Raw genomic sequence first — 576,716 nt, 5'->3', positions numbered from 1 at the left:
AGGTTTCACCCTGTATTTATTTGCTGTGGCTCAGTTTGAGGTAAAAGGTACAACTCAGCTGCCACAGCTGGACTTTTTTTCTGGTCCACATTTCTTTCTGGAGGCTGCTTTAATTTGTTTGTTGAGCAGATCATCTGAAATCAGATTGGCTGGAGCTGGAATCGCTCTGCTCGGCTCCCTTAGCAAATACACAAGGTCTGAGAGGTGTCTGGCTGCATGTAATGAAATGAGCTGACTGGCAGTTTAGCATTCCCCTGTGTAGGAGCATCTTAGGAGTAAGACACTTAATTATTATTAACATTCTAATTGGCTTGTGCGAGTGCGGATGTGTGTGCGAGGCTGCGCCGCCTGGCTCGTCGTTGGTAGAGAAGCCACATCACATACTTTCCAAACTGGCTCCCTCTGGATCAAGCAAAGCCTGTATCTTTTAAAATTCATATCTCGACCTTCAGCTGTTTCTAGTAGCAAAACCCGAAACAGACTAAATGTGAGGGGGGGAGGACAAAAAAGTAACTATGTTAAGGAAACATTAACAGGAAAAAGAACATCTTGGTAAGGTCTGCAGATAAGAACGGTAAGAATTGTTCTCTGCAGGCGATGCCTGCAGTACAACTTGTCCTGTATGTTTTAGCCACTGCTCTATGCCGGCATATAGGGAGGACATTAGCTCTTAATGGGAAACATTAGGTGTTTAAATCAAGAACATTTTTCCACAACGTGAAATTCTGTCAGGTGACTGCTGAAAGCTTCGGTTTCTGCTTCTGGTTCCCGAAGTTACTTCTTGTTAGAGGCTTGCCACCTAGTGCTGGCATTCGGTACCGCTCCGCTGTCTTCTGCCCTGACTTGGTGCTGGAAAAGCCCATTTGAAAAAGAAAAATGTTTATGTAACATAAGCAGCAGCTTCTACATGCATTGACTGTTTGGCTCTTAGCTTTTGCAAAGGACATTATTTGCTCTGAGACAGCAGCAATACTTGTTGTTCCGGTGAAACACGCTGCTTACACTGACAAACTAAATCAGAACGGAGGGTTTATTGTAATAATATCCTTTCACCCTGCTTTGGTGGAGTGAGGCAGCCTAAAAATGAATGACTATAGTTTATAGCAGGGTGCTTGCCTTAGTGTGTAACTGCAAATGACAATCAGTTCTGCAGGGTACAAAGATTTTTTTTGATGCATCCATGATTGTCTGGCAGAGAACAAACACTATTCTTATAAACTCACACTTTGGAAAAACATAAAAAAACCTGGCAATTTAAAATAGCTTTCTTTGTGTTGAGACCATCTCTCTGAAAGACATAATCTGACCATTCAACTGTATTTACAGCTCTCTCCTTCTACTGAGTTATAATAAAAACAGAAGCAAGATCTTTAGCTTCCTGTATCTGCACTTAATTTAGCACTAGCACTGAAATCATCTTACCCTTTCATACTAGAGGAGTGATTTCTACTACCTTTACCCTTGTTAAGAACAGCATCTCACACTGAATTGTTTTTACAGAAATCTGTGAGACTTAACTACATTTATAATCAAGTTTAGGATGCCAGAGTCTGGCCTAAGGTTATCTTGCTTATGGAATTATCTCTGCTTTGGCAGCACCAGTTTTCTCCTTACATATTGCAAAAACCCACTTGAACTCAGACTGTGGAAGGTGCTGAGCAGCTGCAGTTGCCACCAAAGCCAGTGACTGTTGAATATACTCCACATCAGTCCAGGCTCTGCTCATCACGTTTATTTGACAGGCAATAACCTTTTTATTGAACCCAGCACATTACACTGATGATCCACCCTTCAGCAAATATGATTGTAATAATCACTTGGTATTTATTTAACAGCCAATTGCTGTCTTTTGGGAAAGAGTCTATTTACATAGTTCCAAATTAAGATTAATATATTTTGCAATGGTTATTTAATAAAGGCCAATGTAGGGGAGTTGCTTACTGGTGAGAGGTGAGGATGGCAGACCAGGCATCTGTGTAATGCTTGCTTCTGCCACCGACTTGCTTGATGACCTTGGGCAAATCTCTTAGCCGCTACATCCTTGTATTTATTCCCTTGTAAAACTGGTATAATAGTACCCTGGTGCCATGAAGCTTAATTACTGTTTGTAAAGGATTTTGACCTCTCCAGCAAGGAACTGCATGAATTATACTATAGCTAGCCTGTTGACCCTGAATGAAGGAAATGTTTGCAGCTGTTTGTCTAGAGGAATGTCTAGTTAGAAATACATTTTAGGCCAGTGAAGTATCTTTCATTTAAGATAAAAGAACACCTTCTTCCTCCTACGCTCTCCACCAAATGTCAGAACTTCCTATTGCTCTTAAGTGTAAAGTCTAATTTTCTCTGAATATATGTATTCAGGAGCCTGGCCAATTCCCCTTGATATTGATTTAATTGACGAATTGATGAGGCATGTAGGATTTTTTTCTAGTGCCTAGCTTGGGCTTTCCTCATGTTATAGTATCCGACTCTGACTCCTTGTCCTGTTTCTTTCCTCTCCCTCTCCCACTCCTCCTTAGGAATATAAAGCACTTCAGAAATCGGTCTAGGTTTGTAATAAGTTACTTTAATTGGAAATTTTTTTTATTGGTATGCACAGGTTATCTTTAAATTATTTACTGATGTACTGCCAAGCACTGCTCATTTAACCTCCTTCCTGCTCTCTTTGTATATGGATTCTTCTAACGATACTGGCAAACAACCTTTTAGAGAGCATGCAACGTATTTCTGCAATGAAAATCCCAAATGGAAAGCTAGAAGACACTGCCATTTCAGATATGTCATGTCCCAGTCTCGTAGGTTTTGGCACTCAGTCTCCAACGGTCTTCATGGGCATCCAGCACCTTGCAGGGTGGGGTGCTTACCCACCCCCAAGCCCAGGCAAGTAAAGGAGAGAGGGAAGCCTTTTTTTTCCCTGCTTCTTTTTCTTTCTTTCTCTCTTTTCTTCCCCCCCCCCCCCCCCCCCCCCCCCCCCCCCCCGTGATCGTTGAGCCACTCCGACGTGAATTTATGTGTGTAATCATCTGTGTTGTAATTGGCAGCCTGGCATATGAGTCACTAACCAAATTAACTGAAGTTTCCTTTGGGGAAAAATGTAATCAGTTACTACACTCAGATACATTGCAACAAATTAACTCTTACTGTTTGTATGGGTTTAGACTTAGCTGGCTGATGGTTTCCTTCCCCAAACCAAATGGGAGAGGGAGCCAGTAACAGAGAGGGTTAAAAGCCCTAGGGATGGAGGTATCCTGAAGTGTCTTTCTCAATGGCTCCTGGAAAGTAATCTGCAATATTCTGTACCCTAAGTGTTAAAAAATCATAAATAATACCCATCTTGTATTAGGAGATTGACTTCAAAAACAGTAGGATGGAAAATTACATGTTTTGCTTGTTGGGACATTTAAAATTTTAGTGCTCCATCATGCCAGATTTTGTTTGCAGCCCAGATTATCAGACCTCCACTTTCTGTGGGAAAGAAAGGTGAAATTTTCATATAATCCCATGATTCAGGAAGCTGGGACTTTAAGAAAAAAATCCAGTGTTGCAGAACTAAGAATTAATTGGTCAGTTAGCAACACAGCACTTGATTGTTTTTCTTCTGTAGTGAAATCTGTTCAGAGCCCAAATCTAAGCAGCACTGTGGAAATAAATGATAATATTTTTTTTAGTTTGCTGGCTGAATCAAAAAACTAGTAAAAACTTTGTTTTAAGTCAAATGAAATATCTTTGAGCTGAAATGAAACATTTATTTTCAAGATTTTTTCACTTTAAAAAAAATATTCAGGTGCTTTATTTTAAAATGTTTTCATCTCCATAAGTGTTTCTTCCCCAAGTCTGGTAGATAGTTCCAGTTGAGCTTGATCTGCAATTGTCAGGAAATAAAATATTCTACTAAACAGGTCACAATGGCTGATCTGAGAGGGCCTAGTCTAGTGGGTGACTGCAACATTGGAGGACTCAAGGCTTTTAAGTGGTAATTGCTGCTTAATAGTCTCAGGGGGCAGATATAAAAAGATGTAGGTGTCAGTCTCTTTAATCTCTGAGGTTTTGGTATCTGATGTTTTTTACCTTTTTACTGCCTGAGGAGCATAGGACTCCTTGCTGAAATGTTGGTAGGAGGTAGATAGGTTAACCAGTATGAAGTGATATGCAGTAATGCAACAAGAAAGGAGATAAATGGTGTCTGAGGGACCAAGACAGCTTTCAGGAGGACCTTGCAGCCTGTGTCCTGGGAAGTCTAAGTGGAGCCTCCTGGACAATTAAGATTTTGTAGTGTCTCTGTGTAGAACTGTACTCTATTAGTTAGGGAAAAATGACGTATGGTACCTAGTAGAAGAGAGAAGAGGAAGGCTGTTTGAAGATAACCATGGTGGACAAATTCTGCAGTTGAGGCATAAACCCCATGATACTGATCAGAGAATGCCCTGCAATTGCTGGACGTATAACCAGAACATAATTTTGGCCCATTCTTGTTCCCACTGAAGTCGGTCAGCTGGTGCAGTGCAGGTTAAGTTATGACATCTGTTTTAGTTTTAACCTCAAACTGCCTTTAAAAAGACTCACTCGGAAAAGGTGTGAGGTATTTTCTTTTTATATATATATATATTTATTTATTTCTTGGTGTCCTTGCAAAAACACAGCACAAGTGTCTTAAAACCACTGTGATTCTTTGGCATGACTCTGACTTCTAACTATGCTAGTTTGCTTTCTCTTTTATCTTTTCAATTCTTTTCTTCATATATTTATTTTAATAACTAGAACAATCTATTTTTGCAGTTGGAAGAATGCAAAATTCAATTTATCTCACAGAACACCTAAAATTAATTCACGCAGAAAAGGGGTGGTAGAAGATTTAGGTCCTGACTGTAAGCTTTTGACTGGAGCCATTTGTCATTTTGCTCCATGGATTGGAGCAATGAAGGTTTTATAGTGTGAGTTCTTAGAGTGTCAGAGCTGTGTGTGATCTCACACTGCTGTGTCAGGGTTTCCTTTCCCATGCCTTCCTAAGTGGCCTATACAAATCTTATCTGCTTGAGACTGGTGTAGAGTGGAGCTGGACTGGACATGGTCCTACTGTCTTCTTTTATACTCAACGTGAAATTAGTTCTGTGCTGAGGATATGGCACAAGGCATCTGGATCACTTGTGGTCTGCTGGTGGTTTGTATGTGGGTACAGGCATTGTATACACAGGATGTTCATCTGAACTTCCCAGTGGTCTAACTGTTCTGTAAGACGAGCACTGAAAGAGTGGGGCTGCAGAAATCGGAGATAGCAACCTGGAGGTGTGTTTGATGCTGGATTTTGATGAAGCCAAACTGGGGATACATTCTGGTCTTTGAAGATACTATCTGGGATCACATGGCTGAATAACCCTTTGAAGGAATTAGGTTGCTCACTACCTCCTGCTGATCAGTTCCATTTTCAAGTGGTAGGATCACTTTGCTGTGGCAGAGTGGTACTAGGGCAAAGAAACAAGTGTAATGGAGTCTCTGGAGTCTGGCTTTAGTGATAATGTGGAAACACAGGGCTGGGCATATCTTCATGGTAGGTGCTACCAGAAATCCTCTTTGGCCTAAGCCTTGGAAGGAGCACGTATCAAGGGCTTGTAGTCTGTTTCAGCCAAAGCAGAGCTTCCCTGAAATGCCTTTTTGATGGAAAATGAAATGCAGAGAGCAGTGGAGGTTCTGATGGTGGGGATGCTTTGTGGCTGCTGAAGGGGTGGGGGGAGCTGAGTGTGCAGGTTCCTGCTCCTTTCAGTCAGTTTCTACAAGTCCATGCTTGTCAGCACCCCCTTTCCCAAGGCTGTTTATCTTCCTGTCTGTTGCTGAGAGCTCTTGGATCCAAACGAACTGAATTAGTTCACACCTGCCATATAAACCAGCAATACTGTAATAAGTGAGTGGGCTTCACTGCTGAGAGCTGTGTGTTTTAGGTGCACTGTGAATCTATGCTCTTCTCTGTCAGCGAAGGAGAAGGCAGGGTAGCAGGGCTGGGTCAGGCCCACCACCTGCCATGCTTTGCAGAGTCACTGGGAGCTCCAGGGTGCCTTCAGAGACAAGAGACCTTCTTCCTTTGCCTGTCACAAAACGAGCAGTGATGGCAGGGGAGGCAGAACAGCAGTCAGATTTCCCACTAATGCATGTCCTTCCTCTAACAGAGGCTCTTGGCCAGGCCCCCATCACATTGCTGAAAAACTGAGTAACACCCAAACCCTCTCACTTCGAATCAATGGGAAGGGAATGGAGGAAGCAACAAGGAGATGCTTGGGAAATGCTCCCTTACTGACACGGCCTCTGTCACGTTGCAGCGTTCAGCCTGCTCTGGGTTTTTGCTTGTCAGGATGTGTGATGCCCTGGAGTGTTGAGGGGAGAGGAATACGCCATTTGATCTTGCCCAAAGTGGCTGCAGTAGCCCTGATTCCTCAGCTTTCATTGTTGCGACATTATTAGTGTTATGCCAGAGCTGCAGAAAGATCTTTGAAATGTGTGTTATAATCGATGAAAGGCAAAATTTGCACTTGGGAGTGGTATAAATAGTGCATAAATATCCTTCTTGCTGTCTGCACTGAGGTGAGTCTTGTCTCCAGAGCTTCCACTGGTTTTATTGCTTATCCCTACCCCCTCACCTCCACCTCCCTTCACAATACTTAATTGACTGACTTCATCTTGGCACTTTCTGTGTCTTGCCAAAAGAACAAACTCAAAATAGCTTTCTGGGGTGCATTTTGGATGTTTGTTTTTTTTTGTGCCACTGAAAGAAGAGATGGTTCTTTTAAAGAATGCAATTTATTTTACCCACTTTCATCCTGAGTTTGTACATGGGCCATTAGCTGCCAGCTGAGTGGTAAACACATAAATGGTGGTGGTACTGCCTACATCTCAGATCCACTTTCTCCCCTCCAAAAGCTTTTCCCTTCTCCCTAGCTGTGGTTATGAGCTAGCAAAACTCACTTAACTCTTTTTCACCAGCAGAATTAACTTCCATTAATGTTATGAGTGCTTGAGGCAAAAGAGCATTAGTCTGTTACACCTCCTCTGAGATGCCTCCTCTATGGTGTTGAACAGGTTGAATGACAAAGCAGTCATTTAAAAACCTGTTTGAAGCTCATTTACCAAGAAAGGGAAGTTTTGTAGCTAAGTTGTTTGGGAAGTAGAAAGTCTCAGTTCAGTTCCCAAAAGACTTTAGAATCTTTTGTCATGAACCTGGAATATGCAATCTCTGGGTTTCCTGACCTTAATCTTTCTTGTAGCAACTTTCTTCTCTAGAAAAGGCTATCGGTGACCTATGCTGGGGGCATGGCGGTGGCAAATGTAGTCCTTTATCTCCCTTGGTGTATTAAATGGGAGATAAGACTACTTCCTTGTATATTTTCTGTCCTTTGTTTAGAGTGGGAGACCTCAGCTCAAATGGGAGCATAAAATACAAATATAAAATGTAAACGAATGTCAGTGTCTTATAATCTGTTGTTCAAGTTAACTAGTATTGGTGAAGTGACTACAATCTCGTACTCCACCTCCATAGGTCATGTTTATATGCAGGTCTCATTGAATTTCTGCGTAGTTATGAGATCTTGAGGAATAGCCGGAGCCCATTTTACTTAGTAATGGAGTAGGTTGTGAATAGGTCTGTTGTTGAAGCATTTATTGTTTTTCAACTTAAGTTATGGTTTTATATAAATAATATATGTAGCTAGTCAATGCTTGGGAAATGCATTCTTTTCCTTGTGAAATATTTATGGACGTCAGTACCTACTAAGTACCCAGTAAATGTTGGGAATACAGCTCTATAGTAAGAAGGCTTCGTTGTCTTTAAAGGCTTTGTCAGAAATTGGCAGGGTAGGAGAGACCTGTTAGCTGAAAGATGCTGGAAATCTTCCCCCATCCACCCTGCCCCCATCTGTGTGGGGTCCATCCACCCCCCCAGTATTTTGAAAATGGATTTTATGTTGGTGAAAGTTTCTGTACTGACAGGAAAGACAATGGAATCCTCTACATCAGTAGGGGACAGTTTTGTTATGAACTGGTAAAAAAGATAATTCATACTGCAATTGAAATCTGTTGGGATTTTCTGTTGTCAATCAAATAATTAAAATTATCTGAATATTTGCTACAATAAATCATAACCTCCAAAATACTAGCACTATTCAGTTGTGGCACAATGTTGACAATGTAGAACTCTCAGTTTCTCAAGTCTTTAGGGTAGAAATGAGAATTAATCCAGATATGGGTTTACTGGTAGGATACTCCTATGTGACATGCATACTGGAGTCATCTGAGACTCCCCTTGACTTTTCTAGCCTGGAAAGAGATGCTTCTGTGTAAGAACTGTTGTGATTTAAGACAAAGAAATTCTAGGCTCAGGCTTTACCTCAGATAATATTGCAGTCTTGAGATTCACTGTTGGAAATCGTATCCTTTTTGTCACAGGGCTGTCCTGCTCTTTGACTGGATGACAAGACTTTGTAATGAATGAGACTTCAAAGAAGTGGACACCAGATATTTTTTTTCCTCCCCCAAGAAATCAGCATGCCAGTTCCTGAGCTTGAAACAGGCACTTGGGGGTGAACACTTTGAAGTGTAAAGGTTTTACATAGGCAACTAGACAGGAGCAGAGATGGCTGAAGATCTTCCATGATGAAGTTTAGTCCTGAAAAACCCACCCTGAATTCAAGAATTTGTCAATCTGTTTGAACTGATTCAAGTCATCTTAATAATTTAAATAGTAATTATTTATTTTTTTTGTCCAGTTTTGACTCCTACAGGCTGCAAAGAGACAGCACCTGCATAGACCCATGAAAAGCTGCCTTTGTAATGCTTTCTGCAGTTTCCTGCTCTGGTGGCCCGTGAATGGATGAATTTCTTTTTTTGCTTAATAAACAGCCCCATGTATCTGTCTGGAACTCACACCATTAAAGCCTTAACTCAGGAATTTAAAATGATGTATTCTTTTTCCCTTACCTACATGTTAAATCATAAACAAGCTTTAGTAATAAATATTTCTATTTTATATGTATATTTTTATGCCTTTATCCCAGTTGTCTTTTCAAGGCTAAGGGCTTCAGTGTTAGATTCTTGCTGCATGTTTAACAAACAAATAGTGAAAAATAAAATATGCTGATGTGGAGATTATTATACATAAATCATTGAAAAATGCTCTTTTTTAGAGAAGGAAATCACAAAAGGAGTCATTGACCTGAATAAAAGAAGCTCAGCTGTACTCCAGAGAATTTGCCATTTTCGATACATGTTAGTGCTTGCTAACAATTGTAATTTATTAATCCTGTTCTGTCTTCCTTTTCTCTCTACTTGCATGTTTGCTTTTTATTGTAAGCAAGAATTGCATTTATTTTCCAAGAGTGTAAATTGATCTTTTGGTCACTGATAACCACTAAAAGCTACTTGATAGTCAAAACAATCTCCCAAAAGACCCATAACCAAAGTAGGTAAAAAAGGCCTCCTCGGTAGATCATTCAATTTTAATATTTCTAAGAGAAAAAGCAGTATTTGCATCCTGAAACAGAGCCAAGGATATTCTGGCCTGATTTGCAGGTCATAACTCTCCTCATGGTCTGTTTGGAAACAGAAGCTCCCTGCCTACTGCAAATTGATGTAGCTCTGCTGCTCCAAATGAAATACAGTTAGCTATGCTGATAGACTCAAGGATATAGAGTGGTGATAGGATTTTTCATAATCTCTGGAAAATCAGGATGTCTGTTTTGCTATTTAAGTGGGACCTGAACTCCTGGAAATTGTGCTTCTCATGTAAAGAAACTAGAAACAGTTTAGAGAGCATAGGTACATTACTATATGCTCTCTTATTTTTATTTGCATCTTGAGTGTATCTGTTGTATAGAGGCTTTACTTGTTAAAGAGCTGTCAGGCCCCTGCTTCCACCCTTGGCATCCCGAAGCTTCCATCTACATCCAGTGTTTGCCAAACACATATTCATATCCATGTAGAGATGTATGTACATGCCCACCTGAACTAATAGATGTGATTGTCTTTTTCCTCATGTCTCTGTTTTCCAAATGAAGATGCAATACTTCAGTATTTTATATTTCCAGCAATCAGAACTAAATTCTGCAAAGGAGGAGGCAAGAAATTAAACATCGTTCAGGATCAGGTAATCTTACCTCAGTAAATATCCAGTTCTAATTTGTAAGCACCAGGTATCTGTCTCAAGCATGAATTTTCTCTCTCCCAATACTTCTTCCAGTTGACTGTAAAATTGCCTAGTTTCACTTTGAATTGAGCTGTAGTCTCAGCACCATGTCTTTTTTTATTTAACAAATGTTGACTTTTTTTTTTATAGGATCTCTTTTCTTCCTTTGTCAATGCACTCAGAATTTGTCCAAGGAGGTTTTTTTTCGTGCGTCTTCCCTGTGGTACGTTGTAAACTTACTGACAGAAGCAATTGAGTACTTAACCAATCATTAGTGCTTGAGTTTCCCCTTCAGCTGCAGCCATGCTATTTCTGAAGGTAGACTGTGATGTGCCTGCTGTCTGTATTCAAGTTTTAAATCTTACTCAGATTCAGTAGGTGCTGTGCATAGCTTAGCTCTTGTCAAATCTGGAAATTTTTTTTTTCTGTTATGTTGGTAAGATGAGGTGCTTGCTGGCTAGAACACTTGTTTTCCTCCCCCTCCTTTCAGTGTCTTTAAAAAAATATTATTGAGGGAAAAAACCCATATGAAATAAACCAGCATGCAAAGAGAAATAACCAAGAAATATGTGGTATATTTGTGCCATACATTTTAGTAAATTCTTAATGTGGACACAAGAGTGTCTGACTTTGTAGATAAATTTCTGTATTCTTCGCATTTATTGAATCAGCAGTGTACCCATCCATTATGTAATACTAGCAGCTGGTCAGCCTTTCATGTGATGTACAGTTTCCTTTTCTTCTTGTAGTAATGAAAGAATAATAGTATTATTCTTCAGCACCTTTCAGCTAATGTTTTAGATTATCATCCAGCTACCAGTTACTTATATGTAGATGCAGATCCTAATTTGCAAGAAGAATTAGCTTTGACTAAAGTGTTTGTTTATACTGATAGGGTTGGAAAAGAGCTTCTTTACAAATGGAAACTGTTGGACAGGTTAAAGAAACAATTGTCAGTATCATTGCTTCTATGCGCCTGAGCCATTTTGGAAAGAGGATTCTAATTATTGGCCTCAGCCAAAGAGAGGGATATAAAAGTCTGTATTTCACAATCCTTCCCTACATCATAGGTGTCTCTCGGGCCCTCTGAGAAAACCTGTCCCTGCCTCCCTCAATACTAGGAGGTCACAGTATTCTTTACCACGTGTGCACATTCCTCCTTTTTCTCCCTTCTTTCACTTCTTCCTGAATTTATTTACTATCTGTGTTGGGGAGCATTTGACATTGTCAGAAACTGGGTGTTGGTGATTTGAAACCTTTTTTTATGACACCTCACTCATTTTCACTCACCTGATACATCCCACATTATTTTGCAGTAATTAAGACCATAGTGAGGAACAGTGAGTAGCTGAAAGGAGTGAAAACCAGTTCTCCAGTAGCTACAGAGCTGTAGCAAAAAGATCATCTGATTCTAGCTGTGCAAGGATCTTGCACAACTCCTGCCAGTTTCTCTCTGAGACCAAGAACAGAAAAATAAGATGTTAAGAAACAGTAATGTACGGAAGGCAAAACAGCAGACCACTGACCTTTCCTGTGCGGTCTCCTGCCGTGCTTCTCTAAATGATGTTTTATCCTAAAGAACATATCTTTTTATTTTCTCTTAAACAAACAAACAAACCCAACAGCACACTTTGGGGAACTGTCAAAGAATTTGGGGTCTGATTCACAGCCTATTGAGGTAATAGAAAATGCTTCTCATTATGTGTATATCGGTTGCTTTTTTAGAAATGGTTGCAATGGAAGACATTAAGTTGGGCAAATGTTAAATGTCTGGTATCAGACGAAGGGCTCCCTTCTACAAAATGCTGAGTAAAGCTGGCTACAAAGCAAAATATCTGTTTCAGAAAAAATGTGGATATTTTAGAACTTTTATCTCATCAAAATAAAAATAAAAGCACTTGTTAAAGACAGAGCAAGTGAGCAGAATTTTGAGGGTATTCCTTTAAGATGTAGGAGACCGGGGTTCATGTTTATGGTCTACAATACCTTCTTAACTAAGATCAATGTGTTAAGCACAATTGCTTCTGTTGGATTGGTTCTGACCCGTTCCCTTGGGCGGAGGAGAGACAATGACCCAGAGTTGGGGCATTTGCAATGACTGTAGGAATACTATGTCAAATCCTTCCTCTGCTTTATTTGGAGCCAATTCCATCTTTCCTTTATCACATGGTATAAATCCACTTCACCAGGGAGTGTGCTAACCACTGGACTGCTGGTTATGCTGGGATCCTTTCCCAGTCAGGTTTTGTTCATCAAGATGGGCTGGAAGATTCTTCCCAGCAAGTGTTTTGTTGAAACTGATGTGTTTCCCACAAAAAGTTTCAGTTCTGAGAGATCAGCATTTTCTGCGCCCCCTTCAAAAGAACAAAACAAAACAGAACAAAATAAAAAAAGGTCTTGTTGGAAAATTTCTGACTAGCATGAGCACTGATGAGGTCAATTGACCGCTTGCATCCTCCCAACATTTATGTCTTTTTATTTCAAAACAGCTAGACAGCAGCTTTTCTGGGCAGGAAATTGCAAAAAGCTAAGACTGCATTTAAATAGTGCATTCAACTGCAGCTTGCACCAAGTGCAATTTTGAAATAATCTTTATATAGAAGATGTTGTCTCAACTACCTATTGAACACATTGAATCTCCCACGTGCCTAATCTTCCTGCTCTGCACAAAACATAAAATTTGTCTCTTAAATATCAGAGCCAATATCGTAAGAAAGAAGCCTAGAAAAAGAAACTTTAGTAATATAACCCTTAAGTCCCTCCCAAAAGAGACTTTCACTGTCGGATGAAAACTAGCTGGGAATGTGTATGTTGAGAAGGGAGAGAAAGAAGAGATAAGGGGGTCAGAGAGGTCTAAACAGCTCTTGCATGGGTTTATCCCTAGCAGGAAGACAAAGAATGCTAAACAAAGATTTTATTTGCATGAGAAATGTGACTATTATATGCAGCGGGTGTGGGGCAGCTTTCCTAGTTAGCAGATTACTGTTTGTATTCCTACCTCTGCTGTAGGTCTATCCAAGGGTTCTTAGACAAATAACTTTCCCCTTTGTGCTCCTGTTTCCCTAGCTGTAAAGTGGTGTCAATGACATTTGTGGCCTTTGTAAAAGCACTTTGAGATCTGTGGGCAAAAGGGTTGCATTAGGGTTGTTACTAGTTCAGAAAGAGAAAAAGCTGTAAAACGGAAGTTTGAAGTCATCCTTATCTTCCTATGTCTCTTTCCCTTTAGGGCTTTTTTTTTTTTTTTTCTGTTGGGAAGAAACTAGTGAACTTAGAAGTGGCCAACAGTCTTGACCTCTGAGCCAAGAATCAAACCTTCCTGTAGCTTAGTTGTAGGATGCAGATCATGTGCACCAAAGGCGTATGCAGGTATTTGGAAAGTAATATACAGGTGACAGGTGGGGACAATTCTCTGGGTGTCCCATTGCAAAATGCATTTTGCTAAATGGAAAGCTGGGTCAGAGGCAAGCCAGTCACGCTGACCTCAGAGTAAACATCTTTTCCCAGCTGGAATTCAGATGGGTCAGCAGCCCTGCACCAGAATTGTTCTATTGCTCGTCACACAACGTATCCTGGCTTGAGGGCTGTCCTGAGCTACATCTCAGCTCCCTGTGCTTCAAAGCCCCAGGTAGGCACATACTCACACTACACCCTCCTTCAGGTTATTATTGCTCGTGCTTGTTTACATGATCATAACACTTAACTATCCTAGTATGCAGTGACTGTCCCCAGAAGCTTCTAGTATGCATAGATGGGGCAGGCACAAACAACTCATGTGTTTTGCTCATGAGTAAAACAAGACTGAAGCAAAGATAGTATGCATTAAATAGGAATCATATAATAGTTTTAAAAAAAACATTGCAATGTTGACATTTTCTATACATGAATTGTCTGCATTTAGGTCACAATAAAAAAAAATGTTTTAATGCCTTTGAGCCTGGATCACCTATTCCCAAGGGCCTCACAAGCAATCAATAATACAGCAAAGCAGCTGTATTTAGAGACTTTGTTCTGCCATTTGATTCCTGAACAGATTTTTCATGACCAAGACAGACAATGAAACAAATAACTATTCAAGAAAGCTCATTATAGACTGAGATCCCATACTCCAGTCCCACAGCTTATTGTCCACACGGAAACACAGCTGAGAAATCCAGCATTGCTTTATCAGCAAAGTTACAAATATTTACTAAGGAACAGAAGTCAAATAGGAAGGACTGTCTAATCCAAGCTATGCATGCTTAGAACTGCCCTAAGCATGAAAACAACTGTTTTTTCTCAAATTTTCTTGCTGTATGGGTGGTCTCTTGTATTATCCATAAATTTATTTTTTTTTTTACTTTGTGCAGGATAAAGAGGATAATAACCATACCAGCTTCACCAGCCCATGGAGAGAACAGCTGAAGAGAGCATGTGAAATTGCTATGATGAATAGCAGAAGAGGGGAAAGCTTCTTGCAGTGAGGGAGATCTAAGCAGCACTTCAGGCCAGGAGGCATACTGAGAAAAAAATATTTTGGATGTAACCAGGTAGGTTGCTAGTATTGTATTAAGAGTGGTGTATGGTATTGTAGAACAGAAAGCCAACTGGTTCTCCATGCAAAAGAAAAACAAAAGAAAATGAATGCAATAAAATATGCGGTTCAAGCCTTATTTAAATAAAGGAGGGAAACAAGGGCTATTCCAAAGAAAGAGTTCAACTCAATCAAAGAAGAGATTCTAAAAAAAGTAATCTGTAGCTTAACATGGGCAATAAGAAGTTTACCTTGAAAAATCAATTGCAGTTGCTGGAATAGTTTCTCTCTTGGTATATCATAGTATCTAAGATTCCAACCAGTATTACAGTCTGGTATGCTAGGCACTGTCCAGTATGCCAGCACTGCTTGCTGTCACCATTTCCAGATTCAGTCTACTCAAAGACTAATGAAAAAACCAGCTCAAAAGAGGTCAGTCTTCTGACCGTCACACAGCAGAGATCTACGGTGCTGCAGATCTGATGCACGGCCATCTGTGCTAAGTTCCTAGTGGCTCTGAATCACCTTTTCTTCTGGAGACAGTATGAGGATAGCTTCATTAAGGTCACAGGAGCTAGGCTGTTGTGAAACTGTCTGAAGAGAGAAGAAAGCCTTCTTCCTAACTAGAGACATCGAAAGAGAAAATGGTGTGTACTTTTCTCTTAAAAATGTGTCTTGCCAAGGAGGAGCGAGGCTTGAAACCAGCGTTTCAAAGGTACTAGCCCCACTGTGCTCATAGTTAACTGTTCCAGCTTAGTGTGCAGTGATGGGCAGCGACGGTGGTGGTGGAATACCTCTTGGGAGCTTGAAAAGCCGTGACCTAGAAGACTCTATGCCACAGGCAAGATCAAGCTGTTTTGTCAAAGACACTGACCAAATTCATAATGTATATGTATGCTGTATGGAAACCACATCTATAGTGTCCCAGCCTCCCCACTGCCTTCAGTAGCTGCTAAAGAATCCAGATAGCTCAAACCAAAGAGGTGTAAGTTGATTGACCCCTTTAGCTCCAGATGCCTTTGAACTATCGGTAGGAGGGCTTGCTAAGCTTTAATCTTACTCGAGCTAGTCAACACACTTACTTTGTAAAGGCCTCAGGCCGGTTTGACTATTTGCTACCAGCAGCAATCCAAATGTTAAAGATCAGCACATTCGATAAATATTAACAGAATTCCAGGCCAACAGTTCAGCAGTAAAATGCTGCCATGTGTTAGATTTTTTTTCCTGATCTATAGCTGTTGCTGGTGTGAGTTGATGTTAGTGGCCCTCTTCTTCATTTCACTAATGACAGCTGTAAGCCTCCTATATCAACAAGCTGGCTTAAGCTATGACATGATTAGCTCTGCCTGTTTCTCTGTATACTTAGCAATCTCTTCCTTCTTCATAAAGTGTTCTAGAAGCTCATATACATCATGGTGAGACACTGAATCTATTGTTGGCTTAGTGATGAACAGATGTCAGGAAAAAAACGGTAACAGGAGAAGGTCTGAAAAAAGTATTCTTCCACAAGGGCCTTCCACATAGCAGAGGCATTAGTAAAATGCAGGAGAGTCTTTCTTCAGGTTGTTCAGTGGCAATCAGTCTGAAGGTTTTTAGGTCATTCTTGAACTGAGTTTTCCTCAGGCAATAAATGTGGGAAGTTAATATTCCACTGGAGTGTTGGTGGAGCTTGTTTAAATGAGAGTGTGGACCAGTCTTGGGCTAGCGTTTAGGTACATTGAAGGCACAATGTTGTAAACCTCTGGGTAAGTATATGTTACCAGAAGAGGTATGTGTATACCATTCACAAATACAATCATGCATTTCAGAAGACACTTGATTTTTTTAAAAAGTAGTTCTTGAATTCCCAAGTGCCTAAATCACTTCTGAAAGTAAAATACTCTTTAATCAAAACCTTTTGAAAGTATTATCCTCTCATTCCTCTTTAAGCACTTCAGTGATTTTTAAAGGCACTGATCACCTATTGATTGCTTTGAAGTTACTGACAATTCTGATTAGTCAGTACCTCTGGAGAAGTTTGGTGTCTCAGTTCATTTGCCTGTGTTTTAAAACTGTGGCCTCTGCTTTTAATTGACTTTTAAGACAGGTGAAGTTGATAAAGTGAACGAGTACAAAAAACTTAAGTGCAGCAGAGGATTACAAAGTGGGGAAGATGATGAGAAGAGAGATTGTGGCTGGGATTAAAAGGCAGGATTTCATTGGGATGTTTTTCTTATGTCAAGACCTCCTTTTTATTGCCTTTTTTTTTCTTTATATGGAGTTGCACTGGAAAAGCTGCATCCTGACTCTCCCACATCCCTGTATTTTATCATAGTCAATGGTACACATCCTTGTAAAAGCAGGTTAAATATTTTTGTGGTTAAATGTCACCTGGCTTGGTGGAAGGAGAAGCCTCACATACAGGGCTGGTAGGAATGAGTCATTTCATAAGTTACAGTCTCTGCTGCTCCCCCTCGTCTGGACCTGTTCTCATCCTACATCTAGCAAGGTCCTGCCACTGAAATCACTTAAAACCTGGACTGGAGAATTCATGCTACAGCATACTGTACTTGTACCTTGCAAGCAGCACTTCTGAGCTAGGACTGTGTTCCCTGGCTGCAGTTCCCTGTTCTTGGACTCCTCTGAGTCTTTGTGGTACGTTTCATATTTAATTTTGGAGGTCTGGGCCATTCTGCTGCTTGGGTCTCCTAAGTTAAACAGGGTCAGACCTAGTTAGTTCTTGGATGGGGTAACCTCCAAGGAAAACACAGGTGTTAGCCTGTAGGAAGTGTGATGGTGATTCAGTAGGTGGCTCAGTTCCCTTAGAGTCAGGATTGAATTGGTAAGTCTCTCCAGGGCCAGAGAGTGCAGTACTGGCAGAGATGACATCTTCCAAAGGTCAGGGCAGGATGGAAAACTGATGTCTGTTTGTTTTGTTTGCAAGGGCATGAGGAAAAGTTCCTGCCCTAGTAATAAGACACCTCTGATGTGATTGAAGAAGTCAACAAAGCTCTGCTTCTTTAAAATTGGGAAACGACCCTTTGAAAAGATCACACCTGTGGTATTCTAGGAGGCCACAAAACACCATTCCCTAGTCTAAAAAAGCCCAATTAATTCTTTTCTAGACTTGCTGCTAGTGGAGAGCCAGCTCTGCTGTCTATGTGAAGAATGTCCTCCTTTGCAGGCCAAAGACACCAGCCTGATTACCATGATGGGTCAGTATAGGTTATGCACAGGGTAGGTTTACAGGTGAAATACATCCGGTTAAAGTGTGCTAGCTGCTAACAGCACCTCCAGTTGTGCTCCTTTCTCCTTCAATAACAGCATGAGCTAAACCAGTCTTCATAATATTATGGCTCATAGTTAGCCCAAGACTTCCATGAATGGGCCTGTGGTTTCTGTTGGCACAGTGTGAAAGCCTCTTCAGGGCAGAGCAAAGAAACGCCGTTTCTCTGGAGAAAACTTGCATCAGGTCTCCTAATTTCTCTCCTTCACTATGGCCATGTTGTATCCCCTGCCCACAGGATCAGGCTGTACAGTGCTAAAACAGAAAATAGGAGATGCTTCAAAATGGGTGGGACAGCTGCTGCCTACTTTCCTCACTCTCCCTATCTAGATACTGTTCTCTGCAAGGACAACAACTACTGAAAGGTTTTTCATCCCAACCAGGATTAAAGCAATTACTACATGTGTGTGGACAATTGTGTCCAATTGACTCTTAAAGATGTCAATTAAATAGGAAAGTCCTTTGTAGACCTGATACAGTCTGTGGCTTGTCTCAGATGTTCACATAGGAGGTTAGCTTAGAATGAAGTTCTCATTCATGCTTTATTAAGATCAGTTTGTACTTTAATAATTTTGCATCAAACTTCCTTTTTGCTTAGCACTTTTCCTGAGTTCCTGGGTAGTAGTGAATGAGAATTCTTCCTGTAACACAAATCATTCTACCACTTTGGACACAGTCATGTGTATTACACCTGGCTCAAAACTTCAACTCTCTATAATGAGAAATGATGCTATGGTTCATCCCAGCAAAACTGGACAATGATCTTACCAACATCAAATTCACTCATGTGAAATACCTTTCTCAAATTACTGTGAATGAACTTGTTGCAGTACAGTGCCTTAAGACGAAATCTTAGAATTTTGCCTCATGAAGAGAGAACTTTTTCAGACAATTATTGTTATTCCTTGCTTGTATTGTTAGTCTACTGAATTTATTGCATCTTTATTTGGGACAGTGCTGAATGCATTCTTAGTTATCAAGTATTGACTCACTATTCATTCCTGATTTATTGAAGCCTGTAGTGGGAACAGAAGGAACACTGCTAAGCATTTTTGAAAGTAAAGTCAAGTGAATATAAAGCATATGCTTAATGTTAAATGTCTGCTTAAATGCTGTCCCAAAAGAAAGATGGATTTCTGATCCTTAAGCATTTTGCATTAAATCACAGGGGTCGAAATTCAGGATTTGTTTCACTGAATCAGTCAACTCAGTATAAATGAGCTATTTTCTGAGTAACAACTGATGGTGCTTTCTGTGCAGACCATGCTTTTGGATGCTCTGCCTCATCTGCTGCTTGTTTTGGTTAGTCCTGGAGTCCTTTACATACAATTTCGCTAATTGCAGCTGGACTTGCCACTTAGTATTTGAGAGAAAAAGGCAGAGAAAGTACAATTTCTAGATTTTTGTGGGTTTAGGCATCTTCATGACAGGTTTACTGAGCTTGCTCATATTATGCTCTTCTTGGCATTTCCTCCTTTTGAAGTCATTAGAAGCAATTTCATATTTATAAATAAAATGTCCTAATGCATCTAATATTTGATGAGGTCTGGCTGCTGCCTGCTTTTCTTTTTAATGTTTACACCAGGTGCCTCTTGCTATCAAGGAACCAAGCAATGAATAAATTTAACAGATATTTCTCTTAATTAGTCCCCGAAGAGCTGGCAATGAAAAACACTATCAGAAACATTTTACTGCTTTAGAAAATATAAGACTTCTTCACAAAGCCACTACACAGAATTACAGAACAGCAATAAAATCATCACTTGCATGCAGAAATAGGTTGTTTACACAGGGATCTTGTATGAGCTGTGCATTTATTAGTATTAACTTCTAATCATGCAAACACTTCCACACATGCATCTGAGTAGAGCCACTGAAGGCAGTGGGACAACCATGCTGCCTAACATTAGGTAAAGGCATTAGAGTTTGTAGGATTAGATCTCCATTTGTGTATATCCCTAAAAGCTTTACCTTCTCTCAGAAGGGGCAAGGAAAATTTATATTCCAGATTGGTGTAATTACTGTAGCACATACAATATTGGCAAACTAGATTCTCTGAATGTCTGCAATGTTTCAAAGCAGTTTAAGATACAGGCTAAAGGCTGACAGTTTCTTATTCTGACTTATATTCTGCCCCCTCTGCTTTTGATTCTGCATTCAGAGCTGCCACGAGGATGTCAGTACTGCAATAAATATGCATTTATGTAGCACCTTTTTTTGAAGTTTTCTAAACATTTTACAGACAGTCCTTTATATTCACAGAACTCAAAGTATTTTAGAAATCTCTGTTAGTATTGTTATCCCCCTTTTATTGAGGGAGAAATGGGTATGTTTCAATGGAAGTGACTGATCCGGGAACCATTGCTTTCAAATCAGATAAATCAGAATTCTCCTATGAAAATTTTCTCCGAAAGTTCTCAAGTGGCTCTGGGGGAAAACATAAAGTTTTTATTTCTGTGTTGCAGTTAGCTGATATAGGCAGGATTACACAAGGCTAATAAACCTCATGTGTGATGATAGTCAGCCTAGAAAACTCCTATCAACCAAGACACACAGTAATTATCTCTACTCCATGGCTGGCATATTGTAAAGAAAATCCAAGAATCCTGACTCCAGAGTTGTTTGTTGTAGGTAGATCATGGGGGTGTGGTAATTCTGCACTGAGTCTCTCCGAAATGTCAGTTTTACATGGGGCTTCAAGGGAGACTGAAATTACATCCTGGAGTCTGTTTTTCGTGTATGGTTTATCTGGCTTGCATTTGAATTGTCCCCTAGATGTACAGATAATATAGCTGTGTCCATGCAGCCCTGCACTTGAAATATACCCAAAACCTGGAGCAATGGGCAGCGGAGAGCAAACACATCCACGCAGATCTGCAGAAACCAGCCTAACCTGATGCAGCCAGAGTTAGCATATCCTTTTGGTAGCTGATGCATGGCTATCGGGCGTGTCTGTGCCACTGTCTCTGGCACATCCCATAGGATCCATAATGTTTCATTGAGGAGTCACAATCCCTGGGTAATGGAGTGTACAGGGTCATTCCATTGTATTGATCCAATCCCTGAAATAGCTAGTTGACGGGAAAAAAAATACACTCTTCTCACCCCCAGCTATATAGAAGTTTCTTAATTAGAGAGCACTATAGAGCTACAGGAACATTCTCTGCCAGCAAAATATTTCCCATAATGTTGTTATGGGAAATGTCTTAAAAGTGGCAATCAATTCTTCTTTGAAGTCATTAACAACCAAAATGAATGCAGGAATTGGTGTGAGAGGGCTGGAAATGTAAGATTTAAAGTGTATCTGTTACATGTGCTCCAGCAGAGAAAAGCTCCTACTTTTTTACCCTTGGAATTTCTGTTGGTTTTAATAGCGTGATGCCCTAATGACAAACACCACACAGACTCTGGGGTATGTTCTCAACTTAATCCATGGGGATACAAATCTGTAATACTCATTAATGCCAAGGAGCGTTAGGACAAACATAAATCTTTGCTCACTAAGATGTGAATCTAGACTGATGTACACCATGCAACATCAGCTGCTGACTGAAGAAAAAGAGCAATTCCAGCACCTAGAAAGTCTACTTGAGTGCTCCTAGACTAAACAATCAATCCAGCCAAAAAAATCAGGGATGAAATTTCTACTCCACACTTTGGTTCAAAAACACCAGCTGTGATAGAGAAAGATGCATACCCAATGGGCAGTCTCTGTATCTCACAGGAAGTCCATAAAATCCCTGTGAATCCCCAGTCGGCTAGACAAACTCTAGTTCCACCAGAAACCTTGAAAAATAGATAAGCAATGCATTTCTTGAGTAAATCTTCAGTGCCATACAGCTAGGGAAAACATCACACTATGCATATACATAAAGAGAAATTTTGATGCCAAGAAATTGGAACTACTTTATAACAGACTTCTGATTTGTGATTTCTTTGGCACTGAGCCTAACAAAAAATCACTGTGATTTCCAACTACAAATATTTTTGGAACCACCAGACTTGCTCCCATGTGTATGTTAAATGAAATGAATGTTCAAAACCCATAATAAAACTCCAGAGGGAAGACTATTAGTCAGAATATTAACATTAATCTTAGGAAGTCACTAGGAACCATTCAAGCTATAATAATAAATTGCAATAAAGAAGGAATATAAGGGCTTTTTTTCTGTCTGTCCAGTAAGCAGGTGTTACTGTGAACACTGTAATCTGCACAGCACAGAAGTGAAGCGGTTGCCCTTAAATTTTCCAGTTGCGTAAAATAAATAAATGACACTACCATAATACGTATAACAATCCCTCTTACACTGGCTTAAGTGTAGTTTAGGGAATAGTGCAGATACTGAGATAACGTAATGCAGCTATCCAAGACAAGGCTGGAAAGTTTTCAAAAGCGATCCTTCTATCAACAGCTTCAGAGTCAAAAGCAGGAGTCTGAGTTCACTCCAGACTCATGGTAAGAGCTGTTGCCAGGCCACTTGCTTGTGAACTGGGTCCCTGGTCATTCAGCCTGGGAAGCCAAAGATGTCAGGACACGATGCTCTTGTGTCATTCCTGTACTAGAGCAAGTGGCTGAGCTGCACTGTTCTGACCTCCACCTCCACTGAACTTTGCTTTTTATTTGATTTGGATGCAGACTTAGGTATCTAAAATGGTAGCAATCAACACCATCAACAGTGGCGTGATTTTCAAAACTAATGATCATTTCCAAAAGCAACTTCCTTTGACTATCAGCAGTGACTCAGGACTGCTCAGCACCATCATCTAGACAATGTGGGTATATTCAGTCTTAAATTACTGAGTTAAATGCCTTGACCACAGTCTCTAACACTGAAATAAAACTGCATACAATATTTGCTTGTAAATTTTACTAAGAGGCATGATCAGGAGGTGAATCAAATCAAACCAAACTTGCCCTTTTATCTTGATTGGATTTTTTGGAAATCTGGTGTTCTGAAGTTTAAGTGGTACAGAAAAAGTTTCTCATCATTAGAAAGATAGGCTGGACCACAACTATCACACAATTCTGCTGGCGATGTCATAGTGTTTTCACAAATAGGTGGGAAATAAGGTGTACAGGAATTTCTTAATTGAGCAAAAGGTCACTTTCCAGTTCAAGCACTGACTCCCAATGGTGAATATATTTCTGTTGACATGGAGAAGTAATTTTTCACACCTGGCTGTTTTGTGGTGTTCACTGTATTTTTGATACAACTCAGATTCCAGGAAGTCTGGGAACTCACACAGCAAAGCCTGTTCTGCAGAGATCTGTAGCTCAGTGGCAACAATAAGGAGTTGGAAGCTAATCCATGTTGAACAGTATCATTGAATCTTTTGGGATTCACTCAGAGCTTGTTAGGAAACAGAGAGGTTATAGCTCAGATCCTGAAATGCAAAGCATCAAGACACCTCAAGGAAATTTTTTGATCACATGTACAACGCAATTCACAAAGAACTTCCTAAACATGGAGTGGCTTTAGTGTGTTTAGTGCGTCCCTATGATGAATTTTCTGTGCGCAGCCTCACAGAATAGCAGAACTGTCCTTCCAGGTATGAAGAGTGTTCTATTAATAGTCTATTAAGTACTAGGAGCAAATGAAAAACACTTCAGATGACTCTTGAAAAATGAATCAGTATCTGCTCTGAAATTGGACCCCAAGTATGGAAACATAAAATGAGATGTGTCTGTGAGAGATTATTTTGGGGCCATATGGTTTCTTACTCTGCTCCACCCTCCTTTTCAGGAAACTAACATGTCCCAGCACCGTCTATTCATTATTCATTTGAGATTAATATGGACATGTTTTGTAAGAACACTTTGTTGGGCTACTAGGAATTTTGTTCTCACATAACAGACCACTGCTCCGGTCATGTCTCCGGACCTATCTTTGTGGAAAACACTTATGCAGGGAGAAGCTCTTATGCACCAATTCTTGTCTTCATCCTGCAAATAAGTTGCTGGTTTTTCTCTTCACCACTCTGCTGTTATCTCTCATCTATCCCAGTTGACACATGTCTCCTGCTGACTTCTGGTGGGGTGAGCCTGTGATTTGTTCCCAGCAAACACATGTGCACAGTTTCCACCACTGTGTGGTCTCACGTTATGAACTTACCTGTGGGTGTTTACTTTGGTGGCATGACTTGGTATTTTCTAGCACTGTATCTTTTTTCTCCTTCCTTGGTATTTTTTTTCCCCTCAGCCACGATAACTCTTCATCAGAAACTGCTGCATTTGTGCTTTGATCATATAGAACGTACCGTATAGCCTCGGGTAACACAGTGCTGCTTAATACAGATGAAATAGCTACAAACCCTCTTAGAAGTAGGGTTTAAAAAGGGATACCAGTGAAATCAGATCCCTCTAGCTGGACAGCAGTCTGATAGGAGAACCGGGGCTGTTGTGGTATTTGGCAGCCAGACAGTCTTTATTGTTATTAGATGAAACAAAGCCTGTGATCTTTAGTCCTTGACCTTAACTGCAGCAGCACACTTTTAATCAGACCTTAATTTAACACCTAACATGGTCACAGAAAGGATCAGACATGGGCTGCTGATTTAATTACATATAGCTGATATCATCCAAACCAATTTAACCTCATTGCTGTGTGTTGGGCACTGGATGGGAATCGCCCTTTAGACACAGAGCAAAACAACTTCCAACAGAAAAAAACAGCAACATACCAGGCAAAGTTTTGTGCATTCATTTTTAAAAAAGAAGTAACTACTCTTTTGGATACTTTGCAGATGATGTTACAACATTTTCAGGAAGTACTGGAATCAGCATGGTTTCTCAGTCTGTTTGCCCTTTACGCTTTCATTCTGACATTTTAAAGTATTTCTAATTTTTAGAGATTAAGCATCTTGCTGGTGGGATTCTCCCATCCACATTCATTGAATTTGTTGCTGTGTTGTGGCATCTGATGACTGAACTGTGTAACTGGGTAAAAAGTAATATTTATGTGTTTCATGATAAGATTTTCACATTTTGCTGCTGTTTACTTTGTGCGCAGTTCCTCACAAACTGACACAATATTTATTTTTGACATTTAAATACGAACAGTCATATTTTTACATGTTTTGACACAAAATTTGCTCTCTTTCTGAATTAGTCTGGAAATCTGAAAACATTCAAAGTCTTCCTTCAGAAACAGGATTGTTTTGATTAATCACATTTCACTCTTTTTTTTTTTTCACCAAAACCACCATCCGCAACCCAAATCCCCAACAAGCATTGTAAATATTCTGCATTTTTTTAGTGAAATCACAACTTTTCCATGAAATCCCAGTTAAATGCAAAGGGATTGTTGTGAACATCATAGGTTTACTTGAAAGAGATTGCCTTGAGTTTGCTAGAGGTAGATGTCTCTAGCAGAGCACTTAAGCAAAAATACTAATGAATAAAAGTAACATAAAATATTAACAAGCAGCAAGAGCTTGGTCTCTGGGACTTAGAAGACAGATTCTACTGTCAGTGTTTGTCACTGGCTCGCTGAGAACTTGGGCAGGTCACGTTGCCTCTGCAGATGAACTCTGATTGCTCTAACTAAAGTGGTTTGAGACATTAATATTCTGCATTGTCTGCCCTACCTGTCTGCAAGAGGTTATGTGCCTCGCGGCAGGGATGGCAGAACAGGACACGTGCCAGCACATTAGCCAGTCATGTTCACAGTATGGCATGCTAGCCCGCATTACCGATCAAGGTGGATTTGCACTGAGACACCGGGCAGTAACATGCAGGCACTGGGATATAAGCTTTGTATAACCATTGTGCACCTGTAAAGGTGAATACGGATTACCTACCACTCTCAGTAGGAAGCTTCTTCCACTCTGCACAGACGTAAATGACTTTACAAGCTGTAAGAATCAAGCCTGAAGGTTTTAGGTTGAAACAAATTTTAAAGCAAAATGAATCCAAAACCTCCATGTGAAGTTCTGAATAAAATCTGTATTTTCTTCTGTTGCAGACAAAAGACAGACCTTGCCCATGTAAATGCTTTTGCAGTTTAAAGGCCAGATGACTGAAAATCTCTGTTGCTTTCAGTGCAGAGGCTGTTCAATGTGAATTGAAACCGGACTGGCTAGTATGCATGGTTTCCCAAAGTGCAAACTTTGGAAGTGGAGTAGGCTGTTGTATGTTTAGTTCTCATTTTGAGTTTCTACATGATGACTGCTGTGTATTTACATTCTGGCTTACTTTGCACAGACTTTCTGTTGTAGACTTCTTACACTGACTGAGATTTGACTGAGACAAAAGAAAGGCTTGCAGTGTTACAACTATGGTGGTACAAGGTTTAATCTCTAGCTGACACTATTTATACAAAATCAATACAAACAGCTTGCCACTGGAACTGGAAAGAGAATTTCCATGATGGGCTCATGCTTTTTTTTTAGTATTTCAGTTTATCTTGTGCCATTCTTTTGTATAGGTAATTCTTTCTGTTAGAGGGTCTGCTGAAATTTTCCCAGGCCTGGCTGGAGGATTGGTATTGCTTTAAAACCTGAATAAACAGTTACACGCCTTGGTAGCTTCAGACCCAGTAGCCAGAACAAATGACATTTTGCATTAATGTTTCCAAATGAATGGCTCTGTAACCACTGTAGAATCACGATAGTAGAATACTGTTAAGGCTTTTCTTGAAGAACTCTGAAATGCCCTTCTTTCACTACCCCTGATTTTTTCTAAGTTAATGCAGTTAGCTCAAAGCCCAGTATGATTTCACATACCCCTGTGAGTTATGTTTTGACTTGGGGTTTGGACTTTTTTGTGATTGAATGTTTTTACACAGCTCTTTCTGACCTCATGCTAGGGCAATCACTCTGTTGATTTGAAGGAATGTAGATGGGTCTGCAAAAATGTCAGGGTCTCCCATTAAGATGTTTCTTTCACCTCAGCAGGAGTACTCAGCATTACTGTGATGTTGTTACTGAGATGCCCTGTAGTAAGTAATACAGCACTAGAGCACAATTGCTCTGATGTATTCCAGCAACATGGTGTTAATGTGCCATTGCTTCTCTGTATTTCAGCACCAAGGCATCACTTCTTTGGATTACAATAACACAGGCAAGTGGACTTCTGTTTTAAGAAAACAGGGTAAATCAGTCTATGCTGTGGTGTTCTGCACTAGGACAGTGGGATACAGTCAGCACTTTTCACATTGTGCCTGAATGCAAGACATGCTCTCAAAAGGCTTCCGAGTCTTGCAAAGCCTTCTTCATATGCTTACCTTCACTCAATCCAAGGTTCAGTGGAAGTCAGTGGCACACTGTTTTGTTGCTTCTGGGTAGATTTGGATCAAGCTGGGTTGGTACTCTGTTTGAAAGGGGCCCCTCTTTCACCATGTCTAAATGTGTTTACAGTACCAGAGTACAGTGTACATGGTAACTCATATAATATGTTTTGACTAAATTTTTCTCTTTGTTATGCTGGTATTTGTCTGTACCATCTAATGAGTATTTGCTCTACAAAGGCATTCAGCACCTGAAAGCGCAATTATAGTTTTGAGAAAGCTCTTGTCTTAAGAGATTCTCTTTATGAGTAGGTATTTGTTATGCTGAGGATTGAACTCTTGCAAAGAAAGCAGAGTTTGAGCTTTCTTGATAAAGGAAGACAACACACCTTATTCATAGTTCTCCTGATTCTTTTGTGATTCTTATCATGCTTGGTGTTCTTCCTAAGCCTAGAGTCCCTGAAGCTAGATGATTAGAGAATCTTAGTTTGTGTGAAAATCAAAATAGGAATTTTTGAGCTTTCATTATTGTAGAGAAAAGCTTGGAAATAAATTCATATGGAAAGCAAATACCAGAACGCTAAAAACAGAAACCCAAAGTCATAAGCTAAATTGATGCAATATTGTGGCATAGGGAATAATTTAGTCCCATGTTCTCACTGGGAATTGCTGATTATTAAGCAAAATAAAAATAATTTTCATTTTATTGCCTTAAGGATACTTAATTGAAGATCAAAAGTTTTTGTTTATAAGATTCATTTCGATGTCACAAATATCACATTCTATATGAAAACAGAGTAAGTTTACCTCAGGAGTGAATTTGATACAAAATTAAACATTAGCCTTATTCAGAGGTACCTGTATATCCATGTGGGTGTATGAGTGTGAGTTTGTGTCTGTGTCTTCTTATTTTAGGTCAATATTGGTATTTTCACACCTGATTCATGATTTTTGAATGCCTGAGCTTGGCAGCACTGAACATCTGCCCTGGTTGTGGGTACTAATGTTCTTTGAAATTCTAACTTAAATTTAAAATTTCTGCCATTAAAACAAGAATAATCCTAGACCAGACAAGCCACTTGCCAAATGCTGGGCTATAAATTACAGCCATTTCTTTTTATTACACTGTTATACACTAAAAAAATAAACCCCAAACACTTAAACCCACAAATCTAATTACACCAAATGTGCTCTTCATCCAAAGCCGAGCTGCTGAGCTTAGCCTCAGCTCCAAGTAGACTGCATGGTTTAGCTGCAAACTAAACTTCTGGAAAAACAGAAGCTGAAATAGTAACACAACAGTAAGTCTGTATTAGCCCTTTAGGGAAACATCTAAATAAGCAATAAAATTAATGAAATACTATTTATAGACACTGTGTCATAAATGTATTATGTATAAATAAAAGCAAAGCAGGTTAGCCATGGTAAACTGACACAGCTCTACTCAAAGCTCTGCAAGGTCCTGCACCTGGCTTGGGACAACCCCCGGTATCAATGCGGGGTGGGTATGAAGGGATTGAGAGCAGCCCCGTGGAGAAGAACCTGTGGGTACCAGTGGATGAAAAGCTGGCCGTGAGCTGGCAATGTGCGCTCACAGCCCAACAAGCCAGCCGTGCCCTGGGCTGCATCACCAGCAGCGTGGCCAGCAGGGCAAGGGAGGGGACTGTGCCCCTCTGCTCCGCTCCGGTGAGACCCCACCTGTAGAACTGCGTCCAGCTCTGGGGTCCTCAGCACAGAAGGGACATGGACCTGTCGGAGTGGCTCCAGAGGAGGCCACAAAAATGATCAGAGGCTGGAACACCTCTCCTGTGAGGAAAGGCTGAGAGTTGGGGTTGTTCTGCCTGGAGAAGAGAAGGCTCCGGGGAGACCTTATGGTGGCCTGTCAGTACTGAAAGGGGGCTTATGAGAAAGATGGGGACAATTTTTTAGCAGGGTCTGTTGTGATAGTGCAAGGGGCAATGGTTTTGAACTAAAAGAGGGTAGATTTAGACTAGATATAAGGAATACATTTTTTACAATGAGGGTGCTGTAACACTGGCACAGGTTGCCCAGAGAGGTGGGAGATGCCCCATCCCTGGAAACATTCAAGGTTAGGTTGGACAGGGCTCTGAGCAGCCTGACCTGCTGGAGATGTCCCTGCTCATTGCAGGCGGGTTGGACTGGATGGCCTGTAAAGATCTCTTCCAACGCCAACCATTCTTTGATTCTCTGATTCTACTAATTGCAAAGGTGATTTTCACTAACAATGGATCTGGCCCAGCCTTTTCCAGTATTGCTGTCACTGCTGTGTAGGAAGGAACATGAGGAAAGACATGCCTGCGAAGTATTGCAGGGGTTCTCTCACCTTCAGACATCTGGAACATCCTGTCACCTCTGAGGCCTCAGGTTTTGTGTTGTGGTTTAACCCTGGCCAGCGCTTGCTCACACCCCCCACAGTGGGATGGGGGAGAAGATCAGAAGAGTAGAAGTGAGAAAACTCATGGATTGATTTAAATACAGTTTAATGGGTAAAGCAAAAGCATGCATGCAAGCAAAACAAACCAAGGAATTCATTCACCACCTCCCATCAGCAGGCAGGGGTTCAGCCATCCCCAGGAAAGCCGGGCTCCATCACATGTAACACTGACTTGGGAAGACAAATGCCATAATGCCAAAAGTCCCCCACCTCATTTTTCTTCCCCCAGCTTATATATGCACATCACGACATCATATGGTATGGAATATCCCCCTTGACTAGTTTGGGTCGGCTGTCCTGGCTGTGTCCCTGCCCTATTTCTTGTGCCCCTCCAGCCTTGTCACTGGCAGGGCCTGAGAAGCTGAGAAGTCCTTGGCTTAGTACAAACATTACCTAGCAACAACTGAAAACATCAGTGTGTTATCAACATTGTTCTCACACCAAATCTAAAACACAGCACTGCACCAGCTACTATGAACAAAACTAACTCTGTCCCAGGTGAAACCAGGACACTTGGTCAGCAATACCTGGGTGTGAGCATCATTACACCAAAGCAGAATCAGACTAGCTAATGTTTAGCAAACCCCTTCAAATTCCATATCTTCTCTGGACAACCTTCTGCTTGTTTATCTTTCCAGACAGAAATTCTTCCTAGTCCATAATTTACAATCTCCCATGTTGCAATTTGAGCCTATTACTTCTTATCTGTCATCAATAATCCCTATGGAATGAGAGATAACCATCTGTTCTGTACGTCAGAGCATTGTTGCAGAGTTTTCTCCCAATTTCTTTTGATTTTTTCTTGCTAGTTATGTTTCTAGACTAGCTCCCTTCAGGGACCTCACCCATTCCCAGTAGAACTGCAGATTGACTTCATAGCTAATAAAGACACTCTTCCCATTTATACCTTCTGAAATAGTCTTACACTGCTTGGGTATCATTGGTGCAAATAAGTGACATTGGCCAGGACCAGTGACTTGGATGTACATTTATGAACACAGAAAGGAAACGTCCCTATTCACACCAAGAGCTCCCACAAACCTCAGAGTAGGGTTGTTCTATCAGATCCGTGTCAGATTTTGAATAAAGCTGAACAGGGTTATTTCTACAGAACATTTCCTGATATCAAAACAACTTTTGACATTGTTGCTAATAGAGGCTTCTGAGAAGGCAGCTCATGATGTCAGCTGGTAGGTGGTCTCAGGGATCTTTACAGGTGATCTCCTGTATATGCTTAGCCTGGTTAAAGAGAAAAAACATTGTCAGAGCAGTGATCTGGAGCAGGTTTTCTAAAATGTTGAGTAGTTAGTCTGTGTAAATATTTGATGCCTTCTAAGCAATGTCGACCATTTCTGTTCAGAACCGCACCTGAAAACATGCTTTCACCAGAACACACACATGGGCCCTGCAAAAGCCACGGATCAGCCACAAGACTTATACCTCATGTAAGACAATGAGTTCTTTGCCTTTATCACTGCTTGAAGACAGAGAGAAGAGAATTTCACTTTTGTAGCACAGGAGGGTGAAGCTGTGCATATTCGCATGCATTTTTGCATTTTCCTGTTGTGTCCCTACATTTTGAAAAGCTTAGCCCAGGACGTTACCTAAGAAAATCAATTGCTATTGAATTTGTACTTAACGTGTGAATCCTATTACAGGAGGCTTTTTAGAGATGGTCATTTCAATGCATTTCCTTGTTTTGGTTCATGGCATTAGGCAGAAGTTGTGCCTTGTCTACTGACTATTGACCTGGTGTAGCCACAGGGTTAGTTTGCAAGACAAAAAAAAAGGTGGAGGCATTAATTGTTCATTACAAAGGGCAAAAAATTGTAACTGATTACAGCACAGTGCTGCTGCTAATGCATTTGAAACCTCCCTCTACCTCACCAAACCATATGGGGGTTTAAAATGTAAATACAATTTGTAATTGAGAGCAGCATTTTATTACTTGCTTTTAAGAGGCACAGGACGCCTGTAACCCTCAATATGAAATTTCCGTTGGCTAGAAATAAATTCAGCTCCATGTTTTGTTTTTATTCCCGCTGCGACACCCGCACAAGAAAGGTAATGGCTAGTCTGCAAGCTTTCACTCTCTCACTCAACACTGAGGGGAGAAGTGGCTGGGAGCTGTGGTTTTCAGTCACACTACTGGCTTCCTCACATTGCACACTGGAGGCAAAAGCAAACATGCTGTAGAATAAATCCTCAGAGATGCTGCGAGCTGCTGAGCTACCACAGCCTGGGCAGGAGTCAATGAGAACTGCAGGCTCTCAGCCCTTTCCTGAATTTTGCTCTCATTTTCAGTAGTATGCTGCCTAAAAGCAGCTTTTACTGTTGATTGTAGTTATTTATTTATCAGCCTTGCAATAGCACTTGGAAGGTGTGGTTGTGGGCTCAGATTCTGTTCTATTAGGTGCTGTACAACTACAGAAAAAGTAGCAGTTGCTGCCACAGCAAGCTGCAAATGTATGTGTAGGACAAGTGACAAGAAAAATATCCAGAAAAAGGAGTGTGGGACATTTTTGCTGCTTCTGTGATAAGGGAGATGTAGCAAGGATATATGATTTATAGTTTGATCCTTTAGGGAACCAAATACTCGGGCTGTATTTGACTTAAAGAGTAACTCCTGAATGTAACCGTAACAGGGTTCCACTTAAAACTTTCAAGATTCTAGCTGGTATGGGAATGCAAAGTTCCTATATGGAAATGGAGGCCTTAAGAGTGCCACCACCAAAGAAGTGACTCATGGGTACCTCTGTCAGCATGAAAATAATAACCCCACCCTTCCTGTCTTCTTTCTCTTCCTTTTCTGTCAGCTCTTGACGTGGGAAGCAGCGTTAGAGGAGATCCTCATAAACAGCACAATAATCCTGCCTTGCAGTCCTTGCAGGACATCAGTAGGGAAAGAAGGAAGTAACTCACATTTTGGCTGGAAGGACTAGTGATCTCCACCTGTGCCGAATAGAAAATGACAGAGAAAGACCTCCAGATTTTAAGGTAAACCACTACACCAACTCACTTGCTGGTCACTCACCAGCAAAACGGGACAGTTCAGGTCAAAGTGGACAGCTCCAGGAGAACTGTAGGGGAAGGGTTACAAAACTGTCCAACCATGGGTGTTCCTGGGCTGAACCTCTGCTAGAATTATCAGAGCTTATTTTTCAAGAAGATAAATCCTGTCCCACAATTCTAGTAAAAATAGAGAAATAATAAAAATAAAACTGAAAGTGAAATAAGTGCTCCTTTGAATGGACTAGACTGGGATATTTGCCTTCAGTGCAAGTTTGGAGACATTGTTAGGTGCCCAGCGCCTCACAGGTTTTAGCTTATCGTATACTTCTTCACTGAGGAATCAATAAAGTATTAACTGAAGACTTGAAATAAAGGCAACCATGCCAGTGCCTGCCACTTTAGTGAACAGAAACTCATTCTGCTACTTCAAGACTTCTCGGCTGAATTAACGTGTAGGACATAATAATAGCCATGCTGAGAAGTGAAATATTCCCTCTCTCATTAGAAACCACTTCTGTTCTTGTTGAGCTGTATCCTCCTACCTTCATCTGCTCTGGGTTCTATCCAACATTATTTACAATAATTGTATCCACCTTCGCTGTTGGATTTCTCAAAGAAATTGTGGCTAAGAGGGATGAAAGACGTCTACACACTCAGTGGCTTTTTCGACAAACAAATCAGGAAGTCAAGCATGGTTTACAATGAGAAAGAGCTACTTGAAGAGCTCTAGGGTGGGGTTTTTTGCCTCTTAACATTGCAGGACACCTAGGCGTCCTATCTTACACATAAGAAGCTTAAAATTGTACATTCTGTCAAGTAGATAGGTGAGTTGATTTAAAAACCCCCTGAATATCCAAGAGGTCCTACTGAAATCTGAGGATACATAACATGCTTCTTGACCTAAAGGCTGGAATAGGGTCAGGAGTAATCTACCCATAATTTGTCTTCAGGCAGTCCTTATCTTCCAAGGTCTGGCAGCTTACTGGTAAGAAGCAGGCAAACTGTCCAGGACAAAGCTGCAAGTGTGGAGTGATGACTGGATTTGTAAAGTTACTTCTCTCTGCACCTCTATTAGCCTTGAATTTTTGTGTTTCCTTATACAAAATAATTATAAATACTAAAAGTGAAATACAGAACGATGTGCAGCTGATGCCTCCTTGCACATTAACTGTTTTCATGTCGCACTGACAAATACCAAAATGCAAATGACCTTTCTTCACTAACTCACATTTATCTACATAAATTTCTGCACAGTGCACAACTACAATGGCTAAATGAGTGAAGAGGACTGGTCACATATAAACACATTAAACAACAGATGAAAATAGGGTCTAAACAGACTGTACATTTACCTGCCTCACTGAAGTATGCACTCAGTAGGCAGAAGAGTGATTTAATGAGCTTGATGAAAATTGGATTTTCTTCTGCCTGGTGTCTGTAAGAAAAAACTTAGGCTAGGAGTTCACAGCAGAATCTTTCCTGAGAGACTGTTTTCTTCTGTGCTTTCTATGACTGATACATACATGTGATCTCTGAACTCTGAATGGCATCCTCAGGTCTGAAAGTGAACACTGAGAATTTCCTGGGTTATTATGCATTTTCCCTTCTAATACAGCAGGAGTTCAATGTCTGCCAGTGGTGAGGGAGCATTACTCACTCCCTATAAAGCAATTAAAAATACAAAAGAGTGGCTATTCCTTAATTCCATCTTCTAAGGAGCTTTCTCAGTTTTTGGCTTGCTGTAGAAAGCCATGGTAGCCCTACCTCTGCAATCACTACTATTACCTATATGCCATTTTTTTGCCGAAGTTAGGCTGATGGTTGACTGGGAGCCACAGTGATTAATGATAAGCATCTTCCAGTTTATATTCCCAATACTTTTCCTTTCCCAATGGACTTTTTCCTCCCTGTATTGCTCTGTACTTTTTCAATGAGGTGGTACATGATGTCCACCCATAATTACGCTGGGCAGTGTCACAGAAGTGCCTGACCCAAGTTCATTTTGAGGATAGATTGTATGCTTAGTTTCACCCCTTTGTGGGAAGCTGGCTTGAGTGCACACTACAGCTGCCTGAGTTTCAGTGGAAAAGATGAGCCAAGAGCAGTTCTCTCCTGTGTTTGTTTTCTTCAACAGGGAGCAGCTTTCATGCTTGCAGAGGGTACAACCCCCAGCCTGTAGAGCAGTATCACCACATACACACTATGACCTGCAACTAACTAGCAAAGGAGGTACCATGAGCAGTTCGCTGGTTTTCCTTTCAGGAGAGATTTTGGCTTTTAGAAGCCTTTGTCTTGACTTCTGATTGAAAGGTGCAATGTAGGTCAAATTTGTTTCTTACACAAGTTCAACTCTCTGTGCATCCAGAGTGTTTCAGTTTTGTTTGTAGTCATGGTTTGATATCTGACTTTGTGCTTTAGGGAGTCTCTCTGTGTGGCCAGGATGTTGGGTTCATAGCCCAGTTCTCTTTCATATCTTTTTAAACCAAAAAGCTCAGGTTAAAGATATTTCCTTCACAGACAAGGGAGGAAGACTAGTATCTCACAGAGTGATTCAGCCCACCTGAGATGCAATTCTTACAATTTATTATTATTTTTCAAACCTTGTGTCCTCTAAGATGTTACTTTTAGGGTGCTGACTCATGATTTTGGGGTACTTGTATGGAGTATATTGGAATATGACAATATCTCTGAACGTGGCATTTGCATTTCCTGCTGTTTGAGTGACTGTACTGTCTGTTTTCAAACTACCATGGGATTTTGTGTTGCATTTCTGAGTACACTGAGGTTGGCTTGCATGCATACATAACTAATGTCTGTGTTTTGAAGTGCCAGTAATGTAAAATGGGTTAGCTAGCTAACTGTGTCGAACAGCAGGTCGAGACATGTCACAACAGCATAATTCATCCAACAGAATGAGGATAGCTTTGGGGGGTCCTAAATTAAAAGAACTTGGATTAATCTCAGCTGAAAGTAAAGATTACCACAGATGGCAACAACAGGAGCAAAGATATTCAGACATAGCTTAGGGTCCTGTAAGGTTCTATCCACAATCACCAAAATATTTAGGAACCAAGTCGCAAGTGCGGCGGTCTGAGGATTCAGTTTGCTTAATCATCCTTGTGAATGTGTCTGCTTGCTTTCAAAAGATTGATACGTGAGGTGCTCAGCTTGTCCCACAGATGCTCACTGTCTGGCCAGCCTGGGTCCCACCCTGACTCGCTGTGCTGGCAGGGTGCTCTGTCACCCACTGTCATACTGAGCCTCCCCTGTCAGTCCAGCCCACACTCCTGCACATTCCACGTACAGCTCCTGGACTTGCAGCATTATGGACTAAATGGTCTTCAAAGGTGCCTTCCAAGCCAAACCATTTTATGATTCTATGAATCTACAAAGTAAAATTATATTGGGCCAGATCCTGTCCTCAGCTACATGGTGGTCAATCCCAGATAATCCCACTCATTCTAAGAGGTGACAATGGATTTATGATATTGTTTGTGAGGACAGAATATGGCACCTTTCTTAGGTGCTGTGCTCCTTTTCATACTTTTAAGCCAAGTTTATGAATATGGGTTGTTTCTTCGGTACAAACAAGAGGGTTTGTTACTATGCCATGTGATGATTCTCTCATAATGATTTTTTAGGAAAGTGCCAAAGGATTTAATTAGGAACTTGTGACATTTACAAATTGTTGCTAAATGCCTTTGTGGTTCCCAGCTTTTACAGCTACTGTGCTGGTGGAATATGGCCCTATTACCATGTCCTACATTCAACATCTGCAAAGCAATGCCAAGCTACTATACTCATAATTTTCACAGTGACTATTTCAGCTGGTCTTTTCACTGCACTTAAATTCTGGAATTATCCCTCATTTAGCAGTCGTTTTGCTAGTGCTGTTATGAACAGTATAGCCTAAAATCTGTGCTGTACTCTGAAGTAGTATTCCTGCCTATCTTCTCTTGTGTGCATTGTAACCTGCAATGGAACTTTAGTGCCTCCAAACCTCAGTATGATGTGTTCCAACATACTCTGGGATTCATCTGCAATTAAACCACAAATACGTGGCATGAATTTAGCCACTGGGTCAATATTCAGATATTCTTTTCTGTAAAAAAATTGACTTCTTTCTATGCTGGGTTCTTGACAGAGGAGACAGAACCTTATATTTATCACATCCTGGTATAGCTAGATTTTAGGTGAAGAATTCCAGTTGTTTATCCTGAAATTTTAGGAGGCTCCATGCCATACATATTCCTAACATTTTCAGAAACTGTGCATGTATGTGTGTACAGACAGACATTAGAAATGCATCAGATTAATTTAGAACAGTAGATTTTATCCTAACAGAAAAAGGCATAAATAGGCCTCATCAAAAGCTAAATGAAAGACAGAAACATTCAGACAAAATTTCTGACAGTGAGAACCATTTCTCAAGTGGTGAGCTTGTCCCTCCATTCTTCAAAAGTTTTAAGTGAATATAGCCTGTCTTTCTGTGAAGATACTTGGCCAAAATGTTAGCAAATGTCTAAACCTCACCTGCTTTCCTAGAGCTCTCCAGCTTTGCTCTGGCCTCTCTCAGTTCCTGACTTCGGCTTTGTTAAACCCTAACTTCTCCGCAGGGTATCTTGCTGCCAGAAAAAACAGGCATTGTAGGTAGAAACTAATTACTTTCTCATCAAATCCTATCTTGCAGCAAAAAGCTTGTGGTCTGTCCCACTGCTTCCAGTGCCTTCAAATCATTCAAGGACAGATGACACCTCTTGTGCGTCCTGCAGTCCAAGGTGGCTGTGGAGGATATGCTAAACTGCAGATGTGACAAAGTGTGGAACAAGGGGAACAAGTCTATGAACCAGCCTGGCTCAAAGTCAATGGGGGCTGAATTTTGTCGCTGAGCTTGAATTGTCTTGGCCAGCAACTAGCAGCGTAAGATAACAACAACAATAAAAACATGTTCTAGCTCAGCCAGAAGACATGGGCTTGATACAGCAACTGATGTGTAAAATGCTATGGGCCTGTGTTAGACAGAAGTGACTAGAGATTTTTTTGTTTCATCGGTAAAACCAGTGGAAATTGCAGTAGTTTCATTGTAGTCCATCAGCTCAATTATTTTGGTTACTGTTGGGTCTTCTGTATTGGTTCTGCTGGATGGAGAGCAAGGCAGAGCTGTTGCATAGGGATTCATAACATCACCGGAACATTCCATCTTCATTTATTATTATTGTTTGAGGTGTTCACAAATAAGGCTCATGTCTACTTTTTCCACTGGGGAGCTGGGCAGTATAAAGTAGCCAGAGAAGAAAAAATAGAAGAATTAATGCAAAAGGCTGGGGTTTTGCTGCCTTGCATTCTAGTCCTGCCTATGATGGACTTCCCATTGGGTCTATAGTAAGATCCAGTTTTGTGCTTCTGCTCTCTGTCTATGGAACAAGGAAGGAATAACAGTGTGTTTCAACCTTGTGGGTATGCTGGGAAGACAGATTCAGCCTTGGTTTTGAAATACACATATACTGTGGTAATTAGAACAATACAAAAGCAAATCAAAACAGGAAGAAGAAAAGTACCTAACCCACAGAAGGATTTGGTTGATGTGCAGCAAATGAGATATGGGACCACAGACTACGTGATGAAGTTAAGAGAAATACTGAACAGCTGCTTTGCTACACAATTCTACAAAATGAAATGACATCCTGCAGGAAAAATAGTACAGGCTCATTTACTACCCAAGAGGGCAGAGCTAAGGTTACAGGGACTATAACAGTGTTGTTATTTCCTTACTCCCAGGAGCTGCATTTTCCAACTTGATGGCTTTCCTAACGTAATTGCATTTTATGTGATGATTTTTCAGAGCCTGATCCTTGCTAGAGTAAATCAGGAGGAACCCTGGCAAAGCCAATGAAGTGATCTCAGTGCAAAATGGTGGGAGCCACTGCAGAATCTGGCATGCTCAGTCCGTAACCTTCTTCAAATTCTGCGACAAATGCCCCATGCTGGAATAGTAAGTAGGTATCAGATGAAAACAGAAAACAATGACAACAGTGCATTTTTTAGTAGCCACATCATATTATGTCATTGATGTCAGGTTGAGTTATATTAGTCTGCTTTTCATTATGTTGTGTTATGCATTTCGACATTATGCAACACACTGTAAGTAACATAAAGTGACCTCCAAGTATAAAAGAGAGCAGAGTTTTTGTCAGATTAGATAGTGAATGTGAATTCTCAGGGAGGGAGGGGTAAGTCAGAGAAGGAGAGAAGGAGGTTTGGATTCGGTGTCCTGAACAACAAATGCACAGAACTTAATTAACAGTTACAGCAGCGCTGGCTGTTTCCAAGTAGGTGTATCTGTCTGTGCTCAGCAGAAAGAGAAGATTCTCAGTGGCATTTGCACTGTTTAATTTATTTAGAATTCTGCAGAGGTATCTGTAATAGGTCTTTCTTTTCTATACCTGAACTGTAGGAGCTCCATATACAGTGAATATATTTGGGAGACTTGCCTTGTTGCCAGGCTCCAAAATACGGTAGTCACCAAGCTTAGCGAATGGACTTTCTGAGCAGCACTGTGTAACCTGTCCTCTGTGTAAAGAATTCAACCAGCTGCTAAGAAAACTACTGTAGGGAGAAAGGAAAAGGGAATCATCATGGCTCTGGAGAGAAGGGGAGCTCCTAATCAATTTAAGGTCATTAAGGAAAAGTGGGTGGTTCAAGGGAAGTTGCTGATTTCTCTGTAGGACTTGAAATCCACCTCAGCGTGGTAGTTCTTGCTAGTGGCTTTGCTGGAATAAGCTGCTGTTCTCACTTTAGTGCCTACTTGAGAGGCGCTTGGTCTCTGCTCCTGATCCATGGTTTGCACACCTGCCAGGACCTGCAAGACAATTCCTCAGTCTGCTGCTTTGCTTTTAATTTCTATTTATATTTGGATAAATTACTGAGTATATCTGTTCCCCACCTGTAGAATAAACGAACATCTGTGACTTAGAGGGTGTTAGGAGCACATAGCAATGAAAGAACAGATGACATGGCCAGAGAACAGTAGTAGTTGTCAATTCCACAAGGTACATTTTACCAGAGTGGAGAGCGCCAGGATGGGGCTCATATGAATCCTATTTTTAGATAAGGACTGGCCTTGTCTTTACCCTCAGCACCAAATTAGATATCAGACAGAGAGATCAAGCCTGGTCAGTACATAGAAAGTGGAGTCCTTTGGTATGAAGGCTGGGATACATCTCTTCTAAAGGTTTGGGGATTGTCCCTAACTATTGGCAGGATATCGAAGGTTTCATTTCCCAAATATGATTCATTGTCACGTGGCTTCTTTGGAAGGCATGCCACTGAAAGACGTGAAGGAAAACTATCTGTGTGCAGAAGTATAATGTTGTGGTATGAAGTTGGTCTCAAAATTCAGTCTGCAATAGCTGGAATACTTACAGAGGTACTTATTATATATTTCCTATGTAACATATTCAGCATTAGTGGCTTTCTTTGTCCCCGCTGAACTAGGAGAGGAGGCCACATTCCACTTGGCATCCCATCTCACTATAAGAATTGTCACTGAGTCCATCACTTTTTAGGTAGTGAATGCTGTATGGGTCAAACATTTTCATGATCAGGAAGCTGCAAAGCCATCTGAATACATTTGATGTGGTCTTCCTGAGTAATAATAGATGTGGAATCTCACTTTAAAAGGTGTTTTAAGATTAAAATTTAATATTGCTAACAGGAATAGAGCGTAGCATTTTGTGTGAAAAAGGCACACAGGTGAGCAGTTAGAACAACGCCTGATACCAGAATCTAAGTGTATCACATACACTTCCTTTATAATTTCTCCATCTATAAATGTAGTATAAGTTAATAACTACTTAAATTCCAGGCATGCAGCATTCCTTTAAGATGTGTATGGGATGCTGTCCTTGTTAGTCAGGCTATTAAATATTAGAGAATTAGCAGTAACTACTTCTGAAGAGTGTGCAATAAACCAGCTCTGCTCTCTATCCTGCAAAGAGATCTGTGCAATCAGACCCCTGTGACACTGGTATCCACAGTGCCCTGCATGACTGCAGAGATCTACCTTTAAGTATCATTTTTTAGCAGCAGACAGGCCAGAATTAAGCATGAAACATTCTGGTAAGAATTGTTAAGTTCGTAAACAACATAAACATTGATAAGCTCGTAAAGAAAGCTGTTACCCTTGGTAGGATATCAAACCTTGCTTATGGCCAGACAGACACAGAGACTCAACACTGGAAAACCTCACTGAGATTTGCAGCCAGTCTGGATCTCAGGAGACTTCCTATTATTATTTTCTTTGCTAATAAATCATTATGTTGTCTCCTTCACAGCACAGAGTTCAAATAAACCTGTCCCTGTGACAATCTGATTCTCTGAAGGAGTGTCCTGTTCTGTTGAGTCATGTGAGAGGAAAACACAAAGGAGTAGAAAGACAGATCAAAAAGGGGTAGCAGAAAGGGCCCTAGAGGCAGACTTAAGTTTGGTATTTAATATTTCAGGTAAAATATTCACTTAGCATCAATTATCTTGTTGGGTTCTTTTTTTTTTTTTTTTTTTTTTTCCTCCAAATGAAATTGCTTTCTGAATCAGCCAGCTCTCTAATTACCAGATTGAATGATTGAAATTTTTAGGGCAATTAAATTCAAGCCTTTCTTTTTCAGTCCTTACGTTATTCCCCCCTTCTCTCCCTCCCCTCTCCAGTCTGGAGCCTTTCTATAATTTGGAGGCAGTTGCAGAAGCAAGCAGACCTTTAAAGCCAAGATGTATGTCTCCCTTAATTCCTCTGTGGATTTGTTTTATAGACTAAGCAGAGAGGGTTCTGGTCTCTCAGGACATGTGCATTGCAAACACACAGTATTGTGTGGGTTTTATCCTAACATGTCATGTCATTTAAAAAGAGCTTGGAAGAATTCATTTAATACAGCAATTGTGTGAAAAGACAAAGATCAATGTAGAAAATACATGCACTATTGGAAAATGCCTTCAGATCAAGCTAGAAAACTAAGGAGTAAATTGATGATAATAATGATGATTGATGACATACTAGATAAGAAAAAACAAAACTCCCAAAGAAACAGTACAAAGCAACTGTTAACACTGCTGTAAGGACAAACTCATGAAATGGCTGGATGAAAAGATAAGTATCCTTCCAAAAAAGGACACAAAATTCACAGCATGGAATCCTGGGCCCAGTGAATTCAGTGACAAATCTGCTGCTCATTTGACTGTCTTCTCAGGAGTAGAGCACTGATCCTGCAAAACGAGTAAGCACATTCTTAAATGTATGTTTGTGAGCTATTATGTTGATTTCAGTGGGACTATTCCTTCCCTAAAGTTAGCTTTGCTGAATCAGGATCTAACCCAGTGAACACGGTAAGTCTTTATCGCAATGAGCCTTTGAAATTCTGTAAAATTTTCCTAAAAAAGTTTGAGTTTTTCAGATTACAAACTCAATCCAGTGTACAGCCCTGGGTCTGCTATCCAGCAGGCGGTGGCAGGCAAATGGAGCGAGGGATTTATTTTTATGCTGCGTTACACTAGGTATTGGTATAATGTCACTGAAGTCAGAATGATGAACACTAGGCTAACTTCCAACTTGTATCCACGACAATTTTGCTAAAGCCAGATGAATTGTATTACGCTTATTTATTACTTAATTATCCCTGTAGGTGTTCGAGGTACTTCACAACAGCTAAAACAGTCCTTGCCCTGAAGAGCATGCAGTCAAATCTAAGATTAGAGATGACAGCACTGCAGAGGGCAGGACCTGGAGAAGGAGCAAGGTCCTTGTTCAGCTAGGTACTCAAATATATGTCTGTCTCAAAGTTCAGTTGATTCGTTGAGCACTTTCGTGACTCAGGGTTCGTGTGACTGATGTAGGCAAGTATTTCAGACGCTAGCGTATGTTCCTGAAAAACCTGTTGTTGCTGCTGTTTTTAATGTACTGGTGTTCCTGTATAGATGCTTTCACAGACATAGATTAGACCCTTGGGAAATATGATTTCATGTCCGTGGAGTTATGCCATTTTGTTCTGGTTAATATTTTGGCCCGTTGTGATAATGCCAAACATGATTTATGAATCGAATGGAATGTGTATGCATTAATGTCCATGAGCATTCCCTGGGAGACACAGCCCTCATGGTTCCTATGCTGCCTTCTGTTCCCTCCTGCTCTCAGCACCATATTCATTACTACACATCTCTTTTTTTCCTACACATCTCTTTTTTTTTCCTATTTTCTCAAGCAGTAGCTTGAGATCTGGCCCCTGGACTTCAGGCATGTGTGATAGATTCAGGGAAAACAGACCTGGTCGCAGTCATTTGCCACCTGCAGAGCAGCGCTTTTCCAGCATACCTCCCAGTTACAGATGCACCTGTGCAGAACCTCAGTCATTTTTCTGGAGCTCTGAATGCATGCACCAGACTCTAGAGCTACTAGGCATCTCAGTGGTGCAGATTTATTGCTGGTTTCCTCTGTATTTTCTCAAGGATTGTGTTTCTCTTTCTGCTTTTTCAGGATGCCATGTCCACTTAAAATCTTTTCAGTGCGTGCCCTGTATTCATTATTTAGAAGCGCATGGGAAAGCCCCTTCAGCTCTACCTTATTGTGAGCGCTGTACAATTGTGTCCCAACTGCCTACTCTACTTATCTACTGCATTATTTCTGTGAAAGCAAAAGCCGTGCATGGAACAGATGCTTGGAATGGTATTGGGATCCAATTACTGCACTTTTCCAACCTTACATCTATTGTCTAAACTTGGAGCAGGCATATTTTTATTCCTTGGTGACACTATATAAAGAGACAGTTGGCATTGTGTTTGCTGGCTGACTGGTTGGCAGAGAAGGGGTTGAAGGAGCAGCAGTATGGTAGGTTTTATTCTTTCCCGTGTCTGTCTGTTTATCTCTGTATTTCTTCCTAACTATAACAATTCAAACAGAGCAGTAATGATTACACTGGACCCCATGAAATCTCATACTTAGTATCACATCCAGAACGAAGATATATCCCATAGAGTGAGCTGTGAACTTCCAAGGACTTTTCTGCATGTGTTTAACAAATGAATAAAGCAGGGAACATAGATGCAGTTGCTGAAGGGAAGAGCTCGTGAATCTTCTTCCAAGACCAATACACTAGGGCAGCAATGACTGGCACGGCTGGTGTTAATTAGTGCTAAGGTCTGCTATGGTGTGATGGGGAGTGAGGGAAAGGGGTATCTGTATAATTGTAACTGTATTGCTCTTGAGACTGCCGGGAGAAGTAGGAAGTACTGCAGAAATTTCTGTATCTTGTGTTTGCCCTGCTCACCGTTAGCTTTTAGCTCTGGGACTCCAGCAGCCACCTCTGCACCAAAGGTGCACTTGATGTGATTCCATGGAGCACAGAAGAACTCCTGCCTAAGAAGCAGTGGGCAAATTAGGCTCTATCTTTGTCTTCTGCAAATTCAGAGGAATGACTACAACAATAATAATAATAAAAAAATCTGGTGATTTTCTCTTTCCTTATTTTTCTCCTTTTTGTAGGTCCTTTTCAGGCTGCCCAATGGCTCCCTGGGGCTACAGAATATTTGATTCTGGAGAACACCAGAGAGGCACTTGTATATGAAAAGCTTTCTCAAAGCTTAGTTCAAACCTGATCCCATTTAAGCACGTGATGAATATGATCCAAGTGCTGTTCTGAGCAGGATAAAACCACATTCAAAGTAATTTCTAAAATTCATGCACAAAACTAGGTTCCAGTTTCAGTCAGTGCAAGGCCAGTGTCAGTGGTTTCACACTGAGCACGCAAGCCACTAATCGTGTTCTTCACCACTGTTTTAGAAGTGAGCAGTGCCTTGTGCTGCTTCTGCCTCTTCAATTGTGGACTTAGAGGTTTCCCTTTAATCTTTGCTAAAGTCTAAGCCAGCCCTTTTGTGGGATGGGGGATGAGTGCTGGGTCTTCGGTTCTCTTTTTCCCCTCTTAAAAAATTTCATTTACCAGTTTTCTTCCCTCCTATTTAGTTCAATGACACACCACACTGCTTGATGTTTGAAGATATTTCAGGACATTCTGTGATGAAATTGCTTAAGTTAAGAGACATGAAAATAGAGTGACAGACTAGTCTGTCTCCTCACTCCCAGTTCAACTGATGATTGTCTGTGGTGGTTCTTTTCGTTGTGCCTTTTGTTTTAGGAAAATAGCTTCTGAGATACCTTACTATACAGGGACACATGAAACAGATTTAAAATGGAAAGAAAAAAATAGCCTTAATGAAAGAAAGCTGAAGAATATCTTTACATAAGGAAGTGATCATTTTTTATTAATCAGAGGGAAATGTATATGTAATTATGCTAGATGAACTCTGTAGGGAGGTTTTTTTCTCTCTTTATGATGTCTTAAGGGATTTATAAATATTACAGAGGTTTTATAGCATCATAATATTTCAGATGTGCAGTAAAGCTACTTTCAAAGGATTAGTGCAGACAAAGCAGCATAGTAAAAAATAATTACAAGTCAGCCAGTGCTACTAGGCTCTGACATACAGGGCTGATGAGAGTGAGAGAGGCAGGGTTCAGGGAGATAATTTTTCTAACAAGAGCAGACCACACAAGTGCTGTGGAATGGAGTTCTGAGAGCTGTCTACGGCTCTCCGTTAATTCCAGGGAATTTCAGTGAAGTTGGGTCTGTGATGTGTCCCCGCATGCTCTGTGCTGATGGAGAGAAGGAAGGGAAGAGAGGCGGAAGGAAGGAGGGAGAAGCCTTTTTCTCACTCCCAAAACATTCCTGTTTATTCAGTTTGAGTGACACCTTGTAGCAAATGCTGTATGCTGAAGGGAACTGCGTACCCCAAAATAGATTGCATTCTGATCGACTGTGTTTTGCAGCCTGCTTAACTTTCTGGAATGTACCACCTGTACTGAAACAAGTACTGACCACGGTGGAGCAATGCCGATTTCACTAGCTGACAATGCAGCCAGTTGTTTAACTGTTGAAATGTGTGTGTGTGCATCTGCACATGCGTGTGTGCATGCATATGTGTCTGTCTGTAAGCCTGGAGGACTGCGTGTGTACAGAGGGACTGTTCATTTGTTTATGTGAGGGAGGAGGACATGTATGTATATGCCAGAGAAGAAAATTTGCTGGGTGGGGAAAGCAGCTGGCGGATTTGGGGTTGTAGAGAGAGGCTGAGCAGTCTGCGGTTGGAGAGGTTATCTGCTGTTCCCAGATAAGTTTGGGGAGATAATGCATTCTCTCTGTGTATCTGTGAGAGAGAAAAAAAGACGACTGTGATTGGGAAGGGATTTTATGTGGGGCAAAGGAGAATGCTTCAGTGTACAGGAGTGTGAAGCAGGGAGGATGCAGTCCAACAGATACTTGTACCTAGCAGGGATCAAAGGGGGGTGTGTGTCTGTGCAGGTGTGTGGGAGGCTGGGGCTCCGTATAAAATGGAGCGAGGATGAGAAGGGAGGGATCTGTTTGTGAGTGCAGAGTAGGTAATAAAAAGATCTTCTGTTTCTCAGTTCTGATAACATGGGTTTTTATTTGAATGATCTGAGGCTGTTGCCTGTTTGAAATGCAAATTGTGCCCTTAGAGCAGTTTATGTTGCTTACTCCTCTAGACTTCCCTCAAAGGCATGCACTTGGGTTGGCCTTATGCAGCTCACCTGCCATGAAAAGGACCTAAACCACACTAAAAAAAGGGTGGCTTGAGCATCGCTGAGCTCTTTGGTGCAGATGCAGCATAAATTATCTCAGCAGAGCAAACTTGTGAGACAATCATCAAAAAAAATCCTGTCCAGTGTGGCAAGAATCCCTTGGATGGGACTCAGATGTAACTTTTGATTCAGAAGCTGGATTCAATGATAACAAAAATTCAAAAGACGGGAAATGTCAGCACTGAGATCCCAGAGTGGATGAAAAACAAGGAGAGAGTGTGATGGATGAAAAAGTAATAGTAACTCAGAGTTAACATCGTACTGTGGATCACAGTAGGGGACAGAATTTGAGTGAGATGATGGATGATTCTGTCTTTTCTGTAGTCATGGACGTAGTTGCAGAGGAAGGAAGTATAAAATGTGAAATGGTGCAATTTAAAGCTGGTAGTATCTTATGTCTAGTTTGCCCTGGGCTGAATGAACACATAAGGGTACAAGACAACAGAATCAGGCTCTTAATAATGTACGGTGCTGTTTATCTCCGAAGGACTCGCTCCCAGGAGACCTGCTTATCCATTGGTGTCTTCTCCGGTGAAAAAATTAAAAGAAGACACAACAAAATGCTGACTGGGGAAGTGTTCCTGCTTGTGTTTTAACTTTGGCTGTCAGGAATATCAAACTGTGTCATCTTTAGTTATTTAGAGTGTTTTCTGAGTGTTTTAGGGCATGGTGGATCGAACAGGGAACTGACCTCTGCAAACCAAAATTGTGGCTTCTGGCAGAGTGCTGCCCATTTTACCTGACAGCCAGTGGAGATGTTCAGGCTCTGCAGAAAATGCGAAGTAGGGGTTGGTTACTTCGTACTTACTGAAGGGTAGAAGTGTGCACCTGAGAGTCAGTGCAGAGTAGCGCCAGTTGTGGAGCTGTACCTTTGTTTATCTGGCAGCAATTTGTCTGTTTTACCATACTTTTCGGGGTTGTCTGCCAAATTCATTGAGGGGCCGAGATGATAAAGTTCTGCAATAATCCAGTGTCACTCCTTTGTATCTTTGGTGTTATGAACCTGCTCTAGCACCAGCCTTTTATGAGTTTATCAAGGTAAACAATGCCTCATGTTCTGAAGTAAGAACCAAGTGTTTTCAGCTCCTTCCTCCTTTGCATATAGAGATATAAACTGATTCCCTGCCCTCTTTTCCTTTAGGTCACCCTGAAATCAGACATTTCTTCAGTCCGATTCACTTGACATATAAGCAACATATAAGGAATCCCTATTCTTTCATCCAGAGAGGCAAAGGCAGTGCACACTCATTGTTTCTGCCAGTCTGTGTCACTGCACCGTCCTTTTTCTCTCCGGCCCCCTGACACTGCCAGGCAGAAATATAAAGACCCTCAGTGAGGGAAGCTCAGCTCAAAGCAAATGCCTGGTTCAGCACAGTTTTCTTGGGACCAGATTTTGGTATGGCTCCATTTTTTTCATTTAAAGGTTCTAAAGCAAACCGATCCCAAACCAACCAAACAGAAAAACAAAAACAAAAATAAAAACAAAAACAAAAAAAGACCCTTTAAAATCCAGACTAATTGAGAGAGTGCTAAGACTAGTAACACAAATGAGTGATATGCAACAAGCCTGTGGTTTCTTTTCTAAAGTGAAGTGTTGTTTTCTTCACAATGGGATGATTAATACACTCAGGCAGGAATATTAATAGGCTTTTTCAGTTGTTGCAACATTCTTCCCACTGCTGTGCTATTGAGGCCTCGGAATCCCAGCCCAGGGGACCCTCAGCTCTTCAGTTTCTCATCTGGCACGTTTTGTATGTCAGTCTCAAAGCACATGTTGCAAAGATAGAGCAGCTATCTTTGCAAAGTGCAGCTCGGCACACTTTACATTTTACAAATGGGGAAATCAAGGCAGACAGAAGTGGTGTGTCAGTCACCCACTGTAGGTCACCTACTAAATCCTTGACAGTTTAGAAACCACACGTTTTTTGAATGTATTGCTCTTTTTACTGTGCCGTTTTTTCCAGAGAGATACTCCAGAGTCAGAATCCTGATTCTATTAATTACAAAATTCTTGAGCATTTGGAGTTGTCAGACAGCAGCACAGACCTATTTCTACTGTAGAGCTGCCATTTCATTTGAATGACCCACCAGGAGCTCAGTGACGATGGTTCCTGCTCCATCTACTTATCTCTCAGCCTCCCCCTTCACAGCACCTGCCTACCCACCAGACATGCAAAATCAAGGTGCAGTTTCTTTCTGTGATTATTAATTTCCTAGCCTTTCAGAGCAGAAAAATTATGTTTCAAATACAGTATATACAAAACCCCAAGATACTCTCTAAGTTTGATACCAAAAGACTTGGCTTGAAACTGGCGATGGAAAGCCATTCCTATCCAACAGCTGTTCATTGGCCCCTGTGAAATGTATTGGTGGTCTTAGCCTCATTCCACAAGTGAGCAGATCATAAATAGGATCCACACCCAGAGCTTCAGCAGAAAAACTAAAGATAGATTGAGCGGCACGGGCACTGATCTCCTTTATCATCCCTGGGGATGACTAACCAGAGAGTAACATTGAATAAATACCATGCTATGATGAATTTCTCCTAGTACAGTGATTGTTCTCTGGATAACTAGTCTTCAGTCTTTTTTGCCTTGAATAGGACTTCACTGATGTAAAGAAACTTTTGGGGTTTTTTTGTGTTGCTGGTCTGTTTCTAATAGATAACCGAGCCACAGCTTTTGGGTTTATCTCATTCTTTCTTATAGCCACAATCCTTGCTTAAAGCCCAGTAAATTGAGGAATAATGAAGGTATTGCCAGTGTTTGACATTTAAAGTTAAGAAAACCTGGAGCTGGACCCCACTGCCCTTCATGTGGTGCTAGCTTAGAAAGCTGCAGATTGTTTGCTAGCATGGGGAATGTTTATCGTGTTGAATATGGATGCTGTATTTGATCACAGCAGAGCAGAGCATGAGAACGGTAAAAGCACTTTTTGTCTTCATAAAGACCAGCTACACAAGCACGGGAGAACCAATTCTACTACCTCATCCAAAAATGCTGAGGCCAACCTTGTGTCCTGTGGTCGGTTCCCCCAGCCAGCCTGCAACACATTCGGCTGGGTAACATCTGCTTTCTTTTTACCTCAGGGAACAAATACATGTAAATACGTAGGATTGTTCTTAATATTTCCATTCGATCTGGAAGTGTTGAAAGCCTCCACCAAGCACCTCACGTTACATGGAAGATTGCCCATTACTGCTCAAAATAACACTTATTTCATGTGTAGGAGGAGGAGGGAATCTTTTTATTCCAAAATCAATATTTCTACATTCATTAAATATTCCACTTATTCACTTCTCTGCCCCTCCCCCCCCCCCCAGCCCCATGCTTGTGGTGGCATTCTATCCTTATTTTTATCCTCGCTACAAATGCATTTTTCTTTCAATTTCCATTCCTATTTCCAGATTTTAGTGCTTTGTGGCAGCTGATTGGAGTTTGACAGGTCTGGAGTGTGGGTATGTGGGTGAGCATCTACCATAGCCCTAATTTTCGACCTGGGATCTAAACCAGGGTGGCTGAGTGCAGAAATCTGCCTGGCAAATTAAACTGATCACAGACAATGTATACTTCAAACAGAGTCAAGTGGGAATATTTCCTTGAGCTACTCTGCTCCTCAGGATATTTGAAATCAGTATTGAATTTGAACTTTCACAGGCTTTTTTCTTTTGATGAAAGGAGGCAGTAGAAGTTGCCTTCTGTTTCACGCAGAATAACCCAAACTAAGTAAGACTAATTTTCCATGACATGAAAACCAGGTGGGACTATGATGATGAAGTTTAAAAGTAAAAATGATAAAGAAAAAATAAAAGAAGAAAAATAAGCTGTCTGGAAGGGAACTCAGAAGGTGTTGTATCTCATTATCCTGCCCCAAGTCAGGATAATGCTGTGGTTAAAACATTTCTGTAATACTTAGGAATCACAGATTTTATTCTTTACTGCAGAACAAGGACTGTATTGTCTTAGGCAAGCTGGCTGGGCCCTTATTCAAGGATATTTAGTGAAGTCTAGTTCTGACTGATTGTTAGTGGGCATTAGATTCTTAAATATCATTGTAACTCTTGCCTCAATCTTTGTCTCAGTCTTTGAACTACAGAACAGTGATAAAAGCAGGCCCATTCTTTTAGTTAAGGTGGTTGTCTTGAATATTAAAATTATACGAGCTACTAAGGCAATGTAGTGCAGTGTCAGAGGTTGGTGCAAGAATATAGACTGCCCTGCAAACGTGGAAGGTATTCATACATAGGAAGAATCTATTCAGTCGGTGCTGGTCCAGACAGAGTAGACTTGAAGCGATAGAATTTCCCTTTCTGGTTCCTGAGCTGAGTCTTCGTGCAGGGCCTCATTCTGCAGCTGGCTGTGTCCCTGCGTGGGAGCTGGGAAGAAGGAGTACCTGTAGCCACTTACCTGAAGTGCTTGTATTTCCTGAGAACAGCAGGTTGGGAGTTGTAATTCCATCTGTGAGTAAGACTGTGATGTGATGAGCTTACAACACTCATCCTGCAGTACAGGGCTCTGAAAAGCCACTGCAGAAGGGGGGATATTGTCCTGTGTCAAAGGGTCTGGCATAGGTGACTCTACCCAAGGAATATGCAGGTCCTTGAGGAAACAAGCAGCAGACCAGCTGATACTCGGTGTCACTCTTCAGGTCCCTCACCTTTTTTAAGGCTGCACAGTGACAAGCTGTCCTTGTTCATCTGAGCTGTCAGGTTCTAGGCTGGAGCAAGGGAAAGGCAAAACCCCTCAGCGAGAGATTCATCTGTTACTAAAGAAGCATTTTTAAATCCCATTTTTATATATATATAATACATCTATTATAGTGGATTATTATATATATTATATAGAATTATGTATATTATAAATGTTTTAGATATTTATACAGTTGATTGAACTAAAAGCCTTGTCATAACAAAACACAATCCTCTTGTATTATTTGGCTGTATATGTTTTACCTTCTGTTAAAGATGGAATTTATTTTCATGGGTGCCTAACAGACAAAGTAATTTATATTTGATCTTCTTATTTGTCTTACAGGCTCCAAAAAAGGCCAAGAAGAAGATAGAAGGTGGTTCCAATGTATTCTCTATGTTTGAACAAACCCAGATCCAGGAGTTCAAAGAGGTTGGTCACTGTTCTGCTCTTCTCTATAGTCTCCTGTTATTGCTAATGGGTAACATAGGGGTTGGTTGGTTGTTTTTTTTCCTTACTCAATCCTCCATCTGCTTTAGTAGAACACACAGTTGTTTTCTGAATCATTTCTGTGGTTTTGGCTGGTATATCATTTTCCTTGTGTGTTTGTTTGTTCTTTCTTTCTTTCTTTCTTTCTTTCATTCTTTCTTTCATTCTTTTCTCCCTCTCGCACTGTCCTGTTTCAAGCTCTAGACTTTTTTGAAAAGCCCACAAGCCCACGCCCCAACAGAAAGGAAAATTATTATCTCATCCTTTTTAGCCCTGGTTCAGGAAAATGATTCAGCACATGTTTAAAGTTAAGTTTAAGTGGTATTTTAAATAAGAATTGTCTGTTATGCTCAAGTATTATCCTGAATAGAGATGCCTTAGTGAACCAGGGCTTTAATTAGTGGACTGTTCCACAATAGCAATAGTAAATATTCTTCTGTGTCCTTCTAATACTGCCCACAAACTAGAAAAGAAAATACCAAGAAGCTGTCAGCTGACTTGCTCAAAAAAATGCTGATAAAGCAAAACAACACGTTGAAATCAGCTATGTAAGCATCTTTTAGCTCCCAAAGAATTTGGTATTACCATGCATTGTAGATTCTTTGACCAATTACCTGTGAGGAAATAAATCTAATGGGATGACAGATAATCTGTTTGATGAGTTTATGATCTTTTGCTGAGCAGACATTCTAGAATGTGTGTGAGGCCATCACCCATTTTTTGCTAACTCACATCTCCAAAGACATTTCCAATGTGATATATAGCTAGTTTCATTCGGTGCCTGTGGCTTTCAACTTTACTTTTCATGAGGATTCCCACCAGTAAAGCTCAGTGGTGAACGAGACTAAAAACCCATGCAAAGGTTTATGAGTATGGCCCAGGCAAATGAATTGAAACTAGTAACCATTTCCCTACTGTTAAGGGGAACATGTTTAATGAACACCCTTCTCCCACTTCTCCGTATCCTAAGAACCTCCAGTATTATTTTCTCCAAAAACCACTGTTTGAAGATGTACCAACAAAATGAAGGACTAGTCAGAATGCTGTATTTGATGTATTCTAAGTAATATAGTACTAGGAGCATTTCTGGGAGGATGGTGGCAGAATAATGGCAAAAGCATGAGGCAGTGGAGTGGTCCAGTGAAAGCCAAGACCGTGTTGTGTCTGAAAATGGCATACATAGGACAAGTATTTCTGAAAAGTTTCAATCACAACATTTTTGTTTAGAGATTTCAACCAGCTCATCAGAAAATATTTCAACATTGCTGTTATTAGGTTATTTTAAGTTCATCTTTTACAATACATACCTAATGCTTTTCCTGTCTTCTGTGAGCTTGCTGGACTCTGCTTTGCTCTTCATATTTTCTTCTGGTTTGCTTCCAAATTGTAGGGATCACTATTTAAAGCAAGACCCCCAGAAGGAGGGAAAGCAATTCTAAAGAGTTGGGCTTAGTTTTCTATATGGTGATGGTTTGGCAGGTAAATGAAGGGTTATGATCATGCATGCTGCAAGTAATCACATGGGCAAACTGGAATGTGAGTAGTGGGGATTTGTAAGAAACTGGAGGTAAAACTACATGAAGAAGTGTTGATATAATATGATCATGGAAAGACGTGCTCCCTGTAGAGCAGTAGACTTTAAAACCCTGCAAGTTACTGTAGCTGCAATGGACTAGCTGTATTCTCAAGAGAACATTGTCTTTCATTATAATACTGAAGTAGGAATAATTTCTGGTCATTGTAAAGATAGACTCTCATATTGATGTGCATGTCAGACAGATAACCAGCTTCAGAGACATCCCTGGTTCTACTAATATTCCCCATAGTATGACCAAGGGAATTTCAGGTCATTAAAATCTTTCAAAATCAATAAAACATTAAAAGTGTGATGGCAGTGAATAGACAGACATGCAAATAGGTAAACAGATAGATAGGCAGTTAGCTGGCTTGGTAAATAATGGTTAGAGTACATAAATTCTGTGTTGGCTGAAAATAGAAAAATAAGTGGGTTTCTTCTATCAAAAGTTAAATTTTGCCTGACAAGAAGTATTTAAGGTCAACACATCAAGGTCACTTAGAGCACAGAACACAGTCTGAAGGATACAATTTATTTGAAAGGGAAACAAACTTTGAATAAATAATACAATGAAACCTACACTTCTCTGTACTTCTGAAAAGTCAGCTGTGATGGATCATTTTTTAAGACACAGCAGAAACTGACTTTAGCTTGATAACAGAGAGATATCTAGAGTAATTAAATGTTTTACAGAATATGATTGCTGCACAAAGGAACAAGGTACAGGAAAGGTACAAACCACACAGAGTAACCACTGACTAAATCCTCCCTAACTAAAGCCTCCCTAATTCAAACTTTTATGGGTTAAGGCCTGAACGGCTGGAGCTGCCAGCACTGGCTTCAGCCCAGCTACATGCTGCACTGAGCATTAATTTAGTAAAAGGAAGTTTGGGTGGGTTTAATTAAGCCCCTTGCCAAGATACAGTAATGTGTTGAAAGTGAGGAAAGTGCAATGATGTGGCATGATGTGGGTGAATCAAAGGAAGTTAAATATTCTTTTTTACAGTATGAATATAATACCCCCCTGAACTGGAATGTGAGATTGTAGCACTGTCCAGTGCAACAGGGCAATGGCAGTAAACTTTCCTTTTTCTTCCAACAGGCTTTTACCATCATGGATCAGAACAGGGATGGCTTTATTGACAAAGCAGACTTGAGAGACACATTTGCTGCACTAGGTAAACTGGTAGCAATAATTAAATACTTAAAAGAAATGCAGTTTAAATTTCAAGCACATAAAAGAAGTTTGTATTAGAATTACAGGGGGGGAAGTAATGAGATACACAGGAGGCAAAAGGAAACCTGTTTGGTTTGATCTTCCTCCTTTACGGTAGTTGCTGTCTTACTATATAGCTACAGCTGGAAAGTTTCCTGAGCAGCCTCTTTCAGAAGCAAAGTGAAGGTCTCTCTGGGACTCGCTGGCGGGTGCAACAGAGCTGTGCGGCTGGCAACTCTCCAAAGGCACTGATCCCTCCCCTGCAACTATTTCATAAAAAGCCCACCCAAGCAGGGGTCCATGCCAGGCATTTCTGATTTGCCTCTGAATCCAGGCTTCACAGGCTGCACCTTTTTCATCTAGGATCCATGCAATATCTACCAATTAACGTTGTTGTCATGGTCTAGCTGCCCCTCCACCCACATAAAAGTAGGAGGGCTTCATGTGAGGTTCTGTGCTGTTGTGCCCTTATGTGGGGTGGAATGTGCATGTCATGAGATTAGGTATTGTCCATTCCATGCACATCACAATCCTGATAATATCAAGCAGATTAAAGTAAATCTTCCCAAGGAAAGGAAAAATCAAGATGCTCATGATCCTAGACCTGGAGTTGTATCCTTGTTGCAACATTTGAGGCTTGAACAGTGATGTAGGCATTTGGGCTTTTGCCATCTGGATCTTGTTAAAAAGAGTTTGATAGGAATCTTTAGTGCTCCCTGGGGTGGAATCAGATGCCAGCAGAGTCAGTGCAAAGAGCAGAAGCTCCTGAACTCTTTATTGTGACAACGAGGTTTGCAAACTTTGGCCTGTAGCTACTGTTACCCTGGAATATTTATTTCTTAAGGCCAAGTTCTGGTATCTTTCCTGTTCAGTGAAGCCCCTCAATGCCTATGAAGCACAGTCACAAGAAATTACCATTCAGTCTGAGCGGGGTTGCCAGGGTCTTAATTCTCATCAATAGGATTGCGCAAGGATGGGGAAGGGATAGGACTGCACAAGGATGGGGGAGGGATAAGACTACTCAACTCATCCATCTGCCCTCTACTCAGAAAGGCATCTCAATATAAAGGAGGGCAAAGACTGAGACCTTGGATTCACTTCAGTCACTTTGAGCTCTGCTATATTAATATCAGTGGGGCCCGTATTTCACCTGAGGTAAAAAAAAACAAAAACCAAAACAGTTTATTTTGAAGTGCCCCTTCTTTCGTCCACTGCTGGCCACATCCGTGTTATTTATCCTTCTTACTCCTTCAGTCACCCTTTGATCTTAGAGCCAGCTCTGCCAATTTGTTTTACACTGGGGTATTCTGGAGTTGTGTTCTACCATGTTATTAGCAAAGTTGCACAGAGCCCTGAGCTCCCCAGTGGGAGGAGATGAATGGGAATAGTTTTTTGAAACACAATTTGTGATTTATTATGAAAAATGATCTCTGCTGCAGGTCGTCTGAATGTCAAGAATGAAGAGCTTGAAGACATGGTGAAGGAGGCGCCAGGTCCTATTAACTTCACTGTCTTCCTTACTATGTTTGGGGAAAAGCTGAAAGGTAAGTACCTTTGGGGGGTTGGAGAGGTATCTGTCAAAGATCCTCAGCACTGAAATATCTCAGCACCTTGCAAATTATAATAATGTATACACAGAACAATGCTTAAAGGCAAGGAGTGATCTCCATTTTTGCAGACAGAGCTGAAGTATGAAAAGGCTAAGGGACCGTCCAGAGGACAATTCAAAGGTGTGATTTCAGCTTACATAAGCGAACATAAAAGTGGTAAGTTGAGGTCCAGAAAGTAATGAAATCACAGCAGCCTGGAGCACAGTGCAGATGAGTTATTCACTGTCAGTAGGTTCCTAGGCGGAAAACTGTTGCTCATGCTGTAGTGGTATCACTCCCAGTGTTACCTGGTTTAAAGGTATTTTCAGTATTTCTACAAAAAATCTTTCTGCACTCCTTTGGCTCATTATGCAGACATGACCTCTGCATCATCCGTGCAGTTACAGGGCCTGAAGGAGCAACGTGGTCATCCCTCATTTGCTGTAGTAGTTGTAACGCGGTGGCCCAGCCTTGGTTTCACTTGAGGTCAATAGTGATTTTGCCACTGGATGAAGGTTTCACTGAATAACTCTTAACGGAATGGATAAATTGAAATAATTTAATCTCGGTAGCTTCACAATGATGAGGGAGAGGGATTTTGTCCATTGCCACAGAATACATAGGGATCACTGTAGATTTCAGAAAATGTGGGTACTATATTTGTTGTGGGGGCTAGTAATCTAGTTGTATCTCCTATACTGTCAATGCCTAGAAACTGTAAGAGAGGGAGTGTGAGGCCAGTAGAAACCTCTAGTCATCTTCCTATACACATTAAAAATAGGTGAAAGCCTTGGCCTTCAAAGCAAGGTTGCTCTTAGCCAAGCACATTCCAGAAGTTTGTTAAAGTAACTAATGAACAGGAAAATGGAAAAAGCTGATCCCATGTTCTTAAAAACATTTGTTGTACTGCTGCTGGACTCTGGCTTTATATAGCTGAGCACAATTTCAGTGAAGTGCTTTCTAGGGTTGGAATAGAAAACAGAAAGGTCTGAAAGAAAGAATTAATGTAGCTGGTCCTCAAAGAAATACACTATTGCTAAGGAGCACAGCATGTCTGGGAAACGTAAGAGCTGATGGAGAAGGCTGTAGACTAACACTGAGGAGGGGATTTTATTACCCAGACATCAATCTGTCTCGGTCACAGTGGTATCTGCACCTTTACATTCCAGATACTATCTTGCAGAGTAGGTAGTGCCCTCCTCCATCATCTTCCTTCTGGGAGATGTGACTATTTCCAGTGGGGTGCCCTGCTACCCATTCCTGTCTATTTGTGATGCTTATGATCACACAGAGCGTGGAAATGAGCTCTTCTCCCTTTCCCCTCTTCCTTCTTGTTTCTTACGATTGCTGAAGCTGGCAAAGAATCCGTGGCCCTGCCAATTGTGTGGCCTAAACCCAGAGCCAGCACAGGAAGGTGAATGGTAAAGCATAACCCTCTTGTCTGCAGGTTTCCTGTTGGCTACTAGCAGAGGAGGAGGTGGGTTTTTTTTTAATTTCCATTTGGTGAAGGGAAAATCACAGCTGTGCTTGTCATGCCCTTCTGGTTGGGTTTGTCATGCAAAGGAAGCAGAGCCAAAAGACTGCACATTCCCAATCAAAACTAATTGGGATGAAGAGCCTTTGTAGTGCAATTAGAAAGGGAGAAAGGGCTAGAGGAAGTGGATATGGCAATTTTGCAACACTCTTTATTAGCTAAGTACCACTCAGAGAATTTGGTGAAAGGTGCTTTCTAAGTAAAATTTGTTGTGCTATAATTGATTTCTGTCATAAAGGGGAAGCAGGGATTTTCAGGATGAGCTTTAGCTTTGTATATTGAGATTATGATGCCAGATGAACAGCTAACAAAACTCAGTTTATGTTAATGCCAACCACATGGAGCTGTTTCTACAGGGAGTCAGAATAATACAATTTGTACAGAAAACAGAGATGCCGCACATCAAAGAAACCACTTTATTTACCAGCTAATCAATAAAGAATGCCTGCTGCATTGCTTTTCTTCAAAGCCAAAGTCCAAGGATATGACAGAGTAGAAAATGTAAAACACAGTAAGGGAAAAAAAAAAATCCCCCACACAGTGGTGACTACTTAAAATGCAGTCCTTTCCTCAGAGCTGGAAGACATTTCTCTTCATGGGACAATCAAAACACTCATTAAATACCAATGCTTTTTGTATTGATCATATATTCATTGCAGTTCAAATATAGCGCCTACAGCTTGGCAAAATTATGTGGCCAGTGTGTGACAAGGAGGAGGCCATATTATAGCCTTAGGTTTATTCACTGTTATATCCACTAAGATCTTACTAATAATCCTTGTGAAACCTTTTAAAAAAAGAAAACTAAGAAGGTATCAGGAGTGTACATAGTCATTAGAGCAGGGAACCTTGACTGGGTTCTATTCTGGTTCTCTCTCTGCCAAACTTTGAAACTGCGGTTCTTTGTGTAACTACCTTTTTTGATGATGCTTTCAACATTTCAGCATCCTAAGTAGCTTAATTTTTCCATGGGTCAGTCTATCTGCTTGTAAATTTGGTTTCCTACAGTTATGAATAATGATTTATATTATATATACTACTGTAATATTTTGAAAAACTGGTGAATAGTCAGAAACACAGTATTTAGAGTATCCTTTGGTGTGGGTTAAAACTGACCATGAGTATACTCAGAATCTGCAGTATTAGAGAATACTCAGAAACCCCAGCCAAGTTTAAGGCACTGTGAAAGTTAGTCCTTGACCCAAATATTTTTTTTCTGTCTAAATAGATGGAACAGATAAAGGGTGGAAAAAGAGGAAGACTATTCCTATCATTTTACTGCTGGGAACAGAGGAGCAGGGAAATTAGAGTCATACCAAAAGTTTGTGGCCCAGCTAGGAGCAGAAGCAAAATGCTGGAGCCATAGTCTAGTGCTCTAAACCACCCTGTTTCTGTAGGTAACACCTAATGAGGAGGTACTTTAGTGGAAGTGCCCTACAGAATGTAAGTGCAGATCACCATTTAACCATTGATCATCCTGTTTCCACTGCGTTGACATTCTGATTTTATGATGAGCTCCATTTCCTTTGGTGAGGGAAATAACCTCTTTTCTATACAGTGACGAACGAGTAACATCAAAAAGTGTTTTTACAAGGAACGTACAGAACAAGATTAAAGGAAGCCAGTGAGGGAAACAGTTTGTTATATTTTCATTTCTGAAAGCCACTAATCCTCTGGGTACTGATATTGGAGACCAGTTCCTGGAAGTTTTCTCTCCTGCAGACATAGAATAGATATGAGTTATTATTTTTAAGCTTCTGAGCATTGAACTATTCACCTCTATTGTTTATCTGACATGACAAATGCTGCCGACTTAAGGAACCTTTGTCATCAGACCTACAACTGCAGAATTCTCCATTTTGCACTGTTTTCAAGTGAATGCAATTATTTAGCAAGTATTCGACTGCTATAGAAATACATCCAGGCTTCTAAATTATATTTCATTAATTTTAGGCACAGACCCAGAAGAAACCATTCTGAATGCTTTTAAGATTTTTGACCCAGAAGGAAAAGGCCACATAAAGGCAGACTAGTAAGTTTATTTCAAATCCTTTTAAAATAATAATAATAATAATAATAATAATAATAATAATAATTGCACACGTTTAAAGAACTGCTTAAAAGCTGTATTTTTCATGGTGTTTTAAGAGACAGAGGAACTATCAGGCGGAAAAACATTTAGCTTTGTAAGCCAGAGTTAAAAGACTGTACTATTGTATGAATGTGCTTATATACCAAAAGGAGATGTTATTGTCTTCAGACATTGCAAGAGGCAACGGAAATATAATCACATGTAGGCCATTAGATAGCCTTTTTTGAAGGTCTGGATATAAATCAACACATGACTCTTTGTAGATTAACTCCATATGTAAATTAAAATGAACGTCTGGTGCCTAATTCTCAGAGTGCTTGACTAAAATGGGAAATCTAGTCTCCTTTTTAAAAAAGTGATCAATTTAATTAACTCTGGGACATGGTTTTAGTGAAGGTATTTTCCTTGTTATGTGTTTACCATTTGAGCCTTCTGCTTCGAGACAATCATTTGCTGTAAAATTCCACTAGATATGGTGGGAGCCAAACCAAATAATACTGCTAATAATATGGCAATTATTGTCGGTATGGCTATTTTTTAAAGAAGGAGGCAAGTCCTAATTTGTATTCATAACCTGTAACATCAACAAAGCAAGGTAAAAGGACTTTAAGTGCTAATTGCACAAATTTAAACTCTCATTGCACTGCCAAAATGGTGCAAGAAGGGCATCAGTTAAATGAGATAAATGATATCAAATCAGGGCAGTGGATAAGGAGGTCTGACCTATGGCTCCAGTGGAATGCTACATGTGCCTAGGTTTATGCATATGCTTATATTCCTTGGTGAATTTGGGGGTCTATAATTTTACTGCAGCAGCTATTTCAGGTGGATTTTACAAAGCATAGTACGTATAGTAAATTTATTAAGGAACCATGAGTTACAAAATAGTATTTGCATCAATTAATTCTGCTAATGTTGTGATAAAGTAAATGAAAACTAAACATCTTACCAGAACCTCTGAGGTGGAGTTTTCTATGTTATTATCTTAAATTACCAATGAAAGTTAGTTGAAAATACAGAATTTGTACAAAAAAGTACAGTATTTCTTACCATTACCAGTATGCTTTTTTGCTGACAGTACCCCAGTGGGTATGGGAGTCATATTATGGTATGCAATAAGCAAAATAAAAGCAAAGAGACAGTCTTTTCACTAAAGAACTTCTGAACTAATTAAAACACAACAAGTGGATGTAGCAAACAATCCAAAGAAACAGAGGGTTAATAATCATCCTGATTGGTTTGGGGTTAGCATTATCCAAGCAGCTTGGGAAGAACAGTCTGAGAAACACATCAGAAGTGACTCAAACCATCAGAATAAAATGTAGCCTGTTGCCAAATAGGCCAGATCACATGGTAGTGAAATCACAACCATGAAAATACAACCTTCTGATAATACAAACCCCATGAAATGTTATATTTCCTACCACTCTCTGTAACAATATATTGCATACAAAATCTGCAGCTTGCCACCCTGTGCCCAGTTCTACAATCCTTGAGTGCTGGAAGACAATTGGAGTTTGGGGCAAATTAGGAATGCAGTATCACACTCCAAAATGAAGATGAGAGAGAAATACTTTTATTTTTCCTTGATGGAAAAGGTCAACTTTGTCCCCACCCCCACTGCACTGCTAACATTAGACAATTGTTTTAGTTCGTCACCACAACAGAGCATAATGTTTACTTATTAGACCCGAGGGTATTGTTGATCATTACAGAACAAACCATTAAATCAATTCCGTGAATGTCTTTGAGGTTTAACTTCTATTCATATGCTTCCAAAATTTAGACATTTGAAGGTTTTGAAATAATTTTTATGTTGGCTTATACAGCCATTTCAATATGACAGTTAATGTTAATAAATAATATTTCTCCATATTAAAAAATCCTGGAATGTTTCTTTCCAAAACGAGCCATGTTGACCTTTTAATCAGAACTTCTTTTTATGTTCATGGAGTTAACATCCTTCTGGGGATTTTTACGTTTCTTCCCTCTGCGTGTTTTCACCTCTAGTCTGGAAATGACTCACTTAGTCCATCTGATGGTAGCTGGGACGGAGTCTTCTAACCTTTCCAGAAGCTCCAGGAGTTTATAACTTACTTCCAACTTCAATGACAAACTTTGTTTGTCTGCATCATTATACCACACATAAAATCCTTCCTATAGCATGATGTCAAAAAGAGAAAATGCTTTAGGTCACATTCTCAGCTGGTGTAAACTGGCATAGTGTTTGGAAAGGTTAGATGATTCAGTCCTAAATGCCATTCATTGGACAAAGTGAGTCAGGCCAACAGCAACTGTGCCTCATGCTGATGCCAACAAAACTTTGCAGATTTGTACCAGATGAAAATGGACCCAGGGAGTTTACGTGCGCGCCGGACCTTCGGAGATTAGTTTGGCTGAGCCAGTGATGTTTCTAATCACATTTGTAGAGCGCTGCTTGTTTTGACTCACCTGTTTTTTTCCAAGACAGCACTGTAGAAAGGGCAAACCCTGTGGAAAACCAAAATGTCCCAGAGATTTCACAGATAATTTTAAAACAGCTTTTGAAATATAAGAATGCAATGGAGTATTTGTAACTGTAGAAGGAATTGATGTCATCTAGGACAAGAGATAAGTTAGACTCCCATGTCAAGGCAAACAGATACCTTTTTTTGCCCAAGACTTTGATTATTTTTTTTTGAGTAGCAAATAGTCTTTAAAAAAGAAATCAAGATGCACAAAGAAAAGAGTGCATAATATCTAGCTTTGGAAATTGTGAGTGTTTATTTCCCTATAAAATAAATAATGGAAAACGTGCATAGATGCTTAACTCAGTCTTTCTTCCTTATGAGTGTGCCAGAGCCTACTGGGCTGTGCATCAGAAGATTATAATTAGATATTTGATCTTTTCTTTTCCCCTAAATACTTTAAGCATGTGAGTGGAAGACACAGAGTGCCCGGATCTCTTTTTAATTCAGGCCTGTTTGTGATGAAGTTTATTTGTGACTTCTGACAAAATTGCTCTAAGTGCTTCCTTCTATTCACCAGGCTCCTTCCTGTATCACACTTCCTATTTACATTTGCTAATGCTGTTTGCCCCAGTGCACATATATCCAATAATCCATTTATGCTCATGAGAATGATCTCTCTACTTTTGCACCCACTCATCATTTGAGAATTCCACTTCAAAAAATGCAATCACATAACAAAAGGCCAGGATAACAAAACAGAAACAACAATATGAGAGAAAAAGCTGAAGAAAGACTTTGCTGAGTAAAGGGAATGGTAAAGTAATGCAAGAAAGATATGTACAATAGCTTAAGCTCTGTCTGTGACTTCAGAGTATTTCCTGAACTTGCATGGATATTTTCACCCTTGTTCTTGTGGGCAAGATCCTTAATCATTATCCAGAAACTTCTTTTTTCACTTTCCCTTTCTGTCCTTCCAAATGAGCACTTAACATCAACAAGAAAGAGATTCAGAAGTGTATATGCCTCTTACGCAAATTGGGATGTCTTTGTTGTAGCCTTTTCCTGGAAAAAAAATATGTGGGTAAGAGATATGAGGAAGTACAGTTGTAGCTTTGCCATCAAAACTACACTTTTATTTGCGTGACTTTTTTCACTTGAGATGCATAGTGCATGGGAACAGAAAGAGAAGCTTCACTATTTTGCCCAAACATCTGCATCCACAGCGGCTGAATTTTGCTCTCACATGGAAGTGTTGCTGTGCAGGCATAATTTCTGTTGTAAATAGTTAGTTTTAAATATTCACTTTAAAAAGCAGAAAGGGCTGCTTCCAGAAAAGCTATTGCTCTCACACACTGCCCCCCACCCCCCCGCCAATTCTTCCAAAAAAGCAGCCTTTTTTCAAACCTACAACCTAAACCCAGATTTCTATGCTTGTTTCAGCTTTTGTTTTTGTACAACAGGCTGCTAACCTGTTATCACAGGTTTATAGTCTGCTTTACCAATCTAGAAAAAATCTTGATAATGTATAAATACCTTTGGCAGTAGCAACAGGAGACAACTCTACCTCTTCAGCGTGAATGCAAGCTCTTTGAGATTAATATAGGCATACTCCTACAGGAAGGGGAAATTATTAACATAAGTGAAAGGGATGTTTATGTGATATAACTGACTTCATACTGGTGGATGTTCTAGCACATTGCGCATATACTGCCCTCAGTACATGAGTAACTGGGTGAAATAGAAAGAACTAAAAGAGGTTAGACTAGAAGCAGTAATCATTTTTCCTAGCTTTTCTATTCACCTATAAACTTAGGTAAAAAAATTACATGCCTGACTGACTTCCCACAATGGGTTTGAAAATAGAGAATAAATCAGCTGAGAGTCTGTCCCAAAAAATATTCTCTTTGATGTGGTTGCATAGGATGCAGATTGTGTGTGGGATAAGCTCCGTGTTACAGTGCTGTAACTCCAGATCAAGACATTGTACCGTGAAATACAACAGGTCTCATGCAGTTTCACAGTCTCCTCTGGGAATGACTGCATGCAAATAAAGGGATTCTCAGATGATGATTCGGAATAGCTGTTGGAGTTCTCTTTCAAGTCCTCTTTCTCATTTCATGCTCCGTTCCTTTCATCCTCAGATTTTACAGAAAATATTCTTTCTTTTGGTTTTGTTAAGTGATCCAAACTTTAAACAGCAAGTAAGAAAACCTACCATTTTAGGTTAAGATAAGCATACAAAATTGCTGTATTTCAATTAGAGTAATAACCTTAAACAATTTTAAACCTCTATAAAATGTGACAAAAGCAAAATAAGTTGGCAGAGCGAGGCATTGACACTGATGGCTGCCCACAGAAAATCTCTTACAATATCATGTAAGGATTAACAGCTCTAATTTATGCGGTCACACAGATTTTCTTTCATGCAACTTCAGGACGGATCTTGCCATCTGAATTGTCATGTGCCATTATCACCCTTTAATCAGGCTATTTCATTTTATTTGAACAGCATCAAAGAAATGCTTATGACACAGGCAGACCGGTTCAGTCAAGAAGAGGTAAGGACCACCTTCTTTATTCAAAATAGGAATCTATCTCCAGCTACTATTCAACCATAAGTATTTGCCCCTCTTTAAATGCATGAATTCAGCTGAAATCCAGACTGAAAGAAGGTCGATGCCAGTTCTAGCAATTAGGAACAATTCAAAGCATCTCTTCTGAATAGCTCCATGGCTAAATCAAAGTCAAACAGATTCTTTGGACTGCCATCCAAGTGTAAGCGTGGCCTATCTCTTGCTGTTCTTTCCTATGGCAAGCTGGGCAATGAATTTACTATAGTCCAAGTGGGTTTGGGTGGGGACTGTGATCTGGTTTCCATTTCTGTGAGAGTTATTTTGCTTGAAATCTGAAATGAGGTACTGACTTTGTGGTTTGTGTGAGACTGAGCATGGATTCTGCCGGCTGGGAGGAATTTAGTGAGACTTTATTTTCAGAGGAGGAGTTTGAGTGAAGTTGGTTTGTGGCAAGAACAGATTGGAGGGCAGACTATAGTACGATATTTGGCCAGGGTTTACCTGGATTTCAGGGAGAGCTCTTTGCAACAGGGAACCTCTTGGGATTCTGGCAGGACTGTATTAACTAGTTGTGTCCTAATCCCTATTGCAATTTTACTGAAGCTAAGGAAGAAGTTTCCACAGTGGTTAACAGATCAAGACAGAAGGGAGCTGAACTGGGTTGAAAATGAAAAGCAGTATATGTCGCTGTCCCACGGTCCTACGTTTGTAACACTTGTCTCCTCTTTGCTTGGCAGATCAAGCAGATGTTTGCTGCTTTCCCTCCAGATGTCTCTGGTAATCTTGACTATAAGAACCTCTGTTACGTTATCACCCATGGTGAGGAAAAAGACTAAAGAGGAAAGAGATGAGCTCCTCCTGTGATGGTGCACCAAGTTACTTCATAATGCTTTTGTGTGCAAGACGAAGGGCTAAACATTCAGTATGTGAAGCCATGTGGTCATCAGAAGAGAACCAATAAAACAATTGAAATTAGATTAAAGTTGTTTAATGCTCCTGTTTTTATAAAAGATGAAAATACCATTTTTTTCTGTCAGTGGTTTGAAATGGAATTTTCTTGATGAACTGGTGCTTTCATGATTTATTGACAATCCTAATGTTCACCAGATGGTCCACTGCGCACTGCAGTGTTGCTTAACCTCTTTATACATAAGCTCCGTGTATTAATTGAGAAATCCTCTAACTTATTGCACCAGGAAGAGTATTTGGTAAATAGAATTCTGTTCCGTTTGACAGCCCCTAGCAATGAAAGTGTAAATAAAACAGTCTTAAGCTCTTGTGAATATGCAATATGCCCTTTCTGTCTCAGTGGTGTGGCCAGTATCATAAGCCACTTGACTCATTTGCTTTGGTGCAAAAGAACAGAAATAGTGGAACAGTGGCTATTTTCCTCATAGTAAAATTCACCTAGGTGCACTTAGACCCCAGTAATAACGACTTTCCCCCTTCAAGGGTACCATTATTATGTGTAGGAAGTTGTCCATGAAATAACAATAACACCTAGTCTTTCGCCTGTTGATAATTAGCATTGTTTTACAGGTGAGGTGCACACTGGAAGGATGTTTGTCAAAAATCATCAAAGGTCTAGGGACAAAGACAAGAAAAAAACTCAGGATTGCACACGGGGTAACCAGGGTTACACATAAAAACAGGCTGCCTCTCACTTTTATAGTCCAAGATCAGCCTGGTTTCTAAAACAGGCTACAGTTTCTTGTATTTGGACTTCTAGGAACTGGACTTATTCTGCCTATGTGGAATATGGCATGAATACCTCCTGCGTGGGAGTCAGAAGGATCTTGCAGCCAAAGTAAAACAAGTTTCTGCTGTTTTAACAACTAATGAAAATGGTTTCCTTTTGCATCAGTGTTGTTGGCACTGAGAGGAAGTGACAAGTCGCTTATTTTCTGTTTCCATCTTGGTCTTTGTAGAAAGAGAACTTGAGGGCAAGGTGTCAAATTCTGCCCTCGTCAGGAGGGGCAGGAATCACATGAAAAAGCTTTAGCATCTGCATGACCTGGGGACATGACATTCATCCCCACCTGCATTTTTTGTTGTTCCAGCAAAACCCTGCACTGGGGGCACTTCAGTAATGTAGCACAATTGAAATGAGAAGGCTTTTAGCAGACACAAAATTGATATAATAAATCTCACCTCTTGTCCACATAGGTGGAACCACCTATGTCCAGAAACATTGTGCATATTCCTGTATCAGCAATGCTTTTTCTAGTGTAAGTAGGTGATTCCCAATTGTATCTACCCATAATTATCTCACTTAAAAATATTAGTGGACACAGCTAGAAGCAAAATTCAGCCCTTTCCTGCACAAATCTTGCTAAAGATACAGAAAGGCTTTAGCACTTCTTGCCATATGTTCCTGTAACGTTTGAAAAAATGGTATTGTCACCTCCACCCTCCCTCCCTACAAGGTATGCAGCTTGACTGGGCTTTGGGGACTAGTCATACTTCATGCAACGCAACAGTCTACATGACTCTTTTTTCCCACCTCATGGCTTTTTCACCAGAGGCTGAGCTTTCCCATTCAAGCACAGTTCTTACCTCTATTTCACACGATAGCTCTTTTCTCCCCAGAATGTTGTCATCTTCATAGGTGTATGACCACTGCTTATGGGATGGAGTTGTAGATAGGCAATGGGAGGTCACAGAGGCAGAGGATTTTTGGTGGCACAGTGGAAAAGATGATTTATGAACTTCTGCTTTAGGCTCTTATGCAGACCCAAACAAGCAACAGCACTTCCCAGCAAAGGAAGGAGCTGCTTATGGGAGCAGGCTGCAAAATGGATGTTTCTTTACAGATTTCATTTTGAATTGCTCAAGTGGTGGGTCCAGAAAATGATCTTGTATGATGGCAAACACACATGCAAAGTCTAACACTACCTTGTATGAACTCCACAAAAGCACATACCCAACCAAACGAGTACTGACTCTTCCACTAGCATGAGATGAAGTCATTCACGCATCAGATGTTGTTTACAGCTTTTGCACCATTTAAAGATTTCAGAATGAGACTGAAGACTACATAAAATGACATACATGCTTACTTTTGGCCTTCAGTCTAGAGAAGTTTATTTTTCCTCATGCAAGCTAGTAAGCAAAAACTTTGAGGATAATGCTTTTGAAAGATGAGGTCACATTTTTCCATCAAAGCTTGCACACTTTCTGGTGGGGCCTTTTTCAACAGTTACTGCCTGGTCACAATTGCAGCTCTATGGCATCTTATGCTGATGAAGGCCTGGTCTGAGCCATTCCACATTCTCCTTTCACCTGGCTCCCTAAATTTCCTTGTCTGTCTGCAGCTGCTAGGGCCCTGAGTGTACTAATAAGCCTTAATGATGTTGACAAGCATCACCTGGAAACTCCACTCACACCTGCTCTCTGTGGGTCCAAGGGCCCCATTCAAGCTCAGCCCATGGCCTTCAAATGTTTCTTGAGCTACACTCTTGGACCTGCGCTACTTCTTGGGTCTTCCATATCACTGAGAACCTGCCTAGCGATCACTGACAGTGTACGGCTCCAGTAACTGTCCTTGGCTGTAACCCTGACCTGCAGCTTGATTTTTCAGCTTGATCTTGAACCTGCCTCATCATTATAGACTTGCCTGGTGATCTGGACTCTTGAACCTGACTACCATCTTTGTGCTTTCCTTGTTGGGACATTGGTGAGGCTGTTTTCCTGCTGGACATGTTACCACACACTGCTGCAGGCTCCCTGTTCTTTAGGGAGCAGCTGCTCCCTAGCAGCTGCAGATGGGGTAGAAGCATGGAGCTGTGGGGAGGATGGAAAACAGGATCACTTTGGTGCAGTCTAGGTTGAGCTAAGTTTTGTCTAGATGAGCAATTTGTTTTGGAGCAGTGCAGTTTTGAAGCAAATCACTTGATTGCCCCTACTTACCTTGAGCAACCGAGGTAGGTTTTCTTGGAGGAAGCTGAACCAGAGGCTCTGCTTGAAATTCAGCCGAAATTCCCACCAGATCCTGATGGGAACCAAACGGGCGCAGGCTGTGAGGTCCTCCCGTAGCTACAAAACATTTGTGCACTACTAGAGTGCTCTCAACCACCCAGAGCTCTCATGACACTCTGAAATGGCTCATGGGCTACATAAGGCCCCAGTTCCTATGTGCCCCTACCTACTGCTTTTCAGGTTTTTTGCAGTTCTGCTGCACTTTCCTCATTGGTCAAAATAAATTTCTCCCTTTTTTCCCTGTCTGTTTCCCCAGAATTACTGCATTTCAAGGGTAGCACAGCAGGTGTACCTGTTACGGACTACTTGAAGAGATCTTCCGGTTGGGCTGCGCTACCAAGCTTGTTGCTCATTTGGACCTCCGCACCTTGGGTTCTTGGACCATCAAGCAAGAGAATTTGGAGCTGTAATCCTCCCCTTCTAAAAGGAGAAAGGATAGATGTTCAGATAAATATAATGAAAATATTAAAGATTCTTAGAATGAGCCTGTATCAATCCCAATTTTGCGTCAATCTCCATTTTCACTTGTGGATGTAGGGCTGTTCTTGCAGGTTTTGGATGCATATTCAAATAACTAAAGGGGACAAAGAGCTGAGATTAATTCCACAAAAAGAGATTCTTACCAAGCATCATTAAAATGATCAGATGGGAACTGAACTTGCATGAACCCTGGCAGTTGCTCTTTAGCATCAGCCCTTTCACAAACAATTACTATTTGGATGGGAAAAAACAAAGAAACAGTGTAGAATTGATAATGTCTTTTATTAACTCTTAAACATTTAATCCTGTAAACCTTTCTGAAACCTTGTGAATGGGTAGAGCAGCTTTTGAAATATACTGTTATAAAAGTCAGAGAAAGGTTCTTATGAGTTTTCCCTGGCTTGTTGTTCTGCTTGGAGGCAGGATTGTTGTTAGAAATGTTTGTCTGACCTGCCTAAACTTTCTAGGTAGCCTCAAGTCCAAAGCTAGCCTTATATTTATGCATTTTTTCTTTTCTCTACCATCTAAGCTAAATCTTTCTGTCTGCAGATTAAGCCAATTTCATCCCTTGCATCCTCTTTGTAATGAACATTAGCACACTGGAAGACTGTTTAGTTTTCTTTTTTTCCAACATTCTTTTGCCAACTTTTTCTCTCAGTGATCTTTTCTACGCTTCTAATTCTTCTTGCTCTCTTTAGGATTACCTTAAATTTGTGCGTATTTTTCTTAAAAAATGGTATGCCAGCTTGGACACAAAATTCTAGCACCAGCCAGAATGGAATAATTATTTCAGGGGTTGGTTGTCTGTAAAAAACCAAATAACCTCCCCCCTCCTCAGCCCCCAGCCCCACCTTCCCTGTGATTCAGCAGCAGGCAAGTTTATGTATGTTTCTAGGCAATGTGGGTAAAAGTTTATTCCAGAACTCTCTTTATTAGTAAGTGCTTGCTTCTGATCCCCCTGTAGCCTGTTCTATCCCAGAAAGTTTCTTAGATCTGATTCCCCTCTGCCTCTGTTACATTGGTAACGTGCCAGCATGGGTTAGCTGAGGACATACCTTGTATTTTTACTAATGTTAAAATGCTGTAGATTATCTGAAAATACAATGTCAGTACTGTTTAACATTTTCATTGATGACCTGGATGATGGGTCTGAGTACAACAAATCCATAATCTTCCTTGTGGTGTCCATTGACAGGATGAGAGGCAATGGGCACAAATTGAAATGAAGGAAATTCCGTTTAAACTTTTTCATTGTGATGGTGGTCAAATATTGGAACAGGTTGCCCAGACAGGTTGTGGAGTCTCTATCACTGCAGATATCCCAAACCCAACTGGATACGGTCCTGGAAAATTTGCTTTAGCTACTGCTGCTGTGAGCAGGAGGTTCGGTCTAGACTATCTCCAGAGGTTCCTTCCAACTTCAATAAATCTGTGACTCTGTGATGTTACATATGTCAGCCTTGTTAAAACAGCTCCAATGATACTTGCCTTTTACTGGGTTGGCATATGATCAATCTGTGCTGCACTCTGAACCTCAGATCCTTTCCTGAGCAGCCTAACCAGTTATTCTCCAAATTTTACTGGTGCCGTTGTTCTAACATGTAATGGTCTGTACTGATCTTTAATTCCTTCTTGTTGATTTTCTACCTTAAATTTAAGGCTGTTCTGAATTCTATCCCTGTCCTCCAAACTCCACATAATTTGCCTTAGCTTACTGTCCATCATCCACAAGTTCTGTATAAGTGTTCTCTGTTTTGCCCTCCAAATAGTCAATATTGAACAATATCTGACCCTAGGACAGTCTCCTCCTCTTCCTCCTCCCTTGTCATCCTTGAAATGCCTTCTGATTTTAGCAGTGGTAAGTTATGTTGGACATGTTTTTTAACTGTACGCTAGGTCACTGGTCTTTAACCTGCCTGTAGGCAACAATACAGCAAATATTGGGGCCTTGCCCCATCAGTCTGTTTACATTCCTGTGGTTATCAGCAAGCTGTTATCTATGAACCACAGCCAGCCATATCTCTTTAAGTCATCCTATGGTAATGCTTATATCCAATGAGAATGGACTTCCCACTGTGAACAGGGGAAAACCAACTTCAACAAAGCTGGTTTATATGCAAGAACAAATCCACTTGGATTCCTGAAGGTGAGCCCATGGTTTGTACCAAAAAAAGACTCCAACTCCCACAGTTCTGATTATATGGCTGGGGTTCACAGCTTGCAGAGGAACACTTCTGGGCATGTCGATGCTGTCCGTACAGCTGCACTATCCAAGGTCACTTGTCTTTCAATGGGTTGTTATGCCCTTTTCCAGATTTGAGACTTCAAAAGGCCTAAGAAGGGTTTCACGTTGAAGTAGCCAGACTTTGGATCCTTGAAGCACATGTGGGCACAGTATTTGAAATATTAGTTTTCTAACATGCAAACCTGGAACCTTTTGTTAGAGTTAGATAACTTGGGGGATTCTTGTGTATTGACTTAACTTTGGCCACTTAAATCTAGTGTATATTCAAGGAGGCTTATCTCTGCAGGACTCCTCTTCAGTGATTGAAGGGAGAGAGGTCTTTGAATAGGCATTTCAGGGCACTTAAGTTCATTTCTCCTCTGATTCAGCCTCTGCAAACATCTGTCTGACTCTGCTTAATTTTAAAGCAGGGGCCTAGGAATGTTAGCTCAGGTATTTAAGGTCAAGCGTGGCAATACCTCCTTGAGTCCTTATCTGGGGAAATGTTGCCATTTGTTACTGTCCCTTTCAGTTTAAATGGTTGTTTAATGTGCCTTTTGACCTGAGGAAGGTAATTTTTTTGAATTTTTTTTTTTTTTTCAAAATATACTAGCAAGCTTGGTGTTTGGTCAGCTGCTTCAGCAGGAATACAGAGCTCAGATGCTAGGCCAGGCAGGAATTTTTTGTTACAACGATTACAGCAGCTGCCCTTTCATGGGTTAAGAGATCTTATGTATGCAAATAAAGGGAGATCCAAACACCTACAAGACTGGTGGAAAAAAGTAAGGTATGAACCATCTTGGCTGAGGTCACATAGCAAGTGGGTAGTCACGATCAGCCGTGTCTTTGCTGACCAGTATCCACAAGCTACGTTGCATTTCCAGATGCTGATCCTGCAAAACTGTATGTGCAAGCTTACTCCCAACAAATCTCCTGATGGGGTTGGTCAGGTATTTGCTGCAGGTGTTACAGATTTTCTCTTTTTCATTACCAGAGAGCAGCACAAAAAGCTGTCCCTGGAGAAGAAATGTGGTTATTTGGATAGCAGTGAGTGCTACTCAGCAAGCTCAAGCAGCTGGTTTGTACGTACCTGTACAGCACAGATAAACCGCGTCCCGCTGCTCGCTCGGGAAGGGGGGAAGCTGGTTCTCCTTCAGCTGGCTTGCACAGTGCTGCTGAAACCCTTTTGGTCGCTGCTTTGCATGGCTTGTGCCCTCCTGCATGAACTGCACTGCACTGAACACTGGTGTTGCTCATGTCACGGGCTGGCAGGGCTCCAAAAGGAGCTGCTTTAAAGAAAATGGAAGAGGACGGCAGGTAACTTCACTTATCCTACCTCATCCCTCCAAGTTTTGCAAGCAGCAAGGACCCCCACAGTGGTGGTGAGTAGAAAGTTAATTACCAGAGAGAGCGGGGCCGGGGCGGGGGGCTTCCTCTAACAGGCCAGAAAGATAAATCTCCACAAGTTACTAGTAAGCTAGTGCCTTTAAGCTATCGCATGTAAAAAGGATGCAGTTTAAATAGCAGCCAGAAAGTTATTTGTAGAACAGGAATTAGCTGGTTCCAGTAAGGATCTCTGCCCTCCCAACCTGGGCCAGGAGTATAAAGGCCGTGACAGAATTTAATGCTTGGAAAAATAATACTGGTGTGAATCAAGTGCTGAAGCAGTACAAGTATCCATATTTTGTCTGGAATTGTGAAATTCCTTTAGGAAATATTGGTGATTTCTTTTTAAATTGCTGTTACAGTTCACCCAAGTTTGTACAAACAGCAGCACACAGGTAACACTGAAATACTGTGCTCTGCCCTGTTTCTCCTGGAAAAGATAGAAAAGTTTAGGTTTTTGCTGGGTTAAACGCAGATGGGCAAGCGAGCCAGCTGGAGTGGAGCAAACCCCCAGGCACCGGGAGCCAAGCTGTCCCCCGGCCATGGCCCTGCCATCCCACATCAGGCCGAGCTTGGCCCTTCCCCAAGATGGCGGCACCTGGGCCCTTCCCACACCTGTGTGGGGCCGGCAGGGCAGCCGGGTGCTCCAGCCACACAGGTGTGGGCAGTAACACTAACGGGTTCCCCCTGCCCCCCCAGGAACCACAGATGAAGGACGTGAGGGGAGGCTGTTGGGCTCAGTCACTGAGGCTGCTCCATGTCCACAGGCAGCCCTCGTTCTCCTGCCCAGCCAACATGGAGGCAAGGCCTTGCTGTGCCAAGGTAAGCGCGTGGTTTTTTCCAAGCGGTGTGTTAATTAGGGTGTTTGGGGCCTCGGATCAGCCCCAGGTCTGTCCTTGGGGAGCTGGTTCTGTGGGAGAGGTGGGTTGGGAAGGTTGTGGGGGTTTTGTTGTTGTGTCTTACCTTGGCTGTGACTGACTTTTCAGTGCCCTGTTTAGTCAGCTGTGTCTGATTATATAAAGTAACCCCCTGGCTTTTCATATAACATATAAAGCTTATCACCTTTTTCCAGCCACTACAACGCAGTGTGCTCATTAAAGCACCCCTCAGTCACTGGAAAAACAACTGCCTGCTTTTAGTATTAAAGATCTCCTGTGTTTTGTGCCTGTGTGTGTCAGGCTGGTGTCGGTTAAGCCCTGGGGACTGAGGTGCTGGGCAGCATTCTGTCCGGGTCTGGCTGATGGAGCAAAAAAATTCCTTTTTTTTCTTACCTCCCTCACCCCCTGATGGCTTTCTCTTTTAAAAGTTGTGTTTTAATGGCAAGGTAAACATAGCGGAGAAAAACGGAGCAGAGTGCCTTGAAGCCCCTCTATCATTGTTTCTCTGTGTTAGAACTGGGAGAAAAATAAGAGGCCTTGGCCAGTTTAACTGCTGTGGGTATCGGTGGAGTCTTGTTGAAGTGCTGAAGTGAGGAACAAGGGGGTTGGTGCTTTCTTGAGGGTCAGTCTGGTGAGGGATGGCCCAGAGGACACTTCAGGCCTGTGAAGTGAGGGACTGGGTCTGAACTGGCTCCTGAAGAAGGCAACCCTCCCCTCGTGAGTGTTGTGTTAGTTGGTGGCTAGATTCACCAGCAGATGTGGGTAACTTGAATGCATACACTCATTCAAAACTCTTCTGATCTACCTCATTGCTCTTTGCAATTGCTGAGGTGTGTTTCTTTTGCTTTGGATTAAAAAAAAAAAACAACTCCGGTGCTGTGGGGCAGCATGGGGCTCTCTGTGAGTGAGTGCCAGTCGGTCCCCCATCCCCCTGCCTATCCCCCCCCAGTGTTGGGTGGCCCCTTGACCGCCCTGGTGGGCTCCTCTTGGGCCGGAGAGGTGCACATAGGGGTTTGAGAACAGCTAATGGAGAAGCGGTTGAGGCTGAAGCAGAGCCTCAGCTGCGTCTTGCAAAGACAAGAGCAGATGTTCCCAGTAAAACTTTGACTCCTTAGATGTGGGTGCTTGGCTGATAAGAAACAGCATGAGTGGGCCCTGTGCTATTAAATGAGTAATGAAGACTGGTGTGGATTCTCTTATGTCTAATAAGCACTTCAGTGGGGCTCTTAAGTGCATCTTCATCCTCTACCCAGCTGCCTATACTGTGAAACCCACAGGAACTTCGTATCTTTGAAACCTCTCCCACTGTCAGGCTTGGCTGAAGTTTGCATGTGGTTATTAGAGCAGAGGACAGGCAAGCGCATGTTTTATTATTCTGTATCCCCCCCAGTGTGCTTTTTAATGTGTGTGCATATATACTGCCACTCCTGAATCAATTTCATGTTGAATCCTCAGTTTAGTTTAATTTAACTGGCAGAGCTGGGAACTTGGGAGGCTTTCTTTTCTCTTTCTTCTGAGTTGTTTCTGTCTACTGTTTTATGAATATTCCATTGCTCAATAACGGGAGGTGGAAAATGAAATCCCAAGATCATCTTTTAAAGGATGTTAATGACCATGAATGTAACCAATATAGTTAGTAACAGTCCAGGCAGAGATGGAAGACCGTTCTCTTCTTTTGAATAAAGGCCAACATAGCTTTCTGATTATCCCTTCTAGAGAGGGATCTGGATATTAAGGGGTAAGTCATGCTAAGTATTTCCTTCTTAGACTCCTTATTAATTTATGCCTACTGTTTTTTGTCATCTTTAAAGGTGTTGTTTAGCCTGGTTTGAATTACTTTAAAACAAATGAGTCTTTTAAAAAACAGCTCTTGAAGCCATGGAGATGTTTACTAAATCCTTTTGATTAAAGGGATGAGGTTTTTCTTCTTTAAGAAACATTCAGTAACAAAAGTAAGAATTATTCTTAATTTGAAGTGTGAAAGGGAGGAATGAATACTCCAGACTTCAGAAGGCTCCACTTGGTGGAAGGAGTCGCGTGTATTCAGCTGTACTTTTCTGAGTTAAACTTGGAAATTTGGAGGCTCAACAATGAAGTACTATGTCACAGATCCCAGCATGGAATTCCTAGGGGGGGGAAAAAAAGTATTGTTTCCTTTCCATAAACCAAAAAGCATTTTTTTTTTTAAAAAAAAAAAGCATTTTAAGCCTGCAGCAATGAGAAGATAAGGAAGTATTAGGCAGAGAGAGAAACAAAGCCCTTCAGGGTAATCAGCCTGTTGCCTCTAGGTTTATCTCAGCTCCACCTCTCTCCTTTGCAACTGTATTCTTCAGTCTCCTCCTCCAGTCTAGCTGCCTCTTAACCTCATTAATACTTTGCTTTGATGGTCTTAAATTCTTGACAATTTATTCCAGATGTTTGCTACTTTGAGTGAAATAGATTTCCCGAATTTCCTGTTTACTCTTAATGTCTTTTGTCTTTTTCTTCTTCTTTGAAAGTGTGACAATTTTTTTAACCTCTTCCCAGTCCAAACATGTTAGTTCACTGTTCCACCCGCTCTTTCTGCTAGCATCTCCTAAAGTTTGGGGTGTTTTTGTTAGAATGGATGCTCCTTTTTGTTGTCCTCTTGTGAGGCAATCTTGACCTCTTTCAGCTTCCTTAATCTGCAAATGTGAAATTCTAAGCTCCAAAATTTTTTTAGGTACATGGTGGTATCATGTTTTTTGGGTTAGTTTGGGGTTTTTTTTTTCCTCCTGTGGGATAGGAAGAAAATTATTGGGAGGGGAGGAAAAATCCTGCTTTTTGATTGAACTCCAGACCAAATGTTTTTCAGCTTGGGTTTACCCATGTTGCTTGTTCCATCAGGTGTTTTCTGTGGATGAGTTACCTGGAGAGCTTTGAGTAGACATGGTGGGCTGGCATCTCCTTGTTGAGCTGCTCAAAGTTCAAAACTTGGGGCTGCTCTTAACAGCATGGATGCAACTCCCTACAAAGTGAGTACAGTTGGAGCAGGGTAACTGACCTGGGAATGGCTGTGCTGTTGGAAGTTCCCGTTATAGTAATAAAAATGCGTCCATTCTAAAGTGGTTGTATGGCTTTAATTATTCTGTTGTTTTCTTTAAAAATAAAACCAAAAACAAAACAAACAAAGTGAACCAGTTTTTCAAGTACAAAAGCTGTGCCTAGACCAGGCCTTAGGCCTCAGTCTTGCAAACACTTTCACAGGTGCTTAACTTTACCACTATGAGTAATCCTATTGATTTTAAACAGCACTACTCAGGCAATAAAGAGTGGATTTGTATGATCTGGGGCTTACCGCGAGGTATATCAGAAGTCACTCTTCTGAAATTAATGATTATATGGGTGTAAGAGGAGTGTCCAGCCCAGGATTTAGCTAAAATTAATAGTACTTTTGCTTGTAGGCTTCCTTTGAAGTATTTGGCTGTCTTGTCAGCTCTTGAGTGCTGTATCTTGAAGGCCATTAATTTTTTGACTGGTGAATTTTGTTACAATGTCCTTCTAAATATTCAGGTAATACTTGGCATACTGCTGCTTTCTATCTCTTTGGCCAGTTGTAACCTTCCATTGAGGCTATTCCACACGTCAGTGCCTTGACAATGTCATTTTCTGGTGCCTGACACTTAAGTGAACTCATGCTACAGCTTTCCAGCCTCTGGATCTCTCTTTTCTATGCAGTTGCCTGTTTTCATGAAACTTGTAGCAACGTGACAGCTCTGAAACTCCTGTGTCTCTATCAAATTGAGCTGAAAGCAACCAACTCATTCAAAACATATTAGAGATGCATGCTCATGCACACCATGATCATATATGCATTATTTTTGAGGGAAGTCAGGCAGAAAAAATAAAAAGTGATTTGATTAGAGATAGATGCATTTTAATGCTTCATGAGCTTGAAAAAATGACTTTGCTGTATGGCTGGTCTTACAAATATGCTTTTCCCCAACTTATCTCCCCTCCCTTGAAAAAAACGGGCATAGGGCTGCTATTTGTGCAAAATATAGATGGACAAACCTTTTTGGAAGTCACAGAAGGAAAATTCCCCTCTCAGTATTTAAACAATATAAGTAGGCTTGGCACTACGGCTGAGAGATCTGTGCCAGTTGCCGACACAGTGGGTGAGTCATTTCTGCTCAGGTGTTTGCTGGAGAAGGAAATCTTTGAGTTCTGCTTAGTTAGAGAAATAGTTAGGGAAAACGGCCCTGTTGTGTTAAAGCACCAGGAATCTGACATCATAGCCAACTTTGTCCCAGCCGGCTGTGCAGCAGATCATTAAAGGGAACGGGTATTTTGCTCATTCCAGCCTGTATTCCCTTTTAAAAGGGCAAACACTTGCATTTTAATTCCAAGAATTTCAGAATAGAAAAAGAAAAAGGAAAAAAACCCAAACCAAACCCTGGTCCTGAGATCAAGAAGAGAACATCCAACTTCAGCTAAAGCATGTAGAGAAGGTCTGTTCAATGTGAACGGGTTTATTCCAGGCGGCTGGAGTACCTGTGTGTTGCACAGCGTTATGTGTTACAACTCCAACTCTCAGACTGAGTGCTATTGATGCAGCAGTTGTGCTATGACACTTGTGTAGGAAATGTGACGGCTTTGGCTGGCAAGAACCTAAATTGGAAGTTTGGCAGAAACTGTGACGGAATTTCCATCGAGCTTTGCAGGAGCTGGTCAGTACTGACTCTCAGCTGAATCGTGCTGTCTGGCATTGTGCCACAGGACGCACTGAGGAATCAAATGTGGGGAGGCAGGACACCCAGTGAAGATTAAGAAAGCCAAATTTGGTCACTGGCTTAAAGAATTCTTGAACAAGTTGCTTTGCACTTGCCCATCTCCATTTGCTTTGGATTAGTCCTGGCACTTTGTTAGGATGCTTGGCACTGTATGGGTGGGTACTTTGCAGAAGGAGTCTTCAAGACCCACAGGAATTACAAGGTAGATGATGATAACTTGAGTATCCATTATTGTTTCTTGGGCTGTGTGCAGTCATCTCCTTCAAACCCAGTTGGCATAAGTTTACAAGACAAATATCAAAAATCCAAGCTTTGGGAATGAGTGTAGGAAAGCAGCATTTACATTGATGCTTGTTTCCTGCTGTTAAATGGCATGTACTGCCAGTCTCATTTTCCTGCCTCTGTTTTCAGGACATTTGTGATGCTTTGGAAGGGGATCAAGGTTATGGCTGGTTTTCTTCCCCGCTTCACTTTGTAAGGCCAGATTTCTGCGTCCACCCAGAAATCCAAAAAAACATTTTTTGGATCACAGTCTTAGATTAGGACTGAGTTGTGTGTCCACACGAAGCCAAACCAATGAATTTTGGTTTGAAAGCACCAACATCCTATGAAGAGAGCTAGTGAAACTGGAGCGCAGGATAGAGAAAAGAAACAACTTTGTCAGGTTGTCGGAGCTATGCAGCTGTTCTAGATTTTTGCTGTTAGCCTGCAAATAGTCCATCCCTTTTCCATCTCCAGGATGCCCCTCAGGTTCTGCCTGCAAGGAATAGCATTAGCCAAAATCTTCCATGCAGGACTCTATTCTTTGTCGTCTGGCAAAACAACACAGTAGAATCTTTAATGAAGAAATGCTGGTTACAAAATACCCATAATGGGCATTTAAACACATTGAATGTGCTAATATTTTTCTTTATAACTCTTGTGTCTAGAAGCCCCAGCTGTGATCAGGGCCTTGTTGTACGAGATGTTATGCAAATGCATATTTTGTGCAAACAGGATGATGCAATCACTTTGAAAACTTTATAATCAAAGCAGAAAAAGGGCAAGAGGGGAAAGAAAAACACATGGAGTGGCTTCTTCAGTGTCATGTGGTAGGTCACTGGCAAAGGCAGGAGTAGCAGTGGGTCTTCTGGTCCTTACCTGCCATGGAATCCTGTCTCTTCTAGAACACCCATGTGCTTTCCCAGTGCTCCCTAGCCTCTCTTAAACTCTGTTGCAGAGCTGGAGGACTGAGTGGGTTTGAACTTTTGTTTGTCAAGCTGATTTCATATCCAGAGCTGGGAACCGAGCTGGATTTGTTTAGTTTCCGGAGACTAAATGGAGCACAGCAGAACTACCCTTAGAGCAGAGCTGGGGTGCTGTGCTGAACCATGATGATATGCCATCCCAAGAACAACTTGTGGTTACAAACCAGGCTACCCAGTTTTAAATAGTGTCCAACTTTGAGTCAGGCAACTAAATATTTCTGAAGCTTATTAAGTTAACCAGTTAGAACAAGGCAATATACAAGGTATAGAGGCCAAAGAAAGCATTATGGGTGTAACTTTCTGAAAGAGAATTATAGTTGCTGCTGATCATGCTGTTATAGTAAATGTGTCAGTGTTTCCATCATATTGGTCTCTCCTCCCCCTGCCCCCCCACCAGTGAGTTTGTGAAAAGGTTTGTACCTCATGGGGAGGTTTTCATGTGCTGAGAAATGTAACATGAAATCACTGAATCTGTTGCCCAAAGAAGGAGCAACCTTCAAAATTTGGATCTGAACCTGATGCTGAACGCCCAAAATTTTGTGGGAATTCAGCTCACACTCGAGTCTCCGTATTGTGAAAACTATTCACTTTGGTTCTTCTTTATAGCACTGAATAGTTGACAAATCTTCAAGTCAGGTATGCTTCTGTGATTCAACTCTGTCGATACAAACAGCTTTGCTGTATTTGTGATTTGTCTTGGTTTACAATTTGTGTTATGTTGCAGTGTAGGGCCGCTGTGATTGAGGGTAAGATGCTACACAAGGTGCCAGCCTTGCTGCAAAGACCTTCTGTTACTGAGTAAGCTCTGTGTTTCAGCCCATGCAAACATGCTGTACTTGATTAATCATGTTCATTATGGTCATATTTTCAAGCAACCAAACCCAGGGCTCCCATGTGCTGGGCACTGTGCAGCTCCAGCGACCCAGCCTTGCCTTGTTTCCTGTTTAATGTGCCAACCTGTTTCTCCAGGCCAAACCTGCTTTCTAATTCAAGTGACAAAATTAGTGAAAAACTGGTTTGTGCCTTGCTCTTCCATCTGCCTGGACATGTTTGGGAATCCCTTAGAATGACTGAAATCAGTGGTTTAAGCTTTTTTTTTTATTATTGCACACCTCCTACGATAACTGAAGTAACTTCATAATGGAAATGCTGACACAACACTATTGTCTCAGCCCCAGGAGTGCGTTCCACCTTCAATTGTTTACCTTGGCCTCTGTATGTTGTATACTGCCTCAGTTTAATTGGTTAATTTAATAAACTTCTGAAGTGCTGTATCAGTTGCCTAGCTTAGCTTTTATCCACTAGTCTGATGAAGAAAGTATAAGTTTCAAAAGCTTTCCTGTATGAAGTTAATCAAATAAGAGGTATCTCCTACTGTACTTTGCATGTATGTCTTGGAAAGGCTGCTTGAACTGACACATTTTTACAATTAAAGCATTTAAAAAAAGACCCTCTAAAAATCTTTGCGTAGCTAATGTTCCAGGCCTGACCTGCCTAACTTCAGTTTTTTTTTTTTTTTAAAAAAAGGAAATTTTAAACTTTTTAAACTTAAGTTGTGCAGTGTTTCAGTAGCCACATCTGAATTGTGTGTTAGGCCAAACTGTACTTTAGATGGACTCATGGGGTTGGAGAGGGGGAGGAGAAAAGTGGGGAGAACGTAACAGGAATGATTTGAAGGTATTATGGAAGGGAAGTCTTGCAATTCAGCCATGTGTGAGACTTGGGTGATCTCCACGAAATTTCTGGTTCTCGCTGAAGCCCCACATGACCGTGAGCATATCCTTTAATGTGCCTCTGTTCCATTCCCCATTTGGAGGTCTTTTTCACATTTGGTGTGTCTCATTAATTCCAATTTTGGGAGTTGGGGATTGTATGCTACAATGGGGCTTTTTATTGCGTGAGCTGTAATAATGACGAGTTGGAAAGATCTGTAGATCTGGCAGTGCGCTTTCACTGCGGGTACAGTAAAGCCTCTTTCAGGCCAGCGCAGAGAGCATTTGAGAGGCCCCATGTGCCACACGTTGAGGGAGCGCTTATCTGCATTCAGCAGAGCCAAGGAGTGCAACGCACATGTAATATGAGTCCATCTTTATCTATTTTAATCCTCAGCTTGAGCATCCCAAGATTTAGGGGTATTCATCTATCAAGAGTGATTTAGATATACTTGATCATGCCTCAGGGCAGGGGAACAGCCCAGGTTACTTCTTGATATCCCTTCCAGCCCTGTTTTTTTATGACTCTATTAGATCTGACAACAACAGAATCATATACTTTGTTCCAAAGGATTCGTCCATTAATTAGTACTTTGTGGTGCATCGCTCCTCTTCCCTTGAGGAGCTCTAAGAGGTTGACAAGTGCTAATTAAGTCCTACAAGAACTGGTGTGTTGGGTAATTATTATTTTACAGGTAGAGAAACTGAGGTGCAAACGTAACCCACAGGAAGTTTTGGGACAGAATCTCACTTCAGTGTTTAGCATTTCAGCTACTTAAAATTCTCACCGAGCTGTGCCTCTGGGCTGTTGTTGCCAATGGAGAATAATGCTGGTGTTTCCCTCCTCCTGCCCACATCTGAGCTAGTCAAGGCTCTAACAGGCTCATCAGCTGCATTTGGGCTGCATCAGCATCAGAGGGGGACTGCTAGCAAAATGAATCTGGCCTGTGTGCCAAAAATAAGTTTATTTTTTCTCTATTACCATGCTTCCTGGACTTGCAAAATTATATTGACTTTAAAGGGGAGCTGCCCCAGAGTCCTGAATCAGGCTTTTTGTATTGGGAGGAAGGTAACCTCTTGCAGTCTCCGTTGTTTGAGTGTAATTTTCAACCAAACATTTGCCAGTGTAAGTAGTCTGCTTCAGAGTTCTCTGGGGTGGAGTGACATGGCCAAGTGGCATTTGAGAACACTTTAAAAGGAAATGGGCTAATTAGTTTAGCTCTGGGTCAACAGTACATCAGGAGCCATTGAGCCAGACTGGCCCCTGTCTGGATCGAAGGTGTTTAAACTTCTCTGTTTAGTTAGCAATACCTCGCTGGAGGAGGCTTGGTGTAGTGTAAATGATGACGTATGGCCGGAATAGTTTCTTTTGCCCTGTAGTAGGGTTATTATCCACCTGTCTATGTCTGGGCATGGTGTTGTATCTCTATGAGGAGATCACATGCTAGTTTTTCCATGCTGCTTTTCCAGTGTCTTCTGTGTCCCGCAACACCCGTTTGCAAGGTCAGACCTTGTGTAGAATTCCAGGAAAACTGCTGCTTCCAGAAGTAATAATATTTATCATCCTCAATCAAATTCTGTCCCAAATACTCAGCGATTCCACTGGCTGACTTGGGCCCATGCAGCCTGTGCGCAGGGATCTGAATTTGATCAGCTGTGGATGCCGATAGAGTGAATATCGTTCCACCATGCCAGTCCTCAAACCTCCCATTTGCAAATTACCCAGGTGAATTACCACCTTAGGTATATGCCTGCAAGCCAAGATCAATAATATGAGAGCTTTTCCCGGCTCCACCAGAGACACACATTAAATGCTGGCAACCCAGGAACGCAGGCCTGAGAGCACAAATTCTAGGGTGGGAGCAGATTTGTCCTTGATGTGATGTAGAGGGGCTGGTTAGACAAGTTAAGCTCTGATTTGCAGCTTTCGTGCAATGGAAATTGTAGCCTTGTTGCCGCTCTGGCTCTGTCACGCTGCTGCACATCAAATCCCTTCACTCCTCCAGGGTGTGGTCTCGATTAATGTTTGCTCACTGTAATTTGCGATGTCGCTCAGTTTAACAGGACAAAATTTGCCAGTCCAAACCATGTCTTGGTGAGAGGGTGAGGTGCTTATTAAGATTGGGAGGGTGTTTTTTTTCATGTTCACATGTGATCTCTGGTAATCCCACAAGCCAGGGTGTAATGCAGCTTTGTGTGGCAGCAGTGCCTGTGAGATAATGGGTTGGTTATAAGGAGGGCTGGAGGAAGTGGTAAAAATAAGCCCCAGAGATACTTCTTGTATAAGAATTTCTCTCTGTCTTTTTTTTTTTTTTTTCTCCCTGGTGAAGAGGCTTTCTTGAGCAGGGCTACACAGGTGAGATTTGCAAGTAATCTTGTCCCAAACTCTGCTGGATATAAGAGCATTCCTCTGTGCTCTGTTATGCTCCTGCCAGGGTGATCACCCCATGGCTGGTCTGATCGTAAGTGCTGTGCTGCAAGGTGTCCGTCGGTGGTGTCTGTTTCTGGGGGGGAAATACTCCCACAGGGTTGCAAACCTTAAAGAAACCATTCTTCTAGTTCTGGAGATCTTTACATCTGTCCCTGTATTTAATGTTTCAGAAATGGGGCTTGTTTTCTTTCAAATGTGGTCACTGTAGTATTGCAGGAAGGGGACATGCATCTTCCAGGTCTTTCCAAGAAAGCAATCCCAACCTGTTCTGCTGGAGAGGCAGTAGCCGGGTGGAGAGGTGTGGAGAAGCATTGGAAGCGAATAACGTTCTGTGTTTTTCTCATGGGTTACAAGCTGAAGAGGCTCGTGAATGGACATTAGCAGTCTGTCCTCCCCCCCTCGGCTCACTGTGGGCCAGACCTCCTCAAACACACATCCTGCTCTGCTGTGTGTCCAAGTCTGGAGTCTGTGCCAACTAGGAAAGGCTGTGCAGGAGAAATGGGGCTGCTAAGGGAAGGTGCAGTACCCAAGGGCTGCAGTTGAGAGAGGGCCCCGATTAAGCCAGAAAGCCCAGCTGAGCGGGCTGGCCTGTCCCTTGCTGCTAAGAGAGCAAATCACTGAGCAGAAATGCCCCCAAGCTTTGCTGAAATGGCCAATGGATCCATATCACATCTTAGCTGAGAGCTGGGCATCTTCAGCCTGAGCATTCATGTGAAATCAAAGGTGAAGTACTGGCAGGGGACAGCAACTACTTGGTGCAGGGTACCTGGGGAGGGTGTGTTAAACACCCCCTCTCAAGACAAGAAGTCCCTCTGAACATGTTAGCATCCATCTGGCAGGTAATGAGCTAGACCTCTAGTTGAAGAATGGGTGAAGGGATCCCTCTGCCCACATCTTGTGAAGTGCCTACTCTTAATTTTTGTGACTTCCAGCTGGAGGGTTGCTCTATCTGTCATTACAGACCATTAAACTCCTTCAGATCCATCGATGTATTTTAAGTAGTTTCTGATCCTTGGGTGAGAGTGGCTGAGGGGGATCTGATGTTATTTTTTTTAAGTTAAGGATCATTTATTTGCTTGGGTGGAATGAGTCAAAAAGTTCTTGGCTAAGGAGGGTGCGTGTTCACAGGCTCCTGTCCTGGCAGGCTGGACATGGGCAAACCCCACCTTCCACAGCAGTGTTGTATTATCCAGATTTATAACCTGTTGGATTGTCCCTGAACTTACCAGAAAATGAGAGTTTTCTTTCCAGCAAGAATCCTTCTGGTTTTTAAATAACAGTAGTCTTGATATCGGTAGGCACAAATTGTCCTGGAAGAGGCAGGAAAGAGTTGAAATGCTGCAGGGAACAAACCAAGCTGAAGTCTGCTTCAAAAAGCTGCAAGGAAAATGTTTCTTAAAAAACAAAAAGCCCCCTAGGTTCAGGAGAGGATGGTGGTATTAGCAAAAGGACCAAATGAGAGAATTGGTTCAGGTTGAATAAAATATGTTGTTTGATTCAATGCATAATGCCTCCTTTCATTAAAGTGCCTGAAATCTTTTCTTGTTAATTGAAACTAATTTTATAATTTCAGTTTGAAAATGTGTAAGCACTTTCAGGCTGATGACTCTTATTTTTTCAGCTGAAGTGACAAATCCAACATAAATTTGCAATGTTTTTGTTGACCCAAATATGCCTGTTGTCTTTGGGCAGGGATAAAAGTTTCAGCTGAGAAACTGTGCCTGCTTCGAACAGGACACCACCTTCTGCCTAAGGATACTTTCATTCATAAATAAAAAGACAAATAACTGGATAGAAACAAACCCCAGGAAGTCAGTAGGTGCGCTGTAAGGGTTGAGGATTTCACACAAACCAACAAAAAGTGAAACTGAAAGAAACTGGGCAGTATGGTGTTGCTTAAAACCCTTTGGCGAGCCAAATGTAGGGGTTATTTTCATAGAAAGCGTTAGTGATTGCCTGTGTTGAATGATGTTAGCTGTTTTTGTAGCCCGTCGCTATGTAAGGTGTTATCATGACTTCTGTGTTGGTAGTGCATCTCTGAAGTGTCCATAAGAGTGGTGAACTTCTCATAAGTTACCTGAACCAGAGATTTGCATAAATCATGCCTATTTAGAAATGCACTCAGAAGTAGTAGGAGACCTGACATCTCAGAGCCACCATTTCCAGGCTGTCTTCGTCCTTCATCTTCTGAGCAGCGGTGGGAATGATGTCTCAGTTGCCCTGTAACCAGTCTTCAAACTCAAAAAAGGAGCGTTTTGAGCCTACTTTTTTTATTTTTCCTGAAATAAAGGGTCCTTTGAATAACCAGGGATGAAAAGGTGGGTTTTTTTCTTTAGTTGTCAATAACAACAATACCTTGTTCTTGCAGAAGGACAATAGGAAAAGTTTAAAACACTGTCAGTAGAGGCAATTTTCTAAAACCAGGACCTGGTCTCAGCTGTTTAAATGTTGACTTGCTGGTGCTTGATTAATAGCTAATTAGAGAAATATGATTTTACGTAGTATCTATATCTGTGAAATCTCATTCAAGGATTGAGCCTGTGATTATTTACTGTCTTGGGAAAAGTCCTATTGACAGTCCCCAGCGATGTCCAAAGAAATAGCTGGCATGAGTGTAAACACGGGACTCCTTGGAAAGGGATAACTTACTGGGAGACTATAGATTTTTTTTTTTCTCTACTATACTAATTTTATAAATTTTAAGATATTAATATACAATATTTGAATGTAACTATAAATAATATATATTGGTTTCATTTCATAAAGGAAACCAATGAACTAAATCTTGTGTTTCTGTTTCTTGAACTACTTTTTCTTAGAAAGCTGGAGGGTTGGGGTCTCTTCTGAGAGGGGTAGCGTTTTTTTTTTTTTTTTTGGAAGGTGTTCAGAACTCAATTTAGATGGCTAAACAAAAGCGGGATTATCAAAAGCGTGCATCATGCTCAGCAGCATTTAATGATGTTGAGACTTTTTTTGAAAGCTGCAGTAGGGAGGTATCTGACTGCAAACTAAACTCCTGAGCCATCAGCTCTGGTGCCATCATGAGTATGTGAAGGGCGGCGGCTCTCCCAAGGGCTCTTGGTGGAAGCCATATTTTTGAGCTTCTCTCCGATGGATCAAATAAAGCTTTGGTAATGAGTAATTGTGCGTTTCTGTTACCCTTTAAGACACTTTCTCATGTTTGGAAATCTTCCATTAAGCCTCTTAAGGCACAGAATAAAAAAAGGTAAAAATCAGTTTACACGGGAGGCAAAGGGAAGGGCTGAGGAAGTATTCTGTAGGGAATCAAAGTACACCACCTTCTACAAATTCAGAGCAGGTAAACTGTTTACCAGTGACTACCTAGTTTAGGAGAGTGATGGTATTATCACTGAAAACATTTTGAAATACATTTCTAAATAAAAAAGCATTTTGTGCAGTTGCAGTAATTAATGGTTGCTCTCTTGCAATAGCCTGCAGAAAACTAACTCATGCGTTTGACAGCGAACATGAATATGCTTGTAAAACTGAAGGGAATCGTTAGGCTTGTGTGAGCTTGATCACTTAAAAACAAACCAAGAAGCTGAAAGTGGAAGCATGTTACGACTTAGGGGCTTGATTGAAGACAAGGGGAGTATGTCAGTATTAAATCCTATGGCAAGCAGGAAGGCCCAGCTCATTTGCAACTGCACCAGCTGTCGCGTGGGGGTTACGTAGACGTTAAAGCGGTACACCTGAGGCTTCATACTGCCCAAGCAACATAGAATGGTTTGGGTTGGAGGGGTCATATAGTTTGAACCCCTCTGCCGTAGGCTGGCACGCATTCCCCTAGAGCAGGTTGCTCAAATATGGATGTTTTGAAAGAGGGCAATCGTAACACCATTATGCATGTGGTTGCTTTGGAAAACAGGACCTCGCTGTAGGCAGATGGGAGAAGACAGTGCTGTTCTGAGATTGTTGTGCGTGCTTCTGTTTCCTATTTGCCTCTGACTTGCAGGAGGGCAACTTCTGTCACATCCATGGAGTTCCTGTAGGAGGAAACATGATTTATTTATGAGGGTAAAGAACGGGAGGATTGTGACAAATTGTGCAAATACTAAACATTTTTTAAAAAGCAAACAATTTTTTTTTTTTTTTTTGGAGTTTGCTCCTCAGTTTGCATCTGCTTACCCTGATTATTCCATCCAGTGAATTTGCAGGCATGAATTTTCAGGCGCATTCACTGGAAAAGCTTAAAAGAAAACATGGTGAAGCTTGCAAGGAGGGTGAATTTCAAAAATCCGTGCTGTGTTGCTGCACTGGTTTGATGGTATACGTCTGAGCAAGGGACAGAGGCACCTCGCGAGACCACTCAAAGTTTCTTCTTAGGCCACTTGAATACTTTAGATTTGGTGTGTATGTTTGGAAGTTACAAATGGCAAGCATCAGTTTACAAATCATTCTGAACTGAAAAAAATCATGAAATGAAAAATGAGGGAAAAGCCCTACTTATTTGCTGTAAGTCCATTCACCCAAGCGTAAGATGATGTAGCGACTTGTTGAAGATGAGTTGCGTAAAGTCTACTGAAAATTATAATTCATACTATAGAAATGAAATGTCTAATCTCTATCTGTTCCTTGGTTGTGTCATGGAGTGCAAAATGTGGGAATCTTTACAGCTCAGATACGTCCAAGTATCCAAACCTTAGTAATTACCAGTAAGTATCAAATTTTCTGTTCAAAGGGATGAGTGTTTCACCCCAGTTCTGAAGGATCAAGCAAGTTTTGCTCTTTTGCTTACAGAGAGGTTAATCAGGAAGACCTCTGCTGTCTGTCAGATCTGCCCATTTGGATAGAGAAGAGACCGCATAAGCTGTAAATGAATGCCTTTCTCCATAGGGCTTAACAAAAGCCGTTTGGAAGAGGAGTCATCTTCATTGTCTTTATGCTCTCTAACGTTATTTTGAGTTGCCTCTTGGATCGTGTAGGATTGCTTAGTCCCTGGCATTACCTCAGTTATGAATTTGACAGTTTCCTGATAGTTTATCAAAGAAAATATATGTCAATAATGTCTAAAAGCTGTAGCAATACTGCTCCCAGCCCAGAGATGTAAATACTGTGTTATCTCATGGCACAGCCTTAAATGACGCCACACATCTTGAAATAACATGTCCAAATGTGTCAGAGGAAGAGATTGTTAAAGCGTTTGCCTTACATTACCTGCCTGCTAGCAAATGGGTGGTGAGAGACCTAGAGTTTAATTTTTTTTTCTTTTTTTCTTTTTCTTTTTTTTTTTTTTTGATGTCTATTAGGCAGATCATGCAACTATCTAAACACAGTTCTGGAAAACCTGTTTGCTAGCTTACTCACAGCTCCAAATGGCTCTGAGTTGCAATAGTGTGGTGCCTAACCCTTCAGGGGGAAAAGAAAAACATAGCAAACCCAACCCATTGCACCTTCTAGAACAACATCTTCCGAATTTGTGAAGATGGGGGGAGGAGGGGAAAAAAGGCCTGTGTGTGAAACCACGAATTATATTATGTCTGCCAAACTCCTTTGAGAATTGGACCAACTGTCGGTTCAAATGATTTGTGCTTATCCAAACTTTACTCATCAAAGGTTTTTATGAGTTCACTTTGGCAATAGCTGTGTTTTTCCATGTGGTGAAATCATACACCTGGAAAACATGCAGCCAAAATGGTGTGGAGCTTGAATAACTCTCCTTGTTCTCCAAATGCTCTTGAGTTTTTTAAGCATCATGGTAGTTAAAGTGTTTGTGGTGCTATAAAATTTGTACAACTTTACTGTAAACCTGACTCTTGCATAACCCTCTTGGCCAGATGATTGGCAGCTTGGTTGTGATCTTGTAACACAAAAAGGTACAAATATTGGCCTTAAGTTTTTACTGTACAGAGGGAAGAAAGCTGAAAATCTTTACCTTTGCAAAAGCTGTGCATGGTGGTATGGAAAACATCCTGCAAAGCAGCAGCCTATGAATAATCCTTTTTTTATGGTTTGCCTCACAAACAGTGTACAGAGCCCTGTCCCAAATGAGCCAGTTCTGGGATGGACAACAACAATCAAGATGACTGTACTCCACAGAAGTGATGGGGAGAGGCTGACAGAAGATACTGGCAGAAAACTCAGGAGAAAAGGGTATGTCCACAGCAGTACTTGATGTTGACCTTGAAGTTACCTTAACCAGTCAGTGTTGTTTCTGGCAGCCTGCAGCAAAGCCAGTTATATTGCCCTCCTAATTTGCAAGTTGGGCCCTCCTAGGACTTGTTTTGAGGCCAGCTTGCTTTTCCCTGTGGGCAGCAGAGAGAAGCAGAACTGGGGAGGAGTGGTGAGAAGTGGGAATGGTGGGATTGTTGTGGGTTGGCTTCTGTGCCCTGAGCCTGTGCTGGCTCCAGACATGGTTCAGAGAACACAGGGTTGGAGAACTGGCAGTAGTGGGAAGATCTCTGATCTCTAATTGAGCAAAGGTCCCAGGATAGTGGTGGGACCACTGGTAAACTGTGGCTTTGGCAACCGCAAGGTTAATTCCATTGGTATTCTGGGTATTGGGTGGATATTTGAGCGTGGCTGAAGAAGTGCAGCTTTAACTGCAGAGTGTCTTTCCCCTGCATGGTGTATTGTTTTATTTTCCAACTGCAATTAAAGTGGAGTTGCCTAGAAAAAAGGGCACAGCATAATTCTCAAAATGGCATCATGAAAGGAAAGATGCATAAAACTAGTGTAACAAAACTGGTGAAATTATAAAGAGTTTAGGCCATGTGAACATCAATTTCTTGCCTGCAGTGCCTAGTCACTTGTCTTTCTGTTTACACAACAAAATAGCCTGAAGAGAGTTAATATATTTAGAAAACGGCAGTTGCATGTATTTCTACTGGGAGAGGAAACTCAACAAATTGATGTGACTCAACAAATTGAGTATACAGAGCAGATCACGGCTCTGATTAGGCCATTTGCAGATGGGTTTGAAGAGCACTGGCCTCTGGCCAGTGAGCTACTTCTTACTTGCAAGGAACACAGACAAACAACGAGGACACTGAGCTAATGCCACACTGTGCTTTGTCTGAAGCGATGATGATCTTGTACTTGGAGCAATGCGCTCATGGCTGGCTGCTTAACATAATGGAGCAGTCCTGCACCACACGTCTGTGGCCATGCTACAGAGGCTTCACCACAACATAACTGCAGACCTCTTCCACTGAAGCCTCATAAATGGCATGGATTAAAAATAATATAGTTAATATAAAATGGAATTTAAAAGAATATGGATGGCTTATTGTGAAAGTCATGAATAATGCTGCATAAAATGCCCAAGCTATTAGTTCGCTTATAATCAGTGTACCTGTGCGCAGATCTGTGTGCTGGTTTTGTGTACTGTAATATAAATGGTCTTTGGTTTTGCCTTTATGTAATAATACCCCACCTGATATCTAGACACCCTTGTGTATATTTTACACATACATCTAATTTAGTTGTTAAATATTACTCCAAAACCCACATGTACACCAAAGAACCATATATTGTCAAACTGGTTTGAAATCTATAAAGACTCAGTGCTTGAGAAGGGAAGGGTTGAAAGCTAAAGAATTAAAGAACATTCCTTTTAATTTGGTGGCCTTGTAATATGCTACTGAGTAGGAGGAGAAAAGAATGAGTCTGGTGGCTGAACTGGGTCTGCTTTTCCTGTGTTGACATGGGATGGGTGGAGCAGGATGGTAATGGTGTCCCTAGCCCTGGAAGGATGAACCAGCTGTTTTTTCTTGATGTGGAGTGACTCTTGGGGTTTAATGCTGGGGCAAAGTTGTTAGGTTTGCTACCCAGGCTGGTTTTCTCCCTTTCAAATAAATGTTAGTGCTCCTTCCCTTCAAGTTTTAATCTCTTATTTCTGAGGAAACTACTTGGAGAGCCTGGCTGCTGTGAGGCACGGGACTTCTCCTGGGTCTGTTATGTCCTGAAGCTGTGGTGAGGCTGCAAATTCCTGGGATCCTGGGGGCAACCCACGGAGAGGGTAGAAGCATCTGTGACTTACCGAGGAACCTCAGCAAAGCCAAAACACTTGAGTAGTTAGAAACCCAAGCGATGTTGGTGAATTTCAGTGTTGGACTGTTTTATTTTTTATCGTTGTTATTCTTTTTTTCTCTGGGTCTGCTATTGTACGAGGGCAAGAATCTGCAAAAAACCAAAGGCCCAACCCCAAGGAGCCTGTAAACAAAGCTAAACAGTTAACACATGAGCCTGCCCCGAATGAGAAGGGAAGGAGAAGATGTTTTTCATTTTGTGATGAGTTGCTAACTGGGAGTCAGTTTGCCATCTGCTTGTGGGAAAGCCCTAGGAGGAGGCTTGGACGTACGGCCCATGGAGTTCCCCACGGCTCCCCCTCCAAACCATTCTTCAGCATGGAAAGCTGATCCTGCTGTGAAAGTACTACATGCTGGAAGTCTGCCACGCTCCTACTGGAGGAGTCTGAGGCAAGATCCTTAGTCTGTGCACCCTACGGCCCTCTGCGCAGTCTGGATGGATGGCGCTTCCCCACTGCGCAGGCGTTTCGCAGGGGCAATACTCTCTATTATTTCCTAGGTGTTTGGGATGCTGGAGGGGTGGAAGACCATGACCAAATCTTGAATGATGGGTAAAGAACGTATAGGGGAGTTCTTCCCCGGCAGGAAGAGGTTTTTCCTGCATGCTGTGGGGATGTTCAAAATGATAAACTCAGTGGTTGTGTGTGGTTGTGACTACTCATAGGCAGGTTTCTCTACCAGCTGCAGTTGTGCTCTGTTCCTCTCCTCTGCACCCCCCTCTCTGTCCAGCCAATTCCCCAAAGAGGTTTTCCCAGAGGCTGCAGAAAAGTTACTCTGCAGCTTCAGTTCTCAGGTGCCCATTACAGATATGTTAAATACATAAATTAAAAACATCCTACTTGTTTCTGTCCTCCCCCACGCTGTCTGGAGCACCTATCACATGACCCTCTGCTTGGTAGAGCTGATGATGCAAGGATAGAGATTACTTCTGTTTGCAAGAATTGCATGGCAGTTCCAGCCACGCATTATAATTTTGTGCTGGTTGGCGCCAACTAAGTCATCTCTGTGATAGCCTTAGGAGCAGCTTTGCCCTGAGATCTTAGAAATGATATGGGAAAGTGCTGAATTAAACAAGTATCTGCAAATTTTCATGACCGTGAAATTCCATTCCCTGAACAAAATTGGGGAATTTTCTTGAATCTGTGGAAATTACAGATCTAGGGGAATTCTGTATTTAAACACTGACTCTGTCTTTTTAAAATACCCCGCCCTCCATTACTCTTCTGTCTTTGGGCGTAGGAATTGTTCTAAAAATTCCAGCGTTATGGTTCAATATGTTCTGTATCACAGAGGGGAAAGAATCTGTAAATCTCTCATTATCAACCCAGGATTTACTCTGTAGCTTTCCAAGGGTGAGCACCTGCCCCTTGTTTTATTGAGTGAAGCAGGTGAAGTTTATTAAGCCTGTCTTGTTCTTGACTTCATCACTTTGTCCTCCAGATTATCAAATTCTCTTTGTATTAACATATGATAATCTTTGCCTTTATTGATAGACAATTATATATGCAACTGCGCTATATCACATGATACTAAGTGATTCATCCTTTGTTCCTTGCCTTCCCATACTGTCTCTAATTTAGAGAATACAAGCTTAGGGCATCAAAATCTGCTCTGCTGTATCTATGGTATGTTACAAGGAAAATGATTCTTCACTCAGTTACGCCAGTGAGGGGGAGAGAGCCTTTCTCTAAACCTGTAGGTACACTGGGGAGGAGCAGAGGCTGAGTCCTCCTGTACCTTTGGCTCTTCTGAGGCTAAGTGGGTATGTTCTCCCATTTAATGTATATTTAGAGCAGTGCTGCTTTAAGATCAAAAGAATTACTCTGGATTTATACCAGGGTAGCTAAACATGGAATCATACATAATTCCCAAGCACATTTGTCTTGCAAGAACCACACCTGATCTGCCTCCCAGCTCTTATTTACATAAGACATCCTCACTGCGTTGAGAACATCTGGGGTGGGGTTGCTTGCTGCCAGGGTGGGCAGCCGTCATTGCTGCGCAAGCCTGAGTCCTACCTGCTCTGTAACTGTAGATCCTGACCGCTTGCAACCCTTCCTCAGACAGCAGGAACATCTCTCTCTGCTGGGTTTGTGCATTTCTGTGGTCTTAACACTAACCTATTTTATCCCTGAACACAATGGGATGAAATCCTGCAGAAGAAAGACATATCTTAAATGTTTCCAGGATGCGTACATCAGTGATGCATGTGTAGTTTCTAGGATAGAGAGGATTAGAATAAATGCATTCTTTGTAGATGCTGTTTTAATCTTTCAAGCTAAACTTAGATCTCGGACACCTGTCTCTGCAGCAGTCTGTCTCTTGAGCTCATGAATTTTGTGCACAGCTGTCAGTGCTGTATGTGGGGTTCTCTCTTTTCAGCTGGCTCTATTCCCAGTTGGCTGAAAAGTAGGAGCCTGTCTTAGAAAGAGAATTTCCACTCCTGCACACTTTGATGGAAACAAGAAGATATAAAACGAGATTTAATGACCCAGGTTTTTTTGAACCATTTATTAGCTGTTCTGTACATACTCAGTCTCTGGGGAACTAAGTTACATATTACGAGAAGTATAGAGTGCCTGTTCCCCATGGACCTTGTTTCATGATTTACGTGGATAAAATAAAGCATATAAACTAAATAAATTACCTTGGGTAGCTTACTTTGATATAGGACTCTGGGAAGAGCCACGAGGTGGCCAGCTGAAATGCTGACCTGAATTGGTGGTGCTAAAATGAATACACCATCTCCTGCCCCTGCCAAGCCCTTCCTTTAACTCTGAGATTGAAGATTACAAAAGGAGGAAAAGGGTTGTTAGGAAAAGCATCCACCTATATCATCTTCATTCCTGTGGGACTGATTAGATGGGGGGATATGTCACAAACTGAATGGCTTCACAGTGAGCTTATTGACAAGTGGTGTCTGCAGAGGTTTGCGGTGTGGTTGACTGCCCCCCGTTTTTCTCTGAGAAATGGCCAATTTGGACCCCACCATGCTCTACTTGCCCTCTTCCAGTGGGAGCAGAAGCATAGCTGCTCAAAAGGAAGGGTCACCTTCTGGGATCTGCAGTCCGTGGGGGGGCCTTGCTGTCGTCTAACTTGGGTATCTTCAGTCTCCTAGTCTTGATCAGTTTAGCTGCAGTTGTTCAGCTCCAGACAAAGGTCCAGTTCAGCCTCCTCCAAAAATGGTAGCAATTGGGTGTTCCTGCTTGGAGGGAAACTTGTTCCCAGATTGTCTGCGAAGAGTTTAATGCTGTATGAGGGAAGTGTGAATGTGAGGTGGTGTCCTTTGTGAGCAGCAACAGGGATGTATTTCCAGGGAAAGGCATGTCCTTCTGCCTAGGTTGGGGCAGAGGGTGCATGTGGAGATCAGTTTTGTGGAGGTGCAATAACTGAGATTTTTACCGACATGTCACCCCATGAGTAGTAGCAAGGAGGTGGAAAGGGAGCCCCACAGTTCCAGCGCCACTTTCTGTACAACGTGACTTCAGCTCAGAGGATGTGGCAAAACCGGGAGGGTCAGCAGTTTTAGCAGTGCCTGTCTGTCTCTGGAAATGTGGATTGCTGTGTCACTGAAGAGCTTAACTGCTTTTCTTCCTTGTTTTTGCAAGTTTTCTATGATGATGCTATGGGCAAAGTAACTTCTATGTTCAGGAAGCAAAAAGCACAGCCTCCCTTGGGTGAACGTGAGCCACTCTGCATTTTGTAAAAGATACTGCTGAAGCCATCAGTCCTGTACCACAGGGGAAGGAGCCTGCTGGAGCCTTGTATCCTCTCTAGAAAAGAGAAGCAGCAACTGAAGGAATTTGGCTCGTGTTAGACGATACACCTACACTACCAGATAATGATTTGATCAATCGGCAAGCTTGTCAGATCAGACCCCAGATAGGATGGCGGCTTGCCAGGTGCTGGATCAGAGAGACTTTGTTTGATGTTATCGGAGTACAATTAGGTTACATGCATTGCTCCACGGCGGAGGCCAAGCGCGGGTGACCGGGAGGTGCATTTGCCTGCCGTGGGCAGCCCTGGGCACGCCTAGCACCTCTGGTCACCCACTGCGGCAGCTGGCGGGGAGTGGGAGAGCACCTCGCTCTCTCTGCCCGGGTTCTGGTTCCCCTCAAACTCCTGTCAGCCAATGGATGAGAGAACAAGTAGATTCAGTTTCAGGAGACCTCGGGGCTTAGTAAAAAAGAAAGCTCAAAGGAATTACTCTGTAGAAGAGTAAAATACCAGGTGTAACATGCAGCTAATTATGCCACTGGTTTACAGGAGGGATTTTAAATGTTTCTTTCTGAAAAGCCTGAAAGGAAAAAAAAATCAAAGGGGAAAGATTGAAAAACAAGTATGAGAAGATATAAAACAAGATTTATATCTAAATAATTTCCTCTAATTGCTGTTAGAAGACATTAATTTTCCTTTTGATGCTCCACTTTACCTTAGGCTTTGCTGTACCTGCCAGGATGGCAGGGAGTCAAAGAGGATTAGCTCAGCAGCTCTCTGCCTTAGTAGCCTCTGTAAAAGATTTAGCAATGGGAAGAATATACAGGTTTTAAAAAAAATAATCCTAATTTAAACAGGCCAACTTCAACCTTCGTTTATCCTGTGCAATCATGATGACTTCACCAGCATCCCATGGGTACAAATGAGGTAGAATGCGGGTTTAGAGTGCCAGGTGTGTGTGTGTTGCTTTTTAAAGATACAGAAGTACTTGATGGATCTGTGGCTGTATAGGTGTCGGTGGTGGTTTCAAAACCATTTCAAGTGGAAAACATTTTGTCCACACAGCCAGCCAGCCTAAAGCCCATGCACCAGTTAAGGTTTTCCTAAATCTTGGTCTGGAAAGGACTTAAATAATGCTCAGGGGTGAGCTTTCCCTTTGCCAAGGGAGGACTTTGCCTGGGGAGGATCTAGACAGAAGCAATATGATATTTTTTTTTTTATTATTTGCCTGGACTTCTATAAGCTTCCATTATGGCTTGCACATATGTGGGACACCTCTCTGTCTGTGATGGCATTTGGGTTGTGATTCTACTGTTGTCCATTTTTCTGTCTCCTCCACCTGAAGATTTTTCTGGACTGAGATTGGGAGCACAAAGATTGCAACTCACCCGAGAGCCTGCTTCCTGAAACCAAGTTTGGTTAGCGACGCTAGCTGGATCGGTCAAATGCTTTTCATTTCACCTTTTTTCTTTGTCAGAATTTTTCAGTTTAAGGGTGGTACTTGATCTCTGATTGCACCTGAAATGCAGAATTGCTTTTGGTGGTTGTGGCAGCCACTTCCCAGCTTTACTCAGAGGTACAGATAACCCATTCAGTTCGACAGGAGTGGGAAAGTCCACATTCCTCAGGCTGCGCTGAATATCTCAGCCTGGAAGTGTTGTTTATCAAAACTTCTCTTAGATGAACCTTGCGGTAATTCTCCATTAGTTTATTTCCTCCAGTTATTACAATGAGTTCTGCTCAGGGGTATCCTAGAAAACCACTTGGAAGCATCAGTGGAGAAAAATGAAGTGCGGTTGGCTGGAAGGAGCACCCTATGCCACATCACAAGACTTGATCTCTTATTTTCCCACTGCTTTAATCTATTCTGTTCTCTGTGTAGGGCTTAAACAAAAGTAACCTAAGAAGATCCTGTCTCTTTGTTTTTGTCCTGCATATCATTTTTTACTAGGCAGTGATTCTTAAACACAGCTCATAGCTCAACAGTCATGTAGACAGGCCTTTTGGGTGAACAATAAAACTGATGCAGAAATAATAAGAATCAAAAGTTGCTTTTAAATTGCAGGTTGAACTTAGGAATAAATTCCCTCCCTCAGATGGAAATATAGGAATGTATTATGTGTCTTAACTGTCCAGCTCACTAAGGTCATGGTTTTCATGAGAGTCGTTCTCATTTAAGCACCGTAATAAATACCCAGGCTGTCCAAAGAAGTTAGTGTGTCAAAGACGTACACTGGTTGCTGAGCTCTTCTAAAAATCTGGTCCCACTAAATCAAGAGCAGACAGTCTCTCTTATTCATCTCCTTGTCTGGTGGTGGTTAAACAAATGCTTTTGAGTCTGAGGAACATTAAAATTCTGCAGCTTCCATAAATGACTTTGATTTCAAGATGAACGACGAGATGTTACAATCAAAACCAAAACCGCTGCAGAATGTAGCATTGAAGGAAGCTGTGCTAATTTCTTCAGAAACAAATGTAGAAGTTAGTAACATGAAACAGCTGACCACCAGCCAGATGCTTCAAAGCGATAACAAGTAGTTCAGGAAGCCCCCAATAGCTTTGGCTTTCCAGAGAACTTTAAGATCCATATGTATACCTTTAGGGGTAAAACTACTTTGTTAAATGCGGTAGTGCTCCAGCTACAAAAATATGAATAGGCAATGCTTGCAAATACCTCTTCAATGGGGTGAGACTAGTAGATTTGTCTTTTTGAATGTCAAGTTAGGAATTATTTTGCACAAGAAGCAGCTACATAGTAGAACTGATAATAACCAGGCTTTAATCTGCTTTTGTTTGGTGAAGTTCCGTTGCCATCATGTTTAAAAGAAGCTTGCAAACCCATACCAGCTTCAGTAGATTACAAAGTAACTAGCCAAGAAAACATGCCTTGTTTTTGATTCTTCGCCCCTGCTCGAGAAAATGATTCAGTGCCCCAAGTGTGAGGGTGCCCTCTATTAAATCCCTTGCATCTTACCTGTATTCTGACCTGTTACACCCTCTGTAGTTACTATTTGACCAACTTCAGCAGTTACTTTGTTCTGTACGACATACTGAGGAATGGTGCAGACTCTGAACTAAATCACGGTGGTCTGAATCTTAAGCAATAGCAGAGTTCCTGTGACTTTCTAGTATCAGACACGTTCTTAAAAGGACGTCCTGTTCTGCTGTCAGGCTTTTCATTTTCAAAACAATAGATGAGTGTTTGTGAGTTGAGGGAAAGAAAACTAGTCTCCTACAGGAGATAAGATCTGATACAGAGGCCTCAGAAAGAAAAAAAAATTCTTTCTGGCTAAATTTATAGTTGCTGGAGAGACTGCTTCGTATCTTATTTATCATTTTTTTACGTTCATCTGAATGTATATTTATTGCTTCTCAAACAATTTGGTGTCACTAAAAAGTTCTTCCCAGTGGATTCAAGGAATAATTTAGAGTATAAGAAATGGACAACATCTCATAGAGCCTCCTACCTGAAGTTTTCTCTGTTGGGGGCAAATTTTTTTTAAGGACAGCCAAATAAGTTAGTGATCTGTCATATTGAGTCTTCTTTGTACTGAAAGGAACAAATCCTTCCCAAGTGACCTTGTTCAGGACCAGAGCCTCATGGTGCTGGTTGCTCTACAAAACAAAGAAAATCATACCTACGTACCCTTCAGCACTTGTTTCTGTGGTACGGTCACGCGTTGTGATCACATGCAGAGTCCTTGGGAGGGAAAATACACCATTTTCTAGTGCTGCTTCCGTGTTCTATCCAGCGGGATGATGCATGAACAATGTCGAAGGGGCCCCCAGTCGTTGCCTTTACTGATATTGTGTGTGTGATCCCTTATCTGAGGGAGGGGGGTGTGCTGCACTGGGAGCACTGGGAGGAAGACCTCACATTCTGGCAGAAAGGATTTTGCTAATACAATCTGTTCCTATTTATCCTTTTTTTTTTTATTTTGAGGGGTGGGGGTGGGTGGGCAGGGAGTACCAGTCTTTCTGAAAGCACAATTCTGTGTAGCTGTCAGTCAGGGGACTGCAGGGCTTGGTCCCGCTTTCCAGTTTAGAGCATTATCGTTCTGATTTACACTTGTAAAATAATGCTAAGGCTGAAATTCCCAATCTCTGTTTCAGGATGCGGTGCTTTTCACTCTTAATTCATCCTGCAGTATGGGCCTTGTTTTATGTTTTCAAGCCACACAAAGTGCTGCAGTATCTAAATGCCTTTGAGTCCTTTTTGTTGATAAATTTACCCCATCTCCCCTCAGCTAGTGACTTTGACCAGCACCATGAACACTCATGACCTCTGAAAGTCAGTCCCAGGCTCTCTGAGTGACAAAAACAAATTAGGGAGTTATTTTACTTTATTTTTAAGTGAGGGGTTTATTTACTTGCCTGGGAGCCTAGGGCATAGCCAAAGAGAGACCTGAAGGTGTTCACAGCCCCAGCTCATGCCAGCTGTGCTAGACAGCGCTGCTGCCTTATATTAGAAAAACCTGATGATTAAAAAGAAACAGCTAGATATATCTAATTTAATAAGATACAGCCCATGTGGATCATAAAAGGGAGATCATAGCTGATTAAAACTGCATGAATTGTTTTAAGTGCATTCCTCAATTTTTAGACTAGAACAAAGGAGATGACCTGATTTATCCTGGAATATGGAGATAGATAAGAGCAACTACCTCGACTAGACTTTTCCTCTGCCAACTTAGGATTGTATATTTAAAAACTAGTCTGGACAAACACTAGCTGTGTGCCAAGCAGCAATGTTTCCATCACTTCCCTTGGAAGATTATTCCATACACTAATAGATCTTGTTGTCAGGAGGCTTTTTCTTACAGCCTAAATCATTCACTTCAAAACATTAAGGAACTGAGGCAAGAGTCTAATGGGCTGGGTTTTATCCCTTGTGCCATGCTCCTCTCCAGTGTCTCTAGGCTGTAGCTACGGTACATGGGGCTGCTGCTGAGACAGATTCTCAGGCGTTTGGGAAGACTTTTTATGAAACAGACTGCTCTGAAAAGCCAGGGTAGAGACTGGTTAAAAATTGGCTTTTGGACAGGAAATAGAGGATGTCACAGCCAGGAAACAGTTCAGGATGGGGAGGTGTGGCAAGTGTCAATTTTAGCTACGCTTTTTTTCCCCTTATACGTAAAAATGGTCCTCACCCATTCTGGGCTTTAAACAAACTGCTTTTCAGGCAAAAGGAGACCAGAGAGAGAAGGATTTCTTTTTTTCCACTAATAGCAGAGTAGTGTCGGACTGTGGTGGTGTGATGGTGAATTGAGCCGACCTGTCTGTGTGCCTGTCCCTGTCGGTCTGTCAGCCCATACTTTGTGGTGTAGGACCATCATCCTTACGTGCTGTGGGTTATCTGTAAATAAATAAAAACAAAGCAGAAGTGGTTTAAATAAGCTGCCTTAATATATTGGTCTGATAACTGATTTATGAGACGCTTTCTGCTCACGTGAATTGGCACAGCTCCACTGACCGAATTAGGGCTGGGCAGATTTACACCAGCTGAGGATGTGGCTCATTGCGTTTAATATACCAGGAACTCTCAGGCCAAAAATAGCCATAGATACCTTGAAAGGAAATGCCATGTGAAATGCTGACTGGGAACAAGACTGTTGGGAGGAGGAGGAGGAGGAGGGGAGCGTGAGTGGTGACTAATACACTACAGCCATCTGCACAAATTGGCAGCTGTAAAGTAAAAGCAACGAGGTTATTGCACTACATATATATATATTGAAGCATTAAGTGTAAAGCGTGTGGATATACTGTATGGAAGCATTCAGCATTAATCAGTGGGGAACGTGAAATAAAACACGTAGGCTATTGTGTGCCGTTTTAGTTACCTTATTATGGGAAGTATGTCGCACGTTTGAGAATGCAGAAGGGGCAGTGTAGGGCAACCAAAGTTATTCAGGGATTTGGGGAATGGATTATAAAGAAAGATTAGCTAGGCTTGGCCTCTATAACTTTGAAACAAGAATTGTTGAGCTGAGCAGCTTGCTTAGGCATGGTGATACTGAATGGAAGCTCAGGGAAATAATACCTTAGCTGAGCTCTTTGACAGACTTGCTGGAAAAAGCACCATGAAAGATTTGGAGGCTGAAGCTCCATCTCAGTGTGCTGAGGCTGACCCTGAATCCACATGTGAGTGCAGGGATACATGAGAGCATGGGGAGTTTAGACGCCTGGATTTCATCTACTTTTAAAGTTGGAGGATACTCTTGTGGTGAGGGAGCAGAGAGAAGGTGAGACCATGGTCCTGCTGAAGCATCAGTGGTGCTGGTTCTCACCAAGGCTTTCCACGTTTCTCTTTTGTGCGCTGAAGTCTGTCATTGACTTCTCAGGTTTTAAAAAGGATGACCTGCAAACCTGGTCTCAGGTGTGGTTTTCTTTTCAGCATGTTTTAGCTTTCATTGTGCTATCTCTAGCTAGGGTTTTCTTGAAATCTTTTTGGAGAACCCATCCTATTTTAGCCTTCCTGTATTGAGAACCTATTTCCAACCCCCCTTAGTATCACTGGGAATTAGACCAGGATACTTAATCCAGTCTGTGACCACCCATCTATACAACAAGAGCATAGATGAGTTTGCAATACCATGGTGATCTGGGTATTTGTGGCCATCTCCGTGCATGTGGAATTTGTGGCTTAATGAACGTCTGAAAAGGGATTTGAGGTCCTTGGGTTAAAGGCCCATATCCTGTAAAACACCACATTATGATTATTATATTCCTCCTCATTGATCAGCTGTCAGGGAGACAGACTCCAGTGTCACTTTGCTGATGAAATGGCAGCAATACAAATACCAGCGCCGCTCCGTAGAGCAGCTTGCAGTAATGCTGCCGAGTGCAGCTCCAGTAATTGCCTGGCAGCGATACAGGCGGTAGTGCTGGTCCATTGATCAGCCCCTCATCACCGAGGCTCCAGCTCAGCACCGCTGTCGGCTCCAAAGCTGTGCCGAAGACCCCAGGAGATCCTCATCTACCTGGTGGAAGTCCTGTCCCGAGAGCCCCATTCAGGCTGCGCTAACAGGGGCCTTGATGATTTATTTGGTTTCCCAACTGATTTTCTTCTCAGTCATGATGGAAAATGCTGCGCTAATGCAAAGTTGTTCCACTTGAAAGCCCAAGGCTCACAGACTGTTATTCTGAGTAATTGCCACAGTCCCCAGCCCTCTGCTCTCCCATCCAGTCCATGTGCCTCCTAGTAAAGGCGTCTATTGCAGAAGAGTGTGGGTGACTTCGGGGGGTGTGTGTGTGTGCGCGCGCGTACGTGCAGTAATTCCCAAACCACTCCACGGACAGAGAGGAGTAAGTGTTTACTAACAATGGGAATACAACAGAATCTGCAAATGAATCATTCCGTAGTGTTTCAAAGGGGTGAGAGGTGAAAGGAAGTTGATCTGAAATGCAGCCAGCAGATGCTGTTAGTATTTTAGCAGGGGACTCCCTAAAAAATGTGTTCCTTTCACTTGACTGATCACCCCCAAGGAGCAGGAAACATGCTGCCGAGAGAGGCAAGCAGGCAAAAGAACTGAGCACGTGAGATGGGTTGGCACAAGCTGGTTTTCACAGTGTGTCACTGGAAAAGAATAGATGAAGGTGTTGCTTTGTCATATCCCACGGTGGCGGGTCCTGCCCATCCCAGCTGGCCCTCTCGGGGTGTGCATCTCCTGCTGCTTTGTACATGGTGCTGCCCCCTCCAAGGTTCTTTTATTCCTTTTTTTCTTCTCTTTACTCAGGCATGACTATTTTCGAGTTCAGCAAAACTTTATACATTAGTAAAAGGAAGCCCAGGCTTTTACTGTGAAGGGACATCCACCAAAACCGGCCCTTTACCTTCTCCTGGGGCTAACACTGATGAACTTCACAGTTAACTTCAGGTGTCTGGTCTTTACTGGGATTGAGGGTTTTTTCTGTTTTGTTTTGGTTTTATGCTCTTTTTTTTTGTTTGTTTTTCTTTAACCCCGGGACAGTTCAAATGTGTTAATTACTCTGAGGTAAAGCAGACAACTTTTAATGTGAAGGCTACCCCTGCATATGTGAAATATTTAACACTTGGTATGCTGAGACTTGCTCTTCAAAGTATTTTTGTTAGCTTCAGGGGTAAATACTGTTTGGCAAGGATGATTTAGCAGGCACCAGAGAGAGGGTGCCTTCACACAAGGAAATCACCCAAACACCCCTTCAGTTTGCAAACTAATTTCAACATACCCTGTGCATCTTGTTCTACTGCACTGCTGAAGCCCAGAAAGTGCAAAGTGGGGGCAGACGCTGTGCTCCATAGGAAGAATTGTCTTTTAGCTTGTAAATTTTATTAGTATCCTGTAAAATGTAGCACATATTCTACGGGCATTTACAGAAAGAAAACCAGTTGATTAGATTGTAGAGACATGATTTGGGATGTGCCTATGGTTAATTCCCTGATGTTTTCTTTACAAATGAATTCCTGGCCAATTTGGCTATGTGAGGCGAAGCCCTAGATGATGGTTTCTCAGCATTGAAGCTTTGTGGAAAATTTTAGTCTACTTGATGAAAGGCTGTATCCACAACACATAGGTCTTCTGATTCTCGCTGTAACTGCAATGCTGAATAGTTTGTTTCTTTAAAAAAAAGAAAAAAGCTAGAATTAGTGCCATAATAAAGCAGACATTTAAATTGAGAACTAAAAGGAAATTCATTTCGGGGGATTTTTTTGATCTATGGCTCCCAAGAAAAGTTCTTTTTTTACGGTTCAGAAATTCAAATACTGAAAAACTCAGGGGTTTGGCCAAAATATTTTGGTTTTAGGCATTTAGTTTTTCAGGAAAAATAGGGCAAAAAATTTTCCACACAAACCATCGCTTTTCACAGCCTCTCATGTTTCCTTGGAAATTTTCCTTCTAATTTGTTTCTGTTGGAGAACTTGGGCTCCACCCCCCCTCCAGGGGAAGGATCCACAGCCTACCTGACTCAAGTCCTCAAAAGCAGGCTAACACAAAGTTACTGGGCTTACCCGTGGTTCTGTGGGCAGGGAAGGCTTATGGTTAGTACAAGCAAGTCACGGATATTCCTGTGTGCCCTTAACCCTTCCTTTCCTAAGCCTTTACTTTATTTTAGCACGCTCCTTGTGACCACTCCACAGCTACCAAATGGTGGTGACTGCGGACATGTGGTGAGCGCCGTGTGTGGCTTGCTTGGCATCAAACCATGCGTGGAAATATGTTAGGGCTTCCACTAGAAAGCTCACTCTTCTTGCAGGTGCACCTCCGGGGTGCCCAGTGAGCCACCAAAAAGGGTGCTTCTCAGTCGTGTGCCTCAAGGCACAGCTAGCTCAGCCCGTGAGGAGTGATAGAGGATTCGTGTTCTCAAAATGGTAGCTTTGCATTTCTGGAAGCTGGAGGGTAAAGGAGGAGCCAGGAAGAAGTGTAGAGAGGATTGCTTTTCTGCTGGGGAAAGATATTTTGCAGGCAAAACTGGCGACAGTCCCCAAAGCTTTAAATCTGTGGTTTTCCTATAGGAGTTCAGGCTCCAGGGGGTTTCTGCTCTTAGTTGCAAGGCAAAGAAAGTATTATGTATGGAGATTTGCAGAAGACATACTGTCCCGGGCTGATTTCAATTACTGAAGCAGGGCTGCAGGGCTGCCCTGGTGTGGATTTGCCTGGCAGGTGGGGAGCAGGAGGGGCAGTGTGCCTCTCTTGTCCTCCGCTGATGCAGAAGTGGCCATGTGCTTGCAAGTGCCCCTCTCTCCCTGCCGCTGTCCTTGTTACTGCTACACCTGGCCCCAAAAGCTGAGCTTTCGGTGGCTGGATTCCCTCTGTGCTCCCTTGGCTTTATCTTGTTAGGCTCCGATGTCCGAAGGGTATTCGGATGTTTGTCAAAAGCACCAAGATGCCCTATTTTTACAGCATACAAATGCAGTTTATCTACAAAGTGTTTTCATCTGAGTCTTTTGAAAATGTCCCCCATAAATAGCAAAACCTGTGTTTTGTGAGCCAAGGGTGTGCAAACTGGCTTCATCCATAGGACTAGCACCAAGTCATCAGAAGGTGCCTAAGGACACATCTCACAGCAACGAGCTGCATTAACGGGTGTAAGGGATTATCTCTGAGCTGTAATTTCCACAGAGAAAAGTTCACACTGGTCTTCAAACGTTTATTCTCACAAAGTGAGTGTGCTGCAGAAGCAAAACACTCAGCCTTTTAATGTCTTGTATAATTAAGGACCACTTTATTTTCTCGTTTTATTAATGACTTACCTTTAATGTTAGCCCAATGACACAGTTGTGTAATTTAATGTGAAATGTATTATTCAGCTAGCTGCCGCCTTACAGAAAGGTTTTGACAGGCTGTAATGGTTTTGGTTTCAGGACAATAAACCAACGTTTTTATAAATGCTGGGAAGAAACATGAAGGAAGTGAGGTGGCTCTTTTAGTAGTTTGATGGGATTAATTTTTTTAAAAAGAAAATGTAACATGAATGAAAAATTACAGTAAAGGACCTATCATAGCAAATGCAAATTAGTTGTTCAGTCTGTAATTCGAAAGAAGCATTTAGGCATATGCTTAAGTCTCACTGGGGACTTGCCTCAATGGAGCTTATGCTCTCTTGACTGAAAACTGAGTTTAAGCAATTATTTACCCTTTAGATAGTGAAATTTGTAGAAAGAGATATAGCATCTTTTATTAAACCAGCATTTTGTAAGGCACAGCAGCATGTCCTTTGTCTTGCAAAATGCCAGTTGAAATCACTTGAAAATTAACAGTTGCTTTAAATTACACAAAATTAGGAGTGTTCCCATAATTTTGTTGAACTGGGGGGCAGAAATATTAATAATTAAATGGGCTACATGAAGAAGTTTCCTGTGGGAGCAAATGATTTGATTCAGTGACCCAGTCCTAAATTCCGTTTACTGAAGCAAAAACTTCATATAGGGAAAAAATGAGAGAAAGTTTGTTGCAATCCTGTGCTTTATACTTTCTTCCAACTGAGTGAAAACGTGGAAGAATCTTTTTTCAGTGCCATTTTCTTGGGAAACAGAGCCAGTACAGTCAGTCTGTGGTGTTCAGTGACTTTGGATCTGTCGGCTGATTTCTTTCAAACTGGCTGGAGGTTTCGGAAAGAAGGTAGTGCCTGCAGGTGCTGGAAGATGAGGTGCCTGGGCAAAGGCAACTGCCCAGGCCCAGGTCAAGGTCTCCGAAGGGAACCTCAGCACTGAGGCACCAGAGCATCCACACGGGCACAGACCAGAGGGCTATGAGCCATGGTGAAACCTGATGGGAACTAGCATTCAGGCCAATACCTGCACCCAGGGGCGCTACTATACACCACCCCAGCCACTGGCATTGCTCTCTGATTTTTGCAGAGACAAGAGACTTATCTGTACCTGTGCAAAATCGGGTTATTATATCTATTCCCACCTGCTCAACAGGGACAAATTCCTTAGAGAGTCCTTAGAAGCAACACTTGCCATCAAGCAGTTTGAGTGCACAGATTGCTCTTTCAAAATCCAGGTCTTTGGCACTACATGTCACTCCCCCCTGGCACCCTAGCCCTGATGAAGGAAATTTGTTTTCCCTGTAAACCTGGTCCTGGAGTATCCAGCCATCCCGGGAGTACCGCTTCCCTGCGTTCCAGCAGCCGTACCTGAGGGGAGGGATGCATTACTGGGTTATGGTCAGACAAAAGGAGCGAACAAAGGTGCACAGAGATATCAACTGAGCACAAACATCCCTAGCAGAAGGCTAATGCTTCAACCAGGAGAGCTTTTCTCCCCTTCCTCCCTGCAAAAAGCAAATCATTTGGAGCAGGCAGGTAAAGGAGGGGAAGGGAGGTCTGCACTGAACACAGTGATGTTTGCTCTCTGCCCTGCCAGTGATAGCAGCCTTGCCACGCTGGGCACTAGGTGTGGGGGGAAGCTGTGGAGAGGAGTTTGTCTCAAGTCCTGTCTACATCAGGTAGCGCTGATATGCTCTAAATTATGATCTTGCAATTAAAAAGTGTATTAAAATTTTCTGCTGGTTCTGGAGTGGGAAGCTGTAGTAAATCAGATAGCTACATGGAGACTCTTAGACAAGTTACAAATTATTCATAACCAATTATGTAAATTCCTCTGGAGCTGTAATAGTAAAAAACATCCCAGAGCCCTGTACAAAAAGTGGGTTGGTTTGGTTACCCCCAGAGAAGGAGAAGCGCTATTATTGTTTAAGTCTAGTCTGTAAATGTGTTAATGGATCCACTCTGAAGTATCTGAGGGGAGAAGGAACAGGTGCAACCTATTAACTGCCCATGTCCTAGTAATCATTGAATAAATTGACTTTTATTGTATCCAAAAGTAAGAAATCTTCTGGGATAAAGAACCTTTTGCTACTTGGCTGCTGATAATTGGAATCAACAACTCAAGGAATTAAGGAGGCTAGATCAGCTACATGCTTTTAAAATGATTTGTAGCTGACGTATTGCCAGTTATGCACTCTATGGGCTAATCTTTAATTGTATTTTCGTGTATGGTTCTGGACTGAGTGGGTGATTTATTTGACACATGGTTTGATCTACTCATCTCCAGCCCTTAATATACAGGATTTGCCATTCCAGATCTTTGTCCTACAAGTCGAATCTTTTCTGCCTTTGGTAGTGGCTAAACCCAGGCTTTCAGGGAAGCACCCTTTGCTGAGGGGGAGGGATGGGCAGAAGGGTCACTTGCTGCTGAAAATGGTGGTTGCAGGCATGGCTGCCAGTGGCAGCGTGGCTGTTCTCACTGCCAAGCTTCAGACACCCCTGCCTGGGGCCTGACCTCTCGATGTAAGAGACCGGAGGTGCTTTCCAAGGCTGCTTCAGAGCCATGGAGCTGTTGTCTTTGTCAACTGCTTGGGAGCCTCAAGGCAGAAGCCGACAGACAGGACGAAGACCCTCCTGTTTTAAGGGAATCTCCATGGTTTAGGCACCAGTTCAGAGGCCAGGGAACAGTTAGCTAGGTCTGCTTTGGGAGGTATTGAATCAGTTTCTCTCTCTCTCTGAACTTGTTTCCACCCACTCCTCCTGCATAATTAGACTGTAAGCTCTTCAGGGCAGGGACCATCTTTTTATAGTCTGTTTTGTGTAACACCTAGCACAATGGGGTGCCAGTCTCACCTGAGGCCTGCAGGCACTGTTCTGTTATAGATAATTAGTATTTTTTTAGGCACCACTGTAGTACAAATAACCAGTGTTGTTGTTGTTGTTGTTTATTCTCGGCCAAATCCTGCTTGCAAGCTGAAGGCACGCAGCAAGTAAAGGTGGAGCAGATGCACAGCGGACTTGGTGGCACAGGCAGCAGTGGAGTAGGCTGAGTTTAGAGAAGAGCAAATATTCAGGTGAGCTGGTGGTGGAGATGGAAGGACTCTGCAGACCTTTGCTTTACTCCTAGCTCAGCCGCTGGTTCCCAAGTTGCTTTTAGTTAGCCACTTCATTACTTTTCACCTTAGTGTCCTTTCTGTGAAAAGTGTAATTAACCACTAGCTCCTATATAAAATGTCTTTGAGAGGTTTGGCTAGAGACAACGAGTTTCAGCAGAAATAGTAAGAAATTAGATATGGCAAATTCTGTTTAATTCCTCCTTACACCTGCATAGATGAAAGGATGTTCTTACAGCACTTCTGTAACACGCTATATGCTGGCCATAGGCAAAAGCAGGGAGAAATGACAGAAATTTAAGTGCCAAAGTGTGTGTGTTCACCTGACCAGCTGTGTGTGCATATGCTCACGTGCGTGAGAAATGCCTTTTTTGTTGTTGTTTTTTTTAAATTCACAGAACTGTTCTTTGTTTCCGTAGATGGTTTCCTCTTTGCATGCCCATTCTATAATTCCCCCAGTAGACATCTGTCAGGAATACAGAAAAACTAGCACAGCTTTGATGCAACAACAGAATCCTGGAAACTAATCAAGAAAAAAAAAAATTGCCCTTGTAAAACTGGGTCTGTAATTATTATGGGAGCCAAGATATCAAGATAATAAGGAGACAGCCCTAAATAACTTGGGGGAATTACAGAAGGTAATAATGTACTGCACCACTGCCAGACGTAGTTAGACAGACAGAGTGGCTATGGGTTTTGGCCTGGGTTCTGCATTGTGTTAGGGCTGCTCCGTTGCTGCCAGGCCGAGGAAGGAGCGTGAGGAGAGGGGCCATGCAGCCCCCCTGCCTTGGGCTGCACCTTCCTGGGCACCACTGCGGGACCTGCAGTTCCTCGCTCCCCTCGCCCTGCAGCCCACCTCTCACCTGAGGGCTAAACGGGGCTGTCACAGAGTGGCCTGGAACCTGTTGTGATTTCAGGGATCAGCTTTTCCTTCCTGTGTCTGCTTGGCTGTGACAACTCATGCCCACGAGATGATCCACTTGGTGCCAGCAAACCTGCCTCGCATGCAGAAATCTCAGCAGCAGTTGCCCCCTGCAATGTGATACCCGCGTGGTACCCAGCGATGCAAAATAGGCAAAGGGTTACCAAAAAGAAAAAAGAAAAAAAAAAAAAAAAGAAAAGCAAAACTGTTGCTGTCTGTGAGGGAGGGAGTGTCAGCTCGGCTTTGCTGGTTATGGTAAACTGTTGTACACAAGCTCATATCCTCAAACAGGATTCTCTGTGCCAGAAAGTCCATGTAGCCTTGGAAAACAGATGGTGTGGGAGCGAGCTAATCAGGAGTGGTTGCCTCGTTGCATTTGTGTGTTGCCAGAAGAGTCAAGCCAAGATCACGTTGTGTTCTTTCACAGCCACCTTCAGCGGGGCAGGAGAAGCTGGGTAAATTAGCCTGCAGAGGAAATGTGCTGGGTGCTGCTGCAGCTAGCCTGTTTCCAGTACCAGAGCAAGCTTGTTGAAAGCTGGCATGGGCACCTCAATGCTGCGGTGTAGACATATCCTTTGGGTGTAATAACAATAGAAAGATGAGATATGTAGTTTTCAGAGGTTTTGGAGCAATAGGGTGTTAAGATAATGCAGGCAATCAAGCTCAAAATATATCTGGTGGTGGTTTCTAACCCTACTGGTATTTCTCCTCGGGGTTCAGTGTGTTAGAAGAGACCAAGGGCATGTTTTAAAGTATGCAGAACCCACAACCAGGAGTAAAGATTTCCAAGGATCTTAGCACTCTTAGACAAACAAAAATCAGTCTGTGGTACAACGCTGCCCTGTGAACTGGGGGCTGAACTTGTTTGGACATTCAGCTTTTACGTGCCATAGATTTACTATTTAGCAAGACAAGATCTTTGCATCCTTTTCAGCAAAGCAAATGCTATTTAAAGGCACTTATAAAACTTAATGTTTCTTTTTTGCAAGGGTGTTCTAACTCCAGGATGGGGATGTAGAGCCGTTACCCCTACAGGTTGACTTCAGTCCTCAAAACTGAATCTTAAACAGCAACCTCTTTGCTCTTCCACTTCATCTTGAAGATGCACTAAAATTCTCTGTGCCTGCCTTAAATAGAAGAAAAAACATAAGTTTCAGATGTGTGAGCACTGGAAACCCCAGTAAAGCTGAAGAGTCCCCCTGTATAGCAGCACTTTCCAGGGACACTTACTACCTCTCCTCTAATGTCCTAGTACTTAGTAATTGTAGAAGCATAGCATGCTACTGTTAAGTGTTTTTAAATTAGGATTTTAAAACTTCTCCTGTGGCTACCACTGTTGATTACGAATCTTTTTTTTTTTTTCCCCCCCCTTACCAAGACCCAGAGTTTTGGCTCCAACACCCTCATCAGTTGTAATTACTGTGCCCTTTTACATGGAAAATGTGATCAACTTCAGCTTGTCTGAGCTGCTTCATCCATCTGCACCTGTGGCTATGGAGGGAACGGCTCATGCTGGAAATTCTGACTCTGTCAGAATGGCAATTATTAATCCTAGGAACTGCATTAAAAAATACTTCCCTTTTTATTAGTACCATTAAAAGAAGTCTTGTTCTTGATGATCTGCTAATAGCTTGTCATGTTAATTCCAATGTAAAGTATAAATACCTTTCTTCAGTTTGAACCAAAATCATGTGTTTTTAAAGACATAGGAATATAGTTGACAAACGAATGTGGTTGACTGAGGGCAAATGCGGCCAGGGTAAGTCCTTTCACTCCCTGCTCTCTTTGAATCCTGTTTAAAGCACACAGAAAAATGGCAATACAATATCCTTATGCATTTTTGGATTTCACTGGGCCTTCTGATTGTGCTAAGGACAAATGGCCTTTGCAAGTCAAGAGGTCAAGGTGAGCTTGATGTGACACACAGCTCTTAGGAACACCAGCTAACCCTGCTGGTGCTAAGTCCTGCATCTTGCTGCGGTTCACACCAGGGTTTGGAATCTTGCATGGCATTGATTTCAACAAAAATTTCTGTTGATCAGGCCAGTAGGAACAACTCTGAAGGTTTGCTCTTTTAAATAACTGTTTTGGCTGCTGCTTTTGGTACTTCAGATAAATTGAGGGTAAAAAGATGAAAGTTCACGATCTCTATGCACAAGCACAGGGAGAGAGAGGACAGGAACCAGTTCTCAAGTCCTGCAGCCCCCCTGGAAGGCACTGTATGTCTCCTCCTCTGCAGCACGTGTTCCCCTGGCCTAAGACCCATGCTCAGATTAAACCTGGCCGAGAAGCGAAGACGTCCACGTGCAGGGGTCAGATCAAGCACCGACTTGCATTGCTGGACCTTGTTTCAGTTCCCACTGCTCTGCCTGCATCTGTGCAGCTGTCCCAAAGCCCTGCAAACATCTCATGTCTGTAAGCCTCAGAAATCCGCTTGCACAGAGGCGAGGTGGGGCACAAATGCTCCTTTTGCAATAACAAGCTTGTCTTTCCACCGATTCTGCCTGGGTGGCACGGTAACCACAGGCTCTCATCATTAGCAACAATTGGCGGGCCCCAGATTTAGCTCTGTCACCACAAACCCTGTCTTTTGCTCGAGCGGTCTCCAGCTTTAGCAAGTGGCAACTCCCTTAATTACACATTTTTATCTCCTCCACCCCAGCTACTGCACTCAGGGCTGGGGGGAGGGAGGAAAGAGCAAAAAGAAGGAATCAAAGGGGGAAAGTTAATTTGAGTACATGGGCACAGGGAGCACTGCAGTCCATCTTAGTGGCTGTAGCGTAACTTTTCTCTGCAGCATGGTTTTAGCAGGAGCCCTGGCCAGATGGTATTTCCTTGCTATTGGGGCTGCAGCTTAGGGCTGTATTTTGGGGCTTCCACCCACCTGCACCCTTTTCTTCCTGCTCAGGAAGGCTTATTGTCTGACTCCCCTTCTCTGGCCTGGTTCGGGGTGAACTCAGCTTTGCCCTAAGCCCACCACCTCCTTGGACATCCTCCTGCCCCAGCCAGGGGCTTCCCAGATCCCTTGTTCTTCCCTGCTCCTCTTTCTTTTTCCTTTGCTGCCCTCTATCCCCCAGGCTTGCTCTGCTGCCTAGCATATAAACCCGTAATTTGCTGCATAGGCATAAAATACTGTGAACTGCTGCACCTTTTGCACATGGATAGGTCAAAAAGAAGTGTAGTAATTTGCTTGAACATGTGCACGGGCAGTATTAATGCAGATCAGTTGCAAGAAATAACGTAATACAGATTTGCCAACGTATGTATTGCATAAATGCTGACAGGTGCTGACAGAAGTGTGTGCGTAAACATTTAATAGCACTGTTAATTCATAGCACAACAGTTGCTGTTGGCATGGTTTGGAATTTATTATATTTTGCTATTTATTCCTAGTCAGCTTGTTGTCCATCATCCTCCCAGATGGCATGTCTACCGCGATTCTTTCCTCCTAAAATTTGCATGATGCTTTTCCTGGGAGCAAAGCAGAGTGGCTGATAGCTCAAGTTGTGCATGCAGACTCCAAAGCCTCCTTTCTTGTTCAATATAAGCCCACTTTGTGTGTCTGTAGAATTCCCCTAATCTCTTTATATCTTAATTGCTTTCCATGAATAGGGGGAAATAAATATTTCATTCCCTTATAGATGTGTTTGTTTCCCTTTTCTGTTGTTTTTTGGTGTTTTTTTTCTAATCTACTCAGATCGCCGTGGTGAAAATCTGGCTCCACTGAAGGCAAAGACGAAACCACAACTGATTTCAGTTCTACAAAGAATCACCTTAACTGACTCTGCCTGAAAGTTAGGTGTCTAGTCCAAGATAAGCATCTAGGCTCCATTTATAGTCCCTGTCGAAAGGTACTGGCACCTCCAGCATCAGTTCACCCTACCCATCTCAGATAGCTATCTTGGGATGGGATGAATAGCCCTCCACAGGTGCCAGTTTCTCTCTATTGACTACAGTAGAGGCTGAAAGTTTGAACTTTAAGTTTTAGGTGGCTATTTTTCAGTTGTGAGTGACAGGAATGACTTCTCCCAATGTGGTGGCCCTCCCTTTCTCCCTGCCAGAGATGGGGGCTCCAGTGGGATGCCGACCCGCTGCAGTATTGCAAATATTTATAGCTGGATCAAAACTTGTGTGCGATTTCTGCCATGGCCTCAGGTATTCCCCTGTGAACGACACTCAGGTGGCCTTGGATTGTGCCTTGCTCTGGCTGCCTGCTGGCATCGCTGTGTTTATCCATGACACATTTCAGAAGCAGCAGCAAGAGGTATATATATATGCTGAGCAGTGTTTTGCTGGGTTTTGCCAAGGGAAAAACTGAACCATCGTGTAGGTTTCAGGTTTTGCTTTTCTCAGTGGAAAAACTGGACACTATCAAATGACATGAACAGCTTTCCAAAAACATTTTCTTTCCAGCAGTGAGTGAGAGAGGAGCGTTTTCACTATTAGTCTCTAAAGGTACACAGTGATCAGTCATGTTTCGGGTATGAGGGACAGTAAATGTCTGCTTGGGGGTCTCAGTGCATGTCTGTTCATGGTGGTCATCAGAAGCATGGGAGTTCTGAATGAACGAACATGTGTGGCAGCCTCTAGGACACATTCCTGATTGTTTTTCCCCAAATTTGAGGATGCTGGTTGGGAGGTGCCACTAACAAGGACAGTCTCTGAGGCGGCGATTGCCTGATGGGATTAATTCCTTTAATTTTACTGGGACCCCTACAGGAATTGCAGTGTGGCCTCTTGCTTGGGGCGAGGGGGTGTTGCTGCCAGGCTGGGGTGGCTATAGGTGCTAAATTACAGCCCTAAAATCTGCTGGGATGTCCTACTGACAAATGGGATGGAGGGAAGTTTTTCGGCTTTAACAGAGTCACCATATAGGAAAAATCAACATGGAGAAGAAAATCAAACCTTTCTTCCTCTGAATTGTGAAAATTATTTCCTCTGTGGGTGTAAATTGATGGGGGATATTCTGATTTATCAGGTAAGGATCTGGTCTCACGTGCAGTAAAAGCTTCAAGTTTTGGCCGTAACTCAGCGGTTAGTCCTTTAGGTAGTCACATAGAAGGTTTTGCAAGGGGATCAGAAGGTAGGACTCTTGGGAACCCCAGGAAAAATAAACATAACCCAAAAAGCTGTGAGAGATTGTGTGACAGCCTCTGGTGAATGAAAAGTGACTGAACACCAGGTTTTTCTCTTTCACAGCCATAAAAACCAGGCTAAGGAGGCTGTCCATTACATCTCTTCTATGGTATCACTCTCCGTGTTTGACAGAGTTCACATGATCTACGAACTGGGGCCTGGTTTTGATTTAGCACTGTTTATTAACCTAACGGTGCTGACATATTTTAGTGCAACATATAAAATCTAAAGCTTTTTCTTAAGCTGAGGAAATGAGGTTATGTGACATTGATCCAAAATGGAGGGGAGTATTTTAGGTTTCACTTTAACAGACAAGGGAACTGAGACAAGGGAAATGCAGTCTTTCTCCTGTCCTCCCTGCCAAGTCCTCTGCAAATGGGGCAGAAACACCAGGTTTCAGTAAAGTCTAGTGCACATTTAAAAGCAGCTGTAAATGGCTTTTGATCATTTTGTCATGTGTGTGAAAGATTGTAAGAATTGGTTTAAATTTTAATTGAGACTGTAGGAAAATCCAAATAACAGGTCTGCTTGAGTTACTGTCCAGGTCTTGAAAACAGTTGGACACCAATGTCCTGTGGCTCCAGCAAAGGTGCAAGACCTTGTCCCCGTTATATGGAAAAGGAAATCAAGGCCAGAGGGTGGGGGAATGGTGATTCAGTGGGTAGAAAAGAGATTGGTCCTCCTGATTTTAGGACTCCCACCTTTATGGAATCCCACCAGTGCTAGAAATGTCAGTTAAGGATAACTGGTTAAGGAAATCTAGAGCTTACTGGCACAAAATAGTCATCTGCAGACAGGCAATGACAGGCCATTAATAGACCTAGTAATATGGATTTGCATTAACTGTTTGGAGGTATTTTGTAAGCCCCTTGGCCGCATGTCAAATCACTAAGCTGGTACATTGTTCCAGCATTGGAGTTACTGTTGTTGGTGTGAATCCAGAGTTGTTCTGGTTGTGCAATGCTACCAAGTCCTTCCTTTTTCTCCTGGTTACCTTTTGAATGGAGGTCCTTTCCTTGATTTTGATAACAGCTATTAAATTTGGCAGCACCCACTCAATATTGCTGTGCTTCTCGGAAATAGGGCAGAGGTTGTGTAACTTCCATTCATCCGTCCATACAGAGCAGTTAATTTCCATTATTGAGGTTTCCCAACATCACAACAGAGTTGCATTAATGTGGCTTATCTGTGATAACCAGTGCAAACTAGTGCAGGAAAATGCACGAACAGAGCCAGTCCTATTTAATTCAGTCTGATGAGTGAACATGATGTCACTCTACTCCTCCAGCTGCACCGTCTCAGCTCCCTGCTCCTCCCCACACCGTTCCTCTCCTGACCAGTGCTGCAGCGCTCACTCTCTGCTTAGATGCCCACTGGCTGCATTTTGACCCCCACATCCACTGGAGTTGCCTGTAACAATCGGTTACTCTGTGCAGCAAGCTGGGTTGTAGTTTCACCAAATTCCCTCTATTCCCACCATGACTGTGCGGATGCTCGTTTTTCTCCTGCAGCCGGCCCAAGAAGCTTGCTGATCCATCTTTTCTTTCCCATCATTCCACTCACCCCATGAAGAAGGGCTGAAGGAGCTCACACGTTGCCCCATGTAATCTTGCGGCTAGCTGACATTTCTCCTCCTCCTCCTCTCATTTATCCCAAATCCCTTCCTTTTCAGATCCCTTCATTTCCTCATGCACTTGGATTTTAAGCCTTCTCTTATGTGACTTACTGTCTAGAACAGCTTTCCTCTGTACTTCTCTCCCCTTTCAAATCCTTCCTTAAACCACAGCCACTTCAGCAAGTCCTCCTTTTCAGAGGCAGTAATCCCCATTTATGCCGTAGCCCACAAACATTATCTGGTGTCATGTCAAGCATGTGTACAGCCTCTAAGGTAGTCTGGTGAGGTTTCTGAGAGAGAGCAGAGCTTCTAAATTCCTTTGAAATGCAATAGAAATCAGGCACCTAATTCTCTTTGGTTTAAAACCCCTAGTTGTTCTCCTGGGGCAAGGCATGCGTATTGATCTAGGTGATGCGCTACAGTACCACTGTACAATGCTATGTAAGTTTTATATTGAACCATTAATCATTTGAATGCACAGCAACGTGCGAGTTAAGAGCATGTGCCCAATATTAAGATGGGCTGATTTAGATGTCTCGTGGGGCTGGTTCTTGCTCAATTGCTCATTTCCAGATGTGAATTTTGAGAAAGGAAAGCTTGCAAGTGCCGTGTCTGTCTTCTGTTAAGGATCCCCCATAGTCAGTACCTATCTGTGTGTAAGTGGGATTACTCCCAGCGGTATCAGCAGCAGCAGGACTGTAGATGTTTTGCTTCTCAGTTACTTGCTGTGAAACAGGTTTGCTATCAGCCGTATCTGCCAAGCAGGTGAATTCCCTCCGTTCCCACCAAGGCTGTTGCTGTGAGAGCCCTGCACAAAAGGTGGCATTGGGCACAGTGGAAATGTCAGGAATATTTAGCCTGCTGAGTTTCTTACAGGAAAGGAGACTGGAGCTGGGATGTAAGAGGAGGGTGGTAGGGTCAAAAAGGCATTTAGGACTAAGACTAGTCATGTGTGCATGTGTATATATATATGACTATAGCATAGTTATGTGGATATATAGCATAGTCTAGTGGGCAGAGTAGAAAGAAGCAACTCAGACGATGACGGGTCTGCTCGTACATCCCCAAGAGACAGGCTGTTCACACGGGTCCCCCCAGCAGTCCTACGTCCGGCTCACTTCTGCTCTTATTAAACTCAGTGGTAGAATTTCTGTGGGGAACCTGTCAGGTCCTAAGGCCTAAGCACTTCTGACAGCTTGCGGCCCCCCAGTTTTTGATCCATTACATTTGTTCCTTGTGTTCTGGTTTAATTCATAGGAGCATCATTAGGAGTAGTCTGTGGGTAGGTGGGACTTGTGTTTCTTTCTGATGCAGCTTCCAGGTGACTTTGCCTGATAAAAAGTGCTACCCAAGGAAATGTGAACTGCCAGTCATGTCAGTCCTTAGTGAGAGCTGTGCTAGGGTCAGCTCCATTAGAAATCCACTTTGGGGGGGAAAGCAAGCTCCTACCACGTCCGTGTTTACCGAGGAGAGTAAAATACAACGGTCCTGGGAAGGAGCTGTCGTCTGCAGGCTCACGCTGGGCTCAGCTCCCCCCAGGCAACAGCTGACGGCAGCTCACACGCAGCACGTTTGCAGGATGCGTTCCCTCCATTAGAAAGATGAAAGGTAAGAGAAGGAGAGGAGGCTAATTCTGATCAATTGCCAAAAATCATAAAACATGGAGGCAGGGGGGGCGAGAGAGAGAGAGGGAAAAACCTGCTGTAAATTACCCAGTGAGTCTGTGCTGGAGCTGGGGATTAAACCCAGGTCTGCAAAATTCCAGTCAATTACTGTGAGCATGAGGCCACTTGCATCTGCTGACTCCCTGCTCCAGGTACTCGTCTTCTAAAGCAGCGAAGTTGCTTGCAAAGTGTGAGAGTGGCAAAATTTGGGCTAGTCAGCAATGCTTTTCTAAGCAATGCAATTCACGCGAGCCCTTGAGTAACTATGGGATGGCAGGATCACGTACCCTCCTGCTACGTGGCATGCTGGAGCTGTTTTAAGGAATCCCTCAGCCTTGTGAGCTCCTGGGCAGAGCTGCTGCGCTCGGTTAGGCGGAGTGGGGTTCGCTGGCTGTAGTTTATGCAAGCGGGGTGGTGATTGAGGGACTGGAGAGGGTGAACAGCGAGGGAGGATGAGCTTTCCATTACAGAAGATCTGGATTTATTTCTGTTCATTCATTGCAAGTCAGAATCCATTCTCTTCATTTTTATTCTCCCATGCTGTGACACCTTTAAAATCCATGGTACATTTAACTTTTGATTTTCATTTAATACCCTTTAAAGTGATCTAATGCAGACAGATTACAGATAGTAAGGGTTACTGTCCTTTGGTGGAAATACCCTATTTAATAAAATATTGTAAGACAGATTGGCCGCTCCATGCATTAAAAAAAGAAAGTTTTACTAAGTTGAGATGCTATGGCAGTAAAACTTTATAGGCTTATCAATTTCAGACAGTCATACTCACCTGAAGTTTTCAAATCACTTTGCAAAGGTAGCTAGCTATCCTCGTTTTGAAATCAGGAATAGTTGTTGTTGCAGTTTGCAGTATTTAATGTAGATCTATGTAAATTGCTAGGGGAGGGGGAGGAGAACAGTTTGATCTTAAAATATAATTTGGACTGTTCTCATCTTTTCTCGTAAAGGCTGTTTTGATCATTTGTTGCCACCTCCCGGTTTTCAAACATCTCAAGTCTCTCAAAAAGTTCTGATACTTTGAAAGATAAAGATCAAATTTTATGTATTTTCGTCTCTTAGTTCTCATGCCTTTGACATTCAAGTTTGCAAACTTCCTCCCCTATCAAAGGGCTTTAACATCTTCCCTTTTTTTATTTTTAAATGAAAATTGACATTCTCATTTGGTAATGTGACTCTAGGAGCCAAGACTTTAAGAAAAATGCCAAATACCACAATACCTATGGGAATTTGCAACCTTATTATTAATAATGGGCGCCTCTCACTTCTCTTCGAGCTTCCTGAGATTTTGATGTTTCATCTAAATCCACCCAGATTCTTGTGATCTTTAAAGGTGGGGAGACAGTGGAAAAGTACTTCCTTGGGAGAAGACCTGATTACAAAGCATGGATCCAGTTTCCAATTTGAACCTCTTTAAACATCAAACATTTTCAGGTCTAAGGTTTGGTTGCCTGCAATCTTGTTTTTTTCCCCGCTCCTTTTTGCTTTGCTGGTAGAATGAAGAATTTGATTTAAGGTTATATGCCTGCAAAAATAAAGCATTTAATTTACATTTTACAAGGCAGTTATTGCAGGTTAATTAAATATCAATTGAGTGTTATAGGCCATATTAAGATTTATTAATAACCCAGCAGATAAATCTCCCTGGAATTCAATTAAAGGAAAATCACATAAAAATATATGTGCAATTTTATTCATATAATACATAAAACTTGTGAATTATAGTGCAGCATTGTACAGTAAGTTGATTAATGGGAATTAATTGCTGAAATAGAGAAAAATCAATTTAAACTTCCTGTAGCAGATATGAGAAGAAGTATACTTCTCCCACAGCCTTGGAAAGCTGAATTTCTGTCTGCACTTACACCGTCTCACTCCATACCGTAAGATGCATCTTGGACATAAATGTGCTTCCTCTCCTTTCACCTGCTTTAGTTCAGCACTTAAGGCTTAGGGAGAGGAACGACTCTGTTGCCAGAATGCCCAGTTGTGTTAATTTAGATTTTAAAGATGAAAGAAGCAGCAGGCTGATGGGCTGGTGGGCATCCCCGGCACTGAGCACACGTGGCTTCGCGTCTGGTGTCTGTAAGGGAAAGGCTCACGTGTGTATGGAGAGGTTTGGGACTGTTTGTACCAACGGGTGTCAGAGACTTTTGCCCTTGATGCTTTTTCCAGTCTCTCTTTAACCATTTGTAAGATAGCTAGCAATAAAGCGCTGCTAGCCAGGTTGCCTGCACACTCAGGAGCACATGGGTGCATTGAGCTTTAACCAGGATTAGAGAGCGGGTCCGGGCCCGTGTGGGGGAGCAAAGCTTCCGACCTTGGAGGTGAGGTTCAGGAGCTGGACTTGGAAAATGTCTTTCCAATATTTGCAGAACGATTGAGGCCTGGCGTGCTGCCATCTGTTCCCTGTGCATCCTGTGTTAAATACTGTCAATATGAGATTATGTTCCAATTACAGTACCAGACTGACTGGTTTAACTCCTACCATGAATCTATTTTCCTTTATTACTATGTACTAACTATGTGACTGATGTACCAGACACCAAAAGAGATGGTCTCTGCCCAGAGGGCTTTGTCTAAAAGAAACTTGCTGGGAGAAGACAGAACGCAACAGAAAATGCAGATGAATGAGTAACTCGGTTGAGATTTTCTTTTTAATTTGGGGATTCTTTGCTTGCTTGTGTGTTTGGCTTGAGTTTTAATATTACTAAACTCGCTTCCTTCAGACGTTGCACAAGAACAGAGACTTCCATAGAAACTCAAACAGGGTTAGGCATGTGGCTCTTTGAAGTATGTGTGTTGGGGGAGTGGATGCGCACAGGGGAGCATGGGAGGATGGAAAGCAAAGGGAGAAGCACGTTCCAGCTCAGACGACAGCTCTAGCAGATGCCATGACTCGTGCCGGGGAAGTTTAACCGTGTTTAAAATACAGCAGGTTTCTTTCTGTCAATGCACTCCTTGCTCATCCTCCCTGCTCCTCCAGTAGAGAATGTGTGCATCTGTCTCCTCTGTGCTTCATCTCTGCTTCTCCCTGCAATAGTTGTCAGGGATATTAGCATTAAATACTTACTGCCTGGCTTAACTAAGGGGTAAGATAGGATTTAATTTGTATGGCTGAAATCCAATTATATAATGGAGCCCCTGGGGGAAGCAGTTATACCTGCTGAATCTCTTGGATGAGTAATTGTGCACAAAGGCTCCTCTCCAGAAGTAGAAACAGATCTGAAACATTTGTCTTTTCTGGTTTTTTTGTTGGGTTTTTTTTTTCTGCTGCTGTTACATAATAGGGCTAAGACCCTGCAAAGAAAAGCCAATGACGACCCAGCGCAGTAGAAAGAATTAAAGCATTGCCAGGAGAAAACAAGTTATAATCTGATAACATCAAGGATCTAACAGGAAGTCTGCAGCATCATTAGCTTGGAGGAGCCAAAACGCAGGGCAGCCAAAGGAAGCTTACTCATCTTTTTGGAAAACAGCACAGAGGCTTTGCTGTCTAACTTTCCCCCCCACTTTTACCAAGAGCAGGGAAAGGGAATCCTTTACTTGCTGTTGTCAAAGCTTGGGAGGTGGGTAGGTATAAAAAAAGAGCTAAGCAGCCAACTAATTCAGATACTTTTTGAAAAATCCTGTGCTTAACCACCTTTAAAAATTCGTGCTCCTTATCCTGCATGTCATCTGCATCCTGATAAGCATCATAGTCATAGGTGGTGATGAGCAGGACAGGAACAAAAGCATGATGAGGTTCCCAGCAAGGTTTCTGAAAGCAGGCAGGCTTGTAAGGCATTGATCTCCGGGATAGTGTTGGGGCTTGACAACTCTCCCATCTTGATATCTTCAGCAGCTCCAAATCCCACAAAGGAGTATACCAAGGGCTCCGAGTGGGACTGAAAGCATCAGCTTGCTATACTTCAGCAATTTTTCTCAAAGGTCAGAGTGCCATATTTAATTCTGTTTTTAAAAATAGAAAGCAAACTTTTACTCTTTTCTAATGAGTTCTGAGTGGAAAAATAATTTCTGCAGAGTCTTTGATTATATGAGCGATGACTGCATCCAGCCAGCTGAGGGAAGTCCAGAACTCCAAACGCCACAGACTGAGGACAAACCTGGATGGGTCAGGTACTCCCACCCCATCCATCAGCCTCGCTGTCTGGGCAGATCTTTCCATTCTTTTAAAAAACAGCTAAAGCAAAAGCGGCTGCAACATTTGAACTCATGAGTTGAGGGTACCTGTCTCACAGACTTGCAGCTCCACCCAGTGGCTCTTTTTTGGCAAGATAAACCCCAGGTTTCAGAAACATTAAAACCTGTTGAGGTCAACGTGGTTATACTGTGGCGATGCTCTGGCAACGTGCATGAGAAATTGGGCGTAGATTCCTCTGTTAAATTCTTAGCAAGCTGTCGCCTGCCGTTTGAAGAATGGCAAAAAACTGCAATGGGGATTTTTAGTGAAACAGAAAACCCAGCAATCTTATTACCCCTTTCTTAAAAACCTCCCAGCACAAATGGTAGGACAAGAAATAGATGGGGACTGATAACTTGCACACTTCACCTTCCCAAATTCTCTATGAGCAGATTGCAATAGTTTCCCCCAAATTTATTTTTTATATGAAATTAATAATGAATTACCACAGGAAAGGATTTTTTATTTGTAAGTTCATTTTGCAAAGAATTCTCTAGTGAGTGTGAATTTTGGTGGTTAACTTGGCAACTCACACCGTATTGCTTCGCTTTACTTCCTGGGTAACTACTGTGACTAACAAGAAGCGAATTTTGATCAGTTGCATCAAGGATACCATGCTGAAACTTGCTTTTTCCAGGAGCATCAGGGCACTTGTAATTAAAATAAGCTTTTATTTGTGCATGTGCAGAGTTCTACTGCAGGAAAACTGGAGAGATGGGTATGCACAGAACACAAAAGTGTGATACCAACAGAATTAATTCTAGATTTAAACCAGTATTGTAAAGGCATCTCATTCCTTCAAGATCAAGTGAAAACTGAAATCTCTTGTTGTGCTTAATGTAGGTTTACCAGTCTCCCTGTATGTCTTACGAAACAGAGAAGCTTGATAAACTGCTACAAACTGCAGGTTGTGTTGTGAGTCTTCTGGAAGTGCCTGCCCCATCTGTGTCATCTGTGAAATACTGGTCCCAGGTGGATGGTGTAGCTCCAGTGCCGTGGAATGCGTTGAAATGACCTCTTCCTCCTGAAGTTCAGGTGTTATTTAGCATAAAAGCAGCCCCTAAGGCCTTCACTTGAAGTTGCTGTCTGCCAGCACAGCAGCTGAATGTGGGCTTTAATCTGTTTTGCTTTGCTGTTAGAATGCTGTGAGGTAAGAGATTTTGAGTTACGAACGATATGAATCCCACCTCTAAGCTTGTAGACATCAGTTATCCATCCAGCCTATACAGTAAATCAGCCTATACATTATTAGCACAAGAGATTGGAAGTTTCTTTCATAGGGATAATAATTCAAAACAGACAGAATATTCCACACCTTAAGAACCTCTCTCTTGTTCCCACGAGTGATCCCACACCTTAAGAATAACAGGAAGCATCTTGAAAAAGGTAGCTCTGGAAAAGGGATTTTTATTATTATTATTAAACCCTAAAACAGAGTAAGAACTTGCTGTTCCTTGTCTTTCCCAAAATTATCACTGAAGACCCCCTGAGTGTATGAGCCAGGTACAACCATGGCAAGGCAGAGGTCCATTTGCTGAGTGTGGAAAAAGATGGAGGCTCATCAGGCTGTGGAACAAAACCGGTTAAACAATTAAATCAGAAAGGTGTTTGCTGTGCACCATCTCTTGTCTGAACCTCTCTCTTGTTCCCACAAGTGATCCCTGTGCAGTGGTGGCACCATGGGAATGAGCGAGGCCAGCAAGCCCTGCATCTGCGTGCCCGTAGCTGCCAGAGGATGCTTTCAAATGCACCCTGATGTTTCATATGACACCTAAAACAGCTGAGTTGTTGGCATGACGAGGGTATATACGTGCTTGCAGTCCAAGAGTTTTGCTCCTTCTCTGTCTCAGTACCAGTACTTCACAGTGATTGCAAAATTCCTGCCAAAGATGTGTGCGTGTTGTGAAGTTTGGATGAAACTTGCTGGGGTGATAAGCTCTCTCCTTACCCCAAACATTCTGCTTAGTTCTTTTTGTGAAGCTGGGGGGGTTCCAGATTCCCTACAGCTGCTTTCAACCACGGTGCAGTTCTGTGCTTGCTCCTTCCAGGTGAAGAGCGGTTTGCACCCAAAATGCCTGAAGGCTTTGTCTGTCTTGTAGGAGGTGGCAGGGACTATCATGTTCAGTAAAGGCAGGTTTGGGAAAGGCTGTGGCTTCCAGAAAAGTTACAAGATAATCTTGATTATCCTGTGCAGTTATATCATTAACTACATACTCCAGTAAGAGATATGTGAGCCTGGTCTTACTGAGGGGTCCATAGAGGACACGGCTGGTGCCTGATCAGAAACCCTGTGTTTGTTAGAGTGTCATCACAGGAATACTACACTTGTCCTGCGAGTAAGTCTGGTTTCAGCTGGAAGGTCCTTGCTGCAACAACACGTATCCATGCAGTGTTCCCTGGAGAAACAAGAGGGAGGGAGAAACAGTTATTCAGAAGGAGCTAAATTTTCCTGTTTGCCATAGATTGGGTACATTGGATCCACCGGCTTCAGTGCTGTGAAGCAGGGGAAGCACTCATCGTGTTACTCAGCTGTACTGTAGAGAAACGGAGTAGTTACTCCAGACCTCCAAGATCCTTTAAACCTTTGGTCTCCCCTTTGAGCTGGACAATTAATGTGCCTTGTGATACTGGTTCACGTGAAGCAAAAGGGCAATGTTTTGTAGCGAGAGCAGGATGAATGGGAGGCAGCGCACAAGTGTTTTATTCCTGGCTCTGCTGTGAGCCTTTGAAGAAGTCACTTGATTTATCTAGGCCTGATTCTTCTCTAACAGCATTTTCAAACTACTGTTATCTGCACTTTTGGAAAAAGACATGTAGGTGTGCCGCACAGAAATAACTAAACCCCTGCATGATTTAATGGTGAGTTATATACCCCTGAAATGCATTTGACACCACAACAAGCTCTTTCTATACATTTTGTGAGTAGCTTGTTGTGCTTGCTAAAATCGGTTATCTGGTACAGCCATTTTTGGCAAGGAATTTTACAAGTAGTGTTAGTTTAATTTCTTCTAATGAGGAAGAAATTGTCTTTTCAAAACAAAAATGTTTGAAAAATACTGCCTGAATGTCTCTCTCTCTCCACTAATATGTCCCTTGAAACTGTTACCTAGAGAAAGACGGATGAGATTGCGATCCTTTTTTCCACTGACTCTTTTTTTCAGTTTTCTAAACATTTTCCCTACATTGAGGGGAGGAAAAAGAAGAAAACCCATCCCAAGAAAAACAGTAGAATGTAAACAACTGTTCTAAAAATTCTTTTAGCCAGTCGAAGGTTTGTGGTTATAAAAATATTTGTGCTCATTCACCACGCTCACCCCTCTGTCTTGGAAGATTATGGTTAAGCTGACATGTAAAATCCCCTGTGACTAAACCAGCCTGGTAGCACCACGTGCAAAGAGATCAATCGTTTGCTCACCCATGTATGTGTACTTACACACTGTGTTTTCAGGCTCCAGGTAGTTCAAGGCACCAGTCTTGGCTTTGGCAAGCAAATACAACGCTTGAAGAAACGTTGCTTTCTCCCCATACACCGTGTTTGCACGGATGATGCAGGTTGTGAGTTTATCACCGTTGCTTAGCTGTAAAATCAGGGAGGGATGTTAGTGACTGATGGATTCAGAGATGAAATCTTCCACAGTAATAAAACCTGGGAATATTGGTCTAGAGGAGTCAACATTTGCAGAGGTGCTCTGGACATTTAGGGCTGATTTGGGTCTTTCTAACCACCTCTCTCCTTCCACCCATCCTGTGCTGTAATACCAGGGGTGCTACCATGGACTTTTTTAGCTTTTTTTCCATTGGCTTGCAGTACACGTTTTTTTGCCACAGGCTTTGTCTTCCCATAAGGCAGCTCCACTGCCCCATTGTATTTGGTATCCTCAGCTCCTCTGAAACAGATTGTGAGAGACAGTGAGTGACCGTGGAGTAGAGCACGGGGCTTGGAGACATTTGTCACAGTGTGATTTACGCTGCAGTCCCTGCTCTCCAGGGACTTACCACTGGCTGTGAGTTACAGGAGATCCTTGCTGCAGGATTTGGGAAAAATAAGGCCTCAGTAAATACCAGGTGGTTCTGGCTGTTCATAAGCTGGTTTGCATGAGCATGGTGGTTTGATTTCTGACAGCTTGATTTGTTTTTGTTTACGAGTGTGATTGAAGCAAATAACCCTCTGGCAGGCCGAATGGAAAGCAGTGGAGTTACCTTTTTAAGTAACTCACAAGTGGCTGAACAAGTTGGAAAGAGCAGAGGAAGATGGAGGGCAGGAAAATGACAGCAGTCCTACTTCATTTTTTCATTAGAGGTAGAGGAAAGCCTCTCACGGGCCATGAACTAAAAGGAGAAGTTGCTGCTTAATTTTCTCACAGAGTTGATTAGAGTTGGGAGACATTTGCCAGTGATGTGCTATAGATGCAAGTGATCTCCTGGAAAACATGCAATCAGCAGGTTTGCGCTGGGATTATTCCTTCCTCTCCCCTAGCAAATTACACTCAAGGGGGAGAACAAAGCAGCAGCCCATAATTAAGGGCAAGCAGGGCTTGCAGCCGTGCTGGGGACACTTGGTTGCCATTATGGAAGGCAACCAGCTCACTAGCCTCCTAACACAGAGCTGCAAGGAGGAAAGCCCATGGGATCTAGCATGTAACTGGCCTGACAGGCCCTGAAATAATTCCAAGGAGATCCAAGAAAGTAGCTCTGTTCCCCACCAGGGTGCTGGCATTTTGTCCCAGTGGTTCTAGATAAATGTTCGTCCGTGACAGAATTTGGTGAAGCAGTTCCAGTGGGCTCTGGAGGGGCTGGGGACTGAAGAAACCTGGCTTGAAGCATCGGGAAGGACCATCCACTAGTACTGTGTGGCCACTTGCTCCCCTGCCGCATGGATAGGCTCCCTCTGCATGCTGCAGGAGACTTTCTTCACAGTTTAAAATTAATTTCCTCTATACCTTGCTCTCCTAGAGAAATTCACCCTAGATGAACACCAGGCGCTGCCAGGTATGGGGTACCCCCCACGGGGCGATGAAGAATTACCGTGCTTCTTTTGCAGATGGGGCTGGGACGCACCTTTTGGAAGGGTTAAGTGGCCCGTGAGGAGTCTTTTTGTCAAACGCTGGGTCTCAGGAGGACGAGCTCTGACTCAGGCTCCCTGTTCGACCTTGGGCAACTTGCTTACTCTTTTCTGTGCTCAGATCTTCCTGTGTAAAATGTGGATAATGCTGTTGCCTTTCTCTTGCCTGTTTGGCAGTCAAGTATCTTGTGTGTTCAGATATCCCAGCTGAGATCAGGGCTGCCTTGTGCTACAGCAACAGAAATAAATTAGGAGCATCAGGAATACAGCCTCCTCGCACACCCTGGGCTTTTATCACAAAACCCTCCTCCCCTTCTCTGTGTTTGTGGGTGATGAGCAAGAGACAAACCAGAAAACAAGCAAGACAAAAGATTGATTGTGCGTGGTTTGTTGCAAGCCTGGGAGAGGCCCAAGACAATTAGGGGGGTATCTAGAAGTTCTAGTTTTAATTGCTTTCTTTTTTTAATCCAAATTTTTTTTTTTTTTTTTTTTTCCTAGCAGAGCTTTTGAAAAAGCAGCAGCTTCACAAAGGGGCAAACCTGCCTGCAGTTCCTGGGCTGCAGTGCTCTGCTCCTGTTTGCCTTCCCCCACCCCTTCTGAAGCTTGGTAGTAACAAAGAGCTCAGCATAATGCTCTTGCTTTTCAAAACGATCACAGATAACTGAACGCTAATAAGACTGGAGCAGTATTGTCAGAAGGTATCTCAGTGGTGGCTGTCTCAGAGGGATTGAGACTGACAGAGGCATTTTCTATTATTGTCGGATGCTGAGGTGTGAGCATTATCCCTGCACCCATCACCCTGTCCAGAGACTAATCATGCTTCGTCTGTGTCAATTCCCAAGCACGTAAAAGTGAGTTAAATAAAATTATACGAGGAATGATGGAGAAGGGGGATGGAGAAAAAGGCAGGCAGGCAGGGTCATGGATTGTGAGGGAGAAGAGAGGAGCACAACAGATGGGGTGTGGACAGGGGAGATGAAGAGGAGGAAGGGGAAAGCCGTGTCACCTGTGCTTTCAGTCTGGAAAAGAGGCATATTACATTGTCTTCCAGTCGTTACTGGGCTCCCTGTTGAGACAGATGATGTCATTTTTGACTGGGGGGCTGTCCCTTCTCTCGTTTTGTGTTATGCAATTCCCTTAGTTTAAAATCAGAATCACTGGAGAATGAAGACCACGCTCTCGGGCGTTCTCGCCGCATCACGGGAGAACCTAAGTGTGTTCTGCAAAATTAGTTGAAGGCTCTGAGGGTCGGTTTGTTTGCATTTGTGGGGGGGGAAGGATTGGGAGCTGGTGGGCAGAGCGTGTTCCTGCGTAGCTCTGTGAGCGTCAGCCTGGATGGGTTTTTGCTTGCACCCGTTGGTACCATCATTGCCAGCCAAAGGACTGTCCTTGCCGGCAGGATTTGGGGTAGATTTTTCAAGATGTCTATTCACATCTATCTTTTCAGGACTAAAATACTAAGGATATGCCTGTATCTACCCTCATTTTTAGAAATTATTTAGATATGCTAATGACAAAATCCCATAGCTTTTCAGTGACACAGAGCTTCTAGTGATCATGGACACAGCTGGATTGAGGTTTGTTGCTCTCATGGATTTTTTTCATAAACCAGACATTTATTTTACAGATTTTGGTGCTTGAGCACTTTTCAAAACAACCAGGTTATGCCTTAGTTTTACTTGTAAGTATGAAAGTTAGGCTTGTAGGCCATTTCAAGTTATGTCTTAAGCAGCTTTTTCTATATGGGCTCACATTTCTAGAGCCAAAGGACTGAAGCCAGCTGTGACTGGACTGGCTGCCTATAGAGACAGAACTTGACTTTGAGCCAGTCCCCCATGCACACAAGTTTCCATGGTTTGAGAGGTCTGTATAGCTACCACCATGCTTGAAATTAGCGGGAAACTTTATAACGGCGTGTATCAGATTGCAGCTATCTCTACTTGACTTCAAATTTGACCTAAAACTTCAGCTCCTGGTCTTCAGAAATATCAGCCCTGCTCTCAAGGTGCAGGTCCTGTTGCCCCATGAGTACCTAAGGTATCCTGATGCTGCGTCCTGAGTGGGAATGTCAACTGATTGTGAAAATCAGTTCTGGATATCAAAGATCTCTAAGCAGAAACCCCTTTCAAATCATAATTTTGACCACTTGTCTTTGTATTGCTCCAAATCCCACCTTTGCCACAGGAGGTTTTCTAAAGCTCTGCTGCTTCTTCTGGGTCTGTGAGTCGGTCTTATAAGATCCATATAGAGAAGGGAGGTGCTGAGCATAATGCCCAGCAGTCTAAGGTCCAGGAGTTAGCCCTTGTAAGTATATTGCCAGGAAAAAGGATTGTGGGGGATAGAAAGGTACAATTTACAGGCCAGCTCCAGGTCACAGAGGAGTGTAACTACACATGAATACTGCAGGGTGATGTCACACCGAATGCAATCTGTCCCCTAAGACTATGTGGCCAACTAACTTTCTTCTGAGACAGTGCTAAACCAGTTTGTGCGCATGTGACTGCGTTTGATAATAGGAGCTGGGTACAAGCTTGGTAGCGATTCACTGTGGAGCTGCAAGGAGTGGGGAGAGGGGGCTGGTGACAGCAGAGCATCACCTGCCCTTTGGATTGCCTTAGTATGAGGGGAGAGCAAAAGCTCTGACCAGGATATGACTGGACCGTTTCACAAAACGGTCATAAGCATCTGAGACCTTGTCTGAAACTGATTTTGGGGCTTAGAGGAGCGGGGCTGTACGTATGGCGAGAGCCTCGGGGTGCAGCGGGTCATACACCTCTCAAGCAGCTCTTTCAGTCGGTGATATCTGCTGCTGGTCGAGTATGGGCTGGGAAGAGGTACGGTTCCTGGAAGCGAAGAGCAGCAAAGCAGGATTTTCAAGCAAGAGAAGAGGCATCAATGGAAAGGGGAACGCGTATCTTCTCCTTTGTAGCCACAGCAAAAGTCTCCCTCTGGCTGCGGTTTCGTTGCTGTTTAACCCGCAATCAGGAACGATGGAGATTATTTGCTTAGCCTTACCTGAGCACGGGCTCATGTGAGATGTTGGGTCCCACCGCAGCAGTGGAGCTTGTGTAGGCAATATATGGGATGTTCAGCGCACAGCAGGCCCTTAACACGTGGCCAGTACCTGTGGGGCAGGTTGGTGAGGACAAACTGGAACCACCTTGCCTTGATTCCTGTTGTGCAAATCGAAAGAGTTTTCCAGCCTTGAGATTCTGACTTGGAACAGATCCACCTTTTTTACGGCTGAAAAGATGGAAAGCCACAGGCGAAGGCTGCGGTTCCTCAGGTACGTTTGCACGGGAATGGATGGGTTATAACATGAGAGTAGCAGTTACATCTATAGCTATCCTGTGGCTTAATCTCCGTGGCTATTGACAACTGACTTAACTTGGACTTAATGGTTACTTAATAGGTGCTAACAGGGAGGAGGTTGACAGCCCAGCAGAGCAAAACTCCATGTTTGCCATCTTTATTGATTCACGGACAGGCTGTCAAATGGTGAATTGCAGCCTCCTGGCAAAAGCGTTTGTGTTTTAGTTGCATATATTCCTCTGTAGAAGTTCTGCAGGAGGACCATAGGGTGACTATAGGGTGAAAATCATTGCAACAGACTCTGGAGAGCTGCAGAATCTTTAATAAAGGAGCGGGCACAGCTTACAAGTCCACATGACATCCAAATGAGTCTGAAGCACGGTTTGGTTTAAGAAAGGTTGCTCTGGCGGAACTTGTGGGTCAGTGTGTGTGGGTTTTGGTTGGTTGGCTTTTGGGGAAGAAGGTGGGTTTAAATGACTTATGACTCTTTCAAGTTGATTCTGTGAGAACCTCAGTGACAACAGCATAACCATGGTTGCTTACTCTGGGGGCCTTCAAATCTGATAAGGCAGATCTTAAAGGAAGCTGCTCGTAGGGTTGGCTTCTGGAAATCTCCGCTCTATTTATACCTGGCTAATCAGGGTCTGCCCTTGAGCCTTGCTGCAGGTCTTGCATGAGAGGGCTTCTGATTTCTCTGTTCTCTTTGTTGTTAAGGGCATAGTCTGAAATTCTCAAGGAAATACTGAATTTAGGATAGTTTCAGAGGGCATAAAGCAATATGAAGACCTGGTGAAAAAGAATCAATTTACTTCTCCATGAGCCTATCACAATATGTAAAGTTAACTGAGAACCCCTGTTGAGAAACATCACTGGAAACAGCCGAGTTAAAATCCATTCAGCTTAACAAAAAGAAGATTAAGAAGTCTTTAAGTGACTAGATGGAAAAAATAATTATTGTAGAAGAGGACGCCTCAATCTAGGCAAAAAGACTATAAAAGGATTTGGCAACCAGTGCTTGAATCAGAGGAGAGAATTAAAGCAAAAGAAGTACATTTTTGCCAGAAATGTTAATTAACCATAGCCACACTAATACTCTTCAGTATTGTTATGGGTTGCTGAAAGCCATGATAGATCGCCCATTAACTTGTAGTCCTTAATTCTAGGCAGCAAGTCTTTTGAAAAGGCATAGACCAATTCGGCCACAAATTGTTGTGCTTAAGGCAGTAATTGGATGAATTTCTGTGGCCTGAGCTACACAGAGGAGCCAGCTAGAGGATTATAGAGCTGACCTGTCCTGACCCTATTTTTTTCCATTAAGTCTACAGCAGATATCAAATACAGGTAATTTTAAATTTTTTAGCTGCTATGATTTTAATAGAAAACTATGACTGATCTCTCAGTTCAAGACTTCAAGAAGTCCTAGTGGGAGCAGCAGCCCCATTTTAGGGAGGTCTACGTGAACCACCAAAGGGGAGGCAGAAATGCAGAACAGCAGAGCAGTTTGCCTGAAAATAAAGCTCCTCTTAAGACATCTCGGACTGTGCTCCTCAGAGAGACGCTCGGTCACATTGGAAAAACCTCTGTGGGTACGATTTCCTGGGAACGCCACAAGCATCTGCAAGAGGTTTGGTTTGCAGAATAGGGGAGTTGCCCAGTGTTCACCGCTATCTGTGAAATCCTCCCTACGCTAAAGCACCTTGCTCGTAGCAAGCAGACGATGAAGGGGAAGATTTCACAAAGCCATTAAAAGGCAGAGGGAACCCTCAGGCTCTGAATATTCTCAGTGCACAGGCTCTTAAAAGCATCTGGTTTTGAAAACAACTACAGCAATGAAAAGAAGGATGGAATTTAAATGTTGCCCTCAAATGTATCAGCAAATAGTAGAAGCCCTAAGCAGTAATTGAGTTTGAGATATGTATATATATAAAAATATATAAAATTCCTTCCTTGTGGTTAACAACTATTTTAGTAGCTAACAGCCCGAGGTGCCATTGGAATTGCTGGTGTAATAGGGATTTCATTATTTTTATAGCCTGTGCTTATTTCTTAGATTTATGAACAAATTTTCTTTAAGCAGATCTTGAACCTAACATGAAATCAGCTCTTGGTGATAGGAAGAAAGTGTTGTGGAGCTCTCAGTTATGCATGGCTTGTAGGTACATAATGGTTGTGAACTCTGACTATAATTAAAATATCATCACACCCTTATAGTGCGGATGCAGTTCAGCTGGTATAGGCTTGTGCTGGTTTATGTTGCAGGTTTTTTTCCCTGGAGATCCCTGGGAAAGCTGCAAGCTATCTAGAACAGGGGTTAACAATTGTTGTCCTCGTCACATGCTAAACGGTTTCTTACTGCTACAGGCATGTTCGGAATCACCTCAGTACCCTTGACCACCTAGTGAATGTTACCTTGACTTGTAACTGGGTCTAGATGTGACTTTCTGAGATGAAGCTTTAGCAGTGGAGAGGAGCAGCATGGCCTGCCCTGAGCAGGGACAGAGGGGCAGAGGCAGAAGCATCCCTGCTGGAAAGGAAAGGTCCCGGGCACCTTTCTCATCTCGTAGCAGAGCGGTGTGCGTGAAATTCAGGGGACAAGGGAGCACTAGATCAGAGAGGGTATGTTTTTTGTAGCCTCTTGAATGACTACAGCAAGGTGTGTGAATGTAAGCCTGTATTTAATTGCTTATTTTAAAGAGCTTACCCCCAACATTGACAGCTCTCATTTCCCAAAAGGGCACAGTGTTCCTGTAGTCCACAATAGCAGCTGTGTGAACAACCACGTGAACTCCCTGCATGGCAGCAAGGAGCAGATTGTAGTCTCGAATGTCTCCTTTCATCACTATCACATGAGTGGTAGCTGGAGAAAAATAATATAATCATAGATGCAGGGGAAAAAGAAAAGTACAAATCAGCATCCTCACCTTCTTGCAGAATGATGATCCTGCTTGGAAAGCTTTCTTCTCTGCAGGGCAAGCTGAAGCACACTCTAATTAACAACTAAGCCATTTGAATATATCACACCAGCGGAAAATACATCCCTACTTTTGAACCCCAAGAAGCCAGATCTGCATCTGGTTTAACTCAGCTTAGCACTTTGCCAGTTTGCATCGACTGTGGGTCAGAATAGCTGTGGCTGTCGGTGCAGATCTCTAGCACGCGTCTGAGGACAGTGCCAAGCCAGAGCAGGAGGCTGCTGGCCCAGAGCTGCAGCTGGCCACAGGACTTGCTCCCAGATGTGTGCGTGAGTGATGCTGTGCCGGACAATTTCCTTCAGATCGAAGAGCTTTAGAGCTTGCTGGGAATAACACCGGGCGAGTTCAAGGGATGTTGCACAGAGCTTTATTTAAATTGCAAATACTATGGAGGGGAAGGGAAATGAATGTAACAAGTTGAAAAATTTCATAGCTAATTCCTCCCTTTGAGCCATTTAGAAGGGCTTTTTTTCCCCTCCATTCCCCCCACCCCCCAATACCTGTTCCACACATGGCTACTGTTGGCATCTGCTACTATTTTTCTTGCTTTGAGACAGTATTGTAACATTGAAGTAGGATTTTTCTCTTTTTCTGTAGTTGGGAATAGGCCAAGAAGAAGCTGGGGTCAGGAAGCTGTACTCCTTAGGGGTTTCGTAATAATCCAGACAGCAGCAGCAGTCACAGGATTGCTTTGGGAGGGGGATGTCTCCTCTGCCCTGGGCTGGTGGCTTCCTGGGGAGCCCCGTGCAGCCAGGGATCGGAGTAGCAACTTCTGAAGGATCATACAAGCGAGCAGCTCAGGGAAGGGTCTGTGACACCAGCCGTGGAAGTGTTATGACACGGAAGCCCTCAGTGAACAACTCCCAGGACAAAGTGGTAATAGAACAGGGTTATTCCTCAGGAACTCCACGGAGGGACAAACCTCCAGGCAGTAGGTTAGCCAGGTGAGCCTTTGCTAAGAAGCACGAGAGGTAGGAAGATGCAGAAGTTTTACAGAAGGGTCAAGCCGGTTTCTTAATTAGCATAACCAAGATTTGGTGGACTAGCTCATAGGAGTTTTAATATTAAGTTAGTTTAATATTAAAGCACAGACTGAGACTAGGGTAGGAAAAGGCAGGCAGGCGTTGTCCATGCAGCAGAGGTAATACACTTGCCTGGGGGACCCGAGCACAGAGGATGCTCTTGCTGAAAGGCAGAGCAGGACCTCCATAGCCTTGTGCTGGGAGGATTTTGCTGCTACTTCATGGTGAGGGAAAGCCCGTAACCAGTCAGGTTGAAGTGTTCAATAGTCTCTTTCTCATCACCTGTCTTAAGGCAGCTGGTGCAGTTAAGACCAGGAAGAGAATGATGAGAGCTCAGCCGAAATCGGGGAGGATACAATGCTACCGCAAGAAATTTTCCAATTGATGAGGCCTGATGAGCTTTATTCAGGGCTGCTAAAGAGGTGGTGGATGTAACTGCAGCTTTATTGTGTTATCAGCTACTTTGGAGAAATTTTGGCAGCACTGGAAGACTGCAGTACAGCAAATAACACACTGGTGCTTAGAGAGGAGGTAAAGAAGAGCCAGGAAATTACAGAACAGCTTGATTTCAACCCCAGGAAATTCAGGAACACATTTAAGCAACATGTGTGTGAGCACCTGTGGGATAAAAAGGGGAACAGAAGCAGCTGACATGGATTTGTCAAGAACAAATCAAGTCAGAGAAACCTCCTTTGTTCTTATGACAGGTTAACAGGCTGTACAGATATTGTGGAACAGGTCGATGTCATCTATCTTGATTTTAGGAGGGCTTTGGAAAGCGTGTCATTCTCGTAAGCAAGAGAGATGGTCTAAGGAAGGCACACGAGGGTGAGCACAGAGCTGGCTGAATTACAGTTCCCAGGGAACTGCCGGCTGTGGTAGGTGGCTGCTCTGGGGTTCTCCAGGGTTTATTGCTGTATTTGAGTGGGTTTTATTGTTTTCACCAAAATCTGGCAGATTTGTTCGTTAGCTCAGCAGATAACATCAGACTGGGAGGGACTCAGGGTACGCTGGAGGATTTAGAGTACGAGCTGAGTGTAACTAAGGTAGTCCGAAAAACCTCCACAAGGTGACATCTGATAGGGGCAAGGAGAAGTTGTTGGGCTCAGGAGGGAAGAGGCAGCAGGTCTTCGTGAAAGAACGACGCCGGGCCAGGGCAGCTCAGGAGCTATCGCCTGTCAGTGGGGTCTTGCCACTGTGAAAAAGGCATGACCGTACTGACGGGTACGAACAGGAGAGCAGTTTGCAGGATGGAGGAAATAAACCCATTGGTGTTGCTCAGCAGTGGGAAGGCCACAGCCAGCTTCTCCATCCCAGGCTCAGTGCCCCTCTTCCAGAAGAGGAACGCCAGTGCCCACAGACAGCACGTGTGAGCTGTGGGGGAGGGAGGAGACGTGAGAGCTGCTTTAGCTTAAAGGAGAGAGTAGTACGGGGTGGCAGGAGGTGGCTTTCCGATCATGAAGGTTGTTGTAAAGAATGACAGTGTTTCACCTATTCTACCTTTAAGGCTGGATGAGAAATCAAGGACCTAAACTGCAGATCAGACCGTACCAGCAGTGAGATAGAAAAACATCTGTCGGGAGGGGAGGTGGTGGCACAGCTGGTTCTGCCTTGGGGCAGAGGGACAGGGGCTGGGATGGCCCCGCGGCGCTTCTGCCTCATTTTTCTGCGATTTGCTGCGCCAATCACAGACCTCTCCTGGAGCACAGATTATGGCACCTCCCTAAGGTTTAAACAGTTTTGTCTTCAACTATGGGTGCTTTTAGGGCAGCTGGCTACCTGAAGCCTGGGGAAACCAGTCTGGTGAGTTCAGCTGCCAAGGGAGGGTTTCTGACACGGGTATTTCCCTGGGAGTCTTTTAACTGGCTTTCCGTGTCTCTCCTTTCTATTGATCTCTCCTAACAGGTAGGATCTCCCTTACGTTTTTTTCCTCTCTCGCTCAAAGCAAGGTGAAGGTTTGGGCCATCAGAGAGGGGGACCCAGCTCGCCATTAGCCCCGCGGGGCCACCATGAGCTGCATCATCGGCTTGTTTTGTGAGGGTATTCTCGAACCCAGTAAAACAGGTTGGTTTTCCCCCAACGTACCTCAGTGTAATCAACCATGGTGAAAAAATCAGAAGGCAGCTCTCTGAATATGATCAAATAGATTAGTATCTTTGTGTTTGCTGAGACCCACCTCTTCCTTTTTTATGTGCAGCACAGTAAGGCTACTACAGGTTTCTCTCTGTTATTTCGGTAATTTGTTTTACATCCCTGCTGCAGATGCTGATCTTGATTCTGTTATTGTCAGGGGTTTGGGGTTATTTTTCTCAGAATTGGTAACTGGTTGGAGCGGTTCAGGAACATGATTTTTTTGTTCCCTTTGCTGTTAGACTGGTTGAGCAGGGACAAAGCGGGTAGCCAACTGCGCATGTCGGGTACTCGGTGTGCACGTTGCTCCTTACAACTGATCTTTGAGTGGGGACTTAGATCCTCCTTGTGATATATCTCTTGGGGTTACACACTATGGATCTGTTTGCTTTGATTTACCTCCTCTGCTGAAAAACCTCTCTGTGCTGGAAATTATTCTTCATCCAGTCTGTTTAATCCAGGCTCCTACCCCCCGTGCCTGTAACTGTGGCATCTCCAACATAATACCAGCTGTCTTGAGAAGGGGTGTTATGGCTGCTGAATGAAGCTGATGCACTTTTCTTACCTGTGGTGAATTTTTCCGCTTCTCCTCTTGCTACTGAATCAAAGACTCTGACTTCTTTGATGTAGTCTTGTTGAGACGGGAGCTCTACGATTTTCTCCCCAGTAAAACCACATCCTCCTGTCACCAGGTAGATGACCCCCATGCTCTCTACCCGTTTCTGAAGATGTTTTTGTGGTTGAGGAGTAGAGGCAAGGTTGCTGCCAAGATCCCATCATGCACTGTTAATCTCTCAGCCAATATGTTTTCTGAACTAAGTCTAAAGTTTAACCATCATATAATGTTACTGGCTGAGTGTTAGCTCCATCCAGTTATATATAAATCAGGTTTCCATTGGCACAGTCACACGGGTGCTGCCGCAGACACACCAGTGCTGCGTACAGGCCAGTTCTGGGCTCTCTGCCTCAGCCTTTCCCTGCGACCATGGTAGCCCGTGATCAGCAGGGCACCTCCAGCTTGCCCTGGTACATGTCTCAAGTCAGTCGAAAATTTTGACGCCAGAAATTTTCCATCCTGGAGAGCCCTGTCCCACGGGTTGGGCTGTCAGTCATCGTAGCCTGGGTCTCTCTGGGTGCTGCACAGAGCTGGTGTGCACAGCACTGGTCGTCTGCAACTTTGTGATCGCTGATTCTACCAGTTTGGTTATCTAGTATGGCTCTCCTGAACAAATTCTTCTTTGAGTGGGAATATATGTATGTACGTACACTCTCTCATATAGGGGAGGAGAAAGCCATTTCAATTTGAAAAATGTCTTGGAGTAAAAGCTCTACCACATCCTTTGGCAAATTGTTACAATGGTTAATTATCATCAGCATTAAAAGAGTGCATTGTTGTGTTCAGTGCCAGACTGGCTGAAATACCTTTTTCTTGCTAGGCTGTAAAGAATGTGTGCTATTCAGTTTGTCACTTGGATAAAAAAAAAAAAAAAGGGATCGGCTTTGTTTAAGGGTGCTTGATCCTGTCCTAGGACTGGGGTGTGGGGAGGGAAGACCTGCCCTCCTGCACAGCCTCTGCCTCGCTCATAAAGAGTCTCAGAGATAACGAAGTCAGGCCGACCAGCCACCCGTCTCTCTTCGATGCCAAGCAGTTTCCTTAAGCCTGGAGTAGTCCAGTGTTTTCCAGTCCATCTTTGAACCAACTTGTCACCATTTTTGGTGAGCTGTAGACACACTGTCCTAACAGAGGTAGCAGTGATGCATAGGGTAATGTAATCTCCCTGCTTACATTTTCTTTACAGTACGTAGAGTGTAGTAGTTGCCTTTATGGACACAGTATTGCTTGGGAAGTTTAGGATTGGTTTGTTCCCGTATCAGGATCACTGCTTTCCCCATCCCATTCCCCAGCCTGTGAGCAGGGGTTACCGATGCTGACTCAGGCTGCACTGGGGTGGGGGTACTCCTGGCAGCCCTCCCCCGGCCACATACAACAGGCTGAACCCTGGAGAGCCTTTCCAGCTGCTTGAATGAAGAAAATATTGTTGGAGCCATTCTTATTGTAGTGGTAATGCTTGTCTGTCTGTATCAAGTTGTACAGCAACTTGCTGCCGAGCATGTGGTTAATGAAGAGTTAAGGCAGTGCATTCAAAGTGTGTTTCATTTTTGAATATATAATTTTCTTTTCATCGACTCCTGCTGGAAGTTCAATCGGTTCAACTCTGCCATTGATTCTTCTTGGGCTGTGTTCAGCGTTAGGAAAAGTCCTTTCCCCTTGCTGCGATTACAAGCAGCGGCCACAGTGGTCCAGAGACCAACATGGGCCTGATGCTAATTTGGTGCCTGGCAGACCAGCACAGCCACAAACGTCCCAAGAAATTAATTTAGCCTTTTATCCGGCAACCCCAATCTGTACAGCAGTGATTAACAGAACTGCCTTCCCTCAGAGGACTTTTTGCAAGGATAAATATATCAGAGTTGGAGGTGTTAGACGCAAAAACCAAGATAAATACACCCTGAGAGACCCAGAGAAGTGCTGCATGGGAATGTTTGGCACCAAGTAACCTTGGGATGTCCTCCTCAGCGATGCAAAAAGCTGTATGAAGTAGGGGCCTTGACGCTGTGGACGCTTCTTAGCGTTTACAAGATTTAGCCTTTGCTATAATACTGCTGTCTGCATATCTGCAGTGTAATCTGATCGGTAGGGGAAAGGAACTGGCTGCAATTTACATATCTCTTGGTTTTGTTAGGATATAAAAAACAAGTTCAGAAACCAGAACTGTCACATCTGTGACGGAGACAGCCCAGGTCCTCTCCTGCAGCCAAGGCTCTCGCAGCGTAAAGCCTCCCTTTGCGCACCGATGGGCAGCTGCATCTAAATGGGTAGCTGTCCCCATTGTAGGAAGGTTAAAAAAAAAGAAAAAAAAAAAAAGGTCCCTAACCACACCTTCTTCTAACAGTTTGAATTGTCACAAGAGGTGACAGCTCTGGAGGGTCTCCATAAGCCCAGAGGAAAATTCAGAGAACCTGCAAGTGGGCAAACACAGCTGCTTCTGGATCAGGCACCGGGGGATCGCAGGGAGGGGGCCCGGGCAGCCCTTGCTGTCCCAGATGAGCCAGCTCAGCTTCCTTGAGCTGCAAGGAAACAGGAGGAAGGGAGGCAAGTTGCAAGTAACAACAGATCTTAATTTACGCTCTTAAGCACTGCGGAGTTCTCTCTCTGGCTGCTTCTCCTGCTGCAGCCAACCCGTCCCCAGGGTGCCCCAGCTCAGCGGAGGGGCAGCGGTGAACCCCGGATCCGTCCTGATGTAAAACTCCCGCAGGACCAGGGGGGCTGTTCCTGTAGGAAGACTTGGCCGTACCCAGGCAGCGCATCGCTCTGCAGAGCAAGGCACGGCGCTGCGAGGCGGCCCTGCAGGCTCACCCAGCCCGCTGCAGGAGGTCGCTGCCTCGCCACGAAGGCGCAATATGCCCCTGCACTTGGCTGGTGCGGCCAGGGGTGCAGAGCAGTGACTGGGTACGGCCTGGAGACAGAGCTCGCACCTCTGAGGCAGCAGTCGGGCTTGCTGACGCCTTGCTGCTACCTGCAGAGGAGTCAGTCCCACCGCGGGCAGCGAAACTGTCAGGTTTGGCTTTTAGTGAACAACAACGGCCCTTTGTGCCCCCCTGCCCCACAGATGACCAGCGCCATCAGGGCGTTTGGGAACAATCTTGGTTTTGGAGAGACATGCAAACATACATGCAGTCGGAGAAAGCTGAGATGGCAGGAAAGGAAAACAGGTGCCCTAATTTCAGGATACGGTTAGCTTGAACTTGCTTTGAACTTTGTAAATACAGGACACCTGACATCATATTCATTTACAGTATGTTTATTTCTCAGTGCATTACATGAAAGGTCTTTGGTATTTGTGGGTTCTTGAATACTGTTCCCACTCTGCTCTGTAAGAAAATGCTGAATACAAAACATTCCATATACAGTAACAAAACCCATAGCAAATAAAGAGAAATAGATATTTTGAACAATAACATAGCAATATGAAAACAGGTAAGTAACCATGCAAGAGGTGGAACAAACAGGTTGTGTTTACCACAAACATTAGAGCCTGCCATAAATGAGTTCATCATGTCAGATGAGATTTATTCTTGCTCTAAATTAAGAAATTACAGGATTGCAAGATACTGCGTATGGCTGCCCTATAAAAGACCAAATGGTTGTAAAGCTTATTACAGTGAGAGAAGCTGGGACCATTTGCACACATACGAAACACACTGATATAAATAAAAAAATACTGCGTAAAATAACTAGTGAAAACGTTAACATTTCCTTCCATGGATGGGAATGTGCTTTGTGAACAATTATAGCACCTTTGAATTGCTTGATTTCACTGCAATCACAGAAACTGCGAGTAGTTTAACCCCCTATATCACCGAACACCGGAATGGAATGTAATCTCGATTAAGACAGAAGCTGTAAACGTGGAGGAGAATGGCTTTCCAATAAATTGTATCGAGAAGTAATTCCAGAAGCTGATTGTCTTTTAGAAGCCTTTGTCACAGTGGTCAGGTTCCTACGTTAAAATAGTTCATTGCAGGGACTGGGAGCGAACCCCAGTCCCAGAGCCAAACTCCCAGAAAGCCGCTTGTGAGCCAGATGCTCTGCCCCACTGACAGCAGCCCCAGTCCGGGCTAGCTGAGAGCTGGAGCTCATCTTTATGGCCTGTTCCTTTGAGAGTTGATGGCAAAATTGCTGTGGAGTTTGGTGGGAGCAGGTGAGGGCTCTTCTCTCTGGTTCATTCATGTTTTCCCTGGGTTGCTATCAATTCTTTACAGTAAGTGCAAATAAGGTACTCGGGAGAGAAGCATTCTCTGCCTCCCGAAAGTACCAGATTGCTGGTGAGCACGAGGGTGCACAAATTGCAAAGACTTTTAGTTGTGCAATGCGCTGCTTCTGGTTAGCTCCAGGTGAGGAAAATGCGTTACTACCACCAGAACTGATCCAAGTCAAAAACACACTGGAGCTCAAAGAAACATTAAGAATTTCAAAAAAGTCTTAGGAAAAAAAAAAAAAGGAAAAGAACACACTATGGTATTGCACAGTATGCATGTAAGATAAAGCACTAAACATTTCAATTAAAATATATTTCTAAATGAGCACGCATTCAAAATAAATCCACTCTCTAAGTTACCTAGACACGGCAAGATGCATTATATGCCCTGGCTAAAATGAACCTTAGTATCCTGCCTAAGATGGAAAATGTGGTTGGAGTGGTTTTCTTAGTCATGAGTATCATTAATGTCAGCGTGTGAGGCTGTGTTCACCTTTTAAAACACAATGAAACTGGGACTGCACAGCAGTGTGGTCCAACCCTTGTGTAAGTCGAGAGGAATGAAACCCCAGCTGAGAGAAAGTCCATTTGGTATGATCCCGCTGTCACCCAAATTAAAGATACAGTACCGCATAAGAGAGAGATGTAGCTAAATAAAGCAAGAAGTGTGGGGAGAAAAAAATTACATAGCTCACAGAAATCTGGAAAAGCCAATAATTAAGATGGTTGCAACCCAAATCTAACCAGTCTTTTGACAACTGACTTGGCAGGATTCGTTGCAAACAACTCCCATTAAATTTCCTTTCATCTTGCCAGTAATTTGATTTAAATAATTTCAAATCCAAAATGCTAGTCAATGGGAATGACTTGAAGAAAGTACTCATCAAGCTAATGCAATAGCTTTGAATTCAGGAAGGCAAACTTGGAGGAAGAAAAATTTATCTTTCAGTGTGAGGGCTCCAAAACGTCAGGGAAGTGAAAATGGCCTCGTCGTGCTCCCTCTTCCCCAGATTCAGCCGGTAGCTACAGGACCAGTGAAACTGAATTTTGCCGTTTCCCTTTTTAACGACTGCTTTGGTTTAGTTTAGTCCCCGAAGCTGCCATGAGGACACTTTCTTCATGTGGCAAGCGACTATAGCTAGCACCAGCCTGCCCAGCGTACGCGGTTACACCAAACTGGGATTTCTCCTCACGCCAGGACCTGAGTTTCCCGCTGGTAGCGCGAGGGGATATCTCCAGGAAGGTACCAGCCGTGTAATGGCCATGTGATCAAGACCAAGATGGTCCCAATTCATCAAAGAGGTAATCAAGTACCTTCTCAATTCCTACATGGTAATCAGCCTGTAAATGGGGAAACATCTTTTTTGTTCTTTGCACTTTTAGTTCTTAAATGGAAAGATTGTTCCAAGGCTGCACCATGCTTAGCTGTCCACCAACAGAGCTGTGGCCCTCGCAGCAAACAGAGGGGCACGGGCTGCTCTACAGCGCTGCAGTCACACGCCGTATGTTGGAAAATTGAGCTGTTTGTGTCTGTGACCAGTTTTAGGCTGAGCGCTGGCTGCCAGCCTTCGTTAAGACCCTGATTTAATTCGGCATCATTTATATATATATACTGTCATTAGAGTTAGCACTGGATTTAGAGTTAGTGTTGGGTTTGAAACTGAGATGCATTCAAGGAGACTCTTTCATTCTCCCGAAAGGATTATGAATACAGGATGACTACTTGAGGCCAGTAACCTGCTTGACTTCAGCAGTCCTGCTTGGTTTTTTGTTTTCTGACTATATCACACTCCAGCTGTAATTCAGGGTACAGGCAGGCAAAAGGAATGCTGGAGCCTGGAGCATCAGCTCTCGGCAAAACTGCAGTCTTGGGGAAAGACAGCACCTGATTATACCTTGCCTTCAACTCCCCACACTTTCGTAATGCTTTGGGCTTGCTTCTTTGAACTGTCCAAAGGAAAACTTGAGTGTACAGAAGCACAACCTGACCTACGTGGGCTGACTGCTGAATGAGCTCCACCGCTGGCATCAGCCAATCACGCCGGGATTCAAAAGCAGGGCAATTAATTCATTTACTGCAGCCTTCAAGCCAGCTTAAACTGAGGCTGTTTATTATTTAGCTGTACAGCAGTAAAGAGCTTCTGTACGAGGACAAGTTTCTGGTGCTGGCTTGGCCTCAGCTCACCCATTTCACTGTTTTGGGAGGGACGGTTGGATTTCTGAAGGACAGGGCCAAATGAAGACACAGAGTGAATCCAGTCATCCCGAAGTAGCCTGTAACCTGTTCATTTCTGAAAATACAGTGCTCTTCAGGGGAAAGATTTGGATGTTCTGATGTCTCTGTAGATCTACCATGTTCACGATGTATATGGAAAGGTAATCTGATGTGTAGCTAATGTTGGGCTGGCAGAGCTCCTTCATTTTAAGCCCCATTTCCCAGTGTATACATGCTTCTTGTTTTGCCTTGGGAAGATCACGTTGGGTGACAAACATAGCTAAAAACATGGACCATACAGTTGCTGGTCTTTGCAACAGCTTCTGACAGAACGATTGTAGCAGTACAGTCTACCTTTTTCAAATAGCTGTATCTTGCACCAGGAACCAGACAGAATGTGACCAATATACCTGACTTACGCCATAAAATGACCAACACAAACTCAATTTGCTTACTTTCATCCTGGTCTGAATTTGAAAACTGTCAAAACAGGAGGCGGGGTTAAAAAAAATATTTAAAAATAGTACCGTTGGTTCAGTTGATTAGTCTCACCCTTTCTAAGAAAAATCACTGTCTACATGAATGATAGCAACCTGTCCGATTTGGTTTGCACAGCAGGTGTAGCAACTCATTTGCCACTGAAGGGCAGGTTCAGCTTCCTCAGCCTGGAAGCTGGGACCTTCCCCAAAATAACAAGTTATTGCAAAAAGTAAAATGACTTTTTATTTCACTCCCAGTGCAAGATAAGCTCTTGACAAGACTCTTAATTCCTTAGGCTGTGCTTTGCTACTACACTGGCTCCAGATTCAAATGGCAAGGATTTACTCACAAGATAAAAATGAAACAGTGTGAAAACATTTTCCTTATTGATGTAGGATTAAGAAACTATTGCAAACTATCCTTTTCTGTGAATACTTAGCTATTGCTTAAATTATCTCTGGATGCGTGCACAAGCTGAACACAATATGGGAAAATTCTTGCACAATTCCATCATATCTTATACAAACTGCTCTGTATTTTCACAGAAAGAGTCTAATCTCGCTGAAGATAGAAAGTCAGTGTTGCCACAAACATTTGGATCAGAAATCCTTGCTTCGCCAACCACAAATAGAAATAGTGCCACTCACACGCATTTAGCAACATGAAAAGCCAAGATTTTGATGCTAAAGGACAAAGAGTAACCTGGATTTTCAGAGTAACAGTCTAAAATGTTCTTTGAATTTTCCAATTTGTTCTTTGCTTCAAAGAAATCCTTGCAGGTCATGCTTTAATGGCCTAGGGAAGTGGTATCTTCACCTGGAAGTCAGCATGACACACCCCATGAAATAAAAGCAGATGCCACCAGCTTTGGCAATGGATGAGGCTAAGGCTCGGCTTTGGGTCTAGATGGGATTGATTGTCTTGGCCAATTAAGCAGTGCTTTAACTGAGTAACTTTCAGGGGCAGTGACGAAATAAGGGGAGGATTAAACTCTTGAGACACAGTCAGGAGGCGTCATTTCTGTAGACAGCTTCTGAGGATACCCTCCATCTGGGATTCCAAAGGCAAAACAACAAAATTAAGAAAAAGGTTCTGAAGGCCCTCTCTGAGCTATGGGTAAGACATTCCCTGCAATAAGGGCTTAGGATTGGCCAGGTGAGGAAACCCCGTGGCCAACACTGCAGCCTCCTACCCACTTCATTTGCACTCTGCAATTAAGCACTGGGATACTGTATCTTTAACTGGTGAACAGGCACAGAAAACACAGAGATGCTCCTACTTCATCCGGTTGCTTCTCCTTTTGGCTTCACTGTCATCCAGCAGTGAAGAGAGGATCTGGTAGGCCTGCGGCTGCGGGGGTCCTCCTCGTTTGATCTTGATGCTGCTTCGCAGAGGGGAGCCCGGGATCACGTCTTGTCCAGAGCCTGGCTCAATGGAAGACAAAGAGTCTGTAAGGAGAGAAAGTCACGGGAGAGCGCTATTTAAAAGAGGAGGCTAAGGAAAAAAATCAATGGGCCCTTCTGAATGCTACCTCTTCTGGAAGATGCGTCGTCCCTCCTGTTGTCTTTGCATCCGGCAAGCAATTGCGGAGCTACATGTGTGCTGCCATCACACTGCTCCTATTCTAGGCCTTTTCCCTCTGCTCTGTCTAAGCTCTTTGGGGTGTAAGTACTCTTACCGCATGTGACCCAGCAGGTCCTGTTCTCATTTGTAATTCCATTTATAAAGCACTGTTCTTCTACGGATTATAATTTTGGTTGGGCTACAGCTGCTACTCATCATCGCCCACAGACTCCTGTTATTGAAGGACGGGGCCAGGCGGTCGCTGGGAAGTGATGCTCCTGGGGGTTTAAGCACCATTTCACCCCTTGTGAAGAAGGACATTTTGAGGCTCTGAAAAGATTGAACAAAAGGATTGATCCACCCTAGGCTACAGCCAAATCAGCGATAAAGCTGGGAATAAATATTAGCTGCCCGTTCTCCCAGCTTGCCTCACGGTGACAGGCGCCTCCTGCCCTCCGAAGCTAAACACACGTCTGACTGCAGCCACTCTGTCTTCCCGGCAGTCAGCAACAGATGCAGATAACTCAGTGCTGCCTCATCATTTCGAATGGCCCAGTTTCTTCTTCCTTCTGCCTTCAGAGATGGACATCTGCTTGTTTCCCTGCCAAGAGCCCAACCTCACAAGCCTTGGTTTGATCCCACAAGGCAGCAGTTCTGTTTCAAGTGAGCGTTTGGCTGCTGGAGGATTTGGGCCGTGTTTGCTGGAAGTAAACACTGCCAAACAATTTGGGCTTTCGTGTGTCCTGCTGGGCTGCGCTCTGCAGCTTGCTCGGCCAGATAATCTCAAAGTGGCCTCCCACTGCAGAGAAGAGATTTGTTTGCTGGTGTGTTTTGCCTTGTTGCTTGGGTGGCTGTGGTTTTGGAAACCATGCTGGTTGTGGAGTTTCTTGGGAAAATGAGAGCATGCGATTGGCATTTCTGCGTGGGTCTTTAAAGCTGGGCTGAGCTGGGCTGCCCAGGAACCTGTGGTCAAATCCTTTACACCTACGGCGGGAACAGGACCAGAGAGTTGGGGATGGCTGATCTAAACCTGTGTGGTGCCTTTCCGTGCAGGGAGGTCTGCGCTCAAGGAAGTTCTGTTTGGTTATTTTATGTCTTTTTCTGTTTGTTGTTGGTTTTTTTGTTGTTTTTTTTTTAACCATATACACATACAGGGATGAACATAATTGCACAAGGAAAAAATGCCTTACTTTCCAAGTTCTAAACAGTATTTTGTAGGGCCTAAAATATGTCTTAAGTTACAGAATGGAACTATCTCAAAAACGGGCAGTAAAAATATAATTATCTATAGTTATTGGGTAAAAAGGAACTATTTAAAGAAGTCATGCAATATAGGTGTTTAAATATGGCCTTAACGATACAACTAAAAATCATCCATTTTTGCTGATGCAGTTACACTGGTGTAGAAGTATATGTGGGTATAAATAAATCGTTTCCATCCCAAGCAATAACAGAGAATACATTTATGTCAGTAAAAATGGTTTGCTGAAACGACTGTTTCAAATTAACAGCAGCGCATGCCTTGTTGCCGCCGTATTGCCAAACAGACAATATAAAAAATAGGTAAAATAGACAGTTCTGCAGGGGCAAAGTTGCGTGGATCCCCCAGTCCAAGCTTCCTGATGAGCTTTTTGCTTTATAGCAGTCTAAATGAAGGTACAAAGTAAAAGATAATGGAGGGCCAGGCGCTGGGTCCTGTAAATACACTGCACTGTGCTTACGGGCTGGGTTCCCCTTCCCCTCTTATGCACGGATTGCTGCCTAGGTGACGTAGTGGGCAGCTTGCTGGTACCTCCACCATCTCAAAGCAAAGCAGCAGAATAACATCTTTTCCTGCCCTTGGTGTATAAAATCCAATGAAAATATGAAGCAAGCTAGGATTAATGTAGAGGTAAGGTCAGGGTGACTGTGGTTAAATCATGGGTTTGTGATTCATGATTTCCCGAACAGCTTAAGCCGTTGTTGCCTCTTGCTTTTGGAAATAAATAGTGCTTTGGGCCCCTAAAGGACAGATGGTCATTGAACAGTGAAGAGCAGTGCAGACACCTAAGCCAGCCCAGCCATACGACACAGCACCACGCACTGACGCTGTTCCGGCTTCGAAGTGCCCAACAACGTTTTCATTTTAGCCCTGGGCTGGCTCCAGGAGGGACTGTGCGTTCCCGAAGCGTGCTGCCTTACTGCAACTGACTTAAAGCGACTCGCTTAGGACCTGCTGGACATTTTAGCTATTTAGCATTTTCAGAGGCTAAATCAATATCCAAAGGCTACTCCACGATACAAGTGGGTATCAATCTGAAGGAAGGTGTGAGCAGCGTCCTTTCTAAGCAAGGCCAGCAATGAGGTTCCACGTGTCCAGGAGAGTACAGGGAAGAGGCGCCACGGGCCTGGGTCAGTGCCAAGGAGCAGGCTCGTTTCTCGCAGGTGGGGATAGTAAAGCCAAACTACCTTTTGCCTCTACTGTGTTTCTGAAAGGGGAGAAATTAGCCCAGCAATTTTTGGCAGCTATGCGAGAATTGATCCTCAGGTACCCCGAAGGGAGAAGCCTGACCTGCGACAGCTGCACAAACTCACACCCTGGGCAAGGGAGGAAAACTCTCGTCAGGGGTGATGCCACACACTGTACCAGTGATGGGAGAGCAAATAGCCTCGACAGAAAACAAAATCTGCCTGAACGAAGAACCTGTGAGACTGAGACCGTCTTTAAATCTGAGGGTGAAAATAGGTTTTATGTAAGTTATAACCATGAGAGGTTCAGTGATCGCTGATTTTCAGGATAACGTGGTAGCACTGTTTGGCCTTTCTCTGTAAAACACAGCGCTACACAAGGCAAGGGCCTCAGTGGTGTTAAAATCACTTGGGAGACATTATTAACAGGATTAAATGATCTGGCCTAAAGACTTGAACAAGCAGCTCCCTGGGAAGCTGGTAGATGATCTGTGCCACATGGCTTGAGCTGCTGCTCGTGACTTGGCTCTCTTAATTGTAATAAAAATTACTGTGGGGGTCATTTCACCTGCTATTGTAAAGTCAGAGTAACTTGTACGTGGTAGAAGCGCTAGGTCCTCAGCAGTTCTAAGCATACTTAAGTCACGTTGGGTACCTAGTTTTGAAACCCAGCTTAAACAGTACTAGACAGAGAGCTGAGGAGACTGGGAGGATGTTTAACCATCAAGCAGCTGCCTGAATGGAGCCCGCAGTTGTCTAGAAAAGAAAACCTTAGCAACGCTTACCATGAATTCCTATCATGTGCTCAAGAATTAATACCCTCTCGGCTAAAATCTTCAGAGCTTCTCGAAGCTGTTGAACACCTTCCCCCTGCAAGAAGGAAAAGAAAACTAACATTGGAATGTGTTGCAGGATAGCCTTCTCGTTCATAGCGTTGCCTCCGTAACACCAAACTATGCAACGTGGACACTTAAATACGATGTAAAAAAGGAGACAACCTGCCCCGTGTCAGCCGAGCCTCTGATGCAAACACGTGCCTTTCGGTTTGGTTCCTACTTCTGCAGTGGGCCAAACCCAGGGTGCATATTCCTGCCAAACCTTCCTACGGTGCAACTTATGTTAACATATGCTGAACTACCTGGAAAACAGGTTTTGCTCTTGTCTGACATTTACTTTGAACACCGGTGAGTTACCTGGGCATTCTCTTCGCTGTTACACCGGGGAACGGGGACAGGTGGCTAGCACCATCTTCTTGCTGCCTCATAAACTGGAACTGTGGTGTGCAAGCCCATCCCGATGGACTTCACAGTGCCTCTCCAAGAGCTCCCAGCTGGGCCACATGCTGCCTGAAGCCTGTCCACATACCTTCATGTACACTCAGGCTGTAGTTTCTTCCCCCCAATGCCTTCGAGATGGGCTTGGAGGGACAGGTAGATGTTGTGAAGGATTTTGGGGCAGGAGAGCAGAGGCTGAGAATGCCAACCCTGCACAGGCCATTTGATCTCTCCTGGGGGTCTGTCCCTGAGCCTGTGGGAGGGACAGGGGGGGAGTAGTTCCCGACCTTGTGGCAGCTCTGTGTAGCAGAACAACCACAGGGGACCTAGGAGGTGTTCAGAGCATGGTGAGAAGGGCAGCTGACAACGTGGCCAAGGAAACCTTAAAGACCAGCAGTTCTAGCATGTATCAAGTTCAAACCCAAGGTTCACATCATCGCTTGCTCTGCACTTTCAGCTGTGGACACGACCCTTGCCCCCCCAACCCGGCCTGCCAAAGGGAATATGGTTGAAGGACAGTAAAAAGGCAGAGCAAACCCCCAGTAGAAATACAAGCTTACATCAGCGCCTTTGTCACCTTCCTCACCCTTCTTGCCTGGTTCACCCTAAAACAAACAAGAAACAGAAATTTGTTTTTATGTGACTGAGGACACTGGCCAGGATCACCGGCATCCCTTCCCTCCAAAGGATCAACTTAAAGGCAGAAGTGTTTCACCAGCAGAAACCAGACTGACTCTGGCACACCACGCCAAGGGCCAGAGCGCTCTGTCCTACCTCCTGTCAGCTTCCCAGGAGGGCACCACCATTGCTGACACGTTTCTGACCAGCTGTGGCCAAGCTGCAGGAGGGGCTGGCTGCCATGGCCTGGGCCCACAGCAGGACTTCTCATGAAGCTCTTGGTGAGCAACGCTTCAGGCTAAAACACCGAGACAAAACTACTGCTCCCCTCCACCAAACACGCATGTGTTCATCTTCAGTTTAGAACATAAAATCCTGCATTCTGCTTTCATTAATTTGTCACATCACTTTCTGCCTCTGAAGGTGCTCATTAAGCTTTTCTTGAACAAAGATCCCTATGTGCTGTGAATACTGGTCTGATGTCCCCCCCCTAACCGAGAAGCTCATGCATTTCCCAAAGAACAGATGACATGGAAAGATTAAACTACAAGTTAAACGTAAACCAAGGCTAACAAACCGATGATTAAACAGAGTGGAAATGCCTGGGCTCCACAAACTTGTTGGACATCCCTGAGATACTTGTAAAGCGGGGGTGGGCATGGGAGGAAGGAGTGAAGAAAAGGTTGTGCGAATTGTACAAAATGAAGAGGTGGAATTAAGGAAGAGAGAAGAGAAACATCCTAGAGGACCTGGGACCTCTCTGGATGTTGCCAGCCAAAAACCCAGAGCTTGCTCCACTAGCTGACTTTCAGCCAACCCTCATCTCCACCGGTTTGTGTGCACCCTAGCCACGTGTGCCATCTCCTGTGTGCATTTGTTCAGGTATTGCCAGGAAATCACTTGGAGACATCTCTTAATCTCCTTAGAGGGTTTCCAGCTCAGCTTGACAGAGCGAGGTGCAGGAGGGAGCTGAGGGCAGCTGATGTACTTGGAATTGTTTCACAGTGCCCACCTTTGGGCTCCGGCAGTGCCAGAAACTCGCGGGGCCCAGAGGGGGCTTCTGCCTGCCAAGGTTTGGCTAGAGGGGATCTGCCAGGTGGTATTTATGGTGCCAGACCAGCACCAAATCCATCTAAGTCTTGCACACACCCGCAAGTACATCACTTACAGGAAATCCCTTAATGCCCCTCTCTCCAGTCAGACCTGCTTGCCCCTGTTGGAAATAAAGTAAGTGTCATTAGGAGATATTTTTCCATTTGACAAGAACATAGTGTAATTTTTACTAGTGGAATTAAGATGGCTTAATGAAAAACCTTACACTTGGAATAATATGAAAAAAATTCCTCTCCCTTGACATTATCACTTAGAGACAGCAAAAGGGGGTCACGGTTTTCTGTCAAGTATCAGCTCCAAATCCCATCACACTTTGGAGAAGTTTGGTTTGATACAGAGCTGCTCAGCTCAGTACCCACTCAGTAAGACGATTAACAATTTTTTGAACTTTACAGCAGTCAGTTACATTATACCAGGAAGGAATTTGGCTGGAGATTTCCTTCTTGCAAAGATACTGCATTCTTCTCTCTAGTAAAACTGATGGGCTGATGCTGCCCCAGACAGCAAGCAGAGCCCAGGACTCCCACAGAGCAGTGATTTAATCTGTCTCCTGCTCCACACACACATCCCTGCATCAACCCCAACAGCTACTGATCAAAACACATGTACAATATTTTGGTTGGTTTGTTTCTTTTTCCTGCTGTGTTAATTTTCACATTGTTCTCAGTGGGGGGGCTTTTTTGTTCTTTTTTTTTTTTTTTTAACTTCTCATTTTTAAACAGAAACATTTTGAAATGGTACATGTTGGTTTGGGGCAGAATGAAATGGCATTGAACTTATCATCTTTTTTCCCTCTTTTCCTCTGCAGCATTGGTTTCCCACCCTGCAGCAGGGCAGAATCCCTGACCAGGAGAACAGCTGTAGATCATTTAATGAGAAAGCAGAAGCTTGGGAAGAGAAGGCAAAATTTAAAAGCATCTTTAGAAATCCATTGATGAAACAGCTACATACTTATCCTGGCTCTTCTCCCCTGGACCTACACAGAAACAAACCCATCCTTTTTTTCCCCCCAAAAAAAACCCACCTAGCTGGTGGCAGCTTTTTGTAGTATTTGCCAGAAAGGGAGAGCTGCTTTGTTTGTGTGTCCATCAAATTGCTGCTGTGTATAAAAGCAATGGCCCTTGGCAACTACAAAACATGAGCACAGGGTGCTCCATGTGCAGCCAGCCAGCACCAGACAAAGGCCCGTGCCGACACGAAGAGCGCTGGGAGGAAGGCCCAGTTTGGTGGGTGCTCCAAGCATCTTCAAAGGGATGAACTTGGATTCTGCACTGGAGGGAATAAGGGCTGTGAAAGCCCAGGCAAGAGGCAAACCACAGAAAGGAGACATAACAACGCACTCAAAATACATAAACAGACTGTTCTCTGTGTCCAGGAGAAACAGAAAGGATGTTATCAGCTTAAAGGGGATCAAAGGATATTTAGGCTGGATGTTAGAAATATCTCTTGTACCTCTGAAGACTGCCTGGAGATGATGTGCTGTATCCCTCACTGGCACGGTTTAAGAATAATACAAAAAGAGGCCGATGGTGAGCAGCACACATATAGACGTGCCATCCAGGGGATGCGCTCAGACTGCTTCAGGTCTCTTCTACATGTGTTCTCTCCAAGATTAAGCAGGAAGAATGTGTAACAACAGTTTCACAAATCTCAATAGAGACTGTAAACCCTCCTCTGCTTTTCTTTGCAGCTGCACAGCTCCTCCACTCTGTGCAAAGCTAGCCCTGATTTGTATCCACCAAACCCAAAACTGCAGCATGTAGTTGTCAAAACCAGCATTCCAATCCACACTTAGAAAAGACAAAAAGCACACAGACATCCTACAGAAATTCTGCCAGAAAAAGCTATTTGCTTCGCTTCCTACACTAACAGAGAAAGGACAAGAAATAATACAATTTATCTTTTCTATTTAGCAAGACATTTTTATATTTGAAAATCTCATTTGGCCCAAACCTAGGAGAGTTGCAATTCTGAATATCTAACAAGGAGGGAACAAAATCAAAGTCTAAAGGGTTTGTCGGTACTGAACGGACACAGCGCAACAAAGCTTTTGTTCCAAAGTAAGTGTAGTCTCAGCAATATGGTCAATCCCAAGCTAAAGCAAAATGTTAAATGAATCACTGAGAAAGATCTCTTATCAGGTTCCTGGATGGAAACCTGACACTTTGCATGTGCCATGCCTTTTTTTTTTTTTTTTTTTTTTTTTTTAATTAAACTGAAACCTATAATTTAATGGCAATGAGCTTTAGTCAGTAACCTGTGCTGAAATCTCATCAGTTAAGGTTTTGCTCTCTATCAGAATGTTAAATTCTAGTTCCAGAAATACATCAGTCTGTAACCTATTATTGAAGCCGATACCTGCCCAAAGTGGCTGATCTGCACAAGGAAACCATTACTAAAAAAATCACTGACAGTCTCTGAAAATGATCTCTGTCTTTCAGGGAGCTGCAAGTGACTTCTTATGTAAGAACAGGCACCAAGCCCCCAAAATAACATGCAAAGATACTAAAATATAACAGAGCTGTTTAAAAGCATACATGCTCCATCCTCAGATAGCCACTGCTCCTTGGGGTGACGTGCCTCAGCAGGGAATGACACGAGCCACTGGGACCTGCTCTCCTTGCACACAGTCTGGACAGAGGAACATAGTTGTTGTTGGTAATTCTCATGAATTTGGGAAGTCATCAAATTGGGGTTAATCAATTTGCACTTGTCTTTCTCAGCTCTTTCAGACATTCCTCTGTCTTTTGGACTGGGAGTGTGAGCAGAAATGAAGAAGACGAGATGCTGCCATAGGGTAGCAGCACATCATCTACAGGCACCCATTTACAGCTGGAGACCTCCACGTTCACCTCCATCTATGTGATGGTAAAAGTGGCACTTGGAAGAAAAGGGAACTTGTTCTCTACAGCTGTAGCACAAGGTGGTGTCAATGCAGCCACCGCTGCAGCTACCCATCATTTTAGAGGTACGAACCAATATTTTTCTCCTGATCTTCTTCCTTTCTTAGACTCTGCTTCACAGCAGGGTCTTAGTGATTGTCCATCTGTGCTCACTTCTACATTTTGCAGATCTACTTGCTGTATGATCCTCCACCACGTACTACATTCTCCAATGATTTTGCACTCCTACTGTCTCTCAGAGATTTCACGGACCATGACCTTTTGGAGAGTAAGCTGAACAGAAGCAGCTGAAGGTGCAAATGCCACTTTGAAACCCTTCCTTGTGCTTGAATGTTGCCTGGGAATCTGACACATTTATATCCTTGTTGGGCTTTTCTCTGGCATTTCGTAAACTTCACCAGTTTGGCCATAACATTCGCACAGCCCTTTTTTCTATGCTTAGTTATTAGCACTTGACAACCCATCTAGGACTGAGGTGTAGCACATGAACATAGTAAAAACATAATTTCAATACTCCAAATATATTAAGGACATAGTTTGACCTGGGGAGTGGCTTTGGCTCAGGAAAAGTCTGATGAGCTTTCACCGCCTTATGGCCACAGAAGGAAGAGTTGTTAGACCACTCAAAATACTCCACACTGAAGAGCTTTGGCTGGTGGAAGAAAGTCAGTCTCCACAAGCCTTTACATACCAAGCATTTGCTACCTCAGTCTCTTTAGGGAACACCAGACTCTGCAAGAAATTCAACCCATGATCTGTACAGTAAACCCCCCATCTTGGTCCGTGTAGAAGATCTAGAAACTCTACAGTTAAAATTGCTCGTGGCTGCAGTCCCACAGAACTGGAAAGACCTATGCTGTATATAATTTCTGAGGCATCACCCCAGATGCTGCTGGGAATCTCTCGGTGTATGTAAAACCTTACTCTCTCTCCTCGGTCTCCTTTGGAGCCTTTTGGCCCAGGTTGTCCTGGAGAGCCTGGTAAGCCCTAGAAAAGATGCAGAACAAGAAAAAATTAATTTCTACTGTGCCTCCTTTGTGTAGGTGTCATGAATACATTTCCCAGTGATCCTCAGCTCCTGAAAACCTCATACACCCATTAAGCAATTGGGCTGGATTCTTTTTTACCCTCACACAAAAACAATGGAAGCTCTGTTCGCAGATATCCTGAGCCCTATCGTTTCTGCAAATCCATCTATTTGGGTCTTTTAAGGCACTGCAGGGTACTGGTGTAACGTTTTTACAGGTTCAGTGTGACAGGATAGTTCTTGTTCTCAGTTACCAAGAAGAAATTAATACACAGGTAGTATGGTTAGCTTAAAAATCCCCATTACTTTCCCCCTCTTCATAATTGCCTCAGTGGGTGGCATGAGTAAGCATACATACCTGAAAATTAATTGGATTGTGCAGTGGAAATTATTTTGAAGCTATTCACTCACCCTAATAAACAATTTTCAAATTAAGCCCAATCTCTACTAATAATTTTGCTCCCTGGGTTGAATAAATCTATAAAACAGTCACCAATGGATAAGAAGGGCATAGTCTCCAGATTTCTACTAATTGAACGGCTCTGCAGAAATCGATCCAAATTCTTAACTTATCCACCCAGCAAAGCCGCAGCTATAAAGCAGACAGGGAGAGAACAATATTGTTTGTTTATATTCAGCATGTCAGCTCCCCACCGCCACATGCAAGATGCTTTTTTCCACCTCAAGTGACCTGCACATCGCCTTGGAAACTGCAGAAACGAGAGCATTGCTCCGCTCTGGAGCGCTGGTGATTTAAGCCAACCTGCTCCACAACAGCCCTCGGGAACCTCTGCCTCGCAGCATCCAGAGAAACAAAACGGGCTTTCTAGGCAGAGCTGCGAGGGGCCTCAACACCTGGTTCAGTGGCCCAGCAAGACTGGACGTCAGCGTTTTGAGGGTCTGCAGGAGGAGCACTCGCCCAGTTGGAGCTGGGAGGCAGCAGCGCTCACCGTTAGCGTGTTGCTCCTGGCCTGCAGTCAGCCCCAGCAGCTCACCCCAAGCCGCACACTGGGCTGGCCTCCTGTAGCCTCTGGGCTCTCAGAAGGCTCAGGACCTCAGGCCTCGGGCAGGAGGTTACCCTGGGCTGCCCAGGTCGGGCACACACTGGGTTTGGCCCCGTGACAAACGTGCAGTGTGAACAAAGCTGGAGTGTCCCCAAGCATCCTTTGCTCTTGACAGCTCTCAGCAGTGACTTTCAGTGTGTGATTACACAGGGATGCTCAACACTGAAATCCACAAATCTGTTGCAAAAAATAAAAGATTTATAACGTGTGCTGCATGTCAAAAAGCCAGACTCTACTACGGAACCTATTTATAAATTGTGAATTACCTTATATTTAATCACGTTAAACTGCATCTGTCATTTTGCTGCCAAATTTCCCACTGTGTTCATATCTGTCTGGAGTTTCTCAGCATTCTCCAGAGCATTCACTAATTGAAATGATTCTGCTACCCTGGCAAACTTTCACTAACCTGTTGTCTGTTGCTTCTTCAAAGTGATTAATAAATACACAGTGTAAGTCTCCTTTCTCTATTTCTAGCAATTCCAAACCTCCTCTTATCAGGATCTAGGTTACATCCCTCTGCTTAGTTACTTAGTTTTTCTCTCTGTCTGTGCTCTTCAGTCACTCCTATCTCTTTAGTCATGTTAGATTCCTTTAAAATACTTGATGTTACTGGTTTACCTCCACATTAAGTAATACTCTTCCCAAAACTGGAGTCCCTTTGTATCAGCCAACCACAATTTTGAGTAGCTTGGCAGTTCACTACTCATCATGACTTCACTTCTTTCCATTTAACCAGCTTTTTCCATCCATGTGAGCACTTTGTCCTTCTTCTACCATAAATTCTTTTGCGTGAGTTTATCACACTCCATTATTACCTCCCCTCTCCACAATTTTTGTATCAATAAATAATCAAACTGATGCGAATTTGTGATATTTTTCTTGAATAGCAAGAGCTATTTCTGAAAAAGTAGGCTTAACAAATGCACTTTGGTGAATTGGTGAATTGCCATTGATGCATTTTTGTTCTCTTTACGTGACATAAAACACAGTATTTTTCCATCACTGGGTTAGTAAAGCCCATGTTAGATTCTTTGCATCAACTCAGGCCACAGTGAAATGTTCTGACACAGCAACGGCAAGATGTGCTGTTATGATTAATGGAAAATCCGGGAAGTGCAACCATTTCAACCTCTCAACATAATTCAGAATGAAAACAAAAGCTATTAAAATCACGGAATTTCATGGGGAACAAAACATCAGGTCTAAGACTTATAAACGACTCTTTCTCTTTGTGCAATGAGAAGATATTTTACACCTAACCCCGGACTCTGCCCCTCAGCCCCAAAGCACCTTACCTGTGACCCAGGGACTCCAATAGGTCCTGGTGGTCCTTTGGGTCCTGATGCACCTGGTGGCCCTGGTGGGAATCATCATTTGAGACAATTTAAAGGAGACTTAGAAGGAAGAACCCTGAATTCCAAATGCATGCACTTCCTTTCATTGTTCTGCATAGGCTCTCAACGGGTAAGAGCCATTCCTGGATTGCAGGACTGCAGCAGAAGTGCTTCATCACACACTGGATCACTGGATACCCACATCCTGATATAATATATCCCTATGCCCTAGGGAAGGTGTTAGGGGTCTGGGAGGAAAAAAAGGTGAAAATAGGCAGGAGGGATGTCAGTTACATGCTGCCCTTCCATTGTTTAAAATTACAACTTCTGAGAAAACTTAAACTAGATCCATGGAACAGCTACAGCTGCAGTTTCTGAAATGGAGTCCGGTCTTGTAGGTGGCAAGGGAAGCCCACACGCCTGCTACGGTCTGTCCCTGTAGTGTTTTAAAAAAGTTGATGATGAATAAGAAGGAGAGAGGGTTTGGAGCCAGCCAGCATGAGAGGCTGACTGTGGCAAGGCAAAGCAAAGCTCTCTTGTTCTTTACTCACTCCAGTGGCAATAGGTTCTTTTAAAGTCTCTACCACAGAAGGGCCGGCTTCCAGGCCCAGTTAAACGCTGCCTAAACAGGTCAACTTGCTTTACACAGTCGCTTAACAGATTCATTCCTTTTGGAAAAATAATTGTATCTCAACAGTAGCTGTTAAATTATACCTGCAAATGGGAGACAGGATATTTGCTTAGTCTGAACTTAGCAACACTCCTCTCTGCTTTAGTTTTATGACAACCCTTGAGATGAAACAATGTGGACATAATACACAAAGTACAGCTGAATCAGCCTCAATCATTAATGCACCATACAAATGCCTAAGTCAAAGAATCAAGGAGTTGAAGGATAAATGAAAGGAAAAGCCTTTTCTGCAACTAATGGGAGTTTTGCAACTGCAAACTAATGGTTGCAGGAATACTATCTTTTAAGCCACCCATCAGCACAGAGAAAAAGAACTGACACTGAATTTTCATCCCAGATTCTGATTTCAGTTATAGTGCTGAAAATCTGGAATAGCTCAAACCATCTCCAGAGTCTGCATACACATCACAGAGCAGCTGGCCAGATCCTGCTCGGTGGAGCTTAACAGCGACAGGACAGGATTGCAGCAACGGTGAGAACAACTCTGCTCTCATAAAGGAACTCACTGGACAACCCACCCTTAAAGACAGTCTTTAATCTTTTACATCTCAAGGTGTGCCCTGCCAAAGGTAAAACAATCTGCCACTATCAATAAATAAGAAACCTGTTTACATCTTGCCACCCTTGCCACTCCTGGACTCACTGCTCTGCTGCCCTTCCAGTGAGGACCACTCGCTTTCCCCGCAGGCATCTCAGACCACTCCAGTCTCCATCAGAAATTTTGTTTGCTCATCCTCCCCATCATTACAGCTTTGCAGCTCAACCGAGTTTATTACCTGGTGGCCCAACAGGGCCTGGGGCTCCCCGTGGTCCTGGCAGGCCAGCCATGATGGTGTCTATGACGGTGGAGGCCAGCTGGGGTTCTCCATCTGTGTTGAGGAGCACAGCAGTTAGTGTCAAGCTGCCCAGTCCCAGCAGGCAGCACTTCTCTCCAAAAGCCTTTGGTGCCTGTTGGTGGCCAAGGGCAGACGGTGCTTCAGGACACGTCATTTGGGCTCTTGGAGCAATTGCCCTTCCATCTGTGTCCCCTACATCTGCAGAGCTGCTCATGTCACCTCTGATAACCCCAGTGAAGTTGTCCTTTCTCAAAAACCTGGTGTTCCTGCACACCTGTATAACCCACCTCTGAATGCCACAGCAGGTTAAGAGTAGCTCTGCCTATCTTCAAGACACATCTGGCTACCTGGGAAGTCCAACATGGATCTGGAGCTCCCTCTTGCCTGGCACCAGTGAACCGCTGAGCACAGCCCAGCACACACACACACACCCCCGCAGCCCAGCAAGCTCGCCCTGGGTGAGGTGGTGGTGGGAGACACCCTGAGGGTCTGAGGATGCAGGAAAGCCCGGGGAGAGGGTGTGCTCTGCCCCCTCCACGTACTCGGGAAACTCTCTTGCTGTTTAGGATTATTTTAGGTGTTCAACTGGATGGTTTGGGCAGGTCCGCTGAGTTCTGGGAAACAGATGGAAATGGGAGTGGAGCAGGGAAGGGAAAGCCATCAGCAGGACTGGGAGGAACATTATACTTTAGCACATCTTTCTCAGTCCTCTCCTGTTATGAATAAATACCAGCAGCCTGTAGCTGTCCCCATCTTCCCTCATCCTTGAACCAACAGGCTTACCACTTCAGCTGGTAACTGAATAGAAAAACCACAACTATATATAAAAAAGCAACTTATTATTCATTGCAATTCCAAAACTATACCCAACAACCCTCTTCCCTGTGGACCTGTACTGTAGCATTCTAGTAAACTGTGTGGGTACCTGTATGGTAGCATCTTTCATCTGAGCACCCCACAACACTATTCGACAGTTGTGGAAACCTTGGGGCAAAAATTCCCTGATCAACCAAGACAGCAAGATCACAAAGCAAGGAGGGGAACCCCCATGTCCTGGTGCTACCAAGACTTGCAATCCACTGTCCTGACCAGTGCTGTATGACTAAAAACATATTTCCTGTTGCATGTAACCTGGAAGAAGATGTTGGCTCCTGGTCACTGGGATGGTAAATCCTCTGCAAGGTCCACATTTTCCATAGCTGGAGGCCACCATGCAGGAATAATGTCCCTCTCCTCCTGCCCATGACCTCAAACTTCCTCGTGCTGCCTTTCACCCATCCCTTTAACCCACCACAGTAAAATTCAGGAGAACCCTGTGCAGTAAAGGACTGCAAATGTCTCACTGCTGTATTGATGCAAATATCAAGAGACACCAGGAAGATCAGAAGGGTGTTTGCTTACCCTGCAGAGTCCAGCCCAAAGGACATAAAGTGAAATCTCCAGAAATGTTAGCAGACACATTATGAAGCCTTTTCAACTTCTGGAGTGTTGGCAATGACAGAGAGGACTTTCAAGCTAGTTGTTTGAAAGCAGTTCCTAGGGAAAACTGTGAAATCTCTTTAACTTCCAAGGATGACAGTTATCTCTGCAATGCCTGGCAGCAGAACAGCACAGGACCTAACCCAGATCCCTCCAAGAACCAAATTCCGTGCCTAAAGCCTGAATGCAAACAGTTATTTATTTGACTATTGTTTCCAGCCCCATCCATCTTCCCTTCTTCACAGCCCTGAAACAAAACAACTGAGACTGTTTTCATGTTCAGAAGGAAAGGTACCCAAGTGAAGTGTGTAATCCAATTAATTTGAGTTTTATTTGACCATGTCAAAATCCATCACAGCTTGGGAGTAAGATGAAATTGGGAAATGAGCATTGAACAGCAGTGAAGGCATTAACAATTGCAGAGCCCTTTGTTTTTAAAGAACGAGTGGTCGCCAAAATCAAATGCACATCCACTGAGAGGGGGAGAGGATGGGCTGCAAACAACCAGGATTTAATTACTGCTGGAGGTAAGCCAGGGATAAAGATTTGGGTTACAAAACATTCCAGCTAAATGGTACATTATTGCAACGACAGAGTTGCTCCCCCAAATTCACCCATCTGGACATTTGACCCAAAGTAATTTATAAAAAGCGATTCCATAATTATGACACAGAAGAGAGCTCTGCTCAACAGCCCTTGAGATCAGTAGCTCCTGATTTGGCCTCTGCAGCACAGGAATGCGGACACCCGGGAAATGTAGCGTGGCTCCTTCCCCAGCTGCCTGGCCTGGCAAAACTCACTCAGATCAAGGTTTCCTTCCAGGGTGAGCTCTGAATGGAACATAGTGTGAACGAAATGGGATTGAAGTGTGTAAAACACAACCCTCACATTTATTACGGGACTCTCCATATTCTTGTAAAGCAGCAGGAAGAATTCATATCTCCTTATAAACTCCCTTCTCCTTATAAACGGGGACATTCTAGGGCTCTCTGCAGCTAAAGGCTGTTACAGCAGCCACAAAATAGCTCCAGCAACAAACGGCAGCAGGAATCTTCCCATCTCAGCCACCTCCTCTAGTGACCCAGGCTCTGCTGGGCTCAAGGGCTGGATTTTGTTTCGGTGCTTCTGGATATACCGTAGCAGAAGGCAGACAAGTGTCTGCCTCATTTCAGAAGACCTTGATACACAGTTTGCTCCAGGAGCTTTCCAGCTCCTAGCCAAGGCAAGAGGAAGAGTGCAACCAGTCTGACCTGGTACGATACAAGCACCTACGTTCTCCGGAGCAGGGCACAAATATCCTGCAAAAGGGAAACCTGGAACAGCACAGAAATGCACTGAACGATGCGGTGGGACTTGCACAGCCAGAGGGGCAAGGCAGCTCAGAGGTTCAACAGCTTTGGAAACAATCGGAACGGTTTTCTGTATCAAATGCCGTTCGCTTCCTCCTCTCCTTCCTCTGCTCTGTTCTCCCGTGCTCAGGAAGGGCCAGGCATGGCAGCAGGCACCGGGATGTCACTTCACAGATCTGTTCTATGCTCTTTTTCACCAGGGACACGCTGGGCACACAGGTGAGCCCGCTGCGCCTCGGCTCCCCTGCTCTCCCTGCAAAATAGGTTAATGGTATCTCACGCGTCCTTTGCAAACTGAAATCTTTGAGATGTAAGAAGACACAACCCTCGAGAGAGTGAAAGCCACATTCTTTTCTCTTACTTTTCCCTAAAAACTGCCTTAGCTTTAGCACAAGAAAGAGGACTGAGCTGACTCTAGACCACATACCTGATCCGCTCATTTTTAAGCGGCGGAGAAAGCACGCAAGCCTCACAGCAGTGGGGTACGGCAGTGTAGCTTCTGGCCTGCATCTAACGTTTCTAAGGGATAAATTCCCCCATTATAGGCTTGATTTGTTGAGACAGGATGGAAATGAAGTAATCCTGTCTTAATTTCTTTCTGCTACCTGATCTGGAAGGAGACGACTGGGACCAATTTCTTTACCACAGCACAGTGAAACTGTGAGAAAATATTTGACTCCCCAGTTTTGGCTTCTGCCTGCTGATAAACACTGCCAACAGGAACTTGTTGTGATTAATAAAGGCACACGCATTCACCACGTTCAGGCAGAACCAGACCCTGTACTACTAATAATAATCTGATACAGCTTTCTCACATCTCGGTGGGTGCACATGCCCATTACCAGGAATATGCTTCCCTCTGCTGTCAGCAGCTGGAATCTTGTGTTTATAGTTTTCAGATGTGCTCCATTCAAAATCAAAAAAATAAATGTTTAAAAAATTCTACCCAGAATTTACAAGACTAAGTTTTACTGGTTGTAGAGGAACAGCTTTCTGCCAACCTGTGGTAGGAAAAAATCAGCCAACACATAAGCAAAATGTTTTGTAAGAAAATGGTCCTGATATTGCCACAACTTTATCATGACCACATAGAAAACTTATACTTGCAGCAAGACTTGTATTAAGAAAATTTTTTAAAAACTTGACATGTCATAAACTTTTGGGCTACTCCTGCAAACCAAGAAGTATGCCACAGGTATGGAGAAGTACAGGGCTGCTCTAGGGATGCAACAGTCACCACTTATGGTCCTCAGGTCCATGTGGGAGCCTGTTGCTGCCTGATGTTGGCAGACTTCGTACAGATATTTGTCCTCTTCCCATTCTGGGATAACACAGAGCTCACCCTTCTCACACAGCAGCTGGGAAGGCCACGTAATCAATGCCTTTATACACTTAACCACTACTTTGCAAGAAACAGTTGAATTTAAAGGGTGGTTGGAGGGAGGGTGCAGCAGCAGTACCCAAACCATCTTTAAGGATCCTTTGGAATAAAAGGCTGAATACGGAATGGCACCATTCGGTGTGATCCTGCAAGGTAGTGAGGTGATTTAATGCCAAACTTTCTTGTTGCAAGGCTCACGAATGTAGCATATCAATATACATTTTGTGAAAATCTTAGTCTCGAACCACAATTAATCTCATACTGACCATACACCCTAAGTAACTGAATTGGAAACTGAGCTGTTAAAATTCTTCCCAGATTAAACATACACCTGTTCACTTTCAGGAAAAGGAGTCTGGTGAGCAGAGTGGGTGGAAGGGAAAGGAGAGCTCTAGAAAACTGTCAGACACACGGAGACTTACTAATGCTTGGCTGTAACTAATACAACTGAGCTTGCGAGCTGGACATCAGCAGAAACGCTGGGCAAGAGGCACAGCTGAAGTCTGGGGGAGCGGAGATGGGAGACCTGACAGAGCGGGGGCCCCAGGAGTTTACAAGCCAAGTGGAGATACAGGTGAGCTCTGCTTTATCATCATTAGTTGCCAGCTAAACAAGAATGGACTGGAAGAATCAAGCCCAAATTTGAAAGCACTCACATAGAAGTGCATGACGTGCCTTTCCTGGAAAGCTTTCTTGCTGTGCATAGCACAAATCAAATAAATGTATTTTTAAATCACCATAGGCTCAAAGAAACCCCGACCCTCTGGTTACAGGGAAGGGATAAATCACAGTTTTGGTCTGGGCTTTCAAGTCCATAATTCCATGTTTTGTGTGGATGTGGGATAATGTTGATGCACCAGAAACGCAGGTGTAAGATGCATCTGTGGGGGCCGTAACAGAGATGCATTTAACAGATGTCCTTGTTACGTTATATAATTTCAGAGTTGCAAACCCTTGGTACTTACTCATTTCTGAGCAACCCTGAGCACTATAACTCTGCAACAGCGGCACCGGGAGGTCTCTCAACAGCACAGTTGTGTTGCACCAGCACCTGTTTCTCCACCCACTGATCTCTCATGTGGTGCTACCTGAGCCCTGTATTTCACTAAAGACCCCCTTCACAGCAGGTACTCATGATGGAATCTTAAAGTACACCAGTATAGCCTCCTCAAAGCTATGATGAACCCCGAAAACCAGACACAGGGAACAACCATAAATCCCCCAAACCCTGTTCTCACTGATGGTTTTAGAAAAGCAGTGGCTTAGTTCCTCCTTTTGGAGAGGTGAACCCCTCTTGCTTCTAAGTCTTATGTGTTTCATCTTGAACAGGAACTTCTAAGAGACCCAGACGATGGAGGCAGATTGCCCAGCTGCTCCCAGGGCAGGCAGGGCCCCGGCAGAGCCTAGCAGGGCAGTGGGAGGAATAGCTGAGCTGCTCTATGCCTGCCCACTCTGCTTCTGCACAGGGAACTGAGAAGGACACCTACTTTCTTTTTCAGCTGTGGGCTGGAGTGAGTAGAGAACCCCTTGTTGGAAGGTAAGAGGGAGGCTTGGGGTGGCTGGTGGCCCTGGAGGACCTGGGGGACCTGGCATCCCGGTTTCTCCTGGAAGTCCTCTCGGTCCTTGAGGTCCCAACAGTCCTGTGCAGAGGCAGGAAAGGACATGTTAGTGCATTTGAAGATGTGCTAATGATGCTACTATGTAAAAAGGCAGTAAGAGGACAAAGGATTTATGTCCTGAACTGTAATTGTGGGAATTAAAGGCGTGGGGGGAAATAGGAACAGCTTCCTCATTTTCCATTATTTGCCTTCAGCATCTTCCTCTGCAAAACAGACAGCCTTACTTGGCTCAAAGGTGCTGAGAAGCTTAATTCCTGAAATAATAAAATCTACCCCCTCCCTGACACCCAGCAAAAAACCAAAGGCCACAAGGCATGAAATCACACGCTGCTCATTCTCTTCCCCTCCACATACACCTGTATGTCACCTTACCACCAGGAAAGCACAGCAAGGACAACGGCAACCCAGCCAGTCCGCCAGCAGGCTGGTTCCACTTCCTGGGGGGCTGGGAGGGCTCTTGTTACAAACTGAGAAACCAAAAGGCAGACACATCCTTGGCCAGACTTTAGTCATTGACAGGTTGCCAGAAAATGCCAAAAAGCATTCAGGGCTGCTCTCACATTTAAGGCACGCTCCAAGTTCCAAATCTTTCCTGAGCTCAGACTGACAAGGCACAGCCTTTTAGACACATAGAAAGGACAGAGCCTGAGATCTGGCACCTACTGTGTAGTATCACCTTCATTTAGGAACATTTTGGGGATGAATAAATTCTCCTAGCTCAGGAATGGAGCGTACTCTGAAAGTATGGCTTCATAACCTTTTCCCTTAGCGTACAAAAGCATCATGAGTTTGACATCCTGGCATCTGACACAAATGGTGGAGAAAAAAGGCACACAGTGAGAGGGCTAGAGCAGGGAATGCTCTTCTCCAAAGGCTGACAGATCAGAGACTTTTTTTTACAGCTCCTGGGCAGGATGGGGAAACACAATCCTGCTTTGCAGCTTTCTGGGACAAGCTCTCCAGCTCCATGGGAAATCCCAGGGACTGTCATTGCTCGTGCGGGGGGTTGCCTGCTCTAAGAGCCGCTGGTTGATTTCAGTACCCAGGGCACTCGCTGGAATGGATTCAATACCAACTGAAGATGCTCAACATCTTGTGTCCACAGACAATTTGTAAAAAGTGAAGTACCTCCTACCATGGTAGCACTGCCCGCCTCCAGGACTTACCTGGTGGCCCTGCCGGGCCCCTCTCACCGGGTTGTCCCTTCTCTCCTTTTGGGCCAGGTGGTCCTGGAAGACCAGTTGGTCCAACCGGGCCTGGAGGACCAACCTGTCCAGGCAGCCCTGAAAACATTCAGAAAGGAAATTAGTTGGAAGTTTAGGCCACTGCTGAGATCAGAAGGTCTTTAGCAACCTAGGTACCAGGGACTCAAAGATGCTTTGAGGGATGCAAAGATGCAAAAAGGGTCTCAAGGGGGAGAAAAGCAGCTTTGCAAGGACAACACAGACAGGGTGGTACTGGTGGCCAGAGCTGGCTGGTAGGTAGGGCAGAAAAGCCAGACTGGACCTTGCTTCTCCTCTTCTGCCTCCGATCTTTAGAGAAACAAGCATCTTCCCACACACAAGGCCCACCGAAGAGCCAGCAGGACATGTACTCCCACTGGGACCTGCCGGCAAACTGAGCCCACACTGTCCCCTTCCTTCCCACGGGCTGCCTGACTCTGTGGCCCCTCCAGCGCTCCCCTGCTACCTTCGGCCAGCTGGGCCTGGCAGCTCCCTGGCAGCCCCAGTGTATCAGAATACACAAAATGTACTTGCACAAGCAAATCAAACCCACTTGCTCTGGCGGCTCTATCCATACCACCTGAGATTCTGCATCAAAGATGTTTCCCTGTTTTCTCCTGTTTTCCTTCACCTAACAAGCATACCATGCTGGGCACGAACATTTGTCGTCCCAAACTGAAATCTGTGCACCCACAGTTGCGATGCAACTAATTTATAACTATGAATAGGGTGCTGAGCAAACCCATCTGGAAATACCAGTAACACAATAATTACAGCCCAGCAGGATGCTTCTTGGCAAGTCCACTCAGACCCACAGTAAGCCTACGAAAGGTGCAGGCAGCATTTGTAAAAAAGTGCTTATTTCTGATGACACTGAATAAAATCTTAATTTTGTTTTCTTTATCAAAATAATAACGACACTTGGCAATTTTTTAGTGTTTTTCAGAAAAACACTGCGTGTCTTTGGCTGATAAAAAGTAGTAGCTGCTTTGGAAAGATACACTTAAATGCTGTGCGAACATCAGTGAAGCCTTTAATACCTTGGAGAGATGGGTGAGTTAGTCTGTCTCTCAGATTAAGTGGTTAATGGTTACAATAAACGCATTAACTGTCAGAGCCAAGAGAGTCAGACGTTCCTGGTTTATGGGCTACCAAAGGGCTTTGAGCATTTGAAAACAGTGGCAGATGCAAGCTACAAATCCACAGGAAGATCTGTCTGAGTACAAAGTTCAGCGCGCTCAGATTTCAAGTTTTACTCTGTATAGTACGTACAACCATAACCCAACCGAGTGTCAGTTAAGTTCTGATAAACTCTTCAGCAGTGTCCTTCCCCTTGCCTGGCACCAGAAGAGGTACCAGACCCTCCAAGGGCAGCGCCAGGAGAACCCGCTGCATGTAGGGGGTGGAGGAGACTGGATGGGACTAGAGGGAGAGAAGGAAAAAAGGAAACAAGCCGGCCAGCTGACACCTTCACAGCGGGTGCCGAAGGGAACAGAGCTACAGAACAAAAGCCAAGGCTCACAGAATTTGCAGCTCTGATTTTGAATCCAGTTCCTACCCTACGCGTGGGACAGCCCACCTGGGGCACAAAACCTTGTCCCCCCAGACATTCATCCCAACTCTCTGCATTTCTCAGAATGCAGCACTGATCCCCCAGTATTAGACCCCCTTGAAAGATTCCCCTTCCTCTCCTTTTTTTTTGCCATTCTAGAGACAAGTCCAATTTTTTTTTTCTTAAAAAATGTAATCTATCCAATGAAAAACTGGGCAGACTGAAAAAATGAGATTTTTAAAGGCTGTGTGTGGGAGTGTATGTCTATAGTTTTGATTTATTCAGTCAGCAATAAACACCTGATTTAATTTGAGTATTGAACAAGGAATTAAGGTGTTAATTTGGATGAATTTGCTTATCCACAGGACACAAACTGCAGACTGGACTTTTCTGTGAACAGAGGATCTCCTTTAATGGATCTCACCTGACAGTGGATGTGGTACTTGGCAAGCCCAGGCAGGTGATCAGGAGCCCATTCAAGAGAGCAAGAGAATTTGGCCCCAGCATTGCAAACGGCCTTGCCCCACTACTGAAATCCTCAATGCACCTGGAACTTCATTGCAGCACACTGCAGCAGAAACACTGTTTTGAAAGCACAACACCCTGTGCTGCTGAGTGTGGGTCAAAACATTTCCTTGCTTGTATAAATCAGCCTCAGTCCTTCAGCTGAACCTTTATAACTCAATCCTGTGAACTTCTGCAGACCAAGAGCAATCATTTCCTGCTAGCATCCTCAATCACGCTGCTGCAGCGGAGCTTTAAAGAAACTGGCACTTACTCCCCTGAAGGTGGAAAGTGCTGAAGGAAAGACTGGGACAAACAGCACTGAGTAATGTGACAGGCAAATGCTCATACTGGTGACAAATGGTGTTACCAGCATAAAAGAGACAAGTGCAAAAGGGAGAAGAAAGAGGGGAGGACTCAGGGAAAAGGGGGGAGGGAAATGAATAGGCCAAATCTTCTCTGGCATAAATCAGCTCTGCTGCAGTGGCGTTGCCTTCAGAGAGCTGAAGCCCATGGCGAGTGTTTATCCTCCAAAACCATGGAACAAAAGGCCACTGGAAAAATACGGAGGGTGAGGGAAAGGTACAGGGTGAGTATTCTACTGCTGGAGACCAAATCAGACATGCGGAGACCTGGATTTTCTTCCTGGCCTTGTCATTACCTGCAACACACCATCTGTTCCCTCTGCTTCCCCAAGGTTTTCTCTGTACAGGAGCAGGGAGTTCTCTGTTTACACAGAGCTTAGCAAAATGAAGCGTGACCATCCCCAGCAGCTCTCGGTGCCCTGGCAGGCAATACCAGCGAGATAACGGTGTTTTCTCCCATCACTCAGCACATGCCCTGCTTGCTCTAGCCATGTGTCCTCCAGTGAACTGCCTCTCCACTGGGCAACGCTTTCCATCCTCCGTGTGCTGGGGGAACTGAATGGCTTGATGACGACAGAGCTGGCATTCCGCCTCTCGAACCAGAGCAGCCCACAATCAGATAAAACCCAAAGAAGAAACCCAGCTTCTCTGCAGCCGTGAGGCCTCAAATCCCTGAGGACTCCTGGCCGCAGGACCCTTCTGCTTTTTGGGACATATCATGTCCCAACCATCACAACATTCTGTGCTTTGGAAGAGGAAATAGCAGAAACCATCAACTTACCCTGTGGTATTAGCTGCTCCTCTGCACCTCTGTGTCCTTTAGGCTCTAGTTAAGAAGGTCCGGGTAAAAAAAAACACACCAAAAAACACAAAAACACAGATATGAAAAATTAGGTTTCTTGCTGCCAACTGGCTCAGCCACACTATATATATTTTCTTAATAGTCAGTAAAATGTATCCTGTTGATTAACAAGCTGATCAGAAAGGCCAGTGGTGCAGCTGTCTCAACAGCTCTGATTGCTTTTAAATGATTGTCTATTCACAGTCCTGTCACTCACAGAAGAAATAACTACCCTAGTAAACAGTAGCAAGTTTTCCTGGACCTCAGCCTGGAGAGGCATCAGCCAGCCCAGAGCTGTAGGGTCACCCAGAAACAGTCCTACCATTCAAAGCACCTAGTCTGTATCAACCATTGCTGCGTTGGGCACCAACCTTCTGCCCTTAGTCCATCCAGCTGAGAAACTCGGTGGCATGCAAGCTAGGATTTGGATTTGCTTTGGCTGAAAAACTAGAAACAGGGCAAAGTAGGCAATAATTCACAAAAAAATCTGGAGAAGGGGATGGGAGGGGTAGAGGCTTAGCTTTTCATAACCCCAAATCACACACGACAGTCGGGTTTGACTTCTACCAACTCTAATATCACACTTACCGAAAGATCTCCCGAGGTGTGCAATCTCTGTAAGTGAACCTGGGGTGGGCTCTGAGCAAAAGTCACAGTACAGTGTCAAAATCCCGCAAAACAGGCAGTCCCCCACCATCCTAAACCATCTGTGTGAAATACCCTACATTCCACCAAAACCGGCAGCGCTGCTTTTTGGCTAGCTTTGAATTGTAGGTACAAACTGGTGTGGGGAGGGAAGGGAGCCAAATGTGAACCCAGATCCATGAAACATCCCCACAGTGTGTGGGGATGCTTAGCAAGGGAGCAAGCAAGCTAAGCAACGCTTAGCAAAGCGAGCACGACAGAGCTCGGGTAGGGGCTTCAGCAGGGAATTGCATGTCAATAAGCAACTCAACTGATCGCTTCTAATTGCCAAAAGACACTGTCCTGACTCGAAATGGTCCACTGCATTCCTGATACCCAGATGTTATGCTAGAGTTGTTATTTTGCACTAGGTTAAATAAATCAAGGCTAGAAAAAGAAGAGGTAACAGTGAGCAAGGACTGCCCCCGGTAGCACACACATCAGCCGGCTGTGTGCAGAGCCTGGAAGGCTGGCTGACAGGACAGAGTCGCGTACGGCTTGGGCATCACCACCTGCTTTTTGGAGATGACCACTAGCTACCTCCTGGATTTACTGCAGGGGTGGAGGGTGCTGATGCTGGACCATGGAGTCAGCCTGATGCAAGCGCTACGGGGGTTCTGTTCAGTTGGGCAGCACTGCCAAAAGCCTGGGCGAGCAGCATTCGCTGCTCCTTGCTGAGCAAGAGGATATAATCGCATGCACACAGCCTCTGAGAGCAGAGAACTTTGAGTGGAAGGGACAGAGTTTTCAGTACTTTTGCTCCATTGACTTTAGTACAATGAAGTGCAGGTGCAGAGATACTGCGACAGCAAAAATAAATGACATGGGGAAGGCAGAATGAGCATATAATGGACACCAGGGGAAACTGCTTTAATTCAATTCCTGGCAGCCATCACCGTGGTTCTGAAAATACTTTGCAGAACATATTGTTAGTGAACCTCCCTCCGTGTTGTGGCATCCTGTCAAATTATAAACATGGACGACATCTGGTCTATGTTGGTTGCTCCAAGTCTGCTGCAGCCATGAAGGGCTGCCATAATAAACTGCTCGGACCAAAAAAAATAAAAAAAATAAAAAAAAGAAGAAAAAAGCAAAGTAGGCCCTATAGAGGATAAAGAACTAAGAACTGCTTTGGGAGCAAGCAAAGCAACTGACAGCAAGGTTTGGAAAGACAGGGTTTTGGAAGCAGAGAGCAGGGATCTTGAAATGAGAATGCCAAGGTCAAGGAAATTCAATGCGTGGGGATCTGTCTAGCCAAGTGGGCTCAGAGGGAGATTTTCTTAAAAGTGTATTTTTTTTTCATGCCACAAGAGGGATCATAAAACAGCCCATTGTGTTTATGGCAAATTTAAAAAAATATCATGCAGACTACAACTGATGTTGCTATTCATGGGAAAGTTTTTGTCCTAATAAAACCAAGAATTACCCCTACACCCCAGGCCGTTACCTCCCCGCACCGCTCCCAGATGGGGAGACGCTGCCTTCGACGTTCAGTAGGTGGGTATGAATTGTCGCCCTGTGATCCCAATACCTCCCCGAAGTTTCCTCAGGAATGCTTCCATCTATCCAGGCCTCAAAACCCCACAGTCTTTGGACTTAAACCACGTACACTGAAACACACGGGCAGGCACAGTGGCCCTGCTGAGGTTAACAGAAACCTGACTTGCCAGAGACCAGAATCAGCTCTCAGTAGAGGCTTGTGCCAACAGAAATTGGGGCTAGGACAGGCCACTAAGGCTGACAAAATGGAGCTGAATATGTTTCTGGGCTCAGCTGCTTTCCTCCAGGAGCATGCTTGCTCGGCACTGGCTTAACTTAAGGAGGGGCAAAGACACAGGGAGAAAAAGAAAAGCCGCAAGTGCCGCTCCCTGTGAAGGGGTGATCCTCCCTGCTGCACGGGCCGTGGCGAGGGACCCTGACGAAAGCACGTCCCACTTGCTGCAGCTAAAAGGATGCTACAAGGTGGGATCAGGGAGGACTGAATCCTTCCTTGCCTGTGAGTCCACATGGGTGCTGGCGTGCAACCACCTCTGTGCTGACAGCTCAGCAGAAAGGGAGAGACGTGAGGTGACATTAAACCATGAAAGACTGAACAGCCGCTGGTTTAGAGCCATCCTGGCTCAAAAGCTAAATAACACTGCCTCTAACCCTAAGAGGGGCTGAAAGCTCTCGAAACCTCTCTCCACAGGGCAGTTTTCCTGTTTGCAAATGCCTGCAGCAAGCGTTTGCAAAGACCAAAGCTGTGGTGTCCCTGCTGAGGGTGCAAGGCGCAGCCACAGAGGCACTCACACCCCAGGCTGCCCGCCCTGCGCCCATCACGCAGCACCACCCCAGTGCGGCCGCTCCGTCAGCAGCTCCTTGCTGCAGCAAACACGGCAGCAAACATGCCCACAGAGAGAGGAGTTGCCCATCTGAAAATCTTAACCCTCTTCTCCTTTACAGAGCAGAGGGAAGGAGCTGCCAGTGTTTTCCTCCAGCCTCTCCCCTGCAGCTCCCAGTACTACAGCAGACTGACACAGCTCCCTTTTTTTACCTACCCTGTGTGAATCCTCTGTGTAGGGTGTGTGAGTTGGTGAAGAGAAGGTTAGGCTTACCAACAGATCCCACTGTTTTTCTTAAGACAGTCCCAGGATTCAGCAGGGGAAACGCATCTGGTAGCAAATCGTCGTACCACGTGGCCGTTGTCCCAGTGATCGGCAGGTTGTTTTCCAGTGCTGGGCTTCGCTCCGCAGCCTCGAGCAGAAGGATCTAGACAGGGGAAGGCAAACGAGATCAGCAGGACTGTTTCATACATGGTCATACATAATCCTGAAGAGGTCCTGAAACTCCTCTCCTTGACAGCAGGAGCTGTGAATAACTGCATCACAGATCGCAGGGCTTTGGTATTAGAGCTCTATCAGTTTTCTGGAAAGCAGCGCTAATTACTGTAGGAAGGTGCCGTGTCCTGCACAAGACCTCCTTGGAGAGGCTTCACTGCTTCCAGAGAGGCTCAGCCTCACACAGGCTTGTCTCCCTGGTGGAAAACATCAAACCAGGGACCGGAGCTGGTGTTAGGAGACAGCATTTTACTGCCATGTTACGTGTCAAACCCAGAGTTGTAAGGTCAGAAGTTACTGAGAGCTGGTACGTGGTGAAGGCCTGTACCCTGGATGCCCACGGTAGTAAACTGAGGTGCCCCAGGACAAGTAATGGTTTTAAGTCAAAGCACAAATGCTGACCAAATTACAGATGATGAAGAATATGAAGCTTTTAAAGAGCTGAGGTGCTTTAATTTTTGAGCAAATAAAAAAAGGCAGGCAATTTCCTCAGAGCTCTACTTAGAAGTAATAGGAGATATATATATATATTAAAACTCGCAACTGTTTCTATACCTTGTAAACACACTACCTGCAAATAAATCCACATCCCAATGTGCGTCCCTGAGCTATTGGGCCATTTACAACCTAAGCTCCTGGGCAAAGTGACCCCGTTTCCCCTGTATGATTTTTAAACCGCTATTGATCATGCTGTGCTCCCACGGCCACTGGTGGCCCACAGGGAAGTGGAACTTGGTCTTTAACGTGGCTGAAACAAACCTAAACTCCCACAAGAAGTAGAGGGATGGAGGACCCAGGTGGACTCTGCCCACTGACAAACTCCAGTAAAGCAAAGCCCAGGAGAACATTCATTGTGCTTCAGAATCAACATTTTAAATCCCATTTTTCACAAAACTAGGATTTTTTTTTTAAATAAATTGTCTATTTTAATCTAAATGCTTCATACCCCTGCCTTCCCAGCCACTATGCAAGGATGACACAGCAAGTAGTCTACAGATTTCTTTTGAAAAAGCCCAACCCATCAGCAGCACTGACCTGGGGTGCCAAGCCCACATACCCTGCTGCAGATGGATTTTACCCCAGGGGCTCGACAGTAGCGAGGGAGGCCAAGGGCAGCGCCCACCCCGCTGGTGGGGCAGCCCCTGCTTTAGCCCTGCCTGGGATGCAGCTGCAGCCCTGCCGACCCACCTGGCAGATGGATTGGCCCCTGGCACAGCTGCCTGCTCAGGATAGACACGGGCTGCCCATCAGGTAGGAGCAGGGCTGAGGTTTCCAGAACAAGAGTTTTGATCCAAGCATCCGGCATCTCCAGCAAAGTCTGCTTTCTAGAGCACAATGCTACATGGAAAAATCGAGGAGCGCAACGCCGTGGTTTGTTATGGCACCATCTCTTCCTGTTTGGAAACCACCTAAGCAAATACTGATTTTGGGATAAGGGAAATAAAAGAGAGCATGGCTCAAACTTTCCACTAAATCCCTAGAAGTTTCAGCTTTTACATGCTGTGTTGTCTGTACATAATGAAGTCACATTGCAATTATAAATGAGAGTGACTTGGCTCCGCTTGTTTGTTTTTAACTTGCAATTATTACAAGGTTTATCACTTATTTATTACAAGGCATGGCGAGAGCCAGTATTGCAGCAGCGCCAGAAATGATGAACTTCCTGCAGAATGTACTGGCCTGACAGGGGTGAATCAGAAACTAATTAAACTGGGAGCTAGGTTAAGTGCAAGGGAACTGAACCTCAGCTGTTGCAAACAAGCAAGACTCATCCTTTACTGCAATGATCTTTATTCACGGAGCCAGAGTCTTGCTTTCTCAGTAATAAGCAAGCAACAAGGAATCGGGTCACAATGCTTTTGTTCAGCTGGCTTCTCTAATGCCAGGCAAGAAATCGCTTCAGTCTGTCCTTGCACTTCCGTGCTTCTACCCCGTGATTTATTTGTCAGACTTTCAAGGCAACATGCTATCAGTTCAATAAACACTGAAGCATGTGCCTTACCATAATCACGCTTAATTCCCATTGACGTGGGACTCAAGTGTGCGTTGAATAACTTTCCTGAATCCCTTTATGCTATTATATTACCCTCTTACTTCCCCAGCAAAACACCTGAATGTTGCCAAAGCGTCCTCAGCAACAGGGGCGAAACCCCCTGGAGGTGGCAAATTAAAGGGGCTCCAGCCAGGGCAGCGTCAGGATGCTCCTGCTGTGAGAAAGGACCGACAAGGGCTGTCTTGGACAGCATTTTGCCACAGCTCAGCAGTGCTGGGGGAAGAGATTATATTAATTCAATAGCAGCAATGGTCAGAGACCAGCAAACTGCAGGGGTCCGTGGCCCTCCCGGGTGGTGCGAGCGGCACTAGCACAGCTCTGCTGAAGGTTGCATCTGGAGTGGAACAGCTCCAAATCATTTTTATGGGTGATAATAAAAACGTGTTACCACATAATCAACACAAAACAGTGGCAACGGTATCCTTTTCATTAAAACAACATGTTTTAAATGAGCGCTCTGCTGATAAACGTTGTAAAATATTTAAAGGCATGCACAGAATAATCCAGTGTGCTCTTTTATAAATTGACTATATATACTTAGCAGTCGTTAAGGCTCAAACCATAGTTACAAGTTTATTTTCTCTGGGCACAAAATGATAGAGGTCAGGAAGTCTCCAGGCTTGAAATTGCTGAGAAATTCTAGTTTTTATGATTAGGACTGAAGAGGTGCCCAAAAGAAATAAAGCAGAAAGAAGCTCTCACATCCGTGAGATCCACAGAGCCAAACTAAAGAAGGAAAAGCACGAGGGATTTAGTCACATTCAAAATCTCAAGCTCTACACAGTTCTTTCAACAAGGAGCGTCCTCTCACAAGCTAGCACAGCACACAGCACTAATGGGGGTCCTTACACATTATTGAAATAGCGCTGGAGCCACTCATCTATTTTCTGTCACGTTCTGTTTTTCTTAAGGCTGCCATCGCTGTAGTCAAGGGACTTGAGGAGAATTCCCACTTTCATTAAACAAAAAAAGAAATTTTCTAGCCCTCTGAGTAAACTGCTGGAAAATGATACCACAGAGGCTCACAGCCAGAAAGCAAATTAGCAAAATGTGCAATGTATTAAAGTCTCGGTATTAAGCTCTTGGTATTTTTTAGTCAATAAGGTTGAGGTAGAGAGAGGGATAACACCAAGTGAAGAAGAACGTGTGGTTTTCATTGGAAAGACTCATTGGAAGCAGTGCCCACCTCTGCTGCCGTTACCACTTCCAATGAGGAAGTTATGGCTCCGTGAAGAATGGAGGCAGGAAACACCCTGATCCCATCATATAAAGGAAATAAGTCTTGATGCCATGGGTCACGTTAGTCAGCCAACCAAGCAGAGCAGGTACAGAGAACCAGCTGAAGGGCTGTGCTTGTGGTTGCTGCCTGCGGTGCAGGGAGGGCAGATCCCCACAGAAGACACGAAGGCTTTTCCTCCCTGGTTGCACTGCATTAAGGATGGCCTCGACTCAGCAAAACACTCGGGCTTTTGTCTTTTTGCACGGATGGAAGCAAAAAGTCAAATCTGAGCCTAAACGGACAGGCTGAGCTGGAGCCTCTGGCAGCAGAGGTCCCAGCGGCATGAGGGCTGCTCTCTGGTTTCCAGACCCCACCTCTCAGATGCAGCTGAACTGGGTCAGAAAGCTGGAAAGAACTGAAATGGGGCCACGTCTCCTGCCAACACTGCAGCGGGAGCCGGGCCCGAGGTAGGAGATGGCGTGTGAAGGCGAAGGGAACGCAGGAGCGATGATGCACTGCACTGGCCCAGGAGCTCGCAGGCCAGCGCCAGCGGCAGAGGTTATTGCCTGCAAAACTCACCCCCGGGCCCTCCGAGTCCCGCAGAGCCGCCGGGCTCACCTCTGTACAGCATCTGGCGCTCGCTCTTCTCCCATGGCTCAAAGCCTGGCTCTTCGCTGCGGGGCCCGCTCACGTGCAGGGCCCTCAGCAGGGACATTAGTGTTATGTGCCTGAAGCTCAGTCCCAGCTTACTCAACCCACCTCCCCCTTTCCTATTTGCCAGCATAAACTTTCTAAACTTCAGACACATACCACATTTCTTGCGTCAGATCAAAACCTCAGGCCAGGGACAATGGAAATGGGAGGAAGGTTTTCATCTTCTTGAGATGTTCAGTGTCAAAGGACTTTTTTTGGCTTGTAGTGGCTTTCAAGAACCCTATTTTGGTTGTTCCCACACATCAAAAGAAGATTTCACAAACACGGCCTCCGCCCATCATCCGTCCTCCACTCGCATTCCTGATGTCCCGTAACTAGTAGGTGCTAGAAACAAGGAAAGAACAGCTGGGCTTCCAAAGATTTCAAAATTGATACAACAGGGCTCAGAATGCTTTTTCTTTGGATAAAAATCCATGGAAATGCAGGGGGAATCATCTGACATAATCCAGATGGATATTATTAATTAATAAACAGGATATTTGGTCTCTTGAAGCACTGGCGGAATCAACTCCCCTCCATCCCTCTCTAAAGAGGAGGGAAAGAAACTGCATGAATCCAGCTCATAAGCTAAAAATTCCAGTGTAAAATAAGATTCCCTTGATCTTGTGAAGACACAAGCTGATTAATAATGGTAATTGCATAACTTGTTGGACATATCTTCCTTTATAACAAATTATTTGGCAAAATGCAAGAGTTTTTTAATCATTCATCAAGACAGAGCTAAACAGGGAGTTTTACAAAATCTGATGGAGAATGGTATCTCTCTTGTAGCAATATGAAACCTGTGAACGCAAGACTCCAACACAGATGCAATTGCTTGGTTTCAAAAGCCAAAAGACATTCAATAAGTGTCCACTAAAATCTGATGAACTGGGTACCCAGAGAGAACCTAGGTGACTTCATCCTTATTACATGTTAGAGGCTTTGGCCAAAGAGGACAAGCTAATTAGTACATGGAGGAGTTTTCTTTATATTGATAAATTATGGGGGAAGCAATAGCTGATGTCATGGTAGTGACGCAATGTAAACCAAAAGGTAAGGTTTATGTCACCAGCTATTGCACGGAAGACAGAAATGTGGACCAAAGGCTTCAACCAACCCACAGGTAGCACAGTTCACGCTCCTTCTGCGGATGTATTTGGCTTTTTGTACAGTTTTACAGGGCTTCCAAAAAAGAGCATGCAAAAAGTGACTGTTCCATCAGCAGGTATCTTCTGGAGGGGAATCAGAGCAGAGAAGACACAAAAGCAGAGGCTAGCCTACCCGTGTAGATGAAATGCAGGCAGTGTTCGGCAGATCATCAGACCATCGAGGCTTTGCTTGAGAGCAGCAGCGAGGGAAGGCTGGCAGCGGTCCTGCTGGGTCACTGCGCTCTGAGGCACCCTGGGGAGCTTCTCGGATATTGCTGCACACTGGACATTTCCCTCTGCTGCTGTGAGCCCATGCAGCTGCCATCACTGGCACCCCAAAGTGTCTGTTAGAGCCAGGGGAAGAAGCTAGATGTGGAAAGGATCCAGCAATCCTTCAATGCTGTGCTAAGAGCCTGTTGCAGAGTGAAGTACACGAAGGAACTGGGAGTGAAATCAGATTCCCCATCATTACTTTAAAACGCCTGATAAAAAAGCATCAGAGCTATAACCTTCCACTCTCAAAATTACATCACTCTGCCCGATTTATTGCTTGTCACCTGCTGGGGATGTAGCAGTCCTATGGACGTGGAGCCAGGCCAGCCTGAGCTGAACTGCGTCGACGAAGTAACATCTGTTCTCAGCTCTCTGCTTCTCACCTGGTGAGGAGCCCTCAGCTCTGGCTGAGTCACAGCAGCTAGCTCACACAGGCTGAGGTGCCCTGTGTGCTCTCCTCCTCCGCTGGGCTCTAAAGGAAAAGCTGCAAGAAGAGAGCAGCACAACCAAAAAAAGATAAGGGGCTCCTTCTTTTCCTGGCTTGCCTTGGCGCGACCTGAAGAAAAGGACCCAAAGTCATTTTTCTTTTATGATCGCACTTGCCTTACAAAGCTTCGCTAGAATTTCTGATGGAGAAGCAAGGGGAAGCTTGCATGTTTGGTGCAGGATTATTACCAAAGGATCTGAGCCCTTACAACCCTTAGGCTACTCACACACACCCTTGGCTGAAACCCACATTTTATCCACAACAGTACTTCTCTTAAAAAAACAAAGCCTGTAAACACTATTCCCAGGTATCAAACACACCAAAAGCATTTCCGAATGTGGACATAGGATTTTCTTGGCAAATTCAGTTGTGTGTCATAGGAAAAGAGATTTTTTTCAAAGTTATTTTATGAAAATATTAAATCTATTTGACTAAAAATGCAAAACTTGTAACTAAAAGACTTTGCGGGAGGGGAAGGCGGAGGAGGAGGTCTTTGAAGCCTTTTTGTGGTTCTGGCAAACGATTTACAGCATTGGCCAAACACATGGAACAGTCTCAGGGGACAAATTGCTCCTTCAGTCCAACAAGTGATAAGAAATAAGATCCAGCAATTACTAGACTTGAGAACCAAAGGATTGTAAGTGTCATTCTGAAATACAGAAGCATGCCCAAACGAGAGAAAGGCCAGTACCCAAACTGCCTCAAGTATCATAATCATGATTATTGCTGATTAGAAAAAGGCCAGTGAGATAGATGCAAAGTTCAGATATGAACACTGACACAAAATTCAGTTTGCCCACCTAGTTCTGCTTCATGGCTCTTCCTTGTAAAAATCAGTTAGGAAGCTGCATTTTATTCTTAGGGGCATATGTTGCATTAACTTACATACAGAAACCCAGCATTAAATTAAAAATTTTACAGGGATTGACTTAAGTTTGTTATTGCTACTGGAAACCAGCCGGTTGTTACACAGTTCCCTGTGAAATAGCCCAAATACTCCTTAAATTCAATGCGCTACTGGAGCTGGAGGTGCAGGTTCTGTGCAGGGTCATTAGAAAACCCTAGCGATTAGGTAAGCCACCTTCCTGCTCGGGACAGAAAAAAAATAAATAACTGCTAGTGGCAGTCACATCCCCAACATGGAAAATCCATGAAAGCCCTTGAAATACCAAGCAACCACTAATGTCCACTCTACAGGACCACCAGCAGCCTCACAGGACGAGCAGCTGGGGTTTCCCTCCTAATCTCTCAGCCGTGTCACTGTACCTTGAAACATTTACTGTTTTCCAAATATTCCTCCACTAAGGTAGGAAATGTCTTTTCTTTCTCTGATAGACAATAAAACAAAACCCCATAAAACATCCCAGACAGCTGCCAGTATTTCATGTAGCTGCTGGGAAGAAGGGGGAGATAGAGAAATATTTCATACAATGATTACATTAAAACTCCAAGTAATGGCGCTTCATAATCAAAAGACAAAGGGCAGTGAAGGTGCTGTGGGGTAATCTGTTCTAAATAAACGAGGTGATTTCATATAAATAGCAATGTATCGATCGAACTCTGTGCACAGTACAAAGGTTTTCTTGAAAAACTTTCAGAATCTTCCGCGTGGGGAATCACATTACAAGGACTGTTCTCATGCAAAAAATATGCATGCCATTTATCAATCACGCAACGTATCAATCAGACACTAGATACGCGTAACATTATCTCCCTGCATTAATGCTGGAAGTGAAATGCCACAAACTTCTCAAAAGCTGCGTCAGGAGATAAGACTGGGTTATATCAACTCAGATCAAATGCTGCACTCCAGCTCCCACCAAAAGCTGGGATTAGCGGCACCCTGCCTGTAGCTCTGTGGTGGGGTTTATTGAAAGAAACCGGCTGAACAAAACGAGCAGAAATTTGTATGCAGCTGCCTACTTCTGTGCTAGCGCTGCCGGCCGTGGGCACGGTGCTGCTCTCTCCGGAGCTTCGGTGGAGTTTGTCTGGGCTTAGCACCGTGACACAGGAGGGCAGCATCAGGCTCAGGAAATCCAGCAAGGAAAGGCTGTGCAGGCTTCCCACCAAGCAGCTGTGCTGGCCAAGGAGAAACCTCTCCTATGAAATAAAAGCGGGGTTCATTCTGCGCTCCCACCAGCGAGGCTCCCTGCAGGGTCAGGAGGTGCTGTAGTGATGTCAAGTAAGGTGTCATGGGTGAGAGGTAAGGTTTGGCATGTTGGGGCTTGGGGGTGTAGGGGGGCGGCGGTAGTTTTCTTCTGGCCTGCACACTTCTGTGTCCCTGACCCCAGGGTCAACACCATCCTCCCTGATGTAGATTCTCACAGCCTGTAGATTTCAAACTCAACACCAACCCAGCTGTCAAATCTCTGACGTCCAAATGGGTTTGGTACCAAGCAAATGGAACAGGCCAACTCTGTCCTGGGAGATGACAAGGTAACTCGAAACAGGGGAGGTGAGGATGGAACCTAGTTCCACCTCCTTCCACCTACCGTGACATCTCCTACAGCCACAAGGACAACCCAGAGCAGCACCAAGGAAAGCCTAAGGCACATGAAGAGTTTGTTCTGCTGCACCGTTCAGCCATGTCTCGGGGTCTCTCTCCTCCCCAAAGGATATATGAGCACTGGTCCCTCATGAATCATTTTTCACTCCATTTGCTCTGTGTTTACTCTTGCTTCTTGCTTTCTGATCCAGCTCTCACATTACAAAAAATCAGAGGGCTACTTTCATTATCTCATTTGGATGTCGATCTTACAAGCTAGATGAACCAACTCATCGTTGTAATCAAAAAGATGACACCATTTCTGGTTATATCCCCATTTTTTGAGGGAAATAACTATAAAAGCCTGTAGAAGAGGACTGCAGAAAGAAGAAACCACAGGTTCGTAAGCCTCTTCCTCCAGAACCGAGTTTTAAGTTTCTTTAACTTGCCCTTCACAGCCCCTGGACAACAAACCTGCATTTTACATTTCCTCACACCTCACCGAGAAAGGCTCTTGGCTCCTCGTCCCCATTGCAGTGATGTGAGGAAGAGATTGTTTTTCACTCATCCCTAACCTACTCTATTAAAACAAAACTTCTCACCCAGCACCAATCTGCCCAGGTCCACAGCACCTTCAGAGGTAGCTTTCCATACGTTTGCTCTCACCCTTGGGCCTTGCAGTATTTACAATAAGTCTACACAGGCTTCCCGAGCCCCAAAGCCCCGACAGCAGGTGCCACTGCCCTTCCCTGTTAGCAGCTGACTGGCTACAGAGGCGGCTGATCTCACCCACTGCCATTCCCTGAGCTCACCAGGGTCATGCTGGGCTGAAATCCAAAAGAGCAAAAGCAGCAAAACTCCTCCACTTCAGCTGTCTCCAGAAGGAGAAGGACCGTGGCAGAAAATCCATCTTTGCTGATAGGAAGGATGAACGTCCACATCTGCCCTTGCAGAACGAGACAGCAAAAACCAGCAGGGGATCAGTCTCCCACACCAGCGAGGGATGTGTGTGCCCATCCCATCACTCCTGTCTTCCTCTGAACAGCTTCGGGCTGTTGCAGTGAAATGAGACATTACAAGAAAACAGTTTGGAGTGCTGAGAGACAACTCTGCATCCAGATCAACCAGCAGATCAGGAATCTTTCTCCAAAATCCAGAGCAGGAATGTGAACAATACTGAACAAATGCAAGCACCTTTATAATGGTGCTAGCTATTACTGAATAACAATGACTGAGGTCATGACGTTGCTACATAGATCAAACTGAACTTAAATTAACCTTGAAAAAAGGGTGAATCAGCATATTTCTCTTGCGTACAGTACCAGCATTAGTGTAACGTTGCTTCACTCTCCACTTAATTGCTACAGTCAATTTTTGCACAGCACCCACAGCTTTTCAAACAAAGCGGAAGCCAAAAGATTGATAATGATCTTGCTGGGCTGTGCTGCAGAAGGCACCCTTGTAGAGACACGGTCTTTAGTACTTCACAATAGAAAGAAATAATTAGTTTCATTCTGTAAAAGCAAACCCTTCGATGAGCTTTGCTCCCAACTTGGGTCTCTGTGGGAGCATAGGAAGGTCAGAAACCCACCACAGCCACAAAACAAATTGCCTCCCTGCACTAAACCAGAGCCACAATGCACGACAAGATCATGAGCCAGCGAGAATCAAGCTACCCTGAGTGCCAATCAAGCCAGCACAGAGAAGGTGGCTGGTCTTGGTTGTGGCTGGGACCAAGGCAGTACCAAGATCCTTCACTGGTCATCTCCAGGGTCTGGCTGGCTACAGCTTGGCACAGAACTTAGCAGGCATCTGCCTCACTGTCCTCATGTCAGCGAAGTCTTCAGCCATCAGCATGACGTTTGTTTGTTGATGATGCCCCAGTGCTCCCTCCTGGACACAGACCAAGTTGCAGCCAGACAGCTACCAACACAGGAAGCATTTCCTATGGCCCGCACATCGGGTTTGCCAGTCAGGAGACAAATGCCAGCTGCTGCACAAGTGTCCTAGGTTAGAGCAGGAGACAACGTGCTTCTGCCTTCGCTAGCGCTCCTGCGAAGGAGGCAAGCAGGCAGCGCTTCCCAAACACTGCGGGCAGCCGGTGCCAACGCCAGAAAGCAGGTTGCTTTCAGGTGATGGGAATGTCACCCAATTTAGACCAGCTTCATATCTGTAAGCCAACCCCCCTGGCCTGGGTGCAGTTTCACTCTTGGGCTAAGACTCTGGGCATGCAGGACCTCCTTCCTCCTCCACGAAGCCCTGCCAGAGCCCCGGCTGAGGTTGCCATTAGCCTCTTACGCTTCGTTCCCCAACAAGCGTGGAGCAGCACAGGGCAGCAGTGTGGGTGCTCTGGTGTCAGGACATCTTTGGTTTTCCAGGGAGCCAGATATAGAAAATCCTGGGAAGTGAAACAAGGTATAGCTGGCTACAGGCTGAGCACAGAAGAGCTGATTTACATCTCTTGGAGGCTGGTCCCATGTCTTATTTGGATTTGGGACTGCAAACCCAGAGGTCAGTCACCAGCCCTGCTCTCCTCTCCAAACGCCTACAGCTTCTCGCTGCCAAAGAACACCCACCTGCCAGGTCCTGTGCTCGGAAAAACGATCCCGCTCATCTTTGTCCTTTGCACTACAACAGTTGTTTCCACTTGAACAATTCTGCTCCCCAGAATTTCATCCCTACCCCCCACCCCTTCCTGTAGTGAAATAGAACTGCAAAGGCTTTGAGGAAGTTCCAGACAACATTGCTCACTCCATTTCAGCACAGACAATTCCCAAATTACCACAGTATCATGCACTGGCTTCAAAACCACCACACATCGACCACCCCCTTCCACAAAGGTTTCTCCCCAAATTCTTTTATGGCATTGATAACCATCAGTTAATGAATAATAACAGCAACACATGCCTTAAAGAGACCAAAGCACTGTATCTAACAGCCAGGAGTGGGCTGTCACAGGAGGGACCACAGATCAAAGGGGAAGGACTGACTCAGCTGCTTTGTTGCTAGACTGGAACAATTTATCTGAATCCCAGTAAGTAGAAACTAAAACAATTTGCAGAACTCACACGCACACACAACGTGAAGGTCTGTCCTTAACATTTGTCTCCACTAAACTGTGCATGAAAGCTGCCCATCTTTCCAAAAGGGGATAAAAAAGTAGGACTGGATAGCACTTGAAAAGCAGGTTAATGAACAGCTGTTTTTAGAACAATCTATGTAATTACTCCTCTGTTTTGCCCTCTGTGTTGGTAAGGTTTCTACAAGGCATTTTTAGCAAGAGAGACCAGAATCAGTCTGTTTCTTTTGTGAGCCAGGGGAATCACTGCTTTACACCCCCACATCCCCAGCCAGCTGAAGGTAAGAGATTTCTCATAGAGCTCTGCCTGCCCTCTGTTTGTGAAGCAAAACCTAAGCCAACGTGCTCCAGCTGACAGCAACGAGTGATTTCTTGTTCATTAACAGCTACACACTTGTGACAGTGGCAAGTGTGGCCCGAACGCACCAGCACGGTGGCCAGCGAGCCCACCACGAGATCCGGCCAGCCGGTGACAAGGCAGCCGTGGCATGAGGGCAGGCTCCTAACAAGCGAACACAGTGACGAGCACGATGGTAACACACAGCATGTTATTTCTCAGGTCTGAGTGCCCTTTAGGAGGAGCTGAGCTGAGCAGCAGAGAGCAGAAGGGAGGCAGTGATGCAGCTGCAAGCGAGGCTAGGCGCGAGCAATGCCTGCATGCACAGCAGCACTGCCCTCATTTCCTGGGGCAGAGCCACTGCCACAGCGTGCTCCTTGCTGCGGTTGGAAGGACAGGCACCTGATCGCCCCAGGGCTGCCAACCCAGTATCTTTTCCACTGTCAATTCTTGGAAATTTTGGCCAAATGGCAGAATAAAGGCAGGTCCTTACCTTGGCCTCCAGCGTGTTTAGCCTCTCGGTCATATCTGCTAGTCTCGTGCAGTTCATGCATTCTAGAAAGAACAAAACAAAATGATGTAAAATTTCTACATACTTTGCATTTTCATCCAGACCCTGATCCATTTTTGATCCAAGGTACACAGAAAACTGATTTGAGATCAGTTATGGAGGGGATATAAGTATTCAAACCCGTTGCACAGGTGAACAGCCACAGCCACACTACTTGAACCTTGTTTGGGGATGTTTAATAGCGCAGAGCGTGAAACCAAGCTCCCAATAGGTAGAAGGCAGATAAAGAAAAAACTAGTTTTAAGACTTTTCATGGTGCCAAGCAGCATGACCTGTTGTCACCAGCAGAGACACTTGTTCTGCCACTGGTGCAAAATGGTGTGGCACACGCTCCCACCTCACAGGACATCAGGCTGCACAGCCACTGCCCCATTTAGCTCTGTGCCGTACCCTCTCCTACACTGTGTCCTGGTCAAATACTGAGGAAAGCAATGAATATACAGAATGCCCATCTCTGTGGAGTCCTGCTCCATCCCTGGGCTCCCAGGCCCTGTTATCACTCCTACAACAAATCATTTGTCTCAGCGACAGCAAGAAAATCCAAGACAGAGCCCAGGGATGATGCAGACTGGAGCCACAGCACGAAGTGGTTTCCATCTCACTTTGCTGCACAGAAGCAACAGATCAGCAGCAACCACCAAAGGGGTCTTGACAGGATGCCTTAGCAGGAACAAACGTTAACATAATGGGCTCTGAGTGCAGCTTAAAGTGATTGCTTGATACAAAGTACATCACTTACTTAAACAGAAGGCTTGCTGCTTTGCCTCTGTTTTTTTAGAGTGAAGGAGAACAAAGCCCTGAGCAGAGGTTTAATCAACAAGACGCTTCCCCAGCACCTTGCAGCAGCACTGACCTGCGCCTTCCCAGCTCTCAGAGAAGCTTTCCAGGCTGCACCTCTCACCTATCGTGACTTCAGTTGCAACTGTGTTAAAAAGGGAAAATGACTTGCAGCATGGAACATTTCAGAGTATAAACCATCCATATTCAGGTGATGAATCACTGCTATCTCATGTCCCACAGAGGAGAAATCTCTATACACGTTTCTGGGCTCCTCAAGAGCTACAGCCAGTTTTCACTGGCCATGTAAAAAGTATTTGATCTTGGTATTTCCACAGGGCTGGGGAGGTTGACCTGCAATTCTTGAGCCCCTTAACAGACCACTAGAGGTGCAGCTCAGGCTGAGGTTGCACTGAGGCAGGGGATGTTGAGTAAACCCAGTGCCTATCTATGGCAAGGAATGGGTGAACGTGGCTTTTGGCCTGACTGAACACCACCCCAGCGCCCAGGACTCAGTTGTCTCCCCTAACAAGCTTTGTCCCCTTCTGCACAAGGAGCCCCAAGGAATCTCTCCAATCTTCACCCACAAACACTTTGCAGTTTTACGAGGCACATGGTATGTACTCATGGCTCCCAGCCACGCAGAGATTTTAGCGCATGGCTCGGGAGGCCAGGGAGCTTGGCTGTTCCACGTTAGTGATTTACGGTCTAAGAAGATTGCTTGAGCGCTAATGGCAACCAATCACCCACTGCATAACCCTTCCACAGAAATCCTCTCACTGGCCCTCCGTGAGGAACCACATAGCTTCCCAAAGGCGCTAGACATAGAGCTTCCACCTCCTGCTACCCAACGTTTTGCAGACAAAGCACCTGGTGGTTCAGGAACACTTAGATTGAGGGATTCTCTTACAGGTTAACACTGACATGTACATTCCTTTACCCAACAGGAAATAACATTTGTTTATTTTTATTCTCTGCAATAGATCTTGGAAAATATTTTTTTGGCTTGAATTGGCCGATGAGTGCGCAAGTGCCATAAGTGCATTGTCCCACAGGGAAGGAAATGGGTGAGGCTTGTTTGGTCTGGATCTGCTTGCGGCGTGTAAAACAGGGAATTACATTCTGCGTGTAACCGGCTTCATGCTTTTGATCTTGCTCATCCTCAGAGCAAGATAAGGCTGAATAAATCCAGTGCTCCCAAGAGCCAAAAGGCGTACCAGATGTGTTACAGAGCAAATAAAATATGGAGTCCTATTCTCCCTTCTGCTGGCTTGCACATATTAATAACTCCCATAGGTTTAGAGAGACTGACTTGAACTGTCTGAAAACCATCTCTGCATAACTTGAGATAGATTGATCATTTAAGCCCTCTTTGGAGAGCTCAGCTCATAAAAAAGGGCTTGTACTACCCCTCTGCACAAGGGTGAATCAACCAGCTCCCGGGGGGTGGATAACTCTGACTGTCTCTGCCAGAGAGAGTGTAGGAACAGCACTGACCCAGCAGCCTCCCTACTCTTGAAGATTGTCTCAAAGAGCCCTTTTGGGTGTGTTTGCAGCACCAAAGGTTACGTTTACATGAACAAAATGACGGGAGGGGGGAAGCAGCAGTGCCACTGCATGGTGAGACGTGTACTAATATCGTTTTCATGCCAGTGATGCCTTTTGAAACATATGAAAACACAACCCAGGTCAGAAAGAGAACTACTTAAGCTCAAGTTGGATCTGAACTCTGATCCTTTCCTTCATGAAATGCCTGGAAATTCAAATCCACACCCAAGGTACTTAGCCTGGACCCAAAAGACATTTAATTTATCCCAAAAGTGGACATCCTTATGCAAGAGATCTTCTTACTAAGGCGAGCTGTCCTGCCAGCACATCCTGGTGACATTTATTTAGCTAACCAACAGATGGACAATCTTTCAGACACAGAGATAAATGCTCAGTAAATGCAGTTACAGAAACTACCTTCAAAGGTCGCTCACAACACACCGGGAACCAGGCTGCTTCAGGTTCTAGGGTTGTTATCTGTCCTTGCAGAAAGCCTGAGAGCGGTGGTGACACATCAAGCCAATAAATATCTTGCTTGACTACTATGCATTGAAGTATTTAGTGTCTAATCCTGACGGCTGGTGGTTCCAAGGCCTGGGACTGTGAAGTTGAATTTTCTGATCGGGGGAAAGCAGTCTGCTTTACTAAAACGAGCTTGAGAATCTCACTTCATTATTTCACATGCAACAAATATAACACTGGGGCAAATACACATACTCTCTGACCTGGAACTCCAGAGCAGACGCTTTCCATATCTGCAGAAATCCATCACTTGTTGCTACACAGAACCACAGTTTATTTCCCTCATATTTCTAGTTGGCAGATTTGTATTTTTCCAGCTAAACTCCGAGAAAGGAGTTGTGATTTCACTCTATGAAGTCCAACCTCAAAACACATGGTAGGATTTGTTTTAGAAATATTCCAGCAGGGAGGATAAATAATTGAGATAATGAACACGAGACTCTACCAGCATATCACGTGGCACCCAGTCTGTCTCCACGATGTCTCGCTGTTACTGTCCTAGCACACCTCTCCCTTCCCACATGGTTAAAGCAATGCAACTGGAGGGAAAGAAAAGTCTAACATATCAAAGATGTGGTAGACTCCACATGTTGGCACAGAAGAAGTCACGTAGCCTGTGCCAGCAGTGACCCACTTAACACTGACCCAAAGGTGGCTCCATCTGACCCATCTTTGACCAAAGGCTGAGCCAGCGCTGCAGTTTTGCAAACAGGCATCAGGCTCCAAGCCTGTGGCTTCCACTCTGGATACGCTCCTACAACAAGCAACTTACAGCAGTGAACGGCTGACTTCAGGTGCCTTGTGAACTTGGCACTCCTGCTTTGCTGGCCTCAAGCAGTGTTCGCATAATTTCATGATTAAATATTTGCACATTTCAGCTGCTCAAGGCTGAAAGCCCCACAAGTCTTCAAACTCTTCATTCCAATCGAGATAACAAGAAAGGCATGATAATGTCTTTATACCAATGGGGCTCTAATGATTTCAGCATAGTGGCACTGAGGGGAGGGAAAAATAATAAACAGGTCAACTTTCACCACAGGGCCACAGGTCAGAGTTTTGTGCAAAATGGCATAGAAACCTCTTGGCATCTCTGCCCCATTTCTCAGCTCCGACAGCCCACGCTCATTTGTATACCCAGAGTCTCTGCAGAATATTAAAAGGGCTTTTGGTTTCCCTACAGCCAGATGCTCAGTAGATATAAATTGCACAGCTCAACTGAAGTCAAGGGATCAAGGCTCTGTCTCTCTTTTTCTTGATGGATTACTCCAAAATTCATATTTCAGAGGGGAGGTGGAGGAGGTGGTTTATAGCATATGAAAGGGGAGAGAATTCTGGAATCACAAAGCCTTTGTTTAAACAAATAAAATCTTTGCAGCCAGGTTTTTCAAGACCATATTTTGCCATTACAAGAAACTTCAACCTTGCAATGCAATGGGGCGTAGCACAGAGTCAGGCTTGGGGACATAAGAATCGCATTTTCAGCTCATGCTTCAGCCTGCTTGGGACTCTAAACAACGCACTTTCCTCCTCTGAGTCTCACTTGCCTTTCATCCATTGTTAGCATAATGTTTCATCTGTAAAGGACCCAAGGTCAGGGGATGAAAAAGGACCAAGTGTTACATGTACACAGCACAGTAAATTAGTATATTTGATTTCTGTGACACAGCCTGCCTGGCAGCTCTTCTCTCTCCATCTAATAAAGGCCACAACTCTCACTGCGCTTTTCGGAAACGGACAAGCACAAAGAGGACAAACTGTTATCCCCAGGGTAAGGGGAGCAATACCAGAGCTGCCCCAAGGTCGTGCCATCAGCCCAGGTTTAGAGCACTGGGAACGCAGCAGCAGCTCCACGGAACACAATGCAACAGCTTTAATCCTGCACCAGCAACTGCACCGTCAGGACTGCTCACAGCGGGTCTCAGGCACCACACCATCACGGTTTGGGGTGCGCTGTCTTACAAACTGAGAACACACAACTTGAGTCGGTCCAGTTTGAAAAATAATTTGTCTTTCAAAGGAAGCAGGAGACCAGCACTTCTCAGTCTGCAGACACCTTTCTCCAGGACAAGTGCAGAGTAGTCTCTGAATAACTCTGGAAGGGCATGGGTGAAGTCAGCTAAATTAGTCCAGGCAACCATGTTTCTTTGCAAGGAGAAAAGGATGAAGCTCAAAACTCCCAAGGGAAGTAGGAAGCACAGCTAACTTCGGTCAACTTCATGAGCACCTGAGATGTTAAGCACCAGAGATGGCATATTTGGACACATTCAAGATAAACCACCAGCCCCCCGACACCTCCATCCGCTTGTTGCCACACACATACACGCAGTTCAGCCAGAAGGAAAAAAAAAACACAAAACCAGTAACACTTCCAGACTCTGGCACAGAAGAGATGTCAAGTCAAATTCCACCGCAGAAATATGAACACAGATCTCCTGTGCCTACCTAGGTGGCCCTCAGTAGGGGACAGCCAGCTCAGGCTTGCAACTCCACCCCTCTTTAATTTGTCTGATTTGACCCTTCCAGCCTTTTTACATGGATAGTGAGTTTCCCTAAGTAGTTTATGTTCTGGCCCTTTGCAAAAGCTTTCGCCAGTGCTTGTGAAGAATAGCAGGCCCAAGCCATAAATCACAGCCAACCTGGGATCTGTTTTTTCAACACATTTCCTCTAACGAGAGTCAGATGTTGGCTAGATAGACTTTATTAATTGTACTTGTTTAGAATCAGTCATGTCTGTAGCTCTGTAACGGGGTTTGAGCATGTGAAAGGCAAAGGGCTGACAGCAACTGTGGAGAGGAGGAACACTTGTGTCACCGGTAGCCTCTGGTCTGAAGAGCAAACAGGAATCAATGGTCTGGAGAGCCACAGGAGTGAAGGGCTCCTACCGGTATGTCGGGCGTCCTGGCCACAGCTCTGGTCCCAGTGAGCTGGAGCAAGAACTGTTTCTCTGTAAGGGGAAGCTCCCGGAGTGGTGTTTAATGTAGGATCATTAAGACTCAGCTGCAAGAGCCCCCCTGTTTACTGCTGTTCTATCTACTTGTTGTGTGCATTGCAAATTTTCACCTTTCGGCAATGACAGTGGCCAGGGAAGGGCCCCAGACTGGGCCAGGGTCTCTCAGAGCCAAATTGCTGGGATAGACAGTCTGAGGCACCCAACCAAAAAACCAAGAGCTCATCGGCTCCCTCCTCTCCCCAGCATCTCAGCAGGTTCAGCTGCAGGGGGAATTTGTACACTTGCTAAATCACAAACACCACATGCCCTGACCCAAGCGCGCATAGGCTGGGCACACACAGGACACCACCACACCTCACAGGCTTGTACCTGCACTGCACGCTCCCTTCTGCTGCCACCACACAGGGACCACTGAGCGAGGCTGTGTCTCAACCGTGGGGAAACGTGGAAGGAAGGAGGGAGAGAGAGCATCTTCCTTTTTGCCCCCTTTCTGGGTCAAACAGCTCCAGAAAACTGCAGGCTACTGGCTTTCAACATATGGTTCCTCGAACCCCAAGTTCAAAACCAGCACCGACAGAGCCCCGTGACCTTTCTGCTCAGCATGACTGATAATTAAATCAGCATAATTAAAGTATCTCACAGCTAAGGGAACTGGAGGCTCAGAGAAATTTAAAGACTGTCTCACGGACCAAAAAGGGTTTGTTCTCTCCCACAGTTTTCACATCAGGATTTTGCAGGATGGCAAGCCTTATTTTCACCTGTAAATTGTGAGTCCTCAGGCTGCCTGTCAAGATGAAACAGAATACCTATAGAATATTTTTTGCCTTTTTACCATCGTTACAGATAATTCACTACCTCTGCTAGGAGACCCCAGTCACTGCCAAAATTTCTCCATTTGTAACCTCTCCATCTTATATCTCTATTATAATAACCCTTACCCTTAATTTTACTGGCTATCTTTAAAAAGCAGCTCAAATTTCCTTTCTTATGAGAACTGCCATCTGATCTTTTTCTGCTTGTAAAATATTCATACTTCATTTTCATGTCTATCTTCTTCTACTTTCTTAAACAGGAAAAGGCTTTTTACCCCCTGCATAAGCAACAAATATTTTTCATTAACATGATAATCTCTGATTTTGAAGTGTTTGTAAAAAAATCCTGAGCAAAACTGTGAAAAGAAAGTTTACCAAAAAATGTACTTTTGGAGTAACAACTACTATTTGAGAACCCACATAAATTTGGTACATAGTGTCAAGTTAAAATAAAATATGGGTGCATTCTTAAAATTTTTGCAATATTTGCTCTAGATGTTTTTTGTTAAACCATTTTCATAGTTTCTTAATGACATGTTTCAGTGTTAAGTTTTGAAATAGCATTTATTTCAAAACTGAAATGAACTAATTAAATAGTCTTAAGTGAAACTAAATGGTTCACTTTGGGTCAAATGAAATAATTTGGGTTGACCCAAAACCATATTTTAGTTATTACGTTGTGTCAAAACCTTAAAAATTTCCATTTCAGTTTCTCCCAAATCATTTTTCTTTCCAATTTTTTGGTTTGGCAAATGAACCCAAAAAATCCTCCATTATTCACTCAGGTCTATTCTTAAACAGCTCACATCACTCACATTGTTTTATTTAAAATTTCACACATGCACACTCCCACACCACTAACTAATTTTATACATAATTGCTCTCAGCCTGGGGATTTGTGCTCTTTCACAGTGCCAAAGATCTATTTTTCTGCTTAGGCCCATGCTCTGTTAGCACATGGAATTAGATCATGATCATTTATCTGCAGGCAACCATGAGCTGCAAGATCCCTGTTCAATCCATCTTTATTTGTCAGAGTAAGGTTTAGCAGGGAATGGCTGGATTTTGATGCGACACGTTTTGTTAGAAATGTATTATCTATTATTTTTAGAAACACCAAGGACATTTTACTAACGCAGTCCAGCATAGCTGCCTGAAGACTGAAATGACCCCGGTAATAAAGACTTTACTGATCCAGCACAAGTTTGAGAGAGCTGTGGCGCTGCTGAACTCAGTGCTCTGAAGCGACGCTGGTGGTAGCGTGGTGCTCTGTACTTTTGATATTGCACAAAATTTTAATATTGAGGGGGGGGAAAAAAGCCTCCCATGGGCCCTTTACTCCCCTGCTTCACCACTATAACACTGCATGGCGGTAAAGCATGCGGTGCAAATAAAGACACATAGGTAGCATGCGCAATATGTACATACAAACCTCTCACAGCAAGACAGGGCTATGTGCGAGCTAGATTAAGAGTCCCCAGACTAAAAGGAGGCAGCCCCCATGCCTTCCTGCCAAGGAAGTGGAGGGCACAGAGCCCACAGGGGCTGAGCTCCTTCCCAGGGGAAAACACTCCTCCTACAGCTGGTCCAGTCCTTGCTGTGCCAAAATCCAGCATTTGTCACTCACCATCATTGAACCAGACTCTCCATTGCTCCCTGATCTATGACGCAGAGTGATACTTCACAGGACCTGACCCCAGTCCAAGCATGCATGGGAACCCCACTATGCTTGAAAGTTCATCTCGAATTGAGACAGTCTCACATCCCTCACAGAAAAGGCTTTTTTTCCCTGCTGGGAGAAGCAATCAAGGGGAAAATGCAGTCAAAATATGGAGTAATGTAACACGAAATAAGGAAGCAGACAGGACAAAAGGAAACATTCGAATCAAGGCTCACCGTCAAGTCTGGAGGGACACTTACAATATTGGTTCTGCACCTGCATATTACAGGTCAGAGAATCTCTCACAGTCTCGAGCCAAACAACGTGTGCTTAACTGGAGTATGTCTTTCAGAAAGACACTCTAGAGCCAGACAACCCAGGTTTCTTTAGTGAACTGCATCCAAAGTTAACCATTGTATAAAAAAAATATGCATCTTGTTTCCAGTTTGGATTTCAGACATTAAATTCTACCCCTGCTTTAAAGTTTTATTACACTTCAGCCTGCAAGACACCTCCAGGGTTAGATGTCTCCTCTCTGCACAAAGTCCCTGCAACCCATAAATGTGTTACATTTAGGATGCTCAGTCAAGCACTAGTGGTTCCTCATCCAGAACATTTAGCCCTGTCTTCCTTTCGCCAAGACAAAAAATTAGCTGAAAGACCCATAAGGAAAATAATTGCTTAAGCAACTGAAAAGGATGGTCTGAATTCAGAAGAATTTGGCTCCCCAAACATCAAAATACTATGTTTGCCCATGCTTCCTACACCACCTATGCTTTCTACAGCAAATGCACTGATTATGATTTTTAGTGGTATTACTACTGCTATTGCCAGGGGCAGTTTTGCAAAGCTTTGATTTCCCATGTCAGCATTTCAGGCTCAGGTTCAACCCACTATGGTTTGTTCTCCCCAGCTTCACTCCTCCGCAGGGCGCTCCACAGCCCCTGCTCAACACCTGTGGCTCTGCACAGGTTAATGACTGTCACTCAGCAGTGGGACCTGCAGTGAAACAGTTCAAGGCTACAAGATGGTCGGCATCTCAAGGACCATTTCTGCCCCTAATTCTGCTCATTACACTTTGCTGCCTTTAACAAAATCTCCCTGAGCTCTGCAGTGGTCCTTATTGATCTGAGCAGCAGAAAGAGGAGTCCCTTCCACATTTTGCAGCTGCGATTTTGTTCTCAGAAACATCCAGGGGATGCCGGGGAGTCGGGAAACCCATCAAATCGCTCACATCATCTGGTCCCCATAATGTGACGAACAAGGTAACACTTGCATCAGATTAGTGGCTAGCACACAGCCATGCAAAGGACTTTTGGGTTTGTTTTGCTTTTGTTGTTTCCTTGTTAACTTCTGGGTAAAGAAAAATTAGCAAAGGATATATCCACTTAGGGTCAGCCAGGCACATTTAATTTTCAGTTTCAGATTTTTAACTCTTCATAATAGCTACACCAGCATTTTAGAATAGCTACAGCATTTTAGAATGAAAAAATCAGAAAAATCAAAATGTTTTCCAGAATTCCAACATCCTGTTATTTTAACCCAAAACTCACCAAATGCTTCCCAAACCTGAGGAGCCACTTACTTTCTGATGGGACTGAGCCCTTATTCACCATCTGCCTATTTGTGCTTTCTCTGGTTTACGTAGGGAGCACCGTAGTGTAAGTGTCCCCTAAGAGACATCACGCTGGCAGTACTTTGAGGAGCTTCATTTTGATGTTCTAGCAGCCTCCACCTTGAAACTGTCCTTAAAAAAACACCTTAAATGGCAAGTTTAGACCCATGAATGAGGGCCCAGCATCCGGGGAGATTTCTCCTGGATCATGGCAAGCATTGGGTAAGGCTGGGTGTCAGCCAATCTTCTCTCCCACGCCTGTCACCCCACGCACTCAGCCTCAATATTATGTTACTCTTACAGCTGTGGAGGATTTGACAATGAATTCTGACCCTCCCTCTGAGCACTGATGAGGAATGGGGAGAACAGCCCGCGAGTCCAAAATGGACAAATGCAGAATGGTGCAATTTGTCTGCAATACACCAAGAAGGAACTGGATATCTCCAGAGACACCTTCATCCCCTCCCCCCCACCAACCCCGCACCTTCTTCTCACAACAGCTCAGCCCAAACCATCACAGCCCACAAATCCTTTAAACTTTGAGCACTGACTTAACACTGAACAGCTGCCAGGCACTCATTCGCTTGCAGCCACGAGAACAGCTTTCTTATCAATAAATGGGGATTCCTGTGTATGCAACACCCAGTAATGGCAATGAAAATGACTCAAATGCCTTTGCTTTGAGATTAGGATATGCCCAAAAGGTTGCAGGCAGCAAAAAAAAGTGCTAAGTGCAGCTACAGGCCAAGCAAGATGCACATTGAAAATAAACAATGGAACAGTCCCCTTCGAGAAGTGTGAGGACAGCCAACGTGGGGGATGCTATAAAAACATCGACATTTGCTATAAATTGTTGTGCTTCGAAACCCAAGACGCTACAGTTTTCCTCAATAGGAAATAACTGCGCTATCTCCAAAAACTGTTGGTAAATGAGGACTTCAATGGCGACAATTGCATCAGTACAAAAGCAATCTCCTATTTTAGCCCAATTAGTGCTGTGCTAAATCATCAGCCCGGGCCTTGCCTTTTGCAGTTGAAAGAGGCACATCTGTGAGGCTCTTCTGTTGCATGTGTTTTATATTATACTCTAGCACAATATGCACAAACTAATGCTATTCTACACTTACACAGCACCTCATCTGGAAATCTGAAAGCGATTTATGAATGGTGGGCATCTGTGACATTTTACAGATGGAAATTGAGGCACAGAGGGATTCAGTAATTAGCCCCAGACTTGCACAATGAGTCAGCTGCAGAGCAGAGCCCATTATTTGTTGTGTAGTAACATCTAGTGTCCAAACACACATGGAGACAAGTCTTTCCCCCAAAACAACTGTACAAGCATACCCTAAAATGCCACCCATGTCTGCGTTCAGACCAAGACTGCTGAGGAACAGTCAGTGTAAACGCATACCCTAAAGCACCGTCCCCCATGGCAGACAGGTCCCTCCATTCTTGTAATCCAAACGCCGGCCAGAAGAAGGGTTAATATGCTTGAAAGTTTGTCTGCTTTTTCCACATCAGTTGATCTAATAAAAAAGATTGATTCTCCCCACAAATCTGGCCTCACTTTAACAAATCATTTGATTTGACACAAAGGACTATATTCAGATACTTTAAATTCCACTTTAGTCCCTGAAACAAAGGTTTTTGATGGGCTGAGTACTTAGAAACAGCCAATAGGAAACACCAGGCAGAGACACCCACCTTGGGTAGGGTTGGAAGTGCCTGAGCGCGGCCAGAAGCATCTGCAGATCTCTCTGTGCTGTAGTGCTTATGAGCCTATGAGGAACGTCACAGTGTTACAGAAAACAGACAGCCTTTGCTATACTTTCTAGAAATACAGAAGCGACTCACGCTTCTGAAGCGCTTCCAATACATAAGCCTAACGCCGTACTACCTTCCCACCTTGCCCAAGACTGTGGGCCAGATGCCTGGAGTGACATTCCCAAGATGCTGGGATGCAGATCACCAAGGGGTAGAAAAAGCCCATGACAAAATACAATCAATCCAGGCACTTGCATTAGAAAATTTTCAGTTTCTTTACCCTGAAAAGACAGAAAAGCATTTGCAGTCAGATCTCTCCTGCAACTTAAAACAGACCTAATTTTTAGTTCTCCATTATGCCCTCTTGGTCCTGCCTATATCAGAGTTACTGAACATTGCAGCTGGAAGGAGCTGATCTTACAGTGCTCCTGCCTTCAGGTCTACCTGTTCTTTATTATCTGGCATGTTTACTTCCAAAAGAGAGAAGAGCAAATCCTCATGCCATGTGGTGCCACATACACCCTACGCTGCACAATTTTTTTCTATCTAGTCTCCAAGGAAGTTGTGGAATCCCTACTACGTGTTTCATTGTTCTTTTCAGAACAGTCTTCTCCCCCTCCCCAGACCTCAGACAGCAAGTCCCAGCCACACCAGGAGCAAAACATCTTTGCCTTGCTTCTTCCAAAGCGTTTATCCTACCTCCTAAAAATCAGTGTATTGTTTGGAAGCTAAATGACTAAGAGCAAATCATACAAGGAAACATCTTCAAGCACAGGACAACTAGAGGAATCCTAGCCCAAATTGCTGACAAGGAGGATCCCTTGCACAGTGAAAAAAAATCCCTACAAAACCCCTGCCAATATCCTCTAATGCCCATTCTCAGGTTAGCAGAACAACGGCATTAGTTAAGATTTTGCCTGGATAAAACCTTAAAGGTGCACAGAAGCGCGCAACGGAGTATGCCACATTTTAAAATAATTCAGTATCTTGTCTCCTCAGAGGGCCATGATGTACAGGGGGCAGGACTAATCCTGCCCTCTGTGGACACTGAACGGGGCATATGTTGAAAAGGGCATGGCCACCAAGGGAGAAACTGAAGCACAAAGCGGGGAGGGACCAAGTAAACAAATCACCACTTATAAAAGACAAACCAGAAACGAGAGTGGCCTGTGTTGGGACCAATAACAAGGATTGCAGAAGATTTAGATGTAATTCCTGCTGACACAACACTTTCCCACGTGTCCTTGAACATGTCATTTAGTTCCTCTGCATGGCAACTCCAATATGAGGGTCAATACTAGGGCATGCCCAAGTAATGGAGACGAGTAAGCAACAGCATCCCCAACTATGGAAGAGAATATGAAAGAGAATGAGGATAGAAACCAGAACTGAAGGATCCTTCTCTCCCACAAGGACTGGGACTGATTTCTCTGTTCACACATTGATTTTTTTTCCCCCTGTTACAGTAAGAACTAAGAATTTCAAGGAAGGACCTGAAGTCATCATGCATTCCCAGTGCTCTCTGGTCTCCACAGCGAGTGCTGGGAATAGGTGTTGGGCATCTTCAGGTGCAGGGTCCCACCCAAGGGATGCAGTGCTGCAGATCTGAGGCAGGTCCTTCCGAGGCTGCTGTCTCTGCCCTGCCCCACTACTGCCCACTCCAGCTGTGCCTGGGATGAACGACTAATGCTATGCTGAACGACTGCGGTTAATGAGGAATCAGAAGCACATCCATAACATCCATGGGCAGAGCGCACAAAGAGAGATGAACTACAGCTAGAGCGTGAAGCACGTCTCCGATAGAGGGTGGGGCAGAAAGACAGATGCTTATCCTAATTTAAGGCTTCATAGGAGCTTTTGGGCTAAGGGATGCTCATTTTTCTGCTGAGTGTGTGCTCAGCAAGGAGAGTAGAGAGGCAGATCAGCATGAGCTCTTCATGCCCTCGCATACCGCTGCTTTCACAGAACCTGCCCTTTGGAGTAACTCGTCTGCTCAGCATATGTGCTTCTTCAAAGGTCCCACGATTTTCATCTTCCATAAAACCTGCACATGGCCATCAGGTACAAAGACTCCCATGTAAATTCCTGCTTCTTATTGATTAACCATCATTGGAGATATATGGTTGAGTTTAAAACCTTTTAAGTTGGGCTTTTGCACTGGCACCAGAGCACTTCCAAGCCATTTTACCATCAGTTTGGAGACATACAGTTCACGCACCAGCAAGCAACAAATAAGCTCTCATTTACTTTCAATCTTTAAAACCATTTCAGTTCTCAGGGGAGGCTGTTCAGAGACACCAGCACAAGTGTCACAGAAACACTTGGACATGAGATACCAGGCAGCGGCTGGCAAACCCCTCTCTTCACAGCAGAGCCTGCAATTGCAAACAAGGTCACAGCCACCTTCCCCCTGAGCGCTCAGCAGCACTCACCTCAACAAGCTGACCCCCTTTCTGGCTCTCCGCAACATACCACCCCCCAAGACTGATGAGGAGCACGAGCAGGTCAGGGAAAACAGGGGAGTGAGTTTTAATTGCGAGGAGGAGAGCATGACAGGCACCCTGGGACAGACCCAAGGTCTGCGGAGCCTGGTGTCCCCTCTCAGACACCGACACCAGGCAAAAGCGAGGAAAGCGCAAGCAGGGTGGCCCTCCCAGGTGCTCCTCGGGTGCTGACTGGGCAATTCCCTGAACTTGAGAGGAGCAGGGCATTTCCAGCTCCCCTCTTCCTTGCCCTCTAGATACTTGAGGGAAACTGAGGCAAAGAGCAGGCAGAGACTCACAGACAAGCCCCCCTCCCCTACGCTTCCCCCCACAAGCAAAGGGCATCCCTGCTTGCCACGGCCCCCCACCCAGGAGTGCACCCCATTTTGCTCTTAGGCTCTGCTTTTCCGTGATGTTCGTGTTGCCCACTTACGGTCCCGGTTGGAAAAGTAACCGTGCTGGCGGCCAGATGAACCTGCGGGGGGGAGACAAGGCAATTATCACTGGGAATGTGTCAAACCCTCACCCTGCACAGCATTGGTTCAGCAGAGAAAAAGTTTACTCAGCTTGTGGAGCAAAACTTGGTAAGGAATGAAAGCGCCTTCGCTCTCCCCACTCAGCTCGTTTGCACTCTTGCCAGCACTTCCCCCCTTCCCACCCACAGCAAGACATGCATGCACAGACGGACACACTCGTGCTCTCAAAGTGCTGAAATAAGCCTGTAAAAGAGCCCCGTGCCTCTAGTGGAGATGATGCTTCCAAGAAATACAACCACAGAAAAACCTACTGAATGAAACAGGCTGAAGCAATCCATTCTGGTTGAATGTAAAAAGGGGCTTGGGGTCAGGTTTGGGGTTTTTTTTGGATAACGGCAGGCATTGCCTCAACTGCACGCTATGGGGAAAAAATGGTCCCAGGTTCAAGAAGGGAGAGCAGCTGCTGTCACTTTGGCTGAGCCGTGGGAAGAAGAACCCGGCACCTTCCCAGAGGCTGGTACCTATGCTGAAAGGCAAGTTTGTGACAATAAGAAGAGAAAGAATCAAGGTGAGAGGGGGGGAGGCCTTTAACAGTACAGGCACAGCAGCATCTCCTAATGTTTAGAAAACCAGAGTACACCTCAGAGGGGGTGTCTGCCCCCAGCAATGCCAGGGCCAGCTTGTGAGCTGAGCCGGTTACCTTGTCTCTAGAGATTTTTCTATCTCCATGTGCAAAACCAGAGACAACTACTCCAACTGCCTTGGTAAACCACTCTGAGGTCTGCGAAGACCTAATTATTTAAGTCTGTGAACCACAAAGCACTTTCAGCTGGAAAGCACAATATATGAGCAAATCAGTATCTGTGTTTTCTTGCACAGAAGGGTAAAAAAAGGAAAAATGTTAAACAAACTGAAGAAATAATTGTTTTTGTACCAAAAAAATCCCACAGCACTGGAGGATAACGGTCATACTGCAGTGATGTGCATTAGTCATGATCAGCACACATAAAGTCATCTTGAAGATACTAACTACAAACAACTGTTACAAGATTTTACAAGAGCGTGTTTGTTGTACCAGTGTCTCGAAACATCACATTAAAAACAAACAAACAAGATCAGATAATTGCTTTGAATGTGGTTTTTGTTAAGTTTGGGGTCCTAGATGGCTTTGTGCGTATGCCTAGAAAGCTGAACCACAGGCTTGCTTGTTGTCCTCCTACTCATCTTCGCTGGGAGGAACAGGAGATGTTGGTGCAATCACACCAGTGCAAATCTGGACAAGGCCTGCCTGGAGTCCCTTAAGACCCTCAAACACTCACTAAAACCTACACAGATTTCTTTGGAGGACTGATGCTTTAATATTCCTCCAGCTCTTCTGTGTCACCTCAAGGTTTAAAGCACACAAGCAGTGGTAGCGGGCCAAGTCCGGTCCCACGGTCACAGCATTACGTTCCTTCTAGACCTGTCCATTGAGGGAAGTAAATAGAGACTTGGCTGCTGGTGTGACTCCCAGCAGCTGCTTCCATAACGCTGGGCAAGCATGGGATGTGTGGACGAACAGAAAACTGCCCTGGATGAACACCAACCCTATCTTACTCCATTTTTCTTAAAGAAATTCTGTCCCAGAGGGACCTGCCCCCACACCCCTCACAGGATTGCCCATGTGAAGAATCTTTTCAGCTGGTTTAATCCAAAATTTGAAGTTCAAATGATGCTCATTCGGCACGGATGGGATAAATCAGGTCAGGGACCCAAGGACACGTTCCCATAAACTCCCACCATGGCTTTGCTCAAATGAGCAACCACATCACGTGCTACACCACTTGCAGTGCTTCTAGTCCTACCAACTCGAAGTAGAGGGAGCTGGACGACACTGCTTGCTGCTAGAAAACGCCATATGGAGAAGGTGATGGCCATGCCACAGCCTCTCCTGCCAGTGTTACCAGCGCCAGCAGGCTCCAAGCTACGTCAGCATGTACTGCAACCTCACCCCTGGCTGCACAGGAGAGAGCACGCAAGTGGGGACCTGGGACACATCCTAAGCCAGGGCAGCAGCCTGGCTGGATCAAAGCATTACTATAAGCACAAAGATAGAAAATACAGTACTTATTGAAACTTTCCTGTTGCATGGCCAGGACCAGTTTTGCTCCTATGTGAGCAGCAGCTGCAACCTCCAAACAAAGTCAGCAGGACCCACACAGGGGAGTCTTGGCCTCCCACCGACACCTCTCTCCAGATAGTCCCGCTCCTGATCCTTTCAAATGTGATGGGTCTCTAACTCTTTTACTTCTTATTATACATCTGTCTTAAGCCATAGTAGTGCCCTGCTTCACAGAAGACAAGTCAAAACCACTCCACTCCCTGCCTCTGCTACAGCAGACACACGATGGCAAGTGAGGATTGGGATGCAGCTCTAGTACCTTCCCCACCTGCCCAGGACAGCCAGCTAGGGGAGCTCCTATCCTTCACCTTCTGAGATGAGGCAGAGCAAAGCTCAATTATCCAGGTCAGCTGCTAAAGAAAGCATCACAAGCAGGTCTCAAAGAGCCTAGAAATTAAGTTGTCTCGGACTGCAGCAGCTGCCCTCCATGTCAGGGAAGGGCACATCAAATGCAAGAGGAGCGCAGAGGAGCAAGGGCTGAGCTACACTTTTTAAAACCCTAAGGCCAAGTCTGGCCAACCTGAGGTCCCAAAGCAATATGTGACAGAAAATTAAAGCCAAGTCAAGCCCCCAGACAAGATGCTGGAGGGCTACAAGGCCACACAGCACGTGTCTTGTACACTCACAGCTGAAGCACTTACGTGGGGAGTTCTCCTGAAACATCCTCTTTTAACTGAGATTGTCACTGCAGCCAGAACCCCAAAGAGCTGCGTCGATGCAGCACGCCGTTCTGTCACTGAACTCTATGCAAGAGGAGGACTGATGTGGAACAAAATTAATCTAATCTTTCAGTGCCTTACCAGGTCTGAGGACTTAACAGAAGAGCAACCAAGTGCATCCTGCGAGAGATTTCTGGGAATGAGTGGTCACAGAAAATGGGTATGAGATATAAGTCACAGACAGTGCAACAAGCCACTCTGGTGCCAAAAGCCTTCCATCACTACAGAGCATTCAAGCTAACTGCAAGCCATAACAAAATTCTCAGAACCACTTAGTTTTGCACTATTAACTAAACAATATAATAACCACTATGCAATAAATTTTCTTTCATTATTCCACCATTAACAGCAACTACAAAGCACCAAGTTCTGCTTCTACTTTGAGGAGCAGATAAAGATTCCAGTTTAGTCCTTTCCAGTTAAAATGAGATAAATGTTTTATGCCTTCTGCAAGAACTGCAGAGTCAACAGAAATACCAAGGGCCAAACCCAGAGGGATCCCGTTACTAACTCAAGCTCCATCTAGAGTTAAACAGCATCCACACTGTGGCATAGGAAGCTTCTCCCTTTGCACAACAGTGCCAGGTCAAGATCAATGACATCAAAAAAATGTTTACAAGCTTTTTTCTGTAACAGCAACAAGAAAGAAAAAACTAAATCACAAGAATTGCAAAAGAAAGGCCAGTCAAAGGTAGAAATTTATTCCACAGCCCTGCGCAGGGAATCCACTTCTGGACAGCTGCCTAAAACTCAGCATCCGCCTTCTGCTGGCTCAACCCCCACTGCTCTTGGCAGGTGAGATAGAAAATTGGTTATAAAATGAGCCCTATATTTTATAAGTTTCATAAACATTTTTTTTTATAAAAAAAATCTAGAATATGAGGTATTCTCAGAGATCCTGTGCCAGAGAGTAATGTGGTCTAACTTGGAAACAGAGTTACCACCTGTTCATGGCACTACTCTTTTAATCTTCATTTCTGTTTTATGAGCTGACCAACACTATTTTATTAGCTGACAATTAGTTTAGGTTGATTTAATTAAACAAAATTGATTACACTCCCTCTTTCTTCCAGGGAAAACTTTCTGCAGGACTAGAGGTTTGAACAAGTCAGAGCCTGTATCAATACACCTATATTCCAGATCTTTTTGTCAAAAACGTTAACACGACAATTCAGGTGTGCAAGTGGACACAGAGATGTTCTAGGTACGTGTTAAAAACAAAAGGCAGGCTCTGGCTTTCTGTAGAAGCAGAGGTGGCGGTTTGATATCAGGTAGCACTACTACTTAAGCTTAACTGGTTTAGGAAGTCGCCACCGTTGTTTTTAGAATGAGCATGTCTGGACCTCACAGACGGACAGTATACCAGATCGGAGAGAGGTGGAAAACAACCTAATCTGAAAAAACTAACTTCTTATTTCTCAGGGAGATCAATTCCTTAAACCATGTGGCTGCAGAAATGCTTGAGTCAGTGGAACAGAAAGGGCAGTGCAGGGTGGGATGAGCAGCAGGCATGGCAAAGGGGTAAATTTTAACGGCCACTGGAACATGGCTCATTTAGCTCAATGTAAAGGCAAACACATGGACGTTTTCTGCACAGCACTCTTAAGAGTTAGCACTTGATCTAGAGCTTGAAGTTGATGAAAAAATCTGTTGACATCAGCAGGCCCACAGGTGGTCATCTGCATCTTGAACAGATGCCTCTAAAATAGCTGTTGCACACCAGGTTTCCTGCAGGTGTTTGCTCTCCTGCGAGCACATACACTCCTGCATCAGCGTTCAGCTTAAAGTACCATGTGTCTGCAAAATCCTGGTCTACAGTGAAGACGACAGCATAGGGTAGATATCTTAGCTGTAACACATCTTTGGATTTGTCTTTGCTGTTGCAGCTGTTTTATTCTTCTCCCCCTCCCCCCCCCCCCAATTTTATTTTATTTTATTTTTACTTTTGTAGAGCTATATCAAAAAGTCCTGATAGGGCAAACATCTCAAGTTCAGCACACGTTATGTGTTACATACACAGGTAAGTGCTTTAACTGTTAAAGCATTAGTCAGACTGAGAAAAGATAGCATTCATCCAGACTGGTTGTCTAGATATTTGTGTTTGGCTCATTTTAAAGATTCAAAGCAATAACTGACCAAGATCAGCAGCATGAATAGCCTTTTGAGCACCAGCCCCTACTAGGCTAAGCTTCATCACATTCAAGGATGAACTTTCTCCTGTCACAATTTTACGAGTCCCGTTTTGCAACAAGACAGAACCCAGCAGTTAACTGTATCTGCAGAGCCTGCAGCAGAGGTTGTGACAACAACTCAGCCCTGGAGGCTGAATAAAAATGGCTGTAACAGTAGTAGACATTTGGGTGCAATTAAGTATAGACAAGGCTGTAGTCAAATGGCTATTCTATAAGATATATGTTGCCTTTGACACTTAGAGAGCCTTGAAAAGTGAACCACCACCATTAGTTATAACTCCCTGGCAGCAAAAGCTCTAATAATTCTGACTAATTGTCATGGAAAGTTACCCTGATTGCAAATTTGATAGTTGTAAAAATCCAATTTTGGAATTCCAAACAGGCCAGGAACATAATTAGGATCTACATTTTAACACCCTCTTGATCAATGGTGGGGTAAGGGAGACCCTTCCAAGAGCTTTGTTTTGAAATGAATGGCGCCATATTGATGAAACAACTTGGACACAAACCAGAAATTAAATTGAAAGTTTAAACAATGCAGCTGTATTTTATCATCCTGTATTGTCAAGCTTTAACGAAAATAGCTCCTAAACAGAGCCACATGTTATGCCTGTTGCCCAAAAACTGAAGGTGAATTTTAAAACCCTTTCCTAAACTGCAGGATGCCAAGATTTTTCAGCTAGAAGTTATTATTAGGACACAACAGTATTTCATATAAGTCTTGACAACGGGTTTGTATGGTTTCTGTAAAAGCAACTTCATTTTTTAAATCAGAGATGGCTTAGATGAGTGACGCTTCAAAAAAAAAAATAGAACCTCTGTTGTGTATTTCTTCTTGTTCCATATACATATGGTACCAGCAAAAATAAAATCTCATTATAATCAGTGGAACAATCAATACAGGGAGTATAAGCAGGATTCCTCCCTCATCCTATGTATCATTAATGAACATTGTTGGCTGCCTTCTAATCTCAGGACCTGGAGACAGATCTAATAGGGGTATATCGTGTGTTTCAGTGTCACTGAGAAAACTGTAGTCAACTCTTACTTTGAGAATTATCTCTTACCTTTGAGGATTAAAATATGATGAAAAAAACTCTTGCTAGTTGCAGTACTCTGAGAACCAGATCTTTGATAATTCTAGCAAATTGGTCAAGATACAGGAGACAGGAAATGTATAACAAGACTTAGTATTTTTAATATCCAAGGATGGATTTGCACAGCTGGAAAATTAGGGAAAAAAAAGCTCTGGTTTTTGGCTTGTAAGCTGTTCAAATAGCCTAGAGGATTTTAGGGGGTGCAACTCATACAAATTAAATGGGATTCTACCACATTTATTTACTGGAGCACAGTATTTAAGATTGCAAGATTCAATTCCATGTTGAGTAAAAATTTGCTGAAAACTGAATAGCATTTTAAGTTCTACCAGCCTTCCCCATAAAAGTTTGTGTTCAGTCTCAGTTTTGAATACCCGCAATCCCAGAAACAAGACAGAAAAAAGCTCCAGGATCATAACCCTCCAGCTGAATAGGTTCAATGGCTCAACCCGCACATATGCTGGAAGAATGAGGTATTTTAATTGGATCTATCAGGAAGCTTGCAGAGGGATGCATGCAACTTTCATCTTAGTCCACCGGATGAAGGAAGGGAGATGAGATATAAAGAGATAAAAAAGCTGAGCATAAAGAGGTCCACGCGATGCCTCCCAGCCTCCTTCGCACGTCTGTCAGATCCTGAGGTCAGGCTAAAACCGCCAACAACGGTGGTCTGTAAGTCTGAGTATCTTTTATGCTCCTGTGCAACACGGGTTTTCCGACAGCAGAAGAAACAACTTCATTGGATAGCTTCCATGGAGTGTCACCCATCACCCATTTCACTCGCATGCTCCCACACACAAGCCGCTCTTGCTAGGAGCTGGACACCGTATGCCTAGCAGTACGACAGCACGGAAAATACAGGCTGATAGGAAGGGCTATGAGCAGGCTGTTACCCTGAGATTACAAGCAGGTGACCCCACCAGCAGCTCGTTGCGCTCACATTGGCAGACTAGGCTACGCGCAGTGCTGTGCTGGCAGGCACAACACTGGTACCCGGACTTAAGGCAGTTTCTTTATGCGGGATGGTGCTAACACACAGAGATAGCAATCACCCCAAGGTCACTCAGCATCACCAACACAGCGCTGTATCATGTGGAAATACACCGTAGTCCAAGCCAGGCATGCGAATCAGGCAGGGATGCTCAACCCTCTAAAGATACCTCCATTTCTCCTTCCTACTCCACTGCCCCCTCCTCCTTGGGGCAGCCTAGACAACTTGGTGTAAATGAGTGCTAGATGCCCAGGTAGGCAGGCAGGCAGATGAACTACCTTTCTTCATGTATTAGCTCACTGCCTACTAAACGCGGATGTGGTACATGCTTTCCTCCCATATATTAGGTATATTAGAGTGCATTATGGAGGCTGACAGACTCACTATAGTAATAGAGGTCACATATGCTCCTTGGGTGGACCATGAGAAAAGCTATTTTTACCCAGCTTTTTACCCAATGTATTACTGCATTGCAAATTTTTGTGTCACTAAATGCTACCTAAATGTCAGGATGAGGAGGTGGTTTTTAATGAGGTTGCTAATCCCATTCATCTGCCACTGTTCAATACCTCATGATCATTTTTTCTCTCTTAGCAGACTAACAAGACTGTAAAAGAAGCAAGATAAACACCAGCTAAATAACTTAGATGTTAAAGGGTAGTATGTGAATATGGACTTCAAAAGGGCACCACGCTTTGCAGCCTAGGGCTCTGCTCAAGTGGCTAAAAGAGCACTTTGAAGAGGAAGCATCACCTGTACTGGTCTGTGCTGTGGCACGTTTTCCCTACAACCCTTTCATGGCTAATGAACAGCCAACAATGCTTGATAAAAACAGTGTCTGCTACTGATCAAGTACTGGTTGCTTTGTATCACACTTGAATCTAACAGGAAGAAATGTCCAAGAAGATGTATTGTCTAAGTTCAATGTTTTATCAAAACCAGATGAGCACACATAGCCCGAGGTCCTGGTCAAAAGCCAAAACACACAAGCAGGAAACTGCAAGCGGGTAAAATGTGACACTTGGAATAAAAAAATGGGTAGTTACCTTTGTGCCAAAAAACAAAGGCATTTTTACCATGATGGTACAGTGTATCTGGAACACCTCTGCCTCCTGAAACAGAGCACTGTGGTTGCTACAAAGCCTTTTCATGTCAGGCTCTGCTGACTGGAAATCCTAGCTGAGACCACCTCTGGATGATGTACTCCAGTGCCTTTGCTTTTACACATTCATTTACACAGATGCGTAAACATGTGCATATACCCTTGTGTCTGTGCCGAGAGGAAAACCGCTTCCATCACAGCTATTTTTACTCTCTTTGGACTATTTGAACCATTTCCTTCAGGCTATGGCCTTGGGCTTCAGTGGAGAACCTTGTCCAGTGTTCTCCTCAAAGACACGCCCTTACGGGGGAGAATAAGGAAGACAGAACTGCCAGTGGTTTAGCCCTGACTTTTCCATGACAACCCATTTCCCCCCCTCCCATCCCTTGCCCTACTGTTTCAGCTGCCCCGTTTCAGTCTAAGTCTCTTTGGTTTTCACCGAAGCCAACTCTGGAGACGTGGAGAGATGGAGCTGTGTTTAAGCCAGAATGGACATGTCTTTTCTGATGCGAAGCCCTAGCTTCTTCTACAGTTTCATTAGCTCCCAGCTGCTAAGGAAACAAGGGCTCAGCGGTGCTTACTGAACCCACGTTAATCCCAGGACAGCCAACTCAAAGTACCAGTTGGCTTGTGGACTTCATACACCTGCCACGCGTACTTAAGCAAACAGAGTCTAAACCATCTGTGACAAGAACGTGAAGGGAATAGAAGGCACTAAACCATCGTCAAGCTCTGCTAGCACATTTTTTATGTGCTAAATCGTTGTGTTCAATTAAATTCTAGCAAGAAAACTTATATTGAGTGAGTCTGTCACATTCCTGGTAAGGCACAATTCACCGCTGCCCATCGAAAAAAAAGCTGAGGGTAGCAGGAAATGTCTCAAACACCCACAGATTCCTCACCCCTCAACCCCAACACCATCCCAGTAGTATCTGCCTAGCCCCATAAATCCCACCTACATTTTGCATCATGAAAATTAGTAGCAGAAGAGGCACGCTAGCTCCCAGTCATTTTAAGTTGTCTACCCAGTCAAAGTTAAAAATCTCTCGGAAAATGCACTGCCCCATCTACTGCCATATAGGCAACACCACAGCTCCCTTGATAACACACACACACACACTCCCCGTTGCTGAAAAGTAATATAGCTGCGTATAGCTGTTGGAAAGAACTGGAAAAAGAGTTTTTAAGGTTCATTAAAATATTTCAAAAAGTCACTTTGATTTAAAAACCCACCTTAATAAAGCCATATTTATAGTTTCTTTCCACAGTCTTCATCCATTTATACAGCTGCAGTTCCTCTAAAAGACAGTTCAAAGAAATGCAGCTCCAGGCACCCAGTCAGAGCCTAAAAATCCACTGCTGAGTTGCCCAAGATTTTACTAATAAAATTTGTCTTCAGCGATATAAATTGAAAGTCAAAACAGAAACCTGCTCGCAATCTACTGCAGTGGGTTTTTCAATCTGCGGCTCAAGTGCATGAAAAAGGGTGTTCCACACGACCTCCGACTGCTGGAGGGAGATAAGGAAAGAAACACGGTAAGTAGGTGTTGAAACTTCTTAGAAATCTGACCGTACCCTGGGGTATTTTCATCTGCTCAGAGAAACAGGCACTCCAGTTCTGATTTGGAGATCAGAGTAGCCACTTGATGAATTCTAGAAGAATGGGTCAACTAGCAGCCATTTCCTTTCATGGCCTCTTACAAAAGGCCATTCTCCCAGCTAAAGCTTTCACACAAGCCATTTTACCAACAAAAAGAGACTTCACTTCCCCCTCCCTCAGGTACAAGACACCCCAAGGAGAGGCAGCGAGCTGCAAGAGCACAACACACCAGGAGCCACTCTCAAGATGCCGCTCCCGAGAGTGGCAATGAGATTCAAGATAGCTGCACATGTAAAAAGCACCAAAAAAATCCCTACTAGTGCTTGGGTTACAGCCTTCCTGCTCACTCAGTAAGCTACAGGTCAGAATTCAAGACTAGAAATAGCGGATAAAGTTGGAATTGCTGAACTCATCTAATAACAACAACAAAGTTTTATACTCTGCAACTGTATTATGCAACATTAAAATTAGGATAGCATCAAAAGGTGCACAGAAAACTGAAGAAGATACTTGTTTTCCAACATTGGTCCCCTTCAGCTACAGCAGACTCAAAGCCTTTACAAGCTGTTCTCAGCATGAAAAAGAAATCTATTGCGCAGAACCTGGGGAAGCAATCAGGCAGCGTACAACCTTCTGTTAAGCTCTCCAAAACCCAGCCCTGTGCTCAAACAAGCAAGCAAGTCCCGCCCCCCCCCCCCCCCAGTCCCAACCAGAGCAGGGCAATCAAAGTCTGGAACAGCAACACCAGCTCCTAATCACGTCCCAGACCCCTTGTTCCACCTTGCAGCCCACTCATCCAGTCTGTCAGGACAGCAGCTCCCGCACCACCAGCAAAGGTGGCACACAGCACCAGGGGCAAGCACGTTCGGCAGAAGCTTTGCTCAGGGAAGCACAGTAAAAACAAGCAGAGCTCGAGGCAGATACTCAGCTGGTACCAGAAAACACCAGTTGGGTAGCCCTGCGATGGAGAGCAGAAATAAGGCTGGGAAAGAAGAGGTTTCAACTGTTAGTAACTGTTCCTTACACAAGATACCTTTCGCCAAATCTATCAGAGCAGCACTTCTTCAGGGTCTCCTTTATTCCCACGCAAGAAAGGGAATGCTGACAGCTGCACAAGCTGCCATCTGGCAGGCCCTGCCGTATCTGCGAGTTTGCTCAGCGCTTACACAGGGCCCTGGTCTGAGTGGTCTCTCGGTGCTACTGAAACATTGCTGTTAAATAACAGAACACTATTTAACTGGCAAAGTCAATTAGTACACAAGCAAAGCTGAAAGTTGCTTTTTTTATTGTTTTAAATGTAAAACCACAAAAGTGTATGTTGAAGGGCCAACAGATGACAAACAGGACAAGAGTCAAGCGTGTTATCAGTGGATGGGGACAACCGAATCATTTTGAGCTTGCAATGTAACACGTAGACCGAGAAATGCTGTAACTGGACTGAGCAGCAAATGCCTGTTAAGAGTAGCAAGGCTAATGAGAACAGCAGGACAGGGGATATCTTCAACGGCCAGACTCCACATACTAAAATTCTTTAATTTCAATTACTATGAAATTCCAGCCCTTCTCTGATAACATCTAGAAGGCAAACGTTACCACAGCACAATCTCCAAGGAAGCAAATTTCAAAATTGAAATGACCTTTGAAATATTTGCCTACATCACTTTTGCCAAGAAACTTGGGGCAGTTTCATCTTTCACCATCTCTGATTCTCAACTTTTGGCAAATAGCACACATGTTAGGTTGTTATTATTAGTAGCAGTATTTTAAATAGTGCCCTAGAATCCATTTGCCCTTTGGTATTGAAGGAAATCAAAAGGAAAAAGAAAATTAAAAAAAAAAAAATACCCCCCACTCAGAAATAAGACTTAGCTAGCTAGCGTGCCTGGATTCAATCTATAGCTCCTCAGAAATCACAGGCCAGTGGAAGATTAACTCAAAATCATGGGATGGGAATGCATATGGAATTCTCATTCCGCTTACAGGAGGGTAAATTACATTTTTTTAATCTCTGAAGCTCGGTTGATGTTTCAGTTAGGCAGCGGCTGAAATATCTGCCCAGCCACCTCCTGTTTATATTGGGGTGGGACAAATTGCTCCATTTCCATCAGCCTTAGCACCAGACAATGTGTTCTCAACACTTGCTCACACAGCACAGGTAGGAGAATCCTCAACCTCAACACTAACACTGCCCATGCTTTTCAAAACTGAAGGCACCCTTCCCTGCCACATTCCCTGAACAAAAACAAAATATTACTGACAGGGTTACAGTGCCCTGGGGACACAGACAATTGCTTTCTTATTTCACACCCCTTGGATACATGCATCTAACACCAGATGTCCGTGGAATATTTCATTCTATAGAGGGCTACCAATTTCCCTCATCATTTTTCAATTAACAAGCGATTATGTTTAGCATTGGCAAGGACATGGGGTGTTCTGAGCACACTGTGAACAATTTCAGAAGGAAAGTTTTGCCACAAAGTCACGCGTCATACAAGAACACTGACATGAACTTTAAAAACAATCATTATTCAAAACATTTTTTGTGACAACCTTCCCCCACATAAACCAAGATGACCTCAATTTCAGACAAACCACAAAATGCTGCCCAAGCTAGGGCCACTTTGCTAGCAAATTATAATGTACCCCTCCCCCAGATAACTTGGCCTTGCCTAAATTAGTCCAGCTGTTTTATTTTGTGAATTGGAGTCTAAATGCATAGGCAGAAGAACCACATGATTTTAGGTTCACCGATGCACAAGGGGATTTTCTCTAATAATCCCATTCATCATTACAGAAGCTAGATGTGTGAACGATGATCCCCTAATATCCTCCAGGGAGAGCTAAGAGTCTCAAATTCAACAGGCCATTCAGGGGGTTGCATCTGTGGCTCAGAGAAATATGATTAAGTGCCTTAACTAGAGGAAACTGCTTTTTCTTTCTTCCCTTTTAATGAACAGCTCAGAGTTCAGAACACAGGAAAGAGACAAAGCGCCTGAAAGCAGTCACCAGTGCATCAAAAGGATCTGGAAATTTCATTTTGAGTTTCTTCAAGCTACTTGCAACCTATACGGCTAGCAACAAATTTTACATCCTCTGTTGTATCTTCACCTGAAAGGCTAAGAGGAAAAGGTCATGCTTGCCCCCAGGACTGAGGATCTCCTGGCCTGGACAAAACCACACAAAAGGCCAGTGAATATTTTGACACGTTCAAGATGGAAACATGCCAATTTACACCAAGGCCGGATCCACCCCCTTTTACCATCAGCTCAACAGACAAGTCTCCCATTGTGAGCATATGAATATAAAGTTTTATATTAACTGAGTTAATGATGTCATGGCTAGTAACTCTTCCCTCCTGACTTTCAGTGATTTCCCCACATTTTTCACAGGACATAAATTGCAAGTTCTGCTAACCACGCAGTGGTAACTGTATGGTTTTTTCCCCTTTGCTTTCTCCTTCTCACTTTATTCCCTTCCCATAAAGAGTTTTAGTTATATGAAAAAATTATATTGGTTGTGACTATAGGCAAAATGTCCATCAATCAAATCCCTACAAAGTTTAAAAATCATAAGTAGCCTACAGCACTCTTCACCTTGGGACAGTCCTGCATTTTGCAGTTTCTGTATCACAGCTTTGCCCACAGCCTTTTGAGACACTCAAGACTAGCAAATTACAGTGCAAAGTTCATAGCAAGCAGCACTCTGACGAGGATTCTAATAAAAAGAATGTAAAAGATCAAGCAGAGAACCTGCTTTCAAATTTTGTTAGCTGGCGTTGAAGGATAAATCTCAGTAAGCACCATCGAGTTGAGAAGAGAGGCAACCAACAGCTCAACTTCTCAAAAAAGTCACCAGTTATGCCACTCCGACCCACTAGTCCTCAGTAAAACATTCAGATCAAAGGAGCAAGTTGCTTTAATTTCTCTCTCTCATGGCTTACATTAACTACTAGCTAATGCAATATGTTTTCACTGTTGTATTCTATAGAAAGTCAAGCAACACTGAAACACTGTTCTCATGGCAGTTACTTGGAAGTTACTTGGCTATATTACATCTCCTACATACGTCATCATACAGATTTAACATATGGGTCAATATAAGTGCGTAAATTGGGACTAACTTCATTGAAGCCAGCAGAATTATGCTGCTATATAGTCAGTGTTAGATGAGAAATGGGGCTGTCGCCTTCATAGCTCAGCTATCTGACTGGAACATTGGACTATGTAATGGAGGAGGCTCTTTTTTAAGAGGGGAAGAAGTGAGAAAGAAAAGCAATGTAATAGCACGCAGAAGAGTTTGCACTTTTTGAGTTTGAACTCATTGCCTACTTGCTTGAGCCACAGAAGTTACTTCAGAAACATTGTGACATGCCGGAGCTGGAGAGTGTTTTGCTCTTACACTTCATCCTTACGAAGGTGAAAAGGAGTCAGCGCAATGGTGTGGCCTCTGCCAGCCCCACCAGAAACTGTTATTGATGCCATATTCCCTTCCTATGCGTTACTCCCTTTGCTAGCTAAAGAGTCTACAGCATGTAGTATAATTCCTGTTACAGGAAGGAGAAGTTAATGCTGAATCTGGAGAAGCCAGGGAAGTATCAAGAGATTTCCAACAGCTGACGGCTGCTCTGGAGGAAAATCCAGCTGCTCCTTTCCAAGCAGTGACCTGTTAAAGTTGGAACAGCAAATTTCCAAACCAGTCCGTAGCCATGCCTGGAACAATGAAGCGTAAATAAATTAAATTCTTATCTCGGAAAAGCTTATGAGTGTCTCGCTCTGTATGCAAGCTTTTCAGGAAATGGGAGAGGGGAAAAAAACCTTCCAAAAATTCTGCACTAAAATAATTTATACTTTTAGCAGTCAGAGGAAGAGAAAGGGAAAAAATGAATAAGAGAATAGCAACCTTTGATCGGACAGAACAAGCAATGCTGTCTGTTAAAGGTCTTTTCCAACCTAAATGATTCTATGATTCTGTGGGGGAGCAGGAAAAGCTCTTTAGGTTCTGGCACTCACCCTTCATCAAAGGTAGCAGGAGTTCAACCCCATACATGTGCAGGTACGAGTGGCACAGCCTTTCTGTTTGAGCGCAACCAGCGATTCCCTACACAGAAATCCACTGAAGAGTAACTTGTTCTGCTGCTCACAGCGCATAGCCTGCTTATATGGTCTCAAAACAATACAGGCACAAAGTAATGCCAGTTCCTTATGTTCCCACCAGCCAAGGGAACAGGCAGGCAAGGAGACAAGCAGGACAGGGAGGTGACCAGCAGTGCACTTGCTCCGTAGCAGAGCTGGACTTGCTTAAAACACAGTCATTTGCCCTGTCCTTTGAAAGGGTGTAATTTTCAAACAAGTTTCAACACCTGGAACATCTTTCAAATGCTTTCACATTTTATGTGGACACTGACCGGTAGCAGTGGCTCCAACACTTGCTACAAGGGTTACAGAAAGGGAATGTTAAAGAAGACTTGCAGCAATATTAGGCAACTACACTCGTTAGGCAAAGATCTCAAAGCAACAAACACCTGAGCAAAAACTTTAAGAGCTACCAAAAATTGCTTATGACCATCGGAAAGCTATCTTCTTGCAGACCAGAGCAAAACCAAAGTTAAGCCAGCTGCTTTTACCTGGGGATAAACCATACCACATGAAAATGCTGTGCAGGATGTATAGACAAAGAGCAGTTACGACATGAAACAAATGTCTCCTGAATTCAGTCATTTCCCACAGGGAGTAAAAGTTAATCACATAACCTAAAGACCAGGCAACTGAACTGCATTTAAAAGTAATGATGCAAACCATTCTTGAAAAATAAAAACTAGATCTTTGCCTGTACTTAGATTTTGACATTAAGACCATTATTTCAGTTTGACCTCTGTGTCACCTAAGATAGAAAAAAAATCATCCTCACTATCATAAAACAATACCACTACAGACACTTGCATTGCATTTATCTTACAGTTTTATGAAAACATTTCTCCCAAGAACTCTGTTAAACATCTAGTGCTTTCTTAACTAACCAGAGGTTCTTAACGAAAAGAAAGACCAAAAAAACTGCAATCAAAAATTCTTAATTCCAGACTGTCTTCAGATGAAAAGTACTAAGTCTGTAGTCAGGACAGGGTGGGGGGTGGGGAGCAATTCAGTAACTTTGATTTAGACTAAATGTCAGCTCTCCCTTAAAAACGTCAAAGGCAAATGTTCAAACATCCTCCCTAATGCTAATTTTATTAATACTGTCAGCAATTCTCAGTATCTCAATCTAAGACAGTGAGTCAGGCAGCAAATCAATCCAATTGCCGAATCTCCACGGGGACAGAAACAACAGAGGAAGCAGGCCAAAGAGATTGCTGATAATGGATATTTAGTCTTTGTGTGGGACAAATACTTTGCTACTTCCTCACACTCCTTTTGCTGCGTTACACTGGGGCGCTCAGTTAGTTGTGGTTTAAATGCCTAATATAGCCACGTAGATTCCGATGCCTAGAATTTTTATATGGGAAGAATTCCTGCCTTCCGATCCCCACGTGGATTTGCAGCTGACTCACAGGATGTGCCCCCAAGTTTGGGGGCTGTGACTTTCCTGGGTGGAACGAGGGACACTGTTTGGTGGGTAATCCTGAGAACTAGGGTAAGTAACGCTGTGCTTTGGAGCTTTTTGTCTCCTGCAGCCCATGGAACACAAGCGCACCACTACGACCACACCTGCAGGTCCCCATTATAGCAAAAAGCCACCCCCACACACATCAAAACTTAACAATTTCTTGACAGTGACACCGAGGAAGATCACAGCTAAGACCACAGGAATCACTTGTTAAACAAGCTACTGAATTAATCTGGCCATGAAAACTGGGTTTACCCCCTTTGCTCTCCTTGGTAGAAAAGAAAGCAGGCATTGGGGGTTTATGCCCTGGACAAAGAACATGCCCAGCACCTCGGGGTGTTTAGAGCTGTTCCTGACAGATTTAACAGGACACAATGGCATATACCGAGGTTCTGTCCCCCCAGACACCCCTCCTCTGAGGCACAGCTATCTGCAAGACATCAGTCCCTGCCTACATGGCACACGTAGGATTCACCTGCCCCAATTTAGGCACCTGAAAGTTAGATGTTGAAGTCCAAGCTAGCCACCCTGGCCTCTCTTCATGCTCCAAGGCAAAGAGCGGGTGACACGTCACTCTGTGACAGACCTCCGAGCTAGTTCATCCCGCTGGAGGACTCTGTTATTCTGTACTGACTGTGTGGGGAGCGTAGCATAACTCCAGCTTTCAGATTTCCACCCACGGAGCTCACAGCCATACAGGATATACGTTAACCTTTGCTTTTTATGTTCTTTGCTACCAACTTTTTATTCATGCCTCCAGCACATAAAAGATTTTCAGCTCTTAAAACGAACAGGCAGCTAGGGTTTCCAGTGCATTAATGAAAAATGCAATGCGGAAGAGTTTGAGACCTGCTGGGCACCGAATGGCTAATAAACATAGCTGCATTTTCTTGCCAGCATTATTTTTCCTGCTTGGTTATGTTTAGTTTAAGGGACTAACGAGAAGCTTCTCCACATGCCTGCACGTGGAGGTTTTATTTCCTTTTCATGTGGGAATGGGGCTCGTGTTTGATTTGCACTGACCCTTCTTCCCACACAATGCCAGATCCCTATCGCCTTGGCCGCAGGCCACACGTTGCCGTTTGAAATGTGGTCCCTCAGGTAATTATCTGAGGAACATTTACATGGAAATCGATGGTACAAACTCACAGCTGTCAGCCTGGGCTCTGAGCTTGGCTGAGCCAAAAAGGGATTCAAAGAGAAAAGTCAGCTTCTAAATATAAATTAAGGGTTGGGATTTTTTTCTTCTTCCTTACAGATTTTTAAGAGGCAGAAGTGAAAGGTGAAAAGTGGTTCTTCTTGATGGGACAAACATTAGATCCCTCAAGACATCTGAAAATTTTGATCAAATTACTTTGTGCCTTCAGCTGTTATCATGCAGGACTGGGCACTCTTTCAAAGGGAAATTGCACAGAGACTAAAGCATACGCTCATTGGCACGAAAGATCAAGTCATCTGTTAAAAGTATTTGGACTTCTTTGAGAAAGTTAAAACGTTTTACACCAGTCATTGTGTTAAAGCGCTACAGTAAAAAGAATCCAGTAAACCCAAACACAAAGAGCAAAACTAATAGGTAGGATATCCGCTGATTCACTCGCTATGTTATTTCTTAGCTGGGCCTCCAGTACATATAACCCCTAGGGCTTCTCTTGCCATACCTGGGTTGACTTCAATCAGTGTCCTTAAGATCCTTTTTCCAGTTTCCCAGGTTCTTAATACTTTCTTCTGGGGGCAGGGGTGGGGGGTGGGATCCACATTGCTGCAGTCTCCCCCATAGTTTCTGGGGATGATCAAGGTAGCGCACGAAGTTAAAAAATGAAAAAGTTTCCCCATTTCAGAGAGATTTTATGATGTGTCACTCAGAAACACATCATCCAAAGGACAAAATCTTCTTAGTTATTCACTTGTCAAGGTGATTTCTAGGTTTCTGATTACCTGAGCCACAGTATCTAGAGAACACTTAGAGAGTCTTCTGGCGAGCCACTGATGAACATGTTCAAGAATTTTTAGAGGACAACATGAGCCCAGGAGTCTGGGCAGAGGAGAAGTATGAAGCTTACCTTTAAAAAAGGAAAAGAGAAGCCAACCATTTTTATATCAATACCCAGAAAAATGCAGCAGTAAATAATCAGACTATTTATAAGCACCTGGCAGATAACAATCAAATCACTTAACAGCCAAAATACATCTGTTGAGAACAAATCATGTCAAACTAATCTAATTTCCTTCTATGATGAAATACCAGGCCCCTTGAGGACAGAGTCAAAATAGTAGTTTGCACATATCTTGATCTTAGTATGGCTTTACTCCTAGCTTTTTGTTACGTTATTGTAAGGCAACTAAGGATGCAGAGTCTGCACGCGTCTGCTACAGGGGACACTGGCAAACTGATCACAGAATCATGGAGCAGCTCCCAAAGTTTCCTTGCCAAAGTGAAAGGATGTTCTGAATGAGACTCCGTAGGACTCCACCTCAGCTCAGGTTCTGCTGTGTTTTAAGAACAGTGAAAATAAAGAACAAAGTCTAATACAGAATGGAAAAAAGCTGTATGAATAGAATAATAACATGGTAATGAGCAAACAGTAATGTTTGTATTGAACAAAAGAATACAGTAAAAAAGAATCCTTAGCATAATCTGGGGCAAAAAAGCAGATTTTTGAAATCTGAGAACTTGCCTAAATAAAAAGAATGACTTTCAAAATTAGGAAGAATCGCAAGTTAGACCAATTGTACCTTCACAGGATGAAGAATGCCTGGATAAGCACTGGTTCTGAAGAAAAGTCCTCACATTACAGAGGATGACAAATTAAACTTTAGACACCTCCACCACGCTACTGTGACCAGAGTGAGCACTGTGCAGGGCTGGATGATGGGCACACAGACAACAGAAATAAGGGCTCTGCTGCCCTCAGCACAGATAAAACCGCAGCTATACACAGCTTCAGATATGTCACTCCATGTGAAATTGATCCGCTTTAGTTTTGCTTGAACCAGAAAATAATTCAATTTAGCATCTGTCTAAAGAGATATCACTGCAGCAACAGCAAGCATGGTAAAGGTAAGTTGTCTGATTACAGCCCCGGCACCACGGCAGTATTGTGTGGCTTACTCTGAAGCCTACTGCTATGTGTCCCTTAGATCTCCAGCAATCCCATTCTTGACTGTCATCTACATGGACCCTCAACTACTTACTGCTAGCAAACTGGGAACGCAAAAGTGGTTCTGCAGCAGAATGGGGAGTGCTGATGTCTCCCCTTACTCACTGCTCCAGGCTGGAGAAGCATGGACAGGCATCTCATCAGCCTGCACATCCCCAAGGAAGCCCCATCAATGCAGAGCTTCCTGACAGCTCCTGGCCTCTCTCTGGAATGTGTTTAATTTAAAAGAGAAAAAGAGGGAAAGAGGTGGGAGCAGGGGGAGAAGAAAGGAAGAAAGATTCCAGGCCTGAGATTTATGGAGAGTCAGGTCAGTGGGAAGAGGGAATTAATTATGGGGTTTTGTGTGCACGCATGATGATAACTGGGCTTCACTTGAAAATTCACAAGATATAACTGGTAACCGGGGTTGAACACAAAGCAACCAAACTTGTCTGTGTGGCTGGATCCAAAACTGATGTTTGCTGGTACACCAGTGCATATGTATGCCTTTTCCCTGTTTCTTTTTCCAGAAAAAGATGAGTTTGAGGTTGTTTGGGGGCTAGGGGTGTAATTTGCTTCTTCCAATAGTTTTCAACAGCGGATCTGGGAAGAAGCAAAGACCACCCCTAATTCCAAATTAATTGTTAGTTGTTCAAGTGATAAAAACTGAAGCAATAACAGGAGTTTCAAATCACATAATTATATGCACTAATAGCAGCAAACAAACAATTCACATCACCTTGATATCCACATTCCCAAATCTCTAACTCAAAACAGGAACAACCAGGATGAAACCTCCACCTCCTGTTATTGCAGTATATCGGGCTAAATGCACGCCGAACTAAAATGAAGCATCGTTATCTACCACTTGTAGACTGATGCCTCCCATCGCTGCAGCCCTGCCCAGAACTGGTCCATCACCTGCAATATCAGAGCCCTCCATTTCAGATTTCACAGTCTGCAGGTATTCACTGCTGTTTGGAAACTGCTCTCACCAGCCACCTATTTTTCCACTAAAGAGCTAACACCTTCCTGCAATCTGAAACATGAGAGGAGAGCAAGTCCTGTGGTTTTAACCAATTTTAATCCCACATTGTGGCCACTGAGTCTCTGAGCCAGGCTGAAGCTTAGACTGCAGGTGAATTCTCAGATCTCCACGAATTGCTCATGAGGAATGCACGGGATTTTACAGTCACTGATTGACTATAAATCAATTAGATGATCTAATTTCTGCCAGAAACACAGAGTGCCATAAAGGTACAAATGAAAAGGTGCAGGAATGCCTTCTCATTTTTAGAGAACGGAAGGCATGGATAAATCAGCCCTTTCGAGTTTCTGCTCTGCATGAACCAAGCAGACAGGGCAACAGCTTCACATGTCATAGCATGAATACTTGCAGGTTTTGGGGTCTTTTTTGGAACTAATTAAAAACCCCACTGAAATACAGGAACACAGTCAAGCATTTTGAAACCATTTCACTGAGTGTCACCCACCCTGAAGAACGTTCTGTCTACCAAGACAGACCCAACACCAAGAAGACATTTATTTCTCTCCACCTCTTTCTTTTCTTCTTTCTGGAGATAAGCGTTACAGCCTGAGCCGGCCACGGGAAGGTCAGACATTCAGACTCTTTAATCAGTGAAACGTCAGACACTTTTGGTTTGGTTTTTGGGGTTTTTTTTGGTTGGTTGGTTGTTTTTTTTTATAAACTCTGCTATGGAAGAGTCTTGTGTTTGAATGTGGTGAGGACTGTGTATTCTTGCTGAACCCACAAACTCACAGGTGGCCTACGCCTTTTGTTAGGGTCTCAGTGTTCTCTGAGCTAAAAGCTCACATTACTTGAAGATGACCTCAACGGAAGTATCATCTGCTGGGTTAGCAGCCGTCAGGCACAAATCTGACATTTAGTATTCCACTGCAGTTTTCATTACTGATATCCCATGAAAGGCGCAATAGCATCTTGTATCTCAAACAGTGGAAAGCCCACATAAAGAGACAGTCCAGCACAAGTATTAGGTATAATAAAGACAACAGAGATCTGCTTATACTTTTTTCTTTTCATTATGATAAAGAGAAACTCAACTACAAAGAATTAAAAGCAAAGTAGTGTGGTTTTATGGCTTGGTCTATTGGAAGCCAGAAAAGAATCAGATTAAGAACAAATCACTTGATTTATTATGTATGTTTCTATGAATCTCACAGTCCTAGTATCTGAATGACCTATAAATATCCTTGCAATTCCTTGTGAAACAGGAACACGTAATCCCCATTTTAGATACAGGGGAACAACACACCTTGACCAAGATCAGAGCCCATGGCAGAAAAGCTATTTCATACAGCATGTAGTTAAGCTGTGTAACAGCTTGCCACGGATGATGCACTGTAACACCACGCCAGGGATGTTACACTTGACCACATTTTTCACAAATTCAAAGAGGTTTGGACCAAGTCATAGAGAAATCCATCGAGGGCTACAAAACGGAAAGAAATCAGCTCACAGCTAAGGACTTGCCTGAGACACAGCTTGCTGGATGCAGGCTGGCAGAGTAGTCAGAAGTATTATTACTACACACTTGCCTTTTACTCACACTTTTCCATAGGCATCAGCTCCCGGCCACTGTCAGAGACAAGAACCAGGGCTAGACGGGTATTTCATCTGATCCAATGTGACCAATGCAACCCACATGTCTTCATTCTCCATCTGCTATCCTTAGCTTCCAAGATAATGATACTTGATAAGGAATTTCTGTTCTTTATCACAAACTTATATGCTTGACATGGCTCTTGTTTAACCCACCTGGGACTCTCTTATGGAAACGAGAGCATGGAAGTTGCCAGCATAAAGGAGAGAGGGATCCGATGAGTCCTTACCTCACCAAAAAGCAACAGTTGCACTTCACCACTGACCTCTTGGACCCTCATAGGAGGGTTGCTAAAGCATGCAGCTTTTGAGGAGACAGCTGCCAAGGATTTTGCAGCAAGCAAATCCCATTTTAATTCTATCATGATTTTCCTGCTCTTTGGGATAAAGAAGACAGACAGAGGGATCAAGGAAAGTGTACCTGGAAAGTGTCTGCTCTAGCAGGAGTAAGCCTCTGCTGCTTTCTCTAGCCCATAATGCCGGGGGCTGTGTGCCAAGTGGCATCGTGTCAAATCCTCGTTGTAGGCACCTGGTGGAAGCTCCACAAGCAGCTGCTCCAGGAGAATGGGCTTGAAGACCATAAGGGATTGGGACTGCAGCCAAGTCTTAACACTGCAATGCTTCCTTTGATCTGCTGAGACAGTGCTTTCAAGACAGCAGATGATGCCTGGAACAGACTTCTCTTTGCCTATGAGCAAAGTGACCAAATCGCAAAATTTATACACAGTGATTCAGACTGAGGAGGAGACGTCCAGGATTTAGCATCCAGCAAAAAAACTTGCTGTAAGGCTGAGGGACGAACCTGCTCAGGAAAGAAATGTGAAAACACCGCAGACACAAGTTACTGGAGGAAGAACAGTGCTTTGAGAGGCAGAGGCTGCACTTGGTGAATAAAGACAGTACCTCCTGAGCTAAGGGAGAGCAACTGCGGAGAGAAGGGTCAGAGAACACCTCTCTGATCAGTATAGGCAAGACACAGCTGGTTGAAACCTTCTGGCTGCTGCAGGAAATCAGCCTGAGGCTCAGTAACTCTGAAGAGTGCCGAGGGTAAGAAAAATGCAATTCAGCTGAATAAAACAGGGTTTGTGGATGGCCTAGCTCACACACGCTTGCTGCAACAACTCCTAACACAGCGGGGATACATCACCAACTGCAGAATCAGGATGGATGAACACACATAGGTTCACCTAATAGATAAATATACTTTTTAACACACCGGTGGCATTTAAACGAAGACGCCACTAACAAACCTCCAATTCTAGTTTCTGGGCTGCAATACAGTGCTATTGGGGAACCTTGCTGCTTCTCAGGTCATCTCAGAAATGGAAACTGAGGCAGCAATGGTGGTATTGCAGCATTCCCAGTGAGAGACAGCCAAGGACTTTGCTGGCTGAAGTTGCAGTCACAATTGTTTTGGATACTGGTGGCAACCTCCACCTAAAACCTGCCATGTTGGGAAGGGGAGCAGAAGGATACAAAGCAGATTGCTCACTGCCCCATACCAGGAGCCGTGCAGGGTTAGAACACCCGGTGCTTCTACCTCCCGTGCCTGTTTTCCCTGCTAGACCTCCCGTCTCACCAGGCAGTAGGAGCATTCGGTTCAGCTCAGTTTTAGTCATTAGTGACATGCTGATTTATGAGCATCACTGCACAGTATCTCAGGAGCCACTGCAGACTGTAGCGGTGAATCCTCTGTACGCTGGATCCCAGCCAATGCTGGAAATAAATGTTCAGCTCTTCCCCTGCCATTACTACAACTATACATGTGCCACAGCAGCACCACTTCCCATACCAGGTGCACAGAGGCTGGCAAGCATACATATATGACCCGGCTAAACAGAATCTCTACAAATTTAAAATTATCTGGGCAAGTGCGGGTGAAGGTCACTACAGCAAGACTCCTTGTACAATTGCTAAAATTACTGGTAGTAACAGCGTAGTCAGCTACCAGCCAAGCTGCGCACAAACCGTGGCTGCTTCAGACAAGGCTTTCAAAGACATCAGTAACTTAACTTCTGGATAACCCCATGAGTTACTAGGCTAATCCATACCCTTTCCTAAACTGGCAAGAAAAAGAAATGCAGCCCAACAAGGAAGGCTCGAAAGTTTATTCAAGGGAAAACACATTACAGCTTGCCGCAGGTAAGGGATTATCAGTCTTTCAGGGAGGCTCTGTGAGATTTCCAGGAAATTTTACCGTAGCAGCAAGAAACAATCCAGTTTCAGTAGGAAAGGCTACAGCAACAGGGGAGACTAAACACACGCAGGATCAGTCTTCAAAGGTTCAGTAATTTCAGCCACTTGGCTAGACTTTCCTGCTCATGTTGTTTATCTTAAGTGATTGTTTGGAGATGCATCCAAAACAAGGGGCAGGGGGGGAAATCAGAAACAGAGAGCATGCAGGTCCAACATAGGCAGTCACAGAAAGGCTTCTTGTTCTCCCCTGAGCAAGCTGTAAATTTACTCCTCCTGCAGTAATTTGTTAGGAAAGCGCTCTTTTTTGACAGGACTCTGGGTTAGGAGTTGGCTTCTGGGGACTGAAGCACATTAGCCAGAGACTCCTTGCCTCCAAGAAGAAACACCGATTTTCTTTCTTTCATTCGTTTTTTTGTTTTGTTTCTTTATGCTCTCTTACCCCTGGTTAGTGGTTTCCAAAGAAGCAGCAATCAAAACAAGGATAGCATGTAGCACCCTTGATAAATGACAGTGCTGGCGAGCAGCTTCGACAGACAGGGCTTGGAAGATGAAATTTAATCCAACACTGTCTCAAATTATTGAAAAAACGAGGCAGCCTGGGAAAAAAGCACTGTGGATGGGTTTAGGGTCATAAAGCACAGTTTTTTCTTTAATGCCCAGGAGTCAAAACTCTTAGGGCTGTTTTGAAAATCCTAGCTGGGCTCTGAACTGTCCCTGTGCTCACCCGAAGTATATGGCAGGGATCAGTTACTGCCAGCTCCCCAAAGTGGTTGCTAACATACATACAATATTTGTTATATGTATATATATATATACACACACACATATAACACATAAAATTAAAGATATGAACTGTGTACCCAGCAACATTGAATGGTCATTAGTTAGACATCTCACTACTTTCACTGAGTTATTAATAATTGTTGGGGGGGGGTGGGTTTGAAAGGACCAGATTCAGAAATTTGTACAGATAACACCTTTTCAGGAAAATGAGCACAAAAATTTAACCTGCTTTTTAATTAGCATTTGCTAAACAGCCTAATTTGGAGTTTGGGGTTTCCTAATATGATGATTAAATAAAGGAACACAGGTTCCCACGCCACGTTCACTGTTATGATCCATTTGACAGAAACACTCAAATATTAGTATTTAAGTCATACAAGAGATCTCAGGTTCACCGATTACACAAAACAGCTAGTGGTCATTTATTTTAAATGGAACATTAAAACCACAACATATTCAAGCATTTATTTTTACTTTTTCCAAACGTGGGCCTTGAGAGAAAAGGAAAACCCGTTTAAAGGGGCCGTTCTCTAAAGGCAGCCCTCTGGGAGGAACCCCTTGCCTGATCACAGGTGAAGGACTTTGAACCCTGACACACAGGCTCTTTCATCACCGCAGATACCGGAGCGGACCAGGACCCTTTTTACAGGGTTTTCTACCAGACCTGGAGCTCATGACCATCACAGGAGGCCTCTCTCTGCAGAAGGAACCGTCCCCATCCCTGTACCTATAGCCCCCTCGTGATCCTGGTTTGAGAGCTGGGCTGTGGAGCTGGGCACCCACTTCCCACACCCGCAAACTCATGCCAAAAAGCAAAAGCTTTTCATCAAGCCTCCCATCATGACGTTGTCCATGCCTGAAGCTGAACGCTTCATTACTCCTCTCATCATAAGTGGCTGTTCCCTGGGTTTAGAGGGAATTTTTCTGCATCCTAGAGCACAGTAAGACATAAAGATGAAGGAAAAGAACTGTCCCAAGCTTTTGTCTTCTCCCACTGCCTTCTACGCCAAGGTAAGCTTTGCAGCAGGCTAGGGCTGTAACAGAGTGAGGACACGTATAAAAAACCCCAACCCAATAGAAATAAGGAAAAAACCCACTGAAAATGATGTACAAAGAAAATTACAAAAAGCATCTTGCATTTGTTGATCTTTCCTAAGGTTCACTGACTTCAGAGTTTCCTGTATGTAGGCTAAGAAATAACATAGCTTTCGTAATTTATCTTAGTCATTCAGCATAGGCCTCTGTTCTCAGCTTGTACTTCAAATCTGTTCTGCACTATATACCACATGAGTCAACTGTGTGTGAGTAGCAGGCATTTCCCAGGAGAGCATGTGTGTGTTTTGGGCTAAGAGTCACCAGAATATTTAAATAACTTGGTAAGTATGCACAAACATCAGTAATTCTAGCGTGGCCATAAAAATTACATAGTATGGAAATACGCTGAAAATGAAAATTGGTACCTCAGACAGCCATAAAACTTTAAACTAGCCATGAGTTTGACTTTAGGAGACCAAAGATATCTTTTAAAAAAACCCATTAGCTTGTTGGAATAAACTTCACTACTAACCACAGGGGAATATTACAACTCAGAACTTACCCCATGATTTTTATTTTAATGCCGAGTTAGAACAGGTATAACCTTCCCTAAATTATTGAAGACCTGCTCACAAGTGCTACTATACCAGTTTCCTATCATTTCTTTTTTTCCTCCTTTTTTTTGCCCCTCCCATACAGTATTTCTTATCTGTGCAATCTCTACTGCCTATACGTCAAATTCCTTTTGTTCAGACCATTTCTTGCTATTGAGACTTAAAAATAATACATTTCAGAAAAGCATCAAAGCTATTACCCTAAATCTTCAGAGCTGCAACTCTAAATTTCATATGCTTCTATATTTAGCCCCAGCTGCTGGAGCACAGCCCTTTTTTCACAAGCCAAATTAAAACCCCAGCAAGAGCAATTTACTGCTGGTCAGATGGATTGGAAAAATTGCGAAAAGACCTGCTTCTTGCTGTGTTGCCCCGATGCCTTTGAAAACAAGACTCTGGAAGGAATGCAGCTTTGCAGGCTTTAGTCTCGAAGCAGCATCTTTTAGTAAAGTCTAATCCAAACGTCTCCCTCTGCAGCTGCGACTCTCACCCCAAAGCTAAGTTGGAGATAGCCATGGCTCATTCATAGATTTCTAAGTCTGGCTCCATTCTTCCCCGTTTTGTTCCTCCAGCCTGGGAAAAGGCAGTCACGTACTGAAAGAACGTGTGACTGATGGCGACTTCGAGGCTTTACAAATTCAGGGTTACACTCACCACTTGAAAGTGGCAACTCCAAGACCCTACTCAGAAATTCCTTTGCTAAATGGAACTGCCGGTGGAGTTTGGGATGGGCAGCATTTCATCTCATGAGAACGTCTGGCTAAGACCAACATCAAAGCTAACCATTTTGCCAAAAGCACTGGGAAGACTAAGTCACTGCAAAAATAAAGATTAAATCTCAGATTTAATCTTGAGGTGAGAAATGAAACCTCAGCACGGCACAAGTCAGTGATCCAGACTTACACCAAACAGTTGTCTCCACCCCAGCCCATTCCTGGTGCGGCTGACAGGAACATGACCCTGTCGGAAGGCTGGGAATGCTGCTTTTGCCAGGCAGAGGCCCAGGCACTGCCGTGCCTTTAGACCCCCAGCCTTCAGCTTGCAGACCCATAACTTGGTGAACCCAGTAATGGCCAACGCAGAGCATGAAGCAGAGCTCCAGGTAGTCTCCAAGGCTGCAGGAATGCCAGAGAGAGCTTCCACACCCGACTACAGAGCAGAAGGCAGCAGGGAAGGACTCTGCACCAATTTCCAAGAGAAGATCTCACTGTCTCAGTCTGAAGGTTTACTTGCTACTACTGGCTGCTGTCGACAGAACCGCATAAGGAAAGCTCCATGCCACGATGCTCCTTGGGAAACCGAGCACCCTCATCCTTGCCCAGGCATGGGAACAGAGCTGCCTCAAATGCAAGTGTTCCCCCTTGTACCTGCTTTACGACTGGTGCTTTCTGTGCCACAGTTTTTCCAGATATAAGGCAGAAGTAACAATGCCATCCTTTGCAGTAAAGCACTTCAGTGATTCATGCAAAGTATTATGTATGAATTAGGTATTTTTATTATAATTCAGACCTGCTGACAAACAATGAAGTTTTACCATGATAGATGCATGATTGGGTGTATGGCGTAGACATTCTTAAGCAAACCGCTTGCTTGCAAAGTCCACAAACCCATCTGCATTCAATTTGATGCTTACACTTATCCAAGGCTATTTATACATCATGGCATTCTTAACCTCAGTGGCTTTGCATCTCCCCACATCTTTCAATCATGTAATTGAGATGATGAAATGGTCCCTGGTGTACTTATTTCATGATACTATTATCAAGACTATACAACGCAGATACCCGGTGCTGGTAAAGCTTTGAAAAGAGAACTGTAAGCACCAGGCAACAGCAACGTTCCAACCAAAATCGTCTTTTGTTGCCATTTACACAGTGAATGACAAATGTACAGAACGATGAATTAGGTGCACTGCACACTCAAATCAATTAACCAGGCAAAGAGCTTTGCAATAGCTTTTCAGTGCTGACAGCATGGTGATAATGAAGCTTAGTTATTCATTGCACTGTAAAACCCAAAGCAGAACATCCAACCTGGAGGAGGGAAAGAATAATGTTTGTCTAATTTATCATGTTTCCAACTGACAAATAACTTAGGCTCATAAAAATAAAAAGGAAGTGAAGCTTTAATCCTCTCTCCTTTCCTACTCAGTGGAACATTTTTAAAGCATATATTCGCATTCTAGACCACGGATCCCTGATCCTCCTAAATGCTGCTGCATGTCAGTGGTTTCACACACCGCCGCAGTTCTAGTCCAACATATTCAAACCATAAGGCAAGAAGAAATGGGGCATTTGGGAGGGAGATGCAGGAAATACCCTTGAAAGCAAGGGAGACAGATTTTTATCCCACTTCATAATGCAGCAGAGAAAGGAATCAAACACACTGACCACATAATCAAGAGGAGTTTTAACAAAAAAAAAAAAAACCAACCAAAAAAACCCAAAACACCACCTCCTTCTAAGCAAGAGTATTTGTATCACATAACCTTGGGACACAGCCTACAAGTCTATCACAGCCTACAAGTCTATGTTTGGTCTGGTCGCCCTAGGTTGCCTGTGATCAATGAACAGACGAGTGAAATCACCTTCTGGATCTTTATCAGCTCCTGTTCTGAACCGACCCTTGGGGAAACCTTTCCTCCTGCTCTGATTAGAAAGGGAGACTTTCTAGACAAGTCTGGGCTCTCACAAATCCTGCTGACGCTCCTGAAGAGAGGGGCCGCCAGTCCCTCCTGCACAGAGGCTGAGCAGCTGGGGCAGCCAGCCCGCATGCTTCCACAAGGTCAGTGTTTGTCCACAAGCGTTGCAGTTGCTGGTGTTTCTGTTCAGTCTTCAATCTGAGGACCGCAGAGAGAGAGCGTCAGATGTGAGCACAAAGCTGGCAATTGCTGCCATCGGCGTGCACAATGTTAGTGCTCATTCAGAACAAATGTCTGTACTTTCTGGGGTTCAGCACACTTTGAGATTGCCCGGAGTTTTGAGCTCCTTGATCTTTTCATAAGGGCAACACTCCCCTGAAAACAAGGATCCCCGCTGTGAACCAGCAGACAAGGATCCTTCCTAGATCTCGGCTCCTACAATGTCCTGTGCACTTCACATAGGGAACTCAAAGCACTTTTTTGGTTGTTTGTAGTACATTTTTAGGATTTGAATTCCTGTAAGCTAAACCCACTGTTACTCTCATTTTATCAGCTACACTACAAGGAAGGGGAAGAACCTAAGACTATGTGTATGCATTGAGACTGCTCCCAAACACACACACATTGGGGCCAAAGGACTAAACGCCTTAAACTTCTCTTTTGAAAGTTTGCAGGTAGCCTACCATGATCTAGGTCGTATCTTGAGGATAACTGAATTACAGCATCTTCAAACTACTGCAGAGCAGCTGCACTCCCATTCATCAAGTGTATTTTGTTACTTATGTAATTTTCTGTTAATTTATAGTGTCTGCCACTCACTGAACAGCTGGCTCTAACCTTGCCATGTGCAATTAAATGAAGTCAGACACAAAACCAGGAACTGCATGTCTAAACAGAGCAGAGAAATTTCACAACCACACGAGATAGGGCATCTCTCCCATCCTCATCGTCACAGACCAGAGAATGTCACAGAGGGTCATTTAGGAAGCACGCAGCAAAGCCTGAGGACTAAGCACCAGCTCTTCTGAGTCACCATCTAGCAGCTCGACCAAAAAGGTTAAGCTTTACAGTGGATTCGTTCAAACAACCTCCACAGAGAGTCAAAAGTGATCCACCCATAAACAAACAATACAAGTACATAGGCATAAAGTAGCTTAAAATCTCATGCAACCTCCAGCAATACTAGACTCTCCTGGCTGACCTATACAGTGGCCTCACCTAGGAGAAAAAACATGCTGACAAATTATATGGAAAAGGGGCCACAGCCTCCTGCTGCAGCTTTTTACTCTGCCAGACAGTGGTCAGAGGAAATTACAACAGCTTAAATGAGTTACTAACACCCAAGTTGCTAACGCCACTGCGGTCAGAATGGAAATTTTCACTAGCCTGCAGAGGGTGGGGAATGAGGATTCGCAATGAACTGGAATAAAACAGGAGGAAAGAGATGAAATTCAAGCCTGATCTCAATCTATGTACGTATAGTCCAGAAAATGCCACTAGGACTTTCTCCAGAAATGAACAGCAATGAGGAAGAACTGCTAGGAGTGGAACATTATTAAATCATTTCTGGCAGCATTTTGGAAAGACTTACTTGAATGTTGGCACTTTTATACCGCTGCTCACGATTCTGGTAGGGGTTTTTGGAGCCCATAGGCTCTATCTGGAACTTATTGCTTATATGGTCTTTGATGTTTCCTCAAACAGCAAGCCAGCTGGAAGGTGGGAACACATGCCCACATTCTTAATCTGAAGTGACTGTACCTTACTGTTGAATTATTTGCCTAAGCAAGTCTTGTTATAGGGATCTGTATAGATTCTGCTGCAGACAAAGCACTTACAGTGAGCGCTAGTAGCTGAACTAAGATCTAATTGACATCCCTCCTGTGTTAAGTCCATCTGACTTCTGAACTCCTCAAGAATCTTTAACTACAAAAAAATCCCACAAAACAGGAAACACATCCCCCTACAAAAAACCCAAACCTCAAACTCCATATCTGAGAAGCCACATGTAGCTTTACTTCTGCAGTGTGACAATGATACAGTCCATCAGTAACCAGAGCTATAAATCAAAATGGACTGGAAATACCTGCCATAAAGCCTTGCTGCAGAGAAAGCACTCCTGACCCCCCCAGGCATCAGCCTGGGTGTGCTGCTTATCCTGCCTCCAGTGCAGGTGCCACCAGACACATACAAACAAGCTGTCAATATTGAGACAAATGTGTTGGAGAAAAGAGGATTGTCTAGACAACAAAATACTAAGGAAAAACAGCAACAGGACTGGGACTGCTGTACCAGAAGACACTGACCTTCCTGAACCTCCAAGCCTCACCCCAAACCTTTCCTATGGTTGAAAGCAGCAAGTCACCAGCCACAATACCTCTGGGAGCAGAAGGGAGGAGGTGCTCCAGGAGAGGTGCACAAGTGGGAGATGACAGTCATCTCCCACATGTCCATGATGGGGCTGGGCATGTGCGTGGGTGGGTCTCAGGTCAACCCAATGACATCAACTTCTTCCCCAGCCCCTGCTGGCTCCATTCCCCGCAGCTGGGAGCTTGGGCTCGCCAGCAGCTCCCTCCCCGGCACACCCTGCTACCAGTCCCCCGGCTCGACCAGCCACTTCCACAGCGTTTGTGCCATGTGCAGCTCAGATGCCATGAGTGGGCTGCACCTTGGCACCTGGCACAGTCCTTCTGGGGCAAGTCCTCAAAGCAAGTTCTCCATTTCCAACATGCAATGAGGCAACTCCAAAATGCAACTGTAAGCAAGGCTGGGAATGAGACAGAGAACTAAAGAGAAAGAAACCACACATACCTATCACCTATTTAGCAACTGCTGAATAAGCCTTTTTGTACACATTGCCCAACAGAGAGGAATAGAGGTTCTTCTGAGTGTAACTCAATAAATTTGAGGGAGGGAATGCCAACACACACTTCCAACTCCAACCGCTAAATAAGGAAACATACGTGGAAATTACAGATGAACAAATTCTAAACAGACCTAGGGGAGTTTTCTCCTTTTCATCCAAAAAGCAATAAATGTCACAGAACTGAGCAGCAAATCATTCAAAACAATGTAGCTTACCAAGCACACTGTCAAAGCAAAAATTTGAGTCACTTAAACAACTGGATGCTATTTCAGGACTTTTTGGGTTTTTTTTAAGGCTCACCAAGTGCAAGTGGCTCAAATTCTTCTTTTGTACTTGCTAATAATGGGCGTGTTTCTTGGCCAGAGCTGATCTGCAGAGGTCTGATTTTTGGTTTTTTTGTTTCATTCTGAAATGCTTCCCTGACCTCCAGCTGTGGGGCCAGGACCTCAGGAGGCTATCTGCCCAGCCTCCCATCCCAAAGCAGGATCAGCTCTGCTCTTATCATTCCTGACATGTTTGCCTAAGTGGTTCTTAAAGATTTCCAACACTGGAGGCTCCACAATCACTTCAGGCAGTCTGTGTGTTTTATATAAATCAGCGGCTCATCTCAAATTGAATGCTACATTTAATTTTGCTCACTTACGTCCAAAAAAAATGTTTAAAGCACACATACTAATGTTGAAAGATTGGAGAGCACATGTACGTAAGTGCCTGCCGCCTACGCTGCGGCGCTCCTAGCAGCGGTTCTCAGCATGCCCCAGGAACGCACACGCGTTGGCACCCACTGCTGCAAACCAACGACCCGAGCCCAGGGACCCTGAGAAGTTTGCAGACCAGGCAGATACACCAGTTGATTGAAAGCACATTTAGGTTAACGATTACAAACCATTCAGAGGTTTAATCACCCAAAGCTACAATTATACGGCAATTTCCCCTCAGCTGAGGAGCTTACTCCACACTCCGGTGTGGACCACAAGATTTTGGGGGATCCCAACTTTTCCCTACGGTTTTAGCTCGTTCCACATAAATGCTCACATTTTTACCACACTGGGAATATAAACTGCACTCTGCCATTTGAGCCGGGATCTTGCAACGTTCTCATCTGCTCACTTCAAGCTGGGATTCATACATCTGTTTAACCAGTTCCTTAAAAATGTGCAATTACTTTATCTGCACGGTTCATCAGTTAGTTTTCCACTATTTCCAGTTATCAAACAACCGAATCAGGTCACTGACAAGGCAACGACTTCCTTCACTTCTTACAGTTCCTTCTTACAGTTCATTCTTTTGTTGGTTTAGTCCGTGTGGCTCAGCCCATCTCTGCCAGCTCGCCCAGCAGCAACACTGGTGCAGTTGCATCGCTCCCACCTCCAGCGAGCCTTGGCGAGGGTTCCCTGGACTCTGAGCCCTTTCACCTCAGGTTTGAGCTGCTATAATCTATCATTTTTTTTTTAGAGAGGGTTATGCTAGTATCTGGTTTTGACCATTTTTCTGCAATTTTTTTATTAGCTACTGTTTCTATCAAGCTCAAACTCTTTCTGTCAAGCTCTTTAATTAAATTTAATTTATTTCCTTTCAAGTATATCATTTTCTTTGTTTCATGTATTTGGTCAAAACACAAAGATCACTTAATTATAACAAACACAAACCCCTGAAATTATGGGAAGCGCTGCCAGACTCACCATGTCAGAAGTTGTAAGCACCCCTTAGAAAGTGCTTTTCATCAGCTGGGGGTTTTTTTCCAAAATTCTCAGTATATTTGGCAATTTACTTTAATATTATCCCTTACCAGCTTGATTATGGTTTTGTTTTGCTTTTATTTGGTTTACATTGTATTTGGCTTATATTCACTTGCACATGCGGTATATTTTAGGTAACTCTTTCATTGAATTGATTTACACAGAAAAATCCTTTTTTAGTTTCTCCTTCATTGGTTTATTTAGCTACTTCCATTATAACCCCAGGTTGAGTTCCAATCTGACAGCATATTTTTTCTATTTAACATAACACACTGTTTGGAGTAAGCATTTCTTTCTAATTGTAAAAACACATTCACATGGTAGAGTAACAGTTGTGACAAACTAGAACCTCTTGGCTGACAAATTAATTCTGTAGGTTTCTGTTTACATCCTTTCATAGAGATTTCTGATTTACAACTTCCAGCCAGGAATGAAATGGGCTTGTTACTAAAGGTGTTGATTAAATCATTGGCTGATTTTAATCAAAAGAAAATGCAGTACTAGGTGCACGTCACTTCAAGGATGACATAGATATGCCACTTATCAAAGTTTAGTTCCTCCAGTGATTCAGTAAGATGAGCTTAAGTTAGACAAGGAAGATGCGATTTTCAAGAGTCCTCAGTTTCTATGTATCCCAGTGAATTTGGTAAGAGCTGCACACGCTCAGCAATCTCTGAGAAGTTAGGCAACAAACCAGAAACAACAAAATCTACTGGTTTTCATGCCAAAGGGGGACTCATCCTTTCCTGGAAAGTTTTGCTGCTCTCAATTGAGAACCAAATTATGGATTGCAAATGACTTGTCCTCCAAACCCCCTTAAGAAAAAGAAAAAAAAAGTAGTCGTCTTTGTCTCTATCTCTGAAAAAGAGCTAAACTAACCAGGAAACCACAGACTGCCAAGTCTCAGATGAAAGAGGTATTGCACATCAAACAGTGACCCAAGCAGACTATACAAAAGGGAATAAGCAATGGCTGTTCTTCCGTGCAATATAGCTACATGGTATATTGCACTTACAGCTGCTTCCAGCATCTGTGATGGCATGCAACAGGCTGTCACTTACTTACTCACTTCCTATTCATCTGCACAGGAATCAAGGGCAGCCGGCAGGGGAGCTGGCACAGCAGCAGGATGTATCCTGTTCTTCTGTGGACATTATACACAGCTGTGATGGTAATTTAGATCCTTTCTACAAAGGACTGTGATAGGAAGGTAACTGTTTTTCCTCCCATGCCAGATGAAAATCTAGGCTTCCTCTGAAACCTGCTGAGTCAATGTGGAATACGAGAAAGGAGCGATATACTGTCCAGACTTGCACAAGGGATTTCCTTGTCCTTGGGCAAGCCGAAGGGGGAACTGGCAGAACGCAGTCCTCCTGCCCAGTTTGCACAAACTGTATTTGTTTCAGACATCTGGATTGTGGGATGTACATTTGGATACAGGTCAAGGACAGTTTGGAAAGAAAGGTGCTCCAAAAAAAAAAAAAAAAGACCACAGATCCAATCCAAAACTGCAATAGGGAAAATTTATTGCACGGAAAAAAATTCCACCACACTGTATATCTGGTGCACAAGATACATTTTGAGACAGACCTGAACTACATCTTCTGGATTAAGCTTTGAATATCCTCATAATTCAAGGTACTTGAGTTGGCTTGGTAAACTTGATCTGGATCTACCTCAAATCACAATCAGGACACTCAGGAATCATAACATTTTTTTCAGGCAGCTGCCACTCAGAGTGGCTCCTCCAACACACAACTTCTGTCTTTCATCATACAAGACCTAAGCCAAAACTATTTTGAACAGAAGTGTATATGAGCAACACAGGTAAGGCTCAAAATTTAGGGCCTCAGGTTACCTAAGGTTATGCAAATTATCCTTTTGCATAAGAATATGACAATCTTGTTATAATGGTTAAAGTTGAAACATGGAAAAGGAGGTAATCATTGTCAAAGGATCACAAAGAAGTCCTGCAGTCCTGCCTGAAAAGTTGTTAAAATAAGGTATTCCAAAAGGGATAGCTGAGTGTCAGCAGCCCCTTAGTCTGGTTTGGTTTACCTCATGAAGAAAGGTGGTGTTCAAATAAACCCCAGGAACTGCGCTCAGGCTGCTCAGATGGCCTGTGAGTGGACTGGAGGGAAGAAGCCACAGCCGAGATGGCCACCTACTGAGCAGGATGCCAGTCACAGCAAACAACATAATGTACAAACAAAAAGGAACTTAACACACAAAATACCACTGTAAGAATCTGGTCAGCCCCATGTTGCAGCTTGCCTAGAATCCCAGTTTCAATAGCAGCCAACAGCCGCTGCCTGGGGAAGTAAGAGGACAAGCCCATAACAATACCTGCACTGGAAACACTCCGAGTCTCCAGGGGTTTGTGGTTCAGCAACTTCCCCAGACTCTGCTCAGTGACACATTTCAGCCCGTCCTCCCACCCAAGCACCTGCACACGGTTCCCTGAAGAGGCAAGTAGATTCTCTTCCACTGGTTACACTCCGTTCATTCACTCACAGTATTTTCAAGCAAAGCAACTAAACATCTTCTGGAATTCGTAACGAAAAATGATCCCTTGCAGCGTGAGATAGCAGATGAGAAGCACCAGTATGCCAGGTGCCCGGCTGCATCCTCTAAAAAGGTGGCAACAACTCACCAGCCCCTCCTCAGTCCCACCTTACCACTGCAGAGATCCCTGAAGGAGGGAGAGCAAATGACGATTGCTGCAGAGACAGATGGGAGGACAGAAATCAGAGAGGACAGAAATGGCTTAAAGACTTTTCATCTGACAATTTTTTCGGCAGAGATTCAGGATACTAAATTTGGGCTATGGATTAGGGCTGTTGCTACACATAAAAAAAAAAAAAAAAAAAAAGGCAGAAGTCAGGAGTCTGATTGCTCCAAAATGCCAATGACTCAAACGCTGGTTGAGATGACACTAATGGCACAGCAAAGCAGGGGTGAACATGTGTCAGGAGAAGAGGAACTCCCTAGTGTGAACTTGCTGAGAAGCCAACATTAGCAAATACTATGGCATTCCTAATCTTCAAAATCACGCCAGGCAAAAATTACATACATGAGATGTTTAGAAGCATTCCAGTCTTATCACTAGACCTGAGGAGCTCTTGGGGGGACAGCACGCACTTGAGAAAGGAGCGTACAGGTGGGGGCTTGTTCCCTTTAGAGCAGCTAGATTCAAAGTGCCCTGGAGAGTATCAATGAGGACTCCATACTACGGCTTGGAAAATAACCACAGAAAAAAATAGGAAATACTAAAGGAACAACTAGAATTACTAAAACCTGAAACCCAGGCAGGTTTAAGGGTCAAAATAGGAAGGCAGAACTCGACCAGACTGATGTGGCTACAGAGGAATAGTATGTGTTTATAAAGACTATACATACCTTACTAATCTACCTTCAGGTTCGTCATAGGAGCAAATGGGATTCTGGAGGAGTGCAATACCCAAGGACAGAAGATATAGCCCTGAACATGGAACAGCTTGTACTTCAGGTGCTGCTGCAGCAGGCCCTGTGGAGGAAAGCCAGCCAACAAAAGGGGCAGAAGGCAGCTGCAGAGCAAGACAGAATCCTGATGCCCAGGAAATAAAGCCAAAGAAACAGAAGAATCTATGGTTTGGTTAGGAACGCACACAAAAAAGAATATTGACCAGGAGAAGAACCACCAAGTAGTTAAGAACATACGTGAAATGCACTCAGTGCTGGCAAATACGTTACCAGCCTTGGTAAATTCACATGAAGAGCCCAGTCCCACAGGGTGAGAATGGCTCAGTTTCTGCTGACATCTACTGACTGCTTGGTTCAGGATTCTCTCGGTCTCTGGATCTCACCCTACATGAAGCAAGTGACTTGACACCTTCAAGGAAGAATCCTTTATACAGAAATCCAGTGGTGCAGCTAGTATCAGATGCTGGCCCCCATGAAAACTCTTAACACAAGAAGCTGAAGAGCTAAACCAGCCCCTACACTCCCAACTGCACACAGCCCATGGGATCAGAGCACCCTTCAGTAGCGCCTTCAGTGGCATGAGTCTTCCCAACTTGCTTTTGTTTTTTTATTCCATTCCCAGGCAAGAAGCAAGTGGCTTCTTGATCAGTGGCTGTGTACAACACTATGAAACCTCACTTCATATTCTCACATTTCTGGCTATCCAGGTGATTCTTCATCAGGCACTGGGAAAGGCCACTGGTTTGTTCCAATATGGCATTGTTGGTATCCTTGGCTGCCCAGTTAATGCCACACAACTCACCGGTGGCCTTTCCTAGTCCCTTGTGCACTCAAGGGAGTTCTCCCCATTGCAGATAATCCCATCAGCAAAGAGAGACCAGTGCATAGCACATGTGATCAGCATTGCACCTTGGCCTCTTGGAGTTTTATAAACCTTCAAAAGGTTTTATAAACACTAAAATCAGAGATGATCACATGGACAAAGGAGATCATATAATTGAATTTGAGACCAACAGGCATGCTTCTGAATAATCAGAGGATGTAATGTGAAAGCAGTCAGAAGAATCTTAGATAAAATTACTATGTATGGAGCTTACTGAGCCAAGTACCTTTTTACTAATAATTTTCCCCTATCCTAATTCAGGCTGATAATTTGCAATTACAATTGTAGAGGGCTCCAAGTGAAAAGCCCTTTTATCAGATGTTTCTGTTGTTAGTCGACTTTCCAAGAGGGAATCAGATCCAGATGAAGGCAAAGAAAAGTCCAAATCAATCAGCCTTTGACAAGAATTGTAGCCCTCCAGCAAATCCAAATAAAGCATCTTGATTTAGGAAGACATGAATGCAATTAACTGAGGAATCCACATTCATTTATTTCCCTTTGTAAATATTGTTTATTTCCTTAACAGGTTACAAAAATGGTGACACACTGAAAACTCAACAACCCTAATCACTGGGCTAACAAGATCTAAGTGATTCCAGGTCCCCCAAAGGGAAGTCATCTACTCTCAGATACCCGTGTACTGATTGTTCCCGTCAGAGAAGTATTGGCTAACATTTGTTAACCCTTCAAAACCACTGTCTGAAAAGGGCACTGAAAGTAAAAACCTTGGCCCTCCGAAGTTTACATTTTTCCTATGTGAAGCATGCTGGCTCTTTGATTAGCAGCCAAGAAAATGGACTCAACTCCATTCCAAGTCTTAAAAAATTGTATGAAACAAAACATTAGCAAAGTGATTTTTCCTTGTTTTAATGCAGTTTTCAACATTAGGTTTATTGTTTTGTGGTTTTCTGCATGGAGAGCATATGCGTGCAATATGTTTATAATATTCTGGGGTTTTAAAGCTATAGCATAGTCATTTCAAAAAAAAAGAGAAAACCCTGCAAATTGAGGAATACTCTAATTAAACAACAGCTGAGGTTTTCACCCTCCTAAGCCCCTTTGCAAAAGGTGCACTAAAGGTAAAACAGATCCACTGTTTCTGGCTGGTGAATCAATTTCTCAGAAACTATTTGTGACACCATATTGTAGAAGTGTTCTGGCTGTCTTACAAGTCAGCAATGCTCACTGGCCCACCTGCTAGATGGTAGAAGGTCCTATCCTTTTAGGTCTCAGTTTATTCAATTAAATATCCAATTCATTAGCTCTTTCAAAACAAGGACAGTAGACGTACTCTTTAGGGTTGAGATGATCCCATGTGTTTGTCCATCAATAGTTGGTGATACTCTGCACATCACCTAACTCAGCCCCAAAACACCATCCCAAAATTTCAGTGTGGTAACAAAGGAAAAAAATATCAACTGCCTGAAACACTTTGGGGCACAGACAGAATCAGCCACTGGACCACAAAAGGAGGCAGGATGGAGGGGGAGGAAGGAAGAATGAAAACCAACAGCTCCTGAGATACTGGCTCCAGAGGTGAAAGAAGGAGGACAGCTCACGGAGCAGCAGTTACCTGATCTTAACACAACAGTGTGATGGCAATCAACGGAGTTTTGAAGACAGACACACATGAGGAACAGATAACACTCATCTGTCCATAGGCTGAGTGGCTTGGGCAGGCTGAGGTGCCCACAGTCGGTTTTCACTGTCCGCAAAAAGAGGTGGCTGTGCTTAGGGTTACCTGCTAAAGCCTAACACCCAAACCCAACAGTACAAAGCTGGTGCTCCTTTGGGAAATTTGGCTGCAAGCTGTCTTCAGTTTGACAAGAGGGCACCGTAAGCCAACAAGTAGCAACAGATCACAAACACAAAACAGACGGCTACCGAAAATGGGGCACTGTATCCACTACCACCGACGCAAAGCTGGGGAGTGAGAGTCAACCCTCTCTGTAACCAGAGTGCGTGAGTGTACTAAGCAGAGCAAGCGGGTTTCCTTGACATTCTAATGTCCCCCAAGCTCTGGTGTCTGAAATCAGCGGAGGAGAAAATGCTGACATGACTCTGTGCAGTCACACACCCTTCCCTCACACCTCCCCCAGATAGCCTGGCTCCAAGGGCTAGCGTCAGAAGAGGAAAGAAGCATTTAATTTTATAATTCCTGCTTAAATGATTCACGAGGTGCTTTTACAAATTGCAAGAGAACACCCTATGAATCAGTCAGTGACAAAAATAAATTACATTAATCCATAGTAGTAATATGCTGAGAGTGCTAGAGTTTCAGTAGAAATGAGCTCATTTGTTAAGCTCCCCGCTCCGAGCATACAGGATGGCTTTGTGCCGTAACATTGTCCCATAAGACAAAGGCCCACTTTCCTATTGGAAAAGACCACTGCTTGCACGCCAGATCTCTGTCTTCCAGTTTAGACATTGCAGAGTGGCATCCTATCATTCAGCTGCCTTCTCATCTCCTTCGTGCCAACACCGATCTCTCATCTACTAATTGTGGCCTCCTCACATCACAAACACTGAATTAGTCAGCGAGAAATGGGCCAAGATCCAAACTCCATATCCAAAAGCAGTGGTCATGCCTACACGGGTAATTCAGGCACTTCAAGATAAAGAGAGTCAAGCCACTGCCTCTAAAGGTGAAGGTGAACTCTTCTAATTGCAAGGCAAAATTCAAGAGTAAGACAATCTTCACAGCTGGCTTTGCAAAAGCCAGCAGCAGCCCTAGCCAGGATAACACATGGATATCAGAGGAACTTAAGAGTCTGGGGCTCTTCCTGCGTGCAGGGATCTAGAGCAGAGTAGTGAAATGATTCTGGGGCAGCATCGCTTTGCTTCGTTCCTCTTGTCCCAACAGCTGACCCAAAAAACACTAAAAGGTAAGAACTGCAAACACAGCCATGCCCACGGACATCAGGGAGGCGAGTCCCCCATCTTTGTTTCAAACACCTCCCATTAATTCCAAGTGATTTAAAAAACAGTGTATCCAATCCATCAGAAAACTTGAAGTTAGAAAGAAAAACAAACAAAACCAAAAACCACAAAGACTTTGACATTGTTAAAGAAGTTGCAAAAGATCCTGACACGGAGTTCAGTGCCTTCATCCTTCCCATCCCATTTCCATTTAAATAAGATTTTTTGTGGAGCGACTGGTACCTGTAAGAAGTAACACTGACAACCTGAATACAAGTGCTGCTTCCAAATCTTCAGAAGCACAACTTGACATTGAACTTGCACACACCTTTAATCCCAACAGCAGCTTCATTTTCAAGAACTGCTGGAAAATTCATGATCAGGTCTATGAAAAATTACAATAACTACTATGAACACATTCCCAAATGAAACTATGATCTCGGGCCAACTTCACAGTCCTCTCCTTTGCCATGACTGCACATCAGGAATGGTGCAGCCAATGTGTGTTTCTGCTACATTTTCTCTATCTGCTGTCTCTGCTGCAGCTGGGTAAGCACAGGATGACCCAAATTTTACCCCTTCTAGTTTGTTGTGGTGATTGTCACAGCCTAATCACATACTTTAAAAAGTAATAAAAAAATATTATATATATGTGTGTGTGTATATATATATATATATATATAATCATCCTTTCAGATATCTAATTTCTGATGCTCTGGGTATTTTTAGTTCCTGCTGCAATAACATTTGGTTTTAGAAAAACAGACAATTGGATGCAGGAAAGAACACATACAACTAAGTGGTCATATAATGCTCTTTTGTGAAGACTAACTTGCAATTTAAAAAAAATAATGCAGTTTTACGAACTGCTTGTGACAGCATACCATAAACTAGGATTGGCTCCCCTTTTCCCTAGGGTCTTCATAGCATCATGTCTGTATTAAAGCAGAAAATCGGAGGCCAGGTGCAATCTGCATGGCACACAGCCTCCACACCCCTTCCCCATCCTGCACACAACCCGGCTGAACTCACAAACTGACTCCTAACAGACAAAAAATTATTTTGACAACAAAAATTAACGCTTGAAGCAATAATTTAGATCCACTCGTGTTATTAAAATGGAGAATTTGAGAAAGCATTCATTCCTCTTTCCACCTTTTTGGTTTTTTTTGTTTGGGTTTTTTATGGTTTTTGTTTGGTTTTGTTTTTGGGTTGGGGTTTTTTTTTTGTTTTGGTTTGGTTTTTTTAACACTGTTTTCAGGTTTTGCTTCCCTCTAAAAGGTGGCATGTTCTAATTGACAGCTCCCAGTCTGTTTCGCTGAACTGGTTCTTAATGTACTAGCAAAACATGGGAGCGCTTGGGATGTAAAGGATTCCATGTTCTGTATTACACACTCACGTCTTGGTTGAGGAAAAACATTTCTCTTGGTAGAACATTTTTCAGAGAGAAAAAATGTTCTATGAAATCCAAGTCTGAGAGAAATGTTGCGTGATGTTTTTTTGAGAACACAGGCCCTAAATTTGGGGTGAAATCTGACCTTAGATTGTTCCTTTACGTCTGCATTTTATTTTAACTGGGAGGCCTATTTTTCCCGTTTTACTGGGTAGCACTTTTTTAGTTGGCTTTTCAAATGGTGCTCAGCTTTTGACATTTAAATGCCAAAGCAGAATTCAGCAATTCTTCAGTAAAGCAGTTCTACATAGTGACCAGGTTTACAAATTTATAACAACTTCCGAAATTTGCTAAGGTTACATACTACATAAAAGCAGTAGTTATAATTCTGATCCTTAGACCACTAGAGGTCCACAGAGCTATTTCTGCTAAAGCAGTGAAGAATGCAATTTAAACAATAGTTTTTATTCCTCTGACCTTGAAAGTTTTGAGTGTCTCATTTTAAGGGTTGAATTTCTCCCCACACATCTGGTTAGTTCAATTATTGCGCACCAAGTTTTAAAAAGCCTCTTCCTTTTTTGGGTGTATCACTGGTATAAACTCAACCATGAACAAGTTTGCAGATGACACCTAGGGCAATAAAAACTGAGAAAGACAAAGCAAACTGCAAAGTAACCTGCAGATATTATAAAAGGCAACTGAGCCAGATTTCCTTGGTCATTAGCTGAGCAAAATTTCTTTTGATGTTAATGGAAGTTTAGCGCTATTTGGTACTAAAATATCCAAGTCTCTAAAATGAAAACTGATGATAATATCCATAAAGCATCTAACCCAAGAAAGGAAAAATAAACAGAGCAAAGACAAAATAGAGTGGAAGTAATCAAGGAGCCACAGTCACTTCACTAAAGAGAGCTTCTTTGTTCAGGCTTCTTCATTATCTCCACTGCTACATTAATGTAACCAAGCCTTAGGTTTTGCATGGAAGGGATAAGGAGCTAAACAGATGGAGAGGGGGAGAAGAGCTGTTCCCAAAAAGATAATTCAAGGTAAAGCCCTGCTGCAAAGTAGAAATTCCACACAACACTAGGCACTTAAAGGTTGTCAAATGATTCCTCAAAACACATCCTTTACCATTACTATAGGTACTGCTGATAAAAATCTTAGGAGCCAAACCCACAGGGCTGATGCCATGGAGCCACCCTCACATTTCTCTGTTTTGCTGGGTATTTACAGGAAAGAATTCTCCAGTTTTCAAAGATCCTCCCTGGTCTGTGTCCTTCCCACCTGGAGCTCCACCACACTGTTCAAGTTGTCCCAGCGGGTTGCTGTGAACAGGATTATACAATGCCACAAATCACATCTCTTGACTCCCAGGTGCAGAGCAAACAGCAGGAGCAGATAAACTCCGATGAAACAAAGAGTTTGATGTCAAACAGCCTGCCTCTTCCTTAGCAATGGAAAAAGCAGAAAGAGAAATGAGAACTAACCTGCAGGCAGACAGTTCCCATGCTCTGCTAAAATGAATGAAGGCATGCATGGCGGTAACGCTACTATGCCAAAGACAAACTAGAGGTAATACATGAACCCACACACAACTTGTAAAATGGTGAAAGGAAGATTTAGTTTGACTGGTATTGGGCAAAAGCGAAGGAAGGCGCACACAGGTCTCCTCGTACTCTACCCCCCCTGGTGCCCTTCTGTCATAAAATAGACACTTCAGAGTCCAATTCCTTTTTTCTTACTGAAACCTTATCATCTACTTCTATCCTGCCTACATAATCATATCTGCATTTAGAGTCAAAACCACTCAGAAAATCTCTATGAGCAAGGGCTCTGTCTTTTGCATTCACAAAACATCTCTCATGTATCAGAGTTCTCTCCCCCTTCACCATCAGTAAGAAACCAAGTTATTTTCTACAGCTGCTTTGGTTATACAGCAACTACAGGCAATGCATTAGTCTTTCATGTCTCCAGCAGCTCTTCAGTCACCATTATAATTAGAGGGAAAACAGGACAGTTTATCTTCAAATGTAAATTTTCCACAGGTAAGCTTTTATTGGTGTTCTGAAGTTCAGAAGCTGTAACTCCTAGTGAAATGTTCTGTCGAGTTTTACAAAATCAGCAATATTTGCTTGCCAATGCAAAGATCATAGGACTGTCCTGGAGCACAAGAACTGAAAAGGAAACAATGTAAATAAAGAAAGTACCCGAATCCTTGCAGCCTTCCCACACATAACATGTCTTGATAGAAATGAAAAGCAGTGCTTGCTAAAATAGGAATATTTTTCATTGTCCACTGAGAAACTCAAGTGGCAGCAAACAAAATTGATAGTGAAAATGCAACTGTGAAAAAAGAGGTCTCCTCCCTATGTTACAAAATAATCCTGAAATAATAAAAGCAAATTTAAATTTATTTTTTTAAAAAAATACACAGCTTTGACACCATTCCTTTAAAAAAAGGCAAAAAAATTATCATCTGCTACCTACATGCAAAAATGTACAGCTTCAATAATGTCTGCTTGATAAAGCTGCTCTTTCCAAGGCAGAGGTTAATGACAACGTCTGAAATGTGGTAATCGGACAATCTAAAATTTTGGCTTAGTACGTGAAGGATAAACGGCAGGAAACTGGAGGAAGAACAGTTTTAGCCAAAACTGGATGACTGAAGACCAAAAATACTACCGTAAATAATTCACAGAGGAACACAGCCAGGGTATAACTATGTAAAAGCTTAGATCTTTTGCAGGATAATAAATTAAATGGAGATGTCTCTGATAGCATGAACAGCACAGCACAGATCACTAATTGCACGTGTTTGCAAAGAGGCTGAATGCTGAAACATAAGCATATAGTTGGAAGGGTGGTCTTATGACTACAGCAAAGGTCTCAGTTTCTATTCCCAACTCTGTGACCAATATCTTTGGCAGACCATAAAAAAAGTCACTTAATTTATCTGTCTTGCTCATTGAAAAGATAGACAGATTGAAACTCATGTTCTTCACTTAGCTGTCTGGGATGTTAGCAGGCTTAGTATTTGGAGAAGCTTTGAGAGCGATAAAATACCAGAAATTTTCAATAGAATTTAACGTGATTTATTCAAAATTAAAAAGAAAGAAAGCAAGCATGCTGATTCAAGGATCTAGGCCTCCTGACAAACCTCAAAACACAAATCATGCAATAAAACTGAGCCGCTCAGGCAGCTGAACTCCCAGCAATTAAATCAACTAGCCAGACAACAGAAAAACACCCCTGCTCTCCCCAGACGCTCTCACTCCTCCCGCCCCAAGCCTGAAATGCTGCATCTATCTCGGACCCTGCCAAGAACAATTCAGATCCTGCTACTCCGTATCAAGGTATAGGATAAAACCTAATGTTGAGGGCCTGAACTGAAAGCACTACGCCAGCAAAACATTTTAAAAACGAGATGGCCTTCAGTATAGCTATAACTAGTTCACCTGGAAAGCACATACTGCGTTAACAGCAATACACCCGTGCAGAGCTTTCCCTTCGCGGTGCTGCCACAGCACAACACTCATCTTTTTTCAAGATGTCACTGATAAATCCCATGGGCACAATCCTGCCTTTCCAGTAGGAGAGCAGCCAGCTATGTCAGTGTTGGTATTCTCTAAAAAAGCTAGTGCTCACCAAATCAAAAGCAGGTATACAGACTGCGGTGGGTGCTCCCACTGCAACTTTGGCCAGTAATTCACTGGGGCTCTGGATGGGAAAGGGCAAAAAGATTAACTCACTACAATTTAATAAAATGCCTGCTCAGCACCCGAAGTTAGGTTAACCATTCATTAGCATTCTCTTGGGTTTGTTTTATCCAATGGATTGTACTTTGTGTTTGCAACAAGCAGAGAGAGTACAAAACGCCAACGAGCCTGCTGAAATGAGCTGCAGCGAGAACAGATATCCAGTCATACTCTTCATGTAATCCTGAACAAGCATGGGATCTACAGTACTTAATGAAGAGACTGCCAAAGCCATTTCAAGTTAAAAATTTCTGCATGTGGCTAATATCTAAATCTGGGAGGGGACAAGCTCCTTCCTCCTGCTGGAACGATGCTTTTCATCACAATAAGCTGAACTGCTCAAGCAGCAAAACTGGCAAAGCTACCTGTACCCATCATTAGATTTCTACGAGTATTTCCTCTAGAATCTCTGTAAGTGGCATTAACAGCCACATCTCTCAAAACAGTGCGAGCAAGGGAAGAATTGTTGCCTTTGATCAACACATAAGAGAAAAATGAGGTCTGCTAACTCTTCCAGTGATCTTAAACTGGGTTAGGTAGACTGGCACACACCTGGATGCAACCATCCTTCTGGTGCACTAAAAGTCACACGTTTTCTCAAGTTAGAGGCAAGAGGATCTAACCCAAATTTCTACTGTTTTAAGATTTCACTTTCTTGACCCCCCGCTAGTTTTAACAGCCACCTTGCATCCTCTCCTGCAGCTCTGCTGTAAACAGGGAGGTGGATGGGGACATGGCGTAGACAGACAGGCTGGTCCACCGAAACGCCACCGCCATCACTAAAAGCAACCTATCTCATCATGTCATAAGGGATAAAAGGGAAAAACATCAATTCACAGCTCAGAGTAAATAATCCAACTAAGAAAACTAAGTACAAGACAGAAATGCAGTCCAGAAGTGTGAAATCAAAGATTTTGGTTTTTTTTTAAATTACAGCAATTAAAACTACAAGGCAGGGCATTGACATTACTCAGGGATTAATGAGCTATGTGCCATACAAAGGCACAGATTAGGCAGAAGGGTATAACAGAGCTACACAGAGAAAGGCCTTGATCTCAGTTTATTGGGGTTGCAAAGGACAGAACAAATTTGATTTTAAATTGTTTTACATACAAGGATCATTTCAGAAGGAGAAGTCATCAAAGAAAGCTTAAAGGATTCTTCCCCCTGCTTCTTTCTTCCTTTTTTTGCCTCTGTTATACTGTATTGGGACTTTCCAGTATAAAATCTATGGCAGATCCAGTTCTGAGGGGGTTTTTTGAAGGGAGTTTTGGGGTGAGCGGGAAAAAAATAATAAAAAGATAGAAGAGAGTTACATCTGATCACCCAGCCTGGAAATTATTGTGTCTGCACAGCCTTTTTTCAAACCTAATTATTATAAAAGCTTTGGGGAACAATATTTTCAAAATGAAGTCTTCTCTGTCAAAACTTTCATTAATAAGTTATATTTCTTAGTGGGGTATCATTTTACATAGAGTGCCCAGAGATCTTGCAATGTGGAATAGATTCTTTCTAGATGAAGTACAATATATTGTTTTAGGATCATGGTAACTCAACATTTTACTTGTGTTTTTGAACCAGAAATGTTCTCAAACATTACACATACATATCTGAGAAATGCACTCCTCTTAGGGAAGCTTACTAGGTGCTGTGAACTCAGAAGAGGAGACCATGGAAACAGAATTTCACAGAATAACTAGAGGAGAAAAGAAAAGCAGAAAAGGGAAGGAAAAGACAAGTATTCACCACACAGAAGATTACAACGTCTCTACCCAGAAACTTTTATGGCAACACACTTCCGTGAGAGCATTAACAAATCCCAAAACATCTCCCTTTTTCCTGCCCACAAACCATGCTGTAACCCATAAAAGGATTCAGGCACCCAACCAGAGCACGAGAACAGCCCCACGCAGTAAATAGCGATCAGTGGCAGTAATTAGCTCATTTGTCTTACTCAGACCTCACTTGCTAAACAAGACCAGAAGAAGATTTGGGCTTCAAAGACATTTCCAAATTGCCAATATTTGGATGGTTGTGCCACAGGAGAAAAGAAAACACCAGTCACCAATATTGCAGAGTTTCCAGTGACACGGATGCATCCAGAGGGATGCCCTCCAGCCTGCCTGGCCATGCCTGCCCCGCAGCTCTGCAGGCAGCTGATCAACCAGGCATTCAGCTGACTGGTGCCTTTCTGGCCACCCAGTTCACCGCTGGTTTGATCACTTACTACCCGTTAGCCAGGCCACCACAGAGCCTACCAAAAGATCAGGCGGCCAGGAGGCGGGTCACCAACATCACTCTTGCCTGTCTGGTTCCTGTCAACAGTTTTGACAGGTCTCCCACAATAACAATAAAAATGAAATCCCATACGGAGTCAGCATTTTCTTACACAGAATGCTCCCATTTGGAAAATCCTGACCAGTTTGAGACGCAAGACAAGTTACGGAAGGCTCAGAAGTATTTCTAGCCTAAGGAAAAATCCATACTCTCCTGAAAAAAGGTCAGAGACTATCCACCACAAGAGCCATAGATCCAGGGCATGCTCATCAGGTGGCACAAACATAACTGATTGAAACACAGCCAAAATTCAGTTGCATTTTTGAGCTGTGCTGTGGTTCACGATAGTTTCCACTGCGTGCTGCGGATCTGACAGCATCAGAGGAAAGTGTATGAAAGGCTGGAGCAGAAAACTCTCAGTTACAGAGGTCAAGACATGAAATAAACATCCAGAAGATCAGAGGGGAATCAGGAGCATTGGTGTTTAGACCCAGGACAAAGTCTTTTTCAACAAGAGAATATTTTTGCGGAGTTTCTTAAAGCTTTTCAGCCATAACGAGACTAGGAATGATATTTTAACACCTTAAATATGGAATCAATATCTGAGCATTCCTCAAACTCAATACAAACAGGTTTCACTCACAAATAATAAAGCGATTTCTATCTATAAGACACCTGCATCCAGGAAAGAGACTAGAACCCTTCAAGTCCTTGAAGCCTTGCAGAAAGCCTATTTATCCCTAAGCAAGAAGCCTATTTACACATACATTGACCAGTGAATGAAACATCCATATCAAAAAAAGTCCATTTTTGCCTGTATTTGGAAAGCCTTCCTTGTGATTCCACAAGGTTGCCTTAAAGTATATCTTAAAATACAGAGTAGGCAGGTTTGCTTTGGATCAAGAAGCAATCTCTGTCCCAAGGGCACCAAACTGTGCAGTAGTTGCTATGGTACTGCAAGTATTTTTGTTTGTTAAACAGTAGATTAAATAGTCACATAAAACGATTAGACTGCATGTTGGATCATTCCCTGGGAAGGTTTATGTTACAAACTGGCTTTCTGGGGAAATTATTTAAGGTTTGCACAAAAAACTTAAAAGTTTTTTGAATCTTAGGGTGGTGCATTTGAGAGACTCTGCTCCTCACTTTGATTTAAACTTATTTGTGCAGGCAGGTAATATAACAGGGCACTTTTTACACCTATTAAAAATGTTGTTACAACTGTTGGCTTCATGTAGGAAGCTCTTCAATAGCTCCGGTATTATCATCACTATCATGAATGGTCAGGGCTTGGATTACAATTCTTTTGCAAGAGGGGTGGATGTCTTCTTGCCTTGGGTCATAACAGTGCTGCAGTGGAAATTAAAGATGAAGTGTTAGTATGCATTACCAGACAGAACAACAGATTCCCTTAAAAGGCTAAGTGCACATACATCGTTATACGCTTGTTTGATTACAGAGGTTACTGGGGGGATATAAAAACTTTTACTTTATCTCATTTACCTGCCTAGGCATTTATATTGCACTCCCTTCATTAGGTCCAGGCACTGTTATGAAAGAGACTGAAAAACAAGCATAAATATTCAATGGTTGATGCATGAGCCTTGCACTAATTGCTCAGACAACTTAACAGTCTCAGCAGCAGATGGTCACCTAGCCTAAATCAGCACAAACGTCATGAAAGGTGTGACAACTACACAAATGGAGAATCTGTCCCTCCGGCTCATACTATCCAGGAATTGCTACTTTTTCAAAAGCCTGCCTAAGCTGCCAGTCTAGATGGCAGAGCAGTGTGAGATTAAAAATAAGGTGGTTTATCTTACAAAGCTGACCAGTGAAGAGCATCCAATTAACTTCTGAAACCATAACAGCTCCTTTCCATCTGATGGTTTTCACCAGAAGGTGCCTTTGCAAAACACAGGCAATGAATATTAAAGACCCAATCCTCATGCAATAAAAATGAATCATGCATACAGATATCAGCTCAGATAATTCTAGTTGCTGAACAACGATGCCTGATTTCAGAAGGCTCCACTTTTTTTACAAATTTTCTCTAAAGAAAGGTCAAGCTAAGCAAAATAATATTAACATTAAGCAAGTACAGCTGTAGATATCAGATAAGAGCAGTTTTGAGGATAATATTTGGCATATATTACACTGCTTCATCTGTTTTTCCTGTACCCCCATAAATGATGACAGAACTCCTCTCTGCAAGAGTTCCCACAACCAAAGGCATTGATCACTGGAGCTTCCAAAAGAAAGGCAAGAGGAGCCAATACTGGCTCCAAAGAAAACAAAATGTGTACCAAACTTACAAGAAAGAAGTCGTAAACTTCCCATCAAAAATGCCAGTAGGACTGAAGCAGATCAACTGCAGACAGACCTGGAAAGTTTACTGCTGAGTTCCCTTCTCAAGCACGGGCGTAACAAACCAGACGCCGAACAGCTAAAGTTACAGAACCAAATACTCTGTCCTCTAGGCAGGAGGAGACAAGAACAGCCCGCGCATTTATCATGGCAGCAAATGCAAATAAAAATGCCCATTCAACATAAGCTAAAGCTTTCTGCCTTGCTTCAGAGCCTTGGGGTCCACAGCTGCCATTCAAACCCACAGTCCCTGCCGCAGCTTTGCCAGTGTCCTCCTGGGGTTGCTGCTTTGGAGTAACCTCAAATTACCATTTCCTTGGGATGAACACCATACCGCTCAAATTCAATACTCCCTATACAGCCTCCCTCTGGGAACAGGGCTGTTCCAGATGACTGCACGGATGTGAAAAAACAAACTGGATAATGGGAACACCCATGTTCAGAGAGGACAAGACTGGCAGGCGCCTAAAAGAAACACTCTACATAAGCTCAACAGACAGTTAGATGGCATCTTTGCCTTCCATAGAGAAAGGGCGACCATGACAGTCCTGGTGCTTATAAAGTTTGCTTTGCAACTAAGTTTCCTGGGAGAAAACTAACTTTTTTTTGTTTTTATCCTTACAGCAACTACCAGGGATAAGCAATCAGCTGTAACATTGCTATTTTACAGATGAAGAAGCAGACATAGAAAGATGAAAGTCAACGTTTTCTAGAGTGGGAATCAAACTAGGGAACTGTAGATTTGGGGCATCTTCACTTGGCATGTCTGAGCAGCAGCAGCAGTGGGGGAGGGGGTGTGTGTGTGTGTGTGCGTTGTTGTTTAAAGGCTCTCCCTATGCCGAACCACCAACAGAAGCCAGTGGAAGCCACTTGGATTTGGCAACTCCCAAATCAGGCATCCCAAAAATTGACTGCTTTTGAAGAGCTGGCCCAAGTAGTTTGGTCCACGTCGCATGCAGGAGTTGGTTGCAGAACCACAAAACAAAACTCAGGGGCCTCTGTTTCATAGCTCACTAGCAGTGCTGGGCCACGGTATACTCAAAAATATATAAGCTAGCTCTCTGGATGTCTTCTGAGGAAGTCTGAGAACAGGCAGAAACTTTAAGCTTGATTTCAAGTTTTAATGCCTGGCTGGACCCTTTCCCTCTTCTCCTATTTTTCTTTTTGAAAAGATGAATTCCTCTACTTATTTTTAATCCTATTTCTCTCTCAGAGCTGCCAAAATATCAAACCCGGTTCACATCAGACAGCAGTTTATTTTCTTGGGGTGAACCAGCAACCCAACTGAAACACTTACTACCCTCTGCCTATTCCTGCCTCTCAAAGCCACACAGGCCACCGCTGGGCGAGAGCTGGATGTCTCCCTTCCACTGACCGATGGAGCTGGAGGTGCAATCGGGCATCCTCATTATCCATCAGACCTGTACACTCGCTTGGAGGCAGCCGCAGTCCCAGAGCCAGAGGAAAGAGCAGCACAGCAGCTATTTTATTTACAACCTGCTGACAACAGAGTGGAAATTGATAGAAGCTGCAGGCAGCAAGTGACTCCCTGTCTGTCAGCACGAAATGGCAGCTCCTGCGCTTACTCCACTGGACAGGAGCTCTTTAACTCCTTCTGTCTCAGCCCAGGATTCACAGGGGCGAGACAGGTCTTCACCACATTTCTATTCATGCCAGCTTTACACTGATTCTCTCCCACTGCTTTCAGCCGGGTTGCTTCTGATCCAGAGCAGTGGGAATGCACCAGGACCTCCCACATTTATATATTTACTGTACATGTGTGTTTGTTGGACAGATACTGTACCTTCATATGTTATGCAGTGCCAGGTGTCCATACAGGGCATGTTTGAACAACTTTATCCTACTTAGAAGAAATAAATGAATGCTATATTTAAAAGAAAAGGGATCATCTGAGAGAAACTCAGAAAAGCTGTGTTATCTATCAAGTCTGACCTTAAAGGGCAAATTTCATAAACCACACTGAACCCTATGTAGACTTTTTTTTTCATTGTATGTGGCCTTCATTCAATTTTAGCTATTTCCAAATAACATCCAATTAAGGCCAATTCAGTTCTGAACAAGAGTGTTTATATGATGATTAATGCAGTTTAATTAATTCTCTTCAAATCAGTATCTTTACAGGTTACCCAGACAAGGTTTGATACAAGATTCAACAGTTAGAATTTCAAATACATCAATATTGTTGGTTTTAGTCCTGGGGGGCAGGGTGTGTAATCATATGAACTCTAACGATTTCAGGCTAAAGAAAAAGACTATCAGTGGCCCAAAGATGTGTAAAAATCTTCAGCTCTCGTACCTGCATGAAGGGATTAAACATTAATTGTTCAGTCTGGAGAAGAGGACACTTGAGAGGGACATTATTGCTCTCTACAGCTACCTGAAAGGTGGTTGTACGCAGTTGAGGTCGGTCTCTTCTCCCAGATAAAGTGACAGGACAAGAGGAAATGGCCTCAAGTTGCATCAGGGGAGGTTTTGACTGGATATTAGGAAAAAATTCTTGACTGAAAAGTGGTCAAGCATTAGAACAGGCTGCCCAACGAGGTGGTAGAGTTGCCATCCTTGGAGGTGTTTAAAAAAAACCAACACGCAGATGGCTGTGCTTAGAGACATGGTTTAGCATTGGACTTGGCAGTGCTGGGGTAATGGTTGGACTTGATGATCTCAAAGATCTTTTCCAACCTAAATGATTCTATGGAATCTGAATTAAAATTAAGAACTCTCTATATTGAGATTTTTAAATCAAATAGTACTTTTTTTTGGTGAAAACAGTTTAAAACAAAAGAAATGAGCTCTCTTCCCCACCCCAAAAGTAGCTAACATAGTTTGAAATCTCCTTTCAGTCCTCTCCCTGTCCTACTCCCAAAATAGTGCTGCTAAATCACTCTCGTTTGTGCTTCTGTCCATCAGCAGGCATTTCTAGAGGGTTAGCAGGGGTGCCCTGGCAGCTTCATCACACCTCTCATCCTCACCATTTGGTATCACAACATGACCTCCAGCTCACTGCTGGCCCTCACTGATTTGCAGCCCTGTGCCCTCACCATACTAACCTCAGTGCATCTGAGACATGGAGCAGAGGGAAGACACAGTCCTGGAGGTCACAGTCCCCAAAAGAAACCCTTGTCCTACACCACTAGATGTAGTACATGAGGTCTGCTGAGTCAGGAATGAGATATATGCAAGTTATCACCCTCCACCAAGCCAACTCAGCTTAGATTACCTATACTGTTCACAAATTCACTTTCAGTTCAGTTTTCACATCCAGCCACAAAATGCACACCCAAGGGTGTCAACACAGGCAGTTCAAGCCACTTTTTTTATACCATTGAGCACCCTACCTAGCCTCTACCTGCTCCAGAAAGACATGAGGCCCTGGATTATATCAACCAGCTGTGAGATCATATCCATCAGCCCCTAACAGCTGTCTCAGATACACCAGGGCATCTAAAACTGGCTCTGCTTATCTACGCTAGGGAAAACAAATTGCTTGCTAACTTATCCTTCTGCAAGATCTATATAAGGCTTCACTTCAGCTCTTGGACACATACCTAAAAAGAAAAAGAAAAATTATCAGTGCTTGGAAAGGTGCTTTTCTTTGCGCAACCACAGTCAGGCCCTGACTCTGATCTTTTTCATTCAGACCAAGCTCTAAATCTCTCTGAGGCTGAATTCAGAGTAAGTAACCAAGTTCTCAGCAAGGTCATTAAGATTTGCAGGAAGCTCAGACCCTTTCAGAACCTGTTTCCACAAGGGCCCTTTGTAAGTGAGCCCCAATTCACCCGTGAGATGCACTGTTTTGGAGCCAGCATAACTTCTCTGAAATCAAGTCACGTATGTATAGCCTCCCAAGACACAAAGTAGCTTTAAATACAACGTATGACCCTACACATGTTAAACTGGAGTAATTCTAAAGAAAATGGTTTTCTGTAATCCTTTGCTTTCCATCAATTACCTCCTGTGAGACAAGGAGGTACAGCCAGAATGTCATTGTCATCTCAGTGAGGAGATAGATGATGATAAAAAGGAAATCAGATGAACTCAATTCCTCAGCTGGTGTCCACCTCTGTTTGCTGTAAGGGCAAACACTGAAGGGTGGCACAAGTGCCTTAAACCTTTCTATGGAAGGGATCTGTGGCAATTTCGGTCTCAAAACAAACCAAATCAAACAACTTCGGTCCAGTTCACTCAGACTTCTATTGGCATAAGCAAAATCACGTGGCCCCTAATAAAATGACCAAAATGGCTCTATGATTACAGTGGCTCCAACGCAATGTGAGAAATGCAAAAAGCCCCCTGTAAAAAGAGCTCCTCCCGTGTCATCAGACTTTTTGAAATTACAGATTAGTTGGTCAAGTTTGAGCTATTAGCAAAGACAGGAGAAGCCTTTTTTAAGTCTGATTTGATAATTCTCAAGATGCTAACCGGAGCAAAAAGACAAACTTGTACTTAGATCTTGTGTTAAATCTGTTGCAGCTGATGACATGCTCACACTGAAAAGATGAGCTATGCTGCAAGGGAGATGCAATCCCAAACTGAAAGCAACATACCAAATCAGCTGAACCGAGAGAGATTAAAGCTCTGTGCACCATTGGAAAAAGAACCCAAAACAACCAGTTAAAAACATTTATGAAGCAAACACAAACTTTCCATTAGGCAGCTGGTTCTTTGCTAGGGGAAAAATATATATGTTACTAATAGGAATTATATCCTGTTTCCTTTCTACTGCTTAAAACATACAAACAAATTATATTTCAGCCTAAAGTCATATTATTCATGGATCTTTTACTTCATTGGAATTTACAGTTCACTTCCAAACCTGTAATTTTAAATGTTGGCTGTTTTTCTAAGTAATTCACCAGAAGGGGGTCCCAAGTTCCCTTGCTTCTCCTGCTAGTAAGGAAAAAAAATTCCCTGCCAACTTCTACATAAATTGGTGTGTATCACAAGGCACATCACTCAAATGCCCAGACGCAACTTTTCTTTTCACATCAGAGCCAAAGTGAAAAAAAAATAAAAATACACGTATTACATACTGCCTTTCTTCTTTGAGGGTCACACAGCTGGTATTAAACTGGTGGTAGCAGAGCACTAAGGCCAAGAGAACTAAATGCAGCATCCAGCAACTAGGTAAAATACCTACTAAAATATTGTGTTCAAAGAGAAGGAAATCTGCTACTACGCTACTACAGCACAAGCCCACTGCTGAGCAGGGCACGGGCTGAAGGAATATCTCCCAGGGCAGTCGGGGGAGATCTTGAGAAAGGCTCTGCCAGCACTCACCTGTGCCCTGCCTGCCAGCTCCCCCCAGCCACATGCCGTGTGACAGGGAGGTTTTGGGGCACAGCAAGGATGAAGCAGAGCATGGATGCATGTAACTGAGGGCTCCCTGCCAACTCGCAGTGGTTTTGGCTGAGAAAACTGCAGGCTGGCTCCTTCTAGCCATGCAAGAGGATCTAGAGAAGCAGGTTGGTGTCTCATTTTTGGAACACGTGTTCTAGTCACCTGTAGGTCACAGACCAGAAGGCTAAATGTTCAACCTTGGCTGGGTAAATCCACCACATCACACGTCACTCTGGAGAAGACACATACCCAAAGCACAAGGATTAGCACATCCCCACAGGGAAGGCAAATGGAGTTTTGCCCAATACCGAGCAGGGAACTTTTCTCTTTTGGGGTTAGAGGAGAGGTGCCAGTCAGACAGCTGTCCTCTTCGCAAAAAGGCACAGAGCAAGTCACAAACCATGTCAGCTACAGGTATAAAGACCCTCCTGTTGAAATAAGTGCTACTGAAGAGGAGAGCACCCTTCTGGAAGCCCAACAGCTCCTGCAGAGTGATGCAGGACACTGGTACCATGCACCCCTAAGCATGATCCCTGCAGAGCTTGCAGTGCCGTATGCCACCTCCTGACCCTCTGGGCTGTTTCACAGACCAGTTTCTCTCTCTTGGCAGGTCACAGGAGTGGACACATGAAGATGGGACACATGATGATTTAAGAGGTTTCACTGTCAGAAGCTACATTAAAGTCCAGGGGAGTATTTTGCTCTCACCCTCCTGAGATCACAAGGGCTGCTTTCTTGCTCTGCATTATGTCAGTTTATTTTATAGCAAGAAAGAGTGGGAATAAATACCATCAAACTAGCCCTGCCTTTCCTCCCCCATGTTCCACACAAGAAAATCCCTCAATCCCTACAAAACAAGCTGAAGCTTACGCCAAACCTAACAGAGCTCATACAGACGTTGTTATCTTTCGAAATGACACCTTCAATTTAATTATCTCAGAGATTAAATCATCTCCAAACTATTAAGCAAAATAACTCAGTGGTGCCAAAACACTGCATCACACCATGACTTCTCCTTTTTTTCTAACCCCCCTTTAAACCTCCTCTCTGACTAGATACAGAAAACAGCAGAAGCACACAGCTCAGCAACTGCGCCTGGCCTCTGCAAAGCCAATCCTGCTGCACAGCTCGCCAAGTTTCATATCTACTTTAAGCCTGACCTAAGCTCCACTGGTGTAAACTCAGAGCAGTTCCAGGGGCGTCAGGGGTAGGAAGGAACCAAATTTAACATGCTAGATTCAGGGGGTTTGCAAGTAGAAGAGCACCTGAAAGCGCACCAGCTTCATATGAGAAAGTACGAGGGGAAAATGGACTTTCAAGATATTTTAAGAGTCTCCAGTCTTGACTGCTTTGCCTGCAGTTCTCCTCAGACACATCCTGCTCCCTTGTATGCTGCATTTGCCTATACAACACCATACCCCCTGGTGCTTGCTACATTTAATTATACACACTCTTCTTAACCCATCCCCCCAGTCCTACAGTGGTCTTGGAAGTCACGTCACCAGCCACATCGGCACTGATCAGCCCAGAGATCATCACTGAAATAGCACATTCCTAGTGCCTGCTGAACTGGGGACACTGGCTATATAACCAAAATAAAAGTATTTCCCTCCCTTCCCTTTTCTTCACACGTGCATGGATACCTGCTTCAGCAGTGACAGAGCTGAGTGACCAGCACCTAGGACTGCCACCCCACAGCAAAAGACAAAGATGACTCCTTGGTCTCACTGCACAGTTTCAAGTCAGGGGAAGTATTTGCCAAGAAGGAATGATTATTCCAGCCAAGCATGTTAGAACTACAGTATCCTTTACCATATGAAGGCATGTGGAGCAACATAACAAACTCTCTGAAAGAGCAAGGAAATAATTGCAACCTTCTGGCTGCAGGGACCAGACAGGAGCACACACAGCCTAGGAAGTGGCTCACTCGGCCATCATAAGCCAGTGAAATGGAGTGTGCTTCTCTAAAGATAATTTCTGAGCAAGGACAGCCAACTGATGGACCAAGGACTAGATGCAAACCATAAGCCAGTTTTACCTGGACCCCAGGAAAGCCAATTAGCTCAGAGGCCAAGTGTTTGGGGCAACACATGCCCCAACACACAGTGCTGAGGGGCCCACAAGTCCAGCCCAGGTATATTTCACTAGACTATCAGCAGTAGTATACAAAATTAGCTTGGTCTAGAGAAAAAGGACAGGGCTAATTTTATGTAAACAAAGCAGCTTCCATCGCTCTGACACTTGCCATTTCTGTTTCAGGCAAAGAAAACACAAAACTGGATTGAGGCACAGAGCTAAGAAACACCAGTATCTTCTGCAGTCCACCTGTTTGTTAACCACAGCTAAGTCACTTGAGGCATGGTATCCCTCAGCATCCCTGCCTGTATGGCATGCTTGTCCCACCTCCTCTGCGTACAGGCACATACCATTCCTGCTAAAGTCCTCTTATTAATTTTACAGTAGAAGGAGAAAGTGTGGCAATCTAGGCCCTCAACAGCAACTATCTGCCTCAGGTACCAGCCAACAAGACAATTGCCAGTAGGAAGCACCAGGAAGAACAAGTTTTTGAAAAGGGCTGGGATCGGATGCATCAAAAGGAGAATGGAAACCTCTATACATCACTCAGTTAACAGAAAAACAACTTCTTAGGTAAGGTTGTTCTTAAGCATTGCAATCTACCTGCCAGGCTGAGGTTTGCTAGGTTTATCTGCTCTGATGCAACCAGAGTTGGTCTCAATAGTGGCAAAAAATTCTGAACATCTTTTGAACCACACAGAAATTTTGGCTGTGTTCTTGTCCCTGTGACACTGAGATCCCAAGACTATTCATATGCAAACACACAATTTCACAGCTGCCTTAATTTTGTGATCTTTTAATTAAAGCAGACAGTAAGGCCTTTGGGTTGGGGACTCCGTTCTGTGTTTATAGCACAATGCAATACAGAACCAAGGCTGTTATTCACAAACAACTGTATTCTGCCCTCCTTCCTATCCTCCAGTATTCCTGTGCCTGGACAAGAAAATTAATTGCTTGACTGGCGTCTGTACTGTTTGCTATTTCATATTTTGTCGTATCTCCTCTTACAGAAGAGTGGTGCTGAGCTGTTTAGAGAGGGATAAGAGCTTGTCATTTCTACAACAGTTTGCCTTTTAAAAAGTTTTAACATTCAGTTCTCCGGAGACCTGGAAACAAGAGATCCTGGCACAAGAGACTTGTGTGCTAATGGCATGACACTGTATTGGATTTAACTAAACTATGGCCATCTGAATGAGAGTGCCTGCAAGCAAGAGGCAGCTGATACAGGACAGAAAGGGAGTAAAGGAGAAAAACACATCAAGCCTAAGAACTCACCCATCTGAGTTATCAGGCTGCTGCAAGTCAGCAATTTATTTTATTAACATTATTCCCTCCGGTCTTACATCTCTGTTACCGCTAGCAACCCATTCCCAAACTCCCTGTACTATTCATGTGCTTAAAACCAGCACATACTAAAGAAAGAGTTCTGATAAAGCAAGAACTCAGGGCTACAGCTAACACTGTCATTATTCCCCTACAGTCCTCAAGCCTCAAGACTGATGCATCAGAAGCCAGACACATACCAGACAGAATGGGGTACAAAGCAGGGAAGCTGGGACAGTGCAAGGTAAATCGTCTCCTGTGAGATCCTGTGATGAGAAAGAGAAAAGAACAACAACAAAGAAAAGAAAGAGGAAAATATTTTATTTTGCCAAAATATTTTCTCTTCGAAACCTTTCTGTGTGTTTAGAACAACTGTTGGTCTAACCTAAGTCTCAAAGATCCTGCTCATGGTGTTCCTTCCTCCTTGCGGAAGCTAATTTGAAATCCTATGCTGTCCCCCTGGACCACTCTATTGCTCCAGTGTCCTGCTCCACTGCACAGTGAACATCTGGCACAGGCCGAAGCTGACACTTGGATAATGCAGTGGTGAGGGTATGTAGGCTTCCATCATTATGGGTGGGATTTTAATTCATGACTAAGACAAAATAAAACAAGAGGAACAGACTCCTGCGGAAGCTATCAGGCAAGTGGCCACTGTCAATTCCTCCCCAGATGATCATACCAAGCAGATTACCGCCAACCTCCCTGACTTTCAGCAGGCCTGGTGTCCCTGCTTCCCTCATCGCCTGTGAATGTCATCCACTTCTCAAAATCCATTAAAATCACTAAACAGGGAAAGAGCCAGAGAGGGGTTTTTTATTCTTTCACCTAGGGCTGGCACAGAGGTTTGATACAATCAGATAAACAGACTAGCCACAGCCCTCAATTTCCACAAAAAAGGAGATACTTATCTATCACAGCCATTCCTCAACTGGTTCCTTTTCAAAGTGGATTTCCTCTGAGGCTATCAGGGTCTCCTTACACAAGCAGTCAAGGATAGGCTCTTAAGGTGGACTACCACTACCCTGCCTGACTTTCTAAACAAACCAAGCGTGTAAGAGTTACAGCCTGCCATACCAGCATCCAGAGTTACTGATGATCCTTGAGCTCACCTTAGACAAAGAACAAATTGCTTCTCTTCCTACTAATTATCCTGCTCTTTCTACCCATCAATTCTGCTAAGACTAACCTGTAAGCAGAGCACAACACTGAAGATCTTCAGAAAAGTTCAGGATACATTACCTGGTGTCCAGTTCCAAAATGGCATAAATTACATCCTGGAACACATTATGTCCTGCTATGTTAGACAAGAGGAAATGTGGTATACAATGAAATAAAAGACATCCTGGAACCTATTACATACTCAAAAGACAAAAGAAAGGACATTATAGGATCGATGTGGCTAATAAATGATGTGTTGGCATCTCATTTCTACCAAGATGTGGATTAACAACAGATGTATTACACTAATGTCTATTTGTACACTAATCTAAAACAACTGCATTGCTGTTGCAGACAGGAATTTGATAAATGCAGCCCCCATTCCAGCTCCATGAGTGCTGCTGAGCTTTAGGAAAGGTGGGGAGGTGGGTGAGCTGCTCCCAGAGTTTCTCTTTTCAGAGCTTGGGCACTTGCTCTCACCTCCTTTTCTTGCTGGGTTGTTCCCTGCTGATTTCTCATCTGCACAGCTGGGATCCCAAGGATCCAGGGAAGGAAGGGGGCTGCCTTGCACTAACCCAGAAGTCTGCAGCTCAGTTACGGGACACTTGGGAAGTAAGGGCTACTCAGCATGTTGAAACAATAAGTGCTTTTGAACACCAGAAGCTGAAGGGTTAAATCCTGGAGCCTAGCAATTTCAAAGTATCACTTTCCTTCTCACAAGCCAACAGCCCTCCTGCATTTACATAAAGCCCTCCAGGGAAGGCAGCTGCAGAAAGCATGCACAGAAGATGCCTTCCTTGGGTGGCTGAGGAATAGGAGAGAAGATACTGCTGGATTTGCCCTCTAGTTCCTTTCCACAAGGAGCAGCTGGAGAAGAGTTAGAGGCAGAGCTTCCACACCACTGTGCAGTCTCAGTTTGATAGACATGACAGTTCTCTAACCTTTCCCCAACCTGAAGAAGCAAGCGAAGGAGAGCTGCCTTCACAATTCAGGAAACCTGGAGGAAGGTGGCAGACAAGATGGAGACAATCCTTTGCCAAGCATCTAACTAAATTCCATTTAGTACCAGCTGCAGAGAGCCTTCTCCAGGTATTGCTGCTCTCCTAGAGCATGTACAGAACAAAAGTCTGGCCACAACATCTGAGGGTTTTGGTGCCATATGCCAGGGAGTTGAGAGGAAACAATTACCTCCCCTTCCTTCTCCCACATCCTAGGCTGCCCTAGGAACTGACGTGATTATTCCCTATTACCAATACAGAAGAAGGGGTCAAACTGGTGTAGAGTACAAGCAGAGAAGCTTGGAATACCTGACCTTGTGGACATCTTACAGGCACCCAGAAGCAGCTGTGGATGATGGCACTGGTGGGAGCTGCTGTGAGCCACCAAAGACTGGGCATAGAACAGCAGTCGAGGCTGGGAATCAAGAGTCCACAGCAGCTTGCCACCCCAGAACTACAGGCTTTGCCTGGTCCTGACCCAGGCTGCGCCTTAACCACTGTAAAAGACCAGAAACAATGGACTGGGGCAGGGACAGGGGGAGAAACAGAAAAGAAACAGAAGCATAAAAGAGAGGGAGGGAAAGGAATGTGAAGCTGGCTAGATGAGAAAACCTAGGTGAATCTATCTGATCCTTCCTCCCCAGCCAGCAGAGGCTTGCTCTGTGAAAAAGATTTTCTCTGAAATAATTTGCATTTGCTTCCAAACTTAGCACAGATTGGTCACCAGTCACTCAAAGCTCCACTTCAGGAACTAGCAGAGATTATAAGAAAATGTGATAGGGTCTGTCTTCACAATGTTCCTAGCCTGGTTTATTGGCATGGCTGAGAGCACTACTTGAGAAACACAGTAGGACAGTCCCATAGAGTCATCCAATTACGTGACACAGGATGACAAAGCAGGTTGTCAGCCATCACACAAACATGGACCATGAAAATCTGTGAGCAAAGATACAACGAAAAGTGTATCCACAGATGCCAAATACATTCTTCTATGTATATTTACAACCTTGTACCAAAGGAAATTGTTATTCTGTGTCAGACAACACAAGCATCTATTCAAGATCAGCATCACGGCAGGTTTTACACTACACTCCATCTGCTGCTTCACTTCCACCACACATATTTAGTTCACAACCAAGCATCAGCCCAACTATAATGTACAACAGAGGCAGCTAGTCCCACAGCTACACAGACATGTTGGGTTGTGGGTTTTTTAAGCTTTCTAGAGAGACTATTTCTATTAAAATGAAATAAAACCCTCCCTGCACAACGCCTAGTGATGATGCTTAAAGAGATGTAGTTAAGAACGCAGCGTGAAGCAGAACTTTTTAGTTTAAGAGATTACCTATATACACACACTTGCTAAAGGCCATCTCCGAGTAGAAAGCTCCAGAATAGGCGTGTGCTTCCCAGAGATCATAACCCTTCCCTGTCCCATAAAAATCCTGTAAAACCTGAAGCAAAAGGGAATCTCATATACAGGCCATGGTCTCTGCCTAAGCAGCTCTGGTTCCTATTTTCATTTCTTGCATTTCTCCTGCTTTCCCTTTCCTGGATGTATGTCAATGCCCTTAAGGTGCTGAAAAAGCTAAGTTACTCCACATGGAGTAAAGTGGGAAAATTCTCCAACTTCCACACAGTTCAATATTCCAAAAGAGTCTGAAGTTTTGCTTCCTGCACCACTTCAGCACTTTGGAGCAAGTTAATTTTCCCTGGGACAATGGGATCTGCAAACGTCCATATGACCCTTGTTTGAAGGAGGCTCACACCAGCCCTGACAAAGTTCTATGATGATAATTCTACATGAGAAACACACATGGTGGTCTCATTGGAGAATCCTCCTTGTTGGCACACAGCAAGGATGAGGGCAAGCCTCTGCTGGCAGCCTTAGTCCCAAGGCAATAGATTGACCCATGGGCTCAAAACTGGCCCCACTAGCCAGGATTGTCACTAATGGGCTGGGTCCTACGCTAATTAGGGCTCAGAAAGATTTGGTTTTGGCCTGTGGGCATTTGAAGTAGAGACCCCAGGAACAACAGAAGATGGTTTTTACAACACACGCTCAGCAGCAGAGCCAGAATCCATTATCCAAAGAAACTGCTTCTCCACTACAGAGCGTTTCCTAAAAACCATAAAAAACAGAACAGGGTGCCAAGACAACTCTTGCCTGAAGCACCAACTGTTTCTCCATAACTCTCTTCCAGTTCCCATGCACCACCAGCCTCCACTCCCTGTCCCCATCAGCCCAGGGAGGGAACAAGTGCCAGCTGAGTTTGTAGCTGCCTGCCTGCCAGCCCAGGAGAGGAACATCTCCATATTCCAGGAAAGCAATCAAGCTCCACCTGGGCAAACAAGAACATGAAACTAGGCTGCAGACTTGTAAAGATGGGACGAAAGGGGAGATGGGGCGAGAAGAAAAGATGTAGGGGATAGCAAGGAACAACACATGGAGGAATCGACAGCATCCTGCCCCAGGCTACAAAATTCCTGGCTGTAGCCCATCCCTGAGCACTAAACACTTCAGATGAGTTAAGGCCCTGGCCTGGGTGCTGCTATGGAGTTGGATTTCTGCTGCTTTCCATCTGTTTGTACTTGAACTGGTCAAGAGTCTCACAAAAGAAAAAGTACCTCTAAAAAGCCATGAACAGGGGAAATCTGGGACACTGCAAGTGGATATCCTAGAAGCAGAAGTGACGACAAACTTTGGCTGACAGCATTTAGAGCTGTAATAACACTCTCCTCCTACATTTAATAGCCATTAAGAAAAAGAAAGATGTCTATGTACAAAACCAATCACTCAATGAAAAGCTGAAAAAGGGCCCCAAAGCCACCTCAGCCTATGCTGTGGATTGGGAGGGCACAGTGGAAGTTTTAATTGCTTGAGTACTCTTTATACAATGAAATATTCCCGTGGAAGCCTCTGCTTCATGGCCTTGCTGCAGACAATTTTGTTTATTCATCTCTGATTATAACAATTTGTGGTGCATTTTGTTCATAAGTATCACAAGGCTTGTCACCTAACCACACTCTGTACAGTGCATTAACCACTCTAAGGACACTGGGTGCCTTGCAAGTTGCACACAACATTCACCTTCCATACAACACTTTGCAAACAGCAGCGTAGCAGCATGCAAATGCAGAGAAACAATGCAGAAAAAAGGTAATTCCCTACTGGTTAAGGACAGAGACCAGGAGAAACAACTGATACAAACATATTCCAATGAAAACAAGTCTTGCTATGATCCTGGAAAGTGGGACAGCAAAAAAGGGCCTCGGCAAACTGGGACTTTCTGATCACAAACATCAGGTCAGGACAGCAAAGCTGTAGTTCCAGCACGTCTATATGGCACACCAGAAAGTTAACTACTGTATTATAAAAAGGCCAGGAAATGGGAGTGAATCAAGGGTTAGGGTTTGTCCACCGAAGTTTGTGGATACCAAAGAGAAGTCTTCCCAGCACACCAACTGCCAGAGTGGACACAAAGTTAATGAGACTGCAGGTACATGTGCACTTTTGGAAACAAGAGGATTGCCATATGCACTGAAAACAGAGTGAAACAGTTTTTCGGTGCATCTCAAAACTGTCCCTATGGCTTTTGCCAACAGAACGACTACTATACCATTGATTGCGATCTCTGCTTGCCAAGCATTAAAAATTGTCTCCAGAGACCTGCAGTGTAGACAGCTTTCAGGAAACAAACTAATGTGATTATGGGTTACAACAGATCGTGAGAGCCCAGGTATAGTACGAGTTAGATCCAGACACAGTTATCAGCCTGAAGCAGAAGCCTTGTCCTTAAGGAGGCACATAGGCGGCAGAGCTGGTACTTGAGGAGACCAAGGTGCTCCTCATGTGAGGAGAGGCATCATATCCAGACCTGGAAGCAAAATCCACAACAGGCATGTACACAGAGAAAAGAAATTCTAGATGGCAGCGAGCTATAATGGAGATGACTGAAAAAAGCTTACTAAGAGAACCTGAAATCAAATACCAGTTAAAACGGAAGAATTTTCTTGCCAAATTCCTTCACTCGAGGACTGTGTAATTAGGCCAGGAAAAGCACAACAGAATATGCTATAGAGAATAGTCCTGCACCAGCTTGTTAACCCAGCAGGCCCCTTCCACCTCCAAAGTCTGCATTTCATAGCAGGTACCTAAAGGGTATAGATTACACCAGGTGGTAAGCCAACAATTCCGATCTCATCACGGAATTAAGCCCAGGCCAAGTGCAGGGACCTGTATTTCAGTACACATCAACAGGCTCCCAAGGCTTTTGTTAGCAAGGAAGCACTCCCTTGAAGCAGTGGAGTCATGCCCAAATAACCGACATAAGCTGTTCCGTGCAGTATGTGCCATTGCCATCCTCCGAGCTTACAAGGGTTTAGTCCCCAGCTACCAGATTGCCCACAACATCTTATCTACACTCCACCATTCCCATGGAGAGCTGCAGCAGGGACTCTGGACAGAAATTCAACCAGCATAACCAAACAGAGTCCAACTTACCCTTAAACATAAGGCCCACACAACGCCACTAGAGGCTACAGGGATGTTGCCGAGACTGTATATAGTGAATACTTCTGAAAATCAAGCATCTGGGTACCACAGTGGAGTTCTCTTTCCCCTACCACCCCATAAAACAAAGCTACCCCAAACAGCAAGCCAGTTTTTTAAAAGGTTGCCGTATATCACCCCTTGTGTGACCTTGCCTGAGTCATGACTGGACCCAGGAGTCTTCCTCTCTCGTTCTGGACTCTAAGTAGATGGCTACACTGCTTCCCTTGAGACCCAGCAAGGCAGAAATAGGAAATGAAATGGAGAACAGGGAGGAAATTCCATCTCCCAACACAAAAAAATTAAGAGGCAGTCACAGAATTCTCCTGGTAAGAGGTAAAGAAATACGTATGCAAGAGTGAAAGCTAGAGACACAGAAATATCTTGTTAAATTTTTACAGTTTAACCACTGAACAAGCTACTTTCTCTCCATAATTTATACCTGAATTGTGTGTCTAGACATGACATCATTTTAAGGTATGCCTTGTGTTCTGTGGTAAGTTTACAATAACCAGAACTTATAATTGCTGTGGTTCAGGTCAGCAAAAGCGGAAAAAATACCCAAAGCCCCTTCTAAGCAGCTGTTCTTGGTAATCGTTTTAGTCTGTTGTTTTCTGTCAAGGAGACAAGGCCTAGCAAATGCTAAAAGCCAACACTGAACCAACTCCCCTTCCTAAAAGTGACGAATACCACAGATAATCTTCATTTCTCAGGCAGCTTTATTTGGTATGGTTCAAATTAAAATAGTGAAGGACAGCCAGATAAGCAAGGGCAATAAAAGCATCTACTGTATGCCTATGGAGACCGACGGCCTACAGACACACTGGACCCTGCCGCACATGTCCATACCATAAACCAGTTATCCAAATCCAGTAAAGTAAGCCTCTGGGTCGCAGGCAGGATAACAACAAATACCAGCATATTCTCACTATTGAGACATAAATCCTGAGGATACGAAAGCTGGAACCACAGTGTAGTTAACATGCACCAGTCACTCTTACTAGAGGAATGAACCCTGTGGTGATAAGGGCTGCTGGCCAAATGACTTTAATCACATGAGGTGTTGCAATCACTGTCCTGGAGAGCGTGGCCTGAAGCACCCTATCACATCAATGAAGTGGAATTTAGACATTGGAATGACAGGAAAAACCCTGCAACCTGAACACTAAATGATGTTTTGGGGTTTAATGGGTTTTTTGGTTGGGTTGGTTTTTTGGTTGTTGTTTGTTGGTTTTTTGTTTGTTTGTTTGTTTTTTAACTAGCATCATAAGCCAGAGACAGCCAAGAAGGAGCAGGAGCTAGGATCAGAGCACACAGGAGGATGCTTCAGTGCATATAAAAACTGTCTTAATGCAGCAAGCACAGACAAACTCCTGTGCTGTCCCATCAAAGGCAACCCAAAGTTCCTAGACAGAAACCTGGATCTACAGGTGCATTGTGTGGAACTCAGTCCATAACATGCATCTCAAAAGGTGCAAATATGTCACACACAGGGAAATAATTAATATTTTTTTCCCCCACAATAGAACAGTTCCAGTTAGAAGGGACTTATGATCATCTAGTCCAACTATCAACTGTTTTTTTGACAGAAACACTAACACTGGTAGGAATGAAATACACATGAAGGTTACACCACAGCACACACCATGCCTCTTCCTGTTACTCAATGGGAAAACAAACTATAGCCACGAAGATACTCAAGATAAGATCAAAGACAATGGGCATCAGCCCCGGATACAAGTTATCGAGGATGAAGCAAGCAAACCTTTTAAGTCAAAAGGATATGTCATAACTATTTGCTGACATCTAAAAGCCATAAAAGACTGTCCAAAATCCAGCTTTTATCACCAGTAAGGAAAGACCCAAAAGACCGAGGACTTGATGACCACTGTCAGTTTTTCTCCATGTCACACAAGTGTTCACAGTTACAAGAATGGGAGTGGATAGAATCAACATGTTGTTGTGTCTGAAAATAAAATCACCTTCCTTTTCTACACAAGTCCTACAGAGTTTTGTTATATTACTTTTCCTACTTGCATAAGCATCAGTGGTCCAACTCTCCTCCGTATTAGTCAGAAAAACAACTTGACAATTACTTCTTAGCTCTTCCAACACCCACTCAGAAACAGGGAACCACTTCAGCTAATAGCAAACAGGAGAGAGCCCATGCTACTGCACTAATAGGGCTAGAAAAGAGGCTGATTATTGCATGCAAACTGAAGCTAGTTTCTATTCAGCTGATTAATGCAGATGCAGATCTATTGCATCCCTGCCTGGATCAATCCACACTGACGTGACATCAATTCACACAGGGATCTGTGCCAGAACAAGGGATTTAACATACTTTCCAAATCACATGCACACCAGGGTCTCAAACCTGGACCAGCAAACCCAGCACACCATTGTAATGATTATTCACAGGGAACAGCCCAAAGTATCACACCATTCAGTGCCACGGTGAGAGCTGGAGAGCAAAGGAAAACCATGACAGATGCTGGCAAAACTGCCCCGAGATAGCTGATGCTCAAGAGTGGTGGTGAAAAGGAGAAAGCAGCCACTGCTTTTCAGTGCCAGGTAAGTAAAGAGCAGCAGTGAGAACACCATTGCTCACTGGATACCAAGGGAGCAAGCACATTCCTGCCCAAATGGTGCAGCTGACCCATTATATTCTCTGTCCCAACCTGAGTGTACATTAGGGTCTACAGCTGGCTTATAATGAAAATCTGAAGTCATCAAGGCTGTTCTGGCTTCAGTTCTTGTTAAAGATGTTGAACATCAGCCCAGGTTTGGTCAAAAGGTTACACAGGTTTTCAAATCATTCCAGCTTGCAGTGACCAAAGGTTGATTTAGGGTTTGCTGTCAGAGCATATTCTCATTTACAGTCCTACAAGCTGCCATAAAAAGCCAGGTGAAGATCAGAGTTTCTGCCGATCTGAGATATAAACAAGGTACAACACCATGTGGATAGGAAAAAGGATACTCACTCGCTCTGGGATCATCACGACTCCAAGGACAAAGGACAGATAAATAATCAGCTTTTTATATACTTCAGGAATATGTTCCTCTCTTTCTCCTGTTTTTAATGCTTTTAATGACTTTCAAGAGAGAAACTTACTTTTACCCTGTCTCTAGTGCTTAAACCAACAAAGACCAAAGCTTAACAGCTGAACTTGCAGCAAAAAAAACCAGATTGCAGGGTGAAATTTTACATCCCAGAGTTTATAGTATTCACATTTGTCCAGGTCTAGGAGTGCAGAGTGTCAAAGGACACTCACTCTAGGGGAAAAAAAAAAAAAAGTCTCCACTAGACAGAGACATCTAAATGCTCATTCACATCCCCCATTAAGTGTATGAAGAATCTTGTTACTTACTGTTCTGTGAAGAGCTTCCAGTTCTTTGGTTAGCAGCCTAGCTACCACTGCTAGTAGTCATTCTGCTTCCCTAAGACAAGTGCAGGGCAAGACTGATACCTTTGTACAGACACATCATACTGTAAATTAATTTGAACTACTCACATAGCAAGGAGGATGGTTTATCTTCCTGTGTAGCTAATAAAAAGCTGCTGTCTCGCTGCGAGTGCTAATATTAAGACAAAAGCAAGAATCTTCAAGTTTATGTTATGTTAAACATAAACCACTACAAAGCCTCTGCATCCCACCCAGACAGACTAGATGCAAGAGAAATAACTGCTTATTTATGTTTCCACAAGGACTAGCAAGTACATCACAGCAGGACAGTGTTCAAGGCAACTTTGGCAGATCACACTGGGAGATGTGTTCAGCAGATAACACAACTGGAGAATGCTTGAAAAGCCACTGTTTGCTTAATCACTTGAGGGTAAGTTTGAAAAGATCAAATAAGCCAAGTTTAGGAGTAGCTTGTTCCCCTTATTTAATGGCCTATAATATTTTACAGTGCAAAGCCCTGCAGCAATACAGCTAGCTGCGGCCTTTGGAGCCATCACTACACAAGTACTATGAGCCATATGGATTTAACAACTCTCAGCACCAGTAAAAAGAAAACCAGAACCTTTGTTACTTAAGCACAGGCCTCTACCATTGAAGCTAAAAAACACTGGCTGACAACAGCAATAGGTTTGTCTCTATTGCCCAAATTGGCCACTGGAGAAGAACTAATTAACCAAGATACTTCACAATTTCTGCCAGTGTCTCAATGGTACCACAGCAGTTTCTACAGCAGAAAACACTCCTCCCATGAGAACAAGACCTGACACCTTCAACAGAAACCTCTAGCACTTGATCTGGGGAGCCACATTTGACATGGTCACTGGCAGCGGGAAGTAGTCTAAATAAAGCCCATCTGCCATGAATGTTCTTCAAGGTTTTTAAAATGAAGGACCACCTACCAATCAACATGGGCACCTGCACTGTCCACAGTGGATATACACCAAAGACTTCTTCAGCATTACTGCTACAAAAGTCATCGTTTACAAACAAATTAAACATCAAATTATGAATCCTGCCTGGGTCTGTTTTCTTCTTTTATGCTTGTGTAACAAGGAGCATATTTCATGTAGAGGAAAAAAACCCCAAAATATTGTAGCATTTTCTTCCACCATCTCCTAGTGTCTCCACAATCAGGTAAGGACTATGACATCTCCTCATCATGTATTTCTACAATCCTTCTGACTTCGTTAGAACTGTTGCTCAAACTAATTTAGGCCATTGCCTTGGGCAATCTTGCACCCCACTCTTAATTACTGCAATGTGCTTCTATTAGATCTGCCTGCGGTAGAGGCATCAGCCATCCATGGCATTGCAAGACTTAATGAACAGCAAATAAGTCACAAGCATTATTAGTTTTTGCGTTACTCATTTGATGGCATTAGCAACCAGAAAACCGCAAATGTTACAAGAATTTTCCTGTCAAGAAAGAACACATGTAAGATGTGGTTGCATCTGTAGTATGACCCTGATGTTGCCTTTCTTATATGCTGCACCCATTGCTACGCATCTCGAAACATCTGTGCCTTTCCAGTGACTGATTATCCAGAGACACGCAACAGTGCTCTGTATCTATAAGAGGCCGGGGACTGAACCCTGAGTTTATTACAGAAAAGAGCTGGAGTAAGCTGCTTGCCAGAAATCCAAACTCTAGCCAATAAGTCCCTCCAGGCTCACTTGGAAAGGTCTTGTAACCTCATTGCCGTATGCCTGCTGGGCTCAAAATGAAATGCAAACTTGCATGTTACTTGTGGATTTGGACACACTATCCAAGGAGGAGACAAATCAGGAGCCTGAGCAAGAAGCATATGTTATGAGCCTAGAATAAAATTTATCAGTCTTCAATGAACTTCATGACAGGGGATTTTCACAGAGCCATTCCTTAACGTCTTTCCTGCTTTGGTGGTTGAGGGACCTAGTACAACCTGTTTAAATCATGATGTTTCACTCTCTTACACATTTTGATAAATATTTTATTAAAATGTTGTTCAAAATCTAGCTCATGGTGCACAGAATCATAGCTGATTTCCTCAGAAAGTTCACCAGCAAGTTTTTCCCAGCCTTCATTTATTTAGGAACTGTAAAGTTGCTGAAGACCCATTCAACAAGTGTTCTTTACACTGCAGTGACAATCAGGATATCTTGCAGTGCTACCCTTGTTTAGGAACTGATTAAATGTTTCCTACTTCTTGTAATCACAAGCGTGTAGTCATTAAAATGAGTCTGTACCAACTTCTCGTCCAGTTTTTGAAAAACATATTAGCCCTTAATGACTATGTTATTTTTAGAAAAGCTCATTTTTGCTGATGCCATTTTCAGTTGCATATGTAGCATGCACCTAATAACTACTCTAGCTAGTAATCAAAGTTAACCAATATAATTATTTAACAGTACAACATATTCAAGTCCCATCAACTACAAAAGGCATATTCCTTTCCCAGCCAAATACTTTCCTTCAGATACAGATGCAACACACCCCTTATGGTGTTTAAGATCACAGGGCTCAGATGTGCAGCACCAATTCGGAATAGCTTTCACGTGAATTAAGCAGGAACAAGGCTGAAGTCCCCGTAGATGCTGAAACCTGACCTCTCCGAGAAACACTGACACACACACATGCAGGCACCCCTCCCCATAAGCATTTTAAGTGCTGTGTGTCAGGCAGTCTCATGGATCCATCAGTAGTAAACGTTACACCTGGTCAGAGCGTTTGTAGCACCAGACTCCAGCACGGCATTTCTTCTCCCGAGTTTAGGGCACAGCTTCACTCTACTACCTTCCACAGACTCCATTCCCTCCCCCAGGACCCCACCACCTTCAGAATCTTGTTCCATTTAAAGGTTCGTGCACTTGATTACTCCTGCCTTTCTGACTGTCCTTAACAAAACCTCACTTTATATTTCTGCCCATCTCTACAATTTAGTCAAGATTTGACTGCATTTTAATCCTAGTCTACCACGTACTCCCAGTACTGCTCAGCCTCCAACACACTGAGATCTCATCAGAGCACGCTCTCCGTTCCTGAACTTTAAAATGAAACAGTGAGCCATACTGGACTGAGAACAGTCCCCGGTACAACTTCGTTTGATACACCCACCTGCACTCACACAGTCTGAACCCTTACTAATTACAGCACAGGGGTTCATTGAGTGAACTGTGTATTTTGAAGTTGCTCCACCTAACGTACGTTCCTGTAGCTTCCCAAATGGAGCTGTACTAACTTTGCTGCCTTTATCCTGCTAACTAGCTCACGGAGAGAAGACATGATGTTGGAATGGCACGCACTGAACATGGCTTTGCCTAGCACTTTGCCACGTTAAACTGAAATTTAGCTCCAGTAGAAATTATCATTTGGGAGAACACTTTTGCTTCCCCTTTTAATAACCAGGAACTGAATAAGAATAGAATCTAGGATTCATTAACATGGGAATTTGACACCTACCTCTTGCTTTCACCTTGAAGCTTTCTACAAAACATGAAACCAGTCTCACACTTCTCCATCAAATCCACTTCTGCTCTTACTCCTGGATTGCAATCCCAGTTCCACCTGCAATCCAGTTCCTTGCAATCCCATTTCCACCTGGCAAGGCATCCCAGAATAGTCGTAACAGCTGTACTGGGGATTTAGTTCCCCAATAAATCTCTTCTGCCTGAAGAAAGCTTTTGTGTGGATGAGGCTCACCCTGCTTAGGTACTGCACTTGCATAAACTCTTTATTAAGTCAGTATTTTCAAGTAGCCCACAACTGGAATTAGTTATCATAGAAGACAACTGTTATTGTACCAATTGCGTTAACTCATTTAAGAAAAAGCCTACATTAAAAAAAAATAAAAAGGCAGGGGGGGAGGTCCCTAAGGAGGATCTCCATCTGCCTCACCCCTAAAGCTTGACTCGGGTTCAGCTTGCTACCAACTGCACTGCTCCCTGTAAACTCTACGTCCTTCTTTCCCCTTCGTCTTGCAACACCTTATACCCTTCTTACCACTTACACATGCAAACAGTTTGCACTGTCAACAGCTTTGTTTAACATTATTAGAAAACTCTTTGCAAAAAGAGTACTTTAGCCTGTCCATCTGCTGTCTGTGGAAAGCTCGCAGTGAAGTCTCCCATCTTCAGGAATTTCCTTCACTCTCATGTCTTTAAACCTCAGCACTATGAGATATTCCTCCATCACATACGAAGTGACAACTCATTATTAGAACAGCCCTGCACAGGAATCTTTGAACTCATGTGGTGCAAAGTTCTCATCTCTCCTCCAGTATGTGAAAAGACAGAAATAAGAGACAACAGCAGGACTCTGAACTCAGAGTCAACACGTAGAGGTGAAGGTTATATCTAGGGATGAAAACCAGGAATATTCCCCTCATCCCTCCCTTATCCTCATCAACATTAACATCTACATAAGTCTCCACTGCTTCTAGGGCCAGACATCCAGGATAATTAAAAGTAAATAAATTACTGCGCTCAAAAGATATGCATATCAGGCATTACTGGGCCACTCAAGTATTCTCCTGGAAGAAATGTAACAAGTTCTTCCTCAAGGAACCACCCCATTCAATGTTGCTGTCAAACGTGTTAAGTCCACACATTTCATAATGAAACCCTTGAAAAGCGATGGGGAGGGAGCTGTGATTTCATAAGTGTTATGCTCAAAAATTAAGCACAAAGCAGCTTGTTAAATGGGCAACTGCCTTGCAAATCCAGTGAAAGAAAGATACTCCTCTTCACTGCCACCCCTTCCAACTGTAGGCATTCCATGTTAAAGGCCTAAGCCTCACTCTCTAGTCCTGATCAAAAAACCAAATAAGTTATTGCAGCAGCCAGGAAGCTCAAAACCAGCTTCAGTGGGTGGTTTTAATTCTTCTGCCACTGTTATCTGTAATTCACTTGAAAGGCATTAAAACAAACAGTGAACACCAGTTAGGAACTATTCATCTCATTTAGCTCTTTCACATGCAACTAGTAGTGTGGTGTGCACTCCAAAAATTGCTAACTTGTAATAAACACAACCCCTCCCTTCCTCCACCACCTCTAACAGGAATTTGTCTAGAAAAAAAGAAAAAGGGTGGAGTTTTTCAGGAGAATGTTTTTCATTATTTTGGTACTAACTACATTTGCAGGACTGACATCATAAAGTGTCACATCCTCCTTTTTCCAGAGGAGGCCACCACAGCTGCTGCATGAACTTTCCAGCATGCTCTGCATCAGTCCGAAGTCCTTAACCTGGTCAGAAGTGATGGCTTAGTTAAGTTCTCCAACCTTTGAGCTATTTTCATGTGACTCTTAATAACAGCAACCGTCTACACAAAATTGCTTCCTCCAGGTCATCCCTCCTTTATCCTTAATGGTCCAGCAACATCAACTCATCCCACAAAGGTTAGGAAGGCAGGCAGCAAAACTAGTAGCCGTCACAAGATATCTCCAGATTTGGATACTGGAAATCAAAGGATCCAGCCCTCACACATCCCAACCATCTGTGAAAGCAGCAAATACGTCACATGGGCTAACTCCCCAAGTTATGAACACTCAGCCTCAGCTCTCATCATTATACACTTCTCTGACTCCTCCAAAAGGGCAAGAGTACATCTTGTGTAACTCATGTTCAGACAGGTTTTCAGCGAGATCATTCCGCTAGCTGTGGCTTACCAAAATAAATATTTAAAAGGAAACAAAAAAAGTGTCCTGTCCATCTTGTCCATTCACTTCTCTTCGAGCTGATGACTGTCCTCAGGATTAGAGTTTAGCATGAGCTGGTGATAATTATTCTAGAATAATACACTAGTGGTAATTACTCTTACTCTCCCTGCAGCAAAAGCAGAATTGCTTCTATGTCAGAAGCATTTCTAAACCTAATGAAATCAAAGCCATCTCTGTTTTTGTTAGGCCATCCTTCTTTTGCAAGATTTCACCACAGTTTGTGAAGTCTGATAAGACCAAATACTTAAAAAACCCAACTAACCAACCCCTCCCCAAACCAAACGTGAACTGCAAACCCATTGAAGGATACAGCCCTCATGGATTTGAAAAAAAAAAAAAAATTACAAAAAAAGGGGGAGGGTGGGCAGGGAGAATAAAGAAGTCAGCTGTGTTTTGAAATCCCCTCCAATTCCTAGGCAGATTTAGAAGTTCACAAAATAGATTTATTATCCCAGGGGCTGTAATAAGGTGAGTCTTACATATGGGAAAAAGCCACTCCCTTCCAATAGCCTCAAGAAAATAAAAGGTCCATCATAATGAGGATGAGTGGGAAATAAGTGATAATTCTGGGGGAAGACAGCTCTGAAGAGAACATCTACATGAGAAAGTAGTGAGTTAAAAGCACAGGCCTGAAGAAGGCAGTAAGGATTATGAAAGTAAGATGAACACTGTCAAGAGGTTGTCGTATGGGCTTTTCATACCTCTCACCCACACCTCTCAAATTCTAGAGGTCACCCAGGCGCACAAGTTTCAATATCTAACTAATCAACCACCCAAGAGGTGCCTAAGAGTGCTTAAAGAAATCTAATAGAAAATACTTAAAGGCTTTCAGGTCCACCACCCTCAAATCTTTGTTTGAGTCAAGAGAAAGAGATATGCAGTGCCCAACATTTCCACTCTTCCATTCTCCCGGCTAATCAAACTGATCCCATCAGAAAGTCCTAACCTGCTAAAACACACATTAGTGCCAGAGGCGAGTAAGAATTGGCATTGTTTGCCATTCAGTAACTAGCTACTGAAGTCAAAGGTCTACTTTTTCCACCCCCCTGCCTCGAGCTCTCCTTACAGGCTCACAGCAGAGTTCCGAGAGCACTGTGTCCCCTCAGCTGACCTTACAAGCAACAACCTGAAAATGTCACTCACCTACCCCTGTGACCAGCACATTAACTCCTCAATGAAAGCATTTTCTTTCTGTGGACCTTTTCCTAGTTGTTTATCTGCTTTGTAGAGTGTAGAACCCTTTATGTTCTTTACAGGATCGTAAGCAATTAAAGCAGGATGCATTGAAACCAGCATTGCCTACATCAGCTTCAGTCACCAATTGAAAATATTTTTGACAACATTTTTGACAACAATTGCCTCTAATATAGCCCAGCTCATCAGCACTTCCCTGCTTTGTCACCGAAGCAGATAAAAAGACCTCAAGAGCCTCCCAGCCTCAAGGCAGAACCAACCCAACCCATCTCTAATGGGCAGAAATTAAGACCCTACTCAATTCTGTAGACCATCTATTCTAATAATTCACCATTTTTGGTCTTTCCAGCAATTCTAGGATCACAATTGCTACTGTACTGTTTTTATACACTAAAGACTGTTGCACAGAAGATGAAACTTCTTTAGGAAGCAGCAACAGTGGCAGAGACATGAAAGAGCGGTCCCTCGCTACTGGCATCTGTTCTGTATAATGGCAGAACCTGCTTTACTATAGTAGTAGGAGCTCAGAAGCTCAAGTCAACTACCCAGGATGTCCTCCTCAGCTCTTTCTCCTGCTGCATCCCACCACCTCCCAGAAAACACGCCCATCTTATAGTTCTATCAGGACCTATGGACAGGCAGAAGTTGTTAAAGCAGCCCCACATGCATGTCTATTTTGACAACAGTTGGCAGAACCCTGCCAGCATGGTGAGAATGACCCCAGCAGACCAGATACACAGAGTCTTGCAGCCTGATCCCGTGTTAGCCCTGCCCAAGTTAAGGTTATGTCCACTGCTATTAGAAATAAGGCAAATTAATAGGAAAGACATTAACTATAAATAGGTGGGTCTGTCACTTGTGAATTAAGAATTACAAAGCTAAGACAAACAGTAGCATCCAATATATTTGGGAAAGCAAACAAATACCTTCTCAAAATACAAAAGATTCTTTACATACCACAGTAATTTGATGGGAGCTAAAACAATTGGAAGAATGTAACAGTACAGCATACAGCTTTTCTAATTATGTTAAGATAACATCTGCAGATATTTAGCACTCCAAATATTTTGACGTTAGGTGCTGAATAAAATTCTCCCTGTTCAGATTAAAAATGTCCAAAAAAAATGAAACCACTCAGATGCTGGAATGCAGTGTCAGAATCTTTGGAAATCCGACAGGGATTTTTTTTTTTTTTTTTTTTGACTGTGTATCAAGAGAAGATGAACATTTAGAAATTGTTCGAGTAGTCACACAGCACTGATGCCAGAAAGCGCTCTCAGCAGGCTGTGTATTCTTCCAACAGTGACCACACACTCCAGGAACTCCTCAGAAAATTTGATCAAGGGTGACACATGTTATGCCTGAAGCCAAAGGTTGCTGCATGGTCAGCATGCTGATGGGAGTGGATAGGAATTGGGTGACACATTGTAGAGTAGTTTAATACAGGACAGAAGGTCCACCTGAAGTTTCCCAAAGAGGCCATCAGAAACACAAGCAGGAGGAGGTATAACATATGGAGGAGCAGGAGGTGTATGATACAGAAGAAAACATAAGGGAAGCTACTATCCAACACTTGTGTACACAAACATCATTACTCAGAAAGCTGCTGTCATACATCAGCAATTCCATCAAAGGTGATCAACTTGTTTTAATGTTTTTTTATGAAATATTTTCGAAGGTAGGTTTGCAGAGTTAGTTAGTACATTTTACTACATACTTACTAATTGCTTTACTAACTAGACAATTATTACAAAACTCAGGTTGCACTTAGTCTATAACATGTATTCACATACTTCACTTATTGTATTTAAGCAACATTAAATTTTGGAATGAGAAGATATTTTTAGAAGCAAATTTGCTGTGTGGAACCAAATGTTGGACTTTAAAACAAAGATCTCAAAATTTAAAAGCAAAGTCATATTTCACTAAAGGAATTCTTGAGCCAGAGTCTAGTACAGAACTACACAGGTGCAAGGATCTGTGCTAGATCCAGACTTGAAAGGAAGGTGCCTCAGCCTGCCAGACATTTGCAGCATGGAACTGCCCTGCTATCCAGGAGCACCAAGACAGCTTTCCCTGGGAGCATTTCACTGTTGGGACAGAAGCTTTTGTTTTGGTTATGGCAGGAGTTGGACTCTGCTGGAGTGGGAAAACATCACTGTCCTAGGATTTAGCAGCAGTAGGAACAGACTGCAATGCCCCGACTCCCACTGTCTTCTCTTATATTTTCTCAGTTTCTAAGGGTATGATGAGGGATGCTCAGTAGCAGTGAAAAGCTACTGTGATATTATGGGAAACAGTACTCCATAACCTTCATGCTGTATTTTCACATAGATTGACAGTTCTATGTTTAACAGTTCACAGGGGAGCAAACCAAGACCTGGAGAAGTAAGGTCCCATTAACACCAGTTTGAATACCCTTCTTTTTAGAGCACTTTAATGGGCTTTCAAACTTTCAGGTCTCTAGTTTTGATGTTCATTCTCATGGCCTCATCAAATTTTCTATCCTAATTGCATTTGCTAGTTTAACATTTTCCTGGCAGTGTTGTTCTGCATCTCTCCTCCAGAGACCAAGAAACTGTGAACCAGCAGTAAAAAAGGAGAGGGTTTTTACACTCTACCATACAGAGACAAAAGTCCTAATTTTCTTATGCTGCTTTCAAAATTGTAAACACATGGGAATCTAAGAGGTTTGAAAAATAGCAGGATGACAAGATGCAAACAATAGTTATTAAAAGTAGATAAAAATATTCCAAGAACTGAAATGGGGGGGTGGGGGTGTTGAGAAAAAAAAAAAAAAGGAAGTTCTCAAACCATTACTTTAACAAGGCTACTCAAATTTCCTACACTACTTGCATTCTTACAGAAAGAAAAAAACCCAAACAGTAAGCTTGGAATCCCAATGGCATCACTTTAGAGGTGCCAGGGTTACCCTTAGAGCTGCTTCTTGCCCAAACAGCTAAGCTGTCTACCATCAATCTGCTTCTGGGATAAACAGGACACTGGCTACCGTCCCAAATTCAAGCAACATAAATAAGAAAGAAATCTATTTTAGATTTGTAAAGTGAAATAAGACCATGCCTAACTGGAGAGCTCCAGGGCAGTGCTGAGTGCCTGAGCTTGCTAGGGACAGTTTTCTTCTCCCGAGAGATAGCACTTGCCTTTGAACTTTCAGCCATATAGAAAAAAAGGCTGAGTTGAAATGTCAGCATCATCTTGGATTCAAATCAATCAGCTTGATGCATGATTGCAATAGCTAAACCACTTCACCTCTGCACTGCCCTCACCCATATGTTCTTTATATCAGCAGTAAGCAGACTGGGTGGCTCAGTGGATTAATTTCCTGTCCTAGGCTTGGGCTCCACTTTAAACAAAACAAAAAACCCTGAAACTGGAAAATAAAAATTAGCATCTACTGACAGCTAAATTCACCAGACTTGTTTGCATCAAGTCTCTTTCTCCATCCGAGAAAGTTGCAAGAAACCCTCTAGGAAGCCCTGATACAACTGGTGATTTTTAACTATCCACTCAACTAGCTGGTCACAGTTCTACTAAAACAATAAAGGAATTAGAGACCTTTCAAATGCTGACATACCTTTGGGTGAGGGCAAAGCAACAAAGGCAAGGGGGATGAGCCCCAAGCAGTGTTCACTTAAAAAAAGGAAACAATTGGAATCAGCCATCCCCGCCTTAGTAAATTAATACCCCACTGAGCAGCAAAATCTCCACCCATTTCTAGAGCTGGGCTTCCTCCAGACCGTGCTGCTCTTTATCAGCTACAAGGCAAGAGTTAAATTCCCACGATAATTTAAATCTAAACAATGTGCAGCCTTCAGCATTAATGTAGGTGCCTGCCAGCTGGTGACAGTTAAGTGGTTACTTACTCCAGCTAAACTTATTAGCTAAGGGTCAAGACACTCTGTAATAATCAAATTGCATTTAACAGCTTGCTTTATCAGTGTGGTATGTTACTGTGGATGAGTAACTGAAGGTGTGTTACAGCAAGCCATTCTCATCATAAGACTGTCATACTTCGGGGCTAGACACCCACACTGGGCTGTTTCCTTTGTAAAAGAGAAGCTGACCTGTCATTTGGGAGATAACAAGCAAGTATGCATGTCGGAAACAGCTGCACTGCAGCCTTTGACTGATTTCAAGTTCTTTGACTTGGTTTCCTTGGTTCACCCTCCCACCATCCTATCTTCCCTCATAAAATGCTAAAAGAAATAAATTTTAAAAGGGCAAGGAAAGCCTTCCATAAGGACAACTTGTAAAAACAATCCATCCTTCAGATAGGTTACAGTGGCTCCCCAAAGACACTGTTCCAGAACAGCACAAAAAAATGAGCAAGTATCAACCTTGCTCAACAGGGATAAAGAAGGAATCAATAAATAGGATCTCTCAAGCCTCAAGACGCTAAAAACGCTATCAAGACTGAAGAAGGGACCCCACAGCCATACCCATGTACACACAACTCCCAAAACTGCTCTGTGTGCTTCATCAATCCATTATCTCCTGGCTTAGTCTGTCCTACTCATGAAAATGCAATCTTACTATTCCAGGGCCCATTGGGAAAGAAAACTTTTTACTTCAGCCTCTGGAAACAGGAGACATCTTGAAGTGGAAGCTCAAAGCCCTTGTAATTGCCATTCTGCTGACACATGGAGAACAATAGTGACTGTCAATGAATTAGAACACCTGCAACACAGCGAGAAGGAAAGTTAAAAACAGTGCAGGTCTAGTCTGCCTTCAGTCATACCTGCCTCGCATCAGCTTCAAAAGCACCAGCTACACATACAAGTGAAATGAAATATTGAGGAGAAATCTAACTAACACCAAAAAAAAGAAAGCATTTTGAGATTCTACCCTGCTAATTTGCTGTGGCTTCATAACTGCACTGGTTTTGTTTTGTTTCAGTTTAGTTTTCTGTTTTCTTTTGTCTGCTGTTTCCAGGAAGGACCCACACAGATGTAAGCATCTTACCCTCTCAGTGGAATCAGAGTTGTAGCAGGAGAGAGTGCAGAAAGGGAAGAGTACAAAAAGTTTTCTACCAGGTTGCCAAAGAGCCCTAAAAACTCTTCTCGGCCTCTTTTACTTGCAATACCATGCAACACTAACATTAAGAATTAACATAAGGAGCAAATAAATGCTTCAGTTTTAAAATTGATACATCTGGACAGCTTGAGCAGCTATGCACACTAGTTAGCAGTGTCAATATTGCTAGAGATTAGAGTGACACAACCCTGCTGTACTAGGAAGGGGAGGCGGGGGGTTATATATTTTTTTTCCTTTCAAGAATACGGAACTGTTGGTAGCACCAGGTGTTCTAAGGAGGGGGGGGGTGGGGGGAAGGTAAAAAGAATCTCACACATGAAAGTGAGAGCTTGCTACTGGCTTTCTGCTCACACTCTGCAGACTGTATCCAAGCCCAAAAGAACAGTTCCACCTTGAAAACTGACTGCATAAAATTGTCACCTCATTCTACAGACCTGCTCCTGTGAGATCGCTGCTGACTTTCTCAAACAAGCTTATGTTGGCTTTTTATTTCCACTGAACTCTGCTGAGACAGATCTGGCACTGCGGGAGGGAGCTGGATTCTCTCCTTTACACCAGCAGCACCACTAAGCTGTAATTACTCACACCTGTCCAAACCTAGAGGCACGAATGAGCTGCGCACACAGGCTTCTCGGGTCCCTGGTCAGATCCTCAGCCAGCCTGAGCTGCAGCTAATTTGGAAATAACTTCTGCCACAATCCTCAGCATCCCTCTTCCCTGCAGCAACAGGTAAAAACCCAAGCTGCACACAGCAGCTTCTCTTCCCAAGGCTCACTTCTTTTAGCAGCATGCTAAAATGCAAAGTTCTCTTCTGCAGACTGCAATTTAGGGTAGCTTTGCCACTTTTTAAGACTTTTCTTGAACTTCTGGGAAGCTATTGTTTCCTCAGCAGCCTGAAGCTGCTGTTTGCAACCATCATTCTTTGTAACTAGGAAGTTGTTTTGTTAGTCAAGAGGTTCACCTGCGTTATGCAATGAGCACCAAGACACCACAGCACAAATTAAGCAAGGTGCAGCTACAAAACAGGAGTTTGAGACGTTGGACACCCCCAATGACCAGCCAGCAGCATTGACCAGATGCGAATGAACAGAAAACTCAAGTCTTAGTTTCTCTCCCATTCATAATAAGCCATGAACACTCATGATGCAGATTCAACAGATGCCTCAGTGCCTAAACTTGAAATGCAATGGAGAAGCAGGACTTGTTTCAAAGCCCCAGAAGCAACAGTTAAAGCAGAAAATATTAGGAAGGAAAGTGCAAAACCTGCCTTTTTGTCCATCGTTATAAGAAAGGGAAACTACTTTCTTTTCTTCCAGCTCTGGAAAGAGCCCTGTTTTCCTCTGTGTGAAAGCCCAGATACCAAACCCAGAACTGTGTTTCCACGTGCACTGTGGAACTTTACTATTGCACCGGGGGACAGGTAGGAAGGGGAACCAAAGATCCCCGATTTAATTCAAGGGTCTCTGGGAACACTTATTATTTGTGTCCAGACCTTACAGGCAGAGCTCCTAGAAGCAGCCATCCAGGGACCAGCTTTCATCATCAGCTACAGCAATCAATGGTGATGACAGTGGAAGGTTGAGAAGATAACACACTGACGTGGAGAAAGCACATTTTCTGAAGGACTGTGCAATTGGGACGCCAAGCATGAGCATATCTATGAACAGGTCATCCCCGAGTACCTATTTCTCACTTTCTTTCCCCCTCCCTGCAATCTTTGCAAGCATTCAGTATGGTTTATTTTCCAAAACCACCTTTCAGAGCGTGTGTGTGAGCATTCAGATAATAAAATGGGGAGTGAAGAGAATTGGTGATTTGCTCCTGTATTTGAGAGCAAATTAAGGAAAAAAATGCAGCTCAACCCAGCCAGTCCATCTGCACATCCCTTTGCTGCTCTGGAAGGACAGATTGGTTGCTGGATAACTTACCCTCTTCACAGTTGCTCCCCGTGAAGCCAGGACAGCACCTCCACTCCAGCGTGGTCACAGTTCGGTAGGACATTTTGTACGTGGGCCTGATGAGAGTCCTGTAACTAACACAAATAAGAAGTCAGCAGAACACACTTAACTACTCAGGGGTGGTGTGTTAACTAATTCAGAGTACATCTTTCTGCCCAGATGTATTCCCAGAGCACCCAGCCACAGAAAAAGGAGACACGCAAAATAAAAGCAAGGGTTTACACCACAGTGTGGATCTGATTCAACAAGCCTTATTTTTCTCCTTAAACCTTCATACTCTTCTGGCTCTTCTCCACATCTCTCCCACAAGTAACACCAGCATGCTTTGTGGAGGTCGCATAACTACAAAGTCACTGCAAGTAGCAGGGATGATGACTCGTTTCCCTCACTCTACCTCCATGTGGATTTCTCTGACATTGAACAAAGGCTGGCATTAACCTTTCCTCACTCCATACTAACAGTGCTTCCAAAACACTGCACTCTCAAAAATTGCATAAATCTCTGGTGTCTTTCCTTCTTCCACCCTCACGACTCAGATCTGGGGTATATAAGCACATCATCGTGACAAAGATTATCATGACACAAGACTACATCAGTGATCTGCAAGAAGCCTGTTTTCCAGCTTGCTGACCTGTGCCTCAGTTTTCCCTACGTGAAACAGGGTTACATTCTTCCTCATCACAGCCAAGGCTCGGTGCAAGACACATTCGTTAACTCTGTGTACAGCACACAGCACTCCCAGGGTCCCAATTAAAGCACAAGTACTGCTATGCCCCGCTGGAAACTAGAGATCCACCTGCAGACACAAGCAGACCTATGCAAGGCAACAGTGACTCTGAAGTCAACACAAAATGGACAGTTGCATCAATGCTTTTCTTTTAAAACAGCAGCCCTTCAAAGCTGGCAAACCAGAGTTTTCTCAGTATACAGCCAGACAAGTCTCTGCTGCTATTCGCGAAGCTAAAAGCAAACACAGAAGTCATACTCTACAAGCTCCCCTCAAAATTCCTACCCTTATTTGACAGCCAAAGGAATTTGGCAAGCACAGGGAGAGGCTGAAGCTTTGGGATTACAGTGTTGCAGGCTACAGCTCGAAGCTTCTCTCTCAAGGCTCGGCAAACACTGGCCCCGAGCACCCGGGTCTCCTGGGGGAAGAGTCTCCTGCCGCAGTGCTGGGAGCTGCCAGGAGACGGAGCGCTGCCCCAGCCTCAGCTGGGCACAGGGCCAACATGGAGCTACAAACTGCATGAATCTCACCCAAACCTCTGCCAAGGGGTAGCCGGCACAGGTGTACATCCAGGATGGCACTGCGGTGACACTGGTGCAGTTACTCTGAAGAGCAGTGACAACGGCTTGCCAGGACACTCTGCCCGTGTATGCCTTGGAAAGAAGGCAGCAGCTTGGTCATGGTTAACAGAGTCTTGGGGAAACTAATTTCTCAGCAAGCTGTTGCTGATTATTTATGCCAGCTGCCAAACACAGAAACCAACTTCTATAGCCACCAGACAGGAGGACCGCACAAGCTCAAGCTTCGCCTTGAGCACGGGGCTGCCTCCACTTGGAACAGCAAAGCCCAGCGATGGGAGAGCAATGCTGTCTCCCGAGAACATTACGTCCTCACCCTCCAAGTTGCCAAAAAGCACGCCAGTTACCGCTAATACCGACAACTGTGATCCAGGCACTTGTCTAATACAGGCTGGAGAGAGCCAGCTTGTCCCACCTAGTTCTTTGCACTTCTGCATCCAATGGTATTCAGGAGTCTGCAGTCATGAGTGAGTTTGAGGACTTGGCACCACATCGATGTAGGTAGACCTTCATCAGTGCTTTTTCACAGAGACCCCCAAGGCATGAAGACTTTTAAGTGTATTGCTGAGGGTCTCTCAGAAGAGCTCTGGCAAAGCTCAGGAACTGAACCCAAGCCTCCTGACTCCCAGTCCTGGCGCTGGACTCTAGACATCTTTCCACATGTAAGCCTCGAACCATCAGTCAGAAGTTCATGACTTTGTCGCTAACACCACAGCTGGATTTGACCTTGAGATGAAAGTCTCCAGCCCTGTTACCAGTGTCCGGAGCCAGCTAGTCTCCAACCACACGGTGATTTTAAAACTATGTTTCTGCCAACACCAAGATGTTAAAGCTCTTTCAAACTTCATTATGAAGTGTGGAGAGTGGCTTGAGCCAGACTGGAATCTTGGCAGCAGTTCTGTGTCGGGGAAGTAGCTATAGTTTAATCCTCAAACGAGCAAGGACTTCTCGGGGCATGACAAACGTGGAGCTCAGCTGTCACAGCCTACCACCCACCCTGAATTTCCTGGAAGAGTCCTGACATTCACAGCTCTGTTCAGCATCGTGCAGTCAGGCATGCAAAGTGGTCCCAGCTTGCTAGCTCCAGCTTGCTCTAAAGTTGGTCTGTTCTTCTAGCATCATTTTTCCTTAGTCATGTAACACAGCACCAAGGTCTGTTGTTACATGTATCATCACATCACATCCTGCAGACTTCTGACTGCTAGCCCAGAAGGCGAGCAAAGACAACTCCTTTAGAAAAGCATCACCACCCTCTGATACTTGAAGCGTTGCAAGTGAGGGAAAGGAAAAAACATGGGGAAAAGGAGATAAAGAGAAGATACCTGCTAAAGATCAGAAGCCGTGGAATGAAACTATGTGGAAAACACAACAGGTAGAAAAAAGGATTGGTAGTAGTCTAGGGAAGCCTTTCCCTTGGATGTCACCCAAGCCACAAAGACTGGCATTAAAACCTGCAAAATCACAGTAAGAGGTTAGGGTGAGCCACCGCCTGCACCTCTTCACTTCCCAGGCAGCCAAAGGATGTGCTCAGCATACACAGTCCCCTTCAGCAAAAGGCTTCCAAGCACTACCAGACCTGCCACTCTACTGCAAGAGATGGGCATCATGCTTGCTGAAGCTCACAGCAAGATCCCAGGGAGTGAGGCAATGCTGAGGGAAGAACCCAGAAAACTCAGCTAGCAGCCACTGCTGTTACTAGATCAGATCAAACACCCAGCTGCCCTTGGAGACTGCCTGAACAGTGTCAGCCAAGCTGATCCGCATGCAATCACCATTTGGGAAAAGGAGAGTCTCTTGCTCGTGTCTAAGTGGCTGCCCAGGAAGTGGGGAGGGAGCACGAGGTGACTGATTAACTGATTTAGGGGTATGAAGCTGGAAATGCTGGAGAGGTCAGGACACACTGAGCAGATGGCAGCCACCGAGTCTCACGCCTCAGCACACAAGGATGTATTCTCCTCGCTCCCAAGGAAGTGTCACTGAACACAAAAGCCAGTCATGACACAAGAAAGGGAAAGAGTGTCACATTCTTGGATCACAGCCTCAAAAATCAGGTCAAAGAGAAAGGCGTGATCTCTGCCATGACCCAAGCAAGACAGCCTGTCACACACAGGAAGTACCTTCCCCCTTCATGGCCCTGCCCTTTGACACTTAGAAACAAAGCTATTTGTACACGAAGCCCACATTGAGAGGGAAGGCGTGAAATTCATTTCCACATCACAAGAGACTGTTTTGTTAGTGTGATTCACTCGGCCGTTGCAGTTTGTGCCCGAGGAGACCTCAGTGACCTTTGGAGGCTTCTGTTCATTTTTATTCAAGTTCCAGATTGAAAGTTTCAACATCACTTACTGCTGGGTTTCAGGATAAGAAGAGGAATGAAACTGTATTTTTGACTGGCACAGAATCCAGAAACCAAGGAATCCAAGCTTTCTTTTACCTACTGCTCTCATGGCAATGAAGCCATCTGTCAACCAGTGAGTCCAGCCCTGTACATATAAGCAGCGTATTGTCTTTTCAACAGGGATAATCCATTTTTGTTATAACAAGTGCTACCATTGCATTAAAATAATACCAAAAAGTTTATGGTAGTTCCTCTAACTTTTGGTACCCATGCTCTGATTTACAGACATTCTAAGCTTCCCCATAGAAGCTTAGAATGTTCTGAAAACAGATTCCTAATACATCAGGTTAAGCAACCTAATCTTGAAGCACTTGGTTGCCTTGGAAAGAAAGGAGGTTGGAAAGAGCTGGACAAGTATTAAGATAGAAAAGAATATCCTATGGCTGTACCCAGAGAGTCTGTTTCTCAGAAAAGCTATCAAGAACATACTTGGTTCCCAACAGCCAGCATCCCCACTCCAGACAGACCATTGTAACTATCCTCTCAAAGCTTACCAGGCACTGGTTATACCAGGTACCTTATCTTGTCAGTATTCCACAGAGAACTTCACCTCAAACCAGTGCAACAGCTGATGTGGGGACAAGGCATAGCTTTACCATCATGTTTATACTCGCAAGCCTGGCTGAGAGCATCACTCTGAATCAAACCTATGGTCTTCCCCCCCCTCCCCCCTTTTTTTTTTCCCCCTGCAGCCTCACCTCCTCCAACTTCCCTAGCACAAAAGCAGTAGTTCCCCAGGGAAGAATGTAGCCAGAGGAGTTTCAAATATGCTCCTGCAGACAATGGACAAAAACACAAAACCTGCAGCTGCAGGAGTGTTGGAGGCCACTGTATGTATCTCCTGCCTTTGCCAAAGGGGAGGAAGAGGACTCCCAACTCTGAGCATGTCTGCTTTGCACAACTTACCAAAAGTCTAAAACCCAGAAAACAGAAACTTGGACACCTCCCACCCCAAGTTGTACAGAGCAATGCACTAGGCTCTCAGTCCCAAAGACAGACAAAGGACACAGACACATGTTTCTATGCCACCAGAGTGATCATCAGCTCCTGTCTTTGTAACAGTTAGATCTCAGTGCTATTGCAGGAGCAGCACTGCGCTTCCCTACCAGCAAGGAGGCAGAGCGGCCAGACAGCATGTCTGGACAAGATCAAAAAGCCTTCAATTAGCAGCCTGAGGACACATGAGCCTGTGCACACTCTAAAAAGCAGATGGCCCTCCACCTGTGCCCAGCTAGCAGCACACAGCCATCTACACCTGTTCTCAAACCTCAGAACACACTTCTGTGCTACAGCTCGAATCTCTTATACACCCGGAGCCTCTATCTATCCTGTTCGCAGGAGCACTCTTCATCCTCTATTTATACTCTGTGTGTGTATGGGAGAGCAGGCATCTTTTTGCAAGCACATGACTGTGTATCTTGGAGAGAAATAAGGGAGTTAAGCACATAAGAGAGTTTGCGTGTAACTGGACTTCAAATAGCAATCCTAATGCACTGGAATAAGCTCTGGGATTTATTATTCAATTGACTGGAAAGAAAGAGAGAGAGAAGGATTTCCCTGTGGTGTTACTACTTCTGAAACTGAGGAGTAAAATCAGCTACAGGCCAACCTCTTGGGTGACAGATCCCAAACTTCTCCTACTGACCCTGTAGCAATAGCCTTCAAAAGCAGAGAAGACCAAAATGGATGAGCCTGCAAAATTCCTTCTTTGTTACTCTGCAAACTAGCTTGTAAAATCCCTCCGGGAGAAGAAATGTGTTCAGTTTAAATGAAAACAATAAAAAAGAAAACCCAACATTCAAAATCACCAAATGGCAAAAATGATCCATGCAAGATGTGTAGTCTGCTTACATTAAAAATGTCATCGAAAGCACACAGTATTTGTGATAAGCCAAACCAGCCGGAATGCTGAAAGGAAAACAAACCCCATGCAATGACTTGCAGTTGGAAGGGGCACGACAGCCCAGATTCGCTGTGTCGCAAAAATGCTCTCCCCTTCCATCTCTCCCACCTTTGAATAATGTTTGAAGCTGACAGATTAGTAACTTCAAGTTTGGGGTTTCAATAGCTCTTGCTGAAGTACAGAGCCCAGGTAAGCCCAGACCTGCACAAACCAGCTATGGGTTTCCAGGGGAATCTTCAGATTCTCTGAAGCCAGGAAGTGCAGCAGAGGCAGGATGCTCAAATGCTAGGGTGGTCACAGAGCTGTTTCACTAAGTACAGCAAAAATTCACAGGATAAAAAAAACCCTCACACATCCTTGCTGGGAACATTAACTTTTCTAGGATGAAACAAGTAGAAGAGAAATCAGAATATCCTGCCACAATCTGAACCAGCATGCTTCCAGAGATGACAGGGATTTTCATAGCAACAGAAGTCTGAAACAGAAAATGTTTGTTTTCTGAAGGCTGTAACATTCATTTACGTCCTGAAATACTGTTTTACTGAGCACTACAGTCATACACAACTACTCTAATCAAAATAAGGCTGATTTTGGCCAGTGAGGGGATAACAAGTAGTCCTAGTCTCAGAGTCCTAAAACACAGTAAGACAAAAGAAGTACTGTTCTCATCTTACAGGTGAGGTGGCATCACTTGACCAAAGGCACAGGAAGTCACAAAGCTCCAGCAACTGAATGCAGGTCTCAAATCCTTGCCTGGCCTAGGAGATCACCCTTCTCGGTGAGCCTCAAGAAGCATAGTGCCCCAAGCACGACAGGACTGTGCATTAGCCTGCAGCTGCTGCAGCAAAACGATTGCCCAGGAGAAGGGTTCCTATTCAGATGCCTGGGTTTACTGGCAGCTGGGTGCAACCATGCAGGCAGCAGAGACCCTGAGATGAGGTTGCCATTGAAACACCAAGCCAGAGACTTTATCCCTTCCTTCAGACAGATAAATGGCATGCGATTTTTATATGTACACTAGGAGCTTCAGCCAGACCGCTGGAAAGTTGCCCGTTCACTTCGTAGCGTGACAAAGCAAAGGCATATCCTATGGTGCGCAGAAGCTGAAGCCTTCACTACACAAATGGAGAGAGTTCAAGAATAGATCTGCTGAGGGAAAGCCTCTAGCCAAGACTGCTCCAAAGCAACTCGGCACCCAAGCTAAATAAAGTCTGGGGTGGAGGGCAAGAACTGAGCAGTGCATCCCATCCCAGCCAAGATGACGACACTCCTGCAAAAGAAGTACAGCTGCCAGCTTTGCAAGAGCAAGTGAACAGACAGCAAGGACATCACACAACTGAAGCTGCTAGTCTGGGGATCTCACAGATACTCCTCTGTCAAAGGCTTGACCCTGAGCTGCAGTTTGTGCAATAAGGGAAAGAAAAATAACATGAATGAATGGGAGACAGGAAATGGATTAAACCCTTGTCTGGCCACACTGATGTCTGCTTACAAGCAGAGTCTCTCTAACAGAGAGCCCCTCTCAGCTGTCACCACGAGGTTGAGAGATGCCTTTTTTTTGGCTGGCGTCCCTTTTGCTAGTGAGCAGCCCGATAACGGGTGCTGGCAGAACAAAAGCTCTCCCAGATATGGTTGACTCCCTGTAAACAAGGACAGGAAAACAGTTTGTTTCAAGTTGCAGCTGGGAAAAATAGTATAAAGTCAAAATAATGCCAATGGCTTACTGACATTTTGCATTACTTACAGTCAAGCACAACAACATACAAATCTGGCTGTGTCCCCTCTTCAAACTCGGGCACCAGAAATCTCACTAGAGAAGAACAGGAGAAAGCCAGAAGTTTGTCTTTTTTGCAAAAAGAAAGCAGATATATTTACATCACCTGAACAACCACAGGGATACAGAGAGCATAGCCACTACCAGACCTGGAATAAACCTGACATCACCAGAAGCTAGACTTCCAGAAAACCCAAAAAGACAGATATGCTGGTACAGAGAAGGTAAGGAGGAAAAAGAAACAACATTCTTTGATGGGAATGAAGCATTGGCCCTGGGAAGCTTTCTTGCTGGACTTGTCCTGTGGAGCAGATACAGTCAAGCAGACAATCATTTAGGACCACAGACAAAATAGAGAAGCTCCTTTGTATTACAGGACCACACTTAACGACTGGTGACCTAGAGAAGGCATTTAGTGACACAAGGGATTCTTTGCTTCCCCTTCCATGAAGCTAGCGCAAGTCCTCTCCTGTGTTTTGTGAAGTGTCACAACAGGACACTATCAGACTTGATACTACTCACACTTGCTTTTCCCTGTCAAAGGTATCTACTGAAGACATCCTTATTTAGGATATCCCTGAGGGGTGAATCCCTTGACCTTGCAAGGTATCAGGGCCTGCAGCATTTCTGGACTTTAATTCTGCCATAACAGGATTAGACAAAACATGGGTAGAAGTGTCTTTTACTGTTAATGAGAGCCATTGCAGGAAAGCGGCAATCCCATGGGCTCACATTCCGCCATGCCACATCCATGATTCTTTCTTCGAGAAATATTAGTTTGAAACACAAGAGGTAACATTTACCCTAACCACAGAGCAGCTGCCTTCATCTGGCACCACAGACTCGTGTTCATCACAAGAAGACAGAGAGTCCTGAGAAAAACCAGGACAGCTTCCCAAGCAAATAGCAGTGCCATCCAAAGCTTTCAAACATGCTAAGCCAGCTGTCAGGGTTTGGGTCGAGTTTTTTCAGTTTTGTCTTGAAAAAGTAGGTACAGATTCACTCTCAAACCACTACATTGGGGAAGGCGAGGTGGCACAGAGAAAAAAAAGTATTGCACCTGAGTTGAGTTTCCTGCTCTGTTCATCTTCTGTAGGAATTTTCAGAGACCTGTAGAAGGAAGTTGTGCAACATGGTAGTTGGTATAAGCTTACAAGCTCCTTCAAAGCCAATTTGTTAGCAGAAACATAAGGAAAGCAAGTATAACTCGCAAAGAACTGCGCTAGTGAAAGAAGTGCTGAATAGAAGAGGGACTCAACTTCCCCGTGACTTTAGGGACTGTCTTTCTCATTGCTATCCTTGGGAGTTTTCATCTGAAAATGGGAGATGGGATTCACCTGAATTAGGAGACAGAGTGACATTTCCTAAAAAGAAAATAATCATTTTGGTGAAAGAGGGGGCAAAAATGTCATTTTACAAAGTAGTAAATTTTAAAAACTCAGCTTGACTCTGAGACAAGAGATAGTCAGTTACTCGCACATCCCTAGATGCTGGCAATATAACATTGATAGGCTGGCCACGTGGACCCAGGAAATAAGATCTCAACCATGCAACATGACTCAGGGTTACCAAAGGTTGCTCACCGTAGTTACATGTCACAAGATCCATAATTTTCAATGGCTGTTTTTCATTCTGTTGTTAGAATTCAGATGCAGTGCGAAAACCAAGCAACCACTTGTAAAAGATGTCTCGGATGGGGATAACTTATTGAGCGACCCACTCAGCTCTCAGGACCTCAGTGGCTTCAACTTCATTGCTACTTGTTCTTGGGGCTCTCCCTTTTGTACAGTGGCAGTACAGGAAATTATCACAAACCAGCATGTGCCACTCCTGCTTTACCTTTGTTGATAACTGGGTGGGCTCCTGCGTTTGTCAGCAGCTTTCTGCAGGTCCTTGGGAAAAAGAGGTCCTTGGTCTTTCTCTACTTCATGCAAGAATGTCACACAACACAGGATCTGAGGACAGACGGTATAGTCATTTCCTTGGAAGGGTGCCATTTGCTTTGCTTGCATTTCATCCCAGTTGCAGAGGGAGCAGAGCATTAGTGTCCTCCTGTCTCTTCTGGTAGGTTTCTTCATGGTGATAGCCTTCCAGAAACACAGCTTCCATCAGCTGAGCTTTCACCAGCCGAGATCTTAAATATTAATAACCCCAGCTTCTTTCCATGATACTTTCACATATAAAGAAAAATTGAGAAGTGTGCTGCCATTCTGCATTGTCTCCAAACAATTGGACTCATCAGGCAAATGAGCCAAACTACATTTGAAACTGAAAACGTTCCATGAATAACAATGTCACAACAGCACACATTACTGCTAAAGCCTCTAGGTTAACAATGTAAGAATCAATGTGTATGAGTAACTGCAGGAGCCCACAAAAAGGATTTTTACTAGTAACATGATCAATTGTTTAGTACTTATGAAACTATGGCTACATTAACAAGGAAAAATAAGCAAGATTCTTGGCAAGTTTAGGAGACAAGGTGAAAGCTTGCAAGTTTCTAATGACAATTATATGCATAAAAAGTCTGGGAAATTAAAAAGCTTCAACAGAAGTTTGGCCATGACAGTGTAAAATATTAAGTGTTTCAACCACAACCTTGCATAAAACAAGACCAAAGAGACACCAAAGCAGATATATTACAAGTGAAAAAACTTGAAATGACCACTGGCCAAGTAGAAACTGGAGAACCAACTGTGGTAACCGCCACATGGAAAAATGCAAATTCCAGATGAAGAGTTACAAGAAGAGATTGGGAAGGTGGATCTCTGGGTATTCAAGTGGGTAGTTCAATGACATTCTGGCTAGGTTATGAACTATGAAAGGACCCTGCAGCTAGTGCCCTGTGGATGAACTGGTAACAATACCAAAAAAATGACTAAGCCTTATGAGCCAAATTATGGGCTTGTCTACATGGGAAATTGTTATAGAAGCTAGGTGTAAATTTAGAGCACAATGGGTATTTTGCACTAACTCCCAGATGGGTGGGTAACACTATTCCGCTCCGAGAATGTCTTTCAGAGAAGGCAAAGCTCAACAATACAAAGACACTTTGCATACTGAAAGGTGGCCGCTGGGGATAGCTATTTCACAAGGTTTGGGTTTTTTCCTCAAATGTAGGTGGGTCCCAAGACTGTAAATGATTGAAAGGCAAAGCAGGCTCAGGGCAAGTTTTTGACAAGCCGCTGTCTCTAAGCTTTGTTTCTCATCTAGGGAGAGGGGAATGGTACTTTCTTGCATGTCTCTAAAGGATACTGAGGTGCAGGAGTAAGAGGTGCTGTAAGGAAATTCCACTCTGAAAGGTACAGGGTACATTACCTTTGTCCACCACCAGCTGCAAGGAATTTGACCAAAGTTTTCAGTGTATGTGATCAACATTACCCTCAAAGACCAAGTATGAGGACTCAATACCAACAAGCCACACAGTGCTTGCATATGTCCAGCACATAGGTCCAGCATCCTGCTAACCCTGCTCAGTCACACTGCACTCCACATTGGACTTCACATTTAATTAGCTTCATGCCCGACTGGCAGCAGCCTCCTGTGTGGAGAGGTACTAACTGGTATTACAATCTAAGCTAAACTATTTCACTGTTCCGGCTTGTCCCTAATACTACACCTACCTTCACATGCAATTACTCTGCAGCTAACAACAGTGGCATTCTTTAGCTACACTGCTGTGAAAGCAGGGTATCACACCTGACGTATCGATCTCAACCCTCTACGCAGTACTTAAAAGCTAACCAATTTAATGAGAAGTGCAGGAATATTTGGGCAACATAAGACAGGAAGATTTTTACCTCACTAAGTTGGCACAAGGTCCTGGCCACCGGCAGCTCTGATAAACTCGCTGGATCACCGTTTCTGACCCATTCTGCACTTGGCAGGAGACTGTCCGTGTAACCGTATAGTGACACCAATGCCTGCGGAGAGAAAGGACACTGTTAGCCCCAGTAAGACGACAGCAAGCTGAACCAACGTACATCAGACTGCAGTAAAAACAGACTAAGTATCTGGGGGTGGGGTTGTTTCTTCTGCCAGCCATAGCTAGCCTAACTTGCAGTCTTAATTTCTTACCCTATCCTCTCCTCCCAATAGCTGCAGAAAGATTCCCAGCTTCTGCCAACCTGAACCACAAGAGATCCAGTAACGCCTCCTGCTTAGTCCTCAGAGGCTAGAGTTTTATAGTACATAATTCAGTTCTGTTATCATAAACAATAGGACTTCAGGGAAAAAAAAAAAAAAGAGAGAGAGAGAGAAAAAAAAAAAAAAAAAGTGTTCCAAATCTCCTGATAGTCAGTTCCCATTGTACTGGTCTTAATTTCATCCTGCTCATTATGGTATCATTCCCCAACCTCCTACTATTCTGAACAACATCTGAGTTGGAAAATTCTGCTTTTTGGTGTGGTGGAGCACATTGTCAGCAGGGCTTAAACAAGCTAGGTGCCAAACAAGCCATACTGCTGTCCTGGTAAGATTATGGTCTAAAAATGGGCAAGAAAAAATGCAGGGGAAGGGGAGGCTAGTGTCTTATGCTGTCTCACAAGAAAACAAAAGAGACACCTTCTCACCATAAGGTGTATGAGAAGGCAGGACAGTGTCAGTCCTGGGAATAGGGACCCATAGACCCTCTTCCACCTTCTCTGAAAAACATTGTTAGGTTCCTGTGTCATGCTAGGGGGGAATACTCCCCCCCCCCCCCCCCCCCTTGCAAGCATCGTTAATATTTGCCGAATACAGGTTTACATTTTTGCTTTTACATCCCAATGTAAAAAAGTTTAAGAGCCACTTTCTGACTGACTGGGGATCAGAACGGAGGTCATTAATGGGAAGTAAAGACACCAGCTTGTGCTTCAAAACACACAAGGTGCTTGTGTAAGCATTCCCTGCACGCGCAGAAGAGTCCTGGCTCCTCATGCATCTTAAAGCAAAAGCCCTCAGTACAGTTGATCTGTTTTTCTCCAAGTGTCACAGCAGCTTCCCAGCCTTGCATACCAAAAAATCAAACTGTTTGCACCATAGAAACAAGCACCTGCACATCCCCTCCTCCTTCTCTAACCCACCTTCCCCACGGCAGGTTAGTTTTCCAGAATTTGCCACTTACAGCATTTATTGAGTTTTGTTTTCTTTTTGGATTCCCCTCCTATCTCCACAGAAGGCTCCCTGCCCTCTGGATAACTCTCATTGCCACGAATAGAGGTATGCATGCAGGCAGCTGAACTGAGCGCTGCAGACCACAACGGGCAAGCCGGGGCCAGCAGGCTGCTTGCTGAACCTACAGCTACAGCAGCTGGGTGAACTGGGGCACCCAGAGAGAAGGTGGCTTTCTGCTCAGCACCATCAGGCCCGTCAGCAGCACCAAGGCAAGAGCCACGCAGCTTTCCCCACAGACACGGCTCCTGCTCACTGTAAAGCCACTTGCAATTCCTCATGAGGAAGCGTGGAGTACAGTCACATCTCGGGTGACCCCATGCTGACAGGCAGGTCTTAGAGAACCACTTCTAAGATTTATTGAAGTTCTGTGGTATGTATCTATAGGGATGAGACAGCCTAGCACCCAATGTCTGTACTAACATCTACGTCATAAAATCAAAGGGCACCAAAAAAAAGTGTGTGTATGTGGGGGGAGATTAAACTCCAGACTACCTGATGACAGCAGATCCTTTAGTAGGCTCAACAACTTCTGCACAAAGTTTAGGGAGCAAACCCAGAACAAAGACAGAAGCTAAAGACTGGTAGCGTGATAATTCAGAGTAAACGTCTCTCTTCCATTTCACATGTACACATGGTGCAATTGGCTCTTTCATCTCACCGAGCTTTAGCATGGTGTTTGTTCAGATGGGTACGGCTGGTTAAGATATCCTCGTGCCATGGGAACAGCCAGTTAAGCATGGAAGGAAAAGCAGCCAGAAGAAAGGGTGAGTACAAGAGGGCTTGGGGAAACCACAGCTCTGCATGATTTACCTTGAGCACGTTTTTTAGCACAGTGCTTACAGCCATCAGAAGGACAGCGCTTCTGCACAAGCCTCAGGGCAAAAGCATTTCATGTCAGGCAAAACAAACTGCACGCAGACAGAACCTGACAGGGTAACGGCAGAAGCACATGTCCTACAATTATGAAAACCAAAACTGTTCATTAACATACAAGGAGAAAGGAATTGGTCCCACCACAAGAGAAGAACAAAACAGTAATATGCACACTAGCAACATGTAACAGAGCACCAAAGGACATGAATACTGACAAATTCAGAATAAAGTTACTGAACATTTTAAAACAGAGCATAATTATCAAGGACTTGAGTGCCTCCCCTCACATTAAGACCATTTTTCTGGCCTGTCAATGAAATCCAAATAAATCAAATATTTTTTATGCCTGAACTGTTACGTAGCTTGTATGTGTGTCCCTCTGGCCCTCTCCCATCACAGAATCATCTGGGAAGGAGTAGTACTGTTTCCATGGTGCAGAGCTGGATTATCCTACGCCAATTATTTTGCTCAAATACTGGGGCTTCTGAGACAACCTGTCTGACCTTCTTGGGTACACCCAAAGCACTTCTGTGTCAAATTAAGAAAAAAGAAAATAAGATCAACTGCACTCTAACCAGAACCCTCCATATCTGATGCTGAAACTAGAAAGCTTCATATTCCTGAAGGCAAAAGATGTGGGAATGTGAACAAAGCTGAAACACCACTGCACACCCCAGCACAATGCAGAAGTGAAAGGCAGGCATTGCAGGCAGACCCTGGCAGCCTAACTGCTCTGGTTAATATATAATGGCAGCTCCAAATTGCAACTCCTAAGGAGAAATTGGAAACTAACTGTTACTCTCTTTAGCTTTCCCTTGCATAGACCCAGATTTAATGTCATCCTGCTCCTTCAAGGCTTATTTCCAAGCAGCTTGGCTGTCTAGCACTACATTTGTGGACCTGGAGCTAAACAGGTGGCACTATGCAGGCTGCCTATGTCAAAAATTGCAAGAAAAGTTGATTATTTTAAGCTGCCTCCAAAAGCTGGCAGGCCTTTCATTCAGTGGGTGCTGCTGGCATGCACACAGATTTTCTTACCAACGAATCCAAAACTGCTGTTGTCTGAGTAGGTCTCTCAGACGTTTATGCTACGTGGTCCTTGGAATGAACTGTTCGGGTATGCATATCCCCTTGCAAGTCAAAGGAATTCGGCAGTCAAGTTATCATTTCTGCCTTCGAAAAGCCCTTCACAGAACTGAGACGTGCTGGACAGACCTCCTTACAATCTAGTGACAGCGCCTCAGGCAGCTGTCAGACATAAAAACTGCTCCCACACGACAGTGCACAGGACAGAAACCCAACACTTTCCCAGGTTCATTTCTTCAGATGACCTGCTCAGGGACCTGTTAAAAAAGGAGGCAATCATTACAGGAATTAAGGAGCTTCCTCGAGGCTCTCCATTCATTACTTTCCTTGCCTAAATTCAATGCCTGAGTTTGCCAGCCTGAACAGGACCGATAGGCCATGGCAAAATAACAGATCCTTTGCTCAAATCTAGGGACAACCTTCCACTTCCCTCAACAGGCGCACTGAGAGTGCAGTAACCGTACACAGATTTCTCTAACTTCTCTCCTTACTGATCAGAAGGAAGAGTTTGGTTACAAAGGTACCCACCCAGGAGCAAAAGGTACATACCCATTTGCAAAACATCCCACTTTTGGCTTCCCATAAATAACATAACTTTCAGTTGTTTTGGGTTTTTTTACTGTGGCATAGAAGCAGGTGAGACAAAGACAGGAACACAGCCGATCATAAGATGCATTAGGATATATAGCTTGGAACTCACTGTAGATATAACAGCACAGCGACTATGAAAGAAAGCAGACAGAACAGCCCTGTGATTTCTCTTTGCAAGCCAAAAGTCAGCAAGAACAGTCTCCAGAACGCAAGCAGGCTTCAGACAACGTGACGAAAGGTCCCATCATGGCTTACAGAGATTATAAATGACCCTTTATATTATATACAGATGCTAGCAAGAAAGGTTTAGGACTTTTGCTGGCATGCATCCAGGATGGCAGAAAAAGTATTGATGCTTATTTGAAAAGAACATTCCGACCAAACAAAATGATCCGAATAGCAGCTCCTTTAGGACTAGGTCTGTTGGATATCATGATCATGCATGCTCATCACCAGCATATTTAGCATGAAGCCTCACAGCATCTCATGGAATTGGTCTTCCACTGCTTTGCTTAGAGAGGGAAGCCTCACTTGGTCCATTTTCCCCAGCTGTTCCCAAAGAGACACCCTACTCTCACACCGTATTTAATTCTTGGAAGACTTTCATGGACAATTGAGGATCTGCAGAACATGGCCTGCAAGTTAGAGATTTAGACAGTTTCAGGCCAGGGCTACACACCAAGATCTCTCATCTTGATCACAGCTGACAACATGCTGTTCCAGAGGGAGTATGAGTGTTGATACCAGCAGATATCCAACCATACTTACTGTGTAGGTTAGGGATGTTACTGTGGACCTTTCAGGCTAAGTAGAACAACAAATTCAATAGTTTTCTTTCATCTGGAGATAATCTGAAAACTACTATTCTGAGTTTAAATGGACCCCCTCCCTCAGCAGATGCTGGGAGGGAGTTGTCTGCTCACTGCTGACTCAGCAAGAGCAGTGATACATGGTTTCAGGCACCCAGACACGAAAGGAGATAAGAAAACCTAACTTCCCAGGGCATGCACAGAGTGGTCTGAGAGGACCCAAAAGGTAGCTGGACTTACTACAGATGGAGCCTGAGCTGCATTTTGCTTCTGTAGGCAAACGCCAAGGAGGAAGCCACATTCTGCACCCCACCAGCTTTCTGAACTTGCTGTGCCCCTCATCAGAAACCTTATCTGGATGCACAGTTTATGATGTCTGTATAGCCTGCAATCCTTAATCCTACAAGTGCAAGGGAAAAGGAACTGCAGAGGGTGGAGAGGTGTAAGGAAACAAATACTTAAGCAAAAATACTCTAGGTTGCAGAATAGCCATATATTCACATATCAAAGCTTAATTCCAGGCTAGTATGACTGAATTAGCTCAGAGCAGTCATTTCACAGATGTGAAGACACTGACAGACAGCAAGCTGCTTATTCCCTCCTTCACACCATTTGGATTTGCACAGTACTGTTTCCCAAGCCCATCAATCACTCAAGGGGTAGTAAGGGATCCCTCCACCGTTCTAACGGTGAACACTTAGAAAGATTTCCATCACAAGAAACTTACAGAGCCATCCCCAAAAGCAATGTTTGCTTCTTTCCTAGTCCAAACTGCTGGCTTTTATCCAAGCTTTTCAGACTCCTGGGGGTCCCCATAGGACCTTCTAGGTGATTTGCAAGAGAAAAGCTAACTGGTTGTTAGTAGGTTTCATTTCACTAGAAAAGCGATCACAAACTGAACGCTGTCAGAAACCACTGGGCTGAACTGATCAGGACACAGCAAGTAGTCTGTTTAATCAGGAGCGTGCAACTTGAAAATGAAAGCAGCTACATTCTTGCTTAATCACTTCTTTCAGTGGGATGACAGTTCAGCTCCACACACAAAACTGACTTGCCGCCATGCCCTGTTAAGGACAGACCTACAGCAGGCAACACCTACCACAGGCGAGACCTTTTGGCTGATGTGTTCACTGGAGTGAAGGACACGGCTACAGCTCTTGATATATCTGTGGCCTTATCGCACACCATGCTCCTACCAGCATGAAATGCTGCACTTTCAGCGGAAACACTCCTACAAGTCGGACTCTGAACAAAGTCATTTATGCTGTTGTAGAGCTAAGGAAATAATGGAGATTTAGTGAGGTTTTAGTACTTCCAACGAAAGCATATGCCACACAATACAACACAAAAGCTCAAATCATCAACGACTATGCTGGCCAAGACAGAAGCAAACTCCTTTGGGGGGCAGCAGAAAGAGGACTTTATATGCAGGACTGTTTCATCAGCACCTGTTGCATGTGGTTGGGCATGAATTGACCCTCCCCACTCCCGATAAATATTACAGAAGTCTCTCAATAAGGCTGGCATTTCTGATGCTTGTGATTTGCCCTAAAGCTTTCTCCTGTGTAAACAACTGCACTGAATTATCTTTTTGTTTCCATAAGGATAACACACTGTGTGTTATACTTAGCAGAGATCAACATTTTAGGCACAGAAAACAGTAGGAGTGTTTTGATAGCTAGATAGATTTCCCCAAGTTTCCTCATAACATTTTTCACTGGAGCTATCAATTTCCCTGCAATCCTAGAGAGGAATTTCAATAAAATCAGAAGGTCACTGACTTTCACTGGGAAAAAGTTGCCATTCTGATGTAACAAAGCGAACTGTGCCCTTTTCTCTGTGTAAATAGCACAGCATCCCACTTGCTTTGCTAGAGCAGCAGTCCATACATTGTGTGCTGGAGCCCATCATTAGGAGGGGTTAGTTATTTATATGTTCCACTGAGGCCAGGAGCAGAAGTTGCCCTCTACATGCCAAGAAATCCAGATTCAAAAGCTGCCAGGCTCTTTGGTGTACTCTTCCTGAACCATCCAGTTCTACATACCTGTATTATTCCCTTCCTATTCACAAATACACACCTCCTTGAACGTGGTTTGACCCTCAACAGGATCAAGTTTACCAGATAATTCAGTTGGCTGTGACCAGATTACTCTTTATTGCTGTGACCTGGCTAAGATGGAAACAAACCCATCAGATGTTACTGGAAAGCTGAGATAAAAACCAAGCTGGGCTTAAGTTTCTCGTGTTCACACTCGCCCAAGGTAACTAGGTTTTAGGATCCAAGGATGTCATTCAGCTCATTGTCCAGCAAAGAACCAGCTACAAAATTCAATTTTGAGCACCAGTCTCCACAATATCAACGTTCAGAGTTGCTGGATTGATTCTGGTCTGTAGATTGATGGACCACTGCTAAGGAATCCATGAAAGATGACCTGGCAGTGGCCAGGGGCTGGCTGTACACAAGTTTATGATGGCAAGATTCAGTTCAAAGCAGTCTGCCCTTCCACTACAAAGTTTTAAGAGGTCTGGAAGTCAGAAGACATGACAAGCCACAGTAATCGTGTTGTCAATATTGACATTTTATGCATGCCTTACTCCCACTGAGTACTTCATAGTCACTAACAGAGGTTACCCTGACTCCTGTAAAAAGGGGATAAAAGTCTTTGTAACAGCCCATTCATTTTGGGAAACAAATAAAACTGGAAGACTGCTGGTGTTTCTGAAGCCAGACAGCAGCAGCCATTTGAAGCAGCAGAGAGCCAGAGGCATGAACAGGAGTAAGACAAGTTCCAGGTCTCCCACTCCACTATGTTGGTCAGACAAAGACTGGAAGGAACTCCAGCCTTTCTACACACACACACACACCACCCCAATACAAGTTTGAAAAAAGTGGCCATAAAAATAAGTTCTGGCTAGCAAAGTAAGATGGGACAATTTATCTAGGTACCTCCCAACAGCATAACCCTTCCTGAGGGGGCAATATGTTCTGTGCTTAGTGCAATTCAAATACTCAGTTGCCAGTAACAGTCTTAGGTTTTCCCACGCAAAGTGGATTATCGGAGACCACCGGAGGGATTTTAGTCCTAGAGCAACCTTTACCTCAGGAGGAAAATGCAGTTCAGTCGGCACAACAGCTCTAATCTTCAGCAAGTTCTGCAGCCAAGCACATTTAATTTTGCTTTCCTTGCCTTGTTGTGTGCACGGTTGACCTTCCAAACAACATTACTCGCAAGGGCTGAACTTGCTTCAGTTCATAATAAACTGCGCAAAATTTTGTCTTATGTTTCTGCAGCCATTGAAGTTACAGGGGTTAAAGGAAAAAACTCTCCCTACTTAAATTATTGAAAGCCTCAAGCAGAACAGCCAAGTAGTGTGAAGCCACGGATGCAACACTTTTTCAGAGACAAAGAGGGAATCCAGCTCCCCAGAGCAACATTCAGCTTCTTCAGCCATGAGACCATTCTACTTGCCTTCCAACGCCCCGTCACATTTGCAAGGCACCTTCCAGCTGCTGTAACTAATGAAGGAGGGGCTCTGAAGACGATAGCACTGCTCTGTCACACACACTTGATTCATTTGTACAGTAGATCCACCCAGTGCATCAGCACCAATATAAATGTAGAATATAACAAAGGCAGATGAAGACTTAAAAAAGGTTGAACAGGCAGGTAGTATCAGAAATACGTGAGCTATGATCCATACATATACCTCTGTGCATACATATCTGTTTATGCATGCATAAGGGTAAAGATGCAAGAAGGCACAAGGACTCTAGCATAAAGTCCCTCTGATTTATACCCACTAACCAGCAACTCTCAGTTTGCTTGTGGCATGTTCCAACTGAATCAAACAATAAATATGGTTGACCTGAACCATAATTACATTCATCATGAAAATGAAAGAAGTTAGTCCATGACTGAGTGCTCAGAAATAAAAGGGAGGTTTACTCCTTTGAAGTGCTTTGCTTTTACAGGCATTCTTCTAGGCACTGAACTCTTTTGCTCCTCCCTCCCCCGAGCTTATTGCAATCAATGAGAATACAGTAGTTTCCAGTGTTCACAGAACGAGGAAAAAGGAAACGTACAAAAATATCCATGGAATCTCTCCTTGTTAAATTAGACTGACTTGATGGAATTTGGCATTCGATAGCCATGCAGCATGGAAATCATGCACAATTACAACCAAGTATGTCATTTTTGCTACATAAAAGCTACTTGAATTGGAGCCTTACAAAAGAAGCTGAGTCTAAACATTTTTGCACAGCTAGATAACCTGGTCATAGATAGCTCTCCTACCTTTATATTGCAAATACATCCCTAGTACTGGTTTGTTCATTCCTAGAAAGCCTGACCTTGAAGGGAGGGGTGGGGTCAGAGGAAAAAACATCCTTAAGACCTTGATTTAAAGTATAGAGCTCAGATTTGGAACACCAACTTTGTCTGCAACATACCCCTGTGATCAAAGAAGACATTTGGCACTCGTTTACGTGTCCTCTAAAGTTCTGATTTAGAACAGTTCTAAGTTGAGGACAGTGGTCCTGTTCTTCATTTAAGTACAAGATTAACTTTGATAAAAGTCAGTACCTCTAAATTTACACCAACATAAATTCATTCAGAAGTAAATTAACTTTGAATTAGCAGGAGGTGGAGAGGGAATTGTTAAGTGGAAAAAGAAGACACTGACACACACCTGCTTGTCCTTAAAAACTTTGCACAGAGAAAAACATTAAGAAAACTAGCATAAGGAGTCAGCAATCCTGTAACAGAATCATATGCTTTACTAACCGCTCCTGTTGTGGCTGCAGAGTCTCCTCCACCATCCCTAAAGTCAGTACCCATAACTGTCTCTAATTCCCCTTGCTGCGTTACGTCACAGCGAAACAACACTTTGCACAATTTGAGTCCTACAAAACAGAAAATCAGGCTTCTGCTGGTTTTCAGCATCTCCTTCAAATCACTGGCCCTGTAGGACTAAGCACATATCTGCACGCATCAACAGCTAGCCCACAAGGATTGAACAGGGTCTGCTCCTGAATTTATTTTTTTGCTTGCTGAGCTCTGTACAGACAACAGTGCATCTTTGTGCCTCACATTCAGCCCTCTGTTGCCAAATTCGCAGCGCTTACCAGCAGCAATGAAAGCCACATGCATGACAGGAACTCAGGAACTTTGCCTAAATGAAGCAGTGTTTCTCATTAGCATTATACTGGCACCAAAACCCACAAATTACAACAAGAACAAAAGGCAATGTCAAAAAGAGAGCACTGAGCGTATCAAAGAAAAAGAATTAGGAGGGCATGATCAAGTCATTGCTTCCTGTTAATTGCACGATGTTAATCTGCCCATGTAAACATGCACCTTTCAGGTTTTTCCTGGAGCTGCACAGTAGAGATTACTGTCATTGGAGACAGGTACACCTTTTTGATAGTTAACATAAAAAAAAAAAGTATATATTGAAAGAGATCCCACAGACAAAACATTGCTTTTTCTCTTTAAGGGAATACAGATTTGTTTTCCTGAGCTATTTAACACTCAGAGCAGTGTCATATGGGATCCAAAAGGCATTGAAAAGCAAATCAGAGCATTAGTTTCAGATTCACAAGTGTTAGGATACAACTGGAGATACCTGTACTGATAGCTGTGTTAGGTAAATAGGACCCAGAACTCCTCTAGACACACTTCTTCCACCTGCCCTCCTTCCTCCTCTTTTCCTGTGGCCCATTATAATCAATTCATTCAGTCTAGATCTTCAGTTTGTGCAGCAACTTGTAAAGGAGTTTGTGAACTCTAGCATACAAGGGATTATGCAGCAGATCTTTCTAGAGTAGTTAACTACCATGTGGTTGCCCATGATTGTTGCGAACTAGATTTCATAAGCCAGAGGGACCTCTTACTAGAGTGAAGTTGCAATAAGTGTGCAGGTTCAGCTGTATTCCACATCACTTCTGTTTCAGGTGACTGTCATGCAAAGACCCAGACATGACAACATCCTTATTGAAACTGCTAAATAAACCAGCATTTCCTCAAATGCAAGAAACCCCTACAGCTTTCTAATGTTTGCAGTGCTGGAAGAGGTGATTAGAATAAGCCAGTCTAGACAAATCCATCTACTTGTACTCCTTTGAGATAAACAATTCCTCCTTTCCCTTTTTGATTTGTCAGTTTAGCTACTTGCATTCAGTGAGGCAACTAAAGGTCAGGTCCCATCAGGCAGCACTTGCATTAGGCCTGAGACAAGACTACTGTGGGTGCTCCAGGAAGATTTTCTGGGGAAAGCTGTACCCTACCGACATGCCTATACTCCAAAAGCAAAGTACTTTTCTCCAGTAACTGCTCTACTGATATGACAGGTCATTCAGAATACCAGGCTGTGTTGCATGGAGTAGATAAAGCAGGCTGTCTTTCACTTGCCCAGTTGAGAGATCCCCAAGATGAGCCACATGAGGCCCCAGTTCAATGAAAACAAAGACTGGCAGAACCTCCCTGCCTCAGTATTCAAAGCGTTAATCAGTCTGAAAAACAAAACCCAAAGCCTGTGTGTTAATTTGCTATTTAAATTGAAAACTTTTTATTCCATGTCTGCCATGTCTGGCACAAGGCTGTCCTGGGCGTTACTAACAATAAAAAATAATTTGGAAAATAATCCTATTGTTCCAGTCACACCCATGGGAGTTTCATGTGTAGGGAAGTAGGAACATGAAAACTGAGATCTGTTGTGTGATCGGAGAGCTGAGTTTGCCCTTTACAACATTCAGTTTTGATTCAAGTGCATGTTGGGAGAGAGATCAGAGACAGCAAGCTAAGGCGGGAGGATGTCTCAATAGCTTTAAGGTTAATAAATTCTTATTTGCACAGCTTCAAATTCTCAAAAATCATCTTTAGTGTAGTAAACTAGCAGTACCCTTTACAAATGCACATCCACACCCATGGGTGATTAGGTGTTCACATATTTCCTTTCCTTGCCTCCCTCTCCAGTCAGCCATTCCCAGTGCCTATCTAAAGGCAGCAATAAATTGCCCTAAAATGCTTCCCCAGTTGCAGGTCATAAGCCCTTTCAAAACGCTTCATCTGCGCAAAGCGGAAGCCTTGTTCAAAACTCCATGCGAATGTAACACAGCTTGGATACGGTAGTTACAGGCGCACAATGTTCTGCTATACCAGCAACCTCCTCTTCACCTTTTCCAGACTCCCACTCTTACACTCTGCCGGCTTCATCTGTCCAATGCCATAAAAAGTAACTACATAGCATTTGCTGTAGATCAGCTCTTTTGCACACAGTAGTCCCAAACCCCTGCTAGTGAATACGCTGTATTGCCTCATCAAGTTTTAAATTAACTTTTAGGCAAATGGTATACATCTCAATCACACAGAACCCACTGCACTTTGCAAAGACATCTAGAGATGAAGTGCTGTAACTACTTATTTTTAATTTTAAAGGTTCTTCTGCTTTTAACATATCTTTTTAAGCTTTCACTGGTTTTGGAAGCAGTCTCCATACCTCATTTCTAGCCAAAAGCAATTATTTGTATTCTTTTAAACTTTGCTGCAATCCAGTTTGTTCATTAGAAAAAAAAAATCTTAACAAAATAAAGTCTCTTGTGAACAGAAACACTAACACCTTTTTCTATTATTAAAAAATTCTTGAGCAATCTAAGAAACCGCTTTAGTGCCTCGGTGCTTTGGAAGCCTCTATTTGGAAGGAAGATGGTCTTGAGGGAGGAGATCTACATTTCGGTATCCAGGTGGAAAATAGGTTTGATTTGGCCAAGTAATAACAGCCCAAAAAAACCCCTCCATAGCCTGTGCACGCACAGTAGATTCCTTAGGAATGATAACACTGCCTTGAAACATTCCCGACTACACACATGGGAAACCCGATGGGGAGAAAGAAGCACTAAGCAAGAGAGAGGGGACAGCAGGAGGTCCAAAGGAGAGATACAGACATCTGGCCAGAAAAAAATCCTGTCCTGGTCTGTGGGGAATTATAAGTATGGCAAACCCCATTAGATGGGGGGTTGTAGAGGTATTCTGGTCATTGCTTAAGTTTAAAATTACCTGCCAATATAAAAGAGCAGGGCAACCTAGCTGTCTCCACCAAGGCAAAGTGGGAAACTCCACAACAGCATTCTAACCACAAATTTGGTAAGGGTGCAAACTGATGCACACAGATGATCCAACCTCCTAAAGCAAAGGCTCTACAGGCATCCCTCACCGCTCTGCTGGGAAGGGAATATATAGAGTTATCAGTGAGAAATCTCAGTCTACGCGTGCAAAGAAGCAGCAACTGACCCTAGACTGACATTTTGGGCACACACTACCTGCAAAAGCTTGCAGCAAATTCAAGGCAAAGCCATTAAAGATAGATAAGCTTCTTTCCTCCTCTCCCATTCACTCAGATTTCTTAAAAAACAGAATATTCAGAGAATGAAGAGTGATACAAAGAAGAGCGTGGAAGATAAGTTTGATTAAAACAAGCAGTTATTACCCAAATTTTATTGCTGAGTGATAATTATTCTGTATTTCTACTACCTTTTTGTAGTTTGGGAAGAACAGCATACTGCTGCTTTACTTACTGCAGGAAAACCAAGAATGACACACAGCTGCTCAGCAACAGTCTATGGTTTATTATTATGCTAAGTAAATGTGCAAACAGGCTTTACACACCACAGTTAAAGCTTGCTTGTGCTTTTTCTCCCTTATACACAACTACATGAGGGTTTTCCTTTGCACCTTTCAGCGCAGCTTGGAGAAACTTTTACATGCAGGGTCTCAGCAAAGGCTGAAGCCAAATACAGCCACCCTGCAAGCAAAGACAGCAGCCACCATCACAACAGCGCTCACTTGACCCATTTATCAGAAAGCATACAGGGATGCCATACACCAGCCAAGTCACTCAACAAAATCAGTGTTGAATGGCAAATTAAATAGCTGTGACAGACTCACATCACATACTTCCCTGAGCAGAAAAAAACTGGTACGAGTTTCAGATGAAACTACTCTCACATACACAAATCAAAAAGGTTGGCTGAACCTGAGAGCATGGCACAGGGAGGGATGGAACTGTTGAACTGTTTCTCCTTGCTGTCGGTATGTCCATGGGAACAGCCTATTCACTTATTCAATTATTAATGGCAATATCTGAGCCACAAGCCACAGGGGAAGTGTGTAATTCCAGCCAAATGCTTGTGTGGGATTTGGTGGTATTTTTTGTGGGGGTTTCTTTGGCTGGTTGATCTTTTGGTGTTTGGATTTTTTAAAAAGAAAAAAAAAAACAACCACACAAAAAACCCCACAACTACACACATCCGAGCTCACGGAGGTGCCCTACAAAGTGTCTTGCCTCCACAGGCCACAGCGATGCTCAGATACAAGTCAAAAACCCAGATATGGGTAGCACAAGGCAACTCCCAAGCTCAACCAGGACACTAGCTGAAGTGTTGTGATGATTCCTATCATTTCCACATTCCCACTTCTTCCCTCTCTTCCCACTCAGTGCAGACAGATACAGCTTCACCCTTACCCTCCCAAAGGTCACACAGCAACTCCTCCAAATGGTACCTGGGAGCTGCAAGTTTACTTTCAGCAAAATTCTATAGTCATTTGTAGAAACTGCTTTGAAAACCTTCCAGTTCAGATGCCAATAACCACTTGGCAGGGCCTGACAAACATAATTAGAGAGCTTGATTGTTTCAAAGGATATTACCCAAGAAAATTAATATGTTGCTGCAGTCTTTGCAATAAATTTCCAATGGGTTTGGTTGCAGAGGTCTTGAAAGGGTTTTAGCAGACTTTTAATTACACTATCAGGACTCAAGTATTTTTCTGGTGCTTGGCAAAATGGGATCCTATTATTTCTACTTGCAACACATACTCATTCAAAGCTTATCCACAGGCCTACAGCCTAAGAATTCCTACAACACTGTAATCCAAAAATTTTGTATCATTTGTGATATACATTAGTGACTTCCAGTAACAGTGGCCCAAGAGACAGCATTTTACTGTGCGATAGTTTAAACCATTTGGCTCAGTGCTGTATCCTGAAATACACTGCAGGGAGACTATATATTTTGCTGCAGGTTATGCTGATTTACAGCAGCATTAAGCCAAGTGCTGTAACATCCTACAGAGCCAATTTGCCTTTTTGCTCTCTGCTATACTTCAGAGGCTGCATGGAACAGAGAAGGTTTGCAGCATCGCAGCCCAGACCTGCCTTTGCTCAAAGGCTGGTACTGTGTGTAGTGCTCGTTGTTGCAGGCATTTCTGCACTGACCCTGTTGGTCAGTGCTGCTTCTATAGTTATGTTACACATTCAGCCTCCCACATACTTTTCCTTGCAGTTAGGGAAAGGAAAGCACCACAGCCTGTGCCATCACCCAGACCTCTGCTGCTGTTCAACCTGGCCTGCCCTGCTCAGCACCTCCCTCTCCCATCTCTCAGCTTGCCCTCCAGATGAAATCCTTCCCTGCAAGGATCAAGCAAAGACTAACTCTCAAAGACTAATTTCAGTCATCCAGGCCCAGAGAGGTGCAGTAAACAGGGAGCACGATGACCTCTATTCTGTAAAACTGGAAGTTTATACATATGCCAAGTATTATCATTCATAGATTTATTATAAACTTCTGCATATATTCATATACAATACTTTGGATTTTGCAGCTTCCCCTCTAAGATCTAACCACACCCTCAAGAAATACTCCCCAGAGCCTTCCCTTACATGAAGGGAAGTATTACTACTCCCATTTCATTTAGGGGAAAGAAAAGAAAGAGGGAGAAAACTTGCAAGTCTTAGTTCCCAGACTCTGCACTGCTCTATAGAACATATACTGGTCATTTAAGGGAATGGTCTTTTTCTTGGGAAAGAGGGTAGAAAACAAAGCCTTATGAATCAGCCTGTTGATAATTAAAAGCAACTAAATCCAGATCGCTTTAAGCTGCACATGAGAATCTGAGCTCTTCAGATACTAAATTCCTCTGCCGACCAGAAAAGCCAGGGTCACTTGCCCAGCTGGTCACTATTGTTCTGTCCAATAAAGTTCTGGCAGGAATGCATGTTTAACAAAATACAGAGATTAGGCATAGCAAAGAATGCAGCTCCCCCCTCAGTGTTTAGGTTAGTGGGGTTTGCCATGTTGAAATACTGAAGCTTAAGCATATCAGATTTTCTCTGTCCTGTACTGCTAGTACCAATGACAGACACAAGCTGACAGCTCAGTTCTCAAGATTGTTGCCATTTTAGCTTTAAGTTCATTAAAAGCAGCACAAAAAGTTCACCTCAAAGCTGCAATGACCACTAATTAAATCAGTGTTTTCTTGGGGATGTAGTGTACCAAGTAAGAAAAAGCTCTCTGTAACTCCAATGCACCAGAAACTCTTGAAGGGCAATTTAAAACAAGCCAGAGACTCAAGGGACCAGATTTTAAGACCCTTGCAACAGGATAGCTCATGTTCAAATGTCTTAGGATAGCCTAGATCTCCAAAAGGAAACCTAGCATCCAGTCACTAAATACAGCATCAAAATGGCTATGATCGTCCTAACATCTGACTTGACTCCTGACAGTTCAGAACCAGGATCTTTAGCTCAGTTTACAAGAAGGCACGCAAGTCTAGAGTCAGATGCAAAAGTGTCACGAGAACAAGTCATACAGATGATCTTTTAGAGGTCTTACAGGAACACAGCTTTTACCAAGTCAAATGCCATCCACAAAGCAGCTCTGATACCTCACTGGGCCAAGAATTTCTCAGCTTAAAAAAAAGAGTGATATTAAACAGACTCCTAAGTAGTATATTTGCAAAGGATATAGTCCTTTGAGAACTCTGTGTAAGAAGGTTATAAATAGCCTGTTTACAGCTCTAAATTAATGGTTTACGTTTAGAGATACCAAGGATTCATAAATTCCCCTGCAGGGGGTATGGTAGCTCGCACTGTGTGAAGTGTGCTTTATATGTAGGAAGCATCTAAGATCCTGTTACCATGGCAGTCTCTCCTCTCTCCCTTCACAAAAAGCTGCAAAATGACTTTCTGTCAGAGCACACAGTAAATGTGGAACAAGAACAGCTGAGATACAGAGCTGCTGACAGCCAGATCCTAGGTGTTTTCTTCTAGGAAGAACTTTTTTAGTCATTCTGGCACAGCAACAGAAACCTTATTTTAGCTGGTATCACTTTCACTGCCACCTGAAAATGCAAACAGCTCAAAGTTTGCACAAGATACAGTGATGGAGACAAGCAACCAGACAGCCCGCATTGAGCAGGGTGGCAGAAACCAGACTGGTTTTGAGGAAGCAGAAGACTGAATTGGGCAAGAAGAAAGCCAGGAAGCCAAGCAACCTGTCAGGAGGAAAAATAGTGGCATCAGATGGGGAGAGGGATAAAAAAAAAAAAAGAAAAAAAAAAGGGGGGGTTTCTTTAGGGAAAACAAGCAGAATCTCCCTTGGGTTGGAGCGTTAAATTCACGTCAACCCCCCTTTGCACACAGGCACACTGGAGAGCTGTTGGTAGAGCTGTCACCCATTGCTGCCTCAAACGAGGATTTGAAAAAGCTCCCTGTGCTTTGCTGTGTTTACAGCAATAATGAGAGCCTGGAGGAAGGGGTTAGAAACATCTGAGTTTAATAAGGGCTAAGCAGCACAGAGCAAAAAAGAAATGTCTGCCCTTCCGTTCAGGGCTACCACACCCCACCAAGCACCGCAGCACCAGGCTCGGCACAGAGACGTTATGTCATCCCAACAGCCGCAGTGGCCCATCTGCCCCAAGCCTTTTCATGATGAGAAGAAACATTTCAAACCAAGCTGAGAGCTCCCAGCACCACACTTTTGAACGGCTAAATAAGCAAAGTCCTGTGGGGAAAAAGCAGATGTCGATTGACCCCAGGCACAAAAGCTAAGGACAGAAGGGGAGGTTTTGTGCGTGCCTTAATTGAGCAACTCCATCTCACAAGGTCATCACAACAGGGCAAAAGGAGTATTTAGCTCATTTAGCACCTATGCTGCTGCCTTTTCTTAGTCCTCAACAGCTCTAACATCCAACATACACAGGGTAAGGAGCATCCTATTCCAGTTTCTCACACAGAACAAAAGACCAGTAACCTTAGTACTCAGGTCCTGCAATCACATTTGCTGCATCCTCTTCCTCACTTCTGCAGGGTCTACTCCCAAAACTGTCCTTACACGAAGCAGGTACCTTTCATAAAATGCCTTTGCCTACACTGCCTTTATGAGGGACTCTTCCCACCACATCTACTTGGTCATTTTATTCCATTGAGAAACGCAAAGCAGGAATAAAGAGTCTTGTTCATCTGCAAAGTCAAAACCTCCCCTCTAGAGTGCACATACACAATAAAAAAGGGGATGGGAGGATGACACCCAGAAGAAAAAGGACCGGATCTGTTCTTAATTCTACAGACTCAGTACAACTTGGTTACGTGACCATGTCCAGGGGGACATTCCCCTGCCTCACGATTTCATGGCACCGGCATTTCTAAGATGCTCTGAGCAAACGCATACCTATACCTAGTGCAAATACTGCAAAGAATATCACTTTCACCCAGTTCCTAGAAGCAGAAAAAGTTGGAACTGATTACATTTCTATGTAGTGGTACCTCGTATTAGCCTTAAAGTTTTGACAGATGGTTTGTTTACTCAGCACAAAGGAAGGTGGCTGGAAAATGACAGCATTACTCAGCTCTCAGAGGACAGGCAGGAGACACACAGCGGACCACAGAGAAGTAGAGGGAAGAGTCCTACGAAACAGAAGCTCGCAGATACCTTCTCTTCTCAGCTTCAAAGAGGTTTCACAATCAACTACTATGATTTTAAGTGGCAGATTCTTTTTTCCAGATAAACCACATAGATATGGAAGAGGAGACTGATCTGTCCCAAGCATAAAATGAAGCTGCCCTCAGCTTTTGTCTCAGTAGCATCCATTCTGTGGGCCTCCAGGTGAAAGCCATTTCTAAACAGATAGGAGAGGTTTTTTTCTCTGCCAGAGCTATGATTTCCCTGCTTTGGAAGCTGAAAAGGAGCCTCAAACCTGAAATTGCTTCCTATGTGTTGGCCCCCTCAAAAAGATTCAACCATTTTCAAACAGCCAGGCCTAAACATTACAGGCAACACTTCCACCCAAGCACACTCTACTGGCACATCAGTTTGTTTCCAAGAAGAGAAAAACATTAACTTGTAAAACACAGCCAAAACATCGAAACCATACTATTCCATGCAATGAATTAAAAGTCAACATATAATTGTTTCTTCCTAAAAAGGAGATAAGGAACAAAACCAACAAGGAACAACATCACAGTTCCCAAACTCAGTATCTTTCTGTAGTAGTATTAGGGATTCCAATTCAGATCAGTGCCACATTGTGCATAAATACACTATATAAAAAGTTGAAAAAATGCAGGGCAGTAACCCAATTAGTAGCATTATGCTCTTTAACTTTTGCAGCTATGATCCTTAGTAGAGTTTTTCTGATACCTAAGTTGGCACAGGCTAGCTTTATGCTCAAAGCCTCAAAACAAACATTATGCCTCAGTGAAAGTAAATTTAAGTACCATCTACATTTCTAACTAAAAAAAAAAAAGTTGAGAGCTTTGAGCATATTGCAGAAATGAGGTTGGATGAATTTTAGTATCACCCTACAGGTAGTCTATGCTTTACAAAACAATGTTTCCAGACATGCTGAAGGTCTAATGCAGGAAAGGGCGTTAAGTAGCTGGTCCATTATTCCAATCCGGCAGACCTAAAGCACTCTTTTCAGTCTTTCATTGCTACCTTAAAGTATTAAATTCTTCATTTTCCCCCATTTATCAAGAAACAGCCCAATAAAACAAAGATTAAGTGAATATGCTATGATCCAAGTGTCACAGAACTGCTCCCCCCAAGCAACGCTCTGAAGTTTCTAACTTGATGTAAAATTCTACTTTCAACTAGGATTTTAGTGCACTAACAGGCTCAGCTTTGAGAAAATGAATAAATAAAGGTTATTGAAAGAGACACATTTGTTAATTTATACAAGGGGAGCAGAAGTTCACTGCCACCCATTGCTTTGCTTCTCTGCTCCCTTTTGCTTCCTAGAACTGGTAAATGAAACCTACACGAGAGGAAATGATTCACACAAGCAGCTGGAAAGGCAAGACCATAGGAGATTTCCTAAACGAATACAATTTACTGCAGTAACTACAGTCACGTCTGGTATTTCAAAGCCATTCCAGTGTTGCTAGATCCTTACACTACCATTGGCTTCACTGTTAATTGCATTGTGAAGTTACTGCACTGAACCTTACAAGTCAGATGAAGATCATATGGCCACAGAGTCAAGGAAACAAACATCAGATAGTTCAAGGGTTTGGTGAAGAGCTTAAGACCTTCTGACCTCTTGGTTACCTGGGTAGGGCACTTCAAAGGGGAATTAGCGCAGAGGACTCAGTGTGACATAAATCCCAGTCTGTTTGCTTGACATTCTCACACAGTCCATAGCAAATCATAGAAAACCAGAGACCTTAGGCAATGAGCAGACTATTAGGCGATGGAGGGAATGACTCAGAAAGCAAGACCCTGTCAGTAAAAGGAAAGAGAACCACATTTCTCCAATACATACAGTTTTATATTCCACACCCACTTAAGAGCCACAGGAGGTTCGGTACTTGGGGCTGAAATCAGGTTCAAATCATCTTTCTCTGGTAAAGAGAGAATTAACAGACAACAGTCAGGAAAACTCCAGGTATGTGTTCTGAAAGCACTCTGACAGACTGCATAAATCAGAATACTGATTTATAGATCACCTTTTAATATTAAGAACAGGCTTCTACCACACAAAGGGACCCACATTTACTTAAAAGTACTAAAACCTCACCTAAGAGGCTTGAGGTTGTTACATTACAGTGCAGTAGTGAACCATGCTTCAAATGCGGCTGGGGAGGGGCACTCCCATCCTAGCAAACGTGTAGCTGTAGGACCAGGCACAATGCAGGCAGCTGTTTTGAAAAGAACAGATCTATCTATAGCAGGTCCACCCAGACATCTTGGTTTTGAAACACAGCCATCCAAGTGACCTATTAGGAGGCTGCAAGGTTCAAGGAGTAACTGACAATGTATTTCAGGCATCACCTAAACATCTGAAAGCATCAACACTTCAACTTTTTCAGGGGGGAGAAGAAAGACAAGCTATAGTACGGGAAAGCTGATGTCAGTTTAAATATCTTGCCCATGTCAAAGCAGCACACACAGCATGTTTAATTGTTCCACTGAATCCATGGCAAAGTGATTTGCCCTCTGACACAGAGTAAACCATTGGTAGAGGCACAATTGGAACACAGGTCTTGCTCTCAGACATATGTGGCAACAAGAAATGGATGAAGCCACCTGGTCTTCCATGTCAAAACCTCTGCCTCTAACAATCAGGAGGTGCACTTACAGATTTCAATTGACCAATATTGCTTTCCTCTCCATATCCATCTTCAAGAAACATCACTGCTGTAGCAATCACTCAGAATTACTATGTAACCAAGATAAGTACTGATTTGTAATTACCAGTATAGTCTAGATAAGAATGTCTACTTGGACAGTCCAGCTACTTATAACATTGTGGTTCTAATGTTCATTCACAGGAAGAAATGTTTAGGCTGAGGTCTAAGTATTATGAAGGTTTATCTATCACACTTGGATTTTGTATCCACCCCAGCTGACTTTTGCAATGGTACTGGAAGCGTAGAATCAAAAAAAAGTTATCCTACACTCTTCCTGGTTCATGTTTGGGGGTTTCCTTTCAGTCAGCTCCACCTCACATCCAACAAGGTTTCCAGTCTAAACACTGCATCTAGTCTCAGAAGTTTCTAACTCCCACACTTGAGTTCACAAGGACTTGATGCCTGACTAATTTGAAACTACAGGAAAATAGGATGAGAAGTTAAGCTGGGAGAACACTAGTTCCAAAGACAACTAACACAGATGCAGGCTATCTTTGAGAACCAAGCTACTTCCAGCATGGGAATAAGCTCGCCTTAACTTGGTTAGCAAAGCTTCTTGTGTCCAGGTCCGGAGGACAACAGTTTCTGCTTGGCAGACAGCCCCTCCACTCTTACGCTTTGGGTAAGACCTACTTCCCATTCTCATTAACTTGCTACTGTGTTAAGGCAGAAATGCATGCACTGAATGTGAATTTCAAAGAAAATAGTGCACCTGCTACCATCTATACAACGTCAACAAACACTGCTGCTTGCACATCCCCTATAGAAGTTCAAAGCAATTCAAGCACATGCAAACATAGACTGAAAGTGTCTTTGGTCTGATAACCAAGGTCTGTCAACTGAACAAAACAAAACAAAACAAAAAAAAAAGAAACAAAGGAAGCAACATTCCACCAGAACAAGTATTCCACAATGGCATTTTGAAAGATGTGAATATTTTTTTTCCTCCAAATTTCCCTATGCCACCCCCACCCTCCCAACTTCCCCCCCACACACTCCACAGGGCCTTAGTTTTCCATCAGAAAGTGTTCAGCAGTCCTCAGAGCCTCAGAAGTCTATCTCTGAGACAGCCTGCAACCTAGATACCAAGGACTATATAAGCTATTGAGTTTTGAATGGTTTTCAGGGTGGAAGACAAAAGATTCCAGCAACTATTTTTCTCCCCTTAGAGAAATACAACTGTTACAGCAAGTTAATTTTAAGAAAAGTTGATAGATTCCCAAACAGCTCAATCATGTCTTCACTTGCTAATCAAGGACAGAAAAAGACAGCTGCAGGAACACGCTATGTCCTATAACACAGAAACATGTCAGCTACACACAGTATAGAGTGCATAAGTATGTGGTGCAATGTACCAAAGCCTGGAGCTGCAGCAGTAACTCTCAAGGCTCTGGCCTTCCTGTACTTGGCTGATGGTACCCAGGAAAAGTGCCAGAAGTCACTGAACAAAGCACTCACTGGGAAGGTTGCAGAAGAGAAAGTGAGAATGGCCATGTAGCATCATTAATGGTAATCACCTACCCACCATCTTGTGTCCTCTGCAGCCTCTTTGGGAAAGAGGTCAGCAAGCTCTGCTGTGATGGAGCTGCTATTGCTTCATGTAATTCAGGTGCTGCTAAGATCCCCTGTTTAGATGGCAAAAGGGACACTGAACAACGTAAACAACTTTTATACCAGTCTGATTCAGTCCCCTGAAAAAAAAAGGCTTTGCACCCACATGGATCAATGTCAGACTTCAGAGCAAAAGCCTCATTCTTATCCAGCACCATATTAAATCCAGAAAAGCACAGCTATCCTAACCTGAAACTGCACCCTGCAGGAGGCTCCCCCCAAAGGTCCAACATTGTGGCTGGGTAAAGTTTTCCCACACAGATTTTCCCATCAGAAAGTGAAGCTGTTAAGACATTTGCCAACACCACAACTCCACCACTCAAGGGGAAATTTAAACATACAAAGATTGCTCCAACGTGTGATATTTGACTAAGCACTTGAATTTTTATTTCTAAATGTCTACCAGTGATTTTTCCTTCCCTTCAATTTTTTATTTCCCCCTCTGCTTTAGGGTAGAATGGGAGATTCTCACATGGCAAAGTTCCATTGGACAAAAAAAAAAAAATCTACCAGCTTTCCCAACATCATTGTTCAAATCAGCTTTAGATGGTTTTATACAACACTTTATAGACTTGGAGAGGGACACGTTCCCCTGACAAAGGGTCAGCTATCCAAACAACTGAGGCATGGGAAAATTGTGCAAGAGTGTGAATTGGGGAAGGTCTTTGGTGCGCAGAGATACAGTCTACACTCATGTAAGCGTGGTAGCTCTGAACAAAGATCTGCAGGCTAATAGATATGTAAGACAAATGACATGTGGTTCTCATTGCAGCTCATGCTTTGGGAAGGGGGTACATTGGAACAGATCCAGCTGGGATAGGTTTATCCCATTACTCTCCTATAATTTTCTGCTGTTTCAAACCCTTTGACATTTACTGTAGTTTAACATCACACCCCCTACAGACTGAGGCCTGTTTGACAGGCCAGCAAACAAAACCACCCCCACTTGGAGATGAAATATTCACCATATGCAAGAACTGTGCAAGGCACAAGGCTAGCACCCACTCTTGCACTTCTGTGACACGTCAGTGTAAATCTTCTGCGTAGATGCTTTATCCCAATTCGTAGCCCAAATAAGCGGGGCTAACGTAAGCCCTCCTCCACAGCAGCATAACTCATACATACTAGGTATTAGCAAGGGAAGGAGGAAAAGAGGTAGAGACAGGATGGACGAGCCCTGAATATTAAATTCCCAAGTCCCCATTTAAGGGAATCACGGGGGGGGGGGGGGGGGGGGGGGGGGGGGCGCGGGGGGGAGAAGTGAAATTCAAGAACAACTAGAATCAGGTTAAGCCACTCTCTCACTTTATACAGTGCAGCTCATTCATCTGAACAGCTGTTTCACCTCTAGAGAAATACCCAGAGAAAACAGAGGGGAGGGGGAGAAGCCTAAATTGTTTGCTCTACTGAAGCAGCAAGATACATAAATCAAAACTGATTTACATTAAGTTTTAAGAAATTGGTTTGGGGTGGAGGGGAGAGGAGAAGAGTGGGAGGTTTGGTTTTAAACAGCTATTTGAAAGCTGCAGCTCTTGACTAGAGATCTGTAATTAAGGTCTTTCCTTTGTTGAGCTGAACTAGTTTTTCCTCACAGCCGAGGGCTATAACAGTTCCCTCTGCCGGCATCACCAGTGTCCCGGTTCGGGAGGTTTTACGGCTCTGGCTGCGCACTGCGCCGGGACACGCTGCCCCGCGGACCCGGCAGAGCCACCTTCCCCTCCCCGACGAGCCGGGGGGGGGGCAAGAAGTGGGGAGCCTGCGGGTTTCCGTTGCCAAAGCTTAGCTCCTCGATTCCCCAGAGAGTGACACTGCTGCAGGCAGGTAGGGCGCCTCCCCCACCCCACTTAGGATGAGGGCAGCCCAGTCCGGAAAGCCCCTCGCACCCTCCACGAGGATGGCTGCCCGCGGCTGTGCCGTGCCCGTCGCTCCCCACGGGACCACCGGCGGGACCCAGCCTCCTCGCCGAGGAGGCGGACCCGGTCTTACTCACCGGCGACTGGCGAAGCCGCTGCCCGGCGAGCCCGAGCTCTGCTCGGGGTAGTTGTGCTGCAGGGTTGATGCTGGGAACTGATAGAGGAAGCCCGTCCCTAGCGCGCATCCATGCAGGCAGCAGCACCAGGACAAGAACAGAGCGAACTGCATTTTTGCAAGACCGGGGCTTTCCTCCCGCCCCCCTTTTCCTCTCACACGGCACGGCAGGCGCGGGGCTCCACCGTGCCTCCCCGGGCCGGGGTCACGGCGGGATCCCACGGCGCAGTGGTGCCCCCGGGAGCGGGGCCCGCGGGGTAGGGGTGCGCGGGACACAGGGACCGCCGCTCCGGCTCCCAAAGGGAAACCCCGTCCCTCGGCAAGCCCAGCCCGGGCGGCGGCTGCTGACCGCGCAGGGGGTCCGGGGCCAGCGCGACTCTTTGCGCCCAGGGCGCACACTCAGCCCCGGATGCCTTTTCAAATTTGGCGAGGTTGGTCCGACTCCGTCAAAGGGGGCGTGGGGTTTCGGCGTTAACCCTTGCCAGGCCTCGCAGCAGACCCTGCAGCGAAGGGGCTCCCCGTCAGGGAGGGCGGCCAGGCGCCCCGGGGCCGGCGAGGCACGGTCCCGCACCGGTACGGCACAGGCCGGGAATGCGCGCTCCCACCTGGGCAGGGCGGGCAGCACCCCCGCGGGAAGGCCCGGGGCAGCTCCGAGCCCCAGACATCACCCACACCGGCCACAAGGCCCTGTGCCCCCCCAGCTAACCCTAACCGGGAACTAGTTCGAGGGGAACGCGCTGCACTTCAGGGCAGCCCAAACATCCAAAAGCTGGTGCCTGCTGCCGCATTTGCACTGCAAAAGTTACACAGATAAAGTAGGAAACAAATAATTTTTTAGATGCTTCATTCATAAGGTAACCGGTAAAACAATCTCTGCTTCAGTATGTGCATGTTGCTCGTTTTGGCACCCTGCATAAGCACTCCCTTACCACCACCTCGCATAGATGCCCTCTGCCTAGCACCCAGGATGGCCCCAGGCTTAGAGTACTGCACAGTCAGCCCCAAGCAGGAGGAACATTTTTGCAGTCATGGAAGGATGTGGATATTTTGCAAAGCCGGTACCCTAAGAAAGAAGCCAGCAGCAAGGCTCCCTCTCTGTGCAGCAGCTAAGTTTATGTTTAAAACCCTTGTACATCCCCCATTTGGTGACAGTGTCACAGACCCCATTTGCTGGCCTTTCCCTGTCCCCTTCCCAGCTCCAGAGGAACCTGGGCTGTTGCAGCTCGCTAGCTGGGCAAGCAACTCCTCTGAACCAAACACCACAAGGAGGGATTTAATTCCTAAGATGACACAACGGTCTTCCAAGGTTTCTTTTTACCCTCAGATTTTGCAAGCTCACAGTACCCTCTCTGCACGTTTGCTGTTTGTGTGGCCAGCCAACGAGAGCTCTGATTTACCATGGAAAGCAAGTCTCTTCCTGGAGTACCCTAGGGGCCTAGGCTTCCCTGGGGGGCTCTGCAAAGGCAGAGACCTCTTTCCCTCAGAAGCAACGCAATCCCTGCAAGGTGCCGCAGCTGGGAAACAACTGTAAGATACTGAGAAAATGGCTAGGTTTATCCCCCACCCGTGGGTAAGCACCTTCCCCCATGGTGCCCATCTCCAGAGCCTGCACACAGAGATAAATAGCCCCTGGCTGGAGCCTGTAACCAGACAAGTTTAGACTGCAAATGAGGCACCAGGTTTTTAAACAGCCACCGTTATTAATCACTAGAGCAAATCACACAAGGAAGCAGAGGTGCAGTCTGCACTGCAGCCTCCCTGGGGTTGCCCCACAGCCACCCCCAGCACATCCCAGAGCTGCAGCATGCAATGGATCAGCACTCTGGGCTCAAAGGGAGCTCAGAAGGTCTGGGCCAGCAGCACTGGACCACCAAACCTGCTTAGAAACAGTCACTGTTTATTTACAAAAAGCCCTCCGTGCCTAGAGCTAGGACATAACAGGGCACTCTGTCCACAGCCCTGGCTCAGCTCAGCCTGAGCACCCTTCCTTTCAGTCTTCCTTCACCCACACCAAGGGGAACATCTGGTTTTCCCTTCCCTCTTCCACCCCCAAGAAAACACATAACTCACAGCAACTCACCCTAAGATGTTCAGACATACCGCCATTTTGCTCAGAGTCAGTCCTCAGAAAACCCTCTGCTCGACCTACTCTCTGGCCTCCCCTCTCAGTATGGCTACAAACTGCCTCAAATTGAACCTTCTCCTGAGAAACCAGCCAGAAGCTACAAAACACACAAAACTCTAGACTTCTCTAAGGCTCCCCTGCCCTTTACTCTGGGTGATCATCCTCACCTGTGTGTGTAAAGCCAAGCTGGGTGCAGCTGGACCCCCACACCTGGCAGTTTCTTACAGCTTCAGACTGTGTGCTGCGGGCCTGGTTCAGCCTTTTGTCCCAAACACACTAAGTTCCTTCTCCTGACAGGCTGGGATAGATCATTTACCAGTGTTTAACAGCACTGAAGGGCACCAGTGGCTTTCTGACTCATTCTCCTGGCTTGGGTTAGCCCCTTCAGAAGCTCTTCATAGTCTTCAAGTCTTAACTGTCCAAGAGCACTTCATTTTCGGTTGCATGCAAAATTTGCTGCTTCAGTCTTCACTGACTTTGCAAGACCCTAAGAGATATTAAACACAGGTGATTAGACAAGACATGATTCTGGCAAATTATTAGAGACATCTGTAGGAAGCTAATGTTCTTCCTATTTCACGAACTGAGACTGGAGACCAGAGGTCAAATGACTTTGCTCAAGACTGCAAAGAGCTAAAGGCAGAGCCAGAAATAGAGCTCGGAACTCCAGCTCCCATTACTTCTGCCCTGTCCCTAATGCACACTTGCTTCTACTCTGTATGGCTGATTTAAAATGAAAATGAAGAATTAACTTCCAAGCTGTTTTTGGAAAGAGGGAAGAAAGGGTGATATTGTCTACTGTAAGGGGAGAATTAAAGATGACATTTCATTTTAGTCCTTGGGATATGCATAATATAATCAAACACAATAGCAGTAATAAATGAATATTTTTTCTCCCCACGGTGCTTACGAGTGCAACATACTCTAACAATTTCTCAAAACTATGTTGATAAATTGGAAACACAGTGATGGAGGTAACAAAGAGAGCCAACAAAAACATAATCCATTCAATTTATCAGAGGGACTAGCTTTGAGAAGAGAACCCTTGAAATCTGAACAGTCCTATTCTTATAAACCAGACGTAATATATTTCAAAATATAAAGCTACGCTTTTTATGCCTGTGCATAAGCTTGTTCATTAAAGATTTGCCCAGGCAATCACCACTAAATAAATTATTTGGATGTATTTCACCAATTCAGTTCAAGATGGAAGAGGTAGGCTGCATACTGGAAAGCCACAACACATGGAAGCATGTGGGGAAATAGTAAAGAGGCAAGGGCCAGGTTTTAAATTTACCAGCCCTACTGACTTTGCTATCATGAAAAAGCAGTCCTTGGAGGGCCTTCCTCCCAACCACTGCTCACCTTCCATGCAAGTGACAGCCTTACACTGTCATGTCAGAAGACTAATCCACTGGACATGTGTGGGCCCATGGGGTTTCACATGGTCTGGAGTAGTTTTCAGCTTCCTCGTCCATTGGGCATACCTGAGACATAAGGTACCAGAAACTGTTCTGTGAAAATATCTGTAATTTCTTTAAACATATACACTGCCTGCAAGCCAGCCAATAAATGAAGTGGGGGGAAACACAGACAGTAAAAGGAACATTCAAAGTTTAGTCTGATTTTTGTACAGTTGCAAAGGAAAAAAACCTGGAATGATACAGCAGAAAAGGGATTTGTTTTCTACAAGGTTTTCAGTTTGAAAGGTGGCTTGAAAAGGTAGAAAAGCACTGTTATACCTGTAAGAAGAGTCCAGCTCCAGAACTGCAATGCCATCGCAACTGTTCAGCACCACTTACGGTATTACAAAAGTCAGTAGTTAGCTGAAAAAGAAGAGTCACAATTTTAAAATCATGGCAAACAAATTTTGGAACACCCATCCCTTGGATTTTGTGAGTACACTTTTCATAAGAAGAGACCAAAGGAAAAGCAGCTTTGTTCTAGTTGATAAAACCTTGTGGAGCTTTAGAATTATGAAGTATCCTTTTGAAGTTAGAATAAAGTCATTGATAAGACCATCTAAACCCAAAAATAATTTGGATAAACCCTTTCTAGCTTCCTAAAATGCCTAGATTATTTCATTGTGATATAACAAAGCCGTCAAATAACCTTGGAAAATTATAAGAGACGGATAAGAGGTTAGTAACAGTAAGAGATCAAGACCTCTATTATAAATTAAATTATAAGACTACCAAGGTTATTGTACACATCTATTACTGGGGAATCAAACCAAACCTGAGCCAAACTGAAAATTTTAGGGGATTGTGGTGGTTTTTCTTTTAAGCTAGGAGACAGCTAGTGCGTGAACATGTCTTGAATTTGACCTGGAATAAATCAATCACAGCTGAACTCAAAATGGAATAGAACTGAAAAAATGTCACACTGACACCAGCAGTTTCACATACAGTAAACATGATAGACAGTGATATTCTATGAAGCACAAAAAATGATCCAGAAGTCATGACTCTGGCAAAATTCGTTGACCTTAGATGAGAACTTTGCCTGAGATAAGCACTTCTGTGGGTATTATAAAGTAATATACTGGATAAAATAACTTAGATTGAAACATAATTCAGCAGATAGAAAATGTGATGACTCAACAGATTAACAAGACAATGACTATGTTTGGTGGAATTACACATAATCTCAGCATTTTTGTGTCCTGGGAAAAACAGTTTATGTCACCTTTGATGTCAGGCAAAAATTCTCCTAATTGGACATGCACTGACACACTGATCTGCACAAGCACAAGGAGTTTGTGGACATAGCCTTGATCCATCAGACTCACCAAGAACGCAATAAAGCAGGGATTCACACAGGTGTGCTAAAGCCAAGGCACATATATCACCAGGTCTATTGCATTCAAACCTGCCAGAGTACAAGCACATTCAGAAGTAGCCAGGAAGGACTGCAAGGGTTATCTAATCCTAATCCCTCTCCCTTCTCCCTGGTAGAAGGCAGGATCTATCATACAGAGATTGTTGTTGGCACAAACTTTTCTGCCTTGTTCTGGAAGATCTCAAGACAGAAACTCCCTGTGCTCATCTGAAAACACGTTCCAATGCTTTGCATCCTGTGCTGGTAGTTTTTCTTAACATCCAACCTCAGTCTGTTTCATTGCAATTTAAGCTCTTAATGTCTTACTTTCTCCATTATGGATGTAGAAAATATTCCTCCTGTCTTTAAACAAAATTTTATTTCCTCAAAGTTTTTTTAAAAATGTTTTAACACCTTCCCTTGCCTTCTAGAAGAAAAACAATGACAACTTCTTCAGACTTTCCCTGTAGGTCACATGTTACATAGTTCTGATCTTTTTTGGTATTCTCCTCTAGACTTTCTGCCTGCTCTACTTTTATCTCATAATGTGTGGTACCCATAACCTATACGTCTGTGCAATACCTCTGCCCTGCTAGGATATGCCTTTTTGACATCTGTACATCCATGTTTAGTTTGGGATGCTCTACCTTTTCTGCAGAACTGCTAGCCTGACTTTTCCCCATCCTGTATTTGCTAGTTAAAATGATTCCTGCCAAAGCATAGTGCCCTGCAGTTGTCCTTAATGAGTTTCATCTTATTTTATTCAGATCATATCACCAATTTGTCAAGATCACTTGACATTTTAATCCTGCCTTCCAGTGTTCTTGCAATCATTTCCAGCTTTGCCTCATCTACAGATTTAATAAGCATGCTCCCTCTCCCATCACTGAGGTCACTAAAGAAAACATTGGGAAGTATGTCTCCATGTCTGTATCCTCAAACTATGTTCCTGTTCATTAACTGTTCATTAAACATTATTCAGTCACTGAGGGCTGCCTCCTTGCTTGATGCTGTACAGGACATAAACACTGAACTTATAAATTCTCCAGACCACAGACAGTCTTGAACTACAACAAAACAAAGTACTTTATTACATGCAGTGGAAGGAGCTACCGGATATCAGGCTGCAGTTTTTCAGTGGAGTCACCAACTACAGGATATCCAGATTCAGTGGTATCCAAACGAAAATCCATCCTGAGTCACAGATTCTTTCTGGATCTCAGAGAAGCAAAGACTTTCATGACCAAAGAATGTCTCAGTTTTGAACTCTGGCCCTGAAACCCTCCTTCTTCCCTCAATCTCCCCATGGATCCGAGTTGCCTGACTTGAGCAGGCCAATGTGAATGAGAGTCTGAGTTCCCTTTTGGTATCACGCAAGTCACATAAAAGGGAGCGGGCTCACCCTCTTCCTGACAAAATACACAAGTAAAGGCACACAAAACAGATAAGGAAGGATTTATGGAAACAAACACCCTCTCGCCGGCTCCTGCCCACACCAGAGGCTGTGCCACCCACCCTGTGGAGTCAAAGAACAGAAGAACTGGGGGGTACAAGTGGGGAGACTGGAGTCCTCTTTCTTCCACACAGGAAATCTGTATATTCTATCCATATTTTTCCAGCTTTTATAGATTTTTTTCAAATCTCCTAGGAACCTTCCCTGTGGGCCATGACAATGAGGCCTAACCACAACAGTCTGCTTTTCTTAGCTGGCTTTCACAGGCCCCCTAGAAGTTGGCTATGGTCCTTCAAAAGTTTGTGGGCTGCAAGCTGAAAATCACTGCACTGTAGCCATTGTACAGGGACCACTACCTCCACGGCATGATTCTGCCCAGCTAAGATCTTGCCTCCAGTATTTTCACCTTAGGTGTCTGCAGTTAAGTTTGAGTAATAGCAGCCATACACGTTCTCCTTCTTCTCTCCTCTACCTTGTACCACAGACTCTTTACCTGCCAGCCACCTGTTTTTCCACTGCAAACTTCTTGCCACTCAGTGCCTTCCTGCACCATCTTTGCCTGTGCTGGCTCTTACCAGACAGGCTGCAGGACCTTCTGTTTCCTCCTTGCTGCAGGTGTTTCCCAGAGCCTGCTCTGACATGGGTTTCACCATCTGTTACCAGTAAACAGTCCGCCACAATCCAACTTCCATCCCTGTATTTTCCTCACAGTTCTATCTTTACCTTATTCTGCTCTAAAGCACTGTGCATCTAGATTCATGGGACCCCACTGATAACTGACATTACATATTTCTTGAAGCATTCACATGAGCCTCTCCCTTCTCTGTCTTCATTATTTTCCCAAGATTCTATTTTTCAAATTAAGCCTCCTTGTTTTCATAGACTTCTTCTGTTTCAATGTGATTAATCCCCTTCATTATTTTAAAATCATTTAAAATCATAGCAAGATCTCTTTTTAAACAAGACAATACCAAAGCTCCTCAGTCTTGCTTTATAACTTAGAGCTGAAAGGCACAGTATTCTCATTTTCCCTGCCTTATCCCCTTAATGATATCCTTCTTAGGCAGAGTGAGCAGTACTGAAAAGAGCACTCTGAACAAGAACTCACCAGTGTTTTATGTAATAACAATAACACCTTTTTGATATATACTCTGTTCTTAATGTAATGCAACCCAACATCCTATTCAGTTGTTGGGGTCTTTTTTCTACATCTGTGTGTTAGGCTGAGAGCTCTGGGGATTATTTAAAGAGAATATTCTCCAGATTTATCAATTTACATTTATGAACATTTTGCTCTATTCATTCTAAAGGGAGCAATCATGTACGTAAACTCCAACACCATTCAATGGCACTGTTTTACTCTTTAGCTGACTCTCTACCTGATCTCCTCTCCTGAATCTCAGATTCCTCCATGAAAGCAATAAAAAGGCAGCTAAGGTGCTAAATATGAAAGAATCATTGTAGGCATTAAAGGCTAAAGTCACTGCAAGGCAATTGGATCCAAGTATTTCTTGGCTATGCACATGTACACTAATGCTAGCTTAGGTGTTCACAGTATACTCAATTGTCACCAACGGATACACCTAGTGGGCTTGGTATCCAAAATCTATCCCTCTCCCAGGATCTCTGGGAGGTTTTGCCAAACAAGCTTAGTCTGAGCACTTTCTTGAACTGGTTGTATGCAAATTTCCTCCCACCCCTCCCCCGCTCCTTGCTTCCATTTCTAAATGTCTACTAAATTATACTTTGCAGATATCCAGCTCCTCACATAGAACACCAATCTCTCTTTCACCACAAGAAATGCTCTTCATCTCTCTCTGTTTTCTGTTCTGCCTAAGGGAGATCAATCTCTCTACAGATTCAAAACCTGTCCCCAAATAATCCTCTGGGATTACACTGGCTCACAACCTCTCATGCCACTGGGTCTCAGGCAGGAAGGATACATGGGCTGTCAGTCTGCACCCAGAAAGAATCTGGTTGAACTCTCTGACCTACCACAGCCATCAGGCAATCTCTCAGGGCCTCTCTTTATAACACAGGGTTTAGTGCTTTGTTCTGTATCATGGTTATTGTAAGGATAATAGACATGGAATAAAAATGATATGGTATAAATGCTAAAATAATGAAAAAAGAGAAGAAAAAAAAATAAAAGAAGATGAGACATAACCTAAAGAGAGAGAGAAATTGTTCTTTTTTTGGCAGAGAGGAAATTACAAAGTTTGCAAGATACTAGGAAATGTTTAAACTGATTGTTGCCCAAAAAAAGAAATAAAAGCTTTTGACCAGACTATGGAGATTTTTGGTATGTGATGGAATGGTAGGACAAGACTACCAGCCTCACTGTGTGCCTGGAAAGAACTGGCTAACAGCAAAACATGTTTTGGCTCAATTCACATCTTGAGTATTTAATTCTAAGATTGTTGTGAAAAACCCAGTGCAGTGCCCCAACTGTAGGGTGATGCACTATTTTGCATTGAAAACAGGTGTTCAGCTGGCTGGCTTTCCAGCAGAGCACAGTAGATTTGTCCCAGATTTTCTGTACATTATCTCTAGGTAATACTTGTCCTTTTTTAGATGTTTCAAGAAAATTAGATAATTATTTTCTATGTTCTGAGCCTTCCCTGAACTGACTGACAATAGATTTACAGAGCTGAGCTGTAGGCTGGGCAAAGAGGGAGTCTGGCCAGCTACAGAGGAGGTAAGTGGACTTTGGAAAAAGCAGTGCTGTGATTCTGGAGCATCTCTGAGAACAACCACAGCTTGTAACATATGCCCTGGCACACTGCAGTTAAGGCTAGTGACCCACCGAGGTGCAGTGTCTGCCTGGGGAAGAGGAGAGCGAACAGTCTTGATAACCCAATCATTCATTTCCTTCGTTTTGAAGATGTGTTAGTTAAAGAACTACATTAACTGAAACTCTCCACTGTGTTTATTCATTTTAAACAGCTTTGAGATACAGTTTCTTCGAAAGATCCTGTGTAATCAATCTCCATTGTTCTGTATATATTTGCAGAAGATAACAGCCTCATTAAAATATGGTGTGCTATTAACAACATTAAATATATAGCCTTGAACCTTGAAATGTAATGCAATTAAATAAGAAATATGAACCTAAGGAGGTTAAGTGCAATCAATCACTGACATTTACATTTGATTTGAATTAAAAAACACACACAGAGGGAAATAAAGGGCCTCCGTACATACTTGGATAACAGGAAATCCCCTGGATGTAGAAATAGTGAATTTAAGAATGGAGAATATAAAGGTCTAGTTCAAATTAAAGATTTTATGACTGAGGACTCCATTAAATCTTTGAACACTTACAGTAAAGAGTCTGGAATGCTTCCAGTCCAATTCTTTATGTTCTCACAAGTGACAGATTATACTTCTGAACTTCTACAGCAAAAGAAAGAAAGAGTGATTGTATTAATTCATCTAAATCTGGAGATTGCTAATTAACATGAAAACTACAACAACCTGTGCTTAGGTGAAGCATAGTATTTTTATAACCCAGATCAAGACAACATCACTAGCCAAGCCAAAAGTAGAAGATTTAAATTCTCAAATTATTGAAGAACAATAAAATAACAAACCACTTAATACCACATGACCAACTATCTATACTAAATATGAACTCTTTTACAGTACTCAGCCTACTTTGCTTTTTATATTTCCAAGACATTCCTCATGGTGTTTAAAATCCACAGTACAACACGCTGCTTCTAACTCTACCCCCACCTGCAGAAATGCAAGGACCTTCAATTGCAGCACGTCCGCAGTGGCAGGCCACATTCAGTCCAAGTGCCAGTCTCACATATATGTGCATTTGTAGCCATAAGATACTAAGGAGGACCTTTCAAACGAGGACTCACTTTCAAGTGAGTCAACCATTGGAAACGAAGGTACTACTTTTCCCAGGCTTCAAAGGGAATTGAGGCAAAATTATCAAGGCTGTAGATTTTTAAGCTGAGGCCACAGAGTTAAGCATTCATCACTGTAATCAGGTACCTATGCAAAGGAGAAAGGATTTGAGATCTTGTCCCAGACTCCTCAAAACATACTAATTACTAGTATAAATCTGTTGTCTATAATGGCATACTGCCAAGAGGTAATAAAGCCTTAAATGAAAATGAATGTGAGACATGTGAAAAGACAGCTGATTTGGCCCAGGATGTTAGCTGAAACATAATCCCTGGAAGGACCACAGGGTTAAAGAACTCCTGTGTTTGGCCATAAACTCTAAAGGAACACATAAGTCAAATCAGAGGATGAAAATGAGAGAAAACAAAATCCTCCTGTCAGTAGGATCTCCTCTCCTATAGGACCACATGGCAGTCCCTCTAAAGACAGTCCACACTTTTTTGCTTGCTTTCTATTTAGTCATTGAGGGTCTGGCCTCGAGTGTATAAATAGATCAGAGGATGTTAATAAATGCAGGCTCTTTCCAGACCAACAGGGGCGCAGACACCACAGCTGTCAGTAAGAAACAAAACTTACTTTGAAATTTTATATTCAAAACAAAAAGCATACGGGTCTAATAGAAAAGGTTCTGTGAGCCCTTGTGAATCACCAATAACAATTATCCTTTGATTGTCTTGTTTCAGTACCTTCTGGTCTACCACCTATGAAATCATTTTTACAAACATTAAAAAAGGTTCTTTGCACAGCCCAGCAAGGCTGCCATGCTCTTTTCTAACTGTAAAGGGTGCCAAACACATTCCAGCACAACAGTTCTAATTTCTCACCATCAGGCTGCATTTCTCTCTGACTGCTCTTACAAACAGGTATTGAGAACACCAAATCTAAGAGGTCTGACTAGTGGCAGGACTATATGCACACTTCAATTCAGTGTACATCTGCACAGTAGCCGAAAGAAATGGTCCCATCCTTGTCCCACTTGGCCATGTCCCCACTGGTCCTCATTACCTTTTTCCTGTTAGCACCAGGTTTTTGTGCAGTGAACAGGTTCAGGGAGACTTTTTTTTACCCCCAGAGGCATCAAATTAGTTTTCAATTGAATCAGTTCCATCTAAACAGGTAGTTGGAAGGAAGCTAGGCAGATAGCTGGGGATGTGAATGGCGGCAATACTACTTCTTTGAGTGGATGCTGATACCAGTTTATGTCCTATGTAAAACAGCACGCATCCACAGCCTACATTAAGAGTCCAGGCTCTGTCAACAGGCAATGAAGACTCTCCCAAATAGATGCTTCCAGCAGGTAATTCGGAATACCTAAACCAAAAGCCTAAAATTAGACAGCATGAATATGACGAGACCATAATGTCTCAGTACTGTAATTCCCCCAGAGAGACGAGGTTCTATTTACAAATGTAAATGATCTGGGCTTTAGCAGAAATACTTTTGCTTAATGTTTTTTTCCTTGGAAAAATTGAAACTTTCCCCTGTGAGGTGGAGAGAAGACCCTCTGAAGGGCTCTCCTGCTAACACAGTAAACATCTGTGGGTTCTTCCTCCCAAATGCTATTTTTCTAGGGGGTCCCTCTCTGATGAATTAGTAGTCCCAGTAGATCATGGCAAACAATCCTGCATACCACATCTTAAGAAATGGTACTTCTTGGAACAGATTGGTTTGGTCTGCCTTAACGCAGGCAAGTTAACACTACATTATCAAATGCACTGAGGTCGCCAACCTCCATCAGATGATCTGCTTGATCCTTTTCAGACAAAAAAAAGAAAAAGAAAAAAGCTTGGATTCCTTACAGAAATCTGAGTGCTCCAAGCTGGAAGCAGTAGGCTCGGCCACTCACAGCCCACCCACCTACAGATCAAGATGGACTGGAACAACCTCCTGCATGAGCCAGAAAAGTGAAGGGGGTTGGGAGGTGGGAGGAAGAGTTTCATATTTCATCTACCACTTTTAATAGAAAACAGAATGTGGTGGGGGTTTGAAAGGAAAATGGCAAATCCCTGGAGATCCTAAGTGTTGGCTTTGCAAGTCAAAACTGTCAATCACACCATGTCCCCTCCAAGTCCTATTTCTTGAAGGGAAGGAGGGGATGGACTGGCGCATTTAGCCACTAGGTGTTACTGTTGCTCCACAGAACAGGATCAGAGCAACCACTTTAGAATAAGCGAAACATCAATCATAGACACCATCTGCAGCTGTACCTTAAGATTTAAACCGTAGTAAGTAATGTTACTTCAGGATTCATGTATTGTAACCCCAAAATCAGAGCACTTTGGTGTGTTTCCTTGGGGGGGGTGGTGTGTGGGGGGTGTGTGTGTCATGGAGGCAGACTGCTGCTCCTTGTGTTTTGTTTATACATCACTGCATAAATGGAGCAACTCAAATTCATCCCTTGGGAACTTCCACTGACTTCGATGAAGGTACATAGGGAGTATCAGGTCGCTTAAGGTGTCACTGAGATCATGTCCACTGGTCAGGAAAATACATGGGCTGTTGAGTTGTCTGCCTCCCTGCGTCCTCTGTGACTGGCCACAGCCTGCACCGAAACTTTAAGAGGCATTTTAATTAATCTTAGATCTGCTGTCAGCCAGGTGGGTTCCTCAGGCAAAGTCATTTAACCTTTCTCTGCTTTTGTTTCTCCATCTATAAAATGGAAATAAAGATCCTTGTCTCCTCTGGGAAGGCTTTTTTGAGACCACAGATAAATCAGAGCTGTAGTCCTTGACAATCTGGTGGCATGAACCAAGCAACAGGTTTTGCATGAGCTTTTACTGTTGTTTCCAGAATAGGTTTTCTGAGAAAGAATGGACTGAGTGCTTACCCCTCCTTAGTAGCCACTTTTAAGTGAAACAGACTCATGATAAAGAGCAGCACTCCACCGCACCCCTGTCAAATGCACCTTAATGTCCTCTTTCTGTTTGGTCCTTTTTCATAGCTCTACCAAAACTTAATCCAGAGGACAGCCACGCTGCATCCACAGCTTCATCATTTACTTAATCAGCTGGGCTTTGAACCTCAGAGACATATCCCTTCTCTGACCCTCTTAAGCAACAAACTTCAAGTTCACAACAATATTGGTTTTTTTTCTCTTAATTCTTAATAGCAGGCTTCGGTGCACAAAAGCAGGTGTTTCTTCCTTTCAATTCTTGTATTCTATGCCTTGCCCCCAAATGAACCAGCATAAGCAGAGGATGTAATGCAAGTCTCTGCCTGCACCCACTAGAAAGCTGTTTCCGCACACACACGATAAATATCATCCAACACACAACAAACAGGCAGAGCACTCATTCTCATGGTAAGTCTTGCCATGTGGTTGTATTTCTAACCAAGGCATTATTTTCAGACACAACTTGATTTGAGTGCTCTAGGGTATGAGTTCCAAAGTTGGAAACAGTGTTACAGTACATTAAGCAAAGTACTAGTACTGAGCCACAAAATCTTATGAAAGATTTTTTGAGTTGTTTTCATTGGAAATTTTTTATATGCCACATTAAATGAAATATAATGCAAACTTAGAATACTGTTTTCCAAAAGACTGAATGATTTGCAAGTGCTAAAAGGTTATCTGAAAGGTGACTGGCACTACATTTTATTGCTGCTTCCAGTACAACTTGTGGGCCTCTAACTAGGAGGCAAAGTCCTCTTATCTGCAATTCAGGCAACAAGCATCACGTCTTGATACAGCAATCATTGTGTCTCATAGCCTGAGTTCTCACAGACATTTCTAGAGTGAAGAATAGTTTTACTGAAATATTATTGATAGCCTGCAGTTTCTTTTGGCTTTTGAAGGAAAAAGGAGGATACATCCATAAAGAATCATCTGGAGATGATAATTTTTGCTTGCTACCAAAACATTATGGTGGAAAACTACCCATTTAATAAATGCAAGACGTACAGACCATTACCATTATTGTCTGGAAGTAGTTCACTCACTGCTGAAGTTTCCTCTCTGCTGCAGTCTAACAAAGAGTTTTAACTAAGTGAAACAAAATGGCCTTGCTGATTTGTACACGCGTACTCTCAGCAAATACATCAGTAACTAATGTAACTTTACCCATATGCCTAAGGCAGATGCTGATAACATCAAATGTACTTCACTTAGATGCCTTTGAAAATATCACCCTAAGTGGCTTGGAAGCTTAATTCCCACTTTCTAAAGTGACTTCAAACCCTAAATCACATGGATAAATCCAAAAATTGCAGCCTTAGTCAGCAGTGCCCTCCTTATTCTTCAGTGGCTAATATAAACACACACAGACTCTATCTGACACTTCATCTAAAAATTAATCCTAATTGCTTTCTGGGCAGCTGCAAAAACAGCCAGTTTTACCCAGTTTCAGTTACCTCTTACCCTACACCCCCACCCCCTTCTGTGCTGCTGTCCACAATAGGACCCTTTATAACACATTTTTCTTCATGTGCTAGTGGCAGCTAATAACATGTGCCAGCTAATAAGAGAGGTTGTCCTAATTTCTTCTCTCTGGGTCACCCTTTCTGTCTTTTCTGAAGTCTGAAGTCTGAAATGAGAAAAACAACATAGCTGCAGAAAGAATTAACTATGAGTTGTCCCAGTTCATTGTTGAACTTGGTCCTGAATCATACGTGGATCTTCACAAACAAAAAATACACATCCAGTCTGATACAGCAGATTCAAATTTGGGGCTAGGTGCAACTATTGCTTTTTCATTGTTTTTGTCCCACCAACTTGAAAACAAAAGGTTTTCTTAAGTTTAAAATACTGTGTGAATGATGAGATGCCACTGCCACACTGAACCATCCTGAACTCTCCCTATATAAGGATTGAAACAGCAAGGAAATCTACAGTGTGATAGAGGAGACTCTACCCCCTCAGTGAGAGCAGAGCAATTCTGGTTCACGTTTATTAGTAGTACTAGTAATAAACATTTACATTATGGTAGCGCCTAGAGGCCCTATTTGAAAGCTCATCTAAAACTGCTGTTGTACCTGGGCACTAAACAGCTCTGAAGTTGCACATCTGTCTGCCAGATGGTTTGGTTTTTTTTTTCCTTAGAAGCTGCAACTTAAAAAAGCCTCTTGCTTCTACTAACAAGCCTTCATAAGAAACTTCCAAGAGCTTGCTTCATCGTCCGTGCGGGAGCATCTGCAGCTAAAACCGCAGTGAAACTTCAGGCAAGGACAGACTGCTGGGGCTGGCGAGGGACACCAGAGCAGTGTGTGAGCATGGCTGGTGAGGGTGTCTGGTACTGTTAGCCTGACTCTTGCTTTCCGTTAGCCTGACTTGCTTTCCGGAGGACAGAAAGGCCAAGGCGGGGGGAACACCTCCCCTCCAAAGCCGTGCAGGCAGGGGGGTCCGCCGCCAGCCCCGCCCGATGGACACAAAGGCAAGGGGTCCCCTCAGGGCACATTGCCTAGGGCTGAAGGCCGTACAGGCGCCGCAAACCCCTCTGCGGGCAGCGTGCCGGAGCCCTGGGTGCGCACAGGGCCCGAGCCCGCCGCCGCCACAGCACCAGCTCCTTCAGGCGGGGCCCGGGGCGAACCCAACCCCCAGGATACCTGAGAGGCCGCTTCCACCTCCCGCGCCACGGGCCCCGTGTGTGTGAGGAGGAGAGTCCGGACAGCCGCGGCGGGGGGCCCAGCCGTACGTGGCGGCGGCGGACGCGGGCCACGGCGCCGGCGGCCCCCCCCGGCCCCACGGGGCTGCTGGCGGGACGCCACCTCACGGCGGCCGAAGGACGCCCAGCCCGCGCGCGCCCCGCCCCACGGCACGTGACGGTGGCAGCGCCAATCGCAGCGCGCCTTCCCCTCTTGCCCTGCCGCCTCCTCTCCCCGCGCGGGCAGCGCGGGCGCGTTGCTGGGCCACGGGCGGGCGGGCGGAGCCGCCCGCCTTCCCGCCATGCTGAAGGCCAAGGTGCTGCTGGTGGGGCCCCGTGAGGTGAGCGGCGACCCGGGCCCGCGGCAGCCGCCCCCGCCGCCGAGGCCGTGCTTGCATCCGCGCCGGCCCCTTGACCGCCCTCCCCGAGGCCCGCGCCGGCCCCCGGAGGGCTGCGGGCCCTGCGGCTGCCTTCGGCAGGGCCTGCAGTGCGGAGGGTGCGCTGCGGCGGCTGGGGGGGCCGGCGGCGGGAGGGAGGAGGGGGCAGGCCTCATGCGCAGGGGCCTTAGCTGGAGGGAGAGCAGGGTGCTGGGGTAAACGCCGAGCTCTTGTCTTCCTTGTGGCTTTGGCACCTTAAATTCCTGCATGTGTCACTCACTCCTGCTTTCTGCCAGTCTGGAAAATCGGTCTTGGCGAACTTTGTTTCGGAAAGCATTGAAGGGATTGGCAGCTACAGCCCGACGCAAGGTGTGAGGTGAGCGAAACCTCGTGGCGCGCTGACAACCGCCAGCCCCTCAGAAAGTCCCGCTGTGTGGTTTTGGTGGTGCGGGAATGGCATCACGTTGTCCATCCGCTCCTTTTCACAGGATCCTGGAATATGAGAAGCCAAACTTGAACAGTAACAGCAAGGGAGTGGGGTGTCGGTTTGAGTTGTGGGATTGCAGTGGTGATCAAAAGTAAGCCAGCATCGTTGTTACCTAACTCATAATAGTTCTGTTTACACAAAATACTTAAGGCCTAAAACGAATGATCTTTCTGAGATGAGGAATATTCCCGACTCTTTACAGCATTACATTTTTTAATAGCTTTCTACTATGAAGCATCTGATACAAGATGCTGTCTGCCATGATCCCAGCTGACACAGCCTTGTTTTGGATAAGGACTCCATATAACAGTAAAGTCCGTAGCTCCCAGAATGAAGTTACAGGTACAGAAGACAGAGGCCCACTTTGTAATTGCCTTCATGTCCTTGAAGTTATGTGAGTGGATTTCAAACCATGTATGTATATGATTGCAGCCTTAAATTCCAAAAGATACAATTGAGAACTGGACAGGTCTGTTTTTAGGGAAAAAGTTTAAATAAGCATTTGACCAAATACTACATTGTCAGCAAATCATGGCAGCAACTAACATAATAGCTTAAGTCAAAATATTTGGAATATGATAGATCACTGGCAAGATTACTAATGTTACAAAGAAAAAGTACTGAACTGTTTTCTTGAGGAGGGAAGAAAAAAACTTGGGTGCATGTTTCTGTTTTCCAGTGATCAATCTTACCATTTCCCATGCACCTGTTTTTCAAGGTTTGAAACATGCTGGCCAGCTCTGATGAAGGACTCTCATGGTGTAATAATAATCTTCAATCCTGAGCTGCCCAGTCACCTGAAAGAAATTGAAATGTGGTACTCTTGTTTTGTGCAGCAGCAGCCATTGCTTGATAGTCAGTGTCTCCTAGTTGCACATCACAAGCCAGGCAGTGCGGGGGACACAGAAGATCTGCCTTTGGGTAAGAAGATGGAAAACTCTATCTGTAACTCACCTTTTTGTTGATCTATGTGTCTTTAAAATTGTTTACACTTTATGGCTTGCATTTTTCATTTAAATCTGCCAATCAAAGAATACTGGAGTGCTTTGCAAAACCAGAAATAATGAGTTGCAAAGGTCATCTAGAAGGTGAGCAATATTCCTATTTCTCAAAAAGGAAAGTAAAAGACAGAAAAGTTTGAGTGACTTCTCTAAGGTCACACAGTGAGTATGCCCACTGAGCCAGGAATTAGAACTCCTGCCATATTTCATCATCCATCACTATTAGTTTGTTTCTTATGTTGAATTTTATCTCTTGTTAGCTGATACTTTTGAGGCCATTTAAGCCTAAAATCTATCAATCAAAAGAATAGAAGCCCTTTGAAATAAAAGGCTAATGATCTTCCTCTTAAAATAAGTCATGGGTACCTTATATACTGCAAAATTATTTGTTGCTGTTTATACAAATGGGAACACGCACTCCCTCTAGGCAACCTGTTCTAGTGTTCAAATAAATACATAATTATTCTAAGTATTAATATGTTGATACATATTAATGTAACAATAACATTCCATTATTTTGAAGAAATAAAAGAATGTTAGTTAGATAACTTCAATAGTAAAATTCAATTCAGTGCTGAATTGTTGATTCTGCCTAACTGAATGCCAGAGCAAACCCAGTACTTTATCATTTAATAATAATGTTTGAAGAATTTAATCTAGCAATAAGTTGTACTTGTTTGTAATGCTAACAAGCTATGATGCATTTCTTCTTCATATGTTACATGTTATCTGGGGTGTCATACTGTTGGATACTACCGAATTCCAACTGACTTCAGCATGAGCTGTCCCATGACCTTGATTGTGACTATTTCTTTTATAGAAGGAATATACCTAATAATTTTTCATTTACCTTCAAAGCTTACCCGCTGAACAAGCTAAAACTAATACATTCCAACTTAGAAGAAGATCCTGAAGATGTTCGGATGGAATTTATGAAATACTTCAGAAGCATTATCACCTTACTAAATGAGAGCAGAGAGAGGGAAGAAATGTCAATTATTTCATAACATTAAAAGATATACTGAACAGGGAAGAAAAAGGATTATTTTTCCCTTTGTAAGCTGTGCTAGCCTGTGAACAGGTCCTCACAACAAGAATTTGCCAGCCTATAAACACTTCTGCCTATAAGCAAGTGCTGACTGACATCAGATAAACTGTGGTGCCAAAGAGATGGCTGCACATCCAGGAATTTGGGTAACTTTAGCTGCACTTTGGTTTCATTTAGCGTCAGAGGTACAGGAAGGTATTGTTTAATGTGTTATTGTAGACCAAAAGATAAAAGTATGGGTCGTTTCTTCACTTCAGAATCCCTTTTTGCAGAGGTTCTAAGAGAAGGCGGCCTGACAGAACATAAGATTTGTGGAGTTCTGTTGAAGCATCTGAGTAAAGTGCTCATGTTAGCTGTATTCCTGGAGAAGTTATGCTTTTGGAAGTCAGTACAAACTGATTGGAATAGAGATCTGAAAAGTAGTCGTGGTGTGGGATCCAGAGTTTTATGTTCCAAGTTCTTCTTGTCATTCTGTCCAGCATCTGAAGAGCACATTGCATAGCTATTGCCTTGGCAAGACAGAGTCTTTCTCAGGACTAGGTTTGTCCTTCTATTCCAACAAAACAAATGTGTTGTTTGGGACAATGTTTAGGTCACTCTGGGAGGAAAAAACCTGAAATCTTAGTGTAGTGGAGTACTTTGACCTGTGTTGGGAGTTCCAACAAAGAAAAAAAATAAGCTCTGCATTGTCCAGAGGAAGAAAAGCTGTTTTGAAACTTCTATTGCTGTTCCCTGTTGCATTGCAGTAGTGGTTTCATAGATAATTTACTTTCTGATTTGGTTTGTAGTCATCCCTGTCCTTGGTGTGCTTTGCTGTGGAAGACATTTTTTTGTAACATGCAGTAGTAAGGCAATAAAAACATTTTAAATGCATCCTTTTTGTTCTCAAAAGGAATGTTAATTATGGTTTTGTGGAACAGTACATTTCACCTTAATAGCTCTAACAAGAGATGTTTACAAGAACTTGTCACTGACCCAAATAGCCAAAAAAATGATAAATGAAAAGCAGAAGCATGTATCCATACTACACACGCTTATTTTTATTGCATAAGATAATTTAAAGGAGAGAGGACTGGGAGCAGGAGCTGCAGAAATCCTTGAGAAGCATCCCATTTCACCTTGAACTGCAGCTCACGTTGTGAAGTGTGAGACCAGTGGCTTGTCACAACTATGTCTGACCCACAGCACTGGATTTTACAGATTGTGTTTCACTGCATATTTGTGCCATACAGCTATATTTGAGCTGCAGCTGTTTTACAAGTATATTTTGTTAAAATAGCCTTGTCCTCACACCAATATTATCTTTTAGTAAACATCTTTTACAGAAAGTATGTTATAAAACAGGAAGTAGGAGTGAGAGAGCTTCTTGGGTTTTTCAGTGATGAGGTTAATTAGTCTACTATTTTTCCTATTTTCATAGTTTGTTTTTTTTCCAAATAATGCTTAGCCTGTCCTTGTGCAAATATTCTGTTTTCCAAGATGACAAGAAGAGATGCCTCAAAAATCCACTCAGTTGTTTGCACGTCTTTCTACTGGCCTCCAAGCAGCGTGAGTTGGGGGTTTCTCCAGAGTTTTGTCTGGGAAGCTTCAGCGAGGCAGAGAGCAGTCAGGGTGTGCTGTGCTGCTGTGGGCTGGCGTTAGCAGTAGCTCAGGTCCTGGCCTGGTCAAAATGCCCCCAGGTCTCAAGGCAAAAAATTGGCACACGCTTTCTTTTGTCAGACCCCTTCAATGGGATTCATTGTAGTGGTGTAACAATGATTGACTGTAGCAGCTCAAAATAAGTTACTTTTATTGTTGCTTTCAAGTCACAGAGAACATTTTCCAGTTATTTTCATATACTGTTTGAAGCACTTCTGCACCGTCATGTTCAAAATCAACAAACACACTGCTAGAGTTTAAAAGCCTCTTCATCCCAGTTGTGTTGTACTTCCCTGTTTTTTTTTCTCTTGGATCATTAATCTCTGTTTATTTGAAACAAAGGTACGCGAGGTGAAAGATTAAAAGAAGATCTTCAACAGTTCCAAGTTGTAAAATGAATGGCTACACAAACAGAACGTACTGAGCTAGACTTGTACTTCACACAACTACTATTTGAATGATACACTGGTTTGCTCAGGTTGGTACCAGGTACGTGGCACATGAAGTTGTGTGTGCACACAAACAGCCTGCACTGTTCTGTTCTGGGGTCACAGCATTTGCTGCCCCAGCTTCTTTTCGTGTCTGCTGGCTCCTATTCTGCCGTTAAAACTAAAGCTCCACTCAGTTCTGAGAGGAAAAGAGGGGGTGGTACTGAAAGAAAACAGTGAGAGGAAGGACACCAAGAAAGAAAAAAGCAAAATAAGCAGTAAGAGATGAAAAGAAAAGGTTGGAGGCAAATAGTGGGAGGTTGGCATTTCAACATCTACATTTTATTTATATGACTTTTGAAACAATCAGGCTTTATATGTTTGCAATCAGTGTCATAGGGTGGTCTATTGGAGGCAGTTATTGGAAAATTCACAGTCTAACTAGAGAACAAGTTTTTTACATGCTGCCTTAGATTATTTTTTCCTTGTTGCCAGCTGTGCAGTTGCTGGAGCCAATTTTTAAAATATACTGCCTTAATAAATTCAGTTTTTCCCAACAGCAACATTGTGATACGCGCTGGTAAAGACTGGTGTGAAACCCACCAAATATTTTATTTGGAATGTAAACCGGTGTTTGGGTGATTCCAGGGTTGAAAAGTCAATGAACTCTCCTATTCACCATCTTGCTTCATATAAAACATTAATCATGATCTTTAAACTCAAAAAAAAGGATGTGAATTAGTGGCATCTATACACCACAACTCATTATTCATTAGAGAAGAAAAACACACAAAACCAAAGACAGATCCCTAGACTTGACTTTATATCATCCAGAAAGGTCATAATATGTAATAAATGTGGAACATCATTCCTACAGTCTGGCCAAGAGATTAATTTCTGTTGCTGCTGCAGAACAGAGTAAATGCATAGACCCATGTAAAATTAATCCTTAGTACTGGAGAAGATACAGAGAAAGTATTTATTCAGAAGTATCATTTACTAATGATTTGTGAAAGAGGTCAACAGAGGCACCCACTCAGAAGAGGGGTACAAGAATGCCAGCTGCAGATGAATGTATGTTACACCTCTGCCCTTCAGAGCCTGCCTTGCCTGTGCGATCAGTAAGCCTGCAGAGCTTCAAACAATGCCACATCACAGTTTTACTCAGATTGGGGGTGCACAGTCCCATCTGTTTGCTTACAGCGATGTGGTTAGCAAGTGACTGTGCTACGGCTCTGACCATACTTCTGCTTGTGAGAGCAAAGAACTGCCTGGAGCGGTGTAAAGGAAACTGGGCACGTGAGCTAATTGGCCACAAGTCACAGGGAAGTCGGTCAGCAAGCCGCAGGCTTAACGAGGAGTAGAAACAATTTAGGAGCAGACGATAACAGAAAATTCGCAGCACAAATACTCTATTTTACTCTTCTGCACTGAGGACCTTACCGCCATGCTTGGAACTGTAAGATGGCTTTTTGGATGACCTTTTCAAGAAGTGAAAGGGAAGGCAGAGAACAAGTGAAGTCTCTCAGTTCCTCCAAACAAACGTGGCCTTCTCCAGGAGTCCTCAGTCCCTTAGAACGAACAGTTCACGCCCCCTTCTCATTCTGTCAGCACCCATGTAGCCCAAACCCCCACTCTGTACAAACTGCACACAAATTGGAAGTCTCCGAGTTTCCTGTCCCTTTCTGTTGTTCCTTGTCCCTACTGGAATTCAGTGGCTATTTGTTGCAGTGTTTTTTCTGTGATCACCTGCATTTTCAGGGTTTGGGGAACTGAGGCAGGAATCAGGGGCATAGAACACTTTAAATATTAATCAATTCAAATATATTCAGCCTCCACAGTGCAGAATATGAAGACTCCAGGATATGCCAACTGTGCAGTGAAAAAATAATCCGTTATTTAAATAGAAGTTATTCAGGTGCAATGTATTTTTTCACTTGGCATTGAGTACTGATAATCTTGACAGCTTACATCACATTTGCAATATGCAGAAATTATTTTCAAAGTTTTATTGCTGTATAGCTACAAAAAGGTTTATAGCTGTAGGTGAGCCCTACTGAAGGCCACATTCACTTCCCATGAAAGTAGTTGGTACATTATTGCTTTGAACAGTTGACCTGTCTGGACAAAGAGTCAGCATGGAAATTTGATAGGGAGCAGCCAGAATCAGAAGAATTCTGCAAAGCTAGGAATGCAGAATTTTAAGACTTTAGGGTCATATGTAGAAAGTTAATGGCTGCAGGTACCTTGCAGACTGGTGATTTAAGACATTTAAACTCTTCAATTATAAAATAGAGTTTGCTTGGGTTACCTCTTACAAGCTGTTTTCTGCACATGCAGAACATTATGAAACCAATAACTACTTGTGATGATGAAAACAGTTACAGGCACTGCAATCCAGATGCATGGCTTCCAGGGTAAAAAATCATACTTGTTTACAACCAAACTTTGGGAGTAGGAGCAAAACTGAATGAAATACATTTGGACCTTACCAAAAAAATGCAACTTTCCTTTCAAGTCATATATTTTGAAGGCCAGGCCTTTGCTCTCAGTTGCTCTCAGCAGTATTGTTCCAATGGACACAATAGACATAAGAAATCCTATGTTCCTATTTCTATTATTGCACTGCCAAGTGACTACAAGGAAGTCACGTAGACCGCCACATTTAAGAGTACCCATCCATGCTGTGTTTTTGCATGCTCGGTTTAAAATATGTAGGGTGCTGACATGGAGACACTTTATGAAGCAACTTCTAGAAGGCATCCAGGACCTTTTAAAATCTGATATTAAATGACTCAACTTTTCAACAGGAGTACCTTGCTCTGGAGGTCACTTGTGAGTACTTCCTCTTACCACTTCTCCAGAAGTCTTCACTGTGGTACAGCGAAGATTCCCCAAGAGATCAATTTGCCTTGTTAAGAAGTTGCCTCTCCCAAGATGCTAGAAAGCCTCTAACAGTAACTCACATAGCTTTACTCAGCGCTCTTCATGCACACGCAGACACTACTGCACTTGTGAATACAAGATACCATATGCTGCTACTCCAAAGCAGTTCAAGGGGTTAATTCCCATGTACGCAGCAGGCCCGTTGACAGCTCAGTTGTATATTTTTGCATTGATCCATCTTATGTTGTTTACCTGGGACAAGATTCCCCCTTGAGTGACTGAGGTTTACATAACTAGATACCTCGTAAAGGCACCTGCTTAGAATTTGCTGAGAATTCATCCTCAGAAAATCCGTCCTCTTCACAAACAATAGTATCCGGAAACCTCTTGCCTCTTGTTGTAATCACCAATCTGATGGAACTGGCTTTGTGCAAATGGTGTACAGGTTTGGCCACCCATGCTCAGAAAGTTACACTGAATCAGGAAAAGACCACCTGAATGGCTGAAGAAGAAAGAAACAATTGTATGAGAAGTGCTGGTTTTTTCACTTTAGCAACACAAGGAGAGAGGGCACTCGATGCTTGATTTCTGCAAATATACCACAAAGAAAGAAAAGTGACTGTGTTTACTTGGACATAAGATAATCAAGGCAATCATCAGAGCAGGGATGCTGGTGCTAAAAGGCTGGACCATTGTGACCAAGTTACACAAACCTAAATGTAAAGCATTCTTATCTGCTCCTTTTGCTCATTCTCCCCTCCCCAGCCCATGAACTCCAGAAGGAAATAATTTGACCTTGAATACAAGGTGACCTTTTTTTTTCACCTTAAAGAGAAAAAAAGCAGGAGAAACCTAATATTCCTGCTCATATTCTATTTCTGTATAATCTAACCTAAAAGACAGCTTTAGCATAACAATATATGTGAACAAACTAGTCATTAGTAACTCTAGTCTGGGAACTGAGGAAGGTTTCTAACAGAGTGGGACAAACCTACCTTGTTTCAGAATGGTGCTTAATTAATAGTTTGTGATAGAGTGTCACTGGTTTGTGATGAACACAACTGTGTGCAACCTGCTCTAGGTGAACCTGCTTTATCAGGGGGCTGGATTAGCTGATCTCCAAAAGTCCCTTCCAACCCTGACCATTTTGTGATTCCGTGACCTGATCCTTCCAGTCCCTTTCTTATGAAAACAAGAGGCTTACTTCTATTTTATTCATGGAGGTATTTTTTTATTTAGGTATTTTCTACAGAGGTGACAGTGAACCAGAACACCAATTTTAAAAACTTGGATTCTGACTCACACTCTCCAGCTGGAGATCAGTTAAAGACATAGGTTGTATTTATACAGATGCAAAGGAAGTAAAGCAATTTTGTCATCTGCTAATAGAAGAAAGGTAGCACAAATTTTCTCACATGAGTCTCACTTTAGAGAGTACTGTCTGAGGACTGGCACTGGGTTTTGCTTGCATAACTCTCAGACAGGAATTAAAAATGCCCTATGTTTTGCTGAGTTCCATTGTCTCTTCCTCCCTTTGTAAGGAAATGAAAGTCTGTTTCTCCACTAGTTCCATGAAATCTATCTGAATCCTGGTAACATGTCCCTGAGAATTTGCTCAGAGGGAGTAATAGACAAGGGTACACCCTCCATTGCTATGTTATTGTTCCATGAGCTCCAGACAAAAGCATTTATTGTGGTTTGGCAGCAACCATCTGTTCCTAAAACCCTGGGACTGCATTGTTCTTTACTTGTCAAAAGTTGATTTAGTACCTACAGGCACAGACTGCAGGGTTCATCTTGTTAGGAAGGATCTTCGAGCTTTCTAGACTGCTGGGGTCACCTCTCTCAGCCACTTAAGACCACCTGGAGGAGTCACACCAATGCTGACTCTGAAGACCAGGCCCTCAAAGAAGCAAAAGGTCTGCCCTGCAGTGAATATTCCAGGATTTTCATTCTGACCTAGGTTAAATGGTAATACTCCAGAAACTGAGCAACCAACTGCCAGGCCCACAATAATAACTCTGAATCATTAAATAAAGATACTTCTAAGGGGAAAATATTGTTAAGGCCCCAAAATTGTTTTGCTGTGTTTGGAATTCTAATAACGGTAGACAAGTTTGACTGGAACTCCTAATGATACAAAGATCTTGCAATCTTGCTTATCTATAGCTAAGATAATGTGCCTGAGACCTAAACAAAGTGGTTAGGAGGCCCTTCTTCTGCTTGGAGTGGTGTATCTTTACTTTTAAAGCAGATGATTAAAAGTAATATCTAATGAAAACTCCATCTGTTTTCCATTGAGCATAAACTTGGCTTTTCTTCCCCCCGAAGGTTGCATGAAGCTTTGCAGCACACAGTGCTGACACCTTCACAACGTAACAGGACAAGCCAACCCTTGATGCAGTTCCTTTGTCCAGGGAAGTTAAACATTGCATATATCTCAATATATTAACATAAAGCTGAACTTTTGGACCTTTAATTTCTTTCATATCCAGGAACTGGAGATAGATGTACAAATATGGTAGTGGTATAATAAATCTTAGGTCTCACAGACCTGCACAGGTCTGAGTCTGTGGACTGTAAAGGTTATTTTACAAAGCACTGGCAATAAAAGCTAAAATTTGCCACTCTGTGCTCTCTTCTCTACTTGGAAAAATGGGAATTTTTGTGTCCTGTTAAGACACAAGGTCTATGACACGAAGTTGGGCAGCTGTGATCCCTACAGACACTGCTACAGTTTTCTATAACTCAAACCACAGAAGCCAAACAGATACACGTGCAGTTTCCATTACTAAATCATTCATTTGCCAGTCCCAGAAAAACCTAGTAGTATTAGATACACAAATACTTTATGCTAACTGCTGCTGAAGCCCCATGTCTTCAGCCTTGTGTCTTAAGCATTTACCCAAGTCTAGATTTTCTATCCTCATAAAAGTGTCCTCCTCCCTTGCTCTCTGTACAGACATGGCTACCTACAATAATGGATTTTTTAGGAATTTTGTAACTTTGAGACTTCTCTCATTCTATCCGATGTGGCTGAAAATGGTCAATGGCTTAAGAAGGGACAGGTAAGATAAACAAGCTGACACAAACAGGTATACAATATATTCTTATAGCCAGGCTAACAAAGTTAAGTATGTAGGTGGAATAACGTGGCAAAAGGATCACTAACAGCACTTGTGTAGTGAGCAGGAATGTGTGTGTGCTTCTGTTTTGGTGATATGAACATATGCTATGTGGCTGTGGATTGCTTTTTGTTACATCGTTTGTTAAAGTTTAATATTAGAAAAAAAAAAAAAGTCAGGACATTCATCCCCAGCCATCTGCAGTTCCTGTTAGACTCTTGAGACTCCATCTGATTTCCTTTCTCTTTTACACCCAGGCACCACTGGCCAATATCCATCATCCTGCCAGTTAACAAAGACTTGGAAGCCTTTGGCATAAGTTCCAGCCTGTGTCTGGCTTCTTTTTGTCAGTCCTGGAAGGGGCCAGAAAACAGGAAAGATCCCTCCCGATGTCAATCTGCCAGGCACAGGGCAGATTCCTGGATGATGGCTGTCTGCCACACACCCCCTTGCAGACCCCTGGGACAGGGTGAGGCTCAGAGGAGGAAGGGGACTGATGTGGAAGGCGATGAATCTAGCTAGACTCCACTCCAGTTACCTTTGGCTGACAATATGTTTTCCTGGGGACCAGGATGAGCATTGTTCAGAAATCACTCACTTCTAAAGAATCTGAAGGCCTCTGCACCAGCGTCCAAGCATGGCTGCTGAGCACCAACCTGTGGGTCACCTCGTAAACTGGGTCCAGCTGACAAGGTCTCCTAAAGGAAAAGCTCCATGGCAAGAACAACCACAGCCCCAAAATTTGGGTTTAAAATTTCCATTGCCATCTTTCTTGGGACCTTTCAGAGATTCCAGCTCAGATTCAAGGGCTTAATCTGCCATTATCAAATATAATGAAGAAATCTGGCATTCTTTGCAACAGAAGGTGAGTGAGCCCTGATCTCTCCAGCTCTTGTTCTGTTCCCACAGGATAGCTTCTCTTTAACCATAAACAGATGCCACCTTTGACATTGGCACAAGTGAAGCTGAACATGTCAAATTTTGTCTGGTCTACTTACCTTCTTGCCTCATCTACTACTTTTACCTCTTGAATTACTGCTCCCCCCTCTTAATGCTTTTCATTTTTAAATTAATTGTTCATTTACATTAAGCAAACTAAACTAATCTTGCAGAAGATTAAAAAGACAGTGAAAGAGCCTTCCAGAACTGTCTTTCTTACAGGACTGTTCTCAAGATGTAAGCAGAAAATTGGATAAGTATCATTTTTCTCTACTCTTTCTAACTTAAAATCAAGGGGGTTTGAAAGAAGTAACCAATTTTTTTAAAGCTTTTTTCTTAAATCCTGCTGACATTTTGTAATAGTCATATAACCATTTCTTAACCTAGAGGAAGCAAAAGTTACATTTCCAATGTAATAAAATAAGCAGAGAGTTTGAACAGCTAGTAGGGTTATTAATCAGAGAGATGATGTTAGACAAGTTACACAAGTAAAATGAATAAAATCAAGATGAACTTTTTTTTGTCATTGAGAAGGATGTGAAAGAAAAGGTAGTTTTGCTGAAGGTGCAGAACCCTGACCCTTCACATGCAACTTTGAAGAAGCTTACAGCTTCCCAGGTCAAGCCTCAAACCCCCATCAAACCACATGAAGCCTTGACTGGATGTTATGAACATTTGAAAGATCAACATAGAAGAAACAGGGAAAGACTTCAGGCCTCTTACTTAGCACAAACAAGCTAAAAAGGTATGAATTCCTTGCTTTTTTCGTGGTATCCTTAATTTTCATATGACCCCCTTAGGCTGTGCAACAGATCATCCTCCTGCAGTCAGTGAACTGAGCCTGCTGCCAGCCTTCCTACCACGCTCCTCACTTGACCAGTTCCTCAAATTATCTGTGATTCACAGAAACTTTCTCTTTACTTAATGTGACATAACATGAAAAATGCATGAAGAATTTGCTCTAAACAGTTTAAGTATGAAAGGAATAAGTGAAGGGCTGGCTATGAAGACTAACTCCCGCCTCCTTTACTGGACTTGGCACAGCAGAGCCACGGGCTCAGTCTCAGTTTACTTAGATGGTGCAGAAAAGAACTGAGAAACCTAAGGGACATTTCTGGAACAAGAACAAACATGCATAAAATGACTGTGGAAATTAGAAGGTTTCTTCCTACCAAAAGAAGGAAAGTCTGGAGCAAATGCCCAGATAAAGTAGGAAACTGTGAGGATAGGAGAGGTGACAAGGAGGAAAGAGCATATTTTTGAATAGCACAATCCATTTATGAAAAAGGTTGGGAACTTGGCTCACTGCAGAAACAGAAGACTGGACTCTGCCACCCAAAAGCTCATTTTCAATTCTAGGTTTCCTTTCTTCCTTTCCAAACCAGAACGGGTGAGGTCTAATTCTAAAGGAAAAACAATCTGTTCTTTCTCTGCACTTGCCTGTGCAGACCTGTAAGTTAAAATGCATGTCACCTCCTTCCCATGCTCCAGCAAGGACAATAAAAAAAGAATGTAATCTCTTGTGTGGCCCATTACAAGTATATATTAATGATGTTTTAATTTGCATTCAACGTGGCAAAAAAAATCCTGTATTTCATACACCTTTACAAATAAAGCATATCTGACATGACTGATCACTAATAAAACAGAATAGAATCAAGCAGGTAATATACAAGGGTAAAATATTACAAGGTTGTTTCTTACCTTTTGCTTTTATAAGAAAATGAGATTCATGTTCATGTTTGTTTACATGAGTTGGCCGCAACTAACTCTGGAACTGATTCATAATTCCTACTCAAATTTTACATACTTGAGATATTTAAATCCTGCAAGTTTTGTGAAAGTGGATGGCCAAGTAGACAGATTATTCATCTGTCATTAAAGAAACAGGCTAAAATGAACTCAATGCCTAATAAACATCAGAGAATCCATGCTGAAACACAATCCGAGATATAAATCCACAGGAAAAAAGATTTTGCTGTTTGCAGAACTACTTGTATTGAATGATATCACAGAGAGATAACATCAGTATGACAGAATCTAATCACCACTCAACAAACATTTTGGAAACAAGTCAGAAACCACATCTGCTTCAACAGAACCAGAGCCTCATGTGACAGGAAGCTTATTAGAGACCCTGTCTCTCATTATTTTGTTTTTGCTTATAACTTCCCAGCATGAATATTCAATATTGCAAAATAAAGCAGTTTCCTTCACATACTGTCCGGAATGGAGAAAGAAATTGGGCCAGACATTCCAGATCCTGAAGAAATTGGTGCCTGTGGAGCTATGGATTTCTACCAGCAAAACATCTGGCAGAAAATAACATTAAACATGAATAACTTGCTTCTCTTTCCTCTCACCATTGGTGTCGGGCAAGAATGACTCCACTGAAGCTTGCTTGATGTATTAAGCCTGAAAACAAGACAAAAGAAAATCAGTCTTTTAAACATAGCAAGACATCTTAAAGCAGTGTAACTCAAAATGTCTTATTTCCTCAACAGCATAGAAAGTTACATTGTGAGACGTTTTTCTTGGTTACTGCACATAAAACAGTTGCTTCACAATATTCTGAATGCAACTTAGGAAAATTCCCATTTGATGCTCTTTCATGGCTTTGGTCATAGCTCCAGGAGTCAGAACCTCTGGCACAGGTAAATTTTGGTGCTTTGCAATACCACTCATCTGAAAATCTGCCCAGGAGTGGGGCCAAGTGTCCTAAGCCAGAGGGGTCATGGAAGCTCTGTGTGCTCAGTCCTTTTAGCTGAAACACTTCCTAAAGTGAAAAGAGTTGAACACCTCTAAATTAGGTGGTCCCTGTGCATCAGCCCTTGATTCACCTCTGCTGCCTCAGTTATTGAAGTGAAAGTCAGCCTGCCCTTCCTCACTGTGCCCAGCAGTGGTGTGTGTTTTGGAAGACTGGGGCTGTGGATCTCCTAAGTGTGGGCACTTCCATCTGTTGTATGGCATCATGACAACAGCTCCCATTGCCCCTTCTCACTCCTCAAATCTGCTGGAGTTTTTCTTGCACAGAAAGCAGGACTAGCAGTGGGATCGGGCAGTGCTGAGCAGTGGGGTACCATTCACTTCCCCTGGCAGGTGGGTCTTGCATGGATGTATCCACACAAGGTCCCTGTGGAGGGCAGAGACCTTTTATACAGGCAAAAGCTCTTCAACAGGGCTACACTCTGCAGACACATCAGGCAGTACCTTCCCTACGTCTCTGGATGACCACTCTTTCTTCTTTCTCCATCACCTCAAGGACAGATAAAAAGCCTTTCAGGGAGTGTCAGTATTGCCATTTCAACCCCATAGATGCCAAAGTGATTTTTATACTCTTTCTGCTCAACTAATTGCCAAGACCCAACAAAGGGACTTTAATGGGCTGCACCAGGCAATAAACCATCATCTATTGGCTCTAGAAACAAGGAAGGAAAAGAGGGAATGTAAAGCTGGAACAAAGCACAGACCCAGAGCAGGTCCAAATACTTGCAGAAACTGATTTATCCAAAGATTTGATACCAGATGTTTGATTCAGACAGCTTTAACAGAGCTCCATAGAACGTTAAATGCTTTTCATGTTTTCAGAATTCAAACCACTCCATCTGGGCACTTCTGCCACAGGGCACAAACAAAACACTGCTTAATATTAATCAAAGAAGTGAGTTCTGCTCTGCAAGTTCAATATAAAAAGAGTAAGAGCAAACATATGCTAAGTTGTTTCTGGGAACGATGAACACAACATAGGAGCTGTCTTGCATTACCGCATTTCTAAATTATGCCAGCCCAAAGTCTGATTTTAGGGAGGATACACTAGTGATATGTTACTACAAACATTGTGCTAAACTGGAGCACTCTGCATCTCTGATTATATATATATACATATACACACACACACACTGTTCATAATATACCAAACATTCCTGTTTCTTTGTTTACCTACAGTTTCCATAGACTGTTGCACAACTACTAGTCCATGGAAAAGTTGCATGCTTTTTCTTGGACATCTATTTGGGTATTGCTTCTTTGCAAATAATATTAATTTTTGCCTGCGCCCATCTTTAGCTTCATGGACTCCTTGCTCTCCTATTAATTCCTTCTCTCTAGCCAACCAAAAGCCTGTAGCCATATATAATAAGAATGACTATTTATTGCATGCTTACAGTGCAAAATTTTTTTCCAAATCATTTTCCTTCTTGAAAGCCAGGACTACCTACATTTGTCAAGCAATACAAAGCTGTTGGCTCTGGGCAGCGGCAACTCAAGTCACTTCTTCCTTATTTTCTTGGTCACCAGTGCAACTTCCTAGCCTCTTTTTGCTGATTCCATTCTGCAAAGGAAGGATTACAGGATAAGGATCTGGCCCCATTTTCTCTCCCTGCCATAGCTCCTTCCCTTTTTCTTGACCAGCCCCATATATTGCCACTTCCATTTCTTCCTGCTTGTGCCTTCTGCTCTCTCAGTCATCAATAACTCCAACTCAGAACAGTTCTTCTTTGAAAGAGGTGATCCTCCAGATTGTCTCATGTCTTCCTGAAAGCTCGACAACTTTGCCTTAGAATTCCTTCTATAATTGACTGTAGCCTTTTTATTTAGATCACCATGCACCCCACCAGGCGTAGCTTGACTATGAGATGTGCAGAGACGCCTCTGTGTCAGCGCCATGGAGTTTTCGTGTATTTGCTCTGATTAGACACTGGATGGTGCTCTTTGCACTGTCATGCCAGCAAAACTACCTCCACAGCAATCCTTCTCATGAGAATTGCAAAAATTCCCCAGGGTCAGCTACACTTACATGTTTTAAGTCTCTTAAGTCCTGTGGGAAGCATGTTTTGACTACACAGAATGTAGCTGAAGCTGCAGTGGAAGAAGCTCAGCTAGGTAAGGACAAATGCCAAATAAAATGTCACTGCCTGTTACATGCAAATCCACCGAGTAGTAGCTTTCACATTCCTCCTCAAATATTTTATTTGCTAATTGGTTCCTTATCAAAGTTCCCCATAGCAACAAGGGAGATGTAAGTGGCATAAAGTGGGCTGAATGACATTATGTCTGCATGTAAATGTAACTCGGATTGTGCACCGAGGAGATGATCTGAAGGAGGTTAACATCCTAATGTGAAACCTCCTGTGGTCTCAGAGGAGAAGGGAGCTTCTTAATGCTGCATGAATAGTTAAAGAGTAAGGCAGGAAAGCACACGTCACCAGCAAACATTTTTAAGAGAATCATGCTCAGGTTCTCTAGAAAATGAGTTCGTTTGATCTTTTTACCTGCTAAGAAATTCTCATTTTACAACAGATGTTTGTCTTCAGCTATTTTTCAAAGAAGGTCAGAAACTTTTTGATATTTTTAAAGGTGTGATGAATAAACAAAGGAATGTACTTTATGGCAAAAAAAAGCTGTAGGGAGGTAAAAGATAAACATTCATATTTTACCCCTTCTGTTGCTGACTTCTGTGCATTGCCAGGCAAGCCAGGCTATCTCTCTGGGTCTTCCCAGCTGTAAATCTGTGATAATTTCTTCTCTTCTGGTTCTACTAAAAGGCTCTTTCTCCAGTCAAGGTGCTATTAGAAGTACAAAATATTTTGTGTGTCGGCATGTAAGAGCTATCACTGGAAAAGGCACTCTAGTAAAATAAAGAGGAAAATAGAGAGACCACTGTAACACCTAAGAGAAATCAGGGAAAACAGGGTTTAAAAGGATTCATAAGGATGAGATGGTGTTGATGAGAAACAGCTGGACTAGCTGGGTGTACTCACTGACCTAAGATGTGAGATTTAAACTGGTATTAACAACTATTTGGGTTGGTCCACCTCTTGACATACAGGCATAAGCAGAGCCTCAGAAAAGGCTCAGGAATCACTGAAGAGTCCCACCTGGTGGAAGGCCTCGAGCTATGCTTTTGGTGCTTCCAGCAGGGTTAATCTGTTCAGAAGGGCAAGCTTGTTCAGCTGGAGGATTCCCAAGGATCTGGTGATCCACTGAAATCCTTATGGCATCTTCTTCAGCTGCCTTGTCCATCGTTTACACAAAGACGGCTCAGTCTTCTTGGGTATCATGTTCTTCTAAATATCTCCAAAGACAGTTCTAAAAGAGACATACTGAGAGTTCACAGTGGTTGGATTAATAAAACACTCCACAATGAGCACTGCTGTTGAAGTCTTAACATGGAAATCTTTTGGCTACACCATTTAATACGACACACATGGGACAACTGAATTTTATGGTACTTGCAAAACTCCCTCCTTCTCTTGGCAAGTGGGCATTGCAACCATTAGAATTTATGGGATATCTGATCTGCTTGTGCCTCAGGGGAAGAAAATGGGATTAATGGCCCAATCCTGCAGATCTGACATGACTCATCTTATCGTTAATGAACTGGCCTTCTCAAGATTAGCAAACTGAATGCATGAGATGCTCCTGCTAACATACTCTTTCGTTTTGAAAATTACTACATGTAATATTACATGCAAAATAGCCTCAGAAAGCAGAATCCCCTGTTGTCCTTTCAGGCTTTATAAAGAAACATACAATCTCACGAACAGCGCAAAAACCGAGTGAGTTCTCTCTGGGGTCCCACTACCCTTGTCCCTGCTGCTGGATCATATCGGGCTTTGCTGGGTGAGGTCTGATGAATATGTGGTGACTGACATGGGCCTTGCTGGTGCCTCCTCTCTTCTATTATAAAATCCTGCTACAATAACAGAGCTGGCAGGAGGGACTGTGCATGTCCACACTTCAACTACTGCAATACGAAGTACAGCATCTCTACTTAAATCAGTGGTGAAGGCAGATTTGGACTAAGGCTAAACACTGCATGGCTAAGCACAATCCTGCACTCCACTCTGCACTTCCCTGCAACAGTTATCTCTAACACAAAGGCAGAGCAGGCTATAGGGTGCTAGCAGTTTAAACCACTGTGGGAAGTTTTGCCAGTATATTTGCTGAATCCCTTTGCATCCTGCTCTGTGTGTCTGTAGACAGGTGCAGATAATTTCATTAATACAGGTATAGTGAACCTGAATGGATTATGGCATATTTTTAGATCTTCCAGTGAAGGAGTGTGTTAAGTACAAAGCAGTGTTGGTTTTGTGCTGCCCTGCAATGACAATTCTAATGAACTATTGCTGAGCAAGGTTACCCAAAGACTATGCTCTTAATGTGTCCTTTGTTACGCAGACAGAACGAGTTTCTGATTTCTTGGTTATTTTGCAGTAAGAAAAATTGTTTAGGTTCATGGTACATCACAACATTCAGTGAGCTTGCCCCTTGGGAACTCAGAGAGCTTTCAAACCTTAATATAGACATCTTTCAAATGGATCATTAATGTGCATATATCTAGATTTAAGGCCAATGCAAGCACTTCAGGTTTTGCCTGCCAGATTTTAATTTTTGGCTTCATTTGCTTCCCATATATTCAAAGAACTGTACCACATGGAAACCTTTAAACAATAGATGGGATAACATAATTTTTCAATTGCTCTTGAAAAGGTTTTTAACCACATAAACTATTCCAGGGTTCGCTAAGAAGTTACCATTGCAAATAATGTAATTGTTCCAGACCAAATTCCTTGCATTCCAGAATAACTTTTGAAGCAAAGAGCATGACTGGTTTGGGATTTTTAACCAACCTCTTTATGGTAATACTTAGACCAATGTAAATTTTCTCCAAAAGCTTTGCATTAAAAAGAAAGGACCAAAGCCTACAAACACTCATATCTGCAGAACCTAATGCTAACAATGCATCAATCTCAACAAAAGGAAAATAAACATTCAAACATTAGGAAACTCTGAACACTTTTTTTTATTTTAAACAAGTAAAAAAGTGAGAAAAACAGTAGACAAACTCTGGCTAACCTAGAAACATATAAAGTGCAAGCAATAAATTCTTTCCTCCTCTTTTGCTGGAAGGACAAGACCTTAACTTGCCTTTTGAATGAACCCAAGGCTTGTTGTCATGAGCAGCTGAGTCCCTCCTTAAAGATGCGTGCAACTTCTGTTTCCCTGGGCTTCACCTGGAGTTAAGAACACACAATTTTTTCTGGTCATATGTTTACTCTCCACATTCAAACAATTCTTGCTGCATTCATGTAAAGACAATGTCATTTTGTGGTTTGTCCAATGAAGGAGACTGTTACCAGAATCTTCACTGCATAACACCTACAGGTAGAGTCATCTGGGATAGATGAGCTGTTGCTCTTGAAACTAGTTCTCCTACCTGCTCAGGCAGAGGGTCCTCAATGCTGCAGTTTTCTTCCCCTACGAGCGCAGCGGAATCTAGTCTTAGCAACCCACAAAGCCACTTCCCAAATCTACCTTGTTACTCAGCTTTCCTGGATGAATTGAATTAAACAGTGGGTGGTTTATGAGATGAACTACACCGGGGAGCAGTGCCTGTAATTCACTGCATACTCTTACCATACAGGGCACAATGGAATCAAACTTCTCTGCGGCCAGTAGGCCAGTAAAGCAGCATAAATGGGAAACAGCACACTTCAGAGGGTCTTTTTGATCTTCATTTTGATTCTGTGCTACAGGCCAGCTTATTTCCCACACAACAGCCTGCTTCCACTGAATTCACACCAGATGTAGGCCTTGCGAGTCCAGAACTTTAGTTTATCTTTCTAAAACCTGTTTTTTCTTAGAATCGGCTTAGCTGTCATATAAAACAATAGTGTCTTGTACCATTCAAAACTAAAGGAATTAGCTCTGTATTTTATCAGCCTCACTCCCTATGAATACAAAGCTTTTGTGATCATACTCTTCATTGGGCTGATCCCAGCCCTGGCCCCCTGATCCCTCACAGCAGAGGACTGGCTGGAGTGTGCAGTGCCATTCCCCAAAGCCGTGTACTTTGTGGCAAGTGGTAGTACAATGTATGTAACTGGGTCTTGTCTTGCTGTGGAGTTGGAATGCAGCCAGGGTAACTCAACCAGACCTAGGATCTGGGACTAGTGTCACAGACAAAGGCAGTGATCATCACATTCTTCAAAGCCTAATAGATGCTTCAGTTGAGGTTAAAGTGCCCCAATTAAATAAAAAAAAAAAAAAAAAGGCAAAGCCACACAAAGAGAAAAATCTTTCTACATATTAAAAAAAAAAGTAGGAAAAGTTTCATTTGGGACTTGAGCATTCATAAGCACTGAAGTCAATCAACCACAGGCCAGATCTATTAGGAAAACAAATGTAATTAGCTCTTTTGCTACTTGTTTGTTTTCCTCAGGCAAAAAGAAAAGACTTCTCTCCTAGATGTGTTATGTAAATTACTTAACTATGCTCTTTGCAACCAACCAGCCACAGTCCCCCTCAGTTTACTTCTGGTCTCCAGACAGCCACCGAGTGTACACACTCACCGCTTGTCACCGGATGTTACTGTTTAAACAAAAGCTGCGAACTTACCTTTTTCAGGCAGAGTGCAAAGTGACAGCTAGTCCTGCAGCTTGTACTAACACCGCTCACGCTCTCAAGGAAGATGCATTTTCCATTAACTTGTCTCTGCTGCTTGTGGTACTAATGCTGAAAACACCCATGTTAGATGTTTAGGCCAAATAAATTTGATAAAAATTCATGGGATTCTAGGAGCGTTATTATTTCTGCAGAAGCTTGTTCCAGAAATAGTCTCTGCCCACCTGCAGCTCTCTAGATCTGATCTATGCCTCACTGATTCATTAATACTGCACTTGTCTAACATTTACAGCATGGGGACTGAAATTCAGGACTTTTAGTCTCTGCTGGTTCTGCTACTCCAATAGATCTGTTACCATGCCTGCAAACCGCTGTTAAAACCTTGCTTACCTCTTTTCAGGTTTAGCTGAATCATGTTGGAAAATCCTTTGAGATCAAGGCTATAAGAACTACAAGTGATTAGAATTAAAAGGGACATTTTGGGAGGCACAGAGGAAGCTACCCAATCGTTCCAAGTTACAAGACATTGCGACTAGATACTATATAAACTGTTGCCTCTGTCAAGTCCAATTTCCGTCCAGAAAAAGAAGGAAAGATTAAGTAAGAGCCATACATATAAAGCTAGTACAGTTTTGGATTGGAGAAGAAGAAAAAAAAAAAAGTACAAGCCCCTTTAGAGTTTTTCTATTCTTCAAACTACTGTATAAACCCCATCTAATATGTAAGCTCAGGAGTTCTAAGAAAGATTTTGAAATGTTGCAATTCCAATAGTCAATATTTTCTCTATGGAAGGGATATGATATTCATGTCTTAATAAGCGCTTGTAGGTATGACAAGGTATCAGGCTTGCTGTTTGCAGGAACGACGCGTAAGAGTTTGATCCCAGACCAACCAAAACGTGTGGGAGTTTTGCCTTGACACGAACAAGATGAAAGCGGCTGCTAATAGGGGTGGTGTGGGGCATCCATGTGAACACGCACAAGGACAGTTTCACGAGCTCATTTTCCAGTTAGGGCTAGATTTCCAAAAGGATTTATGTGTTGAATGCTTGTACTATGCAGCTACTTCTAAAAGAGCCTGAGCAGGAGCTAAGAAAATTATAAATGTACTGCAAGTGATGGATGCTAAGCCCTTTGATCACTTTGTCACTAAGGCAGCAGTTCTGTGAGCTATTGGCAGTTCTGGGTGCTCCAAATACCCGTGAAAAGTCAGTCCTACATGTCTCAAATCGGGAGCACCGAGAAGTTAAGTTTAAGCCTGTTTTTTACAACAGCAAAGACTGAGAAGATCTACCTGAACTAATCAAAATGGGCAAAACATAAAGGCATAATTTTCCAAGACTCCCTATTTTGAGTCTGTATTTGGTTTAACTGAGCCAAAAATCTAACATGAAATGCAGAACCCCATACCTTCCCACATTGTGTATTTTGATAGCGAGGCCTGAACTGTGGCAACAAGTGAGATTTAGTGTAAAACTGACTGATTTTTAGGGTACACAAGACGTAAGAAAGGCTAGCCGTAACAGATCCTGCCCGACGGGGCTGGGTACCTTCCTCTCCACTCCAACTCTGCTTTCTGTGGTTTTACAGGTGCTCGAAGGCTGTAAATCGACATTTTATTGGTAAAAACCTGAAGTTTAGACACTGTCTCCCGGTTAGGCAGAAGGATCAATACTGTCCTCCATGACCTGGCAGCAGCGCCCCATGGGTGGCGGGGTCAGGCCCCACAGGTGGCTGGGTCCCCACAGGGGGCTGGGGTCCCACGGGTGGTGGTGGCAGGGAGCCCCACGGGTGGCGGGGATGGGGTCCCACGGGTGGCAGGGATGGGGTCCCACGGGTGGCAGGGATGGGTCCCCACGGGTGGCAGGGATGGGTCCCCACGGGTGGCAGGCTCTGGCCCCACGGGTGCCGGGGCTCCTTCTGCCACCCCCCCCGGGCACACCCGCGCCCCTCCCGCATCACCAGGGGACAGCCTTGGTGCCGCTTGTGCCCACGCCCTGGATAATAAACACTAACCACACTTCCAGGCTCCCCTGACCAGCAACGCCAGGGACGCCTCCCGGGCGCGGGGAAGGGCCTTGCTGCGGCCCGGGAGGCCGAGGCCCTGGGCACAAGCCGGGCGGGGAGGGCCGGCCCCCACGACCGGGCCCTGGGGCGGGCTGGGGCCGGCGGGACCCCGGTCGGGCGCCTTCAGCCCCCGCCAGCCCGCCCCGGCCCTGCCCTCCACGGGCGGAGGCTCCGGCCCCGCTCCCGCCGGGACGGGCTCTGCCTCCCCGCTCGGCCGCTGCGTGACAAAGCGCCTCAGCGCGGAGGCGGCCGGCCCGGGAGCAGCCACCCTGCCCCTTCCCCCGCCGCCCCGGCCCTCCCAGCCCCGGTGGCGGCAGCCGGTCCCGTGGTCTCACCGTGGGCGCCTGCGCGACGCTCCTCCTCCTCCTCCTCCTCCCGCCGGCGGCGGCCGCTGTCAGGATGAGGCGGAGGAGGCGGAGGTCCGGGCCGCCAGCTCCCGTCTCTCGCCGGGGCCCCCTGGCGTAGCGGTTCCCGCTCCGACGCCGCGGCTGGAGGCGGAGGAGGCCGCGGCGGCACCGCCCGCCCGCCGGAGCCATGGCCCAGCCCGGCCCGAGTCCTCCGACGGACGGTAAAGGGGGAGGCGGCCTCGCTCCGCCGAGCCGGCTGGCCGCGGCCTGCCCAGCCCTTGGCTCGCCTGTGGAGCCGCGCCGGCCGGGGGGGCAGCGGCCTGGGCGAGGCGGCCTTGCCGGGCCGCGGCGATGGGTGGTGACGGCGACGGGGGGGTGGTATCGGCGGGACGGGGTGCGCGGGGCGGCAGGGGGGACACCCGCGGGTTGGCGGCCTGCGGGGCCAGGGGGGCGGCGCGGCCGGGGGGGCGGCCGCCGTGTGAGGGAAGGGAGGGCGGGGAAGGGCCCGGCGGGGCGAAGGGGGCCGCAGGTGCGGTTCGCCCGTAGATGCGCTCGGTGTGGAGCAAGGGCGGCTCCCCAGCGTGCCCAGCGGGGAGGATGGTGCTTCGGAGCCGGGAAGGGGCTCCGGGGCAGGGGAGGCCTCCCCGCCCGGGGCAGGGGGCCGGGGGCCGGGCGGGGCTGGCCGTGCCCGCGGAGGCGCTGATGGCCCGGGTGGGACTTGGTCACCGCCGCGGCAGGTGGCGTCGGGCTGGAGCGGTGGGAGGGCGCCTCGGCAGGCCGGGGCCGGGAGCCGGGGCCTGGCAGCGGCTCCTGTGCTGGGGAGGACAAAGGAGGCGACAGCTCTGCTCTCACGATGGCACTTACCCCTGCGGCAGGCAGCGGGGCTCGCCCTGAAGCGTTTTGCAAAGGTCACTTGTTTCTGCTTTGGGAGGAATTACAGACAAGGAATTACGATTTATTTGTCACCCCCACCCCCCCTTGGAATAGCTTACAGGCCTGTGTGCGTCAGGAGAGCTGTAGGTAACAGTAGCTTGGGCGATGGGGGGGAAGGGGGGAAAGAGCAAGAAATGGAAGCTGAGCCTGGTCATAACGTAGAAATCGGAGGACTAGAGAGATGTGCACAGCCTCGAAGGGTAGGTGCTTACCCAGCCATGGGGCTATGCCAGAGCGCTCTTTTTTTAGAGAGCAGATGAGTTTCCCTGGGAAAACGCTCTGTTAGAAAAGGGCAATGATATATTCTTAATTATGCGTATCTAGGGAATTGTGTAGGCTTTTTTTTTTTTGTGGAGTTCTGTGAGAAAGCGCTTATCCTGAGGGATTTCAGTATTTCAGTCTACCTTTTAAAAGTTTTAATGATGAAGGTGTTTAGATTGTGGAGGTTTTTTCCTACATTAAGGTCAATGATTGCATGCTCGTTCTTCTAGAGCACTAAGGAGAAGGTGAATTTCCTTGCTGTCCTGCTTGTAAGGTCAGTGTTGGTATGGGTTGCTTTTGTGTACTTTCTGGTGAATAACCATTGTTTATTGTTCTTTAGCTTGTTCTTCTGAGAGCTACAGAACAACTTCCAACAAATTTTCTTCCTGGCTCTTGCAGACTGGCTGACTGCAGGTGTGCACTGGAACTGTGCGTTGTGCAAATGTTTGCTGCCTCTTGACCAGGAAAGGTAGTTCTTTATTAGTAGTATATTAGAAGTTACAAGTCAGGTAGATATTATTTTTTTTTGGTGGTTGTTGTTTGAAAAGAAGGCAAAAAGGTGCAAGGAAAATTTAGTAATTTGATAGGTTGATGAAGTCTTTCTTGTAGGAGGTACAGATTGCTGTCTTTCTCATGCTTTCTAGCTGTGGGAAGATGAGGATGCTGTAAAGAAGGCACATGGTGGGGGGAAACTGGCTGTAAGTTGCATGGATTCTGAAAGTAGTAGCTGTGTTCTTACACTAAAGAATTAGAGCTCCTAAAATGGCTCCTCTCCCCCATCCTCCTTTGGCAGTCACAGGAGCGGTTTGGGTTTTTTTTATCCGCTTTGGTTACTATACTGTTGTCCTTGTATGTGTTGGTTTTATTTTTAAGTAACTTGGCAAAAGTATGCCTTGAAACTTCTCTGTTCTATTTTAATGTGGAGAAAATATTGAAGAAAGGAATTATTTAGTATTTTTAGCTGTTTGCACAGAATTTATTGCTTGAAGGAGTAGTATAACCTCTGATTTAAGATTGTGTGACAAAATAGAACTGGATTAGTATGTTCCCCTAAGGAAAAACAGTGGCTTTTTATGATTACTTATATTGATTATAAATACCATATGCATTCTTTATTTGTGCAAGACACATCAACTATGATTCTTTTGTTGAAAGCAAGTATAAAAGAAATACTGTTTCTACTGCAGTAGAAAAAACATAAATAGAACAACACAAGAGGAATAGCATATAGAATGTATATTCTATTGTGATGCCCATACTGAAATGAAAATGGGCCCAAGAAGAGGGAAGGGAATAGCACAAAGAAATAGGAAAAGAATGGACATCAGGTCCTACCCTGTTTTTGTACTTTGGCTTAGTATAGATGTTAATAACCCTCTAATTCTTTTGTGTAGGGTAATAGAGTTTCCATATGATAACAATCGCAGAAAGGGTAAGTGCAGAGTCCTTTGGCTGCTGGTGTGCACTGTGCTGTGAACTGTTAGCTAATGATGTCAACCTGTGTTGCAAGTAGGTGTGTGCTTCTTATTGATTGTGGTCAGGGTGCTTTTCTGTGAGATTTTAATTGATGTGCGTTGTCTAGATTACATGACTGGAACAGTAATGCCATATTTTTCAAAATATTTTTATTTTTTAAGGTGGTATGCTCTCAGCCTCCCTGGGTATAATTTGGATCTGGATGCTTACCATCTCTGAAAATAAGGTTACCAAACAAAATATTATGGCATAGTTTTTCCCTATCAAAATGCTCAGGCTTTAGTATTATTCCCCTTCTGATGTCTGGAAAATGCTACAATGAAGACACTGCAGTTACATAAAACACTAATTCTTCAAGACTAAAATTAATTACAATGATATGCAAATTATTAAACTCTTCTTACTGCACTAGTAAACCTAAGCCATTAGTACAGACTGATAATTAGCACATCCGCTGATATTGTTCTGTGATAAAAGAAGCTGTTAATGGCACAGGCCATCAAATATTTTAATAAGAATTTGCCAGCAGAAAGAATTTGTACAGTATTGGAGTAACTTGTTCTTAACCCCTCTGCTTAGGCTGGTGAAAATGGTGTGTTTCTTGTGGTTGGAGATTACGCCAGCTCTCAGTGGAGAGAACTGCTCAGCTGTACAGAGGAGATTGGAGGATGTTGCCATATTGATTTTAGTACCACTGGCAGTGCCACAAGCTGCATTGTTTTCCTGTGGCAGTAATCTGGGATCCTGACAAGAGATGAGACTTGCTGTCGCTGTACTTCTCACATAGCCCAGAGGCTGAGCATGGCTAGTGGAGGGATTTGGGATGTCACGTAGAAAATGAAGTAACAAAACTTTAGCCTTGGGCAATTTCACATGTCTAGTTGTTTTCCTTATAAGTATCACTTTTAAATGAAATTGAAGTATCTAAAACACAATTACTCATCTCAAAAGCTAGGTGTGGTTGGTAGGGGACTGGTTTTGCGGGCTGATGTGCAACGCTGTGTTGTTGATGTAACTGTCAAATGTTAAACTCTTTTTCTCTTGGGGAGTAACTTCAAAATTGTTGGTACTTTCCCAGAGTCAAAAAATTTCTTCCCTCACTTTCATTTTGCTTGGTCCTCGGTTTGTTATTATTGAAAAGTTACTAATATTATTAAATAAATATATTTTTAATTAAACCCCACAAACTTTGAAACTTTTTTTTTAAGCTGTGTGTTTTTCTGTACCAGTTCAGTGGAAAAATCTGGGATTTGGCTTCAAGAGTGAAACAGACAGCTTGAACGTACATGTTTCCACCTTTTAGAATTTCTGAAGAAGTTTTGATCTGCACAGCAGGTCAGTTTGCTCTGGTGTGGAAATACGCATGTTCAGGGTGTCTGTTTTCATGTTGAAGCCAAGTCCCAAATCTCTCTCTCAATTTTGAAAAATACTATGACCCTGTTCTTTATAATTAGCTGTTGACTCGCCTGAAGGCACAATGAATATACTTTTAACATGTGGACTGACTCTCTCTTGCATTTTGAACACTGGAAAATACAAGTTCTCTGCCCGTTTGTATTACTTCTTGGTCACTTCACCATTGTCACAGAGAAGATGGCCTTAGTACTGTTTTCGTCGCTTTCTGGCCTGATGCCTCAAGATGCTTAGTTGCTTTCCCATAGCCCTTTGTGGGTGGAGCAGAATCCCACTGTGGAAGTAGTTTCTGTGTGCTCCCTTGAAAGTGATTGAACAAGGAATTTTGTTTTAAAACTTTTAAGAAGCTCAAACAAACAATGTCTCAGCATGGGAGTGGACCAAATCCCATAGACTTCATAATGTATGATAGCTGAACGGCAGACTTCCTGGGTTTTCACTCCAGTCACTTTATTAAAAAATACTTCCCAGATGTGAGGTTTTCTATATTACATGTAGGTATTTTATTATATTTGGCATTTTTTAAAAAAGAAAAATATCTAGGTTAAAAAAAAAACCAAACAAACAGAAGGCATGAGGTTATGGCTTTACTCTGAAGTCTTCCAAGACAAGAACTGGTAACACTGATGAGCAGCACTTACTAAGCAGACTTCTAAGCAGTCTCTGACAGCAAGGATGGGGGGTGGGCAGGGTGAAGACAACTAGCTATGAATGCCGTTGTGTGTGTATTTAAGAGCAACATTTTTCACTCCAAAGGCCTAGTTCTTTGAGTGGTTCATAGTCTTGCAGAATTGTTTCTAGTGTCTGATTTAGTGGTGTCTGAGTTAATGGTACTAGCCTCTGCAAGTTATTCTATAAATAGTGTAAGCATTGTGTAATTTTAGTCATGGTATAGTCAGTTCAGCATGATGATGAATTATCTCTGGAAAAATTTAAATCAGTGGGTATCTTTGTATAAATTGACATAGGAGGCACAAGTGAGCAGCGTACCCTTAATATTTCTGTGTCTTTCAGAAAGAAGAGCTTTCCTCTTTAGCTTTTCACTGAAATATACCTGGTGTTTGAGAAAACTTGTGGGTTGTCCTGTTGCTTTATTAGCAGTGCCTAGAGTACCTTAAGCATGCAAAACTGCAGCATGACTGCTAATATGAGGTATTGGTACGTTGTGTTTTGCTTGGTTTTTTTTTTTCCCATTCATGCCTGCTTCTGTGAGCCATGACTCCTGTTGGCATTCAGCTAACTTGTGGTGGTGCTTCTCTCCTCCCTGTCCCTATCCTGTGCTTGTCTTCCCTGGCTTGATGCCTCCAAATACAATGAAGAGGAAAAAATAAGAGCTTTTGAATCACCCTTCACATCTGTTTCCGCCTCCCCTGGCAATTTCTGCTTCCACATAGTTAAGTGGCAGAAATGTGGCCTTACTTGACCTTTGGTCACAGATTTTTCCTCTCTGGTCAACATGACAGCCAGTCATTTGACCTTGTCTTAAGCAACTACTGCTCTTCAGCTAATCCTCCAGTTTCCTCAGCCTTCCTTCCCAGCCATCACCTCATCTTTAAATATTGCTCTCTCAGGCCTTATGCAACCTCCAGTCTGTGGCTGTCCTGTGTACCTTGCCCTTGTTTTGGCAGCTCCAGTCTTTGCTCTGCCCTGCAGTTAGCACACCCTCAGTCCCAGTTTCCTCCGTGCCTCCCTTCTTCTTCTTCTAGAGACAATCCCATGACTGTACAAACTTCCTCTGAATAGCATCTTTTCTTTGCCAAACGTCATTGCTCCCTAGCTATGTTGGATCTTAGCTTGTTTGCTCTCTTTTGAAGCATCTGTTTCTTTAAACAAAGATCTCTCCATTTTTGTTTACTGAGAAGGGAAGATCTTCTCGTGCTTTACTCTTGGTGTGGAGCAAGTCCTCCTCTGCTTTTCAACCCTGTCTTAATGCATGTTCAGGTTCTGAGTCTTTTCTCAGTACAGCTTATAGTGTTTTGCAGGCAGTGAACTTCATTTACCTATTTATTGTGAGGTTGGCTAACCAAAGGAGAGAAGTGCCTCACAGATTGCAAAAATTAATTGGTGGAAGTTCACTTAGGCCTCTTGGAAAGGTAGAAAAATGTAAGAGTTCCACCTCTTAGCTATCAGAGCCATTCTGCAAGTTGGTATCAGTAGAGAGCAGGGCAGGACACTGACACTGCTGCGATTTGCTCGGTTTGTTCTGTGTGTCGTTGAGCCCTGTCTTGTCTCTTGTGTCTGCCAGTGTTAAGAACTGAAAAATAACGAAGATTTAAAAAACCTAACAACAACAAAAAAATCAAACAAAAAAATGGTGAGTCACACTGAGAGAAGAAATTTAAATTCAGGAGGGATTTTTTTTATTAATATTTATCTTCTTGTTATATTCTGTGGTTTCTGAAAATGTTTTTTAGTAAAACTATGGAGCAAAAATGCAGTAACGGAAGTTATACATGGCAGAGTGGATCAGATCAGAAGACAACAGGAGCATTAACTGTGTGGTGCTCCAGAGGGAATAGCTTGTAGGTGAGAGGAAAGACTGAGGATCAAACCAAACCGGCTTTGTTATTATAGTGGTGTTGCCCATGCCTTTCATAAAGTGACCTGAGTAGACTGTAAGGGTTTTATTGCATCTCTTTTCAATATGTGTTTTTAACATACAGGTAATTGCAACAAGATTTGAAATGCTATTTAAATGGCAACAAAAGCGAGAACTATTCAAAACGGAAGAAGAAAGAGTGTTCTCTCGCTGGTTTTGTCTGAGTGTTTCCATTTATAACTGTTTATCCACCACACCCATGCCTTGGTAGGGTAACTTTTTGTATTTGCATGGGTGATCACACTTAAAATACTTACCAACAGAAGTGATTTGTGTGTTACATTTAATCTATTCTACAGCAGTGCTATGCAAAACGATTAGAACAGCGCCATGGTTAGTTGCTTAAAAGAAGAAAAGATGCATTAACTTGCAAACAGTAACTTGGATACAACCACGGAGTATAAAACTATCCATACATATGTCTTTTCAGTGTCATTGGCTTTAATCTACATAGGAAGAAACACAGATGAGTGTTAGAAGTTATTGCTCAAGCGGTAATTATGTTAACAATCTACTATAAATTTTCATGTCTGGTACCCTTTGAGAAAATGTCTTTTCTAAAGCCTGCTGAGGTTTGTATTAGACTCCCATTGACTTCATACACAGGAATTGGAACATTCATCTCACATTAACAGTACTCTGTGCCAAAATCACTGTGAGATAATTTAGCTGTGGTGTTACTTGGTTTATTTTGGTGAAATATGAAGCATAAATTTGGCTCTGTTCGTTCAAATCATCTGATGAGCTGGCATCTTTGTCATGTGCTACATCTTTTAGGTTTCCTTTTAAAGATTGGTTTCAAGGAAGATTTTCTTAATTGTCAGCTCTCATTGTTTATATCTTCTTCCTTGCACACATCCCTAGCTACAGCCCTAAATTAACGGGAAAGCAATTAGACAAACTGTATTCTGTGCTTGACTGCTGCTTCTGGCTGTGAGCATATTATAGCTGTCTGTCTGGCCTTCACAGCTTCTGTTTGAGTTTTAGGTGGAACTGGAGATAAAGATGCTAAATCTCTAAATGGTGTAGAAGCTCCTGATGTTACAAAGGTTGCATTCATTTGAGGCACTGAGGCTTACATTTAGTTGATGATACATCAGGAAGGGTTGTAACGGCATGTTATTGGGTCTAATCTAACTGTGGTTTTGTACTAGCGTATTTACCTTCAAGTAGAAGTAAATGTGAGCCTAACCTTATTCTGGAATACAAATGTTTTCTGATATATTTTTATCTCCAGCTCTAGGTTTTGTACCAGTCTAAATACATCTATACTGGAGACACCCTTTCAGTTGCATTTTTTCAAAACTGATGTGTATACAAACACTGATGGGAAATCTGAGCTTTGGAATTTGCTTTCTGATACAGATTAAGTCTGTAAGCTTCCCCTGGAGAGCTGGAATGGAAATCAGAATTTGAGGAAGGTCATTTATCACTTGCAAATGACAGTCTTAAAAAGTATGTTCTGCTGCACAACTACACCGATCTCGGTTGCCACAAGGAAGAGTGCAGGACAGAGGGAAGGCCAGGCTATCTCTTTTGGCCAGCAGTGTGCACTTAGGCTTAAACTGTTTATCAAACTATACCCATAGGCTGGCATTTCACATTTCAGCTAAGCCAGTCTAGAAGGTTGCTTCTGCTGAAAGGATTGACCCTGCTCTCTTCTTCCTGCGCCCATAGTCGTGTTCCCGTCATTTCCTTTGTGTCATTGGACCCATCACTGAGCCAGTTCAGCGCAGTCACCCAGTTGAGAACTTCTTGCTGCTGCATTCACGGGTCTGAGTGATTTAGTGAAGGACCGGATGAGTGTTAGAGCTGGACCACACAGTAGCAATATGAGTGTCCAAGGGTATCGTTCAGACTTTTTTTTTTTTTTTTTTTTTTTTTTTTTTCCCAGTTTGAACCAGTCTGTGTCTTTGCTGTCATGTTTGTGCCAGTTCTGGTATATGCCCAGCCAAGTGATAAGCGTGATCCGGGACCTAGTTTGGCTGAAAATTGGTTTGACTCACCCCCCTCCTACCCCTCAACTTTTTTGCTGTATCACTTCTCTGATTCTGTCACTGCACAGCCTCAAAGGCTCTTGTAGCTGGGTGGGTAGGGATAAAAGCATGTGTGTCGGGGTGAGGTGGGAGCGCTGAGTTACCCTTTCAGATGACCACTGGTACTTAAGTTGATTTAAAATGATTATAACTGCTGGCTTTGTAAAGTCTTCATGTTCTATATTGCTTGTACACCGTGTGTATTTAATTTTTTTAAAAAAAAATCATGCTGGAGGAGTTTTATTCATTTCTAAATGTTTAGGAACTCATTTGGTTGACAAGTGGTAGCAAAAAATATGAATATTTAGAACGATGGCTGTGTTTTCTGTCAAGAAATAGATTATACAGGCTTGGGGGAGTAGTAGTCTGTTGTTCTCAGGGAAACTATTAAATTGCTGTAGAAACCTTACTCCAAATGATAGGAACTGTATTACTGTTCCTTATCAAATAAAGATGTTAATAATTTATTATTTGTCATACTGTATTTATGACCACAGTGTCTCCATAATTACTTCTGGCATCAATATTTCCCAGGCCATTTATTAAGATTTATATCCTTTAAGTGATGACTCTAAGGTACCATATTTTTATGCTTGCAACCTGCTTCTCTGACAGCTAATACTTTTAAATTACTATTCCTTGAAAGTCAGTCTTCACCTGTTCCCGTTCTCTGTTTATTCTCTCTTTACCAATTTGGGTGGCCAAATTATGTAAGAAGGGATAGGGAACCACAGAGGGTAAGACATCTGGTATTAAATCCCTTTTGTGGTGCTTGTTCACATTCATAACTCTTGGGATGTGTGTGAATTGCTGCTGTTTCTGAAGCTTTACTCATACCTGTAAAAGTGCACTAATGCTGTCTGGTAGCTGCACATGTGGAATTGAGTTTGCACGCTATTACTGATTATGTCAGCTTTTGAAAATGTCCACAAACATGCTGATATGCTTTAAACGGCAGTCTCATACCTGTAGCAATGGTAAGCTAGAGAAGCCATTGCCTACATAAATTTCTCTTTGGTTTACATACAGTGACTTCTCTTTGGTTTACCCTGCATAGTTTTCTTGATCTAGCTATGTACTCGTCTCTCCAATTAAATATTTCACTTTTTTTACCTTCCTTTGAATTGTAAGGTGTGTTAAATCATCACTAATTTGTTCTTTCTTTCTGCTCAGAAATTGGGAAGCAGAGTATTTGGAATGGTCTGTAGCCTGAATGCTCTCAAAGCTACACCAGAATTGTTGTCCCTGTGGCAAACAGCAAGACAGCATGAGATCTAGGGTACCTAGGGGAAATTTTGAATTAATGGAATGGTTTTGTTTTAATGATAATGAAATTATTTATTTAATAATTATATAATAATTATTAAATTATTTTATCAAAGAGAACAATGCAGTAGGGTTGTTCTGTTTTGTTTTGCTTTTTCCCTGTCAGCTGAGTCATACTTTATTCACTTTTTTTTCCCCAAAAGAGGATAGCCTTTAATAAATCTGTAGGCGAAGTGATAAACATTTATAAGGAGTCAAAGGAATTTTTATTTTCCCTCCCACTGAAAATGAGTCAGCAATTAAATTATCTTGAAAGAAAATTCTGTACCGAGTTTCTCATCTGGGTCTAGCAAATGTTTACGTTTTAAGAAAACATTTATACTAGTGGTGTTGAGAGTGAGAAATTGTGTATATGGTCTCCTGTATAGTGAAGTGCGTGTCAGAATCTTTCCCTAAATATCTGTCAATCTGAAATATTCTTATTTGATTGGAACAGCAGGTTTCTGATGGTTCACTAAAACAGACAATATCTTTAACTGAAATTTTGTTTTTCTTGCAAGGCAAGATAGACTGAAAACCTCACCGTCAAGTGTAATTGCCACGTGAAGTAGTTTAATCTGTTCTGGATTTTGTGGTTATAGCATGCAAATGATGAGATGTGGTAGTGTGGAAAAGCCTGGCAGAAGCATTCCTGCGTGAATACGAAGACTCATTCATATTTTTGATGTTTTGGTCAGGAGGAGTTACGTACCTTGCCTTTTTGGGGGTCTTGCTTTAAAATACTGCGGAGGGGAGATCAGTGGCTTTGCTGGAGCCCTTCGTACAGGCTGAAGGAGCCTCCTCTGCACTCCTGCTTGAAACACCTTATGTTGACTATTTAGCTTACCAGTTAACAAGGTAGAAAAGACTGATGAACTAAAAGGAGTGGTGAAAGCGTGCATGAATGCTGCCATGTTTGCCAATGCATTGTTGAAGCTTAGATGTATTAAAGGCTCGAAAAGCTTTGCCAAAGGGATCAAGTCAGGCTGTGACTGCGGGGTACAGTCTAGGTAGATCTACCTAGGCTAGATTTGAGCTGATAATGGTGTAATTGTAGCAGCAATGACACTCAGCACAAGCTGTGAGCCCTTTTAGAGAAATCTGGCCAGTACTTGGATACTTAACCTTCCCTGAGTTTTGTGCTGTCATCACTGTGCTCTTGTTTGCTCAAGCAGTGACTAGTTTGAGTAAATGTACACAGCCTGTAGGGTAAATATACCCTGCATAAAGCCAAGAAATCATTGAGCTTTTTTCCTGCAGTGTTTTTTTTTTTTTTTTTTTAAATTGATCCTCTTGTAAAGAGCGGTTATAAAAATGAAAAATTGAAAATGAAAAATGAAAAGAGCTCCAAGCACTGAGCGGGCAGGGGAAATGCTGATGATTGTGATGAGAATGATAACTCAGTTTTCTCCATTTTGTGTTGCTGTAGATGAATTCAAAGTTCACTGAACGGTAGCTTGCTGTTGACTTTGGAAATACTGTGATGTGCATTCAAGCTTACCAACACTGCTTTTCTGGGAAGATTCACTGATGGTAGCAGCAGGATGCAGCCAAAATGCTTTCTATAGGATACGATCTGTTGTGATGTCCGGTTGACTTTTCCAAACCTGTGATTCACTGCTGCCCTATTAAAGTTATCACTGAATTGATGAGGCATAAAGCATGGTTGATTCTCTTGAAAAAATGCTAACAAATAGTGTTTTCCTGAGGGGTTGTTCTCCCCAGCTGTCAAAACATCACTGGCAGAAAAGAAATGGGGTAAAAACTAATGATGGCAAAACCCCTCATGCATAAAGTGGAGAAAAGTGTGTGCACGAAACTGAGAGGTCTGATGGCTATTCTAGTGAAATGGTGAAGGAAAGAACCAATTGCTATGATAAGGGATGGAGGAAAAGCCAGACTGTAATGATGGAGGTAGGGACTGTCCTTGGGAAGAAACAATGCTTTTAGCAAATGAAAGAGAGATTGCTGGAAAAAAAAATTACTGTCAACGTGGACATAAGTGATTAACTGCGTTCCTGTGATACTTGATGTGGGCAAACACTGTTCCATTGCAATCTAATATAAATAATGTTTAACTAAGCATACATTTAAAACTAGACTTAAGTTACCTGGGGCCAGAATGACTACGTGTAGAGGAGGTAAGGAGCATTACTCGTCACAAGAAGTGGGCTTACCAAAACTGGGAGGAAGTCTGGTGTGATTCCTATCAGGAATGTCAGGGGATGGAGATTTGGACCCCAGAATCGTGACTGCCTGGTTTTGTGTCCAAGAAAGAAGGCGAAGGAGGCAATAACAAAGCAACAAAGCTGTTAGTATGTTGTGAGTGCTGTGAAAAGGGAGAAAAAGTGGGAAGTGGAATTAAATGGGGAAGGAGAAACAGTACTTTTTGCTGTATAAACGTATTTTGGGTAAGATTTCAGTAAAAATGATTGCACATTGCAGATGCAGGACAGTACGTTGTTTTACTAATGAGTACTGAGTTACTTTTGGTAACTGGTGTTTGGCCTCATCTTGGAGATGCTGTCATGTTCATTTGCCTGCTCTACACTTCTGCATCAATTTAAACCAGCAGCACCAGCTGCAGCTTTGGTGCTGAGCAATGCTTCATGGTGAATAGCAGCTACCTCAGCTGGTGGAAGCAGGAACATGATCTTTGAGATGACGTACCTGTGAAATGCCGGCAACTCATGCAAAATGCCCTGAAGATGGGCATAGAAACAATTATGCAAGTTTTTACAATATCATGCCAAACATTACTTAGTTGTTATTGCTTGTGGCTGTTCAACTGTGCAGGATTAAGCCATTTAAAGAACCCTTGTTTTCTCTTCCCTTTGTTTTTGTTCTCTTCTTGATAGTATTATAAAGAGAATCCTCCCATTTATTCAATGCACCTCCATTTCTTTAGATTTTAATAATTTTAATTTGGTGATGGCTTTTTTTTTTCTGATGTCCTTAATGTAGCATGTCATACAGTGTTTAACATAAAAAAAAAAAAAAAAGGAAAATAGAGAAGGAATAGGCAAAACTAAGACCATAAGTTATAGTGGCAAGGTATGCTTCAGTCATTCAGCTTCGATGAAAAAATAGTATTACTTTCAAACTTTAATAGTATATTGCAAATTTCCACTTGATGTTAGTATAATATTTACAGTGTGGTTAGATGTTTCTAACATGCAGTGCTCAGTTGAATATTTTTGATCTTGCAATTATCGATTTACTGCAATAAATAAAAAGCTACTTGTAACAGATCCGATGCAGCAAGGCTCAATTCTGCATTGTAAGCGATAGCTGCATTTGTCAGCAACACAAGTTTTGATGTACGTAGCATTAAATTTGTACTGGATTGTTTGCTGATGAATGTTTAGTCAATAGTGAACACATTGTGGATGTCGAATAACCTTCAACTGTGCAATAAACTAGAAATTGTTGGATGAATGCAACAATGTCTCTGAAAGCCACCACTCTGCCCAAAATGGGGAACTGCTGGAGAGTAACTTCTGCAGAGCTGCTTACTGGTGGTGATACTGGCAAGCCACGGCATGTCTCACATTGCACAGCTGTAGGTTAGAATCTTTTCCCTTTTTTTTTTCTTTTTTTTTTTTCTTCTTTTCCCTTTCTGTAGCTTAGTTATCATCATTGCATGTAGTGCAGTATGCTCTAAAGGAGAGGTGTGATAATCCAGGCAGATTTGTTGCCACTCTGAAAAGGAAGGTGGCGAGTGAGAAGTCTGGTGTCGTTCTCTGTCCTCAAATAAAACTAGGCAAGAGTGTGCTCACCAGCAAGCTTCAGCCATTTGTCCAGGTAAATAAAATGCTTGATGCTTCCAAATGCTAGTTTGGGAAAAGCAAATAATTCTTTTCTTCCCTTTTTTTCCTTCAGTTTGGTCTGCTGCTGCTTAATATCTGTATGTAAAGGCAAAATTTTTTTTCTATGAAAATAAAGCAACCATCATTTGGTAAGTCAGGAATTCAGTTCAACGTGCTTATTAAAAGAACCATAATCTATTCCTTTTACTTCTGGGTGCCTCTTACAGGACAACTGTATTGGGGTATATTTTAAAGAATGTGGTGTTTTGAGGATTAATTTGGGGTTTTGAGGGGATATTTTTTGTGTTTGGTTTTTTTCAAAAACAAATCCTGTTTGAAGAAAATTAAGTAAATCTGTTTGCAGTCTAAATACATGTCCTGGTAGCAGACTCTTGGATTAAAAATCTATATAGTAACATAACTGTGGTTCCAATGTGATGTCATGATAGATGGAAATTAGTACTCTTAGGAAATGAGCATAAAGAAAAATGAGCAGCCATATATTTTTATTTTTTCATACTTCTGTCTCGGGCAATCATGGCAGGAAAAGAAAAGTGGAAAATGACGTAAGTATGGCAGAAGTGATTATTTTTAATTTTTTTTTTTCCTTCCGATAAGTTTATAGTGTGTATCACTTCTGATTATTTTTTAGATTTCGGCTATGTAGGACTGAACTCTTGATGTCACGTTTGACACTTTAAATATCAAGTAGAAAGCTTTGTGGCATTAATTTTATAAATAGACCCAGTACTCAAAAATAGTCTTATTGATAATCGGCTTTGTCTGTCTTAGTTCTGGAATGGTCACTACGTGTTTGTGTAACTGGAAACTTTGTCAAACACAAAATTTAATCCTTCTGGGAGCTGATCTGTGGAACAGCGCTTAAGTAACTAGTCAGGAAGAAATGTGTGTGTGTGTTCCTGTCTTTTCCTTGAACTGAAATTTTGCCGTGTAGTGGGTTAAGAGAAAGTTTTTATCTTTTTCACAAGAGTTTCACTTTGTGTACTGCAAGTCGTCGTAGTTCTCCTGTAAGCTGATGACTCTGAAATGAATTTTGCTGCCTTTCTTTTGAGTTCTTCTACCTGGTTAAGCCACATAATAGCATATGCTGTACTTCGCTGCAGTGTTGGTGTTAAACAGGGAGATTGGTGATCCCTGCTTCTGACCTGAAAGGTCTCTGCAAAATCTGTGTCGTCTGTTAGAAACAAAGCTAATAATTTGATTGACATGTCTGAAACAAAGCTAATAATTTGATTGGCATGTCTGTCATCGGTAGCCTATTTGCCCTAATACTCTGGAATAAAAAGTGCTATTTACAGCTAATAAACTGTTGGCCCAAAGGACTACTTGTTTGCTTGTTTGTTTTTCAGTTTGGGATATCAATTTTAATTTAAATTTTTTTCAGTGCTATTTCAGGAGTTAAGAAATCAGGTCTTTAGCGTTTTGGTTTGTTTCTTGATGAGTTAGGGGCCTAATTAAGGAATTAGGTCTTCCACACTACTGCTCTTGTGAAATACAGCATGTTCTGTACCTGTTTTGATCTCGTATGTAACACAAGATCCTGTTTCAGTTGCTCCACCAGAACTGACCATCTATCAGGCCGTGTTTACTATATACTTCGTTGGTGGTGTTAAACATTGATAGCTGCATTTCTGTGCATGGAAATAGGAGCATAGAGACGGCGACTCCAGCAAGCTAATTAATACTGTCACTGCAAAATGTGGTTTGGTTTGGAGATTTGGTTTTGTTTTTTTTTTAAAAAAAAAGTTGATAGCCTGATGGCGAATAAAAAGTTTTCTTTTTCAGCTCCATTACTGACCTAGGGTGACTTGGACCTAAATTCAGAGCAAGAAGCAAGCTATAAATGCCAAAGACCTAATTGAAAAATCTATGAATGAGCTTATTTCCTGCCATTGACATCAATGTGTTTCCAGGCAGGCTTCAGTCTGTGGTGTAGCCTGCCGTTACCTGCAGCTGGCAGCTTGGGTTCATGCTTTCATTTTGGGAAGTGGAGTATCTGTATGGCCATAGTACAAACCGTACCCCCGGAGAAGAAGAAAATTTTTTTGTAAGCTTAATCATTTATACTTGGGAGAAAGGCGGTAGCTGTCATGCTGTCTTAGGAAAGAAATCTTTTGCTTTTTACACACGTGCATTTTAAGAGGTTGATGTATGGCATAGCTTATTGTCCTTAAGTTTCTGTGCCATGTCTCACTGTGTGGATATGCCAAGGCTTGTCCTGAGCCCTGTATGTAGCACAGGTAGTAAAACCACTTTAAACTTAGTAGCAGAAGAGAAAGAATCATGTTAATACACAGTTGCAGTGATGCATGACCTGCAGTTGAGACCTTAAACTGTTCGTTTTTTGAATGGGTACAGCTGGTGCTGACACCTGCCAGAGCTGTTGTGGTGGGGGTTGGTTATTTATTTATTTATCTCTTACTTTTTTACACATAACTGCTAGGCTGCAGAGGGGTAATACTGTAAAATGGTAAATATTTAAATTGCATTTCCTGCTTGGTGACCACCATTCCTCTTTTGTTTGGGTGGGAGGGTTTAAAAAGCATGAGCCTGTTGTTCCCCCAACTTGAAGCGCTTGAAGTTTCTGCTCTTGTGGTGTCCTCTCATCCTTCCATCCTCAGCAGAAGCAACTCTCTCCTTTTGGAAGAAACGCACCTTAGTCGCTTTGTACAACAGCTTTCTGATGGGAGCAGTAGCACAGCTGCTGCCGCCTCTCCACCAAAGAAAGATGGGAAGGGAAACAAGTGACAAGGAGTGCTTGAGCCTTCGCTGGGGCTGGGGGGGGGGGGCGGGGAGTTGGCTGGTGGCGGCAGTTGATTTGTTAACTTTCAGAATTTGTAATTGCGGAATTGAACAATTTTGTGTCTGAATCTTCCAAACGGTGTTTGTAGGGGGAGCAGTGTCCTCACTCCTTGCTGTGTTCTGGACCCCAGCGTGTGGTGCCAGGCCTGCTGGCACGGAGCTGCCGGTGGCTTTAGCGACCTGCCCCTGAGCGCGGCAGGCAGCTGGCGTAGGCTTGGGCGCCTCTGATGGTTGCCTCTTGAGAGCTGAAAGGGTGAGATCAAAACCAGCTCCTGCGCGGCAGGCATGGCGCCTCACAGCTCGGAGGTGCAAAGCAGGTGCTGGCGCCGCTGGCAGCATCACCCTCCCTCGGAAATATAGTCAAGCACTTGGAAGATTTCCCTTTGGAAGACTTCAGCAAGAGATCAAAGGCAACTCTTTAGCCTTGGGAAGTGGTTTTGCTAGCAGAGCCTGGCTCCATGTGTGCTGTTTCTTTCTTTGCTCTCGGTGTGTCATCTTTGCTACAGGTTCCTTGCATTTTCTGGAGAATACTGTGCAGTTGGCTTTGCACTATCCAGGTAGGGGTTGCTGGCCAGAAAAACTGATGTGTTGATGTTAAGGTTATAGAAAAACAAAATGAGGATTTCAGTTAAAAAGCAATGTTAAAGTTTCTCTAGTCCTGTATCTAGAGATAATCTGTTCAACTCTATCAGATAAAAGGTGTAAGTGCTGTACTTTGTAACACCATAACCCCTCATAACCAGCAATTGGTAAAACACACCTGTGCTTTTAAAAGATCCTTTTGTTTGTGTCTGCTCTTACTCTAAGTCATCTGGTGCTAAAAATAAATATAACTCACCCAGTCTCAGAGGCATTGACCATCCAGTGTTTTACCACTGTAAGCTCTAGATCCAGTTCTGGCTGTTTGTAAGTCTAAATGTTTGATACTGACATCTTGTAGCCTTTGTACTATGTTTTTGCTACTTATTTTTGGTGGGAAGCCTGTTGGGCGTGATATGTAGATGCTCCTGATGGATCAAGATTTTATGTATCTAGTCTGTGCTGTGTAGAGGCTATAACCGAAGTGATTCAGCTTTGCACAATGGAGTTGGAATGTGTCCATAAAATGCTTTTGCAGAACAGATAGAGAATTGTGGTGAGGAACATTATTTGTTCAGTGCATCGCAGCATGGAGATGGGTTTTGTTCTAGCTCCTCTGTCTTCTGTTTCTGTTTTGTATTTGAATTAAGAGGTGCGCAACATAAAACTGTCTGGCACCTAAAACAGGCCTATACTTCTTGAGGTGCAAAGAAGTTAGTTGCACAGGAAGATCGATATTACAAGGTCGGTGATTGTGTGGGATCTTTATAGCATCATACAATGGCATTGTATTTTTTTTTTCAACACAACTGCATCATAGCAGTCTTTAGGTGCCTTGTGGACTTCCTACTGTTCCTCCTTTTGTTGTACCACCAGATCAACTGCTAACGTGGTAAATACTGGAAAATAGTGTGATGTATGTGCGCCCTTGAGGATTTCTGCCTGCTGGAAATGAGGAGAGTTTAATCTTACGATCAGTTATTTCTTCATAGATTGTCATAATCTTTTGGTAGACCTCACTGGGTATAGTCTGGTTCATCTTCTTGGTGATTGTGCAGAACTGATGAGAGGAAAGATAATGGCACCTAATTTTTAGCTTACGGGTTTTTCTGTGCTTTGTTCTTCTATAGCTGTTAGCTGTGCAGCTGTCACTTTGTTTTCTTTGACCTCAGCCTTTGAGAACTTGGTGCTTTGTTGCTCAGCCTTTACACACTGTTCCTCTGCCTTGCGACTAAATTCCCAGTGTTTTGGAAAGAAGCACCAATAGAAATAATTCTGGCACTGGTGGGTTTTTCCCCCCCATTTCTTCCTTCATTGTATATAGAAAATTGTGGTGTTCTTTGGGAGATTTATTGTTTTCTACAGAATTCCCTCCTACATGCACCTCTAGTGCTGCAAAGATACCCAGTTATAATTGGTGCTACAGTCTAAGAAAACTTATCTTCCTTAGTTGCTTGAAGGACTCCTACTAGTTGTCCTGATGTATCGTGGGGCAACAGCGGAGCTAATGCGTAAAGATATTTTGAAAAGACTAAGCCTCAAACTTGCAGAATGAAACGCCTTAACTGTTATCGACATACTTTATCTTCTGTTTTATTTTTAGTTGCTCTTCTACAACGGGTAGCAGAATTGGAAAAGGTCAATGCAGAATTTCTGCGCACAAAACAGCAACTTGAGCAAGAATTTAATCAAAAGAGAGCAAAATTTAAGGAGTTATACTTGGCAAAGGAAGGTAAGTTCTCCATTCTCTGGATTATTCTAAAGTTTATTAAATATCATCTTCAAATAATCCCTGTATGAAGAATAACCTTTGTAATGCAAACTGCAATTCCCCATTTGCCCATGCACGCTGCTCTGCTTTTTTTTTTTTTCTTTCCCCTGGTTAAGGGTAATTAGGATTTAAGGGGGGTTTCTGCTGGGATAGTTGACTGCATATCCAGCGTGGTTAGTAGGATAAGGTATTGTATTTAATTTGCCAAAAATGGAAAAGTAACAGTAGCCTTTTAAGTAGATATAGTAAGAACCTAAGAGACAAGCAGAGAGTAAAATTCAGTAGGTGGCTATTTAGCTTCCTAGAATGAACTTTCAGAATTAAATTTAAAGATTTGCCTGCGTGGATCGGAGTCAGCAGAGCAATTTGATGTACGTGCAGAAGCAGCACCACTGAATTTCAGTACTAACTTTCTGAAGTCATGGTATGCTCATTATCTCTGAACAGCAGCTGATCTGGTAAATAGAAAGGCTTAGTCTAGATGGTGTGCTGTTTGTGGCTGGCTTTTCTATTTAGAATTAATTTGTCTTGAATTTCCATCTGAGGTAGAATGTAAGCAGCAAACATTATAAAAGTTTCAATACCAGCCAAGGGCATCTGTTTCAATAACACTCTTTAGAGGAAAATTTGAAACATATGAGCTCAAATATCTGATGAAGAATTGGACAGTAGAGAGATAGCTGTTGTTCTGAGAGCCAAATTGATTTATTTCTAATCCTGATGATTTTCCTGTCTTTAACATATGAAAGCAGAGCCAGAAAATAATGCATTAAGACTGCAGCTGCTTGTATAAGCTTATAAGAGCAGAAATACAACAGGCATAATGAAGATCAGATCACACAGAAGGCCTATTTCTTTGTGTCTCTAGCAGCTGGATGAAAGGAAATTTAAGATACGAGACACAACTGGTGAGATCAGCAATAATTCTCTCTTTTTCAGAACAGTCAAAAAATAGAAAATAAAAATAAATTGTGATGAGGGGAAAAAAATATCCAACTTTCACATGTACTGAATCAAAAGGATACCAGGGAGGATATACAAGCAATTACTTTCCACCACCCTCATCCCCCAAGATTTTTTTTTTTCCCCTTCCTTTACTCCAAGACCCTTTCCTAAATGTATGTTGGGATTGTTGCAACCCATCCTTAATACTGTTGTTTGAGAACTAAGTAATATAAATGCTACAGGATCTTGTAGGGTTTTTTTGGTTGGGTGTGGGTTTTTTTGTTTTTTGTGTTTTTTACACACAAGGTTTAATGCCCTTTAGCGTACCTATTTGCCTCTGAATTCCATGTTCTCTGTCAAGAGGGAAGGTGTTGGGCACCAGGTTTGATTAAGTTTTTGGGTCTGAGGGAGATACATGGAAATAGCTTGGTGTTTGTTGTACAGTGGCCAGATGTTTCTGCTAAAAGCAATTGCCACTGGAATAGTCTTATGTGGGCATAAAACTATTTTGTGGTAGTGCTTTTGGAGGTAATAGTATAATACATACCCTCCAGAGCTTTTTGCTTCAGATTAACTGAAAACTCAGGAGGATGATGTGAAATTCCTGTTCATAGTTGCAACAATTAAAGAAGTAGTGGATGCTCCATTGAATGTAACCCTTTTTTCAGTAGAACCTCAGTTTTATCAGAGCCATGGTAAAAAGCAAATTAGGCTGCATAGTTTTCTTGTGTGGGCTCAATGTAGTGGTCACAGTGTTTCTGTTCAAGAAGTATGAGGTTCTATCCAAATTCAGGACCAAGTTGGTGCCAAAAATGGGGGAAGAACTGTCTTCCTGTCTGTTGTTATCTTTTTCAGACTCATTATCAGAATGAGTTACATAATGATGAACTCATTAAAAGCACAGTTCGCTTCAATCAGGTATATTGTTTCATAGGTTATACCTACAGTGTCTGCTTTGTGGCTGTGCCCATGAGAAGGTACTTTGTTATTAAAAGGCAAGGGCAGGCAAGCAAATTCAAGAAATAATGTTCCTTTAAAAGATACCTGCTAACATTTGTTCAGTTTTTATGGGTAGATGCTTTAACACCAGTGCTTCCTTCACTCCTTCATTAGAGTGCTTCTCTTTGCCATAGCAACTATGGATACTCTTCAGATTGAATTTATTAATCAAGCTAAATGTAAATAATAACTACTTTTCAGAGGACCTGAAAAGACAAAATGCAGTGCTGCAAGCAGCCCAGGATGACCTGGGACAATTGCGGACCCAGCTGATGGAGGCTCATGCTGAAATGGAGAACATCAAAGCTATAGCTACAGTATCTGAGAATACAAAGCAGGAAGCTATTGATGAGGTGAAGAGACAGTGGCAAGAAGAAGTAGCTTCGCTACAAGCTATTATGAAAGGTAACAAGCAGGCAAGCCGCTGCGGCTAAGCTCAGACACCTCTTTAGTATGCATTTAGTGATCCGTGCCTGCTCTTGCACTGAGTATGGGTAGCTGCTTTTCAAGCCTTGGCAAAACTGGGCCACAGAAATGGTGGATGAAGCGTAGTTCCCCAGTGTGTGTGGAAAGGAACTTGGTGGTTCTTCTCTGTAAATATGAGATTAGATTTTAGAAGGAGTCATGGCAATGGGAACTCCCACATATATGCAAAGCATTTTTTGAGGGACTATGAATGTGGTACTTTATGCTTCCATGAAGATAAGTATGATGCATGTAATTTGACAAGCCTGAAAACAGCTTTAGGCTGACAGCATGATTCTCTTCTTTCCTTCTGTGTAAACATAGTTCTGCTGTCAGACAGTTGTGTCCCTCCAGTACTGTCACATGGACTTTTCCCCAGGCTAGTAACTGAACTTGCTGCTCTGTGTCAGTCGTGGGTGTCTTTTTTTTTTTTTTTTTTTTTTCCTTGATAGTTCTGAGCTATTCTTTGTTATGTTTGCATGTTGCCCAGCTGTTGACATTTCTCAGACAAACAATGTGCAAGGAACCAAATGCAGGATGTAAACTGGGGACAGGCTGTTGCCATAACAGGCTGTTTTCTTAAATGTTCACAAACAGGATCACAATTTCTTGACCCTACGACCTGTTGGCAGTTTTTCCATCACCTGATTATGCTTTTCCCCCAGAGAAGACAAATCTTCATGTATATTGAGTACACAAATTGCTGTTTATTTATGATCTACATAGTGCATGAACCTAGATTAAGGCTCACTTGTGCCAGCTGCTGTCCCTATGTAAACAAAGACAGCTCCTTACCTGAAGGGGTAATAATAATAACAGAGCAATGAAAGCTGTGTGAGAAGTTCTAGCTTCTTTGAATTATGGAGTAAGTAAGTAGGGTTTTGGTAGTTTGTTTGGATGATGTGCTTGGAGGTACAAAATGGGCTGCTAAATAGGATTTTAGACATGTATGTTATTTTTAAATTAGGAGTTACACAATTTGGGGGGGTTATTTGTGTTTTAATGATGGTACAAATTAGGATGCAGTTCCTTTGGAGCTTTTACTTAGGTGGTTGGGTTTTGAGGCAAGAATCAAAGGGAAGAAAGAGAAAGGGAGAGTTTGCTGTTGTCCTAGTTTTGATCAGTTATGATAAATCATTGACTAGTTGGAAATGGCAGTTCCTAAAGCTCTGTTTTTTATCTTACATTGAAAATAAGTTTTGAAAATGCTGTTTTATAGAGACTGTTCGTGACTATGAGCTCCAGTATCATCACAGGTTGGAGCAAGAGCGAGCTCAGTGGAATCAATATCGAGAAAATGTAGAACGGGAAATAGCAGAGTTAAGAAGGCGACTGTCTGAAGGTCAAGAGGAAGAAAACCTAGAAAATGAAATGAAAAAGGTACATTGAGATCTAGTTTTTCAGATTCTGTTTCAAGATGCACTTATGTTGTTATGTGTGAGTTCCTTTCTATGGCCTGCTGTAGTTCCTCAGAAATACACACAGCCTCGTTCTGCCAACTTTCAACTCTTTTGTTCATGGAAGTCATTGTGACCTAGTCCTGCATTTGAATCTGCAGAGGTATTGTACCTGATTACATGGATTCGGTACGAGGATTGCACCTGAGAAGATGGTAAGGTTTGGCCTTCAGCTTGTAGAAGCAGGAGACCTTGTAAAGTCTCTTGATGTAACGTCAAATGAAGTCGAAGCCCACTTCAGATTTTTCTGGACTGACTGCAGACTTACAAAATTTCCTTTACACTTGTGCACTTTTGTTCCCTTTCTCAGATCCTATAAACTTCTTTTGAGGTGTTTAATGTGCACTATATCTAAAGTGTCTTTCGTCTTTCTTTAAGGTAAGCCGTGTTTGTGCAACACAGTATTACTGGCTTCCTAGGAAATACAAAACCTTGCTGTCACAAAACAACAGGCTCTAGATGAAAGATAATTGCCCTGGAGTTTGGAAATACTTTGCTGCTGTTGTTGTTCCAAGTTCTTTGACTTAAAAAGAGTTCATAGAAGTAGATTGAGGTGCCTTGTGTTGAGTTGGGATTATTTTTTGTTCTTGTGGTTGAAGATTTGGTGTATTTCTCTTTCAGTCAGGGGGGAAATTGAATCTGTCATAATAGATCAATATATTGGAAACTTTGATTATTATAAAATCTTGCATTTAAGTGAATTTGTCTTCTCAGCAGGCTTACAGTAGTCTTCAAGTATTTGAAGACAATTTTAATGTAATAAATGATCCTATATTCAGTAAAGGAGTAGATTAATGTCTGATAATCCACCACATAACTACATTTCCTTGTTTCTGCTTGCTGTCAGCAGAAATGCAGTATTGAATATCCCAAACATTCCACATAATACCTATTTTACCTGTTTTTACTATGTTGTAACAAGCAATCAGCATTAGGTTGCAAAGTGGAATTATTTTTCTGAGACTTGCAATGAGATTCTTGAATGTTGCTAGTTGTGGTTGCATAATTGCCGTGTGCTGTTTGCTGTTCATGTAGTCTGGATTGATAAAGGTAGAAGTGAGAGTAAAGCCTGTTTGCCAACGTGCTGACTACAGAATTACTGCCACTGGAATTTTAAGGCATAATTTAAGAGAAAAAAGACTTTGGTTGAAGCTGGAAGGTTCAAAATTGGATCAGCGTGGTGAGTCTTCTAGAAACAACCCAAAAGATGCAGAGTTCGTAGTGTGAAAGTCCTGGCAAGGCATTACCAACAAATTGCCGTAAGAATTTTCAGAAAACAATCTCTCTCGACCGAGAGAGTCTTTCCAATAACTAAAATCTCAGCATTCTTTTTTTTTTTTTTAAATCTGAACGTACTGATCATGTAACAGTTGGAGCTACAAGTTGCTCAGATGACAGCGCACCTCACCTAAACTTAGTGCCTTTGCTATGTGCCAGTTAGCATTTAGAAGTTTAATATATCAGAGAAATAACACTTTCAACTATACCCCTTTAAAAGGGAAATAATTCCCTTGTGATCCTGAAGGAACAGGTGATCAGTTTATTAATCACTTCATTAATAGGAGCTTGGGAGGCTTTTAGGCCTTTATTAGCTTCCTTTATAAAGCAGAGGAACATGTACGTTATGTAATAGGAGGGGGAGGGGGAAATCTGATCTTTGGAGTGCAGCTTGAAATAATTGCTTAAACTGCTTTGCATGATTTTTTTAATCTTCTTTGTCATTAAACCTGTGAGTTTTTTCCTCAGAGAGACTAAGAATTAGATCAAAATTAGGAAAAGGACATTCAGTTTTAACTAAAAACAAACACAAGCAGATCCCAAGCCCATAAAAAGTTGTGTTTGCCTAGCAAAATATTGAATATTCATGCCTCAGCAGTCAGTGAGAAAGGAGGAATTTTCTTGGGATGTGCTGTTTGAAGATTTGTGATCAATTCCTCATACAAAATGGCTTTTCCAGCCAATAATGTTGTATTTATGCTCCATTGTAAGGATGGATTTATTTTATTTTAAGGCATAAACTTGGAAAGAGTTTTTTAAAAATACCTGCATCTTCTAGCCAGTTGTAGGGAATCTCCAAGCATCTCAAAGGAGTAAAAAAGTACTTTGCTTTCTGGGTTGTAAGTAGATGCTGTACCAGCATATAATATGTCACAGTTCTTAAAACTAGCAGAAAACCATACCATTGTCTAGCCTTCTCATTGAGAGGTGAGAATGCACAGAGCAGAGACAAGACTGCAAGCCATACATTTCAGTCCAGGGCGCCAATCTTCTTGGCTGTCTTGACTGGATCATCTCTCAGTTCAGTTGTGTTCAATATGCCTGTAAAACCTATTTTAAACTACAAAGAAAAACCTGTTAAAATTAATACTGAATCCACGTAATCACTAACGATTATTCTTGTTTGGATACTTATTCCCCTGAAAGAGATGAATGGTAGATAACAAATGTTGCTCCAAATTCTGTAAACCTCTCTTTGAATTCAAAGTTTATTTATTTGGTTGAGTGTATGGTTTTGGTATGTATGCTGTCAGGCTTCCACTGTGTATGTTATTTATCCTTGTTTGGGAGCACTTAGAGCGGGTGGATAATGTTTTGATAAGCGTACTATTTTGAGCTGTATTTGCTAGATTGTGACTACTTTGCCAGAGGTATCCAAACCTAGCTGCAAACCTGGTGTTTGGTGTTCTTGAGCATCTTCTCGTCAGAAAGAGCATGACTGGTGGAACACGTGCACCTGTCTGGAAGCACCTATTTTGCTTTTCTATGTAAATATATTTCAGGTCGGAAATTGTCAAGTCTCTGTAGAAAACTTGTGTGTTCTGTTACTTTTATCATAAAGCAATGATTTCTAAAAAATCTGTGCTGAAAATTCTATAGATCTCCCTGACTCAAAAGGGCAGTTCTGATGATAAGCATGCTTACCTAGTGATTCATCTTTGAGTATACGTATTGGTGATTTATAAAAATCTCTCTGTCTTCCTGCTGCGCTGTAATACCAGCTAGGTTTTGGAGTTTTGTTATCTCAGATGCTAAAAGCAGTCTAGCCATAGCAGCGTGTACTTCCATGCAAGCTCTCTGCTAAATAGTGGCTGGGCTCCTTCTGGATGATGACTTGGTGGGGATGAGCCTTGCCACTGGCAAAATGTGGCTAGTCCTTTTTTATTCAGACCTCATTTTCCATTCAGGAAAGGATCTGGCTTGCTGTTGGATGAACATGGAGACTCTTCTTAGCACAGTTGTGTCAGACTGATTAGCAGAAGCCTACAGAGCAGGTGTTTTGCATGTAGAGAGGGCAAGGACAACCCTCCTGTTATGAAGTATATGTGTTAGTCAGAAGTGGGGAAACTGGAAAGGGAGAGTAATCTCTTTTCTGTGAGAGTTAGCCATAAAAGCTGATATACAGTCAGCTGCATTAGTTGGTGGTGATAGAGCAGTGGGATAGATTTGAAGGAACTCCAAATGATTTACTCCTGCTTTCAAGAGAGATTCTCAAATTGTGTCTGTGTGTTTCTGTCTCATGTTTAAGGAACAAATCCAGGTACAGTATTACCTGAGATTTCTTCAGCCAGGTATTTTGTTCTTCTGAAAGTGCTGGCTGGAGTAACAGCAAAGGATGTTCAGGATTGCTGTAGCTAGCCATCAGGCTAACGATGCAATGGTTTGCGTGGTGACTGGGATTTGTTTGAGCATGTCCACTCTGTGGAGTCATCTTCACACTGTGGTCTGTAGGTCCCTTGCAGCATGTTCTTCAGCCGTTGTGCTGGGGAAGCAGGTTTTGCTGGGGCAGAAGCAGTTTTTGATTAGGTGATGAGTAGATACAAGCTGATAATGTGTAAAACCTTGCTCTTTGACAGTGAAGTTAGTCTGGCAAAAAGAAGGAAATAAACGTTTTAAGGATCACACCTCTGGAAGAGTCTGAATAACGCATTTAATACAGGAAATGTGATGCTGTGGCACCCCTTGCCATGTGTGACAGTATCTTTATGTAGCATTTTTTGACAGGATAGATAATATTTTATTAAAAGACTGAGTGGGAGCTTTAACCTCAGTTTGGGAGTCTCAATAATTATACTTTACCTTCAAAAGCAGACCCAGTGACCAGCACTCATTTTGTTAGCAGATAAAGGCTATTCTAAGTGCTTTGTTCAATATCACGCTGACCATTAATGTGGATCCTTGCCCCCCAACCTCCCCCCATCCTTTTTAAAAAAAAAAAAAAATAAGAAAGGATTGCAGTATGTTGCAACCATAGTATCAATCTTCAGCTCTGTTTACCAAGCAGTACAAGCTAGAGTAATTTTTCTGCCAGGTGGAATTTGATACAGTTTTGTCTTTCCAATTGGTTGCTGTTCCACATTCTTGAGTTTGCTTTCCGAGAACTTTGTTTCTCTGAACTAGTTGGTTCCAACGTGGATGCATTTGTTGCTCTATATTCAGTGTTGAACTGTGTGAAATCAGACTGGTGATGAAATATTCCTGCAGTTATGATAAATAATTAGGAAAAAGCTTATTCGACAGTCCTAAAACTGTTCGACTGTCTTTAGTCTGTGTGAGTGAGCTATAGGTAGCATTAAATGAATAGAACCAGTACAATACATGAGATATAAAGCAATCTTTGAACTGCTCCCATCTGTTTGAAAAGTGTGATTGATGAGTTGCTGGCTGCAGGTGACAGGGTATGCATGTATGTGTGACATGTCACATGTCCCTCATATTGAATTCACTGTGTCATGTGATGTCCCTCTCTTTCCTCATGAATTTTATTTGTACTCTTCGGACAAGCAAACTAGCAGTGACTATATATATATATATATATATATAAAATATCAGAAGTGAATGAAGCATGAAGAAATTTAAATTTGTTGTTGTTTATAGAGTTTTCTTCAAAGCTTTTTAGAGCCCAAGGGCCTGGTAGCATTTGTATACTTGACAAGTATAGCAATATTATTTTGTTTTATCTATTAATTTTAAGTTTAGAAAACTTCAGTGGTTAAAAATATTGTCTGTTTTTCTTGCTGAAAGTCTTGCTCGGAATACCATTGTCAATAAGCTTACCAGAAACTGAAAATCCAATGTGTAGCTTCTAAGACCCGCCTTTTAGCCTTGATTTAAAACAAGACGTGAATGTTGTCTTTGGTGGCTGTCTTTGCTGATCAGGGTTGAAAAGTGTCATCGTTTGAAACTTCAGCTTTTGGGACACAGCTTTTCCTTCCCTGCCGAGATCCTCCAGTAGAAGGTAGAGAACAACTGAGTATTCTGAGCCTTCGTACATAAACCCCACCTGAATTAGGTTGCCTAAATTCTTTGTGGCTTGAAGAATTTCGCTGCTGTGGATGTTTGAGTGTTCTGCTTGCTGTTGTGGAATCTATGGGAGTGGTTACTCTCACTTGGAATGTTTTTAGTGCATCCCTTAAGGAAAGCCAGAGCATTTAAGAAATGGGGACGTCAAGGCAACCCTTTGACATGCGCAGTTCTGAATTTCAACACTGAATGCTATTCTTATTTTAATATTTGCTATTTTTACCTGGTTCTTTCTCGGCTCAACGGCCCCTGGCGCCCATCAGTCTTATTGTTCTGTTGTCCTGTTTTGAACTTTTCAGGAGTACTTTTTGAAAAAAAATAATGGATTTTTTTGATAAATTGTCTGTATATAATTTTGAAATACTTAGCACTGGGTTTTGGTGTTACTGTACTACATCAGTAGTAATTGAAAGCTAAAAAATGGTCTTCTAAAACAGGGCAAGGCTACGCTATGCATTACTGCACAGATCCTTTTTCTCTTAATCTCATGAGTAAATGAATGGCCAATAACTGACCATGCAGTTCTTGTGTTACACTTTTTTTATATGTGCTATGTGGCAACAAGTTGCAGGACAGTTAGGCTTTTAATAACAGAAAAATGTATATATTTTAAAACGCTTGACCTGTTAATTTTCTAGTTCAGTGATAGATATACTAAAATTCTTTTTAAAAGCAGATATTCATGGCCTAATCCATACATGGATTTAAAATCTGGCTGCCTTCTGCGAATGGAGTAACATCAGCCAGTTGTTGCAGAGATGGCTGCTGAACTAAATAAATAGCAGTAAGACGAGTATTGAAAGCAGAAGTTTAGTCAGCTATTTTTGTTGGTACAGATATTTTCTCCAAATGTCTCTGATAATGGAAACTGTTGCGGTGAAAACTATGGTAATGTGTTATTCATAATTTATTGTGTTAACTTCAGGCCCAGGAAGATGCGGAGAAGCTGCGTTCAGTTGTGATGCCTATGGAGAAAGAGATTGCAGCGCTAAAGGAGAAATTGACAGGAGCTGAAGAAAAAATAAAAGAATTAGAAGCATCAAAGGTGAGGTGAAGTTGTAACTGTATCCTAATTTATATCTTGCATGATGCTAGTTTGATGCAGATAAGTCAAGTAAAATTTTGTAAGAGAGAAGAAGGTATCTTGCGAAACTTCATGCATCTTTTCTTCTGTAACCCAAATAGCATACTTGGTCTATATATGTTTTGCCATCTCTTAGTTTTGAGGGTTACATTACGTGGTGTGTGTGTGATCTGTGCTTAGCTTAAATTGCGTGGCTTCAGGTCTACTAGTAATAAAAAAGATCTAGAAAAATAACTGCTTTGCACCTTTCCAACAGCCTGGTCTTTAGATTATTGTCATGCTTGCAGTCACAGGAAGATTTACATTTGGCAGAATCCCTTTAATCTACTTCCATCCAGCATCTGCTATGTTTCATCTTCTAATCCTGGGCATAATACTGAGGCAGTATGGCCTGAATTTGTGTCCTAAAATTAAGTAAACCTTGGATTCATAGAAAGGGATACATTGGTCATAGCTGCCCAGAAATCAATGTAAGTGTTTATTTAGCATTTCTGTATTCTTCAGAAATGCCAGAACCTGTATGGAACTTTCTCAGCAGCTGTGAAGGGTAAATAATATCTACATCACTGTAAGATAGTTGCATTTAATGTACTGTTTTATACAGAAATGAAGAGGTATTTTGTAACAAATATTGTATCTTGAAAGTCACATAGGCTGAAATTGCAAAGTAACTTGCCACGTGGATGTTTTTAAGACATACAAATAAATACCTTCCTTGTCTTCTGGATCAGTTGTATTCTCATTTAAATAGATGCTCGTGGCTTTCTGGAATTATTTCTCCCCCTCCCTTTTTATTCCAACTTGGAGGTCTGTCTGGGATTTGGAAGAACAATGTCATTCATTGAACAGTCTAAAAAATTTTACTAGATTTACAGTCCAAGCTTGAGTGTTTTTCTTCATAGATTCTTTGTGCTTTATAGGTCAAATTTTTGAGATTGAAATGTTCCTAGAAATAATAGTTCTGCTTTTTCTCTTGACGCAAATAATACTTCCTTTTCATTGCCAGGATGAACGGGGGAAGATGAGGAAATGTGAACCTTCTCTTCTTGCTTGCTCTCAAAATGCTTTTCCCCCTCCCCCGCCTTTTTAATCTTTTTTTTCCTTTTCTTAAGAGTAGTCTAGAACTCCCCTTAGAACTTTTCTGCTTAATTTGGTTATAAAAATGATAGGTCATTCTTGTCACCCTCTTTTCTTGGAGGCAGGGCCTGAATAAAATTGATGATCCTTCAGGAATTGCATTGGGGTCTCTGTCGGTCTCCTAAAATCTGAGCACAGCATACTCTGGAATGAGTAGAACACAAGCACACATCTCTTGGAAAAAAAGAGAATAATCACTTTATCCATGCTTCTAGTTTATCAAGGGGTTGTTTTTAAAGAAATCTTAACTGTATATGGTGATTCTTAGCAAAGAAAATAACTTGGGCCGTTAATTCTTACCTATGGTCAATTCCACTTCATTATTCCTTCTGTCTGAAGTCGCTGGTAGTCCTATTTGAAGTCACCTTTTTCAGTTAATGGGAGAGAATTGCTATTTTATATCTAGTAAGGAGCTGGTTAAGCATGAATTTAGGAAGTTGTTGAAGTACTTCAATGTACAGTGCTGTAGAAGTGCAAGGTATTATTGACGCATTTTATATTAGATGGATATGAGGGCTGACGTGCAGAATGAGTAGTATGTTTGGCTTTGGTCATGATGAAACCCAGCAGATCTGCTTGAGTCATGCCATTTTGGTTTTCAGTGTCAAGTATTTAGCTGGATTAGGGAAACAATGCTGTCTTTTCTCTCTCTTTCTCCCCGCCCCCCTCCCTGTTCCATCCTTCCCGAGGGCTGTTCTCTGGGAGTCAGATACCTCCGCTTCCAAGGCTAAAAGGCCAGTAGGTACAAGACTTGGTACCTTAGGGCAGGAGAAGTTCGCCTCACCATCAATGGCAAGTTAAAGCCAAAGGGCTATCTTGAACTCGTGAGTTGGTGTCTGTGGCGCCTGTACTGTGTTGAGGAAGACAAACACCAGCTCTGTGGAGCCAGTTAGGGATTGCCTGAAGGCTTTTTTTTTTTTTTATTCAAAATAGAAAAACCCTTGTGATTCCTGACTCAGCAAACCTTAAAACTGAATAGTGCCATAAAGAAATCTTTCAACCTGTTCCTTGCTCCAGGATGGGATCCGTTTTATGAGCACCACGTTTGACAGATGTTTGTGTAACCCTAGCTTAAAAGGTTCTCACTGGAGATTCTGCAATCTCCGCAGGACATTCATTCCAGTTCTTTGTTAGCCTTGCTATTTAAAAAACAAGAAATAAAAAAAAAAAAGCTCCTAGTATATTTCTTCAGTCTTTTCTTGATGTAATAGCTTTTCATTGACAGATTTTCCTTTTTCTTTGCAGCCGTCTTTCATGAGTTTGAATGTTTTGGATTTTTTTTTCTTGTCTGTCCCGTTTTCTCTCTTCTTAGACATACCATCCCTGGTTTAGGTCAGGTGTGCCTCGCAGTCGTGTTTTCTGACTACCTTTGTGCCTCTATTTTGAACATTCTCCACGTCCTACTTAGTTGTTGGCTTATCAAAGCTTATTAAAGGATTGCTTCATTGTCCGCTCTTCTTAGATATTTACCTCTTTCCCATCTCTGTGCCACTGCTGTTATGATCCAATTGCTATGATTGTGATATACTGATATGTTTGATTTAGCAGAATTTTAATGAGTAACTTACAAATAAATACAAGTGCTACTTGCACACTGGTAGTTGAATATTTGTGGTTTCTAGAAATAAACGTGTCCTTCAGCACCTGTACATTACCCAAACAGGCGATGCTGTAACTTCTAACAAAAGGGAAATGCCTGAGAGTGTTCCCCCATTGAGATGATAGATTTCCCTCTTTTTATTCAGGTTAAAGAACTGAACCATTATTTGGAAGCCGAGAAGTCATGTAGGACAGATCTAGAAATGTATGTGGCTGTTCTCAACACGCAAAAATCAGTCCTGCAAGAAGATGCAGAGAAGTTGCGGAAAGAACTGCATGAAGGTATATCTAATAATAATCCTTTTGACTCTTCTATATTAAGGATGAAAAAACCAAGATAGGTGTTAATTCTTTTCTGATTTCTTATTTGAATTGGCCTTAAAGAAATTGTGGGGGGAGAAAGTAATATTTTAAATGTGAAAGCCCTTAAATGCTTACAGAAGAGTTGTGTGGAGTTCTTTTACGACAGAGAAAAACAACAGAACCATTCATTCTCTCAAGGGATGCTATTGAATTTCTGCTAAGTTCTTACAATATGGCAAGCTTCATTCTTATTAAAGTACTGGTGTCTTTTATTTGTGTGTGATTCTGAGCATTATTTCCACAATGTATTGATATGTCACCCTGAGGTATGTCAATTCTGAATACCTGGTGGTGGGATGGATGTGTAAATGTACGTGCATGCCAGTACAGTGCAGAATTGCTGCAGAGGAACGAAAACCGGAACCTTCTATTGAAATAAATAGGGAGGTAGACGACAGCACTAAAAAAAACCAAACAATTAGAATTCATGCATGAAGTTAAGGCATTAGTTATCTAACTGGGAAATCTTTAACTGTCAGTAATACATCCCTAATCACAAGCCAAGTTTGGGAATTAAGAAAATGTCTTATTTAATCCTAAATAGTTGTTGAACAAAGCTTCACTGTTCTTGCTTAGAATGATAATTACTTTTCTTCATGACAATGCTTCTCTTTGGAAAAGAGGTTAAAAATTCTGGTTCAGAATGACTCTCTATTTTTGAATAGTGTGCCATCTCTTAGAGCAAGAGCGACAACAGCACAACCAGTTGAAACACACATGGCAAAAAGCCAATGACCAGTTCTTGGAGTCTCAGCGTTTACTGATGAGGGACATGCAGCGTATGGAAATTGTTCTGACCTCTGAGCAGCTCCGACAGGTTGAAGAACTAAAAAAAAAGGATCAGGTTACTTGCTGCTTTCCTTTTTTTTTTTTTTTTTTAAATACTGTAGATGTAATGTGGTATAACAGTATGGAAATCACATGTTGGAGACAAGTTATTTAAGTGTGTTAATATTTCAAAAAATGATAGCTGACAGTTTCAATAGAAATTCTTTATTTGAATGACAGCCAAAAGTTATAAAAGAAACTCTCTATTTGTGCAATATTTTATTATTAACATATATCATAACCTTAACAGTGAAGTTGCCAATATTGTTAAATGAAAAGGTAATAATATCCAGAAGTTATATCTTGGAGGAAGAAACAGTCATCTGTGATGCAAAACATCTGGGTTAAGGATATTAGGATAGCACATTTCACTTATTTCTAGGTTTTTCCAATACAGTACCTAGCTCAGGCATAAATTAAGAGCTTAATGTTAAATTATCTTATGCAAGTGATTGTATACATGCTTTATGACTTAATGTTCTATGATGTCTTTCTTTGGATTCTTTTTCCATATGTTATATCCCATTGATTAGAGCGATCAAGGCACTTCTTGTTTTCACATTTTGTTCTAATGTTCATGCTTGTATAATGGCTGTTAATGGGGCCATTAGTGATGCAAATATATTATCACATTCTATATAATAGCCAGCATAAGAGCTATTTTTGTTACTTATTTGGTAATCCCTGTAGTAGTGATTTTGGTCTAGATGATAGTTCTTAGAATAAAATTATTCCGGAACATAAAATGGCCGCTGAACTTGAAAATTAAGCTCTCATTTAAGTCAGTTTGGGTGCTTTGTGAAATGAACACCAGATTTTCAACCAAAAGAATCCTTGTGTGATAAATACTGGTGTTTTAACCGAAATGTTTTTGAGTGCCGCCTTTGTAGCTTAGTTTATCATGAAAGCTAATGTCATGACTACTCTGGCAAAATCAGATCTCTCTTATATGTGTTCTCTATCACACACTGATTTCTAGGAAGAAGATGACCAACAAAGGCTTAGCAAGAGAAAGGAGCAGAAGCAAAAAGATTCAGATGATGAAACGAAAGCTTCATGTTCTCTAGCCCCTGAGGAAACCCTTACCCAGCTCTCTAATGAAGAGGTAAAATGATTGGGTAGCTCAAGCTGACTTTGAGGACTCATGCATTCCTCGGGGTGTTGATTCCAAATACAAATGCAGATTTGGTGCCATTTACTCCGTGTAGCTTGTAATTCTTACTAAGCAATGAAAAGTCTTTGGAGTTGCACTTGAATATGTAAGTTATAATAAAGAGTGGAAGACAATACTTCCCAATCCTGCGAGGTGCTATTAAAATCTGTAATTCGCTTTCTGCATTCTGGTTGCTAACTGCCGTTAAATTCTCTTGGGATTTATAACCCACATTCTAACGCACCTAAACGTTCAGAATTAAACCAATTATATCTGAACATTCAGCAAGTATATTGTAGCTGCTTTACTAACCTGCTTGTTGAATTCTGTACTAAACTTACACTGGTTAGGCAAGTCTGAGGTCACTGTGAAGTTAGGCTGTTGCTCACCATGTGCAAAATAGTGTCATGTATGTGTCTGTATGTATTAAGCTACATCCAGCTGTGCGAGTGGAGGTTTTTGGCCACACGTGTTTAGCAACCATAAATCAGCTTTTTTTAGCAAAACCCGTAGCTGGAGCTCAGCACCAAGTTTTGCAGAAGCTGCTTGAAGTTACTCTAAGTAAACGCATTGTAACAGCCAGAAAAAAGCAGTGCTGGTGGATGCCATTTGGGTGTTGTAGGTAGTCATACCCTGGGACAAGCTGAATTTTTATTTGCAGTTTGCCTAAGCTTTTCACTTGTGAGGAAACAAGTCCAGTGAGCACACAGGTTGGAACTTGGAAACAGCATCAAAATGGGCGGTTACTTCTCCTTTTTGACTACATTTCACTTGTTTATCTGATCATCTGACAGGTTCTATTTTGGTTTTGTAAGTCAAAATAGGGACAAATTAATAAAAACAAACTGAGTTTTGTGCTATAGAACCTTATGTAAGCTTCAAGAGATTGGAGGATTTGCAGTGAGCCAGTATTTTGCATGTTTTGCTTATCCTTTTTGAAGGGATATACTTCTAGAGTCTGTCCTTTATTCTTATGAATTATTTATAACACTTCAAAATGCAGAAAGAGGTTCAAAATCATAACATCTAAATGCAGCTGAGATGTAGCTCTACCCTTTATCTCACAGAAAGGACAGTAATGATACAACTTCCTATTCCAAATTCTGCGTATGCTAACACTTCTGTATCCAGATATGCAAATGAGACATACTGATGGTGAACAAAAATTTTATCTTCTGATGTTTTCTTTAATCTCGGTTTCTAGGATACTCTTTAGTCCCTCAATCACAACATTTATTTAATTCTAGGAATTATACATAATGGAAAACTTTACATGTTGAGAAAGGGCATAATTTCCAGAGTGGTTTTGGTTTTGTTTATGGATTTGGTTTTGTTGCTATTTATGACCTCCTTTTAACTGTATAGAATGTATTTTACGAGTTGTGTTATCGGTTATGTCTTGCAACTTGTCATAATTTGACTTCTGAACTCTTCTCTTACTGACCGGTTTGCAATAAAAACAAGTGATTTGTTAACTATTGCCAAACAGTTGTCTGAAGATGCAGTTTTATATGTCTCTTTTCTCTTGACTTTTTGTTACAAACTTGTATATATACATGTAAATAGAAATAATACACCTAAGAATTATTAAAACAAGGCATTTACAACAGTCATAAAAACAGTAGTACATAAGATATAGTTATAAACACCTATATGGAAGTACCAGCTGCCTGCTGGTCTCTGCTGGACCTATTTCAGAAATGATTGTTTTTCTCAAGAGACCTGTTTTCAGTGTTGTTTTCTTTACATGTTTAATGGCAAAGCAGAAGTACATAATACATCGGAAAGTATTTTGAAAGCAGTCATAATTTTTAAATCAAGCATTACTGCTCTCTTTTCAGTGCTACACATAAATAAAAATAGATCGGTAGACTTAATGTGCCTTATATACATCACAGGACAGTTAGTGTGGCTTTTGGTATTGGCATTCCCCAGGATACCTTTCTGTTTAAGCCCAACCTTTTCCCTTTATTTGTTGTCTTTAAAAGATAATCTTTTAAAGAAAAACTTTCTTTCTCTTACAATATTTTTCTTCTGCTTTGAGTGTCTGACAAGAAACTGAAGAATATTCACTTGTCAGTATAGAGTAGATTTTAAGTATATATTTGCCATTTATTTTTATGCTAATGTAATTTTTTTGCTGAATTTACTTGTGGAATGGTGTATTTTTCTTCTGTTGTGTAGATTATAGTTTTAGAAGTGATATTGCATGTATACCTTTGTGGAAGAAGAAAGACCTTGTTTCCAATATTGGAAGATGTAAGGTGACTGTCCTTGCTTGTCTGGCAGGAGGACAGATTCTTACAGAAGCACTCTGTTAACATAAGACTTTTCTTTTTTTTTCTTTCCCCCCCTTGTTTGTTTTGGGTTTTAATTCTACATTTCAGTTCTTTCTCCTTTTCTCTGCTATCTTAAGCTTACTGATTGTATGCTGTTGCCAAAGCCAATTGAAATTTGCTTCAGCCATGTCTGGCAACTAGTGTCCAGCATTCTTCTTGTACCATGCTTCTAAAATGAAGTATATAATTTTTTTCTTCCTTGTTTGTTCAATTCCAGGTGCAGGTAAATAGCACCCATGGCTCAGTCCACTCATTGGATGCAGACTTGCTTCTTTCTTCTGGCGAATCTTTCAATAAATCAGATAATGATATGTTTAAAGATGGACTACGGAGAGCACAGTCAACAGACAGTCTAGGGACTTCTGGATCTTTACAGTCCAAAGCTTTAGGATACAACAACAAAGCAAAATCTGCTGGGAACCTGGATGAGTCAGATTTTGGACCACTTGTTGGAGCAGATTCAGTGTCTGAGAACTTTGATACGGCTTCCCTTGGGTCTCTGCAAATGCCAAGTGGGTTCATGTTAACCAAAGATCAGGAAAAAGCAATCAAAGCAATGACACCAGAGCAAGAAGAGACTGCCTCACTTCTCTCCAGCGTTACACAAGGGGTGGAAAGTGCTTACGTATCTCCTAGCGGTTACCGCTTGGTTAGCGAGACGGAGTGGAACCTGCTGCAGAAGGAGGTGGGTACCCACAGCACAGGCAGCCTGCGTGTTGGGGGCTGCCCGCTGGGTGAAAGCTCTTCCTCCTTTGCTTTACACAGGCAGGTGTGGAAGGAAATGGGCATCATCATATCTAGCGTGTTCACTTTCCTCTCTTGGAATACTTCTGTAGGTAAAGCACATCGGATGAAAACCACGTTGGCTGACCCTGCTCCAGGGAAAGTCAGCTTTACAGGATATTTTTGCAGTTAAGGGAGAGTCTGGCAGAGGTGCTGTTGGTGTTGCACCGATGTGAGAGGGTGAAAAAAGATGGGAGAACTCAAAGAAAAGGAGAAAACAGGAAGCTAAGGAAAGGCTGTTTTAGTGGCGCTGATGGTAACCAAAAAAGTGTGCAGATTAATGGAAGGAGCAGAGCCAACCTGGTTTGTACAACCAGAGTGTACAACCCAGGGTTTTACTGAGGATTGTGCATGGAGGGCAATTTAGAAATGAGCAGCCAAGATATGCGTAACAGACAAAGCTACCACAAAGGAAGCTTCAGAAAATTGTTGGGGACTTGCTTCATCAGAAACCAATTTCTCAGAGGGACAAGCAGCAGATTAGACTTAACACTGTGCCAGTTCCAGTGTGGGTCACCAAGAATTGTTGCTTCTGGGTGTTCTGCCTGTCAGTTTTTCAGCAGCTTTACATGATGCCAGTTAAAAGCTTGCATTTGGTTTGTTGTTGAAAAGAGGAGTATTGTGGGGCTGCTGTGGTTACTCTTTCAGAAGAAGAGAGGCCCAGGAGCAACACTTTAGGGGGAAGAAAAGACAGGGGAGGAGATAGCAATCCAGAATGGGTGAAAAGGAAGAAAAGGTGGGAGGAAAGGGCACGAAAGGAGTGTAAAAATGCAGCGAAAGAGAAGAGGCCAAGCAAAGGAGAGATGAAATTCAGAACTAGCAATATTTTATATCTTCAGCTTGTTGGAATTCAACTGAATCTGCAAATCATTACTTAAGATGTCTTTCCAAACTATTGTAAAGTTGCTTTATTTTTTGTTGTGTTGCTACTAATTTGTAGTATCTGGAGAAATTATGGTGTAGTAATCTCAAGGCTGAGTTAAATCCTCTCCTCTTGAGTATTTCCTTGCCCTGTTGACATTTCACTGACACTTTACTCAGACCCTTTCGCAGAATTCCGAACAGAAACGCCCTGCTTCCCCCATGCTTCTGGAGGTAGGGTATGTGAGTGGCACTCTGTGGGTGGGACATGGGGCAACAAATACAGCTCAAACCTGACTTGCAGCTGGAGCTTTGGTAAAATCTCCGTTTGTCCCCTTGGCCAAAACCATGACAATTTCAAAGTGGCAGCTGGTTTAGTCTTTGTATCCCTGCTGTACACCCCAACACTTACTTTTTTTTTAAACTCTCCTATTTATATATTATTATTTTTTTTTTAGATCTGCCTGTCTTCTACTTTATTCTTTCCCAATTGTTCTTCTAGCTGATTATTCAGTCTACTGAGCCGTACTGGAGGAGGATATTAAAAAGTGAATAAAGCTTGATGACTGTTACAGAACAAAACCAGTATGTGCCATTGAAAAATATTCAGAGTTCAGTTGCAGGACAAAGAAGATTTAAGAAAGTCTTGACCTGATGAACTGACTTGCTTTTTAATTGCTTTGTGTTAATTTAAAAAAAAATACACACACACTCCCCCAGAAGAAACCCAAAACCCAAACCACACACACACAAAAGACCCAAAAGCAAAACAAAAAACCTCCCCCCAACACATACACAAAACCCTTACAACCAAACACCATAGTATTGTGTTTGTAGTTTGATTGTAATACAAAATAATTCCATGAAAACCCGCTACAGCCTGTTGAAGGCTTTTCTCAGAGATGTCTGTTTCTGTACGGGTAATTAAGTAATATATTTCAAAAGGACACACTGAGGGACTTGAACTCTTGCATGTCATGGCTTATTGCTTTTGTGCTAATAGTGGGACTCATGCCAGGAGAAGCTGATATCCTGCAGCTGATTTTACGTTATCCTTTACTTCTAGAGCAACTTAATCTTGCCATTACCTGATTCTGCCACTGCCTTTTATCTGTAACATTTTGTGATCATACAACACACCTGAGAGTATGTAGCACTCCTGCATTCCTTGAAGAATTTTATGGCCTTTCTGGCAGGTGATAACTCTGTGTTCTGCAGGTGCAGAATGCAGGGAACAAGCTGGGTAGACGCTGTGATATGTGCTCGAATTATGAGAAGCAGTTGCAAGGTATCCAGATTCAGGAGGCTGAAACGAGAGACCAGGTGGGATTTCTCTTCTAGCTTTAGCAAGATTTTTGTGGCTATTTGAACTACTAAGGATGCAACAATGCTGTTTTATTCATTGGCTTTAATTGAACAATGTCAACATGCTTTAAAATCTGAATAACTTCTGACATTTTATCGATATAACCTGATTTGGTTTTGGTGTGTGGTCATGAGCACGACATGTATGTATTTCTTAAGGATTCACCTTAGAGTCACTTTATCCAGTGCTATAAGATCAAGCAGTAAAGGCACTCTTCTATAAAAAGCATTGTGCTCATGCTGAAGTCAGTATCTTTCATAATTTATATTCTAAAATGCTTGTCATGCATTAAATTCTATTATCTTTGATACTGCAAGAATTGTTAACAGCAAAGGAAAACTAGAGGACCTCATCCTCGCAGCGTAAAATGACTGTAAAGTAGTGGAGGATGTATTTTTCCTGCCATATACTGAAGAACAATTTTCAGATGGGTACAGAGGGCATGAGTCACATTCTGCTTTGAAAGAAGTGATTGAAGTTGTTACATGGTGATGGTCCAGTGCGGTTTGATGTCCCGTGTTTCTGTATAGGTGTAATCTGTGATGCAGGGTGTTTCAGAAGAACAACGAAGGAGCTTCTGGGGGTTGCGTAGGGTTTTTGAGGGATTTTTTTTTGTGGTTTGGGGGTGCGATGGGGTAGGTTATGTTTATGATCAGGAAATAAATGCTCCTCAAAAGAATGGAAAATTTATTTTGTTATAACGACACAGGTGAAAAAGCTGCAGGTGATGCTGAGGCAGGCTAATGATCAGCTGGAAAAGACAATGAAAGATAAACAGGAATTGGAAGATTACATGAAACAAAGTGCTGAAGACTCTTCTAATCAGGTACAAGCATTTTGAAATCAAGATGGTAGGAATTATGAATGTTATTCAAAGATATGTAACTAGATCTTGTCTTCTGTTAGATGTGGATGGGACTACCTGCTCCAGAGGCAACAAAAATGAGAATTTCTAGTTAGTTATGCTCTGCCTGAGTCTGCCGCAGTTTCCTGATAAGTCTGACATGTCTCTAATATCATCTGATCCAATTTTGACCCTAAAGTTTCACCTCTAATTTTGAAATCCGTTACAGAGGTGATAATTGGAACTTGAGTAGTGTTGGAGTTTTGAGGTGACCTGTGTATAAAATCACCCGAACATGCAAAAGTAGTCCTGTGTCCTTGCCGGTAGAAGAGTGGTAGTACTCATACCACTTGCTCTCATCCACACTTGACAGCCAATTAATGGACCTGTGGTGGAGACATACAGTTAACGAGTAGCTGAGCAGGCGGTAACAGTAGCTGGTCCAAAATATGCGGTAGACTTCTTTTCAGCAGGCTGTTATTTTATAGATTTCTCAGACTGAGGGCTGCATAACTCTCCTGGAACAACAGAGCCAAACAAGATGTGTAGTAGTCATAGCTTTAAAATAAAATAAAATAAAATTGATCATCTTTGGCCCATCAAAGATTACAGTATTAGGTAAATGCTGTGTACAAGGCTTTGAACTTCCAGCTCAAGCGAAGTAAAATTTTCTGTCTCCCATCCCACCCAGTATTTTCTTCTTACTAAGGAAACAGTAGTTATTAGGTAAAGTCTGTCTTAACAGGAATATGTTTATACATTTGTTCTTTTGGCTGTACTGGGGTGCTCTTAATGAAGTAACGCTTCTTCTTACTGTCAAGCATGTGTTGTAGAACAACTTAACTGTCAAGTTTTTGAAGATCTGTGCGTTCAGAGTATGATACAAAAAATTACCTTATAGCAAATGCTGAAAACTTAGGTAGTAGCTTTTCAGTTTCCCTTCAGTGTCTTTGAACTGGCTTACATTTAAGTTTGATTAGAATTAACTGTTTCTTTGTTGTTTAGAGTTTGGTAAATAGAATATATTATTGGCATACAAGCACAGCATCTCTTCTTACTGACTTGAGCTGCACAAACGCTTTACTGAGCGAGGAATTAACTAAACTTCAGTGGATTAGCTTGACATTTCAAAGCGTATTTTAGTATTGATAAGAGGCAAGAGAACTTCAGTAGTTATTTCTTCTTCCAACTCTGTTTCATGCTTTATATCTTTGTCTGTGTGGCTTCTCTTTTTTTTTTTTTTTTTTTTTTTTTTTTTCCAGATCTCTTTGCTTATGGCTAAATGTCAAAAGTCGGAGAACTTCCTTGGCGAACTGCAGCAGGCGTTTTTGCAAGCAAAGAGAAGTGTCCAGGAGCAAATGGTAAGACAGCTTAAGCCCAGAGATCACTCGAACAGCACTATTTGTCTGACCTTTGGGGCGCAGTGTGTTTGTCAAAGGCTTTGTCTTGCCACCCAGCCGACAACTGTGCGTGTTGACACGTAAAGACGGTGATTGAATGAGCCCTGATAGCAAGTGCTGTTTGTGGCATTGGTCTGTCATACTTTCTGTGTATATGCATGCTGATGAGCATGGAGATGACTCGTCAGCTTCCTTTCCCCCTTACTCATTATGTACATGCCATGCCCATTTAGTATCTTATTTCACCTCAGATCTGGAGATAGATTAGATTTTCTCTAGACAGTTTTTTAGGATTCATTGAAAGTACCATCCCTAGTAATTATTTTCTGGAGTTTTAGAGATGAATGCTCAACATTTTTACAGGTCAGACTTAAATTATCAGCCCTAACACCCAGGAAGAGAGATGTATGGGAACTTACTTTTTTTTTTTTTAAAAAAAAAAACTATTATGAGCATCTTGCAGGAATTAAGCCAGAAAATAGGAACAGGAGCTCTTTTTCTAGGGTAAAGCAAAATCGAACTTCCTTAGAGCTGTTCATTCCCTTCTATATTAGAATTATGTTTCTTCTCTCGCACAGCATTGCGGGGACTAAGAGCGTTCATTCTCGGGAAGCCCAGTATTGCATTCCTGGGGCCTGGGATTGTCTGTAGGACATCAGGGCACCGCTTGCAGAAATTTTTTTTTGTTCTGCATGAGAGTGTGCCTAATGGAGATGCAGGAGATTCAGAAAAAATATTGATCTGAATATGCCCTTCGCCTATAATACAAAGGGCAGCTTCTGTCAGAGTTCAAGTCCCTGTTTCCCCACTCCAAAGCAATTGTTCCTCTCAGAAAATTTGACTGGATTTTTTTCTTTTGTAATGCAAGCAAAACTATGTTTTCTTAATCCTTTTTCTTTACAAGAGGTCAGCTGGTTTTGATCTTTTCCTCAAAGAGACAGTGGGAGGCAGACACCTACCATAGAAAGTTTCAGAATGAATGTTGAAGGTTTTTGAATAATCTGATATTGCAGCTGAGTTGTTAGGAGGTGGTTTTAATAAACATCATTGCCAGTTCCCAAAACATGTGATTTCCCTGCCCCCCCACCTCCCCTGCATGAGTACAGCTAGCTAATGGATAAATATGGAAGAAAACTGGGAGACTTAAACGGTGGTGTATTTATCACTTGCTTCCTCCTAGCTGCCTGTGCAGTTACCACGATCTTGCCTTTATTTCTGGTGCATAGGCCAGGCAAGAGGGCTCATGTTGATCCACACAATCACTTTGTTTCCCTTCCTTACTAAGAATATCAATTTGAATGATAGTAATGGTACTAGTAATGATAGAACCGGGGCATGAAGAGGTTCAAGTATGACCCTAAATGTGAATTTATGCTTTTCTTTGCACTGGAGGCTGTCCTGACGCAGTCAAGGGAGCAGGTTTCAGAAGAGTTGGTGAGACTGCAAAAAGATAACGAAAGTCTTCAAGGAAAACATAGCTTGCATGTGTCTTTACAGCAAGCCGAAGATTTCATTCTACCAGAAGCAGCAGAGGTAAAATGTTTTTAAACCATTAACACAAACAATGCGTGTGACTAGATCACACTGGAAGAACCTCCTTTATCAGAAAGCTGGCTCAAATAGCACAGCGAACAATAATCTCTGGATTTTGAGTCTGTGAGTCTGTGATGTACAAAATCAGCGGTCTGATCTCACTGTGCCTTGAGCATGCTTCAAGGCGTGGAAGGACAATAACAAAATGAGTTAACTATGGCCTGACAGCTGCTCTGTTGTCAGTAGCGTGTGAATTTATCCCAGTTCAGCCAGCTTAAGCTGTATTTTGCAACTGGGCACACAAGTGTTCAGTCACCATGGCTCTGATATAGATATTGATTCAATAAATCAAGCTAAGTCAGTCACTTGAGTTTCTGTCCAGGTGTTAAGACCAGTAATAAGCCTGAGCCTAGAATAATGATAAGCCTTGTCATCCTTTTCACGGCCGCTCGCTTACACTCGAGCACATCAAGATTAAAAGATTGTGGGGGGTGGTGTCATAGGCCTGTGGAGACATGAATCTTGACACATTCTTCATGTACTTTGGCCAAGCAAACTGCAGTTTTGTTTTGATATTTTGCTGGATGCAGGATCTGGTAGGGTGGGACAGACCTCTGGTAGCATAACTTTGTCTTTGGCTTGTATGCTGATAAATAGAGCACTGTGTGTATCTGGAGATCATAATACAAATCTTTGCTAATCATTGATTCAGGAGCTCCGTGAGCTGATTTTAAAATATCGTGAAGACATCATTAGTGTGCGGACAGCAGCAGATCACCTTGAAGAGAAGCTTAAGGCAGAGATTTTATTCTTAAAAGAGCAGATTCAAGCTGAGCAATATTTGAAAGAAAATATAGAAGAAACTCTACAGCTGGAAATAGAGAATTGCAAAGAGGAAATAGGTGAGCAAGGGTAAACCAGTCTCAAAATAGGAATATTAGGAATTAGTAAGGTAAGTGAAGACTTGATTTCATCATAAGTAGACTTACCTGAATTTTAAATACTGTCTGGTTTTGATAGCAGATACACCAAAGCTGTGCAGCTGAAAACAAAAGCAGAATTACTTGTTTACCTTTGAGGTACCTTTGATGTAGCGTGTGCTTAATTCTGCTTTAAATATTAACAGAGGTAAACAGGGTATGTCCAGTTCCCTGTGTTTTTCTTGCATTTAAGCTTTATTATTCTTGTTTTTCAGCTTCCATTTCCAGTTTAAAAGCTGAACTGGAAAGAATAAAAGTGGAAAAAGAACAGGTAAGGAGCCCTTTCACTGTGGGATTTTGGGGTTTGTGGTTTTGTTTTGTTTTGCAGGTTTTTTAAACAATCCTATTAGGATTCTTTTTTTCTGCTGGTTCTGTCAGCGACACTGTGTTGCTGTCTTTGACATCAACCTCTTGCTATCAGAGAAAATGAACTTTTTTTTTTTTCCCCATCTGCCTTTGAAGTTTCAGTAACACTTTAGATATATTTTTGTACAGTGTTTACTGTGCCCAGTATTGGGAGGGAAAGAGCTGAACTAAGGAGAGAATTGTGAAACACATAACATTGTTGTTCCTTCATCTCAGTGTGCTTCTGGGGTGCTGGAGGGCTGGCTTGTTGGTGTGGAGAACCTTTCCTTAAGAAGGAACACTAGTCTGTGCGTTTGCACAGATTTTCTTGCTGAAGGCTCTGGCACTGCGCTGGACACTCTCAGACTGTTGCAACTCTTGGTATCACTAAGAGTGTAGGTGCGCCTGTGTTGTAGTGGCACCTGTGTAGTTTCTGTGACCGTTTCAAAGGAAGCACACGTAAGGTCATGCCTGGAGCTCCAAGGCACAGAATTGATGCCACTGTAGGACTGGGACACGTCCCTAGTTCTTTTCTTTAAAAGGTGTTTTGTCTGTTTGTTAATATGTAACCTAAATACTGGGTTAAGTAATTTCTAACTAATATTAGGCTACCTAATGATAACAATGTAAATGTCAGGTTTGGCCATTTCTCTCCAGCTCTAAAAAGAAATAAATGCAGAGGAGATGTTATTTAGGTGTTTTCTGTGTCCCTCGGAGAGGTTGTTTAGGTGTATTTCTGAGTCCCAGGAAAGACAGGTAGGCTATATTTCCTGTATGGAGGAACTGTGAGAAATTGAAACATTTAGGAGATTTAGTTAATACTTCTTTTATTATTTTAATATAGTTGGAAAGTTCTTCGCAGGAAAACCTGCAGCAGCTGGAGACTCTGCAGGAAGCAAAAAACGCTCTAGAAGAACAGCTGAAGAAGGAGACTGCAGCAAAGGTAGCTGTGATGTCTGGGTATGATGTATATACGCATCTTCTATGATGGGATCAGAGAATGTGTTGCTACATTAGAGTGAAAAAGGAAGCTTTTGAATTTGGTAAGATTCTGGCAGTGAAATATGCATTTTATTGGATGCAATTTTAAATCCTCATGCCAATCACTTTGCACTTGCATTTGTAAAGCAGTGGATCTGAATTGCTGCTAATTGAGTATCTCTGTTGGATTGCCCTCTGAAGTTAGGCTTGAGGAACGTTTCTGCTTATAGAAATCTTTCTTCCTGGTTAACCAAACCTTGGATTTGAATGCTTTGATACGTTTGAATAACTGCCACTTTGCTGTTGCTGTAGGAAGGAGCCCTGCTTTGGCAGTCAGAGGAATGAATTGTGATCTCTCTCTCTCATACTGTGTCCCACCCCCCGGACTTCTTTGACTAAAACTCAAGACAGCAAGATAGTTGTATTTCTGCCAGCAGATTACTGCCTTTCAGCTACGGTCGTGTTTCATTAAAACTCTGAAATCTGCTTTTTTTGGTTTGAGATCCTTGAATCTAGTGCTGGTAAAAGACTTCTTCATGCTTTAAACAATCTAATGAGGATGTGTCTGATGGGTAGTAGCCCCTGATTCTGCAGTTAGGAAAATTAAGGGGTAGGAAGAGCGATTGGTTTAATTTCTTGCCAGGACTCTGAGAATAGCCATGCTTATTTTTTCTAGTATCATGCTATAATCAATTTATACAAGTTTCTCCTTTTTTATTCAGTTTAAGCATAGCATAAAAAATCTTTTTCTCTTCAGGCAAACCTTGAACAGATGGTATTTGAAGAGAAGAATAAAGCTCAGCGGTTGCAGACTGAATTAGATGTCAGCGAGCAAGTGCAGAGAGATTTTGTAAAGCTTTCTCAGACACTTCAGGTAAGAGAAGTACAATCCATTTGTAAGGTGCAACTTTTGTTTCTTTACTTCTCCAGAGCTATGTAAAGTTGTAAATTTTCTTAAGTTGGTGTTTATGAACTGGTTTTAGTTATTAGTATAATAAAATGGTCAAGTATTCCTAGTATAATACCAGTATTAAAACCTATTGAGGATTTTATTCTGATTGTTTGATTCCAACCAATTCTCAGCAGCAAAAATACACAATTATTGGACTAGAAGGAACCACAGAGAGCCGTAACTAACGGTACCTTTAGACCATAGTATTTCAGCGTCCATCTCCTGATGTTTTCCACTATGTTACTTTTCATAGCAAATCATTACGGTGCAAATATCTTGAGGATGAAGTAAGGAACTTGTACTGTTTAATGAGAATATATGAAATGGTTCTCTGTGTTATATTTACTGCTTTCTGTTTATGCTATCTAAGTCTTATACTTGCTGTTGTTACTGTTGCGAGACTTGTATTTTCTCCAAAAAGTGAAACTTGTGGTTGACGTTGAGATACCAAAAGGTGGCTGGAGGAAGGAGTTTTGGTAGGGCCGTTCACCAAGGCCAGTTCCAGTTTGTCAGGCGGATCTCTCTTTCTGTTAACTGCAGAGAGCACGAAGGGACCTGCAGGTTTTGTGTTTGCGGGGTGACTAACGTGTCTGCTCAGGAAGCCAGACTGGGCTGGTCTCCCCTTGAGTGCGTGCTGTTTAGAATTTGCACCTCCCCTCACGCTCCAGCGTACTAGAAATCGTGCTCAGAGAGGAGGTGCTGAATTTTCAGCACTTTGACTTCTTGGCCAGTCTGGTCAGTGAAATTCAGCAGAATGAAAAATACAGTTTTTTGGAGTCAAGTGTGCAGGTTTATTTGGAAAACTAAAAGAGGAGTATAGGAGATAGTTTACTAGACAGAGTTTAGCTGGATAGACCATAGGGAGCTGTTGTCCGTTGTTCTGGCTCTTTCTGGAGGAGCAGGTAGGACAAAGGACACTATTGAATCGTCCTGGCTAGTGAAGTTGCCTGTTTTTTTTTTTTTTTTTTTTTTTTTCCCCCCCCCATCACCCTTTCACATGCCCTGATTTATGCAGTTCTTAGAGCAAAACCACACACGCCACTCTGAAGATGTGTGGTGCACTCTCCCAAAACGTGCAGGTAGTTTAGCAGGCCTTCAGTAACGAGCTCAGCAGGCGTGTGGTAGCTCTGCATTTTGTGCGTTCTTTCTGCCCCCAAGCAGCTATTACACAGAAGTTCCTCAGCAGTTAGTGCTTTCAGTTTAAACAATGGTTTATGTTGTCTTCGTGTACAAGATCTGCTGTGTCACATGAGAGTTTACCGTTGAATGAGGGGTTTGCTTTCTTGATAGCCAGGCAGGGTTGTTTCCTTCCCTGACCTTATCGGTGAGAGCTTGGGTGAGTATCACCCGTGTGGGGTGTCCACTGGTCAAACTAGGTATCAGCAGTGGAGGGGAAGGGCTAAAAATCAAATTAACAACTAGTTGGGAATTTACAGCTGAAAACCTGGTTCCTAATACAAAGAATGTGAAAGTTGGAATGTTTAAAACAAATAATTTTTTTAAAAAAATGGTGATCTCTTTGCATCCATTTCAGCACAGTTCTGCTGGGCGCTTTTTCAGCCCACAAGAAGAAATAGCTTGATAGATTATCAGAAAAGCAAGTGAGCTTGAAAATGGGACGTTTCCTCAAAGAGCGCTTTAGCTTTGATCTTGAGAGGCTTGAAGGTGTACGTTAGGCAGATCTGTACTTCCTTTACATTTTTTTTTGTGAACGTTTTCATTGCTTTGCACATCTCCAGTCTGCCTGGCCAGTGTGGTGTCAGTGCCCGGTTATTAGGCAGAACGTGGAGTGATGATGAAGGCTTGCTTGAGCCCCCCAGAAAGTGGCTTTTTATTGTAAAAACACACCTGCCTTACGTCTTCCTTCCTCCCATTCTTGATTCTGAGTTTTCCAGCTGATAATTGGGTTTCTCCTCTGCTTGCACAGGTCCTAGGCGTTGCTAACGTGGCCTTTGGCTCAGTTCTGGTTACAGGTCTGAGGTCTCGCACCAGCACGTTTTGCTCAATGGCATCTGTTGGTTTTCTGCAGGTGCAGCTGGAGCGGATCCGGCAGGCAGATTCCCTGGAGAGAATCCGTGCAATCCTGAATGACACAAAACTGACGGACATTAATCAGCTTCCTGAAACATGACACCCTGATGAGCGGGCTCCAAGGCTGCATTTGGGGTTTTTAACTCATCTTTATAGCAACATTAATTATTATTTAACTCTAACCGAAAGAGCAGAAGACAACAGAGGGGAGCAATGACTAAGTTTTATTTCTAGAGGGAAAAAGGTTTCGTACTGGGCAGGAAGAGAGCACAAGGGTGACTTGCAGTGTAGGAAGGAGAACTTTCTAATGGAAACACTAATGAGTGCAGTGTTTCGTGTTCCACTGAGTGGGATCAGTCCTTACATTCTGAAAAACTTCCCCTCTTTCAGCCGACTTCGTAACCTAATATAGAGTTTTGGAACATTTACCCCCTGTCTCTCCCTCTTTCCTTTCCCCCCACTACTGTGATCAAAGTAGCTGCTGGAAACTGTATCGTCCCTCCAAAACATTGAAGAGCAAAGTGGTTGAAGTTTTTCTGTTTGAATAGTCAGTAACAGTATTCAGCTAGCAGAGAGAATGAGGTGTAGAGTATGCTGTATGAATATTTTATATTAAAATATGACTTTATTAGCAGGACACTGGATATTGACCTTATTTCATAACTCAGTGCTTTTTTTTTTTTTTTTTTTTTTTAAAACCATTGACTTTGTGTTGAAGAATCTGAACGCTGCTGAAATGTGGTGGACATGAGTGAGCCGTATGTCTCCTGATCATGTAAATGCTAATCCAAAAAAATGAAAAATGTACTGAGAATTTAGCTCCTTGAAATTTTTCTGTTGGATTCTGATACTTCAAGAAAAGCACAAGAAATGCACTGTTTTGTATAATCTCTTTTCGGAAATGTAATTTAGAATATGGAACTACAATTGGTTCTTTCTCATCTCTAAAGCTGAGCAGTACCTGTAATCCCATCTCTATGTAAAAAAAAAAAACACAAACCCCCCCCCCCAAAAAACCCAAACCAACCACAAAAAAACCCAAAAAAAACCCAACCAAAACTAAAGCAAACAAAAAACTCAAACTAGTAGAAATCCTGTGCGTGGAGTTTATGCAGGTCTGCTTTGCTGTGGTGGATGACACCAGGTGTAAAGTTTCTAGTTTTCACTGGGAAGTATCTGAGTGAGATGCTGAGTGAAGCGCTGAGCTGGACCCACCTCTCTGGGGCAGCTTAATAATATGCAAAATGGTGATCGCGCTCTCGATCGCAGAGCACAAATGCAAAGGAGCTGCGTTATTCTGCTGGCTCAAGTTTGAAAGGTACAGTGCATCTCTTACTTTAAAGTTTGGTATCATGGTATTGCTCAGAGTCAACTCCTACGCTGTCCCATATTTCTGTAACCGTACGTTTAAATTACACTATATATCATGACAGCAGAGGCAGGAAATTCTTGTGATCAGTCAGCTGCTGGGTTTGGGTTTCTGGTTCTATAAATGTATGGTGGTAACATGACTGTTCCTCCTCCTTTTTCTCCTTTCATTGGAGTTCTGTGTGCACGGTTGGGTAGCAGCGGTTCCGTGTACGGTTGCAAGGTGTTGATAGTACTGGTGCTGCAAACTGAGTTCTTGATCTGGCCCCTGCTTACAACTCAATTAAAAGAAGGGAGGCTGAGGGGCAGATGACTGTCCAAAATTTATAGTTCAGACTTTCCTCCATTGCTGATCGTTTTTTCTTTACGTACTTGGTTATAGATCTGAAGGTGATAAAGAAAACCAGAAGTGGCAGAAAGTGCCCCAAACTGTAATGCACGTGACTGTATTTTAAGTGCTTAAATCTTTTTAGCAGTGTATATCCTGCTACTAACATAAAGTCAGAACGGTGGTTTTGAAGAGGAATGCCTTAAAAACAGCCAAAAAGAAGCATCCAAGTTCAATCCCTTGTCACTCATTGCAATAATTAAAGCATTTAATTCAGCCTAGTAATTAATACTTTTCATAATCTTGACACCCAAAAGCCATTTTTCCTCCCTTAGTAATGACTAGACTAATAGGTGGCAGAGTTGTATCTTCTTGAGATGACACTTAATTTCACTTAGAAGTGAAATTGCAATGTGGGTTCGGTTCTTTATTAATTGGTTGTTGCCAGATTTTGGGGGTCTTAACCTTTCTTACTATTTGCTGAACGGTGAGGTGACAGCAGCTGCGTCCTGATGCATAAATCCAACAGCAGATGTTCTGCATTCAGTTTCCCAATGGTCAGGGTCGTGTTCTGTTGAGTAAATTTGGAGAAAAAAAAAAATGTAGGTCTTTATTAGGAGCTGCAGAGCAAAAAGCTTTTTCCTGCGTTCCCTTCCTTCCCGAAAACTAATTTGTAACTGTTTGCCGAGACTCAGCCTGCGCGGCAGTGGTTAAGGAAGGTGACTGTTGTATGGCAAAACCGTGACAAATCCTGTACGTCTCTTCAGCAAGCTGAATCCTTGAGGAACTGCACCTGAAGACTTAGGCAGAGAAGAAATTTTTGGTTGAGTTTCTGGACTGTCCTAGTGCAAGAGAGCGAGGAACGCGGCTGTTAGTGGCCTTGCAGCATCCCTGGCTGCTCTGTGTCTTGGTGCCCCTTCACAGCAGCCCTGGCTCCCCGTCTGCTGGGAACGGCCGCGGCCGGGGCTGACCACCGCGGTGGTTTCAAGCAGTACAGGGCTGGGGGGCTTTTCCCCAGTGGCATTTTTAACAGATTGTTGCCGCAGCTTTCTGTAGGCACAGCGGTGGCAGGTGAGGGCTGCAGGGGGGCTCTCTGCACACCAGAGGGAAGAGAGGCGAGCGGGTGAACCGTTTGTGATCCCTCACAGACACAGTAATGGAACAGCTGCCGAGTGGAGTCCTGCATGTGTGTGTGCGTGTCTGTGTGCATGCTCGTGTATTTTTCTCCGTGGACAGCGATGGCACGTTGGGCCAGTTGGCAGGAGGCTGGAGGTGGACGCAGTTCAGCAGGGAAGGACCGTGTGCTCTGGAGAGGAAGGGGGTGCCGTTACTGCGCGGCTGGCTGCCTTTTCACCACCTTACTCCACCAGGCCCCCGAGCACCTTTACTGCTGTTCATGTACTAATGGCAGACCGTTACCTTTTTAAATACTGTCTTATTTTTAAATTGGAAACCTGACAGTCTGCGATGGGCTCCCTGCAGGCAGCCGTCGTGGTGGGGCCGTCCCTCCCTGGGAAGGAAAGCGCAGCTTCAGCAGCAGTAACACAAGCTTCTGCTGAATTCAACTTCAGACACTTCAAGGAGCCTTTTGAAACAAACCAAACCAGAAGGGGGTGAGAGCAGAGCAAACAGAACAAGGCTGTTAATTGAAGTGTGGTAAAAGCTCTTGGCTGTATGTACAGGATGGGTTATGGTGTTACCACTTGTAAAATGTCAGAACAAACGCACTTCCCTCCAGTCACTGGTGTCCTGGAGCTTGACTGGAGCCGGGTGGGAGGTTCCCCTGGCTTAGCAAGGGATTGGGAACAGGCACAGATCCAGCCCGGCAGGTCGGCTGTGGCGCAGGGTGAGTGGGTCAGAAACCCAGATTCTGCTCGCGTAGCCGTGAAGGGTCAGTTCTGTGTGCGTTCCTCTGCCTGTGTAGTCTTAATCTGTACAAACCCAAGTGTTCGTGCAGCATGTCCGGTAACCTCGTTACCCAGCGGGTACTACCAGCCCTCCTTCCCTTCCAGCTTCCCGTTGGCACTGCGCACCGTGCCCCCTTCCCTAGCAGTGCAGTACCGCTTCCAAAACTGAGCTTGGCCCTCTCACCTTTCCTGAGGGGCGGGGGGAAGGGGACGACGGCTATCGATGGTCTGCTAAAGCTCATCTACAGATCGCTAATTGGCCTTGTAACATCAGACGGGACTCCAGCCCCCCTTCTGCTACCGGCCAACTGAGTGTTTGGAAGCGAATGCTGCATCCCGGTGGTGTCCTGTGCGACGACCGTGGGTGTAGAGCCCTGCTGCCCGCAGGAGCCGCGTGTAACCATTTGTTAACTGTATTGAAGGTGTGTCCTTTATGAAGAAAGTGTTCCAAATTAAAAAAAGCTGCTGAAGTGCGTGCGCTTCTCTGGTCTTTCTGCTCTGCCTTCTGCCGCAGGCCATAGGCATGCCCTGGCCCCCACCGTCACCCCAGGGAGTGTGCTGCGGGTAGCAATTCCCACCCTGCCGAGCTAGCTGTGAGTATTCCACGAGAATGTACATCACGTAGTACGGCTGCTGCATACTCTCCTTCCCGCAAAGCACACGGCGGGTAAAGGAGTCTTATCAAAAGTATTTTATTTCCCAGTCCCTCTTTACAAAATAAGAAGTAAAAGGTGTATTGTTCCACATACAAATGTTCAATATACAAGGGGAAATACCGGGGAAGATTAAAGCTCGTCCAGCCTTCTGGTGCAGGTTTCTCAGGGGGGGGCACGTTAGAAGTTCACGTGGCTCCTGATGTCATTGATCTGCTTTACCATTTCCCTTATGTGTTCTCCCCTTCAAGAAAAATAAATCCAAGTCAAAATGTCGCTCAAAACTGATCAGGAAGGAAAAGACTTGATGGGGTAGAAGCGGAGGCCGGGAGCACCACACCACTGCGGGTTGGTTTATTAATTACAGGCTGGACAGGGCCCGCCAAGGGAGCCTGGGGCAAAAAGCAGCCTTAACCCAACCCACTTTGGTGGCAGCGCGAGATGTCAGCGCTGCTGTCCGGACTGGGACCTTTGTTAGGCTCCAGCAGGTGGTCGGTCAGCCCTGCAGGCAGCAGTGTTTAAATCACTCCCCCGGCTGATTAGCGTGGCCCAGGTACACGCCAGGGCCTGCGTGCCACAGAGGAGCCCAGGCTTTAACTTACTCTTCCTTCAGGACAGTCTGGATGCACTTGCTCTGGTAGGCACTGAGGGTGATGCTGGGCTTGCGGGGGCTGGTGCCCTTCTCCATCTTTTTCTGCTGGTATTCCTTTTTCATCTTAACCTGCAGGTGACAGACAGAAAGCCAACCCCGGTTAGTGTCGGTGCTGCCTGCCAAAGTGACAGCTGGGCGTGTCGTGCTGCAGCGACTTCTCTCCGGTTACAATCAGCTTGCTTGTGCGCTCTTCCTCCCACAAAGAGGAGAGAAGGTTACTGCTAGGCTGAGGAAGATGCACAGGCTTTCTCAGGGTTTAGGCCAGGTCGCAGAGGTTCTGTCTGTATTGCTAACGAGGATCAGAAGTTATTGTAGTGTGCTGTGGCTGACTGAACAGAAGCACACCGCTGCGTTCTGTCAGCACTGCTGCGTGAGCGAGGTGGTGCCGATTCCTTGCCCCCCGGGAAGGCGTTACCCACCTGTCTGATGGCGTTGCTCAGGTGCTGCAGCTGGTCATGGATGGTCTGCAGCTCCTTCTTCATATCTTTTTCACTGTCCGACAGAACAGGAAGCTGAGAGTGGAAACTCCGAAGTACTTTCTTCATCCTTGATGCACAAAGCAAGAAACGTTGCCCAATTAACTTACCTATCAGAGCAGCTGTGCTAAGACACCAACAGCCCTGCGCTTCTGTTGCTCTTCCTAAGCCTCAGGGGCTCAAGCCCCTGCTCTCCCCTCTCGGCTCGTCCCACACGGCCTTCCTGCCCAGCAGGCTGACTGCGCCTGCGCCTCAAGGTCACCACTGAGCCCAAACAAAGGGAATGCAGAAGCCAGGTCTTCTCACAAACCAGCGCAGCACCTGCTGCCCACTGTTGTGCCGCACCTGCAAACATCCATTGAACAGCAAGTGATCTGTGACAGAACAGCGCGTGGGTTGCACTCACCTGTTCATAATGTCTTCTTGCTTCTCTTTAGCTTCCTCATACTTGTCAGCCAAGCGCTCGGCCATTTCCCGCAAGCTTTTCCTTTATGCAAGTGAAAAATGTTTATGTACTTTAGATTTACGTGCAAGGCAAGTCTGGATGGGGAACAGGACAAGGAGCCTGAGAAAGCAAGCTGGAGGATGGAGCGAAGCTACATGCTCAATTACAGCTGGAAATGCATTGGCTTGCTTCACGCAGGACCCTGTATAAAGCACTTTTTGCACAAAGGTGCATCATTCCTGATGCCTGATTTGATAAAAGCAGACAGTTTATACTCACCGTTCCTCTCGACAGTAATTCAGATCTTCCAGTTGCTTCTTTTTCTGTCCCCACAGCAGCTTCACTCTTTAAATAAGTAAATACATAAAATCAAAGCACCCACAACAGCAATACAGCTAAATCAGGATTTATGCCATAGAAAATATGACAAAAGTGACTAATACTCCAGGGAGTGTGAAGAACTAAAGACACTGAAAAACGGGCAGTGGTGAGAACACACTCTTCCGTTTTGTCCTAACTTTATATTGTAAGTAAATACAATTTGCAGCAGCAGAGACTTAATGCATTTTTCCTTTGTCAGGATTATTGCTGAGGTCAAAGGATTTCCTGCCACCCACAGGTACAGGCAGACTAGCAACAGCAAGACACAAGTACATTATGTATGTGTGTAGGGTTTTTTTCTTATTTCCCCGATGAGCCACTATAGAGATGACTTACTATGCTCACCCCTGCTTTCCCTAGTAGCTCAGCTTTCAGTTCTGGTATCGCATTAGTCTCTTCCATGAGTACGTTTCACTCATGTACAAGGGTTAGTCCAGCAGAGGAGGTTTGGTGCTGGGCTTCGTGCTGTGGATTCCCAGAGACACGGCTCAGCACCCATGTACGAGGGATCTGCATTACCTTTGCTGAATTTCCTCTTTTGCCAGATCTTGTTTCAGTATGTATTCCTCTCTGAACACCTGCGTGGCTCTGCTAAGAAGCTGAAGGCATTCTTCAGGGGGAGGAGCAGCATCTTTATCAGCAGACCTTCAGAACACGAGAGAGGGCTTTGCAATCTCACTCTAACATGTTCCTTTGAAAGGTTAAACAACTTCACAGTATTTATGGTAAGGGCTTAGGCGGGCTCAGTTACGGAAGTGAGGGACTAGTTAAATCCCTTCACTACAAATCATTTTCCTTACAGGAGCACATCCCAAGGGATCTTGAGATACTCAGAAACCCAGAGAACAAGTGATGAGCAACCCCATCAGCTGAGGTCAGGGCTGCTTTGTGCAGGGACTGTGGCAAGGTGACCCCCTCCCCACCCAGCCTGCATTGTTACTGCATGCGATGCCATCCGTGTACGGACAGGGAGGCACAGGGCAGCTGCAGTTGTGCCCCCGTTATTGCTATGTCCAAGCTAACACACACTATTCCTGAGAGGCTTCCCTCAGGATTTACTTACTTCAGAAGCAAGGGATTGGCAGAACTGCGCTGCAGGATGCTTCGGATATGCTTCTCGAATGAATGCTGTGACTCAGCCAGGATCCGGAGAGGGGAAACGGCAACATCTTTGTCGTCTCTGGTACACAGCAGAGGAGGGGACGCAGGATGGACTGTACTTCTACCGAAGAACATCAAATTGGAGAACACATTAAATTTTTCTGGCTTAAACTATGTCAGAGTCTAAATGGTAGTTGGTAGTTAAAAGTGAGGAACTCATCCGCTGTGGGGTTATATTACAGCGGTAAGTCGGAAGTGTTTTAAGAGAAACCATTCCAATTGTGTGGTAAACCAGCTCTGAACAAAGCTGGTGGAGCTCACATCCCAATGTCTTTCTGTTTGGCCACAGCTGAAACTAGCGAGAATCATAAATACCCTTTCACCTAAGGAGGAGAAAGTTCCCTAACAAGGCAAGCAAGCGCCTGAACAGCAGAACAACCGGCTCTTCAAAGCAGCTTGCTAGGTCACTGTCCACCTATGTCATGTCAGATAATAATGGGGTTTAAACAAGCTGTGAGGAAACTTGTAAGAACACTGCAGAAATGGTTTAAAAATAAAAGGACTATAAGAGAACCTGACATTAATAGTAGCTCTGCTGAAGGCACCTGTCATACTTTAAACTGTTCTCAGCAATACACAAACTGAAAATGGTGCCCTCCCCTCAATATGTTCACTTAATTGTGCAAATGCTAGTCTCTCACCTTTCCCACCACCCCACCCCCCAAAAAAAAAGTAAAGGTTGCTTTGGAAATGCTGCTAAAATCCCATGACTTTAAAGCACTTTAAGAACCCACTTTTTTCCCTCCCCTTTCACGCAAATGTAACCTTGGTGCCCATTAAGAACCGCTGTACTACTGTCTGTAAACAAGCTTCAGATTTTCATGTTCCTCATTACAGAAATGAGGAAAAAACCCCAATGACACCATCAAGAATGATGCAGCTCTTGTCCCCAGTACTCATTAGGAGTGATTAGGTTAATTGTATTCACTACAAACACCTTATCAGTAGATAAATAACCACTATAATAACACTGAAGGGCTCAGCCAGGGAGTGTTCAGAAGGCAAACTTCATTCTGTCATAAGAGGTGCCAAAGTCTGGGATGAAGGAATTACTAAGAATAGTAATAAAAAAAAGATCTCCTCAGATCCTTCTCCTGCAACAGTCACAGATTTCAAACCAATTAAGACCCGCGTACAAGAGAGGCCTTGTAATACACTCATAGGTGTTTGTGATGCAGATCATCGTGGGCCCCAGGATGTCCGAAACAATCCAAAATCCTCTAATTGGAGCAGGTTGCCTGAAGGGAAGAAAACGCAAGAATTCCACAGTCAAAAAAGTTCTTTGGTCCTGAAGTTGTCAAGTTCACTCTTCTGGAAAAGCTCTAGCCATGGGCCTAAGCCAGACACCTTTTGCTCAGCCAAGACTCCCTCAAGAGGGAGTCCTGCAAATTAATTTTCCTCATCCCACACAATCTGACTGGCAGTCAGAGGCACCAGTGCAGAGTCACCCACCCGGAGATGGGGAGCACTGGCACCACTTCACCGTGAAACAACAAACTGCTGTGACCCGGGAAGCATTACCCACTCCTAGTGCGAGGCACAGACCTCCTCAGGAGGGGACATGGTTACTGCCTCTACCACCCTCTCGGTCCCCACGCCCTCTCCCCAGGTAGCCACTACCGCCACTGGGGAGGCACTCCCTGTGCTGACCTAGGGAGCACTTGAGATTAGAGCACTTAACTCCTAAAGATTTTTTTCTGCATTTTCTTAGTGTATTTAACACACAGCAGTCTATAGATATGATTAGGCCTTACAAAAGTGAGAAAATAAAGCAGATGATATATTATGTAGCCCAACAAATGATGCCTCTTAGGCCTGACTACACTCAAAAAAGATCAGATGTTCTTTTGAGGCACTGTTTGATCCTCAACACAAGGATAAAAGAAACACGTCAGCATTGAAGCCTCTTAGCCAAAGCAAGCCTCAGAGGTGCCCAGGGTCACCTAAAAGGCAGTAAAAATTTCTGTAGTTTTGATAGATGATTTTCAGACAGGAATTTAAGCTCACCTTGCTAACTGTGCATAAAGAACCCTGATGCACAAATCGCTTATTTGTATTATCTGAATTCTGTTGAGCCGACTTCATTATTTTTAATGGCAAGAATGCAGCAAAAGAGGGCAAGTCCTAAGTATTTTCCACAACAACTCACTGATTTGGAAGCAATGGAAAGGGTTTGGTTTTTACCTGCATGGCAATGGTTTTGTACAAAGAATATGTTCAACAAAGCACTTCTGTTCTGCTCCCAGCTCTTGTAAACTGTCTTTGTCTTCTTCATCTGCGAAGAGATTTGTTGAAATGCATCAGATCCACTTTGCAGGGTAAGGGATTCTCAGTACTACCCGCATCCACCAGCTTGTTAATAGCAAAAATGTAGGTGTTCAGGTAATACGCTCCTCCCATAACATGCAACAGGCTCCCCACTCACCTGAACCAAGGAATTTGTGTAGTTTATTGATCCATGTCAACCCCACGCTATGAACACCAGCTTCATGCGTGCAGTGGTATCTAGATGGACATTTGGGATCTGAAATTTAAACAGCAAATGTCAGAGAAGGCACTGAACTGAGAAAAACTCAACCCTCAGACCTGCGTTGCTGAATACATGTACCAACTTACTGCCCAGTCAGCGTTAACATCTCGTTGCATGTACTAACTCGTCCCCATCCGAAACCTGAGCTAGATGTATTAGCCACGTTACTAGAGTTCTGTATAAAATTAAATCATGCTTGAAATACCCGATGAATTGTTTTGAACTATCCCTAATCACACCACATCTGTATCAATCCATCAGATTCCAAAGGGAAGACCAGTTAAAGCCAGCAGGCGAGCATTCTGACAAGACCCAAACGCTTTGTCCTACCCGACCTCCTGCCCCACAATTACATCCGACAGACTAATAAGCAGATACCAGCTCTTCCCTCAGGATCGCCAGCCCCACAACACTTGCTTACAACTTCTGCTTTATAATCCACCACTGAGAGAATTTAGTATTATGTGACCGTATGTGACCTGCCCTTGAGTAAACACCAAAGCACCTCCCAGCCTTGCTCCTTCCACAACTTTATTGAAGGCATTAAGCAAATCCTTATTCTAGTACCACCATCTGCTTGACGACAGCGATAATCGGTGAATAGCTTGATCCTAAACGCATGCAATAAAGCAAGTAAAAGCCAACACCCTGAAGGACAACCCTACCTCGATGCAATTTGATTGGGCAAGAGAAATCAGACTCCAAAGGCTCTTCTTCATCTCCTGATGCCAGTTTTAGTGCAAGTTCTAGCTCAACGCATTCAAACACATACAGGGAAGGAATCAGATCAGATCTTGGGTCCCATGACTTTTCTGACTGTAAAGAGCATTGAATTCATCTTTAAATGTGAGACCATTTAAATAAAAATGCCAACATCTGCATCAAGAAAGAGTTATATAATACAGGTAAGGTATTAATTGTCAGGGAAAGTAGTTCAAGTCCCTTCATTTTTTACTTAAAAAAATTTATCTCAGGAACAGGGTTTCTTCTTAGAAGATCCTCTTTAAAATAGCTCTTAGTAAGTTTGATCAAAATGTGATCTACCATCAGGATACACAGAAGTGGAATTTAAAATAAAAGCATCAGAGGGTCACAGGGACTGGCTGGAATAGGAGGAAAGCTTGCTACCTCATTATAGAAGAATGCAGCTTTGGAACTTGGTGTTCACCTCCAGGCATCTTGCAGCCAGAAACTCTGACTAAAGAAACAAAAATGCATACAGAAAAAAAATGAGACAAGGTACCTGCTCATCATCCTCTTCTCCATCCAGTACAACACAGTGATAAAGCATTCCCGACTCAGTGGCGATCACCAGGATGTTTGGAACACAAGGGAGGCAAAGGACAGCACAGGCATCGTAGCCATAGTTATCTTCTGCAGCAGGGTGCATGGGCAGAGGGCCGAGCAGCTTCCCAAGATTCCCAATGCTGGAATAAAGACGACACGTTCACAACACAAGTTGTGGAAGGAGAGTTCCCCATGGTTGCCTGCAGGAGTTTGCTGCGCAATAACTACAAAATCAGGATGCTTTAAAAAAAACCAACCAAACAAAAACTCCCAGAAACCCCAAGCCACCCAATGGTTTGGAGTTCTGTCTAATTTTCATTAAACAGCAGCAACCCAGACTGCAAACTAAAAGTCTGAACTACACCTACTTGATGGAGATCTCAGAGAAGAAATCGGAGCTCAGTGATAATGTTTTATGCTTTGAAAGCAACCAAGCTACCAATTGGAAAAAATTCAAGAAGAAACATTTTCATACAAGAACACAAAGTACTCATGGGAAGCTCAACTTAATTATCTTTATCACTTAATTGGTTTCTTGCTTATTAAAGCACTTTACAAGCAGCATTTTGTGGCATGGCATTTCTCTGGGTAGAACTTTTGAAGGACTGAGCCCGTTTCACTGCCTACAGACAGGTCTGCTTGAATGCTGCATCGTTTCTCATGCAAACAGTACTGTTTCTAATCTAAATACCACACATTTTAATATTCAGTTACATTAGCTCTAACTTGTAAGTTTTCCCGCATCTTCTCAGTTTTCTGAAGTCATTTCTTCTCATGTCATGTTTATATTCTTGATCCATATTCTTGACTTTTCACTACAGAACATGCCTGCGAACCTTCTACAATCTTAAAATACTTCTTTTTCTAAGATGCCACTGGTTCATTCAGCCTCATCCAAAGCTAAAGATGTCTGTGCTGCGGACTGAAGGCCCCAAAATACACTTAACAGCCCTAGACCCACTGATCTTTTAACAGTCTGGCATCCTCATTTCAGATTTCTGATGGGAAATAATGGACAGTGGATTTTCCGAAGTGGAAAGTGCACCCTTAACATCTGGATGACAAAGGATGACACACTGTTCTTGGATTTCAATCTGTTAGCACTGCCACAAAGAGACAGAACAGGCTGCAATATAATAAAACTCAGCCAGGCACCCGCTGCAGACAGTGTCTCAGCCAAACTGAGAGATGGCTCTCCGACCCTAACATTGTACAAACATACAAGCACCCCACGAAACCTGATGATGAATGCAATCCCACCTCTGAAGCAGGCTGATGTAGGTGAGGAATGTCTCTCCATTTTCATACAAAATGTAAAGCGGATAGGCCAACACTTCTTCGCTCCCTCGCTGCCCAAGTATGTTCTTTGGGACCGGCACCAGCGGGCCAAAGTCAAACGCCACTGCGGTCTCTCCCAGTGACGCTGTATAGGCTCTCCTGGGGACAAGTCAGAACAAGACCTGAAGTCAGCAGTGATTGCGAGGACACAAGCATTTAGGTCCATCAGTACATGCTGACAAATTACTGCTAAACACCTCTCCATCAGTCCTTTGACGCATCCTCTTTTCAGCAGCAAAAGCATGCAAGTAACATCCTTCTTACAGTACCTCGTTTCTGCAACACAACCACCAGCCAGCCCAGTTTCACAGGATAAAAAGATGAGGGCGTGCTGGTATTTGCTGTGTAGTACATCAGCCTGTGACTCAACTAGTAGACCCTCAAGTTTTTCCTTGCTGACTAGGCCAAGAGCAAAATAAAAAGATGATCTATTTTCTATATTCCTCACTCAAAAAGGCCTTCTTATCCCCACCTTAACGACTACTCTGACAAACACTCGACTATACAGTTTGTTACTGCTTTCTTTTGGAAGGATGGGAAAAAAGAAAATAAAAAGTGCAGTTACTGTGCTAGGAAGAAGTCCTCACACTGAAGAGGTCCACGAAAAAAATCACATCAGATCTTCAGGCAGATTTATCGCTTATTCATTAAAAGCACAGCTAAGAATAGAGCTTATTCTGCCAAGACATTTCAAAATACAAGAAGCCACACAAACCCTTTTTTGATTGTAAGGGTCTCCTCCTCAGTGTCTGAAAGAGCGATCACTTTGATGGGTGTCTGAGGCACCTTCAGACTGTAAAACCTACAGGAAAGAAACACCGGCAATGTTCATTCAGCTGGCAGTGTTGCACATGTCCCTGCCAGCGCAGGAACATCAGTTGGTATCTGTCTAAAATTTCTCACATCCTATTTTTTATTAGTAGTCCTGGTAAGAATGGTAGCACACAAACTAGCAAAAAATTAGACTGGCTATGACAAAAAATTACTTAGATAATCAACTACAAACAGGGCTTACCTTATAGTGTTATCTGAAGTCAAGAGCACAATATGGGGCTCTAACGTCTCACAGGGATACCAGGCAGCATGCTTTAAAGTCAGAGATGTCGAGCTAGTGAAGAACCTTTCCGCAATAGGAACAGTACTGAAAAACAGAGCAGAAATAGGCGCCGTTAACAAGAAACACAGAAGTCGCTTCAAAAGGGAAGTGGAGGCAAGGAGAGCTAGAAACCCAGCTGAAAGGTTTCAAAGCCATTAGCTGTATTATTCTTAAAAGCTGAAGGGGCAGCTTTAATTTGAAGCCTTTTGTTATTTCCCTCTGGGCACATGCTTTTAGCTGCTACAGCCAAAAGACCCCAGAAAGGGTAGAGACTACACAGAGGAACACACCTTGCTCCTCAGCAACTGCAACAGGTTTAGAAGGTCATTTATTTGCATCAGCTGGCAATCGGCAAGCCCCTGAGCCAAAATAACTTTGTGATCGCCCCTCCAGCCCCAACACAACCGAGCCCTTCCATATCTGCCTGGCCCCCGGGGGGGCAGGCCGCACAGGGATGTGGCTAACTGCCTGAGGTCTCACCCACCTACAGTTCACCGTGGATTTCCCACCTTCAAACTCTGAATTCTTCCCCCAGCGTTTAGGCAGCTCCAGCACCATGAGCCCCTTCGTGCCGATGAGCGCCACATGATGCTGCGTGGGGCTTAAAAGCGTCTGATAAACCTCAAAAAGGGGCGGGTTTATGCAGATAAGGGTCTGAAAATACAAACGTTAGTTAAGCACAAGCCACCCAAAGCGCCCACAGAAGCGCGGCGCACCTCCCGTTCCAGCCGGCCGCTTACACAGGGGCTGCGGCCCCCTCAGCCCCGCTCCCGCCGTAACGGGGCCCCTCCATCAGCCCTCACAGCCGGCCCCCTCAGCCCCGTTCCCGCCATAACGTCCCTCCCTCAGCCCAGTCCCGCCGTAACGGGGCCCCCCTAAGCCCCCCTCCCGCCGTAACGGCCCCTCAGCCCCTCACAGCCGGCCCCTCGCGGCTCCCCAACTCCCATCTCCCCTCAGCCCCACCTGGTAACGGCTGAGCCCCGCGGGGTCGGGCCCGCCGAGCCGGCGGAGGCCGATGGTGTGGAGAGCGCTGTGCTCGCCGTCCCAGAGGAAGAGGTCTCCGTCGAGGCCGAAGAGGAGGTTGCGGATGAGGGGTGGCCGGGCGCCGGGGGCGGCCGCGCGCTCGCGGAGGCGGCTCAGCACCGCGTGCTGCGGAAGGGCCGCGCGCCACTGCTCCGCCGGGCCCCACTCGGCCGCCATCGCCCGCCGCCGCGCGCCCCCGGCCGCACCGCCCCATGGGCGGGGGCGCGCTCCCGCCGCGCGCCGGACTACATTTCCCGGCGTGCCCCGCGGCAGAGGCGCTGCGGCTGCCGGCCCACCATGGAGGCGCCGCGCCGGCGGTACCGCGGGGGCCCGGCCGTGCCGCCCTGGAAGGAGACCTACCGCCGGGTGAGTAGGGCTGGCGGGGCGGGGGGCTCTGCCCGCACCCGGGGACCGCCCGGCGTGCCGGAGCGGGGGGCTCTGCCCGCTCCCGGCCTCGGTGCCGCCGGGCGGGTGAGGCGACCCCTCTGTGAGGGCCGCGGCCGCCTCCCGGCCGGGAGCTGTCACCCCCAGTCACCCTAACGGGCTCCCTGTGCTCTGCTCCCCCCCCAAGCGCTGCATGGAGAGGCTGAGGAGCAGCCGGGCGAAGCTGCTGGACCGGTACCGGCGGGCCGGGGAGGGAGCGGGCGGACACGGCCCGGGCGCGCTGCTGGTGCAGGAGGTGATGGAGCAGGAGTGGCAGAGCCTGCCGGCCTTCGGGGGAGGGGAGCTGCTGGTGCAGGTCAGTGCACACGGGGGGCATCGGCGTGCGCTGTGCCTAACGCAGGCACGGCAAAGGCATCTCCCGGCAGCTGCGACCGCGCTCTCGCTGCCTGGAGTCGGGGTTTCCCGCTGCCACAACTGGAGCGGGGTGCTGTGCCGTGCCGTGGGAGGGCTCGCCTTCGGGCTCACGGGTAGGCAGCGTCCTCGTTTTCTTCATAGGTTGCAGAGGGTGGGTTCCTCACCTGGAGTTTTTAAAGCTGGTCTCTTGCTTTCCACTCCTGAGAACGGGAGTAAAATTTCAGTGTTTTAAAAAAGCAAGTTCTGGGACAGGCTGTGTTCTGATCTGTGGTGGCTTTGCACAGGTGATTATAGCACAGATCGCTTTCCACAGCACGTGGGTTTCCAGATACGGAGCTTTACCAGGCAGAATAATAAGCAGAGTGAATTTACATTACAGTGACAGCTTAGTCAGGTGCTGGAAGTTAAGTGAGAAAGTAGCCGGAATGGGAGAGTCACTGACCGATGCACCTTTCAGATGCTAGAGGACCCCGATGAGCTAGCGGTACTGGAAGAGATCCAGCAAGAGCTGATTTTGCAAGGTAATGGCTCTACACTTTTTCTGACTCCTATTTGATTTGTCATATTCCTGACTCCCTAGTAATCCAAACCAGCTGAGGCTGCCTTCCTTGGTTCTTGTATACCAAGTGATACAGGGGAAGAGCTGCCTCAGAAATTCTCTGTGGCCTTTCATGCATCAAGACCCTCTCTGACAGTTTAAGTGGCATTTTAAGGTCTGTGAGAAGCTAGTAAGAGGAGACTAGAGGAACAGGACTGAGGTGTTCGGGAGCCATAGGAACCCATATAAATCAACTCAGAATGTTTCTAAATTGTTGGGTGGAAGGTAGACTCACCTGCTGGACATGGGCTAAAGATCGAGCCGTAGGAAGAACTGGATTAGCAGGAATGGGTTTCTCAAGTGTAGAAATCTGATCCAAAGAAAGAAAACTTGTTAGAAACTAGTGGCTGCCCCCGTCTCCCTCTGCCTGGCAGCTATAGATGTGCTGCTTTAAGTTCATAAGAAATGCCTAAGGGTGTTTTCTTGTGTCGCTGCAGAACAGTTGGCTATAAAAGAGTATGAGCAAAGCCTGCAGTTTGATGAAGAATGTCTCAATGCAATGCTTGATGGCTTGGATGCCAGTGACAAGGTCATCTGCCCTGTGTGCAGGAGGTAAGAAAGTCCTTGGTGTTGGCATGAGGTTCTGTGCTCCCCTACAGCAGTTTGGGCTTAGAAACAGGCAAAAACAGTGGGCAAAGAGAGGCTGCTGTTAGTGGCAATTCCCACAAAGTAAAAAAAGTGAGCAATGATCTCCTGAATCTAACAGGTTTTTTGCTAACTGGTTGTTGTGACGATGCCCATTGTATGCTCTTCCTAGGAATAACCTGACCGTGAGCGATCACTTGGTTTCTTGCCAGTGTGGGTTATACATCACCACACAGGTAAGCTGTGCTGTGAGTAACATGTTAAATGTGACCACTTTTGTCAGCCGCTGCAAAGAGGCAGCTTTAAGCTATAGCCAGCAACTTAAGATCTTTTAACCCATTTTTCCTCAGGGTATGACCGAAGAGAAGCTTCGGGTGCTTCTAGAAAACACACTAACAGAGCACAGTCACAGGTGCTTTCACAACCCAGAGTTTGCTGTTACCAGCGGAATGGAGGAAGGAGCCAGTCTTCTCATGAGCTGTCCGGTGAGTCGAAATGTCACATTCCTGGAAAGGATCTCTGCTTGGATCCACTTCTCCGTTACATATGCAGAAACCACGAGTCTGTTGATCCCAGGGGTTTGCACTGCTGTTTTTCAACAAACTTCCTTGGAAGTGGCTTTACTTTTGGCCACCAGTAACCATAAAAACCTGCTGGATTAGGGAATCTTCCAAGGGGCTGTCAAATTTAGTACCTTATCTTTCTCACACCTTAACCAGCAACTTCCAAGTCTTGTGTGGAGTATCTGTTCTGATAAGTGGTTCACAAAAGTTTTTTAAAAATTACTTGCGTTTAAGCCTCACCTGTACCTCCTAGAAAACACACACCATCCCTTTGGCTCCAGCTACAACTGTCACCTTCTTAGCTTTGTTGCTTACGTAAAATCACTGTGAGGGCAGTGTTAGGAGCAAAGCGCTTCAAATAATTTTGAACACGAGTAATTAATTTTATGCATTACTATAGCTTCTCTGTTCCACTTACCTTTGTAAAGGTGTGTGACTCCTGGACGATTCTCCTGTAAGCCGATTCAGCTGCTGCTGCTTTTTTATTGGAGGGACTTCAAGACTAAAACCCCACCCAGAGCTGCTAATATTTTTATGTATATACTTGTAACTGCTGTGTCAAAAATACTCGGAAAGGCAGTAGTAATGCCTTGACCTGCACTTTTCATGGCACAGTATGTTTTGAAATAAATATACTTGGTTTGTTTCAGCCTTCATGTTGTCTTTAACAATGCATCAGTGATCTCACAGCTCGCCTTGGACTGGAATAGCTCTCCCCTGGAGGAAACTCCAGGCCAGCACACACCATGGCTGCAGCAACAGCTCTGTGAGCAGCTGTACTGACACCAGCTCAAGCATAAATGCTAGTGTTATTTTTACAGCAGCTCTCTGGCAGCAATGGAACAGCAGGAAGAAGAGAAACCACCAGTTTTCAGTGATATGTTGAACAGATTTTATTCTTCACATTCATTAATTGTACAAAACCCACCAGGCAGGGTGAGGCAATTCCAAACCAGGATGTCAGAGATCTTGATCGGGGCTGCAACATAAATACAAACCCCCATATACAAGTGAGAATCCTCGTTCTTCTGTTCTCCAAAGTTACTCACTCTCTGTGTCTGCTGTAAAGATATATTTGGGTATTGCTGGCTGGAGCAGCGCTGTGGAATATGCACACTTGAAGATAAGTTTCCTAGCCTAACCTACTGACATTTGACAAAGCTTTTAAGGTCTTCAAGGAATTTAATGTACTCCTGGTGCTCCAGTGCAGTGCTGAGCTCTATTAACTCATCAGCAAAGGTGTTGTCCACTCCTCGATCAGCCAGGAAATCCATTAAGTGATCATACAGAGCCTGCAAGCAACGAACAGGAAACTTCCTTAGCAGAGTGCACCTGGATAGGGGGTGCTTTTAAAGTGTCCCATTGCAGCTGGCATGTCTTTCTCCCAGGAAGATCAGGCCCACCTCCCCCAGGAGAGCAGGCAGCTCCCCATCCCCTTCTCGGCAGGCCTGGCCTCAGGTCTAACAGGAGGGAAGGGGCCACGGAACAGGCCATCCAAACTCAATCACAGGAACCCAAACCCAACATTACAAACCAGTTGCACCCTGGAGATATCAACTGACAGCAAGAGCCCACAGGTAAAGTCTGTTAAAGGTTACACATGCCAAGCTCTGCCTGTCCCTTCTGGATAAAGCTATGGCCTTGGGGGTGAGCTGGTTTAAGTGCCTGGAAAGGTATCTGATGTAAATATTTGAAAGACTAAGTCTTTTACAAGCATCAGCTTCTTTTCTTTTTAATCCTACTTAACTGTTGTAACTCCTCCACATGTTAATGCTTGTGGGTTCCCCCCTTGCTCCTCAGGAGAACAGAGTCATTATCACTGTTTAGTACAGTAATGGTAAGTAATACCAGTCATGCCCTTCTTGAGGGTTTTTTTGAGTTTTCTGCTTGTGGGTTTTTTTTTCAGTCTTCTGTAATCTGAGTAGTTCACTGAGTAGATCACAAAGCAGATCACAAATCATACACATTTTTAGTTCATTTTCTGTCTCAAGTCAAGTGAGGGAGAGAAAAATAAAAGCAGCATGGGGTGTTATAAAGCACACTAACCAACTTTAACATGAATGCGTCCCAAAGAGACATACACTCTAGGAGTAAAGTTTTAACCATATGATACACAGCCTCCAACTAAGAGCTATGCTTCTGAAAGCCTGGTATCGAGAACTTCTAAGCAGATGCCAGATTCTTGGACATACTAGTTTTTAGTGTCAAAACTATTAAAAAATACCTGGAAAACCCAGAAAACAAAGGCATCTACACATGGCATCTGGTAAACTACATTGTTAAACACAGAGATCAAAAGATGTTTGAGCAAGTGTCAAAACACCTACAGAGTGTAATATAGCTGCTAGGAAATCAACCTGTAAAGCCTGGAACAGAACAAGTTTCAACATGTCCGTTTCTGACTGTCAGTCACATCACCAGCATTGCACGATAGTGGGGACCACCTACTAACCCTCAGTTTGCAGCAGAACCGCTATGTCACGACAAGCCAGGGCAGAGTGGGAGAATCCCCTATCTCAGACATCCAGGACAGGGCTTGTAACTTGGGAGCAAACAGCCACCCAGGCGAGATGAGCTGAAGGGCCCCCTGCAGCCCCCAGCCCTATTAGCAGCGCTTACCCAGTCAAGGGAATCTGTATTGAGAGTGTAGTTGGTGTCCTTCCAATCCGCTTCCCCAGTGGGCTGGAAACTGACCTCCCGAATTGTGAAAATATCACTTTCCTCCTCTCCTTCATGGCCAACCTGAAACATGAAATGAGATGCAAGTCGTACAATTAGCTCTCATCACCGGGCACCTTCAACAACCTCAACCCAAAGCTAGGAATATTACACTGCAAGCAAAACCACAAGACCAGTACTAAAGCAGAGGTGCCTCTGCTCTCGACATGTGCCTGTGAAGGCAAGCACAGACATGCAGGAGAATGCAGGAAATCCTCCAAGGGGTCAGTCCCCTGGCTTGTGCTACCAGAAGCAATCCAACGTAAATCAGCAGCTTGATTTTCACAAAAATGTAAAAACCTCTTGAGTTATCCTGGATCTGTCTTCACACATCTGTCTAACCTTTGTCAGCTAGGACAGGCTGTGTAAATGATCTGTTAAGGTTTACAAAATAAACTGAAAATCAGCATGAACCAAAGCCCTCAACTTTACCCTCTCCCCCCTTTTTTTTAATCCCTACTTCTCTTTGTGACAACTCACAACAACGAGATCTGCAAGTTACTGGCACACTAAACCAAATCTATCTTGTTTTGGCCATTCTGGCAAAGTTTAGCCATGCCTCCCTTCTCTAATATAATTCAAAAAACAGGCCAGTAAGTAGCTGAACAGAAACACCAGGTCAGGATGTGAGGAATGCAATGGAACATCTGCCTGAAGAGTGTTCTTGCAAACACAAAGCCTTTCTTTAGTGTTACAAAAAAAAAACAACCAAAAAAAGAGTGGTGAGAAAAGACTGCTTTTCTGCAGATTCAGACAAGCAGCACAATTATACTACAGCCAAGCAGGAAATGTGCAGCAAGTCACAGCCGAGTTGCTGTGGCTGCCACATGACCAGTTTAATACCCACCTCGTCTTCGGGAAAATGGCAGTCAAGAACAAGGGTCTGTTTTGTATCATCTTTTATTACTTCCACGACAAAGTTTGGAGTTGATGTAAGATCAGGCTAAATAAGAGAACAGTTGCATCAGCATTAGAATCTGAACAGGAGCCAAAGCAATCACAGCCCAGCTCAGCAACACAGCCCATCCAGCGCAGGTTGTTCCCCATTACCCTCTTTCTGGAGTCTCTGACCTGGCCAGGACAACCCCAACTTCCCTCAGCCTCGCCTGCAGCCCTTCAGCCCCTTCTCCACAGCTAAGCACATGTCTAAAATAGCAGGTGGGAGCACCTGCCATTCCCCGACAACCCAGAGAGCTTGCAGCTCACCAGGACGGGGCCCTCAAAGCGACAGGAACTGGTAAGAGACTCTTGATTGTTCTGACAGCAGGAGCAGCTCCTGCCTGCCCTCCTTCACGGAGGAAACTAGGCAGGGCACAGAGGCTGCCACACGCATGTATGTGTGCACAAGTCAGGTGCACTGCACCTTCTCGGTGGACAGAGCCACATCTGGGAGGGGAAGCAACATACGACTGTCCCCAGCATCATCCCACCCAGCTGAGTGCGATGCACTGGAATAAATGGTGCCCTTCAGGAAGCGCAAGGTTTACTGCTACAAACCACACACGGTGCAGCTGCACTCCTGACTCATTCGGCATCTGTACCCCTGCAGATGAAGCCATCTACCTCAAATTATATTGCTCATTTACAGTTTTTACCAGTATTTTTACTAACAGAGTTTTATTAAACAGGAGTGAGACACTTCTGTCCAACAAAACCACACAAGTAACGTCAGGTGAATAGCTTTGTGTTTCATTGACATTGCCTACCCCAGCACTATGAGTTACACTAAGTAAAAGCCACAGTATATTTAATGCAGGGGGTTGCAAAGGCAAAAAAAGATCAAGGAATACTAGAATGGTTTGGGCTGGAAGGGATCTTACAGATCTTCTCATTTCAACCCTCCTGCCACAGGCACGGACCCCTTCCACCAGCCCAGGCTGCTCCCAGCCCTATCCAGCCTGGCCTTGGGCACTGCCACGGATGGGGCACCCACAGCTGCTCTGGGCAGCCTGGGCCAGCACCTCACCACCCTCACAGTAAAGAATTTCCTCCTAATATCTAATCTAAATGTGCCCTCTTTCAGCTTAAAGCCATTCCCCTCTTGTCCTAACACTGCATGCCCTTGTAAAAAGTCCCTCTCCAGCTTTCCTGAAGGCCCCTGTAAGGTCTCAAGAGTTGCTCTCATTTCTCCTCGTAGAACCCTCTCACCCTGCTCTACCTTTCTGCTGCAAAGAGGAAAGTCACAGCCACTACCCAGAAAAAAATCTCCATTTTGTGACTTAATGCTCCCAAAGATCAAGTGAGAGGTGAAAAAAACCCTGAACACTTAAGGCTTCCTTCTGCGTGTCCATCAAGACCGAGTTACCTCCTGCTGATCAGGTTTCTGCTCTTCTTGTGTTTCATCATCAAGCGAGGGTGGAATGCTATTGTTGATGTTGAACGTGACCGTTACCCTTCAAAAGAAACAGTTACTTTGAACACCCTCAAAAAACAGCCTTTAGAATTTCTTCTATTTGAAGGTTTTGTGGAGGAACAGCGTTGCTGGTGTTGAACTCACACACCGTGACCAAAACTAGGTATTGCAGTTAGAGGCCGAGACACACACCTGAACGGAGCTGGCTTCCTCCAACTGCTCTCACAAACCAGCCTTTTTCAGGTTTTAGTGGCCTGAACTGTTATTTCTCATGCAGGAAGACTACACGAAACTTGGTAACACACAAGACAGTAGCAAGCTTGTATTTTAAAAAAAAAAAAAAAAAAAAAGCTACAAAAAGTCTGAAAGAAACTTTTGACCCAGGGTGGTAAAACAAGTAGCCTCTGCAACACCTGGTTTGCACAGCCTGGACAGGGAGCGAGAAAGTGTGAGCACAAGCAGCAATATGGCTACGGCTGGGGGGGCACCAAAGCCGGGGGGTTACTGCAGAGGCAGGGGGGGGCCCACCAAGGCTGGGGAGGGGGAGCCCAGGCTGAGATGGGGGTGGAAGGTCACCAAGGCTGAGGGGGGATCCCAGGCCAGGGGAGGGGGCCGCCGAGACCAGGGGAGGCCCAGGCCCAGGCCGGAGGGGGCAGGGGGAGGGCCAGGCCCAGGCCCAGGCCCAGGGAGGCCAGGCCCAGGCTGGGGGAGGGGAGGCCCAGGCCGGGGAGCGGGGGGCCGCCGAGGCGAGCCGTTCCCGGGCCCACACTTACTTCTCCCCGGCGACCTTCCGCACCAGCTTGGCCTCGGTACCGTGCACCTCCAGCTCCCAGCCGCCGGACACCTTGGGCAGCGACTTGTGCTTCTGGATCTTCTTCTCCTCCTTGATCTCGTCCGTCAGGAACTGCGCGAAGGCTTTGTCGCCTGGCGGGAAACGGCCGGTGAGGGCAGGCGCCCCCCCCCCCTCCCCCTCCCCCGCCCTGCACGTGCCCGCCTGGCGCCCCCTCACGGCGCCCCCGCTCCCCTCAGCCCCGGCCCGCCGCCCCCCGCTCACCCTCGGTGTGGAGGCCGCCGCAGCCGCAGGAGACGCCGCCGGCCGAGCCCCGCCGCGGGCGGAGCAGCGCCGTCCGCCACCCGCCGCCGCCCAGCTGCCAGAGGGAGCGCACCGGCGGCGGCGTGGCGCCGGGCGGCGGCAGGAGGGTGCGGGGAGAGGAGGAGGAGGAGAAGGAGGAGAAGAGGCGGCCGGGCGGCGGGCGCAGGGCGGCGGCGGCGCGCAGGGCCCGGGCGAGCAGCATGGTGCGGCGGGGCAGGGCGGCGCGGTGGGGCGGGGCGGGCGGAGGACACCGGCCCCGGAACCACCCGCCCTACTTCCGGGCCCGGCGGCCCCCGCGGCGGGGAGCGGGGCGCGGGTTCGAGTCCCGGCTGCTGTTTTACAATGAGAAACGAGATGGGCAGGAGTTGGGGGGGGGGGGCAGGGACGCCGCACATCGCCCCGATGGTCGGGCACCACCCCAGAAGTTCGTTCAGAAAAAACATTTTTATTCTCTTTTCCTCTTTAGCAATAGATAATTGAGAAGGCAGATTAACTAAGCCGAACTGCTACCCTGCCATAAAGCGCTCCCTCAGGCTAAAAGCTGGCGCCATTGCGCTCTATTGAATGGAAGCAGGGAAGGCCCATTGCAGCTCACCGCCAGGCTGTAGCAGGAGAGCAGCGACGGCACCCCCCGCACCGGAGGCATCCCCCCACTCCCTGCACCAGAGGACCAGGATTTCTACTCCCAGCCCCACACTGGTGTTTGAGCCCGGCACACACAACCCCAGGGTCCATTCCGCACCCGAAGCGCAGACTCAGCCACCCACCTTCCCATCTTACCTTTACCCCCCTGCCCCCGCACGCTGACACCCCCACTGCCCACCCTGGAGACACCCCCACAAGAACTGAAAAGGCTGGGACTTGGACCCGAGAGTCCTGCCACCCGCACTGCCTTTTTGTCTTGCAAAATGCTGCTCAAGACCTTGGATTTTTGCCATAACTTTTTTTATTTTGGGAAAAATATACAAATCAGTTCTAAATAAACACCCATCCCCCTCCCTTAAACAGTTACAAGATGTGCTTATACTCTATTTTCCCCTACAGACTCTGTAAAGAAACAGATACAATGCTTTGATAATTCCCTGCAATTCGTGAGCATTGCATACTCTTGAAATACCAATCTAAAACTGCAGCTGTTCATAACATACTGAAGCAGCAAGTTTTGCCTATGCCCCACTCAGGTTGTTTTTCCCTCCTCCTTTTCTTCAAGCCACCAAAGGACAATATTGCAAAGGGACAAAACAAAGGGATGTGTGTCTGCTTCCACAGCACCCTCGCAGACATTCAGCATCACCCTTCCTAGGAACAGGCTGAGAGATGAAGCCACTCCAGGTATGCTGGGTATCTACTTACGTTCTTTGGGAAACAGCAATTTGCAGATCAGCACAAGTGACATTCCCGTTTAAAAAAATAATAATAAAGAAACAAAACCAAACCAAAGAGGTATTTGCTCCAGTTCTGTTTTCAAAGATAAACCCAAGGTAAACCAATACTGGAGCTCAAAGAAAAGACACAGTACACAATGTGTTGTGTAACTGTGACGCGTGTGACCAGAAAGGACAAATTATTACACAGCAAATGCTGCTTGTCCGCACAGATCACAAGCAAAGGGCACCAGCTTTCCCCATCGGGCAATTGGAGTAAGGGCTTGCCAACACCCAATGACTGCAACCCTGAGCAGCCCTAATTAGTGTGTTACACGCTGCTTTTTTTTTTTTTAATTGCTATTTGAAGGGATACAAGGACTAAACACCACCATCCTATCACAGCCCACGTCAACTGTCCCCACTGTCTTATAGAATGGCACTGCACGATGAGCACAGCAGCTTCCCCTCCCACCCTTGCAGACAGCTAACCTGCTTTAGTTAAACTCACCCGAAAATCTATATAAATTACTACCCTATGTCAACAGACGCTGTTGAAACTGGAAGTCACCTCTGCCAGAGAGGTTATTTTAAAAGCACAAAGGATATCATTTAAAAACAACTTGCATTTCTCCCCCCACCAACACAAAGCGATAATGGAATAAATCAACTTTCCTTCACATTAAAGAACAAGTTCTTCCTTTGGAGTGGAACTGGTTTCTTAATTACAGTATTTAAAATGGCTATTAAGTTTGGAATTGCCACTTTTCTCTTACAAGAAAAAAAGGGACAGGTAGATGCCAAGGGAATGTGGAAGAAAAACCAAGTAACAGACACAAGTATATCTATGGTTCTTGACAACGTCAAGCTCCGAATTTCTAATGGAAAACCAAAGTATAACTGGCAAGGGTTGGGGGAGGCAGAAGGAGGAAGCAGCACTGGTGTCAGAGCCGAAGATGCAAAGATTTGATGAATCACGGACCTTTAAAGGAAGTCCAATCTCTAAACCACATCTTCATTCTCATTTTGCTCAGTCTTCCTCAAGTTAGCCTGATTAGCTGTTGTGGATGGCGTGCCAACTCCAAAGCTAGAACTGCACGGGTAAGAGTCAGAAAAGCCAGAAGTATCTGCTGAGGAAGACCATGCCCTAACAGCAAAAGGGTCAACAAAGATGACGCCAAACATGCAGGCAGCTGGACAACCACTCCAAGAAACCACTGCCAGCCCCTGAGGCTTAGACACAAGCAGCAAAGGCCTTGTGCAAGCAGGCATTCCCACTACTGGCCTTCATATGGTCCCAAATAAGACTGTGAACATGACACGCAGGCAGAAAGATGTTTGATGAGGTGAAAGACAGTAGAACCTCCCTTCTAGAAATAGTAAAAAAAGGCATTTTTTTCCCCTGTATGTAGACATTTAAAACATCTTCTCCTTTTCCCCCCCCAATAAAACCTGCTGAGGATACAAGCATAGTCATCAAAAAGAGCAAGTCTGCTCAGAAGAGCTCTTAGGATTTAACTTCCTTACATACAAGCCTGTTAAACTTCAGTAAGTGTTAAAAACTGGAATCTGATATCAGCTCCCTGTCCCGTCCCATCGCCCCCCATATAGATTTATCACATACACGCACAGAGTACTACGTTCCCCTTTTACGGATTAACTGTTAAAAACAATGATTGTTCTAAGCCACAGAGATTGTGAGGTCTGGCTGTCATAGAGAAGCTGTTTTCCTGTAGGGTTTTTACCTGATTTGCAAGGCAAAGCTCTACTGCTCCCATATATTCACTACAAAACAAAAAGGAATCTTTTAGGGTGAGCCTAAAAACCCTGGCCCTGTTGGCTCCAGACTCAGAGGTCAGTTCTTGGCTGTTCGGAGCTTCCTGCGGAAATAGTCAGGTGCTGCGTCATACAGCCAGTCTGCATCGACCACGCACAGGTCCCGCATGTAGCACTTGTTGGTGTGAAGCAGTCCATTGTAAACCACGCAGGCGGGCTTGCAGTGGAAGAGCACAGAGGAGGGGTGGATGGCCACCAGCTGGTGAGAGTCCACTGTCCTGTAGGTGCCATCCAGCTGCAGCTCCGCGGCGTTCATGAAAAGGCTGTGAGCCAGGCAGCGGCGGATGTTCCCAGTGTCTGAGCGGGAGGACTCGATGGGCATCGACAGCTGTTCAGCAGCGAGAGACATTAAGAGTAAGCGAGTACATATGCGCAGCCCCACGGCACTGTTGGGTCAGAAACCCTGCTAGCATGGGAAATACAAAAGGACCGCTAGGAATTCAGCTCAGGAAGACCTCAGGCTAATCCAGACTAATAGCAAACAAAAGATGTGCCATGGAATGGATTGAGACTTTCCTTCTGGGAGCAAGTTTTAGGCCAACTAGCATTTGCAGTGGGACAGGGATGCCAAACGGTGGCTTCCGTGTCACATACTGGCTGCAAGCGATTTAGCAGCAGCTCCCACGCTGCGCCTTACGCTCTGTGACTGGCAGGGACAGCGCTGATGTGAAAGCTGCTGTCCAACTGAATGCCTGGCTCTGTGAAGAAGCCAGTCAGCATGGGCTGCTGAGGCTGACATCACTCAGTGGCACACACAGCACAGTCACATCTACGCTAGAGCAGCAAAACCCGCTAGGAAAAACTGTCCTCTACCTGAGAGGCTTTCCCAGAGCCAGAGCTCTGCTTCTCCACGTCTCCTTGACTCAGTGAGCCCTGCAGCTCTGAGATTCTGGGATGCAGCTACAGACTCAGGAATTTTACCTGACTATTCACAGGAGACTGGAAATGTAACCACATTTTCTCACTCCCAGGACCTATTACGCAGCAAAATCAGTTTGGGAACAAACAAAAAAAGACAAAGAGGTGAAACAGAGAAATACAGTATAGCAACAAGTTACCTTTACACAAATGTCCCTGAGCTGAGCTCTGACATCTAACACAAGCATCATGTTCCTGCAGTTGACAAAGTTCTCTCGGCACCATACCTGCAGCAGAGACACAAGCAGTTAGAAGGGGCCATTTCTTCACCCAAGCAGCACGGCAGTCCTTGGACACCGTGAAAAGTAGAATCCTCCAAGCACAAAATCTTTGTCAGAGAAAAGGTGCTAACCCATTTCCTGGCCATATTTCTACTCCTGATTACTCTCCTCTGTGTACATTCCCTCCCACAGTGCTAAGAAACAGCATGTTGTTCTCTTCCCACTCAGAATTGCTCTGCAAGACCACTGAGTGCTGCAAAACAACGCTTGCTATCCCACAGGTGGTGAAAACAAATGACGTAAGAATGACAGATGCTGCAAGGAACGGGTACACAAGCCTAGAGATCTATAAAAACTGACAAGTTTATAGGGTAGCATAAATCAAAATCTGCCTGCAAATATGCTCAGTGTTTTTGCAAAGAATCCTGCCAAAAAGCACGTTTAGGTATTTATCAGAAAGTCTCAACACTCTCAAGCTCCCTCCTGTTTCCAGCTGGAACCAGGGAAGGAAGAGAAGGCTCTGATTACAGAACTGGCCTCAGGAAGCTTTGATAATGAGTTTTGGTACGGCTTTCTGGAGGAACCTTTGGCACTCAAACAGCTTTCTCCAATTACCCAGTTGTAAAGGCTGTGTAGGCCCTCTCTTCTCCTTGCTTTAGAAGGATGCATACTGCATTAGCCATGAAAGATGCAGACATCACTCCACTGTATGCCAAAAAAAAGCTCCTCACCACCACGAGCTCAGACAGCACTGGCATCCCCAGAAGCATCCTACCTTGTTGCCACCAACATTTTTGAAGGCCCTGTACACGCTGAGCAGGGTAAGATAATCCCCTTCACTGGAGATGAATTTCTTCCTGATGGATTGCACTTCATCCCGCCTGGCAGGGGGATTGTAGAGGACACTGTCCACTGATAACAGGGACACGATGGTCAGGATCTCTTCTGTACAGTGGAACTTGGGGGACACGAGGATGGTCTGCAAATCACAAAACAAAACTGATCTTTGGTCGACCAAATCCACTTCAGATGGGCAGACTTTTCTGCTCACTGGCAGCCCAGGAACTTTACCAAGCACTGTTTAGGACAATTTCATAAACAGTTGGACCTAGAGACAACTGTAAGTCCTTCTACGGGCCCACCACGCACCTTTAACAACAATTGTCATGCTTGTTCCTGAGACTGGCAAGTTCATTTACAGTACAAACATGGTGACCAAAATCAACTACAGCATCAGACACCTCATGAAACTGCTCAGCAGTGCTACCAGCCATCCAGGAAATTGCAAGGCAATTAGTCTCGTTTCAGCTTCAGAGGTGCCAGAGGAAATAAATTATCTCTTAAAAAATCTCCCTGAATTAAACAAATGACAAGCAAACCAGCACAGCTGCTGTAAATAAAGCTGTGCTTCACTAATGTATAGCAAATATGCTAGTACAGCTGCAGGCACCCCAAATTCCAGACCTCGTTTAAAGAGTTTTAAAAGGGAAATGCCAGTGGTACTGGGGAGAGTACATGAGATAAAAATCAGCTAATTTTTCTGTAGTTGTAGTCTTTACTTTAGAAAACTTTGGTTCCAGTGGAAAGGCTGCCATCTTCCTTCCCAGAGGGGTTAGGACAAGTTGATCTTTCTTTCGTTCCACAGCTCCCAGCAAGTCCAGCTGCTCAATCGCTGCTTGAACAGCATCTGTCAAAACAAGGATGTTCAGGCTGTGAGGGCTGCGAAGGATCAGCTGGTACCATCACTGCCTCCTTCCCCTAGCCAGAGGGACAAGTACTTTCCGTTTAGAGAAATTAATGCCCCAAACTATCATTTATCCCCCTCTATCCAGTGGAACAATTACCTTTTCCAATTTAAGTAGCAAAAACAGAGGCAAAACTAAAGCTGACACATCTAGCTTTGAGCAGAGGCTGTGTGAGGTTCTCTACGGCTTTCCTTGGCAGTCAAGCCACACCTTCATGTTCTTTATGACTCAGAACCGCTCCCTGTCCTGTTTGGAAGCTATAATTTCCAGCTCTCTGCCGTAACTATGGCTGCTCTGATGAGACTGAGCACAAGCAGTGAGCACTGAATGAGTCTGAGACTTCTGGACCACCAGGAGAAGATGCAGCAGAGAAGACTGCTCCTCCTTCACAGCTCTGACCTTTCATCTCCATCTTCTATGGCCTGCCTGAAGACATTAGTTTTAAGAAATTCCTCTGACTTATTTGTCATTTTTTTCCAAGGCTGCCTTTGTAACCACTTACCAGGAGATGGTTTGGACATGAAGTCAAAGGTGAGCACATTGGGAACCCTCAGGGCCAGGAGCTGAAGCATCACGCTGGCCAGGTTACACCTGCACAGGCAGAATAAACAACTAAGATTGCTCTCGCCTTTTTTTAGAAAAAAAAAAAAAAAAAAAATCCCTTTTTTTCTTCTCTTTGCCTATAAGCTGAGATGGAGTCCTCAGATCCGTGCTGCAACTTGACAGAGACTAGTGCAATGCTGGCTGGTGAAGCCTTAATTCCTAAACCAGGAAAGGTAAGAGGCGAGTCCAAGATTTGGAGGAAAGTCAAGAACTATTGCCCACGTGCGTTCAGAGACTCAGAGACCAACTATCCACCCTGCGCAAATGCTTCCTAGTTTATCTGTTTAGTCTCCACAGTTCAATTTTCTTAAAAGTCAACCAGCCAGACCCTAGATCCATTTTTTCTGTTCAGTTCTTTACACATCTCCATCTGTAACAGTACATAAAAAAGGCGTGGCAAGAAGTATGACAGTATCAGGGTTCTGTCCTCACCTCTGTATCTCAGGTATTGTCATTTTGTCAAACTTCTCAAACTCGTCCTCTGTGTAGAGCCGGTAACAGGTCCCACTGTCCTCTCGCCCTGCTCTCCCTGTGCGTTGCCAAGCCTGGGCCTTCGACACCCGCTGGACTGCCAGCATCTCCAGACCAGTTTCTGTGTATGGAACAGCATCACTTCAGTCAATGTCTGTATAAAGCACAGCTTTGAAAAACAGGCAGGATTAACAACAAAAAATCCCAGTGCCTGCCATTCAAATACTGCTCAGACTTTACTCGGTAAGAACCCTGAAGCAAAGCTAACTTCATGGACACAGCACACGACAGAGGAGATTCGTATTTGACAGGTTTTATACCCCCCCACATGGCTGGTACTCAAAAATACAACCAAACCCACGCCAAAATCCACACCTACAACCTAGGATATTAATTTAGATGGTGCAGAGGGTGTTTTAAATCAGCTCTCAGTGGGGCTCATTGCCTCAAGTAACTTCTACAAAACTGAAAACAATCTCTGCATCGTTCCTTAGAATTCCTCACCAGGGCTGTACTTCTTTGCTTTGACCATGCCCGTGTCCACAATGTATTTTATTCCCGCAATGGTGATGGAGGTTTCTGCAATGTTGGTGGAGAGGATCACTTTGCGACAGCCCTGGAAGGAAAAGCAAACTAAAGCCAGTCAAAAGCCACCTTAGATTAGCTGCAATGAAGAAACACTGCTACTTTTGGCCAGCATGGGCCAAACCTACATATCACTGCAGCATGTTATGACCACACACTATGCTGGCTATGCCAGCTCTCATAAATTAAGATAATCTCTAATCAGTTTCTAAAATATGTGCTTACACTTGCAATAAAATACACCACTCAGGACAGCTGTTACCAATATGCCTTTAAACCATTTTTGTTTCATTTCTGGCACAAGTACAAGGCCTGTATTCTTATTTATCTGCCAAATAGGTACAAAAGGACCTGATGCAGCACAATTTCCTTTTCTCATGGCCCTGCCAAATATGCCCAGGTTTTTAGCTTTCTTAGTGTTTTTCTCATTAACTGCTCTAGATTTTTGTGATATGGACATAAAATTCCTTTGAAATGGGGCACATTTCAACTCCTCTGCCCTTTTCACTCCCCTTAATCCTTCCCTCTTTTTATGATCCCAGATGACTTATCATATACATCTGTTCATACCATCACAGTTGCACTGTCTTATATCACACTGGAACCATTCAGCCTAAAGTCAATGGACAGTGCAGACTATTACCTACTATCACTGCTGACTGCTTTAACCCCTTAAATTCCTCATTTCTTCCAAATGCTCACAGAAGCAAGCAAGCAAGCAAACTCATCCTGTTTACCCATCACATTCCCTCACCTTGCGGGCAGGCTGAAAGACACGGAGCTGTTGAGAGTAGGGCAGAGAAGCATAAAGAGGCATCACTATCATCTGTGGGCAGCCATCAGGGAGATGCTTGGCAATATCTCGACAGGTTTTGGTCATTGCTTCAATTTCTTCCTGACCAGTCAGAAACACCAGGATGTCCTGAGAAGGGGGTGCTTCCTGGAGCCAGAGGAAAATGCAAGTGAGAATTAAGATGGTTTGGACAGGGAGGGAGAATTGAGATTGTAAAGAGATGTCGGCCTGACAGCAAGTCAGCAAAGCAGGTAAGGAAGCAAAAAGAGATGCACATGTGGTGCAAGGTATGCAACAGCCTCAAGTTCCCAATGCATTCACCAGAAGTGAAGAGTAAACCGCATTTTGCAGGACTGAGTCTTAGCAGGATGGAGGAATCGCTTAAAGTCACGTGTCTGTTTCATTAAATAACTGTCCAGGACATGCGAACGAGAGAGCCAGGAAGCACCCAGGGACAAGCCAGTAAACAGAGAACTCTGGTCAGAAGAACATTTAGGTATTAGGTATGAATTGACATCAGAGAGCTTTGCTTAGCAGCTTCCTTTCAACTCCAGCCTTGATGTACAAGTCCCAAAATCCTAACAGCAGCATTACTTTTGAAGCATTAAGCGCGGTTTAATTAAATTACATAACCATCTGGCAGTTTCGCATTCAAACGTTAGTCACAAATGCCTATAAGCCATTTAGTAGGTTTCTAGTTGCTCTGCAGTTACACTTCGACAGTAAATTAGAATTACCTTCACACTACTGTCACCTTATGCCTGGATTATCCCCCACAACCCAAGGCTCTTTACGGTTGACTGCTTCCAATCTTTCTTTTACTTTTGGAATAACACCAACAATTGTCAAGCCCTCCCCTGAGCCAATCCAATTGACTAACCCAAGATGCTCACCAACTATCCACTTTTCCTGGAGGATGCAGTGAGCACCTCAGGGACATCTCTGATTTGGTAGCAGCAAGCTCAAGCCACCTCTTCTGCCACAGTAACCTGTCCTGTCAACAATCCACACCCCCAGAGAGGCACAAACCTGATGAGACCGCCATACCTGGTGGATCTGGAAGACTGACACCAGTGCTGCTTGGAGGTAATCACTCTGAGGCCGTTTGGTGTAAAAGATCTGAATAGGGTGCTGTCTGCCTTCTAAATAAAGAACAGGAGCTCCATTGAAGTACTGGGAGAACTGGTCAACATCCATCGTAGCTGACATGACGATCACCTTCAGTATGAAGCATGAGATGGGTTACCACTACAGTTTTGATCCAGCAGGACATTTACAAGTCAAGACTAGCCAAAACTCAGCTGAGACTGCTGCATGTTTGGAACAGCAAGAAGCACACACAGTTTGGGACAGAAGAGAGTGATCTTACCTTGTTAAAGCTATCAGCTTTGATATTACTTGTGCGTAACGTGTAGGTATGATAAAATGAGCAAAGACGCGTTAAAATTCTTTTCTGACATTTAATAAAGAGAGCTGAGTACCCACAAAGCTAGGCTGTAGAACAGTCTGTTGAATGAGACCGTACCAGGACCCTACCAGTTCGCTACATGCCTTCCCCATCAAAACCAACATGCTTTCACACACTTCATCATGTACTCACAAATTTATCCATTACATGTCCACCCAACACAGATCTCCTTCCCCAGTGTGAGCATGTCATACAGCTGTCATATCAGACAGAGAGCACCCAGCAATGCATCTAGCCAACAGCTCTTAGGAAAAAAGGCAACACAGAGGTGACCAGATACCTTGTTCAGATGTGTCATATCAGGCCCACACATTGTAAATTGGCCAGCCTTAATTATTCAGATTAAAAAGGATTTTTTAGGAACAGAAAAACAGTCAAGACTGAAATCTCAAACACTTTGGAAAAGCCCAGGCGATACCCATTGCACTCAGAGTCCAAGCCCCATCCCTGCCCTTCGCTGCTGTCCTGGATGCACATACTTTTAGTGGCAGTTTGCCCAATTCCTTTCGTTTCTTCTGTGCAGCTTTCACCACTCCAAAGAGTACATCGGTATGGATCGTCCTCTCATGGGCTTCATCTAGGATGACAACACTGTACTTTCGCAGCATAGGGTCCCCAATAGCTTCGCGAAGCAGCATTCCATCTGTTAGAAACTTGATTCTAGTTTCATCAGATGTAAGATCGTCGAAGCGTACAGTATAGCCAACCTATGGCAGCCATCATTACAGAAAGCACAAGCACAAAGTTACTTGTATTTCTCATTACCATTGTAACACAAGGAAAGACTACAAAGCACCCTGGTCAGTGCTTCAGACAGAGCCAACTAGAACCCCGAGGAAGCTCTGGAAAGCGTAACAGTGTATTTGCAGTCTGTGAGCAGTTACTCTTGCAAATCTAAAAATCCACCCAAAGGATGCTCTCAACGCTGTACCCCAACTGGCTTTTTCCCAACTAGAACGCTCCAAGTTTGCTTTCCTTCCTCCCTTGCTAGAAACTGCTTGAGGCTCACCAAAGGTTTTACATTAGGTAAAATCTTTCTCCTCCATTCTTCTCCCACAGATTCACAGATCTGCATAGATCCAGCACTTTGCTCTCCTTGACAGTGATTTTTGATACTGGGAGCAACAAGAGAGGGCAATATCTCTATATTTTTTGTTTTATTCATTAACAACTATTTTTTTCAAATAGAGGAACACAGATAATAATCAAGTAGTAAAATACAACAGAGTTAAACACACACACACACCCCACCCCCGAGCCACAAAAGCAGGTACACAGCCATTTTTTTCCATTCAGGCATATTATTAAATGAAGAGTGCCTATTACCCCTGCAGCTGTTTTTTATCTTACCCATTAGGCCCTGATACAGCCTCATTGACACTGCGGTACTAAACCAACTTTCTAAAGACACTGTAAAGCAACCTACCAGTTTCCCCAGCTGTGTCTTCTTCTCATCTGAGACTCTGGTAGATAAGGCTATAGCTGCTACTCTGCGAGGCTGGGTCACAGCAATGATGCCTTGGCGGCCAATTCCCACTTCATAGAGGTACTGAGGGATCTGAGTGGTCTTCCCTGAGCCCGTTTCTCCTAAGGAACATCAAGGGAATAGTTTTTCCCACTTATAACATCTTCAAATGAAAGGTTCCAACTCGTTTTTTTATGTTAACTTTTAACCATGTTTTAGGATGGGGAGGCTGAAGACAGGAAGAAGTTCAACAGCTTGCCCAAAGTCACGCCATGAAGCTGTGGCAGGCCAGAGATACAACCCAACGCCTCGCTCTAGTTGCGTGACCTCTCCTCTACAAAACTCCTTTCACCCGGGTTCTCTCCAGCCACATTCTGGTTTAGAAACATATCTCAGTCTGTCCAGATACAAAGTGTTTGTTGGGTAACACAGCACACATTAAAAAGATAATCAGGCAGAGCAAGGAATAGACACTGATTTAGTTTTATCCGTATATTCACACTACGCACTAGGAAGTTTCAAAGTAAAGCTGTAAGCAAATTCAAGCAAAAAAATTTTGCCACAACAGCAAGCGGCACATTAAAGTTTGAGACTTTCTTAGAGGAGCACTCTGGGCTCCAACAAGCCAGCAAGCCTTTCTCTGTGCCTTCCTGAAATCAGAGACCATCCCTTCGGGCTCAGGTGAGCATCTTCTCCATCCACACTGCAGGTGGCACATCTATAAATACTATCCCATTTCCCCCCAGGTGTATTTCCAACACAACCTGTGTAGACCCCTCCACCAAAGATGACAACCAGCAAAGGCACACAGACAGCTACCATCAACACCAGCCACAGCCCTGGCAACAAAAAGCGTAACTTACTAGGCACAGCGTAACGTGGCACAAAGAACAGTGCTTAGAGGCACTGCAAGTGAAACCCTCTTGAAGCACAAATGCATGGAAGAGCAGAGAATGTTATCAACATCACTGTCATTTTCCTGCACATTCTATAACAGCTTAAAACACATTTGTAACTCAAATCAGATCCCCTTCAGCTTTCTATTGGCCTGTTACAAGAATTTCTCTACATGAAAGAGCGTGAGGCGCTGGGAAACAAGAGCCCTGTACTCTCAATCCTTGCAAGAGAGCAACAGCACAGAGGCCACTGTGTCAGTGCAGTGAGAACTAACAAGAGGAGGAAGAAGCATGAAAAATTCAGGATGGCCACCAAGCAGAGAATTGGCAAGCCAGATTGTAAGCACTGCAGCTGCAGGCTGAAAAAAATCACAAGTGAGCTTTTTAGCTCACCCTACAGCTGCAAAATTTTAAGTGGTGTATTGTAGCGTACATTTAGCAAGCAGCAATGACAACCTCAGGATTATGCAGAGGAAAGGAGGTAAGTACAGTCGCATTTATCAGTTACTACGACTGATTTTTATTTTTAAGGGTTTGCTTGCAGGAGTGAAATACATAGCGGTTTTCATTCAATTCTAATAAATGCTGAGCTTTTAGACTTCCAGGTGGGAAGGTGTATGTCTTCACCTCCTGAAAGTCAGAGAAAAAGCTTGTTAGCTTGGACTCAACGAAAGCATAATTTAATTAGTGAATACCCCTGAAAATGTAGCTGGTGAGGCACCCCCCAGAGAGTAGGGTTTTGCCATTTGGCTTTAAGTTGACTAAATCCAGGTGAAATGGAAATAAGATTGTATATACTTTTGCCCTCTCCATAAAAATTAAGTCCCCAGCTGCCTTAACCCATCAAAGCTGAAGAATAAAAACATTTCCGAGTTAACCACGTTCCAGATTTACACCCAAACCGCTCCTGTGCACCTCTGACAGGCCCCGACAGGGCCACCGGGCCCGGCGCCAGCCCCGCGCCGGGGACAGCGACACCGGGCCCGCCTCCCCCCTCCCGTGGGCAGCGGCCGGGCTCGCCGGGGGCAGCCCCGTGGTCAGGCCCCGAGGAGCGCGGCCGGGCCGCCCCCCGAGGAAAGGCCGCCCCCATCCCCGCACCCACCGATGAGGATGGCGCTGTCGAGGGCGCGGAGCTGGCTCAGCAGCTTCCCCCGCGCCTGGAAGATGGGCAGGCTGCGGCGCTGCGAGTCGGCGTGCGGCGGGACGCGGCGCGGCGCCGGGGGCGCGGGCAGCATGGCGGGCCGCGGGGGGAGAGCCGCCCGCAGGCGCTTGGCCGGGGGCTGCCCGCCGGCCTGCGGCATCGCCTCACCGCGCCGCGGGGGCCTGCTCACGGCTGCCGCGCCGGCGCCACCGCGGGGCACGATGGGAGATGCGGGCCTGGCCTGCCCCGCCCCCGGGGTCAGCGCCGCCGCCGCGCCGGGCCCCACCGACCCCGCCGGGCCGGGCAGCGCGCCCACCCCCAGCCAGGGCCGGCCGGGCCCGCACCGACCTCCTCGGGCCAGGCAGCGCGCCCACCCACAGCCAGGGCCGGCCGGGCCGGGCAGCAGGCCCACCCACAGCCAGGGCCGGCCGGACCCCGCACCGACCCCCAGCCGCAGCCAGGACCGGGCAGGCCCCGCGCCGACCAGCCCCTCACAGCCGCAGGCTCCAGCCCCGTGCTATGACATCGTCACCTGCCGGCCCAACACACTGTCACCGCACACAGGACACACTCCAGAAGGGACAGTGGTATTCAAACACACTTCTTCACGGGACAGGCTGCCCGAGAATGGTTTCAAGGACAAATAAAGCCCGGGTTAGACAGCAATCTGGCAGTAGCAGTCACTCTTGCCCCGCGGTACAAGCACCTCTTCAGAGTTCTTCCCAGACCTGTGCTACTCTTTACAGAACAGAGCACGAACTTAAATACTCCGCTGGAGTGGAAGGGAGCTCTGGGAGAGCGAGGACAGACAAGCTGTCTTACCACAGTCAGGAAGGGGCACATCACCTGGTCTGCTCTGCATTTACAGGTGGTTTCATCCCCACTAACGTCCCACCAGCAAACTACTAAGAGGCTCTTAAACACTGAACTAAAATAAAAGGGTTTGATCCAATTCCTGTCTCATAAACCACCCTGAAGCAACAATACCCAGAATATTTTTAGTACACCTAGAGAGTAAGATTTAAAGTCCATGGGTTTTTTTGGGGGGGAAGTCTCCCTTCAGTTTTTACAACCTTTAACAGATAAAATGCAGAATCTAATACACTGTTTGTGGACAAGGCATTTCCCCATGAGATCCCAACACATTCATCTCCAGGACTACAAACAAGTTAAAAAACCTGTAGCCAGTGTTCAAGAGCAGCAAAATCTGAGACTAAACAAAATAGTCTCATGTGTGTCAGGGGTAAGCCTATCCTCCCCAAATTAGGAGGAAGATGCAGTTTCAACAGTATCTCTTTTTATCCATGAGATAATCAATAAAGAGCTACCCAGTACAGTCTGTAGCGTCTCAGGAGTGACTGAACATGAGCTCAGCTGTGTTCTGAATTCCTTATGTGGCCTCTCATATCGCTATTTATAATCAACATAAGTTCAAGCTTAATACCCACTGTCACTGACCCGTGTTGGACACTCAGTCCTTCTGCAACATACTTCATACACAGATCACGCATTTAACACCTTGAGCAGTTCTGAAGAGACACTTGTGGGAAAAGACTGCATTAATGCTGTCTCTTCAGAGACTTGGCTTTTTCCAACCTCTGCTTTTTCAGCAGCTGCATCAAGACTACAGAATTATACAAAGGATTAACCAAAAAAAAAAAAAAAAAGATTCATGAGACATTTTATTCAACTCATCATCTGAAATATCTGAACAGTTCTGACTCCAGCCAAGTTTTCTTCTGTAGTGCTCCAAGTCATCTAGTAACTGTTAGAAGTGTGCATGTGTGGGAGGTCAGTTTTGTAAAACTGCTTTTTTAAACAAACCAGTCAGACTCAAACCTGGACACCTGAACACAGGGTCTTTGGGGGGAAAAGCCATCAAAATGTAGTCTCAGCCTTGCAAGTGTATTCACACAGAGGCACATTCCAGAAACCCAAAAGGCAAACCGAACAGCCTGCACTGTGCTGCGTGTTGTATTGCTTACAATTCAAACATGACTGGAGTCAATAGCATCTCAGATTAAAAAACCTTTTGCCACCAAAACAGGGACTTACACTTGTAACCATCTTGCAGCTGTTTTTTCCATGAATAAAAAAATTAGTTAAATCCCCAAAAGTTGGTTTTGTCCCCTGTAAAGTTTCCCATATAGTTTCCTGTATCAAATAACTTGAAAAAAATGCTTTAGAAATCATTTTAAACAAGTACTCATAGTCTTGTTAACTGAAGTTGACAGGAAATTGTTTCCAGTTTTAAGTTTTTGGCTCCACTGGATTAGTATTTTCATTACCAGCACAATATATATTCCCTGACTGGGAAAGACACTGGTAGCCTGGAAGTGTCTTAGACTAGACTGCCATTTCATAAAGTGCTTGTATTCAAAACCATAGAGCTGTCGAAAAGTGTCCTTTCTGCGACGGGGAATGAGAGTGTCCCCGGTATGGAACTTCATTCAGGTCACTTTCTCCCAGTTGTCACTGGGTGTTGGCACAAACACTGATTAGCCTCCAAGGCGCTGACCTTCTCCCCATGCAAATCCTCCCGGTCGTTCTTCTGGCAAAGGATTGTAATTAGGATCATCTTCCTGTGTATCAAATATTGCCTTCCTGGAAAACAGAAAAGATTTTTTTTATTTTTGGTCCTTTAGAATACATGTTCCATAATAGGACCAAGACTGCTCAAATTCTGCACAGGTAAAGGCAACCTCCCTCTGAAACAGCCTGCCAAAGTTTCTACACCCAAGTCACAAGTCAATTAGGAGCCATCTGGAAGAAGGTCTAGAATTATGTGCCTAAATCAACCCAGACTGACAAGATTCAGCTGAAAGTTGAAATTCCACCTCCAGCGTAAGGCAGAATTTCATGCAGCTAGCATGTGCTGCGCTCCCAGGACAGGATAAGGGAGCAAAACATGTATGTGATACTGAAGAGCTGTTCACATCTTGAGAAGCAGACAAACGATGAGTCAAATACAGGCAGTATTATCTCAGTCTCTCACAGGCAGGATGCAGGCAGTGACAAGCAGACTTAAAATCCACAGAAGAGACTGCATTTGAGACAACATTAGAGACTCAGATTTTCCAATTTATTACAAGAATCATGCTTAATCTCGTAGGCTATTTTGCCACTCTCAAAACTAGTTTTAGAGGTACTCTCCCCACAGATTTGTTTATCCAGAAACAAAACGGTAGTACATTCTTTGAAACAAAAAATCACAAGCTGCACACAAGCAATCATTATATCCAACACATCTTGAAAGTACAGCGTGCTTAACCAGACAGTTCTTAGAATAGCTAAAGGGATTATTTCTCTCACCCAGAGTGACTGGACATGTCAGAACAGCAAAAAAGAAAATACCAGGGGTATTACAGGATTACAGCTAACACATCAAAGAAAATTAAAGCATCTGGGGAAAAAAATCCACAGTTCTAGACCCAGACAAGAATCATAAGCAGCTTTCTGAACAGACACGTAAAAGGATTTAAATGGTAGCCTGAAGACAGGCTGACACTTTTTCCAAAGAAAAGAGTTACCGAGACAGCACACATTGCTCCAACAGCCTTAAGACTCCTCCTGCATGCACCTACGTGCATATACCCTGTGAAAATGGGAAATCTCAAATACACCCTTACCACACATGTGTAATTGGACACTCAATTTGTCTAGAGTTCCATTTACATGAAGGTAACCCTCACCAGAAACAGCCTTCAGCTGCTGAGGCCAAGTTAGAATAGCATAGCCACAGCTGCACCCATCACCTGGTACAATTACTTCCTGAAGACGAAGCCTATACCGAACAAAAATACACTATCAGTGTACTTCTCCAATCAAACAGGTTATGACCCATCAGTTAAACCAAGCATGGGCCTGAATATGACATTTTCATTATCCAGGCTTTTGCAGACCATTCAAACAAAAACAAAAAAAAAAAAAAGAGAGAATCAGTTCAGCTCTAGACAATTCTAAGAGTCTCACAGAGCCCAGCTTTCGGTGTGTCTCAGCTGCCCTGTCATTTAGGCAAGCTGCTCTCACCCAGGCTGCTGTACAGCGTTACAGATTATTGCAGCCCTCTACACAAGAGAGAGCTAAGTAGGGACAGTACACTCAATACTATAAACACTGAAGATCTTTACCAAAATTGTGAAGTGAGGATGATTTACAGAAGAAAAAAATATTAAATATATTTAATACCTCATCCACACTGTTCATACACAACAGGACTCTTTAACAGACATGCATCTTTGGTGCCACCCACAGGCAACTCAAAGACTAAGAAGCATTACCAAAGAAATCAAAAGTTATAAAAACCCCTTTTGCCCTTCTCCTGAAGTAGTTCCCACTTACACATCCATAAGGTCCTCCTTCCTTTGTTTGCAACACGTTAGTTCAACAAAAAAAAAAATAAGTACAGACACACCACAATTCTGTTTCAAGCTGCCTAATTCACCAGAAGGTGCTGTGACTGAATTATGAAGTTTTCCATACAAGCACATTTCCTACATCTGTTCCAAACCAGACCCCAATACTTACAGGACAGATGGTGTTCTCAGAAGCCTTCCACCACCAGGCTGATTAGGAAAGACATCCTCTAAGAAAAAATATATATGCCCAACAGCAATGCCTAGTATATAAAAGACAAATGGTGATTTTTCAATACTTCTCCTTTACAACTTGAAATGCTTCATAGTTTTCAAGAAAATAACCCACACATTAATTCTTTCACAGAAGAATACAACAAGAGATATAGATAGACAAACCAACGAAGCACACTAACATCAGACAAAGAGCTTAACTTACACTACAGGCCATTAATACAAGGAAAATTGCTTGTCATCATTATTAAATATACTGATGTTACGGCTTATTCACAATTGATAAAACCAGTAAGATAAGCTATTTTACTTCAATAGTCCGATGCCCACAATCGGGTTATGTACCTGGTCTGATTCCAAGCAATAAAAAGCCAAAGCATCAGAAGCTCTTTCCAACTTTTTAGAGCACAGAATATGCTATGATGTTTACAGATCAGAAGAGCCTGCTACAAATATACTAGATGAATAAATACTAAGTAAAAGGCATTCAGCCTTTCGGTTTTTCCACACTTTGTGTTTCATGTAAAACATTAGCAGGAACAGGTCCTTGTGATTCTTGCAATTGCTTACCCAGAAGATCCACAATGATGGAGTTCCCCAAAAGCAGTGAAAAGCCCATCAATACCCAGGGCAGAAATGGGGCTTGAAAGATGAGAAGGCCGAAGAAATTCATACGGACATAGGGATTCCTGCGGCTCCACACATACACAAGCATTATCGTGAATGCCTGACCCAAGAAAACCAAGTTCACAAACAGGCCAAAAATCTGTGATGGGTAGTTAAAAGAAAACAGTTCACTTAGTAATTGTTGGGAGGTCAAGCATGAAAAGAATTTCACAGCTTAACCTGTAATCCAGTATTTTCCATTCAAGTGCTAACTTTCCATTCCCAGGTTCAAGTAAGTTAAGCCTACTGTCCATCAAATTCAACACCTATAGCAGGATTCAAGGTACCCACAACATGAATGGTATCTTTAAAGTATAATTTAGCATGAAATCACTGGAGCATCAGCATTTCTCTCAGACAACCTGAGCACAATTACACACTGAGCAGTCGCCTTTTATCTGATAATATAATTTCCATAATTCAGGCTTGACTGAAAGACCACCCCAGTGTTTAACAGCATCAGACACAAAGCATTCAAAACTACTTTAACAAATACCATTATTTCTTGCAGGACAAACAAAATATATTATCACCTAGGAATTAAGATAAAAGTAACATCACGGTTTCAGTTCTCATTCACCTATCTTTAGCTTTACTAATGCAGTTTGGAATAAAAAAAGGATACGGTCATTAGAAGTCCTCCAAAAAGGAACATAAATACAAAATCTGCTGTCCGACCTCGAAAAGAGCCTTCTTCAAGCATTCGGCAGTAACGATATCTGAAGTTGCAGGTCAGGAAAATTTGATTGGAAATGAGGTTAAAGAAAGATCCCAAGCAGAAAAGAATTCAATTATACATCAGCTCAGATGCAAGCTTTTTATCATTTTACTTCATCAACTGGCTCTTTCTGGATACTCAGTGGAGAGGATAACCCAGGAGAAAAAAAAGTTACTTGGAATTTTCTCCTTTATGTCACAACCAACCTGAAGGATCAGACTTGTACAGCAAAGTCTTAACATGACAAAAAATAAAATGGTAAAATTCTTGACAACTTATGAAGGAGATCCTGTTGATGTCTATTCATGGCATCAGCAAAGTCAGCATTGCTAAATTCCCAGGAACTTCATGGTAGAGCAGAACCGAACCTTTGTCTATATGCATGTATACCAACATGTTTGTACTCTGGAGCTCTGCTTTCCAGGGAAAGAAAAACTTAATGAAGGATACAAAAAGATCATGTTAAATAAAAAATTAAAGCCAACTGGTCCAAAGAATAAGTAGTTTGTGATTAACCTCCATACCTGGAAAGACAAACACAAGGAGTTTAAACATGACAGCTTATTTTTATTATTGTCTGAACAGAAAAGCAAGTAACAATGTAACTGAAGTCTCCTTTACAGTCAGGGAATCTAAGGGCTACTCTAAGATACAGTGCTCTTCACTCTAGCTTCATCATGTTTTTTAAAAATGCATCTCCAATATGAAAAGTCATAGTCATTCGTAACTCTTAAAACTGAGAGGACAAGCACTTACAAACTCAACAGCGTACTTAAAAACCTCCCATACTCCGGAAAACACTTACTTGAAAGTGCTTAAATATTAATTCAGGGTTGAAATACAGCTGAAAGGGTGTGATTAGTTCTAATTGCTGAAAAAGAACAGAACATTTGATGGAATCAATACACCGTGAAAAAAACATACACACCCCTTTACTCTGTACCAAAAAGAGCCCGAGAAGCTCTCAATCAGCACAGACAGCGTTCTGGCAAAACTGAGCCCCAGGAACCCCCCTCACGCTGCTGTTAGCATCTGCGCTTTGCCTTTGCCAGGCTCCGCGGCGGGCTGGCTGCGGCAGCGCTGCTTCCAGGGCCCCCGCGGGGCAGAGCCCCGGCCCTGGGACGGGTGGCGCCTGAAGTAACCCCTACCACGGCTCCCAAGCACCCTGCTCCGCCCAGTCCGCCGGCCGGGCCCGGACCACCCTCACCGCGCCTCCCGGACGCCCTCCACGCAGCCTCCCACTCCCCCGCGGCCCTGGGAGGAGGCGGGCGGCTGCCGGGGCCCCGCAGAACGGTCCCCGCGCAGGGGCCGGGCCCCAGGGAGCGCCGCGGGAGCGCGGGCCGGAGGGAGCGGGGCCGAGGCGGCCGCACTCACCACGGCGGCGGTGGTAAGGACGCAGGCCGTGGTGTAGGCCCGCGTAACGGGCGGCACCTGCAGGTACTCCTGCCGGAAGGTCTGGTACGCCATCTTAGCGCCTCGCGCCACTTCCGCTTCCGCCACGCGTCTGCGCCTGCGGGCACCGCCCCCGCCGCCATCTCCAGGCGCAGCCAATCGGCTCTGGTAGCGGTCGCGGCCGCGCTGCGCTCTCATTGGCCCAGCAGCGAGAGCGACCGCTTGCTCCCGCGCTTTCCCCGCCCCGGGGGTTGGAGCGCTTGGTGATTGGGCGGCGCATTTCCCCTCGCCGTCGCTAATTGGCTGGCGGAGAGGTCGTCTGCCTGAGGCGGTTCGAAAGAAGCGGGAAGTGGTGACTGAACGGGGCGGCTGCGGCGGCTCCGATCGCTGGTCCCTGTCACCGGCCCCGGCCCGCGGCTGTAGGGCGGGAGGAGCGGCCCTGGTCTTTCGGCGAACGGCGCGGAAGGTAGGGGCTGCGCTGGGCCTCCTGTGGGAACCGCCTTCCCCTCAGCTGCGGGCGCGGCCTTCCCGCCGCCAGCGAGGCCCGTCTCCCCGGCGCCGGCATTTCTCGCTCCGTGCCGTACCGCTGTACGGCCGCCGCCATGTCGGTCGATCCCATGGCCTACGAGGCGCAGTTCTTTGGCTTCACTCCCCAGACGTGCATACTGCGTGTCTACATCGCCTTCCAGGACTATCTCTTTGAAACCATGCTGCTGGTGGAGAGCGTCATGCTGAAGAAGCTGAACGAGTTTCCCGGCTGCAAAATCAGCCCCTTCGAACTCCGGAAAAGCACGGAGAAATTCCTCCTCTTCATGAAGGAGCGCTTTGATAAACTCTTCAGTACAATGGAAGAAATGCTTCTGCAGCTGGTGTTAAACATCCCTAAGAACACACTCCTGCCTGAGGACAAGGTCCACGAGCAGTATCCCTACAGCAAAGAACAGTTCCAGGTCCTTCAGGATGAGGTCCACCAGCTGCAGGAGCAGTACAGGGCTGAGGTGGCCGCTGGGCAGGCCCTGCATGCAGAACTGGAAGAACAAAAGGTTGTTCAGGCTGAGCTTGAGAAGATTTTGCAGTGGTTTGATGGGCTGGAGAATACCTGTAGGAAGTATGGCATCAGCAGCTTCAAAGAAAGCTTTACTTTCTTGGCACAGAACTCTAAGAAACTGCAAGACATACTGAATGATGTTGAAAAGAAAAGCAAGAAAATAAAAAAAGTATGATCAGTTGTTGTAATGAAAATTCTGAAAAGGCAACAAAAATAATTTAGACTGTTTGCTTAAAATAATAAGGGCTTATCTTTCCAGAAGCATCTGCCCTAATGGCTTACTTCTCTAATCCTGTCAAGATCTAGACTAAAAGCTGTTGAATTGTGTCAGTTTGTGTCTGTTTAACATCCCCCTACGGCACCAGGGGGAGAAAAAACACCTGTAAAATGTAACTCTGAAACTGGTGATTGGAAGCAAATTTTGGGTTGGATAACCTGGCTGTAAGGGTACCTTCCTGACCTTAGGAATGTTAATTTTGAACTCAATGTAGCATTTGTTTATTTTAAGGATTATTAGAAAAAAAAAATGAATGTCTTAAGTAAGATTTGTAAGAATGTGTGAGTTTCCAGCCTGAAACCAGCTCAGGTAACATGAGTCGGTGTTTTTGTCAGTGAGGATACTGGGATTTTGCACCAGTTTGCCGAAGGAGCGGTGTGGCGCAGGCAGTGTCTCGTTAAGGTGCCTGTTCACTCTGCTTTAACATCTGACAACCGGGATGCACGTAGAGATGAGTAAGACTGATGCTGTTGTCAGGGCTCTGAAGAGAAAGGGATCTGTTAACATCAATACTGAATTTAAGCCCAGTTTTTGGAATTTTAGGGTTATTTACCACTCCATGTATGTTTGCAAAGAGGTAGCTTGTGTTTTCTTTAAGCAGGGACAGCATGCTGCTCTGTAGGCCGAAGATCTTGAAGCCACTGGAGTGAATGAGCAATCTGATCATTTTGTCCTGTGTTAGCTTATGTTGCTTTATAGATCTAGGTGATTTTATTTTTGTTGTGCAGTGTCCTTCTACTAAATAGCAAAGTTCATTTTATGCATGTTTAACCAGATTTTCCTGTAAAAATGTTGTGAAGACTGACTGATGTGCTTGAGTTCTTTGAAGTCACTTAAATAACCTTATTTTATCTGTACTTGATTCAAAATACATTACGGTCTGTGTGCATCTGTCCATTTGCCTCAGCAGCTTTTGAATCTCCTGTACAGGCGTATCATGAAGTATCAATACTAATTTCTGCTTTGCTAGTGTAGGTGTTTGAAAGGTATTAAACTTGTGAATAATTTAGAAGGTATTATAATAATAAAATGTGTTAAAAGCATAAAATACACTTGGCAATTCTTTCTTCCCTGGTGCTTGAAGACTTACACAGAATCAGCTTGGCAAACCCAGGATCTTCCATTATATATTGCCTTGATGTGCACCTGGAAACCCATGAGACTCGGTGGCCACTTGAAATCCTTGCAGAGGAAATTTAATTTCTGATGTTGAGCTCTAGACTTCTTTAGTGACTGTTAGAGGCTAGAGTTCAGAGGAGGAAAAAATAGGGAATCGGGTAAAAAATTAACTTGCTTGTTTAGAAAACAACTTAGTAACTTAAAAGTCACCGAGAATTATCGAGTGTCTCCTCAGATAAACCAGTTGGTTTACCTTTTACCCTTAATTTGTAGGAGACATTTTTCTTAGGCATTATGTGCCATGAGAGAGACGACACACATGTTTGCAGAAAGCTGGATCAGGACGTACTGAGTTTGTACACCCATACAGGGTATTTTCCTTCAAAAATTAATTATTTTCACTCATTTGTGCTCAAAGCTTTGCACTTTCTCCTCTCCTGACTGACAGCTTGCACAATGCCAAGGTCTTCTCCAGTATAGTCTTCCCAGCTGGAGTGGTGGGTGAGCAGGGGGTCATGGATTTGCCTGGACACCACGACATGTGTGATTTCAGTGTCTCGTGCTACTGAGGCAAAATCCCCTGTATCGTTAAGTAGGTAAATATGTCACATAAGTAAATTTGATCTGAAACATTCAGCCCTCCTGGTGCGGATATCTAACAGACCTGCTCAGGGAGCACCGGGCTCGGGCAGGGCTGTGCCCGCACCGGCCTCACGGCCTCCTGCTCCCAAAAATGGTGTCCTGTCACCAGCGCTCCTAACATTTGAGCGATCATAATGAAATATTTTAAAAGAACGGTTAACCTCACACTCTCGGGCAACGTTATTGCATCTGGTGAAGGCCACAGGGTTTTTTTGTCAGCTTCACCTGCTGCTGCAGAGGCTCGTCCTTCAGCTGCTGGTTCTGACAGTGCCAGAGGGACATTCCCAGCCCTGAATTGTGCTCAGGTGTCCGTGGGGCCCCTTGGGGTGCAGATGCTGGTGAGCAGCTCTGCACCCCCCACCTCCATCCCCAGTGGCCTCCCTGTCCATCCTCACCCCGCTCTCCATGGGCTCCCAACCCTCGCAGAGGCTGATTCAGTGCGTTGGAGCAGTGATGGCCGTGACACATGTCCCTTCGGTGACAGCGGTGCAGTACAAGGATGGCAGAGACAGGATGGCACCAAACTGCTGCAGGAGCGGGACCTGGGACCGGCCCTTAAAGAAACTTCCATTGGTTGATTTTAATCCTCGTTTTCTCTACACAATTGCGTGGAGCTGGAAGATTCAAAGAGCCCCAGGCTGGGAGCCAGGTACTCCACAAGACCCAACGTAAAAAACAGAACCAGCTGTTGTAATGCATTACCAAGAGCCTTTTGCAGGGGGCAAACAGCCCCACTGTCACCAGTAAACACCCCAGCAGCAGAGCTGAGACTAGGGGGAACAAAGCCACCAGTTTTCTTACCAGGATAACACGCGTTCCTGGTCCGGGGATACGCAGGAGACCCGAGGCTCGCTGGGGCTGGGGGGTCTTCAGGGTGAGGGAAGGCTTCAAAACCCACTGCAGCTACCGGTACGGTCAGGTTTTCAGCAAAACTCACCTCAGGGAACAGAAAAAGCTCGCTGGCTGCGAGGACCTGCAGTCAGATTGGCAGCCCCTGCGCAGGGAGGAGGGGGTCGGGTACAGCGAGGAAGGAGCCAGTACCGTGTCCCAGGGGTGGTCATGTCCCCAAAATGCCCTGCAAGTGCCTGGGGGTTCAGTTCCCAATGCAAGGGAAAAAAAAAAAAAAAAGATATAAAATATTTGTTTTGGGCAGCATTCACAGTTGATTTGAGCACTTGGGGCCAGGCGATGCAGCCCTCCTCTAGGTATAGGCTGAATGATGGGGTAATTAGCAGCTGTTAATAAACCCACATCTGGCAAAATGCCAGCCTGGGGCTGGGGGGGAGGGGTTACCATATGTCTCCTCGTTAAAAGCTTTAATTACAGTCAGGAAACGCTGGTGGCAGCCACATGCTTTAATTGCTTCACCTCAAGGTGGCAGCGGGTCAGTCCCTCCCTCGCTGGCACAGGGCTCAGGGCTGCCGTCCCCATCCCGCAGCGGGGCTGAAGGGACCGATGGGACAGGGAGAAGATGAAAAAAAACCCCTATCATGCCAAAAAAAATCTCTTTTGCAGGGATTTTGGCTGGCCCAGGCTAAGCAAGAGCATCTTCCCTTCCTGAAACAGCCCTGAGAAACCTCCCCTGCCAAAAAAAATTACAGATTGACAGGGAGGGAGGGAGACGGGCGACGTGAGGTCTCCGGGCTGGTGTGCCCGGCAGCTCTCCCCTAATGTTTTTGCACATCACACCCCATAAAATCTGATGGGAGCAAAAGCACCAAGGGCCTGAGTGGGATTTACGGAGAGCTGCCCTGCTGCTGCCTCCCCTGCACCCCAGCCCCTGCGTGAAAATAAATGGGGCACAGAAAATGGGCATTCGGAGCACATTAGCTGCAAAACACTGATTTACTCAAGCGAAGAAACTCGGTCAGGGCTTGGTTGCTGATGGCTCCTGGCTGTGTTTGCTGGACCTCCCTGGAAATGGCCATAGAAAAGAACACAGTAAATGGCTTTTTCCTACTTCGAGAAGAAAAGAAAAAACCTGGAAATGTTTGGCAACAAAGGGATCACTTTCACATACAAGGTCATTTTTTCCCCCTAATTAAACCATAGGAAAAAGGGAGCTTGGCTAAACAGCCTGCGCTGGAGGGGAGCCTCGGAGGCGGCTGTGCAGCTTGGTATGGAGCAGCACGAATAATAAAGGGTGAAGTTCATAACGGGGTTACACTCGGTTGGGGCTGTGTCTTCTGAGGGCTGATGACTCCCCCTTCGCTGGGGACAGGAAAATACACGTCCCTCGCACAGCCCTGCTTGGCTTCGGGTGCTTCCCCTGCTTCTCATCCTGCCCCTCATCCATCCTACCGATGCTGCAGTCAGTTTTCAGTGGCGGTAGTGGCCAAAGTTGGCACAACAAAATGTGGTGTAGCTCCACCTGGGCTGTAACTTTTGCTTTAAAACCACCACCCATTTGTAGCTGGACCATGCCCAAAACCCAGGCAGCACCTGCTTACCAGCACCCAAACCTGCAGCTTGTAAGGACACATGCTGGCATCTAATACCAGACTCAGCAGAAACATCTTCCTGTGTTTTGCTGGAAATCATTGTAGGAAATTTAATTTCAGCCTGAAGAGGAAAAAAAAAATCATAATAAACTAAGCAAACGAAGCAGAAAAATAATGTCAAGGCAAGATTGAACCTTTGGAGCTCATTTCCCTGTATGGATGCTGCCAGGCAGAGATGCCCCAAAACTGGACACTTGGAACCCAATGATCCCACAACGGTGACTCCTCCGCTTAATTATTTTTTGTCCCCTTCCCCCAGCAGCTGTCCTGCCTGGCACCTCACAGCATACCCTCTGCCCAGGCAGCCGTGGCTCCATGCCTGCTTTGGGGGTTTTGTTGCCTCTCATTTCCCCATAGAAAGGAAATTCTCCCACTTTGCTTTGCTTTGCTTATCCCTCCCAGGCTGTTATTACTCCTACTTACACAACTCAGAGTATTATTCCCTCCTGTCACCTTAATTTCTAATAATTAGTATTTGGTATAATGCTACAGCAGAAGTGAGCTCTTAATGAATATTATACTAAGCACTAAATTATAATTTACTGCTCAAGAAATCCATTTGGAAACGCAACCCATTTAGAAGAAAATGAGGAGGGGTGGCTTTCAAGCCATTTACCTGGCTGGATCAAACCCCAGACCGAGTCCCAGTGAAATCCCAACACGACCATAAACCCTGGGAACACTTACTGGCTTGGGACACGTCACTGATGGCATCTCAGGGCTGGATGCGTGACTGTAGCAGCGATGTGCCTTGCCGAGGTGGGACCAGGATGCAGCATCCCCAGGGAACAAGCGACTATGTGACTTCAAACACTGGGGTATCAGTCCACCTGGCACGGGCGTGGGCAATCGCATGAACCCAGCAAAAGTGCCGGCGCATTAGTGATGCTCGATGTGCCCCTTCGCACCCCCAGCTCCTGCCGGTCCCTCTTACCGAGTGGTTTTCCGTCCTTTCCTGGTAGTGGTTGCGGTGGGTCCAGCCCCATTGCTGTGGCACTGGGGCACATCTGAGCGTGTTTTTCTGAGCTTATCACACAAATCACTTCTCCGTTGGCACAAGGCGAAGCGGCACCTTCCTTACCCAGCTGGTGGGGATCGCTGCAGCACGGAGTGACCCGGCACATAAGCAGGGTACAGCTTGTCGGTCACTCATTTGGCGCTGGGGTGCCAGAAACAAGCTAGGAAACACAACTGGGGCAGGGGGGGAAGGAGGATAAAAGTTTACAGTGATGTTCAGTGGCTGCCTGGAGCCCGCAGGAGCTGGTGATGGAGCTCCCCCCGGCTTTTCCAGCAGCGAGTCAGCCTGTGCCCCTTGCAGCCACTGAGCCCCAGCCATCCCTGCTGTGATCCGAGAGAGCCGCAGGCACCCGTTCCCATCGCCAACCCGGAGAGGGCCATTCCCTGAACAAAAAATGCAAAGACTGGACTTCTTAGAAAGAAACATCCCCAGGCAATAAATAAAGCTACGTGGCTTATAAAATGCAAGCCAAACCCCTCTCTGTTTTAATTGGGGCTGCACCTAGGAGTTGGTAATTGCTGTTATCCTTCGTTACAAGTGACAGGGCCACGAAGTGCTTTTTGCTCAGCGTTTGCAAAATAAATAGCAAGGGTTTGGCTTAGTGGGGTTGGCTGGGAAGCACCAGTCATGGCTGCGGTGTGCAGCCAGCTGCTGCGAGCTGGACCTGAAAACGAAGCTGTAACATCCTAACATGAGGCAGGGACGTGCCTTGCCATCCTCCAGCAGCTGTCGGGGGAGAGGGAAGGACTGGCTCAGGCAGTCAGGCAGGGATGTTGCTGATGGGATGAATTTCCCGGCACACGACCACTGGCTATAGCACAAAGTGGGCTCCTGCTTTCTTCGGGGCAGGAGGAAGGGGAAGGTGGGGATTTGCAAAGCTCTGCCCACACTTGGAGACTTTGCTGAAGCATCTAGAAACAATGTTGGTCCAGCAAAACTGAGCTTTCACCCCCAGCACATACCCTCCTGACAACAGCACAGCTCTACCGACAAAACACACCTCGGGATACATTGCCTCCAGGTTTCTTCTTTTTTCTGTGTACTCCTGCTGTCGGGTCAGTTCTGCAGACCTGGACCCAAGACCATCCCTGGCTGGAAAGGGTTTGGTGTCCCTGTTTCTGTCCCCTGACCGCTGATGGCAGAGGGAAAGCGAGGGCAGCGAGGCAGGGGATGCCGTGCTGCCGGCGCTGGGCTGTGCCAGGGACACACCGCCCGGTTGTCCCCTCTGGTCAGGGCACTTGGCTCCTCCTGGGCAGCTCACTGTGGTGCCGGCAACAGGCTGCCAAGGTGTCAGGGGAACCAGCAAAGCCCAGGACATCTCGGTGAGCAGAGAAGACCCTAGAGCTGGGTCTCTGCCACTTTGTCCCTCGGGTCCTTTCACATTCATTTATGTGAAAATGGCACTAGCCATTTACATACCCGTGAATGAGCTGCCTGTTTGGGCAGAACACTAATGACAGGTGATGAGACAGACGCCTTCACCTTGTGGTTCATTTTATTTTTCCTCTTCTTTTTTATAAGCATTGTAAGAATGAGATGGGCATGGTGCCTCTGCATGCCCTGGAGCAAGGTCCCCGGAGCACCGTGGGCTCAGCGCCCCAGTCCTGCCCAGCAGCACCAGGCAAGCCCAGGGTTTGCTGAGGTTTCCACAAACCATGCTGAGTTAGCTCTAGGCAATTCCCTCCAAAGCAAATTACATGTTCCTTTGGAACCAAATGCCATTAAGGCAAGACCAACCTCACAGGTTCCGTTACAGCGAGATGTTGTAACCGTTGGTGATGCCGTACCGAAGCGCAATGGGTCGCTGAGTCTCTTTGTCCAGGGAAAAGCCCAACAAGGAAAGGGCAGGGATGAAAGGAGTGGTGGGAACCCTCTAAGCCCCTTCTTTGCTGTAGCTCAAAGCACAGGGAGGGCTCGAACAGCAGAGAGCACACAAGAGCCAGCAACAAGCGCCTCTTGGAACTGCACTTACACCCACTGTCATCTCTGTGGACTTTATTGTCATTTTCTCTTCAGTTCTAGAGTACAAAAGCATGCAAAAAATAAGCCTCTCTATTCATGGTACATATTTACAGTGTAACAGCCACGTGCCATTACAGTACTGAGTGCATATACGTCATGCTTGAATTATAGCAGAGTACATACAGAGTCATATATTTAACATCAAGTATAACGAGAGACTTAAATCCTAACAGAACAGGCCTGTAAATCAAAGACAGCAGCAAAATTACGGCACAGAGGATCCCAATTATATCCTCAAAAGTTGCAATTTACTCTTTCTTGAATTTACACAGTTTTTTTGGAATGCTTTGACTGATGGCTTGTGGTCACTGCCTGGGGCCTGGGTGTCCGCTAGCAGCGACCCTGAGCGTACATGGCTTTGCTTCAGGAAGGAAAGGTGACAGGCAGCAACTAACTCTCAAGATCCTTTCCTTCCCTCGTCCCATGAAAGGCTGCGTTCAGAGCAACAGGGTCATGGGATAATCCAGGTTAATTCAGGCTGGGAGGAACCTGGTCCAAGTATGGCCTGCTGTGGGAGGCTCTGGGCCAGAAAAGAAATCCCTTTCAGTGCTGTGCTCAGCAAACACCACTGAGAGTGTGCCCTGGTAGAGCGAAGTTTGGTACCTAAGCTAAGTTATATACACACACAGAAAACAACAATCTGCCTTCCAGGCTCCAGTAATCCTGCTGGACACTCAAGGTACCCAAGGTGCCCAAGCTCTCAGCAGGACCCCCAGCACTGTCCTTCCTCCTTTGCAAATGTTGTCACACTTAGTGAGATCCCCATCCTCTCGGGGCAGAACGGAGCCTGCCTTTCCCGCTGTCCCCATCCCACACAAAGGTCACATCGCCCATCCCAGAGACGGACCTTCTTTTATTGCAGCAGAACAGAACACCGATACTGAGCACCTAGCAAAACACAGCAGACGTGGGCTCTACGTCTGGAAATCACTGATAAAGCTGTCCAGGACCACCAATGACCCTTTTAGCTCGCTCAGCCAGTCTGCCCAGAGACACCACCAGAGAGACAACAACAGTCCTTGCCGCGTTTGTTCTGAATCTCCTGCACTAGCTGCACCATCAAAGCATCACTTGAAATCATGCCATAGCTTCTCATGTACCCGACTGCGCTGCTCGGTGGAAGAGAGCCCAAAGCACCAGCTAAGGGCTGTTCCTCGCTGCAGCTGGTGGGGGACAAGGGGCTCTGAGCACCAGCAAGGGCAGGTGGGACCCTTAGAGAGAGCCTGGTCTCCAAGGGGCTGGGACCAAGCCCCTGGGCTGGCAGGACAAATCTCCTGGTTTTCTTGGAGAAGATACAAGAAGGACAGCGCTGAGCCAGAGGGAGCAAAGGAGCTCTCCTGGCCACCCACCACAGAGATGGGGAAAAACCTCCTTCAGCCCCTGCCTCAGGGCTGCCAACGGCTTCAGGACATCGAGCTGTGCTGAAGGAACACAAAATTCCTCCCACCAGCTCCCCTTGCAAGTCTGGCGATAAAGAAGGAATTAAACCCCATCCAGGGAGTCATTTCATGGAGTTGCAATTTGTTTTGCAGGGAACAGCTACGCTGTACCCCCGCCGGGCTCCCTTCGGATGCAGCCATACACAAGACCAGCTTTCCCATGGCCAACCCCTGGCTGCTCCCACCTTCCCTGTTTTATTCCCTGGGAATGTTTTCCAGGGCAGTGTTTGTCAAACCACTCTCCCTAGGACCCCCAAAACAACACAGCTTGGGTTAGCAACACTGCGCTGCAAGGAGCCGGGGCTGTATTTAGCCTCCGTGGGTTTTGCACTCTGTTGCTTGGCTCAGGGGCCAAATTCTGGCACGGAGCAGGGGAGATGGAGACCTGCCAAAGCGGACGGGGCAGGCACAGAATGGGGCACAGTGGCAGGAGCATGCTGGGCTCGCCAGACATGCACTTACCAGGTGTCCCCCCCATGGTGTATCACAGGGGACATGCAAGGAGGAGATACCCAAAGCCACCCCATTTCCCATCTCCAGCCCCCCAGCATCTCTCTGCAGCAGGGAAGGGCAGCAGCCCGTGCTGGTACCCGCGGCAGGCTGCAGCCCCCTGTGCCTGCAAACCTGCAGTGACCTCGGCACGCATCTCCACGTGCGCCTTTGGCTCCGAAACGCAACAATTTCTCAAATCTGCAACCTGCAAGATGCAAAAAGTGAGCCACCACCCGGGCAGGAGATGTTGGCCCCAGATGTGACACAAACAAGAGAGCAACTGATGCCACCGTGACTGGCAAAGGACACGCCTGAGTTACCCACCCTCCGAAGGCTGACAAGCATGTCACAGACATGTGCCACTTGACCTTTCAGAAAGCCCATTTTTTTGCTGAGCAGCTTGCTTCTTGTGTCTCAAGGCACTGAAAAAAAAAAAAAAAATATTCACGGTGCGGTCGCACTGACTGCTGCAGGTGGTTTAGCTTCTCCTGCGAGAAGAGGCTCCTACACGGATCGGGCTGGAGCGACGGCGCTGCAGCCAAAGCTCCCAGGGATTCCTTCTGCCCCTCGCAGCACGGACCCCCGGCCACAGGCTCGCTGCAAATACCCTCTCGGTTCCACACACCCGCTCCAGGGACCTGCTCCCGCTCCGGGGCCACATCACACAACTGCACCACGTCTGCCCACACTGCCGTGTCTGGAGGCTACACCACTGAGAAACGCACGTAGCCCCTACATGGGCACGGCTGGGGAGCTGAGGTATAAACACCGTGAGTGGTGATCTGTGCACGTGTTCACATGCTGCAATGCATCATTAAAACGCTGAAAAGCTCATTTCTTTGCAACGTGTGACATTCACAGTGACACATTCCTGCCCAAAGGGTTAAAGATATCACTGCAGCATCCCTCCGTGCCAGACGGGAGACACTAAACCAGGATTTTTACGTAGCACTACCTCCTGAACTGAACTGAACAAGACAAAGAAATCGACATCCTGGAGACCAAAAGGGTATGCCATGTCCCCAGAAGAGAAATTTCTTTCCGGGCCTCTCGCTCCAGGCCATCCCCAAGCTGGGAAAGCCCACCAAAGCTGACCAGAGCCGAGCCTGCCATCGCACAGGGGGAAAGAGGAGCCCTCCCCACGACAGACCCCGCTGACACACTGCAGAGCATCCCAGTACCTCTTTTTGTGGGATGCTGGTACTCCAGGAATAACAGGGGCAAGCAAGGATTTGGAGGGCAAAAATGCAGGGTATGCAGAGAAGTATCAGTGCGTGCCCATGCGAGCTCAGATTTGCCCTGCCATGCCAGACCCCGTCCCCACGTTCACAAGTATTTAGCCATCCAGCTAAAAAGAATGACTTTCCTCGACAGATAAAAGGACTGGCTTGCCAAAGATGTTTATTTTCAAATAAATACCATCTCTTTAGCCTCTTCCATTCTTCAGAGCAAAACAGAGTTGCTCCCAGTTGCCCTAACGTGCGCGTACATAAAAATTTCATTGCAGTTAAGCAAGATGCGTGTTTTTACAGTCGCCTTACCAAGCCTTTGGATAAATCCGAGCGTTTCTCTTGCTGCTGCTGCACCTTCCTCATTTCATTTCAGGCAAGGTTTCAGGCTGCCATCCGCAATGCAATACAGAGGAGTTTGGGAGGTAAAGGATTGACCCCAGAGGCTGGCGGGCTGGCTGGGGACCAAGGTGTGACACCAGCTCAGCTGTGCAGCCCTGGTCGCTCCCTGGACCTCTGGGAACAGCTCCAGAATTATTTCTTTCAGCCGAAAGGGCAACTGTTTCAAAACCAATTTGGGGATAATCATAAAAAATACCCATTCTCTCCAAAACTGAAATGACATTTCAGCTACCACTACAGAAGCATGACATAACCAGTAAATTATAATTAAATTGGTTGCATTAATTGAGGCTGAGAACAGCCTTCCAGCAGCCTTGCCCCCCTATCTCCCAGCCTCTTGGGCATCATGAGAATAACCACAAACACTGACTGAATTAGCAAATTATTCTTACCATATATTAAAAATACAATAAATATCCCCATGTTTGCAGTCTTAGAGCTCTTTGAGCACGACTCCAGTATTGCTTAGACCTCAGAAGTCCCACGGGGATAAGGACTACAGGTACTGCCTTTTCTCCCAGGGGTAAGGCAACTTCCCGAGACATGCCCTTGACCCAAGGTCACTTCCCCACGCAGGCTGGGCACTCACCCAGCACCACAGCCTTCCTCCCACTGCCAGCAGCCTGTCCTTGCCACAGCCAGCCCGAGCCCCAGCCCCCAGGACACCCGCTGGAGAAGGTCCATTTTTCCACAAACCAGTTTGCTCCCACCACTTCCCTGGGGCTGCTCAGCTCAGCCCCTGGCGTGCAGCAGGACCTGGTGGCAATCCCAGCGCTTTGTCCCCAGCACACACCACTTTGCATCCAGAGACCAACCCCTCCGCAGGCAATGGCTCCTCCTGGCCAGTCCCCCCTCCCACATTTGCAGAGCCCCCCCTGCGCTCTCAGGCTTGCCAAGTCCTCATCACCATCTTCCATCCCTTCCTCTGGGTGCTTACATCTTCATCACAAGGCAGCGGGATGCAAGCGCCAGCCCGCGGGATGCATCATGGCATGCAGCCGGAGCAGAGCCACGGGCCCGCGGAGGATGCTGAGCGCACAGCCATTGCAGCCACACAAATGCAGGCAGGATTTGCCACCCGGCTGCAAGCAATGCAGAGTGCAGGCCCTGAGCAGTAACCTTTACAGGATCCAACACTTTTGCCTGCTTTAAAAATCAAAAGATCCCCTTGATAAAACACACTCGCTGCGATATTATTTCCCCATTTGCCAATATTTACAGGTGAGATGTGGGGCAGAGCTCCGGCTGGTGACTGCTTCTGGTCATACCACCGAGGTGGCTGAAGATGAGCGAGGCGAGGTGGCAGGCTGGGGACAGGCACTGGTAGCACTGGTACAGAAACGCTGCAAACCACCCAACGGCTGCAGTGAACAGAACAGCAACACCAGTACACCAGCCGCTACCAACAACCCTCGTGCACGTATCCCCCGGCACAAAAAATTAGGGAAAAAAGTCCCGGAAAAAAGTCCCAAACCCTCAGGATTAACCTGAAAAAAGACACTATGATGAAGTAGGAACCAAATTTCGTCGTGTCCTTTATTTAAGTACTATAAAATAAGAGTCCAATCCCATGAGCTTCCCAGGGGCATGCTCAAACCCCCTAAAGCTCAAGGGAAAATGCTAACGGATATTTTGATGGATTGGTATTACTGGTTTTTACTCTGAGTGTAGGAGTGAAATTCCTTATAGTCAACAGCCACTGAAAAAGCTGCCTTTGCCCTTTTAAGTGCAAGTTCTCACCTGTTATCAAACTGTAGAGATGAAGCTTCTAATCCCAAGTTTAGAAGCAAACTATGGATAAAATAGCAGCATCAGCACGTGCATCAAAATGACAGTCTTAAAATAAAATTAAAAATTAAAGCCTTAAAAACCCAAAAGATCAAGTCTTGATCTCATTTGTGTTCTGTCACTTCCCTTAGTCTAAAAACCCTTTACCAACATTTGGCATGCCAGGGAGCTCTCCCAGTTTGGGTCACTTATCAGGAAATTAAAGCTGACGAGCACCAGGTACGTAATTTAAAAGGAGCTGAGAGATGAGTGAGGGGAAGGAAATCATCCTTCAGGAAAATAAACCCCAAAGCTGCTACTTCTTTTCAGCTTTGAGGACAAGGTCCGTGCGCACAGGGCTGGGCGCAGGGGATGGAGGGCAGCCCCAGCCCCTCGGGAAGAGCATGCCTGGCTAGCAGATGCCCTGGGTGCACTAAGCCCTTCCACGCCACAGCACATCCCAGTGCACCAGGTCTCTGTGACCTTCCAAGGCTCATTGCACGTTACTGGGAATATCGAGTGATTCTGTTTGATGACGCTGCCCTGACTAAAGCCACCGACGCTGGCAGGATTTACACTGTGCAAGAACTGAGGGGCAAGAAGAGAAGGGAAAAAAAGAGAAGGAAAGGCATAGAGAGTGACAGCATTTGCTCCAACAGCAAGATTTCATCCTCCTTTAACTGATATCCATAGAAATTCTGCAGGAGCAGGACCATCCATAGAAATTCTGCCATCAGCTCCAACAGGAGCAGGACCGTGTCCCGATATACAGAAGTGCTTTACCCGTGCATTAAATAAAACAGTTACCCTCTGATATAAAACCTGACTCTGATGTAATGATTTTTTTTCCTGATGCTTAAAATAGAGAATGCAAAAAAGCAAAGGAAAAAAAAAGTCTCCAGGGCGACCGACCCGTGAGACGTTTGGTTCCTCGCGTTACAAATAAAACCGCATTCATCGGCCAAGACACCCAACTACAAAGCCCACACGTGAAGCGCAAGTGGAGAGCAAGGCACACACGGAGGAGCGCACGGACACCTTGCATGAAGAACGCAGCCGCCCACGAGGCCGAGCCAGCCCCCTGCCAGCCATGCTGCCCGAGGGCTCCTCTTTTCCTTATTGCTGCTCTGTTCCTCCTTTCTGGTTTTCTGGGTTGGTCCGTTTTTGGGTTGTGGTGGTTTTTTTTTTTAATTTTTTTTTTTTATTTGCTTTGCAGGCCCCAGACTTGGTGATGAGGGCAGATGGGTGCTAGACAACACCATGATGGATACAACAGCAGCAGCACGTGAGTGACCAGCCTGCACAGCCAGGCAGCTTCAGGATGTAGCTTCATCTTCACACACGTCGGGCAGCTCCGGGTCCCTGCTGCCTTCTCTGCTCCCTTGTTTTCTACACGAATGACACGAAATAAAGAGATTATAGGCACACAGCAATGCAAGATATAAAGCAGGGGGTGTTTTTTTCCAATGAGCAACCCGGGTCAACAACATCAGTATTAAGAGGGAAGAGCAATGAAGCAGCCTGTCGTGCTGGTACTGCATAAACAGCTCAGCAACATCCCAGCTCGATGCGCTGCAGCATGGGCAGCTTGTACCTGTGCCCTGGCTGGGTCTCCGCACCCTGAAGGCTGAGCTCTGCACTCCCCTCAATGCCCTTCTCCTGGCTGCAGCAGCATGAGGAGTTACCTGGCTCTTGGAGGGAGTCTTGCAGAGCAGCAGCAACGATTCCAAATTATCTGGTCTGTATTTGGGGAGTTCTGGTTTGCTTTCCTTTAATCTGATTTTTTCTTTTCTTTTTTTAAATATCAGAGTGATGGCTCGATACCATAAACTGCTTCTCCAAAGCCCCGCTGTAAATGGCAGTAAGAATGGAATGGTTCTACCAGAACCCTGTTTTCCCTACATGAGAGCTGTTTGATTTCAGTTTCTATGAGTTTGCTTGGTCCCTAAAACAGCTCAGCACCTGAGAGCAGCAGTCCTTAAAACACACCTTAAAAAACACCTTCAAAAAGCTGAGGTAACTTACTGGCATTGTAGGTACACTGTGATACCTTCAGCCTTTTCCTCCCACTCCTAATTTCTGATGTTTGCTTATGTAGAAGGCTTGAGCTTTGCTGCAGCAGGATGGGACCGAGATGGGATGGGACAGAGATGGGATGGGACAGAGATGGGATGGGACACCCTACCCCTGCCAGCAGGAGGAAGGCTCAGAGCTCCTGAGGGCATCACTCTGAAGCATGACTGGAGACATTGAGGTTGATGGAGCATTTTGCTGTCTCAGGCTGGGCATCTTTGAAGGGCTGTGAGCTGCACCAGCCCGTTTGGCAAAGCCAGCGCCAAGCCCCAGCCGCGCTGGCAGCCACAAGCACAGCAGCATCGCGCTCCGGGGCATCCTTGAGGTGGAACAGCTCCATCCAGGCCAGCCAGCCATAAGGCAGCCCGTGACTGAGATCTGCCCAGGGAAAGCTGTCCCTGCTCCAGGCTGAATGGAGAAAACGTGACACCTCCAGGTGCCACCCATGCACCCGCGGCAGGCAGGCTACTCACACCCAACGCGCTCGTTTCTCCACCACGAAGGCGTGACGGTATCCGCAGGGCACCAGAGGTGATGCCACCCCGAGCATCTGCATCCCCCGGGGTGTCCAGCCTCGCTCACCCCAACCCGGCCACGGGAGAACTGGTCTGTGTGAGGAAGCCAGCTCGGCAGCGGAGATCAGCGCCGCTGTGTGTGCCTGGAGCACAGAGTGGCCAGGAGCCGGGGCTCTGGGGTTGTTGGCTGGCTGGGAACGACACTGAAATCACACATCCGTGTATACGGATTTTTGAAAAAAACAGACGTTATCAAAAATCACGTTCCCTTCTCTGCTCCAGCAAAGCCCTGTGATAAACCTGACCTTGAACCTGCAGCGTGGACCATTTCCCCGTAGGGGAGGCTGAGGAACAGCCTGTCATCACCCTCTTGAAACGATTTATCACCCCGTGTAGCAGCAGCGGTGTTTTCTGGCACAGCACTGCTCCCTGCCCGGCCAAGCCTGTGCCTGCGGTGCCTTCAGTGCTCCCCCTGCTCCAAGCACCTTCTGCCTCTCCAAACACCTTCTGGCAGAGCAGGAGGGGTGCAACACAAAACAGGGTGACACGATACCCACACAGTGGCAAATAGCAGCTAAACGTGGGTTGCACGTAAGGTGGGAGGTCAGTGCTCTGCAGTCTGCATGGGAGCCGGGGCTTGTGCTGTGAGACCTGCCGCTAGACATGAATTTCCATGAAATAACTCTTTTTAAGACATAAGACTGGATTTCTGTGACATTTTGTAAAGCACAGGTGAGTGAAGCCTAACCTGTGCAACTATCCAGGAGATCATGTTGCTGCTAACCACAGCAGCTGCGGGAAGACCACCACCACTGAGTATCTTACACAGGGTTTTGTGCCCAGCCAGGAACAAGCCTCACAGCACTTCCCTCTGAAACGCAGGCAGCACAGGACAGGGATGGAGTGGGACAACCTACAAAGAGCCAAATCACAGCATATACACACAAACACACCCTGGTAAGTGCTTAGTTCCTCCACTGAGTACCCATTAAGTACCAATAATCTGCCCTCATCTAGGCTGGTGAAGTCCTCTTGGAAAGTTCTCCATGAGAAATTTAGCCGCAGGCAGTGGCACCAGTCACGTCAGTCCCCATCCTCCTCCTCCTGCCTTCTCCTAACTATTTTTGGAGAATCTCTGCAAGTCCTTCCTCCCTTGGAGAAGGTGGCACGCTGGCTCTGGTGCATCCATTCACCTCGGAGCGATGAACCGGGCCAGCCCGAGCCTCCAGCGCGGCGGCGCTGCTCCCAGAGGTATTTGGTGACTTCCCTGGTGCCTCAGCCCAGATGCCCCCAGGCCTGGGGGGAGGCTGTGTCCCACCTAAGCGCTGGATGCTGAGACTTCGCACCCAGATGTTTAGAAACCAGTTTGTCACGGTTTGCACGGAATGTCGTTTTGTTATTTAACAGAATTAACTGGACTGACTGCTCCCCAGAAGGGGCTGTGCAGCTGGTGGGACACAGATGACCATGTTTTAGTGAGGTCCTGGCGGAGGTGGGATGGTGCTGGCACGGAGCAGCCGACATGGGCATCTCTTTCTTTTGCATAACCCCTAAAACATTAAACCTGAGCCTGAATTATAAAACTCAGCCTTTCCGAAATTCTGTGGCTACTCCTTCCACGAACGTGGGGCCGAGCAGCAGTCCCTGCTAAAACCCAAGTGGCTTTTTCCACCCCTCCCTCTCCAAACGCCAAAGAACCACAAATAATCCTAATAAAAAGAGCATACATACGCATTAGCGTCAGGCACACGGAATTACTGCAGTAAAATTGCTCCTACAGGAAGGAAGGATGGAGCCGAACACTCTCGCTACCACACAAATCACGCAGGCTGAGGAGGGGACACACGTTTCTATAGCACCCAGGGGAAACACGAACACTGAATTACCTTAAAGACGGATGCAAATACAGAGATGGGTTTAAGAGGAGCCTGTCCCTGAGAGCAAAACAATGAGACAAAGGAAGAAAGTGATCATGAAGATGATGGCAGCAGGCAAAGAAGCTTGTATTTCTGTACCGAACAAGCCTAGCGAGCATCCTCCTAGTGAAACGGAGGATGGAGCATCGGTCACATCCACTTGCAGCCTGGAGGATGGCCGAGGACGGGCACTGGTAGCACTGGTACAAACCCACTCCAGCCCCTACCACTGCCGAGAGCTCCAGAGGGCCTCCAGCAACCGCTGGTGCCCAGCTGTGCTTCCCTGGTCCACGTCGTTTGGCACCTCTGGGGGGTTTGTGTCCCACCACGGTCACGGCACCCCCACCGCGTGCCGTGGGGCGGCTGAGCTCAGTGCCAGTAGAGCCACACAGGCATGGGGCCACTGGCTGGTGGGTCTTTGCCAGAGGAAAATCCTGTGCCACAAGCCGGTGCCTCGGTCCTTAGGTGGATTCGGGGAATGCCCACCTGCACCACGGGGCATGGCTCTTCCCACCAGACACGCAGTTCTCTTTGCAGTGACAATTGATACGGATTTTCGTTGTTTATTTTGACAGCACCTACGTGCTACCTATCCAAACCCTTCCTGGGACTGGAGAGACAGACACCGAGCACTAGCAGAGACCAAGGGAGCACCTTTAGCAGAAACATCTAGCAAATTTAAACCCACCCTGCAGCCACTCCCCTTTACAGCAGTCAAAAACGATGCTGTAAACCTGGTCGCCCTATTTCAGAGCAGGCTTACGGCACCGAGCCCTGGGACTCTCTCAGCACAAAGCCCCCACGAGGCAGGTACCTGTGAGCTGCTTTGTGAGAAGCTGCTTCTGCTTGGAGACCTGGGTCAGCCACTTTCTAACCTCCCTGTCCCCGCTGGCTTCCTCGTGCCTAGCCTACACTGACAGTATGGCCCCAAGGGCTCTTCTGCTGTCTTTTTTGGGAAGGCTGGAAAACAGGGTAGGCTTTCTCAATACAGACTGATCCCCCGTACAGCAGCTGACAACCACATTTCATCAATAGTAACAGGAGCCATAATGGGAAGGTAAATTGGGTCTGTCAAAACACAGCAATTAATTTGATAGGTAGTAGTTGCAACAAATGAGAGCAATAAAATGTGGTGAAGCCAGTGCTGACTCAATTAGGAGAAATCTGGAGCAGGCAGAAGAAACGTAGCACTAACAGAAACCCAGAACGTCACTGTGAATTTCAAAAACGTAACTGGCAAAATTAGAAAATGATCATTTGCTTCTGCAGCCACTGTTAATGAGGGCTTGAACCTGGCCATGGTCTGCAGGATCTGTGAGGTTCGATGAATCACCGCATCTTCTGGGAGATCCCGCACGGAAGGCAGGACCCTGTGCCACCCCACTGCCGTGCAGCTCCCAGGGTAAAGGGACAGCTGGCAGCGCTCGCACACGGCTTCTAGGTGTGTGTGTATGCTCTCGGGGGAGAGGCAGCCACTGCAAAACAAGAATTGCTACACTGGGGCATCCTCCTTTTAGTTCCCTTCAACCCAGGGAACGTGCCTGCTGTTTTAACAGCTGCCTTTTTAACTCTTCAGTGCTATTAAACAAAGCAATAAATAACACCCAGGAGAGGATTTGCTTCTTCCAGGTCTAAGGTGTGCTCAAAAGAGCCCTCTCTCCTCCCAGCACTAATTTAAGAACGATCTCAAGTCACCGGTGCCTTAATGGTGTCCCTCCAGAGGAACAACGGTTGTGACAAACGTGACAGACCTCCTGCTGTCGCAAAGGCTTCTGCCCATGCAGCTTCTGCACGAAGCATTGCCAAGAAGAGCCCAGCGCACTGGGTATAGGTAATGCAGGGAGGAATCAAAAAAAGGTTTGAGCACATGATTCAGTTTCCTCCTCGCCAAATCCCAAAGACTGAGCTTAAAGGACAGATCCATTTTAAGAACCATCAATTAGGCATCAAGTACCAGAAAGCAGACTCAGCTGACAGAGGATTTCCTGCAAAATACACGCTCAGTACGGGCACAGATGTACGATCCTTGAAGCAGCAGTGAGGGGGGCTCTGGCAATTTCAAACAGCCTAATTTAATAAATGGAATGTGAAACCGGACTTTTCCAATTGCTTTTCTTTTTGCCTATAGAGAAGCACAAGTTATTTTCTACCTTTAACCAGAAGGAGATGAAATATTACAAAAGCTGATTTCTCTCTCTATATAAAGACGCTGCCCCTGGGGAGGAGAAGCTCTGTGGCAGAGAGCTTGGGAACTTGTGGCTTGTTTTTTTGCTCAGGTCCTTATAAGCAACCACACAGCAGCGTGGCCAGAGAGCAGTGGTGGCTGTGGGCACTGCCCTTCTGACACATCCCACTTTTGGGGTCCCCCATCCAGTTGCAGGGCTGGAAAAGGTGCCTGACGTGTAGGAACCCTGCAGAGCCTTTATGCTACAACGGTATTACCTGTTTCTGCCAGATCCTAGAAATTTATAGTCATCCAGACTTACTCAACACTGAATATTTAACCAACACAGCGCTATTCACAACATTTGCAAGGATGTTATATTTTATATGTGTATTAAGGGTGGTTTTACTACAGAACAACTCACTAGGAGTTAAGAACTGGATGGGCTTAGTACCTGCCTCTGTTTGCCCCTGTGGAAGTCCCACTGTAACTCACCGAACAATGAACATTCCCATTTAGACTCGGTTTACATAAAATCCATGTCATTAGATTCAACAAATCTATTTACATTTGAAGTAATTTTCATTAGATTCAATCAGTCTAGCATTTTTCAAAGTTGGAAATAATAATCGACATTCCTTAAAAAAACCCAAACCAACCACATTCCTGCTGTAGTGTTTAATATACGACACTATTTGTTGAAGAGATTTAGCCAATGTCTGTCTTTTGAACAGAAGGGTTTCGAGATCAGTTCTCAAAGCTCCAGTTGCGCGTGAATTAATTTAGGATAAAGTCAACTGTTACTGCCCAAAATTGACACCGATGGCTTGAGGCTGAGAAATTAAGTGCAGGAGCTGGTGCAGTGCAGGGCTGGCCCGTTCATGTGCTTTTTGCACATTTCTAAGCGCTTGCACTGCTGGGCAGGGACCAGCCTGGCACGGCTGCAGCTCCATCCCTGACCTGGCATGTCTTTGTAACCCAAGGGCACTGGGCACAGCAATGCAACAGTGGAAATTATACACTTTTATACTTTTCGTATATTTAGTATATACTTTTATATATTTTCAGTCTTGTACAAGGAGCCTGAGTGCAAGCAGAGACTGAAATGAGTAGAGACAGGGGAAGATGCTGGTTCTGTATAAGCCGAGAAGAATTTGACTAGCACCTTTAGAAAGCAGACAAATAAAAGCGGAGGCTTACAGTTCATCCTGAAGGCCTAAAAACATTTTAAAAGGGATTAGACGTGGACAGTGTGGCAAATCAGGAACATCACAGCCACGTGAGATCAAATGAACTTTAAGCAGATCACAAAGCACCCGGCTCCAGGCACTAACCACAGCATCAAGGGTCCAGAAGCATTCCCACCAGCTGGTTAGTGGCATGGGCTTACGAGTCTCCCAAAGGTAAAGGGAGTTGGAAACAGGTTCAGGCTAACAGAAGAAGTGACCACCTTAAAATATCAATTGAGGCAGGGTTTATAAAGAAGAAATCCTGCTTTGCTCTGAATTAGCTGTCCCAGACAGTGGGAACCTCACAATAAATTTTTCTTCAAAATTAGTAAAAGTTCCACCATCCTAGAGCAATGCAGTGGCCAGGAACGACAGCAAAGATACAGGGAGGGATGTGTGTCAAATTAGCACTAATTTGGAAGGCAATGAGCCAAGGGAAACAAATGAGAACAAACCCCTGGTGCTAAGCTGGCATGGGAGCTGTGACTGCCGCGCTCTTCAGATACATCCCCGCAGCAGCGCTCGCGTGCGCGGTGTTTAAATGTTAAACCAGTGTCTAACACTAACTGGTCCTGGACTCGAAGGTAAAGCCTTTGCTGAAGTCTCCAATACACAGCTGGGCCCTAAAGCATTATCATCCTTAATTGAGCTGTGCCCTGAAATCCCCGCACACCCGTGACAGCCAGACTCTATTTGCATCATCAGAGGCACACGGAGACTTAGCACACCCTCACGGGAGTCTGCTAGGCACGGTACTGGGATTTTGGGTGGAAAAGGAACGTTTTAGGACAACACAGTTGCGTTGCGAACTGCAGCCTTACAGATCCTGTGGGGTGAGAACACAAAGATAATTGTCCCAAGTCAGGCTGATGGTCCAGCTGTTACTTAGGAGGGTGATGGCCCAGAATCCTGGCTCCAAAAAGGACCAGTAACAAAAATGAGGGAGAAAGAGTAAGAACCAAGTAAAGGAGAAAGGAATCCTCCCCCCACTCCTGTACATCCAAGACCACTGCGCTTAAAAATTGTTGACGAATTCGATTCATCAACATTAGATCAGTCAGTCAGTCATTTGTCTATTCCGTTTTTAATCCCAATACAGCCATTTGTACCCAGCCTCCAAAGCAGCCTGTTGCAATGTGCTATTTCACTGGAAGTGTGAAAAAATACCGTATGTTTTCTCAAATGAAAAAGCAATGTCAAAGTGTTCTCCACTGCCTGCCCACGTGCCTCCGGGCTGTCTCTGCCCCGACTTGGGTCCCAGACCACAGACAAACCACATCATCCTATTTTTGACATTGTAAAACCTGCAAACTGCTCATCTGGCACCTTATCTGTTGAGAATTAAACCCTCCAATACATATCTAGACTAGCCTGCAAGTAAACTTATTTTAGTTCACCAATCTCTAACGGATCTTTAATCACAGGTAAAACCCAACCCAAGTTTAGCACCTTACATGCGTTTAGACCAAACCCATCTTACAGAGAGAACTGCATCTATAAGACGACTTTTTAGGCTGCTTTAATGCATTGTAATTTAATCCTAGAGGACCGGAGGTAGATTTTATCTTCAGTGGTTGATTTAGAAGGGAGTTTTGTCCTCAAATGCTAAAAAAAAATTATTTGCCAACCGCATCCTTCGCCCTCCCCACACGCCTTTGCTCTGAGCCAGGCAAGGCCATACATACATACATCAGCAAGTTCCCTGGAGCAGACATGGATCTCTCCTCCCGCCTCGCCTGAACCTCGAACGGATTTCCAAAGGAGCGTTTCCTTAGCATGGCCTTCACTAGGATCTTGGAAGAAGAAAAACAGACCGGTGAGAACAGCAGGACTGGCTGGCTTCTTGACGCTATTTCACAGCAGTCTGACAACAGGTCCTTCAATAATTCAGCAGACATTTGACAGCATCACGGTGACAGCACCAACTGAAGGAACCTCTTGGACTTCCAGGCAGCCACAACAGCGTTCCCTCAGGTGGCGAGCTCAGACCCCTGGCACACCATCACCAGCAAGAGGCCAAGCAGATGCTGCTGACCACTGCCTGCCACCCATGGTAGTCCAAGCCCATGAGGAGGAGGGACCGGAGCTCTCTCGGGCCATCCTCCCAGGCAGGTCCTGCTATCCAGGGGAAAGGCTGGTTTTACCTCCCCCAGCCGGCTGTTGGGGCGAGGGCCCATGTTAACATCACACCGCAAGAGCTGTGCAAATGGGTCCTTGTTGTGCTCAGCACTCTCTCCCCATGAGGAATCCCCCAAAGGCACCTACATCGTAATAATTGCCCGTAGGAGATCTCCAGCTGGCTACAGGCAAGCTGCTGAGAGAGCCCCCAACACCCACTTGTGCTCCCCCCACAATATATAGCAAGTGCCAGCTATATGTTCTGTGGCTGATGTCCTCTCCCTGCTTCTCTGGCGAGGTCACCTCCAGGTCTGGAGCCTTCATTGAGCATCCAAATCAGGTGCCTCATAACCTCTCTAGGTTAGTGAAACAAACCACACTTGGGATGCTTCTGGTGTTCTGGGATGTCTGATGCCAGACACTTTGGGGGTGGATGCCAAACCCTGCAGCTCCTAGGAGAGCAGCTACGATATAAACAGAACTGCTCACAGGGTCAGGCCCAGCAGAACCAGGCTGCTGTAGTGCTCAGAGACACAAAAAGTTCACACTGGGTTGAAAAGCCAAGCTTTTCATGCCAGGAACACACGTGGACCCTCTCCAAAACTCCTTCACTAGCTGAAGGCTTCAGCAAAGTACCACGCTCCCAACCCATGCAGAAGATGTGGCTGTGGTTTATACCTACCACAGCTGGCAAGCTCGGGATTGTCTTCACCGAGTTCTTCACCTCCTCCTCTGTCACCTCCACCACGGTACAGTGCTCCTCCTCCAGTGGGAGAGGCTCCTGGCCGCCCCTGGTCAGCCACGGATGCACCTGTGTGGGGAGGAGCACAGAGAGGGCAGGGGCTGTGGTGCTGGCGATGGGAGAGAAATGGGAGCGCAGGACCGATGACAGGGGTAAGTGCCGGTACTGCTCCATTTTCCACTTTCAGCAACGTGCTTCATCCAGCTCCCTTGGAAATTGGTGCAATCTGGTGCCTGGCCAGACAGCATCCCCCAGTGCCTGGTGCTGTCGCACCCACCGGCATCTCGGAGGAACCGACACCCTCTGAACCAAATCTGAAACGTTTTGGAAATCTGAGTTATCCTGAGCATTTTCATCTTTTTTTTTTTTTTTTCTCTCCTATGCATACACTTCATCTAGGGTTACAGGTGCTTGCTGCCGGGGAGAGTCAAGATCATTTATGCATCTGCACAAATGAGGGTTTAGTTGTGTAAAACGGAGCGCTCGTCAAGGCTTCATGCTTCTGCAACAGCCTCCTGCCTCTGGAAATAGCAAAATAATCCACCTGGGCACCACGTAAACCTCTCTGTACCCACGAAGGAGAGAGCAGGCAGCTTCCCACCACCCCTCCCCACTGCCGCTGGGGAAGGCAGCTGAGGGCAGGAGGGGGCGAGGGTCTCTGCTACCCACACCCGGGGTGGGATGTTTGTCAGGGAGAGAGCTGATGGGTGCTGCCTTTAGAAACGCCTGCTTCACCCTCCAGGACGAGGAGTTTAATTAGGATGGATGCTCACTGCCTACTGCCACTCCAGCTGGATGCAGGTGTCCAGAGTGTTCTCCAAGGGCTAAGTGACGAGCTGTTTTACAGCACTTAATTAAGGTGTGTTTTCCAAAGATCGTTAATCACGCTTGTAATAACTTTTCCAAGGCATGTCACCACATCCAGCCGTAAGCGAAATGAGGGCACTAAACCCTCCAGCCTACCTGGGGCTTGTCAACATTTCAGCTAGGCAAGGATGCTGTCCAGCCATTTGTTCACGTTCCTCATAGGAAACGATCTGCTTCATTTGTTTTGATGGTGAACAACAATTCCAAAGCCAGCTGGATGGAGCAGTTAAGATATTTGTCCAGCCTAACCCCCTTCTATAATTTTACTTCCCTCTTCCAGCTTTTGCCACATTTATCTTCAAAGTAGACATCAGAGATTTATCAAGGGGAAACGATCACATAGGAGAGGCAGCGTTGAGCTAATGCTTGCCAGCAGGAGGATGTTGGCAGCCACGTCAGGATTTTATCTTACAAGTAAGGGACGTGAAAAAGAAAGAGGAGTGTGAAAACAGGGGAAAACAGAAAGGGAGGGAACCCTGGGAGGAGGTGGCAGCAGCAGCCTGGAGTGACCACTTTGAAACATCTGCCTGTGCAAGAAGCTGAGGCTGGAGCCCTGCTACATGCTCTGCAGGGCAAAGCAGCTCCTCGGGGTTTGTCTGTGAATACCGGTACAGAGGGAGCCTGCCATCCCCGTGGGCTGTGTCGGGCTCGCCTGCCCTCTCTAGGTTGGATTCCTCCGGCCAGGGCCTTCAGCCATGGTGGCGTCACCCCACAGTCACCAACAGCTGCCTCGTGAAGTCCCTTATGTTCAGCTCTGAGGGGCTTCCCACCATCGCTGGCTGTGGCTTCCTGGCAGGGAGGGAAAGGGATGTCCCATTCTTTCTTGGAGTTCATTTGCTTCAGTGGCAAAAGTGCTGGTGGTGGCCTGAGACAAAGCGCACAAGAGCTGTGTGCCCTGCAGAGGATGCTGATGGACCTCTGCAGAGATGCTGAGATTCTCCAGCAGGTCCGGGTCGACAGGAGGACAGAAAGCCCTGGCAAAACCAGAATGAAGCCAAACCCTACAAAGCATGATGTTCTACCAGGCCCGTTTGTTTTTCCTGTTAATAAGCATCTCCCACGTAACACTGCTAGAAACCAACGTGCTGCCTCGAGGCTGCTGACCACAGGTCCCTCCCTGACAGCGCAGGTCCTGCAGCTAGCAGTGCCCACGGCAACGCTGATTCTCCTGGAAATTCACTGAGAATCAGCCAGCTTTTGAGTAATTTCAATTTAAATAAGGAAACAAGAAAGCTCTTGTCGATACTCCCCAAGCAAGCAGCAGCGACGGAGCTGTTACATGCCGCAAAACGCGCGCTCTCCCCTTCTGAGGTTGCATGCCAGAGAAAGCTCCCAAAACAAACACTGGGAACAGCTCTGCCTCGTTAGAAGGTACCAAAGGAAGAACAAAAGCAGAGGAGACAAAAGACTATAATACCAACGTCCAATTTACCTTAATTCTGGGGACAGTTATCCTTGTTTCTGGATTTTTATCCAGCATGCGTAGGATCAGCTCCTTGAGCTCGTCACTTATCTGTGTTCTGAGTAAAGAAAAGAGCAGCACACAGTTAGCAAGGGGACCAGGTGGAGGTCCTGCTCCCCTCAGAAGACATTTTCTCTACAAACCTGGCTTGAGAAGAAAGGGCTGGCTGGCTCGGTCCCTCCACAGGCCCCGCGGTCACGGCTGCAGGGTTTGGTTATCCCCCTCTGCCCACCGCACATGCTCAAAATGCAGGACCAGGGATCAGGGGAATGGATCTAAGGGCACTTCTACAGACAGCTCCCAGGGGAATTTCAGAGGGCAGATTCTGGGACAACCAAGTGGTGCTGAGCAGGACTGGCGGTGTGTCTGTGATAAGGAAGGGCACAACCTGATCTGCCAAATCCGCATCACGAGCTGGACACAACATCCCCACGTGGCATTCAGGTTCCCAGCCAAGCCTGCAGGCTGCCCTAATTACATCGCTGCCACCAATGCGGACCCGTTCGGAAACTCGGGATTTCCTACCTGGATAGCTCAGCTTTGGTGTAACAAAAGGAGGAAAACCACAGATGTGACTAAGAGAAACACATTTAATTTTTGAACGCTCTTTCCAAGATCTAAACACCAGAGTGCCTGAAGCCACTCTATCCACACGGAACCCTTGGTCCTGCGGTCTGTCCCTCTGGCCCAAAGGCTTCCATGACTTCTGCTGCTAATGATACCGGCAACATCTTTTAAACAGACTTCATCTGTACGACCAAAATTTTGAAATAAATAAAAATATTGAAATAAAATGCCAGCATGTAACAGAATTGTAGTGAAAGCCTGCATCACAAGTGGCTTTTGAGGAGCTGTGATGGGAGATGGAGTTGGGTGGCATAAACTGTCACAGCCCAGCAGGGCTGGATTTCAGACTGGAAGCACCGATGAGGACCAGGTGCTGTGCCCACCTCTGCACCCCTCCCAAGCAGAGGAGGGCAGAAACTATCATAGTCCTAAATGAAGACCACATCACAGTAAGGGATAGTGTAGTTTGACAAAAACTGGAGCTGCAGTTTAATAATTTAGGAATGCTTTGTGTGGACGTCGGTTAGGGGATCCTTAACCACAAGGAAATACTGCTTGTTCGGTGGGAAGGGACAGAAAGTGGCTTCAGTTTAAAGTCTGAACACTTGTGGAGTTGCACCAAGGCTCTGCAGTATGCAGGGAATATGGTCCGGACCAGGGGAATGGCAGGATGAGTCCTCGGAGGCGTCCCACTTCCCAGTGATGGTTTAGGTGGGAATGGGAAGAACCGTGCTGCTCTCGAGATGAGCTCCAGGCTCAGAACAACAGCTCTGGGGAGCGACAGCACATTCAGCAGATCAGAATGAACAGAATTCTACGGCAGGACCACACTGAGCTGCAGGCGAGATGGTGTTTTTAAAATACTTTAACATCAGACCTGTGCCAAACTGGTGACAGCTTTATTTAAAATACAAGAGAGGGAAAGGATAACCACCAAACATTTCTGGGCACCAGATGGATTTCTGCACAGCACAGGCTTAATGCTATAAGGCAAAGCCCAGTAAGCAGGGTCACAAAGCGTCGGGGGGGTTGTGGCCAGGTAACAGATCGCATCACCCCGTCTCTGCTTGTCCTCTCTCCCTTCTGCCAGGGGGCATGCTGTACCCCACAGCGTTCTTCCTCTGAAAAGCCCGTGCTATCTGGACTTTCTCACAGTCATAGTCCTGTAACAGCTCTCAGGAAAATACCAAGCATCGTGGAGCTCAGCACCCGTTGGGGAGGGTTGCCAGCACCACAGATCATTTTACAGGGTGCCTGCAGAACACTGTCCTGGACTTCAGTTGTCCACCAGGAGGGAAACTTCTGGCTCTCCTAACACATGTCTGGACAGAAACTTCTCCAGCTTGCTTTCTAGTCATGCCAGCATCGTCAGGGTGTGAGCTAATCCCATTTACCTCCTGTCATGCCAAGGACTCACTGACATGAATGAGAACTCCAGAGCGATAAATATTTATCCCAGCGTCTCTAAGGGAAGGGAAGGGACAACAACGCCGGTACAGTCAGCTCCATCTCTGTCCTAAAGGTTGTCAGGAAACAGGCAACGAGTTTCCATGGACTGTCTGCCAACAGGAATGTGTCTTTTGTAGCCATGGTGAAATAAATTGAAACCAAAATAATCTTAACTGTAGTGAGGTGCTAATTCTGTGGGAGGTCACGGTGGATCCGCTCCAGTGAATTCCAGTTTTATGTGCATCTCTGCTGCTGCCTTCACCTAACAAATAGATGTAGCTTAGACAGCCGTCAACACCCAGTAACTGTCTGCTCCTCCAGCACCCTAACCAAGGGTGCAGCTTTTTTTAGACTGGGAGAGCAGGTCACCAAGAAATCCAAATAAATCACGCTGGCGGAACGGTCGCTGAAGGAAATGTCTGAATGAAGCAAAGGTTCTCAGCACAACCCAGTTAGCCCATTAAATGTTAATAACCTACAGCGGAGCCAGATGGGAACCGTCCCTTGTAAGCTGACTGCTAACCCAAACATATGATGGCTGAGAGGGTGGGCATCTTGCCAGGACCCAAGCAAGCAGGGAAGCAGGGAGAAGGCTGCCAGGGATACATAAACAATTTTTTCTTTTTTTTTTTTTTTCCCCTTTTTTGCTGCAGTGCTGTCAAGACAAAGTCCTGCCCTGCCCACAGAGCAGCCGGTGGGAACGCAGTCACGCAGCACAACCAGCCTTCGTGCCCTTCATGCCTGGAGCCTGGCTAGCTGTACCACCTCACCCCCAGCATGGGGCTGGCTTGCCAGAACTGCTCCAGACCCACGCCCGGGGACCATGTTTGCCATCTAACAAGTGGTCTGAGCTTGTGGCCGCGGGTCCTTGGTCTGTGTGCTCCACACCGTCCCCAGCGCGGGCTCCAGCAGCCGGAGCGGAGGTGGCTCTGCCCGAGCTATCTGCAGCGGCTGCACTGCAGAGTGGGAATGGGAACGGAGAGGTGATTAATGCAGCCCACGGAGCCTGGGACGTGAGTCATCCCATCTGAAGCACATCTCTAAAATAGGACAGCCCGAGCACCCCGTGCTTTCTGCAGGCTCAGGAGAAAGCCTGGGACTGCCAAGGCAGAGGCGCAGCCCTTTGCTGTAGGTGCCCAAAAATTCAGTCAGCATCTCACAAAAATTAATGTAATCGATGGTGGATACATGGATGTATCGCAGGCTGCCTGACCACATCCCTCCCTTCCTCCCTAATACCAGATGGGCCTTTCATTAGAGTTTTAATTTATCCGTGCTTGTTCTAAATCAAGTCATTTTATCTCTCTGTTTTTATTAGAATGAGCAACTGGGTCCAGAAGGTCACAAATGCTTTGCCTGACTACTGTGCTGATTCAGGAAGGAAAATAAGAGTCCAGCTTTGGCTACTTCACCTGATGAGCAACCAGGAGAAGAATAATTAATCACCAACAGAGAGTCACGTGAGGCTTGCGAATGAAGGGAATGCCAAGGAGCGGCTAGTACAGGAGGGGAAAGGCACAGTGGCGCGGCACAGAGCCCGAGCACACGCTGAGCGTGACCATCTCCTGGTCACCCCCGCTAGCCCAGCCCAGCCGTCCCCACCAACAGCTCTGGCTTGGACGACATGGGTTTCCTTCCCTGACCAGAGCAGGGTGGGTGGCAGCCTCTCAGTATCAAATGGGTACATTCATTTCTGTTTTTTTCCATAAATGGCTCCAGTCTGCCGGCACACGAGACAAACCCGTATCTTCCTGGAGCGTGTTGGGTGAGGCAGAGGAGTGGGGGTGCTGTGGCTGTGTACCTCAGGACAAGCATCCTTCCATCAAACACTTCCCCCAGCTCCAAGGCAAGTCCACAGAAGCAGCGTGTGTTTATTTAGACTGAGCCTGAGGTCTATAAACCATTGCTTTTGAAAACAAATACACTGAATCATTCTGATAGCTACCGCACAGGGAGAAACACAGAACCCCAGCCAAACCATGCATCCAGCACCCCCGGGATCAAGTTAGCTGGGGCAGAACGTGAGACCCATACCGAAACCCTTTCACTTCCCATGATTTCAAGAGCCATTTCCTTCAGTCCGTGTCTGCACAACATGGACACAAGAGCAGCAGAGGCAGCTGTAACGCCTCGACAACATCAGCAGCACAAAACGCACGTGAAGGACCCAGGAGAAGGCAAAGCACCTCACCCCCCTTGTCCGTCCCTCCGCTGTGACCTACTGGCACTTACGCTGCACAGGGAGTAACGCTGCATACGGACCTTTATCTTACAGTAGCTGAATAAAGTTTACTTACTCTTCTGGGAACTCTACAGGCTTGTTCTTGATCCTGTTATGAAGACCCAGAATATATTCATCTATAAAAGGGCACTGCAAAACAAACAAAAGATTTTTCAGTTGTCAGAGACCCCAGCACTGCTTAGGCATTTATCATGCATCTAACAGCAGACTCTCTCCATTTTACACAGAGATGGAAATAAATAAAATATCCCTACACACAATAAATTAACTTGTTCCTTATTAAAAAATAAATGCGGAACAGCAGAGGGATTCTAAGTAATACATAATTGGATGGGGATAGCCCCTCCATCTACCCTCCCAGGTGACCAGGAGCTTCTCGTTTTCCTTTTCTTTGCTCCACTTCTGCCTGGAAAATGAAGACACAGACACCAGCTGCCGTGTATCACTGCGTTCACGTCTCTGTGTGACAAGCATCATTTGGAGCTCAGTATTACTCTAAAAATGCTTGGATTTCCACTTTGAATTCAGATATCTAGATTCAAAGCGTGTTTTCCTCCAGCACAACTTTTTACACTGGATTCATTTAGACCTAGATTCTGGCTCTTCCCACCTGGCAGGGCAGCAGCAGGGGATGCAGGAGCAGCATATCCACAGCCCCTACAAACATCTGCATCAACACTGGAGCATCTATGCTTGTTTTAGTGGGCTGCTGGTGGGCCCTGTCTCAGCCTGCCTGGCCAAATGAAGTTATGAAATATAAAATAGGAACAAAAGGTACAATATTTACTGCACAGGGTCACATGGAATAGATAAACATATTCCTGAGCTTGGCTTTATATCCCCCCTCTTTCCTTCCTCCAGTGCTTGCCATAGAGGTTACATCACAATATAAAAATCAAGGTTATACCCTTTCACCTGAGGATTTGGCCCAAATGAGACATCATTATAGACACAGGTCAGAGAATACCTTCCATCCTGACACAGCTCAGCAATATCACCCCAGCAACGGAGATAGTTCTGCCTCTGCCACCCCCGCCAGCCACTTCTTACCCCTCAGCTGGATGCTTTATGCTTGTGTGGTGGGACCTGCAGCGGTCCGTGCTTGCACAGGAGGTTCAGCTAACATACCTGCACACACGGACCACATGTACCTGCTGTACTGCTTGCCCTGGGAGAGAGTGGCTGGGATGGGGGGCTTCTGGCCACAGGAGAGGGAAAAGCCACGACAAGACATGGCGTTTGCAGAAGGCAGCTCTGGAGAGCTGGCTCTGCCAAAGGGGCTCCATCTGGCCCCATTTGGCTTTGGCAGACAGAGCTCTCTGCAATCTGGTTTGCCAAAGCGCTGCAGTCGCTTGGGATCACAAACCTATGCCTCTCTCCATGCTCTCTCTGGCTTGTTTCTAAATAGAGGCAATGTGGATAACCTCCCAGCAAACTGCTGCTGGTGGTGCTGCTGATGCTGCTCTGGGTTTGTAGAACGAACAGCTCTGTATACAGCTACCAGCTCTAGAAACTCTCCTTTCCACAGATCACAACGTCAGCCCCTTCCCATCTGCATGGTGATTTAGGAAAACAGGAGCTTGCAGGAGATCTTTGTTTCTAATATTTGCCTTTATTTGGAAAGGAACGAGTCAAAAGCCAGGCAGGCAGAGGCTCCAGCATCGACAAGCCAGCTTACCTTCCCGTAAACAAAGCAGTACAGCGTAATTCCCATGGCCCATACGTCAAGTGCCTGAAAGAAAGCATGTACAGGCAGTAAATGAGATACAACGCAGAGATGATCTGAATGAGCTGAATTTCCCCACTGATTCACAGACCGTTATTTGTACGCGTTTAATGTTTTCTATTTTACTGCGTAGAGTCTCTCTGAAGTTGGGTTCCTAAAGGCATCTGTAGCACACCTGGGGAACGAGGACCGTGCTGGGCCAGATGTTGCTTTCCTTGTCCTTGCTGTGGAGTGCAGGGACTAGCCAGCAGCCCCTTCTTGCAGGAGATTGCACCACTCAAAGCTGAATCTCAAATTCTTCCAGGCACCACCCGACCCCCCCCCGCCCCCGACGCCCATCAGACCCTATCTCCATGTCTGCATTACAGCCCTCTGCAGCGCCACTCACTTCCAAGGGATCAGGATACAACCTTGGTGCCCAGCAGCCCTCTGTGCCTCAATTATTTTGGAAGGGAACCATAAGAGATTCCTCCTTTCCCTTGGAGCAGAGGAAGGGCTCTAACACGGCTCCCGCCTGGCCAGGGATCTGCAGCAAAGTCCGTCTGCCTGCAAAAACATCCAGGGTTTTGCCTGGACTGAACACAAAATCAGAGCTTCAGTTTTACTTAATAACAACCCTGATTTGCACTGCAATCCCTGGGTGGGCAACATACAAAGGATGCAGGTGTGGTGCTGCCCTTTGTGCCATGCTGGGGGTCCCAGGAGGCATCAGCCATCAGCAAAGACCTACCTTTCCACTGAAACTTTTGCCAGTGTCTGAAATGGCCTCTGGTGCCATGAAGGCTGGTGTCCCTGCCGTGCTGGAAAGCTGGGCATCGTTCCCTTCAAATTGATTGCTGACTCCAAAATCAGCGATTTTGACATGCCCGTCATCTCCTAAGAGCAAGTTGGAAGGCTTGATGTCCCGGTGAATGATCTTCTGGTAGTGCACTACAAAAAAAAACACAAAACCAGGAGCATGGTCTGTCATGGCAGCCAGGGGAAACCCTTCCAAGAGGATGAAAACAAAGGTACAAGCTCAGGCACCCCACTTAAAGCTGCTGCTGGATATGCAGCATAGCACAGTCGAAGTGCCAGTTCCTATAACCATTTCTCTGCAGCGCCTCACTGGGACGTACACCAGAGCACGATGCTCAGAAACACATCAGTCCCCAGGAATTATGCACAGAACAGACACAAACCCAGCAGCAGCCCCACCGAGCAGAGCTGCTAGAGAAGAAAATTGTGAAAATCCTGCAGGTTTGCTTGGCCTCATCGGACCAGCTGATGGGTCAGGGAACTCGCTGTATTAAAAGTTTACAGGATCCAAATAAAAAGGTTCATTTTTCATGGGTTTATTTCGCATTAGCTACAAAGCTAATCAAAAGGGGCAGAACAAAACAGATCCAAGAGGGGGGATTTAGGTAACTAGCAGCTGAGTGCCAGCTCCAGCCAACAGCTCGGAATCAGTGGGTGTTCCCAACTCAAAAGATGCTTCTGACCAGGGAGCAATCACCAGCTGGCTGGTGCCAGCCCCCCCCCCCCCCCCCCCCCCAAAAAAAAAGGCAGTCTCCTTCTAGCCATGCTTCACAACAGAGCCCACAAATAGAGAAACCACCTCATCTGGCTTTGCATCACCCCAAGCCCCCCACCACACAAAGCCACCAGCCACTCCAGCCACTCTCACACCCAGAGCTGTGGTCCTTCAGAACCCTCCTGGGCATGACCCGTCACTCCACAGGGCTGCAGCAAAGACTCCAGCTCTGACCCGGCGCCACAAGGCCAGTTGCGGGCACCGGCTGAAGAGCTCATACATCAAAAATGAAAATAAATCCTTGCAAAGAGGTTGGAGGCTGAGATGCACTGAAAACAGCGATGACAAAAGCCCTCTCGTTACAAGCCACCTGGGAAGCAGTGTGGCCATTTCTGGGCCACCGAGTGAAGCAGGAGGCTGTAGGAAAGTGGCTGACGTCTCAGAAACTTGGAGACCAAATGTAAAAGTCAAAAAAACCAACTTTCTGAACACAAAATGACCCCAAAAGCAGAACTTTAGAAAATCAAGAGACTTCACTGCACAGGAGAGGAAATCCTCTAAGTCTTTCCTGCCCTTCCCAGGTGAAGGGACCCCCCCAGCCTCCCTCCTCCCCCAGCCCCAACCACTATTTTCACATTGCCTTCTTGCAAACGGAGCATGTTGGTTTTTATACCTCCCCACGAGCACTTTTCACATCTCCCAGGAAATAGGCAATGGGGTGGAAGAAAATGCTGCTCTAACCCTTTCCTGCTTTACAAACCTGGTCAACACGTTGCCCCCAACGGCAGCCTGCCCTACGGAGCATCCCAGTTTGTGTCTTAGGACCAAGAAGGAACAAACTTCACATCACTGCTCTGCTCGTTTCAAGCCAACCTTCCAGCAGGCTGTGTCTGGGGAGGGGAAGTCACGCTTGCAGACACTTTTCCTTCAAAGGACCTCTCCTGATATTTAAAGGACTGTCAGGGAATGCTGTCCTTGGCACATTAAAGAGCTGATCTGGTGGTCCAGCAGACAAAAACTTGCTGGAGAGCACCGGTGCTTCCATCTCCTTCCAGATGCACAGCAACTGCGTGGCCACGCTGCGATGTGAGCCCGTTAATGCTGCAACAGCCCAGCCAGACAGTCAGGATAAACACCGAAACCCCTGCAGCAACAGCAATTACGAGGACACATCTGCTCTGCAGCAAATCTGGTGGCAAGCTGACATTTCATTATGGTAATATAGGAAGAAAAAAAAAAAAAAAAAAGAAAAGGGATGGGGGGGAGTGAAGTTTCCCTTCAGGAGATGATGAGCTGCCTATCAAGCAGGTGTCTGCTCTCATGCCTGATACCACAGGGCTAAAATTTCCAATGCCTCTAAAAAATATACACCCTCCAAATATACGTGGGCTATACAAGTAGCTCTCTGGAGCTAAGCCTGTGAAAACCGAGGGGGTTACACTAGGCAAGCAGGTACTCCAGGCTTTTTATTATTTCTTCCATATGGGAAAACAAAACAACCCAAACCGAAACCACAAACCAATTCCCTGGTCAAATAACTCTTTATTTCATAAAACACATGCCCTGCCTTTGCGCAATCTGACGAAGGTAGAGTGAAAACGCGGGCAGTTTGCCAGATGCCCTGTGTTTGCTCAGCGCCCGTCTCAGCCTGGTACCCAGCAGGGCAGGGTACCCGTTACACAGAGCAGCAATATGACTGTTGAACCAAAAAAATCAAAACCACATCCTTTGCAAAACTCAAAGCCATCAAACACTTGGATCAATGCACATCTGCGTTTCCCAGACCAGAACATCCACGTGCTTGACGTGATCGTGAGGGCCAGTGATCGCCTGACCTCAACAGCTCAGAGGAGAGAATCAGCACAAGTGCCTGCAGGGCGGAGGAGCACAGGTTGCACTTGCAGAAGCGAGCCCGTATCCCAGGCCTATGCCATGCAATGTCAACCAGGTGCTTCTGCAAACCTGGCACCTGCTTTAAAACATAAACCGGAATGGGAAGGAGATGGGTGTGGAGGGAAGTGGCTGGCCAGGTCAGGACCGGCAGCGCTGGGAGCAGTGCCCAGCCCACGCGCCGTGCTGCTTTGCCGTGCTGTTTGGGTGACAGCAATGAAAGCCTTGTGCCAGCTGGCTCAACAGGCTTCTTGCTGTCTGCAAATCCTCCTCCCTACCCAGCTGCCTTGTGCAGAGGCAACAGCCATGAAGGGAGAAGGATGGGGGACAGGAACAGCACGTTGAGCACCACCTGGTGTAAATGAACAAGGAAAAATTCTAACAGCAAGAGCTCCCGTCTAACCAGAAATGATTTGGTGTGGAGCTGCTAATCTGATGAAGGCAACCTGAAATCCCTTTCGTGCTCTGAAGAAACACAGTTCCTAAGGTCCCAGTCTTCCAGCTGCTGTGGGCGCACTCCCCTGCACAGCCATTCAAAACAGGTTTCACAATGCACAGCCCGATCCTCTCCTGCGCTGTGCCTCACCACTGGTGCAGTTCAGTACAACACAGGGCTGCAGAAAGAATAAAAGATTCCCCCCAAATCATTGCCAAGTCTTCTTGTAGGCAAGAGAAAAAAACCTGGCTTGTTTGAGAGCTGCAGCAAGCAAGCTTATTTGCAGGACACCAACACGACTAAGCTCAGAAAAACTTTCCAAATTACCAACTTCTGCGGCAAGTTCAGACCATTTGCAGATAAGGCGTTGCAGGGAGAAGGGCAGGGAACAATGATTTCAGCAGGGCTGGCCGAAGGCTGACTGGCCAAGTGGCAGGATGTGCCTGCAGTGACACGAGCATCACTGCCACACGCTCCGAAAGGAGCCCGGGGACAGCCTCCTGCAGGAAAGATACTTGTTAAACCAGCGTGATCTACATTTCCAGCACAACACTCAAAGGAAAAGATGGTGTTATCCCTGCAGAACTCCAGAGGGATGGCTGAGCATCGCAGGCATAAAGCCTGTCACTAACAACACCCTCCAGACTGCTAATAACTGTACAGAAGGGACACCGCCAAGGAGCACACAACTCACTGAGCCACCCAAGGGGAGCAGGTGACAGCCTCAATCAAACACAATCACCAGCACAAATTAACCCTCTAATTTCATCAGCCTGAAGCACCTGGGAGCAAGTTTCTTCCCTCTCCAGATGTAAGAGCAGCAGGCAGGAAGGCACCTTTGTTAGGATCGCTATTCAATGTCTCTGGAAGCCAGGACTAGAGGTCCCAGAAACAAAACCCTCGTCCTGTCCTTGGGATTAAGGACATGTTGCGACACCACCGCTAACAACAGGAGCAGGGCTGCGGCAGGCACAGAAGAGAAGGAAAAACACTTGTAACACCTGAAGCAAACCCTCAAATGTGCTTTAAAAAACATAAGCGAAATCACTATCTGTATCGCTGCACCTAAACTTGCTCCATGAGCATTTGGGAATTTTAAACCAACCCTTAATGGGTTAACATGACCTCCCCTTAATGGGGCAGCTGGGACCCCTAAGTTGAGTCTGCGCCTTCGAGGGAACTTCCAGCTACTCTGCATCCTCAAAGAGACCGGCCATGGCAAGGCGTTGGGTTTTTCACTTGTGCCATGCCAGAAAGAGTCACAAAGCAGGCAGACATCAGCCCTGCCGAGCCTGCCCTCAGACCCACACCACCCACACCACCCAGCCACGGGGACGCGGCTGCTGGATGCACGCAGCCTTAGGAAGGACCATCCCATCGGTGCTCCCTTCCCAGCTCCCCACCACCACACGCAAGGGTGACATCAACAGCTAAAAATCACCCGTTCCCATGGGAATGTACCTGTTAACATTGATGCTGAGCTGGCCAAAGCAGAGCACTTCGCTGAAGCCGCTTCAGCAACCTGACAAAATAGTGCCATGCGTAGCTTTTCCCTGGAAAGGACTGTGCTCTCAGAGAAGAGGTTTGTGCTCTCAAAGCTTGCTGGAACAATTCCCCTGGGCTCCAAGATCCTCTGCACTTTCTGTGCTGACAGACCGGATTCAAAGAAGGGATCGATACCTCTTCATAGTGAAAATAAGGCAACGTAAATTATTACAGAGCCCTTAGAAGAAAGTCTGATTCTGCAGCGCTCTGTTAAATTCGGTTTTAGGGGACCCATCTGTCACTGCAGTGGAAAGGTAACTATTTCAGGCATATTTGCATCAATCCCATGGATTTCTGGAGCATCTAGGCGAAGATCCCAAAGCACATTAGCTTTGCTAACAAAATACTTGTTTGCTAAACCTCACAGCCACCCTGTGAACCAAGCAGGCAGGACAGCTGAGGGCCCATTTATTACGTTTTCATCACCGCTTGTGTTAGAAAGCTTGAGCAGGCACACGTGAAGTTGGACTAAGTGGAGCCCTAGAGCCCCGAGGTGCTCAGAAACAAGGGAAATCATTCCTAAAACTCTGGGCTGTGCCCTGACTTTGGGCATGGAGAGCAGGCACCTATGAAAAGCCTGCTGAAGGCTGATGCTACGTGGTCCAGAGTTACAACCTCATTGGAGGATTCAGAGTGCTCAGGGTGTGAGCAACAACTGGGAAAGGACTATCTCCTTCCCAGTTTCAGACAGAGCCTCTAGCAGGTAATGTTGCACCCCCTGCCTAGAGCAGCTGGGATGAACTTGTACTGGGCTGTTCAAATTTGAGCCCAGATGGAACAGCTACCCAAAATAAAAGGTCTCCTCGAAAATCTGGCTTTTCAGGGTTTTGTTCTGTTTCTTCATCACAATGTATTTTAATTCAGTTGGTATTAGCAGCACAGATACAATAGTTGGAGTATTTATGTCCAAATCAGGGTCATCCCAAGTTTCTCCGAGCAATAGGGATGTGGGGTGAGCCGTGCTGGGGCTGCCTGTCCTCCTGCTTTCCACCTTCACAACAGGGGCAGAAAAAAGCACCCGCAGCTTCCTGAAAATTCCTGAAAAGCTGCCTGTGACTGTGCCGCTGGTCTTTAGGGCAGACCTTGTCCCAGGATGGACCCTGAACACCTCTCCGGTGGCACACATGGATGACCCGCATCCTATCGGCGGTTTCAGGCAGCCTGCACCCACTTCTCCCCGCCATCCGCAGCACAAACATGGTTTCTCATCCTTGGCCCTAGACAATAAGACAGCATGTCTTTCATGCCAAGAGACTGTCACAGCTGCCTGGTGGCACTTGGTGCCTCCAAGCCTCTGGTGGTACTCGGTGCCTGCCAACACTCTGGGTGCTGACTGTCCAGGGAACGAGCAGCTGGTTTGTACTTCCAGGTCACTAAACACGGCCATTTAGGACCCTGCTTTGGCAACCCACTGACCATCGTCTCCATGAAAAGCCATCAGGTGATGTGGGAATGGTATGAAAAGAAAGCACAGGCTTACGTGCCTCTGAATGGGGGTCAGCATCCCTGCAGAACTGAGCTTGCAATAGAGCCAAATGACTTCAATGACAAAATGAAGCTCTTGCAGAAAGTCAGCACCCCAAGCATCATCGCTGCTGTTCGCATGCACGTTGCCCGGAGTGCACCCCAGCCCCTCTGGGAGGTACAGGGTCCCGGAGCATCATGGCTTTAAACTGTGCTGTGCCTTAAAAATCCTGCAGCATTCATATCTTGGAGCAGTGTCCAGGCAGGGGTGACCCCCCAGTAGCTGTGGTACAGTAGATGGGGCTGGAGAAAGGAGCAGGTTTTGGGGAGGATCTCTGCTGCATCCAGCCCTGCCTGTGCTCTCTGCAGGGCTCCTGCCACCCTGTCTCCCTGCTCCATTGCTGCTCCTCAGCAAAGCCCCACTGAGCACATCATTTCTTTCTCATCAGTCCCTTGGGTGCCTTCAGTGGGACAAGGCAGCTTTTTTCAGAACATGCAACTCATCTCACAAATGCTCCTCATTTCTAGATGCCGCAGGCTACTCAGAGGCTAAACAAATTTTCCTTTTCATTCAGAAGCAAACGCCTGGGAACTGTCTGACTAGATGAACAGCCAGTGAAAACCAAGAGGGAGCAGACACAGAAGTGCTTGGTCCTTTAAAAAAAGGTGCTTTTCACTGCATTCCCTTCTGGAAACCTTTGAGCTCCAGCAGGTTAGTACCAACTTGCTAAAAGCTCATTTAAAAATTATACATATAAAATTTCTCAACGCGCTGACACATCCTGCTATTTACTGAGGCCAATGTTGAATTATCCTTGATTAAAACCAGAATCCCATTCCCATTCAAGGGCAAAAGCAATCCAGACGATGCTACTGCAGAGTCTGCTTAGTATTACTCTCACATCCCCCCTCTAGCGAAGAAATGATTTAACACCCTCCCAAGGAAACTGCTGCACCACCATCCAGAGCTCAAACTGGATGTTTAAACCTCTGTCCTTGCCCACAATGCTCCGCTGAGAGCCGGAGGACAGGGATGTAGCGGGCAGTGCAAGGGGAACACCTTTCCTCCCATGCTCAGCTCCTTGCAGGGTTTGGTGTAGCAGCAGGGGCAAGGATCCCAGCTCTGATCTTCTCAGCTCTGTTTCGCTACTTTGCAGCTCTCTTGCTGCATCCACCAAACCTCTGCTACTCGAGTATGTTGCTTAAGCGAGGGTTTTACAAAGGGGGATCCTGATACACAGCCCTTCGGAAGGGTTCAGCTCCCGTTCGGGCTCCATCTCCAGCGCCCAGCTGACTGCCTGCTCCTGGCAGAAGCAGTAGGGGTGGGATGCTGCTGGTAGGAAGCAACGGAGAAGAGGAAGGTGAGGCCAAAGGCTGCCCTTCTACCGCTGTGCTCCAACCCACACGAGCACACCGTGTATCACTGGTCACAGAGGACACGCAGAGCTTGCTGCCAGTGACACGTCAACGGCCAAGGGACGTGCCGGGAAGGTGAGGAGCAGGGACGTGCAGCGAGCGCTGCCCAAACCACCTGCACAGTCTGTGCCATGGGCTGCTTCTAACCCCGAGCACAAGCACTGGTGGAACTGCTTCAAACAACAAAAGTCAAAGTGCCTGATCTTCCTTCAGAGGCTCTAACACATCTCTCTGATCTGCTCCACCAGCTCATTAACTCTCTCTTAGACAAAAGTCCTCATCGATCAGTATCAGCAACACTTGTAGCTACATGAAAGGTTTTTTGTTTGGTTTTCTAAGCATCTGAAGAGAGCTTGTCTGAATGTGATAAAACACAAGCCAGGCAAGCCAGTCCCTCTTCTCCTGGTGGTGTCACTTATAACACCCAGCACTCAGCAGTGGTGGCTGCAGTGTCACATCAACACGCTCCATTTCGAGGAGCTCGGAACTTGTGCAGGCAAGAGGCAGGAGCAGAGGAGCAGGTCCCTGTTTCCCACATGGGAATGGAGGCACAGGTGGATCAAGTAGTTTGCTAGGAACAGTAGAGTTCCAGCTCTGCTGGCCCACACCAACATGAGGTCCAAGGAACTCACCTCTGAGCAGAGCCAAACCACATCAAACCCATCTACACCACTGATGCTTCACCGCACCTACCCCAGCTTACATTGCAGTAGATATCCTTCAGAAGAGACAAGCCTGTGTTGACTCAGACGTTGATATATTTGCTTGATTTTCCTTTTAAGATAATGGAAACTACACTCACATATTGATGATCAAGTAGATTGAGTCTTATCTCAGAAAAGCCAGCCTTGATCTGCACATCAGGTACTTTGTTACTGCTCCAGGCTGAGCGCGCAGGGCTCTGGAGCATCGCAGGCATCCCTACAGGTGCCCTGCAGAGACCTGCTGCTGGAAAGGTGACATCCCAACAGCTTTAGCCACTTGTCACGACCCTCCCCTCAACCCAATAGCTCAGCTGAGACAAGCATGCTCTGCAGAGGGGCCAGAACTGCCACCCTTAGTGTCATTAGGCACAGTCACAGGAGGGAAATTAGGCATTTTCTACAGAGAATGCAGGAAACCATGTTTTTTCTTCCTTTCAGCCACACTGATAGCAACTGTTTCAGCTTCTCCTGAGCCAGATAAAATACCGAGCTTGCAGCTCAACAGCAGAAGGGGCAGCTGCTGTGCTTCATCTGGACTGTGCAAGTCAGCAGGGTTTTCCCCTGGGTCAAGCCTGTGTGCGCGTTCCGTGCCGTCTGCCCCAGGTAGCATCACAGCCAGGCTACCTGCTTACACACACCTCCCATCTGCTCACTCTTACTCTTAGGCTCTTACTAAATGTCCCAGTCCTAAAACCAGACTGGGATACCTGCCTGGCATATCCCTCCTGTCTTTTGATGCAGTGCACTTCTCCTTCACCACCTCTCCTGTGGCTCCCATGTCCATCTCCTGCCACTGGAGAGGAGTTTGAGGTACTGGTTTCCACTGTTCATCTGCCAAAACAAACTGGGATGACACCAAATTCACCATCACTTGAACCCATTTACCATGCAGTTATTAAACGTGAGTCACCACTGAGTCGATCCAGACGGAAATTTTACTGCCTTTAAGAAGTCAAACCTGTATTTGGGTATCACCCCATCCAGGATATCTGGAGTAAACCAGCAGAATATCTGCCTTTGCCCAGCAAAGTCCTTCATCCACCTTTGTCCTTCGTAGGCTTTGTCGCAGGGAGGGATATGCTAATGCCTGCAGCCGTTTCAGCCACATTTACTGTACAAAACAACTCTGAAACACAGTTGTGCCCCTAATTAACAAGGCTTGGGGGGCTCCAGGACTTTTTCTAACAGATGGTCGAAGGGGTGAAAGGACACTTGGCACAGACAAGCACTCTGCAGCCTCGGAAAGCTGCCTGCGAAGGTGTGACAGAGGTCTGTAAACCAGGGGTGGTGCAGAGTGGGCAGGATTGTTCCCGAGTCACTGCTGGCATCACCCGAGACCTGCAGGATCAACCTGAACCCCCAATGGGAACTGCTTCCCACAGCATAACAGGAGTAGGGAAGAGAGAGAGAGTTGGGAAGAGAGTTAGGAAGAGCAGGGGTAGCAGACATTGAGGATTTACACACAACTTCAAAAAGCAAACGAACAAACGAATGTAACAGTATCACAGGCTGTTAACTACAAAGACACAACCTTTGGCTGAGGAAATGTCTGGGCCACTGCTCCCAGGGTGCAGGGTGAGCGGCTGGGCACCCATCTGGCTGGCACTGCTCGTGGGTCCCACTGCCAGGCACCCTGGGCTGACCCTGGGGCATCACCACAGTCACCTCCCAGCTTCCAGGATTGACTCCTCCTGCGGCAGCTAAGTCCTTCGGTGACTCCTCGCTATCCACCACATCTACTTCTGCTGAGCATCACTGAGAAAGCAACGTTTGCCTTACTAGAAGGAAGACTGAACCTTAAATAACCCCGCATAAGCACTATGAGAGGGAAGTTACAAGTGGAAAGGGAGGTAATTGCACATATCCCCAGTTCAGAGACGCTTAAGCACATGCTTTAGTTAATGACACAAATAATCCAGCAGAACTTTTCCATCCAAAGTACTTAAGCACGTTCTGAAATTACCACTCCAGCGGTACTTCGAGCACGGAGACAACAGCCTGGCTCCCTGGTGCACACGTGCAATGCCCTCAGTACTGGGGAAATCTTGCCAGCGGGAGCAAAAACACTTTCCTTCATAGGGCCCATTTCATGAGGACGGGAATTAAAGTTTGCATGTGTGTAAATAACTCCTGACACAGTCAGCACAATAGAGCCCCGGTCTGAGACAGGCACACAAACCCAGAACATGTGAACCCGTGATACCACCACGCTTAAGCTCAAAATATTTTCCCAGCAGGTCGGGGGCCAGAGGAAGGGATGCTCTACCATGTGCAGACCTCCCCGGCTCTCACACCTTGAACCTGCCTCCGTTTCTTCACCGTTCAGTGAATGAGGTTGGGACTGTGCGTACTTCCCAGTATTAAATGTATGAAACCCAGAAGCCCAGCCAGAAGCAGCTGACCATGCCACTGCCTGGATGGGGAGCTCTCAGCTGCCCCCAGGGCATCCCCCCCTGCCTAAGCAGGCTTCCCACCCAGCACAGGATCCTTCTGCTCTCCTCGCACCGAGCCCTGCCTTCCTCCAAATGCTTCTCCCCAGAGCCAGCCCTCCTGCAGGAGGTCCCCATCCCAGGCACGCATCATGGATAACCAGTCAAGTCCAGTCCCTACAGACAGACACACAGCGGCCATGGACCACAGGCCACCACTGGTAACCGAGGCCAGCCCGCGTGTCCCACCGGTAATCGAGGAGGCCAGCCCACGTGTCCCACCTGCTGGGCTCCTGCAGCCCTTCCCGGTCACTGCAGACCCTTTGCACCAAGGACAGTACGCTGGCCTGGATTAATGCCTTGCAGGCTCTGACAGGAATTGTTTGCAACTTCTAATTTAATAAAACCTACCCAGCAATGCTGCATTTGCTGCCGTGCTGACTGAGAGCTGCAACCATCTGCATGGTTATTGAGACTCCCAAATTGCATAACAATTATGTACGCTTACATTAAAATTACCTTGCAATCTCTAGATTGCCTGGCAACACTTTTCCTTCAGCATGCACAAACAGTGCGCTTTTCCTTTTAATTACATAATAATTGCCATGCATTTACCCAGCAGTTCCGAGAAGACCATTTTTAACTTTCATTTGCTAATAAAATAAGAGGTTACTCAATACCCCAAAATAAAGCATCCTATTGTTCCTCTTGCTGGGCATACTTGGGCATCCTATAGTTTATTGCCCAATTTCACTCCCTCTGCCTAGGACTACCCAAATTTTACTACTATTTTTTTTTTTAATGTTTTACTATCTTCTAAAGTCAAAGTTTTCTCCGAGCAGGAACTGTTATGCCAGCAGCATCCAGCGCAGCAGAGCTGGGATCTCCTCCCAGCTGAGGCATACAAATTCTGCTGTAATATGAATGCTAATGAGAAAATAAAAACCTGCAGTCTTCGCCCTTCAAACTACTGAAAAACAGTCTTGAGCTTCCCCTTCACGTATGGATTTCCCACCAACTTCCGGGGGTGACCCGACTGATTTGGGCACTACCTGGAAGCTTCTGGACTGTCACAGACTTGCAAAGATTTTATTCCCAGCGACGGGTTTTAGCCAAAAAATGAGGTGATGCTGCATTCAATGCAGAGATGGACCAGGGTGCTGCAAACCACCTCCCTCTGCTTCAGCAGTGTGCTCAGAGACTTGTTCTCTGCTGAATCCAGATGAGTCTTCAACAAAAGCCTTATAGAAGCGAGGGGCTTGCTCTGGCTCCAAGGAGCTGCTGAGCTTGCAGGAGCCACCAGAGAGGGGCAAAATTAAGGCAGACGTGGCATGACAGCAGCACGAAACGTTACTTTTGAGTTTGATGTGCCTACACCTTGGCTTTTTGTAAGCACATTTGAAACAATTCCCTCGAGTTTGTGAAAGCTGCAGGTATTTATTTCCTAAGGTTGAAACAGCTGGAAACATCTCACCTTGGAGCGAGCAGGGAGGGTGACACAGCTCCATCTTGCACGTCTGACGTTTCACACTTTGCACTGCTCATTGACTGGGGATGACAATCCTCGTCCCTCCCTCTCCTGGCCGCCCTGACTTTGGATCTGCCACCAAACCCGTGCGTTGGCACTGCCAAAGCCAGCCAGGTTTATAGAAGGTTGCCAAGCCCAAGATGCCCAGATAACCTAGATCCGTCCCGAGAACCCGGCGTAGCGCAGCTGCCTCTGCTGACAGCTCAGCACAGCCACAACCACAAGGACAATGCAGACAAGCTGCTGAAGGACAGGCAAGGATGGAAGAGAAGCCAAACCAGAGACCTACCTGCCCCAGCACCCCATCTCCTGCCAGGGGCAATAGCTTGGGGAAAAGCATCAAGCAGAAAGATGGGACACCCCTGGCAGCCACGCTCCCTGCTTCGGGGAGCTCAATGGCAAACTCTGCCCGTGTCCTCATATTTTGTTGTCCTTGATGGACTTTTCTTCTACAGATCCGTCTCCTCGCTTGGAGCCTGTTTGGTTCCGGCACCTCCTAGCTCCCTTAACACTGAATTTCACACGCTACATGAAAGGGTAATTCCTTCTGGTTTAAACTGGCTCCCTGATTATTTTTATTTGCAACCCCTTAGTTCTTGTGTTTCTAGAGACAGAGCAGATTCCTTCCCTGTTCATCACTTCCCCGACACTGAGATTTTATAAGCCTCTGTCATATCACCCCTTCCCATGATAATTTTCAAATCTTAAGAGCTTTGGTCTTCTCTCTGCACAAAAGATGTTCCATCTCTGTACAGAAGATGTTCCAGGACCAGCCTGACCATCCTTCTCGGGCCTTTTCCAGCTCTAGAGGGCTCTTTCTAAGACAGACTGAGCCGAGTCACACAAAACATTCAAGGTACTCCTTGCCTGTACCTAGGAGCTCTTACAGATCCAAATAACTGGATTTCTGTTTTCTTGTCTGTTTCATTCCCCCTAATTCCCCAAATCTTGTTAGTTTTGTTGAACATCACCAGTGGGCTGGCATTTTCAAGAGAACTATTAAGAACCAAGCTCGAGTGAGAACAGCTGATTGAGAGCCCATCACGATGTACAGATTTTTAGTGTTTGTCCCCCTCATGCATTACCCTGCAGTCAGCAACGTGGATTTTTATCTCCCATTTTACCATGCCATCACTTGCGATCACAGCATCTTCCTGCCAGTCTTCGCAGTTGGTTCTGACAACGACTATCCTGAATAACTAGATGTCATCACCCATCTCAATGACTATCCTGAATAACTAGATGTCATCACCCTTATTGTACTCTACCTTTTTCACATCATTTAGGAATATATTGAACAATCCAGGCCGCATTATGGATTCCTGTTTAACCACACCTGTGACTTTGCTCCATTGCGAAAGCTGGATTCCTACTTTCCTGATTGTCTAGCTATTAATCCACAAAAGGCCACCCAACCGAAGGGACTTATGAGCTACTGTTAATGAACCTAATCAAAAGCTGTTTGGTAATCAAAATACAATGTACTAACAGGATCACCTTATCTACACGTTTGTTGTCTTCTCTGGAAAATAGAGATAACAGATCTGTGAGGCAGGAGTTCCCTCTGCAAGAGCTCTATTGACTCTTCGTCCTCACATTCAGCTGCCCAGCCATGGTCGATTCTTTAGTGCATCAGTGTGCAGAGACAGCAGTCAACGATGAGATGGCGAAACTCTAGGGAAGGCTGTCTACCAGGAGGACAGCAGAATTTGATTACTCTCTACCAGGAGGACAACCTGCTGGCACGGGTCAGAAGAGAATCCCAGCCACAAAGCCAGCAGCACAAGGACTGCAGATCAGCAGTGAGCAAAATGCACCACCTGACGGCCAGACATCCCTCGCTGCCGAGAGCAGAAGCTTACATGGACACACCAGCTCTGCTAAGGGTCCACCAGGGCAAACGGCACCCAGTCCTCGATGCTCCACAGGGCTCACGCTCACAACATACCAGCACACAGACCGCTCTACCCTGTGGCTTCGGTTCAGGGACCCCTCCTCTTCTTCTACCCGTCATGCCAGCAGGACCACGTCAACTCCAGAGGGGCCAGAAAATTCCCTGCCATCATTTACAGACCCGTCAGGGCTTCCTTGTGCTCGTCAGGGCAGGTGCTCAGCAAAGCATCTGGCCTCAGTTGTGGCAGAAGACTTACCAGAATAAGGCGACAATGATCAAATGGGCTACGAAGAAGAGGAACCCCACTGCTGCAGTCTCCGGCCAGAGCCTGGGAACACACTGGAGCCCTGAGCCACGAGGAGTCACCCGTGACAGCGCAGAGGGTGCGGAGGACGGGCACCCTCCCTGTGCTGCTCCCCAGCTCTCCCCACAGCTGGCGCTGGCCCTGCTAAGCTAGAGACAGGGATTTGTCCCAGTTGGAGCCGACCGCTCGTGTCACTGCAAACACCCACTTGCTGGCTCTGCTATTGCCTTCAGGGACGCTCCTCGGCAAGAAGCAAGTGGAAGAGAAAAGGGAAGCTGCTGTTTTCCTAACATCCTTTCTGAGGAACACCTGCTCCCAGCATCTGTGACACTGCCTGGTTACAGCTAAGCCCAGTGGGGCCCCCGCCACCTGCAAAGCCCACCCCGTGCCATGAGGGGGGACCTGCTGGCTCAGCTGACAGCCCACCAGAGCCGAGAGGCTTCTCCCCAGCTAAGCAGGAGGCCAACGCATGCCAGTGCTGGGGGTACTCACAGTACTCGATGCCCAAGACGATGTCTCGGAAGTAGAGCCGAGCCTGCTCCTCACTGAAGGGCTGGTCACTCGGTACCTCCATGACAGGGCTGTAAGGAAGAAGGAGAGGGACTCAGCACCTTGCAGAATGGCAGCAACGCTCCTTGCTGGAGGAGTTTCATGTTCTCCATCACCACATCCCCAGCGTGAGGGCCAGGCTCCCGAGAGGTCCTGGGTGCTGTGACACAGGAGGGAGGCACAGCCATCCTTTCTGGACGCGGTGACGCTGAGGTCAGTGAGCTTGGCTAGCACTGACAGGTGGCTTTGCGCAGTCCCTGAGCCAGCGTGAGCCACCCCTCATCACCATGATTAACTGCTTCTGTCTGCACAAAATCAGGCAAACGCTGAGAGCCCTAATGGGAAAAAATACAGAGAAAGAACCAAACTGGGTTTGGCCTTCAGTTTCTTGCTAAAGCTGCTCATGGCTGCGAACACCAGCATCACCAGCAGGTGCCCAGCAGCAGCAGGGACAGAGTGCCCATTGCTGTGCACTGGACATCATGCCTGCTGGGGCTCAGTCCTGAAGCAACATCAGCGTGCAGCTTGTCTAAACCAACGCAGAATCTAGAGATGAACCAGTGGCTTAAAGGTTGAGTGGGCATATTTCCAGTGCATTGTGCTAAACTGCTCGAAAACCTCTTTAACTGTTCAGGGTTCAGCCACCACTGGCACTCAGCCATTCAGCTGTGAACAGCCAAGGTTACCTGGTCGGCTTGTCCTCTCCTTTCTTTTGTATGCCGGCATTGCTGAGAGATGCAGTCTCCTCTAAAAGCTCCTCTTCTGCCTGTGCCTGCTGAAAGCTGAGGGCAAAGAGGATGCAGGAGCCACTCAGCACCTCCTGTTCCCCAGCGGATGAATGGCAGGAGCCAAGGACTTCACTGCGCTGGGGGTTAATCCTGCTTGTGCTCAGCAGCTTGACCTTGCATTTGGACATACGCCCACTGACTTGAGCTGGATTTCAATGATCGTTCCCAAGGCACTGTCCTTGCAAGCCAAACCCTGGCGGGGAACAGCCCTTTGCCAAAGCCAGGCTCTGTGGCCTCAGCACCCAGCAGCAAAGCCTTCCTGCAACACTTCTCCCTTGCTGCCCACTTGATTGATGACCTTCAGCTCCCGTTTGCATTTTTTCTGCCTCCCTCTTCAGGCACATCTCTCTGCGGCTGAAACCAGCCGGCAGGACTGACAGAGCCACTAATGGAGTCTAATTGCCTCCTGCTAGAGGCAGGCAGGCTGCGCTGCATGTTCCCTGGCCACAGCTGATGACAAGAGGGTGGGTTTTATTTTTCCCTCCCCCTCTCCTACAGGATAGTCATCAGCCTGGTCACCAGGGAGACTGGGGAGCCTCTCACCAACCTGTTGGAGCTGGCAGCCTGCAAGAGGCTTGCTGGTGCGGCCAGAGAGATAAATAAGCCCTTTGGGAATCTCCCCCATCCTGGGCACAGGTCTCCTGGCCGCGCTGTGACTCCGCAGAGGTGCAGAATCAGCACAGGTGTAGCAAAAAGCACTGAGGATTCTCCCACCACCTCATCACTTCTCCTGCTACAGAAAAATGTGCCAACAAACCAGCCTCCCACGATATGTTAGCGCTAGGGGCAAAACAAGGCAGCGGGTGGCAAGCGAACACTGATGCAACCCCGCACCCCTTCTGCCAGAGCTGTCACCCCAGCAGGGTAATGCTACCAAAACCTTTTCTTCCAGGCATGTGATGGGGAATTGGCACCAAGTTTGTTTTCTGGATCACAGCCTGGCACCCAGATGTGCCCTCCCGGCCCATCACTATTCACCACATCATTCTGGGCTGTACCAGCGCTGGATGCTGCTGCCTCCGCGCTTGCCCCACTGTACACATCAACCCTCCATTTCACCTAGGAAGCCGATGATGAACACACAAATTTTCAACACAAGGGATCCCAGGAGGGCTACTTACCCTTTCCTCAGGAGGTCAAACACTGCAAGAAAAGGAAATCACACCATAAATGAATCAGAAAAGGGGACCGGGCTTATCAATTTTGTAGCACCTACAAACCCACATATATTCCCACACCTGCAAAATCAATTTATCTCCACTCGCTTCTCTTCCCTCACCCATGACAAGGACACTAGAGGATGCAAAATGAAAATATTCATTTCTTCCAAGACAAATATCCCTACCTCCCGCCAGCTCCACGCAGAGAGGCAGCGGGTGCTTATTTATCAACCGTATTTCTGCTGCTCCCGGTGTTCAGCCCTTGCTGCTTTGAGACCCATCTTATTCAGTACCTTCAGGGAGGGTGTTTGGCAGGATATTTCTGCTAAATGGCTGATAGCGAGCGAGATGCTGTAAGAACACACTGCTCCATTTCTGCTGTGTCAATCAGCAACGTAGCTACACGGCTGTCAGAGGTAAACGCTCCCGGGCAGGAGCAATTGGAGCGGATTTCTTGGTGTGAGTTGAGGTTTGTAAAGTACAGGAGGTTTTGTGTCTGATTAGGGGGTTAGTGGCAATGTGTTTTTCTGGTCCTGCCTGACCTGGTCTGCAAACAGGAGAAGGATCTGCCTCTGTCTAGCGGGAGAGCTCTTTCCTCATGAACTGCTAAGGGACTTCTTGCACCCCCCAAGAAATGCAAGCAGATCGCCCTCCCCAGAGCACCAGCAGCCCTGCTTACAGCTGTGCTGCTAGACCAGCTGAAGGTACCAACGCGCCAAGCCAGCCTGCACTGCCGCTCCTTGCTCTCCAGGCGGAAGAAGCTGCAGTTTGTGGCAGTGTTTCGTTACTCAACCACCCTGCGCCATTGCAGGTCGTTTGGTTTCCATCGGCACCTTCCACCCCCTGCTTCCTTCCCCGTGAGTGTGCAGCAGAGCTCACAGCAGTCCTTCACCCCAGCAGTGATTAGCAAAGAGCAAACGCCACTTTCTTTGGTTTTGCTTTGTAGCGGGGGCATTTTTCAAAGGAGAAAGGTGCAGTTCATCATCAGCTGGGTCAGCAGCAGGAGGAGGAAACCCACAGGCTCAGTCCTGAGCACCTACAGCATCCCCTTGCTGCCGAGGGAACTGCAGAGGCAGAAGCTTGGTTTGCCTGCGTCACTCTGCCAGACCCGCTCACGAGATCCCAGGCACAGCAAAGAGGTGATGGGGCATGGACAACCGGGATGCAGCCACTGCTTGCTGCCCAGTGCACCCTCCCCAAGGTCCCAGTGGGACCAGGAGACGTGCCACTTGCCCTGCTGCTGTCGCTGCCATTTCTGGACCCTTATCTTGTTCCACAGCAAGAACTTGGGTTTGGTTTTGTTGGGTTGGGGTTTTTTTTCTTTTTCTTTTCTGCAGCTTTGACTTCCTCATGCATTTATTTTCATTCAACAAAAAAGCTTCCTCCCTCACCTCTCCCCCTCCTCTCCATCCCCAGGGGTTCAGGCCTTTAAACATCAGCCCCAGCCACCCTCGGCACCACACCTGCCCCTGCCTGGGCTGCCGCTTTACGATGCTGCCAGAATGCCCCTGCAGCTTCAGCAGAAAGGGAAAAAGTGGCCTTTCAAAGGCAAATAGCTTTGTTTGCTAAGCAGAGGCCCCTTGCACAGGCAGCTTCAAAAGCATCCCATAATTATTTCATGAGAAGCAGCCTTGGAGCCTATCTGACTGGGAAACAGATGTAACAGGGTCACACATCCCACTCCTCTGGGCCACCTCAGAGGGCACTTCAGTGCCTCCCTGGCCTGTCCCTCCAGGTTTTGCCTGACTGGGGGTCAGCCTGTGGCTGGCACCTCCAGGGCTGGGGGCAGAGGAAGACGGAATGGGTGGGAATCCCTCACCCGAGCCCCCCGCGGCAGGGTCTGGGTTCAGAGGCCAAAGGCAGCAGCGCTGCTCCCTTAGGAGCTCCCGAGGCTCGGCAGGCTGCTCCGTGTCTCCATAGGCATCAGAGGGGACACCCTGAGACGATGCTGCTTCCCAGAGTCTCTACCACTATCCACAGCCTACATAAGTCTGGAGAAACCAACCTCGCACCAGGAAGAGGAGAACCCATCCCTCACCCTTCCCTTCTCTCCTGGCCCCAGCACTGACACACACACAGGGGAGGGCAGAGCCGCCATCGTGTCTTTTTAGTGTCCCCATGGCAAGATGTGCACAGCTGTACTAAGACCCCCAGTTGCCTTACCCTACTGCAAGAGGCCCTTCCATCCCAGCTGCCTCTACAGGCGTTTCACTTTTCAGAAAAAAAACAAGTCTGCTGAAGCTGGGACACGTTTCCTCCAGGCATCGACCCCGAGCCCCGGTACATGTTACTTGCATCGCTAGGTCTAAGCCCAGATGGTTCTGTTCGTGTATACGAGTCACATACCCATGTACAAGTTGTCCTCTGCAGGATCGTCAAGGACCTGTAATGGATAACAGAGAGAAAAGGGGAAAGGAGAAAAAACAGCAGGAAAACAAAGAGATTTTAAATCAAGTAATATTTTACTGCTCCCTGTACACTGTGCTGAGCAGCAAAGCATTGAGGATGACTTAGGCTAATACTTCAAGGTTCCCAGAGAGAGGGGCTTTGAAGGGCACGGATTTTCCTGTCTCCAGGAAAATCTGGGCTTCTGCCTGTGTTTGGAGAAACAGCTTACTAATAAAGGTACTGCATGTCCTAATCTGACCTCAGGCAACAATGAGAACGGCACTGAAGTCTTGCACTAGTGCACCTTCCCAGGTTTGTCTACGCATGTTTCACTGCTCAAAGCTTGTTGCTGTTTCCATCGGCACAGCTAGCCGCCTTCTCCTGGGCACCAGCCCAAAGCCTAGGGTAAGCATGTCACTTTGTCACACGTAATCAGTACGATCTTGCTTGGATTCACCAGCCTAAATTTCTACATTTCTTAACTACTTTAAAACAATTTTGGCTGAAATAGGGGTGGCTGAAGAAAGAGCCTCTTGCTGCAATACAAATCCAACTTGTTTCAGTCTAGCTCGGGGTGGACGAAGCGGCTCACCTCTATCAGCTTAACAATGTTGACATGGTCCAGTTTCTTTAAGATGGCTATTTCCTGATAGACCCTGTCCAGCGGTGCCATGGGCTTTGGCTGCTCTCCGGAGGATGCTTTCGACCCTCTGGGAGGAGGACGACCTGCAAGCACGGTAACAAGGTAATGAGATCTTCCCGAACAGCTGGAGGTATCTGCAGAGGGGGCAATGGCTGCTCACTCCTGCGTACCAGGTGCTGGTGAACTGAGATTTCCAAGCCCCATTCAGACCAGCTCCTCCCAGCCCAGTGGCCCAGCCACTGGGGCCAGGTGCTACCTGAGGGGGTAGAAGAGCCCCTGGGAGGAGGGGGTCCACCTTGCCTAACTTCCAGCACTTAATTAGGCTTCACAGATGGTAAACACGGAAGGGTCAGCACTTCAAAGAGACTCAGAAAATCAAAGCCAGGAACCTAATTACCAAGTTCATTGGAGTTCCCTGCGGTTGTGCCCACCCTTTCACTATCCGCTGCATTTTAACCAGCCCCCAGCTACTTGGGCAGCTTACAAATGAGGCCAAGTTCTGCAGCCCTTGCAGACAACGTTTCTACAGAGATATTTGCCTGACCGAGGACAACGGGCAGACCTCTAAACGTGAGATACCCACGTGGAAATCCATACTGCTTCAAGAGCTTCTTTTTGGAGAGGACTTTCATAGCCTGAAAGGAGAAGAAAAAGCAGTGTTAAAACTGAACAAGAGCCAAAGTGCTCATTGCTGTGACCTGAGAGTATGCTGGGCATCAGGGGCTGGCTCAGGGCTGCTCCTCAACCTAGGGAAGAAGTCTCCTGGTCAGTGGTAGCCACAGCAGAGATACACGTTGATACAGGCTTTGCTAAAAGCACCGCTAACCATCTGTTTCATTCCTCTTTTCCCAGGAAAAAAATAAATGGGTTCGATTTATTTTAAATGAGACAAAGAAAAAGGAGCCCAAGTTCCGCATTTGGGGCAAGAGCTTGAGGGAAGAGGGGGGTTCCTCTAGCTGACCTTCATGTACCTGCTGCTGCGGCATGCCACGAGTCAGAGCCACTTCAAGGCTGCTCCACCTTACGTTTTGCTTTGCCAGAGGCTCTAGGAAGCAAAAAAGTTGGGATCTCACAGGCGTACAGCTAACACCCTCGCAGCTGACACCGCAGACCTGGAACAGGGTGAGGACACAGCCCTTCCACCAGCTCTGCGCCACCCAGGGAGGCTTTTTGTATTCCCTGAGACTATTTTTGCCCCATAAACCTCTTCCACGCTGCCAGAGCAATAGAGAGCACCCACAGTGTGACCCAGCACCATGCCCAAGACCATGAGCAAGCTGCTGAACACCTGTCCCTGCACCATCAGGAACGGGGAGGCCAGCCCCGTGCAGGAGCACGGCGAAGGTGCAGGGAGGGAAGCAGGATTTTACTGGTGGCTTCCCTCCCTTCTCATACCTGGTGGCACGCTGGGACCGCTGCGAACCCAGGCAGCTGAGGGGGTCAGGGTTATTTTTTCTGCCATGCAATTGGCATTAGCACAGTGGCAAAAGGCAAGCTGAATTTAATAAACTGTCTCTGCGCCTCCATCTGCTCGGTGCATTAATAACCCTTTGAGGGTCACTCAAACAGCCCTGAGTGGCCCAACAGATAAATACTTCATAAGAAACCAGCTCACGGGACAATTTGCTTAGAAAAATAGTCTATGCTCCCAGGAGATGGGATGGTCACTGGCTCCTTCCCCTAGAATAGGTAGTTACTCCTATTCATTAAGCATCCAAATCTGTAATTCATGCTGGAGTCACCCCTGTGACATATAATTAACCAAGGACTCCTGCAGGACACAGTCAAATGCCAAGGAATTTTGCATTAATACCGTGGAGGCCGGCTCTCTGCACGCTACCTGTTTTTAATACATACACCAGGAACAGGTCACCAAAAACATTTCAGCAAGCTCCTTCCCGGGCTGTTTTTCCTGGAGGCAATGCCACCACACACCCCAGGATCCCCACCTCCCGCCAGTGCTCCCGCTACAGCCAGGTTCACGGCTCGTTGACAAGATTGTTATTTTTGGTACTGATCCAGTGAAATCCTCTGGATTTGCACCCGTGTAATTGAGATGAGACACTGTAGTTCTCAATCCTGCCTGACAGCTCCCCAGCCAACTGTTGGAAACAACAATGTTGAGAGAGACGCAGAAGTGCTTATCTTTTGCTTAGCACAGTGCTGCGTCCAGTACAGCCAGCCAAATGATTCCTGGTCTGCTGAAAGAGGATCCAAGATGTGCACAACCACCTCCAAGGATGGCCAGGACCAAGCCTGGAGGACTTCCTACACTGCCTGCTTTTTTTCTATATATATAATGAAAATTTAAAGAGGGGAAAAAAAAAAAATAATCAAAGGAATTGGTACACAGCACACCTATTTCTCTTTCAACCATCGCCAGCCCGGGAGGAGAAGGCTCCTCTTGCTCCCATCCCACCTTGAGTCCTCCCTGCCTCATGGCAAGGAGCTTTAGAAGAAGAAAGAGATGCAACGTGCTGGCTCTGGGCAGGGGCTGGAGGCAGCAGCAAGGTTTGGAATGGAGCAATAGCAGAGACAAGAAAAGCTCTTGGGGGACAGAAACAGAGGGAACAAGAGCTGCTGCTGGCACCCGAACTCCTTGAAGGATGCTACAAGGGGTGACGGGGCGATGGGTGGCAGCTAGTGTATGGCAGGCAAGGTGGCTGTAAACCACCCCTCCTGCTGTGCCAGGAGCACCGGGATATGCCTGGAACGGCTTCAAAGCACCAGTATCTGCTGCTACACCAGCAGGGCTGGATCAGGAGAGAGGACCCGTCCCACCGCGCTTTCAAACGCAAACAGAGGATGAAGAGCAAATTTCAGCGCGCAACGGGCCACAGCCACTTAATTATCACAAGAGCAGAGGCAAGAGCAGACGGCGGCGAAGGCTGACGGCAATCCCAGCGCGAGCTGGCAGGACAAGGCTTCCTGGCGGAGTTGTACCTGTGCATAATGCGGGAGCAACACAGGGATGCTTCAGCAAACCTCTCCTTCCAGGCTCACTTGCATGAAAGAGCCAAAGACATTTGTACTCACAGGCAGAACTAATTAGCCAGATAATGCCTTTCTGATAAAGAACCAGCACAGAGCCAAGCCAGGGGATTTTCCCTTTGCGCTGGTAAGCCTTGCTTTGGCTTCCTCAGGAAAAAAGGGAGCCTACAGAAGATTTCCCCCACACAAGCCCCTGCACCCACCTTCCTTCCGACTATTCACGCATGGGCATGAGTCCTGACCCTTTCCTTTGAAAGGCAGCTGAAATCGTGCCCTTTTCTCTGAGGCATGTTTATTATCCAAGTTTACTTCTCTCCTAGCAACCTTGCAGCTGGAAACCACTGGGAAGCTGCCCAAGGGAAAGGAGATGCCAGGTTTACAGAGAGGAGGGATGCCCGGGACAGCAGCTTCCACAACAGCAGGACCTTGAACCTGCATCCTGCTGTTGGTAATGACAACAGCAAAACGGCCATTAGTTGTGGGAGGGAAGGGTGACAAAAATGGATGGAGCCAATGGAACTCATCCCCTGTCCTTCATGACGCTTTCACAGCACTTGGAATATCATTTTATTTGCCGACAGAGACTTGCGTTGCAAGGGCAGACCCTACCTGCAGCTCCCAGGGGAGTGGGATGTTGCACAGAGGATGCTACTAACCACCCACATCCTTGGCTAGTGAGTGATGGCACCCTGCAGGAATGCCAAGCAGACAGGAGGGCACTTCCAGCCCTTCCTCACCTGTCCTGTCTGACACCCCTCAGATGAAGCGGCTCAGGGGGAAGCTCTGCTGGGAGAGAGGAGTGCCACGCACTGCAAGAAAACCCTCAGCCAGCCAGGCTTAGCTGCAACGGCCCTAAAATCCTGCTCCTGCTTTCATCACCTTTTGTCCGCCCTTTGTCCTGGCGGCAGCAGAATGACATCGACAGGCTGTTCCCATCCACGCTGTGACACCACAGCAGGGATGCCTTCCCAGCGCAGCCGTGCCCACCTGCTGGAGGCTCCTGCTCTTATCCCAGTTGTCCCGGCTCCTCACAACCCCACTGTGGAGCAGCACGGGCTGCTAAAGGAAATCAGAGGCTGGTTCCTCGGTCTTTGCCACGCTGGAGCGTAGCTGGCAGTTCAGTAGCTGTTATGTGAACTGGGGGATGAGAAACACAGGAGCCGTGCCTTCCCTTCCCACCTGGAAGTTCTGGAAGACCAGGTGGGGTCTCCAGGGGCTAGGAAGTTCCAGGCTTGCTGCTGGCCACTTGCTCCTCAGCAGCAGCACTTTGCTCAGCCCTCTTTTCATAAATCTGGAAGGAATTTCTCCCCAGCATTCAGAGTTGGTAGAAAAAAGCCCTCCGTGCTCAGGTTGGTAGGTAAAAACAGGCAGAGAGCATAAGCACACAAATCTTGTTTCTTAGGAAACCAGATTAAAAAAAATTGGGAAAAAAAAAAAAAGACACACACTGACAACCTACAACGCTATTGCTTTTGTCCAGAAGTAGCACAACAAATGTACATCATAACCACTTTTCTTCGCAAGCTGATTTAGAGATGGAAAATAGGAAGACGACATGACCTGAGGCATCACAGAATCAAATTCCATCAGCAATTGACTCCAAACCAGATCTCTGCCTGGGCACATTTGCCTTTGCTTTTTATTTGCTGCTTTTTCACAGAGCTTGGCTTTTCTTCTTTTTTTCCCCTAGTCACTGTCAAAGGCACCTCCTGCAAACTGAGACACTGAAACCTTTCCAGCTGTAAAAGGCTCCTCAGCAGAGCCCCACAAACGCTGCTGTAACAGCTACACATGGCCAGCGGCAGCCAGGACCGAGCGCAGTGGCACGGACCTCTGTTCTGGGAGCCAGCTCCTCACCCTCACGGGATCTCCTCCTCGGAGGCAGCAGTGGGTCACATACTTGGTGCTGAAAGTTCAGTTTCCTAGGTCTAATACATTCCCTGCATCTGCTGATGCAAGTCAGCACCTTTCCGAGCCCTCCTTGCACTGCAGTTGTTCACAGAAATGAAGGATAAAGCTCTTGGAAGCTCTCTCTCATCTTTAATGGAAGGTAAAAAAACACACAAAGTAAACACAAGGCATCTACATTTTTCTTCAATGTGGTGATCAGCTTTTTTTCCTTGAGAGTTTTTCCTAATTCTAGGTCAGATCCAAAACTCATTAAAGCCATAGAAATCTTTCCTTTTGTTTTGACAGGAGCTAGATTCAGTTCCTGGTACCTATAAACTCTTCCTTTCCAAAGAGAGCTAGCAAAGGGCCCCATGCCTCAGCAAGAATCAGGAGCCACACTCTGAATTATACTTCAAAATAAAAATTTTCCGCTTTCTTTAAAGTTTTGCTGCTTTTTATTGCAGCACGCTAGCTTAAAGAAAACAAAGCAGGCAGCAACACCCTGGCCTCATGCTAGAACCCTCCAGAGCTAAACTTGGGGGGGGAAATAAACACGCAGAAAAGACCCTCCCCGACTACCAGAATCTTCTACCAACTGCTGGTAACAGGCAGTTGCATTAGGCATCCTCCCTGGGGGGTCGGACCTCGGGGGTCTAAGACGACACAGCCTTGGAGAGGAGGGATCAGCAGAGCAGCAGGGAAGTTATCTCAGCGCTGGGAGGGCACGTGGGGACTTAAGCAATCACCAGACAGTTTTGCAATTAGCTACTATTTCTCTGAAGTTTTAAAAGGTCTGCCAGCTCCTGGGCTGCTTTAACATCTCGGAAAAGTGGAGGTGTCTCCACCATGCCCCCTCCTCTCCTCCATGCTGACACCCACCGCGCCGATGCTCTGGCTCTGGTGCCATCTCTCCCCGCGGTAGCGTTCCACACACCTCCCAGGATCCCAGGCTCAATCCCCTCCCCAAAAGGAGGATGAGGGCAAACCAAGGATCACGTCCCCTGCAACACTGGTGGTGGTAAGGGGGTCTGCATGCCCCAACCCTCTCCAGGTAGCGAGGCTGAAACAGTGCCCAGGCACGGGAGCCGCTTGCAGGCTGCAGTAGCTTTAAAGTGTTTGCTAAGATTAGAAAAAGAAATGGAGATTAAGTGGGGATTAACTAACACACACCAGGCTAACCTGGACACGGGCTTTCACTTTTGGCTTTGATTTGACCAGCTAAACCTACATCCATGGTGTTAATCCACATCCAAAACGTGGACAAGAACGCAGCAGGCAATGCTAACTGAAACCCAGCTCTCTCGGGCCGAGCTGTGACAACCGCCCTGGGCATCCAGTGTCAGGATTCCCACAGCAAAAAGGCAGCGCCAAAAGGTAAAAAAAAAAATTAATGTATTTTTGAATGCAAAAATATTTTCAGCTGGAAATAAATGTGATGCAATGCATTCCCATCGTGTGTCCCTGGTGCTGGCACTGCCCACACGGGTGGGACAGGAGGGTCAGGGAAGCATCATTGCGCCCTGTGGAGCAAACCCAGCCTGCAGGGCACGGGAGGGAGGATTCGAAGGGCAGCAGGGCAAGGGAGCATTGGAAACAGCAACCGCGCTGGGGTGGTGGGTGAGTCAGCTTGGAAAGGACGGGAGATGGAAAGACTTGTGGTTCCTTTGCTTGGCCAGCTCCAGGGCATTGCATCCAGATTTTTGTCTCATCTCTTCCATCCTTCATTTCAAGACATTTCTCCTGCAATTTCATGGCTGCTGGAAGCATGGGAGGGCTAACGAGTACTAACAGGCATACAGTTCCCACCCGACGCCTCCAACCCCGTATAGTGCTTGTAAATCCAAGGGTAATGGAGGACAGGCTGGCTGGGGAGCAGCGGGGAACCAACATGTTCGACACCCCCACAGCTCATTCTTATTCCCCTTTGTACCAAGCCCAACAGCTGCGTGCACTGGCACAGGGAGCAGCACACAAGTCTGCCTGGGTGCCCCAATGGCCCCACTGACACCCACATGAGGCCACACACACGGTGGCAGTGAAGGCAGGACCGCTCTCACCAAGGGCAGCGGAGCAGCAGCTGAAGCACAGGGCTGGACTGGGTGGGCTGAGTCGAGGGCAGCCGGGGTTCAGGTTCAACAGCGCTGCAACCACCCAGCTCTGCTCACCAGATTCCTGCCCTGGGATCCACCAGAACCTGCTGAAAGCTGTTTTTACAAGCCTCAGGCACAGTCACACACAGCAAGGCAGTTTTCCCTTTTGCCAGCCGACCAGCTGCTGCTCTCAGCCTGAGCGAAACCATTGGGCAAGCTCCAAGCTCAGGGACACGGGCACACCTGCAGACAGATTTTGCAGGAATTCTGGCTGGGATGGTTAGGATTTACCTGCCTCTGAAAGGGGAGGAAGAGAGAAGGAGCCTTCAGTGTCAGCAGCCTTTTTGAATCTGAAACCTTCCAACTCTGGCTTCAGCTCAGCAAAGGATTTAAAAGCTGAGGTTTGCCTTCTGCCCTGCACCCTGACAGCGAGGTCCCGTTTGGTGCAGAGGGAGGCATCCTGCCAGGGGGTAAGATGCAGGGGAGCCAGGCACTGCCCAGCATCTTTCTGATAGATGCCCCCTTTTCCTTACAAAACATGCCTGCTCGTACCAGGCCAATCTTCCCATGCAAGGGCAGGTGCTAAATACCACCACCCACACGCCTCTACTTTCAGGTGACCTGCTTCATAGCTGGAAAATGTCAAGACAAATCAGCAAGACGCTTCTGCAGCCTGCCTCCCAGATCCCCGCCTGCTGGATAAGGCAGCCCACCTGACTCCCCTCCTGTTCGGGGCTGCACGCCAGCAGGCATGCAGGCAGCAGCTCCATGCCCAGCAGGGAGATTTGGTTCCTTGCATGCCACCCAAATCAGAAATGCATGTGCTAAAAGCAGCCAGGCAGAGGGGACCTGGTGCTCGGAGGGGAGGGGGGGCAAAGGGAGATGAGGAGCAGCAGCAGCAGTGAGGAGCGGAGGAGAGGGACACTTACGTAATACTTGTCATCATTCTCATTGTAGGCCAGTTTCACAACACCATAGGAACCCTAAAAATAAACACAAATTGCACAGTCAGTTCAGCAGCTTCATCTCATCTCCTTGCTGCAGGCTGGCACACTGTGGCCTTACACAGGGAGGTGGAGGGAAAAAAACCCCAACAAAACAACCCCACCCCCCCCCAAAAAAAAAAAATATAAATCTTCGAGGCCCCAGGCTGTGCCTTCCCCCTGAGCAAAGCCTGCAGTGATGTGACCCCGAAGTGAGGTCGCACATTTTGGCAGCTCTGTTGGAGCCACGGGGTGCTTGAGGATTAAGAGAGTCTGGAGGAGCTGAGCATTAGCCCTGAGCCAAAGCCACCATGTCTGTCTTAAACGTGAGCGGGGAGCAGAGAACAATTTTCAAGCACACTTTCTTTGTGCAAGTTTCAAAACTCTGCATGAACACCTTTCCTGCACTTCTGCACAAGACCATTTTCAGCACAAACCCTCTCCATCTCCCGATAGCATACAGGACCTCAGTGCAGACCCACTGCCTGCTTTCCCAGGGATGCAGACCTGAATTGCTGCTGTACTCACAGCTCCAGTGACAGCCTGAAGCCAAACTCCATCCAAATCCCTATTTTCCCCACAGTTCTGTGTTAACATGATACATTTTATGCAAGCGAGACACGATGGCTAGGTACCATCCCCGACAGATGCCTGCTGAATAAATGAGTGGGATGAACACTAGAGCCTTCAAAACATTTCTCTTGACTTCCCTGAGAGCTGGAAAGTGGGTCCTGGTCTCAAAGGAGACTGACCAGCCACCTGGCTGATCCAGAAGCACAGCAGGTCCAGCAGACCCTCTACCAGCCTCAGGGTGCCTACGTGCTCGCTGTGACCTGCCGGGAAGGAGAAGGCAGGGGCAAACCCACTAGAGAGAAGGCTTCACGCTCTCCTTAAACCTACTTAAGCCAATGTCAAAGCCATGAGTGGGTCTGAAGCGGTGGGTGGCTTTCAGACGACATCTGCTGTACCACCGGTGGTGGTGTCTCCAGCCTTGCACGCTGCCCAGCAGCCAAGCACGAGCAGCAAGGGTGCCTCCTCCCACGGCCTCTCGCTCTGGAGAGGACTTTGGGCTAACAAATTTTGCAGTGCAGGTCTCTGCAGCTCAGGCTGCAGTCCCTCCTGGCTGCAATGTTCTGACTGCAAAGGTAGGTGCAGCTTCCAGGCAGCACCGTGGACCCATCTGCAGTGGTGGCAGACGGCCAAGCGGGCAGGTGTCTGAACTGCTCACCAGCCCAGAACTCTAAATAACTTTGGAAGAATCTCTTCTGAATCATTCTGCAGCTTTTAAATGCTGACTGGAATTAAACCAGCATTTCATTCACGGACCTAAAAACTTAAAGTAGTGCTGATGGGGATCAAACACCTGCCCTGGTCTTTTTTTTTTTTTTTTTTTTGGTTTTCTTTCCTTGTTGGGTTGTATTAATGCAGCAAAGGCTCTCGGTGTTACATTTGGCAAGCAAACACCCTGGAAGGGAGCCAGCATCACCACCTTCAGAGGAAAGGAAAAGAAATTTAGAATTCAGGGGAAGTAGCTCCACTTTGACCTTGAACAAAACTTTCTCAAACTAATAAGGAAAAAAATCTCGAACAAAAAACAACCCCAAAACAAACAACAGTTACAAGGAGTCTTGGCCAGTAAGATCTCCTGGGCTGGCACAGTCTTTCCACCTGTCCTCGTGTGCATGCATTCTGCTCGTGCCAAACCCAGGCTCCAGGAACCTACCTTGCCTATTTCGCTCTGCAGCTTGTACTGGTTTAATTGCACGCAGTCCTGTGGATCAAAAGGAGAACATAATTAGAGTATTGGTTTAAAGAAATGACTGAGTTTGAATTAATATCAAGTAGAGGCAGAGTGCTGAATAATGAAAGACTAAATCTTATTTAAACTGGTATGTTACACAATAAGCACTGCTTGTTGGTTTTGGTGGGTTTTTTTTTGACAGCTCAGCACAAAGCAGTTCGGGCTGAATTCTGACTCCGGTGAGCTGGTCCCTCCAGCCTGAATCCCCGGCATCGCTCCAGATTCAGCCCCGTGACCCTGCCAGCAGCCTCTGGGCTCTCTGCATTAACCGTCTATACTGAACTGTGCTCAGCACCAAGCAGAGAAAGAGCCGCCCCCAGCTCCCCAAGGCTCCCACCCCCCCAGGGTCACAGCACGAGCCCCTGCCCTTCCCAGCACCCTGGCAAAGCCAGGGACCCCCTGCGGGCCGTGCACGGCTGTGGCTGCACCCTGAGGAGCCTTCACCTGGATCCAGCCATGCTGCTTCGCTGTGCAACACAAACAGTAATGGATTCCCTTTAGGCTGATACGATATTTGCTAAAATAACTTACCCCTAGGCAGGTCTGATCTCTGTTTGCAAGCTCTCCCTAGCACTGAAATCCCAAGGAATGGGAAGGTGGTGGATGCAGACCCCCAGCAAGCTGTGACGAGGGTGCAACGATGGGGTGCTGAGTTACTCCATGGACCAAGAGTGCTGCAGGGAGTGATGCTGGCCCCAGGCAGTGACCGCTGGAAAGCGAGGTGGAACAGAAGAGCCAGGCAGTCGCCTGATGTTAAAGCCACCCTCCTTCAGTGCTGTACCACCTAAAGCAAAACACTGCCACAGCAGCAGCAAAACCTCCACGTCTCCATTCCCCTTGGAGCTGAGCCCTCTGCCCTCCGCCACCACAAGAAGCAAATCCCGGATGCCGCAGGAGCACGGGGGGCTGCAGGCGATGGGCACAGGGGGAGCAGCCTGCACTGCCTGCACCGAGCTCTCCCTGCGGCTACCAGGGGGGGACCTGCTGGTGGCCACCGCCATGGGGGCTGCGGGAGGGCAGCACCCACCTGGCTGCAGCACAGAGCTCCTGGCAAAGCATCAAGGGCACTCCTGCGGAGAACTCTGCGGCGCTGGCAGCAGGAGCGTGGGATGCACGTGGTCCTGGCTAAATGCACAGCACTCAACTGCATTGCAGGGGAGGGGAGAGCCCCAGACTCAGGGGGGTGAGGCAAGGGGGGAGCTCCCAACCACAGCACATGGTATGGGCTGAGCCTTCGATGGGACCCCCTTCCCCACCCAGCAGTTTTGAACACAGTATTTCTCCTCCAGGGCTGCCAAGCACTAAAGCAAGCTGGACATTTGCTTCCAGCCTCTGCACCGGGCACTCCTTTGGGAACAAAGCTGATATAAAAATTCGCAGACAGGTAGATTAGCCTTCCCATAAACCTCAACATAGCCCTGAAATCTACAGAAGCAGCACCGGGACAGCAAAGTGGTGCCGGACACCTTCCATCCGTTTGTAAGAACTGGGGGTGTCACAGCCCTGGTGCCATGCAGCATCCCCACGGAAAGCAATGCTCCCATCCCCCTCACAGGACGCATTAGAGCACTGATGGGGTAGATGATAATTTTGACTTTTCACCATCACCAACAGAAAACACTCCTAAGTCCAGTGATGGTCACAGTGAAGGAGAATAAAGGAACAGGGAACTGATGACTTTTTAAGCTTGCAAGCAATGGCTTGTCAGGAATACAAGGAATGACTTAAATCTTACATCTTTTTTCCAGTGAAAGAAGGTTTTTTTCCACCACCCTAACAGGGAAGATAAGCCAATTGTGAGTAATGGAGCCACAGCAGTGTTTTAACTGCTGCTAGCAAACCACGTATCTTTCCAAAAATCAAAAAGCAATCCATCAGAACTGGAAGCAACAAGAAAGGGGAGAGCATGACCCTGCAAAAGCCAAGATGTAAAGCCCAAGGCCACTGAAATACATGGAAAAGAAAAATCCCATTGAATTTTGTAGAAAGGACTCCCCTCCCCAAAGGAGGGTGGGCAGCAAGCAGGAACCCCGGGTACAGACACATGGAGGATGGATTTCCTTGCAAGCACTGTGCCAGCAGATCCACCCCCCAGCGTGATGCTGTGCTTTGCACGGTGGTGACTTTCACCAGCTATGCAGGAGCAGCTTTCTGTTGTGGTGTCCTGCCCGGTGTTCCCCTGTGCTCAGCTTCGCCTTGTGCTGTGCAAAACGGCAGAGATGGGGAAACACTCACCAGAGCGGCTGAGACAGGTGGCAAAAGTGACCACCCCTCTGAGCCAGCCTCCAGCCACCTCGGTACCTCCTGCTCTTCACACCAGCAAGCTTGCCATAACAGGACCTGGTCACCAGGCCTCCTCCCCCAAGCAGGGATTACTCACACAAGTAAATACAGCCTTCTACACATAGCTACAGATGCTCTGGTCTGGACTCAGTACCTTGTTTCAAGCCAAGGTGGCAACTCCAAAGCATCACATTTGCCACGGCTTCTTGCCAGCACAGTGTTGAGGAAGCCTCAGTAGCACTTTTTCCCTCTTTCCTGAAGGAGCAGAGTCCTTTGTGCGGGATGTAGCTCAACCAGCTGGGCAAACCCCTTTACAAAGCATTTAGTGCAGCTGAGGAGGGACCATGCCTTGTCCGTGTCCGAGGCACCAATGCCTTTGACCCCGACCATCACCTTCCCACCACCCCTCTCACCTCTGGTTCGAAATTACTGCTCTTATCCCACCCCGGATCCGATCACCTGAAGCATCCCTCTGGTCTTCACTGCTGCTGAATGGAGCTTGTGAGCAACGCCAAGACACCCGCCTTTGGGGGATGGTTTTTTGAAAGGGAGGGATAAATACTGGGATGGGAACACCCAGAGAGGGTCCGAGGGAAAGGCGGTGACAGGGTCTGCAGCACAGCCTCCCAGAGTCTACACTCGCTGTCACCACATCCCTACCTGGTCCGTGCCTCCATTGCTCTCCACTCAGGTAATTAATTACTGGTGAGAAGCACTCTCAGCTTCTGCGGTGCTTTGAGCACTTGAGCCCAATGCCCCAAAAATCAAAGCAGGTTATAGGTGCTTTCTGCCTTTGTCTCTCCTTGCAGAAAGCCCGTAATTCCCAGCTGAAGCGACTCCCGCCACGCGTTGCTGCAGCCGGTCAGGGCTGTTATTATGTTATTTGGTTCTCCTGCAGGAAGCGGGATAATTGTACTGTTCCTTTATCGGAGAAAAACACCTACCTCTGGGCCAAGTGTTGCTTAAAGATAACATTGCACGATCTTCTTGATTTCATCACATCAATGCATTTGCAACTGCTGATAAATACGAACAGAGCAAGAACCTTAATGAGAACCTTTAATGAAAAGCTATCAGCAAATGTGACCGGTGTGCCTGTCCAAGCGTGCAATAATTGTTCTGCCTCAAAAAAACCAAGATGCCCCATTTGTTACCAAGTCCAAGGTACTACTGAAGAGAGGGGGAAATCAACGCCACAGAAAACAAAAATGGATCCAAAAATTCATAAAGCACACTGAAGTCCAGAGCCCAGGCTCAATTCCATAAACCCACTGCTCCCATCACTAGGTGACAGCAACCCCGAGACATCGAGAACTGAGCCTCTGCGGTCCAAGGGGACACAGGAATGGGAAGGAAGAGCCAGAGCTGGTTTTCAAAGACAGACATTTCTGAAAACAATCAGACTACATACGTACATGCATATATAATGGAGAATTTTGCCCCCTAAAAGAAGCCAAATTCACCAATCTGAAAAGAATTATATGTTTCAACAATTCAGAGATATTTAAAGAGAGGCACAGGAAAGAAAACTGGGAACTAAAAGCCAGTAATGGAGACTACACTGGTTGCAACTCATCCTGTCTGGAAGAGGAAGTGAAAGCAGTTCTAAACCCAGACAAAATTAAAATAAAAACCAGAAAAAGGGGCATTAGGGGCAGCAATGAATGCAAATTAGAAAACAGTTCAGGGACAGAGAAGGACACACAGGAAGCCCAGAGCTCACGGAGGTATGAAAAATAAACAGATTTTTAAACATCATCCAGAAACAGATGCAAAACAGAAAGCGCAGCACCACGAGTGGCTGCTGCAAGGAGCACTGGCCACGGCTGGGCAGAAAGTGCAACAGTGAGCACGACCGTCCGGGCTCACCCACCCGAGACCCTGCAGCTGGATGCAGGAGGCCATGCACCCACCGGGTCCCTGGGGTACCACCGGGAGAGGGGCCATAACAGGAGGGGGCTGGGACCGGTGGGATGAAGGCAGCCCCCTTCCAGCCCCTCCCGCCACAGCTGCTGCTTTGGGCTTTCTCCTGCTCTCTAACCTCCCCCTTCAACAAATTGGAAATGTAACTTCTCATCAAGGTTAATTAATCCAAGGAAAAGAAATTAGCAATGCCTGTGGGATATTTGTCTTTGAAAAAAATGTTTTCCACCTATCTTTGATCTTTTCAAGAGAGCTCTCATCTGAGCACCGCAGCAAGACCTCTAGAAGAAATTGGTTTGGGGGACTCGTGGGCTGGAAGGGGAAGGTCTCCAGCCCACGCTGTGCAGAAGCTCCGTCCCCGCCACTGCCCTGGTCCCACCTGGCTTTACCTTCATGGACAGCAAGGAAATTATGACCTTATGAAGAAAACCAGGCAGCTCCCAGAGACTGGAGGAGCACAAAACCCAGATCAGCCCGGTGCCAAAGCACTGCCTCTCCCAGCTCTTGACATCAGTTGCTTCCAACCAGTTGGCCAGCCAAGCAGGAGACCTACAATAAAGATGCGAAAAGCCAAGGAAAGAAAGGGCAAAGTGGTGATTTATTTTCTGTGCCTCTGGAATAAGCCACGGACATCGAGCATAGGAAAATTCCCTTTGTCAGCTCGTCCTCCTCCCTGCACACTTGGGCCAGCAGCAGCACCAAGGAGGGAGAACGCGCTGGCTTGACTCATCTTCTCCACTCCTGCTGAAGCACACATGGCCTCGCTGAGTGCCACAACAGCGCCTGTCTGGGGAGCTGGGATGCCTGCCTGCTGGTCCCAAGGGATGGGGAGAGCATGCAGGCACTGGGGCTACAGGAACCGGGATGCCAAGGGGTGGGTGGATGTAGGGAGGGAAAAGGAACATGTGAAAAAGGACGATTCAGCCAGAAGAGACTGGAGAAGAGAAATTATAAAGCAATTAACCGTGCTGGCAGGTCTGGGGAGCAAGCCTGGAAAAAAACATCATTTATCCTTCTAGCTCTTGCTAGCTAGAAGCAGCTCTTCCTAGCTTTAACTGTCCAAGTAAGACTTTTCTTGCCTACCTAAAAAGGTTGGTTTGGGATGGCAGAATAAAAAAACCCCAAAAAACAGCATTGCATTTTCAAATGCCACTTTCCAACAAGCAGCACCACCTTTGGCAGACACAAACCCTGCCATTTTAGGTGGGACAAGCTCTGTCAAGTGACAAGATGCCCATCAGTCTGTACAAACGTGTTCATTGGGAGTCTTGCCCTAGTACATACAAGCACCAGAGCATCATCCGTGCAGCAAAGCAGAAGCTGCTTTTAGCAGCCCCAGGAAAACCCTCTCCTCTCTGTGCTGTCAGCACCGAGCAGGAGCTGGGAACCTCACATCAGTGTGGGCCAGGGACTGAAACGCTGGAGCCTGTGTCTCAGCTCTGCAGAGTTAAATACCCTTAATAGCTTCAGCTTAATCACTTCTATGCCACAGCTAAAGGTAATGCCATTCCCCTGTTCGAGTGAAGCACTGATGGGCAGCAGAAATCCCACCAGCCTGGTAGGCACTCCTGCTGGAGAAGGTAGCACTGAAGGCACCTTCCAGGCCATAATCCATGAATAATCTAAGAAGGAAGGGAACAGGCAGGAAATTTTTAAAATTACAGATCAGATTTAACAGAGATACGGCAGATCAGGTTAATTAAGTACACAGCAACGCTGTCAGGAGAGCAGAACGGGTTACTTCTCCTGCAGAGCTGATCCTGCAGATGAAGACTTGTCAGCAGTGGCTGCAAGACACCAGCAGCTGCCAGCTCTTTGTCCCAGGGCAATTAGCTAAGGGCTGATGAGGAACTGCCTCTGTGCAAGACAACAAGCCCTCAGCTCTGCTGCAGCCCTGCCAGCCCAGGAGCCACCATCTTCCTCAACAAGAAACCCAAGAACCGCCGCTCTGAAGGCAGGTGCCTGCAGGATCGGTCCCGGGGACAGGACAGCATCATTCCCCGCCTGCTCCCAGCACCGGGTGAACCCTCCACAGCACCACAGGCACGGCTTCGGCTCTTGGCCCTCTGATCCCTGAATGCAAGAATTCCTCCCAGCCTGCGAACAAGTACGAAACCAGCATTAAAAAGCTCAGCAGCATCTCTTTAACTGAACACACGGTTCTTCCGTAATTCAGCAGAGAACAACAGAAAATTCACCTCTGCCATAGCCCGTATCCCATCTCCCCATTATTTCCCCAGATCAGTTAAGGATACAGAACCGCTGACAGCAAGGCAGTGAGCTGCCGCTCCTGCTATCACTGGGGAGGGAAAGCAGCCTCAATCCTAGATGGCTATCGGCACAACACAGGGAATTTTGATATGCAGCTGTGCCATCCGTCTCTGCTACTGATGGACAGCACCTGCACGTGGGCCACTGATAAAGCCCGAACGCTCGTGAACTTCATTTTTGCACAGACTGTAGCTCCCTCGGGCAGCAGCCATGAGCCACAGTGATGGATGTCCTGCCACCTGAAAGGCACTGACTGGTGATGCCCCATCCTCAACGCAAGGAGAAAGGAGCAACTGCAAAATGCCTTTAAGCAGGTGAGAGGCATGGACTCAAGTACAGACGGTGTCAGAGTAACCTCCATGGAGACCAGGGGCAACGCCGCGGCGGCTGAGCTGGACCTTGTCAGAGTACCAGCCTCCCTGCTCATTAGGGTCTGCACACCAAACTGATTCAACAGAAGACACAAAAGCAGCTGCTGCTAAGTATACCATGATTGTCTTTCTCTCTATAAAATAACAGGGTTATTTTATCCCCCCCCAGCACCAAAAGCCTCAACATGGAGTCCCCCATAAATCCTACCTCCTAGTTCTGCTCAGCAGAGCTTTGTATGTGGGCAGGGAAGACTAATTGCTTACAGCAAATGTACTGAGCAAATGCATGTAAAAAAAAAAACAAAACAAAACAGCATGAAAATCTGCTCTCCATTTCTCTTCTGGATTCCTGGTACAGCCTGGATTTGGACTGGCAGTGCCTCTCACAGCCAGGAACACAACAACCCTGCAACAACCACTTGGTAGCAACTGGCAGGTCACACGCAGGACGCTGGAGTTGGGCTGCGCACTGCGCTGCACGCTCACCTTGCTGCCCCACACCTAACACTTATTTCTCGTTATTTGGTGGCCAGCCTCAAACTTTATCCTATAAACATGCACGCATCTTCCCAGACCTTTTGCTATCCTTTACAGGACACTGATACTGTCCCTATAAGCTGGGAAGAGGAAGAACGGCTCCCAGGAGCAGAGCTGCGAGGGTGAGCAGCCCCCTCCGAACACACACAGCTCTCGCCTAGACCCCTTCTTCCCCCTACCCCTGCCATGTCTCCCCATTAGTATGAATAATGGTTTCCAATGAGCCCAGCTTTGTTAAGCATCTGGGCTGCCCTAGAGCAGGGCTCTAAATAGTTACATCAAAGTGACCATTCAAAACACAGTACTGCGTGTAAAGAACTGCTGCAGGAGCAGGGGTGGGGGTGGGAAGCTTCGCATCTTCGTTTGGAACTAAGCATCTCCCACCCCCAGGGCAGGAACTACTGCTCCCCAGGCTGCAGGTGCTGTGGAAGAGGACGGAGTATTTTGCATTGGCTTGCAGATGGGAATGTGCTAGTCGTGCTCGACCGCAGTTACTTCGAAACAGGTTCCAGACAAGCCTGGCACCGAGTACTGCAGGATGGGAGAGCTGCCACACCAGGCACGTCCGCTTCCAGGAACTGGCTCCTTTCCCTCCCCATCTCCCTTAGAAAAGCATATGGCTGCTGCCAAAGAAGCTGCGATCTCCGCAGCGTGCCTTCTGCAGATACCCTCTTATCAGATGGGGATGCCACAACCCATCTCACAGCCAACGTGTCTTACAAACCTTCCCAGAGGACAACGGCTGATTTGCTCCTGCGCAGCACCCATCCTCTCAGGTGTGCGAGGGGAAAACACCCACTTTTCAGGAGGGAAACACTAAGCCACACAGATGTTAAGCTCCAGGTCACTTGGAGCCACACGGCAAAAGTCTAAACTCCAGCGACTTGGGTCCTCTACAACACAGGGCAGGAGCACATTTAGAAGCACTAAATGGGATTTAGGCATCGTGTCTGGGAGCCCCAGGGTGCCCGAGGGCAGTATGCTGGCACAGTGGCACTGGCAGAGCCACGCTCAGCAACATGTTCTCCATCAACTGGGTGAGACAGGGTCAGACTGGAACTGCTCCTGAGCTCCTGGCTACTGCGTCTGTTGCGCTTCAGTGCTCAGGCACAGCAGCAGAGGTGAAATTCATGGGTGAGCATCTCTGTACTGCTAGTTCTATAGGAAAAAGAGACCAAAAACACCCATGGAAGTGGCTTATCCCTCACCAGAACAAGGCTCATAGTCACAAGATGAACCTGGGCTCACCTCCTGCAGCACCAGGGCAGGAGATGCCTCTCCCTGCAGGGTAAGGCCAGCCCGTCCATGCCTCTGCCGCTCCTCCCTCCAGCACGCTGCCTCCTGTCTGTTACGGCACCTCCGTGCGAGACCGTGGAGTTGTGGCACCCACAGACATCGCCCACCCCTCTGCCCTGCCCTGCTCTGTTCCCCAGGAGCAGAAACAAAAGACAAATACGACTGTGAAACAAATTCAGTCTGGAGAAAAACAGCAAGGCGTAGAAAACTTGGTTTTCCTCCACAAATAGATAAAAGTCTCAGGAGAAGGCACAGTCTGGGCTTGCGGGATAATTCAGGTGCGAATCTGTGTGTTTTCCCAAACCAGCTCCCAGTGCCAAGATGATGCTCCCTCCCCAGTACTCCAGACAGCCCATTCCCCACTTAAAAACCTTCCCCCAGCCAGTAACACTTTACAAAACATTTTGGCTCCAAGAAACACCCCTTTTACGCTACCTCCATCATGCCTGGCTTCCAAAGCAAGCCCTGCTGCATGCCCCTTCTCCACGGGCTCAACATCTCTAGCAGGACACTGGGCAGCGGGGTCTGAGCAGCCTCTGTCTGGTCCCTGTGCCCCCCATGATGGCACAGCACAGGGATCTGCAACCAGCAGCTGCTTCCATCGGGCCACTTGACCACTGCAGCGTGGGGGACATGCTGGGACAAGTCTGAGCCCAGCTCTGGTACCAGGAGATGAGCCGCAGGACAGAGGGCAGGAGCCACCACAGCCACCCAGAGACACTTCTTGGAAGGACAGGAGGGTCACAGCCCGCGGTTACCGCTGCCCTTACAAGTACTTTAAAGACAAAGGAAAATCCTGACGGGAGTACGAAACACCAGTGCATTTAAGCTCTTTATAAAATTAAATCATGCCCTCAATAACGGCAAAACACAATAGGAGATACATAATCTCCAGAAGCTTAAATCCATAAAATGCCATCAGCAAAGCTGCTGTGACTGATAAACTCCCGAAGGGCACGTACAGCAGGGACACGAGAGCAAAGCAATTGGGCTGCAGCTCTCTGCACAGCCTGGCAGCCCTTCTGCATGCCCCCGCCACACAGCATCGGTCCTGGCCCCCGAACAGGACTATCGCAGGCAGGCGAGGGCTGGAGGGGCCCCCGAACAGGACTATCGCAGGCAGGCGAGGGCTGGAGGGGCCCCATGTCAGGACCCAGCAGAGGTCTGGGGGGTGGATGCCAAGGCGTTCAGCCATTCCAAACTAATAGCACCCCTGGTTTCAGGGATTATTTTTTTTTTCCCTTAGAAAAACCAGTGCTTTCAGACCCACTGCTCCAAAAAGCTGAAGACCGCCATTGCCAGTTAAGAAAGACTTACCTTACCTCAACACCCCAACTCCAAGGGAGAACATGCCTACCTCAGAATCTGATATGGAGACCCGATTGGATTCTATCGTTGGTCTCCTCATTATACGTGGCGATGGCCCTGTGGCATAAAGACCACAACCTGGAGCGTTGGTAGAAGCCAAATAACCTCCTGATGATCTCTCCTGAAGAGACAACTTCCTACTTGAAAGGACTGGTCTAGTGAGAGGTCTCTTGGGAACGTGTCTCCAGTGAGCATCTTCTGACTGTTGGGAAGGCAGAAATTCATTCACTCCCACATCACTGTTGACTCCATTTCTTTGGATGTCTTTTATGTTATCAGAAAAGACCGTGTCGTTTTCTTCCCTGGGGTCTTCACCATTTCGGCCACTTCTGTCTGGGCCAACAGCCACATCGATGGCTGCTACCCGCTCTGCCAGTTCCGTCTGCGTGTCTTTGCAGCACGTCTCTCTGCCTCCATCCACGGCATTCATTGCAGAGTCCCCCATCGCTGCGGCCAGCTCGTATGGTCTCAGATGGCACTGCAGAGAGCTGTGACACTAGCGCTCACAGACAGCATGTGGCACAAAGGAGTCTCTCCATGAAGTAGCTAAAAGGAGATACAAACAGAGGGAAACTGAATAATAACGTTCACTCAGCATAAATATGACCAAGACACCCATCTTTGGCTTCTTCCAACACTAAAAGAAAAAATGAAGGCAAACCACTGGCAGGCTGTAAACAAACTGCAAACGCTCAGAAGGACAGGCAAACCCAAGCATCGAGCTAGATCTGAAAGTGATAAAAACTAGGTTTTATCTGATGTGCAACAAGTGACACAGCTCAAGAGAACTTCTCCTCCTGCAGCTAGACCGCCGGTCAACCAGAGCTTACATTAAAGGTAATATAGCTTCTTAACAAGCCAAGGGTAAAGGGTCAAACTTCTGACCTCTTGAATTTATTGTAGCCCAAGAGCTTCTGGTACATATCCAAACCCAACGCACACAACAAACCCACAGCCGTTTCAGGCTCCACAGTAGTCTCTCTGTTGCCCTGTAGGACCTTGGAGGGTGTCACAGAACAGACTAGAAGCCAAGCCACAGCTGGTGACTTCCACGCTCTCGATTATTTGCAAGGTAGTCAACAGCAAAGGCAAAATTTAAAAGCAAGTCTGGTTCCAGGGTCACCCCGGCCCCCCCCTCCAGTGGCAGCTTGTGTGCAAAAGGGCATCTTTGCTTCCCACCCTGTATAAAAGCTATATTGAGCTATAACCAACCACACTTGAATGATTACCAGCATGTGGGAATCAGCTTTTCCCTTGGAAAAGCCCTACAGAACAAAAACGCAATACAAAGCAAAAACTGCTGAATAAAAATTGCTGTTTCCTGGATGCTAATTTCAGTCTCAGTTTAAACCAGATTTCAGTCTTCCCAGCACAGTCCAGATTAGAAAATATTCCTCTGCGACACACGGCCGTCACCCCCTTCATCACCTCTGAAGATGTGGTGCTGCAGGACACACCACCTCATCCCTCTGCCCCGTTCCTGGGGACAGCGGGGGAGAACTTTGTTTTATTCCCAGCAATCCTGGACTGCATCTAGTGAGGACCAGGGTAGGCTTCACTCCGAAATATTGCAGCCTCTGGTTTTCTGCATGCGAAGCAGGTTGTGCATAACAATCCCCGCAAGCCCGGTGACGCTTGCATCGCCCTGTTTTCACGCTAGCTACCTTTAATTTACATGAGGAAGGCTGGGGTGAGTGAGTTGAAATGGTCCCCTCCAGCATCACCCTGAGAACCCAGGGGACACCCCTCGAGGGCACGGAGCAGAGGCTGAGCCTGGCTCAAAGCCGCCCAGCAATGCTCAGTTAAACCCGCCACAGCTGAACTCTGCCGCAGAGAGAGGCGGCAGCCCACGTCCCCCGCTGAAGCGCAGCAGCCGAGCTCAAGCCATCTTTTATATCCATAAGGAAAAAAGATCTGGATGGGAGGCTTCACCCTAGGTAGCGTGCCAGTCACCGGGGGGACACGCTGGACATTCAATGTCATGAAAGGGAAACATCCAGATCTAACGCATCCCTTCCCACAGCCTCCTTCCCCACCTGAGTAGCATCTTCCCCCCTCCTCCTGCCTTTTCTGCGGGCTCATTGGAAACAAATTAACAGAAAATGTCACTCGCTCAAAACAGTAATGAAACTGTGAGATCAGCTTTAAAAGCTTCTATTAAAACTATATTTAAACCCTTCAATCCCAAAGCACAAATCCCTTTCAGAGCCAGGAGGCAAGCGCCGGGGGGCGGCTCGTGGCAGCAAGGGAAGGGGCGCAGGGTTCGGCCAAGCACATAGGCACGTGGTCCCGCAAACCCACGGGCAAACCAGCACAAGCCTCCCCCCAGCTAAACCCCCCCTGCTCCCCCCCCCCTTTTTTTTTTCAAGCTAGAAAGCCAGCTGCAGCCCTGCAGCGGCTCAGCGACGATCCCGTCCTTTGGAACAGATTTGCAGGCAGCCCACAGAGGGTCTGCTGTTTGCAAAACGCTCATGCGAGGTTTGCACTTGGAAAGATTCTGGGAGCATCAGGTCAGGGCAACCGGCAGCCTTGTGGCCACCCTGCTCTCTCTGGTGAGGCTTTCCTGGCACTCCAGAGCCTGTGGGGAACAGCACGTTTCCCAGGATTTTTATTCCTTGTGAGATGCCTGTGTGCTCAGCTTTGGGTGAAGGTCAGCTCCTCGGCCGCTGGGAAGCACAGACCAGCCCCCAGCCCTGTGGCTTCCCGGGGCTGCTCTGCACCAGGGAAGCATCCCCACTCAGCATCCTCACCGTCAGCCCTCGCCTGCTGGGGGGGTTGCACTCCAGCCTGCATGTTTCCTTCAATCAGGAAAACTGCTTTAAAACGAAGGGAGTAAAAATGCTTTCACCATTTAATCCAGCTTGCACGAGGGTTAAGAGGAAACCTCTGATTCCACCCTGCCTTAAAAGCCTGGCTTTGCTCTTCTGCCTACAGAGAAACAAACCCCAGGCCTTTCCTTGCAGCAGCTTTAGCTTCTGGACAGTCAGAGCTCATGTCGCTCCTGGGGAGCGTCAAGAAGAAAATCAAGCCAGAGCTGAGGTCCGCAGCTCCCCTGCCTTCTTCCCTGCTCCTGCCGTGAGGTCTGCCCACACACGGGAGCGAGGGGAGGACAGCGCCTGCCCACCTTAGCCCACAAATCACCCACCTGGATGGAGAACACTTGGGTGCCTGGCACTGCTCAGCCAACAGGGAAAAAAAGCCAGGAGTGCTGGGAACAGCCGCCAGGTCCCAGCAGACAGCGATGCTCGGGTTAGCCACCTGCACGGCTCCTCACTGCCCAGACCAGGCACCCCAGGCTGTCCCCCTCTCAAAAGCAGAAGCACGCTTGCACAGCTCCAACCCACAGCTCAGGCTGCAAAATAAATCTTCAGCTAATTGACCATTTAAATAGATAAACTGAAGATAAACCCCAGAAATCAGTTCATCCAATCAAAACAAATAGACCCGTGCAGCATCACAACAAATACAGTGCTGCTAAAATATGCTAAAAAAAAAAATCCAGCAAGACTTAAAATCATTGTTCATCTGAGACCTGGGCTTTGTTTCAGGTCCTGCTGTTCTGAAGGATTCCTTTTCACTGATAAATCCTCCAGAAGCATATTGGAAAGCAATGGTTTCTGAACAAGCAAATCAGTCTTACTGTGCATAAAACTCAGTATAAAAGGCAACTATTTATTTCTGAGAGGCAAAAATCGATGGTGGATTTGCAGTTTGGCAGGCTGTAACACAACTGCACCTTGCTGTGATGGGAAATCCCAGCACAACAGAGACACCACCGCGACCTTCTGTGAGCACTCCACAGCTTTGGGTCTGATGCTTTTCATGTGGTCACCAGCCTGATCCCCCCCAACTCCAAACACCTGCTGCAGATCCCAGGATTATGCTGCAGACGTGAACTAAAGCTGCAAACAAGCTTATATGAGCAAAATTAATTTACTTACACCTATCTTATTTACCTTTTTTCACTGTAGCTATTCCTCTGCTGCATGCAGACTGCCACTTCAACGGTGGTTTTCACAATAGATTTATCAAATTGCTGCACAGGTTTCCCAGACAGGCACTGGGCACAGCACGGTACAAAAAACACCCTTTTGAAAGGAATACAGTTCTAGAAAAAATCTGTATTGTACGTGGGAGCGGGAGATGAGTGAATGCAATTATGTTTGCTCCTCAAAGCATTTCAAAGCGTTGTTTGAAAAATAAAAAATTGTATATCTAGTTTACTGCTTGGTCCATCCATTTGGCTCACTAGAAGTGTTCCTATGAGCAAGGACGGGGAGGTGAAAAGGTCCTGGCCTTCTGCAAATCCAGTTTCATTTTCCGATTTTGCTACAGGCTACCCAGAAAAGTGACTTTGCAGCTTCCTCTGCCGCAGTTCCCCAGTTAAGAGGGACGACGCTGCCCCCAGCCCACCTCCTCCCACTTCCCCTTTCTGTCCCTGAGGACATACCTGCCCTGCGCGGAGGCATCAAGTGCCTTTGCAGTAAAATAAGTCACGCTGAATAATAGCCGTAACGAGCATTTGCACGGATAGCATGCAAGCAGCAATTCTGCTGCTGCTCAGAGTTGGAGACTTCTTCAAACATCTGTGGATGGCACCCTCCGTGCCAGCGTGGGGACCAGCAGGGGTGTCACACTGAGACCCTGTCTGAAGGCAACATCCATTAGGTGCCTCTTGACCACGCAAGACCCACAAAGAGAGGTCCCAAAGGTCACAGAAGGCTTTACTCTGCCACTTCAATACACGCTGGCAAGGTCAGGAATCAGCCCCAGTTTTCTGAATGGCACAGCTAGCCATGTACCAGGGCAGGCTGCCTGCGGAGGGGATGTCATCTCCATCACCAGCATCCTTCAGCTCAGGTCAGCCCCCTGCCCAGGAGCTCAGCCCTGCCTGTGGGCAGAGCTGGGCTGCACGTCCAGCCCCACCTCGTATCACCTGGTGCTTGTGGTGTGTTTCCATCAGACACTGCCCCAATGAAGAATCTGTTCTGACTGCTGTCAGCCGGCACCAGAAACTCCCTTTAAGGAGAGAAGCAGCAAGTCCTGGGCTGGGTTGCCAAGTCCTGAACAGCTCCTCGAATGACATCTTTGAAATATGAGGTCAGCAAGTCCCTTCCAAAGCCCGAGCTCTCTCCCCACCCCAAGAAATACAGCCCGTGACTATTTCCATCCTGGAGCTTCTCCCACGCTCCTGGATCTGCAGCTGGCTCTGCAGGACAGCCCTGGTGGCTCAGCATCAGTCCGCTGCCCTGACACGGGGAAGGTATTTCCACACACCCCACCCTGACCCCATCAACTTCTTCGAGATGGGGGAAGCACCTGTCTGGAGCCCAGCCAGCTCCCTCCGACACCTTTGGTCTGGAGAAGCTTAAGGGGGGCTTACACCCCACAGCCACACACCAGAGCAGCATCTGAGCTGCCAGAAGCACAAACTGGTCTGCAACACACGGCTCTTCAGGTGTAAGGAGCCAGCCACTGATGAGTCCCATTGCTGCGGTGGGAGAGCAGCCGGTGGATTCATTTTTTCCTGCAGCAATTCACTTCAGAGCGTGCTGGCCTTCATCTCAGCTCTGCCCCCCGCCAGTACACCGAGCAGGGGGTCTGCCAGTGAGGTGCCTGTCCCCCAGCTCCGCTCCCACTGCTGCTGCCAGCAATCCAGCCCCAGAGAAGCGCACGGGCTCCCAGGCATCCCTGCAAAGCACTTTCAGACACCCAGTGGCCAAAAGGCACCCAAACCCAGTGGCAAAGAACAAGTTGCAGCTCTGTGAAGCCCTAAAGAAAGCAAATCCCCCCAGGGACCACCATGACAGATGCACACCAGACCAGCCAGTTGGACTCTGTTCTCGCCGGGAAGATGATAATCACTTTTTGTACCGATTCCTGACTCAAAGCAGGAGATGTTAACACATCCCAAAGAATAAATAAGAATATATTGTTTGTGCTTTATGCACACATGCCACATGTTTGCTTTATCCTGCGGCTTATGAGGCTCTTGTTTCAGAGCACAGATAATCGTGTCTCACTGAGAAATCACTCGATTCTGCTGCAATCATCTCAGTCCTTTCCCTTCTTCTCTCCACACTTCTTGGCAGTGAGCCTGGCTGTTGTGCCACAGCTGAAAATTAGATCATAAACGCGAGGCGCTTTGATTACTCCTGTGAAGCTCCTAGCACAGCTTTTAAAGTAACCGCTGAGTGACAAAGAACAGTATTATTTTTTTTTTTGCAATTCGAGCACGGCATGAGAAATTTGAAAAGCGGGTCGAGGCCCACACTCCTGCCAGCTTTCCGGAACAACAACAAACCTCTCCAGACCACGATCTGGAAAATGCACTGTCTCTCTCACCTCCTTAGTCCTTAGCAAGGCAGGGTGTTTTCAAAATGGATTTCATGGCCAGTTCAGCCTCTGAGCTACAGAGGATGAGCACCCCGAGGTGCACCGCTCCGTGCTTGTCCTGCTTTCCCTCTCTTCCCCATGAGAGATCCCAGCTGAGGACAGGATCCAGGGCTCCGGTCCGATGCTTTCGAATCCCTGGGCGTAAGGTGTGGGACAGCGGGGCTGAGCTCAGCAGCGTGCTCCTGTTATTACCATGTGAAAAATAAGAAGTTACATGCCTTCACACCACGAAGGCCATGTAAACAATTTTAAGAGCTATTAACAGCATGTTTTAAATATGTTTTGAAACTAGCCAGGATGCTGAACTGCATTGCCAGTCTACCAACCTACAGTGCAAGAGGTAACAACCACCTTGCGCACTGAGTACCGAGCTCAGGAAGTTTTACAAAAGATTTCCCAACTGCATTATATTTCATCCCGCCCTGTTCTAATTATATGATTAAATAAATCTGCATAATCAGATGCAATTACGCTAATTGCATATATAAGCAATAATCAACCAAAAATTACTCTGAAGAAAAAGTTTCTACTTAAGGAAATTCCTGTAACAAGAAAACATTGAGGAGTGCCAAATCTATCTAAGCGAGAGTGACATTAACATCAAAGGCTCCAGATCACGCTGGTGACATAGGAGCCCTGCCAGAACATTTTTTGACTGGGTACAGCTATGTTGGCACATGTTAACCACAGCTTTGGTGAGGATGACACCAATACATCGAAGGAGTTGTGCTCCTTTGTACTCAAGCCCTGGCTACAAACTACTTTTGTATGACAGGTTTGGCTGCTGTGTTTTAGATATTAGGAGAAAATCCTTCACTGTGCAGGTGGCGAGGCGCTGGCCCAGGCTGCCCAGAGCAGCTGGATGGACGCCCCATCCCTGGCAGTGCCCAAGGCCAGGCTGGACAGGGCTGGGAGCAGCCTGGGCTGGTGGAAGGGGTCCCTGCCCATGGCAGTGGAGTTGGAACTGGATGGTCTTTAAGGTCCCTTCCAAGGCAAACCATTCTATATGGTATAAACCCATGTTTTATAGCAGACAGAGGCTCAGCAAGACTTGTGGGCATGAGACCCTGATAATGGACCATATTCAACTCTGCTTTAAACTTTTAAAGCTGTTTATCAGTATATGAGCATCGTAAGTGGTTTTATTTTGCAAGTTACAGTCAGGAAAGCATGAGGAGTGGTCAGTGAGAGGCACTTCGCCCAAATATCCCACATATTTTTCCAGCAATGATGTGAAGCGCCTCAACTCATCATCTCTGCAACATCCCACAAACCCAGCATATCCCAACACCCAGCTCCACACATCCACACTGTCCCTGCAGACAACTTGAGCTCAGGTTATAACAAATCCCATCTGCCCTTGTGACAAAGGATGCAAAAGTGTTGTGGGGGAAGGACTGCAGCCCCTGTGCCAGCCTGACATCAGCCCTGACACTGCAGCAATGAAGGATGGAGGAGATCAGCGTGGGCAGAACACACCGAGCCCAGTCCTGCTACATGACCACGCAGAGGACATCCCAGCACGTCCCTAGCCATACCAGATTGTCTGCCCTACCTCCAACTGACACTAGGGAAAGCAGTAAGAAGGAATTGAGCTTGTTAATATGCATACACAGACTGGACAACATCTGAATCACTCAGTTTGATGGCAGAAGAGAGCAAAAACCCAGGAGAACCCCATTTCCAAAGCTACTCTGTGCGTGTTCCCATTTGGCACTCAGCCGATGCTGACTCAGACCTCAGAGCCTACCTACCCCAACCTCCTCTTCCAATACCCATTAAAAGTGCAGGAAATACCCCAAATACATCTTGCACCATGCACAGGGAAAGCTGAACTTCATAATCCAGTGGGAAAACAGCCTTCTGACCCCCATGTATGAGTACGTACTGATAGAGCTGGAGGTTGCACAGGTGGGCATGGGCAACATCAACTCACACAGGGAGGTTCCTCGCAGGGTCAGTGCAGAATCTGTGCAGTGGAGAGAGGAGACTCCTGGGGCTGAACCTGAGCAGGGAGGAGGAGGAGAAAGAGGACGGAGGAGGAGAAAGAGGAGGAAGAAGGATCATGGTTGCTGTCACTTGCTGAGCTGAGAGGCAGCATGATTCCCAGGAGAGGGGCCAGCAGCAGCAGGGAGCACAGCTTGCTGGAGGTGGCATTTAAACAGCGGGCGAGGGAGTGCTTCAAAAAAATAACGGAGAATATGTCAGATTACCTGAAGTTTGAAAAGCTTAGAGTATCTGTAAAATACTAACAAGGAAGGCAGTAGGCCAGACTCCATTGATTCACGAGCAAACTACCTACTTCAGAATTACAGTCTTTAATATTTAGGGTCTTCATTGCAATGACTTTTCAAAAGTCTGCACCATGGCGAGGTAAACGGCAGGTTAAAGAAAAAAGGTTTTTCAGTTGTTCTAAGGCAAATTGTCTCAGATGAGCCAATCTGTAATGATACCTCAAAACTGGCATAGAAGACAGTACAGTATGAACAAACCAAAAACAAAGAAATCAAGAGGACCTGAACAGCAGATCAGTCTGCAAGGGCAAGGTCTAACCCTCCACCACGGCCAAATTCCCTCCGATCTCATGGGAGCAGAACCGAGCACTCCAATCAAACCTGGTTCTAAAGCACTGCAATTGCTGCACAGTCACTTGAAGGTGACGTGGCGAAGCGGGACATGTCTTGGCACCAGCAAGCAGCCTACAGAAAGCGTCTCTTGTGGCATGGAGAGAAAGAAAAGAGAATGTAAGAGAATATAAGAGAAAAAGAACCACACCCACAATGCACAGCAGTGAGCACATGCACAGACCTGCATGAACAGACACAGCACAGGGCATCTGCCCGCTGCTATTAGTGTAAGGACTGGGGTTGAAGTCTGATAAGCCCAGCCTGCAGCAAAGGCTCCAGAAAAGCAGGGGAGCCTGCCAACCAGGCAAACCAGCACTCACACACCAGCCTGTGCCCCTGAAGAATAGAAAAACAAGCGTAAAGTAACGGCTGATCATCTGGGATTGCTCCTTGGTGGAGCTATGTGGTCCCTCCTGCACCAGAGTGCAACCAGGAGCCTGCGGTAGGTGCTTGCACATGTGAAACTAAAGACCAGAAGCCCCAAGGATCACAAGGGCCACACATGGCATACAGCTGCGCCCACCTTCCATGGACCACGAGGAACAGCCCGCCTGCTCCCTTCCCAAGGGAAATTTTATTCAAGGATGGCAGCCTCCATTCAGCTGCCTGCTATGCAGTGACAAGAAAAAAAAAGTGAAACAAGTGGGTTTTTTTCTTTTTTAAATGGAGTTTTCTCTATTCCAGTTTGTGCCCATTGCCTCTTGTCTGTTCAGTGGGCACCACTGAGACAAATCTGCTTCCATCTTTCCTCCAGCCTTCTCCCATCAGTCACTTACACATGTGAAGCTGACCTCCTCCAGCCTTCCTCCAGGGCCATCCCTATAGCTGCCAATGTCCAGCACACAGGCTGGAACCTCACGCTTCTGAGGGCTCCTCCTCTGCCCATCAAGACTCAAAAGCTGCAGAGGGGAGTAGCAGAGAGGAAGACACACCACCCTCCTCCTCCTCCCAGGGTGAATTTACAGAAGTCTTATAAAAAACAGGTTAAGTGGCGTTGCTTTCAGCACTCTGCACCAAACCTACACAGGGAACCCAGAGGTTTCCCAACCATGAATGCTGCCAGCTCAGCCCAGAGCCTGCGGCTGTTTTCCTACTCACATTCCCAAATTTCTGGAATATATTCTGCAGCAGGGCCCCATGAGCCTGAGCAGCATCCTGCTTCCTCAGCGGAGCCCATGATATACACTAGTAAATAACTTAAGGAGGAGGGAAGAAGCAACCTGAAGTTGTGCAGACAGGCTGCTTCAGCAGCAGTGCCTCAGCCCACAGCGGCACTTCAGCACCCAGCAGACAAGCCTGCATGCTTCCAGGCCACTTTCCCTCCTCTCCAGTTTATTTAATTCACCAGTAAACTTCTCAGTCCTGCCCACCTCCTCTTCTGGACCCTTTAGCACCTTCCGTACCAACTGCCACGGTTCACTCTGCCTTTGAGGTGCTCACGGATGCTCAGGTTTCCTATTGCTGCATGTAAGAATTCAATGACAGAAAAGCAAATCACTGCAGAACAAGGCTGGTGTAGCTCAGGAGCAGCAAAGTGGGGTCTGGGAAAGCACACATATAAATCCTCAACACAGCAAAGTAACACGGCATCAAATACCTTTGACAGCCTCAAATCTCACAGCGCAGACCAGCACTGAAGTTTGTGTTTAAAAAACAGCCACGAGAAACCGAACAAGCCACCAGGCAGAACAAGTTCACATTTAAACATGTCCATCTTAGAGGTTTATCTTCCTCCCAGATAAAGAAAAAGCTTTCAGCTGCTAAAAGCTTTCAGAAGGTATTTCAGATGATATATCAAGTTGCTTCGTTCTGTAAGCCAGCTGCAGTGAAATTGATGTTTTTAAAATGCCGGAAAGACTTTTCCAGCTGTTCCAAGATTGGCAATCTACAATAAAAATGTACAGCACAGAACACAGCGGGCTTTCTTCTTCCCAGCAGTTCAAATACGGGTAGAGATTTCTATTCAAGGTGATCACTGCAAAGAGTTTTAACGAGGGAAACGATCCAGCACCCATCTCTGAGTGCCCATGGGCTGAAGGTCTTCACAGCTCTGCCAGCCTGCGCACCCCAAGGCAAAAGGCAAAGCACAGAACTAGAAAGGGCAGGACAGAAAGCAGGGAACGCTGTAAGGAAAAGACAAACAGACTTCAGATTCTGAGGTCAAAGTATTTGCTGTATTTCCACACGGATAACTCCCATCTTTAGAAACCCCAGGACTGGAAAACACTGCCTCAGTTGACCTGCACAAAATCAAAGGCAGCGGCAGAGAGGCTCTGTGTACAGAGGGAACAGGCTCCCGGGGATAAGCAACGGCTCCCGCTGGGGTCAGACCCAGCTAAACCACCCCTGTGATTACGCCTGTCTGTGCACACGTAACCCATGCTGCCTGGAAATGGAAAGGGTAGCAGGCTTCCCAATTCCTTTGAAGCCTTAAGCTTTAGCACTTTAAGCCAAACTGCACTTTTCAAAGCTCCAAGGTCAATGACTGGAGATTATGCAGCCAGTCTCCTGGGAAAGGCCGCTGGGGAGAAAGCTGCTCTTTTGAGTCACTGCAGTGCTATTCCAAAAATTTAGGCTAGCGATAACATCAGCATTTGTCAGAGCATGAAAAAGCCTTCGCAGCACCAAAGGGCCAACAAAAGTTTCTAGGTGCAGCTTTACTTGGAAAAGCAATGTGAAAATGCCCCCCTGGGGCACCCTGGCTGCACCCCAGCCATTCCGGCTGTGGTGCACAGTGAGCCTGGGGCTGAGCAGCAGCCACCGTTGGGGTGCCTGCCTACCCTGGGACACCAAAGCAGCCCCCCTGCTCTCTGTGGCCCAGGACAACTCCTGTGCATTGTACTCAACCAGCCGGACCCTTTTGGAAGTGTTAGAAATGACGCAAACCCACCCAACAGCTGTCTCTTCTGTAGAGCAGCAAGGGGAGCAGAGAAAGGCGTCTTTCTGGCCACCAAGTCAGCAGTTACAGGAGCAGAATGGGAAGTAAATCTGCTGGCAAGATGTCCCTCGCTGAGGGAGGTGCAGTTTATGATGGCAACACAGGATTTTAGTCTTGCTTCACATGCCCCAGCGTGGCATGCTGAGCTGCAGGAGGAGCTGCCTGGGCTGAAGACATAGGGACAGAGGGAACAGAGAGGGGACACAGCTGGTATCGACAGCAGCGCTCACAGAGCCATCTCTTTGCAGAATCAGAGCTTCCTTCCCAGTCTCTGACTAGGGCTGTAGCACCTTCCTCCTGCACGCAGCGGGCAAGCCCAGAGAACAACGCCTGGCAAACCTGAGAGCAGTCAGAAGCCATCAACTTGCAGAGGATTTTTAGGCTCCTCTCCACCCTGCCCTGGGCTCCACTGCAGACGATGCCACTTCCAAGTCCAACCTGAATTTGGCAGTTCGCCGCCAAAATTTTCAAGGCAAGAGAAAGGCAAACACAGTCAAAGAGGAAAAGGGAGGGAGGAAATATCATCTGTGCAGCTTAATAGCAAAGACATGTGGAAAGATGGGATGCGGTTTACAAATCTAGGTTGAGCATTGCTCATGCAGCCTGGTATGCATCCCTGCCCAGCAGGAGAATGCAGAAGAGAAAATATGAAGCCAGTTGGCTTGGGCATGGGTAGCACTACCTGCCCCCACCAGCCCTCCCCTGTCCCGTGAGGCATCCCTCGGTATGGGTCAGGGGATTGCTGGCAGATGAATTACACTGCTCTGGCTACTCAGGTATCCTTCCCTCCTTGCCAGGGGAAAAGAAATCAAAGGAGGAAACTCTAACAATGTGAAAAAAATAAGCAAAGCAAGTGTTTAAAAGCCTTGCTGGCTCCCAGCCAGGGTGCTCAGCACCTTCCAGGACGCATGTCAGAACAATTAGCCTGTATGCAGCCCCCAAGTTTCCCAACACGCTGCTTCTCTCTGCAACGGAGACGTCGGCTCTACTCCAGCAAAACACTTAAGCACATACTTGAACTTTACGGTCTCAGGACATCAGAAGGGCCAACATTCATGTGCTGAAGTGTGAACAACACTGAAAATCAAAGCTTCAAAAATGTGGAAATACTCATATGTGAGTGTCTGGGTGAATGTGTTTCACACGTGTCTAAACATAAGAGCTGCCCAGTTACAGCGGAGCCATCCCAGGGCTCCTTTCCCAGGAGGGAAGCAGGATGACAGCATTTTCATCCACGTTTCCATCTACAGCTCTTTCTTAGGCTAGCAGGGCTCATGTCAAGGAAGCATCAGAAATAATTCCCATTGCATCCCTTCTCTTAGACGGGGTCCCACCTCTACCCAGCTTTCTTCCTTCCACCCGTGCCAGCTGCAACACACAAACAGCCACCTTGAGCTCTGCGTCCTACCGCATGGCGACGAGGAGAAAGCACCGCAGCTCCACTGCCCTGGTACCAGCCCTCCCCACCAGCCCTGGGGCACCACATGTACCACGGAGGCAGGGCTGGGTTCCATCCAGGCAAGTTTGCAGCTGCCTGCAGCACACGAGCACAGGGAGCGAGGACACAATCCAGTGTGGAGTTGCAGAGGGCTGTAGGAAGGTCTCACCGGTTGGGGAGATGGGCTACACTCAGACTGAGTCTTCCAAAAATTGCTGCTCCCACCATAGGCTGAAGATGCTCCAGCACCACACTTGGACGCAGTTCCTCTTGCTTTGTCCCTCTCCATCCCTGAACCACCGTGGCTGTCCCCTCTGTGGCCACCGGAGCCCATGAGATGCACATGGGGGTGCAGGGAGCATGGTAATCTCCCGTGCTTTCCTAATTGCTTGCTGGTATCTGGGAGGCACACACACACACTCACGTGGAAAGGGATCCCAGAAACACCCAATATCATCAACCAAACACGGAGCATTAGTACAAACCCACTCCGAGGCAGCTTCATCTGCATTCTCAGCCCACGAACTAACCTGATGTGGAAGGTTTTCTGTGCAGTAACACCACCAAATCGCTAACATTTGCCTTTTCTTATTATTATCATGTATTAGCATAATTCTTTTGCCTTTGAGGTTTACCAACAATCTCGTAAAGTAGTTACATTTTAAAACAGAGAACACAAAGAAACTTCTTCTGTAATTAAAAGAGGCAAAAAGCTGGAAAACTTCTTAAGGCAGTGATAAATTCCTCTGGACTTGAATTCTCCAAAAGGGACTGCTTGTAAAGTCCTCCCGGCTTGTGACCCAGGAGACCTAGTATAGACAATTAGAGGCACCTTATAACCTACAAGCCTGTGAATTATTCTCTAGTACCTGACAAAGGACACTTGTAAGAAAACTATTTTTGACTTCCCTTTCACCAGTTCAGTTTAACGATAAAACCCTATTCTTCAGCTTCCTGTTTTTGAAATTGTAGCCTGATACATTTCAGTGGGAAATTCTCATTTACATAGTATCTGTCACCTGCCACGACCTACCCGTGTCTGACAGATGGTGCCTATTCACCAAAGGTCGAAAGAACATTTACAGAGAGGAGTTTGGAAGAGACACTCTCGCTCACAGTCACTTAGCACAGCAATGCTTGGTAAGAGAATCCCAGATTTCTGATTCCCGACCTCTGGCTCCTTCACGCGCCTTTGTACTCTTCCTATAATTGAATACACCATTGTAAGAGTAGACCTAACATCACCATCATTCTTTATAGCAACACTACCGTCAGCATTCCTGCCACAAATCAAAACGCCTGCACTGGAGTCATGCTTACAGACCTGTTCTTGACAGCCACTGCATCCCCATTTTCAACACTTGAAGCACCAGCAGGAGTTTAACCACATCCAGTTTCACAAAACCTATGCCTAAGCCAGCAGCAACACCCCGTGTCACTCCCTGCATGGTTCTCCCACTCCAGCTGCCACCCAGCCACACAGGTCAAATAAGCAGCAGAGATCACACTGTGCCACTCTAAGCTCAACTGATTCATCAGGAACTCTGTTAGATCAGGAACAGCCCACATTATATTTATTGCAGGATGACTATGAGATTAGAAAGAAAAAAACACTCCACAGTTTATTTGCTATATAAAGCTTAGAGTGGATTACAAGGCAATTTTTCATTCTCTCCCAGGTTCCCAGACATGCTATTCACTTGCTTAAACATATGCACGTTTCTAAACAGTCTGGTTTAAGTCGACTTCTCCAATATTTTGGTAATGGAAAAATATAATTACATATAAATAAAAGTTGACAACAGCAGGGGTTTATTTGCACAGCAATCTTGAGATCGTTTCAGGGGCCAGCTTCCATCTAGGATGCTTTTACATACTGCTGGTGGCACAGGAATTTGGAATAGGCTTCAGACTCGCAGCTACCCACAGCATGGACTCACTGAAGTAACCTGAGAACAAGGCTTGAGAAGTCTGGTTTGAAGCATGAGATCACTCTGCCTGACCAGAAAACAAACAGCAAAATTAATTGAAGTTTCACAGCGCTGTAGAATTCAGACTCAGCTTTTGGGATGCACCTTACTTGTCGTATAGAACTGTTTCCTCTTCTGTCCGATACACCATCCCATCACGTTCTTTCCGAAGGCCTTGATTTGACTTCCCTCCCACAATCATTCTTTTTTAAGAAATTTTTTAAAAAATTATCAAAGGGGGAGGTGGAAATTTTAAGCTCCTCTCTACCCATGCCATTCTGGAAGCACCCAAAAAGAGAAGCACTTATTCTAGAAGTGACTAAGACGTGAGTCATCTGATGAGTAAGCACATTGGCTCTAGAAGTCTCATTCAATCCATCACCATACCCAAACCATCTCACTACCTAAATCACTTGACCATTTTATATGTCAATGCAGCAGCACTCCAAGGTCAGGAAGGGGCTCCCATTTCCTATGCCAGTGTAATTGCCGCTCATCTTGTCACGCTAAGATGACAGAACACCACTGGGAAACCCTGTGCTGAAACAGCAGAGGAAAACCGTGTCGTGAGTTTGCATTTAAAGTGTTTTGAAAACCAACTTTGGAAACGCCTCCAACCTCGGCTAACACGTGGGTTAAGTGTGTGCACGTCGCTGGCACCAACCGCTCTGCACACCGCAAATGCAAGCAGAAGCCCTGCTCCCAGCAGCAGGGATGGGCAGGGGCTCTGCGCTGGCAGGTGCCAGAACTGCAGCCAAATTCTTGCAACATCCTTCTATTACTCTCACAAAAGCTCCTATACGACGCTGAAAAAGCATTAAGTTAAACCACTTATGGTTCTTAAATATCTCTCCATTCTGGATACAAGCACCTCGCAAAACAGACACACTCACCTTCACAACCATCCTGTGGGATACATTCACCGGCAGGGAAATAGAGCACTGAGGAGCAGGTGTAATTCCCATAAATCCTTCTTACAGACCCCAACAGATACCTTGATGCCTTTGAACTGCTAGCTTAAGATCCAACAGCAGGTCTACAGCAGATGTCCCTCTGCCCTCTTCCTAAAATCCAGGTGAGGACACCAGTCAGCAGGTGCGGTGTCTCCTCCGAAGGCTCCTGGCACCCCGTGCTCCATCGGGGCAGCCACCAGCAAAGCAGCAGTAATGCACCCAACAAACAGCCTGGGCATCCCCAGAAGTCTGTTCAATCTGTTTTACAGCCCCGTGCACAGCTGTTCTGTGGGGCTGCTAATTGCTCCATGTTCCATCAGCGCAGCACAATGAATACACTCATAAGTGGAATAACTGCAGAATTTAAATTGGTCTGCACTGTACCGCTGGCATCACACTACAACCAATGTCTTGGTATTGAATTTCCACAGTTTTTAGGTTTTCTGAATATTTCAACAGACTCGCAGGAGAACACAGCCAGGGTTTTTATCTAACAGGTCAGCCCTGTGAGCATCTGCCTTTATACAAACAAATATAAAAGAATAGCAATTTCTTATCAAGGAGTGAATTTGCAATTCACCTGTGCTGGCCTAAAGGTGTGAACAGTTGCCTTACACCCCTTTGTGCCAAATTCAGTGACCACAACTCATCCTCTTGCAAACTGAGGTCAGATAACGAGACTTTATCCCATAAAGATAGTCAGCCTTGGCTCCAGAGGTGCTGTGCTTGAGTGTGGCAGTGACCTTCCTCAGCTGAAACATTAGTCCATGTCTGCCTATGCCTCCCGGCCACCTTTCACACCCTGCTTCCCTCCAAGAGCTTCAGCTTCACCACCAAAATCATCTAACGTGGACAATGAGCCATTTCTGGCAGCAGAAGGGAAGAGATCCCAGGCAACTTGCTGGCCTGAGGATGGAGAGAGAGGCTTACACCCAAAGAAACAGCCCAGAAACACCTGGATGTTACAACTCAAGTCAAAATTACCACAAAGCAGAAGCTGCCGGCATTGATGAGAAGGATAAAAAAAGCGCTGAAAAACTCCACACAGGCTCATGATAACAGCTGCCTGCGGGTGCAGGTACAAGATTAGCAAAGGATAAGCCGCTTTTCAGCATCATTACAGCACATGCTGCTAAAGCTGCAGGTGGGTTGACACACACCTCCGAAGGGTTCAGGCAGAGGTCCCTGGGCCTGACAGCTCAGCTGTGACCACAGCCCAGCAGCTGCCAGGGTGGCACATGCACTTGTGCACCTTCAGGGACACACAGGCACACAAATGTAAGCGAACATCTCAGATCCCACCAGCGCCTCATCATCTACTGCTCTCCACGGCAATCCTATCAGATGTACAAACCAGGTCTCCAGGAGGGAGGAAAACCCAACGGCCTTCAAGCAGAGTGCACAGCAGCTCCACTGTGAATCCGCTTCACGCTGATGCAAATACGTCCCCTCTCCCACACTAAAGGCACCCTTCAATATAAAGGGTAATTACCAGCTCTCCTGCTACAGCTACAACGTCATGAAAGGTCTGCTCCCTGTTGGGATAATCGCTCCATGTGCCTGTCTCTGTCCAAGACAGCAAGACTTCACCAGCCACCTCCAGCTCTCCCAGCCAGCACAAGCTAGCTGCTCACGGATTACAGACCAGCACACTGCTGCAGCGCTTCCAGCTTACACCTCTGGCACCAGTGAAAAGCAAACCCAAAGACAGACAGGTCCCTTCAGCAGACAAATAGCTGTACCTTGGGGAAAGAGAGAGGGAGGCAGAAAGGAGCTTACTGTTATCCTTAATCCCTTTCTCTAGGAGCCTGCTGCAGAGGTGTAAGGACAGTCTCACCCCTGGAAATACTCGCTCAGCTGTCTGCGTCCAACCTGTGGGCAAGGCAGGTCTGCTCCCGACGTAACCAGCAACACACTAATGCAGCTCTGTCTCCTGGCAGCTGAATTCAAAGGGGACTGCAGGGAGCAAAGAAGCACTAGGAGAACACACAGAATAAAATGCTTTATAAAGACCCACCCATGACAAATCCCTGGTTTCAGGCTAAGGGTTTCACCCTGCTCCAACTGGAAATCGCTGGCGAGATTTCACTCACCCCTCTGCTCCATGACAGCACGAATCCCAGAGAGGTTACACACTTCACGTGGATTTCTCAGCCCCCGGGAAGACTCCCTCCCACCCTGCAGTAAGGACATCAGTAAAGTCAGTAATGACAAAGCTGCCCAAGGATGGATGTGCGCGCAGCCACCACCGCGCTGCCCTGCCGCCAGCACTGTACCTGCTCCGTGGAGGACTGCTGACTGCGATCAAGGCAACTCCATCACCACTCTTCTTAAACAACCGGAGTTCTCCGAAGTCATTAACTCATATAAACATCTCATGTCTGCTTAGGGAGCTCCGTTTTTACAAGCATTCATATGTGAAAAGCAATCACTGAGCGCATTTAAGAAGAGGCGAAATCAAGAAAGAAGCTTTTGTTATAAATAGTGGAACATTTCTCTGAGTGCACGTTGTGTAGCTTGGCTCCTCCGGCTCTACACCACATTGTATTTTGTGTCACACAGCCTTTAAATCCTGTTACCTTCAACATCTGCATCTTCACTTTAAATATCTTGCTTCCCTGTACTGCTGCCTGTTTTTCAAAAAGTCAGAGCCAGCCAGAGCATTTGTGGCCTGCCCCGGGGAGACACTAATCTCACTGGCTAAAAATTTTTACTCTTTCCCCTGCTTTCCCAGCCTTCTCTCCTCTTCTTGCTGCATCTTGACCTTTAGACAGTTAAGTTTTTGAGTCAGGGTCTTTCGCTGACTCTGTTATTTTAGGGCACCATCCCCATCCCCACAGTATGAACCATAAACAACAGAAATGCAAAATTATGCTTGTACAGGGTCTGGTCCAAAGCTCGTTGGAAAGTTGTCTCTCTCTTCAATGGCATGTGGACCAGAGCCATAATACCAGCATGAGCAGACAAGAGCTATTTGCAAAGCTAACTATTTGGGGAATACAATTATGCAAAACCATGATCTTCCAGCAGAATGTCTTCGCACTTTCCAACAGACCCCCCCAAAAAAGGGTGTGCACACGTATATGTATGTTTTTATCAAGCATTTTTGGCATAGGAAGCCTTCTGATGCCATGGTGACGGGTGCTCTTACAAACCCTTAACATAATAGATACAGATAAACCTGATGCCAATTAGCAAAGCAATACTGCTGTGCTTACATGATCCACAGCTACTCTGAAAGGGACAAAAATCTAACTCTCATGAACAAGATCAAAACAAAAACCCAGATCCATTGTTAAACAGATTAATCAGACTCTGGGAAAGCTCATCAGGGATTGGGTTCAATCTCCGCTGTTGTTATTAGCATAAACCCTGTACAGCAGGAACAATAGGCTCACTTAAGTCCCACGCTCTCCGTTTACTTTGCAATGAGACTCCTATCGGGCTCACAGCATTTAACATACATGCTTTTAATTAAGGGGACAGGGACATGAGGAAGAGTCTGGCTGAAATTTATACTGCAGCAAAACAAAACTGTTAATGGCCCTTTTTATAAGGGTAGGGCTACCAGTCCCTGCTCTCCCAAGCAAAGCCAGCGTGGGAGAGAAAGGAGCCCCGGCACCAGCATCACCTCCCTGGACCCAGCAGGGACCTGCTGCTGCACACCAGGCACCAACCCACGTACAAGAGCCAGTCCTTCCCTAGGGAGATGACAGCCATGGCAGGGAGAGGAGAGCTAGGGGTGACCGTATGCAAGGTGGATAGAACTGTGCTGTGCTGGCAAGCAAGCCCAGAGCCGACGGGGCATCGGCCACCGTGCTGTGCCTGGCCCATGGGCAACAAGGCACCGATAGAGGGATGGCAGGAAGGCTCCTGCTCGCCTGCGCGGCAAAGGGACGGCCGAGAACACGACAAAGCACAGCCCCAAAGCAGTTCCCTGCAGCTGCGGGGACCGGACGGGGCCCCTCATGGGCTGCCGGCTCCTGGGAGAGGCTGCAGGGATGTGTTTGTGGGAAGTGGGTTAACAGCATCCAAAGAGAAAAAAAGTCTCCACAGGAGCGCTGACAGGTAAATGGAGCGTGGGAATGACAGCCTGCCGAGAAACAACATCCTGCGCCCCTCGTCGGGCATCAATCATGCGCTCCCAAAAAATCCCTGAATTAGAATTAAATATGACTTTGCCGCCTCTGCACCAAAAATTATTCATTCCATAAAAAGCATTTTCCTACATCTCTCTTATGACTCCTCCATTGCTCTCCAGGCCCCCTCACTCCTCTCCCACAGAGGAGTCATTTGATCAAGGCACTTTTCTGATTGCAGCATTCTGCAAACTTTTTTTGCAGAAGGGTTAAATGAGCACATCCCTGCAGGGACCAGCCAAGGTTGGAGGGAATGACCTTCCTCTAGTGACACTAGTGACAGCAAGGCAAAGCGGAGCCCCCCCGCTGCAATTGAGCATTGCATCTACTTTGTTGAAGGCAGAGGGAGTCCCACCATGCCTTCCACTGTGATTTTAAATTTTTCCTCCAGATGTGCAGATTAGAACTAAATAATGATCTCTACACATACTTTGTTTGCTTAGGTCTTGCTGAAGCTAAGCAAATGCTTGAGTATGCGTATTGCTTAGGGAAGAACTGCTGGATGGGATCGCTGCTTTGCTCACCCAGTGCTCCAGGTGGGCTTCATGGGAATTAGATTTTCCAGTCACAGCTCAGGAACCTGGGCAGAAAGAGAGATGCTGCTGCATGGTCTTCCCTATAGCAACATCTAACGATGGGTCCAGGGAGGATGAGAAGCTAGCATGCCCTGCATGCTCATGGATTCAGAACCAGTTGCACATCTGAGACAGGTAAGAGTCATCTTCTTTTTTTCAAGCAGTTACTGTGCACTTTTCCATTCCAGTCCAGAGGAGGAATCACTGTTGTAGAAGCAGGGAGTCCAAGGTCCTGCTGGCAACCCAAAGCTTGCAAGCCAAGTTTTACTCCTGACTGTCATCACTTCATCACACAGAGCCAGACACATTGACCTCACCTCGCTGCTCTTCCACAAAACGGGGCCAGCAGCTCCTCACCCCAGTGCTGGGAGGCCTGAGCCATCACTGAGCATCTCACTGTCCCATCCACCTGCAGACCTCTCACTTCCACCGGTGCTCACACCAACTGCCACGCTGTCACCTTCCACCGCTCTAACTCCCAATTTCATAACTCAGTTGCGGCACTTCCATCTCCGGCAACATTTAACTGGGACAAATGCCAACATATACATTGCTTGGTGAAGAGCATACAGAGCCGTAAAACCAACCAAAGGTTTCAAGTGGTAACTAATCAGCTACAACAATGAATAATACATGCACTTTCAATTGTTTGATCATTTCCTGGATGTCTCCCATAAATACCTAACCAGTAAAGCATGCCTTGGACAGTGACACTTGTATCTTTTTCCTGTCTGAGCTAATTCTGTGCTACTTACTTAAAATAGAAAATTCAGTAGGAGAAAGACAGGTTGAAAGGTAACAGGATTTTGGGAGCATTTTGAGCACTCAAACTTGCTCTGAACAACGAATACTTAATCCAAGTGTTTCATCTTATCTCAAACTTACATTATTCTATAACAAATGTTATACACCCGTTTGAACCCCTTCAGCCAGGCAGGCTGCTGGGCAGCAGCCTTCATCAGCAAGCATCACACGTGATGCTCGCTGACCAAGCTGCACCCCTGCCAGGGCAGAGCTTGGGCATGCAGCCTCATGGAAACCAGCACCAAGATAAAAGCCTGGCCTGAAAAATACAGCCCAAGCAGCCTTCACTGAAATACAAGAGCTTTGCTTTTAACTGAGATGGAATTTCTAGTTCAGGCTTTTGAAACCAAGTGTTGTGTTTAAAAAAAAATAAAAATATAAAGAAACCAGTGCAAATCTCCTCCCAGAAAGGAAAGTGGAGTTGTCAAAACAGCTGGAATGCCTTGGGCATTTGCTAAAGAAGGGGCTGGAAAGCGTCAGTATCATTTGGCTTTTAGCAAGGCTTGAATGAGCTTTACCCTTCAGATGGGGACTGGCCAGTCCGACAGGGGTTAATTTACACCACTGAGCCCTGGTGTCACGAAAGACACCCCAGTGTGGGCAAAGGGTGCCAAAAGCTGCTCACTGCTGCCGTCTCCTCAGAGAAGCCTGTCAGGTGACGCTGGTCTCTGCACCGCGGCAAGTCTCTTCTCTACCACAGCACAGCGATGCTCAGCCGTCATCACCCATCCCATCAGGGCTGAACAGGTTTTTAAGCTACACATTTAGAAGGAAGGTGCAAAAAACCCCCCACCTACCTTAATATTCCAGCTGGTGCCTAATCCTTTAAACTCTCCTGGAGAGGTGCTTTTCATTTCCAAAGAAAAGTGAGTTAATGTTCTTGCCAGTGCTGTTAATCAGAGCAGCAAAGCCTCTTTTCGTCGCACAGGGCCCAGGTGACTGTTTCCAAGGGATTAGCTGTTACCACATTTAGTTCAGTAAAGGGTTTATCTCAGTCATGTTCACAAAGGCCGACTATGAAGACATTTGCCTGTCGAATTCCCACGGGCTGACACCCTGAGCAGCCGCAGGGCGCAGAGCGCGCCCGGGGAAGCATGAAATGGTAATTGCCGGGAGTAGGGACCTCTTACCACTCACCAGCACAAGAAGCCAGGCCAAGCGGCAGCTCTTTTTGCAAGATACAGCCACTGCTGGCTGCCAGCAGGCTGGGCTGTCCAGAGGAGAGAAGGGTAAGGGAGCTGGGGGCAGGCGAGTGAAGATTTTCAAAGCCCCCGACCAGGTCAGGCACCACATCTTTCAGCAATCTGTTTGCTAATGGTCACAGCAGCTGCCATCAGGGATGTCTGGTTGCCAAAGCCATGACCCACGTATTCCAGAGAGCCTCTGAAAACTGCACGGGGTGAAACTATTGGACTTTTGCCACCAACTTTAATCCAGAGCTCAGTCAGACTCTGCTGAACACGGCAAGCCAGGAGCAGTGCTGAAGGGAGCACTGGTGTCTGCAGCCATCCTGAAGGTTTCATAGAAGACAACCAAGTTAGGCACCCAGGCTCTTCTCAGACCAGTGCGAGCTTCCAGCTGATGAAAAGGAATCATGTTTAAAAAAAAAAAATAATAAAAAAATCTAGATTTTGTGCACTGCTGTTTCCTCCGGCACTAGCCAAGCATTTTGATTCTTAACTCACCGCCTGCTCCATCCTCTTTAGCAACCACTCAGGTTTGCATTAGTGCCAAGGACAAACACTGAAGCTTTGGGACTGCTTCCTGAACTCCTCAGCAGACCAGAGGGAAATTCATATTTTTCCTCTTGCTCACCAAGAAAGCAGGCTGGGGTGGGGCTGGAAAGATTTATAAAGCCCCAGGTGCCCAAGAATAAGAAATTCCACTCTGATGCTTCTACCCCTGCTCCCCCCAGCCTTGAAGGGGACTTTGCTGGCATCTCGCACCAGCTGGCCGAGCGCTCACTGACTGCATCAGGCCAGCGTGCCCACGGGCTGCCTGCGGCCCCAGAAAGAGCTTCTGTGCACCAGTGTCAAGTGGCTGAACGAAGAGTCATCAGAAAAGAGGGCTGATGCCCGAAGCACCAGTAAGCAGGACATCACTGGGCATTTAGAAGAATGACAAAGGCGGTTCTCACAAACGGAGGGGGGAAATAAAGGAGAAATGAGACTGAAGATTGCAAACCATTTCCTAGTGTTTGGCATGCTCTAAAATTAGTGCTATAATGGATGTCATCAGCCAGCATTTATTTTCCATTCTGAAGACAAGAATTCAAATAAGCAAGCTGCAGCAAGAGAAGCACTTGCTTAGCTGAGCAGCCAACCCCTAACCCAGGCAGCAATGCAAATGCAAACCTGCCGGCTCCATTCCTGCTGCCTCTTGCTTGGGAGCTTTGCAAATGACAGCTCAAGCTGGAGACCCATTTTGTTTGACCACATCACAGCCCCCACCCCCCAGAGGCAACAGAGCCTCGGGAGCAGGGCGGGGGGGGGGGGGGGGGGGGGGGGGGGCAGGCAGAGTTGCTCCAGAGATTTGCTACACTCATACAACCGTACAAGATGACTGAGGAAGTCCCAAAATTACTCTGCCTGGACAGGACCTGATGCAGCAGGTTCCCCACCACAGTTTGGGAAAGCCCTGCTATCAATCATCCTGATGGATTTCACTGCTGCTGTCCCCAAGGCACGAGCCCTGTTCAGCCGGCTCATGCCTGGGCAGGGAGATCCCAACAGCTCTGCTGTCTCGCTGTGGCTCAACAGGGACAGCTCTCACCTGGCTGGGCTCAAACCCACTCTGGCCACAAAACCAGGTCACCAGATCCCAGGAGGATGTGCTGGTACCATCAGCATCCCACCTGGTGTTGTGCTGATCCGCCTACCACCAGCACCTGGCTCCCAAAGCTCTGGCACAAAGGCTTCGTGGGTTTTTAATTGAAAACACAAGCAGCAAATCACTATAGGTTTACCTTGCAGCTCTCATAGCTCCCCTCTCTTTCCAACATGCACGCACCAGGTAAAGGTACCCAACACCGCACGAGGCTGCAGAGCATCAGGGCCATGCAGCAATGCCTGGGAAGCTCTGGAAAGGCCACCAAGCTCGGCCAGGAGCAGCGATGTGAGCACCGATGTGACGCACCCATTGCTCTTTCAAAGTTTCAGAACAAATCCCTGACGGCAGAGGAGAACTGGCAGCATCACTCAGCTACGAGGTGTCAGAGATATTTCAGGCAGCCAGATATTCCCATGAAGAAACCCAGAAAAAGTCATCTCCTCACTCCCCCAGCTGCCTCTCTTTGCATTATTGCTAACATGGATGTGACTCACTAGAGTTGGGTTTATATTAAACTCTTGAAACAGATTGTTTGGCTGTTATGTAAATCCAGTAAATGTTAAAACACTAGAATAAATCAGTCAAGCAGTTACCAGAGCCAGCTCTCTCTCCAGAGATATCCAAGAGAATATTTTTTTTTAAAAAAAAAGGGGAGAGGTGGCAAGAGATGAAGGGGAAATAATAATAATAAACATAAAAGAAATAAATCACAGCTGCCTTTCAGCAGAGGGAGAGCTGTGCTGGCGGCTGCAGCACCCCCATCAGCGCTGCTACCAGTGTCCTGCCTAGCTACATACTGGCAAATCACCCAGTTGCTGCTCTGTGCAAGTGAAGTTATGCAGCATCACCTGCACAAAACGCCAGCTCTGGGTCAGCAGGACTGCCTCTGCACCGTGCCACAGGACAGAGCATGGCGACCTCAGCAGATGCTGAGGTTAAGCAGTCAGCCATACCATGCTTTAAAATAAAATAAACCCCAAACCAGGCACGAAGGTGCTACCTCCCATCCTTACCACTGGGCAGGAGGTTCTGCTTTAGGAGATGCCCCTTTCCCGTGGAGCAGAGGGCATCTGCCACCCAGAGAAAAGTCTCCTGCTCACCACGACACGAGCAAGCAGGCACAGGAACAGATTTTAAAATTTGCAAACACAAGTGTTTTTATTAGAAATCTGACTCCAGGATTTTCAACAGTCTAGAGGCCAAAGGATTAGTCAGAAAAATTATCTGGCAAATAATCTGCAATAATAAGCAAAACCAGAGCATATCACCATCTGCTCACAGATCCCTCCAAAGACAAAAATAAGGAGGCTTCAAATTAATGTCTTCACTTTGTAGCTAATTGTTTGTAACCAAGCCATCAGGATCAAAATGCTCCTACACCTACATTAGCAACAAAAAAAGGAAGCAGGTAGAAATTAGGACCCCAAATGTTAGTTGCAATGTCAAGCGCGTTAGTTGAGCTGCCACTGGAACCAGCCACGTGGCTCAGCCCCAGCACCACGTTCCCCACCAGACTGAAGAGCAGCTGGAGCTTGGGGGACCCTGGATGCACAACGCCCTCAGGATGGGCACGCTGGGCAGGAGGCAGCGACCTGCCTGGCCTCCAGGCTGGCACAGCACAAGCTCCATCTCTAACAGCCCCAGAGATGAAACCATAGAGCAGCACCATCACAGCATTGAAATGAAGCGGAAGAGATCTCTGAGCTGTTTAATTAAACAGCGTCTGGGAAAGTCTCTGCTTTTATTAAACACTGCCTCAAAAGAACAGAGCTGAGTAATCCACCAATGGGGAAAAACACACTCTTTAGCTACAAGGTGTTATTATTATAGGCTTAATATCAAAATGGTTTGTTCAGTTTATAACATTAGACTGAAGCAAACGCTCCCAGCCTTGGCAAGACTCCGAGATACTATGGATCTACATTACACACCTACATAAGCACTTGAGGTTCCTATGGAAAGGAGTCTCCCATCTGGAGAGGTAAGGCACTGATTTGCACCAGGTTTCCATGGCACAGCAGAGCTGGTCAGACAGATTACAGCAGTGCATGCGTGTTGTACCAGGCACCAACAGGGATGGGAGCCGCCACTGCAGCAAGGGCAGTGACAGCAGTGGCAGGAGTCGATCCCATCGACTGGGGCCAGCAGCAGCAGGCAGGCAGCTGCAGGAACTCCAGGCACGGCCAACGTAAGCGCAGACCATCGGGGAAGCGCTCCGCAGGTGTCCTGAACACTGAGGGCACCTTGCTCAGCACCACATATTCAACACCGAACTTAGATCCTGCTTAACCTCGAGCTACTGCTTCCTCGCTTTCCCCTTCTGCAAAACAGAGGTGTTCGCGTATAAATGCTTAGATAAAAGGCTTCGGAGCAGGGGGTTAAGCAGCATTACTGCTGCTGAGCCTGCCCTTGGGAACCCATCCGGAGACAAGCAGCCACAGATTGCTCCGCGCCACAGCACCGGGCTGGGACAGCACCATTGCCACCCGCGCCCGCTCACCTCCCCGCAGGTGCAGCCAGGCTGTCTCCATCCCCCACACCCAAAATATAAGAAATAATCCCTACAACCTGAAACTGTGATGTTTGAGGCTCTTCTTGAGCCTTCAGTGAAGAAGAATCTCTCACTTCTCAAGTTGAAAAACAAACTCTTTCTCTGTCTTTTATTTGCTAATTAAATGTGCTCATTGTATTCAGATCTCATTTTTTGGTGCATAATGTTTTGCCCATCTGTTTGATTAAAAAAGAACCCAACCACACAGCTTCATTAAGCTAATTAGACACATTCAGCCATTGGTTAATATTCTGAAGTACTTTACAATTATTCTCCCCAGTTATTAAATCTCCTCTGAGGATTTTATTTTCTGTGCTACACTCTTTATTAGCCAGCACCCAAGTCCGACTGCATTTGCCCACTCCTTACCCACATGCAAACATCCCACTGACTCCCTCCGCGGTTTGTGACCCAAGACATACAGGTAAATTTGTGCCTGGATCTGACACAGTTCAGTCCACCCTGACCTCAAAACACAGCCTCTTCCTCCCTCTGTGCCACAGAGGCTCCGCACTGCCTGCCCAGGGACAGCTGGAGGATGACAACGCATTAAAAAGAACACCACGGCACCGGGGAACCATGTCCAGCTGAAGACTGGAGGATTATCTATCTTTCAGGGATTTCTCCGTCCCAGATTTACTCCCCATCTGTACTTTTAAAGGGAAAAATGGTCTCAGAAAAGCTCAGGACCACAGTTCAAGATGGGCCATCCTAGAGAATGAAAACTAACACCAACTGAACTGGTGTAGCAACGGCACGGCCATGCGGCACCATGCAAGCTGACCTCACTGGCAGTCCTGTGAAGGCTTCTAAGGTGACTTCTTAGGGTTCAGGTTTCTGTACTAAGTTGTCATCAAAGCTACTTGCACCTTGGGCCCCCAACACGCCAGTCTCCCCAAGCTCTCTGCGCCATTACAGAGAACATGCAGCAGTTCTAAGGCTCCATTTCCACATGTCCCAGCATCGCTGCCCCACCACTCCTCCAAAACATCCAAAGCTTTGACCAGCACTGCCCCCCACCAGCAGCCCTGCCCCAAACCAGAGCAGTCCCTGCTCAGCCTCAGCCACAGGACAAGGATCCTTCAGGATGAAGTATTGCGGGCAGGCAAAGGGGACAAATGGCACTGGAAGGATGGCAGGAAAGAGCCTGGAGATGACAGAAGCAGCATTGTCACCTTTTCCTGGTATGAGCAGAACTCACAACTGGAGCGCCTCACCTCTCCCTCACCGTAATATCTTCCCTCCTCTACCCAGCCATCCATTTCCAAAAAAATTTGTAACAAATCTTTGAAGCCTTAATCACTGCAAGACACTTAAGAGTCCAGGAGGACAAAGGCTCCAGAACTTGGGTGGCCAAGGTGGCAGGGTGGGAGACAGGACTGGCAGACAGAGATATACAGCAGATGTCTGGCTTGCCTTTTGCACAGGGTCTGGTGTCAGAAGGAAGCCAAGTTAATTTTTTTTTATTTATTTTTTTTTTTTATAGCAAGCTCTGACATACATGGTTCTAGTCCCACCTCCTGGCCCCAACTGACACCAAAACCCCCAGTCTTGAGAAAGAGCTGCAAGAGATAACGATGAAAATCCACATTCGCGTGCAGTATGGACCCGTGAGGGCTCTTCCTTCCTGAACCAGCACTAAACCCAAGATGTAGGTCAAGAGCTTCTAGAAAACAAGCCAGATCATTTATAGGAAAAGCCACACTGAGTCAGGCCGTGCATCCACCTTGCCCTGATTTCTGTCTCCAACAGGGGCCAGTACTGGATGCTTGGAGGGGTGGCTGGCGCAAAATTAAGAGCTTAAAAATAGTAATGATAATCAGAAAAAAAAAATTAGAGTTTGCCCTCCTGACAGCACTTCCCAGCTTCAAGCAGTCACTCAGGGAGCCCCAAGAGAGCATCCCTGAACTTGTCTACCACATTTTGATGCTATTTATTTTTTCAGCCTCCAGAGCACTGGAAGGAATTAAGCTCTGCGATGTGACAAGCACTGCAGAGAAAGCAGGATATATGCCGTACCTGTTGGCCACACGGGGAGGTTCAGGCACCCCTAACACCCCTCTCAGTGCCAGAGAGGACACACTCACTGCCCCATGATAGACCCCAACACAGGGTCAGCAAGAAGCTGCCACAAATACTCTGTACAGTGTAACAGAGCAAGAAGGAAAGGAAGGGCAAGGGAAGCAGCTGTCCTCTATTTGCTTCTGCAATCCCAGCCCAACCTCTGTTATTTGGATTTAGAGAAAACAGCCAGTATTCATTCTCTTGGTATAAAAGGTGGTTACACTTGCAAGAAATCAATTGGTGGTAATTTAACTGAAGGAAGAAGAAATTTAGAGGTTGATGCAGCTGTGATTTGACACAGGCTACACCAGGGCCCTTGGAAAACCTTAATTTCCTTCAGGCCAGCCTGTTCTCCTTGGTTCGCACTGTAATTAGCTTCCCCTGACATCCAGGCAGAGAGCCTAGACCAACAGTTGAAAATTTGGCCAGGTTATTACAACCTTTCAATAGCCTGGCAACAGCACCAATTAATATAGAGCTAACTGCCTCGCTATAAATGCTCTAAGGCGCACTGAAAAGCAAGCTTTGGCTCAAACAACTTCTAATCAAAGCAGGCATTAAAAAGAAAGCTTAAGAAATCACCCCCAAAAGGCCAGTGCAGAACTCCCTTGAAAGTCCAGCCCCAGCTGGCACCTGCACAAACAAGCCTGCTATGTTGGAAAAGGAAAAGCAAGGAAATGGAAGCAAAGGAAAACCCTACCAAATGACCCAGGGTTATCATTTGAGCTGTGGTTTTTCAATAATATAACAGCATCTGTGACATACTGACCATTCAGTAGTTGAATGGCACGCCTAGATTTAAAAAAAAAAAAAAAAAAAAGACATTTTGCTCCTTCCTTAATGCCTTCTTTAATTTATCTTCCAGGTTTTGGGGTCCCTTCATGGGTGCGCAGCTTTGGTGAAATCTTATTCCAGCTAGACGCAACAGCCAAGGATGCTGCAGCCCTCTGGAGAGGGCAGGGATGTAGCACCAAGCCTTATTCCTGACAAGCTCTGCCTCTCGAGCATGTGGCCTTCCTCTGGGGAGACAGCCAAAACGAAAAGGGAGAGAACTGAGGGCTGGGTCCAAGGTCCTGGGAAACACAAACCAAGCAGCTCTTCCGCATCTCCCATCACCAGCAGTATTTCTTTATCTTGGCCTTAAGGAGGAATTAAAGTTGCTGAGGACTAATTCAGGCTGTTCTTAACGTGCCACCCAGGAGCAGGCAAGCTCTGGTGCACATGCCACCAGCCATGCGGGAATCAAGGGACAAACAGGGCTGGAAAACCAATGTCCACATTAGTCAAACTCAAGAGCAGTGCTGGCTTTCAGCCAGGGGTTACTCCAGATGTTCTGCCCTGCATCTTGGGCTTTGGCTGCTTTACACACTGCTTTCCTCGCTCATGTCCACAGTGAGGACAACTATCTTGTCCCTCTGCTGAAAGGGCCACAGGTCCTAACACTAAAAACGCAAGGCTGCAGATTTTTAAAGGGACAAATCCAATGTTTCACTTTTTTCAGGCTGAATCCACCTCCTGTCGCTGACTCCAGTCACCTTCCCAGTACACCAGTTCAGGGAAACCAGTCAGTACCCATGGGAGTGGAAGCAGCATCCCACCCACCCATTCAGGAAGAACGCAGCAGCCTCACAGGGCAAGTGGTCCCCCATTAACCCAAAGAGTGCAAACAAGGTGGTGGGTGGTCCTGTCTCGCCAGCACCTGATGAACAGTGACCCAGGTGATCCATGTCAAAGCTGCTAACAACAATAGCAGCCCCAGTGTTAAGTGAGCTATGGATTTTCATCATCCAGCGAAATCACCAACCCCTCCTCAAAGCCAGAAATTCCTTCGGTGGTTTCTTCTTTAAGTTGGCCAATGGTTTACTATTTTTTTTTTTTAATTTACTTACTTCTTTAAATCCTGCCCTCTGGGTTAGCTGAAGGATACTATTGCCTGGGACAGACCTGCAGTGGTACACAAATGCACTGCTGGAGGGACACTTACCCTTCAGTTTGCTCCCCTCACTCCCATGTTTCCTATTCTTTTCCCTTAAGACAATGTCTGCAGCTAAATGAACACATTACAGCAGAAATTTTATACTTAATTTTTCCCTTGGGTGTTTTGCTGACCCTACCGAGAACTATATTTAAATGTGCAATTTCCTGGCTGGGCTCATTTGCAGTCCCTTCCCCCCAGCTGCCTATGCAAGCCTGGCCCAGAATCCAATTAGCTACTACCACCCTTTAAATCAAAGGCATTAAAAAAAAACCCTCAAACAAGAAAAAACAAAATCAAGGATTTTAATTGCATCATTCTTATTATATGTCTCAATACTTACAATTCCCGTGCTCTCTGGGAGGTGGGCTTGAAAGGCTGGAAGATGACAGGTTTCCAAGCAGACAAATTTATAGCCAGAACAAACAGTTTGACAGCAGAGAGACTCTGCCCACCCTAATCAGGGCATGTTGGGCTTAATACATGGCAGAGCTGGATGCAGGACCTGCCCAGCACCAGGGGAAGGAGCAGCTGCTCCCCAGCACCCGAGAGGAGGCATGGCAAGCACAACAACTTCCAGCTTTACACACAAAGAAGCACCTTCAGTCCATCTGGTTGTAACGCCAGGAACCTCCTTTCATCACCCCCAGATGCCTGGGAGGTGGTGGTGGTGTTGCTGCAGTTTTCAGAGGAGTTTAAAGTGAAGGGATGTCCAAAGCCCACAGACACTTTGGACATCCCTTCCACCAGGATTGCAGCTTGTGGCAGTTTCAGTATGAAGGCAAGGCTGTGGTTTACACGTGGTCAAAGGCAGCCACCTCCCACAGACAAGCCCAGAGAGCACCCAGCTCTATTTCTAAATAAGTGATCCAGCAATCAGAAGACTGGTCTACTTCTGGGATTTTGCTGGTGTCACAATTACTCCTTGGCCAGTTTCAGCTGGTCATGGTGACAGCCACTGCAGCAGCTGTACCACGTTCCCAACAGCCCCAGCTTTGCACATGAACAAGGCAAGGAGGATGTGGATTCCCACCACCATATAGCCCTGGTCTTCACCACGATGGAGGGGCACTTCACTCCTTTCCCCATCACATCTTTAAGGTTCCAGCTTTTGCAGGTCAGGGTCCCAACTGAGGATTGCTGTGGCTGTTCTGACTTAACGGCAACCTCAGAGCATCTCCAGAGCCCCTTTTGGGCAAGCTTCTTGACACCCCATCCTGCTCAGCAGCCTGTGCTCCAGCTCTTGGCTTCTTCCTGCCTCCAGGAGCCACTCAGCCGATCCCCAGAAAGCCTTTGGCTCTGGTGAATCTCCACAGGAGTGCTTGGCCAGGGCAGGAGGAGCCAGGCCCTGTGAGGCTGGAAGCCATCGGGAAAGCGGACATGCCATTTGCTGACTGACTGCAAGTGCCTCAGCCTGGACACCAGAGTTCCCAACTGCCGGCACTGCTTGGGAGGTACCACAGCTGCAGAAGAGGTCAAGGACTTTGGAACAGTCCCGTTGCTGCTGGAAATGGTGCTTCCCAATATCAGCAAGTGAGGAGTAGCTGGGATGACTTCGCTTCAAGATATTGGCTGTCCAGGTCCAAGCAAGCTGCCTTCAGCTGCTGGCAGGAGCTGGGTCCATCCCGAACAGTGCGGTCACCTGTACCTGCTCCTGAAAAAACACACGGGCTTGGCTCAGGCCTCCTGCCACCAAATCAGGGGACTGCAGAAATCCCATAGGTGAACCAAAAAACTCTTACGAGAGCGTTAGACAGCTCAGCCTCCGGGGGAGTGGAGCAGGAAAGGGTTTAGTACGAGCCACAGGCTTCTTGCCAAGAAACTAGAAGAGGCACCAAGTGATCCACAGGTCATGACAGCAGAACAGACAGCTCCAAAGAAGCTCAAAACAAGCACACTTGCATGGTGGGACAGAGACTCGCAACAGGAGGGAGCACTGCCAAAATAAATGTATTAAAGCACAACGATGAAACATCTTTCTTCATTGACTCCCTGATTCCACACCCTTCCTTTAGAGAGGAAAAGATACACATGGACAGATGATTTTGCAGAAAGCCATCAGCTAGGAAGATCAGATTCCCCAAGAGATCCACACCTCTGAACCATCTTCCTCTTCTCTTCCACGCAGCTACACTGACAACTTGCAAAGATGCTCTGCAGAGCTCCCTAATGTGCTAGAAACCAGTTTGACGGTGAAGTGTCAATGTATTTCTAGCTTAATAAAAGTTGGGGCATGGGAGAAGAGAGGGAAGGAATGAGACCGATTGTCTTAGACAAAAAGACTGGAATGGATGTCACAGCAGAGAACGTTTCAGGCCAAGGAAATATTTATTCATACCTAAAGAGCACGGAATATTAAATACTCTGGAAACTCTCCTCCACAAAGCCTTAGTGGAGTGAGGCTCTTAGCACCTCGCAGTAACCCCAACACACCCTCAATGCATCCAGGTGTTTCTACACAGATCACAGCAGAAATTCAAGAATACCTTGGCATCACAGCCGTGCTGTTAGCAGGAGGCTGGCACACACACTGTGACAAGGGCGAGCAGCCTCAGCCCTGAGGGCCAGGGACCTCATGAGGAATGAGGGGACAGGGAAGCTGGGCAGGCACCGAACCAAAGGCGACACAGCAACATGCTACTCTGGAGTCAAATCGGAGACAAACAACCAGCCCTTTGGCCTTGCATCCCCAGAGCACCTGCAGTTCTTTGACTCAGATCTGGAGGCTTATTTTCTATTGCTGTGGTATTTCAGATGCAGTTATCGCCTGTGCCTGATGCTGTACGGAGAAAACACTGGTCCCTGCCATGAGGTTTATCCTCTTAAGGTAAGAAAAAATGCCACCAGCAGACAGATGTTTGGAGGAGCATGAGGAAAGCCATAATGGCGTTGCCCATTTTTTCAGGACATGCCGCAGAAGAACAGATTCCCACAGGTGGGGCATAATCTTATATTGCTCTTTTGCTGCTGTGATAATCATTCCGAATGGCAGGCATACAGTGGCATTTGGGTGAAGCGCAGCCACTTTTTGACTCCTTGGAAACAGCAAAATGAAAATTAACAAAAAATGCCAGTTCCGTTCTGCAGTCTGACTTAAATCAATCTATTTGGCATTAAGTAATGGACTCCCAGCAATTGCTATGAATAAACCATGCCTTTTTACTATTGCTTCAAGGCAGATTATAAGCACTGCTCACATCAATACTGTATGAGAAAGGAAAAAGCAGAAGCCTGATTAGAGTATGGAAACATGTTGGAAGAGACGCCTGATCTCTTGAACATGTAAATGCATAGTAGTAACGTGGCCCGATTTGCCAGCTGAAAGCACCGAAGTTCATGACCACTACTACAGAACAAAGGCAGACAAAGCATCACACCCGTGAAGGCATTGCACTGATCTGACAGCACTGTCAAGGAGCTATAAGCCCTCTCAAGTTTCCAAAAAACCCTTCCTTCTGCCTCTTTCCTCCACACTTCCCCAGCCGTCCCCCCGCCAGTGCTGTGCCCATTAGGCAAGCTGAGACGGATGACCTCATTCTCACCATTCCAGCAGATCCCACCCTGCACACACAGTAACCCCCCAGCCCAGCCCCATGGCAGCAGCACACACACATTCCTGGTCCCTCTGCAGCCAGCCAGGGCTGGCCTGACAAGGTGCACCCAGCCATCACCCACTGCTCCATGCCTCTCCGCCTGAGGATGCGGTGCTGACAGAACCAGGCAAAAAAACCCTCATCTCAGGTCCGTTTTGTACCTGGGAGCCTCAGATACCATTAACCTTTGCCAGTTCAGCTACCTGACAGCTACAGAAGGGTCAGCCTGGACTTCAGCACCACAGCATCTCATCAGCCAAGAGGTCAGGGGGTGAATCTTCTGTCCTCATACCACCACTTGAGGCAGGCACAGCATCGGCACAAGCAGACCGAAACCCTTGGTTCCAGCACAAACAATACCACAGAACAGCACTACCCAGACACCGTCACTAGTAGCGGGTGTTAGGAAGTACCAAAATCAAGACTTGACTTGTCTAAGTGGTTAGCTTATGCATGCGTACTATAATTGTCACAGGAACACTGCACCAGGATCCTACTGCCTTCCAAGGATTTTGATTTCTTTGGCATGGGGGTACCACCTTCTATATCACCAGTATCCAAACCCGGTTCTCTCTCCTTCCCTCCCAGTTCTTCCACACTGATCTGTAACCATTCATAAAAGACGGGGAGGGAAGCTCTGAAGAAGCAGAATACACCTTTCCAAGGCAACACTCAGCTCCCTTGAGGGGCAAATCCATCCTCTTCCTTTCATGCTACCATCAATCACTTTTCACATGCTGCAGCAAGGAAGCCTCCTTCCCTAATGGCGTTGTGATTCATCCTCAGATCACCTCCATCCCAGACTCCCAGCAAGGAGGCAGCTCACACATCTTCCAGTTTCTTGTCCACAGACGAGCAAGGCACCAGGTGCTGGGGTTGGACAAAGGAAAGGGAGGGCAGCAGACACCCAGCATGAAGCAACAGCTACAGATCTTCTAGCAGGGCTTCCTTTGAGCATCCCAATTTCTCTCCGAGAGCCCACATCAGAGCAGCAGATCAGACTTAGACCACCAGCTTTTTCTAGCACATGAGGAGGTCCAGAGGCAGGAGGAAAGCTCCAGCAATGCCTGCGTGTTGCCAGTACCATGGCGAGGAAGCACAAAGGCAGGAGCTAGTTGAGAGTAACTTGACAGAGCTCGATGCAGCAGCATGGGAGCTGGTAATTATGGTAATTACAGCCAGCCTCAGGTAGGTATGCATGCACAGCACTCTGCAAAGCAGTGCTGGCACTTTTTTTCCCCCCGCTGCTGCCCAGTTCCTTCAGTTTTATCCATTAGATGCGACAGCCTGCAACTGCGGGCTTCATGAGGCTGTGCCCATGCTACTTCTATATATAAAATCCTACCCTCAGCAGCTCTTTTGTGGTTTTAGGACTTGCTTTATTATATAGAATAGAAACTCGAACTACTGTCTAGAGTGGAAGGTGGGGAAGAAAAGACAGAAACCCATGATAAAGTCTCTCATGACTACAAGGGACCAACAGCAAAATATTCTGAGTTAATACGTACACCAGGCAAAAAACTTAGCTCTATCCCAGCCAAAACCAGAACAGCTGCACTCAAAACTGCAAGATAAAATTGTGAGCAATCTCTGCAGCAGAGGGACAGCTGAGAAACACAAGCCACCAGGACAGCAGCATCTCACCACAGAACACTGCTCCAATACAGCAGCAAACTGTCAAATGCAAGCAATAAAGGCCAGGTCACTAGGGCATGATGATCTCACACCCCTTGGTACAACTGATTCACACTTTCACCACAGTCACAAATCAACACTAACGCACCCTCAGAAGGTGTTATTCAGCCTGGGCTTCTTTAATTTTCCTTTTCCCACTCCAGCTGAGCCTCTCGTGTCTGCTCCTGGTTTAACAGCTATGCTAAGCACTCAATGTTTGGGTCTATCTGTGAATTGGAGCTCCAGGTTACCAAGGAAATCTGTAGCCAGAGGAAACAACTGAACAAATCTTCATGTTAATGTAACAGCCTACATACCAAATCATCCCTCTCCATTTGAAAGCCTTGTGGGTCTGCAGGACTTGCTTCTACAGAGCATACTTAGAGTTCAACAGCCATACTAGAGATCCATGTAAAGTGAGAATACCAGAGGCAAGGTGGAGTTTTTTCCCCTCTGAAGTTGAAGAAAGTGTTACCTGCACAGCTGTGCAAAGTCAGGAGTCTTGCCCTGCACAGTTTCCCCATGGGAACAGGGACCTAACATCCATCCAAAATGGGTCATTAATGCTTTGTCCTCACAAGGTCACACAATTATGGAGCCACCTGGCTGCAAAAAAACAATCAGCACACCATGGAAACCACCATGGGATATTGCAGAGGAACTGCAGGTTTCAGGGAGCTGCTCTTCCTCCCACCACGGCACACAGCTCTGTTTTTGGTGGCTTAATGCAGACCCCTCTGCTCTGCAACAAGGACTCTCATCAAAACATCAGGCTCCGCTGCCAGCTGAAAAGGATGGGACACAGTCCTCCTCACTTATACTGCAGTGAGAAGAAACTACCAGAGACAGTGAATTGCAAATGGTAGCAAAAAAAAAAACCGAGGTAATGAGTTTGGCTCTGCTGACTTTAGGGAAGCAGCTGTCACTCAGCATCAGCAGAAAGGAAGGCTGGATTTCCATGGCTTTCTTCTTGTCCAGGACATACATATGGCTACTCTGCAGAGAGTCCAGCAAGGGAACAGGAAAAAGGGGAAGGATGCCCGTATCTCAGCAAGACACATATTCAAGTGCTGCTCCAACAGACAGTAGCACATCACAGCCTTGCTGTTTACACTCACACCAGCATAATTAGAGCAGTCACTCTTAACCAGCTAACAATTTCACCATAAACTCTGCACAATACTGAAGAATTAATCGCAACATTTCACAGCCTTCCCTGAACACAGCCACCAATCTGCAGAAACATTGAAACCACCCCAGAGACAAACAGGCTAAATTAATCCCACATGGCTTCTGGCAAAAAGAACAACTATTTCAGAGGTACTCACCCTAAAATAATGCCTGCCCAGGGCAGCAACCCAAAAGAAACAAGTCCTCAACAAACCACACCTTTATCCACAAGGCATGACTCAGCTCCTGTGCTGGTGCCACCAAGAAATAAAATAGAAGGGTTCATCTATAGCCAGGTTTCATTCCCTAAACCAGCAGGTTTCTGGGCTCAGAAGCTCCCAGCTGCCATGGGACAGCCTTCCCTTCCAGCTGCAAGCCTCAGCCCACTGAGAAGCCGTGTCCCCAAAAGGTTTTGACCTTTCAGGAAAACTTCCCCATCAAGGGACACCAGCACATGAAAGGAATTTAAAAAAAACCAAAATTCTCTGATGTCATGTACGTGACACTAATGACAAGTATTTATGCTTCTCCCTGTTTCTGTTCATATCACTTATGTCAACAATAAAACTGAAGACTGCAACGGAACAGGAATATATTTCTAAAGACTTAGCCCAGCAGGAAAAGTGACCAAGAAATCCAGACTGCAAATTCTTAAGCAAGTTAGAACTGCAAGTTACACAGTGCTTGACTGCACCCCACCATTAATTAGGAGCTCTATAAAATGACTGCATTTGTATAGGTTAAAAACTAGACTGGAAAGCAACACAGTAGCTGAAAACCAGAAATATAGGATGAAAACCAGAAATATAGGAAAGGTTGAGTCTGATTTCCAGATGGATTTTTTCATAACCCTGATGTTTGATTCCAGGAAAAAAAAAAAAAAAAAGCTACACTTGCTAATTCAAAGCAACCCTTGAAGTAAGGCACAAGCCTTCTCTGGGAACCCACAGAGGACCTCCCTGCTTCATCACATCTCTGGTTTCATCCCTTCTTCCCCGTGCCTGTCACCAGGTGCCACTTCTCACCCAGACCAAGACCAAGGGCAGGCAGCTCTGGGCCAGAGGCACACTACACTTGCTGGTCACCCAGGACCTGGGGAACTCCATTTCTCAAAAATACCGCAACAACCTCCAAAGGGATCTGCAGCATCCTGGCCTGTTGCTGATGTCCCTAACAGAGCATGGTTTTCTGTGATTAGGGACTCAGTCCTTAAAGCCACCACTTGCGGCCAGCTTCACAAGCCTGAGAAACATCTGAACTTCTGAAAAGCTGGCAACAGGCATGTACACTTACACCTCACCCACCACCACAAATCAGCAGCCACTCTCCCACGCATCCATGAAAGTTACTGCAGCTTCTTTCCACCATTATCTTTTACATTAGTATTCTATCCCAATTTATCCATTAGCAGAATTTCTTCTTTAGAAGGCTTCAGACATTTTTCTCCAACCATGCTAGGCTTAACAGCTGTCTTAATTAAAACATGCTTGACAACATGACATTATTTGATAAAAGTCATTTATCTACTTCACCCAATGCTTTGATGCTTTATCTATCACAAACATCACTAACCAACCCTCAGATCTGCCATGACGACTGTGTTATGTCAACAGTTGCTTCTGTACACGTCAATCATCCCCACCACTTTTACAGCCAGCTACCCACATTCATTTCTCCAACCACGTATCTTCTGATGACTGGGTCACCTCCCTGCATGTCGGATGCTTGCTTCTTAAAGCAAGTAAGATCCTGTGCCAAAAAATAAAGGACTGAAGATCAGAAGAGAAACCATGAAGAGAAAGACGTAAGAGGAAGAATTTTGACAGGGGTTACTGTGTACCTAGTTTTCCCCAGATGTGTCTGCTTCCCTACCTCTTAAGGCACAAGGCAGTAAGATTTTATCTCATACCAACTCTATACTTCGCTTTTACACTGGCAGCTTTGTCCAAAAGACAAAGGGGTAACCTGCCTCCTCACTGGTTCTCAGCAAAGGGACAGGCTCAGCTGCCCATCTTCTCCAACTGCCAAACCTCAGCAGCAGGGCTAGGTACCAGCAGGCATCTGCCAGAAGCTGTGCAGGAAGAAGTCTCCCCCCACCCCAAATTAGAGTTATGTCAACAGTTGCTTCTGTACACGTTTACCCAAATTAGAGGTGGGTAAAAAACCTACAAATGAGCAGAGCCTGCCTCTCCCTGCAGCCAATGTGTGCTGGTGCTTTGAGCTGCTGAACAGACCCATGGACATGCCACCTGCTCATCACCCACCTGCACTTCAGGGCAGTAACGGGTATGCTCTCTCCAGGCATCTTCCCAAGGCAGAGTAATTGCACATATTGATTTCAGATGTTGTCAGACAAACTGCCTTCCACAACTCCAGCACAGGCAGAATTCTCACATTGAGCTCCCCACCAACACATGCCCTTCCCCCCCCCCCCCCCCCCCCCCCCCCCCAACTCGGCTTGCCCGGATTTGCATCAGATTTATCCTCTCTGCCCCTCAGCCAGGCAGACAGGTCCTCTGGAGAGCCAAACCACCCTGCTGATAGCCCACAGAGGCCAGCCAGCACCCCAGCTTTTTTCTGAAGCCTCTTACAAAAGAGGTTTCTCCTTCCCCTGCTCCTGGGTAGCAATGACCCTGTCAAGGCTCTCCTAAGGTCAGCAGTGACACTTGCAGGCTTGGTTTTCAGACACGGCTGTCCTCAAGAGAGGCTGGCACAAACAACTGGGTTAAATACACCCTTCAGGTAACTTCAGGGAACAAACACCAGCAAGAAGAGATGCTGTACTCTGGCGAGCAGACCCTTGTCTGAGGTACAGTGACACACTCAGCATAGTGGCACTTCTTCAAACGCAGCTGAGGTCCAAACCACAGAAGTGCCTGCGGTGACCGTTACCTCAACGGTGCTTCTTCCTCCAGCAAACAGAATGCTGCCATGCCGTCCTTCCAAGCATCTCCTCTGCTGCAGGCTGAAGAGATTCCCGTTGTAGCCACCCCATGAGAGCCCGTAAGGGGACAGAAATCCCACGGTCCCTTCCCAGCAAAAGGAAGCTGAGCCTTGAAAGGCTGGTTAGTGCAAGGACAATGAATTTCATCAGGCAAAAGCCTTTAGTGTTTAATGAACATCCTAATGAAGGGGCACAGGTGCCCCAGCAGCACAGGCTTTGAAGGCCATGGCAGACGTCAAGAACCAAGAGGCTGTGTGAAGTGATGGGGGCATCTCACTGTCCCTCGGGACAACGCTGGGCAGGCGAGGTCCCCTTGCAGCTCTGCTCCAGAAGAGGCTGGGTGAGTTGCTCTGCCCACCCTCCCTGGGCCAGCAGCTGTCCTGGGAGGGTACGCACCCCCACACATCCCACTCCAAGCATGCCAGCTCCGACCCACAAGATACATCCCAAAAGCGTGGAGAAGAAATAGCTGGAGACAGCTCCAGATTGAAGGCACTTCATACCAGTGAACCTCAAAAAAAGAAAGCTATCAGCAGCCAGCACCTACTGTGACTTAAAGCCCAGCCTTCATACCGTATCGAGCAATAACATGCCTGAACTCCTCGCTGGAAAAACAGGCTGGTGCTTACACTCCTGGTTGCTAAGATCTGGCCTTCTCCAGGCAAAAGCCATGGGAGCAAGCCCAGGAAAGCATTTTATTGCTGTGCCTGGAGATTAATCCTATGCATACCACGCACCCCAGCCCAAGCACGGGGCACAGCACAGCGAGCTGTGCCATGCGCAGGGATGTGTTGGAGCACAGCCCCATCGCACTGGCTTTGCTTTTTCTCTTCAAGCAACCAAGATAACGGCTCTCTGCTTGCCTTATCCAGTCAAAAGCAACACTTCAAAGCCATCCCGTGTCAAACGCCAGAACTAATTGAAGCTGCCAGAGATGCCTCGCAGGGAGGAGGTTAACGCGTTGTGGGAAGCGGCACCGTAAGCTTGACTTGGAACCACAGAGTATTGTAAATAGCAGAGCAACAGTCTATTAAACAAAACCTGTTCCATTAAGTTACAGCTACAACAGAACGGTAATTTTAGCTTCATCAGAGGAGCTGAAGAAAGCGATATCCCTGCAGGATCAGCAGTTTTCCTTGCTCACAGCACACAGGCCTGTGGAAGCCGCAGTTTGTTTTCCCTCCCTGGCAAGGTAAGCGGGGCAGGGGAGCTGAGCCCCCCTCGGGCCGGGCTGGTGCAAAGGGGAGGACAGCGCTGACCCGGGTAAAGGCCCCCCCCGCCCCAGCCCGGCCCCCAGGACAGGACAGCGCTGACCCGGGTAAAGGCCCCCCCCGCCCCAGCCCGGCCCCCAGGACAGGACAGCGCTGACCCGGGTAAAGGCCCCCCCGCCCCAGCCCGGCCCCCAGGACAGGACAGCGCTGACCCGGGTAAAGGCCCCCCCCGCCCCAGCCCGGCCCCCAGGACAGGACAGCGCTGACCCGGGTAAAGGCCCCCCCGCCCCAGCCCGGCCCCCAGGACAGGACAGCGCTGACCCGGGTAAAGGCCCCCCCGCCCCAGCCCGGCCCCCAGGACAGGACAGCGCTGACCCGGGTAAAGGCCCCCCCCGCCCCAGCCCGGCCCCCAGGACAGGACAGCGCTGACCCGGGTAAAGGCCCCCCCCGCCCCAGCCCGGCCCCCAGGACAGGACAGCGCTGACCCGGGTAAAGGCCCCCCCCGCCCCAGCCCGGCCCCCAGGACAGGACAGCGCTGACCCGGGTAAAGGCCCCCCCCGCCCCCGCCCGGCCCCCAGGACAGGACAGCGCTGACCCGGGTAAAGGCCCCCCCGCCCCAGCCCGGCCCCCAGGACAGGACAGCGCTGACCCGGGTAAAGGCGCCCCAGCCCGGCCCGGCCCCCCGGGCCCCAGCCTGGCTCGGAGCCAGCGGCAACCCGCACGGCGCACCCCACACCACCTACCGCCCCCTCTGCCCCCGCTCCCCCGCTAGAAAAGGGACAGACACGACTGCTGCGACGGGCAGCCCGCTCAGGACTCCCGGTTTTAGGTCTGTCCGTCCCCCGCCCCCATTTACTTTGGGGCCTCGCCGCTCCCGCAGCCCAGGGGACGAGGCAGCTGCCCGAACGCGCCCGCCCCGGCAGCCGGCCCTCGGCCGCCGCACGCCTCCGGAGCCCACCCGCCGTGCGCCCCCGCCGGGGCGCTGCCCACGGGGTGAACCCGCGTGTGCGCGGCCGCACGGCAGCGGCACCTGCCCCAGGCCGGGGAGGTGCCGCCAGCCCCGGCAGGGCTGAAAGCGGGAGACCCGCGGGACGGGCAGCGCGGCCTAGGCGGCCCCTCAGAAGGGAGGGGGCGCCGAGAGAGGCCGAGGGGACTCGAACCCGCCACCCCGCGCCCGCCACTGCCACTCACCTGCGCCCGGCACCGCCGGCTCCAACGTGCCACTGTTTGCGGCGCCCGGCGAAACTGCCCGGCCCGCGCCCTATCAGCGTGCGCCGCCCCGGCCGCCTGCCCCTCCCATTGGCCGCGCGGCGGCTGAGCCCTCCCCCCCCCCCCCGGCTCTAAATAGCCGCCCCGCGCGCCCGCTCCCATTGGCTGGCGGCGGCCGCGCCTCCCCGGGCCCGCACGGCGGCAGTCGGTCGCTGCCCGGCGGGCGCTGTGAGGGAGAGGCGGCGCTGGGCGGGCGCGGCCGCGGGTTCTGAGGCAAAAACCCCCTTTTTCGGGGGTGTGCGGCTGGATGGTGCCCAAGCAGAAGCACACCTGGGCTAAGGGCGGGCTTTTGGGTGAAAACACCGGGATTTTTGGCAATATAACCAGGCAAAGTGGTGCTGGCACGGCAGGGAGCCGAGGCGCTGCTGGGCCCAGGGGGTTGCACCAGGCGAGGGATGTGGGGGCGGGCAGGGGGGAGACCAGCGGTGGGGGGACAGGCAACAAGGTGGCTGCTGCCTGGGCTGTGGGCGATCAGGCAGTGGGGGCAGGTGGTTTCATGGTACCCTGACTCCAAGGAGGCCGTGAGAGCGCATCTCCTGGGGCAGGCGGCCTTGTTCTGCGGATGCTTGCCCAGGGGTCCCCGCGCACCCTCAGTGTGGCCAGGTGTCCCCTCAGCCAGGCTCTGGCTCTACAGTCAACCCTGACCATGTGCACAAGCATTTTCTGAAGTGTTACAGCAATAGGGAGAAAAGCTGCACGTCAACTAATCCCACTGCCATCACTCGAGGAAGTCCTACAAGCAGATGCCCGCCATGTTTTATGACTCATGCTTTGGCTTTATTTTTCCCTCCAGCTCTCTTTTACCTACTTGGCTCACGGTTGACCGTGCCCCTGGGTCAAGGGGTTCCCACTGCAGCCCTGCACCCAGCTGTGAAGTGTGTTTCCTGTGGGATTTGTGAGGATGTCCATTTTGTGACAAGTGACTTGCAGCCGGGCTTCGCTGGGCTCCCCACTGGTGGTCAGGTCGCCACCAGGGGATCTTGCCTTTAGCAGAAGAGCAAGAGTTGGATTAAATCCATGTCCTGACTCAACCCACTGCAGGCTGCTGCTCCTTCCCGCTGTGAGAACAAGTGGGTAGAAATGCCTGTGCCTCCTTCCAATGGGCCTGAAATAGTCCTCCGCTTTGGAAACAAATTAATTTCTTACCATGGGTTTCATATCTCAAAACAACTCAACATATTAATAATGCAGCTTGTGCTTTGCTACCAACTTTGTCTCCCATCCCAAAAAGCCTTGCTCAGGTTGTCACTGTGTTTAGAGAAGTATCAAAATGTAATTAAGAGACACTAATCATTAAAATACCAAAGTCATTTCGTAAGCCTTGCAAAGACTGTGAACTTTTTCACTTACTCATTCTGTGGGTATGTGTCTTGTAGTCAGACATACCATACTGCAATTTACCATGTGCAACCAAGTCTTAATGTTTCCTGCAGAAATGTGCTTTGTCACCCTGGCCAGTCACAGGCAGCTGAGCAGCTCTCTACGGATGAACAGGTTTATCCAAGGCTAACGCCCTTTCACTTCCACCTAAACTATTTGTCCATTCCACTTGCCAGTTTTCAGTCAAAAATGCTTTGAACTGAAATGTTTTGAATTTAGCTTGAAATCTTTGAGACCTTATTTGCCTACAGTTAATCTTTGAATTGGTAAAAAATAATGGATCCAATTATATGATCACAACATGCTCTGTCCCCTTACTTATTTTGCAAGGAAGAAAACAAACAAACAAAAAAAGTGGTTTTATCATTAGCAAACTAAAATTCCAGCACTTGTGTGGTTCTAAACTTGACTATTAAAGAGTTACTACATTCAGTGAAATGATCCCTGTTAGAAAGATGGAAAGGATTGTTCTTTCAGCTTGCCACAGAGAAAATCCAGCAGAGAAGATCTTCATGAACAGGAAACACTGGGGCAGAGAAGGGCTCTTGGACCAGGTGAACAGCAGTGTGACATAAAACAGCAGGAGGGTAACAGAGCCTGCCATGTTTTAGTGTGAAAACACATTTTCTGGGTTTTACCATTGGCAATTTGTCAGTCTCCTTGAGCATATTTTGTTCACAATTGTGACAGTTTTTTCCATGTTTTCATGTCTCTTAAATATTATTTGGTTCAGGTTTGCACTTCAGGTATACAAAATTCCTTCCTGTGGCAGCTAGAGCACCTAAACCGAAACAAAAATATAAAGTATTGAGGGCCCATGGTTTCTGAAGGAGGGTGTTTGGGGCAGCATCTTTCCACCCTTGGACCAATCACCAGCAGCTGGAAATACTTCTTCATTTCTCTTTCCATGCAGAAAGCCTTTCTGACAGAACTAAGAAGGCAAGGAAATGCTAGGGTTTATTTTCAACACCAAAGCTTGGCACAAAAGGTTTCCAGCATCTCATGCTGCCCGGGTTTTATGGGACCTCTCCCTTCCAGCCCACATTTGGTCTCTGCTCGTGGCAGTGGAGCTTCATTTGGCTAAACCCCAGGGCTTTTAGGAGCAAGGATTTGGCTGGTCTTTCTCTGGCAGTTCCCTGGTTCCTCTGTATATCCAGAGAAGGGCAACAGAGCTGGGGAAGGGGCTGGAGCACAAGTCTGACCAGGAACAGCTGAGGGCACTGGGGGTGTCAGCCTGGAGAAAACGAGGCTGAGGGGGGACCTTCTCACTCTCTACAACTACCTGAAAGGAGGTTGTAGCGAGGTGGGGGTTGGTCTCTTCTCCCAACTAACAACCGGTAGGACAAGAGGAAACAGCCTCCAGTTGTGCCAGGGGAGGCTTAGATTGGATATTAGGAAAAATTTCTTCACCGAAAGGGTTGTCAAGTGCTGGAACAGGCTGCCCAGGGATGTGCTTGAGTCACCACCCCTGGAGGTATTTAAAAGACATGTAGATGTGGCACTTAGGGACTTGATTTAGTGGCAGACTTGGCAGTGCTGGGTTAATGGTTGGATTCAGTCTTAAAGGTCTTTTCCAACATAAATGATTCTAGGATTGTAACAGGTCAGCAGAGAGCCTTATCACCTGGAGTTCATGCTTCCAAAGCTTTTGCCTCCTTCCAGCAGCGCCAGATATTACCTAATGATCACTGATTAGATATCATCTCAAGGCTGCTCATCTGCAATCACCGATGAGATATCATCTCAAGACACCCACCAGCCTGAGCTCCTGGGCTGTCTGTTGGTCCTGATGGACTCTCAAGGAAAGTAAGACATGGCTATGAGCAAAAGCAAACCCTCCTCCCAGCCCTGAGCAGTTAGAGCCCCACCAACCTCCTTCTTGGATGCCCAGGTATAAGTGCTCAGCACCCAGGAATGTGGCTGTGCCCATGGAGAGACCGTGCTCTTGTGGCTGTGGGGCACGAGAGATGCTCTGAAAGACTGTAACACACAGAAGGTAAAACACTGACCTGTTTCACAAGGGCTGTCAATTTGACCAAGCAGGGCCTTGCTCATGCAGGGACAGCTTAGCTTCTCTTGAGCGATGAGGAAAACTTTCAGCCTTCTGCTCCTCTTGCCATAACTACTGCTGAGAAGTATTTTCAAGCGTTCCAGAAGTCATGTGGGCTGATTCATGTTTGGCTTGAAGATGCTGTTTGGAAAGTGCTGAGGATTGTCCCCTAAAGACCTGTCTCCGTTAGCATCAGGCAGTTTAAATCACCAGTGACGTCTGAAGCACGGTTTTAGCACCAGCATCAGGGTTTGAAAGTATCGCCTCTGGCAAAGTCTGCTAGCACTTGGCCTAATGAAATAACCTGGTTAGCTAGTCTCAGTCAGAAGCTGCTATTTCTTCCAGAAAACAGAACAAAACAATCACGTGCCTCAGTTTCCCTTTTCATAATACACAGGTGTGTAGCAGCGATGACCAGTGCAAAAACAGTCCCAAATAACGTCTCTCTGAAGCTTAGATACGAGGGCTATAACATTAGAACAAGACTTTGGTATTTCTGTTTGATAGCAGTCGGGTGCAGTTGGTTGGTTACTGTTATTTCTCGTGTGTTTTCTGGGTGCAAGGACTGGGAGGGTGTTTAACCTTGAGTTACTACAGTCACGAGAGGGAGACTTTACATTTCCCCAGGCATTTCACAAATATGTTTAGATTAAAAAAAAGACTTGAAGCCATCATTTCTTTTAAGGACAGCTTGGGGCAAATCTCTTTGTGGTGCCATAAAGCTGAGCAGGATCTGTGCTTGGTACCAGGAGGCAAAGCTCTGTTAACTGAAATGATCCTGACTTACCCCTGTTAAAAAGCCCATCGGTTGACTGCGCTGTTGCTATATTCAGAATCCATTTGGACACTTTGACTTTTACGCTTTCTAGAATAAGGCAATAAAGCAATTAGAAATAGATAACAGAAGGAGAGAGCACTTCACCAAAGAAAGGAAAAGAAAATAGCCTGACATAATTAATACAGAGCTGGCAGCAGCAAAAATGAACTGTAACAGCCATACTGTCACCGGGACTATGGCTGCAGGCTGAGCTGCAAATGTCTAGCGCTCTCATGACAGAGGGTCCTTTTGCCACCCAGCACAATCTGGCCTGAGAATGCACATCTTTGGGACAGAAGGAAATAAAAGCATCCTTTAGAGGCTGGGAGGATGTAAATGTCAGCACTTCACTGTGTGCCAGCCAGAGGATTTATCCGACTGAAAACATGCTCCCACATCAAAAGAAAAAGGGAATTAGTGTAACCAGAAAGGCAGATGCTTTTTTTAGGGAAAAATCCAAGAATGTCCTAAGTGGAAGATTGGGTTAAAAATAAAAGAGAGTCTGCTGTGTCAGAGAAAGAACGAGTAGGCTTGTAGATAGGAGAGATTGCACAGCATAGGAGCTCTCTCTTTCTTTAGTGTTATTCATTTTTAATTTGCATTGTTATAGTGTCTGGAAACACCAGGTGGAAATCAGGGCCTCATTGTGCTGGGAATTGTGCGCAAACATAATGATTAAATGTTGCCAGCTCTGCAGAGGTTGAAATATAATTCCTCATCTCTGCAGTATTACTAACCAGCATAATTATTGCTGAATAATTTTTCTGCAATTGCTCTGCTGGAATATCTGTGCCACTTGATTTCTCTCAGAGTAACCACACCTCAGGGGATGAAAAGATATATTTGTACCAGGTCCAACCTGGTAACCTTCACAGATAACAACTGGTCAGAAGCAGAATCTGTTCACCACATTTGCATAGGCATTCAGAAATTATTTGCTGGTGCCTTGGTTTCCCTTTCTGTAAAACGGGAATAGTAACACTGCACTCAGGGCTCACGCTCTTTATCTAACCCCCATGATCGGTGCAGGAGGCCTCTGTAAGGCCCTTAGAGGACTATACTGACAACATCACACATAAAGGCTTGTTAGTGCTGTTTGTAGTGATTTGGGATTAGCTGGAGAAGATATATTCTTTCTGTTGTGTTTTCTGGCTGAAAGGACTGGAGGCAATGTTTGATTTGCTGAAGGTTCCTTTTCTATTAGTGTTTTCCTATTAGCTAAATAACCATGTAAAATCCAAAACGCAACTAAACAAGGAGTTAAAAAACCCAACAACCTGACAACCCTCAGTTGCCACAGCGTAACTAGGAAGCAACACAGCCAACTGTCATTGAAGGGGTCTTTGCACAATGACTAAATCCCTTTGGGTTTCTGTGACACTTTGGCTCACTGCTCAGAGGTCAGAGAGCAGCAGGGTACACTGTCTGCATTTGTTACAGCTTCAAATACAGGCGCTTTCTGGCCACAACCCATGGCAAGCACAGAAAATTCTTCCCTAACCCTCACAGCAAGGTCAGGTCAAACCCAAAGGACCAGGAGTGTGGTCCTGATGGTCACCCACACCTCCCCATGGGCACTTGGGCTGAAAGCCCTCCACGCAACAAGCTCACTAGCAGCACTAGTGCACTGCAGGGTGCAGCCAGCCTTTCTCTTTTGCCCTTAAGGGCAAATCTTCAAGCGGTCACTATTTCCCTTTTTCAGTGCTTTAGATAGGCAGACTTCTAACTGCTGTGTACTACCCTGCGTTCAGTAATTTTGCATGAATTTCAGCGAACCGCAAGGCACTGGGAGAAGGAGCTGGGAGCTGCAGTGCAGAAACAGGGCACCCACACCAACCAAGGCTTCCCCGGGGGGCTGAGCAGTCCTTCCTCTTCGCTCTGCCACCCCTGAACACCAGCTCCAGCCCTCTGCCAAGAGGAGGGACCAAAACAATTGCCATGGGCTTTCCCTGCCTTTTCATACCACAGAGAGGATCTGTGTAACTTAAAAAAATCAGACACATGCTCAGTTTCCCCCAGACAGCTATTGCTCTGCGTGGCACCCACCTGAAAACCACGGGTCCTGGGGGCCCTACCTTAGAGAAGGAGCTTGTTTTGGTGAAAGAATTCAAATTACAATATCACATTCCGCCGTTTGCAGAAACGGTTAGTGAATGAAAAGCAAACAAAAGGATCCCCAAAGATTGTGCATTTTTAAAAACAAGCAAGGAGATGAGGATAAATCCTCCAATGGTTTTTAAAGCAGTCTTGGGACTTTCAGGAATCCCAGCTCAGAGGTTTTGAATAGCAACTACAGGGGATCATTTACAAGTAGCATTTTCCCTAATTTCCTATTCTGCCTTTAAATACTTCCTAGGAAAGAATAGGGGCTTTGCCTTACAAGCAGCTTGAAATATTAAGCAGCCAGAAACACCCCCCTGCTCTACCTGCAGCCTTGCACCGGTTATTTTAAGTTATGACTGGAGATTGACCCAGTTTAAGTGGGTGCAAAAGGTTACCTGAAGGCTTTGTTTGACGACAATTTTCCTCAGGCATGCCTGTGTGAAATGGTCTCCCAGTCCCCTCTGCTGGTTGCAGCTTGCTGGAGGGCTGCACCGTTGCACAAGACAGCGACTGTGCGGTGCTTCGCCTCAATGAGCGCTGCAGAAGACACCGGCTGCCTGGGGATGCCACCAGCCCCATGCCCTCAGTGCCCTCTAAGGAGGCACTAACCCCTCCAGAGACTGGGGAGCTTTTCCTCACCCTCATCGCTGCATCTCTAATATAAGCACCCAGCATCTCTCCTAACAGCGGTCAGCATCGTGAAAAAAATCAGCCAAATGGATAACCTTACAAAAAGCACCCCTTCCTGTGAAAGCTGAGGCATCCTTCCGAGACCAAATAACCTCCCCATGGGGAATGTATGGCTTGAAACGTTTGTTGAGCTTGTGACCAAATATCACCTGCAACAGTTTGTGGCACATGCTGCCGTGTCCCTACGAGCCCACCGCCGCACGTCCGTCCTGCAGGCTGCTTGCTCACGCTCCCACCGCAGCCAGCAGCCTTGCAGCCACAGGCAGAGCAACCCCTGTAGCTTCTTCACTGCCTTTCCCTCAGCAGCTGGTATCCAGTTTTGAAGTGACCAAGGCAAAATTTCCTCCAAGGGGTGTAAAACAACGCTCAGAGAGAGAATCCTGATGCATCCTGGAGAATGAACAGAGCCAGCAGCACAGGGCAGGGGCTGCTGGTAGCCGTGTGGGGCTTGGCCGTAGCTCATGATGCCCAACTGCACGCGGTGAGAAGTGCAAATCTTCTCGCGGA

General features: G+C 45.1%; 12 protein-coding genes and 1 long non-coding RNA gene across 25 annotated transcripts; 5 read left to right on the top strand and 8 right to left on the bottom strand.

Annotated features, from left to right (window-relative positions):
* Window positions 1-14,540: 14,540 nt before the first annotated feature.
* On the top strand, window positions 14,541-65,511 carry MYL10 (myosin light chain 10). 2 transcript variants are annotated; one of them, XM_014280379.3, is made up of 8 exons: window positions 14,541-14,688; window positions 32,436-32,616; window positions 51,361-51,447; window positions 54,183-54,258; window positions 55,736-55,840; window positions 59,373-59,451; window positions 64,471-64,519; window positions 65,272-65,511. In XM_014280379.3, exons 3-8 carry the CDS (start codon window positions 51,412-51,414, stop codon window positions 65,368-65,370), a joined length of 444 nt encoding a protein of 147 aa, XP_014135854.1. In that variant the 5' UTR covers window positions 14,541-14,688; window positions 32,436-32,616; window positions 51,361-51,411; the 3' UTR covers window positions 65,371-65,511. The 2 variants fall into 2 exon arrangements, with proteins under 2 accessions (XP_014135854.1, XP_027662216.1); XM_027806415.2 differs by lacking the exons at window positions 14,541-14,688; window positions 32,436-32,616 and adding an exon at window positions 43,400-43,501.
* A 58,691-nt stretch (window positions 65,512-124,202) lies between these two features.
* On the bottom strand, window positions 124,203-137,493 carry LOC102053118 (3 beta-hydroxysteroid dehydrogenase type 7-like). Its single transcript, XM_055704220.1, is given in 8 exon segments — window positions 124,203-124,326; window positions 124,328-124,556; window positions 124,559-124,684; window positions 125,704-125,866; window positions 126,076-126,175; window positions 130,366-130,474; window positions 133,364-133,519; window positions 137,352-137,493. Coding segments are annotated over 8 exon segments (1,101 nt in total). The 3' UTR covers window positions 124,203-124,250.
* A 3,140-nt stretch (window positions 137,494-140,633) lies between these two features.
* COL26A1 (collagen type XXVI alpha 1 chain) lies at window positions 140,634-322,380 on the bottom strand. Of its 4 annotated transcripts, none has more exons than XM_027806148.2 (17): window positions 322,241-322,380; window positions 295,136-295,258; window positions 283,926-284,029; window positions 199,904-199,945; window positions 185,259-185,320; window positions 172,767-172,920; window positions 170,077-170,127; window positions 169,429-169,473; window positions 166,170-166,286; window positions 164,872-165,024; window positions 159,116-159,208; window positions 157,610-157,671; window positions 155,145-155,207; window positions 151,373-151,417; window positions 150,147-150,191; window positions 149,098-149,182; window positions 140,634-145,749 (listed from the first exon to the last, which is right to left on the bottom strand). In XM_027806148.2, the coding sequence occupies exons 3-17, from the start codon at window positions 283,996-283,998 to the stop codon at window positions 145,577-145,579; spliced, it is 1,263 nt and encodes a 420-aa protein (XP_027661949.2). In that variant the 5' UTR covers window positions 283,999-284,029; window positions 295,136-295,258; window positions 322,241-322,380; the 3' UTR covers window positions 140,634-145,576. The 4 variants fall into 4 exon arrangements, with proteins under 4 accessions (XP_027661949.2, XP_027661945.2, XP_027661946.1 ...); XM_027806144.2 differs by lacking the exon at window positions 322,241-322,380 and adding an exon at window positions 319,911-320,350 and having other exon boundaries at window positions 283,926-284,023; XM_027806145.2 differs by lacking the exons at window positions 170,077-170,127; window positions 322,241-322,380 and adding an exon at window positions 319,911-320,350.
* A 13,670-nt stretch (window positions 322,381-336,050) lies between these two features.
* IFT22 (intraflagellar transport 22) lies at window positions 336,051-339,630 on the top strand. Its single transcript, XM_055714972.1, has 5 exons — window positions 336,051-336,187; window positions 336,520-336,599; window positions 336,712-336,801; window positions 337,429-337,631; window positions 338,570-339,630. Exons 1-5 carry the CDS (start codon window positions 336,149-336,151, stop codon window positions 338,716-338,718), a joined length of 561 nt encoding a protein of 186 aa, XP_055570947.1. The 5' UTR covers window positions 336,051-336,148; the 3' UTR covers window positions 338,719-339,630.
* Window positions 339,631-340,531: 901 nt separating this feature from the next.
* On the bottom strand, window positions 340,532-353,862 carry LOC106631223 (uncharacterized). Of its 3 annotated transcripts, none has more exons than XR_008733011.1 (5): window positions 353,652-353,862; window positions 353,211-353,401; window positions 351,939-352,105; window positions 350,139-350,190; window positions 340,532-344,213 (listed from the first exon to the last, which is right to left on the bottom strand). It is a non-coding gene; the product is annotated as an uncharacterized LOC106631223 (long non-coding RNA). The 3 variants fall into 3 exon arrangements; XR_008733013.1 differs by having other exon boundaries at window positions 351,993-352,105; XR_008733015.1 differs by having other exon boundaries at window positions 353,211-353,339.
* Window positions 353,863-359,633: 5,771 nt separating this feature from the next.
* RABEP1 (rabaptin, RAB GTPase binding effector protein 1) lies at window positions 359,634-408,981 on the top strand. Of its 4 annotated transcripts, XM_027806410.2 has the most exons (19): window positions 361,034-361,061; window positions 361,187-361,256; window positions 378,431-378,559; window positions 380,744-380,947; window positions 382,227-382,387; window positions 388,691-388,810; window positions 391,732-391,867; window positions 392,614-392,792; window positions 393,756-393,881; window positions 396,486-396,953; window positions 399,131-399,235; window positions 399,988-400,104; window positions 401,385-401,483; window positions 402,915-403,055; window positions 403,768-403,957; window positions 404,251-404,306; window positions 405,225-405,323; window positions 406,119-406,235; window positions 408,343-408,981. In XM_027806410.2, the coding sequence occupies exons 4-19, from the start codon at window positions 380,815-380,817 to the stop codon at window positions 408,442-408,444; spliced, it is 2,349 nt and encodes a 782-aa protein (XP_027662211.1). In that variant the 5' UTR covers window positions 361,034-361,061; window positions 361,187-361,256; window positions 378,431-378,559; window positions 380,744-380,814; the 3' UTR covers window positions 408,445-408,981. The 4 variants fall into 4 exon arrangements, with proteins under 4 accessions (XP_055570872.1, XP_027662211.1, XP_055570880.1 ...); XM_055714897.1 differs by lacking the exons at window positions 361,034-361,061; window positions 361,187-361,256 and adding an exon at window positions 359,634-359,814; XM_055714905.1 differs by lacking the exons at window positions 361,034-361,061; window positions 361,187-361,256 and adding an exon at window positions 373,276-373,420.
* A 3,642-nt stretch (window positions 408,982-412,623) lies between these two features.
* On the bottom strand, window positions 412,624-423,202 carry NUP88 (nucleoporin 88). The gene is made up of 17 exons (XM_055714912.1): window positions 422,930-423,202; window positions 422,451-422,620; window positions 421,886-422,011; window positions 421,586-421,672; window positions 420,793-420,969; window positions 419,489-419,672; window positions 418,911-419,061; window positions 418,141-418,239; window positions 417,900-417,990; window positions 416,852-416,953; window positions 415,618-415,776; window positions 415,074-415,199; window positions 414,453-414,518; window positions 414,135-414,215; window positions 413,672-413,798; window positions 413,203-413,321; window positions 412,624-412,844 (listed from the first exon to the last, which is right to left on the bottom strand). The coding sequence occupies exons 1-17, from the start codon at window positions 423,164-423,166 to the stop codon at window positions 412,781-412,783; spliced, it is 2,166 nt and encodes a 721-aa protein (XP_055570887.1). The 5' UTR covers window positions 423,167-423,202; the 3' UTR covers window positions 412,624-412,780.
* A 21-nt stretch (window positions 423,203-423,223) lies between these two features.
* RPAIN (RPA interacting protein) lies at window positions 423,224-426,189 on the top strand. Its single transcript, XM_055714961.1, has 7 exons — window positions 423,224-423,355; window positions 423,561-423,728; window positions 424,245-424,308; window positions 424,823-424,937; window positions 425,143-425,206; window positions 425,321-425,455; window positions 425,962-426,189. Exons 1-7 carry the CDS (start codon window positions 423,287-423,289, stop codon window positions 425,989-425,991), a joined length of 645 nt encoding a protein of 214 aa, XP_055570936.1. The 5' UTR covers window positions 423,224-423,286; the 3' UTR covers window positions 425,992-426,189.
* A 222-nt stretch (window positions 426,190-426,411) lies between these two features.
* On the bottom strand, window positions 426,412-433,462 carry C1QBP (complement C1q binding protein). Of its 2 annotated transcripts, none has more exons than XM_055714956.1 (6): window positions 433,051-433,462; window positions 431,378-431,528; window positions 430,557-430,644; window positions 429,099-429,194; window positions 428,153-428,275; window positions 426,412-426,825 (listed from the first exon to the last, which is right to left on the bottom strand). In XM_055714956.1, exons 1-6 carry the CDS (start codon window positions 433,091-433,093, stop codon window positions 426,676-426,678), a joined length of 651 nt encoding a protein of 216 aa, XP_055570931.1. In that variant the 5' UTR covers window positions 433,094-433,462; the 3' UTR covers window positions 426,412-426,675. The 2 variants fall into 2 exon arrangements, with proteins under 2 accessions (XP_055570931.1, XP_055570928.1); XM_055714953.1 differs by lacking the exon at window positions 433,051-433,462 and adding an exon at window positions 431,659-431,938.
* A 1,448-nt stretch (window positions 433,463-434,910) lies between these two features.
* Window positions 434,911-445,405, bottom strand: DHX33 (DEAH-box helicase 33). Its single transcript, XM_055714922.1, has 12 exons — window positions 445,165-445,405; window positions 443,128-443,288; window positions 442,181-442,408; window positions 441,281-441,451; window positions 440,195-440,380; window positions 439,360-439,471; window positions 438,817-438,976; window positions 438,284-438,372; window positions 437,596-437,723; window positions 436,812-437,015; window positions 435,956-436,042; window positions 434,911-435,225 (listed from the first exon to the last, which is right to left on the bottom strand). The coding sequence occupies exons 1-12, from the start codon at window positions 445,361-445,363 to the stop codon at window positions 434,917-434,919; spliced, it is 2,034 nt and encodes a 677-aa protein (XP_055570897.1). The 5' UTR covers window positions 445,364-445,405; the 3' UTR covers window positions 434,911-434,916.
* Window positions 445,406-446,868: 1,463 nt separating this feature from the next.
* DERL2 (derlin 2) lies at window positions 446,869-452,684 on the bottom strand. The gene is made up of 7 exons (XM_055725946.1): window positions 452,551-452,684; window positions 451,982-452,047; window positions 451,627-451,700; window positions 451,084-451,177; window positions 450,363-450,558; window positions 449,731-449,821; window positions 446,869-447,807 (listed from the first exon to the last, which is right to left on the bottom strand). The coding sequence occupies exons 1-7, from the start codon at window positions 452,641-452,643 to the stop codon at window positions 447,702-447,704; spliced, it is 720 nt and encodes a 239-aa protein (XP_055581921.1). The 5' UTR covers window positions 452,644-452,684; the 3' UTR covers window positions 446,869-447,701.
* A 208-nt stretch (window positions 452,685-452,892) lies between these two features.
* Window positions 452,893-454,941, top strand: MIS12 (MIS12 kinetochore complex component). Its single transcript, XM_005439950.4, has one exon. It carries the CDS (start codon window positions 453,171-453,173, stop codon window positions 453,789-453,791), a length of 621 nt encoding a protein of 206 aa, XP_005440007.1. The 5' UTR covers window positions 452,893-453,170; the 3' UTR covers window positions 453,792-454,941.
* A 6,210-nt stretch (window positions 454,942-461,151) lies between these two features.
* CAMKK1 (calcium/calmodulin dependent protein kinase kinase 1) lies at window positions 461,152-569,188 on the bottom strand. 3 transcript variants are annotated; one of them, XM_055726281.1, is made up of 17 exons: window positions 569,092-569,188; window positions 526,039-526,595; window positions 515,923-515,970; window positions 514,146-514,199; window positions 506,829-506,880; window positions 506,195-506,328; window positions 505,561-505,597; window positions 503,176-503,197; window positions 501,210-501,298; window positions 486,325-486,524; window positions 485,547-485,600; window positions 483,924-483,997; window positions 479,581-479,668; window positions 477,222-477,350; window positions 476,111-476,214; window positions 470,999-471,046; window positions 461,152-467,913 (listed from the first exon to the last, which is right to left on the bottom strand). In XM_055726281.1, the coding sequence occupies exons 2-17, from the start codon at window positions 526,492-526,494 to the stop codon at window positions 467,841-467,843; spliced, it is 1,662 nt and encodes a 553-aa protein (XP_055582256.1). In that variant the 5' UTR covers window positions 526,495-526,595; window positions 569,092-569,188; the 3' UTR covers window positions 461,152-467,840. The 3 variants fall into 3 exon arrangements, with proteins under 3 accessions (XP_055582256.1, XP_027662092.1, XP_005440008.1); XM_027806291.2 differs by lacking the exon at window positions 569,092-569,188 and adding an exon at window positions 548,687-548,820; XM_005439951.3 differs by lacking the exons at window positions 470,999-471,046; window positions 569,092-569,188 and adding an exon at window positions 548,687-548,820.
* Between the last annotated feature and the right edge of the window lie 7,528 nt (window positions 569,189-576,716).

This window comes from Falco cherrug, chromosome 1, assembly GCF_023634085.1.
Source record: "Falco cherrug isolate bFalChe1 chromosome 1, bFalChe1.pri, whole genome shotgun sequence".
Classification (NCBI taxonomy): Eukaryota; Metazoa; Chordata; class Aves; order Falconiformes; family Falconidae; genus Falco; species Falco cherrug.
This window is presented reverse-complemented; position numbering and strand designations above follow the sequence as displayed.

Bases quoted from the DNA above. Each gene is read 5' to 3' on its own strand.
- MYL10 (XM_027806415.2), top strand. The intron at 54,259-55,735 runs GTAAACTGGTAG...TCTCTGCTGCAG, and splicing joins AGACACATTTGCTGCACTAG to GTCGTCTGAATGTCAAGAAT. The intron at 64,520-65,271 runs GTAAGGACCACC...TTTGCTTGGCAG, and splicing joins ACCGGTTCAGTCAAGAAGAG to ATCAAGCAGATGTTTGCTGC.
- COL26A1 (XM_027806144.2), bottom strand. From the start codon at position 320,062: ATGCAGTTCGCTCTGTTCTTGTCCTGGTGCTGCTGCCTGCATGGATGC. The intron at 199,946-283,925 runs GTAAGTTATCCA...TCCCCCCCGCAG, and splicing joins GGGGAGCAACTGTGAAGAGG to GTTCATCTGGCCGCCAGCAC. The intron at 157,672-159,115 runs GTAATAAACTCG...GATTCCCACCAG, and splicing joins AGGCCCTGTTGGGCCACCAG to GGCCACCAGGTGCATCAGGA.
- IFT22 (XM_055714972.1), top strand. From the start codon at position 336,149: ATGCTGAAGGCCAAGGTGCTGCTGGTGGGGCCCCGTGAG. The intron at 336,600-336,711 runs GTGAGCGAAACC...TCCTTTTCACAG, and splicing joins AGCCCGACGCAAGGTGTGAG to GATCCTGGAATATGAGAAGC. The intron at 336,802-337,428 runs GTAAGCCAGCAT...CTGTTTTTCAAG, and splicing joins GATTGCAGTGGTGATCAAAA to GTTTGAAACATGCTGGCCAG.
- RABEP1 (XM_055714897.1), top strand. From the start codon at position 359,781: ATGGCCCAGCCCGGCCCGAGTCCTCCGACGGACG. The intron at 359,815-378,430 runs GTAAAGGGGGAG...TTTTATTTTTAG, and splicing joins CCCGAGTCCTCCGACGGACG to TTGCTCTTCTACAACGGGTA. The intron at 378,560-380,743 runs GTAAGTTCTCCA...ACTACTTTTCAG, and splicing joins GTTATACTTGGCAAAGGAAG to AGGACCTGAAAAGACAAAAT.
- NUP88 (XM_055714912.1), bottom strand. From the start codon at position 423,166: ATGGCGGCCGAGTGGGGCCCGGCGGAGCAGTGGCGCGCGGCCCTTCCG. The intron at 419,673-420,792 runs GTGGGATTGCAT...TCTTTATTCCAG, and splicing joins TACATCAGCCTGCTTCAGAG to CATTGGGAATCTTGGGAAGC. The intron at 414,216-414,452 runs GTGAGTATAAAC...ACTTGCATAAAG, and splicing joins AATTACTGTCGAGAGGAACG to GAAAAGCTTGCGGGAAATGG.
- RPAIN (XM_055714961.1), top strand. From the start codon at position 423,287: ATGGAGGCGCCGCGCCGGCGGTACCGCGGGGGCCCGGCCGTGCCGCCC. The intron at 424,309-424,822 runs GTAATGGCTCTA...GTGTCGCTGCAG, and splicing joins GCAAGAGCTGATTTTGCAAG to AACAGTTGGCTATAAAAGAG. The intron at 425,456-425,961 runs GTGAGTCGAAAT...ACCTTTGTAAAG, and splicing joins GTCTTCTCATGAGCTGTCCG to GTGTGTGACTCCTGGACGAT.
- C1QBP (XM_055714953.1), bottom strand. From the start codon at position 431,899: ATGCTGCTCGCCCGGGCCCTGCGCGCCGCCGCCGCCCTGCGCCCGCCG. The intron at 429,195-430,556 runs GTAACTCGGTCT...TCTCTTATTTAG, and splicing joins AGAAACCTGATCAGCAGGAG to CCTGATCTTACATCAACTCC. The intron at 426,826-428,152 runs GTAAGCGCTGCT...CGTTGCTTGCAG, and splicing joins ATACAGATTCCCTTGACTGG to GCTCTGTATGATCACTTAAT.
- DHX33 (XM_055714922.1), bottom strand. From the start codon at position 445,363: ATGCCGCAGGCCGGCGGGCAGCCCCCGGCCAAGCGCCTGCGGGCGGCT. The intron at 439,472-440,194 runs GTGAGGGAATGT...TTTTCCTTCCAG, and splicing joins TCTTTCAGCCTGCCCGCAAG to GGCTGTCGCAAAGTGATCCT. The intron at 438,977-439,359 runs GTGAGGAATTCT...TTCCATACACAG, and splicing joins AGCAAAGAAGTACAGCCCTG to AAACTGGTCTGGAGATGCTG.
- DERL2 (XM_055725946.1), bottom strand. From the start codon at position 452,643: ATGGCGTACCAGACCTTCCGGCAGGAGTACCTGCAGGTGCCGCCCGTT. The intron at 452,048-452,550 runs GTGAGTGCGGCC...GTTCTTTTTCAG, and splicing joins TCCTTACCACCGCCGCCGTG to CAATTAGAACTAATCACACC. The intron at 449,822-450,362 runs GTAAGCAATTGC...TTTATATACTAG, and splicing joins CATCATTGTGGATCTTCTGG to GCATTGCTGTTGGGCATATA.
- MIS12 (XM_005439950.4), top strand. From the start codon at position 453,171: ATGTCGGTCGATCCCATGGCCTACGAGGCGCAGTTCTTTGGCTTCACT.
- CAMKK1 (XM_055726281.1), bottom strand. From the start codon at position 526,494: ATGGGGGACTCTGCAATGAATGCCGTGGATGGAGGCAGAGAGACGTGC. The intron at 505,598-506,194 runs GTGAGCCGCTTC...TATCCATTACAG, and splicing joins ACATTGTTAAGCTGATAGAG to GTCCTTGACGATCCTGCAGA. The intron at 479,669-483,923 runs GTAAGTAAACTT...TTCTTTACTCAG, and splicing joins CCTGTAGAGTTCCCAGAAGA to AACACAGATAAGTGACGAGC.